Source organism: Equus quagga, chromosome 8, assembly GCF_021613505.1.
Source record: "Equus quagga isolate Etosha38 chromosome 8, UCLA_HA_Equagga_1.0, whole genome shotgun sequence".
NCBI lineage: Eukaryota > Metazoa > Chordata > Mammalia > Perissodactyla > Equidae > Equus > Equus quagga.
Window position 1 is genome coordinate 87,877,515 of NC_060274.1, and position 576,716 is coordinate 88,454,230.

A 576,716-nucleotide genomic window follows, 5' to 3' on the forward strand; every position below is an offset into this window, starting at 1 on the left:
GTTCAAGCTAGTGGCTGAAGGCATCACGTGTGATATGAGCTAGTGGCAGGATGCAGAGCTCCAGAAATCCTCTGAGCAAATGCACCCTATAGATGAAGAGTCGTCACCAGACTGCAAAATAAAGGGATCACGGAAAAAGTCAATCAGGAAATTAAACACAGGTGAAGAAGTGGTGATCATAGATGATAAGACTGAGGAGGTATATAATGAGAACTTCGCAAAGTATGCAAAAATTGAAAAGACTGTGAAAGGCAGGAAGCTGAATGCACTGAACAGCGTCTCAAATGGTAGGACAGTCTATTTGTTGAAGAAAAATGCTGCCTTGAACATTGTACTTCCTGAGGATTCAGAAGACACTGAGTTGGAACAGGAAGTTGAAGATGAAATGTATGAGGTAGCATGCCTTTTTTGGGGAGGTTAGTCCACAGGGCCCTCTGACATCTTCCATAGGAAGGTTGTATCACAAATCTGGCAGGATAATCAGGATGCCACCTGAGAGCTCTCTCCCTCCCCAACTTATTGTATGGCCCAGATATAGGTACAAGTTGAAGTGTGGTGAATATGAGAGCATCCCTATGGTTTACAAGGTGAAGAGACAGGATGGCTGTGAAATCACTTATGGCAGGCTGCGCAAGGAACGTGCCATGGCCAAGTAGGAGAGATTGGAGTCCAAGAGAGCCTCTCACAGATGATTGGCATGTAAGTGACTGATGGGCTCCTATACTATTTGGTTGTCTCTGGTTGTTGCATATTGGGTCCTGGATGCAGAGGCAGCCATGGATGAGTAGTATTTCTCCATTTGGAAGGTATGTTCTCTCACGTAAGCTGTAGGTGCCCATATTTGTAGGATTTGCAGAGAGAATCTCAAATTAGAGTTCCTGCTTTCTACAAAATTATAATGTAATTTGAAACAAAGATGGTGAGAGGGAACCAGGTGATGTTGGTATGAGAGTTGGGTTGAGATCGCAAAGGAGAGAGAGATGGACATAGATGGAGCTGGAGTTGTGAGAATGGGCAGTCCATGTGGAGGCAGTGAATTTTGATATGGATTTAGGACCTGTGGTTTGGAGTGGAAAAGAGGAGAAAGTTTGGAGTGGGAATGGAGACAGTAGCTTGAGTTCAGATGTGCAGCCAGGGTAGGTCAAGTGTGTTCCAGGGATTCAGCCTGAGACCATCCTGCCAGAGGGAAGACTTGTGATGAATTGGGAGAGAAGAGAGGCCAATATGTTATTCAGTGTGTTGGAAGCTGAGAATACAATAGGGAACATGGTATGTGTCCTCAAGAGGATTCTAGGCTAGTGGGCAGTCAGGCAAGGAAATAGTCACCATGAGTGATGGGTGCGCTGGATATGGAGGAAGCACACAGGAGGAGCAGCTGAGAGCTTCTGGAAGGCATCAGGCTAGGCTTCTGGGTGAGTACTGAGGTGGCTGGTGGCACCATGTTTAGAGTAAAAGAATGCTAAGAGTATCACTTGTGAGTGGGATGCAGTAGTGTAGTACCCCCAGGACATCTAGGTGAATAAGTCTAGGACTCAGGAGGTGGTTCTGGGCTGTTATCAGAGTACTGTTATTTTAAGCTCTAAGAGTCGATGAGAACACAGAAGAGTAAAGAGAAGGTCTAGGCCAGAACTATGAGAAACATTGATATTTAAAGGACAAAGCCCCAGAGTTAAAAGGGAGAGCAAGCAGGAGCAGCCAGTGGTTAACTAGCAGCACTAGTTAGATGGAGAGAGGTGTCATGAAATCCATTGTTAAGGATCTTTCAAGAAAAGGTCAACCGTGTCAAATGCTAAAAAAAAATCAAGGGAAGGACTAGAAAGGATTTGTTGGCTTTGATAACAATGGTGTCACTAATGATCCTAGCAAGAGCACTTTTAGGGACACTGTAGGGGTGTTATGGACTGAACTGTAAAAATTCGTATATTGACATCTTAACACCCAATGAGACTGTATTTGGATATAGGACCTTTGAGGTAGTAATTAAGATTAAATGAAGCCATTAGGCTGGGTCCCTGATCCAGTAGAACTGGTGTTCTTATGAAAGAGCAAGGGATAGGAGAGGGTGTTCTCCCTGCCTGTGCACAGGGGAGAGGCCACGTGAGGGCTCACTGAGAAGGTGGCTGTCCATAGGCTACAGAGTCCCCTCTCCAGAAATCAGTCTGCTGGCACTTTGATTGGGAACTTTTAGCCTCTAGACCTGTGAGAAAATAAATTTCTTTTGTTTATGCCACCCAATCTGTGTTATTTTGTGACGGAGGCCCCAGCAGACTAATACAAGGGGTGTAACCCAGAAAGCAGTGGGTAAGGAAGGAAGAAGAGCTGAGTAAAGAGAGCGAATACAGGTAATTCTTTCAAGAACCTTTGCTCTACATTAGTGGCTCCCAACTGAGCCTGTTTCCATGCATATTGATGAGGATTTTTAGGCTGCTTAATTTTAAAACGGTTTATGATGAGGATTTTAGGCTGGTTACTTTTAAAACTACAGATGAGAAACAGGCTCCGAGGACTGGAATTTTGCTTGCCCTTTTGAGACATTTGCGTTTGTGAAGGAAGGGGGGATGACCTTGTAGGGACCTGAAATTGGCCACCCCAGGATATGTCTCTTTGGCATCAAGATTGTTTTGGCCTGATTGCTTTTGATAAACTGGGACAGGGAAGGAGGCTCTGGGGAATGGAACTTGCCCTTGTTGGGACACATTTACATTTGTAAGGTAAATCTCTGTCTGTAAAAGGTGCCTCCCTCTCTGTGCCAGGAAGAAGAAGAGAGATGACCTTATCCCTAGAAACTCTTAATGGGGAAGGCAAGAACTTAAGTTGGTTGCTGTCTGGCAATCTCATGTAACTGGTTTAGGGTGGTGGCTTTTGACCTTTACTTAATCCGATTTGATTCTTGTCTAAAAGTCATGGGATCACCCAACGACCAGACCCCACCTGCACTGATACCATTTTAACTTTTTTCATGTTCTTTCCTTTGTCTTCGTAAAGAGATGACTCACATACCTATGCCTTAAATTTAGCCCTAGCCCTCAACTCGGGGCAGCAGCAGGAGTTCTGACTGCCCGTGGGTCCTGTCCCCATGCTACACTATTCTCTAAATAAAAGAGCACTACTGCCAGATCTTAAGAGTCTAAGAAATCTTTCTTTCGACTCCTCGGCTCACGGACCCCGCATCACATATTATTTATTTTTACACCATTTTGTTGAGGTGTGATTGAAATACAAAAAGCTGTACATATTTAATGTATACAACTTGATGAGTTTGTAGGTAAGTATATACATATGAAAATACTCACCGATATCTCAAGAGTCCGTTGCACCCCTATGTTCATCGCAGCATTATTTACAATAGCCAAGACGTGGAACCAGCCTACATGCCCAGAAACTGATGATTGGATAAAGAAGATGTGGTATATATACACAATGGAATACTACTCAGCCATAAAAAAAGACGAAATTGGCCCATTCACAACAATGTGGATGGACCTCGAGGGCATTATGTTAAGCAAAATAAGTCAGTCAGAGAAAGACGAACTCTATATGACTCCACTCATAGGTGGAAATTAGTATATTGAGAAGGAGATCTGATCGGTGGTTACCAGGGAAGAGGGGGGGTGGGGGGAGGGTACGGAGGGGGAAGTGGTGTACCCACAACATGACTAACAAAAATGTACAACTGAAATTTCACAAGCTTGTAATCCATCATAACATTAATAAAAAAAAAAAAAAAAAAAGAAAATACTCACCACAATTTATGCCATAAACCTATCATCATCTCCAAGTTTCCTCCCACCCTTTTTAACATTTTTTTGTGATAAGATCACTTAACATAAGGTCTGCCTTTTTCGAAAAATTTTAAGTATGCACTACAGTATTAACTATGGGCACTATGCTGTACAGTTGATTTCTAGGACTTATCTTGTATAACTGAAACTTTTTACTTTGACTAATACCTTCCTGTTCCCAGCCCTCACCCCACCCCTATCCCCCGCCCCGGCCCTGGCAACTACTATTGTACTCTCGTTTCTATGGGTTTGACTATTTGAGATTCATCACATAAGTGGTATAACATAGTGTTTGTCTTTCTGTGTCTGGTTTATTTCACTTAGCATAAAGTCCTGCTTTATGACTTAGCATAAAGTCATGTTGTTGCAAATGGCAGGATTTTCTTCTTTTTTATGGCTGAATAATACTACATTGTATGTATATACCACATTTTCTTTATCTATTCATCTGTTGTTGCATGTCTTGGCTGCTGTGAATAATGCTGCAGTGAACATGAGAATGCAGATATCTCTTTGAGATCTTGATTCCAATTCCTTTGGATATATACCCAGAAGTGGGATTGCTGCATCATATGGTAATTCCATTTTTAATTTTTTGAGGAACCTACATACTGTTTTTGGTAGTGGCTGCACCCATTTACATTGCCAGCAATAGTGTGCAAGGGTTTCCTTTTCTCTACATCCTTACCGTTTGTTATCTTTTGTTTTTTGATAATAGCCATCCTAACAAGTATGAGGTGATATCTTGTTGTTTTGATTTGCATTTCATTTCCCTGGTCAGTGATATTGAGCACCTTTTCATATACCTGTTGGTCAGTCTTTGGAGAAATGTCTATTCAGTTTCTTTTTCCATTTTTTAATTAGCTTGTTGTTTTGATTTTAAGTTGTAGGAGTTCTTTATGTATTTTGTATGTCAGCCCTTTATCAAGTATATGGCTTGCAAATATTTTCTCCCTGTCTGTAGGTTGCCTTTTCATTTTGTTGATTGTTCCTTTGTTGTGCAAAAACATTTCTGGTTTGATGTAGTTGGTGTCATATCCGAGAAATCATTGTCAAGGCTAATGTCAAGAAGCCTTTTTCCTGTGTTTTCTTATAGGAGTTTTACAGTTTCAGGTCTTAATGTTTAAGTATTTACTCCATTTTGAGTTGATTTTTGGGTATGGTGTAAGATAAGGGTCTGATTTTATTCTTTGGATATCCAGGTGAATATCTGGAGACATTTCTGGTTTTCACAACTGAGTGGGGGGGTTGCTAGTGGCATCCAGCGGGTAGAGACCAGGGATGCTGCTAAATATCCTGCAATGCACAGAATAGAGCCCCACAACTAAGAATTATTCAATCCCTGAAATAAATACAGCCAAAGTTCAGAAACTCTGCTGTAAAGGAGAGGAAAGAGCTAGACAGAGATGAGATCAATGGAGGATTTTTTTTTTTTAAATATGAAAGAGCCTCAAGCTTATTTGTTGCTGTTGGGCGTTGCTGTTGGCCAGGGAAATGGTCTGCTTTAGACAAGGTGTGAGGATGTGCAAATTAGTACAGACTTGTTTGGAGGGCAATTTGGTAGTACCTGTGAAAATTAAAATATGTAATTGCACTATTTAATAAGCTATTCCATTGAAATACTTGCACATGTACACTAAGATATTTACTCATGGATTTTCATTACAGTGTTTGTAGGAAAGTGAAAGGTTCTGGAATCAATTCCAACATGTGTGTAGGGGTTTCCCCCACAGATCCAAGGAATTCTCCAGACACCAGCAGGGTGCCCTGCAATTTAACTCAATTCTGACACTATCTACCTGGAAATAGTATCACATTCCACAGGTTAAGGGCTCAGACCTGTCAGACTGCCTCACTTTCCTTCAGAATGCTACTCACAAGTCCAGGTAATTACCTGTGCTTCTGACAGACTGACTATAGATTGGAGGTTCCAATGTCCCCTGCTTTGGGTTTGATGAATTTGCTAGAGCAGCTCACAGAACTCAGAGAAACATTTTACTTACTAGATTGATCATTTATTATAAAAGGCTATAACTCAGGAACAGCCAGATGGAAAAGATGCATAGGGCAAAGCATGTGGGAAGGTGCATGGAGCTTCCATACCCTCTCCAGACGTGCCACCTGAAAGCTCTTCGCACCCCCTCCTTTTAGGTTTTTATGCAGGCTCCATTACATAGGCATGGTGGATTAAATTATTGGCCATTGGTGATTGATTCAACCTCCAGTCCCTCTCCCCTCTCCTGAAATCAGGGTGGGACTGAAAGTTCCAACTCTCTATTTATGGTTGATTCCCTTGGCAACCAGCCCCCAGGCTTAGGTGCTTTCCAAAAATCATCTCATTAACATAAACCGAGTTGTGGTGGAAAGGGGCTTGTTATGAATAACAAGACACCATTTCACCTTTATGGCTCTGAAGTGATTTCAGGAACTGAGGACAAGAGACCAAATATTATGATAAAGGATGCTACTGTTCCTCTTATCACTCATGAAATTCTTAACACTCATGGGAGCTGTGAGCCAGGAACTGAGATGAAGACCAAATATATATGAGAAATATATTTTGGTCATCTGAAAGACCAAATATATATTTCTTATAAATCACATGTCGCAGAAGGACAAATAGGAAACAACTGAATTGGGATAAATAGAGGAATGGTTAAATAAATCATAGTACATTCAGACCAAGGAATTTTGTGGCCACTTAAAGCTTGTAGTAAGTAGTAAGATTGCCAAGGTATAGTAAGTGAAATGAAGTCTTAGAACAATATTCATAGTGTTATTCAGTTATGTAAAACTAATAAAAATTGTGTGTGACTGTGTGTTTGGTAATGCATTTTTTAAAAAGATCTGGAAGGCTATATCAAACCATTATAAGTAGGCTCTCCTTTCACTTTTTATTCTATAGTGGCTCTTAGATGGAAACTTTTTATGAGCATGTATTTTATAATTTTTAAACAATTTTGATTGCATTAAGATAGGAGAACAAATCTCAATTCTGACTTCCACAAAAATGAGGATTAGGGCTATTTATGAGATAAAAGGGCATGGTGGTCAGAAGTGTGGGGATAGATGATTGGAGGTAAGGATAAGTGAGGTCATAGATGATCTGGGCAGGTGTTGTCGAGCCTCATAGCTCTTCATGGACACATGTTCACAAAATGGTGGCATTAGCATGATCTGAAGTGGAGTTTTCGGCTCCCTGACGTCAAAGAGTCACCTATTGGGCATTCTCACAGGCCCAGGTGATGAGTCAGTGGTCTTAACTAGCCTGAACTGGACAAGGGGTCAACTCTCAGTTCCTGAAGAACTTAAGCAGCTGTTACCATGGTGACTCAAGCCTCAGAGATGTTATCTATAGGGTGGGCTTCATCATCTAACTACTTTTGCAAACAGATAACTGAGTGTAGTTAAAGCAAGATGGCCCTTGGTTTCAGTAGCAACACAGCAGTTGAAAGGAAGAAAGAGTCTGAAGACAGGAATAAGGCGGGGTAATGCAAGGAGGAAGATGCCTGAAGAAGCAGGAATAGATAATGATGATAGCGTAAGTAGTAGCAGGAGCAGCTAACATTCATTTAGCAATTGAAATGTGCCAAATGGTGTTCTCAATGGTGTTCTCAATCAAAATGGTTGCTTTACAAGTATCAAGTCACTTAATTCTCAATGATTTTATGAGGTAAATAGTATTAGTCAAGGAGATAGAGACACAGAGAGGTCAAGTAATTTGCCCAATCAGATAGCTCATGAAGAGTGCAACTGGAATTCAAAACCAGGCAGTCTGGATCCGGAGCCAGTGCTCTTAATCACTGCCCTCTACTACTGGCTGATAGTTGGGGTCCAGAGCACAGGTTGAGGACTGGCCTGACAGGAAGAAAGAAACCTGATCAAACCATTGTATTAGTTTTTTATTGCAGCTTAGCAAATTAACACAAACGTAATGGCTTAAAACATCAACCATTTATCATCTCACAGTTCCCTAGATCATAAGTCTGGGCAGGCTCAACTGGGTTCTCTACTTAGTGTCTCATGAGACCAAAAGCAAGAATGTCAGCAGGGTTGGGCTCATATCTGGAGGTTCTGGTGAAGATTCTGCATCCAAAGTCATTGGGGTTGGCAAAATTTGAGTTCCTTTCCGCTGTAGTATTGAGTTCCCCATTTCCTTGCTGGCTGTTAGGGGCCTCTAATCTGAGTTTGCTGCAATTAGTAATTAGAGTCTACTGCATTCCTTACCTTGTAGCCCCTTGATCTTTATGTTTAAAGTCAGCAGTGGACTCCTGGCATGTGGAATTTTCACAGGCTTGGAATCTGAGTTCCTATATTGCTACCAGCCAGAGAAAGCTCTGGAATTTTAAAGGGCTCTTATGATCTGGTTAGGAACACACTGATGATTTCCCTTTCCTTCTGCTTGTAAAATAACCTAATCATGAGTGTAAAATTCATCATAATTAACAGTCTTAGAGATTAGAGAGAGAAATCTTGGGGGCTGTTTTAGAATTCTGCCTGCCACAACTATGATGGGTTGGTAGCATGTCTTGGTGAAGGGAGGTCTGAGGGCTTGTAATGCCCTCCTGGATAGGAGTGGAAAATGTCTAACTTGAAGGGAGATGTTTGAGGATGAGTTTGAATAGGTGATGGGCTTTAAGGGCTCAACTGAGTTTGGAGGTGATGAATTTGTGGGACTACCAAACTGCATGGCTGTGTGATTTTTCTCTAGCAGGCTGGGTATAGATGCAGAGGAGGTTTGGGGTTCTCAGAATGCTAGGCAGCAGGACCAAGTTAAGGGAGATGACAGGCTTAAGTGACATGCTCTGGAATCTAGGCCAGAAACATAAGACAGAAAACCAGAGTGAGGGAGTAGCAACAGTTGTTAACTTGCAAGAGCTGCAGGGGATGGCCAGATTCCAGTTAAAACAGGAAGTGGAGGAATGCTCCAGTTAGAGGTTAAAGATATAGAGCAGTGGTTCTCCAAGTGTGGTCCCCAGGCCAACAGCATTAGCATCATTTGGGGACTTGTTAGAAAGGAAAATTCCCAGGTCTGTCTAGACCTACTGAATCGGAAACTGGAAGTCAGGGAGCACAGGAATCTATTTTTAACAAGCACTGTTTTTGATGCCCCAAAGGTTTGAGAATCATTGATGCAGATTCTTTCATATTGGTTAAGAATACTTTCATCACAAATGGGATTCCAGAGGGACAGTAAGAAATTCCTGGAAGAGGAGGCTGGGACTGGGTAGGAAACACTGAGACATACAGGAGAGGACAAATGGCTCATGTTCTGTTTGCTGAGCTAGGATGCTAAGGATAAGTATAAAGCATATCTGAATTAACTGGCCAGGGTATTCAGAACAAGCTCTGGTGATTCCAATCTGGACTAATTGTATTGCTGAGGTACTATTTCAAGTTCAAGACCAGGAGCATTTACTTTTTATTATTTATTTGAGGAAGATTAGCCCTAAGCTAACATCTTTGCCCATCTTCCTCTATTTTATGGGGGATGCCACCACAGCATGGCTTGATAAGCAGCGCGTAAGTCTGTGCCCGGGATCCGAACTGGTAAACCCCAGGCCGCCCAAGTGGTACATGAACTTAACCACTATGCCACCTGGCTGGCCCGAAGGAGCATTTATTGGTGAGAGTCAGAGATGGGTCCGTTCTGGGCCCAGATTGTCTGTTCTTTAAAGAGGAGGGAATCCAACCCCCAGGGAAAAAGGCCAGAAATGGGAGTAGAGAGTTCCTGGGATCCTGAAAACTGCAAAAGACTCTGCTGGATAGGGAGGGATATTTAACTGTGAGCAAGATCCAGCTCCACTATGGCTGAGCAAAGAACAAGACTTACTCTCCCTTAGCTGCAGGCACCACTCTGATGGGCTGAGCTGCTTCTGCTGTGGCGCAGTCAAACCTAAAAGAGCACAAGTGGGCCGTACTTAACCAAGAGGAAGAGGAAGTGAGGGGTGTATTCTGGGATGTGGGTAGTTGATTCAGTATAGTAATTCCTTATATTCTTGAAATTTTGGGGTCAGTCACTCTGGGAAAATCTTGGGACTCAGGCACTAAGATTCAAACAAGTTGAATATAATGTAACCCCACAAGATTTTTCATTGCTGTTATAGGAACCCTTCCCCTGAATCAACAGATCATCTCAGGTGGTTATAAACACACACCTCTCAGTGCAGCAGTGGCAAATGTACTTGATATTAAAATAATCAGTTTTACACTGTTAATAAAACAATGTGCAGATGAATGTGTACAGCATTTGTGTAGAAAGCCCTACATTTGTCTGTGATTGATACATAAAATACTCTGGAAGACTACATAAGGAACCAGTGGGGCTGGCCCAGTGGTGCAGCAGTTAAGTGCACATGTTCCACTTCGGCAGCCCGGGGTTCGCTGGTTTGGATCCCAGGTGCAGACATGGTGCTGCTTGGCAAGCCATGCTGTGGTAGGCGTCCCACATATAAAGTAGAGGAAGATGGGCATAGATGTTAGCTCAGGGCCAGTCTTCCTCAGCAAAAAAGAGGAGGATTGGCAGCAGATGTTAGCTCAGGGCTAATCTTCCTCAAAAAAAAAAAGAAAAGAAACTGGTAAATTGGTAGCCATTGGGGAAGGAAACTGGATAGCTGGGAGAGAAAGGGAGAAAGAAGAGTTTTTACGATTAAACTTCATGTACCTTTTAAATTTGGAGCAAATGCATGTATTGCTCAGAAATAAAAAATAAATACATTTTAAAAATAATCAGCTTTTATTGTTCTCAACAGAGAAAGTCAAGGCTGAAGTCAATGGGAATTAAGTGGCCCCACTCTGGAGGGTGGAAGCTGCGGCAGCATCTTGGGGAGCTTCCTCAGAGATTCCCTTTGTCTGGCTGCCCTAGCACAGGCATTTCTGAGGAATCACAAATTGCAGTGATCTGCAGAGAGGACACTGAGAAAAGCTGTCCTGCCTGGAATCAGCCGCGTTCCAGAGCTGGCACCCAGGAAGGTAGAGCTCCTCTCCTGTGGGTCACGTCCTTACTGGAAGGTAGGTGGGAATTCACACGTGTGACACGAAACGTCCTTCTCTCACGCTGTCTCTCGCTGTCTCTCTCTCGTTCCTCTCCCGTTCCGCATTCCTCTGATCTTTGAGAAGAGAGTGTTGAACAAGTCAAGTTCTTGTTAGTCCGAGTCTGAACTCTCATTTGACTTGGAAGACTTATGCTTTCGTTTTTTCTTTCTTTTCTTTTCTTTCTTCTTTTTCTTATGCTTTTCTTTCTTCTTCTTTTTCTTGTTTTTCTCTTTACCTTCTGAGGAACTGGAGCTGCTCTCATCTTCATCTGAAGTGGAATCCTCCAGTAACTGTTTTAACTGCTGTATCCTAAACAGATTGGTCAAAGAATCATATTTAACTTAAACAAAATTTTTTTTAAAGATAGAAATATAACAGCAGTGGGGAGGGTAAAAAAGCGTCACAAATAATCACCTCATTAAAGACACTACATATTTTCATTTTTGCCTGCTTCTTGCCCACATCCATGCCTATTTTACATGAATGTAACCAGTGTACAAGCCATTTTGTATTCTTTCCTTTTCCTAAATATTCTGCATGTTTCTATAGTCCTTACTATTATGATTTCTAAAAGATGCATCCTTGCCTAAATCATTCCCCCACTGCTCAGCTTCATGCTAGGTCATCTACCTCCTCAACAATTGTAACTCAGTACCTACCACCAAGCTGAGAAAAACAAACACTTGTGTTTTTTCACTGTATCTTTAACCCTGTCTAAGACATTGGAGAAGATAAACTAAACGATAGTTGCCAACTCAACATCAGTGGCGTTTGTGGGCTGGGCCAAGCCCACTGCTTTAAGGTAACTCAAGTAGAACAAGGCTGGCCTGCTCGTTCCGCACACAGTGGTCTTTTCAGTGATTACTCCTGCCTTCTAAATATTTCACAAAGTACCATATTTACTAAACCACTCTTCTAATACTGAAATGGCTGTTTCCAGCTTGTTATAATTTCAGACTTTAAGAGGGTATTGTTATCATCAGGATGACCTCACCTTATATCCTTTTCATGTCTTTTATTCTCTCGTATAATGTCATACATAGGATCTTCATGTGCCTTGAGGGTTAGAGAAAGTAAAGGTTTGGTTAGGCTTCACAGAGACTGTTAGTTAAATTAAAATTGAATCCCTATTTTCACTGAAACCAGTTTTATTTTCCCCGTTTGGTGTAATTTTATATTCAACATATTCTAATCCTTCCTAAGTGTCACCATCACTTCAAACTCATGGAGGCTATAAAAAAGATTTTCCAATTATACAAATATAGGATATAATTTAAATAGTCTTTATAAGGAGATAAACCTTGGCAAAATCATTATTAAATACTGCTCAAGGTTAGAAATATTGACATAATTCTTTTTATGTAGACATGATCAAGAGATATTGTTAAGCAAAATCAGTTGGAATATGTGAGAATGATTCATTTATAGGTGCACAAAAACATATATATATGCCCAAAAAGAAGTCTGGAAGTGTATTCATCAAGCTACTTACTGCAGATTTCCTCTGGGGAGAGAGGCAAGATTGGACTTGAAAAGTCAGTTGTGAAAAACCTTACTGTAATATTTTCATTTTGTTAAGACAAATGTATTCTTGTAATATTTGTATAATTTAAAATCACTTAAATTACTTAAAGATATGAATACATATAGACTGAATTTTATGGTATGTGAGTTATCTTTAAAAATGTTTATTGTAAAAATTTTACATATTAAAGAAAATAATAAAGTTAAAAATATCTATCACCTTACTACCCAGGGATATCCACTGCTAACATTTTAAGTGTGGTTCTTCCAGTCACTGTTCACAATTTACAAAAAATCATAATCATATTATATACACAATTCTATTCTCTTTTTCACTTGTTTTCATGAACATCTTCCTGTGACATTACATATTCTTCTAAAACATGATTCTTAAAAGCTATATAATTTCTGTTACAGTAATTTATGTTGGTATGTTGGCCATTGATATTGTTTCCTTTAGTCTCTATTTATCAACCATATAAGTAATTCTGACAGTTATCCTTATACATTCCTAAAAATTTGTCTATATTGATGTTGTTATATCTTTAGAATCAATTCTTAGAATTTAGGTTTCCAAATTTAAAAAGTATGAATATGTTTAAGTTTTTGAGATTTATGACCAAATTATCTGTTATAGGAGCGGGAAAAATTGACATTCCAGCCAGCAGTGATTCACCCAGAATATTTTCCTCAAATTATTAAAATGAAAGCACAGTATTTTAAATGTCTTAAAGTCCCTGGAGAATGTTTGTGGACCCGTTTGATATATGCTGGTAATCCCAATATATCTGATAACAGCATAGTTAAGTTGACCGAAACAGTTACTGAATGGTGAATTAACACCTCTGGGAGGTGACACTGTTAAAAAAAAAGTGAGGAAATGCTAGATCTCTTTTACTGTCATCTAAGGAGGAGATATCATTTACGTACACACATAGTTTATAATAGATATCTAATAGACAAAGACTGGGGAATTAGAACTCTGATTTCAGTTATGAAACATGATTTTTTTTAACACAGTAAGTTAAAAAAAGTGACTAAATAGATAACAATGTCTGCTTCAGAAAAAGAATCAGTGTTCCCAAGGCATCAGCAAATAACACTTTAATAAGAAGTTAGTGTTTCTGTTAATGAACTAATCTATTCACACAAATTCGATTTAACAGAGACGTACTCTGGCCAAAAGGCTTCTGGGAATGTATTTGATGTGAGCCTCAGTTCACTGATTACTGCCTGATTCACCGACATTCACCATTTCTGGTAAACGTAAATTGACGCTCTGGGGTTTTACTTACTACTCTGAACTGTTCTAACTTTTGGTTGCCTTTGATAAAGAAAGGGCATTCTTTGTCGCCCGTTCGGTGACCATACCGTTTACAACGCCAACCTAAAAACAAAGAAAAAGGGATATATTTCTGTAAGATAATTCATTTTTACTTAAAATAAAGTATTAGTAGATCATATTAGAGATATTCTTCATTAGATTCCAATTTTAAAAACAAATGCAATCAGTGGATGAACCATGTAAGATCCTAGAAAATAGAGGAAACTAATTGCTTCCTCAAGGATCTTTTAATCTTGGAGTTTTAGAAAGGAACTAAGTACTTATTAAGCAATCCCATGCAAAAAGTAGTGTGATTTTTTTTTAACTGTGTGTCATGGGTTGAATTGTGTCATCCCCCCCGACTCCCCCATTATGTTGAATTGAATGTCCTAACCCCTAGTACCCCAGAATGCGACCTTATGGGAGGTAGGGTCTTCCTTCCCTCATAGCCCTCAGAAGGAACCCACCCTGCTGACACCTGGATTTCGGGCTTTTAGCCTCCAGAACTGTGAGACAATAAATTTCTTTTGTTTAAGTCACCCAGTTTGTGGTACTTTGTTACAGCAGCCCTAGCAAACTGTATACAAACATTAAACAATTCCAGCCAAGGAGATCAGGAAGCAGGAAGAGGAATTACAGGAAACATCAGCCAGTTTTGCTCCATGCCAGCATATACTGAACATACGTTGTGACAGGGAAGTAATGCTTTTCCCTTTATATTTTTATTGGAAAAAATGAAGTTCAGGGATTCTCTGTTGATTGCCACTGACCTGCCCCTCTCCCTATCTCCCTCCTATTTTGAGTTAGCTCCACCTGGGGAAGAAAGAACGCACCCAATGCAGATGCAGACCCCTTCTGACAGGTGTCTGTTGACAAAAATGCTAGGATGTTAAATGCCATGGATTGACGTGTGGGTATCAAGAAGGATCCACGCCATCTGTGATCAAAACTCTCTGTTAAAGGAAAGGTGACCCTTGTTACTCAAACTGTGGTCAATGGACCAGCAAGATTGACATCATCCCCTGGGAGCTTGTTAGAAATACAGAGTATCAGCCCTGCCCTTTGAGAAGCTCTGTTCTAGATAGCACTAGGATCAATGTAAGTGTGAATAGTGCTTATGTGTGTTTTTTCTCATCTGGGATGGCTCCAAGTTTGTGGAGCCTGAAGCTTACACTACTGAAGGGGAGGGAGGGCTCTTTAGGGAAAAAAATCTCACCCTGGCAAATTTTATAAAAAGACAGGACCGCATGAACACATTATTGGGACTCCACAGGCCTTTGGAAGGTGCAAGTGAGGGGCCCTAAAGCTGAAGCTTCATTAACTTCAAGGTAAAACTGGTTCTGGTCTTAACCAAACACTCTTAATTTGCAGGTCAATGAAAAGAAGTATAAAGTGTTAGGTGCAGCACAACTAACCACCCCATCAAACAGAGGAGTGGTTTTAAACTTAACAACAACAACAAAAAACAGACTTCTGGGTAAAGATGGCAGACTAAAAACAATCATTTACTTTCATCTCCTTCCTGACATCCCATAAAAATGACAAAGAGAATATGTTTAGTAAGACATAAACCCCAAGGACAGGGAAAATAGGAAAGGAGACAGCAGTAAAAAAAAAAAATATATATATATTGGAAGCTATAATACAGATAGAGTGTGCTAAATGAATAACAGACCTCAGAAAACTGAATTCTAAGTCAGTGGTAGGGAGAACTGAGAACCAGCTCAATTTCCATTTGTAGAACCCCGAAAAGCTCCAAGAGGACCCCAGTGACCCCTACCTCCTAGTATACACACCCTCATGTAGTCCCCTTCCACAGTGAACAGGCCTGAGCTGTGGAAGCAACAGCATATTATGGAAATGACAGCTTATGATTTCTGAGGCTAGGTCATAAACAGTGTTGTTTGCACCTTGCTGTCTCTTGGATCACTGGTTCTAGGGAATGCCCACTATAATATCTTAAGACTTAAACAGTCTTACAAAGAGGTACAAGTAGCAAAAATTGAGGGCTCCTGTCAAGAGCCAGCAGCAACTTGCTAGCTATATGAGTGAGCCATCTTGGAAACGGATCCTCCAGTCCCACTCTTGCCTTCAGGTGATTGTAGCCCCAGCCAACATCTTGACTGCAACTTTATCAGAGACTCAAAGCCAGAATCACCCAGATAAGTGGCTCATGAATTCCTGACCCACAGAAACTGAGATAATACATGTTAATTGTTGTATTAAGCCACTACATTTTGGGGTCATTTGTTACACAGAGATTCCAGTAATACAGTAGGTAGCTGCAGATTAGCAGACATCCAACAGCCTCTTAATAAATGAGAGACAAAGGCAAAAAAACAAATAGAAAACACCAACTTGGAAGAAAAAAAAAATATTAGGGAGAAAAAAAAGAAATTAACATCCTTAGATAATAAATTGCAATAAGAGAACAAGAACAGAATTAAAAAAGTCATAGAACAAAAAGAGCTTGTGAAATGGAAATATAGAAGAAATAAACAATTGAAAGACTGGAAGATGTGTTGATGAAATATTCTAGAAAGCAGAAGATAAAAATAGGAGAGAAAAGATCAGAAATTACAAAATCAGTCTAGGAAGTCCACTATCAAAAACAGAATTGCAGACAGAGGGGAGGAAATAATCAGTGAAACAATTTGTGAAATTTCAAGACTCTGGAGACAAGAAGATGATCTTACAAGCTTCCAGGAAAGAAAAATAAAAAAGGTAACAACAACAAAACAGGAACATCAAAGCATCCAGGGGCTGGCCCAGTGGTGCAGCAGTTAAGTTTGCATGTTCCTCTTCAGCAGCCCAAGGTTCGCCACTATCGGATTCTGGGTGCGGACTTATACACCACTTGTCAAGCCAGGCCGTGGCAGGCATCCCACATATAAAGTACAGGAAGATGGGCACGGATGTTAGCTCAGGGCCAGTCTTCCTCAATAAATAAACAAGTAAATAAATATAAAATAGGAATTCTCAAGAGAAAAAAGCATCCAGAATTTAATTGTTTTGGACTTCTCCACAGCAATTCTACAAATGAGAAGGCAGTGGAGCAATGCCTTCAAAATTGTGAAGAAAGCTGGTTTTTAACTTAGAATTCTATACCCTGGCAAACTAAAAATAAAGTCTTAAAAATTTTATTCTCCCATACACCCATTTCTCAGCTACCAGAGAATGTGCTCTACCATAGCAAGAGAATATAACGAAAAAGAAGACCCAAGATACAGGCAATAGGAGATCCAACATAGGAGACAGGTCAGGGAAGACCACAGAATGATGGTGGAGGCGGATCTCTGGGTGATAGCATCGCGAGCAACTATCTTTGAAAGATCAAACTGACAGAATACTTCAAGCATCTGAAGATCTTCAATTAGTGATCAGTACAGAGAAAAGAAAAACAACCACCACAAGAAGACAACTATTAATTGCAGAGAAAACAAAACATGCAGGATGCATGAAAGGAAATGTAATCAGTTTAGCATATGATTCAACTCTGAAAATAGTCATAATGAAAGATTTATTTAACTAAATTATGATACAACTATTATTAGGAAAATAGAAGACAGGAGGGTATGTGTATGAGGTGGGGTGGAGGCAGAAGGAAAGAGCTGAATTCTTGTTTTCTACAGAAAGAAGTCCACAGGTAATGAAGAGACCGGAAATATCAAGGGGCAGGAATACAGTCATCTTATTTAGGTGCATGGAGATAAACTTCAAAATAACTTTCTTAAAAGAGGTTCAGGTGGTTACCTTTGGGGTGAGGTGAATGGGGGGAAGGGGCTAGGAGCTGCTGTTTTACTTATGTGCACGAATAATCTTTGTACAGACAAATGTCCTAAAAGGCAGCAGTACCCTTTCTTCAAATGCCATCTGTGCTGCATGAAAGTGCTGCTGCTCTGGTGGGGTGGGGGGTGTGCACGCACAGCTCTACCTGTTCCAGACCCGCCCTCTGTGCTCCAAGCTCCTCTCAGGTTACATGGATAAAACCTTAATGCCACTGATGGAGGATGACTGACTGAGGCAGGACCCAAAGGGACCTGGCCTCCACTGCATCTCTATCCCCCACGGCATCTCTACCGTGGAGTACTGTTCTGTTACAGGATATCACTGGAGAGCATCCTCCACAGGCAGCTACGGCCCTGAGGAAAGACCACTGCCCTTGGAGCCAGAAGCCCTGGAGGTGAAGCACTGCTCTACCTCTTATCCTGGACTACTCAGTAATAGATGCAAGTCGGCCTCCTCATCTCTAAAGAGAGACCATGCCAGGACTTTAACAGGGCTGTGGTGAGAACCAACTAATTAAAGGAAGTAAACACGCTTTGTCAGTCGTGGGATGTATCTGCGTGCACTGAGGAGTGTTGGTGAAGCTCTTGTGTACTCACACTGCATGACTTTGACTTCTTTCCCCAGGGGCATCCAAAGTCCTTTAGTTGGGGCGTGAGCCAGAAATTCCCTGGCGTGTTCATTGCCTGGTACGTCTGGTATACAGTCTTCTGGCTTAGTCTCATCTTCCTAAAGAAAGAAGCGACCTGTAAACACTATGGCGAAAGCACTGGAATTCTCCCCACCTGCCTCACAACACAGCAGTGCCTGGCTTTCTCATGGGCTGGAGATCCCAGTGTCAGTGATAACCCTCTCAAGATCTGGAAAGAAAGACGAATTAGACCAGACAGAAAAAACAGAAATAAATGTAGCAGAGAACTATTACACAAAAATGATGTAGCTGTTCTTAGAGAAACGTTACTAGTTTTGTGCACACAGGAATGATCTGTGAGCTCCAAATTCTGATTCTAGATCACAAAAATTAGATTCTAAGATCACAAAAAGTTTTCTGTTAACTTAAAAGCTTTGTGGAATGAGGCAAAGTATGGAATAATAAAAATGTTAAATACAAATAGCTTATTATAGCTTGAAGGCCACTGTCATGTTTGATAATCTCACACATGCTGTATTTATGAAATGTACCTTCACTACCAAATAACTGCATTATACAATTAAGCTGCTGGTTTTCTTACATTCTGATTTTTTTTCAATTTCCAATGAATATTAAATTGATAATGGAAAAATGTTTTTTTTTCATCTTTTTTTTTAATGGAAAGTTACCAAACAAAAAAGGTTGCTTTGTCCTTTAACTCCTCCTCTAGGTCTCAGTCCCACAGAAAGACACTGACCCTGTGGCCAGGGTGCTGGAGGAGGGACTCCTGCACCAGGGAGGCTGGACCCGATGAGCTTCAAGTCTCCTCAGAGCCCGCTGCTCTCTGAGCTGCAGACACTCAAGAAACAGCAGCAGGCCAGTGAGGGGAGGCACACGGGCAGGAAAGCTTTGAGAAGATGGAGTCACCAGGCAGAGAGAAGGGAGTGATGGCTGAGGAGCACACGGCGCCTGCCACGGCTTCTCAGGGACACACACACAGCTGACTAACTTTCTACGCAGGCACAGGCTTGTGACAAAGCCCAGGGCGTATGAACCGACTGGCATCTGCAGGGAGGAACAGGGTTATAAAAGGAGGTTTAAAACCTGACGCAGCTGTTTTCATAACAAGTTACTGAGTTTGAGCACTGAGTCAACTGTCTAAGAGAGTAAGCAAAAGTATAAACTTCACACTGACCTTGATAAGCCCAGGAGGAGGTTTTTCATAACTAGAAAGAAAAAAAAAATCTGTCATCAACCATGTCAACAGGAACATAACACATTTTAATGAGCAAAAAGCAAGCACAGGCCAAAATAAAAAGCATGTTTTTCGTAAGAACTTAAAACGACATTATATCTGAAACAGTTAGTGAAATATGCCCGGCACTCAGGAGATCACATACAAGTAAACAGATGCTATACCACATCCTGCTGGGATGTAGAACTGAAATTCATTGAAATAACAACTAACTTGGTGTCTTAGCACAACGATTTTACTTTTGGAAGAAGGGAAAGCAAGAGGTTGCAGGGAAAACGTGAGGTAAATGTGAGGGTAGACCCGTGAATTAACTGTGGCTCCAAACTGTTACTACAGTTGTCAGGTCATTGAGCCAGCACGACTCCCGCTTACCCAGCACTGAAGGGGCTCCCGGTGGGGAGAGTTGAGTGACTGTGCTCACGTGGCTGGGGCGGCGCGGGGTGGGGAGCAAAGCTGGAGGGAGGGGCCTGCTGTGGGGGAAGGAGGTGAGGGTGATCTGTCCCGGAGGCTCCCTCTCCCATTTCCCTGTCCTCCCAGTTCAGGGTCCTCCCTGCCCCTGGGCTCCCTGCCTGCCGTCTGTGCCTGTCCCGACATCCTGGACTCGGGGGGCAGCACTCCTCACGGTGCCTGAATGACATAACGATGCCGCTAGACGAAGCACAGGAACGACTGCGTGGGAACTACTTTCCCTTTCACCACAGAGCTCTCCGACCCCCAGGGTCCTGAGGCTACAAATCCTGCCTGTGCGCCCAATTCATTTCCACTTTCCTTCACTCTGCCGGAGCTGCCGAAGAGGCTTCTGGATTCCAAATCTGGAAAACCAGCGCCAAATGCTCACGTTCATTTTTTAAGTTATTTTTCAATTGAGATTTAATTGACATGTAACATTGTATTTTAGGTATAATCATGTTCATTTTAAGTTACTGACTCACTACTGGCTATCAAACACACATGAGTGTCTGACTTTTAATGTGAATTCCTAATGGACACTCCTCCCCAAAAAACAGAGAAAAAAGAAGCAGGATAACTGAACATTTCAGGGCTTTTCCATGTCTCTAAAAGGAACATGTAACTGAAAGAGGACATCTGGGCCCTGTGGTGGGTTTAAAATTGTCTTGACTCCAAAAACTTGGAAATGTCTGAGTCCCCAAATTGCTGCACACAGATGGTAAATTCAGAGATGATTAATTTTCTGAATTTCGTAGTGAAAATGTCTTACTTTTTGTTTGTTTTTTTGTGAAGAAGATTGGCCCTGAGCTAACATCTGTTGCCAATCTTCCTCTTTTTCTTTTCTCCCTCCGCAAAGCCCCAGTACACAGTTGTATATCCTAGTTGTAGGTCCCTCTAGTTCGTCTATGTGGGATGCTCCCACAGCGTGGATCGATGAGTGGTGCATAGGTCTGTGGCCAGGATCCAAATTGGCGAACCCTGGGCTGCTGAAGCGGAGTGAGCAAACTCAACCACTAAGCCACTGGGCTGGCCCTGAAAATATTGTACTTTTAGCATCAGAAAAACATTGATAAATCATTTATCTAATAGTCAAATAAATATTGATTATCCCCAAACTAATACAAGTGTACCTTGGAGATACTGCAGATTCATTTACAGACCACTGCAATAAAACAAATGTGGCAAGAAAGTGGTCACACAAATTTCTTTATGTTTACACTACACTGTAGTCTTTTAAGTGTGCAATAGCATTATGTCTAAAAAAACAATGTCTTTACCTAATTAAAAAATAGTTTATTGCTAAAAACTGGTAACCATCCTCTGAGCCTTCAGTGAGTTGTAATCTTTTTGCTGTTGCAGGGTCTTATAAAAAACGCAATATCTGCAAAGTGCAGTAAAATGAAGCACAATAAAATGAGGTATGCCTGTATAGGACAGTCTCCAAAATAGTTTAAGGTAAAAAAAAAAAAAAGCAGTAGGGTACGGAACAGTCAATTTGTTATGCTTCTATTTGTGTGTATGGGAAAAAGATGATATATACCCTCTACGTACACACAGACAGGACTTTACATGAACAGAATACCTCTGGAAGGATTCCTGAGGGAGGCAGCTTCATTTTTCACTTACATTGATTACATGCAAATATATTGTCTCAAATAATGTTTTTTAATCACAAAAGAAAGCTGAAATTAATAGCATCTTCCTTATACCTATGTTAGTATAAGCCCGGCTAATACATCTCTCAAAGAAAAACCAAAGGTAACCCGGAACTAAGAAAGAAAAAAGGGCCAAAAATATGCTATTAGTAGCTCATTTCTGCTATGGAGTTATATAGGCTGCATTTTTGTTTTAAAATGTCAATGTTATTTCTGTAATTGTCTCAGGAATTAAATCTCCACACTAGCTCTAATTATCTTGATATTTTCCTCCTACCAAAAAAGGAGAAACTAAATTTAATTCTCAGGTGATACTGAAGGTTCACCTTAAAAACTTACTCCTTGCAGAAGTGACCAGTCAACAATTATCAATCCAGGCACAGTGCTAAGCACCAGAAGGGAGAACTAAGGGCATAAAGATACTCCTAATTAAAAGTTACAGAAAATTAAAAACTAAAGAAAAGCATAAAATTAAAACTGCTCTCAGAAATCCCCATGTTACCTCTTTGCAAAGGTAATTCATATATTGGGACCCACAAAGTAGAGGCTGCCCCAGTGGCCTGGCTCATGTCACGAATCTAAACCTAAATCAGCCTGCATTAAGGTGAAAGGCCTCACTGTCAAGGAAAGCTAACATACACCAATCACAATCCTCCAACTCAGCTTTAGCTAGCTGCCTTTACCTTTGAAATTGAACGTGCTAGCCTTATCAGGAAATCCCCGACCTCCTACCCAATCATGCCAGGGTTCTGTGTTGCCTCTTCTAAGGCCCTATAAAACGTGCTCTTGCCCCAAATCCCTGGGAAGAGTGTGCCACTGCTTCTGAGGCACTGTACTCACCCATCCATGGATTGTTTTCCCTTGAATAAAGGGCAAACGTGTGACTGAATCGTATTATTTTTGTCATTTGACACTCTTTATAATTGTATAAGTGACCTGATAAAAAACATGTTTTGGTTGTTTGGAATAGAGGACCCCACATTCCAACTGGAACATTTTACAGTTCTAAATCAGTGTGAATGGGCTTTGGAGGTCAAAAAAATTTTTTTGGTTTAAATTCTGATTATTCTCACTGCTGTGTACTTTGGGCAAGTTACTTAACCCCTCTGAGTCTCAATTTCCTCTTGGGTAAGTATTTCACAGCACACATATGAAAGGCACTCCACAATATTGGCTTCTGCCCCTTTTGTGGAAAACAAGTTGATGCTCTCAGCAGCCTAATGAGGCAGCTCAAGACTGGCACACTAGCATCAGAAAGGCCAAGATCAGGACCCAACAGAGAGGCCTCACCAAACCAATCCAGCCTTTACATCTTTTTACAGATCTGCAGCTTTATGGGGATCCACAGCTGCTCCTAAGCAGAGGTGGGCACAGACCTGGCAGTGGACTTGCCACAGACATCATCCCCAGCGGGGCTTACTGCCTTTCTAGGCCATGAGACTCTGAGAACTCTCTTCTGCATCTGTCACCAGGGATCATTGCCTTTTCCCCATGCAGGTGGTACATGAGCTTTCAGCCAAGTCTCTCCCCATCTCCTCTCAGGCCCAAAAAATATGCCTTATTATAGTTATTAAATTATCTTGTTAAAATTTCAGAATAAGAGGAGGGCAGGCCAGGGACCCTGACCTTCATTTTACTGTTGGTCAATCAGAGGCTACACCAGTAAGAGGTTGAATCAGGACAATCACCCAGAACTCATGACATCAGGAGTTCTTTCATTGAGTTGTAATCCCCATTCTAGGCCAGCAGTGCATTTCCTGCAATAACTGTGATGAGCTAAATAAGTTGTGCAAGGGCACACAGCCCAGTGCCCGTGTGCTGGCCTCCATGCCATGCCTCTGTTGGGGAGGAAAAATTTCTCCTCTACCCTTTTAAATTCTGGCTAGTTTAAGAATTAAATTGACGTGAAACAGATTAACAGGAGAAAAAGCAAATTTAATTTCATATGTACAGGGGCTCCATAAGAACATGAGGTCCGTAGGCAGTTAGGCAGGTGAGGCTTATATTGCCTCCCAGAGCTAGGGAGAAGGGGTCTGGGACTTCAACTGGAAGAAAGACAATTAATGGGAAGATGAAAAGAGCAAATGTTTGGTAAACAAACGTTTGTTGGACCATACAGCAACAATGGGACACAGAGAGAACTTTGCTCAAACAGACTTTGCTAGGTTCCTACCTGTCTATCACAGCTAGCTCATATTATACTGTAGTTATCCACGCTGATGGTTCTTTCCTGGAACAGGCCCTCTATCCAAATTCTTTCAGGCATTTAGAGGGAGGTAAAAGCTCTTCCTGGGTCTTTTGTTTCTTAAAATAATCAGCCTCAAGTAATCCTCATGTCAAAGAGACACATTTTGGGGTGGCAAATTTTGCTCCCCTACACCTCACCTGTACAGGATTGTCAGTAAACATTTAGCTAAATCTAATAATTATTCTAGCATCATGTTTGCCACTGGAAAACGAAAGACTCCAGGAACACTTTAAATCCAGAGCTTGAGTACTGTTTGATTTGGGCATAGGTATCATTCTGATTCCAGTTTTCCCTAAATTTTTTCCCCCCAAACATTGCTCATTTATTCACTTTTTATTTATTGTGATATAATTCCCAAACCATATTTCCCTATGTTTTCCAACACTCCCCCGTTAAGCAAAACACCCTGAAGTTGGGGGGAGGTAGTAACAAGGATAATGACCTCCTGCCCTCTCTGAGGCGGGGGATGCGTTGAATGTGTGCAGATATTAAACGCATACACGCATGTTTGCTTGCTGATGCTGGGAACAGCCATGTGGAGGCAGATAATTAATTTAAGGAGTATGTGAGGGGAAACGTCAAGTTAGGAGTCAATATTTGAGCTATGCCCTGAGGTTCACCAAGTTAATGGGAACCAGAGCTGTAGGGTTTTTAATCAGGGATTTTAGCAAGGATAAGTTTTCATCATCTGGTTTATCACCTTGTCACAGCAGAAGGCTTCCCCTGCCTGTGCTCAGCTGCACCCAAGCACCACAGACTGGTAGGCCTTCCTTATTTCTGGCTAGGGACTGAACCAAGAGAGACCCAGAAGGCTGAGAACACAAGTCTGTATTTGAGAAAGGCTGAGGGACAGGGAGGAAATTCTGAGGCCGCATTGTCTGTGCACTCAAAGAGCATCTCTCAAACTCTTAGAGGGATCTGCACCTCTTCCACAAGGAATAATCCATAAACACTTTTAGGTCGGATCTGTGCCTTAACCCTGTACACCTCCAGGGAAGTACTCATTTTAATACTTCAGAATGGCTGCAGAGTACAATATAATACTATACAGTAGTATTCTATTAAACTTAATGATTTAATGTTTTCTTCATCCTGACTCTCTTCTTATGCACTAACTTTAAAGACCCTTTAGAACACAGTAGATATTGTGGGTGCAGGGGTTAGGGAAAACTGAATAAGGGAAAAGTGAAATGCTTTTCCTCCTGCTCCTCTCAAAGATGTGAAAGAAAACAACTTTGGTGGATGTGATATTATTATTTATAATAAGATATGTTTGGTCTTCATCCACTGTTCCTGGGACACAGCTCTTCAAAACCTTAGAATTTCCTACAAAAGAGCTAGAGACATCTTTTGTTATAATATTTAGTTTTGTTCCCAGTTCCTGAAATAGCTCCAGAGCTATAAAGGTGAAAAGAGTTTCTTTTGTTATTTATAACAAGTCCCTTTCAGCCAAAGTAAGTTTATGTTAATAAGGTGACTTTGGAAAGCCAAGGATGGGGGCTGGTTGCCAAGGCAATCTACCATGTGGTTAGAGGGTTGGGAACTTTCAGTCTCACCTCCAGGGAGGTTGAATTCATCACCAATGGCCAATGATTCATCAATTGTGCCTATGTAGTGAAGCCTCTATAAAAACCCAAAAGGACAGGGTTCAGAGAGCTTCAGGGGTGGTGAACAGGTGCAGGTGTGGCATACCTGGAGTAGGCGTGGAAGCTCCACACCCTTCCACGTACCTTACCCTATGCATCTCTTCCATCTGGCTGTTCCTGAGTTATATCCTTTTACAATAAACTAGTAATCTAGTAAGTGAAATGTTTTCCTGTGTTCCATGAGCTGCTCTAGCAAATTAACCAAACTGGAGGAGGAGGTCGTGGGAACCTCCAATTTATAGCCCATGGGTCAGAAACACAGGTAACAACCTGGACTTGTGATTGACAACTAAATTGTGTGTGCGTGGAGGGCAGTCTTGTGGGACTGAGCCTTCAACCTGTGGGTTCTGACGCTATCTCCAGGCAGACAGTGTCAAAATTAAGTGAAATTCATAAGACTTCTACTCTGTGTCCTCTGAGAATAGGAGAATTGCTTGGTGGTGTTGGAAAACCCCCACACAGCTGGAGTACAGAGTAGTGCTGTGAGCGTAGTTTGAGTGCAAAGAAGGAAAACAGGAGTGTTTTTTCCTTTACAGCAGATGGTGGATGAGAAATGCCATGAGTCGCTAGAGCAAGAAAAACTTCCCTTTGGGTTCGTCTCTGGACCCTTCCAAATGAGGATTGTGATGGAGGCTTCTCCCCACTCTCATCCTCACCATCACCTATCCTGAGTTTTTCTAAAGGGACAGAGGAGGATTTACTCCCTTAAAATTACATAGTAAACAACTGGGTATAAACAGAAGTAGCTTTTTAGGTATGGTATTTCCAAAGCAAATACTTTAAATATTTTCCGGTGGAAAGATGTGGCATGTCATAGGCTTAGGCCTCTCTGAGCAAGAATAATGGAAATTTGCTTAAGTTGGGAAGGTGACACAGTCCATCAGTAGCCATTCATTAGAAACATTAATGCTATGCCCTATGTATTGGAACTTAAGGGAATTTGGAAGGGAGGTGGTAGAAAGTCTATGTAAATATCCAGTAATCCAACAATACTTTCTTTTTGCTATAAGAGTTGTACAAATAACATATGGCTGAAAAATCTAAGATCCAAATTTCTGAAAAATATGTAAATGTTTTCGCCTAGATGGAAAAGTGTGATGGAGTGTGATGGAACTACACATTTTGAAACCTGTTATTACTGGCAATGGCCTTCCCTAATAAGTCCATTTTACAACTGTTCCCACAACTTTACAGGAACATGATTGATATTTTTTCCTGGGGCTAAACAATTCATTAATTTATGTAGCACGTTAAAAAAGAGATGTCTCAAAGATTAAAGTAATATTTAACTATTAAAAAAATAACAGATTTAGAAATGGGAATGTGTTTATTGTGTAGTTGGCTTCTGCACTGAGACAGATGAGAAGTGTGCATCATCTTTGTAGTTAATCCTTAGAATTAAAAAACAAAAGTTGATGGAGGCCCATTATTTTGTACCATCTGTGAAGCCTTGCTATTCTATCATTCAGATTGTAATAAGTTGCTCTGAGAGTATGAAGACTAAATTGAGATAAGAGAGGAAAAACATCTTCCCAAGTGGGTACGGGGGAAGAAATCTTTATTTTGCCAAATATTTCTAATTACTCTTTGTGGTTTTGAGCACTGGGCTGGGATGTCTTTTAGAAAGGTCCTTCATGTAAGCATACTCTATTCCACACAATTGTTCCTGCAGCCGGCTCCTCTGGGGCTGGAAGGCAGAGACAAAACTGCCACATAGACACAGAATGTCCATTCTGTATGCCTGGCAGCCCAGGGGCACTTGAATGATAGAGCTGGAACATGGATTGGAGTGGGAGAACATGAGTGGGAGACTCAGATGCCTTCATGGGCCTCGCAGATATGGTCAAAGAGCAAGAAAAGTTAAGGTCAAGTGTAAGAAAATGACCAGAGGAGTATGAGGGGACCTCAAGAGGGCATTCTACCAGGTAAAAAGATTTGAATTCAACTTGTAAAAAACCACTACAGGGCTTCCCATCTAATGTGGCTGGCTGACCAACTTACTTATCTGCCTTCCTTTCCCAAACTCTCTTAAAATGACCATAAAGGAATCAAAAAGGTAAGAAGCCACAAAGAAATTCTAAGAAGAGATACTAGCAGAGAACAATTTCAAGACAAGGCTAGGAAGACAACGGAAAGTGGAACAAAGTAACTGACTTCTTTAGGTGGAGAAAGCTACAACCTTTAGAAGCTAGGGGTTGGGAGTATGAACACTGAGTGGTTAAAACCACCAATATTCTCCATCTCCATAGCCAGGAGACTCTGTCCGCCCTTACCCTTCAAAGAGAAGGCAGGTTTAATCCCCTGTGAAACTTAACTGGAAAGGCTCCAGATGCATGGGAATATAAGCACGGCTCAGGACAGGGATGAGGGTGAGCACTGGCTGAAAACAGTTAAGTCTCAGCCTGAACTCTGGACCAAAGCCCCCTCCCTCTTCATCCCAATCCAGAACACTGGCACCCAGGCCTGAGAATGGAAGGTTCTTCTTTGGACAAGCTGAACAGCCCCCAGAAAAGAACTCCACCTTCTGATCTGTGGGAGCCTCCCCATGAAAAGGGCAGATGGTAGCCTGATATGCCTACAGTGAAACTTATAGTCAACAGACTTAACAGTCAACAAACCAGCACCTCTGCATTCTCTCTTTCTTTCTCTCTCATCAGCCCCCTTCACAACACAATGCTATGAAAAAAAGAATTCTCAGGACAAGAAAAAGCTCCTAAAAGTAAAAAATATGATAACTGAAATTTTAAAAAAGTGCAATGGTGGAAGGACTGGAAGATAAATGTTATAGAAAGTAGAAATGAAAAGACAAAAAGATAGAAAAAAGGAAAGAAAAGATAGAGGATCAACAGAAGTCGAAAAGAAAGAAAAAAACAAAATGGAGGGAAGAAAATTAAGAAATCATGTATGAATATTAAAATACCCATAAAGTGTCAAGAAAATAAAAAATTTTTAAAAGCCAGGGAGGAAAAGTTCACATTATCATGAAACTGTAAAATACCAGGGATAAAGAATTCTTTTAGGGGCCAGTCCGGTGGCGTAGCAGTTAAGTGTGCATGTTCCGTTTCAGTGGCCCAGGGTTCGCTGGTTTGGATCCTAGGTGCAGACATGGCACTGCTTGGCAAGCCACACTGTGGTAGGTGTCCCACATATAAAGTAGAGGAAGATGGGCAGGGATGTTAGCTCAGGGCCAGTCTTCCTCAGCAAAAAGAGGAGGATTGGCAGCAGATGTTAGCTCAGGGTTAATCTTCCTAAAAAAAAAAAAGAATTCTTTTAGCTTCCACAAGTGGGATGAGGCAAAATAAGTAACATAAAAAAAAGTGAATCCGAGTGGCATCGGATTTCTCAGCAATACTGCGAGCTAGAAAATGGTGGCACACCACCTTTGAAACTGAATGAAAATAATTTCTAACCTAGATTTCCACACCTAGCCAAACTACCTATCATGTTTAAGGGCAGAATAAAAACATTTTCAGATATGTAAGTACTCAACAAATTTACCCCCAATACACTATTTTATAGGAAGTTACATACTGCGAATCAGCAAAATGAGGTAAAGACAGAAAGAGGAAGACACAGGATCCAGGAATGAGATCCAAAACAGGAGAGTGGTGAAGGAAGTCCCAGGATGATTGTTATATACCAGGTCTAGAAAGTATCCACAGTGTACTGGAGGAGAACAGAAGGAAGATTCTAGGTTAAAAAAATGAACTGATAGATTATCTGATATGTAGGCACATGTGGAAAAAGTACTCTCATCTTTCAGAACCTTTGGAATAAAATTAGCAGCAGGTACTAGGAAATTAAGCAAATGAAAAAAACTGAGGCTCTCATTAACTACTTGAAAAACAAGCGTTGTACTAGAAAGTAAAAGAAATCATAGAACACCATTTGGCTCAAAAGTGAATAATACTGCATAGTTATAATAATGTTAATATGAACTATTGATTAAAAAAATTATACTGGAGCTATATTGGAAGGATGGAGACAAGAAGGGTAAGGAAAGAGAACTAAACTCCTGTCTTCTATGATATGAGGTTAATAGGTAATGTCTATTGTTCAATCAAAAAAAGCAGTATAAACATATAACTTAGAAATAAGTAGGGGCTGGCCCAGTGGCCTAGTGGTTAAGTGCATGCACTCTGCTTTGGTGGCCTGGGGTTTGCAGGTTTGGATCCTGGGCGCGGACCTATACATTGCTCATCAAGCCATGCTGTGGTGGTGTCCCACATACAAAATGGAGGAAGATTGGCACAGAGGTTAGCTCAGGGACCTCGTCACCAAAAAAAAAAAAAAAGAAAAGAAAAAAAGTAGTTAAATACTAGAAGAAAAAAGTAAAAGTTTCCTCACTGAAGCCTTAGTTGGAGGCGGGGGTGCAAGGAGGGGGGGGGGGGGTCACTGAAGAGTAGGGATGCGAACCACCATTTTTTTGAAATTAGTTGGATAGTACTATTTAATGTTTAAACTATATTAAAGTATTACTGTGGAAACATAAATTTTGATTTAAAAGCAAACAAACCTCTGAACTAGCCAAAGTAGTATGTCAAGAGCCCAGAAAAATTTTAAATCTCTGAAGCTGAAAAATCTCACTGGTCTGGGAATCAGACATCTGGGCTCCTCTTCAGTTTACAGACGGATGTGTCCTTGATCAGGTTAGTTAAGTGCTGAGCCTGCATTTCCTCATCTGCAAAAGGAGGTTATAATCTCTCTGTGAGTGCTCTGTGAGCTACAAAATAAATGTATGAACAACTGTCCGGCATCCTACAGTTAAAGATACTGAGACCTGGGCTGGGCTGAGCCCTGCCTGAGCTTATCCTAGGGAAAGATTTTTGAACATCTGCCTTCACAGAAGACTGAGCACCACAGAGTGTGCTGAAGCGGCCAGGACCGCGGAGGCAGCAGTGCAGAGCCTGTATCCTGCAACCACTGCCCTCCTGAGGAAATTCAGTTCAAGGGCCACCGGGAAAAGAGCAGGCCGGCTCCAAAAAAGGCATGCATTTTGTGTCAAAGCTCCCAGAAGGTTACTTATGTAGGATTGCAACCCTTTGAGGACCTTTCTTTACATGATCGTCTTAGCATAGGTAATGAGATGTGCCTGAAACAGAAATGAGTTATTTACCCACTAACTCAGAAAATAACACAGAAAAATTTGACTTCTACAACTACTTATAGAATCACAGAATCTTGGAAGAGACCTGAAAGGTCATTACTCCAACCTTCTGCCTGATGTTTAATCTTCACAACCTACCCTTCTCCTACTGGTTGTCCCGCCTCTCCTTGAACCCTCTGCTGGGGGGGGGGGGGGACGGGGGAGGGCGCACAGTGCCTCCTATGTCAGGCCATGCTGACAAGCAAGAATATATGATTCTGGAGCCAGCCCTGATGGTCTAGAAGTTAAGGTTTGGCCCTCGCAGCTCTAATGGCCTGTTTCAGTTACCCAGAAGCAGAACCACACCACTCATCTGTCAGTAGCCATGCAGTGGGAGCAGCTCACATAGAACTAGAAGGACTTACAACTAGGATATACAACTATGTACTGGGGCTTTAGGGAGAAAAAAAAGGGGGAAGACTAGCAGCAGATGTTAGCTCAGGGAGACTCTTCCCCAGCAAAAAAATAAAAATAAAAGTAACATATATATGACTGGTCCTAATTCTTCTGTTGAGCTAGAATTGGCCTCTTTGTAGCTTCCACCCTTAATCCTGGTAAAAATCCTCAGCACTCCACTCTCTTTTACCTGGCAGCCACCTTTCCAATATTTAGGGACGAGCCCTCACCCCATTGTTCATTCTTCTCTCTCTCACCACACGAACCTTACAGGACTGGGTTTTCTCTTCCCTTAACAGCAGAAGATGAAAAGAATGGGGATTTTACGCAGTTCATAGGTGGCCCTTTGAATTGAGAAACCGATAAGGACAGGGAGCAGCGCTCCTGTACTCGGTCCCCAGTCCTGACGGAGCGCCCCGCAGCGCGCAAGGCACCCCGGCCCAGCGGGCGAGGGACGACCCTCCAGCGCGGCGCTTCCGGCACCGGGACAGCCCCGCGCGCCCGGACGGGCCTCGGGGCGGGGCCTCAGCTCCTCCCGGCGACGCCGCCCGGGGCGCCGGACAGACCTGCCCTCCGCGCCGAGGGCCAGTGGCCGGCACCGGGCACGCCATCTCCGACGTTCGGGCGGCTGGCCACCTGGCCCTTGCGGACCCCGGGGACCCCGCGTGCCGCGCCCACGGGCCCCTCCGCGCAGAAGGCGGGGCGGCGGGGACTCACAAGGACTCCAGGTGCTTGAGCTGCTGCAGCTGCTGCGCGTCGTGCCGCCGCCGCTTCTGCTCCCGGCGCCGCTGCAGCTCCTGCTCGGGCGGCTCCCGCGGCCGCCGCGCGCCCCCGGCCCCCGCGTCGTCGCGCCCCGACCGGGACGACATCGTGGCCCGCGCCGGAGGCCGCCCCGCAGCGCGGCGGCGGCGGCGAAGACGGCACTTCCTCCGCGCCGCGCCCGTCCGGCTCCGCAGCGCCCCCTCCTGCCGCCGCCCGCCTCCCGCCGGGGAAGGGCCCGGTGTCCCCGCCGAGGCTGCCCGGCCCCCCCTTCCGACTGGCGCGCCCGGCCGCCTCCCCGCGGCGTGGCCCCAAGTCCTGGCTCAGAGCGCCCGGCCCCGCCGCCACGCTAGCCGGTGCCGGAGGTGGGAGCGCGCCCCCTGGCGGCGGCCGAGGGCTGAGGATGCCCGCGGAGGAGCCGGAGAGCCCTTCCCGCGCGCTGGTAGGGCGGGGCACAACTCTCCCGGCCTGCGGCCCCCGCCCCGCCCCACCTTCGCAGTCTCCACCCTCGAGGCCACGGAATCCGTGCACGTCATCTTTGTACCCCCAGTGCTTAGAAACACAGAAGTTACTTATTGGTGGGATTCATCCAGTTTGGAAAGAAAGCAAGACTCTCCATAGAAATTCTCCAATTTTCCAGAGCATGCTATCCATGGTTAAAATAGTGTATTTTGGGGGCCGGCTCCGTGGCCGAGTGGTAAAGTTTGCGCGCTCTGCTGCGGGGGCGCAGGGTTCGGATCCTGGGCGCTGACATGGCACTGCTCATCAGGCCACGTTGAGGCGGCGTCCCACATCCCACAACTGGAAGGACCGTGCAACTAAGATGTACAACTGTATACAGGGGGGGTTTGGGGAGATAAAAGCAGAAAAAAAAAATTGGCAAGAGTTGTTAGTCCAGGTGCCAATCTTAAAAAAAAAAAACCAAAAAACCCCTGTATATTGTATTTAGATAGGATGTGGGTGCTGGAAATGAAAATGTAGTATACACTGGGCGCTTTTTATGTGCTGGTCATTGAGCCTTAGCCCTTAATGAGAATTGAGAATCTTCAAAAACTTAATAAGTGCGTTATTACCCTTATGTATTACCCTAATTTTATAGATAAGGAGAAGGAGGCCTAGAGAGTTAAGTGACAGCCCAAGGATGAGAACTAGTAAGTCGTGGAACCAGAGTGCAAAAGTATTAGGTGCTTAACTAGGTTGTATTTTGAAACTGTATCTGATACATAATTCTTTTAGCTTTGAAATAATGGAAGAAACTACCGAGGGAGTGAAAATAACAGCATTGGGGAAATACTTGCCTCAAATATTCAAAAGGTTAATGCCTAACACATAAGGAGCTCTTTCAAATTTATTCAAGAAAACACAGACATACACAAGCTATGTACAGATGTACGAAATTATACTGACATTTGTCCTGGCACTTGGAAATGACCTTTTGCTCTAAAAGTGAAGCCAATATGAATTGTGTGGATGGATGATCCAGCCATTCATGAAAGTTTTGCGGGCCGATAAATATCCTATATAATGCCTTATAAGACATCTAAATCCAGTCAAGAAGAAGGATGTAGTCTCTGGAAGATGTGATACAGAAGCAAAGAAAATGTAATGCAGTTGTGTTGCAGAATGAAGTCGGTCTACAGAATCTAGAAAAGGAGAACCAAGGAAAAGCAATCAGGCAGTGTTTGTCCAGCATTGTCTAGTAGAAACCCAAACTCTGTAATAGAAATGTGCACTGTTTGGAGAAAGGGATAACATTGACCAAACTTGGCCCCACCTTAAGGGAAATATGCTTAAATACTAGCTAAGCCTCTGAGCTCTGATTCTATTCTCACCCAGCAACATTCCCATGGCGATTTCATACCAGATTCTGATAATGGGCAGAAGAGGTTTTGGTCAGATTTGAGTATCAGGGTCATTGAAAAGGTGTATCTCCTACTATAAATTAACAACTTGACATTGTGATTTATAAGTTAGTCTTTTGTGAATTGTTATTATGGCAGAGTATTATTGTATTTCCCAAGATAGCTGCAATAATATCTGCCATCCTGTTTGTTCTTCTGCAATGTGACCTTGATTCTCCTCCCCATGGAGCACTGGGGTCTGTGCCCCTTGCCTTGCTTCTGGGCCAAACTTGAAGTGACTTGCTTGTAACTAGTACAAAGCAGTGTAAGTGATGCATTTCTTATGTGAGGTGGGAAAGGCTCATATAGCTTCTACCTGGTTCTCTTGAAATATTCCCTCCTGAAGTCTTCAGGGGCAGTATAAACTGTTCGGGTGTCGTGAGGCCACCATGCTGTGAGGAGGCCCAAACTAACCCATGAGGAGATATCACATGAAGAGGCCCTGAGACTAAACAGAGTGATGCCAGGCCAGGTCCCAGCTGCATAACCACCTCTCACCCCTTGTCAGCTCCAGTCTGGATGACATCACATGAGAGAGCTTGAGTCAGAACCACTAAACCAAGGCCTTCAGGAATTCCCAATACACAGAAACTGTTGAGAGATTAAAAAAATACTCATTATTTCATGCCAATAGGTTTGGGGTGGTTTGTTGTGGAAGAGCAGTCTCTGAACAGTGGCGTCCCCTGCAGCTCCTAGGCAGCCAGAGGACTTTTTTTACTCATCTCCTATTTCCTTTCTTTATCATTTTAACACAGATCGTTGGTAAACCAATATATGGAAAAATATGCAATCTCACTAATAATCAAAGATATGCATGCTCAAGCATTATTAATGTACTATATCATACTTGTTAAATGAGAACATTTTAATCTTCAATGATTATACCCAATATGGCCATGTGGTGTCATCATTACATTTATCCATTACTAGTGGCATTTCACTTTTGGAATGAAGATATTGATATCTTTCCACCTCATACTCCCACTTCTGAGGACAAATTAAAGGAGAAAGAAGCTATTTGCACAAAGTTATTTATTGCAGTAATATTTATAAATTGCAAACAACACATATCTAACATTTGGAGAATGATTAATATGGAACGTATCCTGAGGGAATGTTATACAGCTATTAAATATCATAAATCCATATTGACACTGACATAAAATAAGTAAAAAAGTTGAATAATAGAATACGCATATACGATGATCAAAAATCTGAAAAATCAATGTCTGCAGATAGACTAGGAGACCAAATATAAAAAAACAAAATCAATCATTGTCTTAGGGTGGTAGGATTAGGGGTATAAACTTATAAACTTATTTTAAAATACAGCACTGTGTTTACAATGAAAATATTTTAAAGAACAAAAGTGATTATCTTTTGGGGCCGGCCCCGTTGCTGAGTGGTTGAGTTTGTGTGCTCCACTTCTGTGGCCCAGGGTTTTGCCGGTCCTGATCCTGGGCACAGAAAAGGCATTGCTTGTCAGGCCATGCTGAGGTGGCATCCCACATAGCACAACCAGAGGGACCAACAACTAGAATATACAACTACGTACTGGGGGGCTTTGAGGAGAAGGAAAAAAAAAAGAAGATTGGCAACAGATGTTAGCTCAGGTGCCAATCTTTAAAAAAAAGTGATTATCTTTTATTTCTATATAAATGTAACAATACAGACTAGTCACTCATCATTTCAAAGGGTGAGATTGGCAACAGGATGTACCAAGACAATAGGGGTGAATGTGAAATTTTTAAAACGCCTGTAGATGAGCTCATTTGACACCCACTCCAGTCCTTTTCTAGCTCAGCTAGAAAGTTGAAAACGACATTTTTCAGACTCCCTTGTAGTTCAGATTCTGCAGATGACCTACATTTCACTAAACAAAATTATTGTGGCAGGACTAGGAGGCAGCAGCCGCATGTGGGGGTCGGCTCTCCCCCTGCAAGCCCAGAGGCAGAGGAAAGTTACCTGTGTCCATTCCTCATATCATAGGGTCCTGGTGGTGACAGCAGCAGTGGTGGTGTCCCCTGGAACAGTCCCACAGTCTGGCCGCATGTTTCTCCTGGTGGCACTGCTGTGGCCACAGTGTTCCTGGGTGTGAGGTGTCCAAGTCTGGTTTTTTGGGTCTCCTAGAGGTTCAATGAACTACCTGATTCCCTTGAAACTAGGTAGTTTGTGTTTAAACCAACTAGAGTGGGTTCTGTTGTCCGTGACAAAGAAGTCTGTCAGAAACAACGATTACTACGTAAGTTTTTAAAATCAACCTTCTTAGATGTCCTGATACTAAGGGAAAAAAAAAATAGGTAGTGTAATTCACTATGTAGGAACATAAGGAGATTTCCTTCTCGCAGTTTAGAGTATCCTCCTACAGTCATCCCATGTGGGGAGGTGAGAGGACTGGGAGGCTCAAGAGCTCAGCCGTCTGAACAATGGAGTCCCAGATCCCAGCCTGTGTGGGAGCTCCGGCTACTGGTGCGATCCCACATTTGAGCAAGTTTTGCCGATGTGTGAGGTGGGGCCTCCTGGATCCCGATTATATCAGGGCCTATAGAGCCTCCTGAGCAAGAACCCACCCAACTACAGATAGTGGGCTTCAGGCACGCAAGCTGGGCCAGCAACAAAGCTCCCCTAGAGGGGAAGAACAATTCTGGTCCAGTTTGGTTGGTGTGAGCCAACTTAGATTTATGTCCGGCATGCGCCATGTAGTCATCTGAACTCCAGGGAGAACCAAAAGCTGTGAGGTTATAAAGGTGGAGGAAAGAGCAAATAAAACTCTCAAAGACATTCAGTCATCTATTCATCTATTCTTTGTTGTTGTTGTTGTTTTGGTGAGGAATATTGGCCCTGAGCTAACATCCGTGCCAGTCTTCCTCTGTTTTGTATGTGAGTTGCCTGTGACAGCATGGCTTGATGAGTGCTGTAGGTCTTGGCTTGGATCTGAACCCGTGAACCCCGGGCTGTTGAAGTGGAGCGTGCCAAACTTAACCACTATGCCATTGGGCTGCCCTATTCAATTTTTTTATTCATTCATCAAACACTAAATGAGACACGCTATATGAATGACATTCTAAGTGCAGCAGACAAGCAGGTCTTTGCCTTCAAGAAGCTTATGTAAGAAAAATGTTGAAGCAACAATTACCCACATATTAAAATTTCAATTATAATCAGTTCTCTGAAGACATATGGGGGTACCTATTCTAGTGGTGGGCCAGGAAGTCTTCCCAGGGGAAGGGACAAATCAATAGAGACTTAAAGGATGAATAGAAGCTGGTGGAGCAAAAAAGAAAAGAAAGCTTCCCAGGAGGCAGAGCAACCTGTGGAAAGGAGCTTTATGCACAGGAGAAACTGAGAGAAGACCAGTGTGAGGCTGGAGCCTGGCGAGTACGGGGCAAAACCATGAGATGAGGCTGGACAGGCAGACAGGACAAAGTTGTCCAGGATCTTGCAGACTCTGTGAAGGACTTGGATCTCAAGGCTAAGTGTGGTAGGAAGGTAACAAAGAAAATAAAGTAGGAAAGAGTCATTATCAGATTTGAATTTTAAACAGCTTTCTCTAACTACCATGTGGCCCCACACTAAGGGACACCACACATATTCTGCAGCTGTTGATGCGCCAAATCTGCCTATATGAGATTCATTCATGCCACAAATATTTATTTGGACGATACGTGCTACATTTGTGTTTTTCAAACTGTGGGTCAAGAGTCATCAGAGGATTGAGAAATCAATTTAGGGAATTGCTAGCAAATTTTAAACAATGAAATAAAACAGAAAAGAATACAAAGTGGAAATATCAGGGGGCATCACATATAAATAAGTGAAGGTATTATTTCTTTTCAAGTTTATTTTGTCCAATGAGTTAAGGCAAAAAATAATTGAGACCTGTGTTTTGAATATTAAATAATCTAACATGCTTAGCATGGTGCCTGGCGCATATTATATTTAGTGAGTATTTGGCTCAATAAGTAAGTGGCCTTGATGATGGGTACAGTCCTTCATGTCTTTAATATGTATGAGTTTTAAAAAAATAACGTGGGTTGGGTGGGCAGTTCTGCTCTGGGGTGACAAGGGATCTCTCAGTTTGCTGGTGGCTCTGCTGGTGTTGGTTGGTCTAGGATGGCTTCACTCACGTGTCTGGTGGGGCAGTGGGGATGGCCTGACAACACGTCTCTCATCATGCAGCAGGCTTCTACAGGTCCTTCACATGGAAGTGGTTGCAGTATATCCAAGAGAAGCACAAGAGGGGACGCCCCAAGGCATAACCACTTATCAAAGCGTCACTTGCATCAGCTTTACTAATATCTCATTGGCCAAAGCAAGTCGTGAGGACAAAGCCAGGTTAAGGGGTGGAGCTGCAAAGTCATATTACAAAGAAATGTGCAAATAAAGATGGGGAAAAAACTACAGCTATTTTTGCAAACTATCACATTCATTAATAGGAATTCTGGCACCAGCTGCTGAAAACAAACTTCTCATGCTACAAATGACGAATTACCTTAGGTTTTCCAGCAAATAGTATTCATATTCTCCCACAGTGTCACTGAAATAGGTTGAATTTGACTATCACAAGCTTTCAGAAGCTTCTTATGTCACAGAGATTTTTTTCTTAAGATGTATTTCTCAGAACATTGAAACATAAATTAACAAATTAAGATAATTTTCATACAGTATTTTATTCTATTATTCTATTATTTTTTAAATGTTTATTCTAATTACAAAGGTAATACATGGCCATTGCATAAATATTAGAAAACGTTGAAAATGCAAAGGAGAAATTAAATGGCTAATTCCTTTGAATGGCCACTGTTAATACTTTTGTGAAAATTCCTTCCAATATTTTCTGTTTATAAAAATATCAAATGGCATTTTTTAGACTTTTTCTCAGCCATGTGATGAACATTTTTTTCTAGTCAAAACGTTTCAATAATTTGAATTTTAATAGGCGATCCAAGGAATTTCCATTTTTATTTTTATAACCAATATTGTGACAGAGTAATATCAAAGTAATAAAGATTAATGGTATTGATGATTTTCATGAAATTCTCTTATCTTTAAGAAATGTAATAATTTAGAATTACATTTTGTAGCGGGAATGTAAGTTGATAGTGAAAAACAAGAAATTTAAAGCCTATGGTAAAATCTAGTGAAAAAAGCAAGAACAAAAGTGTTGGGGACTGACTGAGTTTTATACTTACGGTGAATCTGAAAGCAAAGATTAAAAAAAAGTTAAAAAAACTGGTATTATTACAGTTCAATTGTAAAGTTGAATATTTGCATACCAGGAAATCCACTTAAAGGTATACATTTAAGAGAGTATTTAGCACATGTGATCAGGAGACGTGTACAAGTAACTTCACAGCAGCACTGTTTTCACCTGGAAAAAATAAACACTTGGAAACTGTTCAAATGCCCCACGATCTCGATGATCTTGGTCTTCCGCCCCGTCTTCCTCTCCAAGGTAAGCATGTACTGGGCCAGCGCCACTCCCGCCATCGGGGCGCACACACTCGCGCTCGCCACCGCGCCCACCGTCGCCACGGCAGCCCGGCCCAAGGACTGGACCTCACGCTCGTCCCGGCCAAAAACGGCGACGCGTCTGCCTGCGGCGGTGTGTCTCCAAACCCCTGACGCCCCGCCCCCTCCGCGCGAGCCCCGCCCCCGCGGAAAGCCCCACCCACGAACGCCGAGGGGTGGGGACGGGAAGGAGCGGGAGGGGCGTGGCCTGCGTCCGCAGCGAAGGCAGCAGGCAGGTCTTCCTCACAGCCTGGGTCGGAGGAAGTGTCCCAGGGCAGCAAAGGGAATTGTATTAATTCTCTGTGTCTGGTACTGAGGACCAGGCATTGGTTCATTCCAGCCTCGCCCAGTCGAAATCTGATTCTAACCACGGCCCACTCAGAAAAAGTCCTCCACCTTCCTCCCTCCTCAGTCACTCTGGACTACAACCCCCAGAAGGCATCGGGGCTCAGCCATCTGACTTGCGCAGTAGTGTTCGTTGTAAAGTGCTATGACAACAGGGCGAAGATGGCTTGGAGTTAGGCGAGAGTGGGGAGGTGTCCCTTCCGCCGCTGCTGTCCTTTTTTTGCTACATCTCACTCACTGCCTTCTTCATCATTTCCTCCTCTTCGTGAGCAGCAGGACTTGCCGTGGTTCTCGCCTGCCTGGTCTGTTCCGAGGGATTGATGCCGTTTCCCCTGCTTATCTCCGGGAGTGACAGAGAAAGGATGCAGGGGAGCTCCTTAGGGGGATCGCTCCAACTCTGTGGAGCTGGTGGTGCTACCTGGTGAGGCTCTCTCTTTGCCCGGGACGTGGAACAAGTTGGAGCAGGAGAACTAGAGGGAGGAGTGAAGCTAAGGGTTGCTTTTCTCTGCACCCTCTCTTCTTGCTCTGGTCGTTCCAGCCCTGGGACCCTGGCAGGAATTCTTAAAGGGAAACCTGCGGAAAGAGCGTTCTTAGAAAGGTTGGTCTGGACCCACCTGCTTCGGCATCAGGTAAGAAACTGTGTCTGGAATTAAACATCGGATGCATTAATGCCCTTTCTGTGTTTTATTTTGTGGGCAAGATAGATCCTCTGATGCCATGTAATGGTTTTGGGGATATGAGGTGTTAGGTTTCTTAGGAAGAATGTTTGTATTAAAAACAAACAAAAAAACCAAAACAAAACAGCTACGAGCACAATGTGGATGAGATCTTCTGAACATTTTCGGGAAAGGGTGATAGAATTTTTGAAGATTCCATTTAGGAATGTCACGTGGTGCAGGAGCATCCTCCTCCTGTGACACTTCAATCGGTCTTGTGAGCAAATGGTCAAGGCAGTTCTCAGCCTATGACTGAAGTAGGATGCATGTACTAATACCCTCTAATTCCTTCTTGCAATAGGATTATTGCTGCTTCTCTCTTTGTATTGCCGACCACAGCAGTTTAGATGAACTGAGCTGATTTTATCAGCATCTCCCTTCCCCAATCAAGTCCTGCATTTGACTCCAATTTCCTGGAGAATTTCATAGTTTTTTGGCCATCTCACTTTTATTTTTAAAAAGACACCATAGCACACACATACACAACTTGAATATGTTGGGGGCGGGGACCGGGGGAACTATGAGTCCTAACTAAAGTCTGCTTGCATTCAGAAAGGGAGAGATTTTCTAACTTGTTAGAAATATGTAAAGATAATAATTGCTTAGGGTTTTTTTTTTGGGTAAATAGGCTGAACCATTATTTAGAAGAATTTTAAAAAAGAAACTTAAAAAATGTTGTAAATAGTTTACAAGTTATTTATTAGAGTTAAAGGAATTTTTCATTTTGTGTCATTATGTGTCGTTGTTGTCCTTAAATTATGACTACACACTTAGGTTTATGATACAACTTCTTGATGGAAACATTCATTGAAGGGAAAAAATTTAATATCTATAGTATATAGTAATTTTTCAAGGTTTACACGCTTTGATGTATGTAGCAAGTTTCATCCCTCAGAATAAAGACTTTCAAATATTTCTCAAAAATTATTGAAACACATGAAGTTATTATAAAACATTCCTGCTGATTAACAACATTTCAGTGAAAGATTACTATCAGTCTTTTGATTGTTCCATTTAAGCCTTTAGTTCAGAGGGTGAGGTTGGCATTTGTAACGTTGTCTTGCTCAGAACGCACTCCACCACCACCACGCCCACCACCACCACTACTATTCTTAATACTCCTGGATTACAACTGACATTTATCTGACATTTATTGAATGCTTCCTATGGGTTGGGCACTGGGCTAAGCAGTTGCATACTTTAGGCCATTTTATCCTCCTACCGCCCAGAACAATTGGAGACTAGAGTGTGAGGGACTTGTCTAAGGTCCCATTGCTGGAGTGTGGGGTCAGAAAGGCAACCCAGGTCTGTCTGACTCCCTCTCCTGTGCTCTTTTGCTTTTGTGTCTTTTATTGAAAATTCCAACACTGAGCCCTTATAATATTGTCTTCAAAAGCAACATTCTTCTAACTCTACATGCGTTTGTTATCTTTCTTGGACTGGAAGACCTGATTCCTACCTTACAAAATTTGAGGCAGCACTAGCATGACCTGGAGAAAGCTCAGCTCCAAGTATGAACAACCTCAGGGTCCTAGCCTCTTAATTCCAGAATCTCCCTTCTAACCCACATGTTCCTTCCACAGGATTCTGGGGTTATCATTGCCTCAGCCCTTCTTCTAGTCATCCTTCCAAATTGTAGGACTAGGCCAATGAGGTGTGAAAACATCCACATCTCAAATCAAACTAAATCTGAGTAAACTTAGTGGGGAAGATAGCATGTATGTAAGTAAGTATTAAAAACAAAAAAGAAAGTGTCAAGTGCTAAGTGCAGAAGAGAATTTCTGGGGCCTGGGGGATAAAGAGATTATCTCCTTTTTATTATTCTAATAAGGCATAAGAAATCAGTCTTTTGTGGCTATTTATAGGTATGCGCCTGTGAAAACCTTCACATTATTGTTTTCTAATCCTTTAAAAATTTACATGAATGTATGAAGTACTTTCCTGCAGTTTGAACTTGCAATGATTAGAATTAATCTTAACAGAATGGTAGCTTTTTAGCCTTTGTGGGGTGGCTGTACTTGTTTAGCGTTCTAGAGTAGACAGCCTGGTTTTGGTGCTACTTCCACCACTTGCTAGTTGTGACCACTTGGGCAGGCTTCTTAACCTCTCTGTATTCAGGGGTTCCGGAATAATAGTACCTAGGACTTACTTTGTAGTTCTGTTGTGAAGATTAAAATAGAATACTTGCAAAGCGCTTAGAACACTACCTGGGACTTAGTAAATGATTAGTAAAGGTTAGCTATTATTTTCATTTCTAGTGAAGGGAGATGATAGTCATTGAAAAACTGATTTTTGGTTGTTGCTTTTCATTTACTTAAGAACAGAGAATCAGTGAGGAGCTGGAAATCAACGTTGAACGAAGAGTGGATAAAATGCAAATTCTTGTTTTAATTCAAGACAGTTAACTAAACCAAATAAACTATCAACTAATACATATTTAATTTTTTGTTATTTGGAGTACTTTTTGTTTTTCTAACAGAAAAGCCAGGTTTCATAACGGAAAAATGCCCTATTACTATTGTTCCTTACCTTCCTTCTTCCTAACTTGCCAATAATTGAATCCCCACCAACTGCTTCTTTATGTCTTAAAGGCAAGGCCCATACATTTCTGAACTCGGAAAATGAATTAGCATTTTATTTAACTCTTAATTTATGGTTAATTTTTCTTTCTTTCCATGGGATGACGTGTCCTTCCAGGAGAAAGGGTAGAATTTATTTTGCTAACCTTCTGAATTTAATTTGCTAACTTACTCTTCTTCTGATAGAGTGTTAAATGTGGCCAAAATATAGGAGTGTCCTACTTAAAAAAAAGTGAAACTTTATTGTATTAATTTTTATTATGAGAAATTTTAAACATAAACAAAAGCATAAGGAATAAACAATGTCCCATGTATCCATCACCATTTATTCGTAAAAAAATAACAGCTTTATTGAAATATAATTCACATACAATTTACCCATTTAATGTATATGATTCAGTTATTTTTTGTATCTTCAGTCATATGCAACCATTCAGTTGCACCACAGTCAATTTTAGGATATTTTCATTACGCTTTATCTATAACTCTCCTTTCCTTTCTTCCCCACCAGACTTAAGCAACCACTAATTTTCTCTCTATCTCTATGGATTTGCCTATTCTGTACATTTTATATAAGTGGAATCATAAAATATGGGGTCCTTTGTGACTGGCTCCTTTCTCTGAGCATAGTGTTTTCAAGGTTCATCCATGTTGTAGCATATATCAGCACTTCATTACTTTTGATTGCTGAATAATATTCCATTTTGTGAATATGCCATGTTGCATTTATATATCCATCAGTTGATAGACATTTGGGTCATTTCCACCTTTTGGATATCATGAATAATGCTACTATAAAAATTCATGTGTAAGTTTTTATGTGGACATATGGTTTCATTTCTCTTGGCTAGATACCTTGGAGTGGAATTGCTGGATCATATGATCACTCTATGTTTGAGTGTTTGAGGAACTCCCACATCATTTTCCAAAGTGGTTGCACTATTTTACATTCCTATTGGCAGTGTATGAGAGTTCTGATTTCTCTGCATCTTTGCCAAAACTTGTTTCTATCTGATTTTTTTTTGCTGAGAAAGATTTGCCCTGAGCTACCATCTGTACCAATCTTCCTGTCCTTTATATGTGGGTCACCGCCACAGCATGGCTTGATGAGTGGTGTAGGTCTGGGCCTGGGATCTGAACCTGGGAACTCTGGGCTGCTGAAGTGGAATGTGCCGAACTTAACTACTATACCACCAGGCAGGCCTCTCTATCTGACTTTTTGATTCTAGCCATCATAGTGGGTGCAAAGTGGTATCTCATTGTAGTTTTCCAAAGTTGCTGCACCAGTTTGTATTCCTACCAGCAATGCATGAGGGTTCCACCCGAGGATGAGGTTCTCCACAGCCTTGCTAACACTTGTTATTGTCCATCTTTTGGATTATAGCAACCCTAGTGGGTAAGTGGTGGTACCTCATTGTGGGTTTGATTTGCATTTCCCTGGTGACTAATGATGCTGAGCATGTTTTCATGTGCTTATTGGCCATTTGTATATCTTACTTGGAGAAGTATGTATTCAGATCCTTTGCTCATTTTTAAATTATCTTTTTATTATTGAATCATAAGAGTTCTTTGTATATCACAGAATCAAGCCCCTTATCAGAGATATGATTTGCTAATATTTCCTCCCATTTACTGAGTCTTTTCACTTTCTCATTAGTGTCCTTTGAAGCATAAAAGTTTTACATTTTGATGAAGTCCACTTTATCTATTTTTTTCTTTTGTTACTCATGCTTTTGGTGTCAAATTTAATAATCCATTGCCAAATCTGAGGTCATGAAGGTTTACTCTTAAGTTTTCTCCTAAGAATTCTTCTAAGAATTTCTTATAAAAGCTTTATAGTTTTAGCTGTACATTAGCTTGCCAGTCCTGGTGGCCTGATGGTTAAGATTTGGTGCCCTCATGGCCCCAGCCCAGGTTCATTTCCTGATCAGGGAACCACACCGCCTGTCAATTGGCTGCAACTGCGTGTTACTGTGATGCTGAAAGCTATATCACTGGTATTTCAAATACTAGCAGGTCACCCATGGTGGACAGGTTTCAGTGGAGCTTCCAGACTAAGACAGACTAGGAAGAAGGACCTGGTCACCCACTTCTGAGAAAATTGGCCATGAAAACCCTATGAATAAGCAGTGGAGCATTGTCTTGATATAGCACCGGAAGGTGAGAGATGGTGCAAAAAAGACCGAGTAGGGTTCTACTCTTCTGTACACAGGGTCTGTAGGCTCAAAGGCACTAACAACAACAAATACATTAGCTTACAATTAGGTCTTTGATCTATTTTGAGTTAATTTTTTTTTTTTTAAAGATTGGCACCTGAGCTAACAACTGTTGTCGATCTTTTTTTTTCTGCTTTTTCTCCCCAAATCCCCCCAGTACATAGTTGTATATTTTAGTTGTGGATCCTTCTAGTTGTGGCATGTGGGACACCGCCTCAGCATGGCCTGACGAGCGATGTCATGTCTGCGCCCAGGATCCGAACCTGTGAAACCCTGGGCCGCCAAAGTGGAGCGCGTGAACCTAACCACTCGGCCACGGGGCCAGCCCCCAAGAATGTTTACATTTTTATGCAACCAATCTCCAAAACATTTCATCTTGCGAAACTGAAACTCTATACCTATTAAGCAAAAACTCCCCATTTGCTGCTTCCCTCAACCTTGGCAGCCACCATTCTACACTTTGTCTGTGAATTGATTACTCTAGGTATTTTATGTAAGTGGAATCATGCAGTATTTGCCTTTTTGTGACTGGCTTATTTCACGTGGCATAATGTCCTCAAGGTTCATCCATGTTGTAGCATGTGTCAGAGTTTCCTTCCTTTCAAAGGCTGATAATATTCTATTGTGTGCATATACCGCATTTTGTTTATCCACTCATCCAACAATGGACACTTGGGTTGCTTCTCCCTTTTGGCTGTTGTGAATACTGCTGCTATGAACATGGGTGTACAAATATCTATTTGAAAACTTGCTTTCAGTTCTTTTGGATATACCTAAAAGTGGAATTGCTGGATCGTATGGTAATTTCTCTTTTTAATTTTTGAGGAACCACCATAGTGTTTCCATAGTGGCTGCACCATCTTACATTCCCACCAACAGTGTACAAGGATTCCAGTTTCTCCACATCCTTGCCAACACTTGTTATTTTCTCTGGTTTTTGGTAGTAGCCATCCTAATGGGTGTGAGGTGATATCTCATTGTGGTTTAGATTTGCATTTCCCTAATGATCAGTGATGTTGAACATCATTTCATATGCTTCTTGGCCATTTGTATATGTTCTTTGGTGAAATGTCTATTCAAGTCCTTTGCCCATTAAAAAAATGTTTTTGATTGAATTGTATGAGTTCTTTTTTCTCTTTAAACTTTTATTTTTCTTATTCTTTTTATTTTATTTTTTTTATTTTTCCTTTTTCTTCACCAAACCCCCTTGTACATAGTTGTATATTTTTAGTTGTGGGTCCTTCTAGTTGTGGCATGTGGGACGCTGCCTCAGTGTGGCTTGATGAACGGTGCCATGTCCGTGCCCCAGATCCGAACCCATGAAACCCTGGGCTGCCAAAGTGGAGTGCACGAACTTAACCACTCGGCCACAGGGCCGGCCCCTGTATGAGTTCTTTATGTGTCCTGTATATTAACCCTTTATCAGATATATGATTTGCAAATATTTTCTCCGGTTTTCTAGGTTGCCTCTACTGTGTTCTTATTTAATCCTCACAACATCGTTCTTATCCTTATTTTATACATGAGGAAGCTGAAGTATAGAGAGGTTCAGTAACTTTTAGTAACCTCTGGTTGTCCCTGGTTTCACGGTTAGCATGTGGTGGAGCAGGGATTCATACTCGCATTGACTGCCTCTAGAGTCTGTGCTTTTCACCACCTCAGTATTCTCAGTTAATTTCTTGCCCAACTTGATGAAAACAAATGGCCTTGGTTTCTATGATTAGCCTATGTGGAAGGGCTACTTTAAGAAGCAAATTGATCTACATTTTAAAAAGTATAGTTGATCTTCATTATTTGCAGATCCCGTATTTGTGAGTTTGCCCACTTGATAAAATTTATTGGTAATCCCAAAATCAATACTCATGGTGCTTTCAGGGTCATTCACAGTCATGTGCTGAGTGGCAACAAATTTGAGTCACTTGACATGAACTTCCCAGCTGATGTCAAACACAGCGACCCTATGTCTTCATGTTTTAGCTCTCATGTTATGAACAAGTATCCTTTTCATGGATGTTTTCCACATCTCTGTGGTTTGGGTTTTTTTTTTTCTTTTTTTGATTTTGCTCTTTAAAATGGTCCCCAAATGTAATGCTGGAGTGCTGTCCTTGTTCCTAAATACAAGAAGGCTGAGGTGTACCTTATGGAGAAAATTCTTGTATTAGATAAGCTTAGTTCAAATATGAGTTATAGTGTTCTTGGTTGTTGGGTTCATTGTTAATGAATCAACAATATATTAAATAAAATATCTTTAAACTGAAACAGACCACAAACAAAGCCATATACTGGTTCGTTGATGAAAGTGTTGTAACTAGAGGCTCGCAGGAACCTAATCCTATATTCCCCCAGGAGCAATGGTTCAGTATTTGCTAATTCAGTGTTTGCTGTAACCTTATAGAATGTAACTTCTTTGAATAAGGAGAATTGACTGCATTTCCTGTCATTTAAATTGGTGTATCATGAAGGAAAGCACCATTTATGATAGCTAAATGAACTCTCATGGAATCCCAGGGTGTGTGATGTCTATGTTGTAATTCAAAAGGTCCATTGGGCTTTCACATCCACCATATCAGTAACTCAGTGGTGGGTATGGTTGGTGTATCCTCATTCTAGATAAGGAATCAAAGCACAAAGTTGTGTGGGTTGCCCAAAGACACACAGTTGGTATAAATGGACCTACCACTTGTTTTTCCTGATTCTTTTTTGGTATGAATTTCCCTCTTCCATTTTGCCTTTGTACATTTAGAGTGGAGAAAGGGAATAAATGCTTTTCAAGTATCTGTAATGTACCAGTTCTGGTGTTAGTCATTTGATGCATTTGATCTCATTTGCTCTTCTCAGCAACTCATTGTGACAGAAGATGCTGCAGCCTTTCTAATGACCAAACTGAAGGGAAATTAGGTATTTTGGTAAGGAATTATGTGCTAACTAGCGCTGCTAGAATTTGAATCTTGACTCTCCAAAGAATATGTTTTTTTGTTTCTTTGTACAGTTGTCTACTAAGTCTCCCAGAAGAGAGAATTGGCCCAAAATAGCTGCATCATTTCTCAGCCTCACTTTCCAATGGCATTGCAAAATGTCTGGTTAATGTTTCCACCCATTTGGATTTGTGGTTTCACATATGTCTATCAAATACAAAAAATTAAAGTTGAATATAGAAATATTTTTCTCAAAGTTGTCCAAATTTAATTTGCTATGCCTTAAGAGATAATTAATTCATTATTCATGGTGTGAAGTGGATTTTTATTATAAATAAATGCTTTCTTTTTAGAGTGAACGAAAATGTCTTTATTTAAAGCCCGTGATTGGTGGTCTACTGTTCTGGGAGAAAAAGAAGAATTTGATCAAGGCTGTTTGTGTTTGGCTGATGTTGACAATACTGGAAATGGACAAGGTAAGCAACTTATGACCTTGTATCTTGGAGCAAAGCTTTGCAGAGATGAAATAAAAATGACTTTTCTAATATGTACTTTATAGAACTTAAGCGAACTTTCATAATTATGCCCTAATTTTGAACATAGTTTTCCTTATAAGTAATATTAATGTAGCAGGCTGATAAATGTGGTTCTTGCTTCTGTTTTGTTGTTTGTGTTTTTCTGGTTTGTGTTGATCCTGTTATATTATTTGCTGGAACTTAGAAAAATATTATAAGGCATCATTTAATTTATTTGTTGCAAAATTAGGTTTCTTAGGGTAGACCTAGTAAAATATTTTGAATTTTGAAAAATTTTCTTATTTATTTATTTTTTTGGTCAGGAGAGATTGGCCCTGAGCTAACATCTGTTGCCAATCTTCCTGTTTTTTTTTTTCTCCCCAAAGCCTCTGTACATAGTTGTATATCCTAGATGTAAGTCCTTCTAGTTCCTCATGTGGGACGCTGCCACAGCATGGCTTGATGAGTGGTGCGTAGCTCGGTGATTAGGATCTGAACCGGTGAACCCTGGCCGCCAAAGTGGAGTGAGTGAACTTAACCACTTGGCCACAGGGCTGGCCCCCCCAATTTTCTTTTTTAGAAATTATTTGCAAGAAAACTTGTATTCTTTTAAAATTGAATCTGAAAGCCATTTATACCAGAATGGAGAAATTATGCTACCTCTATTTGTTGGTAGCAAACAACTATTAAATCATTGCTTTCATTTTCATAGTATGATACTAGAAACAACATTCTATCTTATTCTTATATTATTTGCTTCTCTTTGCATCTTCTTATTTTTTAAGTGGTCTTTAAAACATTTTAGTTTTTTTTTTTTGAGGAAGATTAGCCCTGAGCTAACTACTGCCAATCCTCCTCTTTTTGCTGAGGAAGACTGGCCCTGAGCTAACATCCAAGCCCATCTTCCTCTGCTTTATACATGGGATCCCTACCACAGCATGGCTTCTGCCAAGCAGTGCCGTGTCTGCACCCGGGATCCTAACCGGTGAACCCTCGGCCGCCGAGAAGTGGAACGTGTGAACTTAACCACTGCGCCACCGGACCGGCCCCACATTTTAGTTCTATATCATTTCTATTTGAAATTTGTATGTGGTTAGGATTTTTAGTCTTGAGCTTTTTTTTTTTTGGTAATCCAGATAGTCACTGGCCTCTTAAAAAGAAAACTTCTTATAATCATTCTGCTGTTCAGTATATATAAATATTGTCTCCTTACATTTTTCTTTATTCTGTTTCTCTTGCTTATAATGCAAACAGTAGAATCTGGGGGACAAGGTGAAAGGAGAAAATTATATTGGCAAAGAAGAGTGGGAGGCACTAAACTGTACTGAGCACCCACTAAATTGTTTCTATAGAAACTCTGGGCCCTGCCCCCCACTAATAGGAGATGGGAGAGCCTTCTATTCAGAGGGTGTCCTGAGAGGTTCCTCGAAGATTATCAACAGTGCTTCCTGCCCAACTGTGTGTTAAAACTTATGATTCCCCTATTATTTGGCAATATAGAAGAGTCATACCACAAAAATACCTGCTAGAGAGAATAATTTCAAACCCACTTCTGCCTAAACTACCTAAAGCTCAACTTGTTTGGAAACTATACTTACTGATTGTCTGAATAACATGCTGTTCACTCATCCTTTCTATTAGAGCTCCTCACTGGGGTGCCACGAGTGGGTTATCAATATGTGGAGATGTTGTTCCCCCTAATTTGTGGCCAGCTGTGAGCAGCTTCCCCTGTTTTCCCAAGCATACTACACAAAAATCATTCTATGTGCATGTCCCGCATAGAAAAAAACACTGATTATCATTTCTCAAAGCCTGGACCATGTGCATCATAATATCCTGGGGTGATTATGCTATATGAAGATTTTCTATCCCAGATATACAAGATCCTATAAGATCATGTTCTTTAGGGGCGGGGGATTTGAGGAGGGCTTAGGTATCTGCATTTTTGACAAGCTCCAAAGTTGAATGGTGGTACACTAAAGTTTAAAAATTTTTAGTGTTGATCTTATGGACTGGAAGGTTAATGAGAGCACTTTGCTCTGACATGCTCTGTTTGAGATCGAAATGACTAGTAGGCAGAATAGAGGTAGACATTTGGGAGTCAGCAGCATGCTGGTTGTGTATGAAGCCCTGAGAATGGATGAAAATACACAGGCAGAGAAGCTGGAATAAGAGGGAAAGAATCTTAGGACCATAAGCTGGAGAATTTGAGCATTAACGAGGGAGATTTGGGAAGGGTAGTCAGTAACAGCTTCTGAGAAGGGCAGCCAGAGAGGCAGGAGAACCAGTTGGGCTGGTACCTGGGAGGCAATGTTTAGTGACATGAAGACTGAGAAGTTTCCATGCCATTTAGCAGCAAGTGGTTCATTAGTGTCCTTGGTGAGGGTGGATGAGTGGGTACAATGGTAAGAAAATCTAGATTTGCAGTGTGTGAAGGAGTGGGTGGTGGGGAAGACTTAGTGTTTATGGCCCTTCAAGGAAATTTATCTGTGAAGGGAAGAAGGGAGGAAGATGACTGGGGACAATGAAGGGTAAAGAGAAGTAGGAAAAATTCAATATGTAGCGTAGAGGATATAATTGATAGAGCAGGGATACAGAGAAGACAGAGATGAGATCAGGTGCACAGATGGAAGGGTTAACGTTAAACAGGAATGAGAAATTTTTTTCACTGTAACAGAAGGCAAGAAGGTAAGAATGGATATAGATGAAGAGAAGTTTACAGGTCGGGTTGGGAAGATGAGACAGTAATGTCAGTTTACCCCTGCTTTCTTTGAGGTGATCAGAGAGTGAAAGGATGGGATTAGGCATCTTGAAATTGTTTTAGGCAAAGCCAACTGGATATATAGAAGAAGGATTCCTCGCTAATCTTGAGATCCCAGTTGAAATTAGACACCATGCATTTAAAGTGGTACCTGCTTTCCAGCTCTTCTCAATTCAAGATTCAGACTCTGAGAAAGAGTGGGAGTCGGGGTGAGAGAGAGAATCTGAATGGTCCTGCTTAGATTACATGCCAACCTGTGGCTGGAGGGAGAGCTTATTACAAGAATTGAAGTAGAAAACACCTGAGACCAACTGAGATATAGCTACGTTTATCTTTTAGCTACTCAGCATTTATACCAAACATGGGCAACCACCCCTAGTACAACTGCACATGCACGTGGTCTTACCTGTCTGCAGTGGGAGATAAGCATGTGCACCTACTGCTTCAGAGGCACTTTCAGGGAGCCCTGGCCCTTCGAGTCCAGGATCTCTGGGTGATATCCCTTTCTTGTCATTCAGTCATGGTCACGATCCAATATTCTGCTGCCTCTAGACTAAGTGGTACATACAGTCTGCGTTCACAAGCTGTATATAATAGTTGAGGAAAAGAAGAAGAGAAGGAAAAATTTTAGAAATTCAGTTGAAGGAGTAGGAAAAATTGTATAGTAATGTAAAGAAGTCATGTTGGGGGCTACCTTCCGCTTTTTTGCAGCTCGTCACCAGGCTGTGTAACTATGCTACTAAGCTTTTTTTTTCTCTATTTTCGCTAGCCTTCTGTCTGCTTAGGATTCTTGGTCTTCGTTGGAGGTGAAGGGACCAGAGAATAGTCTAGGGCTTCTTTCCTGAGGGATCTAGAACACTGATGCTTGCTTGAAGAAGATTGTAGTAGTTTCATTTACTACTGATCCAGACAGTACAGGGAAGCGCCCATAGAGATCCCTGGGTTTCACTCATACTTCTCTCAGTCCCATTCGGCCCTTAAGAGATGATGAGGTAGTCCTGCAGATTGCATCGTGGCAGTACCTGTAAGGGTATACTCCTGTCCCTGTCAGGTGAAAACAAACCATTTCTGTTGTCTCTGTTTTGGAAAGGAGAAAAATGTGTTACTAAGATCTAGAACTCTATTCAAGCAGATGGGTTCTATCAGTTGGCTCCAAGGAAAGACAAGATGTGGAATAACAGAAGAATTTGGAGTTACCCTTTAGGTTATACTGATCAGCTCTAACTCTGTAAGACTCACTAGACTGCAATATTGGAAAATTTGGTTATTAGACAGGGATGTGATAGGAATCATCACATATGCATTTTTAAGTCTTTTGGCCTTGAATTTTGGAAACCACCTCAGATCAGGCCTAGGTGGTATTGATTTTGATTTTCTCCCTGGTGGGGAGATAGAGTTCCATTGATTTCCAGACAGCCCTCCCAATGAAATATCCCTCACTGTATATGTTAGAGAACCAAATTGATATTCTACCATTTTCTACAGAAATACGTTTCCTTTTAAATTTTTTTTATCTTTTAAAGATTGGCACCTGAGCTAACACCTGTTGCCAATCTTTTTTTTTTCCTTCTTCTTCTCCCCAGACCCCCCCATACATAGTTGTGTATTCTAGTTGTAGGTCCTTCTGGTTGTGCTCTGTGGGACGCTGCCTCTGCATGGCTTGATGAGCGGTGCTGTGTCCGCACCCAGGATCTGAACCGGCGAAACCCTGGGCCGGCGAAGCGGAATGCATGAGCTTAACCACTTGGCCACAGGACCAGCCCCTACATTTCCTTTAAACTCTCAGAAACTGCGTGAGAAATCATAAGTTGGCTTTGCTTTCCCGCTGGGTGAATTAAGTTAAAAAATGCATTTATCACCCAGTCTCCATAACTGGCAGCAACAGTATCTTTCAGGGCTTCCAGAATTAGTAGTAACTCAGAGCCAATATTTAGTATCCTCACAAAGTTTGGGTATTTCCCTTTCCACAGTATACCTGTGTAAATGACTACCAGTCCTGCAGGGAAGGATCTGAGGAAAATTCATATGAGGCGTGTGTGGTGTTACAGCAATGTCTGTACACAGGCTTGTCTTTATTCAAGTGGCTCTGAGTCTGTAAATTGACTTAAGTGTGGGAATGGGTGAGATGCCGTGGCTGTCTAATATGGTAGCTTGAGTTAGTCGTCTTTTTCATAGACCTGGAATATTTTTGGTTATAGACTTCCAAAAATTCCTTAATGTGATAAACACATTATGGTACATTCTTACAATTGCGTACTGCTCAGTAATAAGAAAATAAGTGAGCCACTGGGAACAAAAAGGGCCTTAATGAGTTGCTTGTTCATTTTGTTCCTGGGAATCCCATATTAATTAATCATAGCTTGAAATCTGTGAAAGTTAGACTTTTAGTTGAGATCTGGTTACTATAATGGTCTTACTGTCTATTTTAATAATAATGCATACACATTTTGATTCTAGGGGTTAAATTGTCACCATGTGGACTTGGCCCTCCTGGCTTCCTTTTATCCCTGAGGATAGAGCTATGTTGCAGTTGAATCTTGGTTATTTAGTGAGTGAAAATGAGGATTAGGGCGTGACAGGATACACAGGAAGCTCAGTGGGGAGTGTTTTAGAAGTTTGAAGGCTTAAGTTCTTCTCCAAGCCTTCTAGACTTTGCCAGTAACCCCATTCTAACAGTATAATCCCACTGTTTCTGATCAATGTCTTTACTTTTATGCAAGAAACGGAGAGAGACTGTGAACTCATTCGTTACAGTAATTTAAAACCAATAGAATGAATCCCTGAATTAGATTCTTAGTGGTTAAGCCTTGCTGCTATAAGAGGTAATTCTCTCTGCAGAGTCCGAACACCCAGAATTTTATTCTTTACCCTGAGATGAAAATTTTGAGGTTTAAATCTATCATTCTCTTATTTTAAATTATTCATTGCCCTTAGAAAAAGCCATCTTACATATGACTTGGCATTCCTCCTTCCTGTTTAGTTGGCCTGTGGCAGCAGCTGTCCAGCCCACCAGAGTGTCATCTGCAATGGGCACAGGGTCCCGGATGCCTGAGGATGTTAACTTGATTAAACATTCTGTCACTGTGTACAATGCTCCTTAACCCCACTTAGAATGTGAACAGGAGTTGTACTACTTTGTGCTTCAGCTCAGCTCAAGAACCAATTTCTAAATATCCCTGTAGGAATTGATGCCCACAGTTTATTCTCTGGTGCCAATTTCTATATCAATTAATTTTTTTTTTTGCTACTAGGTACAGGAAACAGCTGTGATAAATGTAAATAAAAGAGAGATTGGAATAAGAGTGACATAGCTCTCCCAAATTTAGGAAGAGTTGAATTGGCCAAGCCTTAGTCGGGGACAGGAACCAGCATGGCTCCAGAGACCTTATAGACCTCCAGGGGGCTGCTATCAGATCACCTACCCCCAGATTCCTGATGACATGTGTGTCTATTCAGGATTGAAATTCCCAGGATAAGCCTCTCTTATGGAGTTATTATGAGGATTTAATGAGTTAGTACATATAAGCTACTTAGCCCATTGCCTGGCACATAATAAGGTCTCAATAAATATGTAGAACTCTCACTTTTAAGTAGATGGAAAAAAGTCAATGTACTATACTAATTCAGGGATTTCAAAAATGACCCCCAAAGTATTAGTTTCCTAGGGCTGCCATAACAAAGCACCACAAATTGGGAGCCTTAAATCAACAAATTTGTTCTTTCACAGTTCTGGAGGCTAGAAGTCCAAAATTAAGGTGTTAACAGGGCCATGCTCCCTCTGAAGCCTCTAGGATCCTTCTTTGCCTCTTCCAGCTTCTGGTAGTCCCAGGCTTGCTTTGGCTTGTAGATGTATCATGCCAGTTCATCATCGCGTGGTCATTTTCTCCTTGTCTGTCTCTCCCCTGTCTCCACTTTCTCTTCTTATAAGGATACTGATCGAGTCCTATCACACACCTGAGTGTGACCCCCATCTTAACTTGATTACATCTGCGAAGACCCTATTTCCAAATAAAGTCACAGATGGTGGGGGTTAGGACTTCAACATATCTTTGAGGGGGACACATTTCAACCCACAATACCTATCCTACCACTTCCCCCTCTTGTACCCAAGATTAGACATTGTTAGTCAGAGCACTCTATCTAGTGAGGCCTCAGAATCATTTGTAATACAGGTTTTCGACGTCCGCAGCCAGCTGTAGAGTTGGCACTCTTTGATGAAATGACTTTACAACTTTATACTAGTCCTCTGGTAAAAGGGCTTGCTTTGACTGAGTTACATTATGACTACTGATACCAAATCAAGGCTTAGGAAAAATTGTAGTATGTAAGTACATTTGAAAATTGGTGGCATAAAGCTATTTGTGAAAAGCTGTATGTTATTAAAATAAGTTCACCTTAATTACATCTTCTGTTGGCAGATTGGCCTCTGTATATGAAGTAAGACTGGATTTTTAAAATTTTTAGTTTTCTCTTTTAGACATTAGAAAGTTTATTTCCAAAGAAATTTTGTTGCTAATGTTTGTTTCTTCCTGTATCTTTTTAAAAAAATCTCTCTACAGATAAAATAATTGTAGGTAGCTTTATGGGATACCTAAGAATCTTTAACCCCCATCCTGTAAAAACAGGAGAGGGAACTCAAGCTGAAGATTTGCTTCTAGAAGTGCATCTCCGCGATCCAATACTGCAAGTGGAAGTAGGGAAGTTTGTTTCGTAAGTACAGCCTACTAATTCTGGTATTTTATTTTACTTGGCGTATGTCAGTCTGTTACTGTGTCACTTTTGTGGATTCTTCAAAGAAAAAAAGACTATTGGGAATTAAATATACTTTCTGGATATTGTCACCTAGATGTTCTTCATGTACTGAACATTTTTTTACATGGAAACTTGTACATTTAAGATAGAATAATTTAGGACTTTTTTTTTTTAAATAGTAATAGACCTAAGATGCCTGACGTATCATAAGCTTAAAGGAAAAGAGAGAAGCTTTTGAAAATAACCAAATAAAGAAATAGAAAGTATTCACTTATTTAAAGCGCTAATTGTCCAGGTTATATAAATGTCTGTTTAAATTATTAAACAAAGTAGCAGTTATGCTATTAGGTGCATAACTTTGAGGCTTTAAAACTACTTACTTATTTGGGGTAGAGAGGTCTTTAGTTTCTTAAAAGGAGCCAGCTCAACCCATACAGTAAGTCTTCCCCTTACAAGAACTTTGTTTCAAAGTGCTTTGCTTTTAAACCTAATTTATTTTAGAAGACCATTTATTAGTTTGCATCTTGTGTAATATGTCTGCTTTTTATTTACTGATGATAGTGCTGATTTTGTCTTATTTTCGTACATGAATTTTCTTGGAGTTAAATCTGTCTTTCTTAATCATTTATAAAAGTATCCATTGTGATAAGTTATGTAGGCAGAGGTGGTCTTGTTTTCCCCTAGCTCTTCTTTTTGAGCCTCCTTTTGCATTCTGAAGTCTGGGCGTGCCCTGAGCTCTGGATTTTGGCTGACTTCATTAGCTCATCAGAATTTATTGGCCCCAGGTTCCATTTATTCAGGGTCCTGACTCCTATTGAAAAACCTGAACAACCACTCTTGAGCATTAACTCTCTTCTAGTGATGTATTTCCTTTTGATGGGAAGCTGCTTCATGGATGTTAGAGGCCAGGGTGTGAGATGTGACTTGTAGCGCTGTGACTGGCTGGATCGGGGAAATTTTGTGACTGAGGTAGTTGGTAAATATCTACTCCATCTAATGCTGATGTTGATTAGGTGCCCATTGTGTACCTAGCACATATTAGACATGATGGATTTATAAAGTAAGGAAACAACAGGATTCTTGCCTCTAAAAAGCATTTTACCTTTTAATTTTTTTTATAAAGTGAAATGCTGTCACAATCATTCTGTACAGTAGTCTTAAGTGAAGCTCTCATCTGTGTAATCACTTTTTGCATGGGAGGAGGTTAACACTAATGAGTGGATACTGTACTGTATCAATTAACTAGTACCATCTCATTAATCTTATCTATAAGAAGTGTTCTCATTTAGAGATAAGGCAGCTAGCTAGAATTCAGAGCTTTAGGTCACACAGCCAGGATGAATTCAGAGCCAGGTCTGCCTGACTTTGTACTTTACTATCTTTCCATGACATCATGCTCTTTTCCTGTGGATGATGGAAAAATCATTTTGAGTGTTCAGGGCACATAGAAAAAAATTTTAAAGGCAATATTGATTATGTGATAGTTGTGTATATATGCATTGTTTTGGTGTTAGAATAAATATTTATATTTTCATTGTATCAATGTTTGGGAGGTATTATCTAATATAATTCTTATTTTATAAATGAGTGACTAACACTCCAAAAGATTAAATGATCACACAGATATCAAGGTGCAGAGTCAGGACCCCAATCCAGGTCTTCAGATTTCAATTATAGTCCTTGTAGTTTAGAACAGAGTCTGTATCAGAGGTTGTACACTAGAGGCCTGCTTGCAGATGTATTTTAAATGTAAAGAGTTGCCAGCATTTAAGAACCAGGAGATTGCACGTAAAATCTCTGCTTTCTGGCTTTTCTTGAAAAAATGTGGAGAGCTGGCCACAAGCCCAGAACTGACTAGTAGTCGCCTCCTTTAATCTGGCCCCAGTCTCCAGTTGATCATAGCCATTTGCATGCTTTATTCGTTTTTGCCCACTGGCTTGACCTTTGAAGACTTTGAATTTCTCATTTCTAGACTGTGCCATGTCTCTGGAAACCACTTGATAGGGGCTGGACGTGTGGTGCTGACAGTGGCAGTTACTTCTATTTGAGATTTAGTCCAAACTGAAAATATTTTCACTACCTTTAGTAAAATCTCAGAGCTGGAAGTGATATATGCCGTTTACTAATAACTATTAGTGTTCTGTAGTGCTTTGTACTTTACAAGGTGCTTTCACGTGTTTTATTTTATTTAATTGAAAACCTCTTATTTTCCAGAAGGGGGAACAGGCTCAGAGAGATGAAGTGACTTGCCCAAGGTCACAGGTTAATTAGCTAGAGAGCCAGGACTGTTACTGAACCTGAAGTGAGTTCTCTCACTCGTTGCGCAGAAAGCCAATCTCTGACACCGGGTGTAGTGGAAGAAAGTAGGAACTTTATTTTTGCACAGTGCTGAGCAAGGAGAGAGGGCAGCTAACGCTCAAATCCCAAACTCCCCGAAAAGCTAAAAGGAAGGGTTTTTATGTGGGGCTTTAGGTAGGGGAGGGGGAGCATATGGCCTTGCTGGTCGGAGCTTTCCCACCAGCCTGTCTTTGGCCTTGAGACACTTGCAGAGAGGAGGGAGCTCGTGACCTTGCTGGTCAGCAGCTTTCCCACCAGCTCGTATCTCTTTGTGGGGAGGAGATGGTCCAGGTGCTTGTCCTTGACGGTGTCTGTCTCCATGGAGGATAGCGGATTCTGGAGGCAGGAAGCCAGAGAGTAAGCAGGGAATGAGTGTTTTGGTTTTAACCCCATATATGCTGGGTTTAATGTGGGGAAACTGATACCAGGGTCGGTATCAGGACCAGCACTTGGCTCTCTTTATTGTGGAAGAGCACTCATGAAGGGGCCTGCAACATGACTCTTTCTGGATGCTCCCTTAGCTTCAATTTGAAGGCAGCTCCTTGAGGCAGAGTCCTTGAGCCTCTGGGACTGTCAAACTGACTGTTGTTAGGCTTATTTTTCAGCTCAGAATGTTATTTGGTGAACTGTTTAGTTTACTCATGGTAGGCTGTGGTTTTACTCTTTTTAAAATTATTTTACAATGTTTTGGGTACATCTGAAACTAATATCTAAACTTTTAAAACTTTCCCCATTTTTCAGAGGTACTGAAATGCTTCATTTGGCTGTGTTACATTCTAGGAAACTTTGTGTCTACTCTGTCTCAGGTAAGAGACACTTTTTTCTAATGTAGAATTTGTGTTAAAAACTAGCCTTCTTAATATTATATAAGAATAGATATTCACCAATGTTAACTTGGTAGAGAACACAAAACATTTGGTTGAAGGTTTTCTTATCTTGGTTAGCATTTTCCCATTGTTCATTTATTCTTTTAGGTAGTTAGGCTGTTACATTTTCTTGGTCTGCTATTTCCATACTGCATACAGAAATGTGCATGCTTACATTTCTAGTAGGGGGTTCCTTATAATCTCTTTCCTCCTGGTAATTGTGTCCAGGATTGCCTACGACTAATAGAAGCCAATTCTGGGTACTTAGACTCTTAAGACTTGAGTCTTAAGAAATGTTCAATAGCAACAACAAAATTCATTAGATGCTGAGTCATAGTGGTTTAAAGTACATTTTCTTTGGTGAACCTCAAATGTTTTCTTTTTAAAGGTCCAATTTCTTGAGTTTTGGTTGTCTTCACTCAGCCAGACTTCAAGGCACTTGTTTGAGGCTTAATCAGGTTTCTCTGACACATTCTCTGACACAGTGCTGTGGGTACAAGTATGGTAGTTAATTGCGGTTTGGTTTCAGCGTTTTGGTCTTTATTAAATATAAAAGGTAACTTTAAAAAACTTTGTTTCAGTTGTAAGATAAATTTTAGTTAAAGTTGAGAGAGTTAATATTGGGGAAATTTTTTATGGATACAATAAAGCTAAGTATCTATAGGTCTATTCTCTTATACAAAAGATACTCTCCTTTGGAGTTTGCTGTAAACTTAGCTAAGTTTACAAACTATAGCTAATCCTAAAATTAGCTTTTGTGATTTGGATTTCTGTTACTGATTCTCTTGATTTGGGCTTTCTTTGTATTTTGCTTTCCATCTGAGTAATGATTCATATCTACTGTCACTGAGCTGGATATTTCTTAGGCAGTCTCTTTTTGGGGTGAAGATCTGTTAAATTTCAAAGGCAGGTTTGGTAACCTGGCATATGGTGTATCGTAGGCATACTTGTTGAATGAATGAGTGAACTGATTTCTGGGTAGTGCTGAGGCAATTGGTAGTAGCTCTTTATTCCTCTCTACCATGTATTATTTTCTTCCTTCCTTCTTTTCCTTCTCTGTTACCACTGTCATTTTCTTTTCCACTCTTGTTTACATCAGAGGCCTGATATAGTACCTCTCACTGTCATTGTTAAACACTCATTGGTTTCATGGTAAAACATGTTGCTTCTCCCAGTGATAGGGCAAATAATTAGTCTTCCGGAGTAAATGAAGACGGTATGATATAGGCTACGTTATTGCATGAATCTAGTGTACCTCTGTTTTCCATTATAAGCCTGTTAGCTGTGAGTGATATTGTATTAATGAGTTACATAGGCCATGGAGGAGGAGAGCTTACCCACAGTTATCCCTAAATACTTCTTGGAGAGTCAATCTCTTCTGGAGGCTCCCTGGGGACTCTAGGAGCAGGAGAGGGGAGCATCCTAGAAATAGAAATGAGGTTAGGCTTTTGGCCTTCCCTGGTCCCATTTGAACAATGGCCCAGAAAGACAGAACCCTTTAGAGTTCCACTGGGGCGTAGGGCATAGGTGGGATAAAATGTGTGTTTGTCAAAAAAGCTGACTGAAGAAGCTGGCATGTTTGCTCACAACTCATTTATGGGACATTGGTATCTTCCTTCAAATTAGTCTTCAAAATGAAAGTTATTTGCCCTGAGAGTGGTGATTTTATCACTCTTTTATTCTTTGTACGCATTTATAAGGTTTGTATTCTCTGGGGATCAGGAGTTGTCCAAACTACATTCCCTTATGCCCCACCTCACTTCCCTTCTCTGTCTCTCATTTCTTCAGCCTCTTATGATATTTGTAGGCTGACAATTTGTGTATTTTTCCTGGCTTGGCTTAAATTGAGAAGCAGAGAAGTTAATGTTTTTGTTCTCTTGAGTCTGTTTCTTGAGGTTACACACTGAACTTTTACCTAGCTTTTACTGTAACAGGGGAAGCATAAACATTTCTAGTTTAAGTAAAACCACTGGTGTCGGCAGATGAAAGCTTTAGCTGAACTTGACATCCTTACTATCCCCTCCCTGAATATTTTTTGTTTTCTTTTATATGTTGTGTGCTCCTAAAAAAGGTTTGAGGCAAACTAGAGGAAACCTCCTGGATACACCAAACAACTCTAAATAGTCAGAGGCTTCTGTGCTGACTTCTTTTTGGTGGGTGATATGTCATCAAATGCATGCTTCGTATAAATTAACCGCAGGGTCTTGCTGACCTGGAGTTAGCCCATCTTATCATATTCTGGTAAAGTGTCATACGGTGTGTCACATTCCTTTCTGATGGGCTTCAGTTTCTGAGTAAATGGTTACAGATGTGTGAGCTTAAGCCATGCTGATTATGTTCTCTTAAATATTCTTTTCCAAAAATTGTATGCTTCTCAACAAGCGTTTACTAAGCATTTGACATATTTATAAAAGTTACTGTTTGCCATGAGAGGGCGAAAAAATGTGGTCTTTACTTTTGACAGGGTTATATAATCTAATTTGGTTATTGAACACAATGAACCTTTTAACTTACTCTGTAATGGCTATTTCATTTAATATCATTAGATTTCTCAGCAGTTATCCAAAATTGCACCAAAAACTATTGTCAAAGTGACTTTTGATTTTCCAGAGACTTTTTTTTGTTTAAATCAGATCTTGTTTAAGTAAGGCCAATAGCATAAATGTTCTAATATCCATTTACTTTCTCATTGATGAAACTTTATATTAATTTTAGCTATATGTAGACTATAGATTTATACTTACTACATTCAGTCTGTATATGTAAGAGCAAAACCTATATAAATAATTTTAATCTTGTGTCGTTTATGCTTCTCTAGAAAAAAAATGGTCAGAAATTTTAGATTTTCAGATACTACTTTTATTCCAAGGTAGCATCTAAGGAAGATAAATTGTCTTTTGTTCTTCATAGTTGCACTGTTAAGTTTTAAAGTGCTATCACTTGAAATTTTAAAATTTATCAATGTTTTGGGAGCTTGTTCAGAACATAAGTCCCGGTGACATTTTATGCCAAATTTGTTTAAATATTGACTGCCAACCCCTGTGTCTCCTGACCTTCCAGCTAGCAGGCATGTATAAGTGCATTCCTTTCTTGGAGAGGTTGATCTGGTTTTAGGTGCTGAATGACATTTGTAATTTCTGTGGGGACAAACAAATGTTTCTTGTAATTTCTTTTTCTGGTTTGTTGGAGGCTAGAACTCTCCTTAGATTAATGCTGTGAGTTATTTAGTTGGAGTTTGGTTCCCTCCCCTCCTCGTGTTGTTGTGATTACCTATCTGTTTCCCTGGACCTTACTGATTTTAGTGCTACTTAGATCCCAGAAAGCCTTATCTCCTATCAGGGTTAGCTGGTAAATTTGAGTGTTTCTCTTTGTTTTTTATTCTTTTGGTATGTGAAGTCTGTTGTTATCATTTTCAGGGGCATAGATCTGAGTAGATGGAATTCTCCTCCAAGAAATCCTGCCCTGTTAGTTTTTTTCTTTCAACCCTTCACCTTCCAAATGAGGAAGAGAAGGAGAGGCTGAGAAAGGCGGAGGTGGAAATGACGTTTTCGCTGCTGCTTTATTCTGGGAACTTGTCATTGGCTTACCAAGTTCCCTGAAAGTTGTTAAATGATGGGGAACAAGGCACTGGGATATGTAGTGCTGGCTCCAAAGACCTAGTTTGAGTACTGTCTCCTTTACCAGCTGAGTGATTTGGGGGAAATTTCTTTTTTTTTTTTAAAGATTTTATTTTTCCTTTTTCTTCCCAAAGCTCCCCGCTACATAGTTTATACTTTCAGTTGTGGGTCCTTCTAGTTGTGGCATGTGGGAGGCTGCCTCAGCATGGCCTGATGAGTGGTGTCATGTCTGCGCCCAGGATCCAAACCAGTGAAATCCTGGGCCGCTGAAGAGGAGCGTGCAAACTTAACCACTCGGCCACGTGGCTGAGTTTCCCCTGGGGGAAATTTGTTAAAATTTTTTTGAACTTAAGGTGCCTCAATTATAAAATGGAAATAGAAAATATTTCTGTTCTTACAACCTCAATGTATGTTGGTAAATCTTTCTGGACAAAAAAACAAGTAAATTCTGATGTATAAATGTATGTGCACATACATACGCACATATATATTTAGATTGTTTTAATGATGTAGTACTATCCAGATTGGGGACTGTTTCATTTGCTTTATGATTTTTTTTTTGAGGAAGATTAGCCCTGAGCTAACATCTGCTGCCAAGCCTCCTCTTTTTTGCTGAGGAAAACTGGCCCTGAGCTAACATCCATGCCATCTTCCTCTACTTTATATGTGGGATGCCTGCCACAGCATGGCTTGCTGAGCGGTGCCATGTCCGCACCCGGGATCCGAACCTGTGAACCCTGGGCCTTGAAGTGGAACGTGCGCACTTAACTGCTGTGCCACCAGGCCGACCCCTACTTTATGATATTTTAAGTTTTTCTTTAACTTTTGCATTTTTGAATGAATGGTGAAGATGCTTCTTTATGGAAAAATTTGTGTTCTGAATCCTTTTTCTTTCCAACACGTCTTTTAACCATAATGTTCTTGCCTGGTCACTGGGATATAGCTCCAACTTTAAGAACTCTAGAAAGCCTAACAACCAGAGAGTAAATATGGATAAAGAATCTTTTCTTATTTGGAAAGAACTAGAAAGTGATTGTAGCACATATGATCTATTAACTGCAGAGATGGTATTTTTCTTTGTTTTGAAGGAGATTCTTCTTGGCAGACTTCAAATAAAACATATTGTCCTCTTTGCTTGCTGAGAGAAGCTTCAGAAGATTTCTCCACTAAATTAGAATAAATGTATTAGAGGCTTGAGTATTTTGAGAGTTGGGACAGAAAATTGAATTGCTTGAAAGTGCAGGGAATTTTTTCTTAGACACTTTGAGTCATGTCTTTGCTCTGTTATTGTTTATAAGTGCAAGGAACTTAACCTCATTTATTTCAGAGCTGAAATTGGAAGGTTTTGTTGTTAATTAAATAATTACACTTTTACTCAGACATAATGGAAATAGATAATAAAATGTCACCCAAGGTAGTATTTCATCTAATGGTATGATGTAGGTGAGACTTAAATTCTTTTAACTGTGCTGGCATTCTGTGTCATCACTATGCTAATTGTTCATAATACGTAATGTTTTAGTGCTTTGTCATTTTGAATTTTGCTGAGATTGAATTACTTAGAATTGGTGTAGAGGATGAGAAGAAATTAATATTTTTTAATGTAAACAAACACAAAGCAATCCTTTCACTTTTTTCTCCTTAGGAACCTTGGGTAATGTGGAACATGGGAACCAGTATCAGATCAAATTGATGTATGAACATAATCTTCAGAGAATAGCCTGCAATATGACTTATGGATCATTTGGCGGTGTAAAAGGTAATTTGCATTTAATCATGAGTATGCTATTACAAGTACCAGATTTAGAATATTTGGCCGTATAAAAACGGAGGATTGCGTGGTGTGAATCTCAGAGAGAGTTAAACATATTTTATTGGAACCTTTATATTAAAATACTTGAGCAAAATAATAAAAAAAGAAAACTTTACACATTAAAGGTGTTTGATTTTCAAATAACTGGCACTTTTATATGGTCTACAGAGACATTTCTAAAACTGCCTTTTCTTCAAATTTTGTCTTTTATACGTGAACTGACTGAAATTGAGCTTTTTTGTGGTGAATCTGTGTGCCTGCCTCTCAGTGGAAGGAGGGGTTGATCTCCTCCTTGATAGGGGACCCCTGCTCTGTTTGCTATTGGCAGGGGGAAGCTGCCGTCCCCCCTCTACCTCACCCACCTCCGGGACCACCGCAGGGTTGTGCCGTTGTTTCTGCACAAGGGCTCCTGGACTGAGGGCAAGTGGAGATTGAAATTCAGACTGCTCATCATGGCCCGTGCCCTGGCCTGGGAATAAACCTCCTCAGAGGGAGGGTCTTTTTCTAAATTTCACAAAGGCATTACCTTTACCAAGTGCTGGCTCAGCGACGCTGGGTTCCTCCCACCTTGGGAGCATCTTTTTCTAATTAGGATGAGGGCTCCCTGGAGCATGCCCACCCTAGTCCTGGAGTTTCCTGAGTTTCCAGGGCTTGGTGCTTGCTTGTGTTCACGGTTGCTGTTGGCAGGGGAGGGTTTTTATTTACAGCCCGACTCCTCTCACTTCACCGTGACAGCGTGATAGAGGAGCTGTTGGTGAGTGAGGACAAGAAGCCAGTGGGTGACGCTTACCTGTGTGATTTTGTGTGTGTGTGTGTGTACCTGCTGAACCTGTAACTAAGGATTTTATAATATTTTAGCTCTTTTTGGGCTCATGTTTTTATGAGTTTATTGTTTAACCATTGCATTAAAAAGTAGACTATCTATGTTAGATTTTTCTTTAGTGACATGAAAAAATGACTTTATTTTGAAAGTGTCCTTTATTCATGTGAACTCAGCTTCTTCATACATAGCGGTAAAGGTAAGGAATAGAGGTGAATTTGAGTATACCAGTTGGCAGTCAGGAATATTTTGGGTGGCGATGTACAAGTAAAAGTGTTGTGTAGTTCAAGTGGTATGAAACGAAATACTTGGCTGCCTTACAGAATTGCTTAACTTGAGTAATAGGAATGTTTGGTTTGTGGGGTATATGGGGGTATACGTGGGGTATATGGGGGATGTCTAGAGTTAGATGAAGAAAGGAGAGAAAGAGCTAAAATTTGATGGGAAGCTAACTTCTACCAGTTAAGTGTCCTCTCCCAACCTCAACTCTTAGAACTGATTTTCATTCTTCTTTTAAAAAAAGTCTGGCATGATTGGGGGACCTAATTCTCCCTTGTTTAATTAATTATTTTCAATTCTCTTTCTCTTACTAAATCCCCAAAAGGCAAATTGCTAAATTCTATATATCTGGAGTCCAAAAAATTATGATATGAGAAAAAAGTGTTTTGGCTAAATGAAAGTAAGTTTTTGTTTTTTTGGTAGCATCAAGACAATTCTTTAGATCACATATCAAATGTTATCTTATAATGATTGCACTGTACTTTTAATTTTATTGTCAGATTAAGATAATCCAATTAAAATAAAGTTTTGAATAAAATAAAAAGAAGTTCCTTGCTTTTGTGTGACATTTTTGCTGGATTTAATAATGGAATTCCAAAGTAATGACAGTTGCTCCTAGTTTTGAAAATAACTAATTTTCTACTTATATGATACCTTCTCTTAGTTCTTAAATTATGCCTTACATTTAGAAAGTACCTTTTTACAAAACAAGAAGCCATTATGACATGTTTTACTTCTCTGTGGTTAAGCAGAATATTTCACAATTTGACACAGAGAAATATCAGAGTAGCAGAACTAATTATTCCATTTCATGGGTTTGAAGCACTTACATAATGTCATTGTGGTATCTACAAGAAAACATGAAAAAATAGGGGGGTGGTAAATTAGTAAAAATTAGCCATATTAGGAGGTTGGCGGGGGAATGGGGTTACTGCTAATGGGTACAAGGTTTCTTTTTGGGATGATGAAAATGTTCTAAAATTAGATTATGGTGATGGTTGCACAGCCCTGTAAATACACTAAAAACCATTGAGTTGGTACTTTAAAGGGGTGGCATGTAAATTATATCTCAATAAAACTGATATAAAATTTAGCCGTGGGGTAAAACCTGATGCTAGGAAGGTGATAGTGCAGTCTGTACATCCTCTGTGCGCGTGGCCGTGGAAAACGATACAACACTCTTGTAAAGCAGCTTGGCTATTAAGAACCATGAAAATGTTCTTGGATGCCATGTGACTTATGGGACTGTGTATTAGGAAACGATCCAAATATGGCAAAGTTATATGAAGTTGCCATATATTTATTTCCTCCCTCTTTCTGTCTTCCTTTCCTTCCTTTTATATATATGTATTTATTTGTAATATGGAAAAATTAGAAGTGATCTAAATGAGTAATAGAGAACGCCTAAGTAAGTTTTGATTCATACGTTCAATGGGTTACTATGAAGCTATTAGGATTAAGTTTTGTTTGCTTAAATGAACATATTTGAACATAAATCTTTGTCCACATTTCTGATTGTTTCCTTAGGATAGACTGTAAAAGTGGAGTAATTGAGTCAGAAGGTTATAAAATATTTTTTTCTCAATCTGGAAGCTCTCCCCCCCAGCAAATACTATATAAATAAATCATAAAAAGTACAGAACTTAGGGGGCTGGCCTGGTGGTGCAGCGGTTAAGTGTGCACTTTCCGCTTCTCGGTGGCCTGGGGTTCGCCGGTTTGGATCCCGGGTGTGGACACGGCACCACTTGGCAAGCCATGCTGTGGTAGGCATCCCACATGTAAAGTGGAGGAAGATGGGCATGGATGTTAGCTCAGGGCCAGGCTTCTTCGGCAAAAAGAGGAGGACTGGCAGTAGTTAGCTCAGGGCTAATCTTCCTCAAAAAAAAAAAAAAGTACAGAACTTAGGAAGAAGAAAGTAGAGTTACATCAAGATACGTACATTTCAGAAGAAAGCTCTGTGCCTAATGTGCAACTTTCCAGGAGTGAGCATGTCAGTCTTTTAATTTGAAAACTTCCCTGGAGTTGATCTGAATTTAAAAATCCTTGTCTTTGGGGCTGGCCCCGTTGCCAAGTGATTAAGTTTGTGCACTCCACTTCGGCAGCCCAGGGTTTCGCCAGTTCGCATCCTGGGCACTGACATGGCACCACTCATCATGCCATGCTGAGGCAGCGTCCCACATAGCACAACCAGAGGGACCTACTACTGCAATATACAGCTATGTACTCGGGGGCTTTGGGGAGAAGAAGAAGAAAAATATCCTTGTCTTCTACCTTCCTCTGTATTTAAAATGACTTCTTATGGAATTATGTCAGTTGAGTAATTTTTGTTGAGTAATCATGTCAGTGGTCCTCAAGAAAGGAATTCAGCAAAAAGAAAACCTGGCACCATTTTGAACAAATACAAAACAAATACAAAAAAAAAAGGCTGGGATGACAGAGGGAGTTTATTTTATATGTACGTCGGAATGAAGTACCACCAGATGGCAGTCCTCTACAACTTTGGGATTTAGTTCTGCCTTTGACTGAGGTATGGTGAGAAACCACTAATGGAGGAATTTTGATCCCAAATAGTGCTTTGCCTTTTACTAAAAATAAATGTAACTTATTCAAGTTACAGAAAAGTAATGGAGTGGTTTTTTAAAAAACTAGTTATAATAGGTAACATCTCGGAATATACCGTAAAAATGCTTTCTAGCTGGGCTTCTCAGACTTTAATTTGCATTTGAATAACAAGGGGATCATGATAAAAATGCAGGTTCTGACTCTGTAAGTTCGGAACTGGACCTGGGAATTTGCATTTCTGATGGTCTCCCAGGCGATGCCGAGCCGCGGAGATCTGTACTGCTGTTCTGCGTCTAACAAGTGCTTATTCTGTGTTAGAATAAGGTGGTGTTCTAAGCGCTTTACAGGTAGAGTAATTTAAGATATACTTAGTAAACAGTAGAGGAAGGATTCTAATCCAGGCTCTCTGCTTCCAGAATCTTGTGGTGTTAACCATACTAAACTGCTTCCACAACTGGGCTGTGAGTAAATTTACCTTCTTCTTAATTCAGGAAAAAACTCTTTCCTATCAGAAAGGGGTGTATCTTGGTTTGGCCAAAGTTAGTGCATCACTTTGATTTTCCTTTTCTTTCTTTTTTTTTTTTTGAGGAAGATTAGCCCTGAGCTAACTACTGCCAATCCTCTTCTTTTTGCTGAGGAAGACTGGCCCCGAGCTAACATCCATGCCCATCTTCCTCTACTTTATACATGGGACGCCTACCACAGCATGGCTTTTGCCAAGTGGTGCCATGTCCACACCCAGGATCCGAACTGGCGAACCCTGGGCTGCCGAGAAGCGGAACGTACGAACTTAAGTGCTGCACCACTGGGCTGGCCCCTGATTTTTCATAGATTATGGAAAACATGTCGAGTAACTTTTGGGTCAGATATTTCCTTTTTCAATTTCATTTTTTTAGTTGGCGCTTTGTTTTATAGGAGAAGTCTCCTCCCAAAATAATCAGGGAGGTTATATGTGGAAGGGTAATATATTATTTGAAATTAGCAAAAGACTAATGCTTTTTTTAAACCTTTTTTTGTTTGCTGGTTTGTTAAGAAAACCTTTCCAAAACACCTTTTATGCATTTGCGAAAACTCAAAGGTGCATTCATTTGATGCAGTGAGGTTTGGTTTTACTTCAAGTTATGTGCAATGTCTATTGTGAGAAAGGAGTGATAAAGAAATAGGAAATCTAGTTTTGTGAACTAGTTGAAGAATATTTGCCTAAAATATTCCATTATTCAGACTACTACCTGCTATTCCATATGTTTGGTTGGTTGTTTGTTTTTTGGTGAGGAAGATTAGCCCTGAGCTAACATCTGTGCCAGTCTTCCTCTGTTTTGTATGTGGCTCGCCACCACAGCATGGCTTGACAAATGGTGTAGATCCTCGCCTGGGATCTGAACCTGTAAACCCAGGCTGCCAAAGTGGAGTGTGCCAGACTTAACCACTGTGCCATGGGGCTGGCCCCATATTTTAAATTAAAATTCTTTCCATATTATACTTTCTAGGAGGAAGTGACTGAAATGTGCAACATTAATTGCTATTTTGGGCTTTGTTTCACAGAGGTGGGTGTGGGAGATGTGTTTGAAGTTAAAAAATATTTGTAGTTTTTTTGATTTAAATCTAAGCTGCTTTTTTGTAGGAACATGTGACTCTAGGCTTTTTAAAAAATAGTAGTTTAGGGGCTGGCCCTGTGACCAAGTGGTTAAGTTCATGTGCTCCGCTTTGGTGGCCCAGGGTTTTGCCAGTTCGGATCCTGGGTGTAGACATGGCACCACTCATCAGGCTTTGCTGAGGTGGCGTCCCACATGCCACAGCTAGAAGGACCCACAAGTGAAAATATGCAACTATGTTCTTGGGGGCTTTGGGGAGAAAAAGGAAAAATAAAATCTTTTAAAAAAAAGTTAGTTTATCTTTGCTTTTTATAATATTGACAAATTAATGCTTGCAAAATTAGTGACATAAGCATGGACAATCAAATTACAGTTTGGAAATATACTACATCAATTTTAAAAAGGTGGATTTGAATTGATTTAAAATATATTATTAAAATTGGTGGAATTTATTTGGTTTGGTAATTTGAACTCTACTTGTTTTTGAAAAAAGTAACAGGGGGCTGGCCCCGTGGCCGAGTGGTTAAGTTCGCGCGCTCCGCTGCAGGCAGCCCAGTGTTTCGTTGGTTTGAATCCTGGACGTGGACATGGCACTGCTCATCAAGCCACGCTGAGGTGGTGTCCCACATGCCACAACTAGAAGGACCCACAACTAAGAATATACAACTATGTACTGGGGGGCTTTGGGGAGAAAAAGGAAAAAAATAAAATCTTTAAAAAAAAAAGTAACAAATGATGTTTCTGCCAGAGTTTCCCCTGCTTTTCTGTATGTGTCCCTACAACTTCCAATGGTTGTTGACATGGTAGTTTACCTAGTAGTTTACCCAGTTAAGATAAGCTTGCCATTTCAGAATAGTATTTGGAAAAGGACAGCATTAATATCGACTGACAGAAAGCCAATGGTGGAATGAAGAAAGAATGTTATTGTTTTAAGGTCAACAACTGCATATATGTAGCTTGGTAAAAATAAGATACTTTATATAGTCCATGTAATGTATCTTGCTACCATCAAGATATTTGAGCTAGAATTTTCTTTACTGGTAATTTGACTTGGAGACTCTGTAGTTAGTTATGTCCTCAGTTGGCAAAAATTTGCCCTGTAGGGCTGGGACATGTTGATGAACCTTGTAATGCATAGGCATCTTTCAAGTGTGCGACAGGGACACTGGGAAGAAATAGTTGATTTGTTGGAGATGTATGGAAAGTTTCAGGGACTAGAGCAAGTCTGGCATTAGTCCCCTCTTGCATCATCTCTCTGTTTGTCCATCTATCCATCCATCCATCCATCCAGTGCACATTTACTTAGAGTCTCTGAGTGCCCAGACGATGTACTAGTTTCTTGGAGTAGAAAGATGAATAAAAGACAGTTTATGTTCTCAAGCAGCTCACAACCTAGGGGGTAATAAAGAGTAAGAATTAACTATAACATAATGAGATGAGTTGTAATAGAGATGGATATGTACAAAGTTGTGCTGGAGCCCTGAAGATGGAGCACCTCCCTCAGGCTGAGTAAATGTGTGTGTGTGTGTGTGTGTGTGTATGTATGAGGGAGGGGCGTGCATGAGTGTAGGCAAGTGTGCTATTACCTTTTTTATTCCAGCTCTTCATTTTTATCCACTTTAATCCAGAGGTTACTAACCCGTTTCCTATAAATGAGTAATTTTATGGTCTTTAGTATAAAGTTTTCATTCCTTCTGTGATAGTTGTTCCTCTTGCGAAGATTATTCTTCAGAAGTTAGAGCACTTTAAAAAAATTACTTTGCTTTAAAAACATCTTGGTATTTTCAGGCTACTAAATTGACTTTCTTATCTATAGCTTAAAGCCCTCAGTAAGGCGGAATTATCACCTTTAGCTACCAGCTGATCTTTAATGAAGAAGGATTTTAGTACTCTATAGACAAAGAGAGTGCTATGACTATGTTTATTGAGGATGACTAATTTCAGGGTGGGGATAGGAAGATGAACTAACTCAAGAGATTAAGAGATAGAAATGGAGAGATAGGAGAGCATGATGTCATGCAAGGAGAAGGAAAAGCGTTTCAAGAGGTAGGAGAGGAATCAGGAGTGTCAGAGGTTAAGCTGCTGGAGTATTGAAAAGAAACTTTTGGATTTTGTCATTTGGAGGCCATTGGTGATCATAGAGAGAGCTGTTTTAAAAGAAGGATAGGAGCATTGGTCCAGTTGCCCCAGAATGAGGAATCCATAGAGAAGAAATGGAAATCCCAAAGGAAAGCTGCTTTGTGAAGAGATGTGGCCATGAAGGGTAAGAGAGAGATAAGGCCACAGCTGGAGGGGAACAGGTTTTATAAGGAGGGAGAAGTCTTTCAGGACGCAGGGTGAAATCTTGATCTGATGAACAAAATGCCTTCTATAATATTTTGTTGAAAAACTTAACTTGAATATATTTTTATTTGAAAACTTTTGCTGTTTGGATTATGACAGGTTAGTTTTGTCCCTTAAAATTTTATTTCTAATCCTGTAATTTGTGCTTTATAGTTATGTTGAATTATTGCTTTTCCTTCATAATGAATTTGTGGTTTATGCAAAAAAAGGCTCTTTAATACTTTAGTAGAGATTATCACCACCATCTGGTTTTTTCTTCAATTTTTATCCTTCTCCAACATTTTTTGCTTCTTTACTCATTTTTTATTTGTGTTCATCTTTTGTTTATTCTATGTCCATCATGCTTTGGGTTTCCCTTTATCTACCTACCTATCTACCTATCTATCTATTTGTAATTTTACTGTGATAAGAACACAACATGAGATCTACTCTCTTTACAGATTTTTTTTATTGAGGTATAATTGACATACAACATTATGTTAATTTCATGTGTGCAACATAATGATTCAATGTTTGTATCTCAGATTTTAAAGTGTACAGTACAGTATTGTAGTCTGTAGGCTGCTCTAAGTTTTAAAATTAGTTTTCTTGATCATAAGTTTTTGTTTGATATGGGGATATTTATATTTTGAGCTTATCTGGTAACAGACAACTCAAGACTTAAAGAAATGTTACCATCAAAAATGAAAACCTCCCAATTTCTGCATAGGCCACAATTTTGCTTTTCCGTTGGGTGTTCTTCTTTTCTCTTTCCAACCTTATCTTTGGTACAACTGAGGATTCTTTTGATTGTAGTTGACAGTTGGCGTAAGCAAGAATAGGAAATTTACTGGCTATCATCATTTGGGCCTCCAGTGTGATCAGATCTGTTTTCTCTCTTTTCATCTCTTGCTTCTATTTCCTTGGACAGGCCATTTCCTCCTGGTTACAAGGTGGCTATAGCAGCTCTATATCCTACTTCTAAGATTCTGGTCCATGTGAAAAAGTGCCTGCCTTTCTCCCAGAAGGCTCAGCAAAGGTCTCTTTCCAACTCAGTGGCTCTGGTTGGGCCATTTCTGAACCAATCACTGTTACCAAAGGAATACGATTAAGCTTGGGCCTGAGTTATGTGTGGGGGAGGTAGGGTCAGTTTTCCTATTTTCGCTAAGACTAAGAGTGGGAAGGGGTGGATCTTGGGGGAGTATCACTGAATGGTTAGCTGTAGTGAGTTTGAGGAAGTTGGAGCTGATCAAGGAAAAAGATGTGACTATGAGACCTCAGTAGCACACAACGAGCTTTAGTTGGGTGGTGCTTTGACAGGATTGCATGACGGGGAAGTCCTTTACAGCAGGAGACCTTCCAGAGACAGTGATAGGGTCCATTACCTAGAAGGGGGAGGGAGGAGGAGAGGGCAAGGAAACTCCCCAGGGAAAGGGAAATCCAAGTGCAGCTTATGTGTCCAGGTGGTGTTGCTCAGATGCCAGATGGTGAGTCTTGGTCGGGGAGCTGTGGAGGGCAGCAGTGACTGGAGCCTTTTGTAATCCCAGGATTTGTCTTCTCTATGGCTGGCAGATGTGGGGTGCAGTTTTGCGGGGTGTGCAAATCAGGCACACTCGAAATGACTAAAAATATGCTAACTTGGGCTATACTTAAAGCAATTGGAGGCATAAAAATTTGAGTTTGGCATCTGTGAGCTTTAAGTTCAAGGTCATCCTGCTGTGAGGAAGTAAACAACATGGAGCCAATATGTAGGGGCCACCTTTAACCCGTTTACATACGTTAATAAAAGAGAGTGAAATAGGTGTTGGGCTGCCAACAACTGTAAATGTCCCTCTTGCTTTGGGTTTCCCTTTCTCTCCTAGAACCCCCCTGAGGCGCTGCCTTAGAACTGACTGGGGAGGCAGTGGGGGTGGTTTGAGTGTGTGCCATGGGTGTGTCTGTGAACGGGAGGAGGCAGGCTAAGCAGTTAAAGGGAGTGCTGTGCGCTGGGCTGCATGCAGACTCACCCTGGCTGCATCATGGGAGGGATAATTGCTCCAAATGTTTGTTCGTATTTAGAGATTTGTTGCAGTTCAGTTTAACTGAATGCTTTGTAAGGCCATTTGTCATTATTTTAGTCCTGGCGCGCATAGATATATTAAATTTAAGGGCATGTCCCAAATTCTTCATAGGTAGATTGAAGCTTAAAATAATGTGGGATATGATTTTTACTTCATCTTTTCCTTTCTTTCAATACTCCCACACCAAAACATGTATATTTTTGTTATAAAAGTAATCATGTTCACAAAGGAATATTTTAAACGTATAGACTTGTAGAAAAAGGAAAATAAATGATGTAGCATCATCTCCCAGCACAACCACTGATAATGTAACCCACAGTGTTCCACCTTGACCTAATCCAGAGTAATTTTATCTTTCTGGATTTTAGCTGTCTCACCATCAAAAGGGCAGAGTCGTTGAAGAAGTATGTTTAGAACGTAAAGTCTGGTGCTGTATAATATGGGAGGTAGGCAAGTAATGGCAATAAATATGTCAAATAGAGATATTTCTTAGAAAAGCTTTTACTTCTTATGAATATATCTCGAAGTCACTTCAAGAATTTATTAAATATTGGCCCTCATTTTGCATCAATTGTAAACACATGGATTTACCAGCAAACAGAAAAAAATACATATTAATTGGGTTTATCTGCATACAGAAAAAATAGGATATTATGTGATATTCCTAAATATTTGGTGATGGGTATATTTTACCTGTCAATTCTTGCACTCAAAATCAAACTCGCCTTTCCTTTAAAACGGCAAAAAAATTTCATGTGGTTATTTTAAAACTATGCACATTTTATATTCTGGGAAATCTCTCTTCAGCTACACATAGGGTGTGTCCAAATCACAGCTCAGGATCTATGGTAACATGTCTGTAGGTGGGTGGGGAGTACCCTGTTTCAGTACTCTGGGACTGAGGGGAGTATCCTGTATCAGCACTCTGATACTAATGGGGAGCATGTATACAGCACTTCTGACAGTCAACGCCCTCTGCTTGTTCTCGCTACCTTGCCTTTTCTTTCAGGTTCCTTTTTCAGTCTATATACTTGGAATGTTGCTTGTAAAGGACTTTTGTTCCATGAAATTTGAGATTTCCTGACATAAAGTAGTCTCTGAGTCATTTTGGGTCTGTTCTTTTTATATCCTGTCCATATTATGTGGATCATCCACTCATCTTTTGAGATTTGGTAGATGACCCCACAGCTGTGTCTCCCTTGTTAACAAGTGGTCCTTCAGTTATTATAATGTTGTATTTCACATATAGATAATATATCGTCAGGGATTTGGTTTGGTTCTCGTTTTGTTTTAGTTCTGCATCCTGCTGTGTCACCCTGTCATGGCATGATTTTTTACTTTAATTCACGTTCTTATTAAATTGCTCAGTAGTGTGAAATGTTTTCAGAGAGCTTTCTTTTGATTCTTGCTTCTGTTTTTCTTCATCTGTCTTTTGTGTGTCATCTTCCCCTCTCCCTCTCTCCCTGGCTTTTTTCTGTAGTGTGTTTATGGATTTGCCAGGCCGATCTCTTTTCATCTCACTGGCCAACTCCGTCTGGGCCAGTTTGCCTTTTTATGGTGCTGGTTAATTTTCCTTGCCTTTGCTCCCACCCAACACAATCAGAGATGAGTTTGTTTTCCCTTCTGACACACTGTTTTGAGGGCTGCATATTGCTCAGTGTCTCTACCTGTCTCTTGTCTGTGGGGGCGATGGGCATGGGAGGGGGAGATAGAGAGGGTATCTGTAGCCTCACTGGACGATCTGGCCTCAGCCCTTCTAGTGTGGTTTTGTTAAGTGTCTTGAATCACAGACCACCTGGATGGTCTGTAACTTGTTATCTTGGAAGGTGGAGTGGATGTTCTTAAACTTTGCATCTTTTCTGTAATGACTTCCTTACTGGGTTTCCTCAGAGTCAGCCCCATTTGTTCCTTCCCTTTTTGACTGTATCTCGCCAGGATCCCTTTCCATTCCCTTCACCCCCTCTTCCTCCCACCCCCATTTTTCTTCCTGCCCTCGTGGGTGTGTGTGAGGCTTCACACGGCAGTTTCTTCTCTAGCCCATCTTCCACTTTCATAGTCATAATCATTGCTGGAGACATTTAGCCTGGCTGCTATTTTTATGATCTATGGCCTTTACTGTTTTCTTTCTTTTTGCAGAAAAACATCAACATGATAAAATTTGTTTTTCTTGTCTGTTAGAAGGGGCGTGTGGTGAAGGTACAGCTTTTGTTATTCTGGGTATTTCCATTTCTTCAGGCTGTCTGGGTCTCCTCTGGATCTGTCTTTCTCTAAACTTGAGAGTTTTAGTAAGGTTTTCAGAATCTGGTTTATTCACAACCTTGCCACCCCCTCCCCTTTGTGTGGAGTTTGGAGTTAGAACCTTCACAAGATGCACTAAATCTAGCCCTGAAGATTCTTGGGAACATTTATGTGTCTTGATGGTCATCATCTTTTGAAGATTATGGCATGAAGTTGTGTCCCTTCCTTTGTTTCACTGCTGTTGGTGTAGGTTTATTATTCTTTATCATTTACTTATTTATTTGTTTATTTAATTCACAGTGTTACATTTTTGAAAGGATTTTTTGAAAGTAGTCCCTGTATTGCCAGATTTGAAAAAGGAATGTTCATCATAAAATCCTTGTGGGTTCAACAGTTCGGTTGTTTGGATGATTCTGGTAGACTCCTGGATAGGCAGTCTTTTATTTTATTTCGATTATATGAGCTATTTATTTAGTACAGATTAATTTCTTTGTACTTGATACAAATGTCTTTTTGCCAGGTTGTTCTTGGCTTTTAAATCGTGTGTGTATGTTTTATTGTGGTCAAATTGTTCCTTTCTTGTACAGTTTATTCTATTTCTTCTCAGCTTAGAAAGTTCTCTCCTGTGCAGAGTTTCGATGTTTCTGTCTTCTGTAGTTTGATTTTCTAACAGAAATTTTTATATTTATTTGTAGAGAAGACTATGCAGAGAGAGCGGTAATATTTATTATCTCCTATATGTTATGCTGTTGCATTTAACCCGGTAAGATAGGTAACTTAATCACCATTTCCCAGATTGGGAAACAGAAGCTCAGAGAATATAAGAGTCTTGCTGCAAATCATACCTGGGCATAGCAAGGCTTTGAATCCAGAGCCGTCTGATTCAGAGCTCCTGTTCTGTCTAATGTACTACCTTTTATTTAATTGCCTTGCTCGTTAGAGAGAGGGTCTATGTGAACTCTGAGAGACCGAGGAGAGGGAGGTTTTTCTGTAATCTCAATGAGGGCAGAAACCATGTCTTTTGTTCACCACCATGAATCTAATGTCTTGCACAGTCCCTTCACATGGTGGATGTTAAGTAAGAATTTGTTGAATGAATGAACCAAAATAACCATGTGATTGGATAGGGCTGATGTTATACACATCAGGCTTTCAAGGTTATTTTTCAGAAACAAATGTTAGCCCAGTGCCCTCATTCTAGCCAATTCTGAGTTTTATTTTCTTCTTCAACAAACACGTGTTGAACATCTACTACAGTGCGTGGGTCATGGTAGTTACTATCTCCCATAGTGGTAAAGTGGAGGTGACTACTTGGGCCTCCTGGATTCGCCTTTCCTCAAATTATTTCTCAATATGCCAGTGAGGCAGTATTTATACAAGTCAAGCTTACCAGTAGAAATAATGAGTTTTCTCATCTGCTTGGAGTTGTGTTTCCATACGTTGTTCATCCTTTTGTTATACCATGTTTTTCAGCATAGAATATGATATTCAGAATTACTGGGTATTTGTGATAACATTCACAAATCAGAATGTTTTTATTTTCAAAAATTATTTAAATTCTGTATTATTTCATATGTTTCTTCTCTTTAACCCTTTTGTCTCTCCTTTCTCTGTGCCTTGTGAAAACTCATTTTCCTTTAACTCTTCCAGTTCTTTTATTTTACTTGGATCTTTTCAGTCAAATGGAACTTCAGAAAAGTAGAATTTTTATCAAGGAAAGTTTAAAGTTAGATTGTAGATATAATTCAGGCATAGTATAGATTATAAAGGTCTGACAGCACAGTAGTACCACATTTGTGAACGTGGTGGAAAGAAAATACTGTATATAAAAGGTTCAGTATGTTTGGGATATAATTGTCAGTGAATGAGGTGAACAGATTTTACTAATAATATATATGGGCATGGTGCTATATTTTTTAAATCATAAAATGACTTCTGTAAGCTTGTATGGGATTATATTGTCATATAAATAAAAATTCATGAATTCTTTGGAATAAAAAGCCCGCCAAAGGAAATAGTGAACTGAGGAATAACTAAGTCACCTTTTGCCTCATCTTCAGGCACCCCTAGAAAATCAGATCCTCAGCCGTCAAACAACTTCTAATTGTCTAAACTGAAGTCTTTTTCTAGTCTGCCAAGGAAATGTATTAGTGGCCACATGCGGTTTCTGAGAAGCTGTGCTTCCTAAAGCTGTCTGGGTTCTTTGATTGCCATCCAGAGAGTGAACTGATATGCCCAGCTGGGGTGAACGAACAGCCAGAACACAGCCTTGCTTTTTTGTGTGAGGATGTTAGTGCTAATAAAAGATTAACACTGTATTTTCCTTACGGGGAATCAACAGATCATGTTTTGATAACCCTTATCTCACCAGTGAACCATATGGCCTCTATTTTCTATCAGATATGGTTGAAATGTTAGAGAATAATGTTAGAGAAGAATCCCTAGGGTGTGCTGGCTCCTGTTCCTTGCTTAGGCATGAAAGTGTAGGTGTTTTATAATATTGGAGAACTTCTCTCATTTGTTTTTAAGATCCTTTATGGATCCACAGTGAGAAGTCGGAAGATCAAGGGGATAATAGGATTGTTTGTCATCCTGTGCTGGATTTTCTCATATACCTGGTATTCATTTATAAAATCTCTGGTCCAAGACCCATAAAACAATGTTACTTTCAAATAGCGTCTTCCTGTATATTATGTTATATAAAACCTTTAGTCCCTGGGGGAGGGTTATAAAGAGGGTTCCCTATAGTCTGCAAATTCAATTTTTACGTGATCATTTAAAGTTGTTACTTTTCCTGAAAGGTGAATTCTGATTGCTTCTATACGTACGCCATAGAAATTTGGTGGTTAAATGCTTCCTTGCCTGCTATGGCTAAGAAGGGGAAAGGCTAAAAAGAATGTTTGAAGTTTCTTGCTGTTGTTTGAAAAAAAAAAACAATTTCTTTCGTGGTGGCTGATTTCCAAGGCTGGAAAAGTGTTATGGGAATCTCTGTGGTCAGAACTGCCTTTGACGAGAGGATGGTGAAATATGGTAGTCTTGATAGGATTTGACAGCCATTTCTGATCTCTATGTTTCATCATAGTCCCCTTCTTAACAGTGGAATAGCTATTAAATATTTTACTCAATTGAGAAGGAAAATGATTACCATGAAACTACTTTATTTAAATGACACTGTGATATAAAGGGTTAAACAGTTTCAAAAATTCATCTACAAAACACATTGCCATGGGAAATAAATAATCTTCCCCTCCCCCCAGTCTCTCTTGAATTAAGTTGATTCAGTAATCCTTTTCCATTCTACATGGAAACTCTTGCTTGCAGATTTAAATTCTAAAACACAAGGTAGAGATGTATGTTAATGCTTAATATGAAAAACAAATGTTTGTGTTGATGACTACCATGTTAAAGGTATTTTAAAAGTACATTAATAGTAATCTGTAGAGAGGAGATATATAGTAAATTTTAAGTATATTCTATTTTTGATGGACATTTGGGTGGTTTCCAGTTTTTGACTAATGTGAGTAAAGCTGCTATGAACATCCTTATATGATGCTTCATGTGGACGGTACAAAAATAAAGTGTTATACAAAAGTAGGATAATTGTTTTTATTATACTGCTAAAAACTTTTTCTAATCTTTTTCACTATTATAAAATTTTAAGACTTTCAAGAGTATCGAGAGTAAAGTTCTAATATTAGTAGGCAGGCTTTATGTGGAAGAATGGAATTGTATGTGTTTACCTCTTAAACTTTAAAGGTATAAAATTTACACCTTCAGTATTTCATATAATATATAATTTAAATCACTTCTGGCTAATTTAGAATGTCAGAAATGATTAAGCTTGGCATATCAGAATAAATCCCCCCATATCATGTTAATATTTGAACTATACTTCTGCCTAAATTTAAAATAAGCAGAGTTTTAAAACCAAATTTCCTTACATCGAAATTTGTGAATAAGAACCTTTTAAAGCAGCATTTCTAGATCTTTGCTAAAATAAGACAGTACTATTTAATATGGAAACAATAATTGAGAAATATTCCTAAATCTAATTTGGAAAGTTATATTCATGATTTTAGGGGACTGTGAACTAAAATGTGTGAGTGGAAAATTAAGATTTCATATGACTTTTTGCAGCTAGTTGATTAAGTCCTAGGCAGTTCATTGTCCTAAAGATGAAATTTGTATAAGGTTTTGGAAGGCAGGAGTTGTATATTAAAAGTGCTTGTTTCCAAGGTAGTACAAACTGGTTTTAACAATCTATCATCTTTCATTTACCAAAGGAAATATGTAAAAAGAAAAGGAAAATGTTCAGTGGGAACAAAACATTGAGATGATGAAAAGCTACAAGGAAAGAAAAAAGACTTTAGAAAGACTACTAAAAAGGAACTAGCTTTTTTCCTCAACAATCTGTCTGAATTCATTTTGCTTTCGTTATATATCTAGCCTGGAGGCAAAGTATGTTGAGTATTACAACAAAGAGGGTGTTATAAGAGGGATTTTTTTTTCAATAATAAAGTATAACATATGTGTAAACCATGCAACTTTGTAACAGGAAACTTTATAATAAGAGAGGACTGTGCTTAGCTTTTCCACAATTTTGGAAGAATGAGTTTTATTAGGTGTTAGACAAAGAAATTATCAACTGACTTTTATGCTGTAAGGTTGAAAGATTTGTTATGACCATTTCTAGACGTTAGCAGTGGTTTTCATGTAGGTCCTGATATATTAGGAACAGTGCCTAGCACTATTAATATGTCTACTGTTGCTAGTTCTCTTAATGAATATGATGTTTAACTTTTACCTTTCAATGAAAGATTATTCAAAATCCTGTTATTCTGTGGTTTTCTCAGCAGCATTAGGCTGTTCTTGAATTGATCAACACATAATATAATTTGGGAACCCAATCAATGGTTCTTTTCTTTTTGAAAGATGGTGACAAATTCTTTTGAAACTTGGGAAATTGGCTCCATCATTCATCCCTTACCCTTTCTTTGCTTTTCCTGCCCAACTCCCTGAAAACCATATTGTTTTGATGTCAGTATGTAGAATAGATTATCTGTTGGGGAGTCAGTGTGTATTAATTATATTGGTAAATAGAAGCTTGATATATGATATAGGTTAGCAGGCGTGGGGCCTATTAGGTTATTCAGTTAATGAGGACAACTAAAATTAGGGACCCCTAATAGTCCTGAACCATACTTCTTGTAAATTTTCCCCAGTTTTGAGATTAACTGGCAATAGCTATGTTTTCCTGGCTTTTAAAGGCTAATATATTATGGTAGACTTTTAGAATTTATATAGTGCTTATTACAGAATAGTTAAGCTCTTTGTATTTATCACAGTGTTATTGGAGTGAGCTAGCAGAAGTGTAGAAGTCAGCCTTCGACCTTTTGGCTTTTCAATAATCTATTTTTAAAAATGTTATATCTACTCATTCTCCTCTCCTCTCTCTCTCACTTAAATATGATTCCACACCATGCACATTTATGTACCATTTTAAATGGAGGTGGGAGAATTTAATGACACCCTTTAATATGGTTCAGTCTACTGCAGGGCTGTTAGAAAATCAGGGATGAAGTTCCTAGGCTTAAGAGAGAGATGTTAGAAGTATGTTAGCAAGGTATATTATTACAGCTTTAAAAATAGACCATTTAATTTAAACCTTGCAAGATCACAGAAACATTCAAAAAAATTTTAACTATGTGCAATTAATTTAATAAAAATAAAAATTCAAATAATACAGACAAGCTTATGAAGGCATCAGTCCCCCGCACTCTCCCCTACTCTCCTATATGATTCATTTCTACCTTTATTTTTTCTGAGGGTTATCTCTAAATAACATGCTTACACCACTATTTTTGGATTCATCATATTTAGATTTTGTCTGTTGATGTGTCACAGTGATAAAGGTTTTGATTAATGACACATCCTTTCTCTTATCCTTTTTCCAGTTATATCACGATTCTCATTTCTATTGCTGCTCACCTCTGCACGTACAAACAGGATACTTAAACTTCTCTTTCTTATTCCATCACCTTTCAACCCCTTGATTACACGTTTTATAAAATAAGCCCATTAGCCATTTTATCTTAATCTTTATTTCTCCCTACCTTAAGCCTCTCACCTTCTGTCAACTTCACCTTTATTCTTGCTTTGTCAAGGTTAATAATATTTACAAACTGGTCTATAATTATAACTAAATATTCCACGACTTCTCTATAGATGATTCTAAAAGTTAACACATACTTTGTTTGAATTATGTAAATATTGTTCAATGTAGTGCACCAGGATTGTGTTTCCTTATGAGTACAACGTCCTGTGCTACCGAAAGGAAAATGTTTCTAGTAGATTCTTTTCTTTTTTTTTAAACACACATTTCTTTACATAGCCTTACAATTCCTCAAAGTTTTCTAGGCTTCCAGTCATACTATTGAATCTGTCAATTTCCTCTAGTTCCTGGGGACCTTTCTGTCATCCTGGAGGTATGGGATTTTTTTCCCCCTTATTTTTTTACTTTTTGAATTATCTCATTTTGTTCTGGAGTAATTTTTGTTTTGTTCTTTTGTTTTTCTTGGGCTTTTCTTGTTGCAGGCTTTCCTCAAATGATTGCTTGTCAGTTGTTATTTGAGGATGAATCACTAGAAAGCTGAAGTACTGTGAAAGCGTGTTGGGCTTTTGACCAGCCTTCTTAGCTTTAAAGTGAGTGCATGGGAGCTAGCTTAAATTAGAGGCTCCAAATTTCCGAATGAGGAGAGGGGGGCTATGCATTCACAGGAGCTAGCACCCGTGTTAATCACCATATTTCTTCCCAGACAGGTCAATATTTTGTTAAAGAGAAGAACCCTTCCTCCCCTCCTTTTTTTTTTTCCTTTTTTGTTTTGGGTATGAGGGGCAGTAAATGCCTGGCTGCTGAATGTATGACAAGTGGGAAGAGGGAAGGAAAATGGACAGTTGGCTCTCTGATTATCCTTGGCTATATCTATCTATCTATCTATCTATCTATCTATCTATCTAATCTTTCTTTCAAAACATTTTTATTGAGATATAAGTCTCATATTATACAATTTGCCTATTTAAAGTATGCAATTCAATGGTTTTTAGTATACTCACAGAGTTGTGCAGCCATCACTACATCAATTTTAGAATATTTTTACCACTTCAAAATAACCCCCTTACACATTAAAATGGTTCTGAGACTCAATTTCCACTGTATCGAGGGGGCGGTTTTCCCACACAGCACCAAGTACTTCTCCAAGCACCAGCTCTGTGCCCTACAGTTCAACTCAGTTCTGATGCTGTGTACCTGGGGATAGCATCAGATTCCCTCCTCCCCTTTAGATGCTAGTCACACCCCAGGTTGTTCCCTGTGCTTCTGACTGATTGAATATAAGTCAGAGGTTCCCATGACCTCCTCCCTGGGTTTAATTAATTTGCTAGAGCGGCTCCCAGAACTCAGAGAAACAATTTACTTGCTAGATTACCAGTTTACGGTAAAAGGATGTAATTTAGGAACAACCAGATGGAAGAACTGCAAAGGGCAAAGAATAGGGACAGGGCGTGGAGTTTCCATGTCTTCTCCAGGCAAACCACTCTCCTTACATCTCCTTGTGTTCACCCATCCATAAGCTCTCTGAGCCTCACTCTTTTGGGTTTTTATGGAGGCTTCACTACATAGGCATGATTGATTAAATCACTGGCCAGTGGTGACTGGTTCAACCTCCACTCCCTCTCTCCTCTCAGGAGGTCAAGGGCTGGGACTGAAAGCTGCAACCCTCTAATCATATAGTTGGTTCTCCTGGCGACCAGCCCCCATCCTTAGGTGAGGTCCGAAAGTCACCTCAGTAACACAACAAAAGACACCTTTATCACTCTGAACACTTAGGAAATTCTAAGAGTTTTGGGAGCTGTGAGCCAGGAACTGTGGATGAAGACCAAATATATATGAGAAATGTATTTGGTCATTCAAATGACCAAAATGTATTTCTCCTCAATCGAAATATCATACCCATTAACAGTCACTACCCTTTTCCATCCAAGCTCCTCAGTCCTAGGCAACCACTAGTTTACTTTCTGTTTCTGTAGATTTGCATATTCTGGACATTTCACATAAATGAAATTATACAATGTGAGGTCTTTTGTGATGGCTTTCTTTCACCTAGTATAATTTTTCAAGCTTTATCCATGCTGTAGCATGTATCAGTACTTCATTACTTTCTACTGTAGAATAGTATTCCACTGTGTGGATATTCCACATTATATTTATGTATTCGTCAGTTGATGGACATTTAGATTTTCTACTTTATGGCTATTGTGAATAATGCTGTTATGAATATTCAAGTTTTTCTGTGGATTTAAGTTTTCCTTTCTCTTGGATATTTACCTAGGAATGGAATTACTGGATCTTATGGTAACTCTATGTTTAACCTTTTGGGGAGCTGCCAAACTGTTTTCCAAAGTTGCTGTGCCAGTTTTTATTCCTACCAGCAATGCATGAGGGTTCCATCCAAGGATGAGGTTCTCCACAGCCTTACCAACCCTTGTTATTGTCCATCTTTTGGATTATAGCAAGCCTAGTGGGTGGGTTATGGTATCTCATTGTGGGTTTGATTTGCATTTCTCGGATCGCTAATGATGTTGAATGTCTTTTCATGTGATTATTGCTACTCGTTTATATTTAACAGTCGAGCAATTAAGACAGATTGTGAACTGTGTGTCCCTGGGGTCAGGGGCCAGGGCTTGTCAACCGGTGGGCTTCCCTTTAGGACAGTTTGAGGACTACCTGACTTTTATTGGGGACTCAAATATCTGTAGCTATAGGTCTTTTCTCCTGAGGTGGTTTTCTTTCTCTAGATGTTTCTGTAACTTCTGTCTGGGGAGTATGAGCGTACTCTCATGTATTCTGGAGCTAGGTGGGGAAGGGAGTTAGAGGATTGACTATCCAGGATGTAGACATTTTCTTCATCCGTGTATTTTCAGCTGCTTGCCCTATTCGCATTCTGTTCTGTACCTGGTGTCCCCCTAATCTGGAGTCCCTTGTTTAGTTCAGCTTCTCCAGAGATTATACTTTTATTTCCTGTGGAGGTCTGGGTATCTAACTGTTACTTACATAGACTTTTAAATAACTCCCTTGTCTTCAGATCCCACCTCACCCCACTTTCTGTGGTACCTGGTGCTTTTGCTTCCTGAGCCTTTTCAGAATTTTATGGAGTGAATAAATTCATTCCCCGTTAGGCATTTAGATTTGACCTTGCTCTGCTGTATTGTTTACCTTTTGTCCGTTCACTTTCCATCTTCACAGATTGTGGTTAGGCTTACCATAGATCTTCTGATTTCCTTGAAGGAGTTTATGTCTGTTTATTGTACTCCTTCTTGTTTGGGGTGATTTTTTTAGATGAGAAGGGGACGTAAGAGTCTTTAATTCACTATCTTGAAATAGGAAGTCATACTTGCTCCTTTGATGAAATGCTTCTATGAAGTATTGGGGAGAACCTTGTTCTCAGAGTCACTAGTTAGGTAAAAGAAAATGTGAGTGGCAGTCTCCACAGGCTCTTAATTTCTGCCCTGAGTGAAATAATAATAAAGAGGGTTGGAGTGGTTGCCAGGTCATGATTAGAGAAGCTTGGCTGCAAGTCATGGGCGAAAAGTTTGGTTGTCTGCCCCCATAGTTGAGTGAGTTACTTCACCTCTGGGACCCAGCAAATGTTCAGACAGTTGAGTAATCACACCTTCAGGCATATGGTTGGCAGGAGGGCAAGTCGTATCTGAGTACTTGGCATAATAATTAATGGGAAATATAAGTGGAGTGTAAACCTTTGTCTCTTAGTTTCCTACAATTTCATTTTCATTGCTATCAGTAGGATTGGTTTTGCTCAGAGAATGGGGGAATTCTTAATTTCGACAGATACTAGGATTACTGTCATTCTAATATGGTTTCTGGAGGGAAAGGAGATGAACACTGTGTTAGTCCACGATCTGCTATAAGAGCATTTTAACCCAGTGTTTGTTAGAGATGCTAACAATCCCAGGTGCCAGTTTTCTATTTCTAGTTAGGTTCTGTTACGCTATCTTGTAACAGCGTGTAAGTCATTTCACGTGGCTCTCCCAGTCACCCCAAACTTAACGTATCTGAACAAGAGAGTCAATACCTGAGATAATGTCTATAACACACTCAGTCCTGTGCTTGGTTCCATTTATCCATTGTCAGCCTCTAATTAGAAACCCCAATGGAAAATAAGAGTCTCTCCTAATAATTCTAACCAACAAAGACCTGCCAAGGACTTTTAGTGGCTCAGGTTGGATCATGCGCTCTTGCTTGAGCCCATTACCAAGGTCAGAGGATGATATACTCCTCTGGGTAGGGTCTTGGTTAAGTTCTTAGATCTTCGGTAGGTGGTGGGGATTGGTAAGGTAGTTAGTCCTATTTGGATCACATAGAATTTGGGAACAGATGCTGGCTGACAAAAACAACTTTTGCTATACAGAAAAAAGACAAAACTCTAGAATAGTGGTTCGGCAACTTAAGAATCCACCAGAATCACCTGGAAGGCTTGTTGAAACACACATTGCCTGACCCCGCTCAGAGTTTCTGACTCAGTAGGTCTAGTGTGGGCCCAGGAATTTGCATTTCTAACAAGTTTCCAGATGATGCTGATACTGCTGGTCTGGGGAACCACACTTTAAGAACCGCTGCTTTTGAACAATGGTTGTTATTTTCTTTTTTTGGTGAGGAAGATTAGCCCTGAGCTAACATCTGTGCCCATCTTCCTCTATTTTGTATGTGGGATGCTGCTACAGTGTAGCTTGGTGTAGGTCTATGCCAGGGATCTGAACCTGTGAATCCTGGGCTGCTGAAGCAGAGCACACGAACTTAACCACTACGCCACTGGGCTAGCCCCTGAACAATGGTTCTTAAACTTTAGTGTGCACAGAGTTTTCCAGGAGGGCTTACTAAAAGTGTTGCTTCTAGGACCTCTCTTCCAGAAACTCAGATTTGGGAAGAGAGTTTGGGGTTGAGCTTAGGAATATGCATTTTTAAGTACCCCAGCTAATTCTTATACAGAAGCCACAGGAGATCAGCAGACCATACTATGAGAAATGCTGCTCTATAGGTTTCATGTAACAAAGATTACAAATCAACCATCCTTATTTATTTTTTTACTAAATTGGAATAGTACTTTCCTAATTTCCATATATATTTTTGTATCAGTCAGTTATCCCAGCAGGAAACAGAATTTATCGCAGATAATTTAAATGAAGAGATTTTAGTGAAGGGATCATGGACGAGTGTAGGCAGAGTTATGGGAAAAAATAGTGAAACACTGACATATTATCAGTAGTGGAAGCTGTTAGCACTTCTAGGACTGAAGGGGCAGGAGGAGGTAATGGTATTATTTTGAGGGCTTATTAAGAGCTGGAGCCATGGAGAAGCCTCCCTTCTCTTACTCTTCATTCAAACAAAAATTTCACACTCCCAGCCAGGGGAAACACAAAGTCCCATCCGTCACCTTCTTGTCACCAGGTGATATTTGAGTCATATTCCCATCTGAAACCAAATTGCAATGTAGCCATCACTATTACTCTTCATATAAGATAGCAGGAAATGGAGTGGGATGGGGAGAAAGAATTGATTAATATCAAATATGCTTAGCTGTTACAGTCTCCATCTTTGTAGCTGCTCAACAGGCTGAATGAGATAATCATAACTTCCTCTCTCCACCACCCATTTTATGTTCCCCTTATATTTTCCAGCATCTTGGTTACTCAAGATTCTTTACCTTCATGCTCAAAAGATCTGAGTCCTTAGTGGTCCTATGTGTATTGGATTGCCATAGTTTTCCATTAACTTTATTATTGGACCTAAGAATACTAAGAAACTAAGGGGCAGCCCAGTGAGTCCCCTGGATTTGAGACATAGCCTGCCTGTTCCTGTTGTACAATGGCCACCCGATTCCTCTTAGTAATAGGGAGCGATCACTCTGTCAGTACATTAACCTTATTTTTTTTGCCTATCACTCCTGTGGTGGTGGAATCCTGACTGGGGTGGTCTCAACTTCAAATTTAGTAGAGCTATGGCTGTGTTCCTTGCTGGAAGCTTTCTTTTTCTGGCAGTTAGGATGTGTAATAGCTTCAAAATGCATTTCCATTATGAAAAGTCCTTCCACGCACCTCCTCCCTAGACCTCCTTTTTACCAATATTTCAGTCTTGTTCTTTCCAATTTCTTAACCCCAACCCATCAGCCATTGCCTGTGTATCAGTAAAAATCTGAATATCAGGCCTTCTCATATTCCCAGTAAAGTGACAAACAGGATGTATTGCTCAAAGTTAAACTCACTGGGAAGATTTTCCTTTGTTATTGTTTTGCAAGGATACTCTGAAGTGGGAAACTGGTATTACAGCTGACCACTGGTGTTAGCATATCATGTAGACCCATTTGTAAACCAAGTCGGTGTGTTTTTTTTTCTTCTGTCCATTGGTCATAGGGAGCTCCTCATGAGGCCATGGAAGAGGCCGTGAAACGTCAGGAAGTAGGTACTATGGGAATTTGAACCACTTGTTCATTCAATTTATGTCTCTTTTTCCCCATTCATATATTTTATTTCTATTTAATGATGAAATGCTGCTTCACATTCTCAATTTCATATCTCAGTAGACTGGGTAACCCACTTCATGATGGGCAGCTCTGGTCCTGGATTTACTTGGTGTGCTATAGCTGGAAGTTCAATCTGTACCATGGCCCAGTAGAACCAGGAGCTGTTTCTCAAATAGAGAATAATTTTTGACAGAAGATTCTGGGGTATGTGCAGTGACTCTCCTTGTGGGGCTTTCCAGAGGCTATATAGAGCAGATCTATCTGCCATAGAGAATTCAAGTACCGTTGAGTCTGCTGGCCCTTAAGGCAGGGCAGCTTACATTGCAGCCTTTCTTAGTGTCAGAGCCTTCTCTTGCTCTGAGCTCTACTTCAAAATATTAGCTTTACTTGAATGTGCTATATGTTATTTCCAAAATTCAAAGAGACTCTCTAAGTTTTGTACTTTTTCCTTCTTGCAAGGCAGTGCACGGTGAAACAAGATGTTTTTGGGGGGAGTATATCCTAACATGCCCCAGACTTTCCTGGAAACTTCATAGTGTGGCAGGCTCTTGAATTTTTATGAGGCACTTCCACTGCCTGCTTACCAGGTCTAGTTATAATGTCATCAATATATTGGACCAGGATTATGTTCCTTGGGATATCGAGATGGTCAAGTTCCCTGAGGACAGTCTTAAAACAAAGATCAGGAAAATTGAATAGCCCTGAAGCAAGAGAGTGAAGATAGACTTTTTTTCATGACAAAGTCTCTTTACTTTTAAATGATTATCAGTACACCAAGTAATAACACTTAACAAGTTTTTGAATTCTGTCATCTAGTAATTTTGATTAAGAGAAACTAAAAGCAGCCCAAACAATGCCACCATTATTCATTGTTCCAACCCTTAGCGAGAAAGGACTATTTTAAGGCTGGCTGCTGCTTCACACAGGTTACACATAACTATTTATACAAATAACTACTTTTTCATCGATAAAGTTCCTGACCTTCAAGAAAGCTTTAGGGAAAAATATTTAATCCCATTTTTCTTCAAAATTTTTTTTTTTTTTTTTTGCTTTATCTAGGAAAGAAAAAGCCAGTATTGATGTATATGTTGCTTGAGCTAAAAAGCATAGGAAAACAGACAATGTATACCCATTAAATTTCTAAGAAATATGAGGTAAAAAGATGAAATCTTTGGATAAGCTCTAAGTTTGTACAAAGAAGCCAGATTTACTATACCTACTATATAATATAGAGAAATAATTTAATGTCTGTTCACAAGAATATAACTTGAGCTTTGCTAAAGCTTCATATTCCCTGAAGGCAACCAAACATGCCAATCTATGGAACAGGTGCTTCTTTCTCTGTCTCCGATCAATTTATGTGGTAGTTTTCATGGATTTCTAGCCAGATGTTGCAAACAAAGGCCAAGAGGTTATCCGGAACTTCATACGTGTGCTGCCGGAAGTAGGTCTGGAGGATGGTCATCTCCTGGGTCTCCTTCTCCACTTCGGTGTTGCAGCTGTCATGGGATCCCAGAGGCACAGCTTCTTTGGCCCTGAACCCTTTCTCCTGCAGGTGGTACGGTTAAACTTCAGCCTAAGCTTCTTTGTCCTGCTTCAGCTTCAGGTTCTTTTGCTTGTAGGCCTCAGACATCTTCTGTGTGGCCCACTTCTCATCCTGCAGCTGCTAGGTGCCTTTCAACTGACTGGTCATGGCAGTAGCCTATACTACTATCTTTGACAATCAAAGGAAACTACTGGTGATTGTCTTTATTAATTTGGATTAAAAAATGTATAGATTAACAGATTTGCACTAAGTTTCATGAGCTATGTTGACCTTTTCCACTAAATATACCATATTTTTGGATAGCAGCTGTAGTTGGAATCTCTCCTAACTAAGTTTATGATAATCCATAGTCATTATCCAAGATCCATTTGGGTCTTTCACAGGCCAAACAGGATATTGAATGAGGATGCATCGTCGTTGTATCTTTCACGTCTTTGATGGTGGCACTAATCTCTGCGATTTCCTTAGGGATGAGTATTGATTTTGAAAAGTGTGCTATTTTGGTGGGTTGGGGACAGTTCCAAGAGATTCCAATTAGCCCTTGCTATCATAATAGCCTTCATAATGCTCTTTATTAGACAAGAAGCTAATGTAGGGATTCAGCCAGTTCATGAGTATATCTGTTCCAACTGTGCATTAAACAAATTGCAAAATAATGGCAGGATGGGTCTATGCACCCACAGAACTAACTGTGAGGAAGACCTGGGTCAAAACTTCATATATAACTGGAATTCTATAAGCCACATTTTGACTAATGGATCATGTGGCATTTGATGTTCTCAGGGCTTAATGAACCATAGAAGGTCTGTGTATTTCCTTTTTTTCTTTGCACAGTGTCACTCAGTTACATGGCCCTCATAGAAATTTTGGGTTTTCCACTTGTACCTTGATTTGGGGAGTTCAAAGTCCCAAGCATTTTTATTTTTTAAGAGTTTAAGCAGAGTAGTTAGCCCACTGAGCAATCTTTGCAATTACTGTTGTCATCAAATAAAGTGCAATAGCCATTTATCTTTCAAAACCTTTTCCTTCACTGGCACTCCATCCCACACCACACCAATGATAATTTGAACAGTTGTGATTCTATTGCATGCCATCTATTTCTATTGTTTCCTTTTTTCCCTGGCAGGGAAGCGATCTGTGCATTCATCAAATATGTGGGCGAATCAGTCCCCAAATCCCTAAGTACTGTATCAGTTGAGATACCAGCAGGAAAGAGAATTCATGGCAGATGGTTCAAATAAAGGGACTTTAAAGAGGTGGGATTACTTATAGGGATGTGGGAAGGGTTAAGAGAAGAAATTGTCTCTGTAGTTAGCAAAATAAATATGAACTGTCTAATTTAAGCTTTTAGTAAGAGGTCAAACTTAAGAGACCATCAACTTAATATAGATTGCTATATATATAGGTTGTGGTGTATAAACCTCATAGTAATCGCAAACCAGAAGCCTATAATAAATACACAAAAAATTAAGAGAAAGGAACTCAAACATAATACTAAAGAAAACCATCAAGCCACAGGGAAGAGAGCAAGAAAGGAAGAAAAGAACAGAGAATAACTACTAAAACACCCAGGAAAAAAAGTAACAAAATGGCAAAAAGGACATACTTATCAACAGCTACTTTAAATGTCAATGGACTAAATGCTCCAATCAAAGGATATAGGGTGGCTGATTAGATAAAAAAGTCCCATATATATGCTGCATATAAAAGACACACTTCAGACTTAGACACTAACAAACTGAAAAATGAAGGAATGGAAAAAGATACTCCATTGCAAATGACAATGAAAAGAAAGCTGGGGTAGCAAAACTTATATCAGACAAAAGAGTCTTTAAAACAAAAACCTGTAACAAGAGACAAAGAAGAGCACTATATAATGATAAAGGGAACAATCCAGCAAGAGGATACAACACTTGTAAATATCTATGTGCCCAACATAGGAGCACCTAAATATATAAAGCAATTATTAACAGACATAAAAGGAGAAATAGTAACACAGTAATAGTAGGGGACTTTAACACTCCACTTACACCAATGGATAGATCATCCAAACAGAAGATCAATAAGGAAACGTTGGCTTTAAGTGACACATTATACCAGATGGACTTAGTAGATATATACAGAATAGTCCATCCAAAAACTGCAGAATACACATTCTTTTCGTATGCACATGGAACATTCTCTAGGATAGATCACATATTAGGCCACAAAACAAGTCTCAATAAACTTAAGCAGATTGAAATAATACCAAGCATATTTTATGACCACAATGGTATGAAACTAGAAATCAGCTATAGGAAGAAAATTGTTAAAGCCACAAATATGTGGAGATTAAACAAAATGCTACTGAACAACAATTGGGTCAATGAAGAAATTAAAGGAGAGATAAAAAAATACTTAGAGACAAATGAAAATGAAAATACAACATGCCAGGGCTGGCCCCGTGGCTGAGTAGTTAAGTTTGCGCGCTCCGTTGCAGGCGGCCCAGTGTTTCGTTGGTCCGAATCCTGGGCGCGGACATGGCACTGCTCATCAAGCCACGCTGAGGCAGCATCTCACACACCACAACTAGAAGGACCCACAACTAAGAATATACAACTATGTACCGGGGGGCTTTGGGGAGAAAAAGGAAAAAAAAAATAAAATCTTTAAAAAAAAAAAAAAAGAAAATGCAACATGCCAAAATTTATGGAATACAGCAAAAGCAGTTCTAAGAGTGAAGTTTATAGTAATACAGGCCTACCTCAACAAACAAGGAAAATCTCAAATAATCTCATAGCACACATAAAGCAACTAGAAAAAGAAGAACAAACAAAGCCCCAAATCAGTAGAAGGAAGGAAATAATAAAAATCAGAGCAAAAATAAATGAAATAGAGACTGAAAAAAAAAATAGAAAGAACCAATGAACTAAGAGCTGGTTCTTTGAAAAGATAAACAAAATTGATAAACCTTTAGCTATACTCACCAAGAAAAAAAGAGAGAAGGCTCAAATAGATAAAATCAGAAATGAAAGAGGAGAAATTACAATGGACACCTCAGATATACAAAAGATTATAAGAAAATACTATGAAAAACTATACACCAACAAATTGGATAATCTAGAAGAAATGGATACATTCTTAGAATCATACAACCTTCCAAAACTGAATCAAGAAGAAATAGAGAATTTGAATAGACCAATAACCAGTAAGGAGATCAAAACAGTAATCAAAAACCTCCCCCAAAATAAAAGTCCAAGACCAGAGAGCTTCCCTGGTGAATTCTACCAAACATTCAAAGAAGACTTAGTACCTATCCTTCTCAAACTCTTCCAGAAAATTGAAGAGGAAGGGAGGCTTCCTAATTAATTCTATGAGATCAATATTACCTGATACCAAAAGCAGACAAGGACAACACAAAAAAGGGAAATTACAAGGCAATATGACTGATGAACATCGATGCAAAAATTCTCAATCCTCAATTCTAGCAAATTGAGTACAACAGTACATTGAAAAGATCATCAACCATGGTCAAGTGGGATTTATTCTAGGGGTGCAGGGATGGTTCAACATCTGCAAATCAATAAACATGATGCACCACATTAACAAAATGAAGAACAAAAATCACATGATCATCCCAATAGATACAGATAAAGCGTTTGACAAGAAACAGCATCCATTTATGATAAAAATGCTGAATAAAATGGGTATAGAAGGAAAGTACCTCAAGATAATAGATGCCGTATATGACAAACCCACAGCTAATATCATACTCAAGGGAGAAAAACTGAAAGCTATTCCTTTAAGAATAGGAACCAGATAAGCATGCCCACTTTCACCACTCTTATGTAACATAGTATTGGAAGTCCTAGCCAGAGAAATCAGGCAAGAAAAAGCAGTAAAAAGGATCCAAATTGGAAAGGAAGAAGTGAAACTGTCACTATCTTCAAATGACATGATTTTATATATAGAAAACTCTAAAGAATTCACCGAAGACTTTTAGAAATAGTAAATGAATATGGTAAAGTGGCAGGATGCAAAATCAACGTACAAGAATCAGTTGTGTTTCTCTACACTAACAATGAAAGTAGAAGAAAGAGAAATTACGAATACAATCCTATTTACAATTGCAACAAAAAGAATAAAATACCTAGGAATAAATTTAACCAAAGAAGTGAAAGACCTGTACACTGAAAACTATAAAACGTTGCTGAAAGAAATTGAGGATGACACAAAGAAATCTAAAGATATTCTTTCTCTTGGATTGGAAGAATTAACATAGTGAAAATGTCCATACTTCCTAAAGCAATCTACAGATTCAGTGCAATGCCTATCAAAGTTCCAATGACATTTTTCACAGAAATAAAACAATCCTAAAATTTATATGGAACAACAAAAGACCCTGAATAGCCAATGGAATCCTGAGAAAAAAGAAAAAAGCTGGAGGTATCACACTCTCTGATTTCAAAATATACTACAAAGTTATAGTAATCAAAACAGCGTGATACTGGCACAAAAACAGACACACGGATCAATGGGACAGAATTGAGAGCCCAGAAATAAACTTACACATCCAAGGACAGCTAATTTTTGACAAAGGAGCCAAGAACATACAATGGAGAAGGGAAAGTCTCTTTCAATAAATGGTGTTGGGAAAACTGGACAGCCACATGCAAGAGAATGAAAACAGACCATTATCTTACACTGTACAAAAACTCATGCACAAAAAACCCATTAACTCAAAGTGGATTAAAGACTTGAATGTAAGACCTGAAACCATAAAATTTCTGGAAGAAAACATAGGCACTTCGCTCTTCAACATCAGTCTTAGACGCATATTTTCAAATACCACGTCTGACCAGGTGAGGGAAACAATAGAAAACATAAACAAATGGAACTGCATCAAACTAAAAAGCTTCTGCACAGCAAAGGAAACCATCAACAAAACGAAAACACAACCTAACAATTGGGAGAAGATATTTGCAAACTGTGTATCTGATAAGGGGTTGATATCCTAACTATATAAAGAACTCATACATCTCAGCAACAAAAAACCTAACAACCCAATTAAAAAATGGGCACAAGATCTGAATCGGCCTTTTGCCAAAGAAGATATGCAGATGGCCAACAGGCACCCAAAAAGATGTTCAACATCACTAGTTACTAGGGAAATGTAAATCAAAACTACAATGAGATACCACCTTATGCCCGTCAGAATGGCTGTAATTAACAAGACAAGAAATTACAAGTGTTGGAGGGGATGTGGAGAAAAGGGAACTCTTGTGCACAGCTGGTGGGAATGCAAACTGGTGCAGCCGCTATGGAAAACGGTATGGAGATTCCCCCAAAATTAAGACTAGGACTACCGTATGATCCAGCTATTCCTCTGCTGGGTATTTATCCAAAGATCATGAAAACACAAATGCATGAAGATATATGTACTCCTGTATTCATTGTGGCATTATTCACAATAGCCGAGACTTGGAAACAACCTAAATACCCATCAAGGGAGGAGTGGATAGAGAAGATGTGGTATGTACACACAATGGAATACTACTCAGCTGTAAGAAAGATGAAATCTTGCCATTATTGACAACATGGATGGACCTTGAGGGTGTTAAGCTTAAGCGAAATAAGTCAGAGGGAGAAAGTCAAATACCGTATGATCTCACTCATAAGTAGAAGATAAAAACAAGAATAACAATCACATAGATACAGAGATTAGATGTGTGGTTACCAGACGGGATGTGGGGAGGAAGGAGGGCGAAAGGGGTGACTGGGTACATGGGTATGGTGATGGATGGTAATTAGTCTTTGGGTGGTGAACATGGTATAGTCTACACAGGAATCGAAATATAATGATGTACACTTGAAATTAAAAAAAAAACTAATTTAAGTCATTGTATTTTGGGATATCTTTGTTATAGCAGCTTGGGCTTTTTTCTAACTAATTTAAGAATTTACATTATTATGACCGTGTAGACAGTACTGATGTCTGAGATGTGATTACATTTCCTTTCTTTGTTTTCTCTGAAGTTAAAAATAATATAAGAAATGCCTTTATACCCTTTACCCAGATTTTCCCATTGTTAATATTTGTATCTCATTTGCTTTATCATTTCTTTCTCTGTTTCTCTTTTGCTAACTCTCTGTGTCTCATGTATAAGTTTTTTTCTGAACCATTTGAGAGTACATTACATACATCCCTACACTGCATACACTTTCATCCCTAAACACTTTAGTGTGAATTTCCTAAGAATAAGAATACTCTTACATAACCACAGTAGTTATTAATTTCATAAAATACATTGATATAATACTTTTATCTATTCTGAGATCCAAATTCTAATTTTGTCAGTTGATCTAATAATATAATAATGTGCTTTATAACATTTCCCTCCTACTATTAGAGGATCTAGTTTAGAGGCAGGCAATGCATCCAGCTACGTTTATCTTTAGCCTCTTTTAAGCTAGAAAATTTCCACAGCCTTTCCTTGTCTTTTATGACGTTGACATTTTTGAAGAATATAGTCTCCCTCGCCATTTAAAAAAATAAAACATTCCTCATTTTGTCTGTCAGTTTTTTCCTTATGATTACATTGAGACTATACATTCTTGGTCAGAATACTGCCAAGAATAGGTGGTATTGCATTCTTCTCACGGTATCACAGAGTTACCTTCATTGATGATTAATTTTGAACTGCTGGTCAAGTTGTTACCTGATTTCTCCACTGTATAATTACTGTTTTACCCCCTTGCTACTAGTAAGCAGTAAAAGTATCCTGCTTTTTGTCAAAATTTTCCTTTAAATTTATCATTCATTGATGATTCTTACCTGATAAAATCTTTACTGTGATTGTTACAGAAGGATTTTTCTGAGTCAGCACTTCCTCCACATTTGCCAGTTGGCCCTCATTGTTCTATTATAAGCAGTAGATATCCCTTCTCTCTCATTTATTTGTCTATTTATTATTAATGTGAAATCATGAATGTCTGTTTTCCCTAATGGTTTATAATTCAGTACTGAACTTAATAATTTTGGTGCTTAAATTTTCCCAGATTTAGTGTTTCAAATCCCATTGGGGCCTCCTGGTGATACAGCGGTTAAGTGCACAGGTTCCGCTTCGGTGGCCCAGAGTTCGCTGGTTGGATCTGGGTGCGGACGTGGCACTGCTTGGCAAGCCATGCTGAGGTAGGCGTCCCACATATAAAGTGGAGGAAGATGGGCACAGATGTTAGCTCAGGGCTAATCTTCCTAAAAAAAAAACAAAAAAATTTTCCCAGATTTGCCCAGTGGAAGCCTCTTCAAGCTGGCTCCTTCATCTTTTTTTTAAGCATTTCTTTACTTTCTAGCATAGCAAAGATGTTATTAGGATCATCTTATACCTGTCCTGCTCCAGCCATGGAATAAGCTATTTCTCTGAGGAATCCTGGTTCCTTTTAGTGGGAAGTGATATCAGAGACCAAGATCTGAGTGCTGAGTGCACTCATGTTACATGGTTCTTTGCTTTTAGGCCCTTTCAGAGGACAAAGCTAGGAAATATGTACATGTACATATACAAATGTACATAAACCCTCACAGATACATAAACATGCATATACGCACATAAACACCATATACTCATATATAGACATTATTTAGATATCACAAGTTCACATCACTATCTCCAATTTCAATCCATTCCTACATGGTTCTTTCTTGCCTTTCCCATTACATATTTATACGTCCCTTCTTCCAAAGTGAGACAAACCTTTATCTCTATTTTTTTCCAGCTAACTCACTCTCAGAATCAAGTGCCTCTCTAAGGCTGCCACTTCCATTCCTGCATACTTTGAAGCTCCTTCCCTGTGGCCGGAGCCATGAACTCCTAGGTGCCAACCTATGTTCAGTTATGTTTGCATTTATTGTTTCACTTTTGATTTTGTCTGTACTTTCCCTAGGATCTCTGTTTCCCTCTGCTCTTTTTTATAGAATCTTGTCAGCCTTCCCCTCCCCACTCTCTTTACCCTTAGGTTTCTGGTAGTAGCAGTGGGCTGATGGTGGAAGTGCTGTTGGAATTTTTCGCCCCTCTACTTGGAGTGAAGGTTGCAGCGTTCTCGGTCTTAACATAATGCAGAAGGTATGGGTGCAGTGTGGTTTTTTGTTTTTTTCAGAACAGTACAGGAGGGAGGGTTTTAGAATTAGATGACCACCAATATTCTCTGAATCCAGAAACTCTGTTTTTTAAAAGACACTTTCAGATCCCAGAGATACTAATAGGAATATTATAAATAACTTTATTCCATTTATTTAATAACTTATATGAAATAAGACAAATTACTTGAAGACCACAATTTACCAAAAACTGACACAAGAAGAAATAGAAAGTCTGAATAGCGCTGTATCTATTAAAAATTGTGATCTCATAATAAAAAGCCTTTCCACAAAAAAACCTTCTAGCTCAGATAGTTTCACAGGTGAAATATATTAAATGTTTAAGAAAGAAATAATATCAATATTATATAAACTCTTTACAAAAATCGATGAGGAGGGAATGCTTCCTGATCCATTTTATGAGGCCTATATAGCTTTCATACTAAAGCTGCCAAAGATATTATAAGAAGGGAAAATTCCAGTCAGTATCTCTCATTAACACAGTTGCAAAAATACTAAAATGATACAAATGGAATCTAGCAATATATGAAATGAATAACTTATCATGACCAATTAGAATTTATCCTAGGAATACATGATTGGTTCAGCAATGGAAAATAAATCAATGCAAAAACAAGAAGAAAACCCACAAAATGTAACATGAAATGGATCATAGATCTAAATTTAAAAGCTAAAACCGTTAACACTTATAGAACAAAAAATAAGAGAAAAATCTTTATGACCTTTGAGTAGGCAAAGATTTCTTAGGGCATACAAAGCACTAATCATAAAGAAAATGATAAATAATACTTGACCAAAATTAAAACTTTCTAGTCTTCAAAAGACAATTGTTAAGAAAATGAAAATGCAATCCTTGGACTGAGAGAAAATATTCACAATGTATATAGCTGACAAATGAGTTGTATCTCAAATATGTGATGCACTCTTATAACTCAATAAAAAGGTAAATAATCCAATTTTTAAAAATGGACAAATATTTGAAGAGACATATCAGAAAAGAAGATACACAAATGGCCCAATAAGGACATGAAAAGATACTCAGCATCATTAGGCCTCAGGGAAATTCAAATTAAAACTATAATGAGATACCTCTACATAAATAGCAAAAAAGCTAAAATAAAAAATATTGAAAATAACAAGTTCAATTACTGGCTGATAACCTTGAGCTTCTGGTGGCTTGAATTTATGTTCTTGTAGGGCAGATCTGTGGAAAGTCCAAGGTATTTCCTGAACTTTCATTTCAGATGTCCCAACTTTCTAACTCTCTCTACCCTGTGGATCTTGTTAGGGCTTGGTTTTAGGCTTTGTTAGGTGGGTCTAGAGCAGGCCTTACTCTGGGGCATGGTTCTTGCTCTTAGGGAGCACCCTTCCTCGGAGTGTTTACAAGATGTTAATGAGGTGTCTCCATATCTGCTGGGCCAGACCTTTAACATTCCCCAGAACTGCTTGACCTCTGAGATCTGTTTTGTTTTCACCCCTGTGTAGTCATCCTCTGATAAATCCTGCTCAGTCTCTCCGTATGCATGCTCAGCTCAGTGCTCAATCAGAGACTCTCAGGGAACTGTCTCACAGCCTTCTGTTTCTCCCACTGCAAGACTTCTTTCTCTCTGGTGTTCTGCCCCACAGATTTCAGGTTCCTCAGTTGCCTCCAGCTCTGATTTCTGCCTCCTCAGCTTAGTGGGGCCGCTGTGCTCCGCTTAGACTCCAGCTTGTTGTGCTGCAGTTGGAACTTGTCTCTTGACAGAGAGCTTGGGCTGTGTTGGGGCTCACTCATGAATTTCCCTTCTCTTGGTGTCATAGACTTGTGCTGTCTATTGTCAAATGCCTGCTGACAGTAGCCTGATATATTTTGTCCACTTTATGATAGCTTACAGTGGGAAGGGCTAGTTAATTCTGTGTTAGCTGGAAGTTGAAATCCTCCAAGAGTGTCTAGACTTCTTTTTTTTTTTTAAAGATTTTATTTTTTCCTTTTTCTCCCCAAAGCCCCCCGGTACATAGTTGTATATTTTAGTTGTGGATCCTTCTAGTTGTGGCATGTGGGACGCTGCCTCAGCGTGGTTTGATGAGCAGTGCCATGTCCGCGCCCAGGATTCGAACCAACGAAACACTGGGCCGCCTGCAGCGGAGCGCGCGAACTTAACCATTTGGCCACGGGGCCAGCCCCTAGACTTCTTAAAATACTTGGAAAACAAGATTATTCATGATTTCCTGACAGAGAACAGGAAAACTATAAGATCTGCCATAGATTTCATCCAGGAGCAGGGGAGAATGATTCCAAAGAGCGGGTTTAAAGGGATGATGATGAGAAAGAATAGAATTGTTTCCTGCTTGTACTCTGCTGGGTTCAGGAAGGAGACCTTACCTTTTCATTTGCTGCTCTTCTGACTATTCAGTTTTATTAGTTTTATGATTTAAAATGGTTAAAAATAAACCAAGTTTCACAAGTAAGTAAATGCCTGATAATTGCCCCCCAGAGACTCAAATGTTGTATGATAGGCTTCTGTGACTTCACAGGGGGTTTTCAGTCAGCCCTTTGATAAGCACAGATATCATGTTTGTAAGTATTACATAGCTTTGGCAATGACAAAAGATAATAATTTGAAAACGTTTGTTATTCTGATTATTGGACTTCTGGTAATCTTTCTCAGATAATTTCCTTCAAAGAAGTAAGCTACTTGTTTAATTAAAATGGAAATATGTGATGTACTGACGAAGAATACACAAATAAGAATGTTAGACTTCATAGGCTTCATAAATGTCTTTCGTCATTTCATTTCAACTTTGACATGATTAATAATAGCTATCATATGTGAGTACTGTTTCAGATACTGTGCTAGGTGCTTTGCAATACCGATTACATATACCTTAAGAAATAAGTACCTGTAAGAAATAGGTGGTACTTTACCCTAATTTTTCATACGAGAAAATTCAGAGACCTTCAGTAATATGTTCAAAGTTTCCAAGTTAGTAAAGGGCAGAGCTGAGATCTGAACTTGAGGTGACTCCAAGGTCTTGCTCCAGGACACTGAGTGGTGCTGGAAAATAGAATGGTAATACTTTCATTCTAGGTATGAAAAAAATGATAAGGGAAATTCAGGTTGCTGTGTACCTAAACTGGTTTAGGGGGTCAGGATAGGTTTCCAAGAAGGTGACCTCAAAACTGGCACTTGAAAAGAAATGAAAGGATCTAGGGAAAAAGAAAAGGGCGAATGGGGAGGGGGAAATGGGATGCTGTAAGTCAAAGAGTACAGATTTTCAGTTATAAGAAGAATAACCTCTGAGAACCTAATGTACAGCATGGTAACTATACTGTTGAATTGTATACATGAAAGTTGCTGAGAGTAGATCTTAAGCCTTTTCACCACACACACACACACACACACACACACACACACACACACAGTTAACTATGTGAAGTGATGGATGTGTTAGTTATCTTTATCTTGGTAATCAGTCCACAATGTATACATATATAAAATCATCATGTTATATACTTTAAATGTGTGCAATTATATTTGTCAATTATTTCTCAATAAAGTTAAAAAAAAGAGAGAATAGCAGTGCAAATGTCAGGGGCCAAGACAGAGCCTATTTCTTTGGGAAGGAATGATTTTTCAGAAGCCTGATTTTGATTAGTTTGTCTAAAGCAGAGCTTCTCAAAGTATATCCAGCTGAATGGTGATTCTACAATGTGCGAATAGGTGTTTCTCGGCCAAATAAGTCTGGAAAATACTGGTTTGATCAAATTTATATAGGAGTTCTTAGTGCCGTTAATATGCTCAAATGTGCAACTGTAACTCTGAGAGGGGCTGTAGGATGTACTATTTTCCGCATCTTGATGAACGTGAAGCTCTTAGTTTTCGTTGAGCTTTTTATGAGACTAGTGTTACAAAGCAGAAATTTGGGAGAAATCTTGTGAAAGATTTTGATCTGCCCTACATGTCAGGCAAATATGTCAATAGAATATTATATATAATCAATGAAATTTTTATATGGAATAATTCAACCCTGCTATATCCATAGTAACTCCTTAATTATGATGAAGTTGTAGTTGTCTTCCAAAAATTTACTCCTTTTTTGGCACTTGAATGCATTTCCCATAGATATAATGCTATTAATGGTGATTAGGTTCCACGAAAGCTCATTTAATCTATAATGGACATAAAGTTTATTACTGTTATATGTATATCTAATGCTGAGAACATGGTTTCTCTGAAGAAGTGTCTTCTGAATTCTTACTTGGAATGCCTAGAGCACAATTATACAACATCAGAGAGCCAAGTTTCTGATGGGAATGATGTATTGTTTTCCTGTGTTCTCTTAAGTTGCTAATTGGCAGCATCCATATAAATATACTTTCTACAAAGATGTTGTAAGATAAATACTTCTTTAGGTCAATGCTTTCCTACCTCTTTGGAATTGAAAACAATTATTAATTCTCTACAAGAAGACCTGGGTTCCTGGCCTCAGGATCAATTATGTATTTGTGGACTATATGTAAATAAAAGCATGCTAGTATTTTTTCCACTTTGTTCTATTTATAGTGTTTTTACTTGGAGGAAAAAAAGAAATTTTAACATTTATTTAGACCTTTGATAGTCTCTAGCTCTTAAGATATCAGGAAACAAATAGAAACATTATTAGTGCGTACATTACTACTATTCAATATAGGATTAATTTAAGATGAAAATAACATCATATTTACAAGATAAAATTTCTTTTCTTTGATCAGTTTGGTAAATCACTTTCCTCTCCAAGCGATTTTGCATGTATTTAGAAAGACATTTTTTTTGGAAGTTGCATTAATAGTAGACAAACTCACAGATTTTTAAATTATATATTTGCTAATTCAGTTTTTCCCCCTTATTTTCCTATTCCTTGGCTTCCCTTAGCCTTATCTTTTCTTTCTGATATGTTGTCTTCCTCTAACATTTCATCTACTTATATGTGTGTAAATTCTAAGGGGTGCCAAAATGGTAGGGATGCTTTGTAGGAAGGAATAAAATTACTTTAAGGATCTGGGATACTGGGGCCGGCCCTGTGGTTAAGTTCGCGCGCTCCACTTAGGCGGCCCAGGATTTGGCCAGTTGGGACCCCAGGCGTGGATACGGCACTTCTTGTCAGGCAGCGTCCCACGTGCCACAACTAGAAGGACCTACAACTAGAGTATACAACTATGTACTGGGGGGCTTTGGGGAGAAGAAGGAGAAAAAGATTAGCAACAGATGTGAGCTCAGGTGCCAATCTTTAAAAAAAAAAGAGTCTGGGATACCGAATTCAAGTAGTACTAACAAAGCTACACCTGTAGCTTTGATCGCATCACTAGCTAATTAACTGCGTCTGTCCAACTTCTGCATCCATTTTTGCTATTTGGGGATTAAATAAAAGGCTCTGGTTGGTTTCATGGAAGCTTATTCTCAGGACAAGAAAATAGTTCAGAATGCATTTATTACTGACTGGTTCCATATTTTTATATCCATATGTGAATGGAGGTACGTCCTCTCAAATACGCGGCCTGAAGTGCCCCAATTTACTTCCTATTCCTTTTTATGGTAAGAGGAATTAACTTGGCATGTTTTTCTCACATTTGTTGGAGCGAACGTGGTGAACTAATAGAAATGGTAGGAGCTGGAAGACAAGAGAAGCTGTAGAACCATTTTATCATTAAATTAAATATAAAAATAGATTAAGAGATATTTTCTCTTTGGTTTGCATCCTGGTCCTTTTTCTTGAATTTTCTTAGAAAAATTTCGTGTTTTAGGAAACTAACATAAAAAGGAAGATCTGAATGCTGATTCCTGCATTAGACAGGGAAAGGGTTATTACCATCTGTAATTCATTGTTATTAGTTTCCTCATTCTTGCCCATTTGGGGATCAAAGGCTTTGTTTAATGTCATTGAACTCTGATCCCTTACAAGGCAGCACACACTTCTAACACTAGGCTACCAGGCCTTCTGTGTTCCTGTTAAATATATAATGTCATAATGTACACACTGTTCTTTTGGCTAGTATAATGGTATCTACACTTCTGCTTTTAATAAGAATAAGAATAACCCTTTCTAAACACTGCCATTAAAAATAGAATGGTTCTTCCATTAGTAGTAGAAGTTCTTTACTGATGGTTGACACAATTTTTTGGTTCCCAAACCTAGGCCTCAGTCCTATCCTTGCAAAAAACCAAGCTGAACTTTGTTTTCTGTTTACCAAGGAAAGAAATTAGTGTCTCTCTATACAAAGAAACATAATTATTTTTCATACAAGAAAAGTATGGGTACTATATTCCATTCAAGGTAACAAACCACTGGAGTAAAAAAGAATTGCCTTTTAATAATGAAAACAATCTCTGATCTTTCAAAAAAAGGGTATCTCTGGGGAGTATAAAGGCAATTAGGTAATAAGCCTACTGAAAATCAGTTTTAGGGTCAGCAAGAAGTTTACTGTGCTTGGCTTCTTCACATGGTCGTAGTTTGTGGCAGGACTTTGACCTTATTTGGTGCAATAGGTGCATGTTTTGCCTAGCTTATTCATATTCTATGAAGGAAAGGATCTCTCAGATGGACCAAATTGTTTTTTGTTTCATTGATTATTTTGTATTTGGGATTGCCTTTCTTTTTAAATAGTTCATCGACTAAAATGCAACCCTTGGGAAAAAAGGAATGTATTTGGTTAAATTTGGCGTTTTAACTTTAATAATTGAAATTTTCTCATACATTGATGTATTTATGGTAGTTCTTACTAAAATGGCTGTATATTAATAGTCATTTCTTATGTGACAGAAAAGAGCATACTTAAGATTATTTGCAGTTCCTAATTTTTTAACACTAAAGATACTTTATTTGACATTTAGTATTTCTGCTTATATGAGCTCTTATATCTGTGAAGTGTTTTGGGCTTAAAGAAATTTTTAAAACAGAGGAAATGATTAAAATTCAAAAATTTTAGTTCCCTAAGCATTACCCGCTGGTTACTTAAATTTTATATTGATGCCATACAATGTTTATAATGCAAATATATTTCAATTATATTTTGATACAGAATAAAATTTATAATTCTCAGAATGCACATGTATTCCAACATGCCAAGATAACACTAATGTTTAAACAACAGTAGCTGGTCTGAATTTTAAAAGAAACACTTGCTAGCTGAAGGACATTCCTCTTGAGGTATGGACTGGAAACCATGTTGAGTATGCTAAGTGATTCCATCTGACCTGCAGAAAATCACTATGGGTTACATTTTCACTTTGCACATATGTCACTGACAGAGCCAACTGGCTGGAGTACGCTTTCTGAAATGGACATTTCTGGCTGAGCTTTTGGAAGACTGCGTTTTTTAATGTGAAACATAAAAAACCCTCTATTCACTGGTTGCACATTAAAAGCAAATGGCCAAAGGAAACAAGATGAACTATAAAAAGTTCGTAGGATAAAAACATTAAATTTTGTTTACAATTTTAATTTATTCTATTTGTAATAGGTTTAAAAATAATTATACTTAATATAATAAGCCAACCTCCTTAAAAAGCAAAAAGACTTAGAATTGACCTCAGACATTACAGGGAAGGATATATATGGTATAGTTTAATAAAGAAAATATTTTAACATTGTTCCTTTTATAAATGTTTAATCACAACTGTATGTAGATTTAATACTTAGTGAAGACTTGAAAAATTGTTGTGAATCAATGTACTTTTGTCCTTTGAGGAAATGCAATCTGGGAGAAAAAAACTCTCAAATTGAGGCAAAAATTTCTGAGATTGGGTCCTTGTTTTGCCATTGACTGGACTTTGTTGGTATAAAAGATATCCTTTTTTTAGCCTTGGATTTCCCTCAGAATATGGTTGTATGTTTGCCTGATCCTGTCATGGTCAGTAATGAACTGTTATTTAGGAGTGGCTTAAGCTCCTGGTAAGAAAGTCATTTTTGTAAAGTCAAGGTATTATTTTTATAGTGTGCAGTAACTGAACTGGTGAAACCAGAGCTTATGAACCACATGTGACATTGAGGAATTGGTCAGTATTCAGAAGTAGTTGCACAAGCCTTTTAGTTAGTAGGATTGACCATAGGCTTCTTTTGTGAAGCTCTTTGCTAGATACTGTTAGAGTTATAAGGTAAATAAATGCTAGTGTTCCAGCCTTAAGAAAAGCAAGAAACCAATGTAGGAAACCAACGTAGGTTACCTGCTGACTTGTGCTGAGTACTTTGCTGGTGATTGACAGACCTTGTGTAATCACCTTTATCAGTTGAAGGCCTCACAACAGCATTTATGGAGTGCTTACTATGTGCCAGGCATTTTGCTGAGAGTTGTATAACTGTAGTTTATTTTATAGATGAGGAAACTAAGGTTTAAAGAGTTTTCTTAAGGGCATATAGCTGATATGTGGCAGAGCGCACATTTCATGCCTATGTTGGTCCACAGTTGGGGGCAACATATCTTCAAATGAGAAGAGTTTGTGAGTTAGGTATCATGACGTGGTTAAAATAAAGGCATATTTCCACTTTGAGGGAGGATCAGAGCGGACACCACTGATGCTTTTTGACTGACCCTCTGTTGCTGAATATGAAAAGCTCTCTGGGATTGGGATGTTGGGGCCCTTCCCAGTTGACCTGCACTTGGGGTTTGCTTTCATGAGTGCCAGAGTCCTGCTCTGGTTAGACTGAGTCTTCCCCACTGTGGTGATTCCTATTCCATATAAAACTGCTTTGTACACAATTGTGTCCATAAACAAAAATGCTAGATTTAAGCAGTTTTGAGCACAATCATGTTTATGAAATGTGAAGGTAATTGATTCTCAGGCAGGCACACTGTGATTTTATTAGTAAAGATGTGAGTTCTATGTGATACCTTCTTTCATACATATATTATCTGCCTATTGTAAGTTATCCAATTCATGTGTTTACTAATTTACATTTAATCTTATAGCTACTAGTACTAAACAAATGCTGACGTCCTTCTTAATTCTGAGATTAGCGTGGAGTAATAACAATAAAATGAAACACTCCAAGCCCACCTTTTAAATGCGAGTTATAAAATTTGACTTGGCTAAGGATAAGGGGAAAGAAATCATGTTTTATGGTTTTGATTTAGACTAAGAAATTTGTTTTACAGCTACAAAATTAAAGCCATGTACCCTTTCTAAAGCGTAAGAGGAAAATCTAAAGCCTCTAAGTTTAGCAGTGTTTTTTGCACGTGTGGTTTCTCCTGTCTGGATTGCAGTTACCCACTGATGGCTCATCAACAGCAACCAGAGCCTCCTCGGAGGCCCTGCTCTGCTAGTGTCACCTTCTCCGTGAAGCCCTCCTGGTCTGGCCTGCTGGTTTGCTTATTTCTGCTTGTTTATCTCTACAGAATTTGTTTATACCTTACCTTTAATTATTGGTGTATTAAGTTATGGTGCAGTGATTTGTTTTAGTATTTCTTGACCCCAGTATTTCTTTCTTGAGATCAAGGACTATATTTTATTGAAGTTTTTAATCTCTAATACATAGCAAATAATTATTGCAGACATACAGCAAATAATTAATGTCTGGTATAAATGAATATGCTAATTATATTTTGATTTAAAAAATATGTATAAGATAGAAATCACCAAGTACAGTGAATTCTATGCAAAAAGTATTTATTTTAAAACAGTTCAGTTTGGAATGAAAATATCTTCTTCTGATTATTTCATTTTAACAAGAAGAAAAAAATTGGGGGAAACTGCTTTCTGCTGTGGGAGGTTATGTCCTTGATTAGATAATTCCCTTGCTTTTAAATTACCTGCTTTGTTCCTAAGACAGAAATTGTAGAGCGTTGTAATTTTGGAATAAATCTAGAGTGCTTGAGGCAATTCAAGTAACTGAAGATAAAGGTTTTGTACTGTTTATATACTAGAGTGAATTTTTAATTGCTTATAACATCTTTAAAAAATTTTAACAACCTTACAAACCTTGCCAGAGTTGCTGTTCTTCATTGAGGCATGTGGCAAGTTTGAATGTGGAAATGCATTTGTGTTTGAATTTTAAATAAGGAGAGTATTTTGAAAAGGGAATCTTGTTTACATTTGAGGGAGTTGGAAATGATGAAAATAGAAAACAACCATAATCTGTATCTATATATTCCAATATATATTTAAAAGAAGTATTCTTGATTAAAGACCAAATACAGTATAGGAATTTTAACCCTAAGAGGAAAATATTGTGATATACACAGTGAAATCAGGTGGTCTTTGTAAATGAAAGGAAGCCAATGTGTAATTAGGAGTAGCAGATACTATGATGCGTTTGAATATAACTTTAGCCTCTTATCTATGTAGCGTGAACTTTATTGAAAATTGAAACTTTTTCTTATTTCACGTTATGTGTGTGTTTTTCTAAGAAGTCAAAGCCTTATGCACATAACTGTTTGTTGATAGGAATGATAGAGATTACGTGGAGTTTGCCTTTAAATTTTTTTCTCTCTCATAATCAAGGCATCAAATTAGTTTGTGGTTGAGTTTAAGAAAAAGTTTGGGGGATAGTTTCTAGGCTAGCATAATGGATGGAGCTGAGTGACATCTTTAATACCCCATGAACTGAAGGGTCAGGGTCATGGGCCTTGATTTCTATGCTGTTCAGCAGGTTCCCCAAGGAATTTAAATGACATAGAAAATGGAGGAATAAGATGCTTCATCACCATCTCTACCTTCATTGCCTTAATTTGGGCTTTCTCTGTTTCTCATCTGCATTCCTGAAAGAGCATCCCTACTGGTTTGTATGCCCCTTATCTTGCTACCTATGCTCCTTGTTTCTTCTCACCTTCCATTCTATGTTCTGCTGCTTTAGAGTAATCTTTCAAAGCACAAATCTGATCCTGTCTTTGCCCTGCTTAAATTCCTCATGGCTCCCGTCACTTGTAAGAAAAATAATAGGGCTTATGTAAGTCTCTGGCCCTGCTAAACTCTCTGATCTGATCTTACTTCAGACCCCAACTCGAAACAATACTTTCTCATGCTTTTGTCTACACAGTGAAATACACTTTCCCTCAGTCTTTCATTTAGCCAACTCCTACTTCTTTGAAATTTTTTTTTCTTTTTCTTTTTTTAATGCTTTTTGGTGAGGAAGATTGACCCTGAGCTAACATCTGTTGCCAATCTTCCTCTTTTTTTTTTTCTTTCTTTTCTCCCCAAAGCCCGAGTACATAGTTATATGTCCTAGTTGTAGGTCATTCTAGTTGTTCCATGTGGGACGCCACCACAGCATGGCTTGGTGAGCAGTGTGTAGGTCCACACCCAGGATCCAAACTGATGAACCCTGGGCCACTGAAGCACAGCATGTGCACTTAACCACTCGGCCATGGGGCCAGCCCCTCGAAATTTAATTCACTTTTTTGGTGGGAGGATTTTGCAACCAATTACTCTTACCTCCTCACCTATTTCCTAGTCTTAGGTATGCCTTTTATGTGAATCTATAAAACCCTTTGTGTGCTTCTATCATGACACATATTACACTCTCTTACAATTTTATTTGTCTGTTTCTTTCATTAGACTCTGAGTTCCCTGAAATCAAAAACTTCTTTTACCTCTTCATCTATGAGGCCTGACATAACTTCTGTTTGTTTAGAATCCTAAAAACTCAAAGGATTATTTAGTATTTATTATATTTGAGTCCATTTTTTAGATGACTGCTGGTCCAAGGGCTCGTGCCACTTTGTAGTAAACCAAGTAGTAACAATTGTCAGTTTGATTTTCTAACCTCCTTATAGTTGGTAAATGTTTTCATTTATCTGTTAACATAGATTTAAAGTTGACTGAGGCATATTTAAAATTAACTTTTCTGCTCTTGTTGGTGTTTCCTTAAATGAGTCTCAGTATGTGAGAACTCGGTGAGTGTGGTATTTACTTTTGCATAGGAGTTTTGTGATTATTCATATTTGTATTTTTAAAAAGCTGGCATGAGACATTCTATATAATACTGGTAATAATAGCTACATTTTTGGGGCATATTTCATGAGTGACCCTGCTAAATTCTTTGTGGAGGAGGAAGGAATGAAGAATTAGTGTTTAATGGGTACAGAGTTGCAGTTGAGAAAGATGAAAAAGTTCTGCAGATAGATGGTGGTGATGATTGTACAACAATGTGACTGTACCTCATGCTGCAGAGCTGTACATTTAAAATGGTTAAAATGGTGAATTTTATATTATGTATGTTTTATCGCAATTTAAAAAAACACAGCACCAAAAAAAGTAAGATGAAGTAAATTTCAAAAAGCTATGATGAATAATAATACAGTATGTAGTTCGTTTAGAGTCCTTAAAGCCTCCACTCTTTATTTAGTTGAAGCAATTAAAATAAAATAATATTGATGTGAAATGAAAACCTTGACAGCTGGATTCAAATTCGGAAACCTGTCATTTCCCTTATTCCAGAAGATATGTGCACAAAAGGAAGAGAGTATATATCTTGAGGTCTCTTGCTACAAATTTATACTTGATTTTGGGTCAGGGGTGTGCTGAGGGAGGTGAAGATAGAAAATTAAAACTGAGAGTGAAAGAAGAGTTAGGCTTTATTTTTTAAACTATTTTAAAGAAGGGGGTAGTTTAGATGCTTGGAAAATCTAAATTAGTGTATCCTTCAAAAGAAGCAAATAGGAACGACTTTTTGAATTAAAATTCATTATCATTGTCTTTAGGGTTTTGATTTCTAATTTAAGCATAAGAGGTTTATTTTCTTTACATTAGGGTTTCTTGCCCTTGGCACAGTTGACGTTTTGGTTTGGACCTGTCCAGTGCTACTGTAGGATGTTTAGCAGCATCCCTGGTCTCTACCTATTAGATGCCAGTGGCACCCCCCTCCTCCCCTACCTGGTGTGACAACCACTTTGGGGGTAAAATCACCTCTGCTGCTCTGCATTATAGGATTAATATTAACAAAAATTAAGGACTGCATTTTAGGTATAACTTATACTCCTCTTTTCCTTTCCTGTTACAACTGTCAGATCTGAATTAGAACTTAATATATGTCCTTTTGAACAAACCATGAGAAGTCACGAACTCATAGATTAGCCCTTTGGTGTTACACATTTTGTTTTTGGAAGAAGTGACCAATACCAAGCTTTCTGATTTATATTTCATACTCAAATGTTTTAATTATTGCTTTAAAATTACTTTTTTTTTAAATTATGAAGGCCATATATAATTCTCAGAAAATTTGGAAAAATACAGAAAATTATTAGGAAGAAAATTTAAATCACCTTTAATCCTAAATTTAGATATAAACAGAAATACATGTACTTGTAAATGAGGTATTGATGAAAATGCAGTGTGATTTTGGTGAACACTTAGAGACACTCTAGATTAAAATAGAATCCTCCCTTTCTGAGTTAAAAATGGCAAACAATGACTATAAATAATTCTTGATTTAAAAAACAATAAAGGTGCTAGAGTTCACCAATATTTTCATTTATTTTAATTTTGGCTGAATTGTATAAATAATTGTGATAGTAAGTGCGAGCATATCTGTGAGATTAAAGAGGCTCGTTTATGAATGAATTATCCATTTGAGAGCTTAACATTAATTTCCTCATATGTGTGTAAAGTACCTTCTTATATAACACATTAAACCTTTCAACTGTTCGTGTATAATATATAGCGTTGGTGTATATGTTTATATATGTGTGTGTATATATCTATATATATTTGTATCTGTTTCTAATTTTATAAACAATAAAACCAAGGTTTGAACAGAAGCCATAGTCTTTCCTATATAATTGAAAAAACATGTGTTTCCATGTAGGCAAACCTAAGGAAAGTAGTAACTCTCAAACAATTCATCTGTTTAGAAAATGCTTTCAGGATTTTACATGTTAAATCCATAATTGTATTACAATTATTGAATTTTGTAATGAGAAGCATTTGTTCATTGACTTAAACTTTTAACAGACTTTAACAATTAGAAATTTCCCAGAATAATGCATTCCATGTCTATTGGAGAAACAGAGGGGGGATTGAGGAATGGGACGCTGTCTGGAAAACTGAAATAATCTTATAGGTTAAATCTGAATCTTGACATTGACAGTTTAGGTGGCTATTGATGATGCTGAAAATGTTTATTTTTGTTTTTATTATTTTTTTCTTAGAATGTACCATAGCAATTTTGATTGATTTCAAGTAGTTAGTAAAATGTTACCAGGTCACAAATACATTTTTATAAATTACAAGTAATCTGTTCAGAATCTTACTTATTTTATCTAGGATAGGGGGAGTTTTCATTATTAATGTTTTTCTGTGTCTTTGGAGTCATTAGAGATTTGTTGACTGATGGCTTATTTTATTTTATGTGATATTAAAGGATATGGACTTTCTGTAAGGAGGAACAACATTGCATTTCATACATTAATTTATGTTTTTGTTAGACGAATCATCTTTTTGTTTACTTATGAAAGCTACTGGTTTTATATGACTGGCATCCCCAAATGTGAAGTCAGTAAAGAACTATTAAAATATCTTAGATGGAGAGTGTACTTGATTTAAGAAGGAAAAAATAAGACAATTGCAGATGTTATCTTTTTCTGATGTTAAAGATATCTTTTTATGAAGGCTATTAACTTTGAAATTTCTATTGTCTTTCCAAAGGCTAAGGAAAACAAACATGTTTTTGACTGCAGATTATGGTTATGTGTCTGGTACTCTGCCAGGTGCCTTCATGTGTTTCCATTCAATTCTTAAAACAACCTGTGAAGTAGATATTATTACCATCCTACAGGTGAGGAAATTGGCAGAGTCAGAATTCTATACAGTTGTATGTATTTGTGTATATATAGGTCTATATGGGTGTGTGTGTTTATATAGTATACAAATACATATATAAATACACACACATATATATTAAAAGATTTGAAAATTTTAAGGTTTAAATATCATAATGGCAATCTCAAGGGAACAGAGAAAAATAAAGTTCTTGGGAAATGCTGATCTTTTTCAGCATTCATTGTATCATCAGAGAAATTTGTTTGAAGAGATGATAATAAAAGTAGTGGTTTTATAATGTAATTTCATTTTTTTTCTCTTTGGATTTGTCATTGCTGATATATTTTGGTCTTGAATTTAACATGTGACAAGTATATTTTAATATTTTATTAGAGGAATACCATCAAGTAAGAGATTTTACTAGCTATCTCAGAACATGGATTCAAAGTAGAGTAGTTTCGCTTTTTTGGGGAATGAGAATTTTGCATTTGGTAGCATTGAATAGTTTAAGTGGCCTCACTTTCTTTTCCACATGAGAATATGTATTTTTCGATTCCCTCTTTCCTCTTTCCTTCTTTAAGACAGTATACAGATCTGAGGTCTTTTGAAAATCCGCTCGAGGTGGGTCATAAAGGACTTAACTTTCTCTTAAGCAGGAGGTGGCAATCTTAGCACATTTATTTCTAATTAAAACCAGAACCCAGTGTTTCACTAGGGACTTTATTATTATTTTTAAGCAATGAGAATTTCAAACTTGGGAGTGGAGTTTTCTCTTATAAGGATTTAAAAAAGCTGTTGACTGCCTATTGTGCATTAAAAGGTTAAAAGTCATCATTATAGTAGTTACTTTTGTGGCATTCTCTTTCGTTATAATGCTTGTTTTATGGGTTTTATAAAGGTGCATTAAAATGCAGCTGCTTCTGTTGGAAGATGTTAAATTAAATTTTTGGCTTTACTGGTAACTTTTTTGTCCTCGACAAAATTGATTGGACTTTTAAAGTTATACACATGACTGAGATGGAAATATTTGTGCGCTGACATATACAGAGTAACTGGGGTTGTGTGTATACGTACAGGAAGTGAAGTGGAAAAACCTTCGAAGGTTCTTACCTGAGGAATTCAGACTCTTAATGACCTTTACCTGAAATAGTTGGCTATTTTTTCTCTCTCTCTTACATTATGTAAACAATTTTTTATTTTATTTTGCACTTTACTTTGTGTGACTAGAAACTGTATTAACAATTATTTTTTCATGAACTTTAGATATGTAGCTCTTTTTGTGTAATGAAACTGCTTTAAAGGAGTATTTTCCCTTATTATATTACTACTATGTTAATTGTTTATAAATTAGGGAATACAGTTAAAGAATAAAAACAATTACATGAGTGGGTTATTGTTAAGTTTTATGACTAATTGTGATTATTAATGACTTTTATATATTCATTTATACACATGTACATACTTTAAACAAAATGGGTTAAGCTGTCCATTCCTGGCTTTTTTGCCTTATAAATTGTGGCTATCTTTCCATGTCAATAAATATAAACCTACTTCATCATTTTTAATGGCATGGAATTTGTGTTTTATGCATACATACGCATCATAATGAATTTCTGTTGATATATGTCTAATGCTGTTATTATTTTTCTTTTTATACATCATTGAACTTATTTGTAATTCTTTATATATTTATTAAAGACCTTAAACTAATGCATTCTTAGTTTAAAGAAAAAGAATTAAAAACTGAAAGCCACTTTTTATTTACTTGCTGCCTATGAAATCTCACTCTTCTCCCAAGGTAAATAGTTTGGTGGGCAACCTTGCACTTGCATACATTATTCAATGCATTTACAAACGTAATTGGCTTTGATTTACATCAATGAGGTCACGCTATCTATTAGTCTATAACTTGCTCATTTCATTTCCATGGATGTCTTTCCATGTCCAAACATACAGACTTACCTTGTTCTTGTAGGGGCTTCACAGAATTCTGTATATGGATATTTATAATTTGTTTAGCCATTGAGATTGCTTCCAAAGTTTACTGTTGTGGACAATCTCTTTTTGCATTGGTTCACTCTGCTTTGATATACAGACTCAGTGTAAAACTCACAGGTGGCTTTTCTACATTTTATTTCCCTTAGGAGTTATGTTTGTTGATCTTATAGTGGAGAATAGAGGCAGTTGGCTAAACATTCTGGAAAGTTTGCAGAGTTTGATCAGCTTATTTGATCAAGCTGAGTACAGGAGGTTTCTCACTTATGGTTTACCACATTTATCTAGTACATTCTGTAGCAATCATTTTAATTAACCCTCTCACTGAAAGCCCATTTGAGTAATGGAAGTTCCAGAAAGCTACTGAAGAAAAACCGTAACAGAACAGCAGGAATAAAAAACTAACAAGATTGAGTCAGATAAATATTTCTTGAATCCTTATTATTCCTTCCCCAAAGAACTTTCCACATGGCTGGAGAGAGGAGAGTAATATACATAAATCTGATATGATACTGAACAACTGAAGTCATTGTGTAGTATTTTCTGGTGATTAATTTTGAATGCAGTCTTCTCATGAGGAGCTGGTGGACTTGAGGTGCTGTTATTCTACTCTTGGTGACCCTTAAGGTCTTTATCATCTTCTAAAGAAATAGCATTGTTATAACTTTTTTCTGACTTTTGTTGACTTTTGACTCTGAAAAGAAATTGATAAAGATTCCAAATGTATCAGCTCTTTCTAGGTAGGCTACTCAGTATTTAATGCTTATTTAAACTTTTATCCTGGTGAAGATCAAGATCAGTAGGAGTCTGGCATTTTCATGGTTCAAATGACGTGATACAGTGGGTAGAAATAGGGCTTCTCTAGAAGTTGTGTCAATTTCTTCTGATGAGGTGAATGCATGTTCTGTCTGTCCTCTCCTCATCTTCCTTCCCTCCTCCCTCATCCTTAAGAATAAGAGATAGTTCATATAGAGAGGACATTGTTCTGTTTCATGAAATAAGAATAGCCTTTTCAGGGCCAGATACCTATTGTCTACTCACTTCTGGAAAGAAGAGTATAAATCAGCTATTTTAAAATTCAGGTCATCATTTTTGCCAAAAGTCTTCTAACGTATTTGCCTTCTTGCCAAGGTTCAACTTGTATGTTTGGAAATTTGATTTTTAGTGTTTGCCTAAACTTTGATCTTCATGCCCCATGGCAGAGCCAGTCGTTGGTAGGCCTGAGCTTCAGGAATGGTGGGGAATTTGATGGACTCCTGCCCACCTCCCAATTTTTTAAAAATTTAAGTAAGATGTTCGTTGTAGAAAACTTTGGATGAGGTTTATAAGAAGAGGGAAATAAAATAATCTCTACTCTTGCCATTGAGAGCTAACTAATCATTATGACTATTTTAGTGTATTTATTTCATCTTTTTACTTGGAGTTTTTATGCCATAAAACTGGGTTCATATTATATTTACCATTTTAAGGTCTTTTTCTCACTTAACAATATCGTGATCATTTACCAAATGAATAAATATTCTACTCTTATATAATTCTAAATGACTGTAGAGAATTCTAGGAAATACCCATTTTGATGGAATTGTTTCTAATATTTTGCTTTTAAAAATACTCTGGTCATCCTAAAATTTATATGGAACCACAAAAGACCCCAAGTAGCCGAAACAATCTTAAGAAAGAACATAGCTGAAGGTATCACACTTCCTGATGTCAAACTATGCTAGAAAACAGTATGGTATTGGCATAAAAACAGACACATAGATCAATGGAACAGAATAGAGAGCCCAGAAATTAATTTATGACAAAGGAGCCAAGAATATACAATAGGGAAATGATAGTCTCTTCAATAAATGGTATTTGAAAAACTGGATTACCATATGCTAAAGAATGAAACTGGACCCCTATCTTACACTATACTCAAAAGTCAACTGCAAGCGTATTAAAGACTTGAATGTAAGAGCTGAAACCATAAAACTCCTAGAAGAAAACATAGAGGGTAAGCTTCTTAACATTGGTCTTGGTTTTTTGAATTTGACACCAAAAGCAAAGGCAACAAAAGCAAAAGTAAACAAGTGGCATAGAACACTGTATAAGTTTAAGGTGTACAGTATAAATGATCTGACTTACAAATATTGTGAAATGATTACCACAATAAGTTTACTTCCATCATCTCATATAGATAGAAAAAAAAAAATAAAAAATGTTTTTTTCCTTGTGATGAAAACTCTTAGGATCTATTCTCCGAACAACATTCCAATATTATATCTTAATAAAACTGGAAAGAAAACAAGAGAGAATATTTTAGCACCACCACAATAAAAAGGAAAATAGAAATACTAGAAATTTTATGCTCAAAGCAAAGTTGCCTGATGACCAAAAATGAGCATAATAAGAATAGCAAAGAGTAACTAGCACACATTTTTCTTATTGGGAAAATGATGATCATCCAGATTTGTTATTTCTATTACATTTTTTGATAAAATCTTTGGAAGGAAAAGTGGGAATAGCTGGGGCCAAGAGGGGACCTTTTCTTTCACTGTATCACTACAATTATTATACCTAAAATGTATTCATGAAATTACTTGCAAATTTAAAAATAAATAATCACTGCCTAAATACAACCCTCCCCCCTGAAAAAACCCAGAAAAATCAAGTGGGACTACATCAAACTAAATGTACTGTACATCATGTACAGCAAAGGAAACCATCAACAAAATGAAAAGGCAACCTATGGAATGGGAGAAAATATTTGCAACTCATTTATCTAATAAGAGGTTAATATTCAAAATATATAAAGAACTCATACAACTCAATAGAAAAACCCCCAAATCATCCGATTAAAAAATGGGCAGAGGAACTGAATAGACATTTTTTCAAAGAAGACATACAGATGAAAAAGTGCTCAACATCACTAACCATTAGGAAAATGCAAATCAAAATCACAATGAGATATCATCTCACACACATGTTAGAATGGCTATCATAAAAAGACAACAGATAACAAGCGTTGGCAAGGATGTGGAGAAAAGGGAACCCTTGTGCACTGTTGATGAGAATGTAAATTGGTGCAGCCACTGTGGAAAAAACATATGGAGGTTTCTCAAAAAATTGAAAATAGAGCTATCATATGATCCAGCAATCCCACTTCTGGGTATATATCCAAAGGAAAGGAAAACATGAATTTGAAGAGAGATCTCACTCCCAAGTTCATTGCAACATTATTCACAATAGCCAAGCTATGGAAAAACCCATGTGTTTGTCAACGGATGGGTGGATAAAGAAGATGTGTAGATACAGACAATGGAATATTATTCAGCCATGAAAAAGAAGGAAATTGTGCCATTTATGATGACATGGATGGACCTCGAGGGCATTATACTAAGTGAAATAAGCCAGACAAAGAAAGACAAATACTGCTTGGTATCACTTATGTGGAATCTAAAAAAAAGTCAAGCTCATGGAAAGAGAGAGTAGAAGAGTGGTTGCCAGGAGTTGAGGGGCAGGGGAAATAGGGAGAGATTGGTAAAAGGATGCAGACTTTCAGCTATGAGATGAGTAAGGCCTGAGAATCTAATGTAAAATATGGTGACTATAGTTGATAACGCTGTGTTGTATAATTGAAGTTTGCTAAGATTGTAGAACTTAAATGTTCTCACACACAAAAAAAGTGAGTTAATGGAAGTGTTAATTAACTAGATGGGGGAATCCTTAAACAATAGATGCGTATATCAAATCACCACAGTGTACGCTTTAAATATCATACAATTTTATATGTTTGTTATACTTCAGTAAAGCTGAAATTAAAATAAGAAAATAAAAATATACTCGTCATAAATTACCAGTATTTGAATCTCTGTGAGTGTTTGTCTCTGATATTTCTTTAGGACAAAATCCTAGGACTGGATAATTGGGATAAAAAATTTTTGATACACATTATAAATTGTCTTAGGTCCCAGAGATGGGCCCAATTTACTCTTTTCTCAGCTGTGTGGGGTGTCTGTGCCAACACCAGCTATTATTTTCTTTTTTTTAAGATTGGCACTTTAGCTAACATCTGTTGCCAGTCTTTTTTTCTTCTTCTTTTCCCCAAAGCCCCCCAGTACATAGCTGTATATTCTAGTTGTAGGTCCTCCCGGTTGTGGTTTGTGGGACGCCGCCTCAGCATGGCCTGACAAGCAGTGCCATGTCCATGCCCAGGATCCAAACCGGTGAAACCCAGGGCCGCCAAAGCGGAGTGTGCAAACTAACCACTTGGCCTCGGGGCCGGCCCAATCATTTTTTAAAAAGCTCAAAATCTCTATTTAGTGGGCAAAAGTGACATGTTGTTATATTTTCATACTTTAAAATAATAGTACAAAATATTTAGGGGCTGGCCCCATGGCCGAGTGGTTGAATTTGCGCACTCTGCTTCCGCGGCCCAGGGTTTCACTGGTTCGGATGCTGGGCATGGACATGGCACTGCTCATCAGGCCATGCTGAGGTGGCATCCCACATAGCACTACCAGAAGGACCACAACTACAATATACAACTATGTACTGGGGGACTTTGGGGAGAAGGGAAAAAAAAAAGAAGATTGGCAACAGTTGTCAGCTCAGGTGCCAATCTTTAAAAAAAAAAAAGTTTATTGAGCACTTGCTAGGTGCTACCACCTAAGACCATGCTAAGGATTTAACCTAAACATTCTCGTTTAATTCTCAAAGCAACCTTGTAAAGTAGCTCATTATTCTCATTTTTGGCATGAGGAAATTTAGGATTGGCAAGATTAAGCAGTTTGCCAAGGACACACAACCTGTGAATGATGGGTTTTTAACTTTTTAAATTTATCTTTGTTCATTTACTTAGTTGTACAAATATTTTAATTTTTTTTTTTAAAGATTTTTTTTATTTTTTCCTTTTTCTCCCCAAAGCCCCCGGTACATAGTTGTGTATTCTTCGTTGTGAGTTCTTCTAGTTGTGGCATGTGGGACGCTGCCTCAGCGTGGTCTGATGAGCAGTGCCATGTCCACGCCCAGGATTCGAACTAACGAAACACTGGGCTGCCTGCAGCGGAGCGCGCGAACTTAACCACTCGGCCACGGGGCCAGCCCCCAAATATTTTAATTTTTTATGATGTTAAATGTTTTAATCTTTTTTGTTATGGCTTCTGATCTTTGTTATGATCTGATCATTCTTATGAAGACCTTTCCTATACTATGATTCCAAAATAGTTTCATATTTTCTGGAACTTAATTTTAGATATGGTATGCAGGAGGGCTCTAATTTAATTTTTTCCCAAATGTATACCCTGTTGTCCAAGCACCGTTTATGAATATTCTTTTTTATAATTTGAAATGCTACTTTTCTCATATGCTAAATTTCCATATAGTCATTAATTTGCTCTTAGACCCTTCCTTTTTCTTGATTTGTCTATAAATAGTGTATCTATAAAGAATGCCAATACCATATTAAAAAAATTAACCTACAGTATGTTTTGATGTGTGGGAGGACTAATCGTTCTTCATTCTTGTTCTTAAAAGTTTATAGGCTATTCTTGCTCTTTTTTACTTCCTCATCAAGTTAAAGAAATAGTTTATTTAGTTCCATGAAAAAAGCATGTTAGAATTTTATTTGGCATTGCATTATATCTCTAGATTATTTTAGTGCATAGCTGACATGTTTGTGATACTGATTCTTCCTATCCAGGAATACAATACCTGTCTTACTATTTATTTAGCTGTCCTTCTATGTCTTTTAGAAAAATTTTACTTTTTATCCATTTTCATTGTTTATTTCTTGATTAGATGTCCCCTGCCTGTTTCCTTTCTTCCCTCCGTCTCTCCCTCCTTCCTTTCCTTCCTACCATTTATGTGCCTGGCACCCTGGTAGACACTGTGGATACAATAGTGAACCAAATATAGAGGTCTGTGGCCTCGTTGAGTTTGGAGAAGGAGATAAACATTAAGTAGATAATCATAGAAATTTGTAAAGTCACAAGTGCTATGAAGGAAAAGATGCCATGATAATGAGGGTATATTTGAGGGGTGTATTGCTAGTTTGATCATACTTAATTTGGCCTTCCTAAAGAAGTTAAGATCTGAAAGCTGAGTTAAGAGTCAGTGTATTAGCAGCCTCTTGGCTTCAGTTGTTATTGTGAATGGGATCTTTGTTTTATTGTGGTACAATTTTTTGGCGGGGGGAGTAGGTGGAAGGCTGTGTATACAATGCAACATTGACAGTTATTTTTCCTACCACACGAAAGATAATATTCTGCTTTGTTCTGGCTTCCACTGGTGTTAAGAAGTCAGCTTTCAGTCTAGCCGTTATTCTTTTGCTAGTTAATCTGTCTTTTCTCTCTGTGGCTTTTAGGAGATTGTCTTCGGTGTTTTGCAGTTTCTCTATCAGCTATCTGAAGAAGTATTTATTTTTACTTATCCTACTTGGATTTTATTTGGCTTAAACGGTATCTTAGGATTGGTGCCTTTCAACAGTTCTGGAAAATCCTCAGCCGTTATTTCTTTGAACATTGTCTCTTCCATATTATCTCCTAGCTAAAATCGAATTAGGTATGTTTGACCGTCTTACCCTATTGTTCATGTCTCTTAACTTCACTTATATTTTTTATCTCTACGTTTCTTACTAATGCATGCTAGATGATTTCTTTAGATTTTTTTTCCTGTTTTCTAAATCACTTCTATTTCCAACGAAACTGCTCTTCGGGTTTTGTTAACTTTATTACATCTAATTATTATATTTTTTATTTCTCAAAGTTTATTTGGTGCTTTAAAAATCTGCTTGGTCATTGATAAAGTCTCTTGATTGTATTTTTATGATTTTTAATACCTGTTTTTATTTCTTTAAACTTAAAATGTAGTATTTTTATGTTCTCTGTTGATAATTTCTGTATATGAAGTCTTTGCAGTTCTGATTCTACTCTCTATTATTTTTGCTGCATCTTGCTCATATTGTATTTGGTTCCTTGTACATTGTGATTTTGCCTCTGAGGTCCTAGTCTTTGGAACTTTATCGATGGGAATGACTGGTGTGTTCCTTTAAAGATTTGAGTTTTCTTTTTTCAGGTGCTTGGTGCTACTTACCCAGGATAACTTTATACTAAATTCACAGATTGAGGCTTCTTGAACAAGCCAATAGAGTGAATTTGGTCTGCAAACCCACATTAAGATCAGCTTGGGGTTTATGAATTCTTAGGAGAGATTTTTTTTCCTTTATCTGGTTCCAAGTTTTGAGATGTGCATTTTATTTTGCTTCCTCTTGGGCTTGAGAGGGATTGCTGTTCTAAATTCTCCTTACACTGAGGGTGGAACCCATTGTGGTTTTAGCTTTATACTGGTGGGGAGGGAGACGATGTGTAGGATCAGTTGGATTCCTCACATTGAGTGGGCTTCAAGGTTTTTTTCTTTACCACATGTCATCTGAGACTGTGAAAACTGAAGCTGAAGGTTATCTGGTTTAGGAAAATGCCCCAGGGGCTCTGTTTATCTTTATGGGTTCCCACTTTCACTTAGTGTTTGGCTTCTGAATTTTATTTACTTTTTTTTTTGGCGGCATATTGATATACTTAAAAATGCTGTTTTTAACAAACTATTTTTTTTTTTTTTGAGGAAGATTTGCCCTAAGCTAACATGCACCGTCAATTTTCCTCTTTTTGCTGGGGAGGACTGGCCCTGAGCTAACATCCATGCCTATCTTCCTCTCCTTTATACATGGGACACCTACCACAGCATGGCTTGATAAGCGGTGCATAGGTGTTCACCCAAGATCCAAACCGGTGAACCCCAGGCCACCAAAGCTGAGTGTGTGAACTTAATCCCTGCACCACTGGGCCAGCCCCTTAACAAACATTTTATTCAGTAATTTTAGTGAGAGAATCAGGGTTTTATCTGCTCATCCTTATCTAATTATTTTATAATTTGTTTAATTTTACTTATCTTTGCAAGCAATTCTTTTGGAAGTAGGACAAGAAGAAATAAAGAAATAGCAAAGAATTCAGCAAGCAGCTATACCAAGTTTTGTCTGCGAAAGTGAAATAGTTCACATTTTATATTTAAATCTGATGTTACTTATAAGCTTACAAAGTGAGTTGTGATAGTAGGCCATGTTGAGTTTGAAATTAGAAAGGGATTTAGAGATCTTGTCAGTAGGGTACCTACTTTATGCATAGTTTTCAGTTAGAGAAACAGATTGGAGATTAGAAACATGTAGGGCTGAGATCGGGTCCTGCTACGTACCCTCTGTGTATCCTTAACAAATCGTTGAACTTTCTTGAGCCTTAGGTCTCTCCACAGTCAAATGAGAATAATAGTTCTTGACCTTCTCAAATTACAGAATAGTTGCTAGATTTGGATGTGCTAATATGTATGGGCCAGCACTTGTAAACTGCTTTTATTGTTAATTTTAAAGTTTTTAATTTGCTTCTGTTAATTTCATGGGACTTCTATGAGAGAAGGTTGCCAATGCATTCATAGATTGCTACCTTTGTTTTGCATAACCTCCTGAAACCCTCCTCAATTCTTTAGCCTTCTTTGTTTAATTTCCTATTTTTGTGACATTATAGCTCAGTTTAGTGCTATAGAGTTTAAACCTTTAGAGCATAGAGCAGAAACCAAGAAATTTGGAAGCTAGTTTAGAAAGAATTATTGAAATATGCAAGGAGTGTTACCTAGTTATACAGGTTTTTCATATTCATATCAGATCCAGCGATATTCCAGTGTTTTAGGGCATAAAGTACCACTAGTCTTTGAAAGAGAATAGTGAAAGCCCGTGTAATATCCAGTCAGTACTGGGAAGAATTATAAAGTCCACTGCCTTTTGATAGGATTGGGTTCTTTGTCTAGTTGTCAGCAGAGGGAGCCTTTGCCTTACTTTTCCATTCCTAAGTCTGACACTGGAGAGTTTGTAAAGAGCCAACATATGGAAAATACTTGTTTCCTCACCTAGGCTTGGGTAGGTTTTGGAACTAGTTTTTCCTTTGTTCCTATAAAGGGAAAGCTTTTTGTGCTTGTTTTCTGAGTTCTTTATAATAATAATTCTTAAGTGCTGGTGTGGAGAGTTCTTTAAAAGGGTTAATCCTGGAACAATATAGTGGTTCCCAAATGCTCTCCCCTGTTAAAGTTTTGAATGGCCTTAAGCTAATGAAAAAAAAAAGCTAATATCCTTGAATTTTTCATAAAGCTAAAATTTCTTCAGTTAAAGGACTGTACTTGTGCTAACATTTTCTACTTCCTACTTATTTGTTTTATGTTGTCTTTGTAGAAAATGTTGGTGATGATAGTCTCTATGTTTTGTTAAAAAAATCTCGTGTTTGGGCAGTTCACAAGGTTGACAACTTTATGGTATTCCTCAATAGTTTCTGAAATTTTATAGATCACTGAAATTCAAGAGCCTGAGAATCACTGCTTTAGCAAATACTTCAGCTACTTTAAAGACTGGAATTTCCGAACAGAACTGTTTCCAACTTCCTTGTCACCTTTTGTCCTAACTTTCCGCTCAGATGTTTTCTACCCTTTTATACTTAAGGAGTGAGACTTAACGACTAAATTGTCTGACATCTGGAAAATAGATAAGTGTGGCTACTCGGGGAAGTTGGTTTGATTATCTTTTTTGTGTGTGCTAAATTTGGGGTTAAGATCGGCATGCATTCCTTCCATGTTCCAGGTACTAAACTGGGTAGTTTACATATGTTGCCTTCTTTAATCTTCACAGCAACCTAAGAGGGTACAGAAGTTGTGATAAGGTTTATTTTGCATTTGAAGAAACAGGCTGAATGAAATTAAACAAAGTAGCCAGTCACATATCTAGGATGTGTCAGAGCCAGGATGCAAAACCTTATCATCTTGTCTTTCTGATTCAATATCGTTGCTCTTTCCACTACAGGTTAATTCTTTAATATACATTTGATACTTTCCCCATATTTGCTCAATTTGTTCTTTTATGATATACCATTCTGCTCTGGGAACAGGGAACCACCAGAGAGTATCCTAGTCAGTACCTTTTTGGGGGTACTTTTCCTGCTGGCAGTAATGCCTTGTTTTATATTGCCCAGAAAAAAGACTTTGTACCCAGGTCTCAAATAATTACTAAAGCTTTAAGGTTTAATCTGTGTATGTTTTTGAAGTTAGAGTTTTATGAAACACTGATGGATCTAAAGATCATTCTACTCCTTTGGTGTCCTCTTTGGGCTTCCACAATTTATTCTTTATGGTTGAGTGATTTTCACAGTCATTTATATATTTTGCTTTTGTGGTCCTCTCCGACTCCACATTTTCCTGTGTCTTTCCATTAGGCTTTATCTTTGTTAAGAGCAGATTTATTCTTAACCTTTTCCCTCTCTTCTTAATATTTCTTAGTCTATCAAATGTTGGGCATACAATGAGTACTTTGTCTTTTGACGTAGTACCAAGCCCTAAAGTGGTTTAGAATTCCAATTTCTTAAGTGTCACATATTAAAACTAATTATTTCAGGACCTTTATCATACCATTTTTACTTTGATGATATTCATACATCCAGTAAATATTTATTGAGCTCTACTACACTCATGCACTGCATAACGACATTTCAGTCCATGATGGACAGAATATATAATGGTGGTCCCATAGATTAGTACCATATGGCCTAGGTGTGTAGTAGGCTATACCATCTAGGTTTGTGTAAGTACACTCTATGATGTTTGCACAACGACGAAATCACCATAACGATACATTTCTCAGAATGTATTCTTATCATTAAACAATGTGTGACTATATACTAGGGACTGTTGGGGTTGGGAAGGTGTAGTGAATAAAGCATAATGCCAGATCTCAAGGGGTTTTCATGTAAATATGGTGATATTGCCAATTATCTTGGTCTTCTTGATGATCATTGGCATCTTGGTACTTAGTACTACAGTTTGGTCTGGTTTTTTACTTTCACGAGGGTTAGGTTGATTTGAACAGATATTTTTGGAGCACTAACATATAAGGGACCATACTCGATGCTGTGAACCAGACATTGAAAAAAAAATAAACTTATCTTCAAGGATTTTATGCTTCATTTATGGAAGTTGGGGAAGGGAGAGAGAGATGCCAAATTTAGCTGTTTCACCAGGAAAAATATTGTCAGTGTTAATAGGGAGTGATGTAGAATGTACTAGGAAAGAATAGGGGGAGATTGGGTTATTTATGCCTAGAGGGAATTGGAGAAGGCTTTGAAGTGATGGAGTTGGATCCTGGGGATTGAGAATGTGTAGAAGGATTTCACAAGGTTAACGTGGGAGAATGGCACCTGAGGTGAATTGAATTAGATTAACAAATGCATAGGGGCGTTTAGGGCAGGCTTATGTTACCTGAAGTATTTGGTGTTTGGGACTGGATGAGAGAGAGTAGTCAAAGTTTGTTTAGCAGACACATTGAAGCGTTCTTTGGGTATCCTGCTTGTTAATTTGTACTTATTTCTGGAGACACTGGAGTACTTTTGAAGTTTTCGAGTGGGTTGATAACACAATTGCATCTGTAGAGTAAGATGATTACTTTGGTATATTTGTTCTTATGACTTTTATTAAAGATATGTTATTTTAACTGCTGCTTCTGGAAGAATCCAAGGATATTTAATAGACCAAACAGTGGTAAACAGCACATCAAACTTTGCAATAAGAACTGACATTGAAGGAAGTTTAAAGTCATCACTGTCATTATCCCTAATTCATTTTGATTTGCCTTTTAAAATTGTATGAGGTTTAGATGAAGTTGAACTGAGAATTTCCTGGCTTTAGTTAGTTTTCTCACAACCAAATTTAATTGATTATGGTGAGTTTAGTGTAGACTGTAGTTTTTTCTTGTTCTTTCTTTTGATACACTGATGATTCTAGGATTAAGAGAGTTAATGATATGTAAAAAAGTTATTGCTTTATGGGACTGATCATATTGCAAATGAGGAATATTTGTACAAAAGGAAGAGGTGTTTTAAAATTTTTCTATTTTTTAATATTTTTTATGGGGAGAGTTCTCTGGGCTTCTTATCATGACTGGTTATCATCTTGAGAAGTTTACCTCACTTTGAAACTAGTTATTTTTTAAAAAAATTATGCCCCCAACATTATACTCACCCTTTTCTTTTGGATGAGAGAGAAGAAAAGAATGCTAATAAGTAATGGGCTCTTCTGTATGGCATCATCTGTCTTGTCTTATGTCGTCAGGATCATCCTGTGAAACAACTCAGTAACAGAGAGGGAAGGGAAGTCTGTGGATACGTCTGTGTTGAGGGGAGGGTGAGGAGGCAGAGACCACTCATTCCCAGATAGGGTTTATCTGGCACACTCACAGTATGCTTCTTTGGAGATTTCAGCAGTTACCGTGTTAGGGAAATTGCTGTTTTGAGGCAAGTAAATCTAAAATAAGCAGAAAATCATCTTGAATAGCCAGCAGTTCACACAGACCCTAAGTTTTGAGAGATTTTCCTTAGTTCTTAAAGTCTTAAAAACCATTTCCTTTGGCAAAAGGGATTGATTTCTGATTGTGTGTATGCTCCTTCTCACATTAAATTTTATCCTTTTTGCTCTGAAGGATTTTTCCCCCTCAATATTGTTTTCCACGTAATTTAATCTGTAAGGAACAGGGTAATCTAGTAATAGCAATTACCATTTATTGAATGCTTACCGGGACCCAGGAAGTATGTATTTTTGTTGTGTTTTATCCTTACAGCAGCATCCTGTGATCTTCTCCTCATACCGTGGCTTTACAGGTAAGGAAACTGATAGAGATTTCAGGACTAAAATAGGGTTGCAGCAAATCTGGTCTCAAGTTGTGGCTTTGCCATCAGTTCTAATGAGCATGACTGCTATCTTCATTGGCGGTGTCGCCCTTCACCCAGCGCCCTCCCCCAGTGTCCATTGACCTCACTGCTCTCCAAACATAGCTCTCTGATAATCCATGTCTTTGTGCATGGTATGCCCTCTGCTTTTGCTCCTCTGACTGTCTGGCAAACTCTTTCTCAACCTGCAAGACCCAAGTGTTATCGCTGTTCTGAAGCTTTCCTTGTTTCTTTCTGACACTGCTAATCATGCTCCCATAGCCTTTTAAATTATTTTAAAATGCCTCTGTTCTTGCATTGTTGTAGTGTTTTAACTTTTTAGCTGCTATATTTACTGAACTTTCTGAGGGTAGCGACTGTATCTCTCCTAGCACATAATAAGTGTACAGTGAATGTTCGTGGAATTTGTTGAATGAATGTGAGTTCTGGACAGTGCTATCAAACCTTTCATGATCATTACATCTGACAAAGTAATTCACTCAATATTTTATGGATGCAAGTGATAATATAATGTTTAGGGCCTTCTTTTAAACTCGAACGTTGCATTCGTATTGAATCTATCACATATAAGGCTAATTTAATGAATGGTTGTAATTTCTTTATAATATGTTATTAACCTTGTTCACAGTTTAGGGGAAAAATGTGATAAATAGCTTGGCAGAACACACACTAGTGGTCTTTGTGAGGCTATTAAAGTTCCTATTAAAATGAGACACATTAAAATGTCAAAAGGCAAGTTCATAGGAAGAGTTAGTATGTAGACCCAATTTTTATTTTCTTGAGTCTTAAAATAATTAGTCTCATGAAGTTATTTATTGGGGTAACACTTGAATAATAGTTGAGAATTTGTGTAATCTTCCCCTGGTACATATTTTAAATATTAGCTATTTAGTGCAACACATGTATTCTATTTGTTGATTTCCTCTGTCTGCTTAGGGCTTTAATTTTTATTTATTTATTTATAACTAAGGTTTTAAACTTAGAATCTGTTTGAATGTTGCATTATTATCTGGCACGAATTCCTTTTAGAATGCTCAAATAAAGAATTTGAGGGAGAGAGTAATAATAAAGAAGCTAGCTATTCTTTCCTTCAATTAATTTCCAATTATTAATTGCTAAGCACAACCAAATAGTGGCATGTATCTCAAAACAATTGTAGTAGTTTTATTTATATGATGATAGGAGTGAAAAAGTATAAAAATGACATTTAATGGCAAATTTACAATCTTTCAATCTCTAGAAATCCATCTACCACTTCTTTTTAAGGCAGTATCTGTTGAAATCCTACTCTGAACATTTTTATATCCTTGCTCATAGCAAACATGTATCATTTTTGAGTTAGGTTTGCAATAAAGATTAATGAGTTAGTGTTTCAGTTTTTCTGTAACAACAACAACAAAATTTTTTTCCGTGCATGGGTAAAAGGAGCGGAAGTTCCACAGACATTTGGACTCTTCTATTCTTATGTATCAGTCTCTTGATGTTTCCTGTCTGCCTTTTTGACTACCTGTACAGCTGTTTTTCATGTGTTTTTCAGACTTGGAGAAAGACCAAGTATTTTTGACAGCTGCATGCTGAACTGCAATATATGCTTGGCCACAGGTCACGTTTGCATTTCTTCACTTATATTTTTACTCAATGTGTAAAAGAAATATGAGCATAGAGAGATTCAGAAAACATGTAGCATGCTGAGTAATGGTAGTCTTCTTTCATGTATGCCACTCCACTTACTCTGCTGCATAGATTCCACAGGAAGAAAAAGACAGCAGAGAAATGGAGGAAAAGGTATTTAGGACTGCCCTCCATGGGGCCCTTATTGGTATAATAATGAATGATGGAAAATGCATGGTAGAAAGACCTCTGGGCATGGGGACACACACACACACACACACATACACACAGACACACACTGCTACACACCATTTTAGTGAATAGTCGGTAATTTAGTAGAGAAAACTATTAATCTAGCAGTCAGTTCAACTTGTAATTGATTACTAGTTTATGCATCATGTTGAAGCTTTGACTACATGATGTTTTAACACCAGGAAATGAGATGCACTATTTAATAAATATTCATATCATGAGGCTGCCATAATGGAACTTTCCTGCCTCCACCCCCTTTATCCCCACAGTCACCAACATTTTTCTTTGCTTTTGAAAATGAAAAATTCTTATTTCCAAAGTCCTTTCAAAATGGCTTTGGTAGGTCCTTTGTCAGTTTGTTCCCAGATCTCACAAATAATATTTCAAATTACAATGGTTAGTTTTCTCTCATCATAGTTAAGATCAATGGGATAAACATCCAGATTTTAAATTCTGGTGAATTCTCCAACCTTCCTAATTATTTCAACTTTAAAAGATGTTTTATTTTTCTCTGTACAGTTTAGGCATAATTTTTGAGGAAGCATCATTAAGATATTGTCATCTTTTCAATCTGTTGCTTTTGTGTTTCATGCCCTGTTGGTAAAACTGGATCCACTGCACTGGATCAAGACTAACTGCCTCTGCATCTTTTTCTGATATGTTCCCTTTCTCTTCTAGAAATTTCCACTACTTTTACCGTTGACCCCTATTCATTCTACCTATCCTTCTTGGTCTAAGATACATCCTACCTCTATCATGAAACCTTTCCCAGGAAGTTCACTATAATGAAGCAATTTGATTTTCTGTCGTACGTAGTCTGTTTCACATCCTTTAGATTTTATGTGTTAACTGATGTTATTTTTAAAAATGGATCCAGTGTAGTATAATGGAGCCCCTCAAGGAACACGTGTGGTATAATGGAGCCAGAAGGATTCTAGTTTGAGTACTAGCTTTGTCATTTTCTAACTCTTTGGCGTTAGACAGATTATTTAAGCTCTGTGGGTTTCAGTCTTCTCATGTGTAAAATGGGACTATTGTCCACTTTTTAGACTATTGTCCACTTTAAAGCTAATATGCTGGATAAATGTTTAGCATAAAGGCTGGAATGTAACAGGTGCTCAGTAAATGGGAGTAGTAGTTATTATTGCTGTTGTTCTATATTTCTTACAGCTCCTCATATAATACTGAGCATGTGATAAGGACTCTTTGAGTATGGTTCATGGCTAGGTCATTTAAATAGCTCCTGAAATCCCATCGCTTTTATGAAGGCTTCCTTTGGCTCTGTTCTGTCAGAAATACAAAACTTTCATGGCTTCTCTGGACTGTTTTTTCTTTTCCCATTATCTGTAAGGGGAGCCTTTGGTATGTATTCTGAAGTGCCTTCCAAGACAGTGATTTGAAGGATTTATTTATTTATTTTTGAGTAATGTTTTGGATTGATCCCTACATTTTTCTAAATGTCAGCAGCCAAGATTGTAATAAATAAAGCACTTTTCACGTACTTCAAGTGCAATATGTGAAACACATAGAATACAATCTCAGTTAATCTGAGCTGCAGATGAATAAATTTTGCCCAGTTTACTTCAGCTCAACAGACATTTATTAGTGTATCTCCTTTGTGCCAGGCATTTTATAGTTGTTGGATTTACAAAGATAAGTGAGATACGGTTCCTACCTTTAGGTTAGTCTAGGGTGAAGGAGGGACACAAAAATAGATCATTTCAATCGGCAATTAGTTGTAAGATGGAGGTAAAGATGGGGATCTGTGGGATCACAGATGGAGGGTGATTGAAGGGGAAAGAGAAGACTTCTGGGAAGACCTGAGCCTCAGCCTTTGATGTCTCTCAGAGGACAAATGGGATGATCCACTTGATTCAGGAGCAGAGACCCAACTCAAAGTGGTTTCAATATTTATGGGAATTTATTACCTGCAAAGTTCACAGGTAGGTTTGGCTCCAAGTGAGGCTTGATGCACTGGCTCAAACAGTGTCTTCCATGGCCCTCACTTAACTGTGCCCTTGTGAAAGCCAAATGGCTTCTGTGACTCCAGACCTTATCATCCTTACATATTTCTCCCCAGGCAGAAGAGTAAAATTTTCTTTAGTTCCAGCTCAATCTGGGGATTTAGTTTCTCTCATTAGCTGTAAATTATACCCATCCCTGAACCAGTCAGTGTGACTACTGGGCTACTAATTGGTTTACGTAAGTCAGGGTCTACCCTCAAGCTTAGAATGAAGTCAGTCTCATTGAAATCTCATGGCCAAAGATGGGAGGAGAGGGGAGTGGATGACTAGGAGGCAGCCAGCAAATGTTTACTAGACCAAGGGAAGAAAAGTGAAAGTTTTTTTGGGGGAGGTAATAATTTAAGCAAAAGTAAGGAAGCATGCACCATTACCCTGTGTGTGGGAAACAGCAAGCAGTTAATATTAATACAACGTGTAGTATAAGACTTAGAAAATAATTATAAAATAATAATGTGATGGAGTATTTATCACCTGCTGCATCTAGGTTCTGTATATTACTTTATTTAATTCTCACAACAATATACCATCTTGCAGATAAGGAAACTTGAGCCCAAGCTCACAGCTAATAATTGGTGGAGCTGGACTCAAACTCGGGTTATCTGACTCTAGAGGCAGCCCATGTGGACATTACAGAATATTAAGTACTGTCCTCTGTATTGCTAGAGTTTCAGGAAATAAGACCTTATGTACCATGCTAAGGAGCCACATTTTCTCTGGGGCTCAAGTTTTCTTCAAGCTCTAGCTCTTTGTCATACAATGCTGAGGCGGTGGTTCTCAAACTTTAGCATGCATCATATAGCCTATAGGCCTTGTTAAAACCTAGAATTGCTGGGCCCTAACACCAGTTTCTGATAGTGCCAGAATCTGCATTTCTAAGAAATTCCTAGATGATACTGATGGTAGTGGTCTGGGAGCCACACTTTGAGGACCACTTCTTTAAGGTCTTTTGGAGACTGAAGATTTGTGGTTTGATGCTATTCAACATATTGAAATGAACTTAAATTTTATTAGTACTTCTGCTTGGAAGTACACATGCTCTGACCTCACATTCTTTAATAATACAGATATCAAGAGTATATTTTGGCTACAGTAATATCCTCCCCCAGGGTCAAGGTCTTTGTTTAAGTGTTTCATTGATTGATTTCCTCTGATTCTTGACTTAAGATTAAATTTATTACTCTCCTTCTAGGTCCCGCTCAATTTGCTAATGCTCAGTTCCTCCTTTGATTGTTAAAAAAATGCATTTGTACACAAAAGACATACATGTAAACACTTAATTTTATTTGTCTACATTTTTATTGTAAAAAATTTTAAATATCAGAGACAGTAACATAAACACTCGTATTCTGCCTTCTAGAGTCAACAGTTGTAAATATATATACGTGTATACACACATACTTTTTTTTTGATGAACCATTTGCAGGTAAGTTACAGATCTTGTGCCACTTTACCTGTAAATATGACAGCACACATCTCCCAATAAGAGCATTCTCTTATGTAATCACAATACCATGATCACACTTAAGAAAATTTACAATAATTCCTAATGTTATCTAACATGTAGACATACTCCAATTTCCCCAGTCGCTCCGATGTCTTCTATACCTGGTTGTTTTTTGCTACCAGGATCCAATCAAGTGAAACTAAATTTTAAGAGCTGGCAGTACTGGATGGATCTTTAGGCTCAGATAAGTTCTATGTTATTTAACATACAGGTTTCATTGCTTTCACAAAGACCCAATATAATGATGGCTTAAATAAGGAGGATGTTTATTTCTGTCATATTTAACCACCTGGAGATAAGACAGTCCAGGGCAGGTAGCGGGGCTCTGTTGTCCTCAATATGTCACTTCCATCCTTAGACCAAGATAGCTGTTCCAGCCCTACCATCATGCTGGTAAGAGGGGAGGGGAGGGCATACTCAATCCTTTTGAAGGCATGTCTGTTTGTTGCACATATCACCTCTACTCCCACCTCCTTGGCAAGAATGTAATCATCCGATGTATCTGCAATAGAGGCCTGGAAATATAGACTTTATTCTGGATGGCCATGTGTCTGGTGATAATTCAAGTACCAAAAGAAAGAATGGCTACTGGGGGGAACAGTTAGAATCTCTCCCACAAGTTCTTTTTTGCAAATGACTGAGCTATAGCAAACTATCTTCAATCCATTTAATAACTCTTAATACATTATAATATGACATTTTTTCTCTTTTTGAGATATACAGGGCTAGTAATTGCTCCTACGCTGAGCCCAGACTGTTATTCTTTTTAGAATTATTTGATATGTATTTTATGGATGTTCTTTCATCTTTTTTGTTAGGGTGTAGCTATAACTGCTCATAGTTGTCAGCGTCTTCACACTTTTTCTGGTTTGCTATTTTCTTTTCTCTGAGCTGGGCAAGCAGGTAACAATAACCATCATAATAATGCTATAATTTTTTGTGTGTTTTATGCATGCTGTACAGTATTAGAGACTTTTACATCTTATCTCTAACTTTGGAGCTTTTATACAAATATACTCATTTTATAAATGAGGAGACTGAAGCTCCTGGAATATCAGTAACTTGTTTATGAGAACTACAACTGTTAGAACCATAATTAAAATAATTGATGTCCTAAGTGAGACCTGGTAATCCTACCTGTAAAAAGTTTGCATGATTTTCATTAGAAAGACTCTGCAGCATCTATTTTGACAACTTAGAGACATTTTTATACTTTAACATTTTTTCTGCATGCAGACAGGTAGGATTGCTAAATTGTTAAATTCTAGATAGATGAGTTACTCTTCGTCTAAATATATCTCTGTGAATACACTTGTACAGCATGCATGTGCATGCAGCATATATACAAGCTCATACCTTTTTTTGAAATGTTTAATAAGCATAGTAGATAAAGATTAGGTTAAAAAAAACCTTAAAACAGTGACTGCAAAACCTACCATGCATTATAAAAGAATGTGAACATTGAGAGAATACTTTTCGAAACAGGATTGATATGAACAACTCTTTTCTCTCTGAAGAGATCCCAGAATGGTTCAGATGTGTGTTTAGTGAACGTTCATATGCTAAGACAATATTCAACCTGGAGCATCTCTTAGATTTTTTAAGGTTGATAAACCTATTGAATCAATCAAGATGGGGTAGAGTATATTGCAGTGACAAGCACCCCAGAATCTCTGTTTGTTTTCTTTTATAAAAAATTCCTTTGGCAGCATATCTTCTTTTTAAAAATTGCCCTTGTGTCCATAGTCAGATACAATAATAAGAATATCATCCATTTCTATGCAATTTAATTTCTTTTTGAGCAAAGTATTCTTTAAATTTCAAAATTTAAGTATACTATGTTGGCATGGATAGCCAAGGTAATACGGAATAGTTACTACAGGACTCAATGTATATGGTAAGTATGAGTTAGGAAGACGAATTAAAGAATTAACCTTTTGTTTAAATCCTTAATAAGTAGCTTAATTTTTCTCTGACATAGTTCTTCCCTGTATAATACATTATGGGATATGCTAATCGCACTAGCAGAATGTGAACAGTTGTAGCCACTAGCTCTTTCTCAGATGAAGAATATTGTGCTGTATCATCGTGGTCTAGTGGTAACATTCAGCGCTCCTAATGCTGTGACCCAGGTTTGTTTCTTGGTTAGGGAATCACACCACCTGTCTTTTGGTTGTTATACTGCGGCGACTGTGTGTTGCTGTGATGATGAAAGCTATGCCACCAGTATTTAGAATATCAGCAGGGTCACCCACAGTGGGCAGGTTTCGGCAGGGCTTCCAGACTAAGACAGACTAGGAAAAAGGACCTGACCACCCCCTTCTGAAAAAATTGGCCATGAAAAACCCTATGAGTAACAGCACTGGAAGGTGAGAGGATGGCACAAAAAGAGTGGGCAGGGTTCAGCTCTGCTGTTTACAGGTTGCTAGGAGTTGGAATCTTTTTGACAGCACTAACAAATAACATATCATAAAACTCATCATTATCATCATCTCAGTATATTTTAAGAATTGTGAATTTTGTAGACTTATAGACTGATAGAAAAGATGTTTCAAAATCCATCTATAGTTCAGGGCAATCAGTGATTACTATTTTTCAGGATTAGTGTTTTCAACTCCCATTGGTGCTTAAAACTGGAATTGTATAAAACTGGTGCCTAATACATGTCTGTGGATTTGGTCTGCTGTGTCTGACTGATGTCTAAGTCATTTGAGAATATGAGGCTGATAAACTATGAGGAAGAGAAGTAGCCGCGTGCAGAACAGTGTTTATTATATTTCTGATTTTGGAAGAAATGATATCTTACAAAGAGCCATGATTGTTTTCAGGGATTATTTTGAGCTAGAGATTTTAGCATACAGTAACTGAAAATAAATGTATTTAAAATTATAGGCATCTTCTGAATAATTTAAAAATGGGGAAGTATATATGTGCTCATATACAATAATCTGATAGCTTTATCAGTTTGTAATTTTAAATGTAAACTGCTCATTTTGCCCCTTGAGGAAAAATTGTGACATATTTGTAGTAGATAGTGGTAAATTAAAACCATTATATTTATAAAAAGAATAGGTCGCCTAATTTTCTCTAATTCTTCTTTAGGTCGAGATTTAATTTGTATCCAGTCTATGGATGGGATGCTGATGGTGTTTGAGCAGGAAAGCTACGCTTTTGGGCGATTTCTCCCTGGTTCTCTTTTACCTGGCCCTCTTGCATACAGTTCCCGTACGGATTCCTTCATTACTGTTTCTTCCTGCCAACAAGTGGAAAGTTACAAGTAAGTTAGATGTTAAATCTTTGGAAACATGATTTTCGGTTTGTTTGTTGCTGATCAATTCTTTTCCACCAAGAGCTTGAATATTATAGATGAAAAAGAACTGGTTTCTTTGATAAAATGTGATTGTGGTGACTTAGAAGGAATCATTTACATATTGCAAAATACTCGAAAGACAGTATAGTGCAGAGATTGAGAGGAGGGGTTTGGAGAGAGGCAGACCTGGATTGGAATCCTAGTTTTGCTGTTCACAGTTGTTTGATGGTCAGTGTCCTTCTCCTGACTATAAAGGGGACAATAATGGCTATTTTGACAAATTTGTTAAAAGGATTAAATGTATGTCAGGTTGCCAGCCCATAGAAAATGCTCAATAATTATTATGCCTGTTCTTGAATTATAAGTAATAAAATACAATGTGAGTGAAAAAAAGCCAGATACAAAGATGCATATATAGAATGATTTTATAACAAAAAAGAATGTATATGACGTAAGAAGAATACTGGAAAGAAATACAAGTGTTATGAATGTTTTCAAAAGAACAATTCATAGTGGAAATAAAGTATGAAGTGACCCTATGGAAACAGTTTATGCTTTTTGCTAGAAATTCTTATTGATTTTGGTGAATTGTATTTGAGAGAGACATTTTTCTCCTCTACCAGCTAAATTTCAATAAAAATTAAAGTTTTGAGAGAGCAAGTTTTTTGTTAGAAGAGAGAATGGGGAAAAGAGTAGAAACCCATGGTGGGAAAAGAAATAGACTTGTAGGATTAGAATATCTTCAGTAACTTCATTGTTGTTACCTTACTGATGGCAACATTTAGAACTTTAAACATCTAAGCAACACTTCATTATAGCTTTTCAGTATTATTTTTGACCATATGATTTTTCCCAAGGTAGAAGAAAATATAAAATCATCAGGCATCATCTGTAAGTTTTTGCCTTCAAGTTTCAGTATTGTGTATATGGCAAGTTAATGCAGTTTTCCCTTCCTAAGTGGCAATCTACCTTTTGTGAATTATTGTCCAGGCATTAGGATTCGAAACTCTGAAAACAAGGAAATGTTTGTGACTAAGCAGAAGTTAACTGTTGGAGGTAGTGTATCATTATGTCATATTCCTTCTGTAACTCCTATGGCTCTTGTCCAAAGGAGATGAATGAATTGTGGCATTGCTACTGGTAATAAATAAAATATTATATTTATTTTGAGAGGTTGAGAAAAATATCTGTATAATTCATTCAAGCCTGCCAAAACTTAAGCAATATTGAGGAGATCTGCTTTTCAGCTTTCCACCAAGTTCTGTGCCTCAACTCCTGCCAAGTTGTGATACTGGCACTGCTACAGTGGGGTCACAATAAGAAGATCTGAATGCTCCATGACTTCCTCTTTGAAATATGTGTACAGGAATTAATTTGGTAATAACTCCAGGAGTGATTGGGTGAAGAAGCAATGTGTAGGTTTCCTTAATCTGTAAATTTAATCTCACAGAAACTCCCACTGTTTTAACTGTGGTAATTCTCCAACATACCAATCCATTAAATTTGTCTCTATCTAGGACTAAAAAAATGCGTTCTTTATCCATTATGTGGATCTTTTATAATGGTAAAAATGCATGAGATATGTGAAATGATGATAATCAAGAGGGTTTAGAACATTAAATAATATACTGTATTTATTTACACTTTCAAGTCTAATAGATTAAATTAAGTGATAATCACTGGTACAATTTAGGATGGGAGAAAGCATGAAAACCGTACGTTTGTTCTTTTGAGACTTCTATTTATAATCAGTTAATAGAATGTAATCAGTTAAGAGAGAAGGCTTTTTGAGACATAATTCATTTTCATTTTTGTGATTGATATTTAATTACTTTAAAACTAACGTAATTATGTTCACATAGGAACCAGTGAAGCCAGTGGGTCTCAAACTTTAGTGTGCTGAAGAATCATCTGGACAACCTGTTATGAAATGCACAATTGCAGATTCCCAGTCCCCAGTCCCCTAGATTTTGATTTAGTAGGTTTGGGGTTAAGACCCAGAAATCATTATTGTAAACACACACTCCAGGTGATTCTAATTCAGGGACACACTTTGAGCATTGTTTTTTTTCCTTTGAAGAGAAAGAATTGTTTGTCTTTTTTGAGGGGGAGGAGGGGCTTAGGTACCACTATTTTCTTGGCTATGTTTGTCCAAACTTTGGATCATTATATATTCTCTTTTTCTTTCCTTTACCTGTCAGAATTATGTAGTCAGTAAATCCTGACCTTTCTACCTTTTTTTCTCTTATTCAGCTCTTGCTTCCCATTCTCATTAGCATTCAGGCCTTCTCACTTGGATTTCTTATCTCTAATCTAGACTTTGAAGCGTCCTTCTCATATCTATCCTTTTAAAACACCTCTTTAAGTCAGAATAATTTTTGTTGCCCATTAAAAAAATATAAACCTGCTTATGTTGACATTCGGTGTTCTTTATAATCCAGTCTCATTTTACCTCTATTATGTGGACTTTCAGATTTGGAAGGGACTTTTAAAGGTAACTGGTTCAACTATCCTCCTTCTTTCACCTTCAAGATGTGTTATTGCCTAAAATGCTGATTTTTGCCCAATATGATATATTACCTTCTTGTATTGCTCTAAAATGTTCCATAGTATGTCTTTCATTGTCAGGTACCTGAGAGCAGAATCTCTCTTAAATAGCTGATCACTGATGGAATAATTCAGTTTATTTGTTCAATCATTCATTCAGCAAACATTTTTCAAGAGGTGTCTCTGTGCCACACACTGTGGAAAGTACTGGGAATGCAAAGTCAAATAAGACCTCTTTCCTGTCCTCAAGCAGTATGCAAGCAAGTGGGGGAGGTAGCAAGTCAGTCAGCTGTTTCAGTTCACTATGATACAGGCTGTAGCAGAACTTTGCACAGGATTCTGAGGCGGCCTGGAGGTGGAACCTATAAATGAGTTAAATGGAGGGAGGCTCCCTGAAGAATTATACCCACCACGAGTCTTATTCTCTCTCCTCTTTGCTATATACTTCCCCCTACAGTGCCTCCTGATACATTGCTAAGTAGATAATAGGCTTTAAATCAGTATTAAAATGCATTTGTTGACTTTAATGGACAATATTTCAACAAGAAGATTGTTTTCTTCACCAGTCTTAGGCTCTTGCCAAGTTGGAATACTTGGTGTTCTGCACGTATGTTCTTGGGCTTTTCTTCCTCTTCTCTTTTGCCCATGCTGTACTCTGTCTGAAATGCTCTTTCTTCCTTCTCTGCACATGAAAATTATGTCTGGAAGCCTCCCTGCTCCCCTTCAGTTCTTCCCTGAGCTAGCTGTAAGTAACATATCCTTCTCTCAATTCACAGAGTAGTTTTTCACTGCTTTCCACAAGTACTATTCACGCTTCCATTGACCTTACATGTTTGCTTGTTTCTCTCCTTGATTAGGCTAAATGCTCCTTGATGGCAGGGATTTTGTATCCCCTGAAGCAGCTTGTCAAAAGTAGGTGTTTAACAAGAACTTGATGAAAGAGTGAAAAGTTCGTAAAGAAAGCTTCTATTTTGTTCCTGGCACCTTTCGTTGAAAATGATTCTCCCTGGCATAATCGAGAATGTTTTAGCTGTAGTTGAAATGAACATAGTAATGCTCTGTATCCAGAGCTTCCATTTCTAGTAGAGATCTCTCGGTTAAATATCAAGGTCCCCAAATTTCCTGGTACCCTTTGAGGTGACAACTATGTTTCCTTTGAAAATAAATGATTTTGGAGGATTTACTTTTGTGCTCTGTGACACCTCAATCCATATTTTAGTTACTTGCTGCTGTTTTTATGACGTGATGCGGAAGAGCACTAAATTATATGGTTGAATTTGTCATTGGCGCTCCACAGGACTTAAGCATTTGTGGCTTTTGGGTCAAAAAGCACCATCGTCCACCTGGAGTTGCTGTATTTGTGATTAGCGCCTTTCTGTTCTGAGAAACACGTATGGCATTCTTTCATGAAATCTTTTTACGTTGGGCCTGGTTATTCTTTCAGCAGTCTCAACAAGGGAGTTTTATTCTTTAGCTTATATCATTGAAGACTTGAGTGGTAAGGAAAAAAATCCAAGTGTTTTTTTTTATTTTAGAATTTCCAAGTCTGCTTGGAATTGTTTGGTTTTGGAAGTAGATTTCCATGTACATTATTGGTGACAGTTGAGAGGATTTAAAGAACTGTAAAGTAGATGCTATTGTAAGTGTGTCATCATCTAAATTTACCATCAGTTATGTGTAGGCATAAAATACTCTTCTGAGTTGTCTTCCAGCAAGAGAAATGGCCTGGATTTGGCAGTCAGGAGTCAGTTTTGTCTGTGTCTCTGCCTCCTGTTTTGATGTTGAAGCGGCCACTTTAGGGGTTCACTTATTCCTCAGATGAAATAATAACTCTTTGTTTTGTGTATATGTATATGTATATATATAAAGCTTCAAACAGCTCAGAAGCTTTGGATTTTTACAACAGTCTCATTAATATCCATGTCATCCTCCTGTAGGTTGGTGCCTGCAGGAGATGAACCGCCCATGTAATTAATTGCCTGAGGTTAGATCCATAACAGGACCAGCTCTGGCCTGATGTTCTAGTCACTGGTGCATGCTGTTTCTGTTACTATGAACTGGGAAGAGTAAAACAATCCAATTTGGTGGTTGGAATGTGAGGTCTAATTATTTGGCAGTTTTGGAAACTTAGGGATTTTGAGGGTCAGTCTCAGATCGTGTGGAGACTGCACAGGAGCTGCGGCTGCCTATGGAATTTTAAAGCATGGTTCGACAAGGCTGAGTTCGACACCCTCCCACCCTTTTTGTCTTGTTTCCTATGGCTTATTCCTCCCTGCCATGCATCTCTCCTAAACTCTTGTCATGGCCTTTCATGTCTCTTTCATGCTGCTTGCCTTTGTATGTACTGTTGATGTTGCCATAATGCCTTTTACCTCTTTACCAGCATGATGAATTTTCACTTATTCTTTAAAACCTAGCTTTCTCCTCCTGAACCTATACCAAGAACATATATATTTCCGCCACCTCAATTACTTGTTTCTGCTACCTTGTTCCCATGGTACTGTGTTCATACCTTTTGTTAGCACAGGGCACTCTGATTTATACTTATTAGCTTGTATATGAATCTCCACAGTTACCTTGGGAGATCCTGATGGATACAGACTGTGTAGTAGTTTTTTGCCATGGTCAATGCTTGTATTAGATCCCTATTATATGTGTGTTGAATGAATGAAATTCATATAAGTAACCTTTCATATTAACTATAAGACTGATTTTCATAAATGCCTTCAGAGTTTATCAATACATAGTCATTCTGCCTCCAACTGAAATTGGAGGCTTTTTACAAATGAAGTATTGCTGATTAAGATAGGATAGTCTAAGAGTTGGCATGTGACATTTGAATACCACTGTACATTTCAGTGCTCATTTAGATATTCCACATTGCTTTTATTCATTCAGGTCCCTGATTTTGACACTATCAGAATTTTTCTCTTAGACCATATGAGGTGTCTGAATATATCTGTTTATTAATTTTCCTCTTAACTATGGAAGAACAGTGCAAGGAGTTTTGGTTCAATAGGAGCCTGAAGTTTCTTCGTTTAGAGTAGGATTGTTACTCTAACAATATACCATTAATTAATGGGAAATAGAATTTAACCTTTATTGGCTAAATTAATCGTTTCTGGATTGAATAATAGTTATAAATTGTTATTAAGAATGATTTGAGCTAAACATTACTATTGAAATAAAAGCTGAAAATACTTGTAGAAAGTCATAATGTCCATTATTGAGAATTTATAGCACACCAGATAAACTGCTAGGTGATTGATCTCTCTATATAAATCTCTGTCTATATGTTTGTCAATCTATCAATCAATAATTTAGTGCCTAATATATACCAGATGCTGTACTAGGCACTAAATTATTTTTACTTTTTTGGTAAGGAAGATTGGCCCCCAGCCAACATCTGTTGCCAGTCTTTCTCTTTTTGCTTGAGGAAGATTGTCCGTGAGCTAATATCTGTGGCAGTCTTCCTCCGTTTTGTATGTGGGATGCTGCCACAGCGTGGCTTGATGAGCTGTGTGTAGGTCTGCACCTGGGATCCAAACCTGCAACCCCCAGACTACTGAGGCAAAGCACGTGAACTTAACTACTGTGCCACCAGGCTGGCCCCAAGATTATGTGCTTTTAAAGCTTAAAATAATCTACACTTTTACACTATAAAATCACTTATAATTATTCCATTTCTTTCAAACAGGTACCAAGTACTTGCTTTTGCAACGGATGCAGATAAAAGACAGGAGACTGAACAGCAAAAACTTGGTTCTGGAAAGAGACTAGTTGTAAGGCCTTTATTTTAATATATAAAAATTTCAGTAATGTTATATCTAATCACAGATGTTTGTTCAAGATTAGAATTCCTGGGAAGAAAATTAAAAAAAAAAAAATATATTTCAGCGATTTCTCTTTTCTGTTATGTTTTTATTTTCTGTGTTTTTTAAAATTATTATATCAATGATCAAAGGATTTAGTTGGCTAATATTGAGCAATAGAGATACATGCCTGGTCATAGGTCATAATATATCAGATTATATAGTTATAGCCCTAGAATTATAGAGTACAGATGGGGTCACTTTTTAAAAAAATTTATTTATTTTTTTTTACTTTTTTTTCATTTACAATCTTAGAAGTTTATTACTATAAATAATCTCATAGGCTCAAAGGAGAAAACCCAATCATTTTAATAGAGTTCAAAATTCATTTTTTTAATTGAGGTAACATTGATTTATAACATTATATAAGTTTACATAATGTTAGTGTAATGTTATATTATATGGCTTAATACTATATATTAACATTATATAAATTTCACCACCAAAAGTCTAGTTACCATCCATCACTGTATACCTATGCCCCTTTACCCCTTTCACTCTGCCCCTCCACCCCCTACCCCTCTGGTAACCACCAGTCTGTTCTCTGTATCTATGTGTTTGTTTGTTTATCTTCCATGTGAGTGAAATCATACGGTATTTTTCTTTCTCCATCTGACTTATTTCGCTTAGTTAATACCCTCAAAGTCCATCCATGCTGTCACAAATGGCAAGATTTCATCTTTTTTATGGATGAATAGTATTCCATTGTGTGTGTATGTGTGTGTGTGTGTGTGTGTGTGTGTATGTGTGTTTATACCACATCTTCTTTATCCATTCATCTATTGATGGGCACTTAGGTTATTTCCAAGTCTTGGCTATTGTGAATAATGCTGCAATGAACATAAGGGTGCATGTATCTTTTCAAATTAGCGTTTTAGTGTTTTTTGGCTAAGTACCCAGAGTGGAAGAGCTGAATCATATGGTACTTCTATTTTTAATTTTTTGAGGACTCTCCTTACTGTTTTCCATAATGGCTGTACTAATTTACATTCCAGATGGTGTCACTTTTAACTGAAGTAATTATAAACAAAATAAAAAGAGGAAAACTAAAAAAATCTTTCAAAAGGCAAAAATAATGCTACTAGTAGGTATGTGACCAAATACATAAGTAAAGCATAAAAATTTATAGCTCACAAAGATAAAATTAGCTCAAAGACAAAGGTGGAAGTTTGATAACTTGAAAAGTAGTTTGAAGAAAAGTTGTAAATGATAAATTCTCAGGTTAATGGGAATTAGGGAACAGATGATGATTGTGAGCTCTTCCTCATCCTGGGAGCCTCCATAGACAGGAAGGCAAAAAATAGAAGGAACTGAAAATTATGATGGAAACAGTAAAGTAAATTTGAGAAGGACACACATGCAAGGAACTTAATGAAGAAATAATGTGGAATTTAGTATACTAAGGAAAAAAGAATTATCAGAGAAGACTAATAATCTGTGTTAGGATATAGAAGTTAACGGAGATGGTAGAAAGGAAGGCTAACTTGGAAAGAGTCAAGAATGAGATGACAGCATCTCTCAAGATAGTAAAAGGTGAAAGAGCACAACAAATACAAATAGAATTTTGCACAAAATTTGGAGCCACCATGGTAATTATAGTTAAAACATAGACTTTTGAGTCAGATCTTGGGAGCTATACTTTACGTTTTTTTTCAAGTAATTTTATTGAGATCATAATGTTTATAACATTATCTTACGACTTATTTTGAGCAAGTTTGTTAACTTTGTTAAGTTTCAGTTGCAAAATGGTGATAATGCCTATTTACAAGGTCACCATTAGAAATGCGTGTAAAGCACTTAGCAGAATATCTGGATGATGAAGGTGACAATGATGATGGTGATCAAATTGTCCTTGACCTTCTCCTCAATGGAAGTCTTCTATTTGTCCCTTAGGTTCTGCACTCCAGCCACATGGGGCTTCTTCTTGTTCCAAATAGTCCATGACTCTTCTTGATTCTAGGCTACTGCATATGGTTTTCCTTCAGTCTAGAATATTCTTCCCTCATTTATTCGCAAATATTTCTTGCTACTGCTCTCTGCCACATGGAGGATGTATTTTGAAGTCAATTGCAGTTGAGTGATTTTTCCATTCTCCAGTAATTAATGGAGTAAGAAATAGCAGTAAAACTTCGTTTCATTACACCACAGTCAATTGGCGGGACTGTGATGCAATGGAACGTTATTAAATCTATTGCAGAGAAAAAAATTTATCCAGTGGAATGCTTTTAATAAAGTAGTTGTGGAAAGACAGTTAATAGCTGCCTATGTTACTCAGAGCTACCTTTTAACTATTTGTTGATTTTTAATTTAATTCCATTGTGGTCAGAGAAATACTTTGTATGACTTGAATTTTTTTAAGTTTATTGAGATTATTGCCTAGGTTATGGTCTATCTTGGTCAGTCTTCAGTGCGTACCTGAAAAGAATGTCCTTATTAGTTTTTTTGACTAATTTCTGTCAGTTACTGAGGCAGGGCTATTGAAATCTCTGACTGTAATTGTGGATTGTCTGTTTCTCTTTGCAATTTTATCAGTCTTTTGCTTCATGTCTTATAAAATTTTGTTATTAGGTACATAAACATTTAAGATTGTTATGTCTCAATGAACATGCCTCCCCTTTCTTTATGAAATGACCCTCTTTATCCTTTTGCTCTGTAGTCTTTCCTCTAAAACCTACTTAATCTGTTAGTAATATAGTCACTCAGTTTTCTTTTGATTAGTGTTATCTTGATAGTCTTTTTCCATCTTTTTACTTTTAATCAATTTGTGTCTTTGTACTTAAAGCGCATTTTTTGTGAACAGCATATGGTTGGGTCTTTTGCTTTTTTATCCAATGTGATATGGTCTCCCTTTAATTGGGTTTTTTAGACCATTTACATCTCATGTGACTATCGATATGGGTAGATTTAAGTCTATCATCTGGCCATATGATATCTATTTGTCCCATCTGTTCCTTGTTTGCTTTTTCCTGTTTTTCTGCTTTCTTTTGGAGTTACCTAATATTTTTTATGATTCCCTTTTATCTTTGTTGGCTTATTAGCCATAACTCTTTGTGTTGTTATTTTGGTGCTTGCTTTAGAGTTAACAGTGTATATCTTTAACTTATCACAGTCTGCTTTCAGTTGGTATTATAGTGCTTCACATATAGTATGAGAATCATACTTCTGTTTCTCACCTTCTAGCCTTTGTGCTATTGTCATATATTTTAATTTTATATACACTATAAACTCCATATTACATTGTTATATTTTTGTTTAAATAGTCAATATCTTTTAATGAGATTCAAATTATAAGAAAAATATCATATATTTACCCATGTAGTTACCTTTTCTGGTAACTTAACTTCATTAATTTGTGTAGCTCCATATTTCCATCTGGTGTCATTTTCTTTCCTCCCGAAAGACTTCCTTTCACATTTCTTTCAGTGTGGGTGATCAATTCTTTCAGGTTTTGTATGTCTATAAAAGTATTTTTGCCTTTGTTTGAAAATATTTTTCAGTATAAAATTTTAGATTGAAAGATTTTTCCCGCCAGTAATTTAAGAGGTTGCTCCACTATCTTCTTGCTTGCATTGTTCTCATGAGAAATCTGCTGTTTTCCTTATCTTTGTTTCTTTGTATGTAATGTCTTTTTTCTCTGGCTGCTTTTCAAATTTTCTCTTGTCGCTTGTTTTGAGCAATTAGATTATGATATGGTTTGTGTAGTTTTCTTTTATTTCTTTTCTTTTGTGCTTAGGATTTGTTGAGTTTCTTGCATCTGTGAATTTGTAGTTTTCATAAAATTTAGAAAATTTTGGCTATTAATTCTTCAAGTACTTTTTCTGTCCTCCATCTTTTTCCTCTGCTTTGGGGACTCCAATTACATACACATTTAGGCTACTTGAAGTTGTCTCACAGCTCCCAGATTTTCTTTTCTTTTTCGTTTTGTAAAGATTGGCACCTGAGCTGACATCTGTTGCCAGTCTTTCTTTTTCTTCTTCTTTTTCTCCCCAAAGCCCCCCGTACCTAGCTGTGTATCCTAGTTGTAGGTCCTTCTGGTTGTGCTATGTGGGACGCCACCTAAGCATGGCCTGACAAGCAGTGCCATGTCCATGCCCAGGATCCAAACTGGTGAAACCCGCCAAAGTAGAGCATGTGAACTTAACCACTCGGCCATGGGGTTGGTTCTTCTTTTCATTTGTTAAAAATTCTTTTCTCTCTACTTCATTTTGAGTAATTTCTACTGCTATGTTTTCAAGGTCAGTAATCTTTTTTCTGCAATGTCTGATCTGGTATTAATTCCCATCTGGTATAGTTTCCATTTCTAAAGTTCAATGTTTTTTGTGTCTTCCATGTCTCTACTTAACTGTTTGAAGATGTAGAATACAGTTATAGTAATTGTTTTAATGCCTTTGTTTTTGAATTCTAACGTCTGTATCAGTTTTGAGTCAGTTTCACTTGATTTATTTATCTCATTATTGTGGATCACATTTTCCTGTTTCTTTACATGCCCAGTAATTTTTATTAGATGCCAGATATAGTCAATTTTACTTTGTTGGGTGCTAGATATTTTTGAAGTTCTGTAACTGTTCTTGTGCTTATGCTGGGATGCAGTTAAGTTACTTGGGATCCTTTTGGGTGGCTTTTAAGACTTCTTAGGTGGGACCAGAGCAGTGCTCGTTCAGGCTACTTATTCTCTGCTTCTGAGGCAAGACCCTTCTGAGTGCTCTCCCCAGTTCCCTTTGAATTATGAGGTGTTCCGGTCTGACTGGCAGGTGTAGGCAGTATTCCAGGCTCTGTGTGAATGCTGAGCACTGTTACCTCTAATCCTTTTGGGTGATTCTTTCCCTGGCCTTGGGTGGTTTCCTTACATGAATGTGCTGATAAGTATTCTGCTAAATTATTTGGGAGGATTCTTTGCAGATCTCAGAGTTTTGTCCCTGTGCTGCTCTCTCCTCTGTGGTATACTGTCCTGCAAACTCTAACTGCCTTGCTTTCTCTGCACTCTCAGCTTCCATCTTCTCAACTCAGGGAGTCTGCTGGACTCCACCTGGGTTCCCCCTCGCTGTGCCACAGCCTGAAAACTCTCTCATGGCTGCAGCAATCCCACCACTTGCCTCATTTGCTTTCTGTCTTTAAGGGATTGCTCTCCTTTGTTGTCTGATGTCCAGTGCCTTGCAAACTATTGTTTTGTGTATTTTGTCCATGTTATGATTGTTTCAGATGGGATGGTAAATTCTTTTCCTATTACTTCATCTTGGCTGGAAGTGGAAGAATTTTTTTATTTTTGTTCTTAGTAAACTTCCGTGTTTTTTGAGACTCATTAATTCAGAATGTGGTGTATTTCCATGATGAGAGGTCACAGAGAGTGGAACTCAGTACCTAGTGAATTCAAAGTATTTGCCAGCTGGATCTCAGCCTGTGGCCTCAGAGACTTGATTTGCCTGTCCTCTCTGAATGAATTGTCATCTCTGAGTCAGGGGCACATCAGTCCAAGTTACAGACACATATATAATGCTAGAATGGGAGCCTATAAAATGTAATGAGAAATGTAACTGCCAGGGGCTAATATTCATGTCTTGGTCTAGTGGAATCTTTTCTAGATAAGCTACACTTGAACTAAATGGTAATAAAATGATTTCTTGGGTTAAATTCTAATTCAGATTAAGACAATGATGCATTCACCTATATTTACTATGCTGTCTCCCTTCTCCAGATTGTTCTTATATACACATTGGCAATATTTGTCTCTCTGACCAGCCCCACTTATGTTTCATACCTACTTCAGATATTTTAATACCTCAAGTAGATAGATTAATACCTAAATCATGTCTTGATGGCCAGAAATCCATCTGTATCTTTAATGTGACTTTTCATATCTCTTTTGTGACCCATTATATGTTGACTATAGTCTAACTTTGAGGGCAGTTTTATTTCCTCTTTGTCTAGATATTTTTGGGCAGCTATCTCACTGTCATTGCCATATACAATATATGCCTGTCAGCCAATGATTTTCAAAATAGTATACCTTGCTCTTTTTCATTTTCTTGATTTGGAAATATTAATTGCTTTGGAGCTGAATTCTGAAGAACTATTCTTTTACATGCCCATTTTACATTCATTCTTTCATTATTTTAAGGAGCATTTATTAAACATTGACCATGTTCCAGAGATGAGTACCCTGGAGTAGTTCCTATGTGTAGAGGATCCTGTCTGTACTACTGATTATTACATTTGATTTGTGAAGTAAACACAATAGATTTCTTATGGAAATTTTTCAGTGAAGCAGGTAACTTCATTATGAGTATATATATATATATATATATATATATATAAATTTTTTAACGAGCATGGTGCCTCCTTCTCCTGGAACTTTTGTACAAGTAGCTCACTTTACATGGGGTATTCTCCCACCCTCTCCTCTACCCCTTTTTTCCCCCTCCAGCTTTATTCAGGTATAAGTGAGAAGTAAAAACTGTTTATATTTATGGTGTACAATATGATATTTTGATATAAATATAGATCATGAAATGATTACCAAAATCAAGGTAATTAACATATCTATCACCTCATATAGTTATTTTTCTTGTGGTAAGAACATTTAAGATCTACTCTCTTAAATTTCAAGTATACAACACGGTTTTATAACTATCGTCACCATACTGTACATTAGATCTCCAGAACTCATTCATCCTGCTTATCTGAAACTTTGTACCCTTTGACCAGTATCTCCCCAGTTCCCCCATCCCCCAGACCCTGGCAACCACCATTTACTCTCTGCTTCTATGAGTTTGACTTTTTTAGATTCCACATATGAGATCATGCAGCATTTGTCTCTGTGCCTGGCTTATTTTACTTAGCATAATGTTCTCCAAGTTCATCCATGCTGTTACAAATGGCAGAATTAACTTCTTTTTTTAAGGCTAAATAATATTCCTTTGTATGTATGTACCACATTTTCTTTATCCATTCATGCATTGATGGACACTTAGGTTGATTCCATATCTTGGCTATTGTGAATAATGCTGCAATGAATAGGAGAGTGCAGCTAATTCTTCAAGATACTGATTTCAGTTCCTTTGGATAAATACCCAGAAGTGGGATTTCTGGATCAGATAGTATTTCTATTTTTAATTTTTTGAGGAACCTCCATACTGTTTTCCATAGTGGCTGTACTGGTTTACATTCTCACCAACAAGCACAAGGGTTCCCTTTTCTCCACATCCTTGCGAGCGTTTACCACCTCTTGTCTTTTTGATAATAGCCTTTCTAACAGGTATGAGATCATATCTCACGGTGGTTTGATTTGCATTTCCCTTTTGATTAGTGTTGTTGAGCAATTTTTCATATACCTATTGACCATTGTTATATCTTCTTTTGAGAAATGTCTGTTCAGGTCTTTTGCCCATTTTTCAATTGGATTGTTCATTTTCTTGCTATTGTGTTGTTTGAGTTCCTTATGTATTTTTGGATATTAACCTTTTATTGAATATATGGTTTGCAAGTATTGTCTCCCATTCCATAGATTGTCTCTTCACTCTGTTGATTATTTCCTTTGCTGCACAGAAGCTTTTTAGTTTGATGCAATCCTATTTGTCTATTTTTTCTTTTGTTGCCGGTGCTTTGGGATCATATCCAAAAAAATCATTTCCCGTACCAATGTCAAGAAGCTTTTCCTTGTGTTTTCTCCTAGTAGTTTTACAGTTTCAGGTCTTATTTTAAGTCTTTAATCCATTTTGAGTTGATTTTTGTATATGGTGTGAGATAAGAGTCCAATTTCACTCTTCTGCGTGTGGATATCCAGTTTCCTCAATAGCATTTGTTGAAGAGTCCTTTCCCCATTGTGTGTTCTTGGTACCTTTGTCAAAGATCAATTGACTATAAATGTGTGGATTTATTTCTGGGCTCTCTATTCTGTTCTATTGGTGTATATGTCTGTTTTGATGCCACTACTATGCTGTTTTGATTACTATAGCTTGTAATATATTTTGAAATCAGGTAGTGTGATGTCTCCAGCCTTTTTCTGTTTACTCAAAATTGCTTTGGCTATCTGGGATCTTTTGTGGTTACATACAAATTTTAGGATTGTTTTTCTATTTCTCTGAAAAATGCCATTGGGATTTGGATAGGCATTTGAATCTGTAGATCACTTTGAGTAGTATGGACATTTTAACAATGTTATTTCTTCCAATTCATGAACCCAGTATATCTTTTCCGTTTATTTGTGTCTTCAATTTCTTTCATCAATGTTTTATAGTTTTCAATGTACCGATCTTTTACGTCCTTGTTTAAATTTGTTATGAGTATTGTTGAACCACTGAATAGCTATTATCATCTGGTAAAAGATGAGGCAAAATCTACTAAGAGTCTATAAAATATCAGAAATACGGTCATAGCCAAAAAAAAAAAGTGAATGAAGATTAGCCAAACTTTATGTCTGCTTTATCACAAAGCAGTTTCTTAATTGTATCGTTATGAAAATGACTGAAATGTTCTGTTTTTAGCTACTAAATTGATCTGAGGTTTTGCTTTGCAGGTGGATTGGACTCTAAATATTGGCGAGCAAGCCCTTGATATATGTATTGTCTCTTTCAATCAGTCAGCATCATCTGTTTTTGTTCTTGGTGAAAGAAACTTTTTTTGCCTTAAGGATAATGGGCAAATTCGATTCATGAAGAAACTTGATTGTAGCCCAAGTTGTTTTCTCCCATATTGCTCAGGTGTGTAGACAGATTTTCTTTTATCTTTCCCATATGTCAAGGCTACGTTATATACATCTGAAAAAGACACATTCACACAAATATATTTTAAAAATCTAGGAAAATAGTTTTATAGTGAACATGTCGTGGAAACTTTAACTTGCAAAGTTTGAATAGAAGTTTGATATAAATCACACATTTGGTTTTGTCAGTCATTTTACTTTGTACAAAATGACTAGTAGAATTGGCCTCCAGTAGACATTAATGCTTTCTGTAATGTGGCTGTTCAGGATGCTTCCAAGAGAACATGAGACTCTTTTACAAGCAGAATGGAGCATAGTAATGTCTAATAGAATGACTTATCTGTAGTGAATGCTTAAGCTCACTAGCTTAAATGTGTTAAATGTGAATGAAATTCATGCTTTCTAAATGAATTGAAAAAATGTTGGCTACTCTCTAGTTACAGTTTCCAACTCTGTAAAATGATTCTTGTTCTTTTTGATATTGGTAGCTTAAAGTTGAAAAATAATATTTTATTAAAATCTTTATGTGTTAAGATAAAGCTATGAGTATTAGTTTGTATCATTAATATCCTAAAAGAGGTATAATACACTGTTGCAAATAACTGTTTTCTTATTATTCTCTTTATCTTTAACCTACAGTTTCTGAAGGAACAATAAATACTTTGATTGGAAACCATAATAACATGTTGCATATTTATCAGGATGTGACACTGAAGTGGGCCACTCAACTTCCCCACGTTCCTGTAGCAGTAAGAGTGGGCTGTTTGCAGTAAGTGATTTAATTTAACATAGTTTTTTTTAGAGGATCTCAGTCAAGGAATTTTCTAGAAGTTTTATGAAAAAATGACAAGGGATTTTACTAGAAAATGACAAGTGACATTGTAGTATGAATGTCAACAATAGAAATAACATATAACTTTATTGAAAAAGAAGGATATAAAAAAGCCTTAATTAGCCTCATTAATCATTTTCATTCTAGCAAGATATCTTTTGTATATTGAAGATTTCAAGAAAATGGTTTGCTTGATAGATTATTTTCCTTAAAATAGAAAAGGATTTCTTCAAGCTTTTGATGGGTTCCAATTACAGATCATTTATTAATAGGCTGTGAGAATATTACACTTCAGAGCTTGTTTTAAACTTTATTATGTCAAGTGATGCAGAATTCTAGTGATTATGTGTTTTAGACAGTTTAGATTTTAAATAGGGCCACTTTGCATTTAAAATGAAAGACAAAGTATATGTCAACATTAAATTTATGAAATTTATAAAAAATGAGAGAAATGAGACATCTAAGTGTGTGTAATTTTTCTAGGTTATCAGTATAAAAGGCAAGATCCTGGCAAACTCTTTTGCATCTTAGATTATGTTTAGGAATTGAAAATCTCAGTAAATGTATAGAAGCACAACTTTCTATAAAGCTTCATAGATTCCCAGATCTATTCAGTTGTTCTCATTTAGATCATTTTATTACACATTTAAAAGCCATATGTAGGATTCTTCAGTGACACCTATAGTATCTGATCAATATGACTAATCTCCCAAATTAAGAGGTCGAGTGTGAAATATCGTTGGAGCTCAATGAAGGATGTTCATGTTTGTGTTAAGGGTTAATCTAAAGCCTGAATATTGGAAAAATGGAAACAGTGTTTTGAAAACATTGAATATTTTTAAAAGAAGTTGCTTTCTAATGTTTTATGAGAAAATACCATCATGTAATTGTTATGCACTTAACACAAGTTATAGTTATTTTGTATCTGAAGAAAAATTTGAAATTTTGAGTTTGGCTTTTGCAATGTCCAACAGATGGTCTCTTAAGTTCAATGAAACACTCAGAATCACCAGACATTTTGCATCAGATTTACTTAGAAGGATTTAGAACAGGAAAAACATCTTGCCAGCAGGGCAACATTAAATATTTCTCTTTTGCAAGAGTAATTCTCGCAGCAGTCCATATATCCATCCAAGTGCTGTTCTCTTTGGCCCCCCAAGTGACAGCTCAGGTGCAAGAAGACAGATCTACACTGGTAGGTGTGCGGCCCATCTTGGCTTAGAGTCTTCACACCCCTCAGGAAACAGTATCTTTAAATGCTAAAAAGTCATTGTGGTTTTTGTGTGTATGTGGGGCATGGGAGAGTGATGGATAGAAAGAACTTGTTGAGAACATTTAGTTGAAATAGTTACCTTACACGTAAATTATTTACAAGGAATGTGCCTATTTCAAGAGTCACTGTACTCAGGGAGGCTCAAAGATATGGCTTCGCAGCAGATATTTATGGTTAATTTATAGTTTCTGGTCCAGATGCAACTTTCAAGTCATGAGTCCAACAGTAACTGAAATTATTATAAAACCGAATTTCCGTATAGTATGCATCAAGATACTTAAATTCAAAAGTAGCCTGTCACATCTAAACTTAGGTGCTTGTGAGGGAAGCTTCCTATTTCTCATAGATTTTCAAGATCATGATTATAAACAATTAAATGCAAATATTGCCATTAGTGTTTTCCACAGTTAATTAATGTAGAGCAATAAATTGTTATTATTTAATGGAAGACTTTTCTTATTTTATATACTTTAACATAAAAATATAGGGTTAGACTGTTTAAAAGAATTTCATTGCAGTATTTAGTAGAATTTTAACAGTGATACAGTGATTATTACTGACTTAGCTGTAGCATATTTATATTTAGAAGTTATTATTTGAAATTAGAAGCACTGAAATAATTTCGCTTCTGTTTTTTATTACTTTTAGAGTTAAACTTTTTTGGTAGAAACTTCCTTGGCTGAATGTGTTTATTTGTAAAGGAAATTGCTGCTATTTTAATATGCTTCTTTTCAATGAATAAGAAATATTGGATTTGGATCAAGTTGATGCAATTATACTTAATAACAGCGTTTTGCTCAGAAACTAAGATGCTTTATTTCCTCCCACTCCCATCTACTTGGCAGTCCTAGTCCTTTCTACCTTGTTTATTATAAAGCAATTCTAAATCTGTCTGTTTCTTTCTTTCTTTTCAGGGTAAATGGCATTCTTGATTAGATAGTGTTCTTTTAGTTTATTTTAAATTTTGTGGGTTAGACTATGGGAATATGAAATAAATACGATAAAAGTTACAGAATCAGAAGAGCCTGAATGTGACAATGTTCTTTAAATTCTTAGCTATTACTGTTTTCCTCTTATTTCATGAAGTAGCTATGGAAGTCTGCCGAGTATCTTACCTCTGCTGTGGCCAGTTTCCCAAATGGCAAATAAAGATCATCATTTATCGGTAACATTATTCTCTCTAGAGGTATGAAATATACCCATAAGTGGAATGAACATTAGAGATGAGGACCTTTCCAAACTTTAGCTGGCAGCCACAGCCATAGCGCTTTAAAATCTTATTGCAGCTCATTTTTTAATATAAACAATTTGGTCTAGTACTTCAGTGTTTTTCTTCCTAGGCTATATCCACTACAGTAACTTATTATAACTTCAGTATTTAACATTTTATTCTTTAGCCTTCATTGATATGGTATTCTTGACCAGAATATTTCCCCCATTTCTTCTCTAGATTTTCAAATTTCTTCTATCTTAGGGTCCTAACAAGTCACGTAAGAAAGCCTTCCGTCTCTACAACTACACTGGTCTCTTTCTTCTTATATTTTGTTGGTGACTTCTCCCCAGTGCACTCCTTTAAAGTAGGGACCTTTTCTACTTTTGCATATCACACTGATTGATCAGTCAGCTCAACATGTGGTTTGCTGTTAGCACCCGTGGAGTCGATTCCAACCCCTGGTGACCATCTGTACAGCAGATCAGAACCCTGCCTGGTCTTTTTGTATCCGTATCAGACCGTGCTCTGCAGCTCTTCATAGGGTTTTCGTGGCCAATTTTTTGACAATTGGTGGCTAGGTCCTTCTTCCTAGTCTGGGAGCTCCACTGAAACCTGTCCCCTGAGGGTGACCCTGCAGCTGACAGATGGGTGATGTGTTTCCCTGACCAGGAAGATGAACCCTGGGGCACTGTGGTGAGAGTCCCGAATCTTAACCACTAGACCACCAGGATGGCTGAACGTTTGGTATATCTTGGTAAAAACATAAAAATCATTGTGCTTTGTGTGTGTCAGGAGGAGGAGTGTCTAGAAAGACCTTATAAGAGTTTTTAGTTGAAAAACCTTTTTAAAATATGACAAAATTGAGACTCGTAAACAGACGGATATTATTTCTTTGAGAACAAATTTATTAGGAGAGTTTTTAAATTTCAAAGTGACTTTTTCTTTTTTGGTTTTAACTTTTGCTGTTAATTTGTCATCTTTTTTTTCCTATGCTTTGTAGAAAAAGAATATCGACTTATATATACACTTTTTGCTATGTTATATTTTTAAGGATTTTCTTTGTGGCTTAATAATGCTACATAAAATTTGTAAATATTCCTGGAATTAGGGTAAAGCATAAATTCTGATTTTTCAGAGCTTCTGCATTCTTATTCATATTTTTCTCTATTAATCTGTTACAGTGCAGGACTGCAATGTTAGTCTTTCATTACTATATTTTTCTATCAATTTTTTGTCGAATATCTAAGCATTTTTGGTTTATATATTCTAGTTCTATGTATTCAGCTGATGTTTATGATAGTTATTTTATTTGTTTTGGTGAGTTTTAAAAATTTTGTTTTAAATTTAAAATTTGTTTTAATTAAAAATTAATTTTTTTTGTTTGCTTCTTTGTTTTGTTTGCTTTGAGTTCACTTTGTTATTAACTATTGGTATGCTATTGTCTATGCTTCTTTAACTTATAACTTTATTTTGAATGTATCTCTTGTAAACAGAATTTGATTGGGTTTTTCAAACCATTTTGAAGACCGTTGTCCTTTAATTAACCCACTTACAATTGTTACAATCAATATATTTGGTCATTTTTCATCTTGTATGGCATTCTCTACTTGTGATACTATTTCCTTTGGTTTCCGTCTTTCGTATGTGAGTTGAGGTTTCTTTGTACTTGGATTCTCCCATGTCTTGAGTGGTACACACACATACATATCTCTTCTTTGTTTCTATTAGTGTTTACTTTTCAGTGTTGCCATAACCCAAAAATGAAGTGAATCTTTCTCTCCATGATAGTCATGGTGTTTAATACACTTCTTTCTCTTTTCCTATTTCCCCTTTCCCTCCACCACCGTCATACACAGACGTGGGTGTGTACATGTGCTTGTTCTAATACATATTCATCTCCACACACCCACACACACTTTCTTACTGTTTGTTCTTTGCTACAGTAACATAAAGTTTTAGCTATAAATTATTATTGTTAAACCCTTCTAATGCCTTTTTCCAGACTGTTTTAAAATTTGTATTCACTTTTTATCTAGACCCATAGTAATTTTAATTTTTTTCTTTATCTGTTGAAGATTGCTTTTCTTTTTATATCATGGATTACAATTTTTTAACTTATTAATTTTGCTTCCCCTCTCAATAGGCTGATTTAATGTTCCAAGGAATGGTTTAAGGTGTTGTAAAAGTGTATTGCCACATTTTTCCCTCAAATTTTATTGATGTTGCTCCTTTATATTTTTTATAAATAACTTTTGTGGAAAAGAGTAACTGTGATTTTTGTAAAAAGTATAGAGCTGAATTATTTAAAACTCAAGCATTATTTAAAGGTACAAGTAAGAAAACAAAAAATAAAACTAACAATTCTTCCACCAAAGTTACCTCAATCTTACCATCCAGAATTAACATTTGTTAGCAGCTATCAAACATCAAGCCTGATATTTTTGTCTACACATATGCAAGTATAGACATAGAGTAAAATTTACAAAACAGGATCAAATGTTTTTTAAATATAATTTTATTGCCTTATGTTCTAACAGAAAAAAGAAACAGATAAAATGGGAGGAATAAATGAATTTTACATAAATGTTTATTCACAACAGTATATTTTAGTTTCTAAAAGAGCCCTCTAAACAGGAAAAGAAAAAAAGTAACAGATTGATATTTTCAGTTTTTTAAAACTGCATTTCACTTTTTGGCAGTGTCCCTTGACTCCCTCTTATGAAAAATAAAGAAAGCGGCATACTTATGCCTTCTTCCTCTCTTCTTGCCTGATATTGTTGGTATCTTATTATTATTTATTTTGTCAAAGTTTAAAACATTTACATACATTTTAGTAATCACAATTTTCAGAGTCCTTTTCATCCTATCCATGTATCTAAATCAACTCACGGCTCACCACCAATTCTTTTATTATTCCTGAATTATCTTGATTCACTTCTTGGTTAGTTGAATTTAATCATCCAGTATTTTTTGAGGAAAGCCTTATAAGTCTTCTTGCATTCTTGAGAATTGTTTATTGCTTTTATACTTGAAGGTTATCTTAGCTTCTGTCAGAATTTTGGACATTTCTTTTGGTGTTGACAGTTGCTGTGGAGAAGTCTGAGACTGGCTTAAATTTTTTTTTTAAACTTCTTATTGAATGAATTACTTTTTCTGCCTGGATGCTCATATTTGATTTATTTGTTTAATCCTTACAGGACTAACATTAGTATTCATTAACATTATCTAACAATTGATTAGTTCTGTATCAGTTTGTTCTGGGGCAAAGTGAGATTTGATAGATTCAGGTTTTTATTCATTTCAGGAAAGTTTTCTTCCACTATACCTTTGAATACTGGTTCTGCTCTACTAGTTTAGTTTTTTTGATCAATATTATTATTATAAATGTTGGCTCTACATCCATCATCTTCCAAATCTAGCATCTCTTGATTGATTATATGTATGTATTTTTTCTTCCTATTTTTATTTGTGTGATTTCTCCCCCATGTCTCTCTTGTCCTTGGGTTTCTCTTTAGTTTATTCTGTTTTTTCTTATTATTGCTTCTAATGTGACCTTCATCCCTGTAGCTTTTGTTTGAACTTTTCAAACAAAGAAAAATTGTGTTTCTTTCATTTTGTTGATACAGTGGTAACTATTTGTCTGATTTCTTCTTTTGTTTCCTTAGCAAGTTCTTGGTATGGATGTTTTCTGCCTTTTGCTTATGGTCCTATCTCCCTCATCTCTACATCTTTTACTTTATTTGTAATTTTTACACATAGGTCCTCTGTTAATTACTTTGCAATTATTACTCATTTGAAAAATGGTGATAACAATTTGCTGAAGAATCATGTGGGAAGTGATGGGAGAGAGTAATAAGCTCGGACCAGCTGAGTCTTTTCACCCTCTCACTGTGTTTATTTTCCCCTTTGCTCTGGGAGCTCATCATACTCAGTTTTCAGGGTTTAAGAGGCTGGTGAGTGTAACAGAAGTCCCTCTCTATCCCTAGTCACAGGCCCTTGGTGCTAAGAATCAGTGGCTGCTGCTTGTCCTCTTATCTTCATTGATTAGGAAGCTAACTGATTGATACATGTATCTTTTGCTTCCACTGTGGTTTTCTGATGTTGTATCCCCTGAGTCCCACCTATGCTCTTAGATCTCATCATGCTGGTCTAGAAACTGACTCTGTTTTGGTTGAGATCTGAGTAGCATGTGTCAGCTCTTGGCATCCTATCTTATTGTGGTCCAAAATTTAAAATGTTTCGTAGGAAAAGATGTGCCTCAAAGTTTGTTGATAGAGATTATGCTCACTTCCTTGTTCAATTTCCCTTTTTTGAGTCGGGGGGTTGGTTGTTATTGTCATACTTTCTACTGTTTTGGGTGAGTTTTGAAGAGTTTCACTTTGCCGTCTTTGACTGGAAGTCATTTCTTTACTATTTGATGTTTGTTTGCTGGGGAGAGAATTATGGACAACTTGACTTTTGTTCTGTTGTAAATAACCAGTTCTTTATGTCTAGTTGCTTAATAAGAATGTTTTTCATTTTCTCTGTAAATGCCACGTTTGCCATCATGTATTTGTATGATATTGCTTTCCTTGATTTAACTGGGAGGGTAATGAATTTAATCTGTTTAAACCATTTGTTTGGCTGCTGAAGAAAGCTTCCTTATGTCATACCTTTGATTATTCCTTCAACTCTGTTTGATACAGTCCATCCTTCAGGGAAACTGTTGTCTTCTGGGTGGCTGTTTATTTTCTGTTCCCCGTTATCTGTGTCTTCCTCCTCATAATTTTCATTTCTTTGTCATTTTTTTTTTTCCTTTTTCTGGGAGAGTGTCTGAATTTTCTGTTCTACATCACTGGTTTGAACTTCCACAGGCTTAGTTTTGCTCTTTTCTATGTCAACCAGTAGAGACTTTTTTAGTCTACTGAGATGATACCTTTTTTCCTCCCATATGCCTCCCACCTCCTGCATCTTTGGTATTATTAACCAACATAGTACATGGCAGCCTACAGTTCCCATGATGCACTTGTACAGAGTACATCTTACTCTGAAACATGTTTATAGTGTTTATTTTGGGGCTCTATCTCTGAGCATAGAATGTGCTACTATTCATTTGTGTCATTTACTTGGCCAGTTGTTTTATAGAATTTGTTACCTCTGTATGGATATAGATAGATAGTGTAGAGGGGCCAAGGCCAGTTGTAGAGGTGGGAAAGGTTCAGATGGATAGGGATAGAATACATTGCTTCCATCATGGGTCAGATTTGAGATAGTAAAAGATGTCTGCGTAGTTTTGTGGTTTGTGTAGAACCTGGGTTTCTGAACCAGATTGGGACAGGGATTGAGATTAGGGAAGAAGCAAACATCTTCCTGCCTTTGTTCAAGTAGTCTCTATGAAGTGAAGCTGGGATGTGGGATGAGCTAAAGCTGCGTTTTTGGTTTCATCTGCCTGATAATTAGTCTAAATTTTTTTTAGGTTCTGGATTTACAATTTATGGGATTATTTTCCTCTCTCTCCTCCTCCCTTTCTCCCTTTTTCCAATGATTTTTGTGCCTGTCTCTTTGTCTTTTTGCAGTTTTCGATTCCTGCATGGCTGTTTTAGTTAGCTTTTGGTGAGATTGCATTGAGGGCTATTGCCGTATTGAATTGAACATTTCAGAAGAGCCTTGGGATCATATTATTAAATTGGAGAGAAAAATCTAATTGGGAATTGGATTGGAATAGTACAGAATTTAGGATTTCTTTTGGAAAAATTGGCTTTTTTTGCAGTTGTGCCTTTTAATTTCCAAATATAATTTCTGTTCAAGTTGGAGATTGAGTAATATATTTTTTTTTGAGAAAAATTTAAAAATCTTTTTATAAAGATATGGGCCTTGAATGGTGGCTGAGCTCTTGATTTTACACAGAAAATATTCCTGTCTTTAGTAATCCTACTGTTCTTCCTGCCAAATTAATATTTGGCCTTATTTTGTATAGTATTCTTTATAGTTAAATTCTAGTTCAGTGAAAGAATTTGCATACTTTCATGAACTTTGACATAGTGAGTTTTGACATTAGAAGGATTGTTTTCTTACCTTTGCCTTCTCCCCATCATAATGTAATATTGATAGTGTTGTGGTGATTTTTTAGAAATTGTATTTTTAGTTGTAACTGATGCTTTTGGAGCAGTGAGTAAGTGAAGCTTAATTTAACTCATTTTACTGTGTTTAAGCTTAGTGAGTTGTAGTGTTTTCACCGTTATTTTTCCTGAGAAGTCCAGCTCCTTTCTCCATTTTTTGTTTTGTTTTGCCTTTTCATTCTATTTGGGAAGTAAAAAATATCTTCTGTATTGATAGTAATAAATCAGTTTTAAAGAAATGTACTGTGACTTAAGTGGCGTAATTGAGTTTTTAAACAGAAATGTTAAATAGGGTGAGAGAGCCCCTCCCAGAAAAGGGGGTCTTCAGTTTGGGGCTTGGTGGGCCTCCTAATGCAACACAGTAGATTATAATTTAACGTAAGTTGTGGGGCAAGGAAGAACAGAATTTATCATACTTGGTGTGTTTTTTCTTTCTCTTCTTGCTGGTACCTCAGTAACCATGATTTGGACAAATTATTTGTGTCAATTCTATTGAAGCTCTTTTGGGATAAAATGAATTGCATTATTTTTGATGGTCATCATTACTTGTGTGCATATATTTCCATTGTGTGAGGTCAAGATCTTTAATGAGGTGATCTTTAGATTTTGTATTGATTGGGTTTTATATTGATTGAATACGATTTGTGCTTGTAATGTCCGTATAGCCATGTGGCTAAGCCCTTTTTGACATATGGCCTGTCATTTGGTATGCTGCTTTTATAAACTGCTATATCACTTCTTTGATAAGTGTTTTATTCACATGAAAAAGACTTACAGTAATCTTATAAATAAGCTAAAAAGCTATATCTTTATTGTTATTTGTCAGTTGAGGTTATAACCCTCAGAAAAACTCTCCTTATGAAAGTTAGAAATCTTCTCCTTGGTCTCATGTTTTCATTATCATTTTATTTTTTATGCAATGGAAAACACAGCATCCTCCATTCTCATGAAAAGTTTAATAGTAATTACAGTTCCAGATTGTTTGACTTTGTTACATTCCGTAGTAAATCTGTTTAATTTGCCTGCCAAAGGTTTTAGAAACGCTGGATAGCCAAGAATAAGGAGTTGCACTTAGAATGCTAAATGGGTTTGTACTTTTCTGTTTTATAAATTAAATGTTTTAATGGTAGAATTCTCCCTATTGCCACGTTATTTCCACTGAACAATTTCTTTAGACATACTGTCATTGAAACTGTGAACTTCGCTTGAAGATGAAGCTCTCAGTCTCAGAGAAAATAATCTATATGGAAAAGTGTCTTTGTGCTTTGAGTCTGGTTCTCTATCCCAGGGATATGGGAGTTAATTTGATAGTGATATTGGGGGCCGTAGGGGAGTCAGTTGTTCAATAGACTTGTAGCCAGCAGGAAAGTGTTTGCTTTTCGCTCGTTATGGGGAGTTTTGCCTTTTACTAAGCACATATCTCCTTGACCCTTTGGTCCTGAAGATCATTTGTATCAGGTTGGTGACTTGCTTTCATCTTTCATGGAAATATGTGCAATTTTACATCTTTTGTCCTCGCTTCAAATACTCTGGTTTCAAAGATAAATTTTTTTTTTTTAACATATCTCTATTTCCCAGAGGAAAAAGATTACATTTTCTGATTTGCTTACTGGAGAATGTAAAAGTGAAACAAAGTGCTCTTTTGGGTAATTTTAGGTTTATATGCTGCTAAGAACTTTGCTTGGACTTAGTTCCTTTACCCTATTAGCGAGTATATGGCCTGTATTTCAGAACTAGCTTTGGAGTGCGAATCTAGGTTATTGCCAAAATAAAAAAGAGTGTTTGTAAATGTATAAACCTTACTGTATAGGCTGAAGTTGGATGACTTAAAATTAAAATAGAGTCAGTTATTATCTGAAAGGATATGCAAGAAATACAGCAGTATATATTGCCTGCTCTGTCCTGACACCATTAGGATCTTAAATTCTAAAAAGAACTACATTAGCAGCTTATTCAAAGCATTTTATGTGTTTAGTGTATCACGTTTAATAGTTTAGAAACGTTTGCTAATTCCCTACATCTTCAAAAAACATATATGGGAAAGTGATGATGTACTTTTTTCATTTCAAGAGAACAGAATATTAGCTAAAACTGCTAAAAACAAGGTTGAAAAATATAATGTAGTCAAATAATCATGTCATCATTTAAGTCCCCTTTGTAACTTGAACTTGAAACTTGTAAGTATATTGAATCTTTCCTGGTAGAATAGGGCTTTGACTCTCGATTATCTGACCTCTGAGATCCACAGAATCTGCCACTGAAGAGATAGGAGGGTTCCTATATATTCTAAATGGAGATCTGTATTCAGTGGTTTTCCTGCCTGTAGAAAAAGAAACTCTACCACCTTCTTAACTGAACTGCAGTTTACTGTTTAAATAAGTGTAAAATAAAAAAAGTTACTGCCTGCTTTATTGACGTGCTAAAAAAAAAGAGGCAGGTACCCATATACTTTGTTTTCAGTGTGTAATGTTTAAAACCGTAGAGGAAAACTGTACTAATTCAAAGTTAAAGTGTTTTTGTTTTAAATAAGTAGAAAATGACAAAATGCCATTATTGAACATTAGTTCATTAATGTAGAGCCTATGTTCTAATCAGAACTTATGTTCAAATCTTGATAAACCTTGGCTAGATAAAAACTTTGCTTGGTGCAGAAAAGAAGATGTATTATCCTTTTATGGCTTGTAGTTCATCAAAAAATCATGTTTAATTTTCAAATGTTTTGATTGGCAATATTTGAATATTTGTAGATAGTTAGCATGTTTTACACATTATGAAGATGCTTTAGAGCATACATTGATTGTCTAATTAGTAATGTGTTCTTTCACCATAACACTTTTCCAAGGGTCCAAGTAATAATAATAATAGCTAATATTCACTTCACTTACTGTGCGCCAGGCAGTATTCTAAGTGCTCTGCACCTGTTAATTTATTTAATCCTTCTAAGAACAGTTATTATTATTACTATTATTACCATTCCCGTTTTATAGATGATGAAACTAAGGCATAGAAAGATCAAGATCAAGTAACATGCCTGAGCTCATAATCAAATGTGTGAACAAGTAATTATAGCATAAGTGAGCCAGTGCCATAATAGACAAAAGCAGAGAATGATGGGCCATTCAGAGTATTCAGTCCACCATACTGCTGGAAGTAGAAGTCCCAACTCTTTGTTTCTACTCAAAAACTCTCATGCCTTTTCTTTCTCCAAAACAATTGCTTCCCTTTTGGATTAGTGCTCCCCAATATTCAACCAAATGAGAAGTATGTTATTTGGAGTTAAAATGGTAAACATCTGAAGAATCAAAAAGCAGAAGCCTAAAACAAAAGTGATTACTTTCGTAGTGTGAGACTGAGGGGTGGAAGAGTCTGGATCTATTCTTTAAATATCTTAGAACGTCTTAGGTATTCTCAAAATCAGCTCCAGTCTTTGGAAAAATAATGATGCTGCCAAGCCTCTTTCGTTCAAATCTAAAATAGCTTAGATGTATTAGATTTAAACGTAAATCTTTTGGAGTGAATGAAAAATGAAAGATAAATTACTTAATATTTTAATTAAGAGGAATGGTGTTGTAGAAAATTATTCCTTTTTTCTTTTTAGTTAAAGGAAAAGTTATGGTTTGTAAATTAGAAATTACTAGTATTTTAGTAGTCAAAATACAATGAACAAAATAGTACCTTTTGCTTTTGGATGCAGCATTTCAGAATGCTACCTTTTACCTTTCATTTATATTTATTTCCAAAAGCAAATATCTCTCCTCTTCTTATTCCATCCTGTTACCTTCATATTTTAAATGAATAGGTACAGTTCATATTAGTTGAACATGTAGAAAATTTTCTTGGAAGGAAAATTATTCTGATTTGGACCGCATAATTTTTTTTTGTAATATTCATTTGCAAAATTCTTTTTTTCATTTGCAATAATTTTGAACATTTAGGAGTGTAAAAATTCTGCATTCCCCTTTAAAAAAAAACTTTGTTAATGATGGAACAGGCAAAATATGACATCTGTTAAGATCTGTAGTTGGAAAAAAAATTCCGTACTTTCCAAAGCCTCGGCTATGCCCATAGTGTGTGAATGCAGCACGGGGCTAGTGTATTCGTGAGCGACAGTAGAAACAGTTTCTATGGAAACAATATCCATAGTACTTAAAGTTTAGCAAAATTAAAACGCAATCGCACTGGGAGGAATGGAGGAATGGAGTTAAAAAAGTTATCTCACTGCTTTTTCAATTTCTGCAGGGTTCCAGATGGTAGGAAATGCTTTGTTCTTCCCTCCAGCCCATCTGTTGTTCTTTAGTGTAACTGACATCACTGCAACTACTGCAACCATTAAAGCATCACCATATAAAAATGGCAAAATTTAGAACTTATTACATAGTTTTATGGAAAGAAGATTACAAGAATCAAAGTTACAGTGTGCTGAAGGATTTGCTCTTTTATTTTTTGGTGTGTATGGCATAGTTGTTTGATAGAAGTAATGCCCAGGAATGACGTACTCTAAGACTAGAATAGATTTCCTTTATTTGAGTTGGTGTAGAAAGTTTTTCATGACTTAGAATTAAACACAGAGATTTCTTTATGTATCATTGAAATGAATTACTTTTTAAGTAGGGGGTATAGTATATGTGATCCACTAAATCTATGCATTTGTTTTATTCCTTCTTTTTTTCCCAGACTATTGTATCTTTGCCAGAAATGGAAATGTACCTTACTGTTTTCTGCACAAAAATTACTTTAAAGAAAATAATAATAATTATTTGTGCCAATTTCAGTTCAGCAAATATACCATTTTTGTAGTTAAAAACATTTAAAATAGGGTGCTAAGCAAAATAAATTTCTCTTTAAATAATATGAAATATTATAATTTTTATTTATTGGTACCTACCTAAAAGGCAGACCTCATAAATTCTATTTGTTGCTATTTTGTCACTTTTATCAAACAGAACTTGTTTGCTAACATAGAATTTAGATAGTGAATTCTTTATGCTTAAATCAACAAAGTCACATCCTTAAGGTAATTCTGGATCCATTATTCATCTTTACTCTCTTTTCCTTTTCTCATCCTTAATTACTTAGTGTCTAAAAACTGGTATTTGAAGACAAGTTCAATAAAGTTCTGTTAACATCAAAATAATTCTTGTCCAGGTTACTTTTGCCCATTTTTAGATGCTATAATTTAAAAGTACTTTAGGAAAATCAAGCAACAGTTGTTAAGTGTTGCTTTCAGGGAGACTGTTGTCACCTTTCTTGTGTTATTTCCCCCAAATACATATCTTTTTTCCAGTTTGTATATATTTCATGAAAACTCATATTCACTTTGAAAAATTCTTTCAAGATTATGTCACATTTGAGTTTAGGGAATCCATTGTGACTAGAAGTATTACTTTACCTTTAGAGATATGAAAATGAATTAATACAGTACCTAGAGTTTTGGCAAACCTCATTTTTAAGCCGTTTGAACCAACCAAATGATATTCAAATATGTAGTGAAATTCACTAGCCCCTAGAAGCCCACTGAGTTCTACAACGTTTGGTTTCTTAAAGACAAGCTAAACTGAATAGTAGTGCTAGCTGACGTTCGTTCAGAATGCCACACAGCACAGGAAAAGGCATTGGTCTTCCAGTGTGAATTCTAATAGGTCTCAGCTCCCCAATCTAGGCTCTTTCTGTGGCCAGGATTAGAGTCCTGTGATGTGTGGTCTTTAGGGCCACTGTAGTTTCAGGTTGGGGAGACAACCTTCTCCAGCTGAAGTTTTCTCCAGGCAGCTGGCTGAAAGAATAGGAATTTCTCAGAGAGTTGCATGGTGGTTACCAGGGGCCGGGGAGATGGACAGATGCTGGTCAAAGGGCACAAGCCTTCAGTTACAGGATGAATAAACTCTGGGAATCTGAGGTACTGTGGTTAATAACACTGTGTTGGATACTTGAAATTTGCTGAGAGTATACCTTAAGCGTTCTCACCATGAAAGAAAAAAAAATGGCAGCTATATGAGGTGATAGATGTCTTAATTAATCTGACTGTGATAATCATTTCACAAAGTATCTGTATGTCAAGTCATCACATTGTATACTTTAGAAATATACAATTTTATTTGTCAGTTATTCCTCAATAAAACTGAAAAAAAACAAAAGGAATGAGTGTTTCTTTCTTTCACCCACGGACCACCGTTACTCAGTTTCTTTATGCTTGGCAGTGCACTCAGTCTTATCTATCCTAAAAGTCTTATCTATCCTATAACTTTATTATAAATTTTCTTTAATTACCCCGTTTCCTAGATGATATTACGTGATTTGAGCAAGCAGTATTTTAATAGAAACAGCAGAAGTTTGCATTGTAAGGCATGAAGTTGTTCAGTGCCTCGGTAGAAATCTGCACGTCCTCTGACCTGTGTTGACTCATCTCCTCTCTTGTGACAAATTGCAGATCCTTTTTCTTTTGCCTGTGAGCCTCTGCTTGTCTACTTCATCATTAAAACCCTGAGGTTTTCCCAAAGAGCATCAGAGTTTGTGTACATCTGATTACCAAACTTTTTTGCTATAGCACTTCCTATTTTCCCTTTCTTATAATTATATATTTCAGGTGGCCAGTGCTGATATATATGTATACGAGTTGGCTAAGAACACAAAATATTTTCAAGCAAAATATGTAAGTAACGAAATTTTGGCACAGTCCATTAGAAGATAATCAAAGATGCTTTCTATAAAGTGGTATGAGACATTTTGTACATAAAAATACCAGAACTAATCACTACTGACATAAAATAAAGTGGATGGCAACAAAAACATAATTCTTTTGAAATTTCTTTTCTACAATCTGAAGTAACAGTATAGGCATACTCATTAGCATGGTAAGTAATTACACATATAAGAAATTCAAATTGCAATCATGCCTTTTATGAAACACGGACCTAAGACTCTTCATGAGGCATTCATCTATGTCTGACAGAATAAAAAAGGTTAGTAAAACGTTTGACCTAAACAAACAAATCTGTGTTTCACAAACAGATCCCCATCATACATGGAAGAGAAAACAGGATTACTGAGACAAAATTAAATTCCCACAAAATTGAAAACCCTTGTCTTAGGCCATAGTTTTAACCTGCTCCTGTAAAAAATGCATTATGGTCAAAAAAATTTTGTAAGTAGCCAAACTAAATGCTCTTTTAATTTTCCGTAGGCAAAGTGTTCAGGCTCTGAGGCATATGCCTTTGACCCTCCTTCTAAGTGAGTCACTTGTTTTCAGACCACTCCTTCGCTAATCCCTTCAGTCAGTCAGTCAGTCAACAAACATTCATGGAAATACCAACCTACTGTCAAGCATAATGTATATTGTTCATTAATAATTGTAGAAGACAAGACAGTATTAACAGTATGGTTTCTTTTCATTTTCCCTTTTCTGTGTGTCTAAATAATACTGTCTTGTTTAATCAATAGATGAGAACCTATGTCTGTAGACCACTGGGCCATAGGAATGCATATACTTTTTTTTTTTTTTTGGTCAGGAAGATTGTCACTGAGCTAACATCTGTTGCCAATCTTCCTCTTTTTGCTTGAGGAAGATTGTCACTGAGCTAACATCTGTGCCAATCTTCCTCTGTTTTTTGTACGTGGGATGCTGCCACAGTGTGGCTTGATGGGCAGTGTGTAGGTGTTTGCCTGGGATCCAAACCTGCAAACCCCTGGATGCCTAGCAGAGTGCGCAAACTTAATCACTCCGCCACCAGGCCAGCCCCATGATTCATCTACTTTTAATTTCTATGATTATTAATGAACTATATACTTCATTTTCCCCCACTATCTTTTATTCTCCATTGTATACCTCTTTATTTCATCACCTTCTGCTTCTGGGAGACTTAATTTTTTTTCTTGTATGAAGAGATCTGAACAAAATTTTGTGTGGTTTTACTGTAACTGCTAGAACTATTTGCATGCCACTTCATTTCTCAGTGGAGCACAAGTCACATTGTCCTAATGTGGGGGTGTCTTAAAGACATTTTCTCCCTTTCTCTCAGAGTGGCCTAGAACCTCTGAACTGAAAGCATAGGAAGATAGGACTGTGAATGTTAGTTTAATGTATATATTTTCTCAGAAGCCACTACAGGTAAGTAATGTATTTTGTATTATATGATGCTGTTTAACTTTGATCTGGCCAATAAGTAGCAATAAGACTACTTCTAAATATCTTTCCATTTGAAGATGTTTTACTGCTATCATCAGTAGCAGCACCCTCCCCTCCCCCATGAAAAGCTTCCATATATGTATATATGTATTGATGTATTTATCTTTCCTCCTCTTCACAGTTGGTGGGATGTGGGTGGCTTTCTGGAGAGGGGCGGAGGAAGGAGCTCTTGGCCAGAGGCTGCTGTTGATTTAAGGCGGTGGGCATTATTACTCAACAGCATCTGCCCTCTCAATTTTGGTAATGCAGCCGACCCTTTTAGCTGCTGGATACCCGAGCTGTAAGTGGCAGCTTTAATGTGATACCTTAGAGTTATGTTCTTCCTACATAAATCCCATTTAGAAGCTTTTATGCAGTCATGGTCATGCTTGTATTTAAAAAAGTCTAAATATGATAAACATTAAAAGTGAATTTATATTCATGAAGACAAATTTGATTTTCTAGGTTATGACCAGTTCATCTGGAAATTTAAATGGTTGCTTTTAGTGTTCGTCTGTGTAAACTGACACAATCAAAACAGTAAGCTGTGCTCTGTTACTCTGATTCATTGCAAGTGGTTTTCCTGCTGATAAATTATTTTGACCAATGCTTTTTCACATAGGCTCTTCTTTCCTAAGCAGAAATTGCTCTAGTTGGAAATAACTTAATGATATATTTACTATTAGAATGTGACCAATATGATCTTTTACGTAGTCTTTTATTTAGATCTTTTATTTAGGAGCTTTTTCTTTAGTTAGTACCACCTGAGTGGGTGTATTGAATGTTTGAAATATGGTTGTAGATTAAAGGATATACAGAGAGGAATCATGTAATCTCACCTTTAAAGCAAGCAATTCCAATTTAAAGCAATTCCAAGTGTTAGAATTTGTACTTAAATGATGTTGGATCTAAAATTAGACCAAAAGGGGCAGAAATTCAAAGGGATTTGGTTCTTCCCTAATTCATAATGTTAGTGGAAGAGAGAGAGATAAATTGCCATTGATATTTAAGAGTTAAATTCTTAACCATAATGGAGAATTTACTGATGTTTTTATCCTAGTATCATTCTCTTAATGTTATTCATACACAGCTTTTGATATTTAATTTTAGATTTGAAATAAGAACTTGCCGGAAACCATTTTTTTAGACTTTTAGAAATTTATTTTATTCAGGTCATATTGGCTTATAACATTGTGTAATTTCAGGGGCACATTATTATTATTATATATCAGTTTCTGTACAGACTGCATCGTGCTCACCCCTAATGGTCTAGTTTTTATCCATGACCATACGTATGTGCCCTTTACCCCTTTCGCCCTCCCTGCAACACCCGTCCCCTCTGGTAACTACCAATCTGTTCTTATCCATACATTTGTTTATCTTCCACATATGAGTGAAATCATACGGTCTTTGTCTTTGTCTGGCTTATTTTGCTTAACATGATTCCCTCAAGGTCCATCCATGTTGTTGCAGATGGGACAATTTTGTCTTTTTTATGGCTGAGTACCATTCCATTGTGTATATACATCACATCTTCTTTATCCATTCATCCATAAAAGGGCACTCGGGTTGCTTCCATGTCTTGGCTATTGTCACTAATGCTGCGATGAACATAAGGATACATACATCTCTCTGAACTGTTGATTTCATGTTCTTTGGATCAATACCCAGTAGTGGGATAGCTGGATTGTACGGTATTCCTATTTTTTTTTTAAAGATTTTATTTTTTCCTTTTTCTCCCCAAAGCCCCCTGGTACATAGTTGTATATTCTTCGTTGTGGGTCCTTCTAGTTGTGGTATGTGGGACGCTGCCTCAGCATGGTTTGATGAGCAGTGCCATGTCCGCGCCCAGGATTCGAACCAATGAAACACTGGGCCGCCTGCAGCGGAGTGCGCAAACTTAACCACTCAGCCATGGAGCCAGTCCTCGGTATTCCTATTTTTAATTTTTTGAGAAATCTCCTTGCTGTTTTCCATAGTGGCTGCACTATGTGCAGTTTGCATTCCCACCAGCAGTGTATGAGCGTTCCCTATTCTCCACATCCTCTCCAACATTTGTTATTTTTTGTCATGTTAATTATAGCCATTCTGATGAGTGTAAGGTGATATCTCATTGTAGCTTTGATTTGCATTTCCCTAATAATTAGTGATGTTGAACATCTTTTCGTGTGCCTGTTGGCCATTTGTGTACCTTCTTTGGAAAAATGTCTGTTCATATCCTCTGCCCATTTTTTTAATTGGATTGTTTGTTTATTTGTTGTTGAGTTGTATGATTTATTTATATATTTTGGAAATTACCCCTTTTCGGATATATTATTTGCAAATATTTTCTCCCAGTTAGTGGGTTGTCTTTTGGTTTTATTGATGGTTTCCTTTGCTGTGCAGAAGCTTTTTTATTCTAATGTAGTCCCATTTGTTAATTTTTTTTCTTGTTTCCCTTGCTTGAGAGGACATGGTATTTGAAAAGATACTGCTAAGACCAATGTCAAAGAGTGTACTGCCTATGTTTTCTTCTAGAAGTTTTATGATTTCAGGTCTTACATTCAAGTCTTTAGTCCATTTTGAGTTAATTTTTGTGTGTGATGTAAGATAATGATCTACTTTCATTCTTTTGTATGTGGCTTTCCAGTTTTCCCAGCGCCATTTATTGAAGAGACTTTCCTTTCTCCACTGTATGCTCTTGGCTCCATTGTCGAAAATTAGCTATCCATAGATGTGTGGTTTTATTTCTGGGCTTTCAATTCTGTTCCCTTGATCTGTGTGTCTCTTTTTGTGCCAGTACCATGCTGGTTTGATTACTAAAGCTTTGTAGTATATTTTGAAGTCAGAGTTTGTGATGCCTCCAGCTTTGTTCTTGTTTCTCAGGATTGCTTTGGCTATTTGGGGTCTTTTATTGTTCCATATAAATTTTAGAGTTCTTTGTTCTGTTTCCATGAAGAATGTCATTTGGATTCTGGTTGGGATTGCATTGGATCTGTAGATTGCTTTAGGTAATATGGACATTATAGCTATGTTTATTCTTCCAATCCACCTGCATGCAATGTCTTTCCATTTCCTTATGTCGTCTTCAGTTTCTTTCAGTAATATCTTATACTTTTCAATGTATAAGTCTTTCATCTCCTTGGTTAAATTTATTCCTAGATATTTTATGCTTTTTGTTGTGATTGTAAATGGGATTGTATTCTTGACTTCTCTTTGTGCTAGTGTGTTGTTAGTGTACAGAAATGCAATTGATTTTTGTATGTTGATTTTATACCCTCCAACTTTGCTGTAGTTGTTGATTATTTCTAATAGTTTTTTTGTAGACTTTTTAGGGTTTTCTACACATAGCATTTTCACCATCCACAAACAGTGAGAGTTTTACTTCTTCCTTTCCAATTTGGATAACTTTTATTTCTTTTTCTTGCCTAATTGCTCTGGCCAAAGCCTCCAATACTATGTTGAATAAGAGTAGTGAGTCTGGGAATCCTTGTCTTGTTCCTGTTCTCAGAGGGATGGCTTTCAATTTTTCCCTGTGGTATATGATGTTGATTGTGGCTTTGTCATATATGACCTTTACTATGTTGAGCTGCTTTCCTTCTATACCTGTTTTATTGTGAATTTTTATCATATAAATGGATGTTGGATCCTGTCAAATGCTTTCTTTCTTTCTATTGAGATGATCATGTGGTTTTTATTCCTCATTTTGTTAATGTGGTGTCACTCAGTCACATTGATTTGTAGATGTTGAGGCATCCCTGCATCCCTGGTATAAATCTCACTTGATCATTCTGTGTGATTCTTTTAATGTATTGCTGTATTCACTTTGCTAATATTTTGTTTAGGATTTTTGTATCCATGTTGATCAGCAATATTCACCTGTAATTTTCCTTTTTTGTGTTGTCTTTGTCTGGTTTTGGTATCAGGGTAGTGTTGGCCTCATAGAATGAGTTAGGAAGCATCACATCATCAATTGTTTGGAATAGTTTGGGAAGGATAGGTATTAAGACTTCTTTGAATATTTGACAGAATTCTTTGGAGAAGCTCTCTGGTCCTAGAGTTTTGCTTTTATTTTTTTTTGGAGGTTTTTGACTACTATTTCAATCTCTTTACCTTTAATTGGTCTATGCAGATTCTCTATTTCTTCTTGATTCAGTTTTGAGAGGTTGTATGAGTCTGAGAATTTATCTGTTACTTCTAGGTCATCCAATTTGTTGGCATATAGCTTTTCACAGGTTTCTCTTGTAATGCTTTGTAGTTCTGTGGTGTCCATTGTAATTTCTCTTTTTCATTTCTAATTTTATTAATTTGAGCCTTCTCTCTTTTTTTTCTTAGTGAGTCTGGCTAAGGGTTTATCTTCTCAAAGAACCAGCTCTTAGTTTCATTGATCCTTTCTATTGTTTTTTAAATCTCTATTTCATTTATTTCTGTTCTAATTTTTATTATTTCTCTCTTTCTTCTGACTTTGGGCTTTGTTTATTTTTCTTTTTCTAATTCTGTTAGGTTTAATTTGAGATTACTTATTTGAGATTTTTCTTGTTTGTTGAGCTAGGCCTGTATTGCTATAAATTTCCCTCATAGTACTGCCTTTGCTACATTTCATAAAAGTTGGTATGTTGTGTTTTCATTTTCATTTGTCTCTAGGTATTTTTTAATTTCTCATTTGATTTCTTCATGGATCCAATGGTTGTTCAGTCACATGTTGTTTAGTCTTCACATATTTCTGACTTTCCCAGCTTTTTTCTTGTAGTTGATTTCTAGTTTCATAGTACTGTGGTCAGAAATGATGCTTGATATAATTTCAATCTTCTTAAATTTATTGAAGCTTGCCTTGTTTCCCAACATATGGTCTGTCTTTGAGACTGTTCCATGTACACTTGAGAAGAAGGTATATTCTCTATTTTTAGATGGAATGTTCTCTATTTGTCTATTAGGTCCATTTGGTCTAGTGTTTCATTTAAGGCCACTGTTTCTTTGTTGACGTTCTGTCTGGATGATCTGTCCATTGATGTAAGTGGGGGCATTGAGGTCCCTTACTATTATTGTGTTGCTGTCAATTTCTCCCTTTAGGTCTGTTAATAGTTGCTTTATATACTTTGGTGCTCCTGTATTAGGTGCATATATATTCCTCTTGAGTTGTGTCCTCTTGGTGCGATGTCCCTTTTATCATTATATACTACCCCTCTTTGTCTCTCATTATCTTTTTTATCTTGATATCTGCTTTGTCTGATATAGGTATAGCAACATCTGCTTTATTTTGCTTGCCATTTGCTTGGAGTATTACTTCCCTCCCTTCACACTGAGCCTATATTTGTCTTTAGAGTTGAGATGTGTTTCCTGCAGGCAGCTTATAGTTGGGTCCTGGTTTTTAATTCATCCATCCACTCTGTGTCTTTGATTGGAGAATTCATCCACTTACATTTAGAGTGATTATTGATATATGAGCCCTTAATACTGCCATTTTATCTCTTGTTTTCTGGTTATTCTATATTTCCATTGTTTCTCTTCTCTTGTATTTCTGACTGCCATTTCAGTTTGGTGTTTTCTATGATGATTTTCTGAGTTTTATCTTTATTTATGATTTGTGGCTCTGCTCTGATTTTTCATTTTGTGGTTACCATGAGGTTTGTATAAAAGATCTCATAGGTGAGATAGTTCATTATTTGATATCCTTTTATCTCCCTTAGACTAAGCAGGTTCCATCCTTTTCCTCTTCCTCTTCTGTGTTATTGTTGTCACAAAATATTCCGTTTTGTGCTGTGAGTTTGTGACTAAACTGAAGTGTTTATAGTTATTTTTGATGCTTTCCTTCCCTTTATCTTTTATGTTTCAATTAAGTATTTGCTAACCTCTTCTGATAGCTGCAATTTTCTGATTTTGTCTATTTATCTCCTTACTCAACGCTTTTAAACCTTTGCCTTTTTGTTTCAGGTAGGAGGGCTCCCTTCATCATTTCTTGTAAGGCATATCTAGTAGCGACAAACTTCCATCTTTGTTTATCTGGGAAAGCTTTTATTTCTCTCTCCATCATTTCTGATGGATAATTTAGCTGGATAGAGTATTCTTGGCTGAAAGTTTTTGTGTTTCAATATTTTGAATATACCATTCCATTCTCTCCTAGCCAAAGGTTTCTGCTGAGAAATCTCTGAGATCCTGATAGAGATTCCTTTGTGGGTTATTTTCTTCTGCCTTGCTGCCCTAAATATTTTGTCTTTGTTATTGACTTTTGCCAGTTTCACTATTATCTGCCTTGGAGAAGATCGTTTTGCTTTAATGTAATTAGAAGTTCTATTGATTTCATGTGCTTGTAAGTCCAGTTCTTTCTCTAGATTTGGGATGTTCTCAGCTGTTATTTCTTTGAACCAGCTCTCTGCTCCTTTCTCCCTCCAGTCTCCCTCTGGAATACCTGTAATCCTTATATTGCTTTTCCTAATTGAGTCAGATATTTCTTGAAGAATTTCTTCATTTTAAAAATCTTAGTTCTCTCTCCTCCTCCACCAAAAGCATTTCTAGATTTCTATCTTCTAAGTCACTCTCCTCCATAAAGTCTACTCTATTTTTATGGTTTCTACTTTTTTTGTTTTGCTGAGGAAGATTAGCCCTGAACTATCATGTTTTGCCAATCTTCCTCGTTTTTTCTTGAGGAAGATTAGCCCTGAGCTAACATCTGCACCAGCCTTCATCTACTTTATATGTGGGTCACCGCCACAGTGTGTCAGATGAGTGCTGTAGGTATGCGCCTGGGATCTGAACCCATAAACCTGGGGTGCCAAAGTGGAACCCACTGAACTCAACTAGTACACGCTGGGGTTGGCCACTTCTGTGTTATTTTTTTTTTTATCTCATCAATTGTGTTCTTCATATCCAGAATTGCTGTATAGTTTTTATTTTTAAGGGCTTCAATCTCTTTGGTAAAGTATTCCTTCTGTTCATTAATTTTATTCCTGAGCTCATTGAATTGTCTTTCTGTGTTTTCTTTTGACTCATTGAGTTTCTTAACGGCAGCTATTTTGAATTCTCTGTCATTTAGATTGTAATCTTTTGTGACTTCAGATTTGGTTTCTGGAGACTTGTCATTTTCCTCCTGTTCTGCAGTGGTACTGTAGTTCTTCATGGTGTTTGATGAATTGATCCTCTCCTGGGGCATTTGTGGTAGTATCAGGTCACAGATTCCACCTTCCACTGCCGTGGGGGGAGGGGGAGAGCCTGTGTTTTCTGTTTGCACCTGGTCTGTGGGTAGTTGTGCTGGTCGGGCCACTCTGTGTTTGTATGTGTGGTTCTGCTGTGCTTGGCAGGCAGATTGGGCCGCGCTGCTGTGCTCAGTGGGTGGGGCACCTTCGCATGGGCTGAGCCACTGCCACTTGGTGGGGAGTGTTTGTGCACGTGGGGCTGTTGCAGTAGGCAGGTACTCCCATGGGCCAGGTTACCACTCTGAAAGCATTTGTGTGCAGGTGTGCTGCCCCCGCCTCTGCTCACAGTTGTGCCAATGGCTGTATGGGTATCTGCAACCTAGATCACTGTTGCTGGGGAGGGGAATGGGTCTGCTTCCTAGTTCCACTACTTCCCAGAGGTCCAGTCCACCCACCTTCAGATGTATGACTGCGTGGATCTCTCAGGCATCCCGTTGTGTTGCATGGGTAATGCTCTGTGGGTTAATGAATAGCCGGTTAGTTGCAAATTAGAGGGGAGACAGAAAGAGAACAACTCTCTGTGCCACCATGCTGATGTCACTTTCCTGAGAAGTACTTCTAAAGTGGAACCTCACGGTGAGGTGGGGAGCACTCTGTCACTGGGTGGGCCATTGTGTTCTGCGGAGGATAGGTGGGGATCGTTGGGTGGGAGGAAAAGCAAAAAGCAACCTCAAAGATTAAAGACTATTTAGTTAAATTTTTAATTATTTGAAAAAGCAATGAAATGGGCAAAATTAAGAAATACATTTTTTAAAGGAACAAGAATTTTATGTGATACCTAAATTTTAAACTTTAGTTCTGCTTTTACATCTTAATTACATTTCCAATTTCTCCCATCCTTCTTAATTTTTACAATTTCCTCCCCCTGCCTCTAATTAAAAAAAATTCTACTGTTATTTAGTTTGTGGGGCAAAATGGATAGTCATAAAATATTGGAATAGAGCAACTTTCTATTTCAGAAAACACTGACATCAAAGAAAAGATGTGAAAATTTAAAACATGGCTGTAGTAGGCAGAGCAATCAAGAAAAATTTATCTGGAAATATTACATTGCAATGTGATTTAATCAATACATCAATAAATGTTTAATCTACACTATTGACAAAATAGCCCAGAAAATATTATAATTAGATTTTTTTTTTGTTCATTAGCAACTCTTGATAATAGGTTTCTAAACACATCTTGGAATTGGTTAGTATTTCTAAGATAGAGATCTGTGGAAAATGTTACATATCATATATATAAAATTCTACATAATTAGAATCTAATTTGTGAATAGATGATATTTGATCATATTTTGATAAAAAATTTTGTTGATATTGTAAACAAACTTGACACCCATTAGTTTAGAGCAATTATTTAATATTCACAAATTGTATCATTTGGCATGCTTTCATTTTGAGTTTGTAATTTGGAAATTCTTTTAAGTTGGGGAATGGTCACCTGCTTTATTGAGATTCTGATAATCTAAAAGAGCAAGATGGGATCCCTGGTTAAATTAGACCTCTGAACCAAACTTGGCAGTTCTCTCAGCTTGCCAGAGAAAACACTTGCAGGGTTCATTACTTTCTTCCATCATCTCAAGAGATTCTATCCCATTTTTCTCCTCCATTGACTAACCTTTGACTTTCCAGACCTGCATTTCTTTCCAACAAGGGCGAATAAACACTCTTGGTATGTGAAGATTAAAGGTCTGTGGCCCCTGCAGGTGCCCTGAAGCAAATATGTTCAGAATTAATTTGGCATCTCCAATTGTGGTTTGTTTAGGATAGGAAATCAGATAGAATTCAATAGTGTACCTTGAATCTTAGGACTTAGTACTTTTGTTACAAACAATAGAAGAAAAAAAAGACCAAGTGCCGGTAACATTTACTCTTCAAAGGAAAGTTTTCATCTTTCTGCGTCTGGTTATCTTCAAGAGTTGCAGAATGAAACAGAAAATTTTGGTGGAAATATATTTCTGCCTCTGATATAGAAAAGACCTTTAAAAGAGTCATTGTTGACATTAAAGGGAAAACATTCTGATTTTCTGGGATGTAAGCCTTCGAAAACAAGCCAGAGTGAAAGAGCATGTAGAAATGAAAAACTTATGACTCCCGGAGATGACCTGTTGTGAACTATTTCAGAATTCAGTGGATATCTCAGATGGTTGATTTTTCTCTACATCCTTGTTCCTGTGAGCTTACCTTTCTGAGTAGGCATAAGCTTGTTTCAGAGTGAAAAATCACTGTAATGAATACCACTGAATACAAAAAACAGTTGCTGCAGAACGTACTGTAAAGAACAAAATAAGTTTCTATATGGCTAAAGAATACAAAGAAGTATTTCTCTAAGAAATTGTAACTATTGATTGGTCTTTGGTTGTAGGTGACTTAGCTTATAGATTTTAGCATCTAAAATAAGTGGATGCATTTTGCCAATTAGGTGATTCTGGCATCAGATATAGTAATCTGGAAGCAACAGAGGAACCAAGAAGCGGAGAAGCAAGAAGGAATAGATCCTTTCTTATACACATACTTTCCATCTTTTTGTAAAATAAAGTAGGCAACAAAAGACATATTTCACAATACTACTAATGCAGCTGACTCATGAAGTTTACTTGACTATTTTCTACTTAGGAAAGAAGCAGCTAAAAACAGGCATTTGATAATATATTTGATAAGTTCTGAGTTGAGTTTGGTAAAATATTAGATTCAGACTCATGAAAGGATGCTTCTCTTTCAACACTGAGCATAGGGCAGACTCATTTTTGTTACATACAAATAAAATCATGTTATTAAAAACTTCTTGAGGGGCCAGGTCGGTGGCATAGTGGTTAAGTTTGTGTGTTCCGCTTCGGGAGCCTGGGGTTTGCTGCTTTAGATCCTGGGTGCAGACCTAGCACTGCTGGGTAAGCCACACTGTGTAGGCATCCCACATAAAATAGAGGAAGACTGGCACAGATGTCAGCTCACTGACAATCTTCTTCAGGCAAAAAGAGGAAGATTGGCAACAGATGTTAGCTCAGGGCCAATCTTCCATACAAAAAACAAAACAAAGTGAAAAAACTTCTTGAGTAATCGGGTACCATATAAATAGTTATCAAAGATAATTTCTCGGGGCCAGCCTGGTGGCGCAGTGGTTAAGTTCGCACCTTCTGCTTCTCGGTGGCCCAGGGTTCACCGGTTCAGATCCCGGGTGTGGACATGGCACTGCTTGGCATGCCATGCTGTGGTAGGTGTCCCACGTATGAAGTAGAGGAAGATCGGCACAGATGTTAGCTCAGGGCCAGTCTTCCTCAGCCAAAAGAGGAGGATTGGCAGCAGTTAGCTCATGGCTAGTCTTCCGCAAAAAAAAAAAAAAAAAATTTCTCAATCCTCTACAGTTTTACCATAGTGAACCTTCTGAAATTTAATTGGATAGAAATTTTATTGTAGCCTTATGTTTTTTAGGAGAGATATTCTTGGTTCTCTTATTTGTTTGTAAATCTAGGCTTGTTAATTTGAGAATAAATAGAAGAGATAGGAGAGACTAGAGCTTTAAAAGAACCTTAATCAGTTCAGTAATATGGTTCAGGAATATATTAAAAAGCCATGTTTTTACTATCGAGAATCACGATTGTTAAAGCAGAGGGCTCTGGGCCATGTGCTCACTAGCTTAGTCACCAGCTCTTAGACCTTGGGCAAGGTATTTACTTTCTCTGTGCCTCAGACCCCCTTTCGTAAAATGGGGCTAATAATAGTACCTCCCACATGGGGTTGTTATGAGGATTGAATAAGTTAGTATTCAATATATTAATAATTCAATATAATAGTGCAATAGCACTATATATGTTTTAGCCGACTTTATTATGAGGTTTGTGCATCTGCTAATTTGCTCACTTTGACACTTATTTTACTTAGAGACTCTGTAACTGTAGTTATTGAATTAAATTCCTTGCAGAATATAGTTGTCTCTAAATTATTTCTCTCTTAGAAGATTGGGCCCAAGATAGGAAAGATAGCAAAGAGTTAGGCATTTCCTGGTAAATATTTTGTAATGGGTCACTTAGTTAGCAACAACATTCAGTGCCCATGTGTGCAGAGTTTTGTTTTAGCTCCTCTATTTGCTGGATTGCATCAAGTTCAAACAGTTCGAATCAGAGGGATTTGGCAGTTGTGTTTATTAGAAGGATTTGATTCAGGAAGACAGCTAGTCATGGTCTTTAGGATCAAGGATTTGAGCTGGAGTCCACATGGAAGCTACGTTGAACTGGTGCAGTACAAAGGAACAAGTCATACGTTTCTTTTTCTACCTATTGAACCAGTACCATAACAAACCTGGAAAAAAAGTTTTTGGTTCGTGGTTTAAATAGCAGTCAGCAGTCTTTTATTGTTGTTGATACTGTTTTTCACTTAGAGAAAATTTGGAAGATGGTTATCTGTTTAGTGCTGCCAAATATATTGTTATTCTGCAGACCCTGCAGGCAGCAGCTGCAGCTGGTTTCCAAAGGACATGCAACCAATCTTGCTGTCATGCACCCAGCTTTAGTAGTGCTGGCTATATTTGGTCTTTCTACTTACAGCTGCATGCATACTAACTAACATTCTTAGTCACAGCTTTAAAATGGAAGGATGGGTACCGTATTTTGATAGCTTTTATCTTCTCTTTCATCTATTCTTGGTTTTATTCTTAAGTTACTGCTATTATTCTTTGGCATTTCTGATCACAAATATACTTTCAATTTCGGTCTAATACGTCCATTTTTTTGGGTTCAGGGCAGTTATGTAAGTATATGATATACTGATATGATTTGCTTTGACTTGACCTAATTAGGATTTACTTTATCCTTGAGCCAGCTGAGCCAGCTGAAATAAGATTGAGCTAATTTATGCCACTATTTTTTCTAGCAATGTTGCTCTGGAGCAGAACCACTTGAGCTAATGTTCTCTTCTAAAATGTACAAATGCTAATTTACATAGACAGAAAAATTATGCATACAAGTTGCATTTCAATCTTGTGGTAGGCAAAGTGGAGTATCATAAAAAGGCATAGTTTGCCTTTTTGACTTGATTTTCTGGTATGAAGCTTGAACTATTAAATATTAATCAAAATATAAAGCTGGAATGCGATGGGTATATTTACTCTATAGTTACAGTCATGTAGTCAATTTTGTACCATACCTGTGAAGCAAATAGTAGTAATTAATAATAATAATAATCTAATATTTTAGTATTTGTTAAGCCCTTACTTTGTATCAGGCACTGGACTAAACTCTTTGTGTTAAATAATTCACACAGACAACAATTTTTGAAGCAAGTACTAGTATAATTTTTAATATAATATTTTACAGATAAGAGTTTACAGATGTTAGCACACTCTTCCAAGGTTACGTGATTTTAGAGCAGGGATCCATTTCCAGTTGCTTCTGACTTTAGAGTCTGAGCTCTTAGTGTCCTCTCTATTTTTATTACCTTCCATGTTATTAATTGGCATGCAGATTATGTAGATCAGGGTCTTGCCAGCAAATAGAGGGCACACACAAATGGGGGTAAGTGAGAGAGTAATTGTGAACAGGGATAAGAGACAATAATAAGGGATGGTGAGGGTAGCAAAAGTGGGAACTATTATCATCCCGATGTATGAAGGGATGGGAGAAGGGATTGGTTACTGGATCCTGAAGAGTGTAGCTGTAGGTATAGGAGAGGGCTGTCTGACAGGAGCTGTTGCCTTAGGCTAAAGAACACAACCAACTTTGGTGACCTAGCAGGGAGCTGAGGAAATAAATTCCTTGACCCCACTTTCCTCTCTCTCTCCAGTCTCTTGCCAGTGATTCTCATTGGCCAAACTCAACTGTAAGCCAGAACAAAAGGGATCCTTTGATGTAGTGGTCAGCTTCTTCTGGCACAGAGCAGATTGGAAACAGATGGAAAGTTTGCAAGGCAAATGGAAGATATCCAGTTCAGAGATGCAGTACCAAGGAAATAGTTTCTCAATGTTAAAGCATCAGTGAAGCCAGGATTTTGTACTTCTGTCTTAAATCATTTGACCTGCTTCTTTTTAATTTTGTCTTATTAATTATAGATTTCAGAAACAGCATGGGTTGGTTGGGAGAATGTAGATTAAGGTTATTTTCTTGCAGTTGCCAGGGTTACCTTTAGGATTTTGAATAAATAGACTTTGGATATGCTTCTCCTTGTTTTTTTCTTCTTTTAAATATGAATAACAATATCAATACTATTTCTGTTCTAGATAGACACAATAAGGGGTCATGAAATAGTAATGAACTTTGGACATTTAATAACATATAGATATATCTACATTTTTAGGTTTTTCTTTGGTCTTCCTTCCTAAATCTTCAAGCTTCTATCTGAGATCATTTTCCCTCTGCCTAAAAAATACCCTTTACTCTTTCTTTCACTATGGGTTTCCTGGTAAATATATCTTTCAATTTTTTCTTTGACTGAAGAGATTCTTTATGTTCACTTTTGAAGGATATTTTTGCTGGGTATAGAATTCTTGATTACTTGCTTTCAGCACTTTGAAAATGTCAGTCCGTTGGACATCTGGCTTCTATAGTTACTATTGAGAAGTTAGCTTTGTTATCCTATTACTTCTTTGAAGATAGTCTGTCCTTTATAGCTGCTTTTAAGGTTTTTCTTACTTTGATTTGCAGCAATTTTACTACAGTAAGCTTAAGATTAGGAATTTATTCACAAGTTGCTTCTTGCCACAGCACTTATTTCAAGAGGACCCAAAAGATTGTGGTGCTAATTAATTGTTATTTTTAAAAAATAAAATTGATAAAGGAAACCAGTAGATAATGAGGGTTGATGTAGTTAACAGGTTCCTCTTTTTACCTATTCCTTCTAAACATTGTTTCCTTTTCCCCCCAGCTTTATTGAGGTATAATTGACAAATAAAATTCTGTATATTTAATGTGTACAGTGTGATGGTTTGGTATGCATATACATTGTGAAATGATTACCACAATCAAACTTATTAACACATCATTTGCTTCACAGAGTTGCCATTTGTGTGTGTGTGTGTGTGTGTGTGTTAACATTCCTTCTTAACAGAAGAATGAGGGTAGTGCAGGAAGTCAGGAAAGGTCAAAGAGACTCTAACAAGATTCTCCATTTCTCTTATCTAATGCCAGGCAAGTAGAAGAAGAGAAAGAAAGGATAGACTTTTTTTCCCCCTTTATCTAGAACAGCAGGAAAGAAGATAGAAGAGAGGCAGTTAATTGTTGGGGATCTTATTGCTTATTACTGTATGGTATAGACTTTGTAGCATTTTTTTTTTGTCTTTGTCACTTCATGATGAAATAATGCGTTTTGAAGGGACAAATGCTTTTTAATGAAAAGCATTATATCAATTCAGAACGATTATAAAAGTGAAGGATCTTGAATGGTAGAAGATTGTTTATTGTAAAAGCTAAGTTATTTTATCCCATGAATGTCAGTGTATAGTGAAGGCCATTGTGCTACTGAAACCTTTTCCCTTCCATACACCAAATTCATTTTATATTAGTATCAATGAAGACTGCCATAGTCAATGCTGTTACCCAGGACAAGAAAATATAGGAAAAAGGAAAACAAGGAATTTTATGATTTAAAATTTGTGTCTTTTTAAAACCACTAAACTGTATTGGAGTAAAAATGATGAGATGCTTTTCTTTTGATAGTAATCTGAAAAAGTTTGTGTACTAAATCCTGTAATCCAGATATTTGAGTTATTGGATTGATATTGCATGATGGAAAGTATCTGAAGCATTTTGATTTCTTGAAAGGTTGTGTTGTGAAAAATTTGTTTTGTAAGAGTAGATGTACAAAAAGCATATGCCATTGTTATTACCTAGAATCCAATAAAAGATAGCTTTTGCAAATTATTACCACATGTGTGTAGGAGTTGCTTTCACAGTTAAGTTATTTTCGATACCAGAGTAATTTGTTTCATATTTTAAGCATTGAAATGCCCCTTCAAATTTGGTATGCCTGTGACTCTAGCATGATATATAATAGAAGTAGCACAAAATAAAATATTTCAGCATGCAATTGAAATAGCAAATTATATGGGCAATCTATTGAAGAAATAATGATATTTGCAGGGACATTATATGAGTGCAGTATCTGTGCAGAGTCTTTCCAAAAAGCTGCTAAGTTCGAGACTTATGTCTTTAAACTACATAATTAAAAAGAACAAGACAACATAAAGCTATTTGATTGAGTGACAAGCAATTCATTGGTGATCATGATATAGTATAATTTTCAGCTTTCAACTTGTAACCTATATTTGCTTTTAAAATATCACTTAACTGTGTACATGTAGTAAGAAAATTAGGATTTTTTTTCTTCTTGCGGTCTGAGTTTATTAGATTTTAAATGATGGCAAAATTCTGAAGTCATTTGAACCCTAAGGGCGTTTACAGTCTGTAGTAATAGTCGTAGCAGAAGTAATTTGCAACCACAAAGAAGGCCATTCTCATTTCCCACTTAGAAGGGCACGTGCTTTGTTTGGTCTATTACTATTGATGGCTTATCATAGGCCAACTAGGATTTTAAAAACCTTCCTTAGTAGTACTGAAATGTGTTTACAAAATTGGCTGTCCAGTTTAGAAGTATCGTCTCCTTATGTCTTGCATTTTTGGGGTGTATTTGTTACTAATGATTCCTGACTTGTAGAGGCTGATAGACATTGAGAAATATTTTGCTTTTGCAACTTAAAGATGTTACTAACTTAGACTGAGTTCCAATTGATTTAGATGATTTGTTTATTGTTAATTGTGATTGCAAATAAGTAATTTCTGTGGGCCTACAAAAAGACAGATTTGTGCTGTAATGAAACCATTTGATGCTGTTCAAATTATACTGTATTTTGTTGCAATATTGTAACTTTATACTCTACCACAATGAAGTTGTAAAACAAACCAATTGCTAGATATTGTTAGCAGGTCTGCATAATGGCCTAAATCAGTGAATGAAGAAAAAGTCAAAAGCTAGGTGGTAATGAAGTACACGTGTTCGTTGGCGTATACATATGTAGGAGGGGTAGGAATTGAAGATGTACAAGTGAATAAATGTCATCTTCTGACTGGTAAAAGAACGGCAGGATGTTGTTGGTTGGTTGGTCTCACCAGCTCAGGCAGCTGGCTGACTATATGCCTCACAAAGGCCACATTGACCCTGAAGACCACAAGGACCACATGCCGCATCCAACATGGAATCAAGTTAGGAAGGATTGGAGTTGGAGGATGAAGCTTATCACAGTGCCCTCTGCTCTCCTTAGAGAAGAAAGAAAGGTCAGAATGAAGGGACAAGCTCCCCAAAGGGAATTGTGAAAGCAAATTTAGAGGTTGTGCTGTCAAGATTAGCCTAAACTTTCAGGCAGGTGTAAAAGTAGGTAAGAAAATAGACATCAGTGAGTTTCTGAAATTCTTTGTTTTAACTGGATTGTGCTAAAGGATTATTATTGCTAAGGTGTCTAATCATAAGATTTGCTTATTCGCTAAAGGTATGAAGTTTGGTAGTGTGAGTTTATAGAGCTATAGGAAAGCACCGTTGTCACAATTCTGAACTTAGGAATTGTCCTTCCCTCCTGAATTTTGTGCCATATTGATTCTCCATCTCAATCAGTTGACAGTCTCCCTAAATTATGGTGGCAGTTTTCAAGAGATGAATAGATCTCTCCTTGGTATTTTGAAAATGCAACCCCAAATCACTAGTTTATGAGAGATGTTTTGAAAATAGACTTTATACTTCTTGTGTCCTTAATCCTGACGTAGTTTCTATGGGGGAAATCAGAATGCTCCATCTCCGACCTAGGGCTATTTAGGAGACAAAAACCACATACATATGGGAAAAAATAAAGCATTTTTAAAGCAACATAAAAGTAAGCATTATGTTAGTTGATATAGATTGTATATAAGTATCAGTTGCCTTTTGGCACAGTGGAAAGAATATGCACTTTGGAATCAGAGAGAGCTTGGTCCATTTACTAGTTATGACACCTTGAGCTAACCTTGTCACTTCTCTGAACCTAAATTTCCTTATCTGCAAAAGGAAGGTGACAATAATGAGGGCTTAGAGTTGTGATTCTTGATTTTGGTGACATTAGAATCACTGGAGCAGGGAGTCTTTAAATAACACTCTTGGGGCCAGCCTGGTGGCAAAGTGGTTAAGTTTATGTGCTCTGCTTTGGTGGCCCAGGGTTCGTGGGTTTGGATCCCAGGTGCAGACCTATGCACCACTCATCAAGTCATGCTGTGGTGGCATCCCACATACAAAACAGGAAGATTGGCACAGATGTTAGCTCAGGGACCATCTTCCTCAAACAAAAAGAGGAAGATTGGCAACAGATGTTAGCTCAGGGCCAGTCTTCCTCACCAAAAAAAACCAAAACTCTGGTCTAGACCCCAGAAGGCCCACATAGAGGGGACTTTTTAGAAGATCCCCAGGTGACTCTAATGTAATGTTAGAATTGAAAATCACTAACCTACACTAAGTTAATGGTGAATGAATCCAAGAATTTAAAGGATTTAAAATCATAATGGAGTTGAACTAGAAAGGCATTAGATCATCTGGTTTAACTGCTTCCTTTTGCAAATGAGGAAACTCAGAAGCAAGTAAGTAGTTTGATTCAGTGACTTTTTATAAAGAAGCATGAAGTAGGGAAAGAATTATAGTCATTATTTGGAATGTGGTGGTGAGGATAATTGTAGTGATATGGAAAGAAATGGGAAAGTTGGAAAAGGGACCAGGTTTATGAGAAATAAAAGTTTAGTTGTCAGTATGTTGAATTTGAGATGACTGAGGTACACGGATGGAAATGAATCTGTGCAAAAGTCCTTTGGAAAGTGGAAAGCTGTACTTGAAGGTGAAGGCTCATAGCACTCAAGATCTGGCATTGTCTGGTCCTTTTGCATTTATAGACTCATCCCTCACTCCCCATAGGCTCCTCACACACCTGTCTTGTTTACTGCACGATGTGTTAGAAAGCTACCTTGATTTTTCTCCTGAAAAATAGCGATATGTTAACATTTTAGTGGCTTAAAAATAGTGGCCATTATTTTTTCTCACTGACATTCTTCTATTCAGTAGAATGTTAATCTAAGTAGTAAGAAATGAACTTTCCCGCATGGGGCATATTAAAAGCTATTTTAATTTTAAGAGAAAAGTAATGTGGCCCAGAAACATCTGCATTTTTTCTGAATTAACTCTTAGGCCAAAAAAGGTTTCTTGCCAGTCTTTAGCCATACTGCACTTGTAGTTACATGTGACGTCTAAACCTCTGCCCGTGCTGCTTCTCCCCCAAAATACCTTTTCTCTGTCCGTCTCTTTTTGTTTAAATTCTGCTTGTTTTTCCAATCCTGCATGAAGCCTTTCTTGGTTTCACCAGATTAGCATTTTATAGTGTCCTTTTCAATGTTACTAATGTAAAGTGAGGTAGCTACTAGGTTATGTTACTTAGCACATAGTGTCTTGTGTTGTCTAGAATGGGATATAGCGCCTGTCTTCCTTGGTGACTGGAGATGAGCCACACCTCTGTAGCTTTTTATGACATGTAATACAGTGTTATTTTAAAAGTGTTATAACACAGTATCATGTAGCTGCACAGTGAGTGCTTATTGAATGAGTAATGGGAAGGGCATGATGCATAAATCTGTCAAATACCATGTAGAAATTGAAGGAAATCTGTTTCTCCTTTGAGATCTTCCAGTGGCTTTGTATTGCTTGTGGAGTAAGTTCTACAATTCTTTGCAGGATATTGAAAGCCTTTGCATACCTTTAATTTTTATCACCAACCGCTTTTCCATCTGAATCCTCCTGGGGAGAAATAGACTTTCTGGCTGATAGAGACAGGTGCATCTTAATACTTATGCTCGTGCTCTTCCGCTTTTCTGGAGTGACCTCCTCCGCCTTAACACCTGTGCAAATCCTGCCTTTCCTTCTAGGTTCAGTTTGAGTCTTACTTTACCTGCTTATTTTTTCTCCATAGCACCTATCATCTTTGAACTTACTGTACATTTTTTCTTTTGTTCATTGTTTTTTTCCCTCCTTACTAGAATGTAAACTCCTAGAAGACAGAGATTTTTGTGTAATTTCTTCACTGATACTCTCACTTTGAGAACTGTGTCTGGCACATCTTTGATACTCAAAAGATATTTGTCAAATGAATGGTTCTGGCCTTAGTAAAACACTTTTCCTGAATGTCCTGTTCTCTGTGCTGTGTGTCTGTGTGTGTGTCCTTCATGGAGAACGCTTCGCTGGAATGCTCTGCTCCTTCTCTTATCCAATTCCTGCTTGTGTTCTCTCCTCTAGGGAAGCATTCTTTCCCCTCACTATCTGATCTTGATATTCTTTCCCTTTGTTTCCATTGGCTTCCTTGCTTACGTCCATCATCCATCAGAGCACGCCTCTTTACTTTCTTGTTTTATTTACATATCTGTATCGCTCACTGTACTTTAAGTTCTTTGAGGGAAATGACCAGTGTAACCTGCCTATCTATCTTTAACATTTAGGAATGATACCTGAATACAGTAGGTGCTAAATAAATATATATTTTTCAATAATGAAATGAAGTTAGAATTGAGTCAAATCCTTAAAAGCATATTTTGCTTCCCCACTGCAAAATAGGCACTTCTAGAAGTTACATCATTTTTTTTTTTTTTCTGGTTAGCAATTTACTTGTTTGGTCTGTGAACTTGATTAGTCAGATTTAGTACTCTTGTGTTGATTTTCTAGTAAGTCTAATAAGAGTTAGTTTTGAAAGAACAGGCTAACCTCTGAGTTTTTGATGCTTAGAAATTTCTTTACCACAAAAGGTATTTTGTTTGGTCTCCCCACTACAACCTCTGTAATTTCTGCAGTTTGCTGTGACAACTTCTTTTTGCAGTGTGCTTGCTGCTTTGATATCTCTGGAAGCTGGCCTTGGCTCTCCCGTTTTACTTGTCCTTTCCTTGGGCATTCTAATTACCATGTCTCTCCCATTAAATAATCCAGCCCTTGATTATCGAGGCTAATTGCAGATAGCAATAATAACTGAAAACCATTTACACAAACCTCAAATTGCACCTCACAAAATTGTTTTCAATTTTCCATTCTTGGAAAGTCCACATGGAATGGCGGGCAAAAAACTACCTCGCTGTGAATCAGGAAGGTGAGATTCTACGCTTGATTCTTCCTGGCTCCCAGACTTTTGTGTTCAGTATGAGCTATGTATGTCAAAATGCATTGATAGGAAGCTTTGCCTGAAAGATGGTCATGCAGGGAAGGACGAACAAGGCATAATTATTTTAGAAAATTGCAAAAGTAACTCCTCAACACATACATGCTAAAAATATGCAGGTGGTTTGCTTAATGCCTGACTTAATTCCGGTAAGGGCTTAGTACTTTAACAAATTATAGCACGGAATCATGTCCTCTTTCATGCCTCAGGGAAGGACTCCAACATCTACTTTATTTATGGAAAGATTCATTGCCTTGAACTTCTACTTCAGAAAACTTTCTTCTTTTCCTTGGGAGAGAATATATTTGCATACTGGCTTTCTTGGCGTTTATACATTCAAGGCTCAGTGCCAGGTTTGAGCTATCACCTGCATACTCTATCTTCTCACTGCTTTTGGCATTGCCTTATTATTAGATGAATAGAAGTAATAAGGAAAGGATATTAAATAACTGTAAATAAAGTTTCGTGTGTTCTGGATTGATCTCAGGGGTTCCATTTGCAGTATTATGGGCAATTACAGAAGTCTTCTACGTTTACTTGTCAGTCTGTAATTATTGATTGGTGTATAGAATGTTGTAGTGTTTTTGTATTTGTTTATAAATAAGTATTATAGATAAAGATGAATTTAGAGTGAATTCTTATGGAAAATTTCGTGTAGATGGAGTCATTGTGGCTGGCATCAAGGGATACAGATTCAGTGTCACATAATGCCCTGAGGGAGTTTACAGCCTGGTCAAAGGTGACAAACATGAAAATATTTTAAAAAATGCTAAATCACTTTGTAGATGCTCTTATAGAAGTATTATTTAGTAGGTAGAGTGAGGTGGTCTATTTTTTTTGAAGATAATGAGATTCACTGTGGAAAGGATAATTTTTAAAAGTGGAGTGGGTATTTGCAGGGTGATTGTGTCAGTTAGCTTTGCTGTGTAACAAACCATCTCAAAATTTAGTATCTTAAAATAACAACTATTTACTTAGGTCATGATTCTGTGTGTTGTCAGTTTTGGGCTGGGCTTAGCTGGATGATTCTTCTGCTCTGTGCTTGTGTTCTTTGTATGCTTGTGTGTTGGTTTCCTGGGTCTACTGTAACAAATTACAACCAGCTTGGTACCTTAAAACAGCAGAAATTTATTCTCTCACAGTTCTGGAGGACAGAAGTCCAAAATCAAGGTGTGAACAGGACTGGTTCCCTCTGGAGGCTCTGAGGGGGAATCTATTCCATGCCTCTCTCCCAGCTTCTGGTAGTTTCTGGCAATCCTTGGTGTTTCTTGGTTTGAAGACTCATCCCACCAGTGTCTCTCTGCCTCTCTCTTTCCCTGGCCTTCTCCTCTGGGTTTCTCTGTGTCTTCTCCATTTTTTGTCCCTTATAAAGGGTGCACCTAGTTGAATTTACAGCCCACCCTAATCCAGGATGATCTCTTCATTCTCTTAGCCAAAGCAAGACATAAGTCCAGTCCAGATTCAAGGGTTGGAGGAATAGACTCAACCCTTGATGAGAGGAGCTATAAAGTCACATTGCAAGAACTGTGGATATAGAGGGAGAAAATTTTGGCCATCTTTGCAGTCTGCCACACTGACAAAGAGAAATAGGAAGGATGGAGGAGAAGGTTAAATGGAGGTGGGAGTTGGAGAGAGAATATTTGCGGCATAAATATAGAACTAAAATGTTAGGCAGGCCTCAGGTCACGTCAGGGTAGATTTTATACATCACCTCTGTAGGTAGTGTGTTGGTGGTGACATTCCATGTGTATTTCTGTATGTGTGTATACATTTAATTTGCGTTTTTTATCTCCCTGCCCCCACTTTTTGTATTATGGAAAAGTTCAAATATATGCAAAGTAAGTGGATAGCATGATAAGCTCCCTTGTACCCAATGCTCAGTTTCAGCACTTGTCAATGTTCTGGCATGCTTGCTTTTTCTGCACCTCCAACTATCCTATTTTTTCTTCCTTTTTTAAGGTAAAGTTACATTGGAAGGCAGAAACCTTCACTGTACAGGTTTGACAAATTGATATACTTGTGTAACTCATAGATCTCTCAAGTTATAGATCATTTTCATCACCAGAAATTTTCCTTGTGCCCCTTTCCAGTTAACAAGCCCCTTCTCCCCTGCTTCCAGGTAGGCACTCTGGTATTTTGTTAATAATAGATTTGTGTTACCTATTCTAGAACTTCATATAAAGGGAATCACACAGTATGTGCTTTTGATGTTTGCATTATTTTGTTCAGCATAATAATTTTCAACATTCATTTTTGTTGTGCCATGTGACAGTGGTTATTTTTTATGGCTTAATAGTGTTCTATTCAATGAATATCCCATAATTTGTTTATCCCTTCTCCTGTATAAGTCTTTTTGTGGACATATGTTTTCATTTATCTTAGATAAATAACTGGGAGTAAAATTGCTGGGTCAAGGGTTGGTATATGTTTAATCTTACGAGAAACTGCCAAATCTGTGTGCAAAGTACTTAAGCCATTTTATATTCCCATCAGCCATATAATGAGAGTTCTGGTTGCTTCACATCCTCTCCAACATTTAGTGCTGTCAATCTTTGTTTATTTATTATTTTATTGAGGTTATATTGCTTTATAACATTGTGTAAATTTCAAGTATACATTATTATATTTCAGTTTCTGTGTAGGCTGCATTGTGTTCACCATTAGTCTTCTTTTCGTCTGTAACAATACATATGTGCTCCTTTGTCCCTTTGCCTTCCCCCAACCCCCTTGCTCTCTGGTAGTCACCAATCTGTTCTCCTTATCTATGTATTTGTTTGTTTATTTGTCTTCTACATATGAGTGAAATCATATGGTATTTGTCTTTCTCTGTCTGACTTATTTCACTTAGCATAATACCCTCACAGTCCATCCATGTTGTTGCAAATGGCACGATTTTTTCTTTTTTATGGCTGAGTAGTATTCCATTGTATTTATATACACCACATCTTCTTTATCCATTCATCTGTTGATGGGCACTTGGGTTGCTTCTATGTCTTGGCTATTGTGAATAATGGTGCCATGAACATAGGGGTGCATATATCTTTTTGAATTGTTGATTTCATATTCTTTGGATAAATACCTAGTAGTGGAATAGCTGGCATATATGGTATTTCTATTTTTAATTTTTTGAGGAATCTCCATACTGTTTTCCATAGTAGATGCATCAGTTTGCACTCCCACCAGCCAGGTATGAGGGTTCCCTTCTCTCTACATCCTCTCCAACACTTATTTCCTGCCTTGTTAATTATAGCCATTCTAATGGATATGAGGTCATAGCTCATTGTAGTTTTGATTTGCATTTCTCTGATAATTAGCCATATTGAACATCTTTTCATGTGCCTATTGGCCATCTGTATATCTTCTTTGGAAAAATGTCTGTTCATATCCTTTGCTCCTTTTTTTGATTGGGTGGTTCATTTTTTTTGTTGTTGAGTTATATGAGTTTTTAATGAGTTTTTAATATATTTTAGAGATTAACCCCTTGTTGGATATATGATTTGCAAATATTTTCTCCCAGTTTGTGGGTTGTCTTTTCGTTTTTTTGATAGTTTCCTTTGCTGTGCAGAAGCTTTTTAGTCTGATGTAGTCCCATTTGTTTATTTTTTCTTTTGTTTCCCTTGCCTGAATAGACATGGTATTCGAAAAGATACTGCTAAGACCGATGTCAAAGAGCATACTACCTATGTTATCTGTTAAGAGTTTTATGATTTCAGGTCTTACATTCAAGTCTTTAATCTATTTTGGGTTAATTTTTGTGTATGATGTAAGATGGTGGTCTGCTTTCACTCTTTTGCATGTGGCTGTCCAGTTTTCCCAACACCATTTATTGAAGAGACTTTCCTTTCTCCATTGTATGTTCTTGGCTCCTTTGTGTAACATTAACTGTCCATACATGTGTGGTGCTGTCAATCTTTAACTTAGACATTCTAATTTATATGTGGTGGTAGCTAATTGTGAGTTTAATTTGCATTACCTTGATGACTAATAAAGTTGAGCGTTTTTTTCTTGGCATATTAGCCATTTTTGTACTTTACTCTGTGAAATGTCTTTTCAAGTCTTTTGCCCAGTTAAAAACTTGTTTTGGTTTTCTTGTCATCTGTTCTAGTAGTTCTTTATATGCAGAGGACACAAATCTTTTGTCAGAATTTTGTTTTGTATATATTTTCTCCCAGTTTTTGGCTTGCCTACTCATTTTCTTAACGGTGTCTTTTGATGAGAAGTTTTGAAGTATGAAGAAGTCTAATTTATCATTTTTCTTTTATTATTATTGCTTTCTACATCCTAAGAAATCTCTCTATCCTAGGTCATGAAGATATTGTCTTAAGCTTTCTTCAAAAAGCTTTATAGATTTAGCTCTTATATTTAGGTGAACTCTCCTTTTCAAACTATTTTTTGTGTATGCCATGTTTATTTTTTTCCATATGGATATCCAATTGTTCCGACACCATTTGTTAAAAAGACTTTCTTTTCCCCCTGAATTGCTTTGGCATCTTTGTTGAAAATCAATTGACTGTCAGAATGTGGGTTTGTCTCTGGAGCCTCTCTTCTGTTCCATTGATCTATTTATCCTCGTGCCAATACCACACTGTCTTGATTACTGTAGATTTATAGTGTGTCTTGAAGTCAGTTTATGAAAGCTCTCATCTCTAGTCTTCTTTTTTTAAGATTGTTTTGCCATTCTATGTTCTTTTACATTTCCATAGAAATGTGAAAATCAGCTTATTAGTTTCTAAAAAAAAAGGAAAGCCTTCCGGGAGTTTCATTTGGATTGTGTTGCATTTATAGATGATTTTGGTGAGAGCCACCTTTTTAAACAACATTGAGTCTTTTTTCTTTCTTTTTTTAAGATTGGCACCTGAGCTAACATCTGTTGCCAATCTTCTTTTTTTTTCCTTCTTCTTCTTCTTCTCCCCAAAGTCCCCCAGTACATTGTTGTATATTTTAGGTGTACATCCTTCTGGTTGTGCTATGTGGGATGCTGCCTCAGCATGGCCTGACGAGTGGTGCAACTTCCGCACCCAGGGTCGGAACCGGTGAAACCCCGGGCCGCTGAAGTGGAGCATGCAAACTCAATCACTTGGCCATGGGGCTGGCCCCAACATTGAGTCTTTTAGGATACGTTTTTTTAAAGCATGTTTCTGCTCATGTCAATCACTAGCTCAGAAGTCTTCACTGGTTCCACAATTACATAGAGTAAAGCCTAAGATCTTTAGATAGCTTTGTTACCAATAGTCTCTTTTCTCTTTTTTTAATCTACTGCGTTTTGTATCTAGGCTTCTTGTTCTTTCTCAAACAGAGTCTAAGCTTTTCTCCCTTCGTGCTTTTATTCTCTCATGTCCTCCACACCTACCCTCAGATAAAAAAGGCTCACATATTAGATATTTATGTTATAATATAATAAATTATGAATCAACCGTAAGAAGATTTTAAAAAATAAATTATCCTGGAGACGACTTACTTAAAATTTATACAACTTTATATTTGGAGTACCAAAAAAGTAAACAAAACAAAGCAAAAACCACCAAACAAACAAAAAAGGGAAAAACTAAACCCTAATAACAATCATAAGAAAATAGGACTCTACTTTTAAATAGAAAGGTGAAGGTAGCTTGAACGAAGGGTTGAGGAGACAAAAGCAAAATACACACTGATCATGAGAACCAGGTAAGAGGCACTTTCAATCCAGGACACATATGCACACTGGGCCGCAAAGAGCAATGGAGTGATGGTCCATTGTATACAGTCATGAACTGTATTTTCCTGCTGCTGCTTGGAGGTTCAAACATACAGGTATTGGAAAAAAACTGAGTATGAACCAACTTCAAAGTTCTATTGACATCATTTCCGTGCTTAATTATCACATATGCATTAATTCAGTTTCGGAAACAATCTTTGAAGAACAAACTGTATTTCAGTGTACAGCTTAAGCTTTTGCTTCCACTGTTCAAATTTCCGTGATCCGTCTGGCTAGAAATGACATTCCTACTCCTGAATATGAAAGTACTTTATGCTTATCTTACGGAACTTTTGTCATCTACCCCATGTTTCACTTATCAAGGTGCATGTCTTATTCTTTTTGGGGGCTACAATCTCTTTGAGCTAGTTTCTGATTTTAATTTATCTGTGAATGCTTTGTAGCACTTCAGATGGCATCCTGCATATAATTGGTGTTTGAAAATATTTGATGAATGAATGAATGAGTGAATGATGTGTGAATGAAATATAGTCGAGACATCAGAGGTAAATAGTACATTAAAAAGAGACTAGAACAAAATTGTGCATCCCTGCTTTTTGTTTTCTGATTCAGGGTTAGTTTGGTAAAGGCACTAAAGAATCCAAAGCTGGTTTAACCATAAGAGCAATTCTAATTTGAGGTATTTCCAACATGAAAGTTACTTATCTTTTGTTTAAGACATACTAGTCTTCACAAGAACTAACAGAAAGCCACATCCCTGTTAGATTCTCTAGATGCTTGTTAATCTACTTGATAACTCAGATAATTTTAACAATTGATAACTCTCATCAAAAGAGATTTAAAATATTTTCTAAATGTATAGAGTTGGAACCTACTGACAATAGCAACTTCTAAATGGCTATGAAATATGCCTTTACTACTGAATTCCAAACAGGTATGTCAGGTAATTTTATATCAACATGGGGAAATGGCCATAATCATTTTGTATTTCACTTTGTAGATTAAAGGCAAATATCATTCACATGACGTTTTATGTAGTATTGGTCTCTTCCTTTTTTATTTTACATATTTGATTCTTGAATACTTAGGCATTGTGCTTAGAATAATACTGGGAAAAAAAAACCCTTCTGTAGTTTATTTAAAATACAATTCAGTTAAATGTAAACTGATTCTGTTCCTTAGCATTTTATATTTTCTAATATAGTCTAGTCTAAAAAAATCATTTTGTATGAAGAGTCATTTACTGCCTTCTGAGGGCAGCTGTGGGGTAGTAGGAAGTTTCAGATCTGAAGCCAGAAAGCCTGCAGCTTTCTGCAGCTCTGCTTATTATCTCCTGGTAACCATAATCTATTATTTTCTCTTCTCTAGGTTTCATTCTTTTTTTTTGGTAAAGTGGAGGCAGTACCTTTTCTTCTTTTTTTTGGTGAGGAACATTGGCCCTGAGCTAACATCTATTGCCACTCTTCCACTTTTCGCTTGAGGAAGCTTCGCCCTCAACTAAAATGCGTGCCAGTCTTCCTCTGCTTTGTATGTGGGACACTGCCACAGTGTGGCTTGATGAGTGATCTGTAGGTCTGTGCCTGGAATCCGAACCTGTGAACCGCAGGCCACCGAAGCAGAGTGTGAGAACTTAACCGCTATGCCACCAGGTTTGCCCCAAGGCAGTGCTTTTTCCTCATAAGGTTATTGAGGAGAGGATTAAATGAGATAATGTGATAATACCTCCTAAATGTTTTGATCTATCCCCTTCTCTCCATTCCCATCATCCTTTTCTGGCCCACCACCTTCCCTCACCTGGACTTACTGTGTTAACCACTCCCCCCTAGAGTGGTCTAATCTCTCTCTGAACTTTTTTTGTTCCAGCTACTCTGGGTTTCTTTATTTCACTGAATGGTTCATATACCTCCTTGTCTTGGAGATACAAAAGGCTGCAGGAGGGACAGGTTTGAGTTGGAGAGGAGCCAAAATCAGGAATTCAGTTGTAGCGTCGTTCAGTTTTAGATGTCTGTTGACTTTCCAAGTGGAGATATCAAGTAGGCTGCTGGATGTACATGGCTGTACTTTGGGAGAGAGGTCTGTCTGGAGCTATAAACATGGGAGCTGACACAAAAGAGGGACTTAAGGTCCTGAGACTGAATGAGTGCACCAAGGCCAAAGTCCTCTGCCTTGAGTCGATCCATTTTTTAAAAAAAATTTCTGAGGATCTACTTGTAGATCAGGATCCAGCTTCTGTGTCCTATGTCCTGTGAAGCCTTGTTCTGCTGTCTTGTGCACGGTCACTGTACTCTCTTCCTACTGTGCTATAGCATCTGCCATTGTATATTGCAATTGCTATTTGTTTTTGAAAAAACAAGCTTCCCTTTACAACTAGACCACAGTTTTTTATGGGGCAAGTACCACATCTTATTTGCCTTTGAAGTGTTGTATAGCAGATGCTCAGTAAACATGTTTTAAGTGAATGATGATGAAGTGACTCAAAATATGTTCAGGGGACCAAGTCCAGCCTCTTGGAGCTGAGAAGGGGCTGCCCGCACGGATTCTGCCTGCTGTGCTTAAAGGGAAGTGCCTTTATATCATGTGCTTCTTACTGAGGCAGAATAAAAGTTGGCTGCAATAAATAGTATTTAAGTTTTTAAGATTTCTTTGATGTCTTTATATACTAATAAAACCCAGACTTTGACAACTTTCTAACTTAAAATATTTCTATTTTGCATAAAATATGGCTGGATAAGAGATCATTAGATTCAGTGCATGTTCTTTTCATATGTTTTTAAAATTATTATTTGTTTGTTCTATTGTATTAACAAATAAAAGAAACTATTCCTTTTCTATCTCTTGTGAGCTGTATTTCAAATACTTTCAAGTTGCACATTTTGTAGATTGGCCTTATCAGAAAAAGAAAACTAGATGAAAGTTTTAATTCCACGGATCATTTAACCTCTAATTGCTGATTCAAATTTAGTCTTTGGGGATGGAAAATGGAATATATTTTTTTCTTAAAAAAAGAAAATAATTTTCTTTTTAATCTTATTTTGTAACTATAAAACATAAAAATAGCTCATAATCTCACTAACCAGAGATAGTAACCATTCTATTAGCATTTAGGTAATTTTTTTCCTAATTTGTGTTTCATATACCTATATTCTTATAAAATTAGAATACAATGTATATGCCATATTATATTTTGTTTTTACACTAAATATTTCTTTTTCTGCTGTTTTTTTTGATAGCAGATGTTTTGTAAGATGATTTTTAATGGCTCCTAAACATTCTATTATGGATGTGTCATGATTTAAAAAAATATTTCCCCTTTTTCTTATCATTTGGTTTGTTTCTAAATTACCTTAATAACTGTGGAAGTAGATTACTGTGTAAAAGGCAATGAGCATTTTTAAGGCTTTTGACATATACATCTCTAAAATGTTATCTAAAAGAATTTTTAACAAATTTACATTTCCATTGAAAGTGTATGATAGTTTCTATTTCCATGTACCTTCTCTGACAGCAAGACTGATTGTTAAATACAATTTTTGCTAGTTTGAGATATTAAATAATCAAATACAGCTTTTTAAAAATAGTTTTAAAAACATATATTTCTTTGATTTTGAAAATTTTTTCATCTGTTTATGACTATATGAGAATTGTACCTTTGACCTTTTCCTTTTGGGATATAATCTTATTTTCATTGATTTGTAAGAGTTCTTTACATATTAGATGAAACATATAAAATTCTTTTTACAGGTAAAAAACAATTGAATATCCACGACTTCACATGGTTCAGCTTAAATTATGTATTTTATGTTGGTTGCCAATATTTTCCCAGTTTGTTTGTCTTTTGTTCTTTTTACCATGTTGTTTTTTAAAGCATATAACAAGTTTAAAACGTTTTTTGTGGTTTAATGTAGAGATCCTTTCCTTTGTAGTTTCTCTGTTGCTTTCTTGCAGCAAAAGTTCTTTCTATCCCACGGGCAGATAAATATTTTTACAGTTTCATATTTTTAAATTTAACATTTAAAACCCATCTGGAATTTTGTTTGAATGTATTGTTAAGGCAGGGATATGTTTACTGAGTGATGAAACAATTACTTTCAGATTCCTGAGCAAATTCTATTGTTTAATTTTGTGCCCCATTTCTAAAATCACAAAATTGTTATGTGTCCTAGGAATATAATGTCTTTGACCTTGATTCTTCATGAAATACATTATTCTGGTGCCTTGGCTTATCTGATATGCTTTAAGGACCAGTAATAATCTAGAGACCTTAATTTTGACAATGCTAATTCTACTTTAAAAATGTAAGTAATAGAGTACATAATACTTGGTTTACTTGATGCCTTCTTCCAGCATAAAATTCTGTCATTCACAGAATTTATGCATCAACTCACATGGACAATATTGTTAAATAATGTTTTTTAAGGAAAAGATTTAAAAAAAAATCTTGATTGTGATTTTCTTTTCCTCTTTATACTTAAATTGGGCTTAACTTTAGGAACAATATGTATATATTTAAAAAATTTTCCTTTGGATTAAGATACCAAGTGATGACATTTCTTATTTACTAAGCAGTGCTATAGGTCTGAGTCAAAGTGCCTGTCCCATCATAGATGTTTTAGATAGAAATTCCACTGATGTATTCTTGATGTGTTAGAGCTTGTCTTAGTGTTCCTTTGGTTTTATTCCATGTTATTCCAGGTTTTATTGCATGTATTTCTGCAATGTTAAATGAATTTATCTATAGTCTACATTTCTGTTATTTGATCTAAATTATATGCCATGGCTCTGATGCTATTGACAATAAAAAGTAAATTACTTAAAGTTTGTAATTTATTGTCAAGACATTCTGGTGACATTTGGTAAGTGCTTTCAGTGCTGAAGACCCTGGCTCCTCCCTTTTATGTTTGGACACCTCAAGCACCAATAAAGAATTTTTTTTTGAAAGTCTGAAGAAATATATGTATATACGACTACTCAAACTCTTCCTCTCTGAACTCAGAAACTTAATAGGTTCAGATAAATTTTAGATAAATCCCTTGTGTCTAAATTGTTGCTATTTGCTCTCTAAAATGGTAGAATGAAACTGATTCAATAATAAGCCATACAACTCAAAGACCAAATAAATTTGGATAGTGAGGGATACTTGTAGTGGGTCATGTTAGGTTTCCTATATTATAGGCCACTCAAAGGGTGAAGGTGAAATGGAAATACCCTTCTGGACTCAAAGAACCAATGCTCGCTACATTCTCTGAGAAGCCAGCCAAAGATCTGCCCTTTAGTGTCCTAGAGTTTCCTGGAGACTCACTGGGTTCCCAGACCTTGGTGGGGCTGGATGGAATGGGGAACAGATTACAGTCACAACTCAGAGGGAACAGAGATTTACCCTCTTGAAACGGTCTTGTCAGAGCTGGAAGTTAGGATTTCCATGGCCACTAGGTGGCTTCGCTTCCCTGCAAAAAAAGAGTCAAGCCCAGAGGTACTATGGGGTCACTTTTCACACTTTATTTTAGGAAAATAATTATATTTTGGGAGTATTTATTTTCTGAGCTAGATTGACAGAACCTATTCATAAAACTTAAAGACCTTTGAGATCATCTAATCTCATCTTCTCATTTTCGAGAGAAAGAACATTTAGGAAGACTTCCCTAAGACTTCTCTATATAGGGGCAGAGTCAGAGCTAGAACGCGAGTTCCCGGACTCCTGGTCTAGATCTTTAGCTGTTGAATCAGTGACATCAATCTATGTTTATTTCTCTGAAGCCACACCGCAGGATTATGGGGTAGTGACTGTGCCTAAGCCCTGGAGAAGGTGTGTCTAGGAATGTTGTGTTGAAGGCAGGTGGTAAAGTGGATCCTGGTGGCTACCTTATGGGAAGGATTGAGCAATGGTACTATCTACTGTCAACCAAGTTGGGCTTTTCGATTAATGAGGTGACCACTTGCCATGACCCAAAATTGGGGAGTTTTAAAAATTCTTATTCATTCTGAATAAGGCCTTGACCCTTATATGCCCTATCTCCTTTTCTTCAGATAAATAGCACTATTTTTTTCAAGCTCTTTTCTCTCTCAAATTTTCTGTTATTTTTGATTAATATTTAATCTTTAGAACAGGGTTGGAATCCCTACCCCCTCCTTTTTTTTTTTTTAAATCAAAGGCTACTAGGAAACATAAATTTATTATGTATCAGCTCAAAATGACTTCTGACAATGTTGAATTTTTTTCTTCTGGGCAAGCTGAGGAGGAAGCAAATAGTGTTCATCTTTACTTTTTATAGCAACTTCAGTAAAACTTACAACTTTTATTTTTAAAAATGGTATGCTACAATTATCTATAATATATATTATGGCTAGTTTCTACAGTAAAACAGAGAGAAGGAAGAGAGAAGGAAGAGTGAAAGGATGGAGTGGAAAAGACATAATCAGGATGAATGATGGAGAAAGAGCTACTTAATGAGAAAATGGAAAACTTCTATTGAAGAGTGAAGGGAAAGAGTAAACAGACCAGAAAACTACTTGAGTAGGATTGTGTGTGAAGGAAGCCATCCATGGTGGGTGGACCTGGGGAAAGAGGGCAGACGTGAATCCCAAAGTTAGGGAGAAGGAAAAGGAAAAGCGTAGGGTGTGCATTTCTCTTCAGGGCCTCCCAGGGCTTACTCTACGAACCTTCATTGCCATTGCCCCGGATTGTCCTATCTTTGCTCCTGTGCCTCAACCCTGGTCTTCACCAGGCAGCAGCCCAGCTCTCCATCCACTGTAGCTCCACAGTGTTGTTCACATGCTTATTATGACTCTGCCAAGTGGTGGCTGGAGTGAAGATTAAATGCTACCGTGCTTGAAAAGCTCCTAGAGCAGGATTTGCCATGTGGTTAGGTCCCCCAAAGTGGCAGCTATTGTCACAGTTGTTAAGCTTTTTCCCTCCTGTAATGAATTATAACATTGGGAGTACTTCTATAAATATAAATCATGTTTGAAACATTTGAACTGAGTCTTTGATATAAAACTTTAGAAATAGCTAAACCATATAGCCGTTTTCTTAATGGTATGTTGAAGATGAATTAAATAAAAAATGTAGTTGGTCAAGTCAAAATCCACTTCAAATTTTAATTGCCTCATTCTCTCTTCCTTATTGTAGGGATTTAAAGGGAGTGATAGTCACTCTGAGTGATGATGGTCACTTGCAGTGTTCATACCTGGGAACAGACCCTTCTTTGTTCCAAGCTCCAAAAGTTGAATCTAGAGAACTAAACTATGACGAACTTGATATAGAATTGAAAGAACTGCAGAAAATCATCAAAGATGTTAACAAATCACAAGGTATCTCATGTGCAGCTTTTTATGGTTTGATTTTAGTATTCATTGTAAAATTCATATCGTTTTGTTTATGGATAATGTTTTGTACCTGTTAGTTAACCACCCCCCAGGCTGAAAGTCATATTTGTAAAAACAGTGTTGCTCCTTAGTACACTGTCTTTGTCCTTAATTTGCATTTTATAGCTTCTGAGAAATATGACCTATTTAAGATAATGCTTTTGTTTCAGGGATAGTGCTATTAGTTTTTTTCTTTAAACTCCAAGAAAGGAATAAGTACTTCTTTGGCTAGTGGTTTCAGGCCTTGAGAAGAGCATTAAATTGTAGAATGGTCATTTATGAACTTGTAATAGCCCTGAAAAAATTTTAGTTGCTTCTTTTAAAAGAAACCAAAACAGTGCATGAGTTACCACTTTGTTGCTAAAAATGTAGTCATTTGCAGCTTAGCGATGTAATTTATGTTTGTAGTTAATTAGCCGTCCAAATGGAGTGTAGCCTTCGGTATGCTGATTTCTAATGACTCAGAGGCTGATGATTTTTCAGTTCCTGAGTTTTGAATAACTCAATATTATCTTACTTTGGGATTCACAAGGGTATAATTTTATTGTAAATTAAAAGGAGAAACAAAACACCAATCCTGCAGTTTGAGTTGGACATGTGAAAAGCATTACTTTACATTCCCTTCTCAGGGTCAGGTAAAAGTATTTTTTTAATGAGAAAAAATATGGACTATTTTCACATAAAAGAAATGTTAAAACAAGTAGGAATAATAAAAGAAGCAGAGCATCAAAAGCCAACCAAAACAGCAGAGCCAATCTTACTCCTGCTCCAGTCACTGTGTTAGATTTATGTAGTCTTGACTCTATGTTACCAAGACAGATTCAGAGGAATTTAGATAATATATTTAAAAATATGAATATTAAAATGAAATCATTATGCTTTGGCTTCACACATTCTCTTAGAAAGTTTTGAAAGTAAACCAGTGAAACTTAGGGTTTTTTTAAGTACCTCCATTACTTAAAAACCTATTTGTTGTCAATACCCCCCTGTCAAGTGGAGAATGGTTAAAACTGGATGTGTCATATCGCAATATACAATTTTCCATTTTTGATACTAGTGTTTTGGGGATTCATTTAATTATGTGTCATTTTGTCATTTAAAAATGTAATTGGGAAACAGTTCATTAAATAACCTTAATGTGGCTTTTCACTCCAAATTTTGTGTCTTTCCCAAGACACACACGCACACACACACACACAAGATTTCTGCTTTTCCCAAAAAACAATGTGCTGGTTATATCTTGATTAATACTTCATTGTCTAAAACATTTCTGAGAAAAATCCCTTAGAGCTAAAAGTTATTTTTTGGTGGCCATGGTGATGCCCTTGGGTGAGAAGAGTTAGGCTGCTTTACTTGTCATTACCTTGATCCTTCTGTGTTTCTTGAAACAACTGCTAATTAAGCTAGGGATGTACCCACAGATTGGGGTGCAAAGTTCATTATTTATATAACCTCAAATTTTAGCTTATGTTTGAAGTTCCCTGCCCCTTCTATGCCACCATCATTTGGTTTTATCCTAAAAAAGAAACAAAGAGAAACTTTTAAGAAAGATAGACTTTTAAAATACTCCATGACTAGATATGAAAAAAAATTTAGTATTCTCTACCCTTATAAAATCGTGATGTATTTGTTTATTAAAATACCTGTAATTATATAAAAGCACCAAATCATTTTTCATTACAGAAAATTATGAGAAGTTAAAACTCTGAACTTTTTGATGACCTCTATTCATTTAAATGCCACTTATTTTAGTACAGAGACTTTAACTTGCAAAAAAAGTTCACAGTCTTGTGGGTTATGTTCAGTACTTAAAGCTTTTTTTATTTCTTCAAAGCAAGTGTTGCAGCAAAATTTAAAGCCAATTTAAAGAGTACATTTCGTTGTACACATGGTGTATATTATCTACTGTAATAAAAGTGTTTTTGAAGCTGATTTTATGTGTGTAAGTTACATGAGGAATGTATGTTCTAAGCATGAAATTATAGTAATAATTTCTGTATGGCTCATGGATTTTGAGGCTTTTCATACTCAATTCATTAGTGTGAATCCTGCATAGCATTTCTGTTACCAGTAGTCAACAAGATCTGTCAGTAGGCACTTTCAAAGACAGAGTTTCCTTATGATTTAGACAGTTGATCATGTTCTCTACTTGGAGTGGGTGTGAAGGAGTGGGTATGATGTTGAGATAGATTCCCACACGGTGGGTCTTCAGGAGAGAAAGGCGAGCACTAAGACGTGGGCATATAAATGATAGTCTGCACCTCATTTGAAATATGTCTAGGATAACTAAATTGACTGTACCATTGTGTATGAGAAACATTTGTACTTGGTGACCTTGTGGGGAGGTGTGTTGTTGAGGGTTATGTCTGGGTCTGAATACCCAAATAAGGTGGCTTAAACAAGGCCGAAGTTCATTTCTTTCTCATGGAAAAGAAGTCCAGCAATGGGCAGTCCAGGGTTGGGCTGGCAGTTCCGTTGTCATCAGGGACTCCAATTCCTTCTCTCTCAAGGCCATCTATTGGTCCAGGATGGCTTCTGGAACTCCTGCCTTCACATCTGCAGCTGAGTCAGCCTCCTTAAGGATCTTTCCTGGAAGCCACACCCTAAGCAGCTTCTGCTCATATCTCACTGGCCACTCTAAGCTGCAAAAGAGACTGGGAAATTTTGTGTTTTAGCTGAGCACTTTGTTGCTTAGAATAAAATTGGGCTTCTTTAAGTAAATAAGAACTGAAGAATGGTTATTGGGTGGGCAATGAGCAGTGTTTTGTATTCTCACTAAGTTTTGGAAATTCCTTTTCTAAATAGTGCAGTATTGGTGGGAATGCCTGATGGCAATTGTAGGCAGTTCTTCTCTTTGTGAGACAGCTGATTCATGTGGCAACGTCCAAGTGCTTTCTGTATTTTCAGTTAGCCATCCTCAGTGTGTGTGGGATGTTTCCTCTCAGGGTCACAGGCTGATTTCAGCGGTTCCAGGCATTATGTGCAAATATGATATCCAGGGAAGAAGAGAGCTATTTCTCCCAAGTCTCCCCTTTTATTAGGGAGGAATAGCTTTCCCAGAAGCATGTGCCAGCACTCCCCACTCCCAACTTCCCTTACCTCCTATCTGCCAGGGTTAAGCCCCTTGCTCATGTGTAAAACAGCAAATGGTCAGGGGAATGGAATCACCATGATTGGATTTGACCAATTCAGTGACTTTGAGAAGGTGAATGCCTCAACAGAATTAGGGATCTGCCACAAAGAAGGAGTGGGGAAGAATGGATGTTAAGTGGGCAGCCAGTAGTCTATCATATGTATATATGTGCATATACACACACAAATATGTGCGTAAATATTATTTATGTTTCTTATTTATTTAGGATCTCTGTCAGTTGATCATAATATGTCATCATGCACTATAATTTTTTCTTTTTTGGTGAGGAAGATTAGCCCTGGGCTAACATCTGTTGCCAATCTTCCTCTATTTTATGTGGGATGCTGCCACAGCATGGCTTGATGAATGGTGTGTAGGTCCATGGCTGGGATCCAAACCGTGAACCCTGGGCTGCTGAAACTGAGCGTGTGAACTTAACCACTACGCCACTGGGCAGGCCCCAATATAAACATTTTTTAAATTGTGAAATTTTAAGTTGTGAAAATAACATTAATATGGGAAAATAATTCAAACAGTACTAAAAGGGTAAACCCGAGCTCTTAGTTCCACTAGATTATTTAAAGATAACTTTTATCAAGAGTTTTTGTGTATTCTTTAAGAAAATTTTCATGGTTATGTAATTATTTTTACACAAGTATTTGCATATTAGACACAGTGTGCTATGCCTTGCCCTTAAAAAAAATTGATTGGCTCCTCTTGGAATTCTTTTCAGTATGTAAAGATGGAGAGCATTCTTATTTACAGCCTTGGACTTTGGACCATTGTGCAGTATGGATGTACCATACTTTAGCCAACCATTTTCCTATTAATAGAAATAACGGAGATTTAGGTTGTTTTTAGTTTTGCTTTTGTTTTTGCTTTTAGTAACTTCCAGCATCAGAGAACCTCCTTGGGCATGTCTGCAAGTATTGGATAAATGCTTGGGAGTGGATTGTTAGGTCACAGGACATGTACTTTTTACATTTTGATAGTTTTAGCTAACTCACTTTCAAAAAGGTTGTGCTAATTTGGGCTTCTACCAGTACTTAAGGAGAGGGCATTGAAATTCCCAGCACTGGTCAGTCAGTAAGTTACATCTCACCTATTGTCTTTGGAGAAAGAGACAAGTTTTCTGTACAATATTGTAGAGGGAAAAGAATTAGCATCAAGCTTCTAATTCTGTAATGCATTAGTTTTTTCAAACTATGTGTATGTTTATGGGTTTCTTTTGATATATGGTATAGATAAACCTTAAAAAATTATATATAGTAGGTCTACTTTATGATTAAATATCTTTCTTTTTCTTTTTAAATTACAGGTGTTTGGCCCATGATTGAGAAAGAAGATGACTTAAAAGTTTCTGCCATGGTTTCTCCTAACTTTGATTCAGTGTCTGTAGGTATATTTTCAGGATTTAAAAGGGTTTATGATGGCGGTGGACTCTGATGAATTTTGGTCAAAATGTATTGGCTTAAATTCTGGGCCTCTAGATAGAAACTTTAGAGAGGATAGCAACTTTTAGTCTTTGTTACTATCTAAAAAAACCATTTTTAGCCTCAGTGTAGTAAAGAGTTCTTTAGGCAGGATTTCTATATAAAAAAAGGGGAGGGAGGGAGAAGAGTAGAAGGAGTTCTTGCCATTATTCTGAATCTACCTTTTCTTTTTTTTAACTTTTTCAGTACCAGAGTATTCAGATAATCCTAATCCAGATGTGTAATACTGATCCCACAAGATTTTTGTTGCAGGTTCAATGAGATAACGTTTATGGAAGGCCTACCTCGGGGTTTAGTAATTTATAGTCTTCAAGACATTATGGTGATTGTGGTCGGGGGATAGTTTAAAAGTAAACAGTTGGGCCAGGAATTATTTTCCCCCATTTCTATCTGTGTGACCCAGGAAAGGTATTTAGTTTTCCTAGTCTCAATTTTCTCATCTGTAAAATGGGAATAATAATAAAATCTACTTTGTTGCATTGTTATAATTAACCAACGTCACTATAATAATGAAATTACAGTTTAGTTCTTCCAACATTGTTGTTGTCATCATCATCATCATAGTCATCACCACCACCACCAGCACCACAACCATCACCGCCACCACCTTCATTCCGTTGCTTGTCTCATTCACTGCCATATCCTTAGTGTTTGTCACATAATGGATGCTCAGTATATATTTGCTCTATGAATGAGTGAATAGAGCTGAGAAACAAGAAGGATGAGGGCGTCTGTCCATGGTTATGTTACCCTATCTCCTCGTTTAGTCTTCTGTGAGCACTTGGTAGATTATGACTGCTTGCATGGTCTCGCTGCTTGCAGTTTGGGCAAATCTATTAAATTCCTCTGTGTCTGTTCCAAAAGTTGGTCAATTTAGGCAGTGATTGAAGTGATAGTATTTGAAGTTCGTGTTATATAATTTTGCCTAGGAAATGACTCTGATATTTGGTGTTAGAGCATAATATAGTAACTAGTTGTCATGTTTTCAAAGATTAATCTTGGCATAAAAAGCCAACTCAAGTTGTGATAAAAATCACGTTAACATTGCTGTAGTATAGTAAGTTGGATATACTTAAAAAAAATAGGACTGTATATGAAAGAAACATTCACTCAGCTGAGTAGCATAGAAGAGGCACTGTTTGAAACGTTGGCCATTCAGCACACACCATTTCTCACTCTACCTGAAGGGTGTAGTCTGAGTGGAACATTTCTGCTTAGTTAGCTGACAAATGTACACACATTTTCTTGCCTTGGAAATGATTCTTTTTTTCCTTTGGGCAACTTATATAATTTTTTCTAGGTTCTCTTAAACATAGGCTATTTGGAATGAGGAATTCCCTTTCTGTTCTTTAGCAACTTTTGATCTTTGTAGTACAAGGCCTTGTGTAATAGCACAGTATTGTAATATATATTTCCCTGTTGGTAACCTGGAGTGCTGTTTCCTCTTTACTAGGTGTCTTTTTCCAGTTTCATTTCCCGTCTTACTATTTTTTCCTTCTTAAGAGATTCTTGAGAGTATCGTATTCATCCCACTGGAAAACATTAGCCCAACGATTTATGTGGCTGTGGTGCCCTAGTGTTTTCCTATAGCCATTTCTCTCTGGGTATAATTTTATGTTCTTAAAAGACTGTTGTCCTTGAAGTATCTAGGTGTTTAGACATGGATTGAAAAGAGCAGGAAACAGGAGATCTTGGTTGCTCTTTTAGATCTGTGGACAACTAAATGTAAAACATTTCCTGGATTTTGGGTAATACTAGAGCAAAAAGCCTGGCTTAATATTTTATTTTGAATCATTATTATGAAAGCACATATCCAAAAAATAATATAATTTGTATTAGAATAGGATCTTTTGTAGCAGAGACGAGCATTGCTATCCTATCTTCTTGATTGAGAAGTTGGATCAGGGTTCGTGTATGGTTTCCTATAGAGTCATAAATAGAATATGAATCTTCCAACCCTTAATTCTACTGATACCCATTACATCATAGCAATCCCCTTGCTTAGAAGTGGCTTAGTTTTTCTTAGTAAAAAATTTTGAATAAGTTAATTTAAGGCACAATGGATCTATTCATTTGTTGGATAGAGACTTTATGATCTTAATTGTTCCCCAGGAATTAGTATGGGCATTATTAGAAAATATGTTACCCCTTGGTCTTATTCTGTCATAGAGTGAGCATTTTTTTCCTCTCAATCTGCCACTCTAAAAAATAAGTTATAAGTTATAAGGAAGTGTTTGCTCTATTATGTTATACTCTGAATTCTTTAAGAGGTAGGACCAGGTAACCCAGGCTGATGCTCAAAGAGTGAACTAGTTTATGATATTGCTAGTTAAAAAAAATGCACTCCTACTTTTATTTTTTTTCTAGGTGGAAGGCCACTCAATCTTTATATCATTAGTTATATATCTTGGATACATATTATTAATCAGAATAAAACATACCTTTGGCAAGTTGAAAATACAAGGACCTAAAAGAGTGACATGTTTATCTAGAAAATACAAGGAGGCCTTCTTCTATATAATATAAAGAACGAGTTAATAGAATTAGTTTCAACATTTAAATAAATTTGGCAATAGAGTAGTTAATAATAAAATAGCTGACCTTTTCTCCCCTTTTGTGGGGGATAGGTTTTTTAACATTAGCTCATGACTTTCCAGATGAAGGCCTCCAGAAAGCCACATTGACTCTTAATCTGTCATTAGAGTGATAAATCCTTTATAGTTAGTTACCTATTTTGGTGATGGGAAGTATATATCGCCTCCCTTGTGGTCACTAATTGACGTCTAATATTGAAACTGTTCTTTCCTTTCTTCTCTTCTGAATTCTGTGTTTACAGCAAGCTACTGATGTTGAAGTGGGAACTGACCTTGTCCGTTCAGTCACAGTGAAGGTATTGTACCATGGTTGCAAAGAATGTTACACATTTCATCACACCTGTCACTGTTGTCACCCTATAACTAGCTTAGGAAATGTAAAACACTTGAAATGTGTAAGTTTTCCCTAGCTTTGGGTAGTGAATGGATAATCTTCGTTGTTTCCTATAAATATAAAACTGATAATTGCCTTTATAGCAATATGTGTGTAATATAAACAATTGTCATGACTCATTCCTACCATTATTTAAATGTGTACTATGTTCTGGGGTCTTTTTCTAGAAGCAAAATTATCATTTTAAATATGCTAAAGGAATTGTGTCATCACCATTCATAATAGGCCAACCAGTTGATTGCAGCATCATACATATATTGGGGAATCATATGAATGTTAATAATATCTTTCCACTTTGTATGATTATGTGTGTGTTTGAAAAGAATTCCCAGTCGTCTATCTGCCATAACATTAGCTTTAAATGGATGTATTTATAGTAAGAAAATATTAAATGAAGAAGCCACAAACTAGAGTAGTGACAAATTGATAGTCCTAAAAAAATAGAATATGAAGGATGTAGTTTTGGTTAAGATTTTTAGTTCTGTCATTGTAGAATTTTAGAACTAGAACTCAGATGTGGAACCCTCTTAAGGCATTTAGATTAAAGTGTGGTAATCAGTCAGCACATTATTAAGCTGAAAATATTTATCACTGCCCAGACCCTGGAGCCAGGAAAAGTTGTGGATCTTGGCGATTCTCGTAGTCAAAACTTGGACGGGGCTTTATATTTTCTTAGATTATGGGTTGCTGTCCTTGGAGGGGCTTGACAGGGCACCAGGCTTTACCAATTGTGTTCGCTTACACTGGACCCAGCGGGTGGCCCAAGTGTGGGGATCTTTGGTAGAAGCTGAAGGGAGCCCAATCTTATAACAGTTTCCTAAGCTAATTTTTTTGGATTCTTGCCACTGGAAACAAGGGTGATTTTCCCCCAGTCTCACTCTCCCCTATCCAATCAAAGGCTCTATCTCATTAATACTTCTGAGTCTGGGAAAGCATTGGTGGCAAGAAATCAAACACTTAAGAAGAAAAAAACCATGCAGAGTTCCAGGAATGATCTGTAGACTTTTGCGTAGGGAAAGCTCTGTTATATCTAACTAGTGATATTGTTCAGATACATACACATAATAATTCAGGAGCACACTATAAATTGCAAAAAGAATTCTGGTACCTAACCCAGATAACATTGCTTATGCTAATTTTTTCCCCAACTCCTGCTTATTGCTATAAGTAAGCACGCTTTCCCCTTGCATGCAGTATTAGACTTTTGTGTGTAATACCCACCTTAAAATGATGGCATGGCACTACTGGAAAATTCTCCTTCATTAGTGGCATTTACTGTATTTGAGAATGAATAAGTTACAACTCTCTTCCTTATTGCTGTTATAAGAGCATGAGAAAGAATGCAACACACAAGGGTTGCACAGAATCAGCTGAACTTACACAGCAGACACAGTGACTTCCTAATTCTGTCTGGCAGTTTTTGTACAAATTTCTGTTATAAATCTCTCCTTATAGCCTTTTATAACAACAGCAGCCAAGATATATAACCATGCAAGTTTCCATCATAATAAATCCTGTTAATTGAGAAATTTTTTCCATCCGTTCCAAGTGAATGAAGATGTGGCTACCTTGAGTATGCGTACATGATGCGTGACCATCTCTTCCAGGCGACTAAGGCAGGGTCGTTGTTTGTACTTGGCCTTTGGAGTCATGTTTGTAGATCTAGGATAAAAATTTGCTATTATATTTCCTAAGGATCTTATTTCATTTTGTTAGAAGTGGAAAATAGCGTGGAAAATTCTCATATTATTGTTTTATATTTTCCCCTTAATATTCTATAATTATTTTTCTCCTAAAATATGAGGTTTATGATCTTGCCAAGCCTTTAACTCTTTTTTTGGCTCAAACACAACTCTTCTTTGTTACTGTAGTTATTTTCATTATACATCTCCTTGATTCACATTTGAAAGTGCCTAGCCCATTGTTGGGGTTCAGTAAATCTGTGTGTGAGAGCTATCACGATCGTGCATCTGAACCAAACACAAACGCTTCTTGTAACAATGTAAAATTGTGCGATTGTTGTCTAAGTAGACATTGTTATGCCAGGCAGAGTCAGAATGTCTGCTCTCTTACAAATGGCTTATTACTACCTTAAGGATTTTTCATTTTCACTTTTAAAACTGAGCTCTTGTGGGACGTTCCTTGGTCATAGTTTTTAACTCTCTTGCACATGTTAGCTTGATGGTCTTGGGCATGTTGTTTAGCTTCTCTGAACCTCTATTTTAAAACTGTAAAATGGGATACTTTTTCATTTGAAGAGTTCTCTTGATACTTAACCACAGTTGATTGAGAGCATGGGCTCTGGATTCTGGCAGAAGTGAAGCTGTAGCTCTTCCACTTATAATCAGAGTGGGCTTGGGCAATTTATTTAGCCTCCCTGAGCCACAGTTTTCTCTCCTGTAAAATGTTACTTGATGATAGTACATATTTCACAATGTTGTGAAGATTAAATGAGATAATGCACATAAATAATTCATTAGCATGGTTCCATGAATATAGAAAGCTGCTAATGATTATTATCATTAATATTATTAATTATGTTTAAAGATATGTATACAGACTAGCTTTGTATTATTATTATTAACAGTAAAATATTTAAATTGTGTCCTGTTTATTTAGTGGACTAGCTGTTTGAAAGAATGTTGTCTGTGGTGCTTGTGGAGTTTCTTTTTCCCACAGTTACCATCAAGGTTTTACTAAAAAGGTATTATGTTGTTTATAATGGTCAGATATCATTAAGGAAGCTTTGTTTGTGGCTTGCTGATTTCTCCCACGTGTTCCCAGGGCTTACAAAGTAAAATAGAGGATTCGTTGTTCATTTGCTATGTTTACAGTTTATTTGCATCAAAAGTTGTCCTTTAAAAATTTTACTTTGCAGGTCAAGATCTTTATGTTTAACTTATTTTCAAGTTGTACAGAATACTCGTATCACTTAAAATTAGTACAAAGCATTTACTGAATCTAATTAATATGTGTATATTGTTTGTGGGCCAGTTGTATATTTCTGTATATTGTTTCTTTCTCCATAGTATGTGTGTGTTTATATGTAATTAAAGAGTAGGTGATACATGCCTTTTACTTAAGAGAAAATTCAAAGCTACTTTTCTTAAAAATAAGTATACCCTTACATTATGTCAGTTAGTAATGAAATGTATCTGTTTCGTATACTAGAATCTAATAACGAGACTGAACTGCTCCGTAGCAAAGGGGCCATACAAAAGAGTGGTTCTCAACTTTGGTTGTACATAGGAATCACTTAGGCAGCTGTAAGAATACCAAACCGAGGTCTGCCCCTAGAGATTTGTAACGCTTTTGGTCTAGCAACCCTACCTGGGCAGGTAACTGTGATAAGCCTGGCTTACCATACCAGCCATTTGGATGGACTCATCCAAAGGAGAGTATTCAAAGAGGCTGGGACTTTTAGGAGACAAAATCCAAAGAGAGAATATGCCTAATGGAAGCCAGATCTCTAAGCTTTTTCTTTGATAACCTGAAAATGACCCCCCTTAGCCCTGTGGCCCAGTAGAGATCCTTGGGCCTAATGGTTTCTACTGACGCTTCTCCTCAGGGTGAGTGAGAGAAGTCCTGGCCTTTTTCACCCACACCCACCCTATTTCCCAGGCAAACAGTTACCCCAGAGTTCTTAGCTATTGATTCTAAGTGGTGTGGGAAGACTTTCTTATCATCACCAAGCAAGGGCACCAGTTTGGAATTGCAGCCAGCTTAGAAATGTGGCAGTAAATATTGCCATTCTTTGATATTTTCCAGAATTAGTTATGTTGTATATTTTTGTGTTAAGTGATGGAAGAAAATGTAGTGCCTTGAATGTGTCTAGACTAGTAAATATCCACCTAGAAAGGAAATTTTTAGAGAATAATTAACTTGTGCAAAAGGTAATAGACTGATACTGGATAAGTAATTCATGATGCCACATCTATACATGAAAAGAAGAATAAACACATTTAATATTTCATGACATATTTATTTACCAGCCACGAGGGCAGATTTTTTCTTTGCTTTTGATAGAGCATTTTTAAATTGCTTTATTGAGATATAATTCATGTACCTTATAATTCAGTCAAAGTGTACAATTCAATGATTTTTTGTATATTTGCAGAGTTGTGCAACCATCACCACAATTTAATTTTAGAACATTTTTGTCCCCACTAAAGGAAACCCCATACCCATTAGCTGTCACCTCCTGTCCCTTCCCCCTCTCTGCCCACTCCTGTCCCTAAACAACTACTAATCTATTTTATTTCTCTGTGGATTTGCCTATTCTGGACATTTCATATAAATGGAATCATACAATATGTGGTTCTTCGTGACTGGCTTCTTTTAGTTAGCATAATGTTTTCAAGGTTTACCCGTGTAAATATAGCATGTGTCAGTACTTCATTTCTTTTTCTTATTGAATAATATTTCATTGTATGGATATACCTTATTTTGTTTATCCATTCATCAGTTGATGGACATTTAGGTTTCTTCTATTTTGGGATTTTATGAATAATGCTGCTATGAACATTTGTGTACAAGTTTTTGGGTGGACATATGTTTTCATTTCTCTTGGCATGGAATTTAAAGGCCTTATGGTAAATTTATAATTAATTTTTAAAGAAACTGTCAAACTGTTTTCTTGAGTGGCTGTACCATTTTACATTCCCACCAGCAATATATGAGGGTTCTGGTTTCTCCACATTCTTGCTAACACCTATTTTTGTCTGTCCTTTTGATTATAGCATTTTAGTGGATGTGTAGTAGTATCTTATTGTAGTTTTAAGTTGTATTTCATAGTGACTAAAGATATTGAGCATTTTTTCATGTGATTGTTGGCCATTTGTATGTCTTCCTTGGAGAAAAGTCTATTCACCTCCTTTGCCCAGTTTCTAAGTGGATAGAACATTTTAATCTAATACTTAATGTTAATTTTATGTTTTGTGACTAAATTATTTTTTCTTAGATAATATTTTCTAATTATTTTCTGGTAATTTTTTAAGTAGTTGTGCACTTCTTATCAATTTGGATGAAATTTTATTTTGTATTAATGACAATTTCTGTTTCCTTAGGTCACACTACAGAATCGCGTGGCATTGCAAAAAGCCAAATTATCAGTCTACGTGCAACCACCTTTAGTACTCACTCGTGATCAGTTCACCTTTGAATTTATGGGTAAATGTTTTGTTATAGCTTACAGTTTATCATGGTGTGAGTTGTTTTTAAATTAAAAAAATTTTTATTAGTGTGTTTTTTTCATGGCTATGTTTCTTGCCTGAATGTTGAGACTGGTATCTTCCTGAAATCAATGATTGTGTTGTTTTGCTTATATTTTCCCTCCAAGCATCAAGCATGGAGATTCAATGAATGGTTGTTGAGTTGAAGTAATTACAGACTTCCAAGTGTTTCCCTTAACTAGATGGACCTGTAATTGTACTTAAATACTATAATTTGGAAGGCTTTCTTTATTGGTGTTTCTCTAGTGAGCTATTTAGTGAATCAGAAATGTTTGAAGAAAGAATATTGGCTTTGGAGTCTGCCCTGAATTTGAATTCTGGCTCTGACACTCTCTGGATGTGTAACCTTGGATGAACTACTTTACTAATTACTTGGAGCCTCAGTTTTTTTAACCTACCAAAAGGGGATAATGACACCTGTTTTGTAGGACTGTTTTGAGGATTTAATTAGAAAATGAACCTATGTAAGATATCTGTAATAATGCCTATAATAGTAGACAGGTCATAAATGGCAACTTTTAGTGAGATTTCTTTACAAAGACTCTCTCATGCTGTACCTTTTACATCCAAGTTGTCATTAGGCCTGTTAAAATGATTTCTGAATTCTCTTTCAAGTCTTTTTCTTTGTTTACTGCCGCTGTTTAGTTGAGGATCCTCTCTCTTATTCAAGAAGTCAAGAACATCTCTCTCTTTTTTGCCTTTGTATAACCAACCCTTAGCTGAGTGCCTGGCAGATAGTAGGAACTCAGTAATTATTCACTGAATGAGTGAATGAATGTTTGAAGTAACCTTGTAAGTGGTATCCAACGATTGGATTCTCACTTTATTTGCGAATTTTTCACAATACTTCCAATGTGTCTTTCTAAAGCATTCTAAACAATTTATTTTTCCACTTAAAAACCTCTTAAGGCTCTCTAACGCCGGTTGGAGGTCAGATACATGCAAATAGAAGGCTATGCGCAGTCTGCTAAGTCGCTGCAGTTACATTATATCCATATCCAGTCCCCCCTTCCATTTTCCCCTGCATTTTGTGTTCTAGCCTTGATAAAGTACTATCTCCACCTCCCAGTTCTCTTGCCCTTTTGTGTACCTTTTTCTCTATTTATGCTACCTGTTCATCTGAGTAAAGATAAGCAGTGTGTAGAATGTTAGATGCTCTTGTTCTGGAGTCAGTTCCCAGCTCTGTAGTAGCTATATGACCTTGGACAAGCTTCTTAATCTCTCTGTAGCCAGTTTCATCATGTACAAACAATGGGGCAATAATAATACCCACCTAGGTGTCTGGCCTGGTGGTGTAGTGGTTAAGTTCACACACTCTGCTTCGGTGGCCTGGGGTTTGTGGCTTCAGATCCTGGTTGCAGACCTACTTACTGCTCATCAAGCCATGCTGTGGCAGCGTCCCACATGCCAAAAATAGAGGAAGATTGGCACAGATGTTAGCTAAGGGACAGTCTTCCTCTAGCAAAACTCAGGGCTAATCTTCCTCACACACACACACACACACACACACACACACACACAAAATACCCACCTTATAGGGTTATTGTGAGGATTAAATGAGTTAATCCACATACAGTGTTTAGGACAGTAGCTGGAGAGCAGTATATGCCTAATTTTAATTGTTGTTAATGATTATTGTCCAAAATTATGTAACTTGTCTTCCTTTTACTTTGCATATAGCACCAGAGATGACTAGAACAGTAGCCTTTTCTGTTTATCTAAAGGGAAGTTATACACCACCTGAATTGGAGGGAAATGCTGTTGTTTCTTATTCCAGACCAACAGGTAAACATACAGTTGTTCATGAATTTACAAACCCAATTACTCCTTTAAAATGTTTGGAATTATAAGTTAAACGTTTAAGATGGGAAAACATGTTGTAAAATATTATTATATGGAAAAATGTTCTTTTTAGGTATTAGAAAATTGTATGTCCAAATTACTTTTATGTGTTATGAATAATTAGTCATATCTGTTTAGCTGATTTCCACATATAATGTTTAATTCCCTCTTTTCAATTAATAGCAAATATGATATATTTTTATTCCCACTAGAAGGATGGTAACTAGTCCCTGACTTTATGTATTTGAACTAAAGAGAAAAAGCTAATCTGAATTAGTGACAAAGGCTGTTATGGATTACCCTGATATTAAGAGTTTTCAGACACTATCTTAGTGACTAAATAAAACTCTAGTATCTTACATGTTAAAGTATTTAACAACACGTCTACTAAAATTCGATCTATATTTATTCAAGAATCTCTTTAGATTAAGCAGTTTTCTTTAGTTCAGTTGAGATTCAATTATTGTGAATTTCAACTTAGTTGGGTCCAGTTTTATAGTTTTATTTTCCTATGTTGTGAATTCTTCATGGTAACAGTTTGACAATCAGTTGATTGGTAGAATAAGAATAATTAATTGTTACTTTTTTAAAAAAAACTTGTAAACATTATGTAACTGATAATAGGGTGTTTTGACAATGTCACATTTGTGTTTTTTGAACATTTCTATACAGTTTTCTTAATTTTGAAAGTTTTAGAACTACCTTATACATCTTCCCGCTCATTGATGCCACCTTGCATATTTAGCAATATTTTTGACAATTGTAGTTTTTATTTTGTTTAAGTGACTTTTATGGCTTGTGCCTTGACGACTCTGTGCTCTGAAATGATTTTATAAATTTAGTATGTGTTTTCAAAATCTATTTCTTCTGCTTTGTAAGTTATTTTGTTTTAAATTGTTTTAAAAAATTTGTTTTTAGCGGAGGTGACCACTTTAACCATTTATGTATATTTTCAAAATTTGAGGTTACATAAGTATTTTATATTTAAATGGCTTTGAGAAAGCTGACTTCAGGAAGAAATACAAAACTTCCTATGGGATCAAGGAATGATGGGCTTTTTAGTTGGGTATTTCTGAAAAGAATATTGAAATTTTCAATGTTATTTTAATTTTGAGTTGTGAAATAAAAAAGTAGGAAATATTTGGCTAAACTCCCTAGATCATTTATCATTAATTGAGCATCTCAGTAATCATAGGCATCATTATACTTTTTATTCTTGTTACACTTTGAATAGCAGTTGTAGAGACTGTCGATGCCTTAATTCAACTAATTATTTCATTTGTTTTCAAGGAAAAGTAGTGACACTGTTTGAAAATAAGTTTAAAATAGAGGAGTGGGTTACATAGCAAGTGGACAAAATGCTTAAAAATACATTATAATAGAGTTGTATAGTCAGTTCATGAACTTACGGTTGCACATGCCATTTTTGGTTATTATGCTTTTCTGTAGACAGAATTTAAAAGATTATAAATTATTGCTACACTAAAGAGCATAGGCATTAATTGGTTGAAAGGTACTTAGAAATTAAAGTTAAAAAAGTCTGTAAAAGTAAAAGAATACCAAGACAAGCCCCCCCACCCCAAAAATGACATTACTCCGTAGTATTATCTACCGACTGAAATTATAATGTCAGCAAGACTAACTTGAAATATTAATATTATATATTTGGCCTTTCATTCAGCTTTTTTTCCAAAAATTCGTTTAATGTTCTTGATATCATTTACATATTAGAGTCTGTTTTGCTATTTGGCTAGATTGTGTATCTTTAATTTTTTGCTACATTTACACTGGAATAACAAACTTTTATGAACTTCTGAGAATGGAAGTGCAAATATATTGTTATATTTCATTGATTCATGTTATACTCTTCAATTGCGAATTGACATCTTTTTTGGAGTGCCATTTAAATTGTCTGTGAGAATCTTGAATATTTTAATTTACATTTTAAACAGATGTGTATTAAATTTGTGTTGTCATTTTACCACAATAATTTGTTACTTTTTTTCTCCCCTGCCCATTTCTTTTTGCATTGCCTGTGATGGACAGATCGAAATCCTGATGGTAAGTGAAAAGATAATTTAGAAAAAAATGAATGTCAGAACTGAAATTTGGTCAATGAGTTGAATTGATATTATACCATGAATGAACTCTTTTTATGGACTGCTATTTTAACTACAGAAACCTCTTTAGGAGGATTCAGTGCCTTGATCCTGCTATGAAGAGGGTAGTAGATATTTCCTCTGATTGAGACTCGTCATTCGTTATTAGTTGTTTCAGAGTCTTGAGAAAGAATGAAGCTCCATGACATTTTTGAAAAAAATCAAAGGTGTCATTGACAACTTATTTTTGTAAGTCATTGGTGATTTACCTGAATGCTCTCTTATCTTATTTTACTTAAAATAAAGAGTAAGGAAAAAAAGGTGTTTGTCACTGAATTCCAAATTGTCTGTTTTCTACATACCCCAATAGATCCACCTCTATCTCTGATCAGAGTGCCATGAGTACTTATTCTGTGAGCCAATTCCTCGTCTTGCTTAGAATTTGTGGGGGAATGTCATCAAGAGTCTGACCTCTTGAACTTGCCTGGTCCGTGTTAATTGTTACCTGTTTTGTTTTCCCCAAATTCTTTATGACTCTGCTATAATACTTATCATTTTATGAATTTCATTGTTTGTTCCTTTGGCTCCCCTAGTAGATTTTGAGCTCTCTGAGAGCAGGGATCAAGCACTCATCTTTGAATTGTGCAGCGTCAGGATGCATGACAAGCACTTTAAAAGTATCCTTCTTTGATTATGTTTCCTCCTAGACACAGACTTAACGTGCTAGTTTATCTTAGTTTGTTAGCTATTTTAACATAAATTTTAGATAATATTAATTAGCAATAATTAAATACATAAACTACTTAATAATGGCAATATTTACTCATTCAGTTTTGGTGATGCCAGCAACCTAAGCTGCATAGTATCTGGGAAGTGAAAATATATTTCTATGAGAAATATTTTAATAAAAGTAAATGTTTAGCTTAATAACATAAAGTATACTTATCAAGTTAGAATTTGAGTTATTAAAAGATAACCTATTATTAATAATGAATAGTTACATTTTAACTTGCCAGACTGCATATAACTAATAAGATTTTGCACTGAATTTTATAAAATACTGTATTATTATTAAAATGATTTGCTTTAACTTTAAAAAAGGTAAAGGTTAGGTTGAACTGGACTTTTCGCTGAGAATTGCTTTGAAGTTCCTAATAGAACTTGCAGATCTGAATGGTAGTAAAACAGCTTAGAGCAACATCCTTTTTGTGGCATAGAATGAAAAGACTTAAAGAATTCCTATTTTTTTAGCAAACCAACTCTTGTCTGAGGATAACACTTAAAGCTAGAATCTCATGTCAGGGAATGAGAAGTGGGTAACAAAAGGATATCCTGTCCTTTTAATAAGGACAATGGCCCATTTTCTGAGGTGAGGGACTTGCAACAGTTTGCTGTGTGCTCAGCAAGTAATGTGTCCAGTACTTTAACAGGGATGAAAACAGATTCCCAGGGCTGGCCCGGTGGCATAGTGGTTAAGTTTGCACACTTTGCTTCAGCGGCCCAGGGTTCACAGGTTTGGATCCTAGGCATGAACCTACACACCGCTCATCAAGCCATGTTGTGGCAGCAGCCCACATACAAAATAGAGGAGATTGGCACAGATGTCAGCTCAGCAAGAATCTTCCTCAAGCAAAACGAATATGTTAGCTTGGGGCTGATCTTCCCCACAAAAAAAAAAAAAAAAGGGATTCCCACCAGCAGACTATCTGTAGGCTCAGGGTGGTCCAGATACACTAAGTGAGTCAATATGTGTAACCTTGGGCAAATTGCTTAACTTCTTTGTGCCTCTGTTTCCTTACCTGAAATTGGAGGAACAATAGTACAGACCTAATATGATCGTTGAAGGTTTGGATGAGTTACTACATGTAAAGAAACCTTAACGCACCACCTGGCAGAGAGAAAGTGCCCAGGACGCGTTAGATTTTACTGTTACAGTATTTCACCAGATCTAAGATACCATCAATGCTAGTCTCACCGTTACTCTAAATAACGATAAGAAAGAAAAACAAGATGGGGAATCTAATAATAGACCTCTGAAAAAAGCTAAGACACCAAAATGCGATTCCCTTAAGTTAGAATATTCCAGAAATAAAGCTGCCATAAAAAAAATAAAAAATAAAAAAAAATAAAAAAAGTAAAGCTTATTATTGAAAGAAATTTACTCTTTTTGACTATAAATTCAGCCTAAACCATGAGAAAAAAAAAATCGCAATGTATGGAAATTTTAGTATTTAAATACAAAACTAAAGCCAATTTTAATAATCTCTTATGATATATTTTAAAATTATAATTAAGCTTTAGGGAATAGAGTTGAAAAATTCAACTTCACCTAGTAGTCAAGAAAATAATATGTTGCCACTTAGATCTCACTTACACACAAGGCTTCAAATTTCAAAGACTGGTCCATTTTATTGGCTTAATCTGTTCAGGCTGTATTGCAGATAAGCAGTCCTGCTTTTATATGTGGCAAAAGAGTAGCAAACAAGGTTTTATGTTGTCCCGTAAGAGTTAGTCTCCATTATTTCTGCATTAAAGTTACATGACATGGGCAGTGTAAAACATGACTGCAGATGGAGCACAGTACGTAGCCAGACATAACAGGAAAGGATCAAGGAAGTTCTGGCTACTAGACATTGCTACTGCTTTGGGGTTCCTTGTTTTCAATATGAAATGACTCTAGCAGACCCCTGGAAAGAGTTCCAAAGGCATTATATAGATGTGTAATATATAGATATAGTTATTCTACTCGGATACATATGTTCTTTTTTCTTTTTTTCTAGCACATTTTGGTTTCCCTCTTGACAGTGATACTGGGCTCTTGGATGTGCCAGGTGTAATTAGAATTCTGTTCTTGAAAAAATTGTTCTGTCAGGAGTAATTTTGATGTGAATTTTCTCTCCAAGTGTTAAATCATTTTGTGATTAATTGCACCATACCTAGTTGCGACGATCTATTTCCTCTGGTAGCTAGAAAGGGAAGTGTTTGAAGGAGAGGTGATTATATTTGGTAAAAAATCTACAGAACAGAGTCAGTCTGATGAACGTGTAGGCCAATATGTGAGTATTATAAATGACCATTTTTTTTTCTTCTCTCAACTCAGAAAGTTGAATAAGCCAGATAGAGAGACTGTTTTGCCAACATAGAGAAGATATCGCTGATAGTAGGCAAAATTAGGACCAATTAGGCTCTTTCAACTAAGTTGAAAGCTATTCTACTAGCAACTTTGGAAAGTCTTTAAATACATGTAATTCTGTCCTTCCTCATTGCCGCTATGCACATGCATACACCCACACATACCTCTATGTGTCTCTGGCTTCAGCTTCTTGGACACAATCATAGCCTGAAGAGTAATTGGTAGCCAAAGTTACATTTCAAGTTTCTCAGGAAAATGTAAATCTCGATAGAAATGTGCCTCTGGTAAACCCTATATCTAAATACTAGAGATTATATTTTGAAATGCTTGGCTTTTAATTTGATGTGAAGTAATATAAAATACTGGCATTGTAATTTTTCTTTTTAAAGATACAGTCTCCTTAAACTGGTTTCTGAAGAATTTCATACTCTTTTTTTTTTCCTCCTAATGGTAAAACTTTTCAAGTTGCCATCATTTAAAAAATAGCCATAATCATTTTATTAAGTAGGAGTGTCATCATTTTTCAAAGTAATGTTTTCCAAATGTCCTGTGAAACAGGTTTACAATTCCTGGAGAGAAACGAAATTTTGGAGGGGTTCTACAAATCTTAGCAACTGCAGACCATTGCCTTAGTGAGTGATATTGTCATTAACTGACCTAACAACTGTGAATTGAGTTATAATGTATTTCCTTTCTTGGGTTTATTAGTGCTTGCAATCCATTTGTTTTGATATCTGAAAACATATATACGCCATCAGTTTCTTTAGCTCTGAGTTCTTGGAGATTTAGGGTAAGAATCTTCCAATATATAGACTCAGTAACATAAGGCCAGTGTTGTTGATTATGACTAAGTTTTTTTTTTTTTACTGTAAATTCAATCAGTACCTGCTCCAAGTGAAATAAAGGGCACAGTTTTACCACTATTGTTTTATAAGAACGTTTATGCCAAATTTTGTTTGAACAGTTAATTCACACTTTGGTTGAAAGTATATAGAAGATAGCTTTTCTTTGCGTATGTACAGAATTATCAGAAGATGAAACATTGTTTTCCACTATTCTATTCATTAAAAATGAAAGAAATGAAAATAAGTTTCAGTTTCCTTGTTCTTTCCAGACTGCATCTATTAATTAAAGCTGTAATTTATATATTGTAGGGGAAACATATTTAGTCAGTATATTTCTGTAATTTGAGGATATATGGAATATATGGAAATTTCCTTGAAGTTGGAAAAAAATAATGCTTTGTAATATTTTTTTTTGGTGGTGATATTCATAGTTGTGGTTTAAGCAGTAGCTTAGATCATGTTACCATAATATTTTGAGTCAAAACATTTCATCATTGTAAAGTACAAATACACATGCCTCTAAAACCTCACAGAATGTCGGGAAATAATACCCTGGGACTTTTCTGAAGAGACACTAGTTATAATTTGCATCTAGGATTCCAGGAGAAGTGAGTTTAACATCTGTTGGTTATGAGCAAAAAATGAGCTATGTAACATTTGATGGGTAGTAGATTATGTTGAAGAGAATGACAAATATGCTCCACATGCTCTGAAAAAGTATTTAATTGACCTCATATATCAGCATGCTTGCCATTGTTGGGAATCTCTCGTTATCCTAGTGAATAAGTAGTTCTGAAAAGTGTACTCCCAGCCTGAACGGAGGGTAAGCCACACAACTGCAATTGGCATTGACAAAATATATTGCTAATTCTAGAGATCCTACTTTGGGGTCATGTCCCCAGACTTTGTCTCTGCTTTTGCTGTTTTTAAGCTGCTCACTGACTCTACCATAAAGAAATAAAGGAATCAATGTGTGGATCCATCGAGTAGAACATTTTAAGTTTCCCATTTCTCTGCAGCAGTAGACTAAAATATAGGTTTCTGTATATTTTTTATCTTATCCAGTCGGAAATAGAATCCTAGAATAAAAGGAGAGAAAACTAAAGTTGTAAAGTTGCTTTTCTAGATTTATAAGTAGAGCGCCTAATTTGCTTTGGTTTCAAGTTCATTCTCTGAAAAATATTGAAAGGAATGACTTTTAAAAACTTTTAATTCTGACATAAAACTCTTCATTGTTGTTATTTATTTATTCATTTACCTATTTCAATTTGGCTGTATACATATAGAAAAAAGCTGGCAGTTGAATGACTTTGTAAGCCTTTCAAAATGTCACTTAACTGTGATATGTAAACTTAAATGGATTGAGAAAAATTTATATGAAAGTAATATTCTTAATATTCATGTGTAAAATGACATGAACTTCAGTTGAGAAAATTCTGCTTTCATGCTCATAATTTATTGTAAATTGTGAATTATAATTTGAATCATCAATAAGTAAAAAAAGCTAACGATGTAAACATTTTTTGGGTAGAGAAACTATTAGATATGGTTATATAGAGTTTTACTGATATAAATGTCATATTCTTGGCTCATTTTGGCTGATAGTCTTGGATCAGGTCTAGAGCTTTGAAGGTCTTAAAGACTTAGTTTGGTATTTGAATATAACTGTAATGTTTTATATAGTGTTCAACTGTGATGATTTTTAAAATATGGTATTACTGTTACTAGACTTCATGCCTATGCTCCTTAAGATTTTATTTTTGTCGTGTACTTTTCCACAATAATATAAAAATATGAATTATGATAATACTTTGCAGTTATTTCAGTTATGCTAAATGAAAGGGGCAGGCAACAAACTTTTACACTAAGATATGTTGCTACTCAAACTATTAGTAGTACAATTTTTTTTGTTGAATTACTAGTCAAATCTATGAATCTGTGTTTCTCTCTTTTTATTTCAGGCATTCCTCGAGTTATCCAATGTAAATTTAGACTTCCCCTGAAATTAATCTGCCTACCAGGTCAGCCTTCAAAAACTGCAAGCCACAAACTAACTATTGATACCAACAAATCTCCAGTCAGCCTTCTCAGTCTCTTTCCAGGTAGGACTTTTGAAGTAACATGCCTGTAACATAAGAAATGTTAGGAATTTCGAATGGAATCCTTCATCAGCAGTTAATGATGGGGTAATTATCAGATAATTGTTAAGTAAGAATATAAAAACGCCTCAAGGATTTTTCCCTCTTGTTTGACTGTTCAAAGGCGAATAGCTTATATCAACAAGGTATACCTTTTAAGTTTGATTAAAATTATTATAATCATTATTTTGCTTCAGTATTCAGAAATGAAAACATCAAGTGCTTCTTTTTAGACTGTGGAATTTTTTGGCTTGGAATGTAAATATTTATTATTCACCTTTATTTTAGGTTTTTGGATATATCCTTTTTCTAAGTATATAAATATTTATTATTCATCTTCACTGTAGGCTTTGGGTTATGTACCTTTTTAAAGTATATTCTTGTGCCCCTGAAAAGTAATCTCCTAAGTAGATGCTCTTTGTGGTTCTGCTTTTTCCAGCATCAGGAGGGGGCGAATGTTCCTTCTCTGGCTCAGATTGTTTAGAAGGGGCTTCATGTATAAAGCTTGAATATCACATTGAACATTTGGGGTAATTTGTGAAGGTGTGACTTTCTCCAGGTGTCAATTTTTCTTTCTGAGTAGCTTAGAAAATCGAGAGGTGTTGATTGGATAAAACACCTTTAGTAACTGGGGTTTCTAATGTGTCACATTTATTATCTTTCTTGGTGATGGGATAGAATTAAAAAAAAAGAATCTGGGAATTAAATCAACCCTTTTAAATCTCTTATTAAAAATTGGCACTGTTGACTGTGAGACGCATCCTCACCCTTGCATTAGTGGGTAGGATTTAGGATACAAAGAGTATTTCCCACCAGGTTTAGAAATTTATGGTAAGTCAACTTTTGTGTTATTAACTACTTAAAGTGCTTAAAATTTATTTTTCATTAACTTGAAGTGCTTCAAAAGCTTTATTTATATGAACTCTGTGAAAAAGCTCCAAAATTAAATGCTCTTTATTACAATTAATCTATTCTTTAGTCTGAATTGAATTTGGGTGTGTGTGTGTGATACATATGACATATATGATATATATGTATATATGTATATATATACAATTAGGAAATAGTTTTGTACCTTTTGGTTTCCTTCTCTTTTCCCTTCCCTTTCTTCTTAGGCCATTTTCTTATAACAAATTTGGAATATAAAAAAGGCAGAAAGAATCACTACCTTTGTAACATCTTCCACAGATGTATTAGTTCCTTAGATCTCCTTTGCTATCCTGGGAACATAGTTGGAAATTATACTTTGAACACCAAATTTATTGGTGCCTTTGAAAAATGTTTAAGACCCTGGTTTGAATATCATGTCATCTGCAAATGAAAACAATTTTACTTCTTCTTTTCTAATTTGGATTCTGTTTGTTTTTTGCTTGCATTTTACCTTGGCTAGAACTTCTGGGGTGATGTTGAATAGCAATGGTGAGAATGGACGTTCAGTCTTTCACCAAGTGTGTTTTAGCTCAGATGTTTAGCTGTAGGTATTTTGTAGATGTTCTTTACCAGATTGAGGAAGTTCCCTTGTAGACCAAATTTGCTGAGAGTTTTGTCAGGAATGTATATTAGATTTCTTCAAAGCTTTTTCTACATCAATTGAGATATTTATATCATTTTCTTTAGTCTGTTAACAGGTGGATTACATTGATTAATTTTTTAATGCTACCCCAACTGTGCGTTCTTGAGATAAATCACACTTGATCATGATGTATTATCCTTTTAATATGTTGTTGGATTTAATTTGCTAAACTTTAATTTAGAATTTTTAAATTTGTGTTCATGAGGGATATTGATCTGTAATTTTGTTTCCCTATAAATATGTGCCATTAATGTGGAGTTTGTGGAAGGAGTGGGGAAATATTTTCTTCTCTTCATTTTTTTTGAAGAGTGTATGGAATTGGTGTTATATCTTGCTTGAATATTTTGTAGAATTCACCAGAGAAGTTCTCCAAACCTAGAGTTTTTCCTATGGGATAGTTTTTAAGCTAAAAATTCATTTTCTTCAAAAGATAAAGGACAATTCAGGTTATCTATTTCTCACTGAGTCAGGTTTGTTAGTTTTTGTCTTTTGTAGTTTTGTCAAGGAATGTGTCTGTTTCATCTGAGTTGTTAAATTTATTGGCATAAGGTTGTTCACAATATTTCGTTATTACCCTTTTAAAGTCTGTAGAACCTTTAATGATAAGAACTCACTCACTACTGACACTGGTAAATTTTGCCTTCTCTCTTTTTTTTTTCCTGATCCGTTGACTAGAGATTTATCCATTTTATCTGCCTTTTCAAAACACCAGCCTTTGGTTTCATTAATTTTCTCTTTGTATTTTTTATTTTCTATTCTTTGGGTTTTTCTGATTTTCCTTTCTTCTGCTTGCTCTGGGTTTAATTTGTTCTTCTTTTTCTAGTTTCTTAAGGTGAAAGCAGAGACCATTCTTCTTTTTCATATAGTTGGTTAATGCTATAAAATTTCCTCTAACTACTGCTTTAGCTGCATCCTACAATTTATGAAATGTTTTGTTTTCGTTTTCATTCAGTTCAAAATACTTTTTAATTTCCCTTTTGATTTCTTTTTTGACTCCAGTGTTATTTAGAAGTGTAGTATATAGTTTCCAAATAGTTGGGGATTTTTCCATGGATCTTTTTGTTATTGATTTGTACTTGAATTTCACTGTGGTAGGAGAACATACTTTGTGTGACTTGAATCCTTTTAAATTTATTGAAACATTTTACTGCCCTGAGGCAGCACTGTCTTAATAAATGTTGTACATGCATTTGAAAATAATGGTCTTTCTACTGTTGTTGGGTGTGATTTTACATAAATGTCAGTGAAGGCAAGTTTTCTGATAGTTTTTAAAATCTCCAGTATCCTTACTGATTTTCTGTCTACTTGTATCAATTATTCAGAGTAGGGTGTTAAAATCTCCAACTGTAATTTGTCTATTTCTTTTTTTTTTTTTTATCAGATCTGTCAGTTTTTGCTGTGTATATTTTAAAGTCTGTTTTAGGTGCCTAAAATTTTAGGATTGTTAAGTTTTCTTGATTATTATGAAATGGTCTTCTATCCTTGTTGATATTCTTTGCTCTGAAATCTACTTTATATTATTAACTCTATTAACATTGCTATTCCAGCTTTCTTTGTATTAGTGTTACAGTAGTATATATATTTTCCTTCTTTACTTTTAAGTTATTTATATCTTAATATTTAAAATAGATTTCTTTTTTATTTTGGAAGATTGATCCTGAGCTAACATCTGTGGCCAATCTTCCTTTTTTTTCTTTTCCTCCCCAAAGCCCCACTACATAGTTGTATGTCCTTCTAGTTCTTCTACGTGGGATGCTGCCACAGCATGGCTTGATGAATGGTGTGTAGATCTGCACCCAGGATTTGAACTGGTAAACCCCGGGCCACCAAAGTGGGGCACACAAACTTAACCACTCAGCCATGGGGCCGGCCCCTGCAAATATCTGCTTTTTAATTGAGATGTTTAGACTATTTATTTTCAATGTGATAATTGATATGCTTGGTTTTAAATCTACCATCTTACTATTTATTTTTTATTTGCCTAATCTGTTTTTTTTTGAGTTGTTCCTTTTCTTGTCTTTTCTGCGTTGTTTTGGATTGAGTATATTTTGTGATTTCATCTTATCTCCTTTGTTGTCTTATTCACTATAACACAGTGTTATTTTAGTTCTTTCTTTGAAGTTCATGGCAATATTTTTCAACCTTTTTTTTAATACTTGCTCCCCCAAAAGCCTTTTTAGACATGTTTTTCCTAATCAGCCCCTCCATATATTTTAGTACTACAGATATCCTGTACATCTGTTTATATTCTATATGAGTATCTGTTTTTATAGATAAAATGAGAAAGGTTTTTTTGAGCCCTGTGAATCGATTTTTGCCTTCTTAGGGTCAGTATTCCATCATTAGAAATGCATGATACAGTATATATTTTTAACTTATCACATTCTATCTTTAGGTGATGCTACCTCACATATAGTTTAAGACCCGAATGACAATATACTTTCATTTCTCCTCTCCCAGCCTTTGTGCTGTATGGAATTACCTTTTCCACTGCTCTTCATTCCTTTGTATAGATCCAGATTTCCATCAGATATCATTTTCCTTTTCCTTGAAGTACTTTAACATTTCTTTTAGTGCAGTTATACTGATAATGAATTCTTTCAGCTTTTTTATGTCTGAAAATGTATTTATTTCATCTTTATTTTTCAAAGTTATTTTCCCTGGGTAAAGAATTGTAGGTTGACAATTGTTTTCTTTCAGTACTTTAAAGATATTGCCCTACTGTTTTCTGGCATTGCATTGATAAGACATATGCTGTTCCTCTGTACGTAGTGTGTCTTTTCTCCTCTGGCTGCTTTTAAGATTTTTTTTCTTTGAGTAAGTTACTTTTGGTGTTCCTTCATATAGTTTTTTGATTTTGTTTTATTTTCAATTTTCTTGTGCTTGGGGCTTGTTAAGATTCTTTGATCTGAGGGTTTCTAATTTTCATCCAATTTGCAAATATTTGGTCATTATTTTTTCAAGTATTTTCTTCTGTCTCCATTCAGTTTTTCTTCTTTATTTTAAGAACTCCAATTATACGTATCTTTGTCCTTTGAGGTTGTTCCAGGCCTTAATGAGGCTCTGTTTTTGTTTTTTCAATCTTTTTTCTTCTTGTGCTTTATTTTCGGTAGTTTCTATTGCTATACATTCAAGTTACATTCTTCTCCAGTGTGTAATGTACTTTTAATCCCACTCAGTGTATTTTTAATTTCAGACTTTGCAGTTGTCATTTCTCAAAGTTAAAATGGGTCTTTTTTTTTTTTTAATCTTTCATGTCTCTAATGTAGCTCCTTTGAACATATATAATAATATAATAACTATTTTAATGCCCTTGCCTACTAATGTGTGTCATTTCTGAGTTAGTTTGGATTGATTTTTTTCTCATTGTTAAGGATCGTAATTTCTTCCCTCTTTGCATGTCTTGTAATTTTTTTCAATTATTTTATTGAAATCATTAAGGTTTATAACACTGTGTAATTTTGAGTGCACATTATTTATCATTTCTGTATAGACTGCATCGTGCATCCCACCAATTGTCTAATTTTTATCTGTGACCGTACATATGTGCCCCTTTACCCCTTTTGCCCAGCTCCCCACCCCCTTTCCCTCTGGTAGCCATTAATCTGTTCTCTTTATCCATGTGTTTGTATATCTTCATATCTTTCATATGAGTGAAATCTTGCAGTATTGTCTTTCATTGTCTGGCTTATTTTCTTAACATTGTACTCTCAAGCTCAAACCATGTTGTTGGAAATGAGACAATTTTGTCTTTTTTATGGCTGAGTAGTATTCCACTGTATATATATATGTGTGTGTGTGTATATATATATGTATATACCACATCTTCTTTATACATTCATTCATAGCAGGGCACTCAGGTTGCTTCCACACCTTGGCTATTGTGAATAATGCTGCAATGAACATAGTGGTACACAAATCTCTTTGGATTGTTGATTTCAAGTTCTTTGGCTAAATACCCAGTAGTGGAATAGCTGGACCGTATGGTATTTCTATTTTTAATTTTTTGAGAAATCTCCATAGTGTTTTCCATAGTGGCTGTGCCAGTTTCCCTTCCCAGCAGCAGTATATGAGGGTTCCCTTTTCTCCACATCCTCTGCAACATTTGTTATTTTTTGTCTTGTTAATTATAGCCATTCTGACAGGTGTAAGGTGATAGCTCATTGTAGTTTTGATCTGCATTTCCCTAATAGTTAGTGATGTTGAACATCTTTTCATGTGCCTATTGGCCATCTGTATATCTTATTTGGAAAAATATCTGTTCATATCCTTTGCTCCTTTTTTTGATTGGGTGGTTCATTTTTTTGTTGTTGAGTTATATGAATTTTTTATATTTTTTGGAAATTAACCCCTTGTCGGATATATGATTTGCTGCCACTGCCCCTTCCCACAATCATGCTGAGGGTGTTCCAACTTTGGGGGCTGCAGCAGTACTATAGGCACTCCCGGCAGCCAGGAAAGTGTTTGAGTGTGTGCAATGGGCTGCCGGGGAAGGGTAGAGGGAGTCCTCACCTATCTCCACCACTTCCCGGGGAACTAGTCCATCCCCCTTCAGATATATTGCTACACGGGTCTTTCAGGTGTCCTGTTGTGCTGTGTGGGTATCCTCTGTTGGTCAATGAATATCCATTTACTTGTAGTTCAAAGGGGGAGAGATAAAGGGAACAAGTCATTCCACCATGGTGCTGACGTCATTCAGTCTACATGTCTTGTAATTTTTATTGGAAGACAGAACTTATGAATGTTATCTAGTTGTGTATTGAGTATTTTAGTTGTCCTGTAAACTTTCTTGAGCTTTTTTGAGGGATAAATTGAAGTCACTTGAAAAGTTTGATCCTTTCAACTTAGAAGTGTTTCTTTTAAGCTTTGTTAGGTGGAATGGGAGCAACATTTATTCTAGGGTGAACTTCACCAACTACTGAGGTCAAACTCTTTTATGTATTCTACCTGATGCCTCATGAACTATGCTGGTTTGTATTCTGGCCAGTGAGAACAGGGACTATTCCTGACCCAGGATGGGTTCATGGATTGTTTCCTGTAATTTTTGGGGGTAGTTTTTTCCCCAGCCTCAGTAATTTCTTCATAGGCATGCACAGATTAGCATTCTGCTGAATACTCAAGGGGTACTCTGTAGATCTCTGCAGATCTCTTTCTTAGTAGCGTTCTCTTCTCTAAAACTCTGCCCTGTGAACGTTTGCCACTTTGGCCTTCCCACCCTCCTAATTCTATCTCCTTGACTTGGTGAGAATGCTGGGTTGTACCTAGGTTCCTCCTCCATGTACTGGGGCCTGGAAATTTTCTGTAGGTGGTAAGCAGGGGCAAGCATAGACTCACCTTATTTATTTATTATTTGTTAGTGATCACTGTTATTTCTTTCTTGATCTCCAATGTCTTAAAGAATGCTGTTTCATGAATTCTGTCCTATTTTTTTTAGTTGTTTCCAATGAAGGATAAATTTGGCTCCACTTTCTCCATCTTGGCCCAAAGTGAAAGTATTTGTTATAATTTTTATTTGTTTTTGAGTCAGGATTCAAATGTAGTTCACTTACTGCAATTTTTTGACATGCATTTTTTGGTATCTTCTTTTCTTTAGGTTTCCCACTTCGTCTCTTTTAAATTGCAGTTTATTTATTAAGGAGTACAGATTATTTTTCCTATGATTTTCCCACACTCTGAATTTTGCTGATTACATCCCTATGCTATTGTTTAGTATTTTGTCTGTCTGCCATGTTGCCTCTAATTGATAGTTGCATCTAGAGCTAGTAGAGTCAGAGTTATTATTTCGGCCACACTCCTTCATGAATGGTGGTATATACTTTCAGCAGGGGGTACATAATATCTGTCTTTTTTCTTTTGGTGATAGTAACAGCCATTGATGTTCAATGCTCAGGCTCGTTAGTTCATTGGAAGTTGAAAAATGATGCTACTCTATTTATTTCAAGCTTTCTTTAATTTTTAGCTGGAATATTTCTATACAGAGAACCTTTTCCTTATCTACTATTGATTATGTGTCATAATTTGAATAGCATCATCAGGATGAATGCTTGCTTCTTTGTTTTTATAACTGATTGTTAAAATATGAGTTGAGTCTCCAAGATCCTCTAATAGTGACCATTTGGCTTTTCTGTTTTGTTTTTAGTATCAATGGGAACACATGCCTTTAAATATATTTGATATGTTCCACTCCATTGCAATTATTATCTTTTTAGTACTCAAATATTTTCATTTCTGGCCAGTGGTAGTCTCTTTAAGTTGGCTCTTATGTCCTTTTCATGCAACCCTACTAGTCACTGATAGCTTCCTTGCTATCTGGTGTGACAGATGTTTAAGGTTCATCTGTGTATTTCCTGCTTCACACCTAGAATGAACCAGTAGAAGAAAGAAAATTAAATGATTCCAGAGTATTCTTGTGAGGCAGAAATTTTAGCAATTGGAAGCTACTATGGAGATCAGTTAATATATTATACTTCATACGTGGGCTTTAACCATGACTAGTGACATTAAAAATATTTGTCATCACTAAGCTTCCTATTCAAGATATTAAGTGTTTTGCCTTGTGGTTATGTAAAGTGTTTTTTTCTTTTCTTTGCAGGCTTTGCCAATCAGTCAGAAGATGATCAGGTGAATGTAATGGGTTTCCGCTTCTTAGGAGGTTCCCAAGTTACTCTTCTTGCTTCCAAAACCTCTCGTAAGTAAAACCATGGTATTATTGCTTTTGAAATTTTTTATTGAGGACAATACATCTCAGATCATCATCACATAAGGATTTCTGCAGAGTGATGTTCCATTAGCTATTGAAAACCAAGAGCCATGGTATAAAGTATATGGAACATAAAAGTTATGAAGATAGAATCCTATTTTATTAGACATATGTAACTTTGGTTTTGAGGATGAGGAGAGTTTGAGAAAAGAATTTAAAGAATTAAAAAATGTTTTTGGGATAGGTATATGGTGAATTAGGTTTTAAGATCTACTAGAAATTGGAATTGATTTTTTTGGTGTGTGTGTATATTCTTATATCCTCCTTTTGGACATGGGTAAAGATGAAGGTGAAAGTAAATGATTTTTGCTGAGACTAATCTCAGTAGGCTGAAACATAGTAATTATATAATCAAGTTTGAATTTCAGATTTAAATGTGTTTTATTAATTTGGTTGCTTCGTATGAACACTGGTTGAAACTGTTTAATGTAAAATTGACTTCTGATACATGTAGGATACTGAAGCTACTAAACTCACTGAGTTATATACACCTTCATGGAAATAAAATAAAATATTAAGAAAGGAAGTGTTTAACAAATTGTAGGAATAGTAAGAGTATTGGAAGGAATGAATACAAATTTATGTATTTATGTATAGAAAATGTCTGGCTAAGTATACTCCAATTTTTTAAAATCTCTGCAGCTTGTGCAATGGGCTTTCACTTTCTACTTTATGCATTTGCAGTTTTAGTTGGTTATTTCTTTTTTAATCAGAAAATATAATAAAATAAGGACATATCCTTTTTGAAAAATAGAGGTGTTAGTAGGAGGAACATACACACATCCCTATTTTAGAAACTGTAATATTTGGCTAAAATCATGACAGTTTCTGGAATATGTAGATTGGTAACTGGTGGAATAGACTTGGATATAACTAAAGATTCTGTAATAAGGCACAGAAATCGAAGACAATTCTGAGAAGAATGAGGATTCTGTACTTTTTGTGGTCTTTGGGATTGGTCATGATTACTGTCTTTTATACGTTGGCACTATTTTGTTTTGATTACCTTCAGTTGGATGATGGAATCATTTTGGTACATTTCTCTTAGTTAAAGTATACTCTTCAGTTAAATTGAAAACATTGTTGCCAACATTTCCTTTGGAAATTGTACACATCTGTTTGACTTCAGTGATGATACTATATGATGAATCTGCAATTGAGACCATTAAAAAAAGGCAAAAAGTTATTCTTTGTGCAAATGGGGATATTTATATTTTAATGCATTATATTTATTCTTTTTTTTAGATAAAGTAACTCTTAGAGCATTGTTGTTGCCCATGATTACCTTATCATTATCTAAATTTCAGCAAATATCCAAGTATATAACTGGTTTGTTCACATTCATCTGAATATATGGCAATGCCTTGACACAGCCATTGTGTGGGCAGACAGACTAAATAATGGAATAGGACATGACCTTTAAATAATGGACCAAATGAACTATGTAAACTGGAATCTGAAGAGTCGCCGTTACAATTCCCTGATGGATTTTTGGCTTCAGTGACACGGTGAATTCTACCTAGGAATTACCCTTTGGTGCTGAAGGGAGACAGATATGAAGAGAGTGGTTTTCTGGGGTTGAGACTAATATTGGTGCTCTCTACTGCTCCATCAGAGTATTTATCCCATAGAAAGGAATGAAGTGATTTGTACGCAGTCTGTGTTTGGCATTTTTCTTTTCTGTGAAAGGCATGCAGTCTTTAGTGTAGAAACCTGGATTGACAGAAATCCTACATATGGAAAGAACCCAGTATTTCTTCCCTAGTAAATAGTCAAGTGCTTCATAAGTCACGTAGATCCATTGCTCTTGGATCTTGGATAGTATTTTCTGTGGGTTTCACATATTCGTCTCTTTTTAAAACCTGCATGATAATAAGCCAAGGTTTGAAGTGTGCTGTATGGTAATTTTAATTCAACTTTCTGGTTCAGTACAGTTCAGCCAAAGCAGACACGAGTAATACAAATGCAGCTCATTGCCTCAGATATCAAATCACATTCTCTGGGGAACTGAATAGGTTTTTATTTTCAGATGGTAGAGTAGTGCTTCAATGTAGTTAGAGTTTATTATGTGAATTCTGAAAAAATGAAGCATTAAAGATAAAAATATTGAGGAATAATACTCTATACTAGCAAAATTTCTGAAAAGGATTTCCAAGTCCTAAATTGAAAATGACAAGACAGGTGATAGATATGTCTATTACCTTGATTGTAGTGATAATTTTACAGGTATATGCATATAGTCAAACTCATCAAATTGTATACATTAAATATGTGCAGTTTTTTGTATATCAATTATACCTCAATAAAATTGTTAAAAAATAACAAGACAGATCAAATTTTATGAGATCAAATAGTTTTATAATCAGAATTGTAAAATATTTTCTATAAAGAAGTCAATTATTTTGAGTGATTCAGTGCAGTGCGATTACAGAAAAAAATGCTATTACCTAAACATGTATATATCCCTGCCATGCCACTTTCTTAAGCCCCAGATCCACATAGTGACTTCTTATCTCACACAACAAACACTGACACCTCTCTCCCTCCTCCCTCCTGCCCCTTTCTGTCTCTATACTTTATTGGTCTCCTTTCTATTTCTATTTTTATCCTGCTTTTTTTCCACTTGTTTCTTAAAGGATTTAAAATAGTTTACAAAAATATCCAAAATATGAAAGGAGAAAATAAATAGTTGAAGGAAACAGAGAAAATAAGAGCAGGAAATTAATAAAGGTGAGAATAAGCTTAACACTCAGATGTGTATACTGTTTAATCGATAAGATGCTAACAGCCTAAAAATAACAAGAAAGCTTTTTATTTATAATTTTCAGAATTTTCAAAAGATAAAATCAAATCAGTTGTTTAGGAGATGCATGGCCTTTACTGGTGTTGAGTCCAGGATGAAATTTCTCTTCTGACTATCCCAAAGACACCTTCTTCAGTAATGTCTCTATAACTTACTTTTGTAACTATAATAATTATATAATCATAATTTATGAGTAACAAATTTATAGAGCATTAAAAATAATGATCAAACTCAATTTACTAAATATAATTCTATCTGAGCCAAAATTAGTGCAGTCTAAGCTGCAGCTTAGTCAGAGGATAAATTTAGAGTATCTAGTGTTGCAAGTTGTTTTTAGTATCTAGTGTTTTTAACAAGAATTGGACACCCAAACTCAGTAATTCAAAAGCGAGAGGTAGCTGGAAGGAGTTGTGGGTTTTGCTTTGTTTTTAAATGAGCAATGTTAGAACATGTTTGAATATTAGTTGAAATGATTGAGTTCAGTGGGAGAGTCTGATGATCAGGAAGGAGAAGGGGGTCACAAAGCAATGAAGTCCTTGAGAAGGAGAGAGGAGATTGGGCACAGAGCCCAGGGTTGGGTGGAGGGGATTGAGGGACAGGCCTTTTAACTTCACTGTGATAGGGGGGATTTAGGGAGACTTCAGATTTGTTGGTAGAAAGACGAGGGAGCTTTGATGATTTCTAAATATGAAAAAAAGTTATGACATTGGTGTCTTGGAGAATAAGCAAGCAAAGTCATGAAGGATCAGGCAATGTTGGGTTCCCATTTGAAGTCTGAGATCCTGAATTTTGAAGTGAAACCGGTCGTATCCTTGTTAGATGGTTTTCCCTGGCTGTAATTTGTTTATCTGTGTCCAAGAAACTGAAGTCAGGTCTGGGATTTTGAAACAGAAAATTTCAGATAAAATGTTTTTGTGAGAGTGAGTGTACTAATGGACTACCAAATCTAAGCTGCTAAGAGAAGTAGAGATTCGAGAAAACTGATATGTAGTGATAAATTAATGGGTTCAAAGGATCACAAGTCTCCGTAAAGCTGAAAAAGTGAAGTAGTTAGAGTTACAGAGCAAGTGAACTAGAATAAAAAGTGGTGGTCAGAGAATGGATGAGATGTTGGTGTCAAGAGTTCAGAGGGACTGCAGATTGTGATAATAACAAGTTCATCAGACAAGGCGTGGCATTCGGGGAGTGAGTTGCTAAGATGGAGAGAAGACCAATGGAGACAAGGATTTCAAGAACATGAGATGTCACAGTTGTGGATATTGAAAGAAGCTGTTTGGTGTTAGCACAATGAATGAGAAAATGAGAGGCACCCAGACACATTATTGTGAAATTTAAGAGCACTAAGGATCAGGACCATTTCCTTTCGAAAGGAAAAAACAAACTGCTCACCGAATGTGAATCAAGAAGGCATCTAACTTTTCATCAAATCTTTTGATGCTAGACGACAATGGGAAATTTTTCCCTCAGATCTGAGGGAATTGGTTTTCAACTTAGAATTCTGTACCTTGCTAAACTGGTAATTAGCAATGAATGCTGAGTAAATACATACTCTCAGTGTCGCAAGTAGGGTTATGCAATTGCAAATAGCAAATTTATGTGGCTTCAGGTAGGCCTTTGGAAAGTGGAAAAGATAACTAATACAGTGAACTTTTCAATATCCTAAAAGATTTTAATACGCTAGAAAGAGTGATTGAATTGAATAAGGTCAAGATTAAAAGTCCTTTGCTTATCCATTTTGATTATTTTGCTTTCAGGTGTAATGAAAGAATTACAGTAATGCATGTGAAAAAGGGTTAGGCCTTGAAAAAGGTGCTCTTTTTGCATCTGCCAAAAGAAAGCATATGTGATCTCGAACTATGATAACCGAAATATCTTCAGAACAAGGAAAGTGCGAGTCTTACTCTACTCCATCTGGGTAGACCATGCCTTTGTTCATTTTTTATTCAGTAGGCATATTAGATATAAAGACTGTTGTGGCTCTTGTAGAGCTCCTGGCCTAATAGGAGAGACAAACAGGTAGAGAACCCACAATAGAATGACTGAATATGTTTACAGAAGCACACTTTAGGTGCTATTGGAGTCCAAAAGAATGAGGTTCCATATGAGATTTTATTTGTAAAGGATCTTGAGGAATGAATAGAAGATTATTAGGTGGAGGGCATTCCAGAAAGAGTAAAAGGGTATCTTCAGATGCTTGATAAAGAGTGGTGTTTTCAGAAATCAGTGAATTTTCTTGTGTGCCTGGAAGTTCATATAGTAGGGACTCTGTGATGGCTGTTAAATGAAGCCCAAAAATTTAGGGACAAGTGTAATGATCAAATCTAAAGTCACCTGCAAACCACCATATGTCATTGTGAGTGCTTTAATGTGTACAGTGATTAATCAATATAAAATTACTGTTAATATTTATCTTAGAATTTCTTAGCTATATTGTCAAGAGACAATGGGAATATTATATAAATCCATTTTGAAAAAGCCTTTGAAAAGTAAATTTAGAGAAACCATCCATAGTTTCTACTACACTCTTAGTTTCCACTAAGAGTTTGTGTATTTAGAATATTATACTAGTATCTACTGAAACTGTTTATATTATTTCCTCCAACTTTTTGGTTTAAAAAGCATTCATCTGCTTTTCCATTTCACATTTTAAAATTTCCAAATAGCATAAATTATATTGATGCTTTGTTTATGATGTGAATACAAACATTATTTATATTGATGAACTTCAGATGTTCTGACATGAATAGAGACTGACGTGATGGCTTTTTGTGCCCTGCTTAGTTAAATATATTCTTTTCTCCATTTGTAGTAGAGTGGATTGGCAATTGACTGGGCTCCAATCATCCAAATTTATTTCATTTGGAAGCTGAAATGGTTATTTCCACCGAGCTGCTATTACAAGATGCAAAGGAAAAGAGATAAAAAAATAAATTGAATGTTCATTTTGGCTGCTATTTTAATTACCAATATTGTAAGGGTGTATTTTAAAATACAACTTTCTTCTTTCATGTTATATTATAAATAGAAATTTTCATGTCTCCTTTCCATAGAATGTATACTCTGGAAAGCCTCCAAGTCAATGTTAGCCATCTTGGAGTACTAATACTGAGAAAATGTTTAATAATCAAAATGATGCCTTATAAATCTTTGATTCTTGTTGATTTTTGGTGATCTGAAAAAAAATCAACTTAAAAATATTGTGTTTATATTTCTAAATCCCGTCTAATTATAAATTTTTCATTGCAGAAAAATTTAGTTTTCTTTTTTTCCCTGCATGTGTTGATGAAAATAAGAAATTAATTGAAGCCTAATTTTTAAAGTTACAGAAAATATCATACCTGTTTAAATGTTTATTATGATTTTTACATTTCTATTATTTAGTGACATTCTATACTTGACCACAGTGGAGTACTATCTTAGTCCATTCAGGCTGCTATAACAACAAAATACCAGAGGCTAGGTGACTTTTACACGGTGGAAATTTATTTCTCTCCGTTCTGGAGGCTGGGAAGTCCAATATTGGGGTCCTGGAAAATTTGGGGTCTGGTGAGGGCCAGGTTCCTGGTTCATAGATATCTGTCTTTTCACTGTGTCCTCACGTGGCAGAAGGGGCAAGAGGACTTTCTGGCATCTCTTTCCTAAGGGCACTATTCCCATTCACGAGGGCTCCACCCTCATGACCTGATAACCTCCCAAAGGCCCCACCTCCATATGCCATCCCACTGAGTATTAGGATTTAACATATGAATTTTGGGGGGACACATTCAGTCTATAGTGAGTACTGTTGGGTAGAGTTTTACTTTAATTTGGATTTTTCATTGAACTTTAAATTTTTCATGTGTTTCTCTCTACACTTCATGTATTGGATAGTTTTAATTTTTTCAACCAATATTTTTTAAACATCTAATTTTGCTTAATCTAAATTTTATAATACAAAGATAAGTCACATTTGTATAGGTCTCTGCCATACAGCATTATATTTGATCTCCATAACAACCTTGTGAGGTATGTTTCATTTTCCCCTTAGTGTGGATGAAGAAACTGAAGATTGGATAATTTAATTGTATTGAAGTTACAGATGTAAAAATTTACTAGATTTAAGGTTTCCTCAGAGGATAAGACCTGAGAAACTGGGAATTTCCTTCCTAATGTGATGCCCTTACTTGCTACATACGCCACTACCATCTGTTACCTGAGCCATGGTTGTAATGTCCTAACTATAAGTCTATTCTTGCCCCTTTCCAAGCATTTTCTACTTGACAGATCTTGTAATAAAAACAAAGAAACAAACAAACAATCACACATTATATCATACCAATCTCCAGCTTAAAATCCTTTGTGTTTATGCTAATAATCCAAACTCTTTACCAAGCCTTATAGGTCTTGCTGTATGTTGTGGCCCCAGCCTAACCTCCGTCCTCGTCTGTGCACACTCTGTCTTCCTCTGGTCTTCTCTCAGTTCCTGGTACATGTCTGACTTTTTCTGCCCTGAAGTCTTTGTGCTTGTTATTCCCTCTATTTGGACTATTCTTTTCATCCTAAATATCCAAGCTTTGTACACAAAATGATAAAGAATGTGGGGTCTGGACTCAAATTGATAGTTTAGATCACAGCTCTGGCATACAATTCATCTGGATGACTTTGGAAAAATTACTTAACCACTCTATGCCTGTTTTTTCATCTACAAAATGGGATAAAATAGTACAATTACAATATGTAAGAATCAGATGAGATAATCCCTAAAAAGCATGTAGCAATTTCCTGGTACTTTGTAAGTGCTAGGTAAATTTTAGCTGCTAGTATGATTTTCTTTAATATTACTGTTAGTACTACCACTGATGTCGCCTTCTCAGTGTGGCCTTCCCTGACCACAGCATCTTAAGAAAGAACATCCATTAGTCTCTATCATAGCACCCTTTTTATCTACATCATAATAGTTTTATAACTTATAACTATTTATTTGTTATTTGCTTATTTATTTTCTATCTTTCTCACTAGGATGAAGGGCAGGACCAGTATGTATTATTCCCCATTGTCTTTCCAGCACTTAGCACTTAACAATGTTTTTTGGATTAATGAATAGGTACAGTGTTACCTTGAATCTTCTTGAGACTATCAACTGAAGATAGTCTTGCATTATGGCTCTTTCATAAAGAGAATTTCATTCATTTCTTTGATTTGTCCCTTTGCTTTGAACCTACTGCATGTGACTTTCCTCTGCTATTTTATCTTTAGAGAGTGGAAGTCATTGTGTGCCCAATATGGGGGATTGAGATGGGTCTCTCAGAAAGTTCATAGGCCTCTTTGGAGATAATTTAAATCTTGGTAAAAGGAAAGGAAGATGTTTGGAGTGGCCCACGTTTCATTTTGTCAGATTAGGGATTTTGTTGTCTGCCAGGAGTGGGGAAGGAGCTCCAGTTGTAGGCAGCTGAGACAGGACACTATACTTCTCTGGGGAGGAGTTCTAAGTACCACTGCCTTTCCTGGCTAGCCCTCAACATCCCCTGTTTTCCTTAGTACGTCCCCCATGCCCAGTGTAAGGTGTGAGTGAGGACTAGGCCCTTTCTAGGAGGCATTAGGGTAGGTGCTGATTGGGTTTGTCTTTCCCCATCGACAACTCAGCCCCTGGCCGGCTGAGCTTGGGGATACTGTTGATATTCTGCTGAGAATCCTGTCCCTGTTTTCCCCAGTGGTAAATTCTGATAAATTTTCATACTAACTTTGGGTAGACAGACTTGCCTGGACATACCTGACTGTGCTTTGTTTCCAGATTTTCTTGAAGTACCTACATGGGTGATTTGGCAGAAACTGGTATAATGTCTTGTTATAGTACAGCATTAAAACTGCTCACCCAGCTTCAGCCCTTCTAGCCTGCTCCGTCTTTCTCAAAGCATGGTTCTGCCTCAGGGCCTTTGCACTCACAGTTCCCTTGGCTTGGAAAGCTCTTCCCACAGATATCCTCATGTATCCCCATGGCTTGCTCCTTCACTTCATTCAGTAACTTGAAATGTGTATATTTTTCATCTTGGGTCAGATGATGTAGTTCTTTTTAAACATGTTATAATAATCCCAGTTTATGTACATCTCTTTTAAGATGTATAGATTGTGTCACATTTGTATTGAAAACTTATAGTTGAATGCGATAACTTCTTCTCTGTAGTTTTCTCATATAAAAGAAATTTTATTCTTATTGTGTATTTAGTGTGCATCCCAGGTTTTTTCCTACTTGCACGTGGAAGCCTATTCATAATTCTTCTAGAACCTGAATGAATTGTTTCCTTTGAAATATTAGCACTGTAACATTTATGTAAACATTTGGCTGTAAAATGACAGCAAATTCTATGCTAAGGAAAACGTTTTATTAAAGACACTTTTTTTTCATACCTGCTATTTGAAAGTTACTGGGTTAGTTAGGTGCTGTCTGGGTCTAAAGAAGTTTGTGGTGGAATCTGTGCCCTTTATGTTACAATATCCTGGGGGGAATAATGGTGACCATGATGATAATAGGTAACATTTATTGAGTACTTAATATGTGTCAGGCACCATTTTAAGTGTTTTGTTAAAAGATGCATATGCATGAAAGGAAATGAGTTCATTAGGCAGAATGTCCTTTCACTTTTGGCATCTCAGAAACTGGAAGTTGTAAAGGATCTTGTTCAACCTTATGAACCCTGAAGGGAGCCCTTTTTTAATGCCCTTGACAGATATTCCTACAAGATTCATAGGAAGGGCTCTGAGCCCCTGAAGGGGCTAGAAGGATCATAAGCCTAGAAGGAGCTGAGGACCATGAGCAGCTGTGTGAGGAACAGGGGCTGGAGGAGGAACTAACAGCTAGCTTGTTTGAAGAAGCCCACAAGATAGTGCGAGAAGCCCACTTGAAGTAGGTGGCATCAGAAAAGCCACTGAAGGAGGCGTAGGGAAGGCAGAGGTGACTGGTCATCATGTCCACACCAGCCTCTCTCAACTATGATCTTCAACTCACCTGTCAAGTCCCACTAAGACTGGGCCCTGCACTCTCACCGTAAGAGCACCAGCAGCTCCCTCTGCCCAGCCATGTGTCCTGCTCTGGGATATGTCCTCTCCCCGGACAAGGAGGTGGGCATGACCCTTTTTGCAGATTTCCAAGCCTGCAGGGAATTGCCTACATTGGACAAGCCGTGTTCCTTCCTGGGAAGGGTATACTGAGAGGATGTGGGCCCCTGCCTGCACTTCACAAGGTGCGATCTCTTGGGTGCTGATGTGGGCCACTGTGGACAACATGCTTACCATTGAGCCTGTGGCTTTGCAGATACTGCCTGCAGTGAAGGTGGCCCTGGTTGAGTGTGGCAGTGCCAACATATGTATCCCCACCTGCCACCATCACATGCGCCTTTGTTACTCCGATAGCCATGACTGCAGCTAGCTGACCTCTCAGATTGGATCTCTTCAGTGTACAACTCGTCACCTACATCTGCTCCATCTAGTGAGGCCTGATACAGCAAGCCAGTGTTCTGGGAGATCACAAAGCTGCAAGAGGAGATGTAGCTGGCCTGGCTCAGCTTCTTCCCTTAGGAGGCCTGGGGCCTGGAGAGGGGCTCTGAGTTGGAGCAAATACTTGCCCCGTGATGGAAAGACACACAGAAAGACAAGGTCCTGGAGCCAGCCCTGAGCCAGAAGCCAAACATCTGCCTGGTTAGGACAAGTGGCTGGGACCTGGAGGTGGTGCTGAGTCAGCATCAAATATCTGTCCCAGGACAGATACAGGGACACATAAGCCTGTACCTCATGAGATGACCTGTCTTTCTTCCTCACTGAGTTCTACAACTCACAAGGAAACTTTCAAGAAAGCCCCAAAGACCAAGGAGCTCAGAACCTTAAACACTTCCAGTGGTGTGAAGTAGTTCTCTCCTCCTGAGGCAGCTAACTCTGTGGATATCTATAATTATTATATGATTCTTATTGTCCTTCTGCCCTTTGCAGCTCCTTTGCTATTGTCTAATTCTTCTGCTATGTTATAGGCCTTTACATACTTCAAAATAGTCATCTATTCCCTGGGGGGCACGTCCTGGCACTTCTTTGGCAAGGTCAATCTTAATGGCATGTCCCTGAATCAGTGATGGCAGAAGAGTGTTCATTCTTCCCTCATCACTCGATCTTTCCATGTCTACTGTGAGCTCTTTGAGGGCAGAGACTCTTGTTTTATTCATGATTTTATCCCCAGCATCTTGCCCTGAGTTACATAAATGTATGAAGGAGTGAATAAATATACACCAGTCTGGATTAAATATGTTGGATCCCAAGCTTAGCTTGGATAGGACTCTAGATTTAGAGGATTTGAATACTGTATTTTGTCATCATCATTCTCTCTTCTACCTCTCTACTCCCACCTCACCACAATTGTGCTCTTTATTCTTCTTCTAAAGCATTAAACTTTCAGTGACATTTACAAAGAAAGGTGAAAGCTATTATATCTGACCTTGGTCTAATATCTTTGACGGGGAGAAATGAGGAAAACATCTGATCAGCACCATGGGCAGAAGCCAGCATCCAGAATAAGACTGGGATGAGGGGAGGACTGTGGGGGCTCCAAGGGAAATGATATGACAGCAGAGAAGATCAGGGTACCATGCACCATGGCAGGCATACCCAGTATATTTTATTCCTATATAATTGACAAAAAAGATGACTAGGGGAATGAGAGGAGATATATTCTTGAATTCTGGCTGAGGATGACAAGTTGAAATCCTAATGACCAGTATAAAGATGTAGTATATTAATGGAATTTGTCAAGATACCATGGGGAATATAACTAAATATTTCACAGGTCTGCGTGTCACGCTACCTTAGCTAGACTTTAGGCTGCTTAAGCAAGAAGACTGAGTTTCGTACTCCTAACATTTCTTTCTTTATGAAATTGCACATAATAGATGCTCGATAAGTGGTGAAGTAAGTAGAATAGGACACTTAGTTCTAGATATCAAAAAGTATATAATCTCTTTGAAGAGGCTGAATATAATCATCTGGAAAGTTAAGTTGTATGTGGTTAAGTGCTTATTGAACTGTAGACATACCAAGTCTCTATATAAATTCAGAGAGACGCAATATTGTGAGGTGGTTAAGATTAATAGCTCATCCTTGGATTAAGAGCTAGAGTTCCAATCCCTGCTCTGTTACTAACTGGCTAGATGACCTTGCAGATTACATAACTCTTTTGTGACAAGATTTGTTCTTCTGTAAAATGAGGATAACAGTATTTCCTCCATTGGGCTATTGAGGTTTAAACAAGAGAGTGATTATAAAGTGCTTAGACAGAGCCTGGCACATCTTAGGCTGCTATAGGGGTAGAGATATAAAGGTTTCTTGGGGTAGGTGAGATTGAAGCCAGGTCCTGAAGAATAGGTGGAATTTAGGCAGATAGGGAAGAAAGATATATATATCATGAATTCCAGTTCCAAAGTTTAATTTGCTTTGTGACCTTTGGCAAGCCTCTGAAATTCTCTGTGCCTAGTTTTCCTTTTTATAAAAAAGGGATTGTTACAATCACAGTGCTTGGTACATGGCTGGTGCTCAAGAAATAGTAGTTGCTCTTATCATAGATGTGGTTATTGCCACCACTGTCATCGTTTTTGTCATCATCACCATCAGGGTAGGATGGACAGGAATTTGGCTTTCTTGGAGCTGAGGTTTCAGAGAATGGAGAGAAATAAGATTCATATTTGGGGAAGAGTCTGACTGCAAAATCTCTCTTCAAATAAAAACTATTGGAAAAATAGAAAACTTTCATCATTATTACAAGGATTTAAGCTGGCTACAGTGTCGAGGATATGGGACTTTCTAGAGAATAAATTTTATTTCACATCAATTTTCTGAAACAAACTAGTGATACCACATTGTACTTTTTCAATAACTTTTTTTTTTTTTACCTTTTAATTAAAGCTCTTTTTAGATGTATTTGGGTGTTTTTATTGTACTGAAACCTATTATAAGATACATAGTAAAAGGACCATACTTTACAGCTTGCCGCTATGACTACATACCTTTGGGATTAAATTTGAAAATGTTAAGTGGTTGATGCAGAAAATCACAATAAAACAGAAGTATTTTAATCAAGCCAGTAGAAATCATATCTATATTCCAAAAAAGAAATCTCTATCCTTTTCATTTTGGTATTCGTGTCAGAGTTAGTGATAATTCATGTAGTTTCAGCTAGTAATTATGTGTTAATAAGCATTTTTCCTTAATTATTTTTTCTTTCTTAGAACGATATCGCATTCAGAGTGAACAATTTGAAGATCTTTGGCTCGTAACAAATGAGCTTATTATCCGCCTTCAGGAATATTTTGAAAAACAGGGAATCAAAGATTTTGCATGTTCTTTCTCTGGATCTATGCCCCTTCAAGAATATTTTGAGTTGATCGATCATCATTTTGAGGTGTGTATGATCATAACCCACATCATCATTAACTTTTTAATATATAAAAGAGAAAGCGATATTTTAGAGATAAGAATTTTGGTATACATGCTACTAGGCCGTATGCTTTGAGTTGTTATTCTTATATGCGTGGTGGATTTTGTGAATCTGTTCCTGCCCTCTTGCCCAGCTTGTGATCAGTTGCAGACATTTACAGAGTGTCTGCCTGGAGCTAAGCATGTGGTCTGGCCTTGGAACAGAGCTGATTTAATTCTCCCACATGAGGACTTAACCTTTGACCCCAATAACCCAGTGTTAAAACTATTTGAGCTTATCGGCAGCCATTTGGCTAACTAATTCTAGCAGCCCATAAATGAGGTGTGATTATAAAGTCAAGTGATTTTTCCTTTTCTTTTTTAACAAGCACACCAGAACTTCTGCATCTGAATGAGGGTTAGCCACATAAAATATTCTCCAGTATCTGGCACAATGGGCGCTTAGTAAATGCTGACTGATTAGATGTCTAGATAAATGAGATCTGACAGTGACTTTGTTGCATGAATATTTTTGCATTTCTTCTTTGGAAATACCTTCAGAGCCTCGGGTAGATTCTCTGGAGAATCTTAATGGTGTCAAATCTTCATCCTTTATAGATTGGATATTTGGAAATAGTCAAGAGATTTTTCTAGTCAAGATTTTTCTAATACTTTTATTGTCTTAAACTTTTGATCCCCCTGCAATTGATTTTGTTGTAAAGACTAGGGGAGAAAATTTCTATTCTTTTTTTCCAGTATATTTAATCATTTATCACAAAACATTTATTAAGTAATCTATCTTTTCCCTAGTTGATACTGGGTCACCTTTGCTAAATTTCCATTTGATTATTCCACTGTATCTGTGTATTCATGTACCAAAAACCACACTGTTTTAATTCTCTTAACTCTATAACACGTTTAAATTTCTTCATTATTCTTTTTCAAACCTTTATTGGCATTGCCTGTGGGCCTACTCCAAACGTGTTTTGTTGTGCACGTTTAACCTGACTTTAAGAAATTCTTCATTGTAGCTGCGGATAAATGGTGAAAAATTAGAAGAACTCTTATCTGAAAGAGCTGTACAATTTCGGGCTATTCAACGGCGACTGTTAACAAGGTTCAAAGATAAAACACCTGCCCCCCTCCAACACCTGGACACCTTGCTAGATGGAACTTACAAGCAGGTCAGTGTAATATCAGTGATAATTTTCCACCATGATTATAATTTTTTTCTTTCACCCTAGAGTCATATACCAGAATATCAAGATAAAGCATTTCTTTCCTATGTATTATGGAGCAGAGAATAGTAGCATACAAGCTTTAGAGTCAGAAGAACCTAGGTTCAAAGTCAGGCTCTGCCACTTTCTTTTTAACTGTGCGATCTTGGATGAATTACTTAGGATTCATCAGTTTCCACATTTTACCTCCCGGCATTGTTGTGAGGGTTTTTGACCATTTATGCGAAGCAGTCAGCACAATGCCAGGCACATAGTATGTGCTTGATAAATGGTAGCTATTATGATTAGTGTTGTTATTAGACAATTCTCGGCGCATCCCATAATTACCACCATAATTCTCTAATTGTCCTCCTGAGCAACTGGCTTACAATTCTAGTATTATGTCAATTGATGTTTTGAGATGGAATTCTTTTTTCTTTAAAGATTGGAACCTGAGCTAACAGCTATGGCCAGTCTCCTTCTTTTTTTTTTTTTCCTTATTCTCCTCCCCAAAGCCCCCCAGTACATAGTTGTGTATTCTAGTTGTGACAGCCTCTGGTTGTTCTGTGTGACGCCACCTCAGCATGGCCTGATGAGTGGTGCCATATCTGTGCCCAGGATCCGAACCAGTGAAACCCTGGGCCGCTGAAGTGGAACGTAACTTCAACGCTCAGCCATGGGCCCGACCCCTTGAGATGGAATTCTTAAATAGCTATGTGTTCTAGTTCAAAAAGACTTTATTTCCTCTCTTCCTGATTTTTCTTTCCACTCATGGTTTATCATCTGGATGGCTAGAGTGATCTTTCTCTCACTCTTAAGGATTCTGCCTCCAAAAGCTATCCAAAATTGTCATCTCTGGCTTGAAATGATAATTTTTAAAATTTTAATTTCACAAGTGAGGCCTTTGCCAGTTCCACTATAAGGAAGTCGGCTTTGAATGACTACATTATGTCTTCTCATACTTCTATACACGGTGTCACTCACTGATCTGTTTCAGAATCAGTGTTGGCAGTATGAATATTCTGTTGATTTTTTAATTGAATTTTTAATTGAGATAATTGCATATTCGCATAGACTTATAACAGCAAATAGAGATAGCTCTCATGTGCTTTCCTCCAGTGGTAACATTTTGCGAAACTACAGCATAATATCACAATCAGGATCTTGGTAAAATCCACAGGTTTTATTCACATTTCCACAGGTTTACTTGTACTCATTTGTGGGTGTGTGTATGAAGTTCTATACAATTTTATCATATGTGTAAGTTCATGTATCCACCACCACATTCAAAATGATGAGCAGCCCCATCACCACAGACTCCCTCCTCTTGCCCTTTATTACCACCCTCCCTCCCTCCCGCCCTGCTCTGCCACATTCTGTTGATTTTGAAAGGACAGATCAGATTGTTTTCAGAGTTAGTTTCCCCAGAGGAAAGAAAAATAGATTCCTATGTTTATATTGATAATACATTTGCTTCTTGAAATTATCGTGGTTATTTCGATATTAGTAGCAATTTGAGGGACACTAGAGCAGCAGTGAGCTCTTGGGATGAGCACTGGACTTGGAGTTCAAAGACCCCATTTCTGTCACTTATTAGCTGTGTGGCTTTTGGCCTTTCCCTTACCCTCACAGAACTTCAGTTTCTTTCTGTAAAATGGGATCAATATTCTCTATGTTGTTACAAAGATTCTATTTCCTGATGTATGTAGAAAGGCTTGGTCAATTGTCCTACAAATACAGGCTACCAGTTTCTTTGGTGCTGGAGTAATTATGTGACTACGAGGTCAGTAGGCACTAATGCTCTTTCTGTTCCCTACTTCTTTTCTCTCTTCAGTACATTTTGTGTTTTGGCTTTTCGTTTACTTTCTTTTTTTCCTCCTTCTTCATATCTCTTTGATCACTTATCTATCTCATTCTTAGGCCTCCTGCTATACCTGCTTTACTTGGGGATAAAGACAGGCTTTGTCTTTATTGATACTGTATCTTTTTGTGGACATAATGGCAGAGGGGTGTTTAATGGGATTTGATGAGGATGCTTGATTTAATACTTTCCAGATTTTCGATATAGCAAGACTTCCTTTGTCTTTTATGCATTTAAAGTTCTGGGGTTTTTCTTTTTTCTGTTTAGCCTCAGGGTTGGGATTTTTCATGATTTGTAATATTACACACAAGATGACCAAAACCATGGATTTTCACGTTCATTTACATTTCTAAGTCTCCATTGTTTTTAGATTAAAGAAGAGAAGGGACAAGCTTTTGAAGGAAAAATATGAATACTATAAGGAATTTGACAGTGTTAATATAATTTACTACTCAATATATATTCATGTTAAATTATAGTGAGATGTGAATTATTTATTTGGAAGTTGCTACTTGAGTAGATCTTAAATGTTCTCACCACAAAAAAGAAATGGTAATCATTTTCCAAAATATAAGTGATCAAATCAAAATGTTGTACACTTTAAACTTATACAAATGGTATTTGTCAATTATATCTCAATAAAACTAGAAAAAAGAAAAAATCCAGTAAATATAAACTCAATCAGAAAAAATATTATACCGAGACTTTCTTTTTAAAGATTGGTACCTGAGCTAACAACTGTTGCCAATCTTTCTTTTTTCTTTTTTTTTTTTGCTTTTTCTCCCCAAATCCCCCCAGTACACAGTTGTATCTTTTTAGTTGTGGGTCCTTCTAGTTGTGGCATGTGGGACGCCATCTCAACATGGCCTGGTGAGCGGTGCCATGTCCATGCCCAGGATCTGAACCCGCGAAACCCTGGGCCACCGAAGTGGAGCGTGCGGACTTAACCACTTGGCCACAGGGCCAGCCCCTATACCAATACATTGATTGTTTTCTATTTTCTGAGTGTTCTTGAAACTCATTGGGTTTCTTCATGACGGCTGTTTTGAATTCTCTTGTCAGTTAGATCTCAGTCTTTCATGACTTCAAGTTTGGTTTCTGGAGAGTTGTCATTTTCTTTCTGTGATAATGTGTTATTGTAGTTCTTTATGATGCTTGATGAGTTATTCCTCTGCTAGCGCATTTGTGGCAGCACACTTCCTTCTTATTTGGGTAAGGCCTTGTTTACTTTGATTCTGAGCTGCTTCTGGTTGTAACTGAGAGCTTGTGGTTTACACTCTCTAATGCCTTTGCCGGAGGCATTGTCAGTGCCTTCATTATGCCTCTTGTACCTCCAAGGTTGCTGGTACCTTACTGATTACATGTTGCTTCAGTCATGGGTGTTGCTGACACACGGGTGTTGCCACCAGAGTCACCAGACTGGTGTGTACCTCTGCTGCTTCCGGGTTTGCCTGAGTTGTGGGTTCCCCCACTGTGGCAAGGGGCAAGGGGAGAGTCGGGTGGGAGCTGGAGCCAAAGACAACTCTGCCATGTCCAGATTTGTTGGGTCTGCAGGTGCCACTGCTGTGAGCGGGGGGCAAATTTGCGGGTACCCCTGCTGCTGGGGGGGACTGGGGTTGTGGACTCCACTGTCACTGTTACTTGGCTTTCTGTGGGCTCTCCACAGGCTCATAGGTGACACTGCCACTTCCATGGGGGGAGGTACCTGGGTTGCGAGTGTCACTGGGGGTCCTGAAGCGTCTTGTCTTTGGCACCTGTGTGCTTCCTGGAACCTCAGGTCGTGGGCACTGTGACTGCTGCCAGGGACCTGCCGTCTTGTATGCAGGCCCTGCTGCTGACAGGGCTGGTGTTGGGGGCACCACCACTTGGGGCTCACAGGCACCCCTGTGGTACCTGAAGCCTCAGGCTGTGAGCACCACCCACCACTGCTGGAGGAGGGGGAGCGGCTGAGTCACAAGTGCTGCTTTGGTTCCTGCAGCCTCTGATCTTGGGCACCAGCGTGATTCCTGGAACTTCAGGTCATGAGCACTACTGCTGCTGCCCAGGGGGTCAGGGTCTTAGATGGAGCCCCCGTTGCTGGAATGGTCACTGTGGGAGGCACCGTCACCAGGAGTGGGGAGGGGGCTGGGTTGCGGGCACTGCTGTGGTTCCTGAAGCCTCATGTCCTGAGTGCCACCCACCACTGTTGGGATAGAGGGAGGGGCCAAACCACAAGTGCCACTGCGGGTTGGTTCCTGTAGCCTCTGGTCTCTGGCGCTGGTGCGATTCCTGGAACCTCAGGTCACAGGCATCGCTGCTGCTGCTGGGGGTGTCAGGGTCTTGGATTCAGCCCCCACTGCTGGGAGGGCTGGGATTGAAGGTACCATCGGTGGGGGAATGGGAGGGGAGTGGGTTACACGTATTGTCATGGTTCCCTAAGCCTCTGGTCACAGGCCCTGCAGTGATTCCTGGAGCCTCCAGGACCATGGGCTGCCTGGATTCCTGGGGCCCCGTTCGTGGGCATTACCTCAGATGTTGGGGCCTCTGATCACAGGAACTCCAGTTCCTGGAATCTTAGGTCTCTGGAGCTGCCGCCACTGCTCCCCTGGTTCCACCACCTCCAGGAAGTCCAGTGTATCCACCCGCAGGTGTACCCACCGGCATTCTGGTATGCTGTGCGGCGAGTCCTTTGTTGTTCTGTGCATGTCCTACTGGTTGTAACTTAGAGGAGAGAGACAAAGGGAGCAACTCACTCCACCATTGATGCTGACATCACTTTCTTTTTAGTTGATTTTTAATGGCATAGTTAATACATGAAGATAATTTCCCAAAGAAAATTACAACATTAAATGTAATGCTAAATTCTCCATTTGGTCCCTTATCATCAGCTCAGAAATGCAGTCAGTCACTTAGGTTTTTGTGTCTTTCCAAACCTTTTATTTTTTGCATGCGGAAGTGAAACATTGTTTTGTGAGGCTAAAAAAGTCCATAAATAGTATCATACTATATGTATTAATCTACCTTTCTTTCTTCCTTTTAACAGTATGTGCTGGAGCTCTTTCCATATTCATGTACAGATCTACTTCTCTATTTGTAATGGTTGCATAGTATTTTATAATATGGACATTCTATAGTATGAGCAAACTGCAGTTTATTAAAGGATAAATATTAATAATAGTTTTAATGTTTAGTTTGAGAAAAATCGCCTCAGACAACTCTACTGTGACCAAATAGGCATACGATGTACTTCTCTATCACATGCTTTCTGTTTAGTGTAAGTTTTCCTATCTTTATACTTTGCCTGAGTGGGGGCGTGATTTACTTGGCAGATTAGCCAGGCCCATAAAATAACAAGCCATGCTACAGGCCAATCTTACTTTCCGTGGCGTAACTCCATTGCATGACTGTTACTAGATTTTTAAAGTTTTCATAATAAACCAGTTTAAAATTAGATTTGCTACCTCTTTGGAGTCCTTGTTTTCTCATGTGTAGGGAGCTTTTAATTTTTCGCTTAGTCCTTTTGTGAATCTTAGTGCCGCTTCAGTTCTACCAGGAGCGGTAAGATAAGCGCTCTGAGCTGTGCAGTGAAAGACTTACATCCTGTCCCACTGGAAGATGCTATATTGTCTCCATTTAATGAAGCAGGATTGTGTCCAAATAGAAGCAGAAGCCGTATCCTCCTAAAAGTAGTATGTAAACTCTCTGAAGGCAGGACTTTTTTCTTTTTCTTTTTTGTCTTATTTGCTACTGTATTCTCACCACAATACATTTCTTTCCACATTGTGGGTGCTTAATAAATGTTTGTTCCATGAATGAATGCTTTATTGCCGTTAACTAAGCTAAGTTCTTGAAACGGTCTGTCTTTGATAAGGGCACCACTACAAAGGACAAAGCAGCAGAGAATTCTTTTAGTTTAGGTTCGTGAATCATTGGGATGATTTATTCTAAAATCCTCACAAGCCACTAAAAAATGAAAACTGTTATATCTCTTCCTAAATAACATAGTTGGAGAAATCAGGTAAACTATGAGAACCAGGAAGATTTTATAGCTGCAAATTGTTGACTGAGAAAATCTTTTCTGTTCTTTTTTGTGAGTATGTGTGTGCCAAAGTTAAATACAAAATAATTATCTGTTGAAATACCTGTGTGCAGATAGGACATTGTTGAGGTTGAATCCCATTCATATTTTAAGTGGTATCAGAATTAATTGAGCTTTTTCAAAACATGTGCACAAACATGAAAAGTTGAATTCTGTTCATTTCCTATTTATGAAATTGTTGAGTTCTTCCTCCTGGAAGGCAGAGTTTCTTTCATAAAACATACCCTTTGAGCAGCTAGGATAGGATATAGAAATGTAGAACTGGAGGAAGTTTCAGGGTCTCCTGGGTGCTAGATGGTCCAGGATCTGCTGTGCATGCCAGTATAGTTCTTTGGGACAGGCTGAAAGTGAAGCCCAAGGCCCTTCAAACACGAATGATTCAGCATGGCTGAGTTGGTATAGTGTGAGGTACTTTGTATGATATACTCATTTATGTAATAGATTTAGTGCTGGTGTACTGTAGGTTTTGAGGTCAAAGTTTGGCTTACTAGTTATTCGCTCAATAATGATAGCTACTACTATATTTAGGCACTGAAAGGTCAGTTTACCAGGTACAGAGGTAGGAAGGCCAGGGGGCAGCATGGGATCCGTGCCCTTGGTGTTTAGCAGTAATTTTTGGTACTACTAGCTTACACAGCAAGCCAGTGAGGTGGGCCTCTAACCTTTGAATGACCTGAGATTTAGGTGCCTTTGATTCTGGTCTAGCAAGAGCCTATTAGAAAAAGCCACTGCTTCTAAAGTTGTGGTAAGACATCCACCATTGTTTCCGTTAAATACATGCTAATAAATGCTTTAGATTTTGAAGTGACATATCAGATATGTTGTAGTATAATTATTAGCAACTCTGTGTCTAGAGTCAACTTTCCTGTGTTCCAGTCCTGGATCTCTGACCTTGGACAAATTGCCTAAACAGACAAAGAGAAAACAAAACCCTTCCTAAGCCTCAGTTTTTCCATCTGTAGAATGGTGCCTCCTTCATGGGGTTGTTGTGAGGATTGAAATGTGTAAACACATAAATTGCTTAGAATAGTGCTTGGCACACAATAAACTCTCAAGTACAATTCTGGGAACTATTCTTCATCTTTATTTGACTAATAAGTTATGCCACCTTAAAAATGGTGCTATTCGTTGACGTATGAAAGAGCTTATAACAATACATCATCTCTCTGAAACTCTGCTGTCTGGCAGCCTCACAAATCTACACCTCAGCTAAGAATCAGGAGGATCCTGTATCCTCAGGGACACCCCCAAACTCTTTTAGCATCCCTGCTTTGGATGTTGTTTGGTTCCAGAGAGGAGACCAAAAGGGAAAGGGCATCAGAATCATGAGTTTAAATGGCTGTCTTCCTTGAATCCCTGATTGTTTCATTTGGATATGTTCCCAGAAGGAAAATTGCTCAACACACACACACACACACACACACACACACACACACGTGTACAGATTGCCTCCAGAAATGTAGAAAATTATAGTTCTACCAGCAGTAGATGAAAATGTCTGTTTTCTTGGTCTTATTACTTGTTTTGATCTTTACAGTTTTTAACTGAAAAGATACTTTGATTGCTATTTTGCTGTTTCTTTCTTTGCTTACCACAGAGGTTGAGCTTTCTTTTTTTTTTTGCTGAGGAAGAGATTTACTCTGAGCTAATATCTGTGCCTATCTTCCTCTATTTTTTAGTATGTGGGCTGCCAGCACAGCATGGCCGCTAACAGAGCAGTGCAGGTCTGTGCCTGGGAACTGAATCTGGGGTGCCGAAGCAGAGCACGCTGAACTTAACCACTAGGCCACTGGGGCTGGCCCAAGGTTGAGCATTTTAAAAATGTTAATTGGCAATTTTTATTTCTTTTTTTGTGATTTACATATGTGTGCCCCCTTGTTCAATATTCTATCAGATAGTTCAGCCTTTTCATATTATTTTGTGTATATTAGGAGTGATGATTTTTTATCATACTTTTACATGCATAAAAAATACTTTGTGTATATAAGGCATATAATCTCTCTTCATATACGAAAAAGGTTTTGCCAATTTGTCATTTGCCTTTTATTTTTATTTATAGTGTTTTTTTGACATGTGGAATTAAAAAGCATATTTACATGGTTAAATCTATCCATCTTTTTCCTTTGCGTTTTTCTGCCTTAGGACAGCCTTCCCCATGCCAAGAGTATGTGATTATCGACCTATAATTTATTCTAACATTTTTATGCTATCATTTTTTATATATACTTTTTTTAATCCATCTGGAATGTATTATGCAATTTAGTGGGAATCTAATCTCCCCGCCAAAAATGATGAGCTAGTTGTCTCAGCCCCTGCTTATTGCATAATCCATTTTTCTCCTACTGAGCTAAAATACTACCTGTCTCATTTAACAGTTTTCTATATAGCAAACTGCCCCATGCCTCAGTGTTTTAGAACAACAATAATTCATTACTGTTCATGAGTCTCTGGGTTAGCTGGGCAGTTCTGTTGATCTGGGCCATGCATGACTTATCTCGCCTGGCTCACTCATGTGTCTCTGGTCAGCTGGTGGCCCAGCTGGGGACTGGATGGGCTAGGATATACTTACTCACATCCTTGGCAGTTGGCTTGCAGTCAGGTGGGATGTTTGTGCCACATGTCTCTCCTGGCCCAGCTGGCTGGTCCGGGCTTGTTCACATGGTTGACTCAGGTCCCAATTCGCAAGTACTCTTCAAGCCTCTGCCTGTGCCATGTCTCTAATTCCCCACTGGTTTTGGCCAACCCAGATCAAAGGAGTGGGGAAATAGATTCTTCTTCTTTACTGAAGGGGTGGAGAATTGTGGGCATTTTTACAATCTACTTTTCTTAACGTATACTTAATTATTAAAATGTTTTAAAAGAAAATTTTTCTTTCAGATTTTCCTAATGCTTGAACTTTGGTTTTCTGTACTTATAGATGTCTTTTCTTCTATACTTTTGAGTTTCAAAGCTAAATTTTTTGTTGTCGTTATAATCATATTCATTCACAATCAGTTGTGGTTCATGGACTCTGAAGATAATTGGTCTTATAATTAATTAGGTTTGTCAAGAGTCATTTAAAGCAAACAGAGCATCTGTGCTATTTTCAGGCTAAGTCTGCCTGAATACTTGCCTGTCTGCTTAGTTATGCTCCTTGGTTTGAGGTGGGAGTGTGTTGTCTAGTCTTCCTTTAGGTCCCCACCTTATCCCTGTCCAGAGAGGGCTTCATGGGCTTGCGACCTGCACAGTCACACAGAGCCTGGTGTTTGGTTTAATGCTCTGTGGTAGCCGTCTTGAAATTCTTAATACTTTTTGAACAAGAGGCCCTGTATTTTCATTTTATTCTGGGCCCCTCAAATAATGTAGGTTGTCCTGCCCTGACAGGATACTAATTTCTAATGAATAGAACAAGACAAGTGGGAGTTCAAATTCAGAACAGAATTCAAATACAGAGTGGCTTTATTACCGCTACCACAAAACAGCCTGTAGGTTTCCCCAGGAATGAAGAAAAAGAGATGCAGTGGGCATCAGTGAAAGCTCTTCTGGACAACTCAAGGGCTTCTTTCTGGAAGAGGCATTTTGGTTAACTGACAATGAAGCGACAAGGGTTATTTCATTTAGAAACATCATCCTGCGGTCACTTGTATCTTGGTGTGTTGTGGGTGACAGCCTCTTTTTGGACTTTAACAAGTGAGTCACTGGCTTCAAGATGCACCATCAATAGTTACGTGCTTTGTTACACAATGGGGTCAATCAACCACTTTTCTCCTCTTTCAACCACAAGTCTTTTCCTGTATCCTGTATCTTTGATTGGATAAGAACCCCAAACCCACATCCCTACATTAGCATTTTTCTCTTACTAGCATGCCTTTCCTGCGTAGTATCTACCATTACATCATATTCTACTGGGGATATCTACCAAGCGCCCGTTGGTGAGGCCTGCCTATGGCTGAAGCAAGGAGAGGGAACTTTGACTATTGCTCTGGGAAAAGCATCTCGTGATTCTTACATGGGAAGGATCTGGCTTCCAGTGAATGAATATTTTCCAGTTGCCCACCAAAATTTCAATAATTTATTCTGGAACTTTGGAAAAAGAGTTTTCCTTCTTTGAAAGAACTTTCACCTTTACTTCTAGCTTTATAGGAGTAATATTGAAAGAAAGTAACTATGTTGAGAATTTTTTTTCCCGCTGTCAGAAACCTGAATTTCCTCATTTGTATAATTGGAATACTGCCTTATTAACCACCTGAAAATATTTTTGGAGAACCTAAGACAGGATATAAGGGAAGAGAAGGGAAATTCATGTTTATTGAGCATCTGTTGAATCTTCGGTAAATTTCATTGATTACTTCATTTAATACTCACAATCATCTTGTGAGGGTGACATTATTATTCCCATTTTATGGGTGAAGAACTTGAGACTCTGAGCAGGGTTAAGCAGCTTGCTCAGTGTTACACAGATAATTAAGCAATCCATTCCAAAGTCCATGCTTTACTATGTCATGTGGCCTTTTTACTTTAATCGTTTCCAAGTGGGTCATAGACATCCTAGATTTTCTTCAGCAAAACTAGTCAGGTTAAAGGAAAAGGAGATGCATGCGAATATGTACTCATGATATGTATACACATATATTCATGATCATCCAATATTCCTAGTGTATACACCTATCAGAAAGGTAACAAATCTTCTGGAGAGTTCCCCAAAATATACATTACATTTGAAACTTGAGTATCAGAGGAAGAAGTGAATTTAACTTATGCTGAATTTCAGTTTTTTTGCCATCAAATGCTAACGCTTATTGCATTTGGCAGAAAAGCTTTGGAAAATAAATTCTCTTTCGTGTTATAAAATTTTCACGTACGTTTGTTAGTCGAAGCAAGACTGATTAGTTGAGGAAATTGAAATAGGGGAAATTTAGACTTGTGCTATGGTTTGGCTTGTGTTTTGATACTTTTCTGTGTGCTGAGACTTTTTTTCCCCACTTGAATACTAACCCTCTGTTGTAGCAGAGGGAAATGTTTACTAACTAAAAGTTTAATTGTGTCAGATGACATATGTGCAATGTAATAACTGATAGTCATTAATGTTGTAGAAAGGCACTTGGCTGATTTTTCTCTTCCGCAAAACAGAGGCTGTGTTAGGCATAATTTTAAACAGAGATCCTGTGGTTTGGAGTTTGCTATTTGTTACTTTTTCTGTGCTTAAAACTTCCTTCCACTCTGTTTATTTGTATGGTATTGATATATAAAAATCATTTTAAGTCACGCAGAAGTCTAAGAGCTTTTTGGTCCATGGCCTTTTAAATGAGCATGATTTTGACTGATAGCACAAAGGAATATGTGATGAAACCATTCAGAGGCCTACTTTCCTTATTGCCATTGACAAGTAAAAACAATATGCTGATAGATTGAGGAGGAGCTATCAGGATGTGATTATGTTGCTGAGTTTGTTTTCCTTGTATCCACTTCAGAGCTAAAATAAAATTCTTTCTCCTCGGAAGGAGATAGAATAAACAGGTGAGAAAGTGGGTACAGAAATTCGCAACCATATGTTTGGGGATGAATGGGGGTGGTAAGTTGAAAAAAAGAGGTGGGATGGCAGTAAAAAAATGGAGTTTGTATGTTTTTGCCCCATAATTCTACTCTTGGCCATTTATTTAAGAAAATAGTTTGCAATGGAGAAAAATGCATTCACCAAGTTGTTTGCTTACAGTATGAATCACCTTTGCAAGAAATGATAAACCAGCTTTCCGTAGTTGGAAAATGATTAGGCTTATTGTAGTACCACCATTTGATATGATATCATTTCATATCATTATTTCATTATTTTGAAAACTGGAATAATAGAAAACATTTAAAATAACTGAGAAAAGTAGATTAGTATGTAGTAAGTTAAAAATAATGAAATAAATGTATCCATAATAGATGAGTGTGCAAAGAGGTGGAAGGAATACAAAAAAAAAAAGTGAAAGTGGTATACATTTGTTTTAGATGGCTTTAAATCCTTAGACGATTTCCTTTAATATTATTATTATCATAATTTTATAAGCATGAAAATTTTTTCACAATAATGTGAATGTGCTTGACGCTACTGAACTGCACACTTAAGAATAGTTAAGAGGGAAAAAACATAGTTAAGATGGGGGGCCCCATGGGCTAGTGGTTAAGTTCAGTGTGTTCCACTTTGGCGGCCTGGGTTTGGTTCCCAGGTGTGGACCTGTACCACTTGTTGGTGGACGTGCTGTGGTGGTGGCCCACATACAAAGTAGAGGAAGTGGCACAGATGTTAGCTTAGGGCAAATCTTCCTCAAGCAAAAGACAAAGATTGACAACAGGTGTTAGCTCTGGGTGAATCTTCCTCAGCAGGAAAAAAAAACTTAAGATGGTAAATTTTATGTTCTCTGTATTTTACCACACTTAAAAAAAATACTAACTGTGGTCAAAAACTTCTGGTATTCACTGGCATTTTCTGAGGGAAGTATTTTTTCTCTCCTATATATATCCTATAAACTCATCTCTAGTCTCCGAATGTTTAGAATTTTGGATTATCATTCCATCTATGAGTTAGTTTATTCCTTTTCACACAAAAGAGAGAAATTAGATAACTGAATGGTATGCATGAATGAATTTATTAATAAAGTGGGTGTTTTCTCGTTCTATCTGACTCGAACCTCACTAGTCCCTCAGCCAAACTAGAGAAGTATACAAAGCTCCTTCAAAATAATGTAAATTTTTCTTTATCTAGGTCAGAGTGCAGTCTAGAATGTAATTTCCAAAGAGTGTTTGTTACAGATACATCACAGATGTATTCAATATATGTATGTGCCTATAAGGTCTAGCCCAACAGATGTGGGCCAAAAATGTGAACTATATATATAATTTTCAGTTTTCTAGTAGCCACATTAAAAAAGCAAAATGAAAGAAGTGAAATTAATTTTGAGAATGTGTTTTATTTAACCCTACATATCCAAAATATTATCATTTGAACATGTAATCAAATAAAAACTATTAGTGAGATATTTTATATGTTTTTCATAGCAAATCTTCAAAACATGGTTTATTTTACACGTGTAGCGCATTTCAGGTGCTGAATAGTCACGTGTGGCTAGTGGCTACCTTATTGGACATTACAGTTCTAGGCACAGATAATTGTCAACTCATAATTTTATATTTATATTTATATGTTTTATATTTTATATATGTTTCTTGTAACGTCTCTTTTCTTGATTTTTTTCTTTCCTTTAGTCCTTTTAAATTCTTGTTCCTAATAAGACTATCATTGACCCAATGATTTTCACTTACTGGATGTGAGTAGCAGGCAGTGGGAGGCACTCCTAGATGGTCAGGGAACTACCAGGAACCTTTGCTCATATTAACCATGCCTTCAGGTATTGTTTAAAAAAAAAGTTTCAAGTTTTGTGTCAACACACTTGGGTCCTCATGCCAGCTCTTTCTGCCTCTTTGACTTTGGGCGTATCACTTAACCTCTCTGAACCTCGGCTCCTTCACTTTCATCTTTGGACCTTTTGGAACCTATCTGAGCAGCATCTAGCATGGTGCTTATCTTCTAGTAAAATTTTCAATAAGTACTTATTGTATCTGCATAATGGTTAGGACAAGGGACTTAGAATCTTAAATTTTCATCAGTTCAGAATTTCTGAAACAAATGAGGCCTTTGGGGTCATCTGGTGCCAGCCCCTAGACTGGGGTGTGGCTGTTGTCCAGTCAACATTTGTTTGGTGGACTCTAATGATCTAAATTCAGGGCTTCGTAAGACTGAATTAGTTTTCAAACAAGATATATAAGTGCAAAGTATTATTATAACATTGGAGTTATGATTCCTTGGATTCAGGTATGTAATGCTAATTGACATTAATGGGGGTTGTACATAAATCAAGGGGAGAACAGACCTGTTAGCATATAAAAAACCATTCTGGTTTTGATATCCATCTAGTATGCTTTGTTTCCCTGGGGCATGTGTGTTTTTTTATAAATTGAGAGCTTGCTTCTTTATCTACATGTTCTTCCATCAGTATTTGAGTTTTTTGCTTGCTAGTATTAGTTTGAACAACTGCCTAGACTGTAAATTTAATATTAGAATTTTATGTTTGCAATTTATCAGATTCAGAAATTTGATCATCTGTCTGATATAAAGCATTCTAAGCCAAAAGTAATCAAAGGGTACCCTCTTCTGCTAGAATTTCATTCTATTTGTTGTTTGATCTTTAAAAAAAATTAGTCCTTTGAGATACGCTCAGAAGCAAGATGTTTCTAATATTACAATAAAACTACTAATGGGCCCATTATAAGGAAATGAAAACCTTATCTTTTTGTGTTAGTGATGAGAGAAAAATATATAAGTGGTCTCCAATTATCTGTAACTGTATAAGGTTTTCTTTCATTTATGTTATCTATCTTCCTGTTTAATCCCGTCCAGTACAATTGTTCCTTTTGTATTAGTTTTCTGTAAATGGAGTTCTGAATAGTTTGAATTGTGAATTAATGATCACAATCCTCACAACCCTTGTCTCCACCTTCTTCCCCTTCCTCCCTTTTGCTCTCTCTTTAAATAAAGGAAAACAAAGTCAGTTTCCTAGAGAGGTGATTTTATAATCTTTCTTAACAAAAGAAAAAGATACACTGTCTTATAAGGAACCTATGAACAGCTGGGCAGTTATATCAGTCCTGATATGTTTCTCTGTATACGAGTATAAAAGGGCTAATAGTGCCCTGAGTATTGCTTGAAAGTACCAAATGTAACCAAGGATAAATTGAGGTGATGTGTTTTTAAAAAGATATTTTTGTGAGACCCAACTGTATACCCAGGAACAAGGTATTAGTATGTAAAAGCAATTTAAGGTAGTTAAAAGAAATGAACTTGGAACATCAGACTTTAAGTGGATTTAAATATATTGTCACTTTACCTGGGAATCATTACCAGAATGTTGTGCAGTAAGATCAGCAGATATCCAGCTTCACTATTTCCCTGATGGACCACCCTATATTGTTATTTTAAAGTTTCCTTTTATATGATTTCCAAATCTCTTATAGCAGAATATTAGATTTCGGGGAAATGCAACCACCCCTCCCACCCAAATATTGATTCTTTGCCTCCCTCCACCGCTATCTAGGACTGGCTTCTGGTCAGCACTTAATAGTTTTGTTCGGTTTGTTCCCAAGGTAGAATGATGGGTTCAGAGGCCGTATTCTTGGAGGAGTTTTTCCCATGGAAATGATAGATTTTCACAGGGGCCATCTCCCTCCATCTTTTATCCCACCTTTGTGATTCAAAGTAAAGTTGTGTAAGAGGATCAGCCCTTATGAGCTGAGGCCCTACACTCAATGAAACCTACAGGTCCTGGTCTTTATGGTCTAATGTGTCAACTACTTGTGTGTTATCTAACATGTCTGACACATTAGATAAGACTAATCTTCTGAATGTAATTATCTGTAGTTTTTATCCCGTCCCATTCCAAGACATTCAGGGGATCCCTCTTGTCTATCAGATTAAGTTGAGACTTCTCTGACATTCAAAGATCTCTGAAGAGTAGAACCCAACTCCTAATCTTAACTCCTGTTTCTGCAAAACCTGCGTGCCAGTCAAGCTAGCCTATCCTCTTTTTTTAAAAAAGCTTCATTGATGTATAATTTGCATACTGCACAGTTCTTACTTTGTAAATGTACCACTTAATGATTTTTAGTAAATTTATACAGTTGTTCAAACATCACTACAATCCAATTTTAGAACATCACCATTACTTCCAAAAGCTTCCTTATGCCCCTTTACACTTCATCCCCACTTCCACCCCTAATATCAAGAAATTGCTTTCTGCTTCTGTAAATTAGCCTTTTCTGGATATTTCATCTAAATAGAATCATATAATAAGTAGTCTTTTTGGCCCATTCACAACAATGTGGATGGACCTCGAGGGCATTATGTTAAGCGAAATAAGTCAGTCAGAGAAAGACGAACTCTATATGACTCCACTCATAGGTGGAAATTAGTATATTGAGAAGGAGATCTGATCGGTGGTTACCAGGGAAAAGGGGGGGTGGGGGGAGGGTACGGAGGGGGAAGTGGTGTACCCACAACATGACTAACAAAATTGTACAACTGAAATTTCACAAGCTTGTAATCCATCATAACATAAATAAAAAAAAAAAAAAAATAAGTAGTCTTTTGTATCTGGATTCTTTTACCTAACATAATGTTTTCTGGGTTCATCCATGTTGTGCTATGTGTCAGGAGTTTGTTCCTCTTTATTGCTGAATAGCATTCTGTTGTATTGATACACCACATTTTGTTTCCATCACTTGATAGAGATTTGGATTGCTTCCGGCTTTTGACCAATAAATGAATAATGCTGCTATGAACATTCATGTACATGTCTTTATGTGGCCATATGTTTTGTTTTCTCTTGATAGCTTATTAGGAGTGGAATTACAGGGTCATATGGTAAATTTGTCTTTAACTTTTTATGAAACTGACAAACTGTTTTCCTCAGTGGTTGTGTTGTTTTATATTCCCACTAGCAATGTAGGAGAGTTCCAGTTTCTCCACATTGTCACCATCACTTGTTATTATCTGTTTTTTTTTTTTTTTTGATTATAGCCATTCTATTGGGTGTATAGTAGTATCTCATTATGATTTTATTTTATTTTAAGATTTTATTTTCTATTTATTTTTTTAAGATCTTATCAAAAGACTATTTTTTTCTTTTTATTTATTTATCTATTTATTTATTTTTAATTTTTATTTTTTTCAGATGTACATCATATTTCAAATTCTGGATACGTTACATCATGTTCACCACCCGAACACTAATTATAGTTCATCCCCTCACATGTGACCCTAATCACCCCTTTTGCCCTCCCCCCCCCAATGGTAACCACCAGTGTAATCTCCAATGCTATGTGCTGTTTTTTTATATTGTCGTTTTTATCTTCTACTTATGAGTGAGATCATATGGTATTTGACTTTCTCCCTCTGACTTATTTCACTCAGCATAATACCCTCAAGGTGCATCCATGTTGTCACAAATGGCTGGATTTCATCATTTCTTATGGCTGAGTAGTAGTCCATCGTGTATAAATACCACATCTTCTTTATCCATTCGTCCCTTTATGGGCACCTAGGTTGCTTCCAAGTCTTGGCTATTGTATATAATGCCGCAATGAACATAGGGGTGCAAGTATCTTTATGCCTTTGTGTTTTCAAGTTCTTTGGATAAATACCCAGCAGTGGAATAGCTGGATCATATGGTAGATCTATCCTTAATTTTCTGAGGATACTCCAAACTGCTTTCCATAGTGGCTGCACCAGTTTGCACTGCCACCAGCAGTGAACAAGGGTTCCCTTCTCTCCACACCCTCTCCAACATTTGTTGTTTCCTGTCTTGTTAATTATAGCCATTCTGACCGGAGTGAGGTGATACCTCATTGTAGTTTTGATTTGCATTTCCCTGATAGCTAATGATGTTGAGCATCTATTCATATGCCTGTTGGCCATCTGTATTTCTTCTTTGGAGAAATCTCTGTTCAGATCTTTTGCCCATTTTCTAATTGGATTGTTGGTTTTTTTGTTGTTGAGCTATATGAGTTCTTTGTATATTTTGGATATTAACCCCTTATCTGATATGTGGTTTGCAAATATCTTCTCCCAATTGTTAGGTTGTCTTTTCGTTTTGTTCATGGTTTCCTTTGCTGTGCAGAAACTTTTTAGTTTGATGTAGTCCCATTTGTTCATTTTTTCTTTTGTTTCCCTTGCCCGGTCAGACATGGGACTTGAAAATATGCTGCTCAGACCAATGTCATAGAGTGTACTGCCTATGTTTTCTTCTAGAAGTCTCATGGTTTTGGGTCTTACATTCAAGTCTTTAATCCATTTTGAGTTGATTTTTGTGCATGGTGTAAGGGAATGGTCTACTTTCAGTCTTTTGCATGTGGCTGTCCAGTTTTGCCAACACCATTTATTGAAGAGACTCTCCTTTCTCCATCGTATGCTCTTGGCTCCCTTGTCGAATATTAGCTGTCCATAAACGTGTGGGTTTACTTCTGGGCTCTCAATTTTGTTCCATTGATCTGTGTGTCTGTTTTTGTGCCAGTTCCATGCTGTTTTGGTTACTATGGCTTTGTCGTATAATTTGAAATCGGGGAGTGTGATACCTCCAGCTTTGTTCTTTTTTCTCAGGAATCCTTTGGCTATTCGGGGTCTTTTGTTGTTCCATATTTTTTTTTTTTTTTTAAGATTTTATTTTTTCCTTTTTCTCCCCAAAGCTCCCAGTACATAGTTGTATATTCTTCGTTGTGGGTTCTTCTAGTTGTGGTATGTGGGACGCTGCCTCAGCGTGGTTTGATGAGCAGTGCCATGTCCGTGCCCAGGATTCGAACCAACGAAACACTGGGCCGCCTGCAGCGGAGCACGCGAACTTAACCACTCGGCCACGGGGCCAGCCCCCATTGTTGTTCCATATTAATTTTAGGATTCTTTGTTCTATTTCTGTAAAAAATGTTGGAACTTTGATAGGGATTGCGTTGAATCTATCGATTGCTTTAGGAAGTATGGACATTTTGACAATGTTAATTCTTCCAATCCAAGAGCATGGAATATCTTTCCATTTCTTTGTGTCTTCGATTTATTTCAACAATGTTTTATAGTTTTCTGTGTACAGATCTTTCACCTCTTTCGTTAAGTTTATTCCTAGGTATTTTATTCTTTTTGTTGCAATTGTAAATGGGATTGTATTCTTAATTTCTCTTTCTGCTACTTTTTTGTTAGTGTATAGAAACGCAACGGATTTTTGTACATTGATTTTGTATCCCGCAACTTGACCGTATTCCTTTATTATTTCTAAAAGTTTTTTAGTGGACTCTTTAGGGTTTTCTAGATATAAAATCATGTCATCTGCAAAGAGTGACAGTTTCACTTCTTCTTTTCCAGTGTGGATCCCTTTTATTTCTTTTTCTTGCCTGATTGCTCTGGCTAGGACTTCCAATACTATGTTAAATAAGAGTAGTGACAGTGGGCATGCTTGTCTGGTTCCTGTTCTTAGAGGGCTAGCTTTCAGTTTTTCTCCATTGAGAATGATATTTGCTGTGGGTTTGTCATATATGGCCTTTATTATGTTGAGGTATTTTCCTTTTATACCCAATTTATTTAGAGTTTTTATCATAAATGGATGCTGTATCTTGTCAAATGCTTTCTCTGCATCTATTGAGATGATCATGTGATTTTTATTCTTCATTTTGTTAATGTGGTGTATCATGTTGATAGATTTGTGGATGTTGAACCATCCCTGCATCCCCGGAATGAAACCCACTTGAGCATGACGTATGATGTTTTTAATGTATTGTTGTATTCGATTTGCTAGTATTTTGTTGAGGATTTTTGCATCGATGTTCATCAGTGATATTGGCCTGTAATTTTCTTTTTTTGTGTTGTCCTTGTCTGGTTTTGGTATCAGGATAATGTTTGCTTTGTAGAAGGAGTTAGGAAGCCTCCTCTCCTCTTCAATTTTTTGGAAGAGTTTGAGAAGGATAGGTATTAAGTCTTTGAATGTTTGGTAGAATTCACCAGGGAAACCATCTGCTCCTGGACTTTTATTTTTTGGGAGGTTTTTAATTGCTGTTTCGATCTCCTTACTGGTGATCGGTCTATTCAGATTTTCTACATCTTCTTGGTCCAGTTTTGGAAGGTTGTATGTTTCTAAGAATTTATCTATTTCTTCTAGATTATCCAATTGTTGGCATATAGCTTTTCATAGTATTCTCTTATTATCTTTTGTATTTCTCAGGTGTCCATTGTAATCTCTCCTCTTTCGTTTCTGATTTTATTTATTTGAGCCTTCTCTCTTTTTTTCTTGGTGAGTCTAGCTAAGGGTTTGTCAATTTTGTTTATCTTTTCGAAGAACCAGCTTTTGGTTTCATTAATTTTTTCTATTGTTTCTTTAGTCTCTATTTTGTTTATTTCTACTCTGATTTTTATTATTTCCTTCCTTCTTCCGATTTTGGGCTTTGTTTGTTGTTCTTTTTCCAGTACCTTTAGGTGCCCTTTTAGATTATCTATTTGGGATTTTTCTTCTTTCTTGAGGTAGGCCTGAATTGCTATGAACTTCCCTCGTAGAACCACTTTTGCTGTATCCCACAGATTTTGGCATGTCATGTTTTCATTTGCATTTGTCTCCAGGAATTTTTTTATTTCTTCTTTGATTTCTTCATTGACCCAATCATTGTTCAATAGCATTTTGTTCAATCTCCACATTTTTGTGGCTTTTCTGGTTTTCTTTCTGTAGCCGATTTCCAGTTTCATACCTTTGTGGTCAGAAAAAAATGCATGGTATTATTTCGATCCTCTTAAATTTATTGAGACTTGTTTTGTGGCCTAATATGTGATCAATCCTGGAGAATGTTCCATGGCCATTTGAAAAGAATGTGTATTCTGTGGTTTTTGGATGGAATGTTCTGTATATATCTACTACGTCCATCTGTGTCCTTTAAGGCAAGTGTTTCCTTATTGGTCTTCTGTTTGGATGATCTATCCATTGGTGTAAGTGGAGTGTTAAAGTCCCCTACTATTACTGTGTTACTGTCTATTTCTCCTCTTATGTCTGTTAATACTTGCTTTATATATTTAGGTGTTCCTATGTTGGGTGTGTAGATATTTACAAGTGTTGTATTTTCCTGTTGGATTGTTCCCTTTATCATTATGTAGTGCCCGTCTTTGTCTCTTATTACAGTTTTTGATTTAAAGTCTGTTTTGTCTGATATAAGTATTGCTACCCCCGCTTTCTTTTCTTTGCCATTTGCGTGGAATATCTTTTTCCATCCTTTCACTTTCAGTTTGTGAGTGTCTGTAGGTCTGAAGTGTGTCTCTTGTATGCAGCATATACATGGATCTTGTTTTTTTATCCAGTTGGCCACCCTATGGCATTTGATTGGAGCATTTAATCCATTGACATTTAAAGTAGCTATTGATAAATATGTATTTATTGCCATTTTGTCACTTTTTCTTTTTTTTGGGTGTTTTAGTAGTTCTTCTCAGTTCCTTTCTTTTTCTCTTGCTCTCTTCACTTGTGGTTTGATGGCTATCTTTAGTAATATGTTTGATTTCTTTTGTCTTACTTTTTTTCCTGCTTGTTATAGGTTTCTGGTTTGTGGTGATCATGAGGATCCTAAAAGCTCTACTTTTCCACTCCCCTCCTCCCACATTATATGTTTTTCACATCATATATAGTCTTTTGTTTAGTGTGTGTCTATCCATTACCCTCTTATCATTGAAATAGGTAATTTTAGTACATTTGTCTTTTAACCTTCGTATTACCTTCACAGGTAGTTGATCTGCTGCCTTTACTATACTTTGACCTTACAAGTGATTTTATTGCCAGTTTTTTCTTGTTGTTGTTTTGAGTTTTTTTGATAATTTTTTTTCTTTTATCTCTATTTGTGGTCATTACTTTCCCACTTAAATTTTTAAGTCCCTTCAGCATTTCTTGTAGAACTGGTTTCTTAGTGATAAACTCCTTTAATTTTTGCTTGTCTGGGAAGCTCTTTATCTCTCCTTCCATTCTGAATGACAGCCTTGATGGATAGAGTATTCTTGGTTGTAGGTTTTTTCCTTTTAGCATTTCAAATATGTCGTGCCATTCTCTTCTCACCTGTAGGGTCTCGGCTGAGAAGTCTGCTGACAGCCTGATGGGCTTCCCTTTATACGTCACTTGTGGCCTTTCTCTTGCTGCTTTTAGGATTCTCTCTTTGTCTTTATTTTAGACATTTTAATTATAATATGTCTTGGTGTGAGCCTCTTTGGGCTTCTCGTGTTTGGAGCTCTCTGTGCTTCCTGAACTTGGATGTCTGTTTCCTTTCTCAGGTGAGGAAAATTTTCCTCTATTATTTCACCAAATAAATTTTCTGCCCCTTTGTCTCTCTCTTCTCCTTCTGGGACCCCTATAATCCGAATGTTAGCACGCTTGATATTGTCCCAGAGTTCCCTTACACTGTTCTCATTCTGTCTAATTCTTTTTTCTCTTTTCTGTTCTGCTTGGGTGATTTCCTCTAATCTTTTGTCTAGCTCGCTGATCTGTTCTTCTGCTTCCTCTACTCTGCTATTGAGTCCCTCTAGTGAATTTCTCATTTCAAGTATTGTATTCTTCATTTCTGATTGGTTCTTTTTTATATCTTCCAATTCTTTGCTGATGCACTCACTGTCCATCCATTCTTCTCTGCATATCTGTGAGCATCCTCATTATATTTTGTTTGAATTCCTTGTCAAGGACGTCACTAGTTTCTGTTTCACTTAGTTCTTTTTCTGGTGTTTTGTAGTGTTCCCTTGCTTGGAAAGTATTCCTTTGCCTCCTCATTATGCCTCTTTCTCTGTGCTATTTTCTTTGTACTAGGTGAGTCGGCTATGTCTCCTGATCTTGGAGAAGTGGCCTTATAGCATGTATGAGATGCCTTATGAGGCCCAACAGTGTGCTTCCCTCTCGTCACCAGACCATAAGAACCAGGAGTGACCCCTTTGTAGGCTACTTGTGTTCTTCTGCTGTGGCAGGGTTGCTCCCACTGCAGGTACCCAGGGAGTCTGATCTTTCCTTCCCTGGCCAGCTATTTGTAAATCCGGTTTGGAGGGGCCTCAGCACTGTTGGCTACAAAGTCTATTAGCACACTCTTATTGCAAGTGTCCTCTTAATTGGGTTGGTACCCAGTGTAGCTGGTTGCTAGGCTCAGGGGTGTACAGTTGTGATAGGCCTGAGGCCAACAAGGCTGATGTCAGTTCTCTTAGGGGTGCAGCTGAGTGGGGCTAGCCCTTGGCATGGAGGCACTCAGTTGTTTCAGGCTTTGGAAGGTGGGGCTGATCCTTTTTATGGCTATTTGTGAAGCACAAGTCTTCTGCTGCTGATAAGCCTCACCCACCTCTGGACCGCATACACTGTCAACACAGTCCTGGTCCGTGCACACTTCTCAACCCCCTGGAGCGTACCCCACTGCCACACTGCAGAGGCCCCCACCTCCGCCCCAATGCTCCCCACAGTTCACCCGGTCCTCACACAAGCCCTGCCCCACAGAGGCAGACACCCTTGCCTGCCTGTAGAGGATCAAGGCACTCAGTCAATGCAGGCTGAAAAGTAGCCTGAGGGCTTGCTGTTAGGTGGGGCCAGTCCCTAGGGTGGATTGCCTGCCCTGGCTGAATTGGATTAAATCTGTGCTCTAGTGGGTGTGGCAGGAGTTCCTGCCTCTTCTGCTTTGGTCAGGACTGTCCCTTGTCGTGGGGGTTCTTTTTATCCAGTTTTCAGTTTTCAATCCAGGGTGATTCTTCCCAAAATTGTTGTAACCTGGTTGTGTTCGTGGGAGGAGGCGAGTTCAACGTCTGCTCACAGCACCATCTTGACGAGAACTACCTCATTATGATTTTAATTTGCACTTCTCCTAATGACAGTCAGCACCTTTCATTTGCTTCTTCGACCATTCTCTTTTGATCAAACTTACTCTGTGCATTTCTCCCATTATGCCTTTGCTTATGCTATTCTCACTACCTGGACTTCATTTGCCCCCACCCCCAATCTTCCTTTATGGAAGCTTCGCACAAAGTCCATCTTCCTTTTGAACCCTTTCCTTATTTTATCCTGCCCCTCCCAGCTATCTGTGATCTCTCCCTCCTTTAAACTTCAGGAGCACCATGGTTAAACCTCTACTGTTTGTCCCTCCAGTGAATAGTCTAGACAAAAATGCTATTTAAAATTCTTCTATCTTCTTTTAAAAAATATATAATCTGACTTTTTGCCTTCTGTTGGATTTGGGGATACTATTTTCTATCTCTTTCTTTTTCTGATTTGTAGTGGCCCTGCTGTTCCTAATTTGCTGGTTCTAGAGGTTTAGGAAATAGGTTACCAAGTTTGTTTGTTTGATATGTAAATTAGGAATAGTGAGTGCTAAGCAGGGGCCTAAAGTTCTTGTTAGTGCTTTCTGTGAATTCGTTTTAGGGCATGGCATTTATTTGCCGATCCATTTTGGGAGTTCAGGCGTGTCCCCCCTTACTCTCTCCACCATCCCCTCGTAATTCTTATTGTTGTTTTGTATGGATGGCATTACCAGAGAATTGAGATCTAGATAACTGATATTTTACTGAACATGCATGCCTTCACACCCATCTACATACTTACATACATCCTTTTAGTTTGTTGCAAAGGTCTTTACCCTTAGAAAATAAACTAAAGGCAATTTCCAAAGTTAGACACTGTGTGCTACTCCACTACCGCCATAATGATATTCTTTGCTGGTTTTGAATAAACAAATATCACTTGCTCTAAGAGTCCTGGTCAGAAAAAATTACATGCTGTGTTCAATAACATGGCATTCATATAAAATTTGACGTTTGATTTAGTGGACACAGGATGAAATAAGTTATAACAACCTAGAGCCACAGGCATGTGTGCTGTGCTAACCAAGCTTCCCACTCCTGGGGATTTCTTCTGTTCGTGAAGAGCTTCTACTGGTTGACAATGAACTGAGTCTTTTCTCCTTGAAGCCACTCTTGCTTTGAAACTTTCCCTTGAAGTTAAGGGAGCCCTGTGGATAAATAATCTGGCTCAGAATATCTGAATTGCTGTTAAACTTCAGGCAAGCTCACGGCAATATTTGATGATGAAGCTGTTGTTTATTTGTTTGTAATTTTTGGATAGAGTGAAGCGATTTAGGGAGTACCTTTGACATTAGTGCTATTTAGGTAGTTTGAAACATCCCATATTTAAAAAAAGACTAATGTTGGCACATTTTTAACTTAGAAAAGAAGATAAAATTATATGGGAGGTTAAATCTAGGTTGTGTACATGTAGAAGCAGGCCACAGAAGAATTTAAAATTTTCCTTTTTTTGGTTTATATACCTCTAGTATAATGCTGGCCCTGTGTATACATAAGGGAATAATTAAATACAAAAATGCAGTCTACTTGTTAGCCAGAAAGGATGCCTGGAACATGTGGATAAGCTCGGATATTTGTCTAATGTTAATTGGTATATTGGTTTTCAGTTGAAGATGCCAAATCTTCAGAAAAGTAATTGGATTTAGCTTCCTATTTAGCAAACTGCCTCAAATCCCTCAAGTATCCCACATCCGAAACTAATTTTTCTTGATTGTATCAAGTTCAGTCATGAACAGAACAAGGGTTGACATAGTTTTTTAATATTTAAAATGTTTCTTGACAAGGTTTCAATGCTGTTGCTTGTCCTCAAACCTTGTTTTTAGGTTCACTAGCAGCAGATGAAATCTTAGGTTCTGGGGAACTAGCTTTACAGCTTTGCAAAACTGTCTTCTTGAAATAAAGCAATTTATTCTTTTTTCCTATACATATAAATTTAAACTCAGATTTTGATCACCTTTCAAGAAACAACACAAAAATGTTATATTTCTTACTGCTTTTCATGTGCACTTATATGTGTGCTTAATTTAACTCCTTTAAATTCAGCCTACGAAATGTATTTGTGGTGGTTCTTGAGTCTTGAAAGCTTATTCAGTCTAGAAATGTTTAATGTGATGTGTCAAAATATTTGGGAATAGTTTAAATAAAGCTTCTTAGGAAGAATAGGTTATTTGATCATTGAAATTCAGGGTTTAAGAAATTCAATTTAAGAGATTGCTGTATCAGATGTTTATTGAGCAACTAGTATGTATATGGTTCTTTGTGATTGGAAGAGGTATAGAAAGGTGTTTATGAAATTGTTTATAAGCTCAAGGAGCGCGATTTTCTTATATTGATTCTAATTATAAAGGTAGGCGAATATTACCTCTCAGTCTAGTCTTGCTGTTGAGGATGATCACTTAAATATTTGAAAAGATAAAATGGTGCTTTTTTTAGAAAAATTTTTTATTGAGGTCTAAATAGTTTATAACTGAAATTTCAGTTGTACATTAATATTTGTCAAACACCATATAAATGTGCCCCTGCACCCCTTGTGCCCACCCTCCCTCTCCTCCCCCCCTGGTAACCACTAAATTGTTCTCTTTGTCCATAAGTTTGTTTATATTCCACATATGAGTGAAATCATATAGTATTTGTCTTTCTCTCTCTGGCTTATTTCACTTAACATGATGCCCTCAAAGTCTGTCCGTGTGGTTGCGAATGGGACGATTATGTCTTTTTCTATGGCTGAGTAGTATTCCGTTGTATATATATATACCACATCTTCTTTATCCAGCCATTAGTCATTGGGCGCTTGGGTTGCTTCCATGTCTTGGCTATTGTGGTTAATGCTGCAGTGAACATAGGGGTGCATAAGTCTCTTTGTGTTGTTGATTTCAAGTTCTTTGGATAAACATCCAGTAGTTGGACAGCTGGGTCATATGGTAATTCTATTTTCAGTTTTTTGAGAAATCTCCATACTGTTTTCCAAAGTGGCTGCACCAGTTTGCATTCCCACCAGCAGTGGATGAGGGTTCCCTTTTCTCTACAACCTCTCTAATATTTATTATTTTTGGTCTTGGTCATCATAGCCATTCTAATTGGCGTAAGATGATATCTAAGTGTACTTTTAACTTGCGTCTCCCCGATGATTAGTGATGTTGAGCATCTTTTCATGTGCTTATTGTCCATCTGTATATCTTCTTTGGAAAAATGTCTGTTCATATCCTCTGCCCACTTTTTGATTGGGTTTTTTATTTTTTTGTTGTTCAATTATGTGAGCTCTTTATATATTATGAAGATTAACCCCTTATTGGATATATGATTTGCAAATATGTTCCCCCAGTTGGTGGGTTGTTTTTTTGTTTTGTTCTTGGTTTCATTTACCTTCCAGAAGCTCTTTAGTCTGATGAAGTCCCACTTGTTTATTTCCCTTGTCTAAGTGAACATCATATTTGTAAAGATCCTTTTAAGGCTGATGTCAAAGAGTGTACTGCGTATATTTTCTTACAGAAGTTTTATGGTTTCTGGTCTTACCTTCAAGTCTTTGATCCATTTTGAGTCGATTTTTGTGTATAAAGATAATGATCTGCTTTCATTCTTTTGCATGTGGCTGTTCAGTTTTCCCAGCACCTTTTGTTGAAGGGGCTTTCCTTTCTCCATTGTAAGTTCTTGGCTCCTTTGTTGAAGACTAGTTGTCTCTACATGTGTGGTTTTATTTCTGGGCTTTCAATTCTGTTCCATTGATCTGTGTGTCTGTTTTTATACCCGTACCATGCTGTTTTGATTACTATAACTTTGTAATATGTTTTGAAGTCAGGGATTGCGATGCCACCAGCTTTGTTCTTGTTTCTTAGGATTGCTTTGGTTATTCGGGGAATTTTCTTGCCCAATATGAATTTTAAGATTCTTTCTTCTATTTCTGTGAAGAATGTCATTGGGACTTTGATTGGGATTGTATTGAATCTGTAGATTGCTTTAGGTAGAATGGACATTTTAACTTTGTTTATTCATCCAATCCATGTGCATGGAATATCTTTCCATTTCTTTATGTCATTATTGATTTCTTTCAGTAATATCTTATAGTTTTCCTTGTATAGGTCTTTCATCTCCTTGGTTAAATTTATTCCTAGATATTTTATTCTTTTTGTTGTGATTATAAATAGGCTTGTATTCTTGAGTTCGTGTTGTGTTAGTTCGTTATTAGAGTATAGAAATGCCACTGATTTTTGTACATTGACTTTGTACCCTGCAACTTTGCTGTAGTTGTTGATTATTTCTAATAGTTTTCCGATGGATTTTTTAGGGTTTTCTATGTATGAAATCATGTCTTCTACAAAGAGCGAGAATTTCACTTCTTCAGTGCCTATTTGGATTCCTTTTCTTTCTTTTCCCTGTAATTGCTCTGGCCAAAAAGAAAAAAAAAATGATGCTTCTTAAGTGAACTATGAGCAGATGTATCATATACACTTTTTAATTAAAATGTATTATTAGATGAAAATCATTTAATTGATACTAACAGTGACTAATAGGAGCTATATAGCTAACAATAGACTATTTTAAGGTATTTTTTGTACCAGGACCATCTTTTCAGAAAAAACTTACAGCCATGCTCCTATGTCATTTTTCTTCAGGACCCCAAACAGCAGATAAGTACTGTACATTTTGGTTGAAGTGGATTTTCAGTCTGTTTTTAGTCTGTCTCCAGGTTATAATTAACTGCCAGCTCTAACATTGTTCACTACTGTGCCCCACTGCCTAGCACAGAGCCTGGTGTGGTGCATAGTTGGAGCTCAATACATATTTGTTGAACTTGCTGGTCTTGCTCCCAGAGCAGTTGATGTTCTTCAGGGAGTTTCTGAAGGCATGCCTTCTGTCTCTGCCAGTAATTTCCTCTGGGATCAGGATATTGTTTTGCTAATGAGATATGCACTTTACAACCTGCATATTTAGACCTATCTTTATCATTCCTCACCCCCTGGAGTTGAGCAGCCTTTGCAGGTGCTATGGGCAATGCTGCGAATCCTCCTTTGCTATGATAGTGTTTTAACTCTTGGGTTGTTTTGGAACTCTTATTTTGTCACTGGGGAATTTTTATGATCCCTTTGTGCTTAAAAAGCAATTATCATCTTGGAACAAGAATAGGCTCCATCATCTTTCTGGTGTTAAGTTTCAAATATTTGAAAGGCTTATGCTTTATATCATTTGCGGTAAATTATTTTTTTATATTCCAATTAGGTTGACGGTTCTTTTTTAAACATGTTTTTCATGAGCCTGAATCACAGGACTAGAAATGATGTTATGAGGTACTTCTTCTTTCCACATTTTGGTTTCTAGTTTGATAGCACTTTCCTTGAGTTTGGCTTTTATTTTTAAAAATTATTTTCCATAAAATTTTGAAAGCTGGTGACTGCAATGTTTCATACAGTTTAATAGGGAATGTTAGGTAATAATTGGATACCCAGGACCTAGAATAAGAGTCAACTCATTTTTTACTATGAATTATTTTTTTCTGAACTCCTCATAATCAACACTAGATGATCAGTTAAGTGACAGTTCCTTTAGCCTCCCATCAAGTACTGGTCCAGATAAAATGTTTTTCAATGGTAAAGGTGTAGAGAACCAGGTATTCCTACAACTCTTGGTGCCTAAGGAACCTCATAGGCTCACTCACTTCTATTCTCAGCCATTATAACTTTCAGCTTTGTCAAAGTAGAGACTGGGACCATGAATGATGATTTACTTAATCATTCCCTTATTAAGACTTAGGTTAAGTTTAATTTTTTTGTTTTGAACATTTTTTTTCTAAATTTTTTTTCATAAGATAGACTTCCATAATAGTAATTACCAGGTCAAAGAATAGGAACATTTTTAAGGCTTTAACCTAAATGACCAGATTATTGCTAATTTCATGAGTTGATGGTATCACCAGCAGCATAGAAAGTGCAAGGCTGATTCCTTAATTATTTCCTAACAATATCTTCACTAGTAAGTACATTGGCATCACTGTTTGAGAGCACCTTACGGGGAATCTCCAAAAGAACGTGTCTTCATGGTTCTGTGTTAGAAGACTACCCAGCCCAATTAGAGAGAGCAAAGTGTTGCATATGGAAACAAATATGGAATATTGGCATGAATAGCTAAACAATGAGGCCCTGCCATTGGCCCTTTGCTTACGGTGAATTAAATTCCCAAACAAACAAAACCCAGCTTCCCAGAGTGGACTGAGAAAGAGGCAGCATGTGAGTGCCCCCGCAGTCCTATCTTATTTTGGGACTTAGATCAATTAGTAGCAATTTCTCTGACTGGTTTAGGTGGACAGATATCTCTGTTTGCTAAGAGAGACAGGAGAGAAATGGAGAAATGACCAAAAAGGGGGTAAGCAATGATCGACTTTTGATTGGATTATGCATGTACTGAAATGAGTTTAAATTGTACCCAGAAAGACAATTTTTATGAAAGTCTCCTTCAAAACAATCAGAAATATTTTCATTTTATGTACTCTTTAAAAAAATTTAAGAATTATATTAAATACTACCATGGTAGGAAATTTGTAAAATTCAAACAAATGCAAAACACAGAAATGAAAGTGAAAAACACCCATAATTGCCTGTGAGCATTCTTCTTTCTCTTTCTCTGTGTGTATACATGTATGCATTATTTTAAAAATTGAGATTATTATATAAAACATGTATTTGTAGCCCTATTTTTTTCTCTTAATTTCATCTCAGGAATACTTTTCATGATGTTATAAATATTATTATAACATCTTATTTAATGCTACATAGTGTGGCTATTGTCAAAATAAATTTAACCAGTTTTTTAGTGTTGGATAATTTGGTTGCTTTGACGACCTTATTTCTATAAATGACGCTGCAGTGAACATATTTGGAGGTGAAACTTGGTACATCATGACCACTTCCTCAGGATAAATTTCCACATGTGGAATTGCTGGGCCAAGGTCCATGTGGATTTATAAAGGCTTTGAATACATATTTCCCTTCAGAAAGGGAAGCATCAGTTTACTCTCTCTAGCAGCACATGAGAAAGTCCTCTTCTCGCCATCTCTGTCAACTTTGGGAATTATCGTTCAAAACCAAAAAATCTTTTCCAGTTTTATAGATGAAAATGGTGTCTTACAGTTTCAGTGTGAATTTGTAGTGTAGTTAGGACTTGGTCCTGATCTTTGTCAACGTTTGGGATGAATGAATTCTTCTTTCAGGTGTAAAGTTGGAGTGGAGATTAAAGTAGAGAACTCCCATCTGATTCCCAGTTTCTAAGTGGTTTTCTCTAGTTTGTCACTAGGCCTCGAAGTAGCATCTTCTCTTACACGTGCTTTCTCAACTCAAGGAATAGGGGAAAAACTGTAGTTCTCAGCTTGTATGTATTAGTTGCCAAAATTAAAAACCAGGAGACTTCACATTTGAAAATATGACTTCTGGTTTCTCTTGGAAAATCAGAAGTCCTAGTCACATTGGGCCTGCATCCCCCACGATGTCTATCTGGCTGTCCTTTTAATGTGGATCATGCCTTCTGCTTAGTAGCTTCCACCACTGGAATCATCTCTTGACACTGAGCCCAAGGGTCAGTTACCTTTTATCATCAAGTTCATGCTGCCTTTCTTTTATATATTATAAAGTTAAAAGGAAAGGAAAATCGTTCTTTTATTCACATTTATAAAAATTAGAAAAATGAATGATAGACTGAGAAGTTATATACATTTTAGGGTTCGGAACACAGTACAGATCCCAGGAGACCAGTGACAAGCTATTGCCTGGACACTATAGCCATTCATTCATTCAACAAATATTATTTGAGTGCCCACTGTGTGCCAAGTCACTGAGCTAGTGTCAAGACCTCAATAGTTCACAAGTAGTCGTGGTCCCCACCATTATGGAGTTTACAGTCTAGTGGGGTTTTTCCATGTTATTCCAAATCCATAGCTTATAAGCATCTGATGGGTGTAAATGGCTATTCCAAGTCACATGGAGGTGGTGGAAGAGATGCCAATTTTCTCCTTTTAGTGAGCAAAAAATCACATGGTAGCCCCATTATCCCTTTTACCTTTTATGTGAGTAGAAAAGTGTAGGGGCATTTGCTTTCCTGATGCTCCGAGGTTTCCTTCTAGGAAAATCTGTTATTTATCTACACTTAATATTTATTAGGGACACTGGGCAGGGGAATTGGGGAGGGATACAGAATGTGTTAGAAGTGGTTGCTCTCCTCAAGTAGTTTCCAGTCCACTTCGGGAGATGAGATCTGTACCCCCACAGCTGCAATAGATACGACATTTTAACAGTTTAAGTAGTTGTTAGAGCTTGAGTCTAGCCCACAAAGCTGTTTTAAACTTTTATTGTGAATAGTATACTAACTCCCCATAAGTCTATTACTTTGTACTAGTTTTTCATTTCAAATGTATACTGGTTCAGTTCCATTTTGGCACACGACGGGCTAAAGGAATCTTTTGAGGACCGGTTTGTGAAATAAACATAATTTGTAGTATTGTCTCACTGGGGAAATTCCTTTTATGGGTTTAAATACCCTACTAGTAAACACACTTTTGGGATTTTGTAATTAAGTTGGATATTTCCCACTTTTAGAATTTCATATTCCTAGATTCATGGCATTGCAACTGACCTTAGTCATCTAGTCCAAACTTCTATTGGGTGTAGAAATCCTTCTTTTAATGCAGTCTAAAATTGCACTAGAAAATAATTTTCATCTCCTATGCCAATTCTGAACAATTAGTGGTTGAGAAGGATTCTGAGATTTTATTCGGGCTCTAAGGCAAATATTTCCATAACTGGTTAGCAGAGTCGTTCAAGGGGGTGGGAATTAAGAAGGTTTTAGTATATGCCTGACTATAAGAAAGGAGATTTTTCTGTGCTTCAGTCCTTCAGGGAAGTTCCTAAAGAACTTGGCTGAATGAAAGATTGGCCATTAGAAAGAGAAAATGGTACTAAGACTTCTGTTTCTAAAGATTGACGGAGAGAACTCGTCCTGATTAGCCAGAAAGAAAGCACATAATGAAGACAGATGGAAATAATGTTTCTGCTGACCCGCTACCGTCACTTTTTGAGTTTAGACCCTTTCTTCTTTATCAAGGATGAAGTCCGGTTGATTGAGACTATCTGTGGCAGTGTGCAGCTACTAGGTCCTAGGTCCTGCGAGGACAGGGACCGTATCTTTCTTGTTCACTCTATTAAGCACATTGCCTGGTGTATGATAGGCACCTCAAAGTTTATAGAGTGAGTGAGTGAATGCAGCCCATGCCATCTTTGGAGGAAATTGAAGATTAGCTCTTAGTGCTCTTCAGGATAACAGTATTGTTTCCTCTGGATGCTTACGCAGGTTTTTTAAATTACAAATGTGGTCAGCAGAAGCATGGTGGATATATTTTCACTCCTGATGATGAAGAACAAGCAGTGACCACGTCACTGACCCTCTCCCTTGGGAGACAGAGTGTGTGCCCAGTGTCTGGCACAGTGACTCCTTGCAATGCAATTCTGAAGCTGGGGGCCGCGTTCCCTTCCTCTTCTGTCAGGTTTGGAGCTAGGTCACAGGGGTCTTTTCACAGTGGAAACCATTTTCGCTCAATTAATTGGATGAAAACAAAGGCTGGCCCCATGCCCTGTGGTTATTGCTTTACAAGCAAGAGGTGCAGATTGAATTGCAGGCTCCCTGGGTCCAGGACGAAGGGAATGCTATGGTGGCTCTGCCCCTGTGGAGAGAGCTGGGTTTAAGAGCGTCTTGTAGCCACCTTTCTGGTTGACTTAATAGGGGAGAAGGTGACCTTTCAGGAGAAGCTTTTCCCAGCTTTTCTTCCCAGAGAAGAAATTCTGAGAATATGCTAACAAAATTCCTTAAAGGTTTTTGATCTTTTCCCCTCTTTTAAAAAGAAACAACAAACAAAACATGCTAATCAGATGGCAGAATCTAGAGTCTTTCATGTCACAATGTGTCCATTTACTGCAGCGTTTAGTAGGCCAATAATGCCTTTCGCTTAAGGTAGTTAACAAGCATACCTTGCAGTTACTTTTATTTTCTGCTCCCTGTAGCACTTAGCAAAATCCCATTGTGCAATTGGGTAGTATTAAATGTTAAAAAGTTGATTTGTTCTGCATTCCATTAAAATTGCACTTTTTTTTTCATGTGCATTGGTCCTTACATCTTGTTTAAAACCTATAATTTAAGCTCCCACCGTAGTAAAGCCTTAAGTAACCTTTTGCCCTTGCTACCTTAATTATTCTTCATCACACACGTTATTTCAGGAGGATTGTGGCAGTGAGTTAACTATTTGTTAGTTAATGAAAATATCTGTCATTTAAAAAGCAAAATATGGACTTGGGGTTTTAATTAAAATTGTACGTCAATAATGAAATAAAGTCTACCTTTTATTGAGGAAACTAGATTTTGAAAGTGTTGCTTGCTTTCTTTTTGAAATAACTGTGCTTTGGTTAAGGCCAAACAATTGGTTAAACAATCGATGGGAATGGGGAGCTTATCTCCATTTAAAGTATTAAATGGAAAACATTTGCTTTAGTTAAAACATTTGCTTTTTAAATGTAATAATTTTCCAATTAAATTCATTATCACCTTATATTAAGATGCTTAGAGATTAAAATACAGTAATAAAATGTTGTGAAACTGGACTCTGATGGTGATGTGGCAGAAACGTCTTCATTATTTGATTCCAAATATGTTAGATAACTTTTTTTGATATTTTTTTGCAAACTTGTAGTGAATAAATAATTTTAGAGATTGAAATTTCCTGAGACCATGCTGTGTATTTCAATAGTACTTGGTGCTTTATTGGCTTGTTTTTATTTGATAACCAGTACACACCATTAAACGTGACCAGGTTCAGAGAACATTACTGACAATTGCAAACTAGACTCAGCAGCAGAGTGTCTGACCTATGAAGCCCTTAGGATTACCTTGGATTTTTTTAGCCTAGAGAATTTACATCCGTATGTCATATAAAAAAAAAATTGGGAGGAGGCAGAGAGAGATGTGAACAGGTTCTGAGAATAATGGATTGTTGGAGTTTAAGACAGTTTTAGAAATTAGATTCAGTTACTTCCATTCACAAAAGAATAAAAAGGATCCCCAAAGATTCAATGACCTCCAACTATATGTAGCTGAGATGGGACAAGAACTGGGGTTCTTTGAGATGTTGGAGTCAAACACATCTGAGTTTCAACTCTAACTTCACCATTAGCCACCTGTGTGACCGTGGACAGATTATTGAAGCTCTCTGAGCCTCAGTTTCCTCTTCTGTAGAATGGGGATAATTTTCTGTTTTAGGGGCATTGAGTGACTTCATGAGATAACAGATTTGAAGGGCTGGTTCAGGACCTAGCCCTTCCAAGTGCTTAGTCGGTGTAAGCTCCTTTCCCTTTGCCAGGCCAGCATTTTCTCTATGATACACAGTTGTCTTATAACAGGTCATTTTTGCAAACCGAGACCCTGGCTGTTTTAGCCAGGAGGTCTGGGTGTGCTGCCAGCCCAGCCCTGGACACTTGGTGGCACTAGTATGCCCTCGGCTGTTGACAGTACTGTTGGATGGTTTGGGCGGGGATCCAAGCTGAGGCCAGTCCATACTTTTGTTCTGTGGCCTATGGGCTCCTGAATTTCCCCATTGTCATTTGATAGAGAAGCAGAGAAATCCACAGAGAGGGAGATGATGCTGAGGAGGCTGCTGCTTTTTTTTTTTTTTTTTTTGCAAAAGAAATGTTCCATGGAAACTTTCCCTGTGAACCCTCTTGAAGAGATTTATGCAGATTATAAAGTCAAAAGACGGGGTCATTCCAGACTTTTCTTTCCAGGCAAAGAGGCCAGAACATAATTTTAGCAGGTATTAGTAAAAATTGAGAAGTATTTTGTGTATGCTGGGATTCTTGCCAACATCTGTGTTTGCAACTCCCAAGACAGCGCTAAGGTGAAAGTTTTTCCTCACTGCCCTCGGAGGATTGTTGAAACAAGCCGGCCGCGATGCTTTTCCATTGCATCTGTGTTACCAAGGCCTCTCCAGACACTGTTTTGTGGGATCCTGGGCCAACACAAATTGATTTACTTTTCACCAAAAGAGCTTCATGCTGATTGTTGACTGCAGGTGTGTTTTGGGGGAGGGGGTTTTAGCAAAAACTGAGGGATTGATGGGTAGACAAAACAGGTGTAAGTCATTGGGCTTTTTCCCAATAAACTGTGAAACTGCTTTAATTTGGTGAGTTTTTTTTTTTTTTAAATGTAGCAATTGATTCTACAAAATGTGAGTCTGGTTAGGTATATCCAGGGAATTTACAAGATTGAAGATAGATCTTTGAATTTGTTTAGAAGAGATGAGAAAAGATCTATCTCTGAGGGGGTATAAAATAAACTTTTAAAAATATTACCTCTAACATACCATAATCAAATGTTGCATGTAGAAGCCATTTATTAATATGTGAGCGTGGGGATCCTTGGTGTGTATATTTGTAAACTATATCCTTTTTTATTAGATAAAGAATATTCTCATTTATCTGTAGAAATGTGTAAACCTGCATGAGAACATTTTAACCAGAGGTAGCAAAGACTAAGCATTTTTTATTGATCATTTTGTGCAGAACACCAGAGAATGTTCCAGCAGAGTGCAGCAAAAGCCAGTTGTTGCAGAATATCCTCTTGTCTTTCCTTACTTAGTCTGGAATGTGGAGACATAGAGGAATTTCAGATTCAAAGAATGATGAAAACAAACAATACAGATCCTGGAACAGTGCTCCATGTGTACCCTTGTCCCCCACCCTGTGAACAGGCCTCAAACAAGAAAAGCTTTCTCTAATTTACTCAGCAACATTGATCTTTCTTGAAGAAGGGACATGGAGGTAGCCCAGGATAACTCTTAAAACTTAGCATGGCATGGTTTTACTTTCTCTTCTTTTAAATGTAATTTTACTGAAAATTCACAAGTACTATGTATCAGAATTCTTGGTCAGAAAATGTTGATAAGTAAAGAGAATGAAAGAAAAATAAAAATTACCCTAATCCTACTGCCCAGAAAGAAATCGTATTTTAAATTTAGCATATTTCCTTCTAGATTTGTGAATATGTTGTATTGTGTATAAATATAAATTAAAAAATAGAAATATTTTTAAATGGGATCATATAGTACATACTCTTTGGAAAGTTCTTTTTTCCATGTAGAAATAAATCGTTAACATGTTCCATGTCAATATATGTAGTTATAGCTACTATAACTTTTAATAAACACAGTTACTCTAGCTGCTAGTTTCAATAACATTTGGATGGTATGTTTCTGCCTTTTGAAAAAATATGGCATACTGCTTCACAGTAGCACGTAAGTAATTCATTTCACTTCGTGAATAAATATTATTCTGATGCAGACCACTGTGTATTTGATGTGTACCACAAGGGATAAATATTTACTATTGCAGATTAGCTGATTTTTCTTTCTGTTGGTGATTTACTTTAAGAAGCTTCTCTTTCTAACTTCTAGCCCATTTTTAGAGAGAGTGATATTTTTTCACTAGAAGGTAATTGCATAATGATAATACCTTAAATTTGCTGAGTTTTAAAGTATTGGTTAAGTGGAAAAAGAGATGCCCAAATTTTCTTGCTTTTCATCTACCAAAATTCAACTACTTTTGCTTGTCCTACTTAAATTCCTGCTTTAAAATAATAGTAATACCTTATGTTCACAATATGATAATTTAAGAAAAGAAGTGTAAAAGATTATGCTTGGCTTTCCTCAAAGAAGAAATAGCTGATTACCAGAGAAACGGAACTATTGGGTTTAAAAAATATATAATTAATAAATGCTAACTGTTCAGTTTGTATATGAGCACACCTATTTGAATTACATCTGGCATATGAATATTCCTGAAGGAATCCTGACTCGGAGAGAACTTGGGGTGACCCAAGTCAAGGATCCTCCCATCAGAAGCGAGTGCAACTTTCCGAACAGGCTAGGGCTGTGGTCAAAATGAGTGTCTGAGGGGCTGGCCCTGTGGCCGAGTGGTTAAGTTCGCATGTTCCGCTGCAGGCAGTCCAGTGTTTCGTTGGTTCGAATCCTGGGTGCGGACATGGCACTGCTTATCAAACCACGCTGAGGCAGCGTCCCACATGCCGCAACTAGAAGGACCCACAACGAAGAATATACAACTATGTACCGGGGGTCTTTGGGGAGAAAAAGGAAAAAATAAAATCTTTAAAAAAAAAAAAAATGAGTGTCTGGGATCTGGACACTTGTTGATTCAGGAGCAAGGAGACCAGTAAAGTAGGAAACTGTAGCCAGGTTAGAGACATCATGGAAGCCACCCGACGAGGGGCCAAGGAGTTAGCAGACCTGGCTGTGGGAGCGACTGGCTGCAGAAGCACAGGTGTGGTCCTGATTACGGGGCAGAGAACATTTGCCCCTGCTACTGGGCCAGAAGCTGCCCAGGCCTGTGGGAACACAGTCGGGGAGGTATGCCCTGCTTCTGGTAGTCAGCAGGAGCTACGTTAAGGGGGTCTTTTATACAGTGTGTAAAGAGTATCCAAACATGGAAAATGAAAAAGGCATAAAAATATCTTGCATTGTTTCAGCAACACAGTTCAAAGTCGGTAAACTTCAAAAATTGTAGATGCCCCAGGAAATAAATTAAAGGGTTGGAGATAGTCATTTTACAAGAATGGGTATGTCAGGACATTTAGAAACCATCTTTAGTTTCTGTTCTTACTTCAAAGACGAAATGAAGTATTTTTTGAAGATTTAAGCCTCCTTAAAAAACCTTGTAGTTGGGGTAAACAACCACCAGGAGGCAGCCACGACTTAGTTAAAATTACGTGTCTGAACAGTAAAGTATTTTTTTCTGGTGGGAAAGTTAGAAGGACCACTTAACAGTTTTGTGAACTAAAGCGAGTAAAATAAAAAGAAAGGTCAGTAAAATTTTACAAAACTTATTCTAACTTCTTGACTTGGTTTAAAAGATGTGTTCTTTGATTTTTCAGCTACTCAGTGGCATTTTGCTTCAGGCTCCAGCAGCACGGTCTCTCTCTGATTTGACTTTACCTGATGATGACTTTTGCTTTTCTCATCACCTTGCAGCTAGAAAAATACACACATTCACCATGTACATTTTTATTTTTTAAGTTTATCTTTTTGATTTTGAGGTTAAAGAACAAGTGGTTAGGGGGTCTGCCCAATGGCTGAGTGGTGAAGTTCACATGCTCCACTTCGGTGGCCCAGGGTTTTGCCAGTTTGGATCCTGGGCGCAGACGTGGCACCGTTCATTAGGCCATGCTGAGGCAGTGTCCCACATGCCACAACTAGAAGGACCCACAACTAAAATATACAACTATTTACTGGGGGGGGGGGGGGATTTGGGGAGAAAAAGCAGAAAAAAATGAAAGAAGATTGGCCACAGTTGTTAGCTCAGATACCCATCTTTATAAAAAAAAAGCCAACAAACAAGTGGTTGCATCAAGAAGGAACAGAGGAAAACTCCTTGGTTTATCATTTCAAAAGAATAAAGAGCAGTTTCCTCTCTATTCTTCTTATAAAAGGGAGAACCGCTCCTTTTCCAAAGCGTAATTTTCTGCTGCAGGCTATATGCTGCTTGAAATGTACACGCTTGATCCTTTAGTGTTTAGTTCTAAATTTTAGTTCTAAAATTTGCCTTGGATTGAATCTGGAGGAGAGCATTAAAAAATACAGATTCCTGAGCCCCACCCTAGAGTTGCTGAATTTCAGGGGAGAAGGGTGGTTTTTTAAAAGGTTCCCTGGTGATTCTGATGCAAAGTCCAGGAAAGTGCCTGGCAACTTTCTCTCTTGTAACTTGTGAGAACTACACTAGTAAGAGAATTCCTCAGAACTAACTTTTTAAAGTTTGAATTTTCAGAAACAGGTATTTAAAAATACCTACAAATAGCTCAAGTAATAAGATTTTAAGCAGAGGTTTTAGCACAATTTTGTAGAAAATTTTAGTATGTAGACTACATTTTAATGAAATTTTGTGTTTGGGGGTTTCTTCTTCACACCAATGGCTATGTAAGTATAAGATTTGTTTTTTAAATTTTGGAAATGGAAATGTACTTTCTTGCTTAGCTGCTATTCAAGAAAGATCTAGAATGCCAGAGTAATAGAAGTTCCTTTTTATAACTTGACTTAGAGGTTTGATTACTCTGAGAGTAACAGATGTGCAAGTGGATATTCACCATCATGTTATGCTAAAAAAATGAAAAATCGTTTATGGTTTATTTGGTATAAAACTAATATCTGGTAAATTTTCATTAATCTCTCCTCTAAACTATGAAATAAAGAAGAAACTGAGCAATGAGGAGGAAAGCATCTATCTAAGGGCATTCTCACATACCGTAAACACACAGAATACTAGATTATTGTGATTTCAATATCATTTTGGTATCTACCATTCCGGTCAAGTTGGAGAAGTTCTGCTCACTCCCCTACCCCACATTGAAACATGGACACTGGTTGTAGATCCAATCGTTAAGTCTTTCTTCCCAGACCTCACTTTATCCAGTGGTTTATCATTAATTAATTCAAAGCATGATGATAATTCAAACTGGCATACTTTTGAGAGACAGTCTGGTCAGGCAATGGATGTCTTGTAGAAATGCGTGTCAGCTTGCCTGCCAGGTCTCCCCTCCTCAAAATGCTCAGAAAAAAAAAGGGTACTGTCATGAGAGGAGCTGAAAGAAGCAGGGAATGAAGAAACCTCCTCTGGGACCTACTCAAGCTAACTTGACATTGCCTTCGCTTCCAAATACCAAGCAGGCCTCGCCGTATTTATTTTGGTCTTGAGCTTCAGATAACTAAGCCAATGTCTTTTGCCACTTGCTCATGAGATCCAGCTTGACCTTTCAGTGGCAGCCTTGTTAAGGGAGAAAAAACTGAAGAAAGCACAAACACAGAAACTTTGAATTAGTTCTTCTAAACAAACAGGAATCTAATTTTTTACATTCAAAGAAAACAGAAAGGACGACTGGCTTTGAGTAACATTTATCAAATTTAGACTAAAATAAACCTAGGTTTATAAGGTCCAGTTTGTGGAGTAAAATATTAGCATGAGGAGAATGGAAACATTGCATGAAGGAAAATGTGCGGCAGTAGAATTAGAGAAGGAAAAATCCCTAGTCATGACCCGATGTTACTACAGCCACACCAGCTTACTTATAATAGGAATTCAGTGTGTTACAACAAAGAGGGCTCTGTAAACGCACCATGATAAAAATGGCTAATACTTAGAATAGCTGCTATTTTTTGAGCACTTACTCTGTGCCAGCTAATGCTAAGTACTTTACCTACATTATCTCAATTATTTTTAAGGGTTCTTTTGCACAGAGGGACTCTGCAATTTTTTGCTTTCAATAATTTAATACTTTTAAAAAGCATTTCTTTATGTAAACACTTCCCTGTGGATTGAGGGTTTTAGGAAATAAATGGGAAAATATTAGCTAACCTTGTACAAGAGAGAAGGATGATATTGGGCACATGGTATAAACTCTCCCCATGTTTCCCAAACTATGATCCAAAGATTATCCCTTGGGGAGATATTAATAGGTGTTTTGTGAAAAATGAGTTTTAAAACACTGCATTCTATATCCTTCTGTTGGGGGTTCACTAAGCCACACTGGGTTATTAAAGGCTCTGAGAAATTCTTCTCTAAAGAAACTTAAAAAAACCCACCCTGTTTAATATTTCCCGAATTTATCTAAGCACAGAACCCTTTGTGTGGGGGGAGCGGGGTCATGTTCCATGAGTGCCTGGTTGGTGTTGGAGACAGTTCTGCATGGTGTAGCATGTTTCTGCACATCTAGCAAGCAGAGGTACAGCCTGCCTTTGCTAGGGATATCTCTACAGGGAATAGCCTCGGGTGATAGAGATAGTAGCTCCCTCCAGAGCAAAGCATAGGTTATTTATTGTATAGTATGATAAAGATGGTCACTCCTTCTTGACATTCTTACTGACCATTGTGAAAGATTTGGGTTCCCTAGGCTCTAGGTTCTTCTGTAACCTGACCCACTGCATGTGTAGATGTCACCTTGGCCTTTTCCCGTCACCCGTGAGAATTTGGACTTGGGGAAGTAGCGCAAATGCTGACATTCTGGCTGTTGCTGTAAGTAATGAAATCCTTTGCCTCTGACCAGGAGTCTTGAATCTTCTGTAAGCATCCATGAAACTATGGCAGATGAACATGTTAGCTTGCAAGTAGGGTAATATCTTAGACCCTTCACAATTCTTGACAAGTTAGGAAATGATGAAAATTTGTCCTTGGAGGTAAATGGGTCTACTTCTGGCTGAGTGGACTAGGGTGGGATAGGGGTAGAGTGGCTGCGGGAAAGCTATGAAGAATGGAGAAAAGGTAGAAATTCAATAACGTATGTCTCCAAAATTCAAGCAACTTCCATACATTCGGGAATATTGAATCTCCTTGCAATTTTGCTCCTCTGAGACAATCTCAGTTCCTGCTGCTTTCCTTTTAGGTTTTATTTACTGGACATCAAGTATATTTTGCTACTCTTCTTTTCTGTGTTTCGTTTTTCCAGGTGTAGAATTTCTGTTTATATAATGAAACATAAGGTGGTGGTGGATCATTAGTAATATAGCTCTTGTAGATTTAGGAAAATGGAGGAAATGCATGTTTTTTGAGCATGTGTTGTATACCTGGCACTCTGCTAAGCATATTACATGGGTTTTCTAATATAATATTCCATGTCTCTCAGGATTTTGAATTATTATACTCAATTTGTATGTCAAGAAACTTGGGGCTCTGTGAGGTGGTGGTTGTAATAGTCATAGCTAGCATTTATAGAGCGCCTACTAAACACCAGCTGCCATGTTAAGCATAGGATATTTTCTTATTTCATCCTCATAATGACCCCAACATAATTACTATTATTATTCTATTTTATGCATGAGGAAACTGAGGACCAGAGAGGACGTGATCTCACCCAGGTCACATAATTAGCAGAGCTGTGATTTGAATGCAGGTATGTGTGTATGACTTCAATATCAAGTCATTCCCCCACCCCAGACTTGAAGCTTTGTGAAGATTACAGTTCTGTATGGCTTGAGCTTAGGGTGACTATGTTGTTGTGGTCCAAACCAGACATCTGGGAGAGGAAAGCGAGCCAATATTAGTAATTGCACCAGGACAACAGGTATAAGCCCAGACTGTCATGGAAAAGCAGGGTGTGCAGTCACTCTGTCATGCACAAATAAAACATGCGAGGAAATACTGGGATAGATTGCAGTCATATGTACACTGATTTTTGACAGTTGTGGTTCTAGGGTATTATCGCCCATTGAGCCAATATGTTGAATTCAAATAGTTTTAAATATTTTATTGTGCTTTTAAAAGTGTTTTACTGCCAAGGTAGACCCACCCTTATTGACAGTTCCAATGTAGATAAAATGGATTACTGCACATCCTTTTCTCACACCTCAGTGTTTTATGGATTTCCAGAATTTAGTGCAGGCCAAAGTAGAGGGAATATTTATGACATTTTTAAAGCAAAACAGGAGAGAATTTCTTTCCTCTCTTCCTCCACCCCCTCAAACTGAGGAACATGATTGACTTGGCTTTATAGGGTCCGCATTCCTCATCTAAATGAAACCCAGCTGAGGATGGAAAATTGCAACACTATCTTGTTCTCCCAATGTCAACTGACAAAGGATAAAATACTTAAACTTTGCTTTCCTTGACATCATTTTCAGTGGGTGCTAAAACAAAGAGAATAATACTTAATACACAGATCTATAATAACTATGGTAGTTTTCTTGTTGTGGCTTATACATAGTTGTTTAATTAGCCTCTACAGGGTATTATAGTGGTTTTCGATTGATTTTTCTCTATTGCACTACTTGTTTGATTTCTTTTTTTTTGAGGAAGATTGGCCCTGAGCCAACGTCTGTGCCCATCTTCCTCTATTTTATGCGTGGGATGCCAGCTACAGTGTGACTTGATAAGTGGTGCTCAGATTCACGCCTGTGCTTCGAACCCGTGAACCCAGGGCTGCTGAAGCAGAGTGTTTGAAGTCAACTGCTATGCTACCGGGCCATCCCCTTGTTAGATTTTTTGATATCAGTGTTAGGCTAGCTTTGTAAATACATTTTGTGCATTTTTTCCATACTGAAATATTTATTTAGTTTATTTATTTTTTGTGAAGAAAATTGGCCTTGAGCTAACATCTGTACCAATCTTCCTCTATTTTTTATGTGAGATGCTGCCACAGCATGGCTTGAGGACCAGTGTAGGTCTGTGCCCAGAATCTGAACCTGCAAACCCTGGGCTGCTGAAGTGGAGCATGCAAACTTAACCAGTACGCCACTGGGCTGGCCCCTGAAATTTTTTTTTAAAGAATATATTCTGTGAAATGATCCTGCTGTCAAATAATGTATCTTTTGGAGATTAATAATACACTTTAGCTTGTTAAAGACTAGGAGAAATGCTGGAAATAACGTGTTTACTTTGTTTAGCCCAACGTTTCCCAAATTTAGACACTGAATGCTTTTTTTTTTTTTTTTGGTGGAGATGGGGAGCATCTGTTAACTTTATATGGCACACTGGAAGCACATTTTGGAATACGTTGATATATGTGTATTTCTCCTTTTAAAAATAATGCCACCCTGGGGTTGGCCCCGTGGCCAAGTGGTTAAGTTAGTGCGCTCCGCTTCGGCAGCCCAGGGTTTCACCAGTTTGGATCCTGGGTGTGGACATGGCACCACTCATCAGGCCATACTGAGGCAGTGTCCCACATAGCACAACCAGAAGGACCACAAAACTACAATATACAACTATGTACTGGGGGGCTTTGGGGAGAAGAAGAAGAAAAGAAAAAAAAAGAGATTGGCAACAGATGTTAGCTCAGGTGCCAATCTTTAAAAAAAAAATCACCCTTATTTGCTATTATGTCTTCTTTTCTTCCCTAATTTTGTGTTGCCCTGACCTCCCCACTTTTTTTTTTTTGGAGTAGTTTTGATTTCGGATTTTTTTTAGTTCAATCAGAGCTTTTATTTATTTATCAAACCTTCTCTAATTCATTATGCTCTGAATTTCTGAATCTCCCTTTTCCTGCCTACTGTGGTTTGCTTTGTTGCTTTTTCAGACTTTTTACTTGAATGTTTGCATCATTTATTTTTGCTCTTTTAGAACACCAAGAGCATTTAAGACTATGAATTTGTCTCTGAGTACAGCTTTACCAACATACACATGTAAGGGTAGTGGTGATGCAGTATGGCTTGGTGAAAATAGCATAGGCTCAGGAGGCAGCTAGATGTTTATTAGGATCCTGCCACTTATTTCATGACCTTGAGCCTCAGTTTCTGCTGTTGTAAAATGGGAATATTAATACTTACCTTTCAGATTTTGAAAAAATTAATTAATTTTTGTCTATAGAGTTCATAGCATAGTACCTGGAAGGTAGATTGTTGACCAATGGGTGCCTATGTTTATTATTTTTATGATTATAAAAATACTCTATAATTTCGATTTTGATTTCCCTTTGACACAGTAGTTGTACAGTAACTGTTTAAAAGGGTGATTTTACTTGCCAAATAGTGAGATTTAAAACCAGAATTTTCTTAATTTTTAGTTATTTCATGAGCTTATCAGAACATGTGGTCTTTAAAATTTCACATAGCTAAGCCTACATAGGCAAGACATCAATCTGGATTTGGGTGGAAATCTGTTTTGAAGGTCCAACTCTCTTTGCTTAATCCTGCTTTCCTGTTCAAAGCCAGAGCCACATGTTTTGTAGAAATTACTCCTGTTATGTGGTAGATAGTTGACAAATATTCTTGCTTTGACTGCTTTGTACCTGGGCCTCATTTTCTGTGCTTTCAAAAGGATTAACATTGAAATCGGAAAAAAGAGCAAATCAAGTACTGAAGATCAAATTGTTAGCCACTATGTCCACCAGAAAGCCCCTTATATTACGTTTGTTCTTCTAAAGATCTCCAAAGAAAAAAATATTTTATAATATCCCCTAAAAACCTCATTCCACTTTGTCCAACACTTGTGTCAATAATTTTTTCTTAAATTGCTCTCAAAAATCTTTCTTTTGTAGTGAATTCTATTATGATCTCATTTTTTACATCTTCTGTTTCTTTTTATGATAAATCTAGAGGCTTCAATGGAAAACTAGCTATCATCATCAAATTCAAGGTGTTCTTTTGGCCGTTATGCTAATGTAGTAAACTGTTAAGAAAGCTTTGTTTCTTTTCTTTCTTGTTTTACAAGAAAGACTAGCAGAAAAGTGCTCTTAGAAATTTGTATATTTTATTATTCAAAATGGAGGATGATTTGAAGTAAAGACTATATCATTTTTAATTAGGCATATAGGAGAGTTATTATGAGCATCTCTAAGCAAATTTTTATGATAAACATGCTTTTCCTTTTTTCCAAGGTACTTTTCTCCGTTTGTATCATATGTGGGACATGATGCCCTTTGAGTTTCCCTTGTAGGATTTTAGGGTTAGGAGCCATTTACCTGGTAGTATCCTCTCTCCTTCACTTTCTCTTAAGGCACTCATCTATTCTATAATTCAGACCTTCAGCTGAAAAGGAACTGACATATACGTGAATAAGAGGGCTGATGTATTCCTTGAGGCACATTCTGTCAATCACCTAGCCACTGTACCTAGAGACTGAAAACTGTGAATCATTTCCTCCAGTGCTACATAGTAGAAGACCCTTGACTTAGTAATATGCATAATGTGTGCTACAATTAACTCTTTTATATCTGTTTTATTTCTAATCTTTGTTTTAACACACAACATATAGTTTTATACTAATTGCAGGGGTGGGCAATTAAAATTTTCCATTTCCTAGCATCACGACAAATCTTTTGTTGATGGGCACACATAGTTACATGAAAACACATGTATATTCATCAATAATTTACTTCAATGACGGTCATCTGTATAACGTTTTTCCTCTGATACATCATTGGTAGAACACAATTTGGCAGTGAGAAAGCAACAGTTGTTATCGATTTTGCATTCTACTGGCAGCGTTGCAACAATTCTCCTGTACCCTGATCCAGTAGAGAGATTAGATGGATTGCTGTACTGCACTTGCATTTGAAATTTCTTCCTCTGTTTTTACTCTGAGTATTTATTTTCCATCAGCTTGTAACATTGTAACATTGATTGGTTCAGGTAATGTATTATTCATGCCATTCTGGTTTCATTCCATTAGTGCTATCAGCATTAGTATTCAGTCTAAAGAGATACAATTATGTCAGGAGCTCTCTGGATCAGCTTGTCCTGTTTTGCATTGTTTCACTTTTGTAGAAGAGACTTCTTTTATATAGTATATCTTTTTATTTTCTTGGTGCCAATTGGAATGATGTAAGAAGCTAATATGAGGCTAATGTAAATGTAACCTCTTAAATAATTTTTTGATTTACAAATAATTATTGTACCAAATTTGGAAAATTTGGAAATGTATAAGGAGGAAAATAAAATCATCCATAATTTCATTATCCTATTCACATTGTTGATCCAATGCATTGTCTTCTAGTCTTTTCTTTTTTTTAATAAAGTTCATGTTGTATATACAGTTTGAATACTGATGTTTTCTTTAGCATTATATGTAATAACATTTGGGAAAACTTTTTTATGTATTTATAATAATTTTTCACATTGTTGTATCATTTTTAAACATTCTTAATTTTCAAACATGTATATTTTTCCATGGTTTATTGTTATCAATAGTAATGCACATCCTTGTTCATAAATCTCTGATTATATCTCTGATTATTTCCTTAGGATAGATTTCTAGAAGTGAAATTATTGGGCCAAAGAATACAAACATTTAAAAAGCTCTTGATACATATTGCCAAACAATTTTCCAAGAACACTGAACCATTATGTCCTGTTGGTTCCAAAAAAAAAATACAGTCTTCCTGTTTTAACTTAAGTTGCAGCAGTCATTTTTGATGTAATGTTGTGTGTCTCTGTTTTTTCAGTAATATATTCATTAAAATAGACAAATTAGGGCATTATTGGATTGCTAAAATAACCAAAGCAACTTGATGGATAGCTTCTTAATGCTAAAAGCTGCCTGACATTTTGGTGGACCATCTTTTCTTAGTCATTTTCGATGACTTAAATCACTAGATCCTGTAGCTTGTGTATAACAGAAGTATGCCATGGGTCTGAGCATTCAGACAGATGATAACAATTCTGTTAGTCTGCTCTGGAAAAGTGAGAGCTGCTGTCTACTGTTTTGTGAATAAAAACTGAGATTTTATTGTGTTTTACCTGTGCTTTTACCTAGTTCATAGAACCACTTAGCAACCTAATTTTTAGTTTATAAATATGTAAAAATTAGTAGAAAGTCTAGGTAATCTAATCATACAGGTTACATCTGAACCTGCTCGTTTGCTTATTGGATCTTAAGTAATAGAGTCCAGAATGTGCGCTGATGGTCATGACATAATATTATATGAATTTAAAGTAATATTGTGGCTTTGACCTCATAAAATATGCAGAAAATACTAAGTTCACAGGAAATGTTTTAATTAGAGTGTTGCGACTCTATCGCTTCCTTTTAGCCTTCTATCACAAGACATTTTTAAGGACTATTAGGAAATCTCACATCCTCTGAAAAGACTATGTGAAATGAATAATGATTTCTATTCCTCTGTCCAAGCTGATATGAACACCATTTTTATTGCATTATAAAGTAATCCTAAAACTTGGGCATAATATAAATACTGCATTTTGGGACTTCTTATTGATGGCAAAGGGAAGGAAGCACTGGAATTATTAAGACACTTGGAGTCATTTAAAAATTCTGTCTGTAATGTTTACCGGCAAAATTCTGTCTAACATCTACTGGCTGTATGACCTTTGTCACATTCTTGATACTTTCTAAGCCCTGGATTTCTTGTCTGTTAGTGAGGGATAATATTACCTCAAAGATTTAAGGGAATGAGTGAAATGCCTCATTTATAGAAGATCCTTAATAAAAGTTTGTCCCTTTCTTGTCCTTATATGTAAAATATGTCGAAGGTTCGGGCTAGACCAAGGACTCTGTTGAAAGGAACCAAACGATTAAGCATGCATTGTGCAGCACTCAGAAAAGTAATGCCTTTAAAAATGTTTTTGTCCTTTCTCTGCAATACAGATGCTTCAATAGATACTGAATTAAATGCCAAGCTTAGTATGTGGGTTGACAACATCCTGTGTTTGCAACTGTTGGAACCAGTTTGCCCAATATGCAGAATCATAGTTATAAATATGTTATTTGCAAAATAGCAGTGCATGTTCATTATGAAGACATATTTTCCATAAAAGACATTAAATTGGTTCCAAGAGGATTTACTATGTTCTCTTGTGACACTGAGTTTTTGGTCCCTTTTGTTTCTGATGTGTGTAAACTTAAGTGTTCAGAATTATCAGTATGATTAGTTCACTCGTCACATTAAAGCAAGGGTACTGTGAAGAGTTATTAGGGCATTCTTTGGGGCCAGAGGTGGCACCAAGTGTTCTCTTGAGGTGAGTGGCTTTTGCCTTCCTATGACCTTCAGCAGCCTTCCCCAATGCTTTGATATGGAGAGATAACATATTTGCAGGGTGTTTTTAATGGAAAGTGCTGTGCAAGTGCAGGTTCAAGATGAGTCAGCCCCTAACTTCCAAGCAGATTGCTATGCTGAAGCTGGAGCCACTACATTTTGGGGCTGCCTGATTTAATCAAGAATTGTTGCTTTGCCATCGCCTACTTTCTTTCTACCTCTTGACTCTTTCCTGGATCTTAGAGATGTGGGAACCTTATAACAAAAACATATGACCACTGCTATCACTATTGATGTGAACTTAGATCATATTTTTCATGTATGGAATGAGTATTTTATAGTGTACTTGATGAAAGATGCCCATTGGTTAAAAAATTTACTTTGTTACTATTAATGATTGACGTAATATTCCTTTGATGAGTGTACCAACTTTGAATCATCTAACATCTAACTTCAGATGATCATTGCTCAGAAAGTTAGCTTCTTAAGGATTATATAATTGATACTTTTAATTACATAATTTATAATCTCTCAAACTCTCAAACTAGAAAAAATGAATAAAAACGTTTTGTTTTTTGAGACCAAACCAAAGACATTAGATCTTGAAATTATTTAAGATCTATTCATTTAAGACTCTGATCCACTGCTAACTCCCAGTTTGCCATCACAGCTTTTTAGATCCACCTCGACTATAACATTTATGACATTGCATTGCAATATTTAATTGCACGTCTGTTTTGTTAACAAGGCTGTGAGCTGCTTAAGGGGAGAGAGGAATGTCATCTTCAGTGATAGCCCTACATGTTAGTAAGTATCCCATTGTTAATAAGTCCCAGGTAAATGTTTTCCAAATGATCTTGAAATGACTCAAATGTGAAATACTATGGAAAACACTCAAGATATAAAGCATTAGTGGTTTGAGATCATTTTTCTGTAAACTTGGCTTATAACTTTGATTGATGTAACATGAATTTTGGTGGTGATATTTGTACATGAGTGAGGCAATTTTAATAGATGATTCAAAATATCAGGAATTAGATAAAGAACAAAGAAACAGCCTACAGCTTTTAAGTGTCAATTGGCCCAGCTTTCTGGAATCCATCTCTGTCCATCACAATCTTCTCTCTGCTTCAGGCCCATCTCAAACATTTAATCCTTGTCTAGAAGGATAATTGGAAAGTACCTAATTCAACGTCATTCTGTTGAGGTAAATTGAGTTAAGATAAACTGAAACTGGCGTTGGCATTACTCCCTTTAATGTCAGAGCAAGGCTTCCACGTTGGGAAAGGCCATGCAGCTGACCTCTCAGCTCCCACACTACTCTTCTTCCAAACAGTGGCTTTGACTGTTCATCGAACAAAGCCAAGTGCTATATCACATTAACTCCAGGGTGTTTTTAGTGGATATACATGAATGTTTGTCAAACTGTTAGTTTTAATTGCTGAATTTCAGAGAAACATCAGAGTGGTATCTATAAGACTTGCTTCTAATTTCTTTGGGAAAAGTCTTTTGAATTTCACATTAATTCTTTATCTAGAAACGCAAATGGATTTATCTTGAGGATTACTACACACAAGAAATGAGAGCTTCTTAGATAATGGTGTTCCTGTGTTTTCAGTATATCTTTAGGAACGGCTTTTGTACTTTAACAAATTAATATGTTCAATATTTTGCTGGACATGGTATTAGGTTTTGAAATACAGAAATGAAAAAGACACAGTCTCCCTTCTTTAGCACTGCTAATCCACTGGCCATGAAATATAAGAAGCACTTTGCAATACCTTGTGGTAAGGGCCATAAAAAAAGTTGTGTTGTTTTATTTTTTAAAACACCAAGAACTAAATCGAGTGGCTATCCATATATTAAAAATATAGTTAGATCCGCACCTCACACCATAAACTAAAATAAATTCTAAGTGAATTAAATTTGTAAAAGTGAAAGGTATAGCTTTTACAAGCGAAGAGAGAAGCATATCTTTATAACCTCAGGGTTAGGAAAGATTTCCTAATCAAGCTACAAAAAAGCATAGCTAGCCCTTAAAAGAAAAGATTGATAAATGTGACTACATGAATGTATAAAACTTTTGTACAACAAAGAAAACAAAATTAAGACAAAGTGTTTTTGGTTCATCCTACTAACAAAGGAGTATGTAAAGAGCTACATATAAATAAGAAAAACAAACTCAGTAGAAAAATGGGTGATGGGTATGTGAAGAAAATTGCCGAAGAGGAAATGTAAGTAGCCAAAAACGTGTAAAAAGATGCTGAGCCTTGGTAATAATCAAAGAAATGTAAATTAAAACTGCAGTGAAATTCCATTTGACACATATCAAACTGAAAAACAAAATTAAAAAGTCTGACAGATTGAAGTGTTGGCAAGTTTGTGGAGACATGAGAACTTCCTATACGTTTTTAGTAGGAGTACAAATTGGTACAATATTTGGAGAACGCTAAAAATGAATTAACTAGGGCTATATATGTGAACATTTAAAACAATCTCATTGGACTGGTGGTTGCCAGAGGGGGAGAGGGGAGGGAGGAGGGGGAGAGGGGTGACTAGGCACTTGTGTATGGTGATAGACTGTAATTAGTCTTTGGGTGGTGAACATGATGTAATCTACACAGAAATCAAAATATATAACACCTGAAATTTATATAATGTTATAAAGCAATGTTACCACAATAAAAAAAAAGGCTAAAAAACCACCCCCCACAATCTCAAAAATACAATGTTGCCAAAAAAAAAAGAATGCAGAGGAATTCCTATGTTGTGATATTGAAGTTTAGCAACATGCAGAATAATCGTACATATTGTTTAGGGATATGTATACGATAAAAGTATAAAAACATTCTATTCAGGATACTGGTTACCTTCAGAGAAAGAGAGAGGATAATATGATAGGAGCAAGGCTCAGAGGGGCTTTGGCTGTATCTAAAATGTTTAATTTCTTAAAATTTGTGGCAAATATGGGGTAATGCAAGACTTATAAATGCTGAGTGTTTGCTAGATTATTTTCTATACTTTCTTGTATGTTTTAACTATTTCTTACTAAAAGGAAAGGGAGAAAAAGCAGTGGAGGATTAATTTTCTGAGGGGAGGTCAGGGAGGGTTCTCTGGAATAGGTGACCTTTAAGCTGGTTTTGGAAAAATGGTATGGGGTTATGAAATAGCATCTTGTGTTCAGGAACCTGTATGCAGTTTGTTATTTCTGCAGTTCCAAGACTAGAGTATGGATGGGATGAGAAAACAGAAAGGTTGTTAGAGATGAGCCTAGAGAATGAGCCAGGGACCAGATCTATAACAGGATATTCGTTTCCCAAAGCAGGTAAATTTTCTTATACACTGCTGTTCTCTACTTAAGTTGGAACAGTCAGTTCATTGTGTTTATAGTGATTGGAGCCCCTGAAAAAGACTCTTATGACGTCAGTTCATTGCGTTTATAGTGATTGGAGCCCCTGGAAAAGACTCTTATGACGACGGTTCATGACATTGCTCACAGGGTTTTGAATATTGTGCTGGTGCTTTGGTAGACAGGTAACTAAGAAGGAAAACAGAGCATTCAAGCTTTGAGCTAATTTAAAAACAGTCGAAATACCTGTATTGTTGAGCAAACTTTTTGGGCTATCCAGTCCTAAAGCCTGGAGCCAACTCAGGTCTGAGAGACATGCTAGGCATGGCCCTAGTTTTCTTCCCTGTGCCAGCTGGGAAGGGCTGTTTCACCTTCTCTTACTGCCCTCACGTGGCCCTGCCATTCGTATTTTTGTTCCACTCCTTTCAAATACTATGTTTGTTTCTTACAAGAACTTTCTCTTGGGGTGCTCTGGAGTAGAGTGTTTTGATGTTTGAGTGACTGCCCGTGTAAGCTCTTACTATATTTTGCTCATATCAAATGGACTTGTCTGAGTTTCAAAGAATGCCTTTTTACTTTATTATTTTTGGGGAAAATGCAGTTTATCATCTTTTTTGTGCCATCTATGATTTCACAGATTTCTACATTTCCTTCCCAGCTTTCACTATTCCAAACTGAATCATTCCTGTTTCTATAAGGCTGTCCTCACACCCACTTTTCTTCTTTCTTACTGCTTTTTAAAGGAGCGCTTTCCTCTCTAGTCTTTTCTGATATCTAGAGTAAGGCACAAGGAACTGGCTGTGAGGTGGGCAGAACAGATGAGGTCAACCTTAGTGGTTAGGTTTTCCATGAGATGCTTATCTAGAACAGTACATGGTATTCCAGGGCAAATTCGATGTGAAATCAGAAAATATTTTCTGGTGGTATAGTGCAAAAAAGGTTTGGAGTTTAGGACTGGCAGTTTTCTAGCTGTGTACTCTTAAAAAAGACTCTTAGTATCTCTAAACCATAGTTTCATCCATTGAAGGATGGAAATAGTAAAACTTATCTCATAGAGTTGTGTAGTTTAATTTATTTTAAAGTGCATCATAAATTATATAGTACTATATAAATGTGAGAGATTAGTGTCATCAATATTCTTCTTAATGATGCCTACCTAATAGTCTTGGCCTTTATTGGTTATCATCAATACATGGTGTCGCTGTGCTCATAGCTCAACATAGAGTAACTTTCTTCCCTATTTTCTTAGTTGCGTTTGTTTTATGAAGAAAGGGTAGATTATTTATCTATAGATGAATTGCGGCTGGGGGCATCCCTTTTAACATGTAAAAAATCACTAAATGTGGGATGGAGCTGGTGGGACTGTAGTACATGCAGAGTTGTGGGCCATAGTTCTCAGTTTGGGGGGCTGCCCTCTGGTCTTTGGATGCTATGCTCAAGGATTTGAGGTCAATAAAGGGAAGCTGCCAGAATTTCAGCATTTCCTTCCTAAAGAAGTCATTTATCAAGAACCTAAAAACCTACTAAATTACAAAACATTGTATTAATTGATGTTAGAGAGACATTGGAAATTCTTGATATTGAAAAATTCTAGAGTTCATCAATATACCATTAGATGAGATAGGTCAAGCTCATATGAACCCAGGATATTTCAAAGAGAAGTACAATAAAGTAAAACCATACGAATCTGACAGTTTAGTGTTTTCTTGTCTAGCTAGATAAGAAAGAAACGAGAAGACTTTGAACACAGCAATGTCTTTGTGCTTTAATAGTGCTCAACAATATGGTGGAGATTGGAAGAAGTGGGCAACATGGGAATTTTCAGAGAATAAACAAAGAAGTTGAATTTTGAACACAAGTCAACTCTTTCTTTGTGTACATGCAGCCTGAGATAGTAGAATGAAAAAAATCTAATGCTGGTGCTACCAATTAATTTTTAGGGTGATTTTGAGTAATTCAAATTTGAACCTTCTCATCTATAAATTGAGACTACCACCTGTCCCTGCCTACTTTGAAAGCCTGTTGAAGATTGATTGAGATGATGTATGTTATTTGCCATGGAAATATAAGGGTTAAGGTTTTAGGACTTAATTTTTATGTAGTTTAGAATAGTTCAGTAGTATTCTCAAAGACCAGGTTACCTGTGTTACCTAATCAAGAAGTGTGACCTTTAGTGATAGTGCATCTTTTGTTCAAATAGGCTATGTTGTTAGATCAGTAGATCAACAAACAGACTTGACTCTAAAGGATAAAAATCTGGGAGCCAGAGATGTAGATGAAATTTGAGCAATAAAAATGTATTAGCAGCATCCAAGGACCTGTGGAATGGTATATACCAATATGACAGTGTTATAACTTATAATTTAATAAATGGACATCATCTACAGGAATAGAAATCAGAGGAATGGTTACTTTTGAGAGGGAGGGTAATTAACTGTAAAAGAGAATGAGGGAACTTTCTAGTTCTAGATGGAAATGTTCTGTATCTTGAATAGGTTGTTGATTATACAAGTGTATACATCTGTCAAGACTCATTGAACTGAACACAAAATTTGTGTATCTTATGCGTGTAATTATGCTTCAACAAAATAATGAAAGCAGAAAAATGTTTAAGTGGGAAAATTACTAAGTATGAAAACAATAATCAAGTGGATACAGATTATCGTAGTACAAGTAGAACATCTAATTGTGATGCAAAACAGAGTGAAAGAATCATCAAAATAGGCTGGAGTGGAGTTAATCTAGGAATGCTTCCTATTAGGTGAGTTCTTGAGCTGGGTTTTGAGGAAAGGATGAGCTGTATGTTGTCAGAAAGGAGGGAAAGGCCTTTCAAATCCTGGACACCTGTATGCACAGGGCTCAGAGGGAGCAGGGTGCAAACTGAGGCAGGATAGCAGACTGATTTTCAAAGAATTTTATTTTGGAGAAACAATGTTTTAACATGTCCTTTCATAAAATGAGAATCCTAATAACAGCGTGTGGAAACTTAATAATTAGTCATTTAATGATATTTTTGATTGTTACTACATAAAAAGTATGTATTTCTTTAGAATGTTCTTTTTGAGATCTTGAGTATTCTTGGCAGTAAAGCATAAAGGTTGAACTCCCACTTTGTTACATTTATGTCTCTAATACCTCTAATATCCCAGGAGGTTAGTAGTCACATGGTTATTATCCCATTTAATTGGAACTAATGTGTGTTTTGATGATGTGTGTTTGATCTCATTACCTTTTTGATTTGTTCCTTAAGAATCCATTATAAGGACTTGAATTCATCTTTTTCGGAGCTCAGAAAGTTTAAGATGTGTTAAAGACATTCCTTTTATGGGTTATCTCAACTCAACCCACAAAGGTTGCCCATCAATTGTAGGAATGTTTTCAACCATCACTGGCATATACTTCTAAGAAATTTCCACATTCAGTCAGTTTGACAGTTGGAATCTATGAACTCTTGGTCTAAAAGCCCTTGATACTAATTATTGTATTATGTTCATAAAAGAACAGGAAAGAGATTAAGATAACAAGTTTGTATAATTCAGGCTGTAATAGAAAGCATAGGAAAAGCAGTGTGGTTTGTGGTGTGTAAGCTATACGCAGAATACAAGCATGAACTTTTTAAAACTAAAATGTTCTCAGGAAAGTCTCAGTGTCATGTATTTGAAGTATTTTGGAGACATTTCACCAAAGTGTTAAATTTCTAGTGCAACTGGAGTGAAAATTAATAATTTTAGAAAAGTTTTTTTAATTGCAAGCTAAAGTATTACAATGGATTAAAATGGAAGCAAGTCCATTCTTATCTGAAAAATTATTACTTTCTTTTGGTTGGGAAGGAAAAGGTAATTAGCACCTCACAAATCAATAGCAATGAAGGAAGGCTCTGTGTTTGCTATAAATACAGCAAATTGGGGATGATTGTCCCTCAAAGAAGGTATGCATTAAAGATGACATGATCACTTATATTTGTCTCCTTAGCTTGATGTTTATCAGATTCTTACACTTAACCCGGGTCTGGTTAGAGTTATAAACTGCTTTCACCTGAATTGGTCCTTGTCCAATTTTCACACTGCATAAATATAGGCAGAAATTTAAAAAAATATATTCCTAAGAAATAGCTTTGAAAACTAAGGAAGTCTGTTGGAAACATAAAGCATTTTTGGCGTCTTATATGTCATGTATGAAAAGTTAATGGAATTGGTTTTTATGGCTGGCTTATGGAATTGGTCTCATTATGCTACTGTCACACCTTGTATATGGGTAAATGGGTAGATCATGTACTCATTTCTGTGAATAATCACGACTACTTTGTAGTAGAACGGGCAGTATTATCAAGAATTTATGAATTGGAGATTGGTTTTGGTAAAAATGGACTTTGTCTTAAGCCAAATGCCTTCATAACCAAACCTTTCAGTCTGTAACTGTTCACCAGAATTACTTGAAAAAAAAGATAGAGATGGGAGAGGAGACTTGCTTGTCATCATGTCTGCTGGTTCATGAAAAGCAATATGGAAAATTTCATCCCTCCATATTCTGAGGCTCGGCTAGTGGAGCACTGATTTTGTCACTGGAATTCTCTTAAATCTGGGTATTCTGTTTTCCATGCCCCTCATCCCCACCCTGGGAACCTGTATATTATATTTCCCTATGGACTGCATGCTTTAAATATTGTTTGTCTCCCAAGATATTATATCATTTTCAACATGTATTTAACAATACCACCTGGAGTTACATATAAAAGTTTCTGATCAGTGTGAAAAATTTGCATTGCTACAAAGACACTTAACATTTTACTCCACTTTGGAAGCCATATTACACATAAACATACGCATTCCATCATTTTTTAAAATATTGAAAATAACTTGTGGATTCTCTGTTTTGACTTGTATGGAGTCCAGATTAGAGATATTTTGTTATAGTCCTGTTAGCAAGTATTGACCTGTAATCAAGCCAAAATGGGGTACATATGACACCAGACCCCTTCTATGTGAACATAGATTACAACTTTTAAAACTGGCTTTTGTTGAAACTAGTTTAGGGCAATAAAGTGAATGCCTAAGAAAAGAAGTCATCGGCAGAGGTTTATGAGTTACCAAAACAAAGAGTTCAAACTGTTCACTGCAAGTAGAAGTAGTTAAAAAATTAGAGAAGGTGTTTGAATTGACAAGCTCTTTGACTTGGTCCTCTGACCTCTGAAATGACCTTTCCCATTACCTCCTCAGGTTTGAAAGATAATTACTCTCCTCTTCTTTCCCCCTAAGGCGACCCTGGCCAGAATTTCAGCTTTTCCTTTTGAAGGATGAAACTGTGGTGCAGTGTGTTGAGTCAGGATATGACCTTGCACATCTGTATTTCACTAGGACCACCGAATAGAGATGACCACCACTGTTGCTGCCTTTGGATGCTGGCTTAGGGAGGTGCCTCACCAAATCCAAACCACTCTGCATCTTGAAAGCTCCTAATAGCAGGAGGATCATTCTATTCTGCCCTAAAACTGCTTTTTTCATCGTCAGTTTTGGAGAACAATAACTCTGTCATTCAAGGAGATAAAAATGAAGTAAGTTGGGGCCGGCCCAGTAGCGCAGCGGTTAAGTTCACACGTTCCCCTTTGGCGGCCCGGGGTTTGTCGGTTCAGATCCCAGGTGCTGACATGGCACTACTTGGCAAGCCATGCTGTGGTAGGTGTCCCACATAGAAAGTAGAAGATGATGGGCATGGATGTTAGCTCAGGGCCAGTCTTCCTCAGCAAAAAGAGGAGGATTGGCAGCAGATGTTAGCTCAGGGCTGATCTTCCTTAAAAAAAAAATGAAATAAGTTATTTGGAAAGTGGTCTAATATGATATAGTTATTTTATATGGTATAGATTATTTTAAAGTTTCTCCTGTTTTTCAACATGTTTAGCTACTGTCTTATCTTCATAACACTTCTAGAGTTGCAGTAATGAACAGCTTAATCAGGTCATATAAATTTGTTGTACACTGCTAAGGACTTGATTTGGAAATATGATAAATCCTTTAAGTAAGGACTAGTCATTATAGAAAGCTGATTCGCAACAGCTAAATGTTCATATTATACTAAAGTGAGATATAAACACTCCTTTGTAACTTGCATGTCATTATAACACACAGATGTCTTGGCTCCAAGACCTCGTGTATTAAATGAGTGCTGACTTGGATTTATGCCAGGGTTGAGGCTTAGGGATCTTAAGTAAGAGCCCAGAACATCGCATGATGGGAGGTCAAGCTAACTGCCTTTTTATTGCTGGAGTTCTAGTTCATACTTTGGAGTCTGTCACTGATGGAGAGTAGATGCCCTGCACAGTCTGTTCTCCTACAACATACTTTAAGCTGTCTCACAACTAAAGACAAAGCCTTATTAATACATGAAGACCTTGAGATATAAGTTGAAAATCTTTCAGAAGACTTAACTTTAGGGCAAGTAGTGGCTGGTGTAGTTGCTTCAAGAACTGCTACATTTTCCACAATATTTACTTACCTGGGTTAGCTGAGAGTGTAGAGTGCATCTTTCCCTGTGTTTAAAAAAACCCTGCATTGTTGGGGGGAAGTGAATGGAAGGAGGAAGAGGAAGAAGAAGAGGAACGAGGTTATATGCCAGATCAGCTTCCTAGGTCAGATTCTGGATTTTGATGAATCTGGTCTCTATTGGAAATGAATCCATGTAAGGACGTGTATCCTGTAGGAGGAAACATGAGCCTGGCTTTTAAGGCTGAAAGCATTGACTGACTGATTGCTGGATGCAAATGCCAGTGGAGATTGAACAGTGCTTATATTACTATTAGAACTGTTATTATTTTAGTTAGTGTTTTGATTACAGAATTGTGTAAGTTTTGAGTGATCTGCCCATAACCCCCCGGCCATGAGCACTATTTTATTTATTCATTTATTTATATTTTTTAATTTTGATTTTTGTTTTTATAGCAGTAACATTGGATTATAACACTATATAACTTTCAGATGTACATCATAATATATTTCGAATTCTGTGTGGATTACATCATGTTCACCACCCAGAGACTAATTACGATCCATCACCACACACATGGGCCCAATCACCCCTTTTCCCCTCCTCCCTCCCACTTTCCTCTCCAGTAACCACCAATCCAATCTCTGTTGCTATGTGCTTGTCGTTGTTTTTATCTTCTACTTATGAGTGAGATCATATGGTATTTGACTTTCTCCCTCTGACTTATTTCACTTAGCGTAATACCCTCAAGCTTTATCCAAGTTGTCACAAATGGCCAGATTTCATCATTTCTTATGGCTGAGTAGTATTCCCTTATGTATATATACCACATCTTCTTTATCCATTTGTCCCTTGCTGGGCACCTAGGTTGCTTCCAAGTCTTGGCTATTGTGAATAATGCTGCGATGAACCTAGGGGTGTATGTATCTTTATGCCTTTGTATTTTCAAGTTCTTTGGAAACTACCCAGCAGTGGAATAGCTGGATCTTATGGTAGATCTATTCTTAATTTTCTGAGGATACTCCATACTGCTTTCCATAGTGGCTGCACCAGTTTACACTCCCATCAGCAGTGTACAAAGGTTCCCTTCTCCCCACATCCTCTCCAACACCTGTTGTTTCCTGTCTTGTTAATTATAGCCATTCTGACCGGAATGAGGTGATATCTCATTGTAGTTTTGATTTTCATTTCCCTGATAGTTAATGATGTTGAACATGTTTTCATGTACCTGTTGACCATCTGTATATCTTCTTTGGAGAAATCTCTTTTCGGATCTTTTGCTCATTTTTTAATTGGGTTGTTGGTTTGTTGTTGTTGAGATGCATGAGTTCTTTGTATATATTGGATATTAACCCCTTATCTGATATGTGGTTTGCAAATATCTTCTCCCAATTGTTAGGTTGTCTTTTCGTTTTGTTGATGATTTCCTTTGCCTTTCAGAAGCTTTTTTAGTTTGATGTAGTATGATGTGTTTATTTTTTCTTTTGTTTCCCTTGCCTGGTGAGCCATGGTACTTGAAAATATGCTGCTAAGACCAATGTCAAAGAGCATGCTGCCCATATTTTCTTCTAGAAGTTTCAGGGTTTCAGGTCTTACATTCAAGTCTTTAATACGTTTTGAGTTGATAGAGCCCTGTTATTTTAAGTGGCCAATTTTGCAAAATGGGAAGTTTTGCAGAAACACATATATTGCGTTTGTATCAGAAATACTGGTAAACCTTGGTAAGTATCTACTTAGTAAACTACTTGCATGTTGATGTATAAAGTTAAATTTTGTAATAAGACCTCTGTGACCGGACTGAGAAGCTGAGGCATAAAAAGTTTATGCTGTTATTGTATAATTGGAATGTTCTTTGTTTATCAAATTGCTCATCACTTAGCCCATCTAAGTGGTATTAATATATTTTTGAAGCAGATAATGTGTAATTGTATCATCATTCTTTCAAATAATATATTAATACCCCAAACTTCAAATTTAAATTTATTCAATGTGGGAGTGGGGCTTCTGGGATATGGGTACTTGAGATTAAAACAGCAACAACGACAACAAACCCTTTTATCATAGAGACAAAGTCACAATACTTTATAAGTGAATAAAGGAAGCCTTAAAAATGCAGTCTTTGTGAGCAAAGAGAATAGCTTGTGTGAGCCACAGTTCCTGTGTTCCTATGTCTAATATTAGGGTATAATTCTGAGTCCATGGTGTTGCCAACTGGTTAATATCTTGATATTAAATATTAAATTAATATTTAAGTATTAATATTTAACTAATGTTAACAATACAATTAAGTATTAACGCTATTTTCTTGAAAGAGCTCAAAATTCCCATACAATGTTAGGTGTCATAATTATCATCATATCAAATCTAAAACCAGGCAAATGTTAGGTATTGATTGGGTACCTACTCAGTACCATGATCATATTTGACAAATAGCTTATCTAAAAGAATATTAAGCTCTTCATTTAAGCTTTATTTAAACTTGGACACCTGGTATTTGGCCAAGAAAAGGCAGAAAGTGATTAAATGAGAAAGTGGCTTAATTCCTGCCTTCTTTATTGTCTTATGTGTATTTCTCCTATTCTGTCAAAAGGATGATAGTGCATTTTCCAGGATCAGCCACTTCCTCTCGTGCTGTTGGGGTGAGTGGTGAACAGTACTAGCAAGAACACTCAGATTGCTTGCCTTTCCATTCCCTTTGTGTGAAACACGCCAATCCCCAGATAGGATCTGGTGTTGAACACATCAGAGGTCTTCCACCTGGCATCCAGACAAGGCCTGAATGTGTGGAGAACAAATTTAGTCTGAGTTGACTGAGGCCCATTTCACCCTATATTAGGGCAAAGGTGGCAAGCCCTGTTACTAAGTGAAGGTTGCTACTAGTTTGGGGGGGGGAAAACAGCCAAACATGGACAGTAAGGAAACTAATGATTTTATAAGATAAGTAAAGAAGTATGTCACATTATCAAAGGTTAGAATCAAACCTTAGAAGCATCCATCCAAAGGCCCATACAAGTATTTGTAGGATTGTGTTTATTACACATTATCATAGAGGAAGAAACAGAAAAACAAAGATTGCTAAAGATGTGCAAGAAGAGACAAAACAGAATATTCCACTATATTCTTAGTTGGCAGTCTTCTCCCTTCACTTCTAGGCCAGATGGCCACAGACTGATATTGTAATGAGGGGCCTGAGGTCCACAATTAATTATTGAAGCTGCAGGAAGCAATCATAGTGGGCACCTCACAAAGAAACAGACTTCAGAGGAAGATAGTTTGGTCAGACCCGTTATTTCAGAGGGCAAACCTCATTATATTTGCATTTGTAATACTTAATCAATTAAATAACAATAACAAACAAAATCTGCATTTTCATCAGTCATGGCTTGAGTTGACTTTGAGTATTGTCCTGACATTTAAAAAAATTTAGATCTAATTTGGTTTCTTGTTAAAAGGTTAGTCATCTAATTGTTTCTAAAATGTCATTTCCCATAAATATCTTCCTTAGTTTGCTTCTAGATGTATTTACTGTTGTTTTACACAAATTTACCATTGATCTGTTAAAAATTTATTTGATGTCTGTAGAGTGTTTAGGTTGGTGATCTGAGATGGCTGCTATGGGTCATGTTGCTACTAGAGAATTTCTGTGATTTTTAAACCAAAGCCGACTTTGGATAGCTTTTGCCCTACGTACAATAGACACATTATTTTGGAGAGTTTCCCAAAAAACTAAAGAACCATAACTGATTTTAATGAAGAAAGGAAGGTGGGTATATGTTGCTCAGGAACTTCAGGTTGCCTTTATGGTATCTAGGACCCCTTTTCTTACTAGTAGAACTCTCCCAATTTTATTTGGGAATTGGTGAAAGGAGTGGGTGGGCAAAGTTTTATTGGTATCTAGTTTAAAAAACCCTTCATTTTCTAGGCTCTCTTTCAGTTCAGAGTGGACTTGTTCCACAGTTCTGGCCCATGAGATGGAAGTGGAAGGCCTCCTGCCTTCTTTGATGTTCTATCGCTCTGATTCCTGGCTGCCAGCTTTCCGGCCTCTGTTGGCCCTGATAGCTGCAGTGCTGCCCGCCATATGGGAAAACAGGACTTGCTCTGATCGATGTGTGTGCCAGTGCCAGACTGTTCCTTTGGCCCCCAAATGCCCTGATCTCAGCTCTGCTCAGACCTCCAGATATTTCCCCAGCTCTGGCCTCTCTCCCTCCTTTGTTTCTTAGCCTTTCTGGTATCCTACACGTATACTCTTAGGCTGGGGTTGGTTTCCTAGACTTAGATGCAGTCCAAGTGCATTCCCTTTGTCTTGGAAGTTTTCCACTTGAAGGGATCTTGTGTATAGTCTCTCATTTGCCATTCTGAAGGCAGCATGGAGTAGGGGTCCAGAACAGCAGCTCTAGAGTCAGACTGACCTGGATTTGAACCTGGGGGGTTACTTAATCTCCCGCTTCCTCGGTTTCCTGAGCTATAAGATGAGGATGATAGTATATATCTCATGATATTGATGTAAGGATTAAATGAGGTAATACTTGTAGGGCAATTGGCCCAATGGCTGGACATGTAATGAGCACTCAGTAGAGTTGAAATGATTTTATATGATAATGATGATTATTATGCTAAACCAAAACCAAACATTGAATAGAGTTACTTCCTTCCTTCCCAAGAGTAGAAATCTAAGACAGTTTGATCATATAGTGTTAGAGCTGGTGCCAAATTTGCAAGTCTAAAAGCCCCATGGGGCAGGACTCATGTTAGTCTTGTTTACTGCTGTCTCCCTAGTATCTGACCTAGGGCCTGGCATAGAATAGTAAGAAAAATAGCTAACATTTAGTGAATACTTAATTTGTATCAGTCTTTTCGAGATGCTTTACGTGTATTAACTCATTTCCTTCCAAAAAACAATGGGATAGGTATTATTGTTACCCCCATTTTGGAGATAAACGTAAGTCCAGAGCATTTAACTAGCTCAGGGTCACGTATCTCAACTGGCCAAGCAGAATGCCAGTAGCCTGGTTCCAGAGTTCCACTACCTTTCAATAAATATTTGTTGGATGCATGAGGGAAGGAAGGGAGGGAGAAAAGGATGAAATCCTATTTTGACTCCTTGTGTTGGAGGTTGATTGTGGTAGTTGTACTGAAGAACTGGGTTTTGCCGCTGCTTTAGCAAGGGGTGTCAAGTCCTGAATGATTGACCTTGGGGAGAACCACAAAGCACTGTTTGTTTCCTGGGGCTTCTGTAAGGTCAACAAGAGGGCTACATGAACTATCACTGATAGCAAATAGATCACTAGCAAAATAGTGCTGGTAGAGGCAGTTTCCAGTTTGTGGGCAGGTTGGTTTTCCAAAACATGTAATGTCACTGTTTGAAACTCAGCAATGCTTAACTAGTAAATAGCTAAGTGACCCAATAGAGTAGCTGGAAGAGTTCTAGGGCCTGGAGCCCTGGAGAGGCATTGGGAGCTAGGTGGAGAGGGGTCTCAAGGACAGGAAGCCAGCAGTGAGAGCTTAGAATGGCCTCACGTTTTACTATTTTTGAGAAATTTACTATTTTGAAAAATTCCTACAGTTTAATTAATACAATTTTATATCATCGGAGGGCCTAGCATGTGTCTGTGTTAGAGTGCAAAGACACTTTTCAGGATGTGTTTCTCCTTATGTAATCTGCAAATAAAACGTATTTAAGATGAAGTAAGCAATTCCATCCAACTATATTTGTTATGCCTGTCTCCTTTTTACCATGGGGTAAAGGAATTAAGGAATTAAAAAAACAAATTGTATCATATTTGGCCAATAACAGAAGTACCTCTTTAAACATTGGTTTATGGAATTGACTTTGTTTCCAGGTTTCTCTTTCCACAGTAACACTGTCTTTCAAAAGTTTAGCTCTTGTTTTCCTTCCCCAAGCACCATAGTCCTTTGAACAATCCAAACAATGTTCACAAAGCCCTTGCACTTTACTCAGAGGAAAGCCCTGTGCATCCTCACTTCGAACTTTGCCCTTAACGGCTGTCTAACCTTGGAAAAGTTACCCAGCTCACTGACACCTCAGTGTTCTCATTTCTCTAGTGAGGATAATATCTCCTTATCTCCTTTATGAGGGTTGTTTGAGTGTTAAATAGGATAATGGACACAAAACTGTGAATATAATTCATGGAACATACTGTGCTCAATAAATAATATTTGTTATGAAATATTAAAAATAATACATTCTTAATGGTTTATGTATTTCAAAAAACACAGTACAGTAAATCTAATAAATTATGAAGGTAAGAGGGTTATTATAGGAAGACAGTCTAGCAACAGTGGGAAGTAACAGCTGATTGTGTGATTGGAAGAAAGACAGACTATAAAATGAGATACAAGAGTAACAATTGCGCAGTAGTTATAGTCATGTGGTATAGGATCAAAAGAGCTTCCCACCTCTTTATAATTTCTTCCAGCTGAATAAATGTACAGCCTAATACAGCAATTGATGTTCGTAATAGTTTCTTTGAGTCATCAGGAAAAGATTAAATTATGTGAAGTGCATTCCATTTAAGAAGGCAGTAGGGTTAGAGCACAATTTAGAAAGGTTTTCCTTCAAAACAGTGCCTAGTTTACTGATGGTTCTACAAACCCTCAGCTTATCTAAAAATCCCTGATGTTCTATATGACAGATTTGCAAGTACTGGAAATCAAGCTAGATCTCATCCATAGGGCTGGGGTAAGAATGGTGCTGCCATTAGTTAAGACCTGCTCTTTATGCTTTTCAGATGATGTTATGTTCCGGAGGATTCACATTCTCTGACTCCATTCACAAAGCAGCTGAGCTAAAGGGAAGAAAGGGCTAGGTGGCCTTTGCTGTGCTGACAGTGCCAGGCTGGATCTAAATACATGTTACTCTGGACATAAGCAGGACTTAAGAGCCTTTTGGCTCTTTACTAGGGATCAGGGCTGCCCCTCACCACTTCCTGCTTGCTCTACATGGGTGATAGTATTGTATAGTGGTCAAGAGCATGGGCTTTGAGATCTGCTAGTTAGGGATGCTTTGGGCTGTAAGTGATTGAAACTCAACTCAGACTGAAAACCAACTAACAGTAAGGCAACGTATGGGTCCATATAACTGAAAGGCCAAAGGATTCAGGGCTGGCTATCCAGTGGCTTCCATTCTGTTGCCCTGTGACTCACTTGACTTTGCCTTCCTCTGTGTTTTGGTTTCATCCTCTGGCTGTGGTAGTGAGATGTACACAGCAGTGCTGGATCCTGTAGCTACACGTGACATCTAGAGGCTTTCTTTTGGAGGAAATAAACTCCAAGAAGCCTCCAGCAGACTTTTCCTTACTTTTCTCTGGCCTGTATTGGATCACCTACTCGTTTTGGAAGCAATCGCTGATGCTGGAGCAATGTTAAATGTTGAGTAGCTTAGGTCAGGTCCCTGAATCAGTCATTGCCAAGAAGGATGGGATTATCATGAGTGGTTTAGACAATTCATGGTTTACCTCTAGAGTTGGAGTCAAACCACCTAAATTACCATGGCTGCTACGCTGTGGGTAAATAGGTTTTGGGGGTAACATAGGATTCTCTCTAGAGTCAGACTTGTTCTCAAGTTTCAGCTCTGCCATTTACTAGCTGTAGGCCCCAGCCTAACATTTGTAGGGTCTGGGGGAAGAATACAAAGGATGGCTCACATACTCAATGTTGGAACATTTTTAAAAGTTATAAATTAAGCCAATTTTTCCTACCCTGACAAATATACCTTTACAATGATCTGGAAGATCATGTTTGAATTTGAATTCTGGGATACTTTAGAGTTCTTCCCTGCAACTTGGTTACACGAGGAGAGTAGGCCCCATGCCTGCAGTCTGGTCTATCACCTGCCCTGCCTCTATCCCACACTGCAAAGTGTTGGTATCCCAGCCCACGAGTCCAGGCTGTGTCTTTCCTACCCGGAAAGCCACCCTTGTCCACCCTTTGGGCCTAGGCAAGTGGGCATGTGACACCTGCTATATTGTTATCCCTGGGGAGGGGTTTGGAGAAAAGCCCATAGAGACCTTGGAGCTGAGCTTTGGTCAGTCTGGGCAGGTAATTCTGAGCTAATCAGAGCGTGTTGAGAAGGAAAATGCACGACTCTTGGTTGGTACATCCCCTTGGCCTTAGAGACTGTTGTACCCACGGGGAGGGTACAGAAAGGAGGACCCCACTCTGGCTTTTCAAAACTCAGGACCCAAGGTAGAGGCTCATCTTCCTAAGGCCATTTCTGATAAGATCACAGGCAAGCGACAATTCCCCTGAGACTCAGTTTTATTCTGTAAAGGGGGACAATACCAGTCATATTCAGTTTATCAAGTTGCGAAGGTTAAGTGAGATGAGGTATGCCAAGTACTCACAAAATGCCCACTGCTTACAGTGTCCTTAAGCACCCTGGTGTGCAGGTGTTCCCTGGTTCTGATGCTTGTTCATGGGAAGACCTTGGGCAAGTCACTTGATCTCCTCAAACATCACCTCCTCATCTTTAAAATACGCGTGGTAATGCCTGATGAGGAGCTGTTGATGGATAGAATGGGAGCAAACATCAAATACATCGCAGCACAGACTCTGCAGCTGTCTTGCCTGTCACGAGGCCTCTGCGTTTCTGATGAGATACAGTAGAGGTTCTGGACCACTGTTGCCTTCCGTAATTTTTCAGGTGAAATTTTCCAGGTAAAATCTGCTTCTGACCAGATAATTTGTTTGCGCTTCCAAGAAAGTCAGTTCACTAACTGGAAAGAAATTTTTAACAAACTATTCCCCTTCTTCTTTTTTTCTGCTTCAAAATATTGGCTTCATGTCCCACCTCTACTCAAGGCAGTCTGACAAAGTTAGTCTTGTTTTTCCTAGACTTGGTTTCAGCAAAATTACCCTCATAGTGATAATTAACAGGCTACCATGGCATTAGGAACAGTAGAAAATTGTCAGTGGTGAAAAACCCCGAGGTGGTGTGGTAACGAGGGTGTTGACTTTTTCAGAAAAGACAATGCCTGAATTAGGACTCCAGCTAACACAAGATCAGAACCACGGGGGACTGTAAGAAAAATCTGGGTTGGCCTCCTTTGTGTTCTAACAGAGCTATTACTGACAAGTACTTATTTGGCTCAACGTATTTTGTTACAATATTTAAAAAGAGAAAATCGTTTATTTAATTAGTACTAAGTCACTATATCTGCCTTTTATATATTTAATAACAAGCAATTTCAGAAATATTCAGAATTTGTGGAGGTAATGAAATTATTGTGCTGGAGAATAATTCACCATCAAAGCAGAAGCATGGGATCAAGCACACGCACAGCCCATTAATCTAAGATGTGAGTGTTTATGTAACGTTAGTGTTCTTTGGTAAACAATTTTTGTTTAATCATAGAGATAACAAATATTTCTAGTTAGAGTACACAGAAGGAAGGCAACGAAGTATCTTGGAACTGATTTAGGGATGGTAAGTTTTTAAAAATTTATGTTCTAAATTTAAATCCTTTAAACTATTAGGTAACTTCAAATTTCCCACAGGCTTTGAATTTAAATGTAGGTACTGGAATTAATTCCATATTAAAGGAAATTAAGAAAAGAGAAAAAATATGCATTTAATTAAGAAAACGTCATTTTCAGAGTGGGAGCTGTATTGCTGTAATTATGAATGGAAGGAAAGATACGTAACAGAAGACATAAGATGGTATCTTCACTTCAGGATCTTTCCTCTTAAACATGTGCCTGTACTAATTTATATTAGTCTAATACAAAGAGTCATTTTTAAGTTGTAATTGGAAAACTCTTTTACTCTGTTCTAGGCGAGTTTTGTGACTCTGCTTTTTAGAGTTAAAAAAGCAAAACTTGAGTCAGAACCAGGACTTCTCTTGTTTTTTCTCTCTCTCCCCTGAAATATTTGTTTTCTGTATCTTAGATCTGGGTAGATAAATGTCTGTCCCAGATAAAATGGAAAGTTTAGGATTGCTATCATAGATAACAAAACCTTGAATATAGGATCCCACTAAATAATGTCACCGTGTTTCTTGCAGCGTCAGATGGAGCTTTGATTAAAAAGTGGCACAATGTAACACCATCCAAAAAGTTCAAGTTTTTAAGTAGAACAGAGAGGCCATAAATAGAGGGGTTACCAAGTATCTTTAAAAGTGATTTTGATTATGAGATGATTTTTCTTAATAAAATTTAGTTTTGTGGAACAAATGTAGCATTTAGGTTTGTAGAACAAATAAGTCACACGGTTAATTAGTAGAATAACTACAAAGTAGGGATGAGCCTTGGTTTCCATGGCATGTTGGAGAATGTGTACTTCGCCCCTAAGAGGGAGCCATAGGTGCACTCTAGAACTATTTTAAAGCTGGTCTTTTGGGAGGTAGATTAGGGTTTATCCTTGTGCCCTCTTCTCTGGCTTCTGTGGTCCTCTTCAGACATTGTTTATACAGAGGGTCATCTTTCTGGAAAATCCATGGGACATACTGATTAATGAGTCACAAAAGCAATTAGCTTTGTAAGACTGAGTTATTGGCAAGAGGCCGCGTATTTTCCTAAGGTACAAAGGAACATCAAGAACGAAATAAATTAGCTTATGCTTGCTCAGAGGAGTTTTTACCTCCACAAAATTAGTCTCTTCTTATTGATACACTTTGAGAAATGGGGTGGGCAGATTGTGGGGCCTTTCTTCCACTTGCCCTAAGGGCAAGATTTTAAGACTTTCTCTGGACCAAAGAATAAGGATTCATGAATCTTGGCTAACGTTGTTGTTTTAATAAACCCTTCCACTTTAATTAATCAATGAGAAATGTCACCATACTCATTTCCATACATTATGAGATCAGTTTCCTTCTGAGACTTATTTGTTAAATAAGGTATGATTTTTTGCACTTAAAATGTTTCACAGAATAAACAGAAAGCATGTATCTTAGGATAGTCTTCTGCATTTCCCTAAGCCAGCTGATAATTTTGAACTCAAGATTAATTTGTCTGGAAACATGAAAGATTTATCTGTGGAAAAACTTCAGTGAAATTGTGTTTGAAAAGAGGGTTATTTAAAGATCCCAATATTTCTATTTAGAGTTTAAAAATACAATCTAACTTGTCTTTAGCAACTGTTAGCCAATGCTCTCAAAGTGTCTCTTCCATAAATTACCCGCTCATTTGCCAAATAGTTGCCGTTTATGGATCAATAGAAAGTCCAAAGAGGTTAAGTGACTTGTCAAAATAACACAGCAAGTGGCAGAATCAGAAGAAGATTTGAAGCTTTTCGTTTCTAGCCCTTGCCTCTAAGGCAATTAGCTAGTTCTCCCCTGAGCTCAGCACAAGACAGTTTAAATGGAGCTCCCAGGTGCACTTTGGAAAAGGGACAGTTGTCTGGCCTGGATGAGTCTGTGCTTTTTTTCTTTTTCAATTGTTAGAGAAAATGGTTTTGGCTAAACTGTTTATGTCCCTCTTTATGTAAGGAGGAATGTCAAACTGGGCTGAGGAATGCGTGAATGGAGCACATCTATAAAGTTGATTTTCTGAATGAGAGAAAAACGTGAAAGAAAAAAGCTTCTTTTACCTTTTAAAAACATAGCTCTCAGAGCATTGTGCCAGTGTACCTGTTTATTTATTTGATCCATAAATTTCTTCCTCGAGAGCATCCAACATCACTATCTATAATTAGATTTGCGCTTGAAGTTCCAGTCCAGTTTAAGAATTTATAGAATTAGCTTACCATTTTGGAGAGAGTGTTTATATTAACTATTCTGTACGCACTTCTTTTTGTGGAAAATCCTCTGCTTTTAGGCTAAAATAAGGAACAAGAAGCTAAGGATTGTAGCTAATTGTCTAGAACATGGGATTAGAAATCCAATTCTCACAGAAGCCAAATGAGTTACACTGAATTTGGCACAGGGTGTAAAAGAAACTGGTCTCTGTTAATGACATGTTCTTGTTCATAAACAGGTGTTTGCCCAAGGGGCATATACTTGCACTTCTTTGCAAATGTTATGGAAGAGTGGTTCACGGGAATAGGTGGACATTGCTTAGTTTCACACCCAAATATATTATGGCAGTTCCCTGAGAGCTCTGGGCTCAGCGAACTTTTGCTCGCAGTGGAAGAGGTGGGATTGCAGAAACTGTAGCACCCTCCTTATTTGATGTTTCTGAGTTTCACTGGAAGCTTGTTTGTCCCTGTCCTTAATTAAATTGCTTCTCAACCCAGTGTCTTTGAAAGACAGCTTTTGTGAAGTGTGTCCAGCACTCAGGCTTTCTCTTTTCTGCCGTGAGGCTTTTTAGCCACAGCAGGAATGAAGCTAGGGGATGAAGAGTACAGAGCTAAAATAGTCATTAAAAAGGCCTTATTGCTGATTGCTGAGGGGGAAAGAAGAGGAGAAACATTCAAGAAGAAAAAAACCGACTCCCTTCCCCTGAGATCCCTCTTCCCGTCGCTATATTTGCTCTTTATACCAGCCAGAATCTCGCAGTATTGTTCTAGCAGTTTGCTTAACGATCAAGTTTTATTTAGTTCATCATTTTGGAAGTTTCTCTAGAGCGGTGGTTCTCAGTGTGGAGTAGGAATTTTGCCCCCCTCCCTCCAAGACATTCGGCACTGTCTGGGAACATTTTTGATTGTCGCAAGTGGGGAGGAGGGGGACAATGCTATCGGCATCTAGTGGGTAGAGGCCAGAGATGCTGCTAAACTTCCTATAATGTGCGGGACAGCTCCCACACAAACATCAGGCCCAAGATGTCAATAGTGCTGACACTGAGAAACTCTCCTCTGGATGAAGAAGTTAAAAGACTTTTGAAAGAACTGGCCCATCTCCGCAAATTTATAGCAGGTTTGTGCAAGCAGACATTCAAAATATCCCACTCCAGGAAGTGAAGCCACTGAGCTGTTTTTGTTTTGAGCACTTCCTTACTTCCTGGCACTAAAGGGTGCTCCAGGCTCATCTGGTATGGAAGCCCTAGAATCAGCTCTTTCTTCAAGGAGCCCTGGTTCTTTTTGTTGGAGAGTAGTATTGGAAACCAAAGTTTGGGTGCTGGGTTTTCAGACTCCAAATCTAAACTTAGTTTGTTCATTAGGTCAGTTTTTAAACCTTGGTCTTTACCATATATGCGAGTGTACTTTAAAAATACTTTTCTGATGTTTGAACTTATGTGGAACATTCAAGTTTCCCAAATAATATTGAGATTTGGAATGGCATTTTTATAAATGAATGAAATCTCTAATGTGATTTGTAAAATACAGTTCTTCTTTTATAACATACTGATGGCATTTGAGACTACTGTTGCTTGAAGTCAACTTTTGTTATTGAATACTTACCACATGTAGTTTTATTTGGTTTCATTTCATAGCCTCCTACAGCTGGAAGGTGCTTAGTCCTGCCCTGTCTACATACAGATAATTTGTTCTGAAATGTATGAAAATCTGCATAATGGTGAACCTTGATATAAGAGTTCTATGGTAATTAGGTAAAATTTACTTGATGGTCTCTAGTCTTTCATTAGTCAATGTTCATATCTCTGTAGAAATTTAAGGTTTGACTTCTTCTAAGACGTTTTCCACAATTTCTTGGCTTTTTCTTTAACTGCTTTGCTTATTTGAAAAACTGTCTTCTATACCCATGATTGATCTATGTAACTTCTCAGGGTTTTCTCTTTAAGTGGCACCATTGACTTTTAAAGATTTTTTATTTTTTCCTTTTTTCTCCCCAAAGTCCCCCCGGTACATAGTTGTATGTTCTTAGTTGTGGGTCCTTCTAGTTGTGGCATGTGGGACGCTGCCTCAGCGTGGTTTGATGAGCAGTGCCATGTCCGTGCCCAGGATTCGAACCAACGAAACACTGGGCCGCCTGCAGCAGAGCGCGCAAACTTAACCACTCAGCCGCGGGGCCAGCCCCATCATTGGCTTTTAAAACATTTCAGGTACAAGTGAAAATAATTTTTGTTTTAAAACAAAACACTGCAATGATTTTTTTCTTATTACTTAAATGTTTATATGTATTGAGAGAACTCTTTGAGATTTATGTAGACACAAATTTTATGATTATCACACTTAAGTATACATATAAAGAAAAAATAAAAACCAAATCAATTGTTTAAGATATTCTTAAAACGTTTTCACATTCAGGTTCTATTTGGGATCACTTTTAAAATTACAGCTGTCAATGTCCATATTTTTCCAAATAATACTGTCCTTTGTGTCATCAGAAGTTTTGGTGATGTAACATTATTAAAAAATAATTTATTGAGGTTAAATTCATGTAATATAAAATTAATGGTTTTAAAATGAGCAGTTCATTGGCATTTAATACATTCACAATAGATTAAGTACATTTAATACATTGTTTAACCACCACCTTGATCTAGTTCCAAAAAACTTTCTATCACTCCAAAGTAAAACCTCTCCACCATTAAGCCATTTCTCTCATTGCCCCTTCCCCCTTGCCCCTAGCAACCACCAATCTGAGCTCTGTCTCCATGGATTTATCTGTTCTGGATATTGCATATAAAGGTAGTCATACAATATGTGACATTTTGTGTTTGGCTTCTTTCACTTAGCATAATGTTTTGGAGGTTCATCTACGTTGTAGCATGTGTCAGTACTTCATTCTTTTTATGCCCGAATAATATTCCATTGTATGGCTATATTAATTTGTTTATCCATTCATTTTTTTTTAATGGACATTTGGATTGTTTCCACCTTTTGGCTATTGTGAGAAGTGCTGCTATGAACATGTGTGTATTTGTACTTGTTTTAAGTACCTGTTTTCAGCTCTTTTGGGCCTATACCGAAGAGTGGTATTGTGGGGTCATGTAGTAATTCTGTGTTTAACTTTTGGAGGAACTGTCAAACAGTTTCCCACAGCAATGGAATGATTTTTAAAAATTTATTCTTAATTTTATGTCTGTTATCTAAATCAAAATACTCAATTTGGAAGTATACGCTCTTCAGTGCTTTGATTTTGTTATTAAAAAGGAGATTAGTATTTAACATATCCATCACCTTTTCCAAAGCTACTTTAAAAAAAAAGGGCTTTGGATAATTCTCGTGTTCCTCTCAGGAGAGTTTGTAAGACTCTCAGAAAAAGATTCAAGGCTTTTAATTTCTAGTCTTCTGCTCTAAGACAATTAGCTAGCTCTCCCCTGAGCTTAGCATAAGCCAATTTAAGTGTTCGGCATGGAATCTGATTTCCATATGACTTGATAAAAATCAAAACAAAAACAAACAAAAAATTATACTGGTGTTTAATAACCTTTTATATGATTAAGGAGGTAATAAATATTTTTACTCTGAATAGGAAAAAAAGAGATCAGCATTCTAAGATGTACCCATGAAATAGAATGCTAATTTTTTTCTCCTGTGCCATGTCACTGGAGTTTTAAAGATTAGCTTAAAACGCTATTCTTTTGGATTGGACTCTTGAACTGCATACAGCATATGTTATTCCAAGTGGATTCAGAGAGAGTATGCACATTCTGTGGTATTTATTGTTAGCAACTAATAGTTTATATTGTTTTTTGTTGTTTTGTTTTTAATTTTTACATTCTTTTCCTTGTTTATTTTTTTATTGAGGTAATACTGGTTTATAACATTTATAAATTTCCGGTGTACATCATTATATTTTTATTTTTGGATAGATGACATCACGTTCACCGCCTGAAGACTAATTACCATCCGTCACCACATGTGCCCTATTTTTCCTTTGACTCTCCCCCTCTCCCCACTTCCTTAAGCAGTTGATTTATATGAGCTTCTTATTTCTAAAGACAGAAAGGGAGTCAGGGATCCTATGTTAGCTTTCTCGTATCCTTAAATGAGTCAACACAGTACTGGTTTATTATAGATGCTTGAGAAATACTTGTTGGGCTGAATTGTTGGTAAATTCTCCAGACTGGAGACTTTATGAATACAGGAAGCGCGTCTGTCTGGTTCATGGGAATATCGCCAGCACCTAACACTGTCTCTTCCATATAATAAATATTTATTGAACGGATGAAGAAACAAATTCCTATGTTACAAAACGTAAATATTTTCTAAGTGCTGGTGAAGGGCAGTTTTCTGAAGCTAATTCTCCCCATATCAAAGGTCATTTTAATTTTGTTTCTCTATTTGGTATCTTTATGATGTTCAAACGTGAAGTTATGTTGTTTTTCCCTGGGGTAGATACACTAGGTTAATTGTTAAATAATAAAGTCAATCTAAATTTAAAAACTTAACTCTGGTTTGATTAACAAGTACATTTTATTGGGATAATACTTGGTTGTTTGTTTGCCTCTTCTAGTGTGAAATGTTTCCATTGTATTAAATATATAAAATATTCCAAATTTGTAGCCATAATCATGGGTTTTATATCTTTTATATCCCAGATGTGTTTTGCATGTACATTTGAAGTCAATCAGAGCTTTTCTTGCCATCATTTGCCTGATTAAGGAAATATGTGAAGTTTTTAAACAAGAAATATAATGTCATTGTAGGAAGTGAAGCCATGCAGTTTCCCTTGGGACTTGGCATTGGAAGATAGCAATAGTAAATTTAACTCTAAGTTGCCACAATTATTAGACACCAGAAAAATTCTCCTATGGATGGCTACACTTATCTGAAAACACAATGGGTTGACAGTAAAAATTTTTACAGTGTATTATTGACTTGGAAAATTGCAGTAGTTCAATTTGAAGATATGAATGCTTGAAGTATTGTTCACATTATTTCTGGCAGTGACAAAAAAGTGATGATGAGATCTAACCTGCCTTTAACCAAGCTTTAAAAGAAAATCTGTGCTTAGGCACATACTTATGGAAAAACATTTAAAGATTCCGAGTGGGTTCTTTAAATGAAGTGGGTTCCACACAAATGAAGCTATTACTTGGAACAAGTCAGAATGAGGTGACCAGGAGAAGTGAAAGGACACGTCTGGAAGGGCAGCTCTTCTTGCACAATGCAATTGCTCTTCTGGATTTGGTTCAAGAAACACCCATGAAGCCCAAGCTCAGTCCACTTATTAAAAAATGTTTTGCTATTAGGGAACATTTAAAGAAAGTCTGAGTGGGTAGCTCAACTACAAAGTCATTTTGCATGTTAAACCTTTTTAGGATTTAGAACTACAGGGACAAGCCAGGAGAAAATGGGCGAGAGAAGGATGTGTGCTTTTGTGTGATGAGTGAAAATAGGAGGCTTGGGCCAAACCCAGGCCTGGGCAGCCTGGGGGGTCTGCCTAAGGAGTAATAGATTTGTAGTTTGTTGGGATTTGCCAGGATTTCTTAAAGGGCTTGGTGTGCCCAGGCTTCCCCTGTGTTTAGTTGTCACTGGCCAGAGAATTGAGGCTGTGTTTTTCAGGCAATCAATTAATTGACAAAACCAAGTCAAACTGGTTGCTTGGAGTCATTTAGACCAAAACACAGATGTGCAAAGGCTTAGATTTTCCCTTTGCAACCAATTGTGCTGGCATTGTGTATTCAGAAGCGAAATAGCAAAGGGCGTTTCTACATTAACTTTCCAACGTAGGGATGCCGGTATCTTACTTTGTAGATCATTGCTCTGTAGATTCATTTAGGGACCTTGTAAAGAGAAGAATAGTTGTATTGTTTGGAGCAGTGGGTTAAATGGGTTCCAAAGTATTTCCTTGTTACAATGATCCCTTCCGGTTCTAAAAATTATGAGATTCTAGACTGTGAGTGGATACAGTATCTTTGGGAGCCATGATATGCTCTTACCATTACCCTTAATCTTTTATTTTTGTTTGAAATAAAGTTCATCAAATTCCTCCACACTGGAACAAGTTTCAGCTAGTAAAATGAGGCTATTGCAACCAGATGTAAACAAAGTTAAAAATAACAGTTGTCCGGGCCGACTCTGTGGCCGAGTGGTTAAGTTCGCGTGCTCCACGGCGGCGGCCCAGGGTTTGGATCCTGGGCGGGGACATGGTACCGCTCATCAGGCCACATTGAGGTGGCGTCCCACATCCCACAACTAGAAGGACCTGCAACTAAGATATACAACTGTGTACGGGGCGGGGTTGGGAAATAAAGCAGAAAAAAAAAATGGCAACAGTTGTTAGCCCAGGTGCCAATCCTTAAAAAAAAAAGGAAGATTGGCAACAGTTGTTAGCCTAGGTGCCAATCTTTAAAAAGAAAAACAAAAAAAACCCAGTTTTCAAGTATTTTAGGCTTTTAAGCTATTCTATTAGTCAAAGCAGAAGAGCCTAATTTATACAATGAGACCCATCAAATATTATTCAGATGTAAAGATGCTCAGCTCACTTATGGAGAGATTAAACTTAACATTTAAAATTTGATCTCCCCATAGAACCAACCTCTCTGAAATTCTGTGAGTTGACATTTATATTTTATATGGTTATATGAAAACTTTTACTTTTAAGTTATATGATATTTTTCTAAATATATCTATTGCTTGTTTAATGAGGTTGACAGAACTTATGATATAATATCCTCAAGTATTTTTAGATGTGCTAATTTTTAAGTATGCTTCATTCTTTTAAATGACAATTCTTGTTTTGTTAAATTAAAATTATACTCCATCTATAATATTTCTAAATTTGTATAATATCTTGTGGGACTCATTCTATAAATTTGGCTATCTGCTTTGGCTAATAGAATTGCTTAAAAGCCTAAAGTACTTGAAACACATGACTTTAGCTTTGTTTAACTAGAGGCAGACGTCATTATCATAAAAATTAGGTCAGGATAAAACAAAAATGAGCCTCATGAAAACGAGAAAACTATTTTTTAGACAGCCTGGGGCAATGTAAAAAGGTAAGAGGTGTGGATCAGAAGATTTGAGATTTATTTCATGCTTTTCCACTTATTCCCTGACTCAGTTTCCTCTTCCGTAAAATAATAGTAATAATATGTTTCCTTCATAATAGATAGAATGAGAATAATAAATATGTAATGGATATGAAACTGAAAAACTTCTTTACAATTAGGTAAAGACTTTTTTGGGGAAGCAAGGAAGTCTTCTTGAACTTAGTTTCCCCCCAGAATTTTTAAAGGTCTCCATTTAGATGATCCAAGTGAAAATATGAAAACATCTGTTGGATAACTTTTTCCACATTGGAATACAGGAGGATATATTAATGTTTTTCAGATTGTTCTGATAGATTATAAATGTGAAGTGCTAGTGATTTCATTCTTAGTTTTTATACACAGATTTAATTAATATTTAATGTTATAAAGCACATTTACCAGTTTTTGTTTCATTTTATTTAGTTCTCATAATAAGACCATTACATGGCTGCTATCATTACACATTATGGGTTATGAAGCTGAGTCTTAGAAACTTATTCTTTCTGACCGTTGCTTTTTCTACCAACCCCAGGTGCCACTGATGGTATGTGTCAGCTGATCAGATTTTATAGTTTAATTGTTAATTATGTTCTCTTAGAACTGGCAGAAGCCGGTTCTTCCATAAAAGCCAGAGCTCCTGTGTATTTCTCAGTTATTCGGTGGCAATCCCATGTAGAGATGGCGATGTGTGGTTATTGACTGTAATTTTGCTTCACAGACAATACTTTTGGTACCAGAAAGGCCAAGTCTGTATGGAAAAAGTAAGTATGAATGGCTCTTTCTTTAGCTTTTTCCCATGAATGCTTCTATGAGGCATATTCATTTTATGATCCTTATGAAAACCATTCCCAATGCAATTCTCACGTGGGGTAGGTGGGGACACTGTGAATGGTGCACTTGCAGAGGATGGCCAGCAGGGGGAAACATGAATGCTGTTGTGCTAAAAGTACTTCAATTAATAAAGTGAACGATAATTCCTTCTTTGACTGTCTCTTCTAGGGAAAAGATAAAATGAACACTCCATAAATAATTTAAGGACACTATTATTCCATTCAAAATGACTGGTTTTGAATTGTAAACCTCTTTCTGGGGACCTGTCTGGGTTTGAACCCCGGCTCTCACTTACTAGCTTTGTGTCCTTGGTCACGTTACTGTCTGTATCTAAGTTTTCTCATGTATAAAATAGGGTAATGATAACCTCACCTCTTAAGGTTGTTGTGAGGATTAATTGAGTTGATATAGACAAAGCACTTAGAACAGTGCATGGTATATACTAAATGCTCAATAAATGTTAGCTTCTATCAATACTATTATTATTATTATTATTATTAACTCCAGTTAACTGGAGTTGTAACTTTAAAGAATACCCTTTCTAGCAATGAAAATAGTGATTTAATTTCTTACTATATTTTATGAACTATTAAAATAAATCAAGATGATATAAATTAATGAAGATCATTTAATTAGGAGTAATCATAATCTTGAAAGACACTAATTGATTACTGAGTAGAAGAGTAAGAATCCTGACATCATATTTGAGATGTTTAAAAATAAAAAAGTACTGAAAAAAAAATGGAAGAATAGATGGCAGTTAAAGAGAAAGAGTAAATTTCGTAACCAGGAAGAACGGAGACAATGTCAAGTATTGATCAAATATAAGTGAGAGAGGGCATACAGAAGGGAAGCCCAGTGGGCACAAACTTGGCGCAAGGAATGCATCATGGACATGGGCCTGTCAGGTGCTCTGCTTCAGCGTGGAGAGCTTGGGGTAGGGGTCATTGGCAGAGGTCAAGGGTGAATCCTCCTCTGGTGTAACTTCCTAGATATCAGGAATCCCCGCCTCCCCAACTCTCTCACTCTTTATAACTAAATCCTCATTATGAAAACCATTGAATGACAACAATTCAAACAATGGTGACCATTAAGAGAATATGGGTAACCTTTTTCGTGGGGGTGGAGGATGGCCTAAAAACATTTGGTGCATGCATTCTTAGAGATGGGGGTGGTGGGATGGGAGGGGGGTGGATGCTTGATTCTGACAAGATGGTTTTGCACAGAGCATTCCATGCAATATTTCTAAGGTTGTCTGCTTGCTCAGTTACTTATATCAGCAAAACACCTTCTTTCATTCCAGTTTGTTTACTAGACCCAGAATGATATATACTGTCTTCTTCTGTGTTTGTATTACCTTCCAGATCTATTTAAAAAATCATTAGAGATCCCAGACCCTGTGTTAAATTTCCCTTGTGTCTTCTTTGGGGCTGGACAAGATCATTACCTTCATTTCATCTGTGCTTTCCTATTTCTAGTTTACACAAATAAGTCTACCAGTTCATCTGTATATTTCTTGTACTTGGGTCCACTTGTGTGGCCTTTTCTTTTTCAAAAGCTCTCCTTTATCACTGATCCAGTTGTGCTATGGCACAAACCCTTGCCCCACCTCCACTATGGTTATTGTCTTATAACTGCTAGTGCTCTTGATATAATGTGTTGTCGATGAAAATAATCCATAACCAATCTATAAATGAAAATTTGGGTGAGTTTATTCTGAGCTTAAATTTTAGGATTATAACCCGGGAGAGTCTTTCCACAAAGGAACAGAGCACTCCAAAGAAGTGGGGGTATAAGAGTGGTTATATACCCTCAAAGAGGGTGTTTCACATATGATTGAAATGTCCCTCCCACAATAGTCACAAGATTGCCCTGTCGGCACAGCACTTGATGGACACAGCAGGTAGTGGGTCGGCTATCTTGGTGGGCGTAGCAGGAGGCAAGTCTATTGTCTGGAGTTGGGTGGTCACAGGTGAGTGCAGCAATCAGCTTCTAGCCTAAGGAAAGATACTTAATCCTTAAGGAGACCCCAACGTTGGGAGGGGGAGGGAAGTTGCACCTTTATCTCAAGGGCCTTTTGCTCTTGCCATAGGGAATCTCTAAAGCAGATATACAATGCATGCTCAATGGCCTCAGTCAGGCCCTTTTGGAAAGACAAGGTCAGGCCAAATTAGGTTTATATCAAATGACTTCCTCATATATTCCAATATATCCTATTACTTGCCATTTTTATTTGTCAGTGTTAATCTTGTCCTAACTTAGGTTTTATAATGAAATTTTCCTTTTTTATGAAAGGATCTTGCTAGAGTAATGGTTTAGAAGCCAAATTCTTCATTAAGAATTCATTATCTTCCTTGGTTTTTTTCTGTCTCATTTTTAAGCATGACTCTTGTCTGTCATTTTTATTAAAATATTGATCATTTATTATACTGGTTGAAGGCATTTTACTGGTTTCTTTGTGACTTAGTACAGATAACATAGATGACAAAATCTATTAATAGCCTTTTGCCATCTAATTTGCATCAAGTTGTATCACTGTTATACCTGTAGGAATTTAATGTAACATTTAGCCATTTTGAGATTTCTATGACACAGATTTCTAATGACACAGAGCAATAGTTGTGACTTTATGACACTACTGCTCTTTCTCCTATTCTGAACTACTGTTATGATCTTTAAATTTTTGGATCATATTGAAAATTATGTCCTCGACTAGGACTCACCATGTTTAACCCCAAATGCTGTCCTCCCGTCCAAATCTATTCATCTCCTTTAGATCCTAAATTAAGGCCCAGCTGATGAGAAACTTGCTCTATTTTCCAATATTTTAGCATTGAACAGTAATTCAGTCAGTAGAATGAAATCCAAGAGATGTTGATGTAATCTGTTCAAGATATTAAGCTGGACTTCGATTTTGGGGGTTCTTTTGCATTCACACCTACAAGCAACAGATTACACATTCCACACAACGTTATATCATCCTTAGTTGATAGAAATTAAATTGAAAAGCAGAATCAGCAGTGAATAAATAGATATTTCTTGTGCTGAAAGATAGTAAATGATGTGAATCTTTTAACGTGCAGAAACTCTAACAGATTCTGAGTAATCAGGGTACCTTGGTAAAACAGTGGTGAAGAGAACATGTGACAGCTTCTGTTAATAGGGGGAGGAAGCAAGTGATAAGAGAAGGCAAACCAGTGCTGAGGCTGAAATCTAAGTGTGTAGTCACCTCACTAAGATGGCCAAATCCCTGGCTGAAGAATAGATGGTCACCTTGAAAAAGATTGTGTCCATTTCTTTGCTGATAATTGATCAGATCTCAGACATAATGCTCAGTGATCTAAATGTTCAAGTGATTATTGATTTTGGGGGAAAAACGTGGCTACAGGAAGATACATGCTTTCCTTGCACTCTGATGTTATAGAAAATACTGGGAGGAGGAAGATGAAAAGAGGGAGTCAGGGAGTGGATAAAATAGCTAGGTAAAGCAGGAAAAATAGAAGGCTCTCTTAGCATTTATAAGGGTGGTGTGGACATAGTTGATTCAAGTTGTTTCAAGCCCAGATATTTTTCAGTACTTTTTGAAAACTGTTCTAATAGATCCATTTCACTATGAACGCTGACCTCATTAAACAATGATAAATGCTTGAATTCTTCATTTCTGACCTGAATTCAGAGACCGTTCTTTTGGAGGTTGTATTAATAACCACTTATCACAGGGGATTGTGCATTGTTAAATAGTGTCAGACTGGTCATCACCCCTTCCAGTGATTCGGTGGGGGCATCTGAGGCAGAATAGAGGGACTGGTGGATGCATTGTTTTCTAAACTATCTTAGCACAGGTCTCTCTTTTCAGCTAGGGGAGGAAAAAACAGTATGAGTTATAGTTTATGGCATCCCAGAAAATGGCAGTCTATCTTATATCGCATTCTGTTTGGTGCAGACCTGTGGAGCGGTCAGTAGTGTCAGTGTATGCAGCTATTCCTGCACAGTTTAGGATAACGAAATCTTGGACTTTATATTAAAGCCTGCCTTTCCACTCAACATCAGTTTTATTTGGCTAAATATCTTTGATATGAACTGTATCACAAAGTCTTATCTTTTTACTGACAGAAGGGATATCATTACCAAATGAAATGGGAAATAATAGAGAAATTGATAAGAGGGGAAAGACGTTTTCTCATTAGGATGCAAAGTGAAATGGTTGACAAAATGGGAAAATACCTGGAGGGTTAAATGAATTACAAAAATGTGAAGTCTATTTGAAACCCTTTTTGTTTTTACAAACTAAGCAAAGCCAATAGAGTAACATTTTTGGACTGGGCACCTTACCCCACAACTTTCTCAGCTGTTAAAAAAGCATAAAGGAAGGACAAGAAGCTGCTTGGCCCTTTGTGGCTGCAGAAAGCATGTAACCCTGGTTCGTAAAAAACTTGCCCTAGGGTCTTTTCTTTGCTTCCATTCTCCCTCGTTGCGTGCCCTTGAACAAACCAGCTGGCTATGTTGTCTTGATTTTCTTACAGTAATATCTTTTTTTTTTCTCGAGAGTATATAGTTGTGAACATATTTAAGGAGGCTTTATTTTAATTACTGTAACAGCAGATGTTGGCGTGTTAGATTGGATTAATTCTAAGAAAGCCATCGTTGAGGTTCGAACTAGAATCTAAGCTCCTGGAGGGTCCAGCCCTGTCTTGTTCGTCTTTGGGACAGAGGACCTAGCATAATGCCCAGGACCATGGTGAGCCCTCAAGAATGCTTAGTTCACTAAACTGAACTGTGGTATTACTTTGCCCTTTCATAACAATACAGAATTACATGGAATTTTTTCCCCCCAGAATTTGACATTTATTTTAGTATTAGCTTCCTAGATTTTTGTAAACAGTGAATACAAGCATTCTTTTTCTCAGATAAATGATTTGATCCAGGTCACTCAACTAATTGTTTCTGTAGTGGAAAATTAGAACCTAGAGGTTTTTTTTAATCATGTCCAGACTTTCTAAAAGATAGTCCTTTTCTGTTGATATTCAGGCTCTCTCCTAATCTCCTGGTGTAAGTTCCATTTCTTTTCCTTTGCTTTTGTTCCACTCCTAGTAATTGCTCTCTTGTAAATCATCTCCAGTTTTCCATGAAAATTTCAAGCTTTTTCTCTCTACTGATATGTATGATGCCAGTACTCAACGATGAATTCCCTCTTTTCAAAGTGGTACTGGACATCTGTCGTAACATAACAGGCCTTGGAAGACACGAAGCCAAGGGACTCAGAAAATAGCGGTGAGTGCATACTCACCCTGGGCTGTGGTAAGATACTATCTCTGAATAATTTAAAATCTGCTGCAGAAAAGAAATCACGCAGAAGGCAACACATGAAGAATGCAAGAGAATCCTTGGACCAGCTGTGTTTCTATGGACATCTGGGTAGCTAAGTGGACATACAAAAGGAAACTGATCAGGGAGGGTGCCCTGGGGTCAGGGGATGGTGAATATTGAGTAGGCTTTTCAAAAGAAGAAATTAACAGGAATCAGCTGAGGAATAGATGGTGACGATTCTTAGAACATTCTATAATGTCATCATGCCACATACTGGTAGAGATTGTCATCCTGTGCATTATTCATCAACAAGTTTTCAATGTGACATGTTTACATGTGGAATAATCTGAGATTTTTGGCTGGTATCAGTAAAAAGTATGTTTTTCTTTAACATCAATTCAGGCAACTTTTTGTTCTAGTGGCTAATGATCTAATTGTTGACTTATTTAAGCTTCTTATTTCTCCTTTTTCATCCTCCTTTTACTTGATTTTTAAATGGACAGTTTAGTGGTGTTACTGAGCAAAGGCTCTTCACATGATGTGCACAGAAGCCAATACCGTGGTACACGGTCTTTAAGAGAAGAAGCAGTTTGTTATGCAGTCGATTGGTAAGGAAACAGAAGAGAAGGCTCTCAACTCTATCTCCTGGACCCAGGCCATGGGGAAAAGGATAAGGGATCAGGGAGGGCAGGCTGGTATGCAGAAGCGCTGGCAGGGTGAGTTTCCATTGGCCAATCAAAATTTTCTCTTCTGGACATGCTCCCGCCTGGCTCACTGCCCTTGAAAAATAACTTTAAAATTCTGTTGTTAAGATGAGGTCAGCACAGTAAACAAGGATAAAATTGCTATATAGATTTAAGTCATTTTCTTCTCTATCAATAGGAGTTCCTAGAGATTTAGTCATGCTCTCCTTCCTGGCACAGAGAGAAAGTCACTCTTACAAGTGGAAATTTCTCTTCTAAGTGTAAATTTGCCTTACAAATGAGTAACTTCTACTAGGTTTTCAGAGCTTTCCCTGTGTCTGCTGTTTCTTAAAAATAATCAGCCTAAATAATTCTTATGCCAAAGAGGCATATTTTGGGGGATGGCAAGTTCTGTTCCTGGTCCTGTGGTTATAGTGAGACAAGGGAAGAAAGATGGAAGTGACGGTCTTTCATTTATTCTAAAATTGTTACCTATTTGCTTGTACAAAAGTTGGTGGAGAAGTTTTAAATGAATTGGCCAAAATGAGATGTTGGAATTGATTTGGGATTTATCAGCAGGTTTTCTTTTCTTTAGCATAAAAGATGGCAAGTTGGCAGTATATAGAATCAGAGAATCGTTAGACTGTGAACTCCTGGAGGATGGGGTTAGTGATGTGTATCCCTTGTTACACATCTAGCGCATAATAAGTGCTCACTAACTGCTGTGGAATAACTGACTAGAGCTAGAAGGGAACTTAGAGATGCGGAAACAAAGCCCAGGAAATTTAAGGGCATTCTCGTTAGTAACAGAAGCAAGGCTGGTCTCAGGTCACCCTACCTTCTGTCCACTGTGCCTTCCCCTGCACCACATTTCCAGAGGCAAGGGCAGTGGGGCTGTGTAGAGCCCAACCGCCAAGGTGGAGACTGCACAGGGGCAGGAAATCGGAGGCGGCTGGGGTGAGAGGGGTTTCTTGCCAAATTTGCATTTGTTGGTTGTCAGCAAACCAGAGCTACAGAACTGTTTTAGAAAATTTCCAGTTAAAGTGGAATTTTCGAAACCATGAACTGCCACCAGGTCAGTGAAGTGGATTTTATGGGTTCTGCACAGCTGGTAGAGCAGACTGGTAATGGTGGCTCAGGCTGAGGACTTCCGTCAGGGTGGATTGCCTCTGACCACAAATGCCTAAAATGAGCCACTCCTAGAGACTGTTCTCCTTGTCATTTCTAAGGACAAAAACCCATTTTGTCTCTAAGGCCTGATTCACAGAGCAACTTCTAGGCAAACATTTATCCATCTCTTCTCTCGGTAGGCTCCAACTGAGAATTAGTGAAGTAACCAAGAGGGTATAGGAGTGGTTGCTCAATGATAAATACTGACTTGTACAAGAAAATGATCTTTTTATTCCTTCAGAGGCGATAAAATGGGGTAAAGATGTCCAGGTGAGTTTATTAAGTTTTGAGAGAAAAGAAATAGACGAGGAGCAGACGAGAATCTTGGATGAAGGCCTAGACCTTGATCATGGAAGATTTTATTTATTTTTTGATCTTTAGAGTGGATAATGGCAAAGCAAAATTCATAAGGAGGATCATTTTCCAGAAAAAAAATGTAGCGCTGATTTCTTATGCAATACTTGAGAAATATCTCCCAGAGAAGATTCTGGATCTGATTCTAGTAAATGGGCCAAATGTAATAAGTAAGCTTGAAGCTAGGTGACCTCTCAGATCTAATAAGATGAAGGTATGATGTTGAATAACATGGGGTTGGCTAGTATTTGTGGACAGACTGTCCCTAGCAGATCTGGTGTTAGTTAACTGCTTGAGAGGTTCTTTTGCAGAGAAGGTAATTGCAGGATACATTGACAAGCAGAGTTTATGGTTGAGGTTAATGGCATAGTTAACTGTGTGAGCTATTCGGGTCAAATGGCTTCTTCTTATCCTGTGGCTCCTTAGATCCTAACAAACAGTAGCATTAGCCTCATCCTCTTTATAACTCTTACTTTTCTCTTCTGGTGAACATACAAACTTTATTGTTTGTGGAACTCACCACTTGATAAACATTGTGTCAACAGCACCAGTGACCATAACCACATAACAAATTGCTTTTCCACTTGGTCAAATGTGTGTTGAAATGATTCATCCCAGATCTCTTCTTCATGGTGACTTGATTGGGTATTGATCTAGTTCCTGGTTCCACAGGGTTTTGGACTCTATCTAACTCCTGCTCTAATTTGGCCATGGATGGATGGCCCTGCTGAGCTCCAGCTCTGGGATGGACCCTTCTCTGCACTTGGGAAGACTTTGTCTTTCATGAAATTGGGACTGTCCTTGTTGGTCTTGAAAGAGGATGTCTTCCCCTCCCAGGTGTACAATGAGAAGTTAATGAACATAAATCTCCAAGTGCAGTGACCTTTTAGGAAGACTAGAGTTTTGCAAATCAAAAATGTCGTCTACAGACTGTTTTTACATAATTTCATTTATATTAATCTGCATCACAAGCTTTACGGTCTTCTGTATGCAGTGTTTTAAAACACTAGTTTCCCAAATGGCAGCTTCTAAATTCTTTGTGTGGTAAATTACACTTTCGATAATATTTTCTCACTCATGACTTTGATTCTGACTAGAATATCTGCTCCTCCTCTGTTTCCATAACACTCTGCAAACTTCTATACTATAATTCCTTGTCTTGTGATATTCTGGGTATATTTATCATTTTCCCTACAGAGGGAAAGCTACTTGAAGGCAGGGGATTGTGTCTTATTTCTTTTTGCATCTCCAGAACCTAGCCTAATATCAGGTGCATTATATATATTATGTAAATATATGCTGGGCTGCATTATATTCTGTGGAAAATTATGTTGTTTACACTTTGAAGATTTAAAATATCCATTTGGATTTGGAGCATCACAGATTTGAATTGATTAAAATCCAAGTTGTGGTTTCTTTAATTGCTGTTGATTTCTTGGAGGAAGTAACTGCAAGTAGAATGAGCTTGTGCTGTGTGCTCCCTGTGGTAAACCTTTGATTATATTTCTGTAAATGTGGCTGGTTAGTTTAAATTGCTCTGGTTGCAATGGAAAAGGAAATAGTTACTCTTCACTGTTGTTGGGGGAAAAATTTAATTTGCTTCAAACCAGAATTGTTTTACTTTAGAATTTGTATGGATTATGGATCCAAACATACATACACTAAAACATAGACTTAAAGTAATTAAAAACTCCAGTGGTTATTTGGGTTCAGCCTTTTTTTTTGGACTCTTTTCCAGTCTTCTTGCCTCTCAATTTTAATTTTTTTTTTCTTATTACTCCTGTAATACAGCCTCACTGTGGAAAAAAAATTTAACCTATAGAAATCAGGTTCTTTCCATCTCTCACTTCCTCTTTCTGTGGAATACTGTTCTTGCACTTGGCTTGGCTTTCCTCTTGGTTGCAAAATGGCTGCTGTAGATCCAGCTATCACATCCAGACAATATAATATCCAGAGGAAAAAAAAAGGACATCCCTTTCTGTCTCTCTTCTTTAAAAATAAAGAATGCTTTCCCTAATGCTCTGCCTTCATGTCCAGCAATATTCCTCTCCCATCTTGTTGATCCTAATGATCTATGCCTTCCTGAGAGTCCCTTTCTAAACCAGTAACTGGCAAGAATAATAAAATTACCATAACTGACTTTAGAGGTTAGCAAACTTTTTTGTAAAGGGCTAAATAGTAAATATTTTAGGCTTTGCAGTCCTTCTGGTCTCTGTCAGAACTGTTCTGCTGTTATAGCAACAATAGACAAAAAGTAAATGAATGGGTGTGGCTGTGTTTCAATAAAACTTAATTTACAGAAATAGGTGGCAGGCCCATGAACCATAGATGGCCAACTCCAGGAGCCTTAGACCAGTGACTCTGAAACATTAGGATGTATCAGACTCAACTGGGAGCTTGTTAAAATATAGCATCCCACACCCATAGTTTCTGATTCAGCAGATTTGGGGGAGAGCCAGAGAATCTGCACGTCTAACAAGTTCCCAGTTGATACTGAGTTCAAGATCAAGTTGAAGCTGGTTTAAGAACGTCGCTTTCAGGACCAGTGGCTTAGACCAGTGTTTCCAGATACCTCTTTATCGTGTGTATGGGAACTGTCCTGTGCATTGTAGGATGTTTAGCAGCATCCCTGGCCTTTACCGGTTAGATACCAGTAACCTCATTACCCCTCCTTTAGTGTGATGACCAGAAATGTCTGAAACATTGCCAGATAAATTCCCTAGGGGGCCAAATCTCTGATTCTCCCTACCCCTTAGACTTAGACTATTCAAATCTATTCCTAGACTGTTAGATCTAGGAATAGGTACATCTTTCCTTGTAACAGTTTGGGGAGAATTGTCACTATTCTGTGAGGAAAGAAGGGAGTGAATGACTATTGGGTAGGCTATACGCAGTGTCTACTGCCGAGCACATTATAACCTCTGAGAAGAAAAGACCTCACTGGCCAAAATATTCCAGAAAACGGAACAAGAATATTCATTTTCTAAGATTTTCTTGAGCGTAGAATGTAATTGCATAATTGAAGGAAGTTTACGAAGAGTCTGGCAATAAATACAGAGAGGTGGACAAATACTAAGTAAAATATTCCATTGAGTAAAGCCTTAGTTAAAGGTGACATCTATATTTGGTACTTATAAGATGTCTCTTATGCAAAGTCTATACAAGAGGTAATGTTATGTTTATAAAGTTTTATTGGCCTTCCTAAAAGAACATTAGCAGACAATAGTTTGTTTTCTCTTTTATGTCATTAAAATGTGAAAACTCTGTTTTTGGTGAATTTATGGGCTTTTTGCTTAGGAAATCTTTACTCTTGGATACTATTTGGACTAGAACTTTGACTGTTTATGTAGGTAACAAAGCCTCACCCTTCTCCAGCTCTGCCCTGTGTCATAAAGGGTTGCAGGTTGCATCTCTCAGGATCCATGTCAGCTGGGAGGCACTGGTAGGAGACCCGAAGGCAGAAAGAATTTTGATGTCAGTGTTCCCTCCGCTCCTCATCTGCTTTGGGCAGCGTCTCATTAGTGGCTGCATTTCCTGCAGGGCTCCAGCTCACTCTGAACAAGGCTGCCACGTTCTGTCTGGTGATCCTGGATCTCTGGGCTCTGATATCTCTGTCTCTTCCCATTATCCCTCCAGCCTATGAGGGGGCAGTAGTTTCCTGCTGTTGCTTATCTCTAGGATACTTCACTGCCTACCCCTTGCCTGGCTTCTCAGCTACTTCATACCTATTAAACCCTAAATCAAAATCCCTGAATTGTAAGTACTCAAAGGGTCTGTTTTCTTGATTAAACCCATGCTGATACAAAGCCCAACCCCAAATGTCTTGTCATACAAACCTAAGAAATGTATATCTCATCATGAGACTTTGTTGTTTTTCAAATAAAGTACAAATACAGTATCTATTGGAATTGACAATAATAACCATATGACTAATATGTAGTCTTGAGAGCTTTTACTTTCAGATTCTCATAAACAGAAAAGGAAGTTAAAAAGTTGGTAAATGATTTCACTTGGGGACCCATTATAGCCTAGAGGCAAAGAACACTAGTTCTGAAGTTGAACTGCCCAGGTCCAAGTGGGCCCCTCTAGTCACTAGCATGGTGGCTTTAAGCAAATGATGTGACATCTCAGTACCTCATTTTTCTTGCCCATAAGTTGGTGATAATAATGGTTATTATGAGGTCTTAAAGGGACTATTGGGAGGATTAATTAACACACCAAAAACCCTTTAAGAAGTGCTTGGCATATAATAAGCTATAATAAGCACCCAGTGAATATTAGCCATCATCATCACTATTGTTGTTATACTTATAGTGCTGTAACTGAGTCAGCCTGTCACTATGAGAAAAACTGTAGGTTCTAAAAATAAGTGTCTACGTGGAATAAGGATGAAAATGTGTGTCAAAGCGTAAAGTCCATTTGAATGTATGCTCCCTGAGATACTTTCTTTTTCCTCCTCATTTATTTATCATGAATCTGACTACTTTGAAGCATACATGAATTAACATACATACTATACCTTAATATCTCAAAATAGAGGTTATTATTTTAAAAAAGCATTCGTGAATGTCAGGACTTCAATTTTAAAAAGAATAAGAAAGATTATCCCAGTTACATGGTTTAATTGGCCAATGTCAGGAACTTCTGTTATTCGCACAGTGTCCTGAAGCACTGTGAATGAACAAGTATAGCTTTAGGTTATTCACCATAGATATGTTATTGACTATAAGCAATTTAATCATGGAATGTAAGCAGTGGGTTTCTGGGAAGAACATTAGCTAATTCATTAAGGTTTGTGTGGTGACCACAAGTTGTGCAAACATGGGAACTAATAGTTGGAACAGACGTCAGGAATGGAGAGGGAGTATCATTTGAAACTTTTGCAAGATATATTCTGTGTGTTTTGTTTGTTTGTTTTTTGAAAGAAGAGAGGTCTTCTGAGAGATATGAAAAAAAAAGTTAGTTGGGGCCGACCCCGTGGCCGAGTGGTTAAGTTCCTGCGCTCTGCTTCAGTGGCCTGGGGTTTCGCTGGTTTGGATCCTGGGCACGGACATGGCACTGCTGATCAGGCCATGTTGAGGTGGCGTCCCACATGCCACAACTAGAAGGACCCACAATTAAAATATACAAATATGTATTGGGGGGATTAGGGGAGAAAAAAAAGCAAAAAAAAAAAAAACAACGAAAAAGAAGATTGGCAACAGTTGTTAGCTCAGGTGCCAATCTTTAAAAAAAAAAGAGTCCATTAGAAAAAAAAGTCAGTTAGTATTAATTATGACTTGTTAATTATTAAAATGGTTGTTAAAAATAAAAGTCTTCTATTTAACGTTTTGACTTTTCTTTGGGTTGTACTGCTATTCATTCATTCATTAATCTTGAATTTCTTATAAGAGGTCCAAGAAGTTGGAAACAGTGGTGTGGAGATGTGGAAATTTGTTTTGTTTGTCAGTTATATTCTGCTAAGTTCCTAAAAATAATTTGGGTTGCCTGTAAGATTTGTTAAGTAACTTTCCCCAAAGTAAAATTGGATTAATAACAAAGGGAGAACAGCAACATTTACTTCATTCACTTAAGAGTGCAGATATTATTTATGAATTTTAACATTAATTCCTATTGTGTAGATTTAAAGACATTATATTGGGATTCATTTTTTAGCTGAAGGTCATTCTTTAAGAGTTGGAGCTGGATGCTGATATGGTGTGACATAAAGAGTGACGTAAGCCCAGTCCTGCCTTAAAATGCCCTGTTATTCCAGCTTTGGATGCTTACAGTTTTTATCATTAAGTTATTTGTTTTATCTCAACGTTTGTCTTGGAAAGTCCTTGTAAATGGTTATCTGGGAAAAGTATAACAGAAAACCCCTGTGAACACATTGGCTCACATTCGTTCAAGCGGACTGGCCGGTGTCCTTAACCACTTAGTTAGCTGTGCCATCTGTCAACAGCTGGAGATTGGTGACGCTGATATATAAGGGTGAATTGGGTCGGTGAGACCTGGTGGGATGGAGCAGCAGAGGAGAGAATCTTAAAGAGAGCTTTGTGAGGGTTAGGGCATTTTAAGTGGAGGAAATCATATATCTCTTGCTTCAAGGCAGCAGGTAGGTTTTCTTGACTGTGCTAGAAATTCCAGATCTGTGAAATAATAATGGATGTGGACCATTAAATATTGATGGAGGTGGTGAAAGGGGGAATATTTAAATTGTACTCGTGAACCTTTTTTGAGGTCAGAGACTCCAATGGGACTCTGAAAGTTTTAAGCTCTTTCCTCCAGAAAAATACATAAAAACACCCAAAATGTTGCTTTCAGTTTCAGGGGATTTACCAATCCCTGAAACCCATTCTTGGGCCCAGGTTGCAAACCTCTAGGCTAAAGGAAAAGCTCGGGTTTTTAACAACATGCTAGTTTTTATAATGTTATTATTCATTTGGGTAGTAATTGGGAGCCACTGTAGTTTTCTGATTGTGGGATTGGCATGGTGATACTAATTCTTACATTTCTTACAGATTACCTATAGAATTCCATTATATAGAATGTAGTAGCTGATGCAAGGGGCAATAGAGTTAGAGCTATTTAACTGAAAAAGGATAAGAATTTCAAATATTCATCAAAACACAAAAAAGTACATTAAATGTAATTTTATTTCAGAATAAAAGCTGTTCTTATTAGAAGCTTTAACTTCATTGAAACAATCAGGAAGATTTGTTAGCAATTTATTTGTAGTTTCTTTTTTGCTTGAGAAATGATTCCAGGTTTTTTGTTTATTGTATTTTTCTTTTCATTCTACATTATTCAGAACATGATTCATTAGAGCCAGATATTTTGCTTTTATGAATGTTTGTAGAGTTCATTTAGACAATCTTGACGTGTCTGCAAAGCAGTCATAGATTGTTCTTCACAAGAGAAGTGAAGTTGATATTAGTGTTTTTTGGAGCTATTTAAATGTGGTGTTCTTGTTTTCCCCACATGTGATTTATTCTTGATTGGTCATGTTACCTTATTGTCCATTTACTAATAACTGACATTCCTGAAATCAGTATTATCAAGCAAAGCAATCAGGCTAGGTTCAAGATATGGCTGTACAATGTAGCAAGCAGTTCTGTTGAACTTCTTTTTTAAAGGATTTCAGACCATTGGGTGCCAGGCTTGTTGAACTTTAGCATAACATGGTCAAACTCAGCCGGAGGAGTCACAGCATTGTTTTCAGGTAGTAATGCTCAGTAGAGAGGAAAGTCTCAGTAGAGAGTTACCCAAACTCTAAACTCTAGAAACAACTTAGAAATATGAGGAATAGCTATAAATGATAAAAATTCTTCTAAATTCTTATTAGAAGAATAGAATTACTAGTCATAGCCAAATTCTTATTTCTCAGTGTTAGCAGCAACAGTAACAATACACTACTACTTATTTTGTACAAGGCTCTGTACTAATTTCTAGGAACACAAAGGAAGGATAAAGCAAGTTCTTTATTTGTAAGGAACTTAATCATTTAAATAGGGAAGGACATGTACCCAAAAGTCAATTACAACATGAGAGTATAGACTAAGTTTCAAAATGAATAGCATAGGTAATAAATAAATGACAGAGGTATTCTGATCTGGAAGGAGACATCATGCGCTGGGGCATCTTGTCAAAGCTTCACAGAGGAAACTCTTCTGATGGGTGCCACATAGGTCTCTGTTGTGTTCCTTGACCTAATCTTCATCACATTTTTATGTTATCACTTGTTTATTTGTCTTTGTTGGCTGTTACTGAGTAAGTTGCTTAGGGGCAGGGCTGGTGTGTGCATTGTTCAACTCTGAATCTTTAGCACTGGGGCGTAGTGGACACATAGTAAATATCTGTTGAATGAATGAATAGTAAATACATAAATGAAGGCAAGACTTGTGTTTAATCTTGAGAGAATGGCACACATTTGAGAGGTGATAAGAAGGACTTATAGGCAGAGGGAAGAATACAAGTTGATGCATAATAGTGGAAATACTTGAGGAGTCCGGGAGATGATGAATGGACCAAATTATTTTTGATGAAGAAGCTGATATAGGAGAGTAGCGTAAGTCGAGATTAGGTAATATAAACACTGGCAAGATTGGGAAGACTTTGAATATTGTTATTAAATTATTCCATAGCAAGGGCAAGACCTATAACTTCAACATGTATTTCTTTCTTTATAAAATGAGAGTAGGGAAAAAATCAGTTAGGAAATACAAGTACAGAAAACAATATTTTAGAACTAAATTATGTGGCGTGATATTTATTGTATAATGTTGCATAAAATAAGCAAAGCATCTAAAATATGATCCCATTCACGTAGACTTGTATACATATCTATATAGTGTAGCTAGACTCAGAAAGAATTGTCTGAAAAGATATTTCCCAAAATATTAATGACTCTTTCTAGATAGCATAATCTGAGTGATCTTTTCACCCCTTTTTCAATTTAGCTGAAGTCTGTTTCAGTGATATAGAAGTGATTTGAGGAGGATAGTGATGGTTGGAGTGGAGAGGAAGAAATAAATATGGGAAGATATTTTGAAAGCAGAATTGAAAGTATTTGTGGTCTTAATAAAGTGGATAAAGGAGGAATTGTGAGTAAATAAATATGATGTTGAGGTTTTGAGCCAGTTGGCATTGTTATTAGCAAAGATGGAAAGGATGAATACCCCATAAGTTGGGGTACTTTTCACTGGAAATTGACTTATTAATGTCAATATCTTGAACCGTAATTATATGTAAATATGTGAAATAGCTGGAGTAGCAGCTCATAGTGAACTAGATCAAGTAAAGCAGAGATTGGAGTAAGCAGAGGCTGCTACTAAATTGTGATTTTTCTAGCACAGAATTCAACATTCTTGAAGAAACAAATGTCTTCTCAATTCTCATATATTCTTGAAGAAAATGGACAAATATGGTTTGTCTTCATTTCAGAAACCGAGAAAATGAGAGCTAAGGAAATGGAGAAATTTCCAGTTATGTTCAGGTGCTGAGTGGCAGAGGGAGGGTCTTCCTGTTGGTTGACTACCATGTTGCCTTGGATGGAAGAAAAAGTCCATCACTGATGCTCACGTATCCCATTATGATTGGTCCTTTGGCTGTAACTCTCTCCCTTCTTTTTTAATCCAAATAAAAAAGAACTCTGTTTCCAAAAGTCATGGTGGCCTATTTTTTAAGTTTAACTAATAACATAGATGAGATGCCATGAAGGATGGCTCAAAATAGAAAATACAATTGTATAATTGAGACAAAAAGGGATATCCTGGAAATAATATTATGTTTAGTAGTAAGTTTTAGAGCTTCTAATTATGCTGGTCTTTCCCTTCCCCTAATTACTGATTTTAGAAAATGTTTCTTTCAATTTAAGAGTTAGTCAGCCTTAAATTTGTCTGCTGAAACTATGTTAGAAACCACATTATTTCCAGTTCAGTTGAAATTATATGGTATTAAACCTGTATCTTTCCAGGCTCTATAGACTTTGGCAGAAACGTTGGGATTTAAAGCATTAGTGCTGCAGTGGCTTTCAGGGGTTAAGACCCCCAGTTGTCTGGACCATACACACTTTACTATTTCTGTTTCTGGGCTGTTCTGGAATGGAGATGGGATTTATTCATTTCCTTTGGATAAAAGTATGTTATTTATCTCAACTTTAAGAGTGGATTAAGGGCCAGCCCAGTGGCACAGTGGTTAAATTCACATGTTCCCCTTGGCGGCCTAGGGTTCGCTGGTTCGGATGCCGGGTGCAGACGTGGTACCGCTTGTCAAAAACCATACTGTGGTAGGCGTTCCCCATATAAAGTAGAGGAAGATGGGCATGGATGTTAGCTCAGGGCCAGTCTTCCTCAGCAAAAAGGGGAGGATTGGCAGCAGTTAGCTCATGGCTAATCTTCCTGGAAAAAAAACAAAAAGAATGGATTAGTAAGCCAGATTCTGGATAGAAATCAAGAAAAGGAGCAAGTTTTTATATATATATATTTTTTGATGAGGAGGATTTGCCCTGAGCTAACATCTCTGCCAATCTTCCTCTATTTTCTATGTGTGTTGCTGCCACAGCACGGCTGAAGAGTGGTATAGGTCCCCACCCAGATCCAAACCCACAAGCCCAGGCCACCAAAGTGGAATGTGCTGAACTTAACCAACACGCTGAGGGGCTGGCCTCTCACGTTTACATTTTAACCTCATAGTTTGAATAAGTCATGAATTCTGAATAAAGAATACACACCTTTATTTTCATCTGGGAAATAGCTTAAACATAGACTGAAATGTTTGATAATTGGTAGCCTGTCTTAAAGTAATTTGGTCTTTGACCTCTAGCAGAAAATCCTTACACTCTATAAAGAGAAGTAGTAGTTACTCTCTATATTGGCCTGGCCCAAGATAAAAAGACTGGGCACCCTTCCTAGGCTTTGGAATCACTAAGCTCAAATCTTTGGTTTGATTCATTATGTCCTTCCATAATTGAATTTTCCAGAACTTTCTATCCTATAAGTTTTGCTTTTTTCACATAGCTCCCTTCATTGGTGTATGAAAACAGTGTCATTGGCCTGTGAAAACACAGTCTTACCTCTCTGCCTTCCCTGGCATACATACCTTGCCTGAAATCACCTCCAGTCTTCTTTGACAGAACTAATTTAGGTTCTCCAACCTCCAATGAGTCTTTCCTAACAACTCCAGCCTTCATTTAGTAAGCCCATCAAGATCATTTATAGGAAACACTTTGAAATTTACCACTGAATTCAGTACCATGTGGTATTTTCCTTGGTTTAATAGATGCTAGTTTGATCTCAACTTAACAAACTTTTACTTAGTGTCACCTTTAAACTTTCAAAGACAAGAACCTTCTTTTTGAGGCAAAGTCTCAGGCACGGAGTAAATGATCAACAAGTACTTGGCATTAGTATTAAAGTAATATGGAGAAAAAGTTCTGAAATGAGACTTATTGGACTCAGACCTAAATATTTGCTAATGTTAATTGAGCGAATTGAGACTCTTTTTATTGTTCTCAGTCTGGCATGAGCCACTTAAATTAAATTCAGCAAGGAGTTGTGCTGGTTAATCAGTAGAGTCAGCCTAGTAGTTCCCAGGAAAATCGAGAGGAAAAGTAGGTTAAATCAAAGTAGGTTTCTCAACAAGTTTCAAGTAATCTGGGGAAATATATAGAAAATATTCCTACATTGCTAGACATGGGCCACAGATTTGACTTCTCTCTAATCAATACAAAATTGGAATCACAGCCATTTAAAAGATTCTTAATGTTTTAAAGAAACAGAGGACACTTTTTTCTTGTTTTAGTTTTTCGTTTGCTTCTTTATTTTTGTTACTGTTTGGTTTTTCAATAGCAGATTGAGTTTCCTAATACTGAGGTCCAAGAGGAATTTTTCTCTTGGGTCATTATAAGGTGAACACGGTATCATGTGGTGAATAACAACCTTGACAAGAGTAGGACTGTATGGGCAAATTAGTTGATATATTCAAATCCAAAATTAAATAGTTGATTAGGTATGAACCCTAAGAAGGCCATTGGCTCACTTTATCCAAATTGTTCGTTTTTGCCAATTCTTTGCTGCAGTAGAGATAGCCACTGGAAAAAAGATGAATTCATTTACTAATCGAATCCTGTGCCTGACTCATGTGACTCTTGAGTAGTTGGGTATAATTCTTATGATTGTACAGTGATGGGTCAAAGCCTGATTTTCTAACTTTGGAAATTAATCTTTGTTATGCCCTTTCGGGGAGTAAGGGGGTGGTGGGGTAGAGATATAAGGGAAACAACCAAAGTGGCCTCTGTCCTCTCCAGAATTCAGGGACATAATTTAGCTTTACTATTCAAGACTCCCTGCCAAAGTTGAGTCTGGGGCAGAGATTTTCCCCTCAGACTAAATTGTCTAGGCTAAATCATTTTTGAGCTTACAATCAGGAGTGATCTTGGAATAAAGGTGCTGTCACAGCACCTCAAATTCGTTATATTCAAGTGGGCTGTAAATGGTCCTCTCATGGATGTGTGGGTCAGGGGCAGCCCCAGAGAGAGCCCCTGGGAAAGGAAGTGCTGGAAGTGAGGGAGCCAGCGGTCAGAGAACCTGTGATTTGGCTGCATTGCAATATGCTCCTGAGAAAAAGCTGTAAATAAAAGAATTTTGTTTAAATCAAATTCTATTTTTAGTACACTTAGGGAGTTGCTGAACGTAAAGGGAATTCTGTTAAGAGTCATTCTTTAAAGAGAATAAACTCCTTAAATATTGTGCAATTTCGTATTTTTACGTCTTCAGAGGTCTTTCCTAACTTTTGGATGTGTGGATTTTAAGGTATTGGTTGGTTTCAGAATCATGAGGTTTGGGAGATAAAGCCAAGATCCTGCTCTTCCTTCACCCAAATTAGGAGCCACCTTCTTCTTATTGTTATTGTTGTTGTTTTGATAGATGCTGAAAAGAAGTCCCAGGTTTCTTTCCAGTAACTTCTCTTTTTGTGCAGCAAGCCAGTTGCCTCTTCAGAGGTGGCCCTGGTAGCCATTCAGGTGAAAAGGGGAATTCTCAGGAGAAGTCTTTTTTTCTAATTCTCTCCAGCTACTTAAGACCAGAGCTGATACTCGCAGGTGCTCTCACCAGCCAAGAAAACATGCTTCATTGTCTTAACCAGTAACGTCTTTTACTGAGCACAAGTTGAGTTTGTGATTTGTTTGGTAGTGTCTTACCCCATGTCTTCATCATGTGCCTTTCCCAAGCCGATGACTACGTCTTATTTTAGAAACTGAAATTCAATACCAGTGTTACGGAAAGCAAAAGTTCTTTCTGTAAAATATTTTGATGTTGAAAATCCTTTGATCCTAGCCTTATGACTATTGAATGTCCCCTCTACTCCTGTATACAGTAGTCTCCGCTTATCCGTGGCTTCTCTTTCCATGATTTCAGTTACCCATGGTCCAAAAATATTAAATGGAAAATTCCAGAAACAAACAATTCATAAGTTTTAAATTGCGTTCCATTCTGAGTAGTGTAATGAAATCTTGCATCGTCTGCTCCATCCTGCCCAGGACACCAAGTCACAATGCATACATTATTTGCCTCACTTCATCTCATCACATGGGCATTCTGTCACCTCACGTCATCACAAGAAGAGTGAGTACAGTACAATAAGATATTTTGAGAGAGAGAGAGACCACATTCACGTAATGTTTTTTACAATATATTGTTATAATTATTCTATTTTATTATTAGTTATTGTTGATAATCTCTTACTGTCCCTATTTTATAAATTAAACTTGATCATAGGTAGGTATGTATAGGAAAAAACAATATATATAGGGTTCAGTACTATCCACAGGTTAGGTACCCATTGGGGGTCTTGGAACATATGCCCTGTGGATAAGGGGGGACTTTTGTAATCTGGCCAATCTTTACTCTTAAATAATATTGTTTGTTTAAGGACATATGCCAAGGATTCATTGTAATTCTTTGGTATCCTCGTTTCTTAAACAGTAATTTGTTCCAGATGCTATGCTTTTTCCAGATAAGCTACTGATTTTATATTCTTTCATTGTGAATTAGTTGAATAGTAGGCCCCAGTTTGGAAAATAGACATTTGGAGATGTGAAGTTCCTTTTTTTCCTAGTATAATGACAGCTAACGTTTATATTGTATCTCACAGTTTAATAAAAACTGTTACATACCTTATTTTAATCAGCTTTTATGATAACTCCATGAGGCTAGTATTATTACTTTGCTACTGTTTACATTAGAAAAATGATAGTCATCTAGAAAAGTGGAATGACTTGCCCAAGTTAAACAGCAAAACTGGGACTCAGACTGTTACGCAGAAGGCCTGTGTTCCTTCAACCACACCAAGCAAGCTTGAGGTAGATTTTTCTTGCTGGAAGAAGCGGTCTGGGCCATTTCTTTTTCCCTTTCACCCCATGCCCACATTTTGGTCACCCTCATCCCAGTACATCTGGCCAGAATGGCCAGGTGATGTGTCTGGGTCTCTGCCCTGTGTGAATTGTGTTGTTCTCAACCATCAGGGAACACCTTAGGCCCAACCTGAGAAAGGGTTAGAGTTAGAGGCTCAGGGCCCTCCTTTCACTTGCCCCTCCTGTCCCTTTTAACGTAAGGATAACATCTCAACTTAATGTCCCAATATCATAGCCTAGTGATCACAGGGAACATAATCATCCATGTCAGAAATGTGACAGACTGTGAAGTATATGTGAACTCAGCTATACAAATTATAAAACTGTGACAGTGAAGAAAATTACTAAGGTTCTGATAAAATAGAAAATCAAACCAAAGCCAGACTATGACCCCATCTGATGGAGAGACCTACCACTGCGAGCTTCAAGATCTCCTCCTTTCTTCAGTCAGCTACACCTGTACCCCCATATCTGTTTCTTTTTATTCAGTCTCCATTTCCCCTTTCTTCTGCATCATCCCATCTTCTTCAACACTTAGACTAGATTCACTTCCCCCTTCCCAGCTCATGCCTTGTAGGTAAGGAGTTTTAAATCTCTGTGCCGTAAGAACAAAAGCTCAGGCCTGAGTGCTGAGTTTAATGCCTTTTTAAACCTGCCATGGGACTTTGGCCTTTTGCATGTTTTTTCCTCATAAAATGGGGACATAGGTGCTTACCCCACTTGATTCACAAGGTTATTGTGAGACAGTGTAGGTAAAATCCTTAAAGCAGGATGCAGATGCACCCTAGTTCTAATATTAACCTCCTATGTGATTTTAGGCAAGTCACTGCACCTCTCTGGGCCTTAGCATTTTTTTATATATAAAATAATAAGGGGCTTAGACTAAATGATTTTGAAGGTCTTTTCAAATTTAATGCAGTTAAATTCCGATAAATGTATTGAATGTTTACAGTGTCATGAGCTATAAATAAGGACACAGTTCTTGTTCCCAAAGAACATATGTCTAGGGAATGGAGACAGATATAAAGAAATCACTATTGTTTGATGGAATAAATATCTTATGATTTAGTCCTATAATTCTGACTCTGTGGTTGCTAAGGTCTTATCCTCTTGGTCTCATTAATTTTAGAGTTTACTTCTCTCTAGAGGAAAGGAATTTATCACGCCTCTAGATAAGTAGTTTTCACATTAGGGAATGGAGTTTGCTTGATTTTTAGCAGAACATTACTACCGATTGATAATATATATGCGTGGGGAACATGTCTGAGATACTGTAGAACATTCAGGATAGCTTCTTTAAATCAAAATGACCCCTTGAAATTCCCATAATGACAAACTATTGAAAAACCTTTGGTCTAGAATGTTGTGGAAAACTTTGTTGGTGGATATTCCTAGTTAAGAGTTTTCTTGAAAGAAATTAAACTGATTGGGAGAAAGAAGAGTCAACTGTAGCAGATTGCTCTAGAGATTTCCCCCTCCCCTTTTAATTAATCTGATGCCAGCTCTTTGCTGTTGAAATTGACTCTGAGTTTTTCTTCAGTAAGTAGATGGAAAACTTGGATATTTAATAGCTTAGCAAAGTAGTGTGATGACCAAGATCTTTCTATTGCTCCTCTGTTCAGACAATAACTGTTATAAAATCAGAGAAACAATTTATCCTGAATGTTGATAAAGTAAGATATGACTGGTCAGCTTATCATTCTCAGATTCCCACCAGAATGGATTTCTGAAATCCTAGAAGTTTTGTAGTGAGCAGTTCCCCAATAATGTATATAATCTTTTGTAATATTGTTTTTTAACATCATCATAATTTTTCTAAAGATTGCTGAACTCTACTTTTCTAAGGTATTCTTAGGAGAATTAAAATGATGGCTGCAGGATAAAACTCTAGAGAGCTGAAACAAGGAACTATTTCCTGAGGGTTCACGAGCTAAACTGCAGTCTTTCCCATCACTCACACACACCTGAAAGTGCCAGGATGCATTCTATCCCCAGATTAAAAATGTCTTCTCTGAAAGGTTGGTGAGATACCCATTTTATCCACATTCAGCTTGTTATCACATGTTTGGGTATGGATACCAAGAATTAAAAAAAAAAACGTGGGTGTGTGAATCAGTTACTGGTGTGATGATAATCTTTTGTTATTCTCTGAAAATGGATTCAGGTTTCTGGTAAATGGACTCTATTGGAGGATTCTGATTTAAACTGTGACACCTGTTTGATTTAGTTAAGTAAACTAGAAAGTAGTTATTTTTAAAACTAGCTTGTAACTCATACTTCTCTCGTGAGATACTATCTTCCTCGCCTAGTCCATTTCAGCTACTTAGAAGGAAGAAAAAAAAAATGTGTTGGGTTTAGAGGAACCCCTCATCCGATCAGATCCAAACTTGGACATTTTGAGGCAGGATCTCATTTTAATACAGACCACATTTACTTGCTTGTGTTTGTAGATTTCTTTTTTTGCTTATATATATTTTTTTTCCTGAGGCAAAAAAATTCTTTTTCTTATTTTTTATTGGTATGTTTTATTTTAACAGAGAAACTTTAGAATATTGGTGCCAGTACTGAAACCATCATGGATCCTTTTCCTTTTTATTTAATTTTTAGTATTAGAAATATACATAGATATTTACTATCTTTTGGCTAGTTTTATAGTTCAAGATCAGTTTGAAAATAGTCACTAAAAATTCTTTTCATAATTGTGAAAAATGGCACTATCTCACAGATGTTTAATAGCTTCCCTCCCTCCCCCCCAACTCCCGGGTCTCAGTGCCCCACGGAGCCACATTTCTTTCTCCATTAGGGTCACAGCACCTAATACCTAGTGGGTGCTCAACTGATGTTTGTTGAATAGATGGAATAAACATATATTTCCTTTTTTTTTTTTAGGGTAAATCAAATCTAGCTTCTATTCACAAGAAATACACTTTATTACCTTCCCAGAATACATACTTTTTCATTGAAATCATAAAAAAGCAGAATTAAATTTGAAGGAATCAGTGACAAATTTGCAGAAGTGAATTTTCCAGCTCCAGAGGGCCAGAGTTCTGTAGAAGCAGCGTGTGCTTGAAGGAACCTGGGCTTTGGGACTAGAGAGGGCTGGCTTTGAATCTGGGTTTATATTTGTGGACAGTCTTTCAACCTCTCAGGGTCTCAGTTTCATCATGGCCAAAGTAAATCTAGCACCTCTACCACATAATTTTGTTCTGGCGATCCTGTGAAAGAATTCATGCTGGGCCTGCAGTAGGTCCTACTGGGAAGTGTGGCAGGAATGGGGAGGGGACCTTTGTGAGGATGAGAGCGCGCACTGGCAGGAAGTGCTCTTGGAACAGTTATTTTCTGGAGACGGGATGAAGACCCTGGCATTGGGAGGTGTAATTCCAAACAAAATACCAAGCAAAAATAAATTTAATAGATTCTAAGATGTTACTTTTAAGGCACATTATTGATTTGATCACTTTTGAAAATAAGAAGTAAAACTAGCATGTTAAATGAACACAGAGATAAGACACATCCAGATTTGAAAAACATTGAAGTGTGTGTGTGTGTGTGTGTGTATGTGTGTATGTGTGTATACTAACAAGCAAAGTGCATTATGGAATTAAGGAAATGTGCTGTTTGCTGGGCATCACAACTGGTGTGCTAGGTACTAGCTCCTCTTCTGTGAGAAGCTTCTGATGGTAGTATTAAGCCAATATGCTACCCTTCTAGGTTATAGCAGATAGGGTTTATTTCAGTTCACCTGAACAGATGTTTGTTCATGCTGTGTGTTAGGCCTGTGCTAGGTGCTAGGGACACAGGAGTGAATAAGACAAAGCACAGTCCCTGCCCTCACTTGGCTAGAAAGTATCAAACAAGTAATTCTAACTGTGATGGAAGGAATGGCAGGGGGCATCCAGGGTCCTTTGAGAGTGTAAGATATGAGTATTATGCTACATATTTTGGTAAATAATGTGTATAACTTATGTTCTAAATCAATCCCATAAAGAGATGCTGAAATTATCGGAATTGTGTAAACTAGAGATGAAAAGGCAAAAGGGAGAGTTGTTATTATCTTCAGGTATATAATAATTTTCACTTTTGTTTTAGTAAAAATATGTTGGTCAGGTGTTTAGCCAGGGAACGATGAATAACATTAATAGTAATGATGCTGAACTCTGCTGAGTGCTTACTGTGGGCTGGGTGTCCTGCAAACACTGTTTCGGGCACGAACTCAGACCCTAGAGCAGTGGTTCTCAACCAGGGTGATTTTGCTCCCAAGGATACATTGGCAATGTCTAGAGACGTTTTTGGTTGTCACAGCTGGGGGGAGGGTGCTATTGACATCTAATGTGTAGAGTCCAGGGATGCTATTAAACTTCCAGCATGCCCAGGACAGCCAAGAATTATGTGGCCCTAAATGTCATTAATGAGGAGCTTGAGAAGCTGCTCTAGAGTGTAGTTTAAACTGACTCACACGCTCACAGCCTATGACCTTGTCTATGATGATGTATTTCAAAGTTAAATTACGGCCTTTATAACGCCACCTAAACCTAGCAATAAAGACTTGAACAAATTTAGCAATTCATTGTAATGTAATACATGTGGAAGGTATGGAATTTAGAGCCTAGTTATTTACTACCTATGGTAGACCCAGTGAGTAACATGGCCTATAAAAACCTTTCAAAAATGATAGGCTTTGGTCTTGTTCACCTGGTGGAATGTAGGGATGGACTTCCATTGCCCAAGTAGTGCTCCTGTAAATTGCTGTCTTAATGGACACTCGTGTGCTACTGAGTTATAAGGCTTTTTAATTTACTTCAACATAACAAACATACATTGACTGTCTGCTGTGAGCCAGAGACTGTGGGAGGGGTACAGTTTCTGGCCTGGAAGAGTTCCACAGCCCAGTAGAAATCAAGCACCACATAGCTTCAGCAAGGCCACTTCCACTTATAATGTCCCAACAGCCTATGATTGTAAGAAATATCCCCAGTTTACCCTAGTTTCACTCCATATGAAACCAGGCACCTCCACTCATTGCCTTTTGTATTATTTGCAGGTGGTCTGAGCCATATAGGCCTGAATGTCTTGCCAAAGTACTACCAGATAGTAGTGGTAAACTATGTATTTTATCTAAAAAATAAATGAAAACCACAGGCGCCCAAGAGAATTAGACTCTGAAAAACTGGATGTTTTAAAAGAAGATTCATAGAAAGACAAAACTCAACAGTTTTACTTTACTGTGAAAATGTCATGTTCAACTCTGAAATTCTAGAACCAAGGAAATGATCAATAGTGTCATCAGCACTGTTGAGGTCTTCGGTCTCTCATTTTGCCTTTTTGGGTGGGTCATTGGCCTGCCTTAATTGATCACATGTAATAATGTGTCTTTGCATTCCCTGTCTGAGCTAAAAGAATGCTCTTAGAACACCCGCTAACCACTCATCTATTCATCATTTCCCTTCCTTGGAGATGGCACTCAAGGCTGTGTGGGTGGCTATGTAATTACTGACATGTCTGCATGTAGGAACGTGGCCTGAAGCATTCTAAACTTAGAAACTATTCAGATCAGACCTCATGAATGTTGTTTTTGGACAGTGATAACTGTGGCATTCTCCAGGGTTTGTAAAATGAGCTCTGACGTTGCCAACCATAGATTCCAGCTTTAACAGTGATCTGTTCAGTGAGTAACTGTGGCCCCAAGAACATTGATTCTTCTTTTTACAACTTGACTCCATTAGTTATTATTTTTTAAATTGGGGTTTTGCTTGGCTATAGATAGATAATTTTGTGGAAAGAGGTAAAAATGTGTTCAGCTGGGGGTTGGGGAGGTAAAAACAGTAATCAGTTTTGAGATCACTTGTATTTTTAGCCTTATTTTGGCCAAGTTTTGGAGTTAGTTTCCTTTCAGGTGATTAAGTTACGTGTCTATTTGGTGAATAAACTTTGCAGAAATAGCAAAATTTGTCTCTATGTCACTTGTAAATGATTTATTGTCTTTCTCATTTAACATTTTTATGTATCAATGCTATATATTTTAAAAGTCCCAGCCAAAGTCTATATTTCAGCACTGCCTACCTTTTATATTCTTCTGGGCAGAACATTAAAAAAGAAAAGAAGTGTTCTACAGTACATAGTATAAAGAAATTTTTAAGAAATAATTTGTTTTTCTAAAACCAGTTTTATATGAATTCTCAAGGCATTTGGCAAGTGTAGATTGGTGTCAAGAAAAATTGTAATCCTAGACCAGAAAAACCATCACAACTTCTAAGAGTCACCACCATCATGCCTTGGTGTTCCGAAGCAGCAGGTGATTCAGCCAATTAGCGGGTCTCTTTTTATGAAGACAAATAACTTGTACAACTGAAGTTTTTTACTGAATAGGTACACTTTTCCTGTTGTTTTAATGGCTACCCAAAATGGTAACATGGTTAAAAATATATTCTAATCCTGGGTTCAGTTTAGGAATTTCAGCTAAGTACGTGTTATAGGGGAATCTTAGGTTTTTACTCCATGTGAGGTACAATAGAATGTAATCCAGGCCCTATCCTATTTATACAAAATAACACGTAGCAAAAGTAGTTAGAATTAGATTCTTGCTGTGCCTTCAAAGTGAAAACTCAAGGTTCTCTTTTTATCTCGCTAAAGGTTCAGCCCGTAGGTAATGAAACACTTCTTACATGCTTATCTGGCATCTAAATCATCTCCGTGCCCTTCCTCTTTACATTTTGAGCTTTATTTCATTGTTTTTGGTAAAAGAACAATTCTGCTGGATCCAGATTGGATCTTTTCAGCCAATGTAAAAGTTTAGACCTGGTAAGCTTTTTCTTCTTCCTTCTTGCAAGGTCTTTGCCATTTTGGAGTCTGCAGCAAATGCCATCACAAACAACATGATTGAGTAGGAAGTATGCCCGATTTCTTGCCTGCTTCCAAATGTCCCCTAGACTAAGAGTGTGTCTTTCTAACCAGAGAGCAATCATGTGTAGAATCAATTCATTTCAGCACTCATTAGAGCTCTCTGTAGCTGGGTGTTAGGCAGCTGTGGCTAAAGGTGAACTGGAGCAATATTTTTAAAAATGGGCGACAGATATATTGAGGTGGGTCTGTTGTTTCCATGTGACATCACTTGGGTTCCATTCAGACTGGGAGCTTGGCAGTGCCTGATTGTGTCTAGGCTTTAAAAGTCAGTTTAGTATGGCTCCCAGTTGTGCTAGATTTTTAGGTAGACTGACTTGGAGGTTCATCAATTCAGCCAGCATTTATGGGATGCCCACTGTGTACTGAGTACTGGAAAGTGGAAGGCATGTTGGGGACTTATCAATTGGTCTTTTTACATTGGAATTTTCTGGGCTGAGTATGAGTTTTGTTTTCCCTCTTGCCTTCTCATAGTGTACTTTATAACCATTTTATTCAGAACACCAAGTTTTCTAGCATTTTCAATAAGATACAAAGGAAAATCAAACAATGTCTAGCTCCCTGATTAACAAGCCTCAGAGGATTTCTAGAAAACAACTCATACCAGGCAAAGGTGTGTGTGTGTACGTGTTTACTAGGATTGCTAAAGGAGTAAAAAAGGGAATCCAATACATGTAACTTACATAGCTGTTAGTAATACGTTGGGTGTAGGGTCTCATGACATTTTACTTTGAAATTTGATTAAACTTGGCTACAAAATGAGCACTGCCCCATTGAGTGACCACACAGAGAGGGCCAGAGAACATTGCAGAGTGTGGGCTATCCTGCATCCCCTCAGGAGGCCGTAGTTGATAGTGTGCCTCAAGTACTGGGAGAAAGCTCTTCCTTTTTCAATGTCATTGTTAATCTAACAGAAAAAGAATTTACAGGTGTTTTTAAATAGAAATGAGCCCTCATCTATAAGGAATATTAAGAAGTAGTAACCAGGGGCCAAACAAATCAGAAATGAATAGAAGAAATGTTAACTAGCTTTTATTGAATGTTATTTTATAGGTGAGAAAACTAAGTCTGAGGGAGGTAAAGTAACTAGCCAGGGGTTGTACAGCTAGTAAGTGGTATTACTAGTTTTCATACTTAGATCTAATTGACTCCAAAGTAATATGACTGTACCATCATTCAGAATGTCCTTAAGCCCCAGTTGCAATATGGTATAGCCATTAATATATCAAAATTGTTGCTTAAATAAAGGTGCCTTTATTTGTGTTAATTTATCTACCTTACATGGATTCTACTTTCACAGTACTGTTTACTTCTCTTATTATTTTTAACAGCTTTATTGAGATATAATTTACATGAATACAATTCACCCATTTAAAGTATACAATGTAGTGATTTTTAGCATATTCATGAGGTTGTGCAAACGTCACTACAATCTAATTTTAGAACATTTTCATCCCCACTAAAAGAAACCCATACCCATTTGCAGTTACTTTCCATTCCTTCCAATCTACCACCCATCCCCAGCTCTAAGCAACTACCAGTCTACTTACTGTGTTTATAGATTTCCTATTCTGGACATTTCATATAAATGGAATGATACAATATGCAATCCTCTGTGACTGGCTTCTTTAACTTAGCGTAATGTTTTTAGGGTTTATCCGTGTAGTAGCTTGTGTAAGCACTCCATTTCTTTTTAAGGCTGAATAATATTCCACTATATGGATATGCTACAGTTAATTTTTCCATTCATCAGCTGATGGACATTTGAGTTGTTTCTACTTTTGAGCTAAATATGCTGCTATAAACATTTATGAACAAGTTTTTGAGTGGATGTATATTTTCATTTGTCTTGGGCACAAACCTAAAAGTGGAATTGCTGGGTCATATAGTAACTCCATGTTTAACTTTTTGAGGAATTGCCAAACTGTTTTCCAAAGCACCTATACCATATTACATTCCCACTAGCAATGTATGAGGGTTCCGATTTCCCCACATTCCTCGTCAGCACTTGGTATTGTCCATCTTTTTACCTCTGTCCTTTAATTCTGACATCCTCTTAATTAGCAAAAGAAAAATATTCCTACTGTTATTTAATGGATAAGAACTCCGAATCAACAAACATTAAATGACAAACCCAGTATGTGTGTGAATAGAGGGGAAGAAGTGGCATGGATAGTTCAAAACAACAAATCATCCAAAAGTCATTTTCAAGTTTTTGAATCTGACACTTATAGCTATGCTGGATGTTAGAGATCATATTTCCCACCCCTGCATTTTAAAGGTGGTGAAACTAGAGCCCAGAAAAGGGAAGTAAATTGAATCCTGCCATAAAGCTGCTTGGTAGTGAAGCCAGAGCTAGAAGCTCTGTCTCCTTGGCTACCAGGCCATTGCCTGTTCCAGCACAGCCTATTGCCTTCTGCCCTAGGGGATATATAAACTCCTCCATATCACAGGAACTCCATTTTCTTAACGTGTTCATCCATACTGGCCTTTTATTAAAATAAACCTATCTTAATTCATATGAGGTATTGGAAGGTCAGCAAAGCTGAAACCTCCCGTTGGGAAACTTCTGATAGAATTCGTTCCACATATTGCCTATGATGAAACTGATGTGCAGGCAGAAAATGAATGCAGGCAATGGTACTTGGTGATGTTTCTTGGGTCAGATTGCTTTGGGTATGAATTTTGGCTCTGCCACTTACTAACTACTTCTCCCTTTCTATAATTCCGTTCCCATATTTTTAAAGTGGGGACAATTTATGGTATCTGCCTCATAAAATTGTCTTCAGGATTAAATGAGATAATCCCTGTAAAGAGGTTAGCACAGTACCTGGCTCCTAGAAAGCCCTCATAATTGTTGACAGTTATTATTACAGAACATCAACTTGCTCAGGCTACTGAAAATGTTGTAATCTGAGATTTATAGGAAATAAATGAATCATCCCTTTTTTCAAAAGTAGCTTCTCTAAAGGAGCAGCCCTAGAAAATAGCTGTTTTCTAAAGTGTTCATAATTTTGAATTATTTGGAACATAATAAAATTCCCTGTGTTAAGAGAAAAAAACTTACTACGTTAACTTCTTATCCTTTACAGATTATGAACTAATTTCCTTTATACCATAACTTTGGGCAGAAACGAACCTGGAAATTTCAACTTGAGTTGACCTCGAGTTAACAGTCCCAACAACAGGAAAACTTAACTAAAACACATATGCTTGTTATGGATGTAATTATATTCGCAGTGTTTTTCCTTAGTATCTTTGTTGATTATCAGGATAAAAACCCACTGGATTATTTTATGGAGCCAACTTGTATACATTTGTTTACTCGTGCTGAAGAAAGGGCACGCAGTGGGGAATCAGAAGACAGGACTGGAATCCCAGCTCGCCTCCACTCCAGTTCATGACCACGGGCAGTGTGCTCCTCTGAACACTAGACTCATCAGAGCTCTAACCTTCTGCTTCTTCATCTGGAAGTGGGGACCAAGGGTATCAATAGTTGCTATCTCAGAGGGTAGTCATGAGGACCCGATGATAATCTGGGCGTAACAGCACAGTGCCTGGCCCACAGTCCGGGCTCAGTAAATGACAGCTAAACTGCAATGTAGTGGGGTTCTGTGTGCCACACATGAGATTTGGAGGCAGATGTGATGGTAAGTTGAGGTGAAGAAATTGGACATGTCCGTGTTCACATAGTATGATTCATGTCTACTCTGCTGTTGCTGCTGCTGCTTTCCTGTAACCAATTTTAGAGCCTATCTTGGCAGCTGGAAGTATTTGGGATTAATTTCACACTCACTTTATGAGTTGAGCGTTTTCCTGCAAGCAGCTCGCTGGGCCTCTGCCTCATTACTTTGGCATCAACTGATATGGCAGTTGGACAGAGATGTCCTTTGGGGTCTCCATTTTATTTGGAAACCTTCAATTTGAAAAAGCAAAACAAAGGCCATCAACACATTGTGCTTGAAATCGTTAGCATTTATTGTTTCCTAAACCTCTCCCTTTCTGTAGTTCTGTTGAACATCAGGGAACACACATCTCGCAGAGCCAATGATGAGCACCGAAAAAATCACTCTGCCTCAAATTTAAGCCCTAGCAGCTGGTTGGCTTCATTTTTCAGTTCCAGGTGAGCTGCGAGATCCTCTAGGCCTTGGTCAGACAGATCTAAATCTTGATGGGTCTAGTTTTTCCAGCCCTTTTTACTAAGTTAATTCTGCTAAATTCATTTGGCTCTCGTGGAGAACAAAGTAAACTTGGCTGTTACGTGTAAAACTAAATTGAGAACACGGAGATCTGTTTAGTATTTCATGCTGGCCAGTAGGTCAGGACGATTTTCCTTGGGGGTAATATACATAAGGAATTGTTTATCCCTTTTCTTTCCAATTTCTGTGACCATTTGGGGCTAGCAGACTTTTTCCACAATGGCACAGAAATATATCCAGCGAGACCGAAACTTACAGAAATGATGCTTCTCCTGGATTGATGTATTTTGGGCCTTGCTCAGGAAAGATCCTGCGGCTTGGGCTGCTGTCTCACTGAGAAGTCATTCTTCCATCACAGCTGTGTTTAGCAAGTTGGGTGGGTCCATGAACTGACATGCTGTTACACTTAGTAAGAATTTTCCCTTGATAGTGAGGAACGTGCATAAAAGCCTCCCTTAAGTCCCAGCAAATGCCCCAAATGTTTACTGTGATCTGACAGCTGCTTAGAGTGTATCCTCCGTCAGGTATTGCCCACACTCAGAATACTTCATGGCTCTCCAGTACCCACAGTGCTAAGTGCATTTTTTTCACCTTGACATTCTGGTTCCTCTACAAAGTTGTCTAGATTATCTTTTTTTGTCTCATCAAATACTCTTCCCAAACTGGAATATTTGCTCTTCCTGAACAAGCAGCCTCAACTTTTCTGCTTTAATGCATTTGCTCAAGTTGTTTTCTTCACCTTGAAGCCGCATTACCCAATGTCTGTTCTTGAGGACGAATTTCAGGTACTTTGTCTTGTTGTATGCTGATAAATATTTAACAACTGGCTCCCTGGGAAGGAGGAGGATGGGTGGAAAGCCTGGCTTTGGAACATTTGTTGATTTCCATGTTATAAATACTTTTACCATGGCCAATTTCAAGCTACCAAGATAAGGTCAGTGAATGCAGAGTTTAGAAGAAATGGACAGTGGCTCAGCATTGCAGAGTGTTTCCAATATACAGATACGATAGGTGTACATAACCTCAAGGGTCTAGATAATAGTCAAATAATTAGGAAGTAATGACTTTTGAGTATTTATTACCGTTGTTTTTAATATAATTTATTAATTTTAAGTTTATGTAATTTAATTTTTAGTAATGGCTGTGTTTAACAGCTGGCTCACAAAATTCCTGAAAATTGGACAGTCAGTTGTTTCTCCTGAGCCAGTAGGAGCTGGCTGAGCTGGTTCCAGCACACCACTACTTCTTCCTCCACCTTTACCTTCCCAAGGCCCTCCGCTCTCAGCAGTCGTTAGGCCTGTCCCTGAACCTAGAAGGTGCTTCAGGTCCATGCAGGCTTTGGAGTGAGAGATTCCAAAGTTTGAATCCTGGTTTCTCATTTACTAGGTGATGGTCAAGCTGGCTACTTAATTTGCAGTTCCCAGTGCAAAATGAAAATGCAGGGCTCTTGTTAAAAGGCAGGAAGAAAGTGCTATTAAAACAGCTACTAAAATATAAAGGTTTTTCCTTTCTTCAGTGGTCTCTCTTTCACACCTTCTGATGGTGTTTTTTAATTTTCTATTTCATGTTATTCCAAGTAAGGAAAAACTAAAATTTAAAATTGTTAGCATGAATTTTACCATTAATCTTTATGCTGTGCAATGCCAGTTTTAAATGAAAATATAAGCACATTTAACTCTATAAGTTATATCTCCTCTGTTCATGTGCATGCTGCATTATCCCATTGACTTCACTTACAATACACAAGTTCAAAAATAAAATTATTAAGAATGTCAAGACAGAGACAGCAGGGCATTGAATCAAACATGGAGCCCTTCTAAGCATGGGCACCGTTTGCACGCCTTGTGTATACTACTGATCAAGTTTCTTACATCTGCTAAGCCTCAGAGGCCTCATCTGTAAAATAGAGATCATGCCAACTAAGCTACAATGGAGGTGTGAGGATTGAAGGCACTGATATCTGTATGGCACAGAGCAGAATGCTTGGCAGTCCACGCTCAATTAGTTGGAGGCATTATTACTAACATAATAATCGTAGTATTTATGGCATTTTCTTTTATAGTCCATAGGGTCTTCCCTACGTTGTCAGCATTTGCCTCCTTGACCTATTTTCCTTTCTCCGTTATAAACTCTTTGAAGGTGGAGATTAGATCTGTGGCCATTGAATTCCCTATAGTGCTTCCTGCACTTTCTTTCGTGTACCTGGCACTCAGGAGGTGTTTATGACCTTGATCTTTGTATGATTTGGACTTAATGGCAATTAGCATCTGTGACATAATATGATGGCCCCCACAATGAGGCTTAATTGGTAACATTCACAGCAAGAAAAAGAATATAAACTTCGACTTGAACAGGAGTCAGTTGTAATCATGGTGAGGGTGGGAGAAGCGGATGATTCCAGGTGTTTTGGTTTAAGGAAAGTGGCCTCTCTCTGTCTGTTTGAGGGAACTTCTTGAAGTAATGGGGAAGGGACGAGTTCCAAGCCTCATTTGAGTAAAAGAGGGCCCGGGGATATTAGCTCTGGCCCATAGTAATCTGTCCCTTTGCTAACTTCTTTCACACTTACTTTCTGTTCTGCACAATTAGGACATTATTACAGTTATGTTTCTTTTCACTAATTGATTGTGTATGTATGTTTTCTGTCCAAGAAATTATAAGATCCTCATGGGCTTATAAGATATGTGCTTCTTTTTAACGCAAATGGAAAGTGGCACAGTACTAGGCACGTAGTAAGCGATGCACTTTATGGTAATACTGTCCTTGGTCCAAATTCCCAGGGCTCCCTGAAGAGCTGAATGTGAATTGTGGCTGCCTTTTATAACTCCTGCAAGCCCTCAACCAAGTGGCAAAGAATCCTGGTCTGCCTGGGGTTGTCAGGCAAGAACTTTCAGTTGCCTTGTTTTTCCCTAACGTATATCTCTTTTCCAGTGTCTTCCAGACGCTCTGAGGACTGTCCCCCTACAGCCCCTCTCCCTACTTGGAATTTGGGAGACCACACAGCTGTAGGCTCTACTTACTTGAATGATGATTTTTTTAAGAAGCCCGTTGGGCCAATGTCAATAAGCCATGAAATATCACCCAATGGATCATCTGCGCTAGACTTCTGAAACTCATCTGACTCCAGCCCCTCAAGCTGGCGGGGACTTGTAGAAAGGAGCTTACACTGCCCTGGCTTTTGCTATTCCTGTTCTGGGGGCTGTCAGATGCCTTGAGCCTCTGGGCCAGTCAGTTCATTACTTTTAATGAGCACAAAATTCACCAAGACATTAAAATAAAATAAAACACCAATGGGCAGTCTTGTATGTTTCATCCAATTGTTGCTTTAGTTCTTTTTTCCACAGGATTATTCAAGAGGATGAAAAAAAAAAGCCAATTCTGTTCCTTCCTGCCAATTTTATCCTGAGTAGATTTGGCATTGTGAAACTAACACACCCTGAACATTTCTTTTTCTTTCAGGTCCCTGTGGGCTGGTGCCTGACATTTGTGTTAAAAATGACACTGCTTGACTAGTCAAGTGTTTGAACATTATCTACCTTTTGGAAATAATAAAGAAATATTGGATATCCCATATATCCCCTATGTTACCATGTAACATATAAAGAATAATAATCAAAGGAAGATAGCTATTTTCTGAAAAGGATATAGTGAAGTTATTATTTTAAATTTCAAGGCACATGCAGTTATGTTGACGAGAATTTTTTTAATTGATCAATCTCTCTGGGTAGTAATAAAGACTGTAATAACTGTAGTAGAAGTTACTTATATTATCATATATTGTAGAAGGTCAATCGATGGTGAAGCTGACGCTGAACAATGTCCCCATTAAGCTGATTTTGTGGATATTTTCATCTCCTGGCCATATGGATTTGGAATTACTTTGGGCATTTTTTTAAAAGAAGGAAGTGAACAGATGAATGATAACTCTTTTATTACTCAACATAGCTTGTGTTTGTGGAAGACAAAGTTCATCAAGTTGTTTTAAAGAAAAACAAGAGTGTGCCAAACGTAATTTGTTGAGGGCTCAAGAATTGTGAAATTACCCCTAACCGAAGTTTGTAATTTCTGCAGGTAATCGCTCTAGCAGATGCAGTAGAGGAAAACCAAGACAATCTGTTCCAGTCATTCACCAGACTGAAAAGTGCCACCCATTTGGTGATTCTGCTGATCGGGCTGTGGCAGAAGCTGAGTGCTGACCAGATTGCTATTCTGGAAGCGGCATTTCTGCCGCTACAGCAGGACACTCCAGAACTGGTAAGGATCCATGAGCCTGCAGTGGTAACAGCCAGCATTATTGAAAAGCTTGTGGTTTTAGGAAGATGTCACGTAGCTATCATGTTTTTTAAGGTATCAATTGAAGGCTTGGTTTTGTTTTTACCTAAATCCTGTTTTCCTTTTCTTTAAATCACAATAAAAATGTCAATAAAGGTCTTTTTTCTAGAGCTATTTTAAAAAATAGGTATATAGTCCATTTGTATTTGATATCCACTTTATTTTTTATGTGCTTTTCAATCATTAGAAGCCAGGGAAACAGTCATTTGACCACCTGAATGATGGCAGTAAACCTTCAGATTAACTAATCCTTTCCTTTTCCGCCAGAGAAAATAGTTCAGCTATTTTAATTTACTCAATGTTCTTAAATTTAAGTGTCACTTCAACGGTTACAGAGAACTGAGATAGCCTTGCTAAACGACAAGACTATTCCATTACATTTATATAGTTCTTTATATATAGTTTATAAACTCTTTTCCCCTTGATCCTTTGAATGGCCAGTTTAGCATGAAAAGGGGAAAAATGAGTGTTCATATTTGGAGTTTTTGGTGAAGGATTATTTAAATAAAAACATCTCAGATCCCTTGAACCACAGATATATATTTGACCACCAGCTGCCATTTTTGGGGAACTTGCTGCGTGCTTTTATTTACAAAGAAATAATATGCTTCTTGGAAATTAGAGAACTTCAACTTGTTTTTTGTATTAGAGGAAACCATTTCAATAAAAAAGTCATTTCAAATGCATTTTTAAATATAGATATGAAAACATGGCACTAAAAATAATAGTGCTAAAACTAACGTTTTTGCGTGCTTCCTAGGTACCAGGTGCTATTTTAAGTGTTTCACAAGGACTGTCTCATTTAATCTTAAACATGGCCCTCCATGGTAGTTAAGGTGCTGTTTTCATCCCCATTTTACATATGGGGAAATTTAGGCTCTGAGAGTTGAGTGTTTTTCTACAGCTAGTGGGTGGCGGAGCCAGGATCTAGACCAAGTCTGTCTGCGTCCAAAGCACATGTTTTAACCAGTACACCGTGTTATAGCGAACAGAGCTGTGAACGTGATCTTGAAAATCACTAGCTTTGCCAATTGAATCTGATTTTCTACAGTTGGACCAAAGGATTGTCAGATTCACAAAAAAAATCGAGCTATATTTTATATCCTAAACAAAATACTAACAAATAAATTGGAAAAAAATTGAGTACACATTTTTTTAGATTAAAAAAATCAAATTACAGCTAAAATTAATCTTTGAGAAGCTAGAAATGTAGATGTAATAATATAAGATAAAGAATATAGTGGCTAGGATGATGTTAAAAAGAATGATAAGTATCACTTATGAACTCAAATTTAGTAGTCAGAAAGACTTGGGTGGCCTCAATTCCTGGTTCTACCACTTGATGACGGAGTCCCTCTGGTCAAGTTTCTTAACTGATCGAAATCTTTGCTTCTGTAGCTATAAGATGGAAACAATAATAGGATCTACCCAATAAGCTGTAGTAAGAATTAAATGAGATAACGGAATAGAATGCTAATCATTATTAGCAGTGCTTTGTACATTTTACATATATAGTCCTCACAAAGAAATGCAAGGTAGGTATTACTGCCTTTTCATGATTATTTGTCTCCTCGACTGCATCTGAGGGCAGGAATTTTATCTTTCTCATTTTTATATTCTCAGTGCCTGGCGCAATGCCTGACTGTAGTGCAGTCAGTATTTGTTGAGTGAATGAGTGGAGAAAAGGGTGAACGCTCACAAGAGGTGACTTGGCAGAATAGATGCGATGGATATAATCTGAAGCATGAGAAGCAGGGCAGGGCCAGCTATGTAATTTACGGGGACCAGTGCAAAATAAAAATGCAGATCTCTTGTTCCAAAAAGTGGGAGAAAGTGCTAAAGTGCTGTTAATACTAAAAACAAAGCTTTTTACTTCCTGCAGTCTCTTTCTCATCATGATGCTTTTATTTGTTATTTTATGTTGTTCTAAGTAAAGAAAAATAAAAAATTTAAATTGTTAGCATGAATTTTACCATTAATCTTTATAATGTGCAATGCCAGTTTTAATAAAATTATAAGAGCATTAAACTCATATATGGAATCACCACAATTATACAGTTGGTATTTCATAGCTCATACATGCATATGTATTTTGTTCTTACAGAACTGTGGAATCTCTGCACAAAAGTTAACTGTGTTTCACTTCTTGATATGCACGCATCCACCAACACTCTCTCCCTTCAGCTTACTGATGAGTGAGGAAGGATTGAAAAGAAAAGGAGCTCTGTGTCACTCTGTTTCTCTTTCCTTCTATGTTATCGTTTTCAGTTTAAGTGGTTGGATAATACAGGGAAGTAACAGGAGTATAATGGGCTTCCTTAGTCATTCCTGTTTCTTTGAATCTATTGCCTTCTTTCTTCCTTCAAAACAAGTTCTGGTTCAAATGAAAAGCCTCCCATGGCTGCCAGTGCCCCCACTTAATCAGTCTAGACGTAACATGCCTTTCTTATACTTGCTTTGAATCTCCCTGAACTTCCACTCATCATGGGGCCACGGGAATTCTGAACTCATGGGGCTAAATGTGAATGGGGCAGAGAGGAGGGAGGATGCATGCATATTGTGCATATCTTCCCTTCACACACATTTCATTGTCCCATCAGACTTCACTTGCAAAACACAAGTTCAAAGAGAAAATTATTAAGAATTTCAAGATGGCAACAACAAAGCAAGAAAGCAAGTGCAGGTCCCTTCTGAATACAGGTTCCTGTGCAGTTGCACAGCTTGTGTACTCCTGAAGCTGGCCCTGAAGCATGGTTAGATCCAAAGAAAGAATTTGCTAGAAATAGTTTCTCAAATGTGGGAAATGAGTCCCGAGAGAGACTGTGGTATTTCCAACTCTAGGGATCTTTGAAAACAGCCTCATTTTGCTGGGAGTATGTATATGTTCATCCCTGTGGACAGGTGAATGGACTTAGCATCTTCTCGAAGTCCCTTTCTACCCTGCCTCTGCCTTCTCTGCTGTCATTCCTCCCAAAACATGTAGAAGAAAATTCTTTCAACTCTCTCCTGAATTTGGTGAGATTAGAAGGTGTGTATACTTGTTATGGCTATTGAAGTCATTAATGAGGCACGACATTTGATAAAAACATAACTTGGAGAAGAATGAATCAAAAAAGACGTTTTAATACTGCTTGTTATGCTCTTCATCTCTAATTAGGTTGTGGTATTCACTTTGGACTTATACTATTGAGATACCTTATACATCTTGAGAAAGAAGGAATCCTTTTTCATTCTTTAAGACATACGCATGCAGTATGTGGTTTTGACATGCTAGTTCACAATCCCCACATTATGCCTTTAGACCTCACAAATAAATGTTATGTGATGGGTATCCCACTGAGATGTGAAAATGAAATATGCAAACCTGAAATAACTTGGAAGAAGGGTGAGGCAGGGAAGAAAGGAGTCTCTGACCAGAATGTTGAAAATACATCCCATATTGAAGTTATTATGATACCACAAAAATCTGAATGTAATTTAGACGGTTTGGTTGAGGGTGGATGGCAGAGTACATGTCTGAGGGGGAGAGCTTTAGACATGTGGACCACATTTTCAGAAGAGACTGTCAGCTCACAAGGTCAGATGTCCCCACAAGTATTGAGAGGTAGAAGAAAGTGCTCAGAGGTCGTTTTATTTACGTTTCAAACAGCACTACGTAATGGTTTGTTGTATTATTATTTAGATGGCGTGTGTCATGAGGCAGTGCCACAAATGCGACAGTCAACTCTGGAATGTTTTCTTCTTAATGGCATCAGATTCACAAAGCAAAAATATTTTGAATTTGTTATTGCTGATAAAAAATAATATTCTTTGCACTATATTATCAGTATTTTTTTTTAAATGCCATCCAATTTGGAACAGAATTCATTCATCATTATTTTCTTTGATCTGTCTCTTTAGTAGGGCTTTTCCATTTTTGCCAGTTCCCAATACTATTTTGGGGCAAGTAAATGCTGGTATTGCAGACTACTCTATGTGATTTTTTTAAGGTGCTGAAAGTTATATCTGCCAAGTGTGCTTTTGTACTGATACTCCCTTTCACTGTAAGAAAAACATTAAATGCTCTATGTGGCGTCTCCAAAAAGAGCTCTTAAACTCAGTTCCATCAGGGGATTTCATAATAAGATATTGTCCCTGCTGTCTTCCTGTGCTGATGAAGTTTTGCCCAAAACAGTGTTCTATCAGAATACCTGATAGGCCAATTCTAAAATGAATTGTCTTCTTACTTTTGAGGTTAGGGGATGAGGATACTCCAGAGTGTTTGAATTAATGGAGAATTTAAACATGCGTCTACTGACCCTCTATCTATTTGACCTTCTATGGAAAATACTATCTCTACTTAGGTCAATGAGGGCTGTGTTACTCTTTTGAGTCTGAGCGAGTGTTTACTTGTGATATTACAAACATCTCCCTCCCATGATGCTGTACAGAAGCCAAAAGCTGCAAAACTGTGCATACCTCAGGATTGGCCTAAGGACAAAGCTTTTATCCAGTCATTTAGTCATTCAATGAATATTTATTGAGCACTTACTATGTTTCAGGCAGTGTTCTAGGCACTTGGCATGCCTCAGTAAACAAGACAAACTTAGATCCCTTCCTTTTTGGTTTACTTCAACATTGCAAGCAAACATATTCTAATCATATTCAACCATAAACATATTGGCGGGCTAATATGGTAGCTACTTGCTGTATGTGGCTATTTAAATTGAAATTTAATAAATAAAATTAAAATTTCAGTTCCTCGGTCTCACCAGCTATATTCCAACTGCTCAACAGCTACATGTGATGAGTGGCTACCACATTGGACAGTGCTGAAATAGAACATTTCCATCACTGCAGAAACTTGTATTGCATAGTGCTATCAGTCATTAAGAGAGAAAGGGTTTTGTCAGTTGGGTTAACAACTCTAGCACATTTTAACGTATTGATGAAAGTTATGCTGACATTAAGTTATGCTGTGGTGTTTGCATTAGCATCCATTATTTCTAATTCTGGGATCAGCCTGGTCAGATGCACCGTGACCAGACATTCTCCCAGGAACAAGAAAGTTCTCTTGGGAGATGTATGAATCTTCATAAAGGGGAGGCAAGAAGCTGGCACAAGTGCTGCTACTCCCCCTTCATGTGACCTTGGTGGATATTGTAATCATCATGAGTTCTTTCCTGTTGAGCCTGCGCTTGGCCTCAGAATCCTTTTGAATGCAGCATTCTAGATAGTCACTATCACTTGGAGTTGTTGACTCCAAGTCCAGGGATAAATCCTCTTTGCCCTTCCTGATCTCTGTACAGATCTGCTTCACATTTTCCTAGTAAACAGCTTAGATGACCAAGATTCTTTAACATGAAGTCCAGCAGATGGCAAGAGAGCAGGGAGGAGCAGTACTGGTATTTCCAAATGGGCTGCCTCAGGCTTCTGCTCTAAATGTTCATTTGTGTTCCACCTGACTCCACAGGAATCTCTAATGAAAAGAGCAACAGTGCACTGCTTTTGGGACCTGATTACATACAGCCCTAGAGTTGGAAGGAATATTGGCACATTGCATGCATTTTGCCTGACTTTTTCTTTTCTTTCAAAGTACGTTTACTATCTTTAGTAACTATTATCTACTATTTGAAAAAGAAAAGCTTTATTGTATTCTTATGGATTTAATAGTTACCTTCCCTACTATTGAACTTTAAAATCACCTGGGAAACTTAAGATGGAAATTTACATCACTGGGAGAAGGAGATTTGGACCTTCAGCTTACATGTTGATTGATTATTTCTTTTACAAACTGATATGGAAGGAGAAACTTATTTTTAACATGTTCAACATGGTTCATGTGAGAAAACAGATGTTTATAATAGGAAATCCTATTGTGTGGAGGGACTTATCAAGGCTCCCTTACAAGGCCTAAAGACTTCTACGTCACAGGTCAGATTTGATGTAAGGGCTATTGTGCCTCCTGTCTGGATTGAGTGATGACTGAGATGGCTAATCATTACTGTTATTAATGACTTCTTCTTAAAAGGCAAACAAAAGGAGGAAGTCTGGTGTCAGGATCAAGCCTGCCTTTATGACTGTTAAAGTATCATCACAATTATAACTGTCTGTGGGAACATAGAGCAGAAAGTAAATATTTTGGTAATTCCCATGATCTTAGCCAGCAAGATAGACATGAAAGAATTAGTTTCATGTTCATAATGGCCACATACTCTGCATTGTTGCTAGTTAGATGCAGCTGGTGTTATGTAATAGTATAATAGTCTGCTTCACTAGAGTTGAATATAACATATCTCAGAGCCTTTTTTTTTTGAGGAAGGTTAGCCCTGAGTTAACATCTGCTGCCAGTCCTCCTCTTTTTGCTGAGGAAGACTGGCCCTGAGCTAACATCCATGCCCATCTTCCTCCACTTTCTATATGGGACGCCTACCACAGCATGGCTTGCCAAGCAGTGCCATGTCCGCACCCGGGATCCAAACTGGCGAACCCGGAGCCACTGAAGCGGAACATGCACACTTAACCGCTGCGCCACCGGGCCGGCCCCATGTGTGTAATTTTTTAGACTTTCCTTATGTATATCACATATGAAACAGTGCTTTAATGGAGAGATTTAATATTATTTGTGCATTTAAGTATAAAGAGACTAAATAAATGAAGAATTGATTAATTGAAGCTTCACTCTCACTGTGTGTCACCTCAAATCCTTCATGAAATAAGATGTGATTTAAATATAAATAACTAAATAAGTAAAATTCATACAACCAGAAGATAATAATGATCATCATCATCCTCATAATGCTTACCAGTTTGATTCCTGGCTGGAAGTGTATTTATATTAGTTTAATTTCCTTAAAATACCTTTACCCAACCTACTTTGAGTCTACTAATGAGAAAGAGATGATTTTGACATTTCTGAGATACTACATTCTTTCAGAAATTATACATGGGCATTGGTGACTCTTTCCTCTAAAATACCGTACTCCCTCTGCACTGTAACCCCACACGCAACCGCACCTCCAGCTTTAGTTGGTCACTCTGACCTGCTGCTGTTCATTTGGAAATGTTTCTGACAACCCGCCTTGGTTTGCATCCTTGTTATTCACCATGGCTTTCTGTGGTGGCATGGAAGTAGCATTTCTGCCCATGCCTGCGCTGGTATGCCCTGCACATCTCTGCTAGACTCACGGCCCGCTACTCTCATGTCCACATTGCTTACATACTTTCCATGGCTCTCTTTGCCTCGGTTCAGTTCGGACTCCAGTGCCAGGCATTCAGGACTTTCAGTCACTTGGCTCCACCACATCTTCTTTCTAAAACTGACTTTCTGTGAGCTGACTTTCTATGGGTCCACTCTTCTTTCTATCAAATCAGGGCTGATAGTGCTTTGTTCTTCACCTAAAATGCGTCCCCTATTTACCCTTCTATCCACCCTCTTCAAGAGGCAGATCAATTTTTGTTTCCTCCCTGTTTATTCTGGCTTCCATTCTCTTGTGAACTTCACTTGGGGATATGACATAATTTAGCTCTCATTATAATTTAGCTCTAAAATTGTCTATGTGCTTGTCTTGTATTCTAATAAATATAAAGGCAGAGTCTTCTACATCCCCGCAGAATTAAAGCTTAAATTGAGTGTATAGTCAGATATAAGTATCTAGGGCATGCTTGATACCCCATTTATTTTCACTGTATTTCGCAAAATTACAGATTCTCCTCCAACAACTATGTAGCTTTAAAAATTATTTTTATTAAAAAAGAAAGCATTCTGGGGCCAACCCAGTGGCGTAGCGGTTAAGTTTGTGTGCTCTGCTGTGGCTGCTGGAGGTTCGTGGGTTTGGATCCTGGGCATGGACCTACACCACCATCAAGCCATGCTGTTGTGGCAACCCACATACAAAATAGAGGAAGACTGGCACAGGTGACAGCTCAGGGCCAATCTTCCTCACCAAAAAAAAGGAAGCATTATACTTTCATTTTTGCATCACTCCTTTTTTTGCAAGAAACCTCAAATGTTTCAGAGCTCTGTAACAGCAAGACCTGATCTCTCCTGTATAGATGGTAAAAGATATAGATAGGTTGATAGCCAGACCACCACACATATATATTTATACATATATTCATTCATGTATCTTGTAAATCAAGTCAATAAACACAAAAATTTTCAGTCTTACCAGTGATGAACATATGCAACTGAAAACAACTATTAGCTACACATCCCCTATATTGATCTAGCCAGATTTGGTAATAAATAGTGTTGACAGACATGTAGTAAATAGACATACTCACCTATTTCTGATATGGTCTTTCCAGAGAGTCCTCCAGGAAAATGTGGGTCATAAAGCTAACTATCCAACACTTGGCACAGGTAATCTAAGTTAATGCTCTGAAAGTATAAACTAAAATCCATTTGGTCCCATGATGTTTATATTTATGTTATGAAATGTTGAAAGCAACCTAGATGCTAATAGATGGAAAATGCAAACGGTAGTATATCACGTGAATAGAATATTATGTCAGACTGGGTTTAAATCCCTTTGTGAGCAAATACTTAACTAGCTCTGTGTCCTTAGACAAATTGTGGAACTCTCTGAGCATTGGTTTCCTCATCTGGACAGGGGTGAACTAGACCCAGACCCCATGGACTGGTTCTGCTTTGAAAAGAGGTGAGAATGGCCATTCAGATGTTATTTTGGCTTCCTTTCACTTTTTATTCCTACTGAACCAATAAACAAATGGCACAGAGGAAGAACACAAGATTAAGAAAGTGAGTGAACTTGACTCTCCAGTGCCTTCCTCATGAAGGCATGCCTGGAGTTTGATGGAAAATACAGTCTGTGCAGAAAGAGGAACCCACCAGTTTAGAGGTGCTCAGAACCAGAGGCTCACTGCCTTTCACATGGTGAGGCTGGGAGAAGGGCCACCTCAGCGTCAGAGTAGCTGTTCCATGGGGAACTTCTTACAATTCAAGTATATCCTGTCCTCTACTATTTTTTTAACTGCATAATCTGGCCTTCATTAGGGGTAGCTCTGGTCTACTATAAATGTTTTAATGAAACACAATAAACATTGAATGAAAAAATACATATAATCAAGGTTTTCTTCTTCAGTAAGACATATCTGAATTATATTTCTTATACAAAGCAACTGAAAAGTACATTATTTGTTTGATCTCAATGAATTAGACCACATCCTGAGCCTCCCTTGGGTGTCTTTACCATTGTTTTCAATTCAGGGTTTTGATGTTTAGTTATCCATGTCAGCTGGAAGATGATAATAATAATAATCATAATGCAGAGGTGCTAAACCATATTTTAAAAAACTGCATTACATGTGTGACCACATTTGGAAACCACTTGTCAAAAGTGTGCAGGTATTATGAGGACACCCTTTATATACCTCTTAAGATTCTTGTAAGGACTTATTGAGATAATGTGCATAAAGTGGAGCTGAGCATATGACAATCATCGAAGAATTAGTAGCTATTATTAATACTGTATTTCAGCAATGAGATGCCATCCATTGTAAGTTACAGCATTATTTTATGGACTACTTAGAAAAAAAACCACTGCCAATTACATTATGACAGTGTTTTTTAATCTCTTAAAATTTTTAATGTTGAAAGAGCTCTTTTAGACATAAATTTTTTCATATATTACTCTCATGCCTGATTAAGCAGCATAAATTGGTTAAGGTATTCCTGAAAGTTCTTCACATTTAAAGTTTGATTCTCTTAACTCGTCTTTCAACTACAGGTCATTGTCTTCCATATTTTTCCATACAGCATTGTCCTCTGTGCCATGAAGAGTGTTGTTTATGCAGCATTTAAGAATGTGCCACTGTTGCCTTCGTGATATTTTTTCTGAGCCTCTGATATCCATTCTAAAAATTTTCCTTTTTCACCAAACTCAAAGCTTCATTTTTTCCTCTCAATTGAATCGTATGTTGCTGGAAGTCAAGAAGCTTCTGTCCAGTTAGCAAGAAATTTTAGGCAAATTGATGTTTACTGCTTTAACAATAGTGCTGCGTGATACATTGATTAATCAAACACATCTGTTCCAGGGATATGGCAATTTCTTCTACTTCAGTTGTGTGGCTTGGCATAGGATAGTAATCTGTGTGCATGTGTTTGAGTAACAAAACATGACCTATTTCTTCTATCTTTACCTTCTTTAACGTCCTGGAAGCACTTAGCTTTTACTTGGAAGAAAATATGGCATTGCTGTCATTCTTCTCTTATGCATATTTGCTTCACTAAATTCAAATTTATACTTCCAACTGTTCTATTTCCTCACTTTTCTGTGCACAAAACTTTTTTATTCAATAATGAATCATAATGTAATTTAAAAAATATTTTAAATGACAATCCCTTTAATCCTTGCATATATGTCAGTTGAAGTGACATATTATGAACAGCTAAGACAAAGACTGTGCACACATAAGCACTGACAACGATAGCATGTCTGAAGCCAGGAAGCCAGCAGTTGTTAGACGCCGCTGAGAATAAGACGTATCTCTAAGGAATGTTAAAATGTGAAAAAAAAAATGTGTTAGAATTGATGGAACATAATTGTAAGCACAGAGTGAAAGAATTATAATTGTAGTCATTTCTTATTAAGAGGAAATTTGTGAGTGGTTTGAATTGGGGACAGGAAGTTACAGAAAAAGATGAGGCCTTGGCTTTCCATCTTAGAGCAGGCATCCTTGACCAGAAGCAGATTTCATATAAATAAGAAAAATCTTACCAGTTGCTGGTTTTTGAAGAGAAAGCCCCAAATGGACTGTGAGAAGTAATGAAGGTTGAGTCTCTATTGCTATCGCTTTTAATCTGTCAGGTTGCATAACCTAGTTATGAACCCTAAGTTTAGATTTCACTGAAATGTCAATTATAAGAACTGCGGGAACACAGATCTTCTCTCCCACCATAGTGAATAAGAATATGTGGATGAAATCACTGATATTGCTAGCAGTAATATGCTTCACTTCTGCATTTAGATGGTGAAATTTTCCAGTTTCCTATGAAGTAAAATCTGGTTTCTATGGTTTAATGGCAGTGGTTAGTTGCTTTCTAACAGGCTGGGTCTAAATTCAAGATTGTAAACATTTCTATATAGTTTTTAGCTATAATCTCAGAACCAAGTCCGATGAGCTTCACTAATTAGAAGATTTCCCTGTTTCATAGAGGAAAAAGAAGAGGAATTAAATACACACACACACAAGAGATAGGCCTGCCTTCTATAATTCAAAAGTATGTAAGAAAATTAACTCTTATTGAGCAGTATTATGTAGTATGCATTGCCCAGGAACTCTACATACATCACCTCATTTAATCCTCACTGTGTCCCTTTGAAGTAGGGGGTTGTAGCAGACGCTGTGCATGCTCCATCCGTATCTCTTCACCTCCTGCCGTTCTGAAAGCATCTCCCTGCTGAACATCTGCAGTTTTTTTTTAATTTATTTTTTTCATTGAAGTAACGTTGGTTTATAACATTATATAAATTTCAGGTGTACGTCATTATATTTCAGCTTCTATATAGACTACATCATGTTCACCACCAAAATTCTAGTTGCCATCTGTCACTGTACACATGTGCCCCTTTTACCCATTCTGCCCTCCCCCCACCGCCTTCCCCTCTGGTAACCACCAGTCTATTCTCTGTCTCTATGTGTTTGTTTGTTTGTTGTTTTATTGTCTTCCATATATGAGTGAAATCAAACAGTATTTGGCTTTCTCTGTCTGACTTATTTCGCTTAGCATAATGCCCTCAAGGTCCATCCACTTTGTTGCAAATGGCAAGATTTCGTTTTATTTATGGCTGAGTACTATTCCATTGTGTATCTGTATGTGTGTGCGTGTGCATGTGTTAGCACACCACATCTTCTTTATCCATTCATCCGTTGTAAATATCTGCAGTTTTTTGTTTGAAGACTCTCCCTGTTTGGCAGAGGCTGCACAGCCACTGTATTTGCTCAATGACTGATGGGAGCTGGTAGATTAATACCCCAGCTCCCTCGTCCCTCTGTCCAGGAAAGTCTGAGGTACGTTATACACCACCTTCCAGAGCAGTCCAGCAGGATCGCACCAGTTGCCTATAGAGGTAACTGCTCAATAGCACAGCAGTTTATTGGCGTCCCCTGCTCACTTGCTCACTCATCACTGGCACTTCCTGGATGAGCTCTCAGATAAACTGCTTGCACTCACATCCTTATCACAGGACTGTTAGTTCCAATTCACAAGTGGGGAAATATGCCCTAGATCACACAGCTGGAAAATAGCAGAGGCAAGATTTGAACCCAAAGTAAGGGGCCTCACAAAAATGAGCAACCAAACTCAGTGGGGGAACTTTTTTTTTTTTAAAGATTGGCACCTGAGCTAACATCTGTTGCCAATCTTCTATTTTTTTTTCTTTCTTCTCCCCAAAGCGCCCCCCCCCCCCACACTACATAGTGGCATATTCTAGTTGTAGGTCCTTCTGGTTCTGCTGTGTGGGATGCTGCCTCAGCATGGCTTAATGAGCAGTACTAGGTCTGTGTGCAGGATCTGAACCGGTGAAACCCCAGGGTGCCAAAGCAGAGCGTGTGAACTTAACCACTCGGCCACAGGGCTGGCCCCAGTAGGGCAACTTTTGACCAGGTGATCATACTGACGTTTTACTCTTCTCCAACTTGACTACTTTAACAAGGATAAGTATAATTTATGTTTTGTACTTATGTCTACCTGTGCTGGATTCTATACTAGAAAATACTGACAAATTTAATCAACTTGTGGTTTGCTTCGCATGGCACTAACATGAACTCAAACTATATAATTGATTTTTGCACAAAACTGGTGGAAAGGTATCTTATTATGTAGACAAGTGTAAAGACCTTTCTATGTTGAATAACTTTTATTATTTGACAGATAATTCTTGATGTTATTTTAGGAAGGGGGGCTAAAAGAAAATCATTCCTAAAGCACTTTACCTGTACCTCTAAATACATTTCATTTTCTGCATTATTATATTTTTGTATACATTCTTATATTATCACTTGAATGTAAGCTTCTTGAAGGTAGGATCCATATCTGATTCACCTTTTTTGTTAACCTCACAGTATTTAGTGTAATGTCTTACATCAATTGGCTCTAAATAAATATTTTTGAAATAAATAAATGACTATATATTGACTCAAACTAGTGCTTTATTAAATGGACAAAGACATTTGAAATTAGGATCAATATAGGGGTAAACATACCGTCTTGTAAATAATTACTATTCAACTTGGAGATTTTTGCTGCTGTGTTATGTTAGCTTGATTGCCGTGAAAAATGACACCAACACTGAATAATTTGCAGCTCAGTCACTTCAGATCCCATTCTAGATACTTTTTCTCCAGACTTGAATTCTATTTGAAAGAAAATAGAAATAGGAATCTAGTATGTGGACCTTCCTATAGCTGTTTCAGATCCATCGGTGGCCCTGACCAAGAAAGAAGCAGATAGTCACATCTGAAAATAGTGAAGCTTCTGGGTGGTCCTGAAAAATCCAGACTAATTAAAGGGAGGAAATAAAAACAGAAAGAAAAGGATCATGTACTACTTTACACTTAAATCAGTGGCTTTATGTATTTTGGGACCTTTTTTCCCTGAGTTCGGTCATTCTTTGTTCTTTGAGATTGTCAAGAACACAGCATTGTCAGGGGAGGAGTTGCTGCCCTTAGTTTGTTCACATGGTTCTTCTCTTGTCTTAGCTTCAATAGAGTTTTCTCCAGACTCTATCAGATATGGGGGCACTTGGGGAGTCTGTGACCCTATGTGTCTTATGATTCCATAATAGGAGTGGTTGCTCTCAGTATTCTCAATAATGAGTCCCTGAAACGAGCATCTGTAATTCAGACTCGTCAGTCAAGTCTGACCGTTGTTATGTTCATGGTATCACAAGGCCATTCCTAGATGTCAGTTTCGGGAGTGTATGCAAGTGCCAACAGCTTTGTTGGACTCTTCTAAAGCTTTGGCCCACCTAAACTGGCACAGATCATGGTGCTTTTTGATTATGTAGTAAAATCCCATTTAATTGTATCCAGATTATTCACTTGGATAAAGAAGCTGATTTAAATTTTGGTTCTGTGAATATGTTAATAGTGACCATAATTTTTCAGGGGGAAGACTGCATGCGATATTATCTAAAGCCCAGTTTAGTGGAAGAGGCCTAAGATGATCTGATGACAACAGATTGAAAGACCCACGTAATGAAATGGGAAAGAAGTCTTGGTAGCATAGTGGTCAAGAGCGTGGGATTTAGAACCATGCAGTCCTGGATCCCATTACAGCTCCCACTTTTAATAATTGTATGATTTGCAGTAAAATACTTACATGTAGAGTCTTAGGTGGAAGTTATAATACATATCTCACAGGATAATGGTAAGAATTAACTGAGATAGCATTTGTAAGTCTTATCACATTTTCTAGCACATGAGAGGTCCTAAATCGTTTCTAGTCTTGCTGCTGTTATTCATGGGAACCAGCCCAGAAAAGAGAGACTTTTAGAGAGAACTCTCACAAGGAAGAATAGTGGCACAGACTTAAGGACCTACAACTGCTAAATATGTCTCATTAAATCTACAAGCTCCTGGCAAGGGAAATTATTTTTCTGATTTTTAACTGATCAGGAAACTGAGACCCAGAGAGCTAAAGTAATTTTCCCAGAGACATACAGCTTATAAGGAAAGGTGCCACAGTTCAGCCTAGAGCTTCTGATTTCTAATCCAGTGCACTTTTCGTGCCCCATGCTGCCTCTTAATTATGGAAATATTTAAGCAAGCTAAGTCATTAGCGTGAGATGCTGAATAAGTAAAGAGTCAGTGCTGCATGTCAGGCCTGAGCTAATGACTTCAGGGGGAAAAGCCGCATCAAACTCAGGACTCACTCTCCTGAGCTTCTTGTCCCCTGGATCTTGACCTGGTAATTACTATCCTGTTAGCTTTCCTGTACCTTCAAAAAAATGATTTTTAATATTTTTTTATAGTTATCATCAGTGGGAAAATTGATCCAAATTATCTAACCTACCATCACCAGAAGCAGCTTTCTTCTGGAATCTTCATTTTCCAGTCTTGACTTTTTTTTGTAAGCTCCTTCTGAATAGTGCATGTGCCTGGAAGCTTTTGTCTGAAGCAAACTTTACTGCGTAGTCAAGGGGATGTCTCCATGGGATAGCATTAAGGTTTTGTCTTAAAGCTGAATATGGCTATCCAGGATCAAGTTTCATGATAATTCGGGTAATTCATTTTATATTCCTCTATCTAAAGCTTTGGGTTCTGAATGGGAGTACAGGTCAAATGCAAAACATAAGCTTGAAAAAACAGGATCAGCATAGGTTGGTTTGAAGCAACCTTGTGCTTTCTGCTTGTATTGTGGCGAAACTCTATGAAGGCCGCTTAGCTTCTGTTAGTCAAAGAGGTTTTAGATTTGCATCCAATAGGAAGCAGTCTGCTTCATTTTTCACAAAGCAGTGTTGATAAACCCAGCACCCTGTTTTACTTTTGGTTGAAACCTGAATTAAATTTTTACAGCTTTTCAATCATGACAAAGAAGTAGAGAACTCCAAAAGTGTAATAAATCATTTCAGTTTAAAATAAAAAAGAATGAAATGAGGGAGTGCTTCATTTTGTTAGCAGTGGACTGAAAAAGTTAAAGCAGATTTTTTCAATACTTTATTTTATTAAAACCATTGAATATAATTTTAAACTCATTAAGACACCATGTAGGCTGTACAGCTTGGTTCCATTTTTAAAAAATTTTATTTTGTTTTGTTTTAGGTTCGAAGAGCTGTTTTAGTTTTTAAAGGTAAATAGCTCAAACTTTTGATCTTTCCTTTGCGTGAAAGGGAGATTCACTGAGTACAGTCTCTTCTTTGAAAATAATCTGAACCTAGATAAATCCTGAACAATTCTAGTGTCTTCCAAAACATATATTTACAACTAAAGTACTAAGTTTTATTTGTTCCTAGGTTTACAATGACCCTTCGTGTGATTATTTTTAGCTTATCTTGGATAAGTATAATATGATACAATACAATACAAACTAATAATAACCGTAAGTCTCTGTGGATCAATCCTAAATACCAAAGACTGTTCACTGGGAGTCCTTTACATCTGTTCAAGAGGAAATTTATTTCTCTTGTTGATACAATTTTTTTTCAGATAAATGAACATGATGTACAGTTTATTTTGCCTTCCAACATATAATGTAAGACAGGTCATTTCTGAGAGTCTTTTCTCCTCCACTGGAACCTGGGCTATGGCTACACAACCTCTGTTTGTTCCTTTAGACACATCTCCTTCTTAACCTTTTCTCTCTCCCTTAGAATTAACTGTGTGCACATTTGGTAATAAATGCTACCCTGGCATTTTGTGGTTTTCCCTATACTGCTATAGTTAAGAATGTGCTAGTGTTTCTATTATAAACGTGAGTTTGCAGAATTTTGTAATTTGTTTGAATAAAAGTTGAAAGATGTTACTTTGCACATTGGATCTCAATGTTGTATTTGTATTTTCTGATTTTCTAAAAAAAAATAAGAATGAATATATGTGCTTATCCCATAGTATCTTCCACTTAAGATTTCAGAGTGCCTTACCATTCATGTAAGATTGGCGTGGGAAATAGTGTTACTCCTGTTTTGTGGAGATCTCAGATGTACCCCACAGAGATTAAGTGATTTATCTAAGGTCATACAGTGAAGGAGCAGTTGAAGTAACTGAGATTAAGTCATAACCCACAAGCCTAGAGGCAGCTATCTTCAACTTTGTGCTTTTAATTCACAGGTAGAATGAGAATACTCTTTTAGTTTATTTTTTTCTTTGGTTACTTTGGTTGATACCCTAGGAAATTAACTTAAACCTGGGAAATTAACTTTATAAACTTGGTCAAACTTTCTGCTTCTTACTGTTTCTGATAAACCACTTGCTTATGCCAGCATTTAGACATAGTGACCAGTGGAGACTAGCAGGGCAGGTAGAGCAGAGAAGTCAGAAGCTCAGCCATGCCCATCTGGTCTCTGGATAGCAAAGGCATAGCTCAGTTGACTCCAATTAGGAGGAGGAACAGACCAGGAGAGGCTAAGGCCTTGAATTTAAAAAGCTGGCTCATAGAAATGGGGCATCACACTGGTACAGAGAGGCATCTGGGACCATACAGGAGCCTCCACACAGGCAGGTGAAACATGAAGGCAGAGAACTGGGAATTCTGGAGGATGCTTGGAGCAGGCAACTTGGCTTTGGAGAAGTCAGTCAGCAGGGCCACAGCTGTTGAGTCCACTTCCTTGGAGGGGACTTGGCAGGACCATCAAGGCGTGACCCTTTAAGCAGGTTCCCAATGTAGGGGTTCAGGTAGAAGGACTAACAAAAAACTGAAGTTACCACATGGAGTAGAGCCTAGACCTCGGGAATAAAGGAAAACCCCAATTATCAATATTAGACTAGATAAAGTAAGCACAAAAAAAACCCCCAATAAATAAATTAATTTCTAATACTGACAAGGGCTGTGAAGAAGATAAAACAGAGTAATGTGTACATTTAAACTTATTTATTGATTTATTCACAGATTTATTTATTTAACTTCGTACCTGATGTTGTTTTCTAAAAGCCATACATAAGTTAACTCGACTTTAAGAGTTAGGCAGTGGATGAGCCAGCCCTAATGGCCTAGTGCTTAAAGTTCCACGCTCTCTGCTTTGGCGGCCCAGGTTCGTTTCCCAATCATGGAGTCACATCACTTGTCTGTCAGTTGCCATGCTGTGGTGGCGGCTCACACAGAAGAACTAGAAGGACTTACAACTAGGATTTACAACCATACTTCGGGCTTCGGGGAGAAATTAAAAAAAAAAAAGAGGCTGGGGATTTGAGAAGTAAAATCAAATCAATTCTCAATGAAGAGCACATGCTTACTAGTTTCTTCCCTTTGAGACATTTTTAGCACTATTTTCCCAAAATTAAGATTTTCCTTCACTTTCACAATTAGAAAAGGCAAAATTATTAGTACGATTGATATTCATCTTCAAAGGGTAAATGTTAGGTATGTGCATGTGGGAGGTTATGTGGGTGTGGTTAGACATTAAAACTGAATATTAGACTTATCGATTGAAGGGCTGTGAATAAAGGTGGTGGATTCAAACACCAAAAAGGTGATTAAAATAGATTACCTTTAAGGTACTTCTCACACTTGTCATTCTAGATTTCCACTTAGTTTTGTTTCACATTTCAGCAGGTAAGTATGTTACATGTTTGGTCAGTGAATTATCACATTGCATTTTTATTTAACAAAACTCTCATTTCAAAGGCTCTTCTTTTGTCTCATTAACATTTCTTTTTATTATCACATTTGAGTTTATGTAGCAATTTAGGCCCTCCAAATAATAACGCTGTATTTTAATAGCAATTTTTCTAAAGTATTGGCATCATGCCTAATTATATTAAAGAAATACCCATGACAAATACCTAAACATGACATAGTTTTTTTAAAAATTTTTTATTGAGTTAATGATAGGTTACAATCTTGTGAAATTTCAGTTGTATGTTATTATCTGTCAGTCGTGTTGTAGGTGCAACCCTTCACCCTTTGTGCCCCCCCCCCCCCTTCCCCTGGTAGCCACTAATCTGTTCTCTTTGTCCACAGGTTTAAATTCCTCATATGAGTGGAGTCATACAGAGATTGTTCTTCTCTATCTGGCTTATTTCACTTAACATAATTCCCTCAAGGTCCATCCATGTTGTTGCAAATGGGATGATTTTGTTCTTTTTTACGGCCGAGTAGTATTCCATTGTATATATACCACATCTTCTTTATCCAATCATCTGTTGATGGGCACTTAGATTGCTTCCATGTCTTGGCTATTGTAAATAATGCTGCAATAAACATTGGGGTGCATAGAACTTTTGGAATTGCTGACTTCAAGCTCTCTGGATAGATACCCAGTAGTGGAATAGCTGGATCATATGGTAGTTCTATTTTTAATTTTTTGAGGAATCTCCATGCTGTTCTCCATAGTGGCTGCACCAGTTTGCATTCCCACCAGCAGTGTATGAGGGTTCCTTTTTCTCCACAACCTCTCCAACATTTGTTACTATTTGTTTTAGTTATTTTTGTCATTCTAATGGGTGTAAGGTGATATCTTAGTGTAGTTTTGATTTGCATTTCCCTGATGATCAGCAATGATGAACATCTTTTCATGTGCCTATTGGCCATCCGTATATCTTCTTTGGGGAAATGCCTGTTCGTGTCTCCTGCCCATTTTTTGATCGGGTTGTTTAATTTTTTGTTGTTGAGTTGTGTGAGTTCTTTATATATTACAGATAGGAAGCCTTTGTCAGATGTATTACTTGCAAATATTTTTTCCCAGTTAGTGGGTTGTTTTTTTGTTTCAATCCTGTTTTCCCTTGCCTTGAAGAAGCTCTTTAGTCTGATGAAGTCCCATTTGTTTATTCTTTCTATTGCTTCCCTTGTCTGAGAAGACATGGTGTCTGAAAAGATCCTTTTAATACTGATGTCAAAGAGTGTACTGCCTACATTTTCTTCTAGAAGCCTCATGGTTTCAGGTCTCAGCTTTAGGTCATTGATCCATTTTGAGTTTATTTTGGTGAATGGTGAAGAAGAATGGTCAAATTTCAGTCTTTTACATGTGGCTTTCCAGTTTTCCCAGCACCATTTGTTGAGAAGACTTTCTTTTCTCCATTTTATGCCCTCAGCTCCTTTGTCGAAGATTAGCTGTCCATAGATGTGTGGTTTTATTTCTGGGCTTTAAATTCTGTTCCATTGATCTGTGCACCTGTTTTTGTACCAGTACCATGCTATTTTGATTACTGTAGCTTTGTAGTATGTTTTGAAGTCAGGGATTGTGATGCCTCCAGCTGTGTTCTTTTTTCTCAGGATTGCTTTAGCAATTCAGGGTCTTTTGTTGCCCCATATAAATTTTAGGATTCTTTGTCATAGTTTTTGACTTGATCTGCAAGTTGGGAGTAGGAAAGGAAATTCTGTAGTACCTCTATATTAACTAAATGCCATATCTACTTAAATTATTTAATATGCTACTGTAACCTACATATGAAAATAGCAGTTTGCTTAGATGAATAGTCTATAAAAGAGTAGGAACTGTTTTAATGCTGAAATGACCACAGAGCACATAAATGTCAAATTATATGTAAAGGATCTTTCCTCTTTTATTCTAGAGCTCTTTGTCAATGGTTCCAAAAGCAACTTAAAAATAGATCCTCTCCAGTGACATCTGGATTACTATTTTATCTCAATTTACCTCTTCCCATTATTATTGAAATACGAATTCAATTTTAGATATTTGTCTAGTTTAGATTTTGATGGTTGTGTAGAGATGTCTTTGTAACAACTTGTGGTTTATTATTCTTTAGTGGTTTGGGGCAGAAAGCTGTTTTTACACTCTTTAACATCTCTTGAAAGGATTTTCAAGATCATTTTAAAGTAAATAGTTTGTTTTCTAATTTGCCTGATGGCATCTATTATGGGTCAATAGAGTAAAAAAAATCCTGATTTTGGCAATCAATGGGAAGTTCTCTGGTGGATATATATAGAGTCTGCATTTTGGTTTAATGAACCAACGCATGAGCCTAGAAGGAAGACATGTGGGGGTGAGGAAAAGGCCTGGGGTTTAGTTGTCCGTTCGCTCATTGTGAATCAAGAGTGTGGTGCAGCTGCCAAGAGCGCAGAGGGGACCAGAGGCCAGGTTGGCCAAGAGAATTCGCAGTGAACGCAAGGGACAGTTGTGTCCTCCCCTGCACTCCCATCCCTAGCCTGGTGTCCTGGGGTCAGTGTGGGGTTCTCTAGTTAGCTGTGTAAATTTTTAAGTGTTTAAAATTGGAGCTCATTCAAAGACAAGTGGTCAGGATGGAGAGAAAACTTGAAACCATGTTTATATAAGGAAGAGCTGGAGGAACTGGGGATGTTTATTCTGGAGGAAAGGGTACAGAATTACTGTCTTCACAGATATAAAGGGCTGTCATGTAGAAGAGAGGTTAGATTTATTCTGCATGCCTCTGGAGGGAAGAATAAGGGCCAATGGGGCAGACTTTGGCTCAGTATAGGAATAGCTTTCTGATGGTTACATGTGTCCCTGAAAGGCGTGAACTGCCTCCAAGAGTAGTAATTTTGGGTGATGAAGACAGCCATGCCTAGGCAGATGGTTGCTATTGTGGGAAAATCCCACAAGACTAGATAAAAGATTTCCAAAGGCCTCTACCTCTAAGATCCTGGTTTTATGTCTCACCATCTCTCTGTCCAGCAAAAACATTTCTTGCCCATCCTTTGTTTACCAAGCACAGTGCAAGGGTGTAGAGAACTCCAGGCACTGTAATGGGGAAAGCAGACATGCAGTGACCACAGCACAGGGTGAGGAGTGCTATGATGGAATTGGGCACGTGAGGCCTCAGAGCCCTGAGGAGGGCCCACGAATGCAATCCTTGGATGGCAGTGCCTGAGCTGGGTCGTAAGTGGGAGCTGGCCAGATAGGGAGTGGAGACAATACATTGCAGCAGGAGAGCTGAGCGTGTGCAGAGGCCTGGCTGAGAGCATGCGTGCAGGTGGATAGGAAGAGAATAAAATGGAGCAGAAGCTGGAGCAGAAAGTGCTTTATATGCTAAATAGAGCATTTGGATTTAGGTTTTGAAGTTTAGAAGTAACCTGATCTTATTTGCATATTTGAAAGGTGGCTCATCTGATACGGTTGAGGATGAAGTGTTACTAAGAGAAAAGTCTCCCAGGGGCTCCTTCTCTCTGAGTGTCAGGTTTCTCACCTCTTCTTTAAGGGCCTTGGCCTATTCTGCAGAATTCTAAGAGAATAAATTCATTCAGTGTCTTTCTTTATAATGTCACTTTGGCTGTCAGCTCCATGGTGCTCTAGGTCTTACCAGCCTCTGGGTACAAATGTAGTCACATGGGCAGTAATACCCAGACATCACCCACGCTTCCCTGTTGTGCTCTTTAGGACCTCTAGATCCCCATCAAAATCTGCCCCAGTTATCTCTGGGACCCCTTGGGGCTATCCAATGGGAGCTCATAAGCTGACTCTTCCTGCTCCTCATTCTTTTGTTATCTGAACCCACCTGAGGGTGGTGCCTCCTCCTGCCTGTCCTGCCAGTGCCAGTGCCTTCTGTGACAATGCTGAGGGCCCTGCCCAGCATCAGTATTCCTGGAAGTACAGCCTTCACAGCGCTAAAGTGGCACTGCACTTCCTGAGGTCTTCACTGCAGCACAGCTCCACTATGCCCAGCAGAAGTGGGGCAAATGGCCCACTTCCTCATTTTGTGTCACTTTTTGTCACTTGGGCAGTGAAGTGGGACTAGATAGGCTTGTGTGTCACAAAATCTCTCTTGAAATAAGCTCCCCTGGTTTCTGTGTGCATCCCCAAGGCTGTGGGGCCAACAGTGAGAGAGACTCCAGGGTTTTCTCTTGACTCCAGTTTCCCCCAAGATACCCAAAGGTCCTCCCTGTCCTGGCCAGTTCTCCTTCAGCAGAAAGATGAGGCAAAGTGAACCATAATCCTGGCAGCTTCAGCCTCCAGGTCATCAAAGATACTTACACCTGAGGTGATTATTACTGTTACTAATTGCTCACACCTGGCACAGGGTTGAACGCTTCTCATATACCATCTCATTTAATCACCCAACCCTGGAGGTACAGACTATTAGTATACTCATTTGTAGATGAGGATGAGGCTAAGAGGCATTAAGTAACTTGCTCAGGGTCAAACAGCTGACAGAGCTAAAATTCAAAACTGGGCTAGTCTAAAATATTCCAGACCAAGCTCTTAATAAGTCCCCAACACTTGGACATAAACAGTCATAATCTTATAACCTGGTTAACAGTAAAGTGCCTACTTTGCTCATTTGTCATCTTTGCATAAATTCAAAATTGGCTTTTGCATCCAGGGCTGGGAAGAAACAGTGGATGCTGCTATTTCCCACCTCTTGAAGACCTGCCTATCGAAGAGTTCAAAGGAGCAAGCTTTGAACCTTAGCAGCCAGCTGAGCATGCCGAAAGACACAAGCCGACTGAAGAAACATATCACCTTGCTCTGCGATCGATTAGCCAAAGGTGGCCGTCTCTGCTTGAGCACTGATGCGGCAGCTCCACAGACCATGGTCATGCCAGGTAAGAGCTTCATGCATGCTCCCTATCACAACTGTACTTTTTCCAAATTAAAGAAATGTGCCTGTGGTTGTATTTGGGGTTTACATTTCATATCAAAGTGATGATCGCCAAGAAAATTGCTTTCACGTTTCCTCTCAGATATCCCAGGGTAACCACTTGGATAAGTATCCTTAGGGTATTTGCTTGCTAGACAGTTCTAGAATGGCATGTCTTTTTTTCTTCCCTTTTAGATATATGATCCATTTTGTTTTGCTTCTAACCAATAAAAAGTAGATTCGAGAATAAAACTATTTTTAAGGAAAAGTTTTACTAAATGTGATCTCGCGATACCATATTTCATAAATGTAAATAGCATAATACAAGCAGCTAATGTGATCCAGATGAGTCCCATCCCTTCTGCCGTTTGCTTGGATTGTGGTCATCAGAATGGGTGAGAAGAGACAGAGAAAGAGACTGGGGATGAGGAGATGTGAGCAGGCTTCAGGGCTGAGGCACCTACGGTCCAGGATGGGAGAGATCCAGCTTGCCCCTACATGGGCAGGTAGTGATGGCCGTGGGCACCCAGCTCATCCCTTCCCACAACCAGAAAGGCTGAGCCGTCAATGGTGCTGCACTCGGGCCCCTTAGAGGCAGCAGCTTCCAAGTCCCACTTCCCTCCTCTTAGTGTCTCTCTTAATGGCGGCAGTAAGGAGCATAAAGTCCATGAATGTATTAAATGCTGCAGCTGTAGCATCTGTTTCCTCCTAAAGCCAGGACTGTAGTATGGGAAGTGGTGTGGTTTTCCCTTCTTCCTTCTTACATGCCTTTTGTGCACCTCCCCCCATGCTGATGCTCTTCCTGTTGCCTCCTTTCCCCCTCAGTCAGCATTCTTAGAAGTAAAAAGGAATGCAAGCGAAAACTTAAAAAGATAAACATGGAGACAGCATAGCATAATCTAATAAGCACACACTCTGGAGGCAGACAGACCAGCCTTTGGGTCCTGGCTCTAGGCCTTACTACTCATATGACCCTGGATATGTTACTTAACTTTCCAGAGTCTTGGTTTCTTCCTTTTGAAAGTGGATAGAATAATGCCTCCCTTGCTGCCAGGGCCTTAGATGTTCGTAAAGCTCCTAGAACAATGCTTGGAGCAGATACTCGAAAAATTCAAGCTGTCACTGTTACTGTTGTTAGGGATATATGTATAATTCAATCTCTAAATTTGAGGGGAGACTAGCTGGTTTGTGGTCATGGAATTCTATATTTTATGATTTGAAATATTTTTTGCCTTATTCACACATGGGTAGAACCTAACTTTTACCCCAAAAGGATATTTCTAATATGGCATTTCAAAATAGAAAGGCCTTTCCACGTAGAAAGAATTCTAATATTGTTGGTCTTAATTTAGGTTTTCTTCATCTTGCACTTGTTAACATCCTTCTGACTCTTCCTTCAGCCTCTACTTGTCTATCTTCTGCTCACTGTTACAGGATTATTTTCCTAAGAAACAAATATTTGGGCTTAATGAGATAGTAAATGAAAAAACATTCACTCTAATCAGCACTGAGTAAATGCCTCTCCCTCTTTCCTTGCCAACTGGAAAAACAACGGAGGCTTGAAGGAGAAAGGCAAATGACATAAAAGAGAAGACTTACAAAGAGATGAGATCAGTCCTGTGATTGGCTGGTGTATCTGGCAGTGCAAGGCCGTGGCAGCCCTGCCTTCTCTTCCTCACATCCCTATCAGAGCCTCTTTGGGAGCAGCCATTAGGAATCTAGTGGCATTGCTGAGAGAAAAGACCTGGACACCTGGAGAGAACAGATGCTCCCAAGTCACATTTGTTGATGGTGGAACTTTAGTCATTTGTTTAAGTAATTAGATTTGGAAGCAACTTGAGGGCTGTGTCCCTATGAGCCCTTGATGCAAAGTTTCTGAATGTATGGAAGGAAGAGGGAGAAGAAAGGAAGAGAAGGAAGGGAGGGAGAAATGAAGACAAATACAGGAAGATGGAAAATGCATTTGTTCACAAACCAGATGTCTGTAAGCCAGGATTGTGCGTCTACCGCCTGGTCCAGCTGAGTTCACATTCCACTGGGAAACTGAGGCTGTGCCTACTTGTGCTTCACTTTCAGTCATAATGGCTTGCTTTTACATAACGATGACCCACTTTTCAGGTCTGGTTGAGTGACTCTCCCTTCCACTTGTCCTGATCTAATCATGACAGCGAGTTTTGAAAAATTGTTGAATCAGTGCTGTTTATCATTAATACGCTCCATTATTGCCTATAAGACCTTTCCTCCCTAGAATCCAAATTTTTTGCACACTTATTTCTGTGCTTAGCACATTTTTGTGGTAGAAGGAACATGTATAATTATTGCCTTTTTACAAATTGAAAATGGAGTTAGGAAAAGCTACATATCTTGCTCAGAGTTCCATGGTTACCGGAAGGGTTCGGTCTAGAATCCAAATCTCCTAACCCGCTAGCCCACTGGGCTTCGCTCTAGACCACACAGACCACAATGGTACAAATACGTTTCTAGCTGGAGCTTCCTCCCGTCTAAGCTATTCTTGATCTGGCCTTCTTTTCCCTTAAATTCGTCTAGCAGTGTGGGAGGAAACGGGCAAAAATGGTTTCACGCAGTCTCTTTTCTTTGCTCTGAGGAATATATTAAGGATTTATTTTTGTTTTATGCTTAATTTTTATTAATTCCAAAGGTGACATGATACCATTATCACAGAGATAATAAGAAATACTGTGAGTTATTTCTGCTTCAAGCCAGTAATTGTGCACTTTACAATGTTAGTTTAGCTATTAATAGTTGTTTCAGAACATGTGAAGGTAAAGTGACTTATTAGAAAGGGGTAGATTACTGAACAACATAAGCATACAAGCACTTTTCACAGACATGATCTTTTTTTAATACCTGGGCAGGAACTCAGAAATCATCTGGTTCACCTCCTTCACTTAACAGCTGAGGTAACTAAGGCCTAGGGAGATGAAGTGACTTAGTGGTTGGTATTAAAAGGCAGGAGTGTGTAATTTTACCATGTTCCCTATTAAATTGCAGATGGATAAACATCTCAGAATAAAAAACCCTTGGTCTTTTCTAGCCTCATGACTTTATGAGCCTGGCACCTTGGATGTGCCCTTTCTTAGCTCCAGTAAAGGCCATGATGACAACTTCCTCCCTGGCGTCTAGAGTTTGAAAATCTTTCCCACTGGGAATTACCTTATGGACTTCTTTGCCTCACATTTCTCCTGCTTGCCTTTATCGACCTTCAGATTCTCTATAAGGATTTAGCCTAACCTTTTCTGGATGAGTTCTGTATATTGCAGAACCATCAAACTTACGTTTCTCTTATCTATAGCTCTGGTATTCACATCTTTCTGCTGGAGGATATTGCACTTTCATTAAACATCTTTTTTCTAATCTCAGCTGTATGCATTCTACTCTTATAGGAGAGTCACAGAGGGCCACCAGGGTAGGGTTTTTAGAAAATCTGAATGTGAAGGCCTTTAGTTGACCTAAATGGCTTTCTCATATATGTTTGTTACCTGCTTTGTCAGTGTGGGTCCTTGAGGTTGAGAGATTTGCCTTACATTGCCAGAGGCTTCCTTTTATGACCTCAGTGTCTAGGACAGCATTTCAATGGCCATAATTACAGCTAACACTTGACTTTCTCAAGCACATACACAAACTTAATGTGTATGTGGGTGGGCCTAACTCATGATATTTGAATACTAATCATTTTAACCTCATAAACCCTGGATATTTTATCACCTCTGCATGGGTTTTTAAACTTCCTATGTCTAGGTATGCTTTCCCCATCAAAAAGTGGAATGGATTAGTGATGGTCCATCAGATGGAAGCTTGGAGAGCAAATGGTGTGGGCCCCCAGCAGGGCAAGCAGAGCAAACTGGGCAAGGAAGAAGGCTTAAAGACAATCCAGGGGCTGGTCCGGTGGCGCAGCGGTTGAGTGCGCACATTCCGCTTCTTGGCAGCCCGGGGTTTACTGGTTCGGATCCCGGGTGCAGACATGGCACTACTTGGCAAGCCAAGCTGTGGTAGGCGCCCCATGTATAAAGTAGAGGAAGATGGGCATGGATGTTAGCTCAGGGCCAGTCTTCCTCAGCAAAAAGAGGAGGATTGGCAGTAGTGAGCTCAGGGCTAATCTTCCTCAAAAAAAAAAAGACAATCCAGGTTGATCAAGTACCTTAAATGAATATTCTCATAATATGATCAAATGAGTCAAAAGTCGTAATGGGCCATAGCTTCAGCTGTATTTTCTTTGGCACTGCAGGAGTCCTGGGCCAAGAGGAAGCCAAGAGGGGGAAAAAAAAGGAACCAAAAGTGTGATAAATAAGATGAGCATTTTCACGGATATGGATCAGAAAACTTATTTTGAGATGTGATATGGACCACCCAAGAATTAGTATTTTGTACATCTTTGCTATATTAAGTGGGTAGGAGAAGATAGAGAATATAAGTCTGAATAAGGTATCTATTCTATCTTTTAGGGAGATGTATTCAAAACTCCCATTTTTTAGTATTTTAAACTTGAGTTAATGACCTTTTCCACTTAAGGGTTTGATGATATTTTGAGGCTACTTCCAAATGAGCCATTTCAGCAGAATTTCAGTTTAGTTGTCTGAGGTCTCACTTAGATGCTTGAGAAGACATTTGGTGTTTGCTTTCATATTGTCAGTGTGATTTAGCTGTTGGTTTTACACTTTATTTGAATTTTTACAAATTTGAAGTCTTTCATTAAGGAAATTTAGATGAAATCAATATAGGAAAGCCTCGGGAAAAAACTTTTCTTACAGAGAATATAACACTTTGTTCATTTTTAAAAATTAGGAGTGAGTTCCAAAATGAGAAAATACTGCTGTGAAGTGGACTTTGACATCAGAAGTGCACAGATTCCAGAGCTGGCTTGGCCCTTTACCAGTTGTGTGATAGAGAACACGTTTCTTAGCTTGTCTGCTTCTCAATTTTCTCAACTATAAATAGGAGTAATCATGGTACTTTACCAGGGTTGTTGGCCAAATTAAATATAGTAGTCTGTGGAAAATGCTTAGCAAGTGCCTGAAACATAGCAAATTCTCACTAAATGTGAGCTTCTATTAATAATAATTATAAAGCCAAATGCAAAATCTGAAAGGCACTTGTGAGAACTTGACAGCCTAGAGTTAGAAGAGTAAAAATATAAGATCAGACAGGAAATTTTTAAAAAGAAGAGTCTAAAATTTGCCCTTTCAGAATATTTGTTATAAAGTAACAGCAAAAGGCAATGTAACTATAAAAAGAGAGCTTGATGCACAAAATAGAAAGTTCAGAGTTGACTGAAGTAGGAAAGTTTTGAGACTAATTGGTATCACAAAAGACTGCGGGAAACTGGAACCAACATTTTATTGTTTTCATTTGGGAAAACAAAGGTTTATTTGAAAAATAAGGAAAATTAAAATTAACAGTGCTTGCTTTATCATATATGTATTTGCTGCAATTTATGACATGCCTACAGGTATGTACTAATTCTTGGAGACAACAATGAAAGAATTATGTGGGTTTTTGTTTGTGGCATGAGGATACACACTCAAATTTGACCTTACAAGCACCTTGACAAAGAGGATCCTTTTTAGGGAAAATTATTCCAAGGCATCATCCATTTTCCTGGAGGTCTTTCTTAACCTTTTGATAAGCAGATCATTTTCTTCAGAAACATTTTTCATGTCATCATTCTTCAGTTTTCTTTTCTTGATTGTTAACTGGGCTGACTGCCAGATTTTCTTTTTTTTTCTTTTGTCTTCTTTTTATTAAGATTATGATAGTTTACAACCTTGTGAAATTTCAGTTGTACATTATTGTTAGTCACGTTGTAGGTGCACCCCTTCACCCTTTGTGCCCTCCCCCCACCCCCACCTTTCCCCTGGTACCACCAATCAGTTCTCTTTGTCTAAGTGTTAACTTCCACCTATGAGTGGAGTCATACAGAGTTCATCTTTCTCTATCTGGCTTATTTCACTTAACATAATACCCTCAAGGTCCATCCATGCTGTTGTGAATGGGGCGATTTCACCTTATTTTATGGCTGAGTAGTATTCCATTGTGTAGATACAACACATCTTCTTTATCCATTTGTCCCTTGATGGACACTTAGGTTGTTTCCAAGTCTTGGCTATTGTGAATAATGCTGCAATGAACATAGCAGTGCATATATCTTTATGCATTTGTGTTTTCATGTTCTTTGGATAAATACCTAGCAGTGGAACAGCTGGATCGTATGGTAGTTTTATTCTTAATTTTTTGAGGACTCTCCATACTGTTTTCCATTGTGACTGCACCAATTTGCATTCCCACCAGCAGTGTAGGAGAGTTCCCATTTCTCCACATCCTCTCCAACACTTGTTATTTCTTGTCTTGTTCATAGCCATTCTGACAGGCATGAGGTGATATTTCATTGCAGTTTTGTTTTGCATTTCCCTAATAATTAGTGTTGTTGAACATCTTTTCATGTGCCTGTTGGCCATCTGGATATCTTCTTTGGAAAAATGTCTGTTTAGTTCTTTTTCCCAGTTTTTGATTGGGTTATTTGTTTTTTTGTTGTTGAGTAGTATGAGTTCTTTATATATTCTGGAGATTAACCCCTTATCAGATAGATGGTTTGCAAATATCTCAAATATCTTCTCCCAATTGTTAGGTTGTCTTTTCGTTTTGTTGATGGTGTCCTTTGCTGTGCAGAAGCTTTTTAGTTTGATGTAGTCTGATGTGTTTATTTTTTCTATTATTTCCCTTGCCTGGTCGGACATGGTATTTGAAAATATACTGCTAAGACTGATGTTGAAGAGCATACTGCCTGTATTTTCTTATAGAAATTTTATGGTTTCAGGTTTTACATTCAAGTCTTTAATCCATATTGAGTTAATTTTTGTGTATGGTATAAGATAACAGTCTACTTTCATTCTTTTGCATGTGGCTGTCCAATTTTCCCAAACCAGTTATTGAAGAGACTTTCCTTTCTTTATTGTATGTTCCTGGCTCCCTTATTGAAAATTTGCTGTCCGTAGATGTGTGGGTTTATTTCTTGGCTCTCGATTCTGTTCCATTGATTCCATGTGTCTGTTTTTGTGCTAATGCCATGATGTTTTGATTACCATAGCCTTGTAGTATATTTTGAAATCAGGAAGTGTGATACCTCTCCAGCTTTGTTCTTTTTTCTTTGGATTCCTTTGGTTATTTGGGGTCTTTTGTTGTTCCAATAAATTTTAGGATTCTTTGTTCTATTTCTGTGAAAAATGTCATTGGAACTTTGATAGGGATTGCATTGAATCTGTAGATTGCTTTGGCAACTCTGGATATTTTAACTATGTTAATTCTTCCAATGCAAGAGCATGGAATATCTTTCCATTTCTTTGTGTCTTCTTCGATTTCTTTCAACAATGTTTCATAGTTTTCAGCGTCCAGGTCCTTGACTTCTTTGGTTAAATTTGTTCCTAGATATTTTATTTCTTTTGGTTGCAATTTAAATGGGATTGTATTCTTAATTTCTCTTTCTGCTACTTCATTGTTAGTGTATAGAAACACAACTAATTTTTGTATGTTGATTTTGTATCCTGCAAACTTACTGTATTCATTTATTAATTCTAGATTTTTTTCCCTGGGTTCTTTAGGGTTTTCTACATATAAAATCATGTCATCTGCAAATAGTGACAGTTTCATTTCTTCCTTTCCAATTTGGATCCCTTTTATTTCTTTTTCTTGCCTGATTGCTCTGGCTAGGACTTCCTATACTGTGTTAAATAAGAGTGGCAAAAGCAGGCATCCTTGTCTGGTTCCTGTTCCCAGAGGGATAGCTTTCAGTTTTTCTCTGTTGATAGGATATTAGCTGTGGGTTTGTCATGTATGGCCTTTATTGTGTGGAGATACTTTCCTTCTATACCCATTTTATTGAGAGTTTTTATCATAAATGGATGCTATGTCTTGTCAAATGCTTTATCTGCATCTATTGAGATGATCATGTGATTTTTATTCTTCATTTTGTTAATGTGGTGCATCATGATGATTGATTTGTGGATGTTGAACCATCCCTGCATCCCTGGAATAAATCGTACTTGATCATGGTGGATGATCTTTTTAATGTATGTTGTATTCAATTTGCTAGTATTTTGTTGAGGATTTTTACATTGATGTTCATCAGTGATATTGGCCTGTAATTTTTGTGTTTTCCTTGTCTGGTTTTGGTATCAGGTTAATGTTGGCCTTGTAGAATGAATTAGGAAGCTTTCCCTCCTCTTCAATTTTTTGGAATAGTTTGGAAGGATAGGTATTAAGCCTTCTTTGAATGCTTGATAGAATTCACCAGGTAAGCCATGTGGTCCTGGACTCTTACTTTTGGGGAGGTTTTTGATTACTGTTTCAATCTCCTTACTGGTGATTGGTCTATTCAAATTCTCTATTTCCTCTTGATTCAGTTTTGGAAGCTTGTATGATTCTAAAAATTTATCCATTTCTTCTGGATTATCCATTCTGTTAGTGTATAGCTTTTCATAGTATTCTCCTATAATCTTTTGTATTTCTGAGGTGTCCATTGTAATTTTTCCTCTGTCACTTCTGATTTTATTTATTTGAGCCATCTCTCTTTTTTTCTTGGTGAGCCTACTAAAGGTCTGTCAATTTTTTTTTTATCTTTTCAAAGAACCAGCTCTTAGTTTCATTGATTTTTTTCCTCTTGTTTTTTTGTCTCTATTTCATTTATTTTTGCTCTGATTTTCATTAATTCCTTTCTTCTACTGATTTGGGCCTTTGTTTCTTCTTCTGTTTCCGTTTCCTTTAGGTACACTGTTAGATTGTTTATTTGAGATTTTTCTTGTTTGTTGAGGTAGGTCCATGTTGCTATAAACTTCCCCTTTGAACCACTTTTGCTGTATCCCATAAATTTTTGTATGTCATATTTTCATTTTCGTCTCCAGGTATTTTTTGATTTCTTCATTAACCCGTTTATTGTTCAGTAGCATTTTGTTTAACCTCCACATATTTGTGCCTTTTCCAATTTTCTTCCTGTAGTTGATTGCTAGTTTCATGCTGTTGTGGTCAGAAAAGATGCTTGGTATTATTTCAATCTTCTTTAATTTATTGAGACATGTCTTGTGGCCTAATATGTGATCTATCCTGGAGAATGTTCTATGTGCATTTGAAAAGAATGTGTATTCTCCAGTTTGGGGATGGAATGCTCTGTGCATATTTACTAAGTGTGCCCTGTGTGGGCTCCATGTGTCTGTTGTGACAGGGTTGCTCTTGCTGCAGGTGAATGGGGAGGCTAGGCTGTCCCCCTGGCCGGCTGGTTGTAATGCTCAGCTGCATGTGGCTGCTGTGGTCCCTTCAAATACTTTATTGGGAAAGGAGAGCCCCAGCACAGTTGAATGCAAGGTCTAATAGCACATCCCTGCTACATTTTTTCTGTTAAGTTAGTAGGCCCCCAGTGTGGCCAGTTGCTACGTTCAGGGGCTCACAATTGCTGTAGGCCTCTGGCCTGCAAGGCTATTTTCAGCACTCTCAGTAGTACAGCTGGGTGGGGCTGGCGCCCGGTGTGGCAGCACAGAATTGTTTCAGGTGTTGGAAGGTGGCAGCAGTTCCATATGTGGCTTAAGATGGCTCCTGACCTGTGAAGTTCTGTGAATAGAATGTGGCTTTTTCTTCTCTAGAAAGGAATTTCTGCATCTTCTACCTCAGTCAGCACCGTCCCTTGTGGTAGGGGTTCTTTTTATCCAGTTTAAGGTTCTCTCTCAGGGGTGATTTTTCCAAGGGTAGTTGTAAATTTGTTGTGTCCATGAGAGGAGGTGAGTTTGGAGTCCTCCTATGCTGCCATCTTCCCAGCAGTCTCTGATAAACAATTATTTAGTGAATATTCTTGGAGCCCAGTCTGTGTACATGCATAATGAATTTATAGTTTATAAGTATGGGTTTCTTTGAAAAAATAAGGATCTGGGTTTGATACTTTGCTGCTTGAAAATATTCTGCAGCAACCTTTAACGTACCACATTAAATAAAAAATCCTAAGCCTGAAATATAACTTTCTTTTCTAAATAGATCTACCTTATCCTTCTAGTGATTAGCTCCTTCACTTTCTTCCTTAAGATCCTTTACTGATACTGAATTACTCAATATTCTCCAAACACACCATGCTTTGCAAGCTTCTATGCATTTAAATAGTTTCCTTGGTTTAGGAGAGTCAGTCTTCTGTTGGTGGTACAATTACCACTAATTTCTGAAGACCCAGCTGAAATGATGTCCCACAAAGCATTACCTGGTCCTCCTGACACTACTAGTCTCCTCTGTGCTCCCCTGGTCTCTGGACATATGGCTATTATAGTACTTATCACAGGGTACCATCGTTTCATGTTTTTATTTCATCCCTCACCCCTGTATTAGTCTGTGAGGGCTACCGTAACAAAATAGCACAGGCTTGGTGGCCTAGACAACAGAAATTTATTTTCTCACAGTTCTGGAGGCTGGAAGTCCAAGAGCAAGGTGCTGGCAGGTTTGGTTTCTCCTGAGGTCTTTCTCCTTGGCTTCCAGATGGCCACCTTCTCTCTGTGTCCTCACATGGCCTTTTTCTCTGTGTGTGCACAGTCCTGTATCTCTTCCTCCTCTTATAAGGACAGCAGTCCTTTTGAAATGGGGCCCCACCCTTATGATCTCATTTAACCTTAATTAATTCTTTAAAAGTCCTATCTCCAAATATAGTCACAGTGAGGGATAGGGCTTCAACCTGTGAATTTTGAGAAGGACATGATTCAGTCCGTAACACCCCAGCTAGGAGGTAAGTTCACAGAGGGCTCTTTATGTATTGTATTCTCTGTGATCTCAGCACCCGACTTATGCCTGGCGTATATATATTGATAGCTACCATAATAAAATATCTATAATATTTTGAATTATAGGCTCACAGGGAGATGCAAAAATATGACATAGAATCCCATGTAACCTTCAGGTTTCTCCAATGGTGACATTTTATATAACTGTAGTACAGTGTTAAAAATAGGAAATTGACATTGGTCTACCTTATATTTTGAGAATGAATCAGTGGAGCTTTTTATAAAGAGGATAACTTATGAAGTAGGTATAAGTTTTGGACTTTTAGAAAGGGTAGTGGCAGATGTTGGAGTTAGTGATCTGAGCAAGGAGATGTGGGTCTGTAAGTGAACTGGTTAAGTTGCAGATTAGAAATTCAGTTGGGTAGATCAGTAAGAACGCGTTGATAAAGAAATTCGAAAAGCTAGGTAAAAGAGATTGAGAATGATGTAAATGCTAATGGGAGCTATTATGGTTCTTAAGCTGTAAGTGACTTATAAAGAGCAATGTTTTAGAAATGCCAATCTGATGGTGGTATGTAGGATAGAGGGAGGTATGAAAAATAGGGAAGAATGCAGATAGTCCATCAGGTTTTTTAGCTGCCGTTGTTGGAAATGATTAAGTTGGTAAGTGCATTTTGTTTGCATGGTTAATATGCTTCGTTTCAAATACAACGAGTTTAAGATGATGAAGGTGCATCCCAGAAGAGATATGTGTCAGTTGCTGAATCTGAAGCATGTTAGCTTAAAGGAGAGATTGAAGCTTGAAAAATAGATTTTAGTATCCTCAGCTTAGAGGTCATCATTGAAACTTTGCAAATGGATGAAACCTCTGAGGGAGTGAAGACACAGGGAGGGGAACACTGGATTTGGGACTTAGCCGCAGAACCAGGCATCTGGGACGAGAGATGGATTCTATAGGGAAGAGTAAATTTCAAGGAATTCCCAAAAGAGGTGGTGTCACTACTATCAAAGATAGAAGTGGGGGCCGGCCCCTTGGCCGAGTGGTTAAGTTCGCACATTCCGCTTCGGTGGCCCAGGGTTTCGCCAGTTCAGATCCTGGGCGCAGACATAGCATCACTCATTAGGCCATGTTGAGGCAGTGTCCCACATACCACAACTAGAAGGACCCACAACTAAAATATACAACTATGTTCTTGGGAGGTTGGGGGAGAAAAAGCAGGAAAAAAAAAAAAAAAGAAATGTAACCATGGGCCTTCCAGGATCAGTTCAACTGACCCCATCTTATCAATAGAGTAATTAAGAGTGGCTTTTCAGGAACTGAAACCCCTTGTCCAATTCAGGCCTGTTCAGACCACCAACCCATCAACTGAACCTGCGCAAATGCTTGATAAGTGACCTTTTTGATGCCAAGGAGCAAAAAATTCCACCTTCAGATCATAGTAACGCCGCCATTTTGTGAACATGCATCTTATGAAGAGGCATGAAGCTTGGCTATGCTTGCACAGATCATCAGTTACCCCAATTCTCCTTACCTCCTATCGTCTATCTCCACACTTGAGAGTGCCCTTGTCCTTCATCCCATAAATTGTGCCCCAAGCCCTGGATGGAGGAGACAGATCTGAGGGCACACGTTCCCTGTCTCCCTGCAGATGGTTCTCCAAGAATAAGCTGATTTCTTTTCCCAAAAGCCGATGCTGTAATTAATTGGCTTGTTTGAGCATTGGATAGGAGAACCCCATTTGTGCCATAACAAAAGGTCAAGGAAAAATAGTTGTATAACTGGAAGGAACAATATAGGAAGGCAGATGGAAGAAGAATTAGGCTACTGTCAGGGTTTTTATTTCTTTTCTTTCTCTTCTCTTTAAAAAAGATATTTAGAGATGTTTGAAGGTCAGGGGACTGTGGCAAGATGAGAGTGCTAAAATCCAACATTTTTGTTAAATGGGAAGCTTTGAGGAGGTAGAGGAATAATCTAGGAAGTAGACAAACTGAATAGAGTTAATATTTAAGAAGAGAAAAAATGAGAACCTAGACGTAAGTTGGGAATATATGGAGATGAAAAAGGAAAATTTAATGAAGTCCAGCTGCATGAGCTTTGGAGAAGTAAAGTTTTATAGTAATCTGTGAGAGAGCAAGAAGGGGTGAATGGTGAAGTGGTAAATCAAAATTGGTTTGAAATAGCCACTGTGGAAAGGACAAGCTCAGCCACCTAGCCTAGCCATTGTGCAGCTGCTTATTCTTTTGGAGCCATAGTTTCCTCACTTGATGTAATGAGATAACACCTCCTTGTTTTGAAATGACGTATTGTTTCACAATTGCTTTGAAAATCAAGTTGTATTGTATAAGTAAAGAAAGCGTTCAGTTATTGCTAGGATGCTCATTCGTTCTTATCCATTGTAATAGGGAGTCCATAATGAGATGAATGGAAAGTTAGTGGAAGAATATTTGAATCTGGGATTAGAGTTGTATTTGACAGGAGAAGCAATTAGAAGTAACTATAAGGGAAAGTCTACAGTCAAAGACCTAATAGAATCACATTCTCCCTGTGTGCACTTAGCAAATACTTGTTGATAGACAAGCTGGCTGCTAACTAATTACATTGTGATGACCCAAGCCGGGTTTCTTGGAAGTAGGTTTGTTAATACAGGAAAAGAATACCAGGGGAGTTTGAGGAATTTCCTTCCCTGCAGATGTTTAAACTAATGCGGATACTAAACAGTCTAAAGATAATTTGGGAAAAACCCTACGTGAAAGAAGGGGGATAAATTAAATAACTTTGAAATAACATTGCTATTCCTATTTCTTTAGCCGTGTTGTATGGACAAATCTGTAAAATGCCCATTTTTATTCTCACCCAGCTGTAAATGTAAGCTATCTTTGCTTTGGACTGTTCTCCTATGAAATATTACAATGGAAACCCTAACTCTGTGTAGTTTTCAGTATCCTTAAAAATTGCATGGATTGGCCGAAAGAAAGAGTATCTCTGTACACCGGAGCATCTCTCAGGAAGATACTTATCTCTGAGGCTTTGTGTTACATCAAGAATAACTTTTCTCACATATCGTATTGACATTTGGAGCTTTTTTTCCCTTCAAATATGAGGGTGAAAAAATGGGTGTTTATTCCAGCAGTTACTGGTATGAAGGGCTTTCTACAGATTCATCACAGACTTGTAACAGTTTTTTTCCAGATTTCTTCCCCTCAGCTTTTACCCCCACCTCACCTTCTGCTCCTCAGTGGCTCTGTCTTCAACAGTAAGGTTCACTTCAAAATTATGATAAACATCTGTCCTGTTTTCTTCCTTTCAACTTTAACTCCTAATACTTGCTATCTTTCTAAGAAATTCTATTTTCAACAATAACAAGAGTGTTTCAGTGTAAATTCATAAATATTATTAAAGTTGTATTTATTATTTTTCATTTTCCTTTAGGCTTTAGGGTGCCTGGATAAAGTATTTTAATTGTTTAAAAGCAATTCATCAATCAGTTACTTATGTGAGACAGTCATTTAGACTTGTTTTATGTCACATTATTTTCATTTAAAAATTTAAAATGTATGCGTAATGAGAATATCCACAGATAGATGGGCAGACCCAACAATTTGGCCCATTCCTATGGCTTAGTCATTTTTAATTCTGGCCAATACACCTTAGTCATTTTTAATTCTGGCTTAAAATAGGAATGATAGTCTACTTCTGACACTGCACAGTCCTGATGAGCAAAGAGGATGTTCTTCCAGTTTGAACTGTCATGCTGAATGGAGCCAGGTCCATGCTGCCAACCTTTTAAAAAATATTTTCATACTAAATTAAAAAAAAAAAAACATTTTTAATGTGTTTATTCAAATAAATTGTTGGAATAGTCAGTCCCTTCTGATTTATGTGTAATGTGGATATTTCTCAAACAATTAAAAATTAAAATGAAAAACCATTCTTTTGTTTCTGGTGGTTCTCAGAGCTTACACATATCTGATTTCAAAAAGTAAAACACCTTTAGTTCCTCTGTACAGTATGTCTCAACTCTGTGTGTTTTTAAAAATGTAACTTTTTTATTTTTAAAATGTTTACTTTTTTATTTAAAAATAAATGTTTTGGTTAGCTAGAATTTTTGTATTTCTCTCAAGTCTGCTTTCTCAGCTATACTCCAGTGTCATGTGGAAAATGTTACCAAAAAATAAAGTGATGTCACTCTCTATCTTTCAAAAGCCATGATTTATGCTAATGTGGATAGGATAATTTTTATTTAGTACAGGTGTTTGCGTGTTAGTTGCTCTAAGATATTTTTGACATTTGTTAAAAATAGGCTTGGAAGTGACTAAAGCATAAAACAAGAAGGAAATTGTTCTAGAGAATGGCATGGCAAGAGTTGAGGGCTCCAGCTTACTGGCACTCTAGTTATAAGGAAATTTAGTGGCAGATATTAAGGGTCAGGTGTAGAAGTCACTGGGTTTCAGTGAAAAAATAAAGTTCCATGTGGCACACCTTTATTTTCTTGAGATAAAAAAATCTTTCCTTTCAAAAGTAGATAAAATATCAGACTGATAACATGTTAATGTATGGAAAATCATTTATAATTTATACACTTTTTATTATAAAGTATACACTTCATACATGCATTATTTCCATTGAGAAACACATTATATACCAAGCCAAGATTGAGACCCCCAAGGTGAAATTTGTTGAGTACTTCCTAAGTTCCAGGCACTTTTCTAGGTACTAGGGGCACAATGATAAACCAGACAGACACAACCCCTACCTTCAGGGAGCTTAGATTCTGGTATGGGGCACTCGATACACAGGGAAACAAAATTTCAGACAGTGAAAATGCAATGCAGAAAAAAAAGTCAGGGCAAGGAGAAAGAGTGCCAACTATAAACCATTTGTGCCTGCATCTTTTTATGACTCATACCTCTTTCTCTTTTCCTTCATTTAGTGAAATGAGAGAAATTTTATTATTTGAGACAGTTTCCTTGTGTGACTAGTTAAAATAATTCTATGATTGGTGGTATAATATTATAGTTTAGTTTATTACTATTCATATTATTTGGGCACTGTAGTTTTCAAAGTTTTCTGATGAAAGAATGTGTTTCAATTTTCAGAAAAGAAGCCAAAGTAATTCTTGAGAAGTTTTCCTAATATTAAATTGATAAATATCTGTAGTGATCATTAAAACACTTAGTATCATAAAAACAATTTTCATCATATCTTTATTTTGAATTTAGTATTATTTTTGAGACATATCATCAGTCGTTATTAGATGTCTACACTCTGTTGACATCAGCTTACTAGACTATGACATCGCTGAGGGCAGAGGCTGTCATTCATTTCTTCATCTCTAGAACCTAATATAATTGGAACACAGAAGATGCTCAACACATCCTTGTGACATTGGTTTGACTTCAATCACTTACCCAAATTATCTCGTCCCTTTCCTAGTTTTATATCACTCAGTTTTTTACTCCTCCTCACCCCCACCTTCCAACACACCCACTTCCCCTCCATCTGCCCCTCCACTAGCCCTTTTATTCTCCCTTGTGGAACCTGTGGGTTTCCACCCTAGATCCCGTGTCAGTTTCCAGCCATGAGTAAATCTTGGGCTTTTCTTAGATCTGTTCTGGGACTGGAAATTGTTGCTGAAATTAATCATAAAACTGACCCATCTGCTTCTGTTTCCTTTCATACTGTGTGACTTCACGTGGGCCTTCCTCTGTTAATCAGAGTACTATTTACTGGTTTTTGATTGATTTCCTATCTCACTCCCAAAAGAAGTTAATCGGTGTGATTTTGCTCAAGCTCCAACCTCTTTTCCTCCCCCACACTATGCAGAAGACATCACTCCTACTGTACCATGAAGATCAAGACTGTCGAAAGCAAACTCTACTTCCCATTGACTTATTTAAAAATTTCTTTTAATTGTATTCACCTTTTGTTTGTCTATTCTTTCTCAGAAGACACACATGGCCTTAGGATCAAACTCAGGTTTGTTATCTTGACCTACAGGACTTTGCTTCCTCTCTCTCTCTATCCATTTCTCCACCAGCAATTCTCTCTCAATTCCCTTTGCCTTCTCTGCTTTTGCCACACAAGTCTCCTTTCAGTTGCACTCATCAAGGTTTTTCCTTTCACTGGTCTTTGGATATGCCGTTCCCTCTGCCTTGAATACTGTCCTCTATCCATCCCTAAACATTGCCCCCTGCCACAGATACACATGCTCACCAGCTAATTTCTATCCATCCTCAGGTCTCAAGTTAAAAATCACTTTCCTGGAAGAGGTCTTCTGTGACCCTTATTAGTCTTGCTCATGGCCTGTTGGACTTTCTTTGTAGCACGAAGCATAGTTCATAATTATATCTTCATGGTGGGTTTATTTAATATTGCTCCCACTGTAAGTTTCACGAGGAGAGGGACCATGTTTGTGTTATCCACTGCCATATACTGAACTCAGTGCCTGCCGTGTAGTGAGAATCCCAAAGACAGTTGATGGATGGATTACATCCTTTCCTGTTTGCCTGTTTCCTCAGGGACCTTGTAGCCTCATACTCATCTCAATTGAACTGTCTGCCTTTTCTTTTCTGCTGTCACCTTCCAATTTCTAAATTTTGCTCAATTCTTCTCTGTTTCATTATATTAACTGTCTTCTTTTCCATCCCCTCCAGACTTATAAATTATACCAATTATACTGTGATCTCTTAAGTATAAATTTGGGATGAAACTAAATAGCAGCATCTGTAAACAATTCATCTTTTGGCCTAGGGAGCAGTATTAGGAGCATAATGAACACATGTACATTTCTTAAAAGGGAAAAAGGAGTTTTTATTCTTGAAATAGGACTATTTTTTGTTCATTTAACAGATATTTTTTTAAATACCACCATGTTCCAGGCACTATACTGGGCATTGGGGCATTGGGATATGCTGGTTAAGCAGAGAGACAGCATTCCTACCCTCATGAGCTTACATTCTGGCGGAGGAGCCAGATAATAAACAGTTGTACACCTAAACAGGAGAATTGCAGCTTGCATTATATACAGTGAAACAAACAGGGAATTGAGAGAGTTAGAGTGGAGGCTACTGTAGACAGGGTGTTGGAGGGTGAGGTGAAGGATGAGAAAAAGAGGAACTAAGAGAGTAGCATTCTAAGTTGAAGGAATAGAATTTAAAGGCCTGGATTTGCTAAGAGGGTAGAACATTTAAGTTCACATACACACACACATACAAGGTAACTATGTGAGGTGAAGAGTGTGTTAATTAACTCGTTGGGAGGAACCCTTTCACAATGTATGTGTATATCACATCATCACCTTGTACACTTTGAATATCTTAAAGTTTTATTTGTCAAGTATACCTTAATAAAGCTGGGGGAAAAAAAGAATTGAGAAACGGCTTGGTATATTCAAAAGACACATGGCCTCCGTGGCTTGATTTTAATGAGGAAGAGTGGCAGGGAGAGTGAAATCATGTAGTATTTCTTACATTGCATGGTAAATTTACATGATATCCTGTGAGTAGTGGGAAGCCATCAAATGGTTTTAAGCAGCAAAATTATATGACCTGATCTATGTTTTTAAGAATTACCATGGCTACTGTGTGGGGAATGATGTGGAAAACAGCTGGAATGAAAACAGGGAGAGCTAGACTATTGTAGAAGTGTAGGCGAGAAAGACCACGATGACTGAGGTTGTGGCAATGGGGGTAGAATTAGAAAGATCTTAGGCATATTTTAGAGGCTAGAATATGTAGAACTTGGTGATGGGTTGCATGTAAGGGGTGAGATGAAAGAGGAGGCAAAGATGACTCCTGGAATGTTGGCTTTAGTAATGAGGTGGCCAGTAGTACCATTGGTGAAATGGGGAAGTCTGAGGGAAGAACAGTGTGTATGTGCATGTGGGTCAGGGGGCTACAGAAGAAAAGACTTAGTTTGAGATCTATTCCACTTGAGAGGCCTAGTAGGCACCCAACTGTAGATTTCAAATGGTCTGGAGCTCAGGGAGAAGACTGGGCTGCAGAAAGTCTGTTGGGAGACAGCAGCCTCTGTATGGTATTTGAAGCTGGATGGGCTCACTTACACGGGGAGAGAAAAGAGAAGGGGGGCTGGGGCCTCCTCTAAACCTTCAGGCCCTCCAGCAACTAGAGGTCAGGAAGAAGGGCAAAAACCAACATAGGAAATTGAGGAGAAGTAGCCAAGGAATGAGTAAGAGGAAAACTATGAGAAAGTAGCCACATGGAAGCCAAGAGAGGGGGAGGATTTCCAAAGTCAGCATTGTCACGTGCTGCTGAGATGGAGCAAGATGAGGGCAGAGGTGGGAGCTGACATGTTTCTACCTAAGGTTCTTATAAACTTTGTAACTTTTCATCTTTTATATATTTATTCCTTATTGTTAATGGAAATAAAGTTTTATGTGTCTCACTAACCTTTTTTTTTCAGTCTATAGAAATAGCAAATTTAAGTACTGTATCAAACAAATCAGTATGTTCTCATCTTGTTATTTTCTTCAGACGGACAAAACATCAGCCCCATTCCTAATCAGAACAATACCAAGCTTCTTTTTTTAAGTCTGGGCCCTTCATAATCTGGCTTAATCATCCCTTCTTCTTCCACGCCTCTTTATCTTGACTCCTTAGCTCCTTTTAGGCCAGTTTCCTTACCTATTCCTTCCTTATGTTCCAGGTACTGTTGCAGGCAGTGGAAAATTAGTGGTGAGCAAAACAGACATGGTCTCTACCATCACAGAGCCTATTTTGTCAGTTTATGAAATAATCATGCAGTTATTCAGAAACAAAATGAGGTAAATATTGTAAAGGCAAGAGATGACAGAGGCTCAGACTTGGGAAGTAGCAATGGAGATCAAGAGGAGCGGATAGATATGAGAACTTTTTCAGGAGATGAAATCAACAGGATTTTGTAATTGACTGGAGATAAGGGTTAAATGGCAAAGAGAAGTATTGGGGAGGGCTCCTAGATTGCTTGTTCCTGTTGGCCAATGCACCGTTCATCAACAAGGCATCTTTGGAAGAGGACAGGACTTGAGGGAGACACATCATGAGTTCAGTTCTGTCCTTGTTGGATTTGAGTGCTTATCTCATGCCTACTTTTCCTGCAGGAAGCCTTCCCTGAATATTGTACCCCTTGCTAATTATTCTAACTACTATAGATTACATAATGTTAGCAATTTCCTATGTTTCCACCTAATACTGTCAATACTTCCCGGTGGCACTTAATGTTACACTGTCTGGTTCTCTAATTGCCTCATGTGCTTTCTCAGAACCTAAGATCCATGTAGGCACAAAATACATGATTACTGTTTTTGTTTATACAAATTATAATAACCCTTGGCAGAGCACGATGTTATGTAGCAGTCTATATTTGGATTCCCAATATGACTAGGTGATTTTCTTGAGACACAGTCTAATTTCTTATGGGTTAGTTGAAAATCTACAAAGATTCATTAGATAATGTGTCATCCAGGGCAACAGAAATGAGTGAGATTGTTGACATAAAGTGAATTATATACTCTGACATAGTAGTGGAGTATGTTCTCTGTCTGAAACTACTTTCTAGAGTCGTGAAACCCCTACTACTTACTGTGTTGAATAGTATTTGACTGAACTTCAAGTAAAACACAAGGATGGTGAACCCTCAAGAGTTTTTGCAGTCTTAAACTTTGATTTTTGTGAGTTTTTTCTTTAATACATTACAAAACATCATCCAAATATGTGTCTGTAATAGAATTTGATAGTCTTCTTCATACTTCAAATTGGCCTCAGAGATTTCAGCATTTGGAAAGTTGGGATTTTATTTTCCCAGCTGTTTAAATGTAATATATTTGAAGACAGAGGCACTGTCCTGTAAGTTTATAGCCTAAATAAATCTATTTTAAAGGTGTTCTGGTCCAAGGCCAGGTGGCATAATGGGATGACATATGAGCTATTCATATTTGAAGACCTGGTGCTAAATTCATCTCAGGATGCCAGGAAAATTACTTTAGAGGTGTCAATTTGCTGGAGTCCTTGGTGGGCATCTGAGAACATCACAGAACCATTGTAAGGTCTAACATAATGTATCCTCTGTAAATTATATTGCCACATTAGCCACCTAAGGTACAAAAGGGCAATTTGAACGACTTCAGTAGACATTCCAAAAATCTTGTTTTAATAAGTAATGAGAAGTACAAGCCTGTCTAAAAGAAGACCAGCCTAATCTAAAGGGTTGTATGTGGGACTGGGAGTTGAAACTTAGGCTTTTCTATTTCTCTAGTCTTTATCTGGCTCATCAGTTATTTAGCAAATATTTGCTTAAGCTCCTTTTTCTGAGCCTTTATCATTTTAGGCATGGATTTTATAACAAGAACAGTTACCTTTCCTCTCCTTGGCTTCAGGTCTCCTACAAATGCCAATAATAATATTTCAAAGAAGTGTTGTAAAAAACTTATTAGTACTCCAAAAAAAAGAAACAACCCATGATAACCCTGCCTTGAATACTTATAAAATCATCTCTCAATAATCCCAAGGTGCTTAATTGGACTGCTTATCTGAATGAAGATCTTTTACTTTTTTTAATTTGCATTTGCCAAGAATGTCTAGTAACTGTGCATTCAGTTTCCATTTGAGTAGCTTTTTGAATTGCTTAAAAGACCGTCATCATTAATTCATATTTAATATCTGAATCTAAGGTTTCCTTATTGTAGTAATACATTGTGTGCTAGCCAGAAACATCACTTAATTTGAGAAAGCATAAAATGCTCAAAGGTACCAGTCAGACTTTGATTTTTATTGTGAAAGTACATTTCAGTAACTCACAGACTTACCCTCTATTAACCTGACCTATTTAGTTTCTTTCCTTTTACATTTAGCATCAGTCCTTTGTACAAAATGGTGTGGTTAATGATTTGTTCAGAGGAGACTCTAACCAGGAAGGTGGTGATGGTGGACCATGACAGCTGATGTGGGGTGATGCTGGCAAAAGTGTGTCCTCTTTTTCTACCAAGAGGAGGTTTCAGTCTCAAAGTAAGCCACACATGGATTTGTGACATTTCTAAGCAGTCAGTCCAAGTTGATAGTGCTCCAGGCCGCTCCCAGGCTGTCTTCTTTCCAAGGACCCTACAGTTGGCTGGGGGCATCCTCCATGGAGTGCAGGATGCTGAAGGACAGGCAGATGGTTTCTCATTCAACCTCTCTGAACTTCAATTTCTTTTTCTTTACCTCTGACTGTTAAGATCTCTGGATCCTTCTCTCAGTGACAGTCTGTGATGCAACCCTCTACCCACAACAGTCCCAAGTTCTAGGTCATGGCTTGTGGCCCTGCTGATTGCTTGGGGGTAGCCCTTTGATGTCTCATGAAGTCAGTTCCTAGAAAGACGTGAGAAGAATTGGGGACAGAATCTACTTATTTAACTGAAGAGGTGATTTCAGGTTAAAATGTACTTGATCATTATCTCCTAGAATTAAAAATTCATTTATTTTGTAAGTCTTTATTAAGTACCTACTATGTGCCCCATTACCCTAGAGTCTGGGTATAGAGTGGTGAATAAAACAGACAAGGACTTTGCCCTAATAAAACTTCCATCCTAGTGGGGAAGGCAGATGATGCACAAACAACAAAAGAAGATAATTACTAACTGTGATAAATATATGAAGGCAATCAGCAGGGTAATGTGGTGAAGAGTTGCTGGCAGGGGGCGGGGGTACTTGAGGAAGCAGTACTGAGGAGGGGTCATCTGAGATGAGGCTGGAAAAGTGGGAAGGAGCCAGCTGTATGAAGATGTAGATGGTGGGGTTGGGAGTGAAAGTTGGGGGAGCGGTAGACCGCCCAGAGAGAGGGAGCAGGAAATGCAAAGGATTCAAAGGAGGTGGGAAGGAAGGCCAAGGTGATGGGAGAGAATGACGGGAGATGGGGTTGGTCACGCGTGCAGGGGCCAGATCATGGAGGAGGCCTTGTTTCAAAGTTTAGGTTTTATTAGAAATGATAATTCTTGAAACAGGACATTTTTTAGAACCTTATTTCTCTTGGACCAAATGAGAAGTGGCGGTCCTAACCTTGAATAGCCAGCCTGCACTGTGAGCAGAAGCCAGCAGCATACTGAGAAAGCACTTTATTGCATGCAAAAGCCTGAGCCCGCTCAATTCTCAGGCATTTATCACTTGAACGTGGAGGAGTAGAAAAGTTTAAAAGGCTGTAGCAATAACATTTGAGAAAATGAATAATTTAAAGCAAATGAAGTCATGAATAATGAATTGTAAAAAAGGAATCCTCGCTTGTGATTAGAGATTCATAATTTTCGTTTTACAGCAGAATGTAGTTGGCTGCCATGCATTCCTGACTTGCTTCATCTAAGTACAATTAGGCCCAACACATTAGTGCCTTGATGTACAGACTTAAGACTGGCTTCTTGTGTCAAAACCATTAAATTTTAATGTATTCAGCTTAAGCATAAGTGGTCACAGATGATTCATAACCCTGCTCTCTGCTTTTGGTGAAAATGATCGTCAGCAAGAGAATTGTCCCCAGTGGCCACACTTATCTTTGTAGTTGATTTCCTAAACATTTTTTGTGTCCGTGGCCGACCAGGAATAAACACTGCAGAGCTGCTGGGTAAAGCACAATGATAATTGCTCTGAAACCGCAGGATATTTGATGATGATACAGTAGAATTCTCTAACTCTTGACATTTTCTTTTTAAATTCCTCGTGTCAGGAGGATACAAGTGATACAAGCTGCTCTTTGAGAATGGAGCTGGCCAACCATGAGGTTTTTTTTTTTCTTTAAGACATATATGCCAAGAGTTGCCCACAGTATTATGACCTCATCATTTAGCTGCCGGGCAAAGAGGCAGAATGAGCCAGCAGGCTTGCCTGATTGAAGCTTTAGATAGGAGCTTAACCCAATAAAAATAGGACTGTAGCTTGGGCATGAGAGACTTACCAGCTTGGTAATTACTTGAATGCTCACCTGACCCAGCCACTATCCAGGTAATGAGAAATCTCAGCCCAATATGCTGCCAGCTGAATTTACTTACCTTGTGAAACCCATGATTTGGCACATGTGATCTGATCCTGTCCCTCCAGAGCTTTAAGGTCCTGACTGCCTTCCTAAGAAACCCCCAGTCACAGTGTTTCCATTCCCTTTACTCTCACTTGCCGCCAGCAACTTATGCTGCTACCGTTCTGACCTATCTGCAGCTCCCCGAAGGAAGCTTGATCTCCCTTGTCCTCAGGTCTCCCTTGCTGTCAGGCATGTAGGTCCTCTGCCTAGAATTCCAGTCTTGCCTTCTGCTGGCTGACTCCTGTGGTCCTGCCTCTCCTTGGTTCCTAATATCCCTCTCTGCCTGAGTGCAAATGCCTTCACCCCCATTTGCCTGTCACACTCTAGATGAGATTGCATTGGATTATAGAGATCGATATCCTCTAACTCACCCTCCTGTGGGCTTCTTGAGGAGACAAGTTGTGTTTTGTACTCTTGGTATCCCCATCTGTTAGCACAGAGTCTGCACATGGTAGATGCTCGGTGCTGGGTGGGTTGAAGTATGTAGTACATCTCTTTCCTGGCCCTGAAAGGATGTAGAACAGCTGGCTGTTCTCCAAACCAGTTTAGGTATCATACTGGATTATTCTTGGTAGTAACATGATAACCAAACTTTACTTCGGTCTCTTCATCACATTACAAACAATTTGACTGCTGCCCTTTCTACACAAAGACATTTTACAATCCCTTTACTTAATGAAGGAGCGTGGTCCAAACTTGCTATAACGCCATAAAATCCTCACGAGACTCACTCATTAACTGCTGTGAGATCAGCCACGCCTACGGATAGGCTTTGGTTCAGGTACTCTGAGAATTGCTTTTATCCGAGCAAGTTCAAAATGAGAGAGCGCTGCTGCTTGTTCCTCCCTCCCCCTTTCCTTGTAGCTCCAGTGGATGCACCACTGAACAGTCTGTCTCATTAAATAAAACGATGGTATTTTAGGACCAGAAGATAAATCTAAAAGTCTCCATTCTAATATTCCAGGCCCTTCTGTATCTAAAACCACCCCGGAAAGATATTTATTCTTCAGCGTCTCGAGGGATAAGCTTCCACAGCCCTCTCAATTATGTGTTCCATTATCTCACCAGCCTTCTCATCAGCAAGGGTTTTTTTCCCCCTTAATGTCTAACTTTAATCCCTCTTGTTGCAATTTAAGCTCATTTCATTTTGTCCTGGCTTCAGTGGAAATAAAAAACAAATAACTCACCAGCACCACCTACCCCTATTTGTAACTGAAGATGTCTGACTTCCTCCAAGTCATTTTTTTCTTTCTAGTGCTGAATGGACCCGGTTTTGCCTTTTTCTCCTTATCCCTTTTCTTGGAGGCTCTCTCTTTTCAAACTTTCATTGGTGTCCTTGCAGCAAGTATCAGGGATCATATATTTCAGTTCCGTCATTTTAATCCTGCAGCTTATTTTTTCAATCTATATAACCTTAGTAAGCCACTTAACACCCTGAAAAAGGATCAGTGGACACCATCATAAAGTGCTCAACAGTTGTGGAATTCTTCCTCTCTCCAAGTGATCTACTATTATTGGCCAGTACCTCCCTCTCCCCCATTTCCAGGTTTACGGGTGAAATGTTTTTCCTCTCGTATTTCTCGCTTCTTCATGCATAAGTTTCATGCGGCCACAACCGGAAGTGTTCTTGAGTCCTAGGTCTACTCACTGCTCCGACGAGATAGCTCAGGGACACGGGCGAAGGAAGGGGACAATACTCTCTTTCCTCTCGCCTTTCCCACATCCTAGAGGCAGTAGCCACCAGAGCTGGCAGAAGCTACAAATTTCCAGCTCATGGAACACTGATCTTTTTGGGAATCTGAGATAAGAATTCGGCAATAATATGAAAGCAATGAGAAATGAGCTGGAAAATAAAAATATAACTTATGTCTACCACCTAAAAATAGGAACTTCTCCCTAAAAATTAGAAAGGATTTAATCATAGGTGTGGATGAGGATGAAGTTGAATTAAACAGTAAGATCGGAAGAGGAAGCAGAGCAGGAAAACACAGATGTGATTAACTATGAAAAAAATACTGTAATTTGTGATCCTTAAACAGGAAAATATCACAGTAAGATTTCTTAGGAAAATTAAAAAATAAACAAGCATAAATTCCAGAATGAGAACAGTAACTCAAATTGATAATATAAGTATGGCAAGATTTTCCATTGATGGCTGTGTAGCCTATGCTGTTAATTCAATGACTCCTCATAGACATTTTACCAGAAACTGCCTATACTTTGTTGAAAGACAGGCATTATTAATTTGACCCCTTAACAAGTCTATGTAGTCTTACCCTTCAGAAATAATCCTTGACTGTAAATAGAGTTGCCATTGGAATTAGTGTCATTTCAAATTCAAAGTAGGAATATGAGTAGTAGTAGTATGTTTTCTTCTATGAGTTGAAGATTATATTAATGAAACTGTCTTCTACATAGCAGTGCCATTTCAAAGAACATCTAATTGGCCCTTAAATTTACCCTTGAAAATTAAAGGAAGAAATTGATGTGCATGGCTGGTGGACTGTATATTAAGTCTCTGTTAGTATACAGTAGGGGATAACAAACATTATTCATAATCACTTTTGGAGGATTTCTGAAGGAGAGTTTTTTTAATGTGCATGTCTATTACCTAGGACTGTACAAAGTTAACAATAGCTACTCAAAATGAAATGAAATATTCCTTTCTCTTGCTTCGTGAAAAGATACCATTTGACCAAAGTTTCAGTCTGCAGACAGGACAGAATGCCATCTTCCCCAAATTAAATGAATTGGCTTCCACTAAACCAAGTGTGTGCCCTATTGTATGGCACAGCTCTGAATGATAAACTAAACTTGAAACATCTAGCGTACAAAAACTTGAAAAACCTAATGTCTTGGAAGCTTAATGTTAGGAGCCATAGAAAAGAGAAAGGAGACATTTTTAATACTTTTTGCACAAGGAAAAAAATGCCCATTTTAATGACATATTGTTAATGCAATGGAGAGCATGAGTAAAGTGTGGTTATTATTACAGTGTATTTTTTAATTAACATTGCTAAGGCCTAGGCAACTGCAGTGGGTCTTAGGAGTGTAAATCAGAAATACTGTCAAAACAGTAATCCAGATGTATTGTGTCATGTCCAGTATCAAAACAGCAAGTTTGGATAAATAATCAAATAAATAATTTGCAGGAATATATGTAGGTACTCACCTCAATTTAGGCTCCCATATTTTAAGATATCTATACAGTTCACTTAACTTTAACCAAGGTCAAGACCACTGGAACCTGAGATCGGAAAATGGGTTTATTGTTAGGATTAGTAACAATTGTTTCATTTTAATTCATTATCACCCTATGGCTATCATTCCAAGAGACTGCTTTCAAAAGAATTTACAATCCCCACAAACACAGGAGGCAGAGTCTACATGGAAAAATCATTCCATAGGAGCCACTTCTGACATCATTCTGATCTGAAATCAAGACATTGATTGGAAAATTGAATTCTGATAACTTTTTTATGGCCCGTTTTAAAACTACCCTCCATCTTAGAAAGGAGACAGTATGGTGCTTTTGCTGCCAAAAAACGGTGTGTGTTTTTGGCCTCTTATCTGGCACTTTGAAAACAACTTTTTATTTTAGTCTAGTGTAAAATTGATTCTCCTGTGAATAACTCAATCCTCTATGCCTATTGAGTTGCATGTAGAGTCAGTTTAGCTGCAGTGCGTACTGTAAATGATGGTGAAGGGAAGGAATGTCTGAGTAGGAGTGCAATGTAATATCTGTGCCAATCTGCTTTCGGTGCTACAGCACAGTCATGAGATGCAAAGTGCGAGCTTCTTTGAACAGTGTTTATGGTGGGCCTTACTGCATGATTGGAGTGTCTAAGGAAGAAGCTAGCTTAAATCTTCAGGTCTTAGTATGTTGCTGCCAATAAGATCAAATACTTACTGGAACTTATGCTCTATTCATTTTAGCTTTGAAAGATTTTTTAAAAAAAATCTTGCCTGGAATTCATCAATTTAAAAAAGATATTTCTTTATGTTACTATGTCTTGCTTTAAAGATAAAGATTTTCTTCTGTTAAGCTGTCTTCTCTCTTTGTATTATTGACAAAGGAGAGAGAGAGGGAGGGAGCTATCTGTTTTATTTGCATCTTGGTTACATCATAATGTAACTTCTCTGCCATGATTCTGTTCTTACCCTATTCGCCTCTGTCCCTCTATCACAGTATTTGTAACTCACACCCATAATACCTCTTATGTTTCAATATTGGAAGGTATTTTAATATAAGGCAAACAACATATAATTAGTTAGAAGTGATGTATTGTGTTTTCGGAGCATCATATGTCTGCAGACTGAACGGATCTGCAGTCTAGTCTACCACTTGCCGTGTGATTTTGAGCACGTAACTTCACCCTTCTGAGCGTCTGTCTCTTCAGCTGATGCGATGGCAGCTTTGAGGACTGACTGAGATAAAGTGTGGAAGGCAGCACAGGCCCTGGCCCATGAGAAATACTGAATTCGTGATGATGTTTTGTTTTATTATGATTATTATGATGGAAAATGATTTATTCCTTTTTGCGTCAGATGTTCTAAAACTGCCATGAAAGATTACATAAAGAAATTCTTGGCTGTTACTTTAAAGCCCTATCAATTTCTTCTGGAAAAGAGGTGAAAATGTAATGTGTGCTCATTCTGTGATGAGAATAACAATCTCACAAATATTTCTATGTTGCCTTACCAGGCATTTGAGATTGAAAGCAGATCCAGCCTGTTTCTCCAAAAACTGAACTCATTGCTGGGAGATAATTTCTCTTTTTGAGGTAAAGAATGATTTGTACTAATTTTTTGGAACTAACACTTAAGATCTCTGGCTGTAGAACTGTAGCGTAGATATAACATCAGAAGGAAATATTTGCGTGGTGTGATGGGTGAGGCTATATGGGGAAGTGGAAATAGCTTAAAGGTTTCTATTGGGTGAACCTATTTAAATCCAGATTACTCTCTAGTAATTGCATATCATTTTCTCCAGTGTCATTTCTAAAATGATGGTTATAATGCCTAGTTCACAAGGGATATTGAAATATCAAAAATGACAACATACTTAAAGTATCTTAACCTAGTATCTGTCTCATAGTAGATGCTCAGTAAATCCTCTTGTCCTCTGCTCTTCCTGCAGTATTTGAGGTAGTTCCATGTAGACCTACCCCTTTTTTACCAACTTGCCCTGCTTACTAGGCTCTCTGACTTTGAGCCCTCGTTTCTGACCCATTACTATGTTTGCATACTTGGTATGAGGAAGCCTGGTCCTGTCACATAAGTTGCCTAGTGGAGTTTCAGGAAAATATGACTTAAAAAGAAATAAGGTAGTACCTATTTACCGACTAAAACATTTGTGAGCTGGCAGAAAATGCATCGGTGCCAACTAAGGACTTCCTCCTTACTAAGTCAATCACAGTCAACAAAATGATGTTCTTCAACAGTTTATTTGCTTCTGTTCTTTCTCTTGATCCCCTGTTTTGGCCTGTTTTCCATTTTTTTTTAATGATATGTGAAGATAACAGAGATTGCCTTAAATTCTATATTTAGTTCCAAGCTGCCAGGTTGCGGGTATTCTCTGGCCAGTGAAGGAGAAAGCCATGCATGTCATCGCTTTTTTAACAGTCTATGTTCAGAGCTGACTTTGGAGACTTGTGTAGCAGCCAGCATCCAAGTAGGGTCAAAAGCAGAGCCCAGATCAATGCAAAACATTAAGGCTATCTGCTCCACAGATGAGGTATCTGTTGTAAGTATGAGTCTAAAATATACTATAAATAAATCAGAACACTTCTTAGACAGCAGTTATGAAGTATTTGTTTTTATAGGTACAAGGTGGGAAGTGGAAGGGACTATGTTACAGGATCTGATGTGGATCACTTATTTATTATTGGAAAAAAGCACAGGGAGTGTGGTCTGCAGATAACATCTGGGCCAGTTTTGTCTCCAAATGTCTATTTAGATTTGTTTCCTTTAAACGTAGATTCTCTTGATTTCTGCCTTATGAGTCACAGACTCCGCTTTATTCTTCACATATTTGCATATATATAGACACAATATTGATATATACCAATGAGAAAGATTGATTCTCATTAAGATGTTGGCATAATGTTAGGTTCGTGATCAAGAAATGCTACAGATAAGCAGTAGCGGTTTTTGAAAAAGATATCTGCACTTTTGCTAATTTTGAAAGATCTCACATTGCAATGTATATATGTATGTGTGTGTCTCTGTATATGTAGTACACATCTATAATATATACATGTATATATTACATATATATATTTTAAGATTCTGATGGTAAGTTATTTCCTGTAAGAGAGTAAATTTTGAGAGTAACATCAACCTTAAAGTGTCCATTTAATGAAGAGAACCAAACATTTCTAATAAGGACCTCCTGACCTAAAAATTAAAGAGTTCTCTGATGTTTTGTTTGCTTCTTTCAAAGTAGTATCTATGATTTGGAAAGAGGAGAAAAGAATTAGTGTCTTTCAAATTTAAACACGTTTTCTATTTTTATAGCTCTGGTTATTATCAGAGTGCAATCCTTTTTTTTTTTTTAACAAGGTGAATTAGTGAGTCATTACTGAATGTATACAGTACATTTTTGCCAAAAAGTTATAAAATACATATGTTATTAATATAAAGACAAAACTTTCAAATGAAAGATTCTAAATTGGCTTAAAATTTCATTGAAGAAGAATGTACATTTGACAAATTAGAGACACGTTTTTCCAAAGAAAATCATAAGAACAAATATTAGATCCTTTATGTTGAGTATAAACAGGTACAATTTAAGACCATAAGAAAAATAGCCATATGAGGAACTAAATTTCCCCAGGTTGTGAGTTCTATCCAGGTGGTGGTTCAGTGGGGGTAGTGAGGGCTATAAAAGGGAAATGAGACAGGAATGGTACTCAGGTTCTGTTCCCCTTCAGAATGGAAGCCTGATGTCGTATTGAAGTAGATTTAATTAGACATGCATTTCTCAAGGGATCCCTAAATCAGATCCAGTCAGTTCTCTATTAAACACTTAGGATGAGCCTGCCTGAGACTCGATCTTTATACTCGTTCTTTCCATCTGATGATACAGTGCTCTTTATTTGACCTGAAAATTACAGAAATTCATTCCTTCTCCCAGCAACATTCAAACTCAGCTGAGTCTCTCCCTTCTTCTGTTGTAAGTATATACATTTAATATTACAGATATTTCCCTGGATCCCAGGTCTCTCCATAGCTGTTTCCATTTCTTTCTCTTTCTTTCAAAGTGAAACTTTTCTGAAGTCATCTCTCTTGTTATCTTTCTGGACCTTGAGCAGCAGTTGGTGCTGCTGGCCATTCCTTCCCCCTTGAAGTAATCTTCTTACCCTGATTCCATGATGCTGCTCTCTCCTGGTTGTCTCATCTCATTGGCTGCTCCTTCCCAGCCTCCTTTGTTGGCCTCTCTTCCTCTGCTTAGCCTGAAAAGTTGATATCCTTTCAGGTTCTGTCCTTGGCTTTCTTCTCACTTGCTGGCTGATTTTACTGTCTGTCATTAGTTACTTTCTGTGTGCTGATGACTTCCAGATTTGTATCCTCACCACACCTCTACCAAGCTCTTGATCCATGTAACCAACCACTTATTGGCCTTCTCCACTTAAATGTGACTAGGCACCTTAAGCTCACATTTTCAGAAAACAGAAATCATCATCTTCCACATCCTGCCCTATCCCAAGCCTACTTCTCTTTGTGTTTCATTTCTTGGGATTCGTGCTGCCACCTATTTAGTTGCCCAGGCTAGAATCAAATTAGTGTATACAATCTCTTCTCTCAAGCCAATTTCTCTCTATTCCTACTGCCACTAGCTTACTCCAGGCCACTACTAATGGCACATTTGCTTTGTTGCAGCAGCTTGTCCTCTTTTCCTCTAGTCTTTCTTCTTCAGTACATTTCCTACATTTCAGAACATATAGAAGAACCCCCTTGGCTTAAATCTTACCTTCAGCGGCCCCATTCTTTCTAGGATTAAGTCCAAATTCCTCACCATGGTAACAGGCCCTTCATCACCTCATGATTTTCTCATTACCTTCTTTTCAAGCGTTGTCTCCCACTCCATGGCACAAACAAGCTGAATTTTCTCTTTACTCTAAACATTTGGACGTGGCTTCCTTTTTGGAGTGTCTGCCTCTTCCTGCCTGACCAGTTTTGCTCAGCCAGTTCTTAATTGAGCTTCATATCTCAGCTTGCATGATAGCTCTTCCAGAAGTTCTTGCTGACATCCCCACTTCCTTCCTACTACTCACCAAATCAAGGTTTCATGTACCTTGTCTCCTATGTACCCCTATAGCTTACCCTTATCATAGCGCTTACCCCAATGTACTAGAATTGCCTTTTTACTCTCAACTTTCCCCTCTGGTCTTTGAGTTCCTTAAGGTTAAAGATGTTGAAACTTGTTGATAGTTCCTGGAATATAGTATATGCTTGAAAAGTATTTCTTGAATTCAGTGTATAAATGAATTACTGTGACTCTTTCTTTCTGTTTTTGTGGTGGTTTTGCCAATGTCATCATGTTATCATATCTTCCCTCATTTTCAGAATCTCTCTCCTAATTTCATATGCGAGCTTAACTTTAAAATATGTTGTACACTATTACTGTTAAGTAAAAAAATAAAACACAGAATAGTATTATGGTAATCTTCCCTTCAGGTAGAAGGAAGAAATATAAGAAAATAGATGTGTCTGCTCATTTGTGCAAAAGAAATATGGGAAAGATAAACCAGAAACCAATGAGAATGGTCACCTACAGGAAGTAAATGATAATGGGGTGGAAAGAAGAGGGGACATGGGAACAGGATAGCAAGAAGGAGGGAACAATTGTTTTTTAAGAATCCCTTTGTGTATTGGTTTGATTCCAGAACCATAGTAATCTTTTGCATAGTCCCTCTCTGAAAATAGATAAATGAATAAAAGTAGGATGTGGGGGAACCTGAAATGTAATACAAAATGTAACAGATGAGCTTAACTCTATTGTGAGTTGATAACATATCCACATTGAAGGAAGTGGGAAAGAAGATCACTAACCTGAGGAATTTTGGAAAACAGTATTTTGACTGGATACTGTGAGGCAAAGTGCAAAAAGAACTGTACACAAATACTGTCCTCAAGTTAGTGAATCTGTTTCTCATAGGGGTGAGGGTTATCAGTTCTGAAACTGCTTTATGTGTGTACTAAGATGAAACAAAGAGGTTAGAATTATGGAAGGGGAGCCCTGTAGTACTGGACTGAAATCATAGGTAGCAGTATGAACTCATGGCTTTTAATGTATATATATGTATATAAATCTATATACAGATAGAAAAATAAAACACTTACATGTGTGTGGGTGCATGTGTATGTGGTTAATACATAGTATTCCCTTGCTCTGTCTGCTGAGAGGGCCTGGCATCAAAGACATGCTAGCAGGAGTGAGCATTCCTAGTGCCCAGGTTTTGGTTTCTAATTACCATCTCTAATAAAAGGAATAAGGCTAATTATATAAGTAATGCATGCTTACCTTAAAAGTAGCTTTATGTTCTGCTTTTCTTACTTTCTCTATCATAAGTATTGTCCTGTGTGTGAAAAAGTGTTTTTTGAGATTCAAAATACATCCAAATGCAAGGGATTTTTACATTAAAAATAAACAGTAATAGCCTCTTCATCTACAAGAAAGAAAATATAAATTTTTAAAACTTGAACAACAACCAAAAAGGGAACCAAGGTTCCTTGGAGACCAGAGAGAGGCAGGAAAACACAAGATGAGCCCTGGAGCACCTTATTGTGCCAGAAAGCCTGAAAGCATGTTCAAAGGACAGAGAAGCAGCCTCAAGGAGCTCCCAACAGCCAAAGCTGGAACAATTTTGAGCAGCAAAAGAATATAATGATAGTATCGGATTATAACCCATAGAATAAAATAAATATCCATGTACTCATATTAATGTAAATAAATAACTGAATAAATAAGTGAGGGAGAAGGGACAGGTCTTCCTTACAGTAAAATTCCATTTAATAAATGTAGAAGGAATAAAGGAAATACAAAATCACCTTTAGGCAAACACCACAATAATAGTATTGCGGGCGAGGTATACCAATTAACATTGGTAGGAGAAAGTTTGAGAAGAAACAGGATATTTTCAGAGTCTCAAAATATCCCCCCCAATATATTTATTAATTAGAAAGGGGAAATATTACTTTATAGCAGAGAAAACTGGTAGACACTACAGTCACCAAGTAATCACAGTTCGTGTCACTCGCAATAAGACACATCAGCGTCAGACCCCCAATATGAGGCGCTGAGAAGCGTGCAAACCTTACTTCTGTGGTGTTCTGACAAAGACACATATCCTCAGTGTAACCATGAGAAAGCATTGGACAAACCCAAATTGAAAACTATTCCAGAAAATAACTCATCCGTACTCTTCAAAAGTGTCAAGGTCATGACAGACTGAGGAACTCTCACAGATCAGAGGAGGCGGAGGAGACAGAACGACTAAATGGGATGTGAAATCCCAGATTGGGTCCTGGAACAGAAAAGGGGCATTAGGGGAGAAACTGGTGAAATCTGAATAAAGTTTGCCTTTGTACCTATACTACCATTGTAATATAACAATGTTAATTGCCTGGTTTTGATAGTCGTACTGTGGTTATAAAGATGTTATATAGGTGAAGGGTATACGGAACTCATTGTATTATGTTTTTCAACTTTTCTGTAAGTCTAAAATTATTTAAAATAAAAATTTTTATAAATAAGAGCTGCAAACGTGATCTAGGCTCTCCACTTAAAAACAAACAAACAATCACTTAGGGTAAAGCTATTGGAATATTGATTAACTTTTGACTTTTATAAATTAGGCATGTATTTTGTAATTTTTAGGGAAACTACAAAAAGAATAGAAAGAGGGGGAAGAAAAACCCAGAAAGAGAGAAATAGCTTAAAAAGAGGCAAGCGAAAAAGAAAGAAGAAAATGGTGGAAGGACACCTGGAAAGCATAAAATACTCTTCCTATCAGATTAAGGAGAGTTCCTTCTATTCCTAGTTTGCTAAAAGTTTTTGCATGAATAGATATTTAATATTGAATGTATCTTGTGTGTCTTTGAAATGATCATTTAATTTTTCTTATTTTTTGGCATATTGCTTTTGGATTTTGAGTCATAATTAGGAAAATTGCCTTCAATCCCAGGTTATAGAGGAAGTTATTATATTTTACATTTTCTCCTATAGTTACATAGTTTCATAGTTATATAACTCAATTTAGAATTTGAGATGCCACCTTAAGGTACATTCAACTTCCATTTGCAATTGTATCTATTTCTGGGTCTTCTGTTTTGTTGCATACGATTATTTGTTTATTCATGTTCCAATATTATACTTCTAGTTATAATACGTTTTATTATCTGCTAGGACTAGTCTCTTCCCCATGGCTCTTCTTTTTCAGTTTTTCTAGTTTATTATTTTTTGCTTTTTATCATTTCAAATAAGTTTTATAGTCAACTTGTTTAGCCCTGGGAGTAGGGAGGAAGAAAAATCTGATGTTATTTTGGGGAGAGGAAGCACACCAAATTAATAATTTAATATAGGGAGAACAGACAAGACGTCTCTGTATCCAGGAGCATGGTATGTCTTTCGAATTGTTTACATCCACTTTGTATATTTCAGTAATATTTTATAATTGTTCTCATTTATCACCTTTTAAATTGAGATACATCCAGTAGAATGCACAGATCTTGTGTATAGTTTGGTAAATTTTGGTGATAGTTTCTACCCATGTAATCACTACCTAAATCAACATATAGAATATTTCTCTCAACTTAGAAAGTTCCCTCTTGACCTTTCTGTTCTCCCCACTTCCCATAACCAGGGGCAAGCATGGTTCATATTTCAATCACTGTATACTAGTTTTGACTGTTTTGTTTGGACTTTGTATAAATGAATCACACAGTGGGTATTTTTTTTGTGCCAGACTTCTTTTGTTCAACATAGTGCTTTTGAGATTCATTCATGTTCTTGTGCCTATCAGTAATTCTTTCCTTTTTATTGCTCAGTAGTATTCCATTGTACACATATACACAACTTGTTCAGCCAGTCTCCTTTTCATGGATATTTGAGTTATTCTTAGTTTGGGACTAGTATGAATAAACCTACAATGAACATTTATGTAGACAACTTTTTGTGAAAATGTGTCTTCATTTATCTTGGGCAAATATCTAGGACTAGAAATGCTAGGTTACAGAATAGGTATATGTTTGTAAGAAACTGTTGAACAGTTTTCCAAAGTGGTTGTACCATTTTACATTCCCGGCAATAATGTGTGAAAGTTCCAGTTGCTCCAAATGCTCATCAGCACTTGATATTGTCAACCTTTTTAAATTTAGCTATTCTAGTTAGTTTTCCCCTAATGTTTTATTATGAAAAATTTCAAACTTAACAAAAAATGGAAAGCATAGAGAAGTGAATGCTCAGATATCCCACATAGATTCCAAAATTAATATTTTTATGGATTTGCTTTATTATATAACTGTCCATCTAACCATCCTTCTATTCAACCATCTCTCTATCTTATTTTTTACTGCATCTTAAAATCAGTTGTGCATGGTGGAACCTTTTATCCCTAAGCACTTTAGTATGTTTATGTTAACTAGAGTTCAATATTTGCTTGTGTTTCTTTTTGTTGTTGTTGAGTTTAATAGTTTTCAAGAATGCACGCTTGTTGTTTTATAGATTGTTCCTCAATTTTGGTTTGTCTACTGTTTATACATCTCTAGCTGGAATACTATAAAAGTGATATTATGGGGGCCGGCCTGATGGCGCAGCAGTTAATTTTGCATGTTCTGCTTCAGCGGCCTGGGGTTTGCTGGTTCAGAGCCCAGGTGCAGACCTATCACCACTTGTCAAGCCATGCTGTGGCAGGCATCCCACATATAAAGTAGAGGAAGATAGGCACGGATGTTAGCTCAGGGCCAGTCTTCCTCAAAAAAAAAAAAAAAGTGATATTATGTCTTCTCAATGTATCTTACTTGCAGACACATGATGTTTATCTACCTCCCGTTGGTAGTGTTAATTTTGATCACCTTGTCAAATATTGTCTGGTTACTCCACTATATAGTTATTATTTTTTTCCTTTGTGACCAATAAACAATTTTTGGAAAGGTTCTTTAAGACTAGTTAAATATCCTGTTCCTTTCAAACTTTCCTCCCTATATTTAGCATCCATCAATGATTCTTGCTCAAACTAATCTTTATCGTGATAGTTGAAAATTATCATTTTCAATCCACCACTTTTGTCTGCGTTCATTGTTCAACATTTTACTAGAAGGAAAAATCCTCCCTTCTCATCTATCTATCTATGTATCTATCTATACATACATACATACATATCCATTTTTCATCAGTAGAGAATTAAAGGATTTCTGTTTTATTCAGGATTATAATTCATTACTATCTTTGCTTGTTTTGATACTGAAATTTTCCCAGATTTGCCCAACAGAAAATAATTCAAGCTCCTGTGTCCTCCATCCTTCCCGCTCTCTCTTCCTTCCTTCTTCCTCCCTCCTTCCCCTACTCTCTCAACCCCTTTCGTCCCCTTCCTGCTCCCTTCTTTCTTTGTTTCTTCCTCCCTTTGTCTCGCCCCACCCCTCTCTTTCTCACAATTTTATTGAGATATAATTCACATGCCACAAAATTTACCCTCCTGTGTCCTTTGAACATGCCTCCATCATTTTCTTTCTTACTTCCAGGTACAATAAGATGTTCCAGGTTCATCTTATGCTTTCTCTACCTTAGCCTTCAAATCAGTCATTTCTCCAAGGAGCCCTGCTTCCTTTTAGTAAGGAATATTGTTCCTAAACCAAGATCTGGGTAATAGGTATGCTCATTGCTATTGGGGCCTGATTGCTTCTAGATCTTTTCAGTAGACAGAAAAATGTACTAAGAAGAGTTCAAGATTTGTTTGCAGTTCTTTTATTCCCTAGACTTCTTTTTTGTATCTTAAAAAAAATGGTAGCATACCAAGTATACTCTTTTTCATTTTGATTTTTCCTGTAACAATATACCCTGGAAATCACTTCTTATTAGATTGTGGAGCTCTTTCTTTTTCTTTTATAACCTTTATAATTCTTCATTATGTGGATATTCTGTAGTTTATTCAACCATTTTCCTATGTTTGTGCATTTAAATTGCTTCCACTATTTTGCAGTTACCAATAATGCTGCAATTAATTACCTTGTGCAGATATATTTGTGTGTTATTATAAGTATTGAAAATTATTTTTTAGAATTTGATTTTAGCTATTTCTTCAATAAGACTTTATCAAAGGTGCTCACCGGTGGCGTTAGTGATTGATTTGTTCCACGGTATGTTTTATCCCTCATCCATCCTCTGGTAGAGGTGGTAGTGAGCAGTGAAATAGTCAAGATGCAGATAGCCAAGGAGTAGAAAAAAACAAAGTATGAGAGCACTAGCTCCTAACTAGTTGAAAGTTGACCATGTAGTTGTTCCCGCTTCATATGTACATAGCTGTTTGTACCTAGCTTGAGGTTTTTACTTGCTAGCTTTGGGTAGTAACAGTGATGTCCTTTGCCTTCAGGTGGTTCACTAGTAGAATCTTAAAGCAGAAAGGGGTCTTGAAGACCATCTACTCCAACCCTTGCATGGTGCACGTGAGGTCCCGGTGCCCAGAGGTTTGCGTGACATCACATAGCTCTTTAGCGGTGAGCTACGACAAGGACCCAGGTCTCCAAATATCTCATTACATGCTCCTCCCACCTACACCATGTTGTCTTTCCTCTTCTTTTTGAGGAAGATTAGCCCTGAGCTAACATCTGTGCCCATCTTCCTCTACTTTATACGTGGGACATCTGCCGCAGCATGGCTTGATAAGCAGTGCTAGGTCCACACCCAGGATCCAAACTGGTGAATCCAGGCCACCGAAGCGGAGTGTGTGAACTTAACCACTTTGCCACTGGGCCGGCCCCATGTTGTCTTTCCTTTTACAAACATCAAAGCCTAGCATATAGTTGGAAAACATTTTTTCAAATAGTAATTATAATAAGAGGCAACTAAAGAGATTCTTTTGAATTTAACCTTTAAGCTACTATTTTTGGTCCAGTTTTTTCTGCAACCCTTGCCTCTCACTTCTTACTAACCATATGTCAAGGGTATGTAGCAAATACCTATGTAGTGCTTACCGTGTGCCAGATACTTTTCTAAGCACATTACATATGTTAAAGCATTTATTCCTTACATCACCCAATGAGGTAAGCACAGTTTCAGTGAAGAAAACAAGGCCATGGTGCTGGCTTGGTGGTGAAGTGGTTAAGTTCACATGTTCTGCTTTGGCGGCCCGGGGTTCGTGGGTTCAGATGCTGGGCGCAAACCTACACACCACTCATCAAGCTATGCTGTGGCAGCATCCCACATACAAAATGGAGGAAGACTGGCACAGATATTAGCTCAACAACAATCTTCCTCAAGCAAAAAGAGGAAGATTGGCAACAGATGTTAGCTCAGGGCCAATCTTCCTCACAAAAAAAAAAGAAAAGAAAAAGAAAACAAGGCCCAGAGAAGTGAAGGAATTCTTTCACGGTCACATACTAATTCAGAAGTTTGATCTACTGACTGTATGATAAGGTCCTGGCAGCACAGGCAGGAAGATGTTTGCCTGGTGTCTTTTTTTTGTTCCCTGCCATCTTTGGTGACAGAGCTAGAGATCCTCTGGCACCACACAGGCAATCCTAGGAATTTCTGGCACAGGGAAGAATAAGTATATTTATTGCACTGGGGGTCAAAGGGGATATATATAGTCTTAGAGGGGGTTGTATTCTGGAGGAGGTGGAAAGACTATTTAAAAAGAAAATTTGAAAAGACATTTTTGAGCTATGTTTTTCTTTTCTTTCAGCAGTTGCTTGTTATTTTCAAATTTAAAATATGCAGGCTTTAAAACCCCATTTCTTGAAGTTACAGCTTGGGTTTGTTTCCTACTCGTAAGTAAAAAGAAACGATCTCTCTATTCAAAAGCGAGGTGCTTATCTGGCTTCTCCTGTCATGTAACCTTATCTGACTTGAACAGGGCTGGCGGTGGGATGACTAACCGCTCTGAACTCCAGGACCTCAGACTGGTAAATATTTGTCTTTTAAAAAAGTGAAATGATTAAAAAAATAGACTTCCAACCTCTCCCAAGTGGAAGAGGACAGAGAAGAATTGATGCTACATGCTCTCTGTTGACTCAGTAATCTTCCCACTCTTTGGGTGAATAAGAGTGTGCTCTCACGGATTCAGTCACCTTGCGTGAAACAGTTCCTCAGTGTGTTGAAAGCCTTAGAGAAATGTCCCCTTTCTAACAAGACTTAACGCTCCATTCTGATGTGTCTTTGCCCTATCACTTTATTTTTATTATCATTGTTTGTAATAATTTTGCATTATTATATTGCTTTCACATAAGTTATCATGTTTGATTTTCACATCAACCCTGATACAAGGAGGGAAGCTACCACCACCATTGTGTAGAGAAAACCAAGGCTTAGAGATTTTAAGCAATTCGTCCAAGGTTGCAGAGCCAGTGGTCGGGCAGAGCTGGTAGGAGGAGAGAAGTAAGCTGGCCTCCTTGCTCTGGTGCTCATTCTACCATACATGCAGGACACCTCCCAAACAGGATGTCTTCTAGACCCCAGAAATAATCATTGTTCAGCTGTGGCCTGGGGTGGAGCAAAACAGTATCAAGGATTGCTTCTTTCTTTCACAGGTAGTCAGTCATCTGCTTGTGCTGGCCTTTAAGACCGTTTTTGCACTTCTCTGCATGTTTCTCTTCTTCTGGTGCACAATCCTGCAGTTTTAGAAGACAAACTAGAAATCACATAAAAAGTAGAATGTGTTACCACTTACCTTGCACAATCTCCTGTGCTACAGCCTGCAACAAAATATTAACAGGGTTTCAGGTAGGAATTTCTGTTTTTATGTTGCATTGCCTTTTAGGAAGGACTGATCACAGCCATGTTCTGAGATTCATGAGCTGTAAAGTCTATCCCATATCAGTATATAAGCTTTCATATTCCCTACATCTGGGACAAAGGGAAATGGTGTCGTCTTCCATCTGGATTCAGAATATACTTAGGAAAGAAAGGGCATGTGCAAGAGCTAGTATGAAGCGCTGGAGTAAAGCCCGAAGGAAGTATGCATTAAAAGTACCAGCACATGAAAATCCTCAGTGTTCAAAGGAGAGAATTCAGCCCGGCTTTAGGCTGCCACCTTTTGCAGGCTCTGCTTTTCCACGTCTGCAGGACTGGCTGTTTCTCCATGTTTAGAAGGCTAAAGCTTGCTCTTTGGCCCTAAGTCCTAACAGCTTGAAAATCTTAATGTTGGGTATTCCTATTTGAAATCCCTAATAAAAGTGGGAAATTTTTGAGGGGCCGTCCTTTTCAGTGTTTGGCTTGGAACTCATCCTGTCCTTCAGGGGCCTCCGAAGACCAACCACTTCATCCTCTGAAACACTTCATTATGAGCTGAAAAGGAGCCAGGACAAAAGCCCCTATTCTCTCTGAGATGGAACAGGACAGTATGTTTGTCTTGTTCCCAATCTTGCCAGGTCTTAGGGTTACCAAGCCATTAACTGTCTCATATTGGTCTTATTTATTTGTGTCTTGCAAGGGAAATTTATTTTCTAAATTGTTAAGAGTTTGAATATGTTTATTACACTTTTTGGAAGGTTTGGCCCCAGCCTTGTCCTCAGGCACTGAGATTTGTGTTCCGTCAATTTTAGCCTCAAACATAAAAGAGTTTCAACAGTGGCTGGGATGTTACCTGTCATTTTAATGATCGGATGAAGAGAAGTTAAATTACGAGATGAGCTGGACAACAACCAGACTTCAGAATCCATTTCAATAGAGTGTTAGTGAGCTGCCCAGTACCCTTGATGGTGGTTGATGGTGGTAAAAAAAAATAAAATAAAATATCAGCCAAGCTTTTCCAGATAGATTAGAGAATTACTCAGTTCCCTCAACCTCTTCACTCTAAGTCTAAGAGATTTAAAACTAAGCAGTTTCTGTTCAACTGGATGAATTTCATTCATTTGGGACAGAACAACAACCAAATAAGTTAGTCTGTGGCGTTTGTTTCGTAGCTAGTATGTTCTTAATGAAGAACATTCTTTTCTGTGTCGGTACTCAAAGTTGAAACACCATAAATGCAACAAAAAGCTTTATTTAATTGTCGTCTGTTTTCGACTAATTTATTTATGCTAAAAATAACAGTTGGAAACATTTATTGGCCATTTTGTATGCCTGGCATATCCTTATGTAGATTGTCTCATTCAGTCTTTTCAGAAATCCATAAGATAGGTACTGTTATTCCCCCACTTTATAGATGACTAAACGGAGGCTTCCGCTGGATAGGTGCCTCGTCTAAGACCATACAGCTGTGGAACGGGGACTGAAGCTCACTACAGCCTCGTGCTCTTAGCAGCGCACTAGATGGTTTTCTGTTATGAAGCTCAGCTCATCCAGGTAATGTGATCAGTTGATGACAGGTCTACTGGATGATCACTTGAGAACAGAAGGCTAATCATACGGCATTGCCTAGCAGAGACAGTGGAAGAAATTGGCAGTTTTTTTAACATGTGTGTTTAGCATCCACATAATATAATTGTAGGCACTTAAGAAGTAAGTTCATGGAAGTTAGGTAGAAATGAAGTTGGGTAGTAATCAAGAATTGAGATTGCTTATTTGTATGCAAAATGATTGCTATTAATTATGTTCCCAGAAGAAACTTTTTTTTTTTTTAAGTGATGGATACCCATAAGCTGCTCATAAGAGACCAGAGAAAACATCAAAGAACCTACAAGAGACTAGACCAGAAAGTGTCCTGGGAAGTTGTTAAAGGATACTTTTATTGAGGGGAAAATTTTTACAGATAAAACTGGTAGATGTGGGTTATTCATTTGTCTCTTCTAGGAATAGCTGAAAGGGGTACTACAGAAATCATTCCAGTTCAAACACATTTAGGGAGGCACACTCAGTCAGGATGCTAAGATAATTTTACATCTTTTCAGTTTCATAGGCTGAGAGTTTCCATGAACATCACCGAGACCCATGATTCAGTAACTTAGAGGTTTCACTGTCTCTGCATTGGGACTCATATCATTCAGGACAGAACCTTTGGGAAAAGTAGAGATTGTTTTTTAATGTTGGTCAGTAGCTATACCAACTAGTTTTATACATACAACTAGTCCTTGGCCCTGGCCTTCAGAGAAAATATTTGCCATTTACTGAAAGTTGTGTGTGTAAGAGGGACCATTTCTTCAGTTCTAAAATGACCACTTTGGGCCAAGATATTTTGTACTCATTTTTTGGGGAAAGACTATAAAGCAGGTTAGTTTCAAAAATAAGTAGTTTTTCTGGTAGAACTAAATGATAGTTGAGTAACTTCTTTTCACTGGCAAAATGGAAGGTCACCGTATGTCCCAAGTCTTCAATTTATTTCTGTAAACATCATGACCCTGGCACATTAAGCCCATTTTCTTGTACATAAAAAGTCACTTTACCTCAAACTTGCCTTGTTCCTGTAAAAACAAAGGTTTGTTTTATGGCCTGTCTAGCTGTATCTCTGCTTGATAAATAGACATCAAATAAAGAACCAATTGTAACTTACTCAGAGACTTTGGCTAGACCTACCTACCTGAACAGCCCTCAGGAGTAACAAACAGGGCCCAGCTGATAAATGATAGGTTTTGTTTTCATGAAAGCTAGGAGAAGTATCACCTGCCAGGAGGGTTTATCTTGGAGTTTTGGGGCAAAAGCCTTTACTGGTTCCAGAATGATGACAGTCACTAACATTTATATGATATTCTAACCTTTCCAAAATCATTTATATGATCTCATTTTATCCTTATGAGGTTTTTAGAAAATAAAAACCATAATATATATAGCATATACTGTTTTAGTTTGTTTTTCACTCACATGAATTTGAACACACACAATTTCCAGAAATATTCACTATCAATTTCTTAGTAGATTAACACACTCTTATTTTTCTTTTCGTATTTTCTTTTTTGTTATTCTCTGGACAGTTTTTCTCCTAATTATTTTACACATATTCAGCCATCAGTGAGCCTTCCAGAGAGACTTTGCTGAACATTGTGATTATTTGTTCTTTTTCTTTTCTTTTTCACAAGATTTGATATAAAATTGTAACTCGTCTTCTTTTCTCCTTAGTGTTCCCACCCACCCCCAACCCCTCTTTACCTTGCCAAATATTGACCCAAAGTCCTTGAGTCAAGCACAGTCAGGGGCAGGGGAGGTCTGTCAGACATTTGAGTGGGTTTTGGGAAAACAAGTAGGAGTTTAGGCCAAGAAGGAGGGAAAGGCATTTCCGTCACAAAGGCAGAGGGTGGGGGAGGTGGGATGAGTCCTGGGGAGTTGCACAGACCAGGGGGGCTGCGGTGAGAGGGCAGTGCCCGGGAAGGGAGGCTGGGAGAGGCTAACATGAAGGCCAGACCAGGCCAGACTGTGAGAACTTCAATCTTTACCCTGAAAAGCTAAGTGGAGCCATGGAAGGCTTTTAAGCAAAAGAGTGATATGGTTCCTGTCCTCTTTTCGTATTTATACCTCATTTCTACAAAACTTGGTATTTTTTTTATGAGTCTGATGCTTACAAGGTCAAGCTTACATGGTTAGTGTTTCTGGACACCTTTGTCCCTTTAGGTTCCAATTCTACTCACCTGGCATGCTGCTCATTTCAATTTCATTCAATTCAGTAAACATTTAGTATGGGACAGCTTGAAGCCCTCAGGAGCTGATCTGGCACATTAGAGATTTACATGGACTTAATGTGGAGATTTGGGTGATCGAAGACTTTTTTAAATTTAAACTTAGCAAACATCCTTCCCATCCTTGCGTTGCCTTATTGAATGATTCCTGCTATGACTGCCGTGATCTGTCTATTCTGTTGGCAGGAGCTCCATACCTCACCTATTCCTGCCTGCTGCCATAGGTGTCAGCCTTTGGAACAGAACCGCTGGACCAGGACTTAGTAATATGGTGGGCTGCCCCTCCCACCCTCCTTACTTGTATATATTTTTTATCTTAGATATACCCTCTTACATCATTATGCTGCTATCTAGAGTTTGGCCTGCATGTCATTGAAAACAGAAATCCATTTTTTTTTTGTCAGATTACCCTCACCAGTTTTATAGAACGCAAAAGGGACCTTCAGACCCCCCCAGTAAGGAAATATCCTTTTTGGCTACTTAAGTGACAAATCTTAAGTGATAAATGAAAGCATTTAGCACAGTGTCTGATAAGTGATAGATGCCCAGTGTTGACTTCTTTTCCTCCTCCCTCTCTCCCTCTTTTTGTTTTTGTTTTGGTCTTTGAGTTGATATTGCGGCGTCAGTCCAGAACTGATTGATAGATTGATAATTTATCTATCTGTCCATTTATCCATCCATCCAACTATATGTCCCTCCATCCATCCATCCTTGGTCCTTGACTCCCTCTCTAGAGTGTAGCGTTCTCTCCTTTGATCCTCGACATTCAGTTTCTCTAATTTCCTTGTGCATGTCTTTTGTGTTTCTTTCTTTATTGGGTAAACAAGTACTGCTGGCTGTTGTTGTTCCAGTGATTGTGCTTAATCACAATCTGGTTCGTGTCCACAAACCAGAGTAAGATGAAATCCTCAGAGTCTGCTACAGGAGATGCACAAATAAAGTTGCCAAACCAGGTGTGAAGTGCTCTCATAGGGAACATACGGGGGATGTATAGGGGGTTTGAGAGTTAGGGTTTGGGGTGAGAGGAAATTTTACAGAAGAGGTGGCCTGGAGAGGCCAAATGCTGAGAACGTGCACCTAGAACCATGTTTTTGGTTGGATTTGTATCATAGCTCCAGCACTAACTAGCTGTGTGACCTTGGGTAAGTGATTTAACCCTTGTATTCCTCAGCTTTCTCTGGAAAAAATAAAAGCATTACCTTGTAGAGTTGTTACGTTTTTAAATGTTATATGTAACTCACTTAAAATAGTAATTGCCTCTTAAAAGCTCTTGATAAATGTTAGCCATTATTATTATTTCTATAATGATTATCAGAGTTGTTGTTATTATTCTTTAAACTGACTCATGAAAAACATGAATTTAAAGGAAGTTAGGGAAGGACATTCCTGGAAGAAGACATTATTTTAATAAAAGCAAAGGAATGTGGAAAACCAGAGCTTGTTCAAGAAAACCCGCAATATCTTGAGTGTGCGAGATGTGTGACAGAAAGTGTGCAGATGTTGTAACCCTGATGGTCGGACATCTAGATAGTTGCATTTTTAAATTGTTATAGATACTGTTGTGTCCAACATCTGCACGAGGATATTTTACCCGTCTTTGGTTATTGCCTTAGAGAGAGGGTCTAGATTTGAAGACCTGCCTCTGCGCCTAGCTTGCTCTCCAAGAATTCTGGATTTAAAAGATCACTAGTGACTTTTGGGGGTCTCCTTGACCTCAGTGATAATATTCTTTTTCATCTTTGTTAATATCAAAAGTGGAAACCGGAATTTTAATCATGCATCTGTGATTACTATTAAGGTTGCATTTAAAAATATTTTTAGCCATTTCTTGGTACTTTTTTGTAATTTTGTGATAATTTGCATTATTCCTGTTGTTATTAGCCTTTTACCTTTTTCCTTCTGTGAATTACTTCTTTATGCTTTCTCATGTTTCTCCTTTTATAATTGAATTGAACAACATTTTGCCTCTAAAAGAAATTAACTCATTCTTTTTAGTACATGTTACAAATATTTTTTCTGAGGTTTTGGTTTTGTTTTAAATTTCGCTTCAGGTAATTTGTTTGTTTGACCTTTTTTTTAGCATGACTTCCCTTCAGTAGTCAAATCTATTCATCTTTTTCTCTATTGATTCCAAATATTTATTTTTTCTTATTTTTCTTCTTATGTCTTTACATTTAACTAGTTTAGCCGTCTGAAATTTATTTGATGTATCGAATTTTATATTTTTTGCAAATGTTTTACCCAAAATTCTAGCACAATTTATTGGGTAATACATCATTTCCCACTAAATAAAATACTAAATATTTTTATATAAATGGGACTGTGTCTAGTATTTCTGTGCTAGTCCTCTTCATCTGTTCTGACATGATAGCAATGCTGTAATTGTCGTAACCATCTCTAGCCTTTAAAATAGTGAGATAAATTCCCCATGATTATTTTATTCATTATTTCTTAGTTTTTCTGAACCATTTATTCTTCGTTAGGAACTTTAGCATCATACCCTCAAGTTAAAAACGTTCGATATTTAGAGTGGAATATGTATTAAGATTTGACGTCGATTTGTGGACAATTGATATCTTTTTATATTGAATCTCCCTATATTTTGTTTATCTATTCAAATCTTTTATTTTTGTCTATAAAAATTTAGTTCTATACCCATAGGCCTTGGCATATTTTTTTTTTTTTAGTTTTTTTCCTACTTATTTTAAAATTTAGTTGGTATCCTTTTTAAAATAGTAATTCCTCCATCATAGTTTCTAACTGGATATTGTTAATGTAGAGGGAAATGATCAATTTTTTATATTTATATTTTATATATGTATTTTTAATCTTCCACCTATTTGAGTAGATTTTTATTTCACATTCTTGGAAATGTTTTAGGTATACAGTCATCTGGAAATTATGATCATTTAATTTTTTTCTAATATATACATTTTCCCTTAAATTTCCAGAACATTAAATATTAGCAGTGATAGATAGCCAAGATCCTCATCTTTGCCCTGACTAACGTGAATTTCTTTATCTACTTTACACATAAATTTGGTATTGCCTGTTAATTTTAGATAATTATTTCTAGTTCACCAGGTTTTTTTTTTTAAGTCAGAGTGGATGTTGAATATTTTCCTCTGGTGAGATTCCCTTTTCATGTATCTATCTGAGCAATTGTATTAATTGAATCATTTTGCTTTCCTGGAATAAGTTTTTCTTTATTTTGCTTATTAGATGTATTACACTGCATTTGATTTGCTAATGTCTTAATTTAGATTTTTGCATATATGTACATGCGTGAGATTGCTCTCGAGTTTTTTTCTTGGTGAGTTTGCACTCAGTTCTTTGTGAGGTTTTCTTAGCACAGTTCTGCTAACTTTTGAAAGCAGATCCTCACATAAATGTTAAACATTCTACCACTGTCCAGCATCTTGAGAAATACTTAGTTTCCTTCCCTGTGATCATTCTTTGAATCATTTTTCTTTATTATTGTTGTAATTAAAATTTATCCTCCATGAATGCCTTTGAAATTTCTCAGCTTTTAGAAGGCTGATTTTGTCTTTTCCACAGTGTAGTTGGACAAGGCATTATCTTCCACTTTACTATTTCACTTCTTTCTGGTAAATCCTGTCTACTCTGTTGAGCCACTTCCTCTCCTTTGTAATTATGTTCTGTAGAAGCATCCATCAGTTCTGAATTCTTTTTAAACGATCTGAGGGTCTTTTTAGAAGGTCTAAGGATCTGTCTTCACTGGTGACTCTCTAAGTTACTTCTGCGCTGATTTTTTTTTTTACTGAGATGAAACCTGAGTCACTTTCCCAAAACATTTCTCTTCTCTTTTGAGCAAGAGATGGGGGTGGGTGGGTGTTGAGGATATGAGGCACACACCATGATCCTATTTTTGCTAATTTAAAACTCTTTCTTTAAACGGTAATTCACAATCCCATTGCTGTGTCTTTTCTTTCCATCAGGGAGAAGCAAGATAAGGGGATGGTTTAAGACTTGGATTTTGGAGTCAGCATATGACAGATTCTCTCACTCACTGTCTGTGTGACTTTGAGCAGGTCACTTAAACTTTTTAAAGCCGAATTTCATCACCTGTGAAATGAGACACTGCTACCTACCATTTTAGGTCATTGTAAAATGAGCAAACGTAACACATATGAGTACTCAAAAATAGTACTAACATAGTTGTTATTCAGCTGTCATAAATAAGCCCCTAATCTCGTCCCTTCATGCACTGTAACCTTTCTCTTCTTGTTCTTATGCAAAAATTGCATCCAGTTTTTCACCCCTCAGAACCCATAGTCTGGATCTTTAGTCATCAGCATTACTGTACTGCACATTTCTACTCCACCTTGTATTTCTTTTGAGCCCCCTCAATTTCTGCCTTCTGTCTTTCTTGCTCTGCTGCAGTATGCTTTGGTGGAAAATGCCTACAGCACAGGAGACCCAGTTTCTACTCCTAATAGTCATTGGCTTGTTGTCTACCCTTGGGTCAGTCAATCTTATTATTATTTATTATAATAACTCCAATTATTGAGCATGACTTTGTCTCTGATACTTTATATAATATCTCATTTACTCCTCACAATATTTGTTAGGAAGATATTATTTCCATTTTGCAAATGAGGAAATAGAAATTTAAAAGTATAAAGTGACTTGCCCTGGGGCGTGGGGATGCAGATTTTTACCTAGTCTACCACTCAACGTTGTTGTGAGGACCAAGGTCAAGTGAGATTGTTTCTTAAATTGTGGAACATGATCCAAATAAAATGACTCTATCTGCCGAGTATTTCCTCTTCTCTCCTAGCCACACCCTTTTATTCCTGAATCTTGTGACATGCGGGTTGTATTGTGGGCTAGTTATCCTTGTTCCCTCTGTGTTTCTATGCCCTTTGTTTTCCCCCATTCTCTCCCTCCGTTCCTTGCTTCCCTGTGGCATTCCCACAGAGCTGCTTCTCCCAGTGAGGTCTTACTCTGTGTCCCCCTTCTTCAGCCAGAGAGAGCTCCTCTCTTCCTGATGTATTCTTGCCTTACCAACTATTTCTGCCTATCTCTTTTGTGTTTGACACCATTTTAAAGTTGTTTTCATAGCTTAATTGTAGGCAGACAGCTTCACATTTTCCCTCTGTGTTTATAAAGGCTTGATTTGCAAAAGGACAGCGCAGGATGTATAGGAGGTAGGAAAGAAAAGAAACTGTTGGGATGGGCTGCTGTGTTCCAGCTTCAAAGGAAGCAGAACTGGGCTTAGTCCAAGTTGCTTTACAATTGGAAGAGAGTCATAGTACCATAGTTTGGATGAAACCTGGCTTTTTATTGCCAAAGCAGTATAAGATGAAAATGGAGGTAAATGTGAGTAACTCAAAGTAATGTTTAAACTTGGAGGATATTTCACCTTCTTTGGAATTAGAGATTTATGCTGGTAAAGAGGGAGGAATTTGAAATGTTTATGTTACCAGAGTGTAAAAAACATTGTCCACTTGTTTATCTAATCTTTCATTGGGCTTGCTTTTAAAAACACATTTAGATTTGAAGTAGCCTGGGAAAAATAAACTGTTCCAGGCCATAACTTGATGCCCCAGTGGAAATAAGATGGATTCTTTTTCATTCGTTCTGAGAAATTTCCCAAGCAGACAGATGTCTTTCTACCTTCCTTTGCAGTTCCTTCATTCACAAATAACTGTTATCAAGAACTAGAATTACAAGTGCTCTGTTACTTCTTTTTAACATTAGCTCCCACAGAAATTACTGCTGGGATCCTATTTCTTTTCTGGGCTGAACAGTTTGTGGTTGCACCTACTTAGTCTCACAGATTCTCCATCTGTTATCATGGAGTAAGGTTCATTTCTTAAATATGTGTATTAACTAAAGCAAGGAACTTTCTGAGAACCTTTTTTTTGGTTCACACAGCAGCCAGGTGTGCTATGGAGTAGGAATGAGAGATTCTATAGGGGGCTGGCCCCGTGGCCGAGTGGTTAAGTTCGCGCGCTCTGCTGCAAGCGGCCCACTGTTTCGTTGGTTCGAATCCTGGGCGTGGACATGGCACTGCTCATCAAGCCACGCTGAGGCAGCGTCCCACATGCCACAACTAGAAGGACCTACAACAAGGAATGTACAACTATGTACCGGGGGGCTTTGGGGAGAAAAAGGAAAAAAATAAAATCTTTAAAAAAAAAAAAAAGAGATTCTATAGTACTTTCTGCTGTAATTATTTTCCAACCTCCCAGTGGAAAAGGCAGATAATATTATGAAAAAATTGAATGAATTTTGGTTTCCATTGCTCCCTCCTGATCTCTTAGCCTAAATCCATTCACTCAAGTCAACAAGTAATTATTTTGTGCCTACTGTGTGCCAGGCACTATTCTAGGGCTTGGGATACAGCAGCAAGCAAAACAGACAAAGATCCCTGCAATTTTGGAGCTCTTATTCTAGCAGAAGGAGACAATAAACAATAAGCATAAGTAAGTAAACTATATAGTGTGTTAGACAATAATAAATGTTAGTGTTAAGGCGATAAGTACTAAGAAAAAAGAAAAGGAATGTCAGAAAGGGGGCAGTTACAAGATTATAATTTTAAATCGGGTTGTCAGGGTAGGCTTTGTTGAGAAGACAACTTTTTAACACAGACTGGAAGAAGGTGAGGGGTTCATCCATGCAGAGATCAGAGAGACAAGTGTTCCAGGTAAAGAGAATGTGCCTGGCATGTTCCAAGGGCAGCAAGGAGGCCAGTAAGGCAGAGAGGTGGGAGAAGAGGTCAGAGGGGTCAGATCATGTACAGCCTGTGGCAGACATTTGCTTTTTCTCCAGGTGAAATGGGGAGGGCCATTTTGAACAGAGGAATAATACAATCTTACATTTTAAAAGGATCCCTGGCTGTTGTGTTGAGAATAGATTGTAGGGGGTTGAAAAGTAGAAGTGAGCAGTCACTTGGAAGGTTACTCAGGTAAGTAATTTAGCAATAATTCGCATATGAGATGATGGTGGATTGTATCAATGTGGTAGTAGTGGTGAAGGTAGTGAGAGGTGGTCTGATTCCGGATATATTTTAAATGTAGAGACAGCACAATTTCCTAACAGAGTGGCTGTGATGTGTGAGAGGAAGAAGGGAGTCCAGAATGACTACAAGAGTTTTTGCTTGAGCCATTGGAAGGATGGAGTTGAGATGGGAAAGGCTTTGGGATGGAACAGGCTTGTGGGGAAGATCAAGAGTGCAGTTTGGGGCATGTTGTGTTTGAGATGCTGTTAGATATCCAACTGAAGATATTTAATAAGGAGGTGGACATAGGAGTGCGAAGTTCAAGAAACAAATCTGGGCTGGAGTTATAAAATTAGGAGTTGTCAGAATGAAAATGTTATTTAAAGCCGTGAGACTGGATAAGGTCACCGAGGGAGTGATTTTAAGAAAAGCAGTGAGGATCATAGACTGAGTGCTGGATATTCTAACTTTTAGGAGGTTTGGGAGAAGAGGAGGGACCAGCAAAGGATTCTGAGAAGGAGCAGGCAGTGAGGTACGGGGAAAATCAGTAGAATGTGGTATCCTAGAAGTCGGGTGAAGGAAGAGTTTCAAAGAAGATGGAATGATCTGTGTCAAATGCTGCCTATGGGTCAAGTAAGATGAGGGCTGAAATTGTCTAGTAGATTTAGCAATGTGGAGGTCATTAGTGATCTTGACAAAAGAACTTTTGTGGAGTGATAGAGGCAAAGGCTGGACTGGGATGGATGTACAAGAGGAAGGAAAAGAAAAGAATTGAAAGTGGCAAATACAAACGACTCTTTGGAGAAGTTTTACTGCCAAGAGGAGCAAAGAAATGGAGGAAGATGTAGGAAAGTGGAGTCAAGAAACAGTAAATTATTCCTGATTTGATGTTTATTGTTGTCCTTTGTTGTTTATCTAGACCCCAAACTTTGTTTTTTCTTTACAAAGCTTTTATTTCCTACTGGCCACTGCTTTTTTTTTTTGCCAGACCAGACAACCGATTAAGGTTTTCCTTGACTAGCTAGCAGCATAGTTTTCCTGGAGGTCAGACAGCTGTAGCTGCTGCTTTCTGCCTTCTCAGAATTCGCTGTCCTCTTTCCCTGTAGCTTACATGAGAATAAGTGAGGGAATTTTGGCAATGTAAGGCAAAGATGATGATAATAATAGCATTATAACACTTACATATCACTTACTATAAGCTAGGTACTATTTGCAATGCTTTAAGTAAATTTACTCACTTAATCTTTACAATTACCCTATGAGCTAGGTACAATCATAATCTGCATTTTACAAATAAAGAAACTGAGTCACAGAAAGATCAAGTAACTAATTTGAAAACAGCAACTAATAATGGTGGGGCTGGGATTAAAATTCTGGCAGTCTAGCTGTAGAGTCCATGCTCTTGAAGCAACTGGAATATATTATGAGCAATATGCTAGCTAGAGAGATTACATCTTATATAACATGAGAATTTGCTAGAGTACATGGGTTAAATTCTTTGAGAAGCAAGACAGAATACAGAAGCTGATTGGGCGTCTCCCCAGATTTCCTAGCCTGTACATTAGTGGACTGTCACCAGCCTGCAATCCTGGAATGAAGTGGTAGAAAATTCTTCAAAGATAACTTTTTTAAAGGCTGTGTTTCTTGTGTATTTCCTTAAGTTTCACAAGTTCCTTTTCAAATCAACAAGTTAACATTAAGCACCTACTCTTTGCATAAGATAAAAAATAATTCTAATTCCTTCCCTCTGTGTGTTTATTTTCCTGTGAGAAGCTTATTTGTTTATCACGCATGCTATAGAACCATCTGGAAACTAAAATAGAAAGGACTCTATATGTGAAAATAATACCTTACTATTTTTTTAAGGATCCTTAAAATTTCTATAGCTTTAGAGATGGGATTTGAACTAAATGACTCTTTGTTAAGCCTTATTTCTTAGAGCATTGGTGAGCAGTTGCCACCGACTCTGTCATTAATAATCCCTTCCTTTTCCAGAAGGACTTGCCAATGCCCATAAAGTATTCACTGGGAGAATTAAAGTCATATAAAAATAATTGGTGTTTGCTTCCTTCAAGGCATACATTTAAATACATGGCTTTATTCCTCCGCTCCTTGGCTGCCTCCTATGTTTAGTAACACTGGGTCAGCAGACTTCCTCTTTTAAGGTTCATCTGCTGGCCATTTCAATTTCCCATGAGAAAGCAAGCCTACCATTGTTTCACCCTTTTATCTTAATGTTTCATCCATTTATGTCATATTATCTTGTGGGTTTGCATTTCTTAGTAGTAAAGGCACTGCTGGTAAATAGAAAACAATGAATGTGATTATGTACCCCTGATCATCACCATTGTCATCATCATCATTTGAGCCCTGTTAAAATTCCACAGGAGAGTGGTTATCTGTGATAATAGATTATCAGTGATTTCGTCTTAGAAGGAATGTGTGCACTATTTTCAAGAGAATTATTTTAATGCCTTGTTGACAATTTTGGCTTTGGCCATGGGGTCCAGCTGGAAACATTCCACCACTGGTCTGCTACCCCATCCTCGGTTTTTACCTGAGCATTTTTTAGAGTGTCAAATATCAATTCATGCTGTCCTCATGGTTTGCAGTTTCATGTGTAATTGGCTGCAAGTGTAATGACTAACGTATGTTGGGGGTTAGTCCTGAAAATAATAGCTAACATTTATTGGGGGGTTACTCTGTGCCAGGCTCTGTGATAACTACATTACAAGCATTAGCTAATCTTCATCTGTCATAAAGGAAATGCTATATTTTCTGCATTTCAGAGGAAGGGAAACTAAGGCCCAGACTGATGTGACTTTGCTCAACACACAGAGATACTTGTCATGCCATGCCCCCTTTCAGGGTGTCCCTTCCCACGATCAATGGGCTAGTTTATCGTCGTGTGTACATGTCCCTTTTATGCAAAATATGACATTATTTAATGGGCCATTATAGAAATGTATCATTAGATGATAGAGTTGCTTTGCAATGAGTCCTGAGGGTTTATTCAAGTTCCCCATCATATGTGAAAGAATATGATGAAACAGGTACTCTCCAGAGCCGTCGTGTTCTTTTCCCTTTTCCCTCAACTTGTTTATAACTGGACTGACCCAGCTGAACTCTCAGTTTCATAATTGCCACCTAGATTCTGTCATCATTAAAAACAACACAGTTTGGTCAAGATTATGGCTTTTAATTGGGTTATGGAAAGAAATTCAAGTTGAAGAACTGTTGCCGGGATCATCGGGGAATTAATAGCCACTTGATGCAAGAAGGAAGCTGTGAAGAACACTGGCTCTCTTCTTATGCGGTGTCCAAAGTAGAGTTATGATCTTACTATTTCATTTCGGGTTCTTTTTCAGAAATTATTATTGCAGAACTATTGGCTTCCTTTCTTTCTCAACTGTAACTATAATGTTTTATTTGTGTGTGTGTACTTTTGAGAGAGAGTTGGTCTCTGAAGAGGGAGTTAGGAGAGGAAAGTTTTTGAAATGGAAATGTCTTAAAATTATGTCTCTTTCCAGTTGTACATTGGTTTTCCTGAAGAGTTAGAAACAAAATGGGAATGAAAAACCACAATTACCTTCTTTTTGAACAAGAAAATACTGTTCTTATCAGTATAGAAAAGATCTAGCTGAAAGACAATAGATCTTGCTTTGCGTTGCAGACATTGATCAACTGGCAAGGAAAAGTAAAGATTAATTTTCTCTGCTTCCCCACCTTCACAATGGCTGGGTGATACTTTTGTATTCCTGTTTGGAGGATTTAATGGCCCTGTTAACGTGTGGGAAAACATTGTGATAGGAGCCTTTAACAAAATAGTGGGTAGTTTTTTGTTGTTTTCTTTTAAGTTCCATGTTTATGTTCTTACTGGGTGCATGTCTTTGCAAGTGCTCCAGGTTAAGAACTAAATGTGTTAGAAAAACAGATGTAATGCAAATCAGTAGGAGAGTTCTCATTTCCCAGTGAACAAAGCTTCGAGTTCCCGAGCAGTAATTTTACAGTACCTTCTCTCCATATCAGAAGAAGATGTGCTGACCCCAGCTTCTTTTCCCTGAGTTCTGCTATATCATAACTGATTAACGATCTATAGGGCCAGACAACAGTTCACCTGCATATGGTAGGGGGTCCTAATGCACTAACATAGTGTAGAGATCACTCTTGCCAACAATTAATTGGGGAATTCACTTTATGAAGCTCTGTTTACAGACTGACATCTGGAGAAATTCTTAACCTGGATCCATTCCAATCTGTAGGATTTATGGACTGCACTTGCTTTTTTGTAAATAGGACTCTTTTTCTGCTTGGTACATTCTGTTTACATAATTATCAATGGATGAAAATGGCTGTGTTCCTGTATTTCTTAATCCACTGTACCAAGTGGACCTAAATTCTAAGTGGTGGTCCAGCTAAGAGAATACTTGGACACCTATCATTATTCAAGTTGTGGAAACATCTTAATGCCAGGAGCACCCTGCTCTCTTAAATCCAGACTCTCTGACTGGAGCCCCTACACCCCAAGGGACTTAGTAATCTGCCTATATGGGGATTTTAAAACTTGTTGAGACACATGCTAGATCTCTTAAAATATATTAGACTCCTTTTTATTCACAAACTTGGTCTCTGCTGTGAGGTGTGAAATGGAAGTATTTTCAAACATAGGTACATGCATAGTCTTGAACACATTTAAGTTCTCACCATGTATAGGGGGATCCAAGTACATTATTAAGCAGTAGAATTGAACTCCCAAGCATTCCACAGGGTGTCGTGCTGGGCACCTCCACTGCCTCTCTGTGGTTAGTCATTGTCTCTGTTGCCAGTGGATGAGTTACTGTCCATGCAGTCCACATGTCATCTACAAATACAGGGAAGAAGAAAAGTTGTAGAATGGGTTTAAAAGGAATGTAGAAAAACAACTATTGTATGTTGGAACTGGAAACCTAAGACTATATAGAAAGCCATTTCCTTCTGCTTTGCTGAGTTTTGAGACTGTGAAATTGTGCCAGGTTAAGGGTAAGATGCCTCCACATTACAACAAAGTAAAGGATAGAATGGAAGTGGAGATGAGAAGGTCATGGATATGTGCCCCCAGTTCCTCCTTGAGAGTAGCAGCAGCATCATGTGGTATCAAGCTGATTTATTGTGCAATGGTAAGAACACATTCAGCCATATGTTAGGGCTTTATTTCCAAGATATATTTTGACGAGGTCTGTACCTGTTGTATTCGTCAACAATCTCCTATATATGTGTTTTTTTTTGTGAATCAATTGTTCAGTAAGCACCTTTTTAAACCCAATTTCACGGAAATTTGCCTTTCCAAGATGGCCCTTAAGGACAGAACAGAGTAGTCATACACACATATACACACACGTCATTAGTTGAAAAAATTCCAACAAGCATAGCTTTACCAATTATGGTGTGCTTTTTTTTTTTTGGCTGAGGGATATTTGGCCTGAGCTAACATCCATGCCAATCTTCCTTTATTTTTTAGTATGTGGGCTGCCAGCACAGCGTGGCTGCTAACAGAGTGGTATAGGTCTGTGCCTGGGAACTGAACCTGGGCGGCTGAAGCATAGCACACTGAACTTAACCACTGGGCAACCAGGGCTGGCCCAATTATGGTGTGCTTTTAAGAAATGTTAAGTCCAAGTACAGGATAGACTGGGCACTTTAATCTGAAGTCCAGTTTGGAAGAAGGGAGATCAGGGAAAATGCAGCCCTACTTTTCCTCCAGAGCTTTTTATCTCCGCTGTCACCCTTGTGTAAGTCCTTATCTGTGTTTTATCCACAATTCTGCCTCGCTATACCTCCTATTCTGCATTACATTTTTCTAACTGCTAATGTATTTGTATGCTTTAATGTTCTGTCATCTACATCTTCAGTAAGTCACCCCAAATGTCTTACATAGAAGTATATGCACTTCATACAGCATACAATAGAAGTAGAAGTGTGTACACTTCTATGTAAAATAGAAAGATAGAATATGTTGATGGTTCATCATTTCCCTCCCCTTTCCTTTTCATCCTCTGTCTCCCTCTCTCTTCTTCCCACTCCCCTTCCTCCCATTCTTCCTTGTTGCCAAAAAGTTTCTAAATACTTAGTTGAAATTGCTACACTAACATACAATAGGATGCTTGGCTTTCTATAGCTTACATTCTCCTTGAGCTAGAAAAAATATATTTTAAAAACTAAAAAAATGAACAGAGCAGAGGAGAATTATCAGGAGAACTCCTGTACATGTCTATTTGCCTGTGTGTATGTGTCTGCACACTGGCACACACATATAGAGAGACAGAGACAGGGACAGAGAGAGAGAGAGAGAGAAAGAGAGAGGAAAGGTAAAGAGTAAAACTTTTCCAAATGAATATATTTACAGAGAATTTTTTAACTACTCGTAGTCTCTTAGGGAAGCTCTTCATATTTAAGATAGTGAAATATCCTTTTCAAAGCACCCGTTCCCCACGCTTCTCATGAATTATAAACCTTTGAAATGAAATCTGAATGTTAACCTCAAAAAACACTTTATCCATCAAGTAAATCTTGATTAAAAGAAAAATGTCACTGGTGTATGTTTTTGAGGTTTCTGCTGTTTTCAATTCTTAGTGGCAATTCTGGCCACGTGAACGGAAGATTCTTTGGTTGACAAGTTAGAGCAGAGTCTGTGGTCATCTGTGATTCTCAAAGTGTCTGCTTGTTTGATTCCTCTTAAGTATATGAAGGAAAAAGAAGAAAAGATTTTCTCTTCCCTGAAGGAATGGAACATTCGCACCCATACACCCAGTTGATTGCAAAGGTTACTGTTGCAAGAAAATAAATCAGCAAAGTCGTAAAATATACCCAAAGAACAGCTTGCCAACCTTCTGGATTTTCTGTATCATTGAAAGGAAGTACTAGTTAGGACAGCCAACTCACAAGCACAGCCATTGAGATCTTTCTGGAAAAAGAGGTGTTCTTGAGGAAGCTCTAATGATTTTGGAAGCAGGACAACCAGCAACTAGCCCTGGGACGTTAGAGGCATCAGCTGCCCTCTATGAGCCTCTGCTTTGATATCTACTAAATGAAGGTGGTTGAACTAAATGCTAAAGTTCTTTGATTCCACAGAAATGGTGCAGAAAGTGCATCTATGCCAAGAAAATTAACAGAAGGCAGAGATGACAAAATGTACTGTGTGCTAAACACTGTGCTAGGTGTACATGGTTTCATGTAATCCTCACAGTAGGCTGCATCAGGTTCCGCTTTTTACGGATGAGGCAACTGATAACCTGCCCTGGGTCCTACAGCTAGATCCAGCCGGTCCACCACTGCGAACTTCACAGTCTAAGTCAAGCCTTGCTCTTGGCCTCCTTCCCCTTCAGGGGCCTCTCATTCACTGCCCACTTGGCTTTCACTTTTGATAGAGGAAAAGATAAACATCTGGAGACAATCCTAAAATAATGGAAGCCCTAAGAATTTATAAAAAGAAACTTTCTTCAAAAATTTTTCTCCAGTCTAATCATGAGAAAAACATCAGACGAATTGCAGTATAAGGACCTCTGCAATATGCCTGACCAATACTCCTCAAAACTCTCGAGGCCATCGAAAACCAGGAGAGTGTGAGAAACTGTCACAACCAAGAAGGGCCAAAGGAGAGCTGACAAGTAATGTTACGTGGTGTTCTGGATGGGCTCCTGAGACAGAAAAAAGACATTCGGTAAAACCTAAGGGAATTTGAATAGACTAGGAACTTTTGTTAATAATAACCTATCAAAATCAGTTCATTGATCATAACAAAAGTACCCCACTAATGCAAGGTGTTAACAATAGGGGAAACTGTGCAGAGGATATATGGGAATTCACTGTACTAGCTGCTAAATTCTTGTGTACATCTAAAACTGTTCTAAAAAGTAAAGTCTATTTTAAAAAAAAGTTTGTCACTGCCCAAGCAAAAAGCACAGTTGTAACAGCAGGGCAAACGATATGCTTTTTTTTTCCCTTTGTATGCAAAATTTTTTTTTTTATTAAGGTTATAAAAATTAACATCCTTGTGAAATCACAGTTGTGCATTATTATTAGTCATGTTGTAGGTACACCACTTCACCCCTAGTGCCCTCCTCCCACCCCCCTTTCCCCTGGCAACCACCGATCAGTTCTCTTTGTCCATATGTTAACTACCACCTAGGAGTCATACAGAGTTCGTCTTTCTCTTTCTGGCTTATTTCACTCAACATAATACCCTCAAGGTCTATCCATATTGTTGTGAATGGGACGACTTTGTCCTTTTTTATGGCTGAGTAGTATTCCATTGTATATATATACCACAACTTCTTTATCCAATCATCAGTTGCTGGGCACTTAGGTTGGTTCCATGACTTGGCTATTGTGAATAATGCTGCAATGAAGATAGGGGTGCATGGAACTTCTGGAATTGCTGATTTCAGGTTCTTAGGATAGATACCCAGTAGTGGGATGGCTGGGTCATAAGGTATTTCTATTCTTAACTTTTTGAGGAATCTCCATACTGTTGTCCATAGTGGCTGCACCAGTTTGCATTCCCACCAACAGTGTATGAGGGTTCCTTTTTCTCCACAGCCTCTCCAACATTTGTCACTCTTGGTTTTGGATATTTTTGCCATTCTAACAGGTGTAAGGTGATATCTTAGTATAGTTTTGATTTGCATTTCCCTGATGATTAGTGATGATGAGCACCTTTTCATGTGTCTATTGGCCATCCGTATATCTTCTTTGGAGAAATGTCTGTTCATGTCCTCTGCCCATTTTGTAATTGGGTTATTTGATTTTTTATTGTTGAGTTGTGTGAGTTCTTTGTATATTATGGAGATTAACCCTTTGTCGGATAAGTAACTTGTGACTATTTTTTCCCAATTAGTGGGCTGTTTTTTCATTTCAATCCTGTTTTCCCTTGCCTTGAAGAAGCTCTTTAGCCTGATGAAGTCCCATTTGTTTATTCTTTCTATTGTTTCCCTCATCTGAGGGGTTATGGTGTCCGAAAAGATTCTTTTGAAGCTGATGTCAAAGAGTGTGCTGCCGATATTCTCTTCTAGAAGACTTATTGTTTCAGGCCTAATCTTTAGGTCTTTGATCCATTTTGAGTTTATTTTAGTAAATGGTGAAAAAAGAATGGTCGATTTTCATTCTTTTACATGTGGCTGTCCAGTTTTCCCAGCACCATTTGTTGAAGAGACTTTCTTTCCTCCATTGTAGGGCCTCAGCTCCTTTGTCAAAGATTAGCTGTCCATAGATGTGTGGTTTTATTTCTGGGCTTTCAATTCTGTTCCATTGATCTGTGCATCTGTTTTTGTACCAGTGTCATGCTGTTTTGATTACTGTGGCTTTGTAGTATGTTTTGAAGTCAGGGATTGTGATGCCTCCAGCTTTGTTCTTCTTTCTCAGGATTGCTTTAGCAATTCGGGGTCTTTTGTTGCCCCATATGAATTTTTGGATTCTTTGTTCAATTTCTGTAAAGAATGACATTGGAATTCTGATTGGGATAGTGTTGAATCTGTAGATTGCTTTAGGTAGTATGGACATTTTAACTATGTTTATTCTTCCAATCCATGTGCATGGAATGTCTTTCCATCTCTATGTCGTCGTCGATTTCTTTCAAGAAAGTCTTGTAGTTTTCATTGTATAGATCTTTCACTTCCTTGGTTAAATTTATCCCAAGGTATTTTATTCTTTTTGTTGCGATCATGAATGGGATTGAGTTCTTGAGATCTTTTTCTGTTAATTCATTGTTACCATATAGAAATGCTACTGATTTATGTATGTTGATTTTATACCCTGCAACTTTGCTGTAGTTGTTGATTGTTTCTAATAGTTTTTCTATGGATTCTTTGAGGTTTTCTATATATAAGATCATGTCATCTGCAAACAGCAAGAGTTTTACTTCTTCGTTGCCTATTTGGATTCCTTTTATTTCTTTTTCCTGCCGAATTGCTCTGGCCAACACCTCCAGTACTATGTTGAATAAGAGTGGTGAAATTGGGCACCCTTGTCTTGTTCCTGTTCTGAAAGGGATAGCTTTCAGTTTTTGTCCGTTGAGTATGATGTTGGCTGTGGGTTTGTCATATATGGCCTTTATTATGTTGAGGTACTTTCCTTCTATACCCATTTTATTGAGGGTTTTTATCATAAATGGATATTGGATCTTGTTGAATGCTTTCTCTGCATCTATTGAGATGATCATGTGGTTTTTGTTTCTCATATTGTTAATGTAGTGAATCACGTTGATTGACTTGCTGGTGTTGAACCATCCTTTTGTCCCTGGTATAAATCCCACTTGATCATGGTGTATAATCTTTTTGATATATTGCTGTATTTGGTTTGCCAAAATTTTGTTGAGGATTTTTGCATCTATGTTCATCAGTGATATTGGCCTTAGTTTTCCTTCTTTGTGTTGTCCTTGTCAGGTTTGGGGGTCAGGGTGATGTTGGCTTCATAGAATGTATTTGGGAGTGCTCCATCTCCCTCTACTTTCTGTAACAGTTTGAGAAGGATAGGTATTAAATCTTCTTTGAATGTTTGGTGGAATTCTCCAGAGAAGCCGTCTGGTCCTGGACTCTTATTTTTGGGCAGATTTTTCATTACTGTTTCTATTTCCTTACTTGTGATTGGTCTATTCAGATTCTCTATTTCTTCCTGATTCAGTTTGGGTAGTTTGTATGAGTCTAGGAATTTATCCATTTCTTCTAGGTTGTTCAATTTGTTGGCATATAGTTTTTCATAGTATTCTCTTATGATCCTTTGTATTTCTGTAGTATCTGTTGTGATTTCTCCTCTCTCGTTTCTAATTTTATTTATTTGAGACTTCTCTCTTTTTTTTTAGTGAGTCTGGCTAAGGGTTTGTCGATTTTGTTAATTTTTTCAAAGAACCAACTCTTTGTTTCATTGATCCTTTCTACTGTCTTTTTTGTTTCAATATCATTTATTTCTGCTCTAATTCTTATTATTTCCCTCTTTCTACTGACTTTGGGCTTTGTTTATTCTTCTTTTTCTAATTCCATTAGGTGTCGTTTGAGGTTGCTTATGTAAGATTTTTCTTGCTTATTGAGGTGAGCCTGTATTGCAATGAATTTCCCTCTTAGGACTGCCTTTGCTGCGTCCCAAATAATTTGGTATGGTGTGTTTTCATTTTCATTTGTCTCCTGATAATATTTGATTTCTTCTTTAATTTCTTCAATAATCCATTGTTTGTTCAGTAGCATGTTGTTTAGTCTCCACATTTTTGGCCCTTTCTCAGCTTTATTCTTGTAGTTGATTTCTAGTTTCATAGCATTGTTATCAGAAAAGATGCTTGATATTATTTCAACCCTCTTGAACTTATTGATGCTTGCTTTGTTTCCCAGGATATGGTCTATCCTTGAGAATGTTCCATGCGCACTTGAGAAGAATGTGTAACCTGCTGTTTTTGGATGAAGTGTCCTATATATATCTATTAGGTCCATCTGATCTAATTTTTCATTTAATTCTATAATTTCCTTGTTGATTTTCTGTCTGGATGATCTGTCCATTGGTGTTAATGGGGTGTTGAGGTCAGCTACTATTATTGTATTGCTGTTGATGTCTCCTTTTAGTTTTGTTAATAGTTTCTTTACGAATTTTGGTGCTCCTGTGTTAGGTGCGTATATATTTATAAGTGTTATGTCATCTTGGTGGAGCGTCCCTTTTATCATTATATACTGCCCCTCTTTGTCTTTCTTTATCTGTTTTGCTTTGAAGTCTACTTTGTCTGATATAAGTATGGCAACACCTGCTTTCTTTTGTTCATTATTAGCTTGGAGTATTGTCTTCCATCCCTTCACTCTGAGTCTGTGTTTGTCTTTGGGGCTGAGGTGTGTTTCCTGGAGGCAGCATATTGTTGGATCTTGTTCTTTGATCCATCTTGCCACTCTGTGCCTTTTGATTGGAGAGTTCAATCCATTCACATTTAGTGTGATTATTGAAACGTGGGGGCCTACTGTTGCAATTTTATCACTTGTTTTCCGGTTCTTTTGCATTTTGTCCTGATGGAGAGCTGTTACTTTGTGTTATTGACCTTCTGCTTATCTCCTTTGTTCTGGATTTTGTAACCCCTTTCCTTTTTTTGATTTTTCAGGAATGAGTTTCTTCCTGAGCAATTCTTGAAGGGGAGGTTTTGTGGTGATGAACTCCCTTAACTTTTGTTTGTCTGGGAAGGTTTTTATTTCTCCATCGTATTTGAAGGATATTTTTGCTGTGTAGAGTATTCTTGGCTGCAGGTTTTTGTCCTTCAGAGTTTTGAATATTTCATTCCAATCTCTTCTAGCCTGTAAGGTCTCTCCTGAGAAATCTGCTGATAGCCTTATGGGGTTTCCTTTGTAAGTTATTTTCTTCTGCCTGGCTGTCCTTAGTATTTTCTCTTTATCGTTGACTTTTGCTAGTTTCACTACTATATGTCTTGGGGTTGGTCTTCTTGCGTTAATAAAGTTTGGAGATCTGTTGGCTTCTGTCACGTGAAGTTCCATCTCTCTTCCCAAGTATTGAAAGTTCTCAGCTATTATTTCTTTGAACAGGCCTTCTGCCCCCTTCTCCTTCTCTTCTCCCTCTGGTATACCTATAATCCTTATGTTGCATCTCCTAATTGAGTCAGATAATTCTCGGAGAGTTTCTTCATTTCTTTTTAGTCTTAATTCTCTCTCCTCCTCTGCCTGCAGCATTTCTATATTCCTATCCTCCGAATTGCTAATTCTGTCCTCCATATTATTGACCCTACTGTTCAGAGAGTCCAGATTTTTCTTAATTTCCTCCATTGTGTTCTTCGTCTCCAATATTTCTAATTGGTTCTTCTTTATAGTGTCAAGCTCTTTTGTGACATAGCTCCTGAACTCATTGAGTTGTCTATCTGAATTCTCTTTTAGGTCATTGAGTTTTTTCATAATGGCAGTTTTGAAATCATCGTCATTTAGGTTATAGATTTCATTGTCTTTGGGATTGTTTTCTGGGTGCTTATCATTTTCCTTCTGTTCTGGAGATTTAATATATTTTTTCATACTGCTTGATGGCGTGGATTTGTGCCTCCTCATAGAGATAGAGTAGTCGCTGCTTCCACTTGTTGCGACTGGTGTGTGTGTGGGGGGCAGCTGTTTAGACTGCCCCAACCAGGAACCCTGTCAGCTGTTACTGACTGGGCCTGGACCCCTCCTCATAGTCACAGTGGTCCTGTGGGGGTCCCTCATCGGTTGTGGGGGCAATCGCAAGGGGGCCTCAGGCTGCTGGTACCTACTGCTGCAGCCCACCTAGATGCGTGCCCTCCTTGTGGTCTGCAGCGGTGTTGTGGGCTTTCCCATCAGCCAGGAGCAGGATCACCTATAATTGCCAATTTGTCCCTAACAGAGCCCACCAGATCGCACTTGTCCACTATAGGTCCCAGCAGAGCTATGGGTATCTTCTGCAGTCTGTCGTTAGCTCACCTAGCTGTGCTACTTTTGCCCCAGGGCCTTCCCGCCTTGCGATTGCCAGTCGGGACCTCTCCACTAGTGCTGTGCAGAGGCTTTCGCTGAGGCTGCTGTAAGAACCTAGAGTTCACCCCTGGGCTACGTAGCCATTTCACCGGAGCTCTACTCTGCCCCACTTCACTCTCACGGGATCTCTGGGAGCCCCTTGTCTCATCTGGGACACGGCCAGAGTCTGTGGGCCTGGCAGTGGCTTGTGAGCTGCTGCCTTGTGGGGAATTCTGCTCTAGGGAGCTTCCCGGTGTTCCGAATGCTGGGTGGGGCCTCCCTGCCAGTGGTGAGCAGAGGCCCTCCCTGCTGGGGGGGTGCAGGACCCTGGAGCGACCCCCCGGGCCGCAGAGCTGGGTGTTGGAGCTCCACCCAGTCCCCAAGCGCGTCCATAGGAAGTCCGGGCACCCCCTGCAGCGACCTGTGCGCCGGAGACTGTGAGCCCAGCGGCAGCTTGTACTCTGGAGCTGCCCCAGGGGATCCGCCCACCGGGAGCTTCCCTTTGTCCTGGATTCTGGGCGTGGCCTCCCTGCTAATGGCGAGCAGAGGCTTTCCCTGCCAGGGAGATGCAGGACCCCGGAGCCTTCCCCTGCACCGCAGAGCCAGGCGCTGGAGCTCCAACCGTGTCCCCAAGCACATCTACGGGAAGTCCGGGCGCCCCCTGCACCGAGCCGTGCGCCAGAGACTGTGAGTGGTCTGGTGCCGTGCTGGGCCCGCCAGGAGCTTCTCTTTGTTCTGGCTTCTGGGTGGCGCCTCCCTGCTAATGGGGAGTGGAGGCCTTCCCTGCCGGTGGGTGCGGGACCCTGGGGAATTCCCTCTGGGCTTAGGTGTGATCGCGGGGGGCTTGGGTAGGAGTGTTGTCACCTGTTTCCACCGTCGCTCCACTGGTGAGTGCACACTCTTGCCCTTGGTGTGTGGCGATGCTATGGGGGAGTCCGGTGGAAGAGAGCTTCCTGCAGGAACTAGGCTGTCCGGGGGTCTGGGGTCAGGGGTCGGAGAGTTTTCACCTATTTCCACCTCCTCCCGGGGGGAAGTCCGTCCGCTTTCCGATGTGTAGTAGCACGAGACTTTTAGGTGTCTTGAGATGCTATCTGGATATCCTTTGTTAATCGGCAAATGTCCAATTAGTTGTAGATTCGACGGGGGAGAGACAAAGAAGACCTCTCACTCCACCATCTTGGTCCTGCCTCTCCCAAACAATATGCTTTTAAACGACAACAATTACTACTACTACTGCTATGTCTTCTTCAACTTATTATTGCTATTGTTGTAGTAATACTGTAAGATGAACTAGCAGTATTAAATGCCTCTAAGAACCTTTAGAATTAGGCTGCTGTATGAAGAGTAGCTTTCCATGAGCCTTGGATTAGGCCAGAGGGTTGGCCAACTACTTACAGCCCATGAGCCAAATCTGGCCCACTGCCTGTTTTAGTAAATAAAGTTTTATTGGAACACAGCAATGCTCATTCGTGTTTGCATATTGTCTATGGCTGCTTTTGCACTCCAACGGCAAAACTGAGTAGTTGCACTAGAGACCAGATGGGCTGCAAAGCTGAAAAATATTTAGCATCTGGCCAACCCCTGGTTTAGGCTATTTGAGTTACAAGGTAGGCAGTGAGGCAGGTAAGCTGGGCCACTGGGATTCCCCTGGGGTAGAATTAAATATTAGAACTCAAATATTAGGCATAGCAGGAAAGCTATCCGATAGGGCACGAGTAACAGAGAGTAGTTGGCTTCAGAGGTGGCCACATGGTTAGAGGTTCTGGGCACTTTCTTTTTTGCTGCAGGCCTGTGTCTTTGGTCCCAGGGGTGTGTTAGCTTGTGTGAACCCTGCCTCTTCAGACTCCCACCTTTAAGGACTTTTCTCTTGGTCTTTTTATTCTTTGAGTGTTCCTAACTTTGACCTGAAAATAAAGAGTCAGAACTTAATGTGTTTTTCAACGTGCCAGGCATTTGTACACACTCATCAATTTCTCCCTTATGAAGCAGGGCTGCCATAGTTTCTGTTTTATAGATAAGGAAACTGAGGCTCATTGAAGTGAAATAACTTGCTCAAGAGGGTCACTTGGCTTGTAAATGCTGAGCCCCTGTTTGAATTTGGCTTCAAAACATCATGTTAAACCCCCTGTGCCACGCCCACCTTCAGTGCTGGAGCTGACTCACACTAGTTCATGAGAATCAATTATTGAATTTTTAGGAATTCTGTGAGCCAGTTGTTAAACACAGCCATTATTAAAAATTAAATTGCATAAACTTATAGCCAAATAAATTGTATTAAGAACAAAGATAATACACTTCAAAACTCTTCACTGATTATTTTCCTGCATTTTACTGTCATCAGTGCTCTTGAGGCATTTTATGCCTACAGAATCCATCTGGTGAAAGTACTGTCTAACAGTGTGTTCCTGCACATCTCTGCCGAGCTCCACATTTGGTGATGGCATGTTGGCTGCTTGAAATTGGCCATGGTGGGAATATTTACACCATGGAAATGGGCAAACACTACAGGTTAGGGCTTAGGGCTTTACTTTTTTTTTCCTTGAATGCCAGCTGGTTATGCATTTGCCTGCATACCATTGCTTACCTTGCATTCTGATTTTGATCTCTAGTATTCTAGATGACAATCACATTTGTTTCTGCCTAGCCTCCTATCTTGACCTTTGAACTCTATAACTTTTACAGTTAACTCCACAATAGCAACCTGCGGAAAGGACCTGAGCTCTTTGTTGTTGTTTTTGTTTGTTTGTTTGTTTATCTGACAGTGAGCAGAAATTCCTTAGAGTAATTGCTTTGTTGATAAAATATGTTCCACCTGGTGAAGAGGAAGTTCAACCATTTTATAATTTGCTCTTAATATAGAAATAGGTTTGAGGATAGCTTAGAATCCTTTTAAAGAATTCTAGAGTTCGGTTATCTTTATAAATACAGGATGAACTCCTGTTTGTTCAGAATTATTTCTACTTAAATAATTTTCTGGCTACATGATGATTATTACATGTATTAATGTGTTATTAGTTTGCAAAAAAACAAATTTTTACAGCCAGGTTTAATTAACACAAATGGGCATGTACATAATTTGGTAACAATTCAGAGGAGTAGGCATCTTAGTAAAGTACCTCAAAAACATCCTCTTAAACATCACTAGTGTAGGCTCCAATTTATAAACTGTCTTGTCCGAACGCTTGTGTGCTGATTGTTCGCAATTCATAATATATGCTTCGTGTTTTAAAATTTCATCTACAGGGGTTACATTTCCAGATTAGTCCAGAAAAGGTTTTTAACCCAATTATTTATTTGTAAAAGAACTCTAACAGAGCTACCACTCGTGACATTGTTCCTTTGTGAAAATGCACAGAGGTCTGACTCCAGATCCCAGATTCCCTTAGCGAAACTCCTCTTTATAACAGAGCACAGAAATAGAAGTAGATCTCCATAGTTGCAGCAGCGGTAGGAAGAGGGAACCTGGACATGCTGTGTTCGTGGGGAGAGGGAGCCTGTCCTGGACACTATGCAATGAGTGATCTGGCAGCCAGACATTGGAGCAGAAGGGAGACACAGACGTTGTGAGAAGCCCATGTTATTTCCAAAATGAGTTTACTGGCTATTTGAACTAAGAATTTGCTGAATTATTATTTTTAACTCTAATTCTATGTATCAAATTAATTAATGTAAATCATATCTTGAAGTCAGTGCTTCTCCAAGTGTGGCCGGAAGACTGGCATTTGTCTGCAAACTTTTTGTACCTGAAATTGAGAGTAAGTGTTTAGAAACTTGAAGCAATCAACAGAATACTTTTACAGTGATTGACTCTAATACAAAAAGGTGAGGGCTGTTATGTTGTTCTCATTTTTCTAGTAATTCTTTTTATTCTGTTTTACAAAAGTATTGGTTTAGATAGATTGGAAATTTTAAAAGCTGGTCCTTTTGAGAAGCGCTGCTGTAGTGCAGAGAGCTGGGCTGCAGCTCATACAGACTTGCTGTGTGACCTTTGGCAATGACGTCATCTTTCGGTTCACATTTAATAAGTTGAGACTTTCTAGCAAGCCTGACACTTAATCTTCCAAAGCCAAGTCAGAGATACAAAAAAAAAGGTCAAAATTTTTATTTTCTTTAATAGCAGGAAGGTAGGAAATTCAGTCTGAGTTATTATTGCTCCCCTGACCCCCTCTACCCCTGCACTCCCGTCCCGTATGGGGCTCAGAAAATGAGGACGCAGTCCTGCCAACAGCCTCATTGCCTAAGCCCACAGCGGAGGCCTGGTGGAGTGAGGGAGGCCTTGCTGAGGTTGGGGCTCCTGGTGCCCAGCCCTCCTTGTGTCCCATGCCTCTATCCGCCGATGCTTTGTTACCTTGGGGTGGTCCAGCCTAGGCTTCAACCATCTCTCTCCCTCTGAGCTTTACCCCTCTGAGTTATGGCTAGAGGAAAGCTTTCCGCAGAAATGCTGAGTTCCATATCTTCAGGGACCTCAGGCTGTGGAAAACCAAGGCTAGAACGGAAAGCATTTTCAGGCTACTTTTGATTTGGCCCCATTACAAATTTCTGAGTCAAGGAAACACAAGGTGGCTCCAGGAACCTTTGGAGGAACAGGGGATGGGGGAGGGACAACAGAAGAAGAAAACACAAATTAACATCAATACCTCTACAATTGTAAAAGGGGGGCAATGAACTCTTCCTTACAGGGTTGTTAGAGGACTGAGTGAGCCAATGCATTGAGAATTCATAGCTGCTTGCCCAGCACCCAGTAGGTCCACAGGATTATGATTTCCAGGTCAGGATGTCTCCGACTCTAGCTTGTTTTTGCCTATTGGCTCATAATGTGACATACACGTGATATGTGTTTGGATGATTTTGTCCAGCTGTGTTTTTCCTTCCCCTTCTTTGATGGGACGGGCTCTAAGCCAAGGGTGCTTCATCTGGCGTCTGTGGAACCCAGGCTCCACTTCCACAGGTGGGCTTCAGAGGGTCTCTGTTAGTTTGGAAGTTTTACATTTTATTTCTCTCCTTTTACAGCTTACTTTTAAATTTTTAAGAAACAAATATTTTTTTCCTGGAAAAAAATCTGATCAGATATACCCATCTGTCCTTCTTGGCAGATTCTAATTCAGTAGCTGTGGAGTGGGGCCTGAGAGTCTGCCTTTCTACCAAGCTCACTGGTGATACCCGCTTCTGCTGTTCTGATGACCTCTCTTAAACTAGCGAGGCCAAAGAGGCCTTCTGGCTTTCTGGATTTGCCGTCTGTTGTCTGTTAACGGCGCTGAAACTTGCCATTCTCTTTTTACAAAGTATCTAGTCATCGGAAGCCACCTCTCTACTCAGGAATCCTTGTAATTATAAACGTTTCTATGCTACAATTTCTTGATCTCCCAGTCTTGAGCTCTACGTGCACATCATCCCCATTAACCATGGGTAAAAGCTTAAGTAATTGCATACCGGGGGTTACTCGCATCCTGTTTACCCCCAGCCATGGAGCCCCTATTTCTTCCACAGAAAGATGGACATTCTAACTTCAAATCCATCTTGAAGGCCTACATTTTAAAACTACTTCCAGTACCAGTGATTTTTGTGAGAACACAGAGCTTGAGGCAAGGGTTAAAGTGATGGCAGTTTATTTGGCAAACTCAAGGAAGGGAGGATGGGGAAAAAGGGAAGCGAGTTGAGGACGTACGTGAGGTAATGTGAAGTGCTGCATCCGTATCTCTCAAAGAGGCATGAAGAGACGCAGCAGGTGCATCCACTCAGCACACAGCGGTTTCTGGAGGTTGGCAGAAAGGAAATAATAATCCAAAGTTGACCCGAGAGAGGGAGGCAGAGAGAGAATTCTCTGCCCAGCTCCTTCCCTTCTCCCATTTCCCATTGGTCAGATGCCAGGTCCCACATCCTGTTGTTCCTTCCAAGCTGAAAGTGGCAGAAACTCTGGGAATATGGTTGGTGAGTCTGGCTGCATGGAGGCATCCAAAGAAAGGGGGGTGAGATTCCCAGGACAAGTGCCTGGTCAGCCCTGCAGTGGGATTTAAGAGACTGGTCATGTCTCTGTACTTAGGATAAGGCAGAAAGTTTTGTGCCAAGGAGAAGAGAGGAAATTACATAAGTTGTTGATAGTCTACAACAACTGACTTTTCCTTTTGTGCCCATGTGATTGAAGAAATAGGAAGTGGGTTTTTGGTTTTGGGGTTTTTTTGTTGTTTTTTTATTTTTGGTGAAGAAGATTAGCCCTGAGCAACACTGGTTGCCAATGGTCCTCTTTTTGCTTGAGGAAGAGTAGCCCTGCGCTAAAATCTATGCCAATCTCCCTCTGTTTTGTATGTGGGGTGCCTCCACACCATGGCTTGATGAATAGTGTGTATGTCTGTGCCTGGGATCCAAACCTGTGAACTCTGGGCCACTGAAGTGGAGCACGCAAACCCGACCACCATGCCATGAGGCAGGTCCCTAGGAAGTGCTTTTTGAGTCTTCATCCTTCTGTCTTGTCTCAATATTGTCAGCTAGAATAAAAGGTGGACACTAATTAAGTGGAGACCTGCCTCTCTTCACATATGGCAGACACTGCTAACCTATCATTCCACTCCTTCCCATCTGTTGCCTGGGCCACTTATTCCCCACTCCTGAAGTTTCCTTGTGTGTGAAGCACAGCATTCCTGGCCTCACCCTGCGCCCTCCCTCTCTCTTCCTCAGGGATGGAGGAATGACTTAATCTGATTTGTGAGTCTGGAATGAGAAATGAGGCCCCTCGTTGGCCTTTTTTCTTGCGATCAGGGTTCTCTTCTGCAGGGAGCACATCCCTTCTTTCTCTTCCTCCCTGTCATTAGCCTTAAGAGGTACCTCTCCCCCATCCCGACATGCCCTATTCCTTTTTTCTCCACTGGATGAGGGTCAGGAGGAGAAGAAGGATGTTATTTCTTGGGCTTCCCCAAAGTAGCTCAGAGCCTGCCCCTCCCTCACAATGCTGTAAACAGTGCTCCCTGGCAGCCATACTCGGTGGGTCACCAGGGGAGCTAAAACCTGCTGACACCAGAAACCCGCAGCCACAGTCTCTCTTTGGTTAATGCTGCAAGTGGGAGCCGTGGAGTAAGTGGTTAGATAACACGGGCCTTAGGAGTTGTTAGGCTTCGCTGTGAACTCTGTCTCACTCCTTAGGAGCTGTGTGACCTTGGCAAGTTACTGAATCTTATGAGACCTCGGTTTTCTCATCTATAAAATGAGAAGAATAATATCTATTTCGTGGTGTGGTTTGTAGGAACTAAATGAGATAATATGGGAAGAGTTTCTCCCACTTAGAAAGTACTTAATAACGATAATTATTGTTACCATGATCTACAGGCTTTGGAAAGAGATTAAAAATAAGCCTGGTTCTCCTTCTGGATGGGGCCCTCGCGATTTGCAGATGTAGCTAGGCGAGTTCCATTGCATTGATGGATAATTCTAACGTTTCCTGTTTGGGTAACCTCTGAGGCTCCCTCTAATTCTTATTTTATGAGTGTGGAAATGCTTTTCTCTCAAGTTTCCTTCAGCATCAATTTCTTTTTCAGAGTTGGTGCAGAGGGATGAATGGTAAGGTGTGTTGTCCTTCAGACCTGGAATCTTCCCTCTTCCCTCATACTTGAACGATGGGGTCTACAGATCAGTGTGGCCGATACCCTCTCTTTTCATAAGCTCCCTTGAGCATAAAGCCAAACATGATTATGGAGGCTTTGGACTCAGTGTGTGAGAAGCCTCAGAAAAAGAAATAAAAAAATCACACTTCGTTAACAAGAAGAATGGCTTTGGGAAAATATATATATAGTATACAGCATGTTAGTACATTTCCAGGGAATGATGGCAAATTAGTCAAATCAAGTTGCAGATGTAGTCAGGAAAATCTCACATGATTTTGAGTTTTCCAGTCGAGATTTTGGTGGATAAAATCAAATTACTTACACCCAGTTTGCAAAAGCATGGTGGTGCCAGCTCATCCTCAAGTCATCTTGGAATTGACTTGAAATTGACAGCTTCCCCAATGCAGTTCATGACTTTCCTGTTGAATTATGAAGTGTTTGTGTCTGTGCTGTAAGGTGTTGGGATTCAGGGGTAGAATCAGATTCCAGAGAAATACCACCACAGTCACTGTCTCCGAGCAGTCTTCTTCTTTGCTCAAGGAAAGTTTCCTTCCCTCGTGATCGATGTGCTTTGTTTCTTTTACAGTTTCTGATGCTCTGGTATTAAAGGGAATTCCTGCTGAGGCGCCATTATAGTATTGATATCACATATGCTATAGGTTTTGTCCTTTCCTGACTTTAAAAAGGGTAAATTTAAAGACAACACAGTTGCTGCTGTTGCTAAGTGATCATCAGTATAATATGTCTGTGGGGACAATAACTCATTCCCAGTATTTTGACCAAAGAGATACATTTAAGTCTTCTGTCCTCCCCTGAAGATTATTGTCACATCGTTGATTATCTTTGTGATTGATATGTTCTTAAGCTGTGGTTTTTGTGTGGAAAGGCATATTTTCCTACACTTGGCTTAAAATACTGTTTGTATTTTTCAACCAGGTGGCTGTACCACGATCCCAGAATCAGACCTAGAGGAAAGATCAGTAGAACAAGACTCCACTGAACTGTTTACCAACCACAAGCACCTCATTGCAGAGACTCCCATACCTGGTAAGAGAACGAGTGGCCTTCACAAATGATATGCCACCAACAGCAACACTCTCCAGTTTTTGTCATACCAGAGAGCATTTTGCAAAGCTGCTTGTTTTTCAGCTTCTTCGTCCTTCCCCTTGGCGTTGGTGCAGCTTAATATCATTTGTGTATTCCTTTCAATATTTCTCTCTCTGTTACTTTCTTTTTTTGCAGAAGTTTCATCCCTCCAAGGAGTCTCAGAATAGTTCAAGTAGAATTGTTTGGTTGAGGGGAAGATGGCTTCTCAAGGCTGATCCTGTGTGGACCTCATGGCCAGCACAGATGTAGGACTCGCCCAGGTGCTTCATCCGGCTCACCCACCTGGAGATGACACTATGTAGAGATGGGGATGGGGCCTTCTTATTTTACTAGGAGGACTTGTAATACCATGGGCAAGTCAGTTGAAAGTTGTCTTATGGGGAAAGGATGTTGCTGCTTTTTGGTCATCTGTATGCTTGCAGCCACAGGATACAGTGAGGTGACATCATTTGGGGACAGACTTTATATTGCAGCGACCCAGATCCAAAATAATTTGATACCCCATTTTTTTCACAGAATTCTTATATAGTAAATGTATCAAATTTAATAAAGCATCTCATTGTCAAACAATATCTTGGATTTGATTTATAATCAGAGGGTTATACATATGATTTGTCTACATTATTTCTTCAAAGGAAATTGAAAGGAGATGAAAACTTTGCTACTCCGTGGTAAGGCTCCAAGAGATTGTTTTATAAATGAAAGAAACTACAGAACTTTCATATGATTTACTCTATTAGGCTAAAAGTGGGAGAAGGTAAGTTCTCTAGTGTTGTATGAAAATGTAAAATATTTTCAAGGAAGCTGCTACCTTAACATCCTCTTTTCATGACCCCAATGGGTGACACCTTTTAAAAACCCATATTAGGAAAGGATTCACACTTAATTACCATTAAATTTAAGGTTTTTATATGCAAGAAATAAAAGAGATTCTGCCAGTTTCAAGTTAAAATTGCAGTTTCAAGACTGATTTATTTAAACAAGAATATGTCTGTGCCATTTTTGCAATGCCTCTCCGTCAGTACAAATGGGAAAATGAGTTCATGGTTTTTCTATATGTGAAGTGTCAAAAAACTGCAGAAGATGCATTATTTACTATTTCTAGCATCGCTTTTTAGGTGTTGCAGCAGCAGATGTAATATTTTTAATTGTCGAGCAGGAGTGTGGGCAACTTCTAGCCTTTGGGCAAGAGTCAACCATTAGGTTAATTTCACCCAGCCTGTGGGGACCAATAAAAGATGTCATGGGCAACTGGGGCTGGCCCAGTGGTGTAGTAGTTTGGTTTGGCGTGCTCCACTTTGGCAGCCTGGGGTTTGCAAGTTCAAGTCCTGGGTGTGGACTTACACTGCTCGTCAGAGCCATGCTGTGGCAGTGACCCACATACAAAATAGAGGAAGACTGGCACAGATGTTAGCTCAGGGTGAATCTTCTTCAAGCAAAACAAAGGATGATTGGCAACAGGTGTTAGCTCAGGGCCACTCTTCCTCACCAAAAAGAAAAAGATGGCATGGCTCTGTGTATACCTATAGTTGCAAAAACACAGCACTTCTGATTGTATTCAACAGCTTTCTTCAAGAAAGGTTACAAAAGAGATGTATTACTTCTTAAAAGTGTGTTTCTGTCCTAAGTTTCTCTTTTTTGGATATTTTGTTTCCATGAATGTTTTTTGTACTATGCTTGTGTCCATGTGCTCATCTCTCTTCTTTCTCTTTCTGCCTTTTTTTGAGTCATGTCCTGTTTGTGTGTGTCCTTCTAACTGCCTTTCTTTAGCTCAGTTTCTTTCTCTGTCTTGTGTTTCTATGTTCATCTGCCTTGATCAGTCTTTCTGCCCCTTCACCTAGTCCCCCATTCTTTCCCGTCACCCTGTGATTCTCTCCCTTTATACTCCATGATATGAAACTGAAGCATATTGTTTGATTTATAAAGGTTATTTTAAATGTGTACAAGTGTGATAGTTTCTCTCTCTTTCAAATCCCTCCTCTATTTATGTCGTCCATGTTATTTCCCTTTTATTTATATCATCCACGTTTGCTCTCTTCTGTGAGAGAGTGACTACCAACAAAATTCAAGAGGCTTCCTATCTCTGGGTTGAGAATCTAAGGTGACTTTTGTTGCTACAATTACATGTTATACTGAGAGTTTTTATGTTGAGAAATATATTCGCAAAATGTTTTCTGGAAATCATTATCAGTATCTTAAGCCTATTGGCACAATTACTTGACCAAATAGTTTTATTTTTTATTTGAATCACTTTAATACAGAACTCTATGAACATACATCATACACATAAACGTTTAAAAATATATCTAATTTATTACCTTTCACATTTTATTAGCTGCCAAAAGGAAAGAAGTGAGTAATTAACCTTTTCACCATTACCAAATTTAAAATATAAATTCTAAAAATGATAAAATAATTTGATTCATGACTTAAAAGTACCTTTTGATAAAGGATTTCTCAAATTTAAGTTGTCTTTTTATTCCTGATTTTGGCCTCATAATTTTAAAAAAACACATAAAGTGTTTTGACTAACAGAAAAATAATGGGGCCAAGAATTATGCTAGACTTTGGAGTGGCTTTTTAAAAATCAAGACTCAAATAATTGTTAACCATTCTCATTATTTTGGCGCTGGGATTTCAGTCTTTAATAACAATTGTTCATTTTTATTTATTTCATGAATGTGTGCATGTGTGTGTGTATGCGTGTGTTTGTATACATGATCTTGGAGTAACTCTCGAACGTGGAAGAAGTTGGATGATCCATGTTTCTGATTAGCCAGATAGTCTCATTATTACTCAACATATTGGAATAGGCACTAATAAGATAGCAAATATTTATAAAATTCTTACTGTGTGCTAAGCACAGTGTTTAGTGCTTTATATGCATGATTTCCTTCCCTCCTCATGACAGTACTGTGATGTCGGTGCTGCTGTTATCTCTGTTTTACAAATGAGAGGACTGAGGTTTATGGAGGCTAAATAATTTATCCAGGATCCCACAGTTAGTGTGTAGCAGAACTGGGATTTTAATCCAGGCTGATTCCAAAAGCCCAAATACACATCCATATGTACAGATTATTAATAAGACTACAATAAAATACATTTTAAAACTGGAGGCTTTTAGTCCAAGATAGCTCCATTTCTTTGGTTTATAGTGTGGTTGCACATTTTAAGAATATACTTACTTGCCATTTATATTTCTCCTTTGATGAATTACCTGTTTGTATTCTTTTGTCTTTTGGAGGGATTGGGGGTGGTGATAATTATCTCCTTATTGATTTATAATAACGTTTAATGTAAAAATGATATTAATCTTTGTGTGTGATACAGACATTGTTCTCAATTTTTCGCTTGTCTTTTAATTTTGTTTCTGGGTTTGTTTTTCTGATAGAATTTTTCTAAACTTTAAGTGGCCAACTTGACTAGCCCCTTTCTTTGTGGTTGCTGCCTTTGGTGTCCAGCCTGGATGGTCAAATGCCCTCTCCTCCTCCTCCTCTGTGCCAGTCTGAGGTTGTGCTCAGCCTGTTGTGCTCTGTGCTATGGCAAACTTCAGTCATATCCTCCACGGTGGGCACTGGGTTAGATGAGCCACAGAGCTGTGTTGTCTTCTGCTCTCAGGTCTCACAGAGTTTACAGGACATGCCTCCTAGGTTTTACCAGCTGTTTCACCCTGGGAGAATGACCCAAGTAATAGATACCCTGTCGCTTTCCAAGTCCTGCTCCCCTCTGATGCTTGGGCCTCCCCTGTGGTCACTCCTTTAGGACAATTTGCTTTCCCAGAAGGTTCCTTACACTCTTGTAAGTAGCCTTGCCCCACATCAGCCCTCCAGACATGGCCCCATCCCATGTGAACACAGGTTGGGCTCAAGTGGAGTGTACCGTGCCCTCTTTAATCTATATGTACAGAGGCAAGAGAGGCAAGTCAGGGATGGAGTCTGTGTCCCAATTCTCTGATTCTCTCAGCTTTTTTGTTCCCCAGCCTCTTAAGGGACTGGCTTGCTATTTCCACAGGTCAAGTACACTTGGAGCAACAGGGCTTCCCTCAAGTTGAGGAACATCAGATTGCATTATGAATGGCTTTGCTGTAATTTCATTATTTTATTTTGATTTTTTTTTGGTGAGGAAGATTGGCCCTGAGTTAACATCTCTGCCAGTCTTCCTCTATTTTGTATGTGGGATGACTCCACAATTTGGCTTGATGAGTGGTGTGTAGGTCCATGCCCAGGATCTGATCCTGTGAACCTTGGGCTGCCAAAGTGGAATGTGAGAACTTAACCACTACGCCACCGGGCTGGCCCCCAATCTCATTAATTTAAAAAAATTATTCTCTGGCTTAAAAGTGACTAAGTCAAGAGACTTCTGTGTTTTTTAAAAAATATCTGCCTCCAACTAGTTGGTAGTGTCACAATGTACACGATTCCCTGTCACATAAAAATGTAGGTAAAGACAACTGAAAGAATCAAAAAATATGTGAGGAGTGTTTACATCCCTTAAAAAGCATTAGATAAATACAGTATTGTCAGTGGCCATCTGCCACAGCACCAGTGTCCTTTTTGTGTGCCAACAGGTGTCGTCCATGGCCTCCTGTTCAGAGACTAAGGTGTGCCCACGATAGTCAGGGAGCTCGTGAGGGGTGGGCTAGTGGGAGAGAGACCCAGACTGGTGGTTTTCAGGGCACATTAGGATCTTTTTTCCCTTTTGCTGATCTGTATTTTTAGAGTATTCTTTAATGAATATGTATTGCTCTTTTAATAAGAGAACAGATCCCATCTTTGTATGTATCAGTCAGGATATCAGTGTTAGTGAAAAAATAATAATTAGTAATGTACTCTTGTTGCTTAGCATTTGGTATATTGACAGCATGAGTTTTAGACAATAATCTACTTAGACGTCATGCTCTAGTAATTCTGAAAGGTCTAGAGTATAATGTATTATCATGAAAATATCACGATTATTGTAATTTATAGCAGTAATGTGAGCATAAAATTGTATTGAAAATTATAGTTTGCCCTTTATGTCCTTAACATCTTCTGATGCAAAAAGCGAATGTGTCAATTAAATACGGAAACAATATCAGAGAGGTTCTGAAAGAGCAGTACAAGGCTATTTAGATTGTAGCAGATGCTGCCCTTTCTATAGCCTTTCTGTGTATGCAGTTTTGAATTAGCTGGTGTTGTTTTTTTGGTTTTTGCAGCTAAATTATGGATGCCATGTGGACATCTCATGTGTTAAGGATTTTGTTGATTTGGGCTTAAAAAGGTATGACTTAGAGTACAGCACAGCTGCCAAGGCCTAATCAGAGTAAGATGCTGTTAGCTGATCACGACCCCTGTGCTTAATCTCTGAGCCTGGGAGAGGGTCTCTGTTCTGGCTGATGTGGGAAAAACATTGCAAAACCTCTAATTCTCAAGTTTATCATCATTTAATTTTAATTATATTCAACCCAGATGCCAATCCTTCCTTCAAGGCTTGGTCTGAATACATTATCTTCTCATCTGGACACCAAGAGCCACATTTGAGGCCCTCTTGAAACAAGTGAAGGCCTTATGCATCGCTCCTTTTAGCCCATGTCCTGGCTGCTTATTACATTCTCCTTTTTTTAGTCTTTTTGCTTTGGTCCAACTTTTAATATATTTTCTCTGTATACAGGTATACAGGACCTGTATTGACAGGTTCTTGTAAGCCCCTTAAATCAATTGTAACAGGTGGGGGGGGGGGGCGAATAAATCAATACTGTCACCTCTCAAGGTTTTCGGAATCACCGTTGCTGGCAGTCGTTTCCCTCTTTAGAGGTCCTGAACTCTTTGCCTCTCCTCGACACACCTCTCTCTCATTTATTATATTTCAGAAGCTGGATTTTCCTTTCCTACTGGGATAGATTTACAAACTCTTTGGCATAACTGTTCTTGGATTCTTTCTACTGTTTAGTAAATTTTTGTTGTATTAATACATCAACTAACCTCCTAAAAGAAATCGACGTATTTTTGGCTGCACATTCTTTATTTACCTCTTCAATTATCAACAGTTTTATACTTTAATTTTCTATGGAGTGAATTGAAAGATAATTCAGTTTTCCTCTGGCGTTGTTGATCAAACATTTTTTTAAAATTACCGATAGTTTGCAAAAGTCTCTTTCTGCTTTACAACTTATTATTAGTAATGTGTAAGTTTTTAGGACTGTTATTGTATTTAGACAAAACTTTATCCAGCTTTTTTTATACCCACTGTGTAAGATTTCAGGGCATTTCAAGTTTTATCCTTCAGGGATAAATTATAAATAGTCATTGAGTTGACAACTCTCATTAGCCAGTTTGTCATCCATGTCCTCACTGAAGTTATCTTCATAACCACCAGTATTTTATATCAAAGCAGCAAGATATTTAAATATTTTTTTCCAATGTTTTCACGTGATGCACTCTTCTTCATTAGCTAGATTATTAAGCAATTCAAGAACCTATTTATTCTATTTGAAATTTATCATCTCATCTTAATTAATCTTGGGTATGATTCAAACATGTTTTTGTTACAATTTTCTTGCTGATAGAATAATTTTTATTGATTTTATATAGGAGTTGTATGACAGCGAATGTTATTGTATGATGGGTTTGTAAGTGTATACTCTGAATTATCAAATATTCCTGACAGGTAAGAACTTCAGCTTTCACTTGATGTCTATGACACCGGAATCTTCTACTTACACTTTTCGATGTCTAATATTCAGAACATCAGATTTCGTATGCTTCAAACTGTGTTTTATTTCTACCACACTTACACGTCTGGTGCCAGGCACCACAGAATATGCTCATCTGGTGCTACAGCCTTTTGCTCTGCACCTTCCTCTCATGACACTGGGTGAGGAGGAGCAATGGGTGGTAGTGGAATTCCTGGAATCTATTCCTCCTGCAGAACAGCTAGCAATAATTTAACTGTATTCAGAGTTGAGTGCAAGCTACATAAATATATCCCAATTACCCAAATTAAATGTCTCCCAGCTAAACTTCTCTATAGACAGATCCCCAAGTCTATAGCTGCTCCAATGCCTGATATAAGGGGAAGACGAGTGGAAGAGACAGCAGTCTTTACCAATCATGATTAAAATGTCTTTCATATTTTATGAAAATGTGACCACGCACCTGAGCAAGGAAGACACCCTGAAGTTTAAACCTCATTAATGTCACGGTAAATCCACCTCCATTACAGCATGAGAAAGAGTCAGAATAGAAACTATGCTTTAAAGAGTTTATTTGTTTTTTAATTTTTCCATAAAAATTAACTCCAAAAAATATATGAGATAAGAGTATGTGTGTAGGGGTGGAGAGGACAGATTTTTGTAAGGAAGTATTAAAAATTCCTTTAAGTACATTCCAGTTTGCTTCAAGTATGCCAGCGTGACCCTTGGGCGAGCTTTAGGCTCAACTCTAAGTACACTTTCCCTTTTCAGTTTTGGTAGTTAATTGTTCCCTTGGAGATATCAGGAAGCGTTTATGGAACTGGCAGAGTAGCAGTTCTCTGGTGAATGTCCTTGATTCTGTGGAGAGATGTTTCCCCTTGGACATTCAGGGACAGCTTTACTGACACTGACCTCTTAGCAACCACTTCAAGAGTAGTCCCCATAGGGATTGAGTCTGTTCTCCATTCCAATGGGCTGAAGGATCTAGTTTAGATTTTAAAAAGCACAAAGCAAACTATCAAATTTAGGAGGGCCACAGCCCCTTCATTGGCTCCAGGATCATCAGATTGGTGAGAGTGAAGAGGTTTAAAGTGCTATTAATTTAACTAAATTCTGTTTAACTGCTCACAGTAATCAATATTTGTTCCATCTGGTGCCAGTTCCAGAGAGAGAAGCTCATGATGTCACCTGCAAACTCTCATTTCTATGTGCCAGGCATCCCATTGAACATTAAGATCATCTGAATATGCGGAACAGTTGGAACCAAATCCATTTATGTAAACGAAAAATGTAGAGACTATCCTCTCACTTAGGATAGATTCCAGGCACTCACTTGGCATTTAGTGAAATTTAGGTCTGTAATATTCGTTGAATCCTTTTTTTAAATTTTCTTTTGAGGAAGATTAATCCTGAGCTAACATCTGCTGCCAATCCTCCTCTTTTTGCTGAGGAAGACTGGCCCTGAGCTAACATCCGTGCCCATCTTCCTCCACTTTATATGTGGGATGCCTACCACAGCATGGCTTGCCAAGCGGTGCCATGTCCGCACCCAGGATCTGAACTGGTGAACCCCGGGCTGCCAAAGCGGAACGTGCGAACTTAACCACTGCGCCACCAGGCCGGCCCCTCACTGAATTCTTCAATATTATCTTCCTGCATTGAGGTGAACTGTTTTTTTATTTCTTTGAGGATGAAAATTAGGAAATCTCTTTAGCTCTCTAGTCATAAGTAAGGAAACTGAAGCTTTTATTTTACTAAGTCTTTTGGGATAAAATTAAGTAGTTACTCATTCCTTGGGGAAAATGATGGTGTGTAATCCTTATCTTTCATACTCAGCAGCTCACAAAAAACATTCTCCCAAGTTTAATCACACATAGGAGGGATAAAAGACAAGAGTTGGGATTTATTGTCAACTTTTCTCAAAGTGTCAATAACAAATCATAAAACACACACACATGCACACACACACACACGCACACACACACTTCACATTCTCTACTTCTGTTACCGATGCCATCTGGAGCTGGTCCTGCCTTTCCATGCCAGTGACAGTGATGTACTTTTCCCCAGGCTGGCCTCCAATTTGGTCTGGTTGCCTTTGTTCTTCATTGGAGTCCCTCCCATCATTTGCATGTGTATAATTGATTCCTACAGTGGTGCTGGCTCATGTCATCTCTCCCTTATCTTTGGTTGTGCAGTCTATGGTGCTGGATCCACTGGACATACACAGGTGAAAAAATGAATCTAAACACAGACCTTACACCTCACAAAAATTAACTCAAAATGGTTCATAATCTAAATGTAAAACACAAAACTATGAAAATCCTAGAAGATCTCATAGGAGAAAGTCTAGGTGACCTTGGGTATGGTGATGACTTTTTAGATATAAAACCAAAGATAACGGTTCATGAAAGAAAGAATTCATAAGCTGGACTTTATTAAAATTAAAAACTTCTGCTCTGTGAAAGATACTGTCAAGAGAATGAGAAGACTAGCCACAGACTTGTTTTCACAGATAAAGAACTGTTATCCAAAATATACAAAGAACTCTTAAACCTCAACAATAAGAAAAAAACCTGATTTAAAAAATGGACAAAAGACCTGAACAGACACTTGACCGAAGAAGATACATAAATGGCAAGTAAGCGTATAAAAGTATGCTCAACAACATACATCCTTAGTGAATTGCAAATTAAAACGAGATTCCATGACACTTCTCTTAGAATGGCCAAAATTCACAATACTGCCAACACCAAATACTAGCGAGGATGTGGAGCAACAGGAACAATCACTGGTTGCTATTGGGAATGCAAAATGGTACAACCACTTTGGAAGACAACTTAGAAGAGACTTCTGACAAAGCTAAATATACTCTTACCATACAACTCCTTGGTATTTAGCCAAATGAGCTGAAAACTGAAGTCCACACGAAAACCAACATATGAGTGTTTATAGCAGCTTTATTCATGGTTGCCAAAACATGGAAGATATCAAGATGTCCTTCAGTAGGTTAATGGATAAATATACTGTGGTACATCTAGACAATAGAATATTACTCAGTGCTAAAAAGAAATGAGCTGTCAAGCCATGAAAAGATGAGAGGGATCCTGGGTGGCAAAGGCCGTGGATGTCTGTGTCAATGGCAAGGGCTGCTGGGGTCCTTCTCTCCTTTTCTCCCATGAGGGGAAGTCGTGGTCCAGGGGATCCCTCTTGGCACCAAGCTGCGCTGCCCTGGGGATGGGGTGATGCAGGTAAAATTCTTCTTACAATTTTCAACAGCCATCCTCAGTTGTTGTGCTCCACTGGGTTGGAGCATCTTCTTAATTGCACTCCCGAGTTCTCTCAGAGCTGTTTGCATTCATAAGTAGTTGTTGAAATGTTTCTCTGTGGAGTGGGACTAGGAAGGGGACCTCCTAGTCTGACATTACTCTCAAGAGAAACCACTCCTATTCAATTTCTTACCAGTCAGTAGTAGAAAAAGAAAAAATATAAAAAAGAGTTGGTTCTTCGAAAAAATTAACAAAATCGACAAACCCTTGGCCAAACTCACCAAGAAAAGAAGAGAGAAATCTCAAATAAATAAAATTAGGAATGAGAGAAGAGAAATCACAACAGATACCAAAGAAATACAAGGGATTATAAGAGAATACTATGAAAAACTATATGCCAACAAATTGAACAATCTAGAAGAAATGGATAAATTCCTGGACTCTTACAACCTTCCCAAACTGAACCAGGAAGAAATGGAGAATCTGAATAGGCTAATCACAAGTAAAGAAATAGAAACAGTAATCAAAAACCTGCCCAAAAATAAGAGTCCAGGACCAGACGGCTTCTCTGGAGAATTCTACCAAACATTCAAAGAAGATTTAATACCTATCCTTCTCAAACTATTCCAGAAAATTGAGGAAAATGGAGTACTCCCTAACACATTCTATGAAGCCAACATGACTCTGATCCCCAAACCTGACAAGGACAACACAAAGAAAGAGAACTACAGGCCGATATCACTGATGAACATAGATGCAAAAATCCTCAACAAAATTCTGGCAAACCAAATACAGCAATATATCAAAAAGATTATACACCATGATCAAGTTGGATTTATACCAGGGACACAGGGATGGTTCAACATCCGCAAGTCAATCAACGTGATACACTACATTAACAAAATGAGAAACAAAAACCACATGATCATCTCAATAGATGCAGAGAAAGCATTTGACAAGATCCAACACCCATTTATGATAGAAACCCTCAATAAAATGGGTACAGAAGGAAAGTACCTCAACATAATAAAGGGCATATATGACAAGCCCACAGCCAACATCATACTCAACAGACAAAAACTGAAAGCCATCCGTCTGAGGACAGGAACAAGACAAGTGTGCCCACTTTCACCAATCCTATTCAACATAATACTGGAGGTGTTGGCCAGAGCAATTTGGCAGGAAAAAGAAATAAAAGGAATCCAAATAGGCAATGAAGACATAAAACTCTTGCTGTTTGCAGACGACATGATCTTATATATAGAAAACCCCAAAGAATCCATAGGAAAACTATTAGAAACAATCAACAGCTACAGCAAAGTAGCAGGGTATAAAATCAACATACATAAATCAGTAGCATTTCTATACAATAACAATGAACCAACAGAAAAAGAACTCAAGAATTCAATCCCATTCACAATTGCAACGAAAAGAATAAAATACCTTGGGATAAATTTAACCAAGGAAGTGAAAGATTTATACAGTGAAAACTACAAGACTTTCTTGAAAGAAATTGACAACGACATAAAGAGATGGAAAGATATTCCATGCACATGGATTGGAAGAATAAACATAGTTAAAATGTCCATACTACCTAAAGCAATCTACAGATTCAACGCTATCCCAATCAGAATCCCAAGGACATTCTTTACAGAAATTGAACAAAAAATCCTAAAATTCCTATGGGGCAGCAAAAGACCGCGAATTGCTAAAGCAATCCTGAGTAAGAAAAACAAAGCCAGAGGCATCACAATCCCTGATTTCAAAATATACTACAAAGCTACAGTGATCAAAACAGCATGGTACTGGTACAAAAAGAGGTGCACAGATCAATGGAACAGAATTGAAAGCCCAGAGATAAAACCACACATCTATGGACAGCTAATCTTCAACAAAGGAGCTGAGGGCCTGCAATGGAGAAAAGAAAGTCTCTTCAACAAATGGTGCTGGGAAAACTGGACAGCCACATGTAAAAGAATGAAAATCGACCATTCTTTTTCACCATTCACAAAAATAAACTCAAAATGGATCAAAGACCTAAAGATTAGGCCTGAAACAATAAGTCTTCTAGAAGAGAATATCGGCAGTACACTCTTTGACATCAGTTTCAAAAGAATCTTTTCGGACACTATAACTCCTCAGATGAGGGAAACAATAGAAAGAATAAACAAATGGGACTTCATCAGACTAAAGAGCTTCTTCAAGGCAAGGGAAAACAGGATTGAAACAAAAAAACAACCCACTAATTGGGAAAAAATATTTACAAGCTACTTATCCGACAAAGGATTAATATCCATAATATACAAAGAACTCACACAGCATAACAGCAAAAAAACAAACAACCAGATCAAAAAATGGGCAGGGGACATGAACAGATATTTCTCCAAAGAAGATAGAAGTATGGCCAATAGACACATGAAAAGATGTTCATCATCTCTAATCATCAGGGAAATGCAAATCAAAACTATACTAAGATATCACCTTACACCTGTTAGATTGGCAAAAATATCCAAAACCAAAAGTGACAAATGTTGGAGAGGTTGTGGAGAAAAAGGAACCCTCATACACTGTTGGTGGGAATGCAAACTAGTGCAGCCACTATGGAAAACAGTATGGAGATTTCTCAAAAAGTTAAAAATAGAAATACCCTATGACCCAGCTATCTCACTACTGGGTATCTATCCTAAGAATCTGAAATCAGCAATCCCAAGAGTCCCAGGCACCCCTATGTTCATCGAAGCATTATTTACAATAGCCAAGACGTGGAACCAACCTAAATGCCCAGAAACTGATGACTGGATAAAGAAGATATGGTATATATACACAATGGAATACTACTCAGCCATAAAAAAGGACCAAATTGTTCCATTCGCATCAACATGGGTGGACCTTGAGGGTATTATGTTAAGTGAAATAAGCCAGACAGAGAAAGATGAACTCTATATGACCCCACTTATAGGTGGAAGTTAACATATAGACATGGAGAACCGATTGGTGGTTAACAGGGAAAAGGGGGGGTGGGGGGAGGGCACAAAGGGTGAAGTGGTATACCCACAACATTACTAACAATAATGTACAACTGAAATCTCACAAGGTTGTAATCTATCATAATCTTAATTAAAAAAATAAAAGTATGTGAACTGGAAAGGAAGGTAGAAAACTGTCATTATTTGCAGATAGTATGATTGTTTACGTAGAAAGCTCCCCACCCCAATTACAGATAAACTACAAGTAAACGATTTTAATTGTAATGAATTAGCAAGTTTGTTTGGCACCAAATCAATATGCAAAAGTGAATTTTGTTTCTCTGCAATAGCAACTTGAAGTTAGAAATGAAATTTACGCAATAAAGATAGCACTTAAAATAGCAATACAAATATAAAGGGCCTAGGGAAAAATCTCACAAGATATGTAAGCCTTTTATGTAGAAATTCATAAAACTTAGTGGAGAAAAAGAACATGTTCTTGAATAAGAAAACTCAAAATAATACAGATTTATAGATTTTAATGTGATTTCACTAAAAAAAACCCAACAGGGCTTTTCATGGACCTTGACAATTTATTTTTGTAAAATTGGATTATAACATTATATAGCTTTCGGATGTACATGGTAATATATTTCTAATTCTGTGTAGATTACGTCATGTTCACAACCCAAAAACTAATTATAGTTCATCCCCTCACATGTGAGCCTAATCACCCCTTTTGCACTCACCCCCATTCCCCTGTGGTAACCACGAATCCCATCTCCATTGCTATGTGTTTGTTTGTCGTTGTTTTTATCTTCTACTTATGAGTGAGATCATACGGTGTTTGACTTTCTCCCTCTGAATAATTTCACTCAGCATAATACCCTCGAGGACCATCCATGTTGTCACAAATGGCCAGATTTCATCATTTCTTATGGCTGAGTAGTATTCTGTTGTGTATAAATACCACATCTTCTTTATCCATTTGTCCCTTGACAGGCATCTAGGTTCCTTCTAAGTCTTGGCTATTGTGTATAATGCTGCAATGAACATAGCGGTGCAGGTATCTTTATGCCTTTGCATTTGACCTTGACAATTTGATTCTAAAATTTACATGGAAGAGGGAAGACCTCCAAACAGTCACTACTGACGAACTTGCTCTGCCAAATGTCAAATCTAATTGTAAAGCTTACAGCAGTATGGAATTAATGCAGGGCTATACTCTAGGCCAGTGTAACCAAGTCATGTGCCCAGAAACAGATGTGTCCAAATATGACAGAGATAATCTTGCATAACAATGGGCAAACAATGGACTTTTCAGTAAATGCTGTTGAAGCAATTATATAACCATAATGGAAAAAAATGAAATTGTTGAAGTATTATTCATACATTAACACACAGAAAAATCTATTTCAGCTGGATTAAATACTTCAATGTGAAAGGAAAAACTATAAACATGTTAGAAAAACATGTGGGAGAATGTCTTTATGACCCCAGTGTAGTAAGAGATTTCTTAATTTAAAAAATCACAGTCATAAAGGAAACTATTGTTAAATTGGATTGCCTTAAAATTAAGAATTTATAGTCATCAAAAGACGCCATAAAGAAAGTGAAAATCATCTCACAAAGTGTGAGAAAATATTTCCAATGCATATAACCAGTAAGGGATTAGTATCCAGAATGTATAAGGACATTCCTACAAGTCAACAAAAAAGAGGCATCTTAATAGAAAGACAAGCAGAAACATGACTATATGTCTCACAGAAGATAAACGATTAATATGCTAAAAATGATAATTTAAATGCATAATCTCATTAATAATCAAGGAAATGCAAATTTAAACCCCAATATGATTTTGCATCTACTAGAGAGGAAAAAATGAGAAAAATCTTCAAACAATTATTGTAAAAGATATGGAACATCAAATACTCGCATCTGTTGGAGGTAGGAGTATCAGTTGGTTTGGCAATTTTGGCCAAGAGTTTGGCACTTCCTAGCAAAGTTGCAATGCACATGACCTGTAACCAAGAATTACATTCCTAGGTGTGTACCCGAGAGAGATTTTACACTCATGCCCAAGGGAAATTTTTAAGAATATTCATAAAGTAAAAAACCCTCCAAACTATCCAAATATTGATAAAGAGTAAAGTTGACCAATTTTATTATATTCTTATGATGAATTATTAATCAGCAATAAAAGTTAATTAAAGCTTCCAGGATTAACATAGATGAATCTCAAAAACATATATAGCGAGAGGGAGGGTTTTTTGAGTAACAGAAGCAAATCATAGACTGCATATGTTATGATTCTGTTTATAAAACGTTCAGAATCAGGCAACATATAACAACATATTGTTTTGGGATATATACCTAGGTGTCAAACTGTAAAGCAGAGATTAACAAAGTTTTAGAATTGAGGTTAACTTTTGGAGGTGGAGGAGGGAGAAAATACCACTGGGGAGAGGAATCAGATGACCTGTTTTATCTCTTGAGCTGGTTTGATGGCAAATCTTTTATTCACTTTATTATTTCAAAAAATCCATATTTAGGGGCCAGCCTGGTGGCATAGTGGTTAAATTCATGCACTCTGCTTCAGTGGCCCAGAGTTCACAGGTTTGGATCCTGGGCATGGACCTACACTCCACTCATCAAGCTATACTGTGGCAGTGGCCCACATGCAAAATAAAGAAAATTGGTGCAGATGTTAGCTCAGGGTCTGTCTTTCTCACCAAAAAATAAGTAAATAAATAATCTGTATTTGTAGATTTTATATACTCTTTTGGTTGTATACCTTATTTCACCACAAAATATTTGTAAACAAAAAACCTCATGTCCCTCAAGATTATTATTATTTTTTTTAAGATTGGCCCTGAGCTAATATCTGTTGCCAATCTTTTTTTCTTCTTCTTCTTCTCCCCAAAGTTCCCCAGTACATAGTTGTATATTCTAGTTGTAGATCCTTCTAGTTCTGCTTTGTGGGACGTTGCCTCAACGTGGCTTGTTGAAAGGTGCTAGGTCCACACCAGGATCCAAACCAGTGAAACCACGGGCCACTGAAGCGGAGTGCACAGACTTAACCTCTTGGCCACAGGGCTGGCCCCTCCCCAAAGATTCTGATAGATGTCAGCTCTTGAGAGATGTGCCCCAGTTTGCAAATCTCATTATAGTCTTGCCAATAGAGATTTTGGTTAAATTTTACTTTCCTTGGTTTAAGAAAACAATGGGTATTTTTGTTCTTCAATTGTAAAATTATATATAATACCATATTGAATATGCCTTTTCTAATTATATATACCTATCTCTCTCTGTTTAGGTTTTGATTTCTTCTCTACCCCCCAACCACCATGCACCCACCTCCATCCTCAACCCTTGAGAATTGCTGTAAAACACCCACATTAGCAGCCAAAGATTGTCAGTGGGCAGATAGTTCTGCAAATAGTAACTTTCTGATCTCACAATCCCATCTGTATCTCCTCATCCTGTAAACTGTTTGGCAGTACTGTTGAGATCTATGTCTCCTCTTTCATTTTCTAATTAACTTGCAATGTATTTTCTCTAAATTCACAATGAACTTGGCATAAAAGTAATTTGCTTCACCAGGTGGTGTTTCTCACATTCCAGATGTTAATATGGGCCTTAAACCTCCATCAGTTTTAAGGGTAACAATAGCACAGTAGCACTTATGACATCTACCAAATAGGTTGCAGAATCTAGTTGGTAAAGGATAGTTATAAATAGAGTGACCACGTGGTTGATTATCTAAACACTTTTAGGAGTGAAAGGGGGCACTATTAATAATTGTTCTGGGACAATAGGCATAAACTGGAATAGTTCTAGGTACACTGGGGGGATGTATGGTCATCCTGATTATAAAGGAATCCAGCTCAATTAGTACCCAGCTGAAGACACATCTGGCGTGGCACAGGTCCCATCTCAACAATTAAAACATCATAAACAGAAAATATCCTTTTGTAAGAAACGTGTACAGCCCTAATTATAGTCCTTAACCAGTACTCTTGATACCAACAAATTCGGTGCCTGTTTATTGAGAGGGGGTTTTCTCAGTAATCCATGCAAAGTAACAAGTGCCCAACTATTCTAAGAGGGAAGGATGACTTTGTATTTTTTGTCATTTTTTAAAAGTTTGATTATAAGCACAAAATATAGTAACTTGGGTCCTATTCCATATGGATTCAAAATCTAGACAGATAGTTTAGAGATAAGACAAGAAGAATAAAAATTCTTTGTGGAAATGAATGGAAATTACTTGTACAGGTTTATAAATAATAACAAAATGATGAGAATGAACCTTTATTGAGTTCCTACCATGTGCCAGACCCTGAGCTCTATTCATATTATAGCACTTAATCTTCTTAACAGCCATATTGAGACATTATTATTTCTATTGTTCAGATGGGGAAACTATTAAGGAATTTGCCTAAGGTTACATAAGTGGCAGAATTAAGAGTATAAATGCAGGTCTGCCTGACTCAAAAGCCTGTCTTCTATTTTTTTTTTTTTTTTTGCTGAGGAAGATTCACCCTGAGCTAACGTCAGTGCCGATCTTCCTCTATTTTGTGTGTGGGTTGCTGCCACAGCCTGGTCATTGATGAGTGGTGTAGGTCCGTGCTCAGGAACCGAACCCAGGCTGCTGAAGCAGAGCTCGCTGAACTTACCTCTAGGCCATGGGGCCAGCCCCTGGGTTTTTTCTTTTATTATTCATATTGCCAACTATATCACTACTGATGCAGAGGTCAGGCTCCTTTTGGACATTCATGAGGTGGCTCTTAAATTTCCACTCTACAACTACTGTTGGAATTATTAAGTTTATTTTAGGAAGCATCTTCTCATGATTTGGGATCCTTTTTACATCTGTCACAAATGGAGCCTAACAAAGCAAATGAGAAGAGAAAGGGAAGATTAAAAAAAAATTAAATACAGCTTCCACAGAAGAAGACAATATATGCTATAGAAAATACACTGGGTGGGCTTAACAGCAGATTAGACACTGCAAAAGAAAAGATTAATGAGCCTGAAGACAAAGCAATAGATACCATCCAAATCAAAGCTCAGAGAGAAAGAAGTCTGAAAATAAAATAAACAGAGCCTCCATGACCTGTGTGAAAATATCAGGGACTTTTAAGAACACATATAATTTGAGTCCCCAAAGGAAGTTGGTGGTTGGAGGGTAAGGAGGGAGAAAAAATATCTGAAGAAACAATAGGTGAAGATTTTCCAAATTTGGTAGAAATTGTAAGCCTAAAATCCAAGAAGCTCAATGAATGCCAAGCAAAATACATAGAAGATTATACCAAGGCATGTTATAATCAATTTGCTGAAAACCAGTGATAAAGAAGAAATCTTAAAAGCATCCAGTGAAAAAGATACATTTCATATCAGGGAACAAAGATATTTGATGACTTCTCACTAGAAACAATGCAAGCCAGAAGACAATAGAAGCTCACCTTTAATGTGCTAAAAGAATAAAACTGTCAACTGAGAATTCTATATCCAGTGAAACTAGCCCTCAGAAACTAAATTAAGATAAAAACATTTTCAGACCAACAAACCTAGAGAATTCATAGTTCATTGTCAGCAGATCTGCGTTACAATAAATATTTAAAAAGTTCTTCAGGCTGAAAGAAAATGATTCCAAATGAAAACTCAGATCTACACAAAGGAATGAAGAGTGCCAGAAACAGTAAACATGCAGGTAAATAGATAAACTTTTTTCTCATTTTTTTCATTTAAAAGAAAATTGTATGTTTGTAGCAAAAATAACATATTTTGATATTTATTATTATTTAGAAATAAAATGTGCAATAGTAACAAAGATAGAGGGAGAATGGAGACCATGCTTTTGTAAGCATGTTACATTATACATAGAAGGATATAATAATATTTGAAGGTAGGTTGTGATATGTTTATGGTTTATATAGTAAGTCCCAGAGCAAGGGCTAAAAAAACCCAAGCAAATAGATATAGAAAGCAATATAGGACATAAAATTGAATACTAAGAAATAATCAACTAATCCAAAAGGCAGGAAAAGAAAATGTAAAGAATCAAAGAAAATATAGGAAAAATAGAAAACAAACAGCAAGATGGTAGACTTACACCTGACCATACTGATGATTATATTCAGTGTGATTTTTTTTCAGACTGGATAAAAAAATCAAGATCTAACTAAATATATTGTCTACAAGATAAAAAATTTTAATATAGAGGCACAGTTAGGTTAAAAGTAAAGTAGGAAAAAGATATAACATGCAAACATTAGTCATATATAAGCTGGTATGGCTATATTAATGTCAGACAAAGTAGATTTTAAAACAAAGAATATTGTCCAAGACAAAGAGGGGGACATTTAATAATAATAAAAAGACAACACATTTAGAAGACATAACAATCTTAAATGTGTATGCACCTAATATCAGAACTTCAAAACACGTGAAGCAGAAACTGACAGAACTAAAAGAAAAAATAGACAAATATACAGTTATAATTTAGAGATTTCAACAATTCTCTCTCAATAACTGAGAGAACAAACAGACAGAAAATTAATAAGGATATAGAAGACATGAACAACCTCATCAACCTAATTAACATCTATAAAACACCAGATCTAACAATGATGGAATACACATTATTTTTAAGCACCTGTAGAATATTCACCTAGGAAGACCGTATGCCTGGCCATAAAACAAGTCTCAGTAAATTTAAAAGCATCTAAGTCACTCAGAATGTGTTCTCTGATGACAAAACAATTAAATTAGAAATCAATACCAAAAATACAATTGGCATATCCTATATATTTAGATATTAAACAACATGCCTCTAAATAACTTCTTTGGGTCAAAGAAGAAAGCACAAGAGAACTTAGAAAATACTTTGATTTGAATGATAAAAAAATACAATATATCAAAACTTGTGTGATGAATCTAATGTGGTGCTTAGAGATGAAATGATAGCTTTAAATGTTTAAATGTCTGAAATCAATGATCTAAGATTCCACTTTAAGTAACTCGAAAAAGAAGAGTGAATTAAACCAAAGGAAGAAAATAATAAGAACAGAAATCAATGAAATATAGTAACAGAAAATAATAAACAAATTAAACCAAAGCTGTTCTTTTTGAAAAGATCAATAAATGACTAATCAAGAAAAAAGAGAGAAGACACAAATTGTCAATATCAGGAATGAAAGGACATGACTACAGATCCTACAGACACTAAAGGGATAATAAGGGAATAAGAGGAATAACATATGCCGGTAAATGTACAGCTTCATGGATAAATTCTTTGAAATTACAAAAACTGACACCAGAAAAAAAGGGAAAATCTGACTAGTGCAATACCTTTAAAAAAAATTGAACTCATAATTTAAAACCTCAGATGGTGAATTCACTGGCGAATTCTATCAAACATTTAATGAGGAAACAATATCAATCCTACACAAAGTCTTTCAGAAAACAGAGGTGGAGGGAATCATTCCCCACTTGTATTTTTTGAAGCCAGCATTATCCTGATACAGAACTGGACAAAAACATTATTTAAAAACAAAAGAACAAACAACAGAAAAAGAAAAAATCACTAGAGACCAACATCCCTCATGAATATATATGCAAAATCTTGATCAAGACGTCACCAAATAGAATCTAGAAATATATAAAAAGGAGAATACACGTAAGCAATTAGGGTTATGTAAAACGTAAAATTGGTTTAATATTTAAAAGTCAATAGATGTAGTAGTAGCGTTTGATAAAATTCAATATCTATTATTGTTCAAAAGATCTCAGTAGGGGCCGGCCTGGTGGCGCTGCAGTTAACTGCACAAGTTCCACTTCGGTGGCCCAGGGTTCGCTGGTTCGGATCCCAGGTGTGGACATGGCACAGCTTGGCAAGCCATGCTGTGGTAGTCATCCCACATATAAAGTAGAGGAAGATGGGCACGGATGTTAGCTCAGGGCCAGTATTCCTCAGCAAAAAGAGGAGGATTGGCAGCAGATGTTAGCTCAGGGCTAATCTTCCTCAAAAAAGAAAAAGATCTCAGCAAAATAGGAATAAAAAGGAACTTTCTCAATGTGATAAAAGGCACCTATGAAAAAGCTATAGCTCACATTATACTTAATGGCGAGAGACTGAACTCTTTCAAGACTGAGAATCAGGTGAGAATGTGTCTGTTCTCACCATTTCTGTTTGACATTGTGCTAAAGGTCCTATCAGATGTGGTAAGGCCAAAAAAAAGTGGGGTGGGAGGTGCATAAATTGGAAAGGAATAAATAAAACTGTTTTCATTCACAGACAATATAATCTTGAAAAAGAGCTACCAGAATAAGTGAAGTTAGCAAAGTTACAGGATACAAGATAAATATAAAGAATCAATAATATCTCTATATGCTAGCAAGAAAACTGGAAAATGAATTAAAAGAAAGTACTCTTCAGGGCCAGCCTGGTGGTGCAGCAGTTAGATTCACACGTTCCACTTTGGTGGCCCAGGGTTTGCCAGTTCAGATCCTGGGTGTGGACCTACGCACTGCTTGTCAACCCCTGCAGTGGCAGGCACCCCAAGTATAAAGTAGAGGAAGATGGGCATAGATATTAGCTCAGGACCAGTCTTCCTCAGCAAAAAAAAAAAAAAAAAAAAAAGGATTGGCAGGAAGATTTGAGAGCTAATCTTCCTCAAAAACAAACAAACAAAAAAAACCAAAAAGAAAGTACTCTTCCCTGACCTCAGAACAGGAGGGAGCCAAATAACTCAGTAAAATGCAATGTGGCTAGTGCCTTGAGTGCCTTGAGCATGCTGGAGAGGGGCTCTCAACTCTACGAGGGGCGGAGGTGGGGCTGGGCACCAAGGAAGGAGAGGAGGTGAGCTCTGGTTGAACGGAGGTATTGCTCTCACCCAAGCTCTTACTGAGTACCCATTTGTGCAACCTGTTGAATAGTCTGTGCACAAGGAGCAAAATGAATGCTGACCTCTAGGACTTAGTGTACTAAACACCAACGAGGAGAAGATGCCTTTTGTGTGAATTAGAGAGTTAAGTTTCCAAAGTCAAGGAATGTCATTTGCATAATTACTCTTAAACCCCGCGTATGGGTCCTTGTTGGTTTTTGCTAAAATACTCATGTGTAAGCTCTCATTTAGGAAATGATTCTGGAATTAGTCTTTGTTTTCTTGGTTAACTTTTCTCTGCCCGCAGCTTGCTTGCTGTTGACCTCAGACAGTGCAGTACTCTTTCTGAAGGTCTGTTCTTAGCATATGCAAAAAGAGTGAAACACTCCTACCCCAGCCAGGTGTGGTGCAGACTAGACCGAGCTACAATACATAAAGCTTTTCCTATGACGCTTGTCACATAGTAGGAGCTCCAACAATGTTATCTTGCTTCTTTCCCTTTCGCATGTGTTAAAGCATAGTCATTAAACTTTATCAAAAACGAGATACTTAAACCTCACAGGTTAAGTTATCATGGTAACATATCCTTATTTAATGTTAAAATTACGTTTCTGTGAAACCGTGTATTCAACGGAATCTCCCTTAAATAAATACAATCTTTCTTACGTTATCAGCAAATTAAACTTCAACAATCACGCTTGCTACTGTGGTTACCTCTGAGTTTCTCTAAAACTCTTCTGTATTTTATGGTTGTGTAAATATTTAGAAGACTTTAAAAGGCTAATTTCAGATTTGGGCCTCCTCTGTTCAACAGTTTATATTTCAAGACCTTTCATACGGTTCGTATTCTCGTCTGTGAAACCTAGCGCAGTTCCCACATTGGTACTATTTACATTTTTTTTGTAATGTGCTACAGGTTTATAAAACTCTGCGTTTAAATTTTTGATACGATTAGCTGCTTTTAATTACATCTGAAAATCCCTTGCCAAATAATGAATAAAACACCCAGAAACGGTATGGTCGAGACATAGCAGAGCAAAACCGACCCACGTGAAAACTGCTTCTAGCAATGTAACAAAAGTCAGTCGATTTAACCTGCACATATATGGAGGATTTGATTCAAATGGAAGTAGAACAAAAGAGAAATAAGGTGAGAAAGGCAGATAAGAGAACTTTGTACAAGTTCCAATGCTGTTTTGTTTCTTAAAATCAGAGCATAATTGATTCTTCTGGGGAAATTTTTGGAGTGAAAAATAGAACTCATATACAATTATGGTTCACAGCAAATTGCATTTGCTGCCTGTTGAGCAAACTCAGTTGGATTACTAAATCATGATGTTTCCCACCCGTGTGTCAGTTAGAGATCAAACTCTCTCTCCTCACTAGTTCTCTAAGGCCCCAAAAGCTTAGGCACACTTTGTTTCTTCTGTGTGTTAGGTTTTTCAGGCAGCTACTCCCGTCCTCCTTTTTGGCAGATCCCCATAGCTTTCACAGTATCAAATCCAAATCCACATGCTACGTGGACCCAAGTTCCCTCGCGACATCCTCTGGCTTCTCTCCCAGCATCCCCTACCCACCACACACCCCCTTTCCTCTGGCCATGCCGTACTCACATATCCCAGACATACGGTTCCATGCCTTCTGCCCTCACTCATTTATTCATCCTTCCAGTCCTTCAGTCGTGCATCCCGCAAATATTTATGGACAGTATGCTTAGTGGTGGGGATGCAAAGGAAACCAGAAAGAAACTCTGTCCCTGCCTCATGGGGTTACAGTCAAGTGGAGGAAATAGACTTTAATGGAAGAATCCCACAGGCAACTACAGAAGGACTGCGTACCCTGATGGGCAAAGCAGAGGTGAGGCACGTGGGTGATGCAACCTCTGAAAAATCTGGGGACTGGATCTGGTTGAAAGTTGGCAATGCTTCTCTGAGGACATGACTGCGACTCTGACACAGAAGAAAGAGCAGCAGTTACCTGCATGAAGGTAGAGCACTGGGGCAAGAGCAAGAGGATTGTAGGAGCTGTGGGTTAGAAGAAAGGAGAGAGGCGGTGGTGGCTGGTCCACAGAGAGGGAGGAAAGCACAGCACAGTGAGGCGGACTCGTCAGAGGGAGGCAGACAGACCACGCTGGGCCTCGCAGGCCCCCTAAGACTGGTCTGTAACCTGTTAGCAATCCATTTCAGTGCCTCTGCCTTCCCTCTGGACACTCCTCTCCCATCACCTTCATCTCTTGGTGTCGCCTTCTCTGGGAAGCCTCTGGCAGCCCCACTCTCTCCAAAGGATGAAGTGTTCTCCCTCTGGAACTGTGGCCTAGTGATCTTTGCATCCTCAGCTCCTTTCACAGGCTCCCACGCAAAGCAGGCATCATGTGTGGAGAAGTGGGTGCCTGGGATACTTGGGAATGCAGGGCTAAGCGTGATTGGCAGGCTGTGTTCGCTGAGCATGTAGAGAGGCATCTTGGCCGCACGAATCCTATTTTCACAGGCTTTCCCAGCGGGTGGCCTAACTCTTCCAGCACCAGTTCAGGGGCCCCTTCCTTCAAAAATACCCCTCCCTTTTAATTCAAACCAAATCCCAGCTTGATGTAATTTCAGATGGTAAGGAAACACTGGATTTGATGTGGAAGCACGTGGTTTGTACAGAAGAACTCAACCATGACTTTCTCCACACTATGGGTGCCATCCCGATTCTCATCATCTTTCCAAGCCTGGTCTTCCAATGATGGGGATTATTAATGGGATCCTGGAGAGGGAGGCTGTTCCCTCTTGGGAATGTTCCAGGGATCAACCGGGGAACCAGGATGGGGAATCACAGCCGCTAATTGGGGCATAGATGGAACAAATTCCCTCTCATCACAGAAAGGTATTGCATTTCATGTTGAGGGAAACGAGAGATTTGCCTACAAATTAGGCTGGAAACTGTAGAGAAGAAATTGTTTGCTGGCCAGACTGGTATGCCAGGACTGTAATGAAATATGACATAAGGAGAACGGGGTAGTGTTCAAATAAGAAAGTGGGTTTTCTTTAGTATTTCCTTTACTGTCCTTTTGAAGGGCGAGTTCCTCCTATTACTGGTGTTTCTTGGCACTCACCAAGTGTTCCTCATTTGGATGATTATTAACCCCTTTCCTCAGCAATCGCTCCAAGAAGCAGCAGCAACAGCCCTGAGAAATGTTCACTATTTAGGGTTCTGTTGATTCCATGGGGAAGAGAGTGAAAGCTGCTTTCCATGTATTTCAGAATCATAATGTGAGTGGAAAGGTTTTATGGGCATTATTTTCTGTTTGTAAATGAGCAACGAGGTTAGACATACTGAGCCCAGAGCCTCTGGTGCCGCACCCACCTGGCACAGGTCTTCCTGCCAGCAAGACCCCTTGCATCCTGCATCCTTTCCATAATGTGTGGCGACCCCTCCTCCCCAGAGTAACCGCTCTTCACCCTTGGGTGCCCGTGGCTTGTTCATTTGTTCTGACTTGACTTGCCTCTGTTCACCGTCTGCCCTCTGGATTTGCCTGGGTTTTCCTGTCTCAGAATGACCCATTTGGGTTTGTGTTGGGCTTCAGAACTATCACTGCCCAGACCTGGAGTCCAGACCCAGCACTTTCTCTCCCATCCCTCCTGCCAGTCCATGACAATAAAGGAAAAGAATTATTTAGGGTCATTTGTGCGTTGACTTTAACATATACAGCTCATAAAAAGGCCACACTTCTACACTCACGTATTCTGTATTTAGAAAAAAGAAAAGCAGTGGAAATACAGACATGTTAATAAAAGCATTGAATGGATCTCTGGTTTCTTTTGGGGTGAATTTGAATGAGGGGGGTGCCTGGAGGCTGTCAAGGCAATGTTTTCATTTTAGCATTAAGGAAGAATTTGTTTGGTGTTTAACAAGGGATCATTGGAACCTTTCTACTGGGTGAGCGGTCGGCATTCTAACTCCTAAAGCATTTGTGGGACTCAATCAGCTGGCTCCAAGGTGGATTAACCAAACCCAACAAGGCCTGTGAATTAGGACATTTTGCACGGGGGAAGCCACTTGCCCGAATACTTAATCCCTGAAAGAGTCTCTTAGAGGCTGCACCTTGAAGCATCGGCCTTCCCCGGAACGCCTGTCTCTTCACCTGTTACTTCTGATTTGATTGAATGGTTTTTTTTCTATAAGGTTAAGTGCAAATACAGTCACTGATTTTACTAGAAAAAGTTTTATATAGTTTTCTTTCGTTTTGAAAAAGACTTAAAGAAAAGACTTGAAAAACACTTTTAAAAAATCACTTGTTTGCCTTTTCTTCCAAGAAAACCGCCAGACATATTTTCGGGGGAGGCATTTTGGAAACGTTTCTCAGGTAAAATCTTATTACTCAGCTGACAGATTTTGAAAGCTGGGAACTCATGCACACTATGAACAATTGTTTTGCATAGTGAAGTTGGTGAAGTTAACTTATATTTCGGGTTTGAAAAATATTGGGATAGGAATAAGAGAGGAGCTCTTTACCAGGTAAATACCAAAATACATTTATCGTGTTACTTTTATGGGTTTTACTAGTACCTTCCCAAGGTCTTTGGAATAGCTTCCTCGTCAGGTAATACGAGAATACTTGTAGTATTTCTTTGTATATACTTTACAAGTTTAACCTAGGAGTTTTGAGGAAAAATTATTTCTTTTTCTCTAGTAAAAATTGTGTTCATATCATTATCTTGGGAAATGTGGTTTTGAGGTCAATACATGGGAGACTTCTTGCCTGTAAGCTACCTTTTCTCTGGAGACCGGGCCTGTCACGTGGGCATCGGAACTGGTTTCCTCCCCAGCCCCAAGGACCCTCTGCCCACCTTGTCTCTCAGAGGCCTTCCTGAACCTGTGAAAACAGCTGTTCCCCTAGAGCCACAGCCCGTCTCTTCACAGTTCAGAGTCAAGTCCAAAGGACTGTTTTGGGAATTGACAGCAGACACAGGCTCTACACAGCCTTGCCCTGGTCCACAGACACCTGGCCACCGCACCTCAAAAGCTGTGCAAACACCTTCCTCATCAAGCCCCTTGCCCCACGGAGGTCCACGAGTGAAAGCCTGCAGGATCTCTGCTTTGCCAGGTCTCCTGCCTTACCCAGAAGTTTCATTTGGGAGGCAGGTGCATGCAGGGCTCAATATGGGCTCAAATGTTCTGCTGAAAAGGAGGACAAGACCTGACAGAGCCTACAAGCTTCTGTCATGTAATGTGTGAGGTGGGAACACCTTGCTTGGACTCCACAGTGGGGCAGCTTGGGGTCTGGATTACAGCTCAGTGTCATACCATTAACCTTTCTGAGCTTCACTCTCCTTACCCGTGAAGCAGAGAGAATAATACCTACTCACATGGTTGTTGTGAGGATTAAATTGAATCATAGGTGTAAAATACTTTGCATACTTCCTGAAATATTAGGAATCACAAAAGAGCACTTCTAGCCTTTTCCACTGTCCCCATATGTGAGCATATTGGTGTCGTTAATCCAGGTGTGTGTTTCTGTCCAGCCCCAGGCTGTATCAAATCAAACAGATTCAGAGCATGTCTGCAGGAAATGGCTTAGAAAAACCCTGCAAGGGACCATTTGAGAACCTCTGAGTCGATAATAATGTATAAGCACACAGTACGTGTGCTTACAGGATAGGTTGTAAATAAAAGCTGAGGCAGGTCCTGGTCAGAATTGTAAACCTGTCAGGTGAAGGTAGGATGATCTTGCTCCAAAATTTGGTTAAATGATGACATCAGGAGAAGAGTCTGCAACCACCAGTTCAGTCCTGAGTGCTGGGTTAGAGATGGCACAGTGGACTCCTCACCACTCACGGGTCATGTCAGAAACAGAGGTACAGGGGTGTGCAGTGGGCTGCTGTTCTCCACTGATGGATTTAGGGGGCAGAGGCGACTCTGGGGCAAAGTGTGGAGTGGGTGATTCTCCTTTGGTGTCCTTGGCTTCATCATTGCTACCTCCCCACTTTTAGTGACTCTCTCTTCTAAAGCATCTGATACCCAGTGTCCTTTCCTTTCCCTCCACTAAACCCTGTGCTCAGAATTAGATGCTGCAGTACATGTGAGGGAAGTCGTATTGGTTTGTGGTAGCTGTGGCTTTGGATGCCCTATGTGTCTTCACTCCCACTCCATTCCTTTCTGGTCACAGACCCTGTGTCTGACCCCCAGGGGTGGGCAGAGGACGCAGACCTGGACTCTCAGAGTACTCCACTCTCTTGGCCACTGTCTCTGGCTGACAGTTGATGTATGGGCCCAGAAGTCAAAGCAGGTCAAGCAAAGAGCTTCCCTGGGATGGTTGAGACTGGATGAGCTAATGGAGAAGGTCTTTCTGTTTTTGGTTTGTGAAGTTAGAAACACTGGGGCCTTGTCCTGCTGTGTGGAGAAAGCCTGTATGGCAAAGAGGAGCCCAGGGCTCAGCCAAAACAAAATGAAGGCTCCAGGGAGGTTTGCCAGGGTCAGGCCCTGGTTCCAGTCCGCCATGGCCCCAGAACCAGCCTGGTCTGTGCAGCTGCTGCTCTTCTTGTCTCTGAGCTACCCAACTGCCCTTCCAATAACCCCCCTGGCTTTGCTTTAATCAGTTTGCGTTGTGTTTCTGTTGCTTCTCTCTGGAAAAATCCTGTGTGCTTTGACTGACTCCAATGTCTTCCTCCCCGAGGTGAATTTTTAAAGTCACTATGAAGTATCTAAATATAGGAGAGCCTGTAAGGTGTTTTCTTTGAACTATCCACTTTAACGAATGACGCTGAGGAAATAAGTAGGAAATTAAATTTATTGTAAGATTATCGGTCTGTCTATACTTTCTTTGGTCAAAAATACTCAAAGAGTAGGTAGTGGGCAGCTATGATAAAGACATTTTATTTTTGAAAGAGCAAAGACAATGTAATTTAATTTTAGATCATTCCAGATTGAGTTCGAGTCAACATGCAGATGGCTGGAAATCTGCCCAAAATTAAATGCTAATTATTGGGTCCCAACTTTAGGTTATGACCCAAGTTAGGTTCACTGAGGGTATCCGAAAGGGCGGCAAGATTATTAAAAAAAAACCAAAAAACCCTAACATGTTATCTTTACCTCTGAGGTACATATTTATTGGCTTGAGGGAGGGGATAACTTTCTGAAGGGGAGTTTCTGGGGAAGAAAGTCAGCTACAGAGAAGCCAGGCCAAGGATGGCAGCAAGACCAGAGCGCTGGTCATGGGCAATGTCTAAGTAGAGTGTATACCAGAGACAGAAGTTTGCATATGTTCCATTTATTTGGAGCAGAGTTGAAAAATAGGTTTCATCTTATATGACAATTCTTGACAGATAATGAATACTGCTTGGAGAATTGTATTTAGAAAGAGTCTGAGGTCAAATGTAACCTCAGTGGATTGGCCATAATTATTAGTGATAATTATGCCTTGGGCACAGGAGTGGATTCTGGTGACATCACATAGATCAGGTATTTCCCATCCCCAATTCAGATTCTCAACAGCAGAGGGAGTAAAAAATTCCACCTCATCACAGCAGAGGCATTCTTGATGAGTGGCCCACTAGTTATATGGAATTGGGACACGAGAAATTCATGTCAGCCTACCTACAGGCAGATCTGCCCAGAACTCAAGGGGGCGGTCACAGAGCTGTGGAAAGTTGGTGCCTTGCTGGGTGTTGGCAAATATCGAGTTTGGATAACACTCCCTGCTGAGGATAGAAAATTTAACAAAACTCCAACGTAAGCTGGTGAGCAAAAATTGTAGAATGAGGAAAAGGGAACATTTTGAAGGCTAAAAAAAGATCTACTGCAGATTCTGGAAGAAACTTTTAGAAAGATGCTAAGCCTCCAGCAATAGGTTTGAAAACAAACAAAACATGGTCCCTGAAATAAAGCAACACTCAAAGGCAAGATCAGGCTGAGAGGAAGAGACAGTGGAATAGCGCAAAATCTACTTATTTTATTTTCTATAGGTTTATTTTGTTATTTTTCTTCCTTCTTTTAGCTGAATGCTTAGTTCTTTTGTTTTCAATATTTCTTATTTTCTAGAACATGTAGTTAAGATGATGACATTTTCTCTGAGTCCCAATTTGGCTGCATCCCATAGCTTTTGATGTGCCACAGTGAAAACAGTCTGAGAGTTGAGGTTTGATTTCCTCCTGCATCCAAGTTATTTAAAAAGAAGTAGTAAAATATTTTCTAAGTGAAGGTGATTTTTTTTTGCTATCTTTTGACTGTTACTTTCTAGTTTTGTTTCGTTGTGATCAGAGAATAAACACTCTTATTTCTACATTTTAGAATTCACGGAGTTTTTTTTTTCCTCGAGGACCAACGCATCATCATTTCTTGTAAATATTCTGTAGATTCTTTCTTATTCCTATGTGATCTGTTGATTAGGCTAAAGTTTTCTCCTATGGCACTGGATTTGTTAATATCTCCTTATTATTCCAACAATTTTTACTTTATATAGTACTGTTTAGGTGCATAAAGATTCATGAAAATGTTTCATCCCTTTGTCAATGCATTCTCCCTTTGTCATGTTTAATATTTTCATTTTGTGTTATATTTTTGGAATACTAATATTATCACATCTAGTCCTTTTTTGAAAGTGTGTCTCTGGTATACTATTGTCCATCTCTTTATTTTTAATCCTTCCGAATAATTATTTTATTTATTTTAAATGTCTCTCTCTTAAACATCAACATAGATTAAAAAAATATTTTTTGCCCAGTCTATGTCTCTTTCAACAGCAGGAAATCTGTAACTTTTTTATTATGGAAAATTTTGAGCATACACAAAAGAGGAGAACGATGAATGTCACTCTGCTTCCAAAACAATCACTTCTCACCGATTTGGATTATTCTGAAGCAAGATTTTTTTAGAATTTGGAAGAACTGACTGCAGGGATTTTCTTGCAGATGGGAATAACCCAGGAGAAGGAAAAAAAATTGATGTTGATATTAAAAATGTTTTTTAGATTATGCTTCTACTTAGACATAATTTCCTGACAAATGCCTAAAGTACCAGTCTTAATACATTTTTAGGTTTACTTATAAGTTTTTCTAATTTCTTTATTTATTGCTTTTTCTCATATTCCATATTTTCCTCTTTTCTTGGATCTGTGTCCTGGATTTGTTTTTTATTTTTCTAAAATGTATCTTCTAACGATTTTTACAGAAAGCGTTCTTGATTGATAAATGTTCAGTGAATAATATTTTCCCCATCTATAGAATTCCAGTTCAAAACAATTTTTCCCTCTGAACTTTGGAGTTATTGCTTTTTGTCTTCTTGCATCTGTGGTTACTTCTTCCATTGTAGGTAAACGGTTTTTCTTTTTTGTTTTGGAGCATCCAATAATTTATTTATAAGCCAAGTTGTTGCAATGTGTTAAAGCAACAGAGAGAAGTTCTCAGGTAGCTAGAGCTCAGAAATTTGTAACACTCATGTATCTAATCTTAAATATTTCTTGACAATGAACATCAGCCAACTGAGTCATGAATTAATCGACAATTCAGGGGATCATGATCCTTCAATTTCTCCCCTCACTGAGTTGTGACTCCCCTAAATTACACCTCAACGGGGATTATTTGCTGTCAGATAGATTCTGCTCCTTCAGGGACAACTAGGTCCCATGGCATCTCAAGTGAAAATTTTCTTTACCTTTGTTCTTTTCCCACTTGTGAGGAACATGTTTTTCCAGCTCTGTCCTTCACCCTTGAAATTCAGAAGAAATTTCTTTTCTTTCTTAATGATCGCTTAAAACAATAATAGTGCCATTCTGCTCTAGTGGTTGCTAACATTAGCTAAATATTTTGCTGAAAGAGAGATGGAGAGAGACAAAAATCTCAAGCCATTAGCTCCTTCCATCAGAATTTCCCTCTTCGCACTTATTGCTTCAGAAGGGCTTCATTATTTTATTTCCGCTTCCTTCTTGTTTGAAGTAACTTAATGCTCCTTCTCTCTCACTTTTCTTGGAGAATTTGTCTTTTCAACTGGCTGAAGCTAAAAACTATTTTAGAACAAAGGAAGGGCGAAAGTTATATTTTCAGTTTCTAGTATTGGGAATGTGAATAACTTAAAATGGAAACACAATCTGGATTTGTTTTTAATGAGATAGATACGGTTTAACTTCCTCCTTAGTAAAATACCAGAAGGAGACAGAACTGAGAGCCACAAAATAAGTCCTCAAGCCGAGAAAACAACGATTTTGTTATATTGTCCACTCCATCTTCAGCGCTGCCCATTCCAGGATCCATTCTGCTATTTTCATAACACTCAAAATGATTTCACATCTGCAAGTAATTAGTTGCAAAATAATCTATCTTGGGACTGTAGGCTAGAGAAGGGTTGGGCAATAGGAGTTCCAACTGTGGTATAACAATGTGTAAATCATGTATTCCTTCTGCTTTTGTCTACATGTACAGCTGTAAATATATTACATGGCTATGGGCTGGTCCTGCGGAATTGCGAACATAGCCCTTGGCTTGAGAAGCTCATCATCAACAACACCTCACATTTATATGTTATCTCACATTTTACAAAGCTCCCTCCCAACATTATCTTAATTCTTTTTCACATTAACCCTGAGAGATAGGAGAGGGTAAGAGGGTTCCTGCCACATGAGGAACCTGTGGCTGTTAACCTTCTAGTCAGTAGGCAATATGATTTCTTTTGCTAGTTTTTTGCAAACATTTTATTAACAGTTGACTACTGTAGTAACATGCATATAGAGAAGTGCAGAAAGTTGTAATGGCATGGCTCGATGAATTACCACAAATCAAATACATTCATGTAACCGGTTCCCAGATTAAGAAACAGAACAATATCAGCACCCCCGTCCCCGTCCCCGAGGGTAACTACCATTCTGACTCCTAAATAGGTGACAGGTTTATTTGAATTAATTTTGTATGCCATGTGAACCGGGACCTTGCAATGCACGGATGCATTGTACACGTGTGTTTGATTCATTTAGGAATATATCTTTACGTGATGAAATGCAATGCACATAAGGCAATGATAAAGGAATGAAGATGATCCAACCCGAAGAAGATCTGTCTGAGTTGGGACTTAATAGCTCCAATGTATGAATGATGAATGTCTGGAATATTCTAGGAAGCTTTCTCCATTGCTATCAAGAACTGACAAAAACTCAGTGTACACAGAAAGAGACAAACACCTTTCTTTCATTCTTAGAATTGCTATCAAGAACTGACAAAAACTCAGTGTACACAGAAAGAGACAAACATCTTTCTTTCATTCTTAGAACTTTGTGGACAAGGACACATCCATTTCCTTCTACAGACATTTACAATTTTAGGCTATAAGTGCTAACTCTGAGATGACTTTGGTTCGATCTTAACCAGAGGCGAGGAATGGACAAAGTGATTTTTCAAGAGGGTTTCCTTTCCCTCCCCATGTTTGGCTGAGCATTTCTATCAGTTTCCATGGGAGGATCACCACTGTGTTCTTTTAAGGAAAATGATGTTTCCTGGAATAGGGAGGTAGTGTCTAATTTGCCTCCCTCCCTGGGAGGTAAGAGTTTCCCCAGAGATGAAGTCTTTGCTTGAGAATGTGATGCATCTCCTTCAGATGGGCAGAGCCAAAGACTGACAGTAATTGCTGCAGCTGGTATCCTTCATCTGGTGAATTTTGGAAGCTTCCCCTCCCATGTCCTCACCACTATTCTCTCATTTTTCTTTACCGTCTGGAGACTAGGAATCCACCGGGCAACCAATGACTTGTTCGAAATGCTTTGGGGCTCACGCACACAGAGGAATATAGACTAAGACTGCTCCCAGGTTCAGTGCTGCCTTGAAACGGAATCCTTCTAGACTTTGTTTAGCAAGTGCTGTCTTGAGGTGGCCTCCATTAGAAAAGACCTCTTTCTCTTTGGAGCCTATGTGTGTCCCTCTGCTTCACCCCCAGCCCCATTGAGTTCAGAGCAGAGGAATGTTTACATGAGCAGAGACTGCCAAGGTTTTAAATTAATCCATTAAGAAACGAATTATCCTCTTAATTGTTTTTTGTTTCATTCCTCAAAAGATTAAAATGCTTTTAATTTAATAAAGTTTTGAAAAATAGGTAAGTTTATAATTTTACAAAAATGTGTTCAGAGAAGTAAGAGCACCCAAGGAACTCTAGAGGATATTGAGAATGACCTATTTAGCTCTCGCTCATCTCTCATTTCTGCAGCGGAAGAACACTGCCCAATTTTGACTCTCTACTCTCCTTTAGAAGCACTTGGGCTATTTTTTTTCTATCAAATCAGTTGCGTCAGAGAGTAGGTTGGAATCTTAAAAAAAGAAGTTGGCATTTCTTCCCTTCACAATGTTGACACTCTTCTCTAGACAGACATACCTGCTTAGAGAGAAGTGCCATTTTTACTCACTTTCTCATCTGTATCCTGCAGATGTGTGAAGATGTAGACCATAAATAAGATCTGCAGTGTGGCATTGCAAGGTCAGTTCTGAAACGGATAAACATAAGGATAAGGACATATGTATTTCTCTGATTTGATTATAAATAAATATCGTGAATGATTTTGCCCAAGTTGGGAAGGAAGAACAGCAGGTCCTGGTGGTGGTGCGAACCTGATTGTTCCTTGTCCGTGGATTCCTGGGCAGATCATCACTAATCTGAAAACATAACAGAGAGCTTGTGGACAACCAATTCTTGCATGCAATAATCACTTTGGTCAAATATTCTAAGCAATTTTTCAATATGCCATTGTTTAATGGCTGTGAGATAATGATCATTTATCTCCAAAGGGAAATATTTAGAACACAAATCTCTCTTGTTATTACAAGGTGCTATAGATTGAATGTTTGTGTGCCCCCTAAATTCATATATTGAAATCCTAACGCCCAAAATACCATTGTATTAGGAGGTAGGGGCCTTGGGAGGTGATTCGGTCATGAGGGGTGAGCCCTCGGGAATGGAATGAGCGCTTGAGAAAGCTCCCTTGCCCCTTCCATCATATGAGGACACAGCTGGAAGGTGCTGTCTGGAAATCAGGAAGTGGGCCCTCACCAGACACCGAATTTGCCAGTGCCTTGATCTTGGACTTCCGGCCTTCAGAACGATGAAAAATAAATGTTTGTTGTTTATAAGCCACTCAGTTTGTGGTGTTCTGTTAAAGCAGCCTGAAGGGACTAAGATGCAAGGTATACACACAAATGTAGTTAATTTCCATTTGTGAAGTTGCTAAGTAACCTCTCCTGAATGGCAGGAAACAGTACCTGGACACCTTGGGATACCTTACATTATTCATGCTCTCCTCTGTCCCTGAAGAGGAATAGGGTGATTTAAACTTAAAAACAATTTATTTATAAGCATTTGAATGATAAATGTTAATTATTTAACTGAAATTTTGAAGAAACTATAGAGAAGAAATTAACTAAATCTCCTTAGCCTGATGACTGTTGCCTTAAAGGAAAAAACCACTTTTTATTGACTCACATGTAGAAAAGTTAAATCCTATGTTTATGACTCTATGCGTTTTCACAAAGTGAACATCCCTGTGTAACCAGTATCCAAATCAAGAGAGGAAAAATCACCAGTCCCTAGAAATCCACCCCTGGAAGTGCCCCCCCCCCGGCCCCTCCCCCCCCCCCCCCGCCCCCCCCCCCCCCCCCCCCCAGGTAATTGTTAACCTGGTTTCTCTTCTAACGCCACTGAATAGTTTTATCTGTTTTTCTTTTTCCATAAATTATTTTATTTTGAAAAATTTCAAACCTATGGGAAAGCTGAAAGAATAGTACAATGAACAGTTATATTCCATTTCTCAGATTCACTTATTGTCAATATTTCACCATTTTTTTCTTATTTCTCTGAGCCATTCCAAAGTTGCAAATGGCTTGTTTTGTCCCTAAATACTTTCTCAGATATCACATAAAAGTAAAGACATTTTCCTGTATAACCCCAATACCATTATCACACATAAATTAAACATTGATGAAGTAATTTGGTCTAATATATAATCACAACCAAATTTCCCCAATTGTTCCAATGATTTTACAGGTTTTTTAATCCATGATATGATCAATAATCATATATTGTACTTTAACTGTTTTACCTTCTTTTAGTCTCCTTTAATCTGGAAAAGTTTTTTTTTTTAAAATGATACTGGCATTTTTGAAATGTCCAGGTTGGTTGTTTTGTAAAATGGCTCTCAATTTGAATTTCTCTGGTTGTTTCCTAATGATCCAATTCAAATTAAACATTTTTAGCAAAAATATCACATGAGTGATAGGACTTCCTCTTCAGTCAGGAGTCAAAATGTCAGTCTGTCACCTTACTGATGATGCTAAATTGGACCACTTGGCTAAAAAGGTGTCTGCCAGATTCCTTCCTCATGAAGACATCCTTTCCCTTTATAATTAGTAGATATTCTGTGGGGTGATATTTTCAGACTGCATGAATGTCCTCTTCCCCTCAAAATTTTTACTCAATGGTTTTAGCATCCACTGATGATCTTTGCCTGAATTAATTATTACATTAATGGTTGCCAAAGGGTGACATTTAAAATTCTGTAATTTCTTGTACATCGATTAGCTAGCATTCTTCTGTAAAGAATTTTTCCACTCCCCTCTCTCTCTTCCTCGCTTCTTAGTGCCACCATGGACACTTTGATTCCTTTCACTCAGTTTTATAATTATCGTCATTTTGTTTTGATATCTCCAAATTTGGTCAGTGATAGTCCCTTCAAATGAGCCCATGAATTCTTTATATGTCCCAGCAGCTTTTGAGCACTTCTTTCTTTCTGACGTGAGATGTCTTTCCATTTATTCAAGAATGATATAGCATATTTTAAGAGTATTTTGAAGTTTCTCTGTAGCTTCTGTATGTTTCTTTTTAAGTTTATTCCACAGCATATTATTTTTTGTTGTTGCTATTGTATATGAGGTTTTTCTCCTCTATTATGTCTTCTAACTGTATATATATATATATATTTATATATATTTTTATCAATAGTATATGTACTTTTGATTTTTATATGTTAATTTTATGATCAGCTATTTTATTGAATTCTCTATTGGTTGAGTTAACCATTGATTCTTTTGGATTTTCCAGATACATTATTTTATTATCTGAAAATAAAGAAAGTTTGCATCTTTTCTAATTCTTGAGTTCTAATCGTTATTCTCTTGTCTAATTGCATCAACAAATATCTCCAATACAATTATAAATAGTTTTTTTTCACGTTGGTGGGTACACCTCCAGTGTTTCCCATGAGATAATGTCTTCAGAATTGAAGAGTGTGTATGTATTTATGAATGGGTATGTGTAATGTATGTGCATATAAGATATGTGTGTATATACATATATGTGTGTGATATATATAAACTCATGTTAGAAAGTATTCTTCAATTCCTATTAAATTGGGTGTTTTCATCAGAAATGTATTTCATTTCTTTTGAACACCTTCTCTGCATCTGAAAAAAAAAAGTCATAAAATTTTCTCCTTAGATATACTAATATGGTCAATTATATTAACAGAGATCCTATTTCAGATTTAAGGACATACATAGACTCAAAGTAAAGGGATGGAAAAAGATATTCCATGCAAGTGGAAACCAAAATAAAGTGAGGGGAGCTGTACTTATATCAGACAAAATAGACTTTAAACCAAAATGGTAACAAGAGACAAGGAAGATCATTATATAATGATAAAGGCATCTATCTATCAAGAAGATATAACAATCATAAATATATATGCACTCAACATCAAAGCACTTAAATATATCAAGCAAATATTAACAGATAGGAAGGGAGAAATAGACAACAATACAATAATAGTAGAGGACTTCAATCCCCACTTTCAACAATGGATAGGTCATCCAGACAGAAAATCAACAAGGAAATGATGGACTTGAACCATGCATCAGAGCAAATGGACCTAACAGACATCTATAGAACATTCCATTCAACAGCAGCAGAATACACATTCTTCTCAAGGGTAGATCATACACTGAGACACAATACAAGTCTTAGCAAATTTAAGAAGATTGAAACCATTCCAAATGTCTTTTCCAACCACAATGGTATGAAACTGGAAATCAACAACATGAGGAAAGCTGGAAAATCTACAAATATGTGAAATGGAAACAACACACTCCCGAACAACCAATGGGTCAAAGAAGAAATCAAAATGAAATCAAAGACTATCTCAAAACAAGTGAAAATAAAAACACAACTTAAAATCTTTGGGACACTGCAAAAGTAGTTCTGAGATGTTTATAGTGATAAATATGTATATTAAGAAATTAGAAAGATTGCAAATAAACGTCTTATCTTTACATCTCAAGAAACTACAAAAAGAAGGGAAAATTAAGCACAAAGTTAGCAGAAGGAAGGAAATCATAAAGATCAGAGTGGAAATAAATGAAATAAAGACCAGGAAAAACAATAGAAAAGATCAATAAAAGTAAGAGCTGGTTTTTCAAAAAGTTAACCAAAATGGACACACTTTTAGTGAGACTAAGGAAAAAAGAGAAGACTCAAGTAAATAAAATCAGAAATGAAAGAAAAGAAATAATTGGCACTACAGAAATATCTAAGATCATAAGAGACTATACGAACAATTATATGCCAACAAATTAGATAATCTAAAAGAAATGGATGATTTATTAGAATCATAAAACCTACCAAGACTGAACCAGGGAGAAATAGCAAGCCAGAACAGACTAAGAACAAATAAGGAGATTGAATTGGTAATCAAAAACCTCCCAACATGGAAAACCCCAGGACCAGAAGGCTTTATGGGCAAATTTCATGAAAGATTTAAAGAAGAACTAATGGCAATCCTTTTCAAATTCGTCCAAAAAATTGAAGAGGAGGGAGCACTTTCAAACTCCTTCTACAAAGCCAGCATTACCCTGATACCAAAGCCAGATAAAAATAGTATAAGAGCAGAAAACTATAGACCAGTATCCCTGATAACATGGATGCAAAATTCTCAACCAAGTGTTAGCAAACTGAATTCAAGAACTCATTAAAAGGATTATACAGCAGGACCACGTGGGATACAAGGATGCTTCAATATACACAAATCAATAAACATGATATACCACATTAATAGAATGAAAGATAAAGATCATATGATCATCTCAATAGATGTGGAGAAAACATTTGACGAAATACAGCATCTCTTCATGATAAAAACCCTCAACAGATTGAGTATAGAAGAAATATACCTCAACATAATAAAGGCCATATGCGACAAACCCCACATCTGACGTTATATTCAATGGAGAAAAATTGAAAGTTTTTCCTGTAAGATCAGGAACAAGGGTGCCCACTCTCTTCACTCTTATTCAACATAGTACTGTGAGTCCTAGCCAGAGCAATCAGGCAAGACAAAGAGAAAAGGCATCCAAATTGGAAAGAAGGAAGTCAAATTATCACTATTTGCTGATGATATGATCTTTTATATTGAAAATCTTAAAGACTCAACTAAAAGAATGTTGGCTCTAATGAACCAACAAGAATTCAGTAAATTGCAGGGCATAAAATTAACACACAGAAATCAGTTGGTTTGTTATACACTAACAATGAAATATCTGAAAGAGAAATAAAGAAAACTATCTCATTCACAATAGCATCAAAAACAATAAAATAACTAGGAATAAATTTAATCAAGAAAGTGAAAGAGCCGTACAATGAAGACTAAAGGACTTTGCTAAAAGAAGTCAAAGAAGACATAACAAGTGGAAGGACATCCTGTATTCATGGATTGGAAGAGTTAATATTGTTAAAATGTCCATGCTACCCAAAGCTATCTGTAGATTCAACACAATATCTATCAAAATTATAATGACATTTTTTCACAGAATTAGAACAAACAATCCTAAAATTTGAGTGGAACCACAAAAGACCCTTAATAGCCAAAGCAATCATGAGAAAGAAGAAGAAAACCAGAGATATCACATTTCCTGATTTCAAGCTTTAGTACAAAGCTATAATAATTAGAACAGTATGGTACTAGCATAAAAAATAGACACATAGAGCAATGGAACAGAATAAAAGAGCCCAAAATTAACCCCCCACATATACAGTCAACTAATATTTGATAAGGCAGCCAGCAACATCCATTGGGGAAAGGATAGTCTCTTCAACAAATGGTGGAGGGAAAACTGGATAACTGCATTCAGAAAAATGAAATTGGACCCCCATCTTACACCACCCACAAAAATTAACTCAAAATAGATCAAACACTTAAACATAAGACCAAAAACTGTAAAATTCCTAGAAGAAAACACAGAGAAGAAGCTCCTTGACATTGGTCTTGGCAATGACATCAAAAGCACAAACAACAAAAGAAAAAATCGACAAGTGGGACTACATCAAACTTAAAAGCTTCTGCACAGCAAAAGAAGTGATCAATAAAATGAAAAGGCAACCTACAGAAGGAGAGAAAATTTTTGCAAACCATGTATCAGATAAGGGGTTAATATCCAAAATTTGTAAAGAACTCATACAACTCATCACAAAAAAACAAACAATCCAATTGAAAAATGGGGAGAGGAAATCAATAGACATTTTTCCAAAGAAGACATCAAATGGCCAAAAGGTGCATGAAAAGTTGCTCAGCATCACTAGTCATCAGGGAAATGCAAATTGAAACCATGATGAGATATCACCTCACACCTGTAAGAAAGGCTATCATCAAAAGATGAGAGAGAACTGTTGGCAAAGAAATGGCGAAAAGGGAACACTTGTGCAGTTGTTGGAATTGTAAACTGGTTCAGCCACTACAGAGGACAGTATGGAGGCTCCTCAAAAAATTAAAAATAGAACTACCATACGATCCAGAAATTGCACTTCTGCATATATATCCAAAGGAAGTTAAAACAGGTTATCGAAGAGACCTATGCACTCTCATGTTTATTGTAGCATTATGCACCATAGCCAAGATATGGAGACAACTTAAGTGTCCATCAAGGAAAAAATGGAAAAAAAGACATGGTATATGTATACAATGGAATACTATTCAGTCATGAGAAAAAAGAAAGGAAATTCTGCCCTTTGTAACAACATGGATGGACCCTGAAGACATTATGCTAAGTGAGATGTTACATAGAGAAAGATAAATACTGTGTGATAACTCTTATACATGGAATCTGAAAAAACTGTAATTGCAAAAGCAGAGTAAAGTGGTGGGGGAATGGGAGAGATGCTGTTTAAGGATATATACTTGCAACTAGCAGATAAATTAGTCCTGGAGACCTAATAAATAGTACAGTGATTTTAGGCGGCAAAACCGTATTATAATCTTTAAGCTTTCTGAGAGACTAGATCTTTATTGTTCCCAACACTAGAAGAAATGATAATTACATGACATGATAGAAGGTTTAGCTAACGCCACCATGACGACCGTACTGCAATATAAATGTCTCAAATCAATATGTTGTACACCTTAAACTTGCACAGTATTCTATGTCTAATATAGCTCAATAAAAAAAGAGTGTTTTAAATTTCCGGATAGAAAAGCCATTTTGTTTTAGCAAATTTGTTATTAATTTATATTTTTATTCCATTGTAATGAAAGAATGCGTTTTCATTTCCTCTTTGTGGAACTTATTGAGGCTTTCGTTCTGAACTAACACGTGTTCAATTTTTGTGAATGTTCCATGTATATTCTGTTATCAAAGTGGAGAGATCAAGAAATATGCATTCAACCTACATTACTGTTTTGTTTATGTCTTCTACATCCTTGTGTTTTGTCCATCTGTCTTGGTTTGTTCTTTTTTTCTCAAGTCTCTTGAAGTTGCTGACCCACTATTGTCTTGTACTATTGCTATTGAGAAATCTGGTGCCAAACTGATTTTCTTTCCTTTGTAAGTGACTTAGTCATTTGCTTGGAGGCCCAGAGGATTTGTTTTCTTTTTCTTTAAAAATCTAGTATTCTTACTAGGATATGTCTTGAAATTAACCATTCTGGCTCAGTCTTAGTAGATATACAGCAGGCCATTTCATTATGTAGATGATGTAAATGTGGGTGTCTTTTTTTGATCTATGGAAAGTTTTCTTGGATTATAGTTTTAAATATTGATTGTATTCCATCATTTTGTTTTGAATTTTTTGTGACTCCATTTAATCATACGTTGGATCTTTTACATTCTCTTCTACCTCAATCACTTTCTCTCTGATTCTTGTTATTTTTTTATTTTATTTTCATTCTTTTGTGTTTATGCCTTTCCTGAATACTTTTTATTAAATCTATTTTCTCTTGGGCATATTCTAATTTACTCACAATTTCTAAGATGATTTTGTCTTTTTCTTCAATTTCTTTCCTGATTTGTATCTATTTATGTTTTGAGTTTTAAAATTTCTGGGTCAGGCTGTTGTTTTCCCTCTATCTCCAAATGCTTGTTTAAGGATATTTAATTCAGATTGGGTGTTGACATTTTCTTCTGCTCTGTTATTGTTTTGGGAGGGAGAATTTTCATCATCTAAAAGACTTTGACTTTTATATTTTATTCTCTTTTCATAGTCATTTTGTATGAACATTGTGCTGTTTACTCTTCATTTTGAGATGTTTTCTTTCCCTGGACCAGCAATAATTGTTGCAGGTAGCCAGATGTGAGGAGGTGAAGGTTGAGGTCATATATGAGGTTTCTTAAATCGAGAGCTTCCTGTCCTATTTTTTAATGAAGTATAGTTTCTCAAAAATTATCCCCCTTTTTGGGGTGGTATTGGTGTGTCTTCTGATTTTGTGATTCTCTTGTTTTTGAAGTACTCTTAATTTCCAGCTCTTTCTTCTTCGTCAACACCAGATCGCTGAAGCTGCCCTTTGCAAGGGACCCCTTTTCCTCTAGAACTGGGGCTTTCTGAAGATTTCCACCTCTGTTCTTGCAGACTTTCAAGCTCCTTCCTTTTGATTTGTAAGCAATGCTTTAATCGACCATGTCTCATACCTGTGGTTGGCATTTTCCCACTTTGGGGAGACATTCTCTTTCTGGGAGTTGTTGTATCTTTTTTTTCCACACCTAGGCCCCTGCTTTCCTTTTTTCTTTTCTAAACTGACTTTTCTGGATTGGGTTATTTATTTACCTATTTGGACATAATTTGAAGTTTATAGTATTCTCTATCTCATAGTTGTGCTAGAGGCACGGGTTCAAGTGGTTTTACTTGCTCATCTTATTGATCTGTATGGCTTTCTGGAATATTTTTGGAGAGATTCAGAATATAGAATATTTCCTTTTGACTTTTTTTCTTTCCCATTTTTTGTCTGTGCATAATTTTACATAGTTGCTGTCACGAGTCTATTCAATTTTGCTTCTTTTTAACTTAACAATATCAATCTCCTCAATTTCTTTCATAATCCTATAGATGCTATCATTATTTGTGAATAGGCCCATAATATTTTGCCAAGTGGATATGTCATGCTATATTTTATTACTTTTCTGTTGTTGGATATTTACACTGGAAAAGGAAGGTTACAAGTGTGTTTGGCATGAATAGACTCAGCTCAGGCCATTTTGAGGGATGAGCACTTGGCCCAGAATAAGCGTGTAATGAATCTTTGTGGAATCAATGATTCAAAAGAAAAATAAAACTGGACAAAACTGCCCAAATGGGAAGAAAACTGAAGTGTCCTTTAAAATGTCCAGTTAAAATATGTAAATCTCGTATACCACAGGAATTTTATTAACTGTTTAGGACTTCACTTGGGGTGCACCAGAAATAAATGCTCTGGGAATGTCAGATTGAATAAACTTGATAATTAAGTTAGATTTTGCGGGGAGTCAAATGCAACAACCGTGTCTTAGAGTGAAGGTCATGAAAAAGTGCTTCAATCTGAGGATAACTTTTCTTCAGGGTGACTCCTGGGGATAAGTAACCGTGTGACCTTGTCATTTCATTCCTTCTCCTTTGCATGGGTGGTGATGATTGAACCAGGGGAAATGAATGAGGCTTGAAACTCTGGACGTGGTCAGTCTCCATAAATCATTTCTTCCGTTGTCTGAATGCATTTGGGCATCCACAGTAGTTTATTTTCAAAGTATATAAAGAAGGAGAGGCCAAGGGTGTAATCTTGGAGCTATTTAAATAGAGTGGTTCCAGTCAAGACAAGCAGCTGTTCCCAATTATTAGTCCATATATTCTAGGTGCCAGGGAAAACCCACAAGGGTGTCACTAAATTGAATTTTAAAGTGACCTCCTGTTCAGATGAAAATCTCCTAACTGTTGTTTTTTTCCCCAAAGATTGGTCTCCTATTGAACAAGTTAGCAACACTCTTGTTACAAATGAATCATTGCCACCGCCTATAGAGGAAATCTGAATTATTCCATAGGGCTTCCAAGGAACGCGAATTTACCTTTCGGGGAATCCTTTGTTACTGCCATTAGTCTAAAAGCCTGAACACAAGGACAGGTCAGAAATCTGCAAAAAGAGCAATCTCTAGTGATGGAGAGATATTTTAAACTTATTAGTTGTGTCAAGGCGTGATTCCAAGGGGTACCTGGTTCCTGACACACATCTTGTTGATCCCTGTGGGAAGGTGGGACTTGAAGCCCGTTTCTACTTAGGGAAACAGGTCTTTCTCTCTTTGGAGCTTATCACGGGTAGTAGCAGTAACTTCTAGGAAAGCAATCCCTAAAAGACATGAGCTGCCACAGAAGTCTTACCATGGAATGAATGCCTTAGGATCCCTTCGAGGCAATCACATGAATGCTGATCGTAAAGAGCAGGAGCTCTGGAGTCCCATCGCCTGGCTTCAAGTCTTGCCTTCATCACTTACTATGTAGTGTGACCTTCGACAAATTAGTTAACCTTTTTTTTACATCCATTTTTGTGTCTGTAAAATGGAGTTAGTAAGCTACCAACTTAATAGGATTGTTGTGAGTTTAATGAGGTTATCCATTTAGAGTGCTTGCCAAACGTTTACGGCCAGTTTCTTCCCCTTCCTCTCCAATGTCACTGACTATTGTCATCCCTCTCAAGGTATGTATATATATGAAATTACAACACTACTTTCATTTATCTGACTCCCTTTATTGAAGTTATCCATGTGTGGAACACAGATTATTTACGTTATTCAAGGCCAACTATTTTCCTTTTCCTCCCTCCGCATGTGTACAGATTACAGAGAGAGATGTCTGAGCAGTTGTTTCACAATTCACAAAGCTAAAGGTGTCCTTTGTCAGGCTAATGGAAACATCTTCTGGGGTCACTGGCCAAACCAGAATGTTACCCCACACAGGTCTTGAAAGCAACCTTAGGTCAGTGAAAAATTCCTCATTGTGCACATTTTCCCTTGGCGATTTTAAGAATTGAAATTTGAGGGAAACACATTTGGTGAATGTCATTGTAAAACATAGAAGCAATGCATATAATTCTATATGCCTCAGAGAGATATATCAATAGAATATTTATTTCACAAATATGAAAAAGGCCCATTTAATTAGTTGTCAGGGTTAGTGAGTTTATGTCTTAAAGCACGTACGAAAGCTCTTTGAACAGCAGCACAGAGAGTTTATTTAGTTGTTCTGTTTTACTGCAGTGAAGTGCCAAGTCGACTCCAGAGAAATCTTGCAATGTGGTGCCTAGGAGTCTAAGTCCTAAATTGAATGCCTAGGCTGCTGTCTGTCCTTCTCGTGTCAAGAATAAGAAAGCAACCCCAAAAGCAGCAGGCCTTTTATTTCACGCAAATGAATTCTTAATAGTTGATGTTTATGACTGTTTTTACATACAGTTTTTATGACTTATTTTACATCTACAAGATTCCTAGATTATATGTCCCTGAGTTCAATATTTCCCCTTTATTCTCTCAGACCTAACTGCGTTTGAAATGCTGCATTTGATATGCTATCTTTTATTATGCAGAGCCCTTTGATCTCTGTGGAGGAAAGGCGCCATATAAATGCAGAAATCCATTATAATCATACAGAAGAGTGGCTTTATGGGTAAGGTCCAGCTTAGCAATGCTGTTGGATGGAAGAGTGTACTAGTCTGTGGAATGCAAATGCCAAAGTATATATTCAGAAAGATGGGCTTAAGAAATTTCTTTTTTAAGTACGATTTTAGTGAAATAAACATACACACAAAAAAGTGCACAAATCATAAATGTTCACCTTGAATTTCAACACAGCAAATACACCTATGTAACCAGCACCTAGATCAAGAAAGAGACCATTACAGTATGCTTCATCCCTCTTCTCATTCTCTACCCCCCACAAGGCCATCACTATTCTTATCACCATAGATTAGTTTCACTTGATTTTGAACTTCACATAGATTAAATCACACGGCACGTAGTCTTTAAGGTCTGGCTTCTTGTTCTCAGCATAGTGTCACTAAGATTCATCCATTCAGCAATTTTTCAGTTCTTTTTACTGTACAAAATGTATTGTATGAATGTTATTGTACAGCTTTTATTGTACAAATATACTGCTACTTACCCATTCTACTATTGAACGGCATTTGAATTGTTTCCAATTTTTGGCTATTCCATTTAGTACTACTAAACATTCCTTCAGATGTCTCTTGATGAGCATGTTTATGTATATACGTTGGGTGTGCCTTTGGGAGTGGAATTCCCGGGTCATAAAGTATGTATGCACATGCTTGCCTTTGGTAGATATTGCAAAACAGTTTTCCAAAGTGGTTGTACCAATTTTTTACTTCCATAGTGGTGTGTAAGCGCTCTGGTTCCTTCACATCCTTACCAACATTGGCATGGTCAGTTTTTAAAAAAATTTCAGCCATTCTGTTGAGTATAAAGTACCATCTTGTAATGGTTTTAATTTTCACTTCCCTGATTACTAATAATGCTGGATGCCTTTACATATGTTTATCCCCTTTTGTGAAGTGTCTGTTCAAGTCGTTTGTCTAACTTACTGTCATGTTGCCTTTTTTTTAATGGGTTTATGGGAGTTTTTTATTTATTCGGGTTATGAATCCTTTGTCAGATATGATACATGCATTGCAAATATCTTCATCCATTCTGTGACTTAGGTTTCAGTTTCTTAATAGTGTTTTTTTGATAACATCAGTTCTTAATTTTAATGTATTTAAATTTATATATATTTTTTCCTAAAGAAAAAATTGTTTTATACTTTTTGTGGCCTATTAAGAAATCTTTTTCTATTCCAAACAATGAAGCTATTCTTCTATGGTTTTTTCCAGAAGAGTTATTGTTTTGTTTTCTCTTTAGATCTACAAATCATTAGAGTGGATTTTTTGTTTGTGGTTTAAGGTAGAGTTCAAGATACACATTTTAAGTATTTTTCTGCACAGATGTGCAATTTCTCCAACATCAGTTTTTGAAAAGATCCTACTTTCTCCACTCAAATTCACTTTTGAAACAAGTTCAAGGTTGAAATTCACAAGCAGGGAAATCATTGTGTTTTCATGCATAGATTTTCAGACTGTCGTGCGTAAGGATCACTGTGGAATGTGCTTAAAATGTGGATTCCTAGGCCGCACTCCCAGAGATTCTGATTCACTGTGCCTGGGGTTCTGGCCTATACTCGAAGGATTAGTGTTCCACTCAGACCATCCTGAGCTGATTAGATTCTGAATCTCTCTGCCTCATTTACACATGTGTAGGCAATTGTACCTCCTAGAAATTTCTGTGGCAGGAAGATCAGTTAACAGTCAATTTTGGGGGATCCTATTTATCCTGCTAATTCTAAGGTTTTGTTTGATTAATATTCTCTCCCTTCATTAGTCATTCGTCAGTGCCTATTCATTAATGATCATCAATTCGAATTTCACATTGGCGTTCCACTACCTCCCTTGCCACCATACTCTGGTACTTACCAAACCTCGTTGCAAAGCAAATCCTTTTGAGACAACTTGCTTATCTCCCAATATAGTTTAATCCAGTTGTCTCATCCTTGTGTTAAGATCCATCATGTTCAATTAGCCTTTATTGAACACATACTATTTGCCAAGCATTGTCTTAGAATCAACTCTTTATCCTCAAGGTTCTCACAGTCCTTAGTAGCAGTGGGGAGACTGACCAACTTCTTAACAGGTGAAGGGCAATGAAGAGTGTTATATAACACAATTCGGGGCTGTGTAAGGTCACCCCTCCCTGTGGGAGCTCAGAGAAGACTTTGACAGTGGTGTTTGAGCTGGTTCATAAAGAATGTGCAAGAGTTCAGCAGGGGATAAGTCAGTGAGGGTATTGCAGGAGAGGAAAAAGACACAAAACAGCTTGGCATGGTTGAGGAACTGCATGTAACCCCATGTCTGCAACCCCTTCAGGAACTTGAAGGCCCATGTCAATTGGACGGCAGGAGCGCTGTACCATTGACTTTCAAACTAAAGCCTACCCAAACTGCCAGACAAAATGATAATTTAAATTAGTGAAATTTAGGGTAAGGTGGCATGTGAGCCACAGATGCTCTTGGTCCTGGAGGTCAAAATCCATTCGCTCAGAGGACACGTGGGAGATTTCCCTGGCCTGAGAGACGATGATGCCCAGTGCCGAAGTGGGTTGCTACCCACCCTCACCCTCCTTTGCTGAAGAGGTTCAAGTAGAGGGGAGGGGAGCACCCCCACCGACCCTTGTAGGGAGTACACGGACAGAGGGCACTTCTGATGACAGCCACCTTTCCTGAAAAGGTCATGAGGACCTCAGTGCTGTACGATGGGGAAGGGTATGGCTGCTTTTGTATCATAGACAATAAAAAGGGGAAAACCCCGCTTAATTCGGTATAAAAATAATTCACAGTCATAAATATCCCAAACAGAAAGCAAACTCCAGAAAGGCTAGTTTTGAAATTGGAGGTAATTAATTCCTCATGCAATGTGCTGAAATTCAACCCAGACATGCCTTTTTTTGTTTCTTTCAGACAGTTTACAATCCGGTGGAAAGTAAAACCATGCAATCCTTTGGTGTGGTACAGTTTTACTATGTGTCTCTTTTTATTATTTTGCTCATTTTGATCATTTTTTACGTGAACAGGCATCTAATGAATTCAGCTCCTCTTGTCCAGGAGATTTATTTTGCCCCGAGGATCTCTCTTTCCTCCATTGGTAGTTGAATTGTTAGTGCATTTCTCAATAAAAGAAAAAGATCTTCAGACTAGAGCATTGAACATAAATGCTGACATTAATTTGAAATTTTGATTTTTTTTTAAATTCAGGGAAAAAGCTGCTGCTTAGCAAAATCAGACTTAAATTTAAAGTCAGCAAAGTAAAGTTTAAATTCCATATCCAGGGAATTGTAAGCCTCCATACCACCCTCACCTTTGACGGGCTTCTCCTTGAACTCTCTTCTATAGTCAAGCTGAAAATCTTTTTAGTCCCCAAATGTGTTGTTCACAGTCCCAGCTCCGTGCCTTTGTGTCTTTCATTCTCTGAGCCTGGCGTATGCTCACCACCACTTTCTTTCTGTCTGTGAGGTTGTCCACTGCAACCCAGATGCGCAAGAGAAAATACAGTTTCTTTTTCCAGAACTATCTTGTACTCCGTAGGACCCTCCACCCTTTTAGGTGAGAAGAAAATAGCTAAATATACAACCCACTTTAAATCTTAGACCTGATCAATAATTTAAAGAGTGTCTCTAGATAAACCCGTCATTGGGGATGATTGTTCTAATTTCCTTTCCGATTTCCATCCTGCATCCCCTGCTGTCTTTAGACAGTGGTTGGGCATGTGGAGTAGAGGCTGCATTTGCTCTCAGGGGCTGTTCTCTGGGTCTATATTGAGATACTGCCTGCATCTACGTGAGGGACTCTGGTCCCTCCCTGGCCCTAGCTGCACGGTGGCTACCAGCATCTCCAGGCAGCCTTGCCTTTGTACGTTTTTCTGGCCTCTTTCCCTGATGTCTGCAGTTGATAAATGTGTCACCTAGTCTTCTCAGATTGGCCAGTGATGGGTGGCCCTCTCTGCTGACAAGACCTCCCCTTGGTCCTGCTCCCTGACTCAGGCGCTCTGCTTACGCTGTGTCAGGAGGTCAGCGTGTGCCCTGTGAGGTCCCAGGGCAGGCCTGCTGGCTCTCAGAAGTGTCTGCTCCACTTGGTACTGAGGGAGCCTCTGGAGAAGACACCAGCCCTCCCTAATTGACTGCATGCTCTGCCCTCTTCCCTCTACTGGGTTCCCCCATGTTGGGGTGGGACCCTGCATCACGTTTTGCCCCTGATTCTCAAACATGGAGGAAGGCAAGAGCCCTTTCTTCTCTTGGTGTTCCCCACAACTTTACCTGACAGCACCTCTTATAAATTCTCATCTGGATTATGTATTTTGTGTGTGTGTGTGAGGAAGATTGGCCCTGAGCTAACATCTGTAACCAATCTTGCTCCTTTTGCTTGAGGAAGATTGCTGCTGAGCTACCATGTGTGCCAGTCTTCCTATATTTTGTATGTGGGATGCAACCACAGCATGGCTTGATGAGCGGTATGTAGGTCCACATCCAGGATCGAAACTTGAGAACCCTGGGCTGCCAAAGTAGAGTGCACAATCTTAACCACCACTCTACTGGGCTGGCCCCTAGATTATGTTTGAAATAAAATGACTTCCCCCAAAATTTCAGAATTTGGTCACTGCTTATAATTGATCTTTTAAACACATTGGCAAAGGGAAATCACTATTGTTAATGAAGTCTGATGAATGAAAAACTGAGTATACCAAAAGGTAAATTGGTGTGTCCTATTACAGCTATTTGTTTGTGTCTCCTCTTGACAACATCTCAGTCATTTCTGACTCCTCATTGCCTGGCATAGTGTCTGGCCCTGCACAGATGCTCAATAAGATGCTTTGGAATTGAACTGGATTGTGAATTCCTTTTGGGGAGTGGGTCCGTGCTTGGGTTGGCAAATAGATGCCAATGACCACTATTTTCTTAAAATTGTATAAAGTTCATTACTGATACCCCTAGAGCAGAGGGGTCTTCTGGTCTCTGAAGCTGGGCTCTTGGGTCTTTTTAACCCTCTAATTTCTCAAGTCTCTCCAATAAAACCCCCCTAGTCTGAAGTGCTGGAATTCATGCCTTAAGGAGTGCTGACGTTCACATTTTAAGGAATGCAAAAAAAAAAAAAAAAAAAAAGGATATAAAAAGTTCCCCAGAGGGTGCTGGAGGTTTTTGGTTTGGTTTGAATATATTTGGTGGGAGAGAGAAATCAAAATTGGTTTATGATTTACTTACTTTCAGATTTCTTCTCCTTGGTTGTTGTTGATTTAATCTGACCACTTGTAGAAAAAGTTTTAGCACTCCTATGTGGAGAAATACCCAGTTTGAAAGCCAAGCCAAGAAGGTATCTAGACGGCTTGAGCAGAAAGTTCCAGAAGCTCTGGGGAAATTAACTTTCTCCTGCTATGTTGTAAGACTAGGTGGAAGAGGCACCCTAGAGATGTGGGAGTGTTGGCTAATTAACTAATTTACAAATATTTATCAAATGTCTTGTGCGTGCCTGCCACCATTTTAGGCTCCAAGGAAAAATTATCCTCAGGGAGAATGATCTTCCGAGGGACTGAGTCAACCAGGAAGACAAAGGGAGGCTGCCATGGGGGAAGAGTGGAAACAGCTCCCAAATGTTTGCTAAGAGGTTCACACTTTGAACTTAGACCACTGTCCAGGTGTCATCTTGTGGTATAGAAGGCAAGAGACAAGCGCATTACTAACATGCATATATTAGCTAAATGTTTACTTTTTCTGAGATTTCCTTTAAAAGTTTTCTTCCCTGGCATTCTTTGTCAAGAGTATGTGCTCTTTTTATCCACTGGTTTCTTTCTGACTTGAGGCTGTGGATGGTTTCTTTCAGCATTGTGAAGTTCAGTCCTGGGTGGAAAGCCAATATTGCAACTGGAAGCTCATCTAGAGGGATCCTTTTGAATCATATGTGCTCTGTCACTTTTAAATTTGTATTAGTTTCTAGTAAGGAGGTGAAGCACGATTTGTCGTTATCACTGGGATTCCAGACCAGGCTTGGACATTCAAAATAATGTTCAAAATTAATGGAGTCCTCTCATAACAGCAGTATCTTCTTGACTCTGTTTATTTTGGGGGTATTTAATTTTTAAGAATGATATTCTTTCCTGACTTTATAGCAGTTTAGGTGCCTTCAAATATGAACACTTTTATTCTTTTTCAACATAGTATTTCAAAGTTTATAGTAAGCTGAGTTTTTAAACTTCCAATTTTTGCATGCTTAAGCTTTTTATAACCACGGTGAAGAAAGAAAATATAAACATTTGTGTTTAATTTTCTTCTTGTATATTACCATTAGTATAAATTCCCAAATCATTTCCATTCAGAATTATAATTTTGATTAAAAGCTTATATGTATAGATGTACGTATATATTAGCACTTTTTGAGGAAGAAAATGAAAATAAGGATAGTGGAAAGATACAGGCAAAATGATAGGATCTTTTTTATGAGGCAAGAATGTAGGTGGTCTAATTTGGTTCCCTGTTGGTGCACTGATAAAAAAGAGCTGCTATTCATGAAATAGTAGATCTTTTGTATCCATTTCATCTTTATTATTTCAATTATCTAAATGCACATGGTAAATGACACTGATTCATGGGCTTGGTGTGGGCAGCAGTTCAAAGGCTTCATCAGCAAAAGACCCGGGAGCTGAAATGAAACAGCGTTCTCACCCCCACCCCCACCCCACCGCACATTTACTCTTTAATAAATTAACTTCATCAAGCAACTTCACAACTTTTATGGGGAGACATTAGAAGACTCAATTAGCATCATTATCTCCCTCTTTTGGCATGCACTTTAAAGCATGGCAAGCTTAGGGATTGGCTAGATAAAATAGAATTCGGTGCTAAGGGCCACTGTGGAAGGCAAGCAGAGTTTCCATGAAAAGCATCAATCATGATCACTTTCAGGGTTAAAGAGAAGAAGTGGTTGATTTACAAGCGGAACGATATGACAAGGCTCTATGGAAGACCTTAGATGCAAGTGGAGAGAACCCGAATCCCCGTTCCAGCTCTGCCACAGAAGGGCATGGCTGGTCATTCCCCTCTCTGGGCCTCAGGAGGTGGGGTTTGGTTATTTGGTGTCTGTTTCCAGCTTAGGAAGGCTATGTTAGCGGTAGATGCCCTCCATGAGGGGGCAGTATAACCAGCTAGATCTCAGGTTTTATTTCCTCCTCAAGTTTACCTAACTTCAGGGAACTTCATGGGGCTACTAGGTGTTAAGTGTTGTTCTGTTGGCACAGGAGACCAAAGTCGTGTGCTGACTGGTTCTAGCTTTGTCAGGTACTGGCCCTTTCCTGACTTGGACTTCCTGTCTTTCGGGTCTGTTACCTGTTCACAAGGGAACTTTGGGATAGAGAGCCCATGGGTGAGAGTCCAGCGCACTCAACTTGCTGTAAACAATGTGAAGCAGTTGAACTCTCAGCAGGCTCATCTCCCTTTGTGCAGAGTATTGACATAGAACTGGTACTGCCATCATTCGGTTATCTATCCTCTAGCAGATTTTGAACTCTGCTGAAAGAATGTTTTTAAAATGAGAATTATTAATATACCATTACTAATCAGATTGTTTAGCTATTAAATTTCCTAATTATCTATTCAATTTTTTTTTTTGGCCTCAGAGTCTTTCTCTATTTTATTGTACTTGTAGAGTTTTGACTTAAATTATTTTGGCTGCGTCTTATATTACTTGAGTCTTTTAAGAACCTTGGAAATGATTTCATCTGAACACCCATCCCCTGCCTGGGTCCTGGTCACAACTCTGACACTGAGGTCCTTCATGCTGTGTGAAAACCTCCAACGAGGAGAATACACTCCTCGCCAGGAGTGGGTGTGCATTTTTTTGTTGTGACTTTATTTTTTAGAGCAGTTTTAGGTTCCTAGCAAAATTGAGAGAAGGTGCAGAGGTTTCCCAGATACCCTGATCCCACTAATGCATCGCCTTCTCCACTATCAACACACCCCAAACTGCAGTGGCATATTTGTTACAACTGATGAACATACGTTGACACATCATAATCACTCCAAGTCCACAGTTTACATTAGGGTTCACTCTTAGGGTGTTGCACATTCTATGGGTTTGGACAAATGTATGATGACACATATCCACCATTATAGTATCGTGCAGAGTATTTTCACTGCCCTAAAAATTCTCTATGTTCTGCCTATTCATCCCTACTCCCACCAGACCCCTGGCGACCACTGATCCTTTTACTGTCAGTTTTGCCTTTTCCAGAATGTCATGTAATTGGAATCATACTACTGTATGTATCCTTTTCAGATTGACTTCGTTCACTTAGTAATATGTGTTTAAGGTTCCTTCATGTGTTTTCAGGACTTGATAGTTCATTTCTTTTTATTGCTGGCTAATATTCCATTCTCTGGATGTGCCACAGTTTATTTATGCATTCATCTACTGAATGACATATTCGTTGCTTCCAAGTTTGGGCAGTTGTGAATAAAGCTGTCATTAACATCTGTGTGCAGATAGCTGGAAGAATTTAAACTTGAATTTTAGCAGTTTCATTACAAACTTTTTTATTATTATCATTTTTCCTATTATTTTAGATCACAAAGCAATAAACCACAAGTCTGAAGTTTGCTGAAAATGTTTTGGCATCTTGAACTTGTTTTTCTCAATAAAGTTAGGAGATATTCTTTGCCAAAATAGACACTGGGGTTTGTTGTGAAAGTTGTTAAAATATAATTGAAGCCTACTGCTATTTTGAAGGGTTTGGAATTTTTGTATTTTTTTCCCAAGTGATCTGGTTTCAAAATTAGTAAACTTGGAAAACTAGGTTGCTGTCACCTATAGGACCTTGAAAAATATATTTGAAAGAAAGAATATCCTATATATTCTTTACAAATAGACCACAAAATGAGGCTAGCAATTTAATAATTTAATAAGAAAATCATTATATTTGAAGTGACAGTTAATTTACTCTGGTTGCCCATTGGTAAATAGGCAGGAAGGAACATAAGGAGCAGACAAGAGCTACAGCTAACGCCAAAGACCAAGCTCAGAGAGCAAGCTTTCAGTCCTACGCATGATCGTCTCATACTGCCTCCTCTTAAAACAGATGAGGATAAACATCTAAATAAAAATCTGTAAAAGGCAAAAGCCTGTAGGAATGTTGTATATTGATTCAAGTCTGTCAGTTACAAAAATGAGTCTTGGTTAGGAACGGATTTTGGAATGGTCTTTAGAATTCTTTTAAATATATGTTTCTATAAAGTTGGCTGTAGGAAACTTTTTCCTGTGGAATATGTGTTAGAGGTGTACATTTTCAAAAGAGAAGGAAGGAAATGGTCCCACTATGTAATAAAAATCAGTGTTGAGATTGAAGCAACTTTAATAAATCACACATTTTAGGACATATACCATACTTTTCTGGCTAATACTCCTCTAACAGTCAGATATGTAGAAATGCAGGCATGGAAAGTGAAAATGTTTTACAATCAATTACAGCCTCTGGAGGCTGATTGCCTGGTCTTTGATATGAGAGAAAATTTTGCTAAATTTAGTTTTTAAGATAAATAAATAGCCCCTTGTGGGGAATTCTAGCTTTTAGCTGCCTTTTGGTTCTGATAGGATTCATCCTGTATTCTGTTGGTGCTGTTAAGATGTGTCTGCCTAGGATCCAACCTTGCTTCCTTTTAAAGAATCTACTCATTTCCATAATCTGAGGAATGGGTTTCTCCTTTTAAGCAGAGGTCACTACACAAAGAAAATGGCTTCTCATATTTACTTGTATCCTTCCCTCCCTCACTTCCAGGAAACAGGGAAGAATGATGGAGTCTCGTTCATTCAACAAATGTTTGTTGAACACTTATATGTGCCAGGCACTGTCACATAGTTTGGGCACTCACAGAACTTTCTGGACAATGTAACAGATCTCTCCCAGATGTCCTACAAGGCTATAAATCTCCAGATTAAAAATCTTCAGAGCACCACTACAAGTATTACCAGTGTAAATGGCCTAATATTACAAATGGTGCCGTACTCCCAGCCGCTCCTTGACTGTTTTGCACACTGTGCTGATATTAAACTAAATGGATTTATTTTGCCCTATTCACTGCATAATTTACCTAACATATCACTTACATTTTAAAAACAGGAGACAATTTGATAGGGCTGATTAGTTCATAGCTGAGTGGATAGGTCCTCAGTCATGTTAGCTGCTGTCTCCAGAGTTTCTGTGCCGACTGCAGGTGAGGAGGGTGTTGGCTCTGTTCCCTGATACCAGAGTCACTGACATGCATGGACTCTACTCTCTGGTAATAAAGGATGGTAGAGATTTCTTCATGATGTAGACTTCTGGGCACTCTTATATTAAGTTTCAGAGTCTTTCATATGTTTTGGAGAAAGGTATATGACCAATCAATTAGATTAATTGTAGAAGTGATACCCACAGGACCCGTTTTATCATGAGTGTGAGTATGACCTGAGAGAACATATACCCAGGGCCTGGCCAGGATTTGTGCCCAGGGACGGGTGCATGGATGGTGAGGCCTGAAGTTTATGCACTTTGGGGAGCCCCACAAGAAAAAATACAAAATTATGGATTAAAACTATATTAGAATGAGGAAAATCTCAAATTAAAACATTTAAAAGCTGACAATTGTGACAAACATTACGACATCCAGAATAACAATTTTTAAGATTAACTAACTGCTGAATCCCTGACCTCGTGATACTTTTCTCCTGTATCTTTGATCTGCACATTCTTAGGCTGCCTCCGCATGTGACATTTTGTGTTATACTTTTCTATGGAGAGAATAGGGAGATAATTTTCTCTTTCCTCTGGCATGGTTGCTCAAGTTAATTTTTTTGTCTGTTTTTTGCTATTGATAAAAAGTATCTTTTAGCTTCACAAGTTGTTACTGGATTGTGTAAAATTTTAGAATTGTCAAATTTAGGAAAAACTCTATTGAATTTATTTCAGGGCTCTTCAAATTTTCTTGTGAAGTAATGAATCCTAAGTATTTGGACTGACAGCATTCATTAACCAGTTTGTCACTGATGTCCTTGTTTCCGTGGAGCATTATTAGTTTTATGCGACCTTTTATAGTTGTAATTTCATGTTAGTCGGCCCAAAAAAGAAAAGTATTTTTCTATTGTGTTTGTATGATTCATTCTTCGTCTTTGGATGGATTATCAAGAAATCTAAGATCCTGTTCACTACTTCTATTCAAAGTGGATGTCTCCTTAAGGAATTAATGATTTTTGCATGCTTTGAAAATGTTTTGGTTACCATTTGCTTCTTTCTGTCAGAGTCGTTTCTTTTGGTTCCATACAAAAATAAACGAAGTGTCCTTATTTAGTACATTTATAATTTGTGTATGTTAGAACTTTTATTTTGATCAGAGGTGATGAGAAATGAAACCCCTTCTTATACTTCTGATTGGGAGAAATTTCTGCAGAGTAGCTTCTGGCTCCATAAGTTTTAAACCTTGTTTCTTCTCCACTACCCAAATACTTCAATGTCAAGAGCCATGGACTCATTCATATCACACACACCTCCTCTGGCCTCTCATCTTCATGTTACATGGGGCGAGTCAGCACAGAGAGCTGTGGGGGTGTTCCTGGAAGCCATTCCTGCCTGGACAGCTGGGTACTTATCTATGCAAGGAAGTAACTGTGAACTGTGGGAATATACCCCACTAAACTCAAATTACGGGTATCCCCAACTCAGTTTTCCCTAATCAGTGGTTCTCAACTGCGGGGGATTTTGCGCCCCTCCTCTCAGCTCAGGGGATTTTGGGCAATATCTGGAGATGGTTTTGGTTGTCATGACCGAGGAGAGTGGGGATGCGGGGTGGTACTACTGAGATCTAGTGGGTGGAGGCCCGGGATACTGCAAAACATCCTTCGGTGCACAGAACAACTCCCACCACGAAGAAGTATCCAGCCCCAAATGCTGACAGTGCTGAAGCCAGGACACCTCATCTAGATGGATCCCCCAGATGCCACAGGAACGCTAATGCCACCGGCACGCTAATGCCACCTGACTGAGCAGCAGTGTGACTGAGAGAAGTCAAGTGAAGGCAACTGCAGTTAGAACTGATGGTAGTTAAAATATTTTACTTTTGCAAATTTGGGGAAGTAATTACTACACGAACACATTGCTAGGGAGCCCATTCCCTGGTTTTGGAAGGGGCTGGGAAGGAGAGGTTTCAGCTTCATTAGTTTTAGGGTAAATCTTTCTCTTTGGTGCTTTGTTTTGGATCCTTTCTTCCTTCCCCTGTGTCCTCCAAAGACAGAATGCTAATTTTGAAGATAAGATGGAGAAGCCCTGGAAGCTATGAGCTGGGAGTCTTTGCCACTTTTCTAATTGAATAACGATCTGCTGGAGACAGGAGATACCAGTAGCTAGGCTACAGTTCTCACCTGAAGTCCCTACCATGGGGCACAGTGTGGGTTTCCTTGGCTGGGGAGATGTTAGCACCTTTTTTTTTTAAATTGAGTTTATGATGGTTTACAATCTTGTGAAATTTCATTTCTACATTATTGTTTGTCAGTCATGTTGTAGGTGCACCCCTTCACCCTTTGTGCCCACCCCCACCCCCCCTTTCCCCTGGTAGCCACTAATCTGTTCTCTTTGTCGATATGTTTAAATTCCTCATATGAGTGGAGTCATACAGAGATTGTCCTTCTCTATCTGGCTTATTTCACTTAACATAATTCCCTCAAGGTCCATCCATGTTGTTGTGAATGGGGTGATTTTATTCTTTTTTATGGCTGAGTAGTATTCCATTGTATATATGTATCATATCTTCTTTATCCAATCATCAGTTGACGGGCACTTAGGTTGCTTCCATGTCTTGGCTATTGTAAATAATGAGATGTTAACACCTATATATTGTCCTTCACCAGATGTTTCCCCAAAGGTAATGTCTTTACTCTACCTGAACCTCACAGTAGCTCTTTAAAAGAATGCTTTCCCCCTTCTGATGACACAAGCAACACAGGTGTGTGGAAGGAAATTTAAGAAGTACAGAAAATAAACGAAAATTTAAACATTCTGAAGACTACCACAACTGTTATGACTAATCAATGTTTTGATGTGCTTCCTTCTAATCCTTTCCCGGGGGTGAGCGTGTTTAATTGGCATATTGCATAGTTTTCCATCTTTCCCATTCTCTGGTTTTATTTATTTATTTTTACTTTATTTGTCATGATACTTTCCCTGTCATTAAATGTTTTTTGATGGGGCCAGCCCCATGGCCAAGTGGTTGAGTTCGCATGCTCTGCTGCGGTGGTCCAGGGTTTCACTGGTTCGGATCCTGGGCGAGGACATGGCACCACTCATCAGGCCATATTGAGGCAGCGTCCCACATACCTCAACTAGAAGGACCTGTAGCTAAGATATACAATTGTGTAATGGGGGGATTTGGGGAGATAAAGCAGAAAAAAAAAAAAAGATTGGCAACAGTTGTTAGCTCAGGCGCTAATCTTTAAAAAAAATTTTTTTTTGAAAAATATATTTTTGTGGCTATATGATATTCTATCCTATGACTATCACAATTTATGGAAGCATTTTTTGTTGTTAGACATTATGTCCAACTCCCCAGGTGGCTACACTTCTATAAATAATGCTGTTTAATGAACATTCTTGTACATAAATCTTTAACTACATCTTGATTCTTTCTTTAAAATTTCTTTCTTTTAAAGTTTCTAAATTCCCAGAATTGGAATAAGTAGGCTAAAAAAAATGAACATTTAAGGTACTTGAATCCAAATAATCAAATTGCTTTTCAGGCCATGGTGTAATATAAATTTTGTTCCTAATGTCATCTTGATGATTAAGAGAAGGAATCTAACCCAGCAACATTCTAGTTTAATGAGAAAATCAGATCTCAATTAAAATAGCCATTATTATATACAATGTATTAAACTGTCCTGCCAAGAACAGGTATTGTTAGACCTGAAAGTGATTTTAGACACTCCCTCATTTTATGTGGCTCTGAACTGAGGCCTGAGGAGATGAAGTCACTCACCTGGGGATGCTCAGCGGATTGGTGTAAAGATGGGGTGAGAACCAGCAGTGCCAATGTCAGCACTTAATACTTGTAATACTGGATATTTTGTGTGGTTTTCAACTGAACTAATTTGAACATAATGACCTATAAGGTAGGCAAGGCAGGAGTTATGATGGCCGTTTTACAAGTGAGAAAACTGTGGCCCCAAGAAATTGAGAGCCTTGTGCCTAGCCCTATAGGTGGTGTGGTTCAGCTTGAATACTCTGTTCCACTGAGCTAGTGTTCTCACTCTTGGTGGTGCATTAGAGTCACTGGGAAAATACTGATGCCTGGACTCTATCTCAGACAAATGGATCGCAATTTTAGGGCTAGACACTGAGCCCTCGTATTTTTTTCAAGCTCTCCAAGTGATTCCAATGTGTAGCCAGGGTTGAAGACACTGCACTAGATTTAGGATAACACAAGACTTCATCTCTCCTGCCACCTCTCATCTTTTGGTTGTCTTGCCTGGAGCCTAGTGTTAAGGATTCTGATGCACTCTTGTCTTGTGAGCATCATTATAATGTCTGCCATGAACTGGGACTCCAGAGTGACATCACAAGTGTCCTTGCTATCCTGGCAGTATACCATATTGCCATTCCACTCATAGTTTCTATAAAGTGTATTCTTATTAAAGACATATAAAGATAAGGGGCACAAACAAGAGTCAGTCTTAGAGTGTGAATGGAAAGCAGTCATAAAAGGTCTAGAGCAAATTGCTATGGCATTGCAAGTATTCAAAACTATTTTTCCAGCAATGGTTATCCCCCGACGGTGAAAAGAAACATGGATCATAAACAGCATTGCCATGGTTAGCCTTTTATTTTGCTACACTTGGAATTGATTCTGAAACCTTCCAAGGTGTGTTCTAAACAAAATGGGAAAGTAAATGTAGAAAGCTCGGTGTGGCTCTTTGGAGCTTGTATTAATTTTCTAGGGCTGCAATAACAAGATGCCACAGACCAAATGGCTTAAACAACTGAAATTTATTGTCTCAAGGCTCTGGAGGCCCGAAGTCTATGATCAAAGTCTTGGCAGGATTGGTGTCTTCTGAGGCCTCTCTCCTTGGCTTGCGGACGGCCGTCTTCTCACTGTGTCCTCATGTGGTCTTTCCTCTGTGCACACATCCTTGGAGTCTCTTTGTGTGTCCAAATTTCCTCTTTTTAGAAGCACACCAGTCAGCTTGGATTAAGGCCTACCCTGACAGCCTCATTTTAACTCAATCACCTCTTTAAAGGCCCTGTCTCCAAAGACGGTCACATTCTGAGGCACTGGGGGTTAGGGCTTCAACATATGAATTGGGGGGACACAGTTCAGCCCATAACAGAGCAGATCTTTGCAAAGTGTTAAAATAATGGCTATTCTTGTTTATGAGGTGCTCAGGCTTTGGGCAGGAACAGTCTCAGCCAGGGGCAATTTTGCCTCCCAGGGGACATTTGGCAATGTCTGCAGACACTTTTGGTTGTCATAACTAGAGCAAGAGGTTGCTAATAGCCTCTAGTGGGTAGAGACCAGGGATGCTGTAAATATCGTACAATGCACAGGACAGCCCCCCAGCCACAAAGAATTGTCTGGTCCAAAATGTCAATGGTGTTGAGGTTGAGAAACCCTGAGATACAGAGACGTCAATTTGAATCCCTGTTATGATGCTTAATAGACATGTGACCTTGCAACACACTGCGTCTTTATGAATATCCTCATCTGTAAAGTCCTCATAGTGGGTTAAATGAGATAATCGATTACAGCTTTTAGCACATGGCCTGACTCCTGGGAAGCTCTCAACAACCTTTAAGTGCTTTATAAATTTCTCACCCACAGATGCCTCACTTGAGAGCTCAAGTTGGAATCAGAATTGGGAGGTATCCAGCATGAGGAGAGAAAGGGCCATGCCAGGCACAGGTAGAAAACTGGGCCACAAGAAGGCAAAGGCCAGGACTTGCAGAAATATATTGAATTCCTCATTTTCTTTGGACGTTTTCCAGTTTCAAATATGTCTACTTCATTGGGCAAAATATGGCTTGAATTAGAGACAGCCCTTTCTCTGAATGTAAAAGGTTACATCATGCATTTCCAGTATCTGTGCAGCCTGCTTCTTCCTTGAAATCATTTAGAAAGAGGGTTGCTGGGCGCATCAGATTTCCTGCTTAGTGTCAGGTCCAGAAGGCCCTGGAGGAGGAGGGAGAGGCAGACGAGGAGAAAACATTTCTTTGGTGGGGAGGACTGTTTGACACATACCACTATCCCCCGAGTTTTCTGCTAATTAGAAAGTTATTAGAATGCATTTCTATACTAGGACCTACACAGAGTTTTACAGAAAGGTTTGCCTGAGTGATAAAGTAGTAGTTTTGTGCTCTTTCATTATCTCTCCCCAACCTTGCTACACAAAGTGTGGTCCGTGGGCCAGCAGCATTTGCTTCATGGGGGAGCTTGGAAGAAATGCAGAATCTCAAGCTCCGCTCTGAGGACCTAGTCAAGAAGACCCTGCACTGTAATAAGGTCCTCAGGAACGCAGCTCTAGTCTCTGTGGTATGGCTCCCTCTCCCTTTTTCTGGAAGCTTTCAGCCTTCTTTAATAGCTCCAGGAATCTTGTACTTTTGTCTTTTATTGGGGCTGCCTCAAATCCTTTTTGGGCCTCAATAGGGTGTAAATATTTAGTAAATGCGAAGTGTCATCTGCCTTCCAAGCTAAGGTGTAGTATAGAACTTTTCTGCTGGAGAAGTCCAAGCATTTTCATACGCACTACAGAAAATATTTTTGTAACAGCTCTGTGAAGGAGAAAGAGGAGTGGTAAGGCGTTTTAACCCAATTCAATGTTAATAGGTAGCTACCATTGGTTGAGTATTTACTGTGTATTAGCCTTGTGCACGCCACCTGGCTGCGTCCTCACAGAATTCTCTGTGGTCGTGGTTTTCATCTCCACTTTATAGATTAGGGACGAAAGGTTAGGCTCTGAAGTGTTCTACAGCTTGAATGAGGAAGGCAGTGCTAAGCAGTGGCTTCGAGGGCATCACTAGCTCTTATCACCACCACCAAACCACCACTAAAAATTAATCTAATAAATAATAATAAAATAGTGATAGTTTTGCATAAAATTGCACGTAATAAATAAAATTAGGCATGCGCTACAAATTCACTTCAAGACACTCCCCTCTCACACCTCCACCTCTTTCCACTGGCCCATTGTCCGCTCTGCCCTTCCAAATGGAAATTTGAGAGTGACACTTAACTCCATCACAAGGCCAATTAATTCCATCACATTGCCCCAGGGTTTCTTCTGGAAATTAAGGAAGAGAAAATTTAAGTAGCTTGCCAAACACTTCAAATCAGGAAGGGTTTAGAAATTTCCTAAGCATTATGAGGGACCTTCCAAGGAAAGTCTTTCAACTGGCTATTCTGTAGCCACTTCCTGTCCATTTCCTTTAAACAGAAGGAGTTTGGCTGGCTGTCATAGCTCAGGGTATTCCCCTTCCACACTGTCCCACATGTTTCAGATGAAGAAACGAGGTAAGATGTGCAGGGGAGGAGGACTATAACATTGCGTCAGCAGAAAGGACTGTTATTTGAAACATGATGTTGGCACGCAGGCTCATTATCTCTCCCTTATGCTCTGAGGGTCCAGTACTAGTTTCTGTGGCTAAAGAAGGGCTGTGAAGACCTTGGATATAAAGAAGTCAAGAGCCCCAACAGTGCAGATGTAGCAAAGGGTTGCAAGGAGAGCCGGGGCTAAAGGGTTGCACAATCACATTAGAATCCCGGCTTTGCAGCTTTCTAGAAACCAGGCCTTGGGGAAGTTAGTTTATCTCACTGAATATTTTGTTTGTGTGTCAACTGAGTGTAGATAAATGTGCATCTTGGGTTTTTTGTGTAGATGTGTAATAAAGGAACTGACACACAGTGTAGGCTTAGTAAATGGTAGTTTTGATGACAACAATGATGACGAGGATGGTAAAAACTTGAAAATCATCTGAATTAAGAAACATTAAAGGACTGTGATTGCTCAGTCTTGAGGAGAGAAGTGCCTTAGAAACAGTCTTCAGTTTTCATGCAGGGGTGATGCTGGCTTTGTCTGTGTTCTGATAGATTGAGTGTGGAGACCATCCGAAGGTAGTGGATAAGAAAATGTGTCTGGAAGTTAGATAGTGGGGGTTTAACCTGGGTCAATCACATCCTAGCTCCATTAATAACGGCACTGGCCAATCTCGCTGACTCTCAGTTTCTCCATCTGTAAAATGGGGATAATAGTACTAGGGAGCTCAAAGGGTTTTTGTGAGGAATGTGCATAACAGAGTGCCAGGCACACAGTTTGATTGCTGTTATTTGCATTTACATTTAAACACAAGGCTGGCTCTTCCAGCTCTGATTAGTGTTATGGAATGGCCTGTAAAGACTTTGCAAGGTGTCTCCTTGGCATTTAATGAGCAGGGGAGGTTGTCTTAGTGTGGTTCAGAGATATTCCTTACCGCAGTGGACACTCAGACACGGAGAAAGAACGTACCTGGCTAGCCTGTGCACCATGAAGAAAAGAATCCTTTCTCCTGAGTCTGATCTGCAGGACTCATCAGCAAGACTGTTGCTAGGAAAACTGGTAACCTGCTTTCTAACTTTCCTTCCTGCCATATTGCCAAAGGACTATAGAATTGTCACTATGGGCCAATCTGGGTAATTTCCATGCACAAGATTGAAATACTTTCAAGCCAATCTCCATTTTGATATCATGTTATTTCTTCATGTTTTATCAACTTGTGTGATCGGGGCTTCTTATGCGGGAAGCTTTACGGTGGGCTCTTGCAAAACAACCCTATCAACACATGTGGATCATATGAATAGTGTGATTCTTTTCTGCTTTCCCCATTGTGTTTGACACAGGACTAGAAATAAGACCTTCATGATGATGGTTTAATATTTTCCCACTTTGCTCCTGTGGCTTATTACCCATCTAGCATATTTTTTGTGTGGAGGGAGGTATTGTAATTTTCTTTAGTGCCTACCAAATAAGGACTAAGTATTCTGATAGGAGGTCATGACCAGAAATAAGTGAACTCCAAAGCAAGTAGCATCCTGTTTTTCTGAGCATAGTTTGGGAATAAGAAACAAGAAAAGGAGAGCGCAGAAAATATGATCTGTTATCTCAGATTGTTTCTAAAACAAATTGCTTTCCATAAGTAAAGATGAATTTTTTTCTACCGTGTAATTGCTCGGGCCTGTATAAATCCAGTGGGCACTTTCAGCCAGGCTGGAGTGGCAGAAACTTCTCGGTTTGTATAAGTTACAAGAAATACTGTCCTCATTTCTTTTGGACATAAAGGCCATTCATTCACTGATTTGTGAACTGATTCAGTCATTCATTCGACAATGTCTATTGAGTACTATTGTGCAGAAATGAGTGAATTGTGGACCCCGCATCAAGGAATTTGTGCTTACTGGGAGGACAGACATGAGCGTCCACTAGGATCAATGTGGGAGCATGAAGCACAGGCTTACGAACATTGAGCAGAGATATCCATTCATTTTGCGACTCTCAAGGAAACTTTCTAAAAAGTGAGAGTTGAGCTGACTCTTGAGGAATGAAGAATAATAATCAGCTAAGTTTTGGTGAAGTAAATGAGAAAAGAAAAGGAATTCAGGGAGGAGAAAGAGCACATGCAAAGACACAGAGGTGGGAATGTGTGGTGGGCTCTTGGAGCAAAATGAAAAGCAAAGCTAGTCCGGGAGGCAGTGGGGTGCTACTGAATGGCCTTCACTGAAAGCCGTTTAGTGCAATGAAAGAAAGGAAAGAAAGAAGCTCGGTCCTGCGACTCCTTAATAGAGCCATGCTCCCACCAAATTTCAAGACATGTTTTCATATGTGTTTAATCCCATATTGAGAAGGGTCTATTGTTCTCTGTTCTCCAGGAAATGCTCCATAGTCAAAACATCATTTGACATTCCATCCTCTTGCAACAAGCAGGATGACTGAAGCCGTACTTTGTCTTGTAGTTATGATCCATGACAATTACATTACCAAGAATAACACTCTTTAGAGCAAGATCCACAAATTTATCACTAGCGTTTAAATCAACGCCCAGTCACTTAAATAAATATCCACTTTGCTAAATTACTTTCTCTGTCAGTGTCAGGGAGAAAAGGAGTGCCTGAGAGCTTTTGTTTCACGTTAGAAATGAAGACCCAAAGAGTAGGGATGGGCCAAATGAAAAATAAATTTCTCAAATAGTTAAAATTTCAATGCTATGAAGTAAGTGGAGTATTTCTGAACATTTATGTGAAAGTATTTGGCTCCAGGGTGTGAATGAGTGTTTTAGTCACCTGGAGGTAGAAATCAGAAAGAGAGAATAGTTAAAAAGCACAAAACCCATTTGAACACACGTCTGTGTGGAGCAGTTGGGTGTGTTGTGAATGCCTCGCCAGGTGGCTTTTTGAGCTCTCCCTAATCTCTAATGAGTCTGCTTTCTTCTTTCTCAAATGGGGTAGGTGGAGCTCCTCTTTGACTTGGCAGAGGGTATTGTTGATAAGGGAAACCCAATGAGGCTGAAAGGTCTTCGGAGCGGCCCTTTTCCCTCTTGTCTGCTGGGATGGTCTGCCCGTTAATAAAAGTAAGAGCCAACATTATGTGGTGGTGCACCAGGCATTTTACAGATGTGATTTCATTTCATTCTACATGAACACTGTCAGATAGGTGTTGTCATCCCCATTTTCACAGGAGGAAACTGTAGTTCAAAGGAGTAACTAACTTGCCAAGTTCATCTAGCTAGCAAGAGGTAGAGCTGATCTTGGCTGTTAGTTTTCTCTAGCTACTTGAATGTATTTCATTAGATATCATTAGGGAATCTAATAACTTATTTGAGCAGACTCTGTAACTGCTTTGAGAGGTAATTCTGTACTAGAAGAAGAAATCTAAGAGAATTAGACCCAGTCCCCTCTCCAAAAGATTTATCTTTTCCGGGGCACATTTAATTGATCCAAAGTAAAATTGAAATTGTCCCCCTCCACAGTGAGCTATCATTCAAACCTTAATTTTATGAGTTAGAAAAGATTTTATCAAATGATTTTAGAGGCAAGCAATAAATAGATCCCACATTTCTTGCTTATATTAAACCTCAGACTCCTTGGTCCTGAGACTAGGGCCGCAAGGTCTCCTTGTGGCTTTCTTGAAGGGCCTTGTGTCTCTCCTGGTAGGATGCAATCTTGTTTGAGGGACCCGGGCACTTGGAACTATGGAAGAATTTCCTTTATGTGAAACGTAGCTCCAACATGCTCCGTCACGCTTGATGGAGTTGTTTATGGGCTACTTCCTTCAACCCCAACCAGCAGGCCCATGGCCGCATTTCACAAGCTATTAAAAACACAAGTGCTCCCTTTTTTTGTGTGTGTGGCATCCAACCATTTATTTTGAATATTACATATTTGGAAAAGCATTCAAAATAGAAAATGACAGCTTTGAGGGATCCTGACTATGCCCTGAGTAAACTGGATCTATAATCTGAAACATATTCACATTATGCAGGAATGATGACCATGGTCTGTTGCCACAAGTTTTTCAATACTTGAAAGCTTCACTTTTCTGTTTTCAGGGAATTATGTTGTGATTTCTGTTTTCCATAGACAGTAGCAGACATTTACCTCCTTTAATCATTCATGAACTTCCCTCGCTGTTTTTATTTTGGCTCCGAAGAGTTTCTCCTTCTCCAAAAATACCCTCCAGAGCTTTCAACATTTTTCTCGGTATCACTTAAACCAATACAATCTTCTGTTAAATTACATTCTTACAGTTTATGAAACACTGTTAGGAACATTTTATCATTTGATCCTCTCCAAAACACTGTGAAATAGTTCTCATTCTCATCTCCATTTTACAGATGAGGAAACTGAACTTTAGTGAGCTCCTGAAGGCCACTTGAGGTGGGATTTGTGCCCAGAGCCTCTGTCTACAGAGCCTGTGCTGCCTAATCTTTCGTTCATTCATCCTTTCATTCATTCATTTGGCAATAGTATAGTACCAATAACATGGCAAACAGATGAAAGAGGTATATCCCTGCCTCTAGAGGCTCATGGAAATCCAGTGGAATGTGATAGGTCTTCTGGTAGGATTAGAACACTGGGCTTGCTTGAGGAGGCGTTCGCTGACTGTGGTTGCATCTCATAGCTCCCCACTTGACCTTACTGCAGGCTATTCAAGCTCCCATGAGCACTTGTTCGTGTGTTGCACTTGGCCTGTTGCTTTTTCCAATGAAGGCTAAAACCAAGCTCATGGCTACAGAGCCAAGAGGTAGGGGACTCATTAGCCCTTCCATTTTGCTCAACTGACAGAGCCTTAACCACGATATGGTGCTGATGAGAAGATGCACACTACACTTTCATTTTTCTTTGTCTTTCCTTGAAGCTTATCCTTAATGGCTGCTGATTTTCTTCCTCACTGGAAAGACAATTCTGTTTGTCTCCTTTATGTTCTAGCTAGGGGTCAGCAAACTTTCTGTAAAGGGCCGCTGGAGTACAACTAGGTGAGTGAGACACTTGCCTTGGGTGCAAAATATAAGGAGGGCATCAAAAAACTCAGTCATCAAGATAAATGATATTTTATTTTTATTTCTTTAGAAGAAGACTGACCCTGAGCTAACAACTATTGCCAATCTTCCTCTTTTTGCTTGAGGAAGATTGTCCCTGAGCTAACATCTGTGCCAATCTCCCCCATTCTATGTGGGATGCTGCCACAGTGTGGCTTGATGAGCGGTGCTAGGTCTGCACCTGGAATCCGAATCTGCAAACCCTGAACCACCGAAGTGGAGTGTGCAAACTTAGCCATTGTACCACGGGGCCAGCCCCAAGATAAATGATATTTTGGTACAGTATTTAAAAAGTGAAAATTAATACAAAATTTCACGATTAACAAGATATCAAAATTTTAAATAAAGATCAGATAAGTCATAGTGCCATGCAGAGCCATGTAGGCGCCTGGGGCAAAAGGAAGAATTAGTGATACTGATCCTTTTCTAGAGCATTGAAATCCTGCACAGGAGGTGGTCTTCATCGGGTTTCATCATTCCCAAGATGCCTTGAAACTCTTGTCGTGCTCTTCCTCAGTAGGTTCCCTTGGGAATTTCTTTTCTGTAAGGATGCCTCACTGCTACTAACTATGTCTAACTTTAGAAAACCCAACTTCTGATTTCCTAAGAAAGCTCAAACTCTAGAAAATGTCTCTGAGGTTTTCCTAGAGCAAGTGGTCCTTCCTGAGAGCTGGGAAGACAGGAACAACCGTGGCTTCCTGGGCCTTAGATGCCTGCTAGATATCTCATTATACCTCTGGATGTGACAAAAAGAAGCAGGGGTTTGAACATCTCTTCCTTTATGAATTTTTGTTTGATCTTAGAGCCAGAATTCAAAAGGTGTGCTTCATTCCCACTACTTACATTTAACCTATTTTGGGTTAATAATAAATATGTTTAGTTTATTTACAACATCCTCTTTATGGATTTTGAAATGTATTACAGATGTTAACTCTGGCAAAACAAGGTGAGGGGGGCGGGAGGCTGGCCTGCTTGATGTCACTTGACTGCGATGTGTGCCTTGGTCCCCTTTCCATTGGTTGTTAATTAGAGAAGAGAAGAGTGCTGTGGTCTGAATGGTTACGTCCTGCCAATTTCATTTGTTGAGACCTAAACCCCCAAGGTGATCATATGAGGAAGTGGGACCTTTGGGAAGTGATTAGCTCTTTGCGCCCTTTTAAAAGTGGCCTGAGAAAGCTCCCTTGCCCCTTCCACCATGTGAGGTGACAATTAGAAGACACCGTCTACGAACCCGGAAGCCCTCACCGAGCATCGAATCTGCTGGCGCCATGATCCCTGACTTCCAGCCTCCAGAACAGTGAGAAATAAATTTCTGGTGTTTCTAAGCCACCCGGTCTGTGGCATTTTGTTATGGCAGCCGGAACAGATTAAGATAAAGAGTGAGAGGAGCTGGCATCCAGTGTCACGGAGAAGTTGTTCAGGGTGTCCATTTCCCAGCTGGCAGCCCCAGGTCAGCTGAACAAAAGGCTACATGATATACGCAAGCGAGGGGCTTTATCTTTGCGTGAATCAGCATCTTTACTTGAATAGTCTTTCCAGGCATGTTCTCTATTTTCCTGGCAACGGCTCCCTGTGAATCCCACTGTGAAGGATTAACAGAGCAAAGTGTGGTCTCTTTCGTGTATCTGAACTAAACCTCATGCCTGAACTGCAATTCGGAAATCATTCCAGGCGTGGTGGACTCAAGGAGCAAGGACTGCTGTCCCGTCTTCGGTCTCTGGGGCTAGGCTTCTGCAGCACCTCTTGGCAGATAAATAGGAGTGACCTGCTGTGTTCATATCAGCGTCATCTTAGCATTTTGCCTTCTTGGGCAACCCATTGTCCCACAGCTGCTTAGAGTTTCAACTGTGTTCTATATAGAGTGACTATATTTTCTGAACCCCAAATTTGTTGAATTATAGTTTATGCACTATGACCTTGCATAGGAAGAGAGTACTTTGAATCAGGAGTCTCTAGGTAATTCTGTGTGAATCTCTGTATCTTTGATAAATGTGTGGATTTAAAAAATTATTTATTAATTTTTATTACTATATTAGTACTTACATTGATTTTATAACTAACAATGATATATGGCTTTCTGGAAGACCAAGAATGATACAGCAAAATAGATTCTGCATGCAAACATTTGCATAATCATGTTAATATATAATTCATTTGAGGAAAAAAATAAGAGCAGTCTTCCTTCATCCTGGAATATCATATTCAGTTCTTTCTTCTTGTTGAAGTTAACTGTCCTCGGGTTATGTTTCCGAGCTAAATCTGATTGATTTTCCAAAAGAGACCAGCACACAAATGTGCACTTTTAATACTTACCCGGGCCTCTATTCTCTAAAATGTAATGGCATTACAGTCAAGCTGAGTGAATAAGCTCCTCCCCAAGGTTACGGGGGCTTGAAGACCTGATCCAGTTAATGCCCTTGAGTTCTAAATGGGAGTCCCCAAAGCAAGTACCAGTGAGAGCGACAGGATTACTGGCGGGAGGGAACGGCCTCTCCTGTACATGCTGGCCGGCTAAAAACAGCAGCACAAGAAGTACTCCCACCATTAAAAAAGAGACAAAAAGATAAGAGAGAGCTCTCCTCTCAAACTCACGACATCCCCTTGACAGTTTCTGCTGTTCTTCGTTAAACCTCTGTGACTTGAAAAATAAAACAGGTGCTGTCTTGTGAGATGCCACCACAATTCCCGTCCCCTGGTTTTTCTGTCTGCGCTCTTCTCTTTCTCTGTTAGAATAAATATCCCCCTCATTTTTTTTCTTTTTGTGCTCATTTTAAGAATGACTCCTACAAACTGCCCACAGATTAAACAAGAAACTACTTTTTCTCCAAGCCTTTTCTTTGGCACAGAATATGAATTGATGTGTGCTCCGAGCCTGTGTGTTTTGAAATGTGCAACAAAAGGAAAGGGGAGCTGTTGGATGATTTCTAAAGCCTAAAGCCCAGCAATGACCCACCAGCCCCAACACACTACATTTTATCACTGAGAATGAGGACTGCAGGAGGGAAGCTGCCAGAATCAGGCACAGCGAAGCTGCAAGAAAATTTACACTCAAAGTATTATCTTCCATGCGGTGGACAGGAGGGCTGATTTGTGGGACTCAACCACCTTTAACGTTTAAAAAGCTGGCCAAAGGGTAATGCGGTATCCAATCAATATTCGTGAGCTGAGTTTCCAGTCGGCAGAGGTAGACCTGGTTCCTAGGTTTCCTCCCACTTAGCGGAGTCATCTCAAGAAAAGATTGATGTATTTGGTGAGATCCCTGCATTCACAGAGAGATAAGTGACCTTTAGGCTTCATTCTTTGCTTTTAACATAAGTTTCCCCTCAAGTGAATAATTTTTCAGAAAGTTTGATAAGGTGTTTGAGAAATTTTCCCTCCTTGGGAGGCAGGGCCACGTGGAGGATAGAATGGGGGCTTTGAAATAGCAGACCTGTCCTCCAAGTTCGTTCAGACACTTACTATCTGTGTGACCTTGAGCAAATTACTTAATTTCTCTGAGCCTGAGTTTTCCCATCCCATCTGTAAAATGGGTAGAATAATGCCCTGTTCAGAACACTGATGTAAAAATAAAGGAGATAATGTATAAAATGTGACAGACTCCCTCACCTCCTCCCATTTTAAATGGAAAAAAAAAAAAAGATGACCTGACTAACCAAATAATAGTGAATTTGCAAGTGAGGTTTGTTTACTAGCATTATAAACAAACTTATATTTTTAACGTTTTAAAAGAGAGGAAGAAAGATTGAAAGAAATTAAGCCACGAATCTAACTTACTTTGTTTAAAAATATTTCAGTTTTTATTTATCTATTTATATCCGGCTTTGCTATTTTAGTCAAGGACTTCCTCTCTCTGGCGAGCATATGCCATTGAGCTGAATATGTACTGTGTTTTGTACTCACACCCTGTAGACAGTCAGAACATTAGGGGAATGCACTCGTTCCATTAAAATACATTGCCTGTTTTTAAAAACCTTCTTTCTGATTTGATAAATCGAGAAGAGATGCAAGAAATTTGGATGCAGCCTGCAGATTTATGGCAAAGAAGCCCCTATTCCACTTTGGGATCATGTAAAACAAAGAAGACACTTGTCTCATATCCCACCTCTCTTCGTACCTGGTCTTCGCTGCAGAGAAAGCTGTTGGTCAGAATCCAGTGTGTTTGGCAGTTGTATTTGCCAGAATAGTCAAATCTTGATGATACAGGAATATGTGAAATATACGTGAAACGCATCTAGGATTTCAGTCTCATTTTCAACCTCTGATTTCAAGTTCCCCTTATATCAAGCTATTTTTAAAACTCAAAAGGAAATGAAATACCTCGACATGAGATTTTCCCGTTTACTTTCACTTGACAACCCCTTTGTAATCAGGTATTCAGAGTATCAAGCAGGCAAAACAGAGGGCCAGGAGATAACACCCAGCCAGGGAGCTGTGTCAACAAATCCACAGTCCTGGATTCACGTCCTGGCTCTGCCCTTACCAGCTGTGCGACGGTTGACAAGTAACGTAACCTCTCCCATCCTGTTTCATCATTGGTAACCTGACAATAACACAAGTAAGAGAAACAGATTATCTCCTTGCCGGTCTATATGTCAAATGACTAAGTGGTTGAAAATTGGTATTTTCTGCCTTCCGTGGTTCAAATATGATTTACCACTTTTAGTGCACTTTAAAAGCATTTTTAAAAGAACACGTTTAAAATGTTTGTTTTATGGTTTCTAGGATGGTTTAGCAAATTTTAATGTACTTGGATGATTTCTGTGTTTGCTTTTGAAATTCCTTATATTTCTAATTTATTTTCAGTCATTTATGAAACAGAATAAAGTTAGAAATAAAATAAATATTGACAAAATTAATAAATGTAAAATATCAATATAAATATTGCCTATTTTTGCTTCTGGAGCCAGTATTTCCATGAATTTTGTTGCACAATATTTTCATGTTTTTATTTTTTTGCACAATTTTTGCTGAATACTCCTAAGAGGGTCACTAATATATTATTTTAAAAAATACAGGGGCAGGGGGGCTGGCCCCGTGGCCGAGTGGTTAAGTTCGCGCACTCCACTGCAGGCGGCCCAGTGTTTCGTTGGTTCGAATCCTGGGCACGGACATGGCACTGCTCATCAAACCACGCTGAGGCAGCGTCCCACATACCACAACTAGAAGAATCCACAACGAAGAATATACAACTATGTACCGGGGGGTGTTGGGGAGAAAAATGAAATAATAAAATCTTTAAAAAAAAAAAAAATATACAGGGGCAGGCCCGGTGGCACAGTGGTGAAGTGTGCATGTTCTTCTTCTTGGCGGCCCGGGGTTCGCTGGTTTGGATCCCGAGTGCGGACATGGCACTGCTTGGCATATGCCATGCTGTGGTTGGCGTCCCACATATAAAGAAGAGGAAGAAGGGCACAGATGTTAGCTCAGGGCCAGTCTTCCTCAGCAAAAAGAGGAGGATTGGCAGTAGTTAGCTCAGGGCTAATCTTCCTCAAAAAATAAAATAAAATAAAATAAATAAAAAAATAAAAAATACAATGTGGAATAAAAAACTGAGGAATATTTGCTTAGACCATATCTTGTTATTTGAGCATTCCAATAGGCATTTTTGCACATTTTTTCTCAAGTTCATTACTGTATATCTAGATGGTACAGGTCCCTTTATTTCACAGTTACTAAAAAAGAAAATTTGGCACGACTGAAGAAAATGTGCTTAAATTGTTTAAAAAACAGAGCATTTAGAAAGTGGTGAAATAGCTAAAGAAAAATAATTAAAGTTAAAAATTCTGATTAAGAGCTAGCCCTGATGGCCTAATGGTTAAATTTTGATGTGCTCCACTACACAGCCTGAGTTCAGTTCCCGGGTGTGGAACCACACCACTTAAGTGTTGGTAGCCATGCTGTGGCAGCATCTCACATAGAAGAACCAGAAGAACTCACAACTATACATAACTATGTGGCTTTGGGGGAGGAAAAGGAAGAAAAGGAGGAAGGTTGGCAACAGATGTTAGCTTAGGGCAAATCTTCCCTTGCAAAAAAGAAGATTTGCAATAATGTTAAAAAAAATTCTAATTAAAGACCAGAAAATCATATTAGGATACACCGACATCATCAATATGTGAATTATGGATCAGAAGCGAGAATTTCTGAGGCCATTTTACTTTCAATCAGTTCACTTGGAACTGGACATAAAAATTTAAAACTCACAAGAATATTGCCAGACAAACAGAGTAGGCAGAATTGGCTAAGGGTGAATAGAGTATTTGAAAACCAACACTCTGGAAAATGGACAAAAATGCAAAATGCATAAAATTTTGGGTTGCTTTTCAAATTAAAAAATTTGCAAAATGCATAAAAATTCATAAAGAGTACCAAAACTGCTTAATGATATAACAAAATGACAAATATGTACCAAAAAAATCTATGTCTGGAAATATTCATTTTTACCTAATTAATCATTTGGCCAATTTATTATTTCAACCAATTTGTTTTAAAACAATTCATGTACAGTCATAATTTTCTACTTTGGAAGATGGTGAATGAGGGTGAAAAATAGATATTTATAAAGTGACTGGATCAAAATAAACAGTTAATAAAGCAAAGCTCTTCACAGTTTTTAAAGCTCAAAAAACCTGCTGGCATGCCACAAAAGCACAACAAAAAATTGTAACAAATTGAAATAAACTTTAGGATTTGAGGATTGCTGGAGAATCGTTTCTACAAATCATCTTGTATTCAGCATGTCTGATGTTTGCATATTTAATGAAACTGTTCTCTTTGGCAAAAAAAGAAATACATAGATAGTTGATTCAATTCTTAAACTCACTGATTTGTCAGTTTATGCAGTGAATATTTGGTAAGCCTTGTTGGAGGAGCTATAACCAGAGGCTCACCAGCTTCAAGGCTGTTCCTCACATCTCTCTTTGGTCATCCTGCTGTTGGCTTGTGGTGACCAGCATTTGTACCACAAACTATGGCACCTGGTATTATATGCAATAATATCAGGAGTTTTGGTTATACTCCTATTTAGTGATATACACACATATATATCAGCTGAGCCAATTATTTCTCATGAGTCTTTTCCCTGTTTTTTATAACGTTTTGCTTTTTCTAGGGTTAATAATGATCTCACTTCCCACTCCAAAGAGGAGTCTTTGGGCCATTTGTCAGTTGTCATCCTGGGAATTCCCTCTGCCTTGCTCTTGCCTGTTGCATCATCTGTTTCCACATCCCATTTCTCCCTCTCTTTTATGCTTAATCCCTCATTTTGGGGAAATGTATCCCCTGATAACATCTTGAGAAAAAAGTTCATGGGGATGTGTGAGACTTTGCATGTCTTAAATTATCTTTATTTTATTGTTGCACTTCACTTTTGGTTTGCCAAGATATAAGATTCTCCAATTTTTTTTTCACTCAGCATTCTCAGGCCTAATATTGCCTCTAATACTATTAAGAGAAGTCTGATGTCATTATGTTTCCCAGCCCTTTGTACATAACTTCTTTTCTTCTCTAGAAGCTCTTAAGATCTTCTGTTTATTGTTAGTGTTCTGGTAAATTCAGGATATTGTGCCTTGATGGGGCCTTTTTTTTTTCAATTGTGGTGGGCACTTGGTGGGCCATTGCAATTTGGAGTCTGGGACATTTTTCTCATATTACTTTTTTGATAATTTTCTTTCTGCAATGTTCTCTAGTCTCTCTTTTTTGAAATTGGATATCCTGAATAAATTCTTTATCTCTACGTTATTTTTCTTTTCTGTTATATATCCTTTAGATTATTTAGTCTACTTTTGGGGAGATTTGTTTGACTTGCCATTTTAAGTTTTTTCTGATTAAAAGTATTTAGCTATTGTACTTTTAATATCCAAGAACTCTTTCGTCTTCTGATTTTTCTCCTTATGTAACAACCTGTTCTTGTTTCAGGGTTTCTTTGAAATTCTCTACACTTCCTGCAGTGTCTCTGTTATCTCTGTTATCTTGGTTGCCTTTTTTGTTTATTTCTTCTGCTCTCACTTGTTCATCTTGGAAGCTTTCCTCAAATGTCTAGTAATCCTTGGCTGTCTTTTCATATGTAAAAAGTGGGCTACTAAAATTCTGATTGGAAGTGTATATGCTTCACTATGGTGTGGTCTAGTTGCTAACCGGTCCTTTCATTGGTGACTCAAATGTTGGGATCTAATAGATCTTTTCAATGGGATGGTACCTCTGAGAAGAATCCTCCAATTTCCTGCCTGAGAGTTTTAAGCTTGGCTGCTAGTGTTCAGAGGTGGGTGGGAAAGGGAGCCTGGGGGTATTCAAACTGAAGTCTGTTCAGTATTCAGACTTTCACTCAATCACTAAATTTTTAGTCTGATGTTCTTCTGAATATCTGGGTCCTTGTTTCAGGAGTCTCTCTAGTTCAGTTTCTTCAGAGACCATATCACCTATCTCTGGCGGGGGAAGGGTTTCACTAGGTGGTGATGGAACCTAGGGTTATAACTGACTCTGACATAGACTCCACATCCTCTCCAACACTTGTTGTTTCCTGTCTTGTTAATTATATCCATTCTGACAGGAGTGAGGTGATATCTCATTGTAGTTTTGATTTACATTTCCCTGGTAGTTAATGATGTTAAAGATCTTTTCACGTGCCTGTTGGCCATCTGTCTATCTTCTTTGGAGAAAGGTCTGTTCAGATCTTTTGCCCATTTTTTAATTGGGTTGTTAGTTTTTTTGTTGTCAAGATATATGAGTTCTTTATATATTTTGGATATTAACCCCTTATCAGATACATGGTTTGCAAATATCTTCTCCCAATTGTTATGTTGTCTTTTCTTTTTGTTAATGGTTTCCTTTGCTGTGCAGAAGCTTTTTAATTTGAAGTAGTTCCATTTGTTTACGTTTTTTGTTATTTCCCTGGCCTGGTCAGACATGGCACTTGAAAATAGGCTGCTAACACAGATGTTGAAGAGAGTACTACCTATGTTTTCTTCTAGAAGTTTAATTGTTTCAGGTCTATAGTCAAGTCTTTAATCCACTTTGAGTTAATTTTTGTGCATGGTATAAGACAATGGTCTACTTTCATTCTTTTGCATGTGGCTGTCCAGTTTTCCCGACACCATTTATTGAAGAGACTTACCTTTCTCCATTGTATGTTCTTGGCTCCATTGTTGAAAATCAGCTGTCCGTAGGTGTGTGGGTTTATTTCTGGGCTCTTGATTCTGTTCCATTGATCTGTGTCTCTGTTTTTTTTGTTTGTTTGTTTTTGCCAGTACCATGCTGTTTTGGTTATATAGCTTTGTGGTATATTTTGAAATCAGGGAGTTTGAGGTGTCCAGCTGTGTTCTTTTTCCTCAGGATTCTTTGGCTATGTGGGGTCTTTCATTGTTCCATATAAGTTTTAGGATTCCCTGTTCTATTTTTTGTAAAAAATGTTGTTGGAACTTTGATAAGGGTTGCATTGAATCTGTAGATTGCTTTAGGAAGTATGGACATTTTAACTATGTTAAGTCTTCCAATCCAAGAGCAGGGAATATCTTTCCATTTCTTTGTGTCTTCAATTTCTTTCAACAATGTTTTATAGTTGTCAGTGTACAGATCTTTCACTTCTTTGATTAAGTTTACTCCTAGGTTTTTTATTCTTTTTGTTGGGATTGTATTCTTAATTTCTCTTTCTGACGCTTTGTTGTTAGTGTGTAGGAGCACAACTGATTTTTGGATGTTGATTTTGTATCCTACAACTTTACCATATTCATTTATTATTTCTAAAATGTTTTTCGTGGATTCTTTAGGGTTTTCTGTATATAAAATAATGTCATCTGCAAATAGTGACAGTTTCACTTCTTCCTTTCCAATTTGGATCCCTTTTGTTTCTTTTTCTTGCCTGATTGTTCTGGCTAGGACTTCCAATACTATGTTAAATAAGAGTGGTGAAAGTGGGCATCTTTGGCTGGTTCCTGTTCTTAGAGGGATAGCTTTCAGTTTTTCTCCATTGAGAATGATTTTAGCTGTTGGTTTGTCATATATGGACTTTATTATGTTGAGATACTTTCCCTCTATACCCATTTTTTTTCCAGCGTTTTTATCATAAATGATGCTGTATCTTGTCAAATGCTTTCTCTGCATCTATTGAGATGATCATGTGATTTTTCTTCTTCATTTTGTTAATGTGGTGCATCATGTTGATTGATTTGTGGATGTTGAACGATCCCTGCATCTCTGGAATAAATCCCACTTGATCACAGTGGATAATCTTTTTAATGTATTGTATTCGATTTGCTGGTATTTTGTTGAGGATTTTGCATCAGTGTTCATCAGTGATATTGGCCTGTGCTTTTCTTTTGTTGTGTTGTCCTTGTCTGGTTTTGGTACCCGGGTAATTTGGCTTTGTAGAATGTCTTAGGAATCATCTCCTCCTCTTTAATTTTTTGGAAGAGCTTGAGAACAGTAAATATTAAATCTTTTTTGAATGTTTGGTAGAATTCACCAGGGAAGCTGTCTGGTCCTGGATTTTTATTTTGGGGGAGGTTTTTGATTACTGGTTTGATCTCCTTACTGGTGATTGGTCTATTCAAATTCTCTATTTATTCTTGATTCAGTTTTGGAAAGTTGTATAATTCGAAGAATTTATCCATTTCTTCTAGATTATCCAATTTGTTGGCACATAGCTTTTTGGAGTATTCTCTTTTAATCTTTTGTATTTTTGAGGTGTCTGTTGTAATTTCTCCTCTTTCATTTCTGATTTTATTTATTTGAGCCTTCTCTCTTTTTTTCTTGGGGAGTCTAGCTAAAGGTTTGCCAATTTTGTTTATCTTTTCAAAGAACCAGCTCTTAGTTTCATTAATTTTTTTCTAATTTTTTTTAGTCTCTATTTCATTTATTTCTTTTCTGATTTTTATTATTTCTTTCCTTCTACTGATTTTGGACTTTCTTTGTTCTTCTTTTTCTAGTTCCATTAGGTGCACTGTTAAATTGTTTGAGATTTTTCTTGTTTGTTGAGGTAGGCCTGTAGTGCTATAAACTTCCCCCTTAGAACTGCTTTTGCCATATCTCATAAATTTTGGCATGTCATATTTTCATTTTCGCTTGTCTCCAGGTATTTTTTGATTTCCCCTTTGATTTCTTCATTGACCCCATCATTTTTCAGTAGCATTTTGTTTAATCTCCACATTTGTGGCTTTTATGATTTTCTTCCTGTAGTTGATTTCCAGTTTCATACCATTATGGTCAGAAAAGATGCTTAGTATTATTACAATCTTCTTTTTATTTTTTTTTTAAGGAAGATTAGCCTGAGCTAACTGCTGCCAAGCCTTCTCTTTTTGCTGAGGAAAACTGGCCCTGAGCTAACATTCATACCCATCTTCCTCTACTTTATATGTGGGATGCCTACCCCAGCATGGCATGCCAAGCAGTGCCATGTCCACACCCGGGATCTGAACCAGCGAACCCTGGGCCACCAACAAGCAGAAGGTGTGCACTTAACCACTGCGCCACCGGGCTGGCCCCTCCAATCTTCTTAAGTTTATCAAGACTTGTTTTGTGGCATAATATGTGATCAGTCCTGGAGAATGTTTCATGTGCATTTGAAAAGAATGTGTATTTTGTGGTTTTTGGATGGAATATTCTGTATATATCTGCTAAGTCCATCTGGTCTAATGTGTTGTTTAAGACCAATGTTTCTCTATTGATCTTGTGTTTGGATCATCTATCCATTGGTGTAAGTGGAGTGTTAAAGTCCCCTACTACTATTGTGTTGCTGTCTATTTCCCAGAGTCTATCAGGTGAGTCTCTTTTCACAAAAAGACTTTGCACCTTTCTGGTGATGTTAAGTTGCTTTCTGAAATGAGTGAATTTGTGCATGGGCCTTTTAAGAGCCAGCTTTCCCCCCCTTATATTGAATAGCTTTTCTGGGGGTATTTCCCATTGTTGTTAGTAGGCAGAAAAACCAGGTATTATGACACTTGTCTCAGTTGTGCTGAGTCTAAAAGATGCTTATAGTGGCAATGCTCCCCTGCTCAGGTCCCCTACTCCTCCAGAGAAGGCTTCATACCTTAGGATTGCTCCCAGCCAGCCATGGAGCACCATGGCTTATGAAGGTGGCTTTTCTTTCTCTCCAGAGAGGAATTTCTGCCTCTTCCACCTCAGTTAGGACTGTCCCCTGTTGCAGGGGTTCTTTTTATCCAGTTTTCAATTCTCTCTCAGGGGTAATTGTTCCAAGAGTAGTTGTAAATTTATTGTGTCCATGGGAGGAGGTGAGTTCAGAGTCTACCTATGCTGCCATCTTGACAAACCTATGCTGCCAACCCAACAAACATTTCTTAAACTCCTTTTAACTGCCAGATATTATGCTTGGTGATGCAAAGATAAACAAGACAAAAATCCTTGATAGCAGTTTAGCAGGGGAGGGAAGCCCAAAAGTGATTAGGTAGAGAGTGGTAAGTGCTGGGATTGAGGGATGCATTAAGGAGGTAAAGATGATGAGCAACTAACTCAGCCTTGGGGGTGTGGCAGCATGTCAGGGATTGCTCTCAAGAGGATGATACCTAAGACTTGAGAGAAACATCTTGAAAGAAGAGTAGGAGTTATCCAGGTGAAGAGGAAGTAAAAGAATATTCCATCTTTTGGGGACAGCTCAAGCAAAGATTACAGAGGTGAGAACCAACATTGTACAGGAAAGTGAAAATGATTTAGGGTGAATGAATTGCCTGAGAAAGACTGACACTCCAGAAATGATAGTCACTTCTCTCCCTTCAGCTCCTAAATGTGGTCCTATTAAAAATTAAAGGGGTTCTCAATTCTTGGAATCAAGATGTAGAGAGATCTGTCATATGAGTCAGGTATAACCACTATGGGATGTGTGTATGTGTACACACTTGTACATGGGTGTGTGTGTGGTGTGTAGGTGAACTTGTGCTCTTTCATCTATGTCTGATTTTTACATAGGGTTTCATTAGGAAGCCAATTCCTTCCTCTCAGCCATTCAGTTTGACCTCTGCCATTGGTATATTAGATTAGAGTATAATCTAATATGCATGTATATATTATACACACAAAATATACACTAATGTGGTCTATTAGGTTACACTGTGCTCTACTTTCTATGAACTCTCTGTATAATTCTGTATGAAAACAGCTGTCATGTTCTATGAAAATCCTTGTGCTCAGACTGGTACCACAAAGGGGATTTTTTCTTATCAGGGAGCTAAGTTTGCCTATTCCTGAATCCCCTGAAAAGGTATTCCTGCCAAAGGCTGCAATGGAATTGGGACATATCCCCCTAATTTGAGGCATAGGGGGAATTCTAGCTCAATATTAAAACTTAGCTGTTGAGGTTTTTTAACACAGATTTTTCTAATTTGATTGTTCACAAAAGGGGATGTATTAATTACCTGTAAGTTCTCAATCTCTCTTAGAATCAGAGACGAGGTGACATGGATGTCACCTAAGTTGCTCTATTAGTGTTGTAACTTTGCTTGTGTTTTCCACGGGGAGTATGGTGTGACTTCATCATTGCTAAGCTTCTTTCACAATAATGGTAAACACTTTCTCCCACGAAGTGTATCTATAAAAGGATGATAAATATCATAGAGGTAAATATGGCCTCCATCTCCCACTCTCTTGGGAAAGTGGATTCTGGTGCCAATGCTGCCTTCAGATCCTGAAGGATGATCTAGTGGATATTCTCAAATAATTTCATCCTTTTAAGGATGAATTCCATTGTGGAAACTTCACAATCATGTCTTGTAATAAAGCATGGGATAAACTTTTAGTTTACACATGAGGTATCACTGTGAAGTAATCAGAACCATTTCCTCATTACTTTTTTCTCCCTTACGCTTTTGCAAAGATGTCTTGCAAAAATAGTTCTGAAGGTGGTCTAAAGAAGAGTTTCAGAAAATGAATTTTAACATAATTGAATCACTGTTTAATTTATTCATTTGTGCATTTATTCATCAGATATCTATCAAAAGCCTACTACTATTATTATTCCTGATACCCTATTAGGTACTGGGAATAAAGATGATGAGTGAGCCTTAGTCTGTTCTTTGATGAATGTTCAATCCACTTAGGGTTGTAGGAATGAGGTAGGCATGGAAGAAATACATGAAATACAGTATGATAAATGCTATAGTATTACGCATATTCTTGTGTCCTGTATGCATTATATATTATTCAGTAGTGACCTATTCCTTATTCCTGGGTTGTTAGAGAAGGCTGCACAGAGGAAATAAGGATCTTTTCCCAAGTTGACGTCCCTGAAGAACAGGACTCTGCTGGGAAGATTTAAGTTCTGCTTTCTTTTACAAGATAGTATCATTACTTTGCAGATATATTTACAGTGGCATGATTGACTGGATATTTGAATTTCAAGTGGCATAGAAGGAAAGATTTCTGGATAAATTAAGAGAGAAAGTCATCTACTCCATTTCTTTTAGAGGTAGTAAACTCTATGACTATATTTTTCTAAGACAACAATGAACATAAAAATCCTTTTCCTATTGTTCAAATAAGAGTTGAAATTGTTAGTTTTATTTCTACCTGTACCCATTAATGTTTTAAATTAGCAATCAAATGCAAAGTTCTGAAAATCACTAATAGTGGTCCTTGAAGCCTTTTTCTCTTGTGGCAAAGAATTCACCAGTTGAGATGAAAGGAGGAAAGAAATAGTACCATAAATTACTAAAAAGCGTATTCTACGGCATATTTTTAGAGAAATGCTATTTTATTACTTTGGGGTAAAATGGAGACACAACAATCCATTTGCAAAGTGAAAAGATTTAAAAACAATTTGAAATTCTTTATTTACTTTATTGATCATGTTTTCATCATTTTGTTTCTTTCTATGCAACTTTCTTGTGCAGAGATAAATGTCATCTCAACCTAAGATAAATGTAAGAAAAGTCATAATTTAATCATTGATCATGACATTTTGGAGGTGAAATATTGCCTTCTAGGCAACACCAGAATTGTTGCAGCTAGTGCTAGGCCTTGGAGGCCTTATAAAAGACACATAAAGCCTACGTCCTTTCTTGAAGAATGGGAAGTCTAACTAGAATCCCAATAATTTAATAATACTGCCAGATTCATGTTAAAAGCTTGTGGTAGACTTGTGACTCTCTCATGCATAAACTCTTCCATACTGAAACCCTGAGAAACCTGTCAAGGTTGACTTAAGTTAGTATGATGTATTCATTTATTAACTACCAGACGTAGACCTAACATTTGCCAGGCACTGAGTTTAGTGTTAAATATATTGCCACACCAAATGGTTCTTGCCTTCATGGAGCGAATGTACTAGTAGATTGAAGGAATAATTGTATTAGGTATGGTTTATGCTTCTCGTTCATGAGGCAACATGCATTAAAATTTGGTTTTGGAAAAGGGTGATTTCTAGGTCACGTGGTGCAGAAGACAGTAAGTTTAATGACCCTGAAGCTATAAACCAGACCTAGTTTGTCAGGAGGATTGGTTTGAATCTAGAAATCTCCCAGGATGGGACAGGTAAGTTTACAAGTCAGAAAAGTGTGTGATCACAGCTCTGAAGTTGCCTCCTGACATGTTATTAAATTTCAGGGCCTGGACTCCGGCCTAAGAGGTGAGTGTTTATAATTACATGTTTTCCTGACTGCTGTGTATTTTGGCCACTGTTTATACACACACTGTATAGAGTAAAAATATGCTTGACAGAAAATTAAAAGATTTTGATGTTAAAAATGACAGACAGGGACTGGCCCCATGGCAGAGTGGTTAAGTTTGTGCGCTCTGGTGTGGTGGCCCAGGGTTTTGCCAGTTTGGATCCTGGGCACAGACATGGCACTGCTCATTAGGCCATGCTAAGGAGGCTTCCCACGTAGCACAACCAGAGGCACTCACAACTAGAATATACAAGTATGTACTGGGGGCTTTGGGGAGGAGAAGAAGGAGAAGAAAGAGGAGGAGGGGGATGGGGGAGGGGAGGAGGAGGTGGAGGAGGAGGAGGTGGAGGAGGAGGAGAATGAGAAGATTGGTAACAGATATTAGCTCAGGCGCCAACCTTTTAGGAAAAAAAAATAAGACAGACTTGGGGCCTGAAATCTAGTGAGAGATGTGGGTAGTGAAGGGTTAACCAAGCTGGTCTTTAACACTAAGGAATAAATCTCTTCAATGTGTTCTTAGCTCTATAGGCTACTCCTTCCACAAACCCACCACACATGCAAACCTAACGTTCTTTGCAAGTCTCTAACGACAGACCTTCTAAGAAGATTACATCACATTGCATGTTTTTGGTCGAGAGAAGGTAGATTTGTGAATTGGTTGGCCTGCAGCACTTTTCTGCCGGTTTAGTCCTGTGATTGACACGTACAAATAGTTCCTCTAGTGGTAGTGTAATTAGGTATCACGGCTGCTGTGTGATGCACGTGGCCAAGCCTGAGTGAGGTATTTGGGAGGCAGGGGACTGGTGAGGCTGATTTTCAAGGTGTTCCTTCTTTTGTTCCCGTTAAACCTCTTTCTTAGAGCATCTGTCAGAAAGACAAGCTTTATATTGAGGATGATTATGCTGAATCCCACTCAATAAGCAGTGAGGTTGTAATGTAACGCTCTTGTGACATGCTTTGGACTTAGCCTGCCAATTCCTCACTGAATGATGTTTTGTAAATCTCAAGAGACTGAAAGAACTCCAGAATACTCCCAGAGTCAGCCTGTAACTGAACTGAACAGCCTGAGTTGTTAAATTGTTTTTCTTATACCAAACACTCCTCAGAAGTTAAAGGTAGAAAAGTGGAAACAGCAGGGTGGGTCGTAAAGCCCAAGAGAACTGGAAGGTTTAATAGCAGGTATTAGGGCCATGGCGGGACAATGATTAAAAGAATTTTGTTGCGATTCCCTGCTATTGTTTTGTTTCTCTTTAAACAGCAGATCCAAAATTTGAATCTCTTTTTAGCTACCTAAGTCACCTACTCTGCCTTGTCCAGAATCTTCTCTCTTGGTCAAAGATTAATTCCAAGGGGAAAGGGGGAATCATGAGGTGGCTTTACCTCAGAGTTTGTCTTTATTTTCTGCATGTTTGGTCTCTGACATAATTACCTTTTCTAATTTAATAAACATATGGAATTACTTTTTCTAAACATGACTGAGGGGTCAGAGTTTATGTTTCCTTTAATAAGATTACAAAACTTCTTAAAGTTGAGAGAGAATTTTCCTCATGTGATAAAAATTCCTGAGAGATTCTTGACTTATTTTTTTTGAATGTAAAGACTTGAACACAATGTTTTAATTCTCATTAAATACCTGTGTATAATTTTAACTATTCTGTGTTGGACGATTGACATCCATAGGAGACATTACAGCGTGTGCTGGTCCCAGTTCCCCATTTTAAATGTGGAGAACTTTATTTATAAATCTTCTGGCAGTTGTTTTCAGCTTTTATTTTACCCCAAACATCCAAATATAATTGTATAATTAAAACTACACGTAAAAGTGCAGTATGAAACTATCTCCGTGAATTCATTGTATTAGAATAGGATACGAATCTCAAATATAGAGAAAGCCAAACGTGCAATAATAGCTGCTTTGGAGGTGACTTTTTTGCAGTAGAAGAGAATTCTTTGCTATATAAAATAACTTTCCAGAGAGTTGATTTAAGTAGCATTCCCACCCAGATCGTTTAACAGAGGATTATGAATATGAAAAATTCCTAAGCACTTTGATGTACCTTTAACTTCTTAAGAACATTTCTATGCAGTGAAGTAAGGCATTTATATATTTTTCTTTCATTCAACAGCTATTTCTTAGGTACTTTCTATGTGCTGAGTGCTGGTCTAAATGCCAAGCGTGCTAGAATGGCATGGCCTTGTCTTGAGTCTGGAGGGGGAGGTGGGTGTGTAAGCTGGTTTTACTGTGCAACATGACAAGGGCTTTGGTAAATTATGCAGAGGGTGCTGTGGGAGCCCAAGAGAGGGGCATCTAAATCAGACTAGAGGAGAAAGATAGGCTTCTTAAAAGTGGTGATATTTGAGCTTAGTTTTGCAGGATGAGTAGGTGTTAACCAGTTGAGAAAGCAGAAAGAACATTCTAGTTACAGAGGTCACCATGAAGAAAGCCTCCTCAAGAAAGAACACATCACAACACTGACCAGGACCTTGATGTATGATCAAGAAGGTGAAGTTGGGAGAGCGATAGAAGATAATAGTAATCTCTCTTGGTTTTATTCCTACTCACTGGTAACTCCTTCTCCAGCTCCTTGGCTGGTTCCTGTTTTTCTCCCTAAATTCTTAACTTGAGAGATTCCTAGAACTCAATTCTGGGTCTTCTCTATCTACATTCACATCTCTAGTGATTCATTCAGTCTCATGGATTTCGATGCCATCTCTATGCCAATAGCTTTCAGATGTATATATTCTAGCCCACATGCTCCTTCAGACTAAAGACTTGCATACCAAACTATCTTTTCAACATTTGTATTTGGGTGCTTAAAAGGCCTTTCAGACTCAAAATGTCCAAAACTAAACTGTTAATCTCTCCCCAGCTAGCCTGCTCCACCCACGGCCTCCCTCACTTCAGTTGATGGCCACTCCATTCTTCCAGTTGCTCAAGCCAGATTACTATGAGTTATTTTTTTTTAATTGAGGTCGACTTCACAAAATACAACATTTATCATTTTGACCATCTTAAAGTACATTTAACGTACAATTTTATGACTTTCAGTACATTCATAATGTGCAGGCATCACCACTATCTGATTCCAGAATCTTTTTATCACCCCAAAAAGTAACCCCTTACCCACTAGCGATCATTCTCCATTCTCCCTAGCTCCCCAGCCCCTGGCAACCACTAATCTACTTTCTGTAGCTGTGGATTTGCCTGTTCTGGACATTTCATATAAATGGAATTATACAATATGTGGATTTTTGTGTCTAGCTTCTTTCACTTAGCATAATGTTTTCAAGGCTCATCCATATTGTAGAGTAAAAGTATTGTGACTCCTCTCTTTCTCTTACACTTCACGTCTACTCCATCAACAAATTTCATTTGCTTTATCTTCAAAATATATCTGAAATCTAAGCACGTCTCAATTCCTGCGCTGCTATCTGCCTGATGTGAGCCACTGCCGTGTCTCTTCTGTGTTACTGCTAGAGTACCTGTCTGGCTCCCTGCCCTTATCCTCACCTCCCTCCAGTGGATTCCCCACACGGCAGTCAGAGGGATTCTTTCAAAACCCAAGTCAGAGCATGTCACTCTTCTCCTCAAAATCCAGCAATGGCTTCCCATTCCACTCAGAACAAAAGCCAACGTCCCTATCGTGTCTTACAAGGCCCTTGGGATTCTCATAACTTTTCAAAGAGTTGAGCTAAGCAGCATTCCTTGTCCAGACTGGCCCACTCTCCTTGCTCATTGAGCCACACAGGCCTTGCTGCTCCTCAAATGCACTGTTCTTCCACCTTAGGGACTTGGCATTTGCTCTTCCCTCTGCCTAGAATGCGAGCCTACTCACTTCCTTCAGACCCTTGCTCATGGGTCACTTACTCAATGAGGCCTACAGTGACTTCCTCCCCTCCCCCATTTGAAACTGCAGCTTGACCTCCCACTCTAGCATCCCAATCTCCCTTACCTTGCTCTTGTAAATTTTTCTAGAACGTGTATCACCCTCTAACTTGCCCTATGATTTAATTCTTTATTCATTCCTTGTGTGTACATCTCCCACCAGAATGTGAACTCTACAAGGTGGAAATCTTTGTCTGTTTTGCTCTTTGATGTATCCCAAGTGGCTACCAAAGTGCTTGGCACATAGTAGTTGCTTGAAAAATGGTCACTGAATTGAATAGATTATTAATAACAATAATATGATATAACAGTTTTAGGGCTAACTAGCATTTATTGGTCTTCTTATGTGCAAGGAACTCAGCCAAAGCTATACTTACATTATTTACCTCATTTAATCCTCACCAATAACTCTGTGGGATGGATGACCATTTTTTCTCCCACTTCTAGATGAGAAAACAAAACTTAGAGAGGTGACATAACTTACCCTAGTTTTCATGGCTCATAAAAATTCAGATTGCTAGAATCTGAATCTGTGCTTTGAATAGCAACTTTGAACTGCTAGAAAAGTAGGCAGGATGGGTCATGAGGGGTGCTGGGAGTTCTTGAACTCTATCCTGAAGTACGAGGAGAGAGTTTGAAAAAATTTCAGCAGAGGTGTGATATAATAAACTCACGTTTTACCTGGAGTGTGGTGGGCTGAATAACGGCCCCCCAAAGACGACTACATCCTAAGTCCCAGAACCTGCGAATATGTCACCTTACATGGTAAAAGGAATTTTGCAGGTGTGATTAAGTTAAGGATCCTGAGATGGGGAGATTACCTGGATTATCTGGGTAGGCCCAATGTAAACTCAAGAGTCCTTATAAGAGGGAGGCAGGAGGATCAGAGTCACGGAGAGATGGCAGGATGGAAACTGAGGTTGGAGTAACGTGCCTTGAAGACAGAGGAAGGGGTCATGAGCCAAGGAATGTGAGTGGCGTCTAGAACCTAGAAAAGGTAAGGAAACTGATTCTTTCCCAGAACTTCCAGAAGGAATGCGGTCCGGCTGACACCTTGATTTTAGCTCAGTGAAACTGATTTTGGCCTTCTCACCTCCAGAGATGTAAGATAAAAAACTGAGTTGTTTTAAGCTACTAAGTTTGTGGTAATTTTTATACCGACAATGGGAAACTTATATGTGGAGTTCCCCCTTATTTCTTGAAATTAAAAGAGAATTGATAAAGATCAGGCTTATCCTAAAACCAAGGATTAATTTGATTTTGCAAATTATTATTTGCAACCACTGATATATAACTTCACTCAGTCAGTTTCTCTTTGTGCATATATATGGAGTCTCTTCTATGGGCTAGAATCAGATACACAGATGAATCAGACATGTTCCCTCTTCTCTCAAGGGGCCAGAATAGTTTTGATGCTTTTGTCTTGCTAAATGGGTGGAGGCATCAATCCCTATTAAAGAATTCATTATAGGAATTGGGTTACTTTAAAATTTGTTGAATTAGAAGGCACTAAGTTTACACCAGCTCATTTTCTGGAGACAGGTGTTTTTTTGTTCCCAGTGTGATTCTCAGCCCCCTTTCCGAGGCTGGCCCACAGCAAATTCACAGAAGGGAGGGCAGAAGCGGGTTCCCCACTGCTTCTCACCTCTGGATTCTCCCACCACCTCTCTGATCACTGCCTGAAGCCCAGAAGGCTGAGAAGAGAGATAATGCCACTTACTGACATTCAGCACAATTTAATTAAACCCAATGCATTTTCAACTGCTCTCACTAGCTTTGAAAGGCTGGGACAGATAAGCCCACCAACGGAGAACTTATTTAGGAGAAATTTAAAGGTGAGAATTGGAAGAGAAAGAGGTTAGAAGAAGAAACCTGTGAATACATTCAACATAACTGGCTTCAGATGTAACGTTTCAAAGGAACTGAGAGTGATTGTGACAAGGTCTCTGGGTCCAATGTCTAATATTAAAAAAGAAAAGAAAAGGAAGGAAAGTCTGTCTTTTGGTATGAGAGAAGTTAAAAAAAGAGATAATAATGTAGAGTTGAGGAGGTGGCTATGACAAGACTGTGACACATAATTCACCAGGTCTCCACAGGAAATAACAGAGAGGGAAAACTATGGTGATTAACAGCAAAACCGAAGGTAAGCAGGAATGGAGGAGCAGACCAACGGTGTGAGGAGGAAGAAAACCTGACAGCTCAAAGCTTAGTGGAATGGAGTGGTATCGGAGTAAAAGATAAGGTTGTGATGGATAGGACTTTAGAATGCTGAAAAATAGAGTGAGGTTTAAATATCCTGCAGGGCAAAGAAAGCCACTGAAAGATTTTGCAGTTTTTATCCATTCCGTTGCATTTGGCTTAATGCATCCATAACTTTATCCCACGTGCCAGCTATTTAGAGTCATAAGGAAGTTCCCACTGACATTCCTCTATCTCTGGATCTCGATGTGTAAAAGAACGTGAGCCATCTTCCTCATGGCCCACAGAGGAGGCATGTTTCGTATTGCATTCTCACCACTAGATACCTCCCCCTCAAACACAGACTATTTTCTTCAGAAAGAGAAAATAAATGAATAGCTCCTCTCCTCCATGGACTGAGCCAGCTCAGTGAGAGTGGTTTGTAGAGCTCACAACGGCGTTAGTAAAGGTCAGGACAGGCTACCAGGGTTTGGTGGGAGGGTGGGGAGGGGGTGGTTGTGTGAAGGGATTCGACTCTCCATCTTCTGGTTGCACATCTTCTCTTGACATCATCCTCTATGGAGCAAGGGTTTATCTGTCTTGTAATGGACAGGTTGGTTAAATAATAGGAGATATCTTTCTTCTCCCAAGGTGAAGGCTACGTAGCATAGCCACAGAACAATGCATGCATAGAACGAAGTAGATGAGAGGTGAAGGGAATCATTTTTTTGTCTCAAGTGCTTAGAATTCTTCTGATGAAAATGCCATTGAATAAGAGAGTAATTTTTCTTTTCTGTTGCAGCCTGAAGAATGTCATCAAAATAACACTAACTTGGACTCTTTGCCAGAGTATATTGTCTTAGAATGCTGGAACACTTCTCTGAACTTCTTTCTATTGATTGCTTAAATTTGAATGTGAAGGGGGCTCAAGAAGACATTTGAAGACAGCACTTTTTTTTATTGAGGTCATCGTAGCTTGTAACAGTGTGAAATTTCAGTTGTACATTATTATTTGTCAGTCACCATGTAAGTGCTCCTCTTCACCTCTTGTGCCCATGCCTCCAACCCCCTTCCCCCTAGTAACCACTAAATTGTTCTCTTTGTCCGTGTGTTAATTTATCTTCCTCATATGAATGAAATTGTACAGTGTTTGTCTTTCTCTGTCTGGCTTATTTCGCTTAACATCATACCCTCAAGGTCCATCTATGTTGTTGCGAATTATGGCTGAGTAGTATTCCATTGTATATATATACCACATCTTCTTTATCCATTCATCAATTGATGGGCGCTTGGGTTGCTTCCACTTCTTGGCTATTGTGAGTAATGCTGCAGTGAACATAGGGGTGCATAAGTTGCTTTGAATTGTTGATTTCAAGTTCTTTGGATAAATACCCAGTAGTGGGATAGCTGGGTCATATGGTATTTCTATTTTTAATTTTTTGAGAAATTTCCATCCTGTTTTCCATAGTGGCTGCACCAGTTTGCATTCCCACCAGCAATATATGGGGTTCCCTTTTCTCAACAACCTCTCCAACATTTGTTATTTTTTGTCTTGGTGATTATAGCCATTCTAATAGGTATAGGGCGGTATCTAAGTACAGTTTTGATTTGCATTTCCCTGATGATTGGTGGTGTTGAACATCTTTTCAAGTGCCTGTTGGCCATATGAATATGTTCTTTATAAAAATGTCTCTTCATATCCTCTGCCCATTTTTTGATCAGGTTGTTTGTTTTTTGTAGTTCAGTTGTGTGAGTTCTTTACATATTATGGAAATTAACCCCTTGTTGGATATATGATTTGCAAATATTTTCTCCCAGGTGGTGGATTGTCTTTTTGTTTCGATCCTTGTTTCCTTTGCCTTGCTCTTTAGTCTGATGAAGTCCTGCTTGTTCATTTATTTTTGTTTCCCTTGTCCAAGTAGACATGGTATTCGAAAGATCTTTTTAAGACCCATGTCAAAGAGTGTCCTGCTTATATTTTCTTCTAGAAGTTTTATTGTTTCAGGTCTTACCTTCAAGTCTTTGATCCATTTTGAGTTTACTTTTGTGCATGGTGTAAGATAATGGTCTACTTTCATTCTTTTGCAAATGGCTGTTCAGTTTTCCCAACACTATTTATTGAAGAGAGTTTCCTTTCTCATTTGTATGGTCTTAGCTCCTTTGTTGAAGATTAGCTGTCCATAGATATGTGTTTTTATTTCTGGGCTTTCAATTCTGTTCCATTGATCTGTGTGCCCGTTTTTGTACTAGTGCCATGCTGTTTTGATTACAATGGCTTTGTAGTATATTTTGAAGTCAGGCATTGTGATGTCTCCAGCTTTGTTCTTCTTTCTCAGGATTGCTTTAGCTATTCGGGGTCTTTGTTGCCCCGTATGAATTTTAGGATTCTTTGCTCTATTTCTATGAAGAATGTCATTGGGATTCTGATTGGGATTGTATTGAATCTGTAGATTGCTTTAGGTAGTATGGACATTTCAACTATGTTTATTCTTCCAATCCACACGCATGGAATATCTTCCCATTTCTTTATGTCATCATCAATTTCTTTTAGTAATGTCTTATAGTTTTCATTGTATAGGTCTTTCACCTCCTTGGTTAAATTTATTTCTAGATATTTTATTCTTCTTGTTGCAATTGTAAATTGGATTGTATTCTTGAATTCTCTTTCTGTTAGTTTGTTATTAGAGTATAGAAATGCAACTGATTTTTAAAAGTTGATTCTGTACCCTGCAACTTTACTTTAGATGTTGATTATTTCTAGTGGTTTTCTGATGGATTCTTTAAGGTTTTCTATATATAAAACCATGTCATCTGCAAACAGTGAGAATTTCACTTTTTTGCTCCCTATTTGGATTCCTTTTATTTCTTTTTTCTTGCCTAATCACTCTGGCCAAAACCTCCAGTACTATGTTGAATAAGAGTGGTGGTAATGGGCACCCTTGTCTTGTTCCTGTACTCAGAGGGATGGCTTTCAGTTTTTATCCATTGAGTATGATTTTGGCTGTGGGTTTTTCATATATGGCTTTTATTGTGTTGAGGTATTTTTCTTCTATACCCCTTTTATGGAGAGTTTTTATCATAAATGGATGTTGTATCTTGTCAAATGCTTTCTCTGCATTTATTGAGATGATCATGTGGTTTTTGTTCCTCATTTTGTTAATGTGTTGTATCATGTTGATTGATTTGTGGATGTTGAACCATCCCTGTGTCCTTGTATAAATCCCACTTGATAATGGTATATGATCTTTTTAATGTATTGCTGTATTCTTGTTTTCTTGAGGATTTTTACATCTATGTTCATCAGCAATACTGGCCTGTAAATTTCCTTCTTTGTGTTGTCCTTGTCTGGCTTTGGTATTAGGGTGATATTGGCCTCATAGAATGTGTTAGGAAGTGTTCCATTGAAGAATCACTTTTGAAGGCAGTTAATTCAGGGCTGCCAAAAGTTTGTCCACATGCTGAGCTAGTTCAGAGATAGAAACCCAAATGGAGTTAGCTTTTCCCTTCTTGGCATCATTTGTAGTTGATAAGGAGTTAACCTAAGTTTGCTTGTTGCCTCCCAACTTGTGAGAAAATTTAGTTTCACAAAAGGAAGTGTAGAGAAAACAGAGTTGCATTAATGAAATAACAGTCCCTTTGGAATTGGGTCATACTGAAGATTCAGTTTCAAGAGTGTTTGAGTGTAAACACATTGCTAAGGTTTCCTAATGCCAGCTGATATAGTTCTTTTGGGAGAAACCAAATGTGCCCAAATAAAATAGGGGTAAATGCCACAGAGAGATTCTCATAAAAGGTAAACAATTGCAAAAAGATATATATATTTTTTACTATCAGCTTGGCCAGAGATCAGCAAAGATAGCTCAAAATAAAGGAAGACAAAGATTAAACCATGATACTTTTGACTAAAAGAGACTCAGGGGCTGGCTCCGTGGCCAACTTAAATTCGCATGCTCCGCTTTGGCGGCCCAGATTTCGCCAGTTCAGATCCTGGGCGTGGACATGGCACTGCTCATCAAGCCATGCTGAGATGGCATCCCACATAGCACAACCAGAGTATACAACTAGAATATACAACTATGTACTGGGGGACTTTGGGGAAAAGATGAAGAAAAAAAGTGACAACAGATGTTAGCTCAGGTGCCAATCTTTAAGAAAAAAAAGACTCAAAATTATCTTAATCAATCTTTCCATCTTCACAAAGGAGTCAGCTGTGGTTTTTGCTCTCTGATATGTTACTCGTGCTCATCCCAGCAAGGGACTGTAAATAATAGCCAGCACTAAGCCGAGGGTGAGAGGCATTCTCAGTGCAGCTCCAGATCCTTTCTGCTTGTTCCCGCTGTGGTGTCTTCAGAAAAAATGAGGGATGGCCATTCCTTGCTTTTCAGGAGGGACAGTCAGTTGTTCAAAGACTCTTGAGTTAAGATGGTCCGTGTTTATCTGATTTTAATTTAGCAAACACTTACTGAACTTCTTTCCTTTAGCAAAAGTCTACTCTACCCTTCTTTGCATCGTGACTATAGAGATTAATCACGGTCTCTTCCTTAAGGATTTCACGGGATAACCATGCTGAAGTAACACGGGGTGCTGGGGAGGCCAGAGGAAGGCAGATAATTCATGTTGGTAGTGGGGAGGCAGGGAAGTTTCTGAGAAAAGTGTTCAGAGGAGGCCACACTGGAGCTGACTCTGATACACTAAATTGTAAATGAAGTAGATAGAATAAGCCCCAAACCTTAACTCCCAGCAGGAAACACTTGTCTGTCTTCCTAAGTGCTGGATTGTGCCTCAAACAGAATAACGTGTCTGAATATTATTTTACTGGTTTCCCATCCCCAATCCTGCTTCTTCCTCCTTTTAGTCCAGGGTGTTAGACACTCACTAAGACAAGTTATGGGTCTCAAGTGTCAGGGTGCCATTTTAGAGCTCATTACTATACTAGTTGAGAGTCTATTTACTCGGGAAATAATTTGTGAGGAGATTACAAAGATAATACCACCTACCTTTCTATAATGCTCTTAGAAAGTACATTAATAGGCATGTTATTATTGGCTAATACTCAACTCATCCTTTCAGTGACTAGAGTTGACGTTCCCAGGCAAAATTTCAGAGTCATAACCTACTGTTATCAGTTGAGTGATGTCTTCCCAAAATTTGTATGTTGAAGTCCTTATCCCAGAATGTGAGTCTATTTTAAAATAAGGTCACTGCAGATGTAGTTAGTTAAGATTAGGTCATCCCTGGAGTAGAGTGGGTTCTGAATCCAATGTGACTGCTATCCTATATTATAAGAAGGTGAAATTTGGACACAAACACTTCTAGAAGGGAGGTGATGTGAAGAGACACAGGCAGAAGATGGCCACCTACAAACCAAAGAGAGAGGTCTGGAACACGTCCCTCCCTCACAGCCATCAGAAGGAATCAACCCTGCCACAACCCTGATTTTGAACGTCTAGCTTCCAGAGCTGTGAGACAACACATTCCGGTTGCTTAAGCCGCCCAGTTTGTGGTGCTTTGTTATGGGAGCCCTAAACCAGCACACCCACCAAACTCTGGCATCCTGGCTTCAGATAAAGCAAATGGGTCTGTTGAAGTGTTGACTTGTGTTGTCAGAGCCGCTCACTTTCCTCTGTGCTGCCAGGAAGGAACTTGAGTCTTTTTCCCAGAGATGCCAACATGAGTTGTGAATAGAGTATGGCCCAGCATGGAGACCTTTTGTCTTTTACAAGTGGTATTGGAGAAGGATAAGAACTCACAGATTAACTTTCTTTTATGCTGTGGAATGTTGAACAGGGAAGAAAAGGAGAAAGAAAGAGCCCTCAGGGCACTTTAATAATAACTGACTTTTAACCAGCAGTAAAAAGAATTCACAAGTTATTGATGGGATATTTTTAAGGAGAGAAGATATTTTTGTGGATTTCCTTTCCAAATGACCAAAAAGAGAAAAAAAAGAAGAGAGAAACCCAAAAAACTCTTTAGTTTATCTTCTTAAAGATTTAGCAGCACTCTATGATGTTCCTCTCAACTCCTTGACTTAATTTTTAGTTCATCTCTGAATTTCAACCCTTAATGATCAGTATTCTTTAATTCCATGCTTAATTGTTACTAATTGTGCGAGGCACATAATTTACTTCCCCTGATTTGCAAAGGCATGTGTATTTGTCTAAGAGACTGATTATAATGATTCCACTTTTTATTTTATAATGTAATTAACTATTAGTATTAATAAAGTCTATGCATCCAATAATTTGAATTTTGAATATGACTGAGTAGAAAGCAAGTTGAAAAGAAATATGATGTCTAGAAAGAGTATTGGACGTGGAATGAGACAATCTGAGTTTCAATGCAAGCTCTGACACTTTCTACCTCTGAAACTGTGAGCTGATCATGAATAACCTCCCTGAAACCTGTTTGAGGTTACAAGAGAGTGAGCTCCTCCATATGTTTATTCTGAGAATTAAAATTAGATAACGTACATCACATTATCTGGCATGATGCCCACAGATAGGTACATCCTAAAAAAATAGCTACTAGGAATTTGTTAAATTGCAAGCTCTGTTAGAGTAATAAATGGATGTTATTTGCATTCCAGTTGTTCGGTTTTTTAAATAGCATGTTTCTTCTTAAATTTGACAGCCTCTTAACATTAAATAAAAAGGACCTAACCCGCAATCTGTTTTTTAAGGCAGCTACTTTTAGGATGTCACTTGATATTTATCGAGGGTTTAACTGTGTACTGGAAAGTGTTTATTACCTATTATCTCACCTGGTCCTTATAAAAACCTGAGGAGGGAGACACTATCATTACTCCCATGAGGAAACTGAGGCTTAGGGACTAACTCAAAGTACCAGGCCGCCAGCTAGGAAGGGGGAGAGCTAGCTCGGAAGAGGATTCCAAACCTTTTAGTTGCACAGTTTTTATATTCAGACACCCCTCCCCAGACATTGCTTTGCCAGATCTGCCATGGGGCCAAGACCAAGCTTTTAACCCATGCACTAGGCTGCTTCCTTGCTGTAGACAAATTATTCCAAGCACTACCCTCTCACTTTCCAGAAGATAGCTCATGGATAAAATCTTTTTTATTGAGAGAGATAACTCGCAAAAGAGATGAGATTTATTATTACCTCAGCATAAAGAATGAAGAGTTCTCAGAGATCACTGCTCTCTTTAATCTCTTCTTGAAAGAAAAATCTTGGGAAAAGATAAATAAAAGTGAACGACGACCAGCCTGGGGAGAGAAATGGTTTCCCACATCTGAGATGACTCACATCTTAACCTTTTTGCTCTAATTTCTCTCTTTGTGCGTATCCTGTGATTTACTCTCTGGATGACGGCGCTGCAGCAAATTCCCGGCCGATGCACGTAGACATTATCCATTTCAGAAAAGACGTGCACTCTGCTTTTAAGTGGTCACTTTCCCCCTGGCTTCCCATATTTCTTTTCCCCTGAGAATATATTGTCTACCATGAAGTGGGTTAGGAAGCAGAACCATTTCACACCATAAAAATGGCAGGTTGATTATGTGGAGTTTTGCTACCTCAGTTACAACCAATTTATCCTGGGTATGGGAGGCTCCCATAGCTTCCCCCTGGGACTACGGGAGTGCTACCATGACGCTGGTCTTTAACGTGGCATACGTGGGGTTGATCATTGTCCAATAATTAGGGGCTTACTCCCTTAATTTCGTCTCATCAATCTGATTCATTTTTGCCTCAGACACATTTTTCTCAATAAGATTACCTCCACAAACCCCAGTGCTGAGAAGAGTGAATTCCAATAAAACCCAATAAATCTGACAGAAAAATGTGGAATTAGAGATCCACACAGACCATGAGGACTGTCGCACTAAAGGCTCCTGGGGATTTTTTTTATGACTTTTTTTTCCTCTCTCTAATGCTTAGTCTCTTGCTTCCATAAATTGTGTGGGCTGGCTTTTCATTAACTCAGAAAGCTGAAATAATTCTTTGTAAAGAATTCTTTAGTCACACATGATTCAAAAGTTCACCAAGATCAAAGCCAGTCGGCTTTGTGGCGGGCCCAACACCATATATTTCATGTAAATGGTGTGGCTTGCTGCATTCTCAGCTGGAGTTGTTCCAGGTTCACATCCCTCCTGCAGATAATGGGACCCTCTGATACCATCCTCAGCACAAGCGGCCGCTCTGTGTCCAATCCCATCTCCCTCAGGAGCCGATACAGATGCTGTCTGTGCGGGCCAGTGAAGTCATCTCCCTCAATATTAGCTGAAGTTTCATGAAGCATAGGAGTCACTCTCGGCCCTAGGGGGTCTGGGGCAGTGAGGGGGGCAGGCGAGGAATGGAGCAGAGAAATGCTTCATTGTTCAAGCCTCCTCTGTCTCTCTTACTTTCCCTTTAGGAGGGTGGGATGTAGTAAAGAGACCCAAAGGGGAGATTAAGTAAACCAAGAACAAGAACAGACAGTCTTCCTTCTTGGGGATATTGCTCTCTTGTTCTGAGACTGTCTTATTGTCCTTAGGTTTTTCATTTAAAATATACGGGCACAGGAGGAAATGATGTGTGAGAGACATGGGAGAAAGAGCTTGACAGTTGGGCTGTAACAATAACAGTACTGGAATAATAGAGGCCTTTCAAGGGGCTGGCCACTTCCATGCATCCCCCATCGTGGGCAGAGGCTCAGAGCCATTAAGAGACTCGCCACACACTCAGACGGAAGCAAGGATAGAGAAGCACGAGGAGAGTAAATTCTTCATGATGCCCAAGAGGGAGAAGGGTGTCTTGGCAGGTGAACACCAGAGGCTCCTGGTGCCTATTCACTGTGTGCCTGTTGGCTACTGTATGGATTAACTGATAGCCGTCTAAGTCAGTTTCCAGATGAGTCCATGGAATGCATGAGCTTTTGGTCCCATGTGCAGTCAGTAGTGGCTGTGATATCTGAGAGAGTTTTTCCAGAGGCTTAGAGGAGGTCCAGAGATGAAGGACAAAGATAGGAAGTGATGGAGAGGCAAGGGATGTGCCTGAGACAAGGTGAGGAGAACTCAAGGAAGACAGGTGGAAAGTCAGCCAGTTGTGGGAGATAAAATGGCTACCTACTCCTAGCACACCAGCTCATGCTGAGGGGAATTGGCAGGCCTGTTTCCATTTGGTAGTCTGGGTAAATTCTCGGGGACTTCAGCAGTGCAGGTAGCAGGGCCTATCCATTGTTCCACAAAATTCAAACTCTAAAAAAAGTCAGGTTCTAGTTCATCCCTTCCCTTGGCTTGCATGTCTTGGGGTCAGTTGCATTATCCCCATCTGCCTTTGTTTTCACATCTCCATTACAGGATCATAGTAACTAAGCCTTAGCTCATTTCATCAGGATATTAACAAATGCAATAATATTGGGAGTTATTCAAACTTACAGAATAAGTTTGCCAACATGATGGAAATATTGACAGTGAAATTAGAAAAACAAAATCTGGTTTTCTATTACTCCCAACAATAGCTCATATATCACAGAAGTTGCGAGTCAGCCTCCCCTCCTTCCTCCATAAGGAACAAAATATATTTTCAAAAATGGAAGCATCTGGTTAAATATTAAATAGGAGAGTCATTCTTCTGAGGTCTCGCATTGCCAGCACTTAGGTAGCAGTTAAGTAAGATGGCCATTGGCTTTGACGGCCATGCATTTATGATGCTGTATAAATAATAACTGACAGCAACTCCCTGGCAATCTTTCCACCAGTCTCGCCTGTCTTTGCACTTTCTTTAGCAGTTTATGCATGCACATGCACACACACACACACACACACACACTTTGCCTGACCATCATGATAGCTATTGTCTTCTCCCCTCCCCCTTTCTTTCAACAGATGTGTCCATTTTTAGTTAATGCAAAGGAAATGGCAGCTTTTAAAGGTAGCCTTTGCAGTGGGAAAGAGCTGCATTAACCGTAAAAACCTTTTAGTTGCACAGTTTTTATATTCAGACACCCCTCCCCAGACATTGCTTTGCCAGATCTGCATTTCCCTTTAAGCTTACTGGCTATTAGAAGGGATTGTTTAGTGGGCTGCAAAGGAGCAGTTCACAGCAGCAGCAGCAACAGCTGAGAAACTTTACCTCTGGGCTCCTGGGCCAGGGAACAGCAACACTGAAAGCCTCTGACAAAGTAATATTTGTGTGTTCAAAAAGCGTTTTATGTAAAAGTTTGTTGTGCCAACTTGTGCTCAAAATGCTAACGGTATTTGTCTAGGCTATTGGCCAAGTAAAAACGGATTCACACTTATGAAGTAGAAGGACACTTGAAATAATAACACGTTTTCAGAGTGTCTCACGATGTAATTAGCATGTAAGCTCATGAGACTGTGAGACCCACAGGGCCACTCTGGGGAGAAGCTTCAGCCATAAACTGACCTCAAGTGAATCCATCCAGGAGACAAACCTTGCATGTTTGCAGAGTGGGGAAATCTCCTGTTGGAATTTTCAACTGGAGTCACTGTGAAAGAATCCACAAATGAGAGAATTGGACTGGAGAAAGTCCAATCTCAGGTGTTCGGAATGTGGGAAAAGCCATCCAGGCAATGGAGAATGCCAGCTCAACGTGCCAACTCAGGAGTAAGAGAGAAGATCCAAGGATCCAATTCCAGTGCAAAACATTCTGGAAGGTGAGCACACTGAACCCACCTGCTATCTAAGGCCTCACACTTGAACCTGCAAATGCATCCTACAGGCCTTATTCAATCGAGGAGGTCACCAGAAAGACAAACCTCCCTCCCTGCCACCTTGCCCTGATGTTCAAGCATTGAGAATGCACAAAATTATTCAAGGATTCTAAAGCACTATCTGGAAATTTTTAAATGCAGGAAAACTAGCCATTAGCCCAAGTTATAGAACTGTCAGTCTCATTATGGTCAAACCTTGTAACTCACTGGAAAGAAACCGTCTACAAGGATTACGCCCCTATTGGTAATCATGCTTTGGACTTAAGGAAAAGTCTTGTGACAGACAGTCTTTCCACTCTACCCTCCTCCTGATTTTCGAGAAAAACCTTCTATGTCGTGCTAAAGGCTGCTCCCAGCAAAGGTGAGTGGGGGGGGTCTTTGTCCTTTGTGAATGTGCTTGACTCTTACATTAGGAAACTTTGCAATGTTTCCATACTCCTCTAAGTGGAACTGAGAATCACTGAAAAGAGGATCTTTCATAAACATTTTGAGCCCCAACTGTGAGCACTGCTAAATTCTAGGGGATATGAAAGTTTTCAAGACAGATGGTGTCTGCACCTTTCTCTGCTGAGCAGTCCACATCAACAATGAAGATAAACTCCATCAGAACAACCTACTGACGCCTGAATATGAATGTTTGTACTTGGGTACACTCTTTGAGTTCTACCAGCAGAGGAAATCTTCCCCCAACTAGTCAAGGTTTCCTCTCCCCTCATGTCTTACCAGCCCATAGACCATAGTAGTTCCCACACTTTCAGGAATCACCTGGGAAGGTTTAAAATACATTGACTCTCACCTTCCCGAGATTTCGATGTAATTGGTCTGAGGTGTGACTTGGGAAAGGGGATTTTTAAAAGTATCCCCAAGTGATTCTCATGAACAGCCAAAATTGAGCACTACTGCTAGAATCACATCATTTCCCCATGGCTGTTTCCAGATAACAGGCCATAACCAATCTAGCTGCTGGCAATGTCTTCTCCATTCTTGCCTGCCCCATGCCCTCTCTTATGCCCAGCATATGGGTCTCCATATGTTTGACAGATGAACTTGACTGAAATAAAGGCTTCTAATACCAAGAATGATTTGGCTTCTCTAGAAGGCTGCAGTTTTCAGAAAAACATTGTGAGTAGTTGTATCGGGTTTCTATTACTACCATAACAAATTACCACCAATTTAGCAGCTTAACGTTTATTTCAAATTCAAATTATTCATAGAAACTCTTTTATTATTTTTCAGTTCTATAGGTAGTAGTTCTGTAGAAGTCTGGCACAAGTCTTGCAAAGCTAAAATCAAGGTGTGGCAGGGCTGCGTGCCTCACTGGAGCTCCTGGGGGGAGAATCTGCTTCCAGCCTCATTCAGATTCTTGGCAGATATCAGTTCTATGTGGTTGCAGGACCGAGGTCCTAGTTTCCTTCCTAGCTGTCAGCTGTGGTCATTCTCAGTTTCTAGAGGCCACCCGCATTCCTTGGCTTGTGGCTCCTTTCTTCTGTCTTCAAAGCCAGCAAGGGTGGGTTGAGTCCTTCTCATCCTTCAAATCTCTCTGAGCTCCTCTTCTAGTTCATCTGTCCTCTGCCTTCCTCTTCCGCCATATCTCTCTGACTCATGCTTCCATCTTCCTCTTCCGATCTTCAGGGTCCATGTGATTACATCAGTCTTACCTGGATAATCCAGGACAATCTCCCTATTTTAAAGTCAGCTGATTCGTAACCTCCCTCTGCAGAATTAGTAAATTCCCTCTGCAAAGTCCCTTCATAGGAACTCTTAAGGTAATGTTAGATTAAATGCCCAAGCATGAGAATCTCGGAGGACATCTTAGAATTCTGCCTATGGCAGTGATGATTATTAGAGAGAACAGGGAACCCTTTGGGGACACTAAGTTGCTAGAGGTTGGGGCCAGGGTCAACCACTAGATGAATGTTTTGAAATGATTATTATTTTAGTGGTGAACAGAGATGTCTACAGATGACAGACCCTGAGGCGGATAGAGGAAACTGGGGAGAATAGACTCATGTTTATCCCACGCTTGACAGTTTACAAAGACTTTTCTAGAATTGGCTCAGATGTTTGAATATTGAGCTCTGTGCAGAGGGCAGGCAAGGGATCTCAGAGGTGCCTCAGTGACTGCTGAGAAGTGGGGCGGGTTTGAGCTCCAGAGGTTAAACAGGCAGGGCCCTGCCCTCCTCCTCGCCTCTCAAGCTGGAACAGCTGGGCTTTGATGCATTTTGAATATTGGACTAGAATACAAATGACTTCTGAGAAAATATTTCTTCATGAAATGGTGTTCAGGTGGGGCGGCTGTTAATTTCCATCCTGCTGCTGAGGAAACAGGTTCCCTGAGGTTCCACAAGGTTTCCAGAATCCATTTAGCCAGTGATGCTTCATTCTGCTGGGAACACATTGGCAGTTGCTGCCCTGAAGTGACCTGCAGAGTCCATTTATAAGCCGTGTGATGAAAATCAACTTCTTATGCTCTGGTGCAATCTCATTTTGACCCTCAAATACTATACTCTGACTTTATTATTTTTCTAAGACATCAGACATGGCACTCAGTGTTTTGGACTCTTCCCACAAATCGAGCTATGCAACCATGAAGGATATTCAAAATGATGTGCTGAGCTCTGAACGCAATTGCAAAAGAGTTTCTCACACAGATAAACAATCGGTTGTGTGTGCATATGTGTGAATGCATATGTGTGTGTGTGTTTGTGTGCTGGGGAAGAGAGGGGAGAGGGGCTTCATTGAAATAAGTCCAAATCCCATATAGGAATCTGATAGGATTCATATAGGATTCGTATAGGAAGAGGATGAGACTTATGTGGATGCATATCCTTTTCTAGTGTATTCTTTTTTTAGGAAAAAGTCACCTAATTTTACCATCTTTAGGTTTTGATACATTTAGTAAAGGTCTTTGAAATCACTGGAAAAAGGACAAAGAGGAAATGGAAAATACTCGGAGTCCATGGCATGTTATCAACCAAAATATTAAAGTCGTGCGTTGCTAAGCTTTTAGACTTTTCTCTTGCATTTGGAAAGGGATGGGTCTTCCTCCTGGCTGCACAATTTTTACAGTGTCATTGAGGCTGGCTATTGCAATGAGAACTCGCTGTGTAAACAAAAGCATTAGCAGCGAGAAGTAAGGAAAGCGGCTGGGTTACTGGGTATTTCCTAGAGAGAAAATCGTGCTCATTTGTCTTTTCTTCCTTTGAAGTGTCCCTCGCGTGGTCTCGAGGTGGGGGGCTTTGAGAAGGAGGGGTAGCTGGGGGGACAGAGGGAAGTTGGGCTGGGGAAATGTATCCTGGAAGAGCAGGCTCGGCCGCGGCTCCCAATCCCCGGTCCCCTTGCCGCACACACACAGACACATGCACATTAGTGGTCAGTTGAGCTGCAATATTCACAGCACATTTGCTGGAGTTCAATTGATCTCTCCAAGCAAGAGATAGCGTCAGCAAGGATGTGGTGTGGAGAGGCCTGGTGCTTGGGGGCTTCCGCTCTCACACATCATCAAACCCCATTTTGAAATGGTTTGAATTAATGACACTTATTCAGACAGACAAAGTAGGTAAATGGAAATATTAGACAAGGCTTTTCACCTACTTTACTCAACATTTCCCGTTACCTTGAGTGCTGGAAACTCTCCATGGTCTTGCTCAGCCTGAACGGGAGCTGCATGAGCTCACAGCCCGCGCTGTCTGAAGCAGGACGTGCATCTGCCCATGTCGGGAGGGTTACAGTAAGGGAGGTCCACTCTGCCAGGGCAGACAGGGCGGCACGGAGAACGTGCTTGGAGGCATGAGTCGCTGTCCTCCAGCATCAGGGCCGTCCCTTACGGGGCTGCCATTCATCTGGTAGATTTTTATAACGATTATGACGACTTTCTGGCAGTTGGCAGAGAAGTGTCTTGAGCAAGAGCACCTTTGACAAATTCACACAAAGTGGCCTTTGAGGCTGGTGGCAGGGCTGCCAAGCATCACCAGGGGCTTTGGAGTCAGAGCCCAGTGCAAATCCTTGCTTTGCTGTTTCCTGCCTGTGGGACTTTGAACAAGTCAGTTAAACACTCTGAGTTTCATCATCTGTAATCACGGACTTTACGATAGGCTCCAGTGAAGCGAGCTGGGAAAATGCTTCTCATGGTAAGAACTGTGTGAGCTCGTGGTAGGTGAGCATACATTATTAGGCGTTTGCCCTCCAGTTTGGTTCTCTACTTCCTTATCAGATAACCTGGAACCACGGATCATGTGACCCTATAGGGACGCCAAAGCACTAAAGCCAAAACTTGACCTGGTGGGACATGTTCATTTGCAGGGCTTGAATCTGACAGCCTGCAAAGTCATCCTTTAATGGGGCGCAGGAATTTGTTCCCAGGGAAGCAGCCAGCTTCCTTCCCCTCATGGAAGGTTCAAAGTTATTCCACTGCACCCTTACCACCACAGGTGTGAGGCAGGGGTCCCAAGTCTAAGCAGGCTAAGCAGGAACAGAGTCTGGCAGAGAAAAACAAGTGGGATGGAGGGTTCCTTTATTTTAGAACAAGGGTGACAGCTCCGTGATGGGTGGGGATGTGGGAGTATGAAGGAGGGGCGAAGGCCTGCAGATGAGTAGATGAATCTTGCTCTGTCTGCTCCGAGGACTTGCTCTGGGAAACTCCTCTGGGTTGCTCTTTGGCCCCTCTCTTGCCATTTTTTATGTATAGGAGGAAGCAGTGTAGAGCATGACCTGGAGTCAGATTGCCTGCATCCCAATGCAGGCTTCGTGTACTTACTCGCTGTGTGACCTTGGGCAAGTTATTTAACCACTCTGTGCTTCAGTTTCCACACCTGTTAAGTAGGGGTAGCAATAAAATACCAACCTCGCAGGGAGGTTGCAACAACTACAGGAGAAGGACTTAGCTTAGTAAGTATTCAATGCATGTGGACGTCTTTTATTCGGTATTATCTATACCATCATGTCACCTTCTTAGATTTCTAATTTATGTGACTTTAAAATGCATTCAATGGATTTTACATGCAAATTGATGTTCTTATGATATCAACAGATTATCGATTTGGTTCCAGCCCCCACTGTCGAGACGGTGACTAAACTGATCTGCTAGGCCTGGGTTCCCCAAGACCCCCTCTGTTCATGTGTCAATTGAACCTTTGGCTGACTTTTCTGAGGCTGAGCTATAAAACTCCTTTTACAGATTGAAGGATTTTTATTCTGAAAATATTATTTTCACTTTCTTTTCCAAAGGAGGTTTGCTCTTCTCTAACGGGACGATCCGAGTGCTCTTTCCCGTTACATGTTTTTAGTGTAAATGTTCTAAGGGGAAAAGTTTCTGGTGATTTGAAAGAGCTCGGTCTGGGTTCCGGGTGTGTTAGTGGAGGTTTTCAAATGCAAATATTTGATAAAAATATTTTGTTTACTTTTTTTAGTTTTGTTTTAATATTTGTTTAGTAGTTTTGTTTATTCATGTATATCTATATATTTGAAATGTTAACTTGAACTGAACCATTTAACATGCTTAATCTGAGGCAGATGGAATGGTCAGGGAATTATTTTTGTAAACCACTTCTGTTGGCATTCAGAGCTTCCTTTCCTATTGATTCCACTCTGGCCAACCGCTCGAGGTTTCACCAGAATAAGCTGGTGCCAGGCTCCACTTCAATGACATATGTGTTCGTTCGCCTGAAATACAACACAATTGCAAATTTTTTCAGCCCATAGAACCACTTTTGTAACTAATTATACCAGACAGGGTACTGCGGAGAAACCTCGGACACAGCATTGCGTCCCAATAGAGATTCACACAGCCCGGCCCCTTCACAAAGTGAACAATTGCCCAAATAATTATTTCCTGCTGTGGACTCCTTTTCTTTAATGCTTTGTTTGTTAAATCCTATTTTCCTTCCTACTTTCCTGTTGACTGCAGCTAAATCGAATTTGATCCAACCCATCTCACACCGGGTCAGCAAAATGCTTCACTCCATGGGGAAAAGGGGTTAACCCTTTGAACACTGCCATTCCCATCAGCCCAGGATCCAGCATCTGCTTATCTCTTATTCCAATGGCAGAGTAAGAGGAGTGGAAGGGCTCCACGGATTTGAGGGGAAATGAGGAATGAGATAGAAAAGGCATATGCTGTATTAGGATCATGACCATTTTTGGTAAGGAAAGTTCATGTCACTTTTCATATTGCCACTGAGAATATGGAATTATAAAAAGACAGAGAAGACAGAGTGACCAGGTTAGTAAGTATATGGAAGGAGGGCACTTTTGACCAAAGACCTTTTCTAGAAATGTGGCATAAACTTGGAGTGAAGGGCAAGTTGTTAAGCAAAATTTAGAAAAATTGGGGTAATCACTCCCCAGTAAAAAAATTAATAGGGGGGATCTGAATTAAAAAGGGAGGAAGGGCGACTTTAATTGATATCAGATCCTAGAGCAATCCATGGCGGGAGTACCCAGCTCGTTTGTGGTTTTCCACCGTTTGAAGACTTAGAGCTGCTGTGTGGTGAGATCAGACAGCTGGCTGTGTTGAGGAGTGTGAGATCCCGAGCAAGGAGAACCAGCTGTGAGAAATATTCTGGCCAATTTCAGCAAGTGTGATTTTGTCAGCATGTTGTGGCTCCTGTCCTTCGTTGTGTGAAAACTGTCCCCATCCGGTGAGAGTTTGTGGAACTTGCTGGAAGCAGAGATGGTGTCAGGGGCTGCATTTGGCTGTCATTTCCGGAAATGTAGCTTATGTTTCTGCAGGTGGAATGTCTGGGTTAAAGCATTTTCCTGTTTGATGGAGAGTCTCAAATTTCCCTCCTTAGATATTGTATGAAATTTTACTTCCACTTGGAATATATGAGACTACCTATTCCCTCCAGCCCTCTGCACAGAGAACACGTAATCAAACTCTTACGTTTTGCCAATGTGTGTTTAAACAATGGTGCTTTAGTTGTGTTTTATGTGCATTTCTCTTACAAGCGAGGGACCATCTGTTTATATGTTCAAGAGCCATATGTAATGTTTTTCCTGAACTGTATGATCATATCCTTTGGTAACTTTTCTATTGGCTTCTTGGTCTTTTCCCCATGTATTTACAAAAGCTTTCAAAAAATACCTCATGTGTATATAAGGATATTAACCCTTGATTTATTCTGTAACTTGAAAATATTTTCCCAATCTCTTGAAGTTTTGGCTTTGCTTATAGTGTTTTTTGCTACGCAAAGTTTTTTTTTTTTTTTTAAAGTTTTAGATGGCAGAATTTGTCAGTTCTTTTTTTATGGTTTCTGAATTTTAAGTCATAGTTAGAAAAGATTTCATTTTCTACTAGAGAGTTAAATAAAAGGATTTTGCTACTTTTCTACAAAAATGTGGAATGATAAAGGAAGATAAGAGAAATAGAGGAAATAGGAAGAGTCGTAGAAGACTGTTTTGTTTAATCCTATACAAATTTGATGCTTGGATGAAATGGACAATTTTCCAGAAAATGTAATTTTCCAAAACTGGCTCCAGAAGAGAAAGAAAGTCCAAACCAATCAATTTCCACCAAAGACATAGACAAAGTTGTCAAACAGAAATTCCCCATAAAAGCACCAGGCTCAGATGGTTTCAAAGGGCAATTCTACCACATCTTTAAATAAAAAATAATTCTATAGCATAGAGCATAGAAAAAGAAGAAAAACTTCCAATTTTCTTAACAAAATGCTTTATGATGATACCAAAACCCTAAAAAGGTTGCAAAAAAGTTGAAGAGTTACCTTGTTATGAATATTTATTTCAAGATCTTACGTTAAATATTTGGAAACACGATTCAATAGCACATTAAAACAATGATGTATTATATCTAAGTAGGTATTCTAGGAATGCAAGATTGGTCTAATATTAAGAAATCTACGAATCAGTTCATTTTATGAATCTAAGAAAAATTGTATATTTATAAAAATTACTTTATAGATTCTGAAAAAATCGTTTGACATAATTTTATATCCATTCTTGATAAAACACTCAATAAACGAATAACAGTCATCTGACTGTTGACTGCATCTGACTACATCTTTGTTGACATGTATCTCAAGCCCAAAAGCCAGTGCCCTACTTAATTCTAAGAGCATTCCCACCAAATCAGGAATATTATATGGATACCAACATTATTTATCATTATCTTGGAGGTAAAAACTTATAGAATCATACTGGAGAAAAATTATAGCTACAAAAATTAGAAAGGAGGAAATACATCACTATTTGCAGAAGATATTATGATAAATCTGTAGAACCTGAAAAACAGTTTAAAATGAGAAAATTAAGTAACATATCAGGGTTCAAAGTTAATAAAGAGAAATAAATAGCCTTCATATTAAACAATAATCAGAAAGTATAATGGAGAAAGATCTCATGTTTAATGGTAACAAAAGAGATAAAATACTTGGGAATAAACTTCATAAGAATAACAAAACCTATATGAAGAAAACTTGAAAACTACTTCTGAAGAGCACACATGCATGCGTGTGCACACACACACACTTGAACAAGTGGGAGACATACCAATTCTTGGATAGGAAGACAATACCATAAAGATATCAACTTTCACTAATTATAACTTTTACATGATCACAATAAAAACTAACCCACAGGACTTTAAAAAAAATAGTTGAGGTAGTTCTAAATCAAGATGAGAAGGGAAATTCTGGAGAAAATAGAGCAATGAGAGAGGTTGTCCTGTCAGATATGAAATTATACTATAACTGCTCACTAATAACAACAGTGTGGTACTGGTGCATGAATAAGCAGACAGATCAATGGAACAGATTGCAAAGTCCAAAAATAAGCCTCAAGACATGGGAATTTGATATATGGGAAATCAGTGGAAGAAGCCTGTACTACTCAGTAGAGGACATGGAACAAATCATAAAATTGTAGCCGAGTGGAAAGAGAGAAATTTATGTCTATACCTCATGCCATATACCAGGAATAATTCCAAATAGATAAAAATTTAAATCTAAGAGAATTAGTATACTGATTTTTTTTTTTTACTTAATGGTAAGTGTATTGTGGACATAGTGCCATGTCAGTAAATATACTTCTGCTATTTCATTTTTTAATATTTGCATACAACTCCACTTGACAAAATATCATAATTTTATTATGATACTAAACTCCTACTTATGGACATTCTAAGATGTTTCCAGTTTTTTATTTTACTATCTTTTAATTTACTTTTTTATTGTGGTCATAATACTTTGCAACATTGTGAAATTTCAGTTGTACATTATTATTTGTCAGACATGCTATAAGTGTCCCTGTTCACCCCTTGTGCCCACCCCCATCCCACTTCCCCCTGGTAACCACTAAATTCTTCTCTTTGTCCATAAGTTTGTTTATGTTCCACAAATAAGTGAAATCATACGGTGTTTGTCTTTCTCTATCTGGCTTATTTCACTTAACATAGTACCCTCAAGGTCCATCTGTGTGGTTGTGAATGGGAGGATTTTGTCTTCTTTTATGGCTGAGTAGTATTTCATTGTATACATATACACCAGTTTTTTACTCTTATGAGCAAAGCTAAAATGACCATTTAACAGTATGGTGGGGATTATTTACCAGAACAGCAAAATGAATTTCTCAAATTGAAGGTCAGTTATTGTATTAGTTTCCTATAGCTGCTATAACAAATTGGCACAAATTTGGTGGCTGTAAACAAGAGAAATGTATTCGTTCACAGCTCTGGAGGCCAGAAGTCCAAAATCAGTCTTGCTGGACTGAAACCAGGGGCTGCACTCCATCTACAGGCTCTAGTTTTTTCCTTTCCTCTTCCACCTCCTAGTTGCTTCTAGCATTCCTTGGCTTGTGACCACACCATTCCAGTGTCTACCTCTGTAACCACCTTGCCTTCTCTTCTGTGGTCAAGTTTCCCTCTGCCCCCCTCTTTTAAGGATATATGCGATTACATTTAGGGACCATCTGGGTAACCCAGGATAATCTCCTCTTCTCAAGATCCTTAATTACATCTGCAAAGTCTTTTTTTTTTTTTTTGCATATAAGGTAACATTCACAGACTCCAGGGGTTAGGACTTGGAAATTTTTTTTCGGAGTGGGAGAGGAGCATTATTCAACTATCCTTGCTCTCGGAAATCTGTAGATTGTTCCAATTGTGGAGAAATTTTTAGCAATGTTAATTTCTATGCAGATTCTAGGCTCTTGCCAAATTCCTAGGCTCCTTCTTACTCCTCATCCTTCTCCCGCCTCCCAGCGTCATTGCCCCAAGCCTCCCCAAGTCCTGCTCATCCAGGGTGTGGGGTGGCGGAAGGCTCCCTTGGTCTTACTTTTAGGCCACCTGCTCATGCCCTGAGGGTGATTTTTCCAAGGGCTCATCTTAAAGTCATGTGTCTCTCTTCCCTAAGAGGATTTCCGTTTGCGGTTAGGAATCTTTTCCTCTCAGCTTCTGTTGGTACGTAGCTATTCCTTTTGTTATCACCACCTTGCTAACTGCTCCATGCGAATGGTTCTTCACTTGCTTCCCTTGCCGTTTCATAAACAGCTGTTTTATCTGCAATAACAACAGAACTGTCTTGCCCCTTTCAACCCTTATGCTTCAGGTCTTGGAAATTTTAACAGAAAGGAAAAGTAAAAACTTTTTGCAAATCACATGCCCCCCCAGAAAGTCCCAAGCCCCCTGGCTCTGTTTTTCATGTCAGGTGGTCTTTATCTACCTATCATTTGTGCTCTTTTTTGGCCTCAGCAAACGGAGAAACCAGGGAACCCACTGACACTCCAGGACTGAGCATGTTGGATGCTGGGCTCCTGCTGATTATGCTGTGAGTGCTGGGATCTGCCAGTCAACTTCCTATTTACTCCATGCTCTGTCTTGGCAGCCTTTGGGGTTTGTCAGCAGGGAAGTTTGTTTAGTAGGTCAATGACCCAGTCCCCAGCCCTGAGACAGCTTCTGAGAATAAGCAAGCAGGAAGTTTGATGGCAAACCCATTCCTAGACGTGGTAGAGGGCAGCACAGGCCCATGTCCCCATGCCTTTCTTTACAAACCCCTCCAGCACCTGTGTAGAAACTTCCTCCATTTCTTCACTTCTGGATTCAGTGTGCTCCAATGCAAAGAAGACAGGATTTGCATTAAACCAGCAGGCATTCACATCCTGGATCTTCCTTTGGCAGAGATATGATTTTATCTAAATTACGTAATCTTGTTCAGCCTCAGTTTCCCAATCAATGAAATGGGCCCAATGAAATCATGTCAAAGGTTGCAGTGAGGATGCAATGAGACAAGGGATGTCATACACATAGCACAATTCTTGGCTCGCAGGAGGTATCTCCACACATACTCCCCGTTTTACTCATGCTCAAAGTTGTGTCTTTTTGCTCTGTATTTTTTCCCATAAAGTTCAAGCTCCCTACTAGGACTATACTTAGACAGCCACAGTACCCATTAATAATTAAGATCATTGATATTTATGCTTATTAAGCCAGATACTATGCAAAGTGCTTTATGTGTCTTTTCTCATTTAATCCAACCATTTTTTTTTTTAAAAAGGTATCATACAAATAATTGAAGCCTCATTTGTATTCCTTTCCAATCTCACTCTCCTCCCTCAAACATCACTTTGAAGTTGGTGAGGATCTTTTCTGATCCTTTTTCACATCTTTGTTACATTTCTATGGGCAAATAGGTAGTAAACAAAATAGTGTAGTGTTCTGTTTTTAGAATTTCCACAAATGGTACATATAATACCATCTTTGCAATGCATTTGTCCATTTCCTTCTCCAACCTGGTCTTTGGAATCAACAGTGTATTTTAGAGATTTATCCATGTAGCTCTAATCCATTAATTTTAACTAGCGTAATAGCTTATTGAATAATAACACTACTGTTTTATCTATACATTCCTCTATTAATGGTTGATTAGTTTGTTTTAAAATTTACAAGCAATGATGCAGTGACTATTCTTGTGTATGTCTCCTTGTTCCCAAACTATTATTTTTAAAGACAAATCCCAAACATATGAACTAGTATTTGGCACATTTTTAAGACTTTCCTTATCTACTATCAAATTTCACTCCATCTCCACCACCATCAGTTACAGCTCACCAGCAGGGTGTGAGAATGTCCATTTCTCCAGATTATCACTAATATTATACATTTGATTTATTTAAATTTTGCTGATCTGATAAAAACAAAACTAAAAAGCCATGATCTCACAGTTTTAATATTCATGTCTTTGATGAGTAGTGAGACTGAACATATTTCCATGTTGGCCATTTGTTGTTTTTGTTTTGTGAACTACTTCTTCTTGTCTGGCCTGTTACCTTTATCTTCTATATATTTTGCAAATATGTTGCCCAATTTGCCATTTATCTTTAGGTTTTGTGGTGATTTTACACTGCAAAACTTGTAACTTTTTATAGTCAAGTGGTCAAATCTATTGACATTTTCGACTGAATCCTTGCAAATTTTTGAGTTATTGAGTTATGTTCAATTAAACTCTACAATTATACTGCTTTGTGAAAGACCCCAAGGGTTACAAATAATAGTCAGTTATGGTTTCAGGGGGAACTTATAATTTGGTTGTGGGGCAAGATACTCAAATAAAACTATAGTCAATAATATAAGCTGTCTATGATGAATGTCACATACTTGGCACAAAAAGCAGGTGATTTCACTTTGCCAGGAAGCTGAGAGCAAGGAGCACAAGCAAATGCTGAATCACAGTGACTAGCTTAGCTAAGGTGACTCATGGAAATGCAGACTCTTAGGGCTGGAAGAGTTCTAGGAGCCATCTAACACAATCCTTTCATTTAAAAATTAAAAAATATGTATCTTTCAGAGTTGGCTGAATTACCACCAAGATGTCCCTCCAGCAAACCCAGCAGCAGCCCCAGCCCCCACCAACCATTTTCCTAAATGCCCTCGAAAGTGCCCACATCCACGCCTTCTCCAGGCTCTTTCTGCTGTGGCTCCAGCTCTGAGAGCGGTGCTACACAAGCCACCACAGCCCCTGTAGATCCCACCAATGCTGGCACCAGAGTCCCAAGTGCTGTGAGCGGGGGCCCTCGGGAGTTCTGGCTGCTGCCCCAGCTCTGGGCCCCATGAACCGCAGAGGAATGGTGTTGAAGAGATCAAAGGGTGAAGGATCTGCCCCAGCCCCACGCTTCCCCTGCCCTCACTCTCTTTTCTCTACCTCATGGGACTGACAAGTCTTGTGTTGATGGAGTAGTTTTCCATGCAGAACTTTCTATTTGATCTGAAAACTCAGTATTCATTGTGGATCCCGATTTTTTCCGTCTTTAATTCTTACAACTCGTGTGGCATCCTGTTGCTGTCAGACTATTTGCCCACCATACAATTATTTAGTCACCTTCTGAAGCCCAGGACCCCAGTACTCTTCTCTTTTAAGGGTAATAGCAGAGCCTGATTAAGTGGTGGGACAGCTGACAGTTCCAAGGATATCTTCTTTTTTCTACTTTTTATTTTGAAATAATTATAGACTCAAAATAAATTGTAACAATAGACAGAGAGGTCCTGTGTGTCCATCATCTAGCTTTTCCCGATGATGCCCTGTTACATGACAGCACATCCTGAAGCAAGAAAATTGGTTGGCTCAAGACTGTCAACTAGACTGCAGAGATTATCACATTTCACCAGTTTTACTCACTTTTTTTTTTACCAGTTTATGTCTTTGTGTATAATTCTGTGATATTTTATAACATGTATGGACTCATATAGCCACCACAACGTCAAGTTCCAGGACTATCCAGCACCACAAAGGAGCCACCTGTATTCCCCTTTGTAGCCACGCTCTCCTTCTCTTGTCTATCCACAGGCAACTACTTACCTGTGCTCCATCTCTACAATTTTGTCACTTCAAAAATGTTGTATCAATAGAATCACACAATGTGTATAACTTTTTGAGACTGGCTTCTTTTCACTTAGCTTAATGCCCTTGAGATCCATCCAAGTCATTGCATGTTATCAGTCATTTGTTCCTTTTTATTTCTGAATAGTATTCCATGGTGTGGATGCACCACAGTTTGTATTACCAGTCACCTGTTGAAGAACATTGGGTTATTTCCAGGTTTTGGATATTATAAATAAAGCTGCTCAAGTCATGTAACTGCTTGGATAAATTAAAAGTATAACAGTCAAACAAATATTTCAGAAATGAGCTCTCCTAATCCTGCTAGTAGATACACATATATAGGGGAGTTCTTTCCTACCTGTATGCTTCAGGGATTTCTTAAAGGGATGTCTGAGCAAATGACTATTCCCAGGCAACCCTTCTGTTATCTACCAATGATTTTCAGAGTTATTTTTGGGAAGACCGAGGCTGGTCCTTTGCTGTTAGAGGCAGAGGTCACCTTTCTGAAAATTCTAGCTATCAAAACTTATCTGCTATGCACATTCTCACTTTGGGGCCATTGTACATTTTTACCTTGTTTCGTTGTCTCCTAACAATTTATCGCTCTGCAATCATGATCCTTATTGATCTGTTCCCTTCTTTGTTGACTGCCTCTTCCACAAGATCTGGACTTCGCTTTGTTCTCTGCTATCTTCAGTTTATAGCTGGGGGCCAGGCATAGAGCAGGTGTATAATAGATGTTTGTGAATGAATGTGGAGATGAATTATGTCTTTAATACATAAAAAAGACTTTTAAAAACTCTCCCCCAAAGACTGGATCTTTGTAAATATAAGTAAAGCCCACGAAATAAGTAGAGCAAAGGAAAATCATCCCAGGGATTGGATTTAGAAAGCCTGAGTCAGAATCTCAGCTCTGCCCCTTACTGGCTCTCAATCTATAGGCAAATGATTTAAATTCTTTGCCAAAGTCTTCTCATCTGCAACATCTTCATCTTCACAAGATCACTGTGAAGCTCAAGTAAGACAATTTATTTGAATCCCCTTTATAAGACACTAAACTGCTACGTAAATCTAAGGGATTCTCCCCATTGCCATGGTTATTGTCTCCTCCTACTCTCTCCTCTTCTCTTTCGCCTCCTCCTCCTCCATCATCATCCTCATCATCACCACCATCATGACCATCTGCATCTTCTTAAGGATGAAAGCATCCAGGCAACTGCAAATACGAAGTCATGTCATTCTTGTGACATTCCATCCAGTAGAGGGCAACAGTTCCTACCAACTAAATCCAATGTCTTTAAACATCAAGTTGAAGTACAATCACGGCAACTGACAATCATTTATACTTATTTATTGTTAAAGGAAATACACATGCCCATCCTAGTAATGCTTCCATTCAGCAATTTCTGTTATTCTTGTTTGGTACTTTGCTTTGTAGTACAAGCTTCTTTCGGGTTTGTCTGGCTGCCATGAAAGTTATCATTTTTTAAAAATAAGATTTGCATTCTCTCCTTTCTTTCTGGGTTGGCTGGGTAAAATGCAGAGCAAATTGTGGCTCAGGAATGATGACCTAGACATGCTTCTCTTTTGAATATTTATATCCCTGATGTTGGTGTTAGAAAATAGTGTAATTGCTTTGCTTGATTAGAGATTATCTGAGAATTCTCCCACTCCTGAAGTGGGAATTCTCCCATTTATATTCTCTGTTTGCTGGGCTGTCACTCCATGTATTTCATACTAGGATTGGTGGAGAGGGCTCTTCAAAGAAACTGATCTCCT

General features: G+C 38.1%; 2 protein-coding genes across 9 annotated transcripts; one reads left to right on the forward strand and one right to left on the reverse strand.

Annotated features, from left to right (window-relative positions):
• Positions 1-10,499: 10,499 nt before the first annotated feature.
• Positions 10,500-31,899, reverse strand: LOC124244131 (retinitis pigmentosa 9 protein). The gene is made up of 6 exons (XM_046670503.1): positions 31,596-31,899; positions 19,278-19,308; positions 18,051-18,180; positions 13,637-13,728; positions 11,812-11,873; positions 10,500-11,126 (listed from the first exon to the last, which is right to left on the reverse strand). The coding sequence occupies exons 1-6, from the start codon at positions 31,745-31,747 to the stop codon at positions 10,928-10,930; spliced, it is 666 nt and encodes a 221-aa protein (XP_046526459.1). The 5' UTR covers positions 31,748-31,899; the 3' UTR covers positions 10,500-10,927.
• Positions 31,900-39,459: 7,560 nt separating this feature from the next.
• Positions 39,460-461,105, forward strand: BBS9 (Bardet-Biedl syndrome 9). Of its 8 annotated transcripts, none has more exons than XM_046670726.1 (24): positions 39,460-39,815; positions 39,933-40,023; positions 48,174-48,296; positions 55,656-55,806; positions 58,927-58,991; positions 64,314-64,427; positions 136,606-136,780; positions 143,058-143,142; positions 151,745-151,928; positions 152,570-152,699; positions 202,680-202,861; positions 207,367-207,443; positions 210,378-210,431; positions 215,596-215,698; positions 217,441-217,545; positions 219,649-219,663; positions 225,641-225,781; positions 233,983-234,078; positions 247,192-247,364; positions 248,410-248,562; positions 363,430-363,612; positions 386,590-386,812; positions 460,365-460,475; positions 460,671-461,105. In XM_046670726.1, exons 3-24 carry the CDS (start codon positions 48,185-48,187, stop codon positions 460,700-460,702), a joined length of 2,664 nt encoding a protein of 887 aa, XP_046526682.1. In that variant the 5' UTR covers positions 39,460-39,815; positions 39,933-40,023; positions 48,174-48,184; the 3' UTR covers positions 460,703-461,105. The 8 variants fall into 8 exon arrangements, with proteins under 8 accessions (XP_046526682.1, XP_046526681.1, XP_046526686.1 ...); XM_046670728.1 differs by having other exon boundaries at positions 39,461-39,815; positions 48,201-48,296; XM_046670725.1 differs by having other exon boundaries at positions 39,460-40,023.
• Positions 461,106-576,716: the final 115,611 nt, after the last annotated feature.

Excerpts from the sequence above, each read along its gene's own strand:
- LOC124244131 (XM_046670503.1), bottom strand. The coding sequence starts at position 31,747 with ATGTCGTCCCGGTCGGGGCGCGACGACGCGGGGGCCGGGGGCGCGCGG. Across the intron at positions 19,309-31,595 it reads CTCAAGCACCTGGAGTCCTT|TTATGAAAAACCTCCTCCTG; the intron begins GTGAGTCCCCGC and ends TTTTCTTTCTAG. Across the intron at positions 18,181-19,277 it reads CTCCTCCTGGGCTTATCAAG|GAAGATGAGACTAAGCCAGA; the intron begins GTCAGTGTGAAG and ends TTCTTTCTTTAG.
- BBS9 (XM_046670725.1), top strand. The coding sequence starts at position 48,185 with ATGTCTTTATTTAAAGCCCGTGATTGGTGGTCTACTGTTCTGGGAGAA. Across the intron at positions 48,297-55,655 it reads CAATACTGGAAATGGACAAG|ATAAAATAATTGTAGGTAGC; the intron begins GTAAGCAACTTA and ends ATCTCTCTACAG. Across the intron at positions 247,365-248,409 it reads TGATCGATCATCATTTTGAG|CTGCGGATAAATGGTGAAAA; the intron begins GTGTGTATGATC and ends TCTTCATTGTAG.